Source organism: Rutilus rutilus, assembly GCF_951802725.1.
Source record: "Rutilus rutilus genome assembly, chromosome: 2".
In the NCBI taxonomy this organism is placed as follows: Eukaryota; Metazoa; Chordata; class Actinopteri; order Cypriniformes; family Leuciscidae; genus Rutilus; species Rutilus rutilus.
The window spans coordinates 39,201,368-39,778,083 of record NC_140210.1 but is presented as its reverse complement, the minus strand read 5'-3'; the positions used below and the strand labels follow the sequence as shown (position 1 = coordinate 39,778,083).

Below are 576,716 nucleotides of genomic sequence, written 5' to 3'. Positions count from 1 at the left end.
GGATCATAGACTTTAAAAAAATATGGACGTAGTGTCCGTGACATCACCCGTAGGTTTCTGAAGAGCATTTTTGAAGCCCAAAGTGGACGGAGCCGGCCGTCGCCATCTTGGTAGCGTGTCACTCCCAGATAACCGAAAATGGTAAAAGGGGCGGGATTAGCTGAGGTGACGTGACGGCTAACAGACAGCAGACAAACGGCTAGTATTGAAAGCAGTGGATATCCACCTGTCACTCAAGTGGTCACGCCATTAATTATGCAGAAGTTTAAGGCTTAATATAAATGAAACGGATGAGTTATAAAAAAATTCACCGCCCTCACATTTTTTTCATGAACGGCAAAATTAGCTATATAGACCAAAACCACTTTTTGCACCAGGCTGTAAACACATTTTTTTTTATGCTGTAAAGTTGGGCATATTAACATGGGGCGTCTATGGGATTGACTCTCTTTTGCAGCCTGTCTCTAGCGGCCAATCGATGAATTGCAGTTTAAGTCGCTTCTGTGAGGAAGGTTGCCGCTTGGTAAGGATTACATTTTTGGACAGGAATATTGTTTCAGGATCAACAAAATATGTCGGTTGTCGTCCACTATGACACACTATACGAGATAATATTATCAATTCTTGTACCTCGACTCCCATTGTCATTTACAAATCACCACAGCACTTGCATTTTTTATCACAATACAGTAAAAACAGTAATATTATTAACTATTATTACAATCTAAAATAACTTATTTTAATATATTTAAAAATGTAATTTATTCCTGTGATGGCAAAACTAAATATTTGTGTGGAAGTCGTTTTATATATATATATATATATATATATATATATATAGTTTCGAGACCCCAGATGAATTCTTTACGAAATATATGATTAAACTATATTAAATTACTTGATTAGGCATTTTGTAACTTTTGCCAGCTTGCAAATTTAACACGTTTAAGTGCATTTTCAAATATCCATTATATAAATGAATTTGTTTTGTTGTACTATATAGATTTTTTACATGCCATCTTTCTAAAAAGCTTTTATGAGTTTGTAAAATTTGTTTAACTTTCTTGGGTGTAGAATGAAATATAACACCAAAAACGAAGTCACAGATAGATATAGTTTAGTTACTTTAAGAAAATGATTTTCTTGTGACAAGCATTGGGAGCAAAATATATATATATCTGGGAGCATTTTGATATTTACTGTATATGTACGAAAGCCAACCATAAAAAATAAGTGAATAAATGACAGTCAGGCCTATCATAAATGTCAAATTTTCTTTGGATATAGATTTCCATTCCAAAATTCAAACAAGTGGTCAGAAAGACCATAAAAAATGTAAGGGCATTTATTTTGCAGCACAAATTGTCACTTAGGAATGAATGAATTTATATCATGTTGTATCAAATTCAGCTAAAACCACAACCTCATCTCCTAATGAGCACCAATGGCACAGTTCCATTCCATAGCAGGCCTCATCCAAACGAGTGGAATTGATTAATAGAGAAACTCATTAATGAATGCGAGGATGAAACACTAATCTGCATACAGCGTCAGTAAGGCAAACGGGCTCACTGGAGGTACACCTGCTTGCAATTTCCAGCTCAGCGGCAGAAGCTGCAAGCATTCCCTGTGGGACCTTTGATTTCTGGATGGAGAGACAAACTTTATTTGGTGAATTATACAGGGCTGCGGGGGGAAGGCCTGTCCCCTAAGCAGATGGCTCTGTTTGCCGTAATCGGAGCACTAAACAGTGGATAATACAAACTTTAATGAGTTTAATGTCAACTTCTCCCTCGTCTTCTTCTGGCTTCTTCTTCTTGCTGCAAGGATGTTTTAGGCAATAAACATTGTTGTGGTCAGAAGCCCTGATTTCATTGTAAACCGAGACGAGATTACACTACAATATTCAATTAGGCTATATGAAAAACTCAACTCCATTGGAAACGTGGTTGCAGGTTCGTCACATACTAGAAAAACTTGAATGCAGGAGCTTATGAAGCAAATTTGTTCCCCGTGAGGAAAAGGACTCTCATGTGATTTTTTTTTAGTCTCAAGTGAGGTAAGGCTTACGTTTTGTATATATGAAATTTAACAGCTAGTTACTAGGCAACCACAGCGTATCTCATGTGTCCCAAAATGACACAAAATGAAGTTATATAGACCCTATATGCATGCAAATTCTGGTTAGTTGTCACCATATGGATTAAATGTTATAAAATATAGGAATTTTTTTTTATTAAACTGGATTCCTTATTAAAGGGGACCTATTATGCCCCTTTTTGTTTTTGGGGTCTACTAGAACATGTTTGAATGTTCAATAAACACATTATTTTCCACATATTTGACATTGTTGCAGCACCTCTCATCCCAGTCTGTCAGTAACGCTCTGGGGTGCGTTTCCCGAAAGCATCATTAACCAATTATGGTTGAAAGTTCCGTCGTTATCAGCATAGTTCAACGATTCTGTGTTTCCCGAAACCATAGTTCCAACGAACATTTACAAACAGCATCGCAAAATTGTGTGGTTGGAACGACAGGTTTCAACCTGTTGCTAGAAGCATATTTTCTTGTTTGCATAACATCTGGACTTAATGTATCCTTATCTTGAACAAAATAAGCAAATTGGCATCCAGTACAATTTATATCTTTTATTTCAAATATATACAAATGTCATTGACATCATTCACTGTTTTTGAAGAGTGTGCATGTGCGAATGTGCTCTATTACGTAAGAATTATTATGATTCAATCTGGAAATAAAGCAAAATAACAGATAAAAAGGAGATTTAGTCCTCAGAGGTCTCTATGAAGCCTCCCTTTGATTGGTTGGTTGGACCAGTGTGTTGTGATTGGTCAACCATTTCCAGCATGTGTTGGAAATGTCACACTCCTTATAACAGCGAGTTTCAACACACTATTATCACAACTTAACCAGGCTTCGCCCCTTTTTTTCTTATGCCTTGAGGAATATTGTGACACGTTCGTTCCCGGAAGAAAACTCAAATCGAGATGTTTCAGGGAGTTCAGAAACAGTGCGCACTGATATAGAGAATAACTCCCTTTGGAGTGACTTTGTGCTTTGTAACTTTGCAGACCTTTTTCATTCTCAAACAGCAACATCACAGACTCAAGAAAGTTGAAAATGTTACAATTTTATGAATCGGAGTATGTTTGTACATGTGTGCTGATGAGAGATATGGGATGAGCTATATTTTGCATACAAGTATGTGTGCAATGTAACGTTCACTGAGCACAGATGTTCCACTAATGATGATACTTCTTTACAAGGAAAGGAATTTTTCAACTTATGCAAATGTACCACTGTATCCCTAACGCAGAGAGAAAGTGGATTGTACCATGTGTAAGCACGAGGTATATGTTCCATTTTTAAACATAAGCAACATGTTTAGCTACCTTACAAGGAAGATGTAAGTCCCAGAGTGGTGTATATAAGCTAAATCCTTACTGGTTCAACTCCAGAGAAGCAGAGGCATGATGGGGTGAGAGGAAGGAGAAACATAGAGGCATGATGGGGTGTGAGGAAGGAGAAACATAGAGGCATGATGGGGTGTGAGGAAGGAGAAACATAGAGGCATGATGGGGTGTGAGGAAGGAGAAACATAGAGGCATGATGGGGTGAGAGGAAGGAGAAACATAGAGGCATGATGGGGTGAGAGGAAAGAGAAACATAGAGGCATGATGGGGTGTGAGGAAGAAGAAATATAGAGGCATGATGGGGTGTGAGGAAGGAGAAACATAGAGGCATGATGGGGTGTGAGGAAGGAGAAACATAGAGGCATGATAGGGTGAGAAGAAGGAGAAACATAGAGGCATGATGGGGTGAGAGGAAAGAGAAACATAGAGGCATGATGGAGTGAGGGAATAGAGAAATGGGGAACAGAGAAATCTGGAATAAAGACCACCTCTCCTTATTCTTATATGCCTGTTTCTCTCTGTCTGACACATGTATACAAATAAGAAATAAGAAATCTCTTGGCAAAGTAACTGGTAGCTTCCGTGATTCAACCATAACGGGGGAAAGCATGATTTTCAAATCTACAGTGATCAAGATAAATGGCTTTGGGTGTAAAGACTTAGTCTCAAGCAAAACAAAACTATCATAGCTATGCAGAGGCATTTTTTATTTCCAAATCCTCGGCTTACGGCAGCAAACAGCATAATTAACCTGCTGCTTTTACCACGTACTAATTTCACCACTTGCTCTATTCCCCGAAGTTAATTAAGATACTGGCGCGTGAAACAGACAGAAAGATACAAAAGATAGAAAAATGAAAACACTGTGGGCTTTCAGTTTGACTTTCGAGAGCTTGAAATAGGATTGGTTAGCAAGCCCACCATAATGATCATATTGACAAGTAGCTCCCAGATCATTTTAAATCATCATTTACTCATGTTGTTCCTAACGCAAAGTTATATAATATCTTCTGAAGACTCAATATCTTCACAATAAAGTAAGGAAGTCACACAGATTTTGGATTTTACAAATAGTGAGTAAATAATAACTGATTTTCATTTATTGGAATTCAGATCATAGACGACCAGACTTTCCCAAATATTTTAAGCCACTTTTGTACATTAAGATGCCTCTGTATTTGTGTGATATGCATAGGCCTATTTATTTCTGTTAATTACACATTTTTGTTCTCTAGGTCACGCCTTATTATTGTCCTTTCATATTTTATTCTTCTTCCCTTTGTAATAACGTCATGCAGAGTGAAAAGGCTTTGATGTTGGGGAATAAGAAAAAGAAACAAGAAACTGAATATGCAGAATCATTCAGGAATACTAGGATCAATCAGTGACAGAGCCTCTGTGAGACGTACAATAGTTTATGTTGATATTTGTGATTTCACCAAGTGCAACATGTTCTTGGATCAACATCTTTGCTGATCCTGGAACAACATTCCAATCAACCAATCAGATTTGAGGGACAAGTTTAGACTTACAACCAGGGTTAGGTGCTTCTACATCCGTGTTATTCACCTCTCATTTCCCTCTGATTTTAGGGAGAAGTTATGGGTAGGGTTAGGTTTAGGGGTAGGGATAGGGTTAAGGCTCAATCCCAATTCACCCCTTGCCCCTACCCCTTGGCCCTACCCCTCCATTTTGCGCGTTCCCGTGAAGAGGTAGGGTTGTCTCGATTCTCTTTTGGTTGGAGGGGTAGGGGGAAGGGGAAGGGCCAGATAGCCCTTGAAACGAAGATTTTTCGGGACCACACTTCAAACGAAGGGGTATGAGAAATGTACCCACATACACCGGTTGCAAAAAAATCGCTAAAGTTCGTTAACAATATGACGCGTGTAAAAAGCAAAAGTTTGAAGCGAAGTGGACGCGCGAATGAGGCGAATTCGCGTCAACCGCGCCGCGCTAAACGCCTCATTTGCGCCGCAAGACCTCCAGACGCGCGTAAACGCGTCTTAACATTGAAATCACTCGCGCCAGACGCTCTATTCGCGTTTGGTGTGAACGCAGCATTAGGCGTCGAAGATATCATCATCTCTGTTGTTTTCTGCGAACTTCAGAAGAAAAATGCAAAAAATAGCTGTAACTCACGCAAGACTACAGCTGACGACGGCATCTTGGAAGTTTGTGATAAACATTGGCGCATCTCCTGTGACGTAGGCGCTAGCAACGACGTATAATGACGTGCAACGGTGTAGTAGTGGTGTCCCATTTCTTAGGGGAATATTTTCACCCCTACGCCTTGCCACTCTGTTTCAAGGGGCAAGGGTAAGGGGTAGGCGAAGGGTTAGGGGTAGGCGAAGGGGTATAAAATAGAATTGGGATTGGGCCTAAGTCTAAATTTTCGGACAGGAATGTTGTTCCTGGATCAACAAAATACGTTGACCCAGGAATGCATCTAACTCTTCAAAATCAGGACGTGCGAGAGCTGCAGTCATTTCTACCCAATATGTTACCCTTAAGGACTCCAAGTATAATAGCCTCAATGTCATGGGCAAGTTTGAGCTGTGTAAGTCAGTCTTTGCTCAGAACAGTAAGACATGTAGGAGATTTGCATTAAGCTGCTTGTCTAAGATGAGAAATATGAAATTATTCAGCAAGAGGCTTTAGTTGGATGAATTACAGCGTCTGTGTACATTGTCCTGAAGTTAGATTCGGCATAAAGATCAGATTCCTGTGAATATTGTAAGTGTTAATATTTTTTTTGTTTGATTGGAACGTCAGGTGTTGTTTTTTATTTGTTCTTTTGGCGTAAGCTCTGCAACCAATTTGAATCAAATTAGGCCTGCGTTTTCAGAAAACCAAATGCATAAAAATCCAGTTGTCATTATCATTGAAATACTATGGGGAAATACTATTAGGACTTCTCAAAAACTATATTTCTACAAGACAGTGATGCTCTCTTCATTCACGCAGTGTATTCACAAATCAAATAATTGAACTGAATTCTATGTCTTGAATAACAAAACCTTTTACATGCTTTACATTTCATAGAAATTAAAGCTACGACATTTCAAGTGAAAATTGTTGCGTTTTGTCACTTCCCTTCTTGTTAGCAAGTGTTTACATTGTCATAGTTCAGACAAACATGGATTTGATGAATATTCACTTTTATCAGTTTTATTTGGCTGATTTCGTACTTGATCATGTTAGAGGATGCTGTTTGTTACTAATGTGTAAGAAATAATGTTCTTTTCAGAAAATAAACCACTTAAAGGGTCCTGTATCATCTGTTTCCAAGGCCAAAATAAATTAGTACATACAGTAAATGTGGACAAAAAGTTATGTGAAAAATTATGTGAAAGCATGTAATATGAGAGACATCTAGCACAGAGTAGGAGATTTCTGATGGAAGATATTTAACAGAATTCACCAAAAAGAATTAAGTAATCAGTATATATCAGTTATTATAGTTAACTAAAACTAAAACCATTTAAAAAAAACCACTTAAAATAAAATAAAATAATATAAAAGGTAACTGAAATAAAATATATATGAAAAAAAAAATTTCAGCAACATTTCTCATTTTAAATAAAACTATATATTTATATAGTACTACATGTACATAAACAAATACAAAAATGCAACATGTGTGTATATATATATATATATATATATATATATATATAGCATATAGTTTATTTTGAATTATGTAGAATGTATAGGATAATATGAAGTAGTTTAATTTTGATTAATTTTGATTTTAGTTTTAGAATGCCGGTATGTGTTTATATATGTTTAGATATAAGGTATTTATGGACAGTGAGAAAAAACCCAAGACTTTCCAATTAATCTTAATTTAAGTTAAGTTAAGCTAAGTTAATTTTGGGCCATTTGTACACCCCCTTTGAAATATATACTCAAAATACAATATCAGTACAAGTCAACATTTTCTAGTTCTAAACATATTAAAAACACTAACACTAGAAACAAACTCTACATCATTCCTTCTTGCCGTTCAGAATCAGAAGAAGTGAAATTAAACCATCCATATCAAACTTCAGTGAGTGTTGCAGTGTGGAGAGAGTGAAATGAGGAGTGTGTGAGTTGAGGATGGAGGAGCTTGTTTTGAATTACAGATACAAAGAAAGCTGCGGGCTCCAAAAGGCCTGCGATGCGGGGATGTTGGCAGTGATGCATGATCATTCAGAGCTGTCTATGATTGATTCTGTGCATGGGATTGACTAAATTGCTACAATTTGTTTAGATCCTCGGTGGAGGATATCTCAGCATTAATAAAACATTATCAATCATTAGTATGGAGACTGGAGAGATTGTGCGAGACTTAGTGCAAATTAGTCTCTGTCTCAGATGTCTGACATACACTCCCGCTCAGAAACCAGACTTCATCTTGGAAGGTTGTATGCGTATTTTTTTTAGATACTTCAAACGAAATGCAGTGGCATAGCATTTACCATCAAGAGCATAAATGAACTACAAAAGAACATTTTCTTAAACAGTGTTTTTGTCTCGTTTCCTACTAATCAGCACAAATGAAACCCTTTTGTTAAACCATATAATTTTCTTAATCAGGGATTTTGTGTTATTTTCCAGTAAAAAAATATCTAAACATCATTCTATAATACTTAGAATTAAAAACACTGACAAATTGGTTTTTGAATTGATCCTTATACATTTTGTGAGTTTTATGCCTCAATCAATCAATAAATCAATAAATCAACAAGTCAACAAATCAATCAATCAATCAATCAATCAATCAATCAGTGCAGGTTAAGTCAAATAAATCAAGATATATTCTCTAGAATATACAATAATATTATAATAATAGAAGGTAATAATAATATAATAATATTTGTCAAATAAATGCATCTTGTTTTAAGAATGTTTGTATATTTTAGCTGAAAAACAAGCTAAAAATACTGATTAAGAAAATTATTGGATTCAATTAAATGAAACTTGAATTGTTTTAATTATGATTTTTTTTTTTTTTTTACTGTAATACATAAAAAAATGACCAAAGTACTAAGAATTGAATTACTATAAAACTTAAGTAAAAGACAATTTACAGTAATGTGATTGGGGGAAAATAGTTACAATGCAAATATTTTGTTATATACAGTTTGGCTTCCTATGTAAATGTATCTTGTTTTAGGGATGTTTGCACAATTTGCTGGAAAACATAACACTTTTTTTTGTTCTTAGTTCTCATCATAAACATTTCCATCGCCAGAAATGATCTTGCCGTTCAAGTTTACATCATGTCATACACAGTGAGTGCAAATGTAACTTGCTACTGTCTTCCTTTGTGGTCACGAGGCAAATACTTCTGCAAAAGCAAGGTTGGTTGTTAAGAATTGACAATAAACAAACAAAATCCAGGTTAACATTAACGACGCGTGTCTGGAGCACGAGTTTTCATGCATTCCGCGAGACTGATGCCTTTGTCATCTCCAGATCTGACAGCCGAAAGAGAGTGAAGCATAAAAGCATATAAATAACCAAAGGTATACCGACTGAATTAGAATGGCATGCGAGGATGAAGAGAGAAAGACTTGAAAAGACAGAGAAATAACTCTCAGCCTCCCTCCTATCTTTAAATCTCTCATGTTAGATATAGAGAAATGCATCCTGGAAGAAAGTGAAGACAGCAAATAATTAGTCTCTACAGAGAAGCAGAAGACAGTTTGTTTTTTTTCCACAGAAAGGGAGCAACAGGGGTGAAACAGTGTTGTTGAGCACCTGGATTGTCTGTCTATTTGCAGAGATGAAAGGATCGGTAATCAAGTAAAGGCAGCTGACAATATGAAGGACAGGAAGTCCTAAAATTGGCTATTTAACTGTTACTGTGAATTAGAAACAGCAGAATCAGAATAGGTTCGGTTTAACTTCTACTATGCTATATTTTCATTCATACTAAAAAAACAGACTGGTAGGTCCAGAACCAGGTTATAGGTCACACAATAATAAAATAAAAAAAATAAAAAAATTATATATATATATATATTTTTTTTTTTTTGGTGTGAGCTATAACCTGTGTATATATATATATCATCATAATAAAATTTATGACTCTCTAAATGTTAAACTGAAGAAAAAAGGGCATGATGAGGACAGGAACGACACTAAACAATTCACATTCAGTGACAGACAACAAATATCTGTGTTAACTGGTGCTCAAATTGCACAAAAAAAAAAGTGTTATGATGTTAGAATGAAAAGTGTATTTATGCATGCATTCTCAGTCCAGTGTCAGAATAAGAGTCCTTTTACAAAGTCTCTAGTATTATTAAATAATATATTATTGAAATTTGAAATGATTCATGCATAATGGTAGTATCTACGACCAGACAAGCGGTTTGGTAGTATTAAGGTTTTTATTTTATTATTATTATTTTATTTTTATTATTTACCTTATGCTGATTTAAATAAAAATATTTTTATTTTTATTTTATTGTAATACAGTAAAAGTATATGTGAATAACAGAAATGACAAAGAAAACTCAAAACTAAAACATCCCCAAAAATTATGCTAATGACAATTTGAGAGGGAATTGTGCTTAATTTACATAATGAAAATATCACAATCCAAAGAAAATCTAAATAATGAAATCTTTTTTTTTTTTTTTTACATGTTCTTAACAGCTTCCTGAGATCCGCCCACCTACCAGACACTTTTCTGTATAAATAAATAAATGAAACAGAAGCCTGGAATAATGAATGTTTATTGATTTTGTCGGATAATTTACTACAAATGAAAAACCACTAGAGTAGCAGTATGTTAATGCTACTATGAATAAGTAAACAGCGAAGCTAAATCAAATAACTTCTGTGGCTATAAAAAAGCACACGGCGGAGACTCAGTGGCACAGTTTAGCAGTGCAAGCCCGTCCCGTATGCACGACGTCTCCGTCTCTCAGGCGAGAGCCTGTAGCACATGTACGAGGTGGCAGAAAATGACTTTGATCTTGATGCTGATAGCGAAGCGTGCTTTTTTCAACCCCCTTTGGCCTCGAACCATCCTTCCATGCATATGTAGCTGACACAGACTGTCCCAGACTGGTACTTCCACATCAGTCTCTGAATCTCTTCCCTTGTCTTGTCTCACAAGCTGATGCAAGCCACCTAGAGCAAAGGCTGAGGAACGCGTTCCCTCGCCTCAATGCATTTTCCGTTTATTTTGGAATTGCGTCGTTAGGAATTCAGGAATGTGAAAGACAAAGATTGAGGCCTGATGGGACATGTCTCCTCTTTGAGAGAACACATCAAAATTGGAAGGGTCTGCCATTAGAGACCTTATGTAAAAATGACATGTGACATAACATGCTCACCCTCACAAGGTCGTTCAAAGATATTAATGCTTGTGTGACATTTATTTGAAGAGATTTATGCAGTTTTTGCAATTTCTTCGCTTTTTGCTCGCGGGTTTCTCTATAGACCTCCCCCTCCAGCTTCGGAATGGATATTTGACAACACTGACGTCAAAACTCGTTGGCGACTCTCCCCCCTCCCATCTTCTCCCTCACTGTAAAAAAATTTCTAACCCTCCCAAATCAAAAATTTCAAGTGACCGATAACATCTAAATTTTTCAATTGGCCCAAGTGAAATTCTGTAAATTTAATTTTATAATTTACAGAATTTCACTTGGGCCAATTGAAAAATTTAGATGTTATCGGTCACTTGAAATTTTTGATTTGGGAGGGTTAGAATTTTTTTACAGTGCTCTGTTCATGTGCATTTGTTTTCAAAGAATCCGCCGAACGCATGGAGACATGTCCACTGAGGTATGTATGATACACAGAAGGCTAGCATATAAATGTTTAGATAGTGTATGTGTGCAGTGCCGTAAAGCAGTTTGTTACATCGCGAGACCTGATATCACGCGATACCGGCCCGCCGGCCCAAAGTTGTTAAAGCCCATGTTGCAGGTTAGAGTACCCAGTAAGCCAATGTATAGAAAAATAATGTAGGAACTAGATTTAAATATAAACATATACTTATAAAACGCTATTTAGGCTTCTGGAGTCGTTTTTGTGATAAATTTTTACTTCCGCATTTGAAAATCGCTTAAACCGCCGAACCTGAAGTGACGTAACATGAGGTAGAGCGGTCAAAGTAAATCAACTAGCGAATAGGAAAGCAATGGATGACAGCTCGGAAAGGGAATTGTAGCCTAAATGTTTACTCGTATGATATATATATAATTCATTTATAATTGATATATATGATGATATCATATAATTATGAGCCTGATATGAAGCCAAGTGAGCAGGACAGGCCAGGGTTAGACAGAACAACGGTGAGTTGTGGTGTGAGGAGAACAGGGCGAGAGAACTATAGTGTTAGCTTATAGATGTATTCACGTTAGCCGACGATATGTATAACACTATGCTCAGATCACAATACTGTACAGATTATTATCATCATGTATCAGGCAATAGCAAAGCTAGTACTTAGCCCCTTACCTGCATGTGTTGTGTGTGTGTCAGCCATTAGGAGACAGTTTCCAGAGGAAGAGGGACATTATAAAGGCTTTGAATTGACCCATTTGGTGACGATGAATAAAAAAAATGATCACAATCACAACTGTCTTACTGTATAAAAACTTTATATGTAGAAACAGCCAACACAAACATTAAAGTCGGTTTGTACAGATTGAAAATTAATTATAGAACATAATATATTATATTTATAATAATAATAATAATAATAATAATAAGTGTCGGCTGCAGACTAATAACAAACACATAAATGCATTACATTACAAGTTTATGTAGGATATGTTAATGAATTAAATTAAGACAAGGCACATTTTGTAAAACAGATGTACAATAAGTGATCTCTGACGGATCCGTGAGCGTCATGTTTCCCGCTGGCGGCCGAACCACATGCTGACGGCGGACCGTCACCGGGCGACCCGATGAAGGAGCTGGGACAGTGTGCACATATCGCCGGGATTATAATCATTCGGTCTATAGTGAACGCTACACACTACCGCGTTTTTCAAAGCAGAAGCAGAAGTGAAGTCCCGTCTCTTCCCGGCACAAAACGCACACTGGCACGGAAGATTGCACCGTCCTTTTTCTTATTCGGAAACCTGTGGACTCAATGTCCTGACAGGCCATAATTCACAATCATTTACCACGACGATGATTAATTGAAATACAATAAGCACAGAAAACACACTGAATCATGACCGCTCCAACTGAATACCAACCTACTCCGCACTGAGCGCGAACGCAGAGCCAATGACTACCTCATGTGACGTCAAATGACGCGATGGTGAAAAAAAGCGCTTTTTCAACACGGTCAAGGAAACGGTCACGTTTTCTATTAAATTTGTGCCCTTATGTCTTGAAAAACAATTTTTAATCCTGCATTTACTTTTCATATGGTATTTTCATACAAGGTTATATTAATAAAAAAAAAATAAAAAAAACCTGCAACATGGGCTTTAAGGTGAGACACTACAGGTGAATAGGGTAAAAATTTTAACTAGCAGATATCACCATGAAACTTTCCCAGTTGATTACCTACATTAAGATGAGAAAAAAACGTATTACAAGTTTTCTGTAATTTAATGTTTAAATATGCAAATCAGGCAATATCTAATCAAATATGCACAAATTTGCATATATTTAAAAAAAACGATATCTGAGTATTGGATAAAGCCAGGTTAAAAATAATTTTTTCATTGTGTTCACATATTAGATGGGGAAAAAAATTACAGAGGGATTTATGGATATCTACTTTTGTTATCCTGTAAATCAGAAAATACTGTCAATAGCCTTAAAAAAAAGATTTTCGCCATGATTTTTGGAATAAAATGTTATATAAATCAGGCTAGGAATAATATATTTACAAATCCCTCTGTAAATGTCTTCATAATATAACTAGGTACAAGTCTGGAAAGTTTGGTGTATATAGGTGCTACTGAAGTGGAGATTTCGGACTTGGAGTATGAGAGAAAAGTCATTTTGAGAAAACGGGCTTTAAATATTTTTCATCAGCCAATGAGATTGCGCATTCAGCCCTTTTACTTTCACGATTGGTTGCTGATAAAAAGGAAATGACCATATTTGGATCCGACAGGATTGTACACAAGAGAGAGAGCTTCCTAACGGTGCATGTGATGACAGGCTGACGGCAGAGATCGCGGAGCAGCACGTTGATTAAGAACGGGAACTTTTGTTGAATTTATGAGAAATCTACAGACGCAAACAGACAAAGTGTAATAAAATAAAGACCTAAATGTGTATTTCGGACTTTTTTTCAACACAAGTCTGAAAGAAGACATGTTATTGAATACAAATATCCAAAAATCTCAAAATTGACCAGTAAAAAAAAACGATGTTTTTGCATGCCGTCTCGCCTTAAGGGTGGTTTTTCCGCTCACAGGCGCTGGGGGGTGTGAGAAGACCACCATTCAACCCGAAAAAGTCATATAACCATTCCAATGACTCTGAAGCTGTTCAGTTAAGGTAAATTAAGCTAAAAAAATTGCATAGTTCCCCTTTAAACGTGTTTTGAGATAACAACAGGCTTTTAGCAGGGTTGGTGAACTCAACCCTGTCAAAGTGTGCCTGCTGGGTTATCGAAAACAAACACGTTTTAAAAAAGCCCAAAAGCCCATTAAAATAAAAGTCGAAGTGAAAGTTGTTTGTTTACTTGCGTTTGAGGAGTTGGTGCTGTGTTTTTCCTGTTTTATTGAAAGATTGTGTTGTTTTTAAGATCCCGCAAACAGTCTTTGGTGAGGCTTTTATTCAGAAGAGAATGAAAAGATTTGATTTGACACAGAGAGGGAGTGATAATCTTCTGTTGTATTTTCATTGTAATAGGAGGCTGAACTTGAAATTCCAGACACACCATAAACAAACACCTTTTATTTGCATAAATGAGCACAGTTTAAAAATATAGTTCACACAAAATGGGTATTTTTTCACCATTTAATCACACTCATTCTAATTTAAAACTGTGTTTTTACTGTAAAAACAGTTTGTCATGTTAAACAGACAATGCTGGTTTGAGAAAGCCTTGTTTGAAGGCTTTGAAAAAGCAGTTTGAAAGTTTATTGGCCTTACAGATAGATAGATGGATGGATGGATGGTTTAACTAGATAAACAATGTTTGTCAAGAGAATGGATTGAGACTTTCTATGTATGTATGTATGGATGGATGGATGGATAGTTTAACTAGAAAAACAATGTTTGTCAAGAGAATGGATTGAGACTTTCTATGGATGGATGGATGGATGGATGGATAGATAGATAGATACAGACCCTTTCCAAAAAATTAGAATATCATGGAAAAGTTTATTTATTTCCATAATTCCATTCAAAACGTTAAACTTCCATAGATTATAGATTCAGGGCCCACCACTTAAACGATTTCAAGTATTTAGTTGTTTATTTGTACATAATTTGGGCTTCCAGCTCATAAAACCCACGAAAACAGGATTTAAAAAAATTAGAATATTACATGAAATCACACAGTAATTACACAGTGATACCATGGTCATTGAACCAGGTTTTGGTTCTTTTGGCAGTGTGGGCAGGTGCAAATCCTGCTGGAAAATGAAGTCAGCATGAAGTGCTCTGAAAATGTCCTGGTAGACGTCTGCGTTGACTCTGGATTTAATAAAGCACAGTGGACCAAAGTCCTCTTTTCTGATGAGAGCAAAGATTGCATCTCATTTGGAAACCAAGGTCCCAGAGTCTGGAGGAAGAATGGAGAGGCACACAATCCAAGATGCTTGAAGTCCAGTGTGAAGTTTCCACAGTCTGTGTTGGTTTGGGGAGCCATGTCATCGGCTGGTGTTGGTCCACTGTGCTGTCCACTCAACGCAGCCGTCTACCAGGACATTTTCAGAGCACTTCATGCTTCCTTCAGCAGACAAGCTTTATGGAGATGCTGACTTCATTTTCCAGCAGGATTTGCACCTGCCCACACTGCCAAAAGAACCAAAACCTGGTTCAATGACCGTGGTATTACTGTGTAATTACTGTGTGATTTCATGTAATATTCAAATTGTTTGAAATCCTGTTTTCGTGGGTTTTATGAGCTGGAAGCCCAAATTATGTACAAATAAACAACTAAATACTTGAAATCGTTTAAGATGTGGGCCCTGAATCTATAATCTATGGAAGTTTAACGTTTTGAATGGAATTATGGAAATAAATAAACTTTTTCATGATATTCTAATTTTTTTAGATAGATAGATAGATAGATTTTCACATACCAAACATTTCAAATCTCTACTAGTGTAACAGGTTGTTAGTCGTTGTCAAATCCACTGTGAGTTTTTTATATATATGCTATTATCAAGGCAGAAAGAAGAGCTTTTATTCAGTTATTCTTTCCCACAATTCCTTCTGGTGTGAGGAATGGGCTATATTCAGGCATTATGCTCAGGTAGAGTTGTGCAACTCCACAGGTAGACAACCTTTGGTCCGTCTCACAGATGTCCTCTCATTTCCTTTCGAACCACCTGGAAACAGCTGGTGGTTTGAACGCACTCCTGACAGAAGTATCAAACTGATCTGAGATCAGTTCATAAACTTGTTCGTATGTTCAGTTCAGGGATTGCACACTAGAAGCCGTTCTTAGATCAGTTGCAAGTTTGCCGAACAAAGCTCAGAACTGGACAAGCTCATGTGGAGACCAGACTGCCCACATTTCATCCCACCACGCAGGCTCTATTCCTGGGGTCTGGTTTGACAGCTCCCCTTAAGTGATTCAACTACCTGGTTCTTCAGCGCAGGTGTCAAGGTGGGAATGAGAGAGAACAGAGAGAAAGAATAGAGAGGCATAGAGGAATTGTTCTCTTTTGTTGCCTCAGACATATGGCCGAGTGGTCGGTATTTCCCTTGGGATGCCAGCCCAAACAGAGCTTTGAGGAAGTAAAGAGCTCCAGTAATTCTTCCACAGCTCCTGAGCAACCATCTCAGCTCCCTCTGTGAACCTTTGATATGGAACATTAATCTAGCGTTTGGCTGCACTGTAATCATTCAAGCTTTTGTCCTAAGTATCAGTTTTCTTTTGTATATTTGTTTGGCATCTGTGCAGGATCACGTTTGTCATTGATGTGGCCAGAAATGGGATCAACAGCTTGGCAGAAATTCAGTCTAATTCAAGTCACCATGAATTAAAAATGGACAACTCTTTTTTTTTTTTTTCGCAATTTAGCATTATGTATTATGAATAATTTATACATGCACATACCTTTTTCAAATGAAAGTGCTCTCATAATCTTTAATAAAACAACTCCTCCCTCTTGCAATGACATCTCTTCTCTTCTCTGATGATGTGTTTACTGGCGTGAGGGCGGGACAACCTGTCACTCACATGACATCACACCAATAGCAAACTACAACCATCCAATCAATTCCTAATGCACAGAAGCAAGTCACACCATTCCTTTTTCCTTGTTCAAAAAGTTTCACTCAGATATACGTCACAACATGGAAGAAAAGACATTTTAAAAGACATTAAAATTTTCTTTGAACCTCTGATGTATTTGTTTGATTAATCCTTTTGCATCATTTTCATTTTAAATGCATGGATAACATGCACATCTAACATATATTTATTGATTTAAATTGAAGTTCACTTAAAAAGGAAAATTCTGTCATCATTTACTCACCCTCAAGTTGTTTCAAACCTGTATGAGTTTCTTTCTTCTGCTGAACACAAAAGAAGATACTTAGAAGAATGTCGGTAATCAAACAGTTGATGGACCCCATTGACTTACATAGTATCCCCCCCACCCACCCACTATGGAAGTCAATGGGGTCCATCAACTGTCTGGTTTATTTAAAACAAAGGGGAAAAAAAAAGAAAAAATGCTTGATTTGTGGAAAACTTATGTGAGAGATTAAATGAAGTGGCATATTTGTCACAATCATATTTTTAACAAGAAAACAGCTTGAGGAAACGATGGACCACTTATGTGTGACAAACAACATTAACTGGAACACATTGTAATGTACACTAATTAGGGTAATTACTCTAACATATATAACTTAATTAGAAAAACTGAAAAAAACATCTTTTCTTTTTCTTTGTTACCGGGATAGGTTGGAGGTGACATCCCAACATGTCAATATGACCTTAAAGTATTTGATAAATAGTCAAATTGATGAAATAGTGAACCCTAGTAATGAGCAGAAATGTCAAATGTTTCGTAAAGCTCTGAAACATTTATGAATACCGCTTTTTAAAAATGTTTCTAAATTTTGTAACGTCGCAAAATGTAAACAATATTATCGCCCAGCTCTACTATATTTCAATCTATGTGTTTATACCAGTTTCACTGCATAACTATAATCTCCTGCTTTCTGCATTCACACCCTTTTTGTCCTTTACCTGTTCAGTTATTTCTCAAGGAAAGAGAAGATTATTTTTCAGAAAGGACATAGTCTTGAATCCGGTGTTAGATACATTAACTGTGATAGACATAAATGAGAAAATAAGGCTGGCAGACACACCCCAGGAACATCCATTAGGAGCGATAATCTCCATAAAAGGCTCTTTCTTCCCGCTAGATGATATACTCGGAGCAAAGTGTGCACTTTGAGTGTGGAGTGTGACATTGGCATCTAAAGAGGCGTCCCCGGGCCCCCTGAGGGGACATCTCCCAATTTGCATAAGTAACATCTTGATTTGCACAAAATCGGGCTTCTGTTGTGTTCAATTAACCCACCAGTTCAGGTTGTAATTAAAAAGCTCACGTCTCCTACTGAGCATTAAAATAGGGAGCCAGAAGAAACATTTATCAGAAGGGGGTAAAAAAAGAGGGAGATTTAAAATATAAACTGCCGTCTCATCATGTTTTCATCAGTTCTGACCTTGGCAATCATGGCTCCTGGGTTCAGGATATCTTTGGAGAGGTGCCACCATATCCATAAGTTGAAAGTTAATAGGGGGAGCATCAGCTGTTCTGTTCCTCTGATGTCGCCCTTGCCAGCTGCTGTACGCGAGTCAGAAAGCTTCTGTCTTACAGCACACAATCTTTACAAGACCACTTGCTTTAAAGGGATTATTTTATGAGAGGAATTATGCAACAATTATGCTAACTAGAGGGCTCTTTTATTTTGATGTTTTTGCTTACGGGTTTGAAACTAGCTAATGGTCAAAGTGTCAGCTTTTTGGTGATTACTAGGCTGCATTCGAGTTCATGTTTTGTCTTTCACTTTTCAGAAGCAGAAAGCGCACAGAAAGCGCTAGCCCATTTAGATTATATTGCTAGAATGCTAATTATTATTTTTTTTTTTTTTCAGAGATTACTCGACATGAAAATTAGGCCAGTTTGCTTAGCCTGACTACGTCAGACTTCGTACTTCCGCTCAATTTCAGTTCGCTTCTGTACTCAGTCTGAGATAGCGACCTATCTCCCAGTTTTCCTCCGGCCTCAAAACAGCCGGCCAATCAACGAACAGAGGGCGGGCTGAGAGCCGTGACGTAGACGCTGATTGTACCGTGGATGCGTAGATTTACTTCACATAATCTGGTTTTGATTTTGCATCATACATGTGTTTACAGTGGAAGTTCGATGTGATTGGCTTACGGGTAACCAATGATTTTAAACTTCAGACTTTTTTCTGGGCATGAGCGATGCTCAATTCACAAATGATTCACTCTTTTGAGTCGATTCTGTTCAAAGACTTTATCAAACAAGTTTAAATCGGTTCGCGAATCAGTTTGAATGTTCTGTTCGGTTTCCTGCACGCACTGAATCGTCTGAAGCGCTTTCAATTCACACTCGACTCAGAGTTGTAACAGGAAGATTTAAGACCATCAAGAGCGTTAGATGATTAGAGCGTTAGATCTTTATTAGTTGAACATCTTCGTAAGCTGTCTGTGAATGAATGATTCCACAGGACGATACATTCGATTTCATTACATTCAGGTAATACATTTTACTACCAAACAGATTATTACGCCACGATAGCACTACTACAAAGTATGACATTACTCGTTTTTTGGACATATACATTAATTTATACATTAAATAAGTTACCATTGTCCACAGTTTATGAAATGAACACGCGGTAATGTGTTTGCAGTAATGTGAATGCAAAACTCTGCAGAGTCACTTTATTTCGACATTGTCTAATAATCTAAATTTAGTTATATAAGTTACTATTATACAAACCAAAGGACAGGCAATGATTTTCGGGCTACAGATGACAGAAATAATGCTGGTCTCTTCTGTTTTTGTTGCAAAGATAGCCTAATTATGATAATAATAGTAATTTAAATTAAATTAAATTAAAAATATCGAAATAAAATGTTATATATATATCGTCGCTGCCCGATGAAACTCATGTATGTCCAAAACGGTTACTTTTCAGGAAGTGAAAAAAACACCGTAATTTCAAAAGCAGTTGAACGTAGCATTGTCATACTTGGTACGGCATCTTTAAATGTAACCATATTCTTGCCAGTGTAATGATATAATCCACATTTGACCAAAATCGAGTTTAAATGGACATACGTGCATATTTTACAGTAACGGTGGTCGATACGTGTTCTTCCGATCATTAATTAGAATGGCCAAGTCGCGTTTCATATTGACAGATGAATAGGCTACGCTCAGTTTATTAAATAGCATACGTCTCAGTTTGTTAAATGTCTCTTGCAAACTATGAAGGGACAATGAATCAATACACTCATTGCTGACCCCAGGGCCGGTGCGTCCATATAGGCGAACTAGGCAATTGCCTAGAGCGGCACTTTTGTAATGGCAGCAAAATGTGTGCCAACCGGGAATGAACAATTCACAAAATAGGCTAGGCTATATGATCATATAATCATACATAATCAGAGAGCCTTTTTCTTTTCGTTTTGAATTATTTCGTTTAAAGACTTTTCAAGCTTTGTGTATTTGATGTCTTTCTCATGTCTGTGTGAGACATACACTGAGTTTCGTTAAGTTAGGATGAGATGCGCTCCAGTTAACGTGCAATGCAAGTGACCGTGCGGGCGCCTCCATGATTATATTGTCTGTTATATATTTGCTTCTTATTTATTAAATCCACTCCAGGTAATTGGTTGATGAAAAATTGATTAAAATTAAGATACAATTTATACAAAACGAAATTCACTTTAAAGAAAGGCTTTCTACAAAACAAAACTTAATGAAGTGGTCAAAATCATGTCTGACCCGTCTCAAATTGTGCATCCTATTACTGTCCACTTTTCATACTTTCAACAGTATAGTAGACCGGTGTATACTTTTACACTTCCCTTTTAGCCAACCTTGGTTCCTTGCACAATACTACGTAAAGACCTCAAAAGTATTTTACCATAGTGAACTAGGGCTGTCGCTAATGATTATTTTGGTAATAGATTAATCGTAGATTATTCATCGTTTACTTTTTTTTTGCAATAGCGAACAATAGCCTTTAAAGCAAGTAATCAAATGGTTTTATTGAACAACTGTTAAAATACATAATGTAATATACATAATATAAAACTGCAGCGATACGTATAGCAAGTTACATAATAAAACATTTGCAGATTCAGGGTTGCTTTTAGCGATCAAATGAATGTAAAGATCTAAATATGTATATTATAAAACTAGCAACCATCATCATCCCTCATTTTTTCGGTAATGTTTAATTCATCAACATTAATATGTATATTCGAAAGTAAGTACATAATTAGATGGCTGCTCTTTTAATACAGATGAATAAAATGCGGAGTGCACGAGACGAGCGCTGTCCCAAAGAGCGGCGTTTTCCTTGCCCTGCATTTTAAACAAAGCACTTAAAGGACAAACTGTCTAAATTCCTTGATCTAGCAAGAAACATTTGCAATGTCTAGATGCATTTGGTAATTGTCGTGCAAAAGTCTAAGTTTCACTGATGTAATGTTTTATTCATCACAGAACTGTGTGGCTTAGAATATATTTAGCAATTCAGCTCCTCAGAGAGAGAGAGAGAGAGAGAGAGAGAGAGAGAGAGAGAGAGAGAGAGAGAGAGAGAGAGAAGCTCTTATTAAAAGCACCATGGGAAGGCTGCTACCTGAAGCTCTGGCCTTTTGCTCTGCTCATAACCAGCTTCTCTTTCCTTAGACCAAGACTGACATTAGAGAGTCAACAAAAAGGCCAACTCTGGCATAACCTCCTCAATAACTGCCAGACTCATTTACATATGCGTTTTATAACAAGCCTAGTCAGCCTTGTTTGTGGCTTGTGCTTTTTGTTGCTGGCACAGAGGCGAACACCTCCAATTTCACCACTTATGCATGTATACAACACAACACAACGCATTAAATCTTTATTAAGTGCCACAGCCCTGTTGTGACGCTGCTTTTTATGCACCCCCCTTGTAAATTGGAAGTCAGTTTTAGTTAGATCATAAAATCACAACATTTCACTGACTTATAATACAGCCCAAAACAGTGTTTTTGTTCATTTGAGAATAGCCTATCTGTTATATTTCGGTTTTATTTTAGTTGTTTGCAGATGTTAAAATAAAGTCATTACAAAGCAATCAAATCATTTTTTTACTTTATTTTTATATATATATATTTTTTTGTTATTCCATTCCATTCCATTCATTGCAGTTAATGCAAAATGAAAAGTGTGTATAACAGTATGTTGAAACCTTTGGGTCGCAGAATGCAAAGAAAGTAAAATAAATGGCCCATAAATATTTAACTACTCACATTATACAAATATATAAACCACACAATGTCATTATTTTCAGTAGGATGATATTTGCATTGAGTGTGAACAGCTTCGGGTTCAGCAACTGCTTAAACATACATTACTTTTTCTTTTTGTTTGTTTAATAATAAATGAAGAATGCCGCCCGCTCCCTTGGGTACATATCAAATCACTGCGTCTCTAGGGAAGGATTTGAGAACTGTGCATGCTCTTGTGATGCCATCAGGCAATCAACATTGTCATGATGTCATTTTCCAGCTCTAGAATGATTAGTCACATCATGGCATTTACAGCTCATTTTATTGGTAGATCATCCAAAGGTTGCTTCATTTAATTTGTGTTTATATACACATGCACGCTTATACACACTAGTGTCAATAGAAGATTTCAAATTGCATGCCAACCAAGCAGCTGCCATTGAAATGAATGCTAACAGATGTCTCTCTCTTGTTTGTTTTTTCTTCTTCTTTTTCACAAAACAGATTTATAGTTTGTGTAGTGCTCATCAGACTTCACCTCCCCGTCTGCCTGTCTTCCTAAGTTTCACAGTCTCTCTCTTCATTTCTCTGTTTGTCTCCACCTTTCCCTCCATTCTATTTGTGCTGATTTCAGCGTAAAGTATCAGCATTAAAGTGCTCTGTCTCCATTGGTAAGCCTCTGGCAAGCTTCCTGGGCCTATTCTCCCTGACATAGACCCCTTTAAAAGGCTCCTTTTATAGTGAGGCTGGGGAGATGCAGACAGGACTGTGTGTGTGTGTGTGTGTGTGTGTGTGTGTGTGTGTGTTTGTACAAGAAAGAGAGAAAGAAATGCAGAGACAAAGAATTAGACACAGATAGATGAATATGTGAGATGGCGTTCCCTGAATAGCACGTCAAATGAAATGTAATCAAATCAAGGTGTGAATATTTTTAGTGATGTGACATTAGATGAGTTTTGTGTGGATGACAACCTTGGTGGGTACAGTGCAACTGTTTCACAATTCCAGCTGTTACTAACAACTGATATTTGATTAGTAGCTCTTTACCATGTTTATCAAGAGTCTTAGTCCAAATTTCCCCTTCCACTCCAAACACAAAGTAGCATTCCTAATGTATATTATTCATTAAAAATGGACCATGAATCAATGCTTCCATGAAGAACCTTTACCATTCATTGCACAAAAGGTTCCTTATAGTGGAAAAAGTTTCTTTGAATTATTGAAATGTTCTTCCAACTATGAAATGGTTCGTTTAAGAAATGTTAATTAAAAGGTTATTTGGGGAACCAAAAATGGTTTTATGGCATTGCTACAAAAAATAAAAGGCTATTTTTAAGTGTGAAAAAAACTGTTCATAGACATTTAGGGCCCTATTTTAAGGATCTAAGCGCATGGTCTAAAGCGCACAGAGCAAGTCCACTTTTGCTTTTAACGACGGGAAAAATGGTCGGTGCACCCGGCGCATGGTCTAAAAGGATTGTCCCTATTCTCTTAATGAGTAATGGGTGTGTTTTGGGCGTAACGTGAAATAAACCAATCAGAGTCTCATCTCCCATTCCCTTTAAAAGCCAGTTGCACTCGCGCCGTGGCGGATTTGCTATTTACATGACGGAATTTGCAAACGGAAAAACTGAACGCATCTCCAGAGAGGAAACGGATCTTGTTGTGCTCGAGGTTAAAGCGTGCAAGCAGAACATCTACGGGACAAGCCGGATTCCACCATATCTTGATGTACACAATAATAATCTTTTACATTGTAATCCTTTTATTTTTAATATTTGGCATGTTTGTGTGCTGCTGCGCATCCCTGTGTGTGTAATAAGCAGAGTCTGTACGTGTGTGGACCTGCTATTAGGCGCACATTACTAACACGCTCTTTAAATAAAAATAAATAAATACTGTGCCATTGACTTTAGACCAGGTTTTTGTTGGTCAATGGCGCAGTCTAAATAGCCTCAAAATAGCAACGCGCCAACAATGCGCCTGAACACATCTCGTTTTCAGACAAGCAGCCCATGGGCGCAAATTGCTATTTAAAGAACGTGTTGCAGTGCGTAAAAATGATAAATGCGTCAGACTGAAACTAGCAAAAAACACTTGCACATTGCGCCGGGTGTATGATAGGGCCCATAGAATCAGATATGATTAAATATCTTGAAGAAAACCTTCAAACAAAGCATCTTGTCCAGAAAAATCAACGTAGTCATGACATTTCAAGGTAGATGTAGTTTTGCACTCTTTTGCTGCTACTTATTGCGAACCATTTTGATTGGCTGTGTTATGTGATTGGTTGTATCATGTCATGCCCTGTTCTCACCGTCATTGTGGATAGAAAAATTGCTGGAATTGTCTTGTTAGAACATGGTGTTCTATATTTGTACTACTTGTATTAGGTCTACTTTTCTTTTTCTTTTTTGTAAAAAACTTTTTTGTACTTTTCTACTTTTGTAAACTTTTGACTTCCAAAGCAAAAAAAAAAAAAAAAAAAAAAAATAATTCTGTTTACCTCTTGATTCTTTTTTATTTTTTAGCATTTTAATTTAGAGTTAGGTTATTTTAATATATCAATAACAGTTTATTAATACTATTTTAAGTCATGCTGCAGCCCCCTAGTGTGCTCTGGTCCCTTGAGAACCAGTGGTCTATTTTCAGACTGATTTGCGATTGTGATTGTGATTTTTAACTGCATTAATCATCATGTAGAGGCTCCTAAGATGGTTGCATTGAACGTTGACTCTTGCGCAGCTGACAGAAATCAAGACGTGCGCTGAATGTCATGACAAGGGTAAAGTGGCTCTGATGCAGAGAACTAGCCTTGCTAGCACTAATACACTGTTGTAAATAAAGATCATTGGAGTACGTTTTACAAGAAAATACCTAGTCTTACAATTTCATGTTTAATTCAATATTTTTCAATTGATTTTTTACATATTTGTTTAAGTAGATCCTACACCAAATGTTTTTCAGTGTATGTCCTTCTGGAAATGTAGTTGCAAATTGATAGAGTGCAGTTGTGCTGTATTGATTCTAGTAACACATTCAAATAAGGTTGTGATCTGACTCAGTGTTACTTCGACAGTACATTACAATTACACATTCTAGAATCTTATTATAAAGCAGTGGTGTTCTTTTTAGACAGCTGTTATGAGGTCGCTTGGAATTAACATTCAACACCAACCGGCATTGTAAAAAAGTAAAAGTGTGCACATGTGGCGGTCTCGATAATTACCCATTAGGCTTTGGGCTATTTTATTTGATTTAGTGTTATTAGCGGCTATGTGAGAAGCTTTAGCGTTAGAGCAAGTCATTGTGTTTTCACTGAGCATGACTTTAGGTAAAGATCCTGATTTAGATTTTAAATTAAGCCATCATAACCAGGTTTACCATCTGTCTGTGTCATTCACACTTACTTGCATTACAGGTTATACTGCATTTGGATGAAAATTACTACAAATACTAAACATTTATTCAAGGACATACTGTCCCTGCCAGCAATGACACGTGGGGCCCAGATGGGTTAACTACGGGTTCCATGGGTACTGTGTGGGCATGGGCTTTGGCTGGGTGAAATCAGCGGGTCCCATGTAGGTTTTGTAGTACGAGTCCCACATAGGAAGCCCATATGAGCTGATTACATGGGCCCTATAAGGGACAGGCATGGGCCAAGTGGGCATGGGTTTGAACTGGGAACACATATATGGGTCTTGCATGACATATTTATGGGCCAAGTGGGCATGGGTTTGATCTGGGAACTCATATATGGGTCTTGAATGGCATATTTATGGGCCAAGTGGGCATGGGTTTGAACTGGGAATGCACATATGGGTCCTGCATAGAATTTTTATGGGCCAAGTGGGCATGGGTTTGAACTGGGAACACATATATGGGTCTTGCATGACATATTTATGGGCCAAGTGGGCATGGGTTTGATCTGGGAACACATATATGGGTCCTGCATGGTTTATTTATGGGCCGAGTGGGCATGGGTTTGATCTGGGAACACATATATGGGTCCTGCATAGAATTTTTATGGGCCAAGTGGCCATGGGTTTGAACTGGGAACACATATATGGGTCCTGCATGGTACATTTATGGGCAAAGTGGCCATGGGTTTGAACTGGGAACACATATATGGGTCCTGCATGGTACATTTATGGGCAAAGTGGGCATGGGTTTGAACTGGGATAATATATATAAAAATATATTTTTGATTTATTTACCAGTATGTTGTGACATTTAAATTCTTTTTTAAAGATTATGTTTGTTGTTCGATGTAATAATTTTGTATTAATGTATTTTTTGGAGAGATGTTTTTTTTCAGAGATTTTTTTTAAATTAAAATATATTTTTGATTTGTTTACTGGTATGTTGTTGTGACGACCACAAAAGTGTTGTATTTGTGTTTTAAGAATATTCACAATTATTGTCTTTTATTTGAAACGAGTGATTGTATGTTTTTTTAAAAAAAACAAGTATCCCAATTGTTTTATTTTTAATGTGAATTTTCCTGACTTAAAGGGGTGGTTCAGGATTTTCAACATCGGACCTCATTTTCAAGTGAGCCTGTTTGTCATTCATCAGCTGAGACCGTTTTCAAAAAAATTCATCCAGTCCTTACTTTTGGATAGTTCGCTGGTGCTAGGCTAGCGCGAGTCAACGGTAGATGCGTTAGCCTGCCATTAAAAACAGTTTTACCCACTCCACAGTACATCAAAAGCAAATCAATTATAACGCCAGACTACCGATATAAATGTCTGTTGAGAGAATAATGTTAGAAATCAAACTACCCTTTCATCGCATTGCAATAGTTATACTTTGTTCCCTGTGTTTATTAGCACAGTCTACAGCAGCGGCGGAGTGATATTAAGTTACCTAGGCAACCGAGACTCCTACTAGCTAGCTAGACGTCCCGACTGTAGTGCGCTTCTTTTCTGTGTTTACTTTTCGGCGCAGTACTAACCGGAGCAAAGTAAAATTCCGCCACTGCTGAGAAACTAGTTCCTGTAAATGTAATGCGATCATTGAGATGCAAGTGTAGTTTGAATTCTAACATTATTCTCTCAACAGACATTTACATCGATAGTCTGGCGTTATATAATTTATTTGCTTTTGGTGTACTGTGGAGTGGGTAAAACTGTTTTTAATGGCAGGCTAACGCATCTACTGTTGACTCGCGCTAGCCTAGCACCAGCGAACTATCCAAAAGTAAGGACTGGATGAATTTTTTTGAAAACTGTCTCCACTGATGAATGACAAACAGGCTCACTTGAAAATGAGGTCCGATGTTGAAAATCCTGAACCACCCCTTTAAAGTTAATTGTGTAGTGTTTGCTCCAGGCCAGTAGGGGCAGTGTAGAGTGACGAGTTACTGTAGCTGCGTGAGTTGCGCGGGTTTTTCATTACTGCAGAGAGCTCGAAACTGATAACACTGTCTCCTCGTTTCTCTCCTGTTTTACAGCTGGGTAATTGTATAAAAACACCTCAGAAGTAGCATTTATCTATGCTGAAATGTATGTGAGATATGAGTGAACTGTTTTTAGTGAAATGTGTTTCGTTAGGGTCTGTTTTTGATTTAGTTTGAAATGAGTTGAAACGAGAGGGCAAAGTCCTACAGAGTAACGGTCGAGAGACATTACTAGAGAGCAAGTCAGCTCAACACACACTTTCCCCGTGTATATATATGTACATGAAGATATTTTTTCGAGCTTGTAATGTTAACAGATATGTTTAGCTCACTGTATGTCAGTTTCCCACCATCTGTTGGAAATGTTTTTTTGCTCAATGAGTTTATACAAAAATGTTTACAGTTTAAAACGAGGTTAAAAGTTACACTTTAAGCACTTTATGAGTTCTGAGCATGATTTTGCAGCACTGTATTAACATGATACTGATAAAATACTGTGAATGGAAGATTCTAAGTATCTAAAAAAAAGCTGGTGAATATTACCATTGTCTTTACATTTCATTTTGATAAATAGTATAAAATACAAGCATGAAGAGTAAGTGAACATGCATTTGGTGGAAAGAGGTTTATTTTAATATGGATTTTGCATTGACATGGACACTGAAAATTCATTGTAATGTTAAAAAGACACTGAACATATAATATGTGAAACATACAATGATACTTAACAATAGAGATGTGATTGCTGAAGAAAATTCAGAAAATAAATTGCTGCAGAGAGCTCAAAACTGATAACACTGTCTCCTCGTTTCTCTCCTGTTTTACAGGAATTAATCTGTTATCCACGGTGCCGTTGCTACGGTACCTGTTACATTGTGACATTTAAATTGTTTTTTAAAGATCATTTTTGTTGTTCAATTTAACAATATATTTCTTGCAGTTCAAAGCGTCAAGTGTCTTGTATTTATCTTGGACTTTTATTCATTCCTCATTTTTAGTTTTTCTTAGATTGTTTCCTTAAACCATTTGGCATGGTTGGGCTTAGATAGGCCTTGCATGAATTGCCCAGTTAGGACCCACATAAGATCCTTACAGAGCCCACTTTAAGCCCATAGGGGCATTCACGGTTGAATCCTGGTGCAAGCCCACTTTAAACCCCTTTAGGCAGGTGGGGCCCAAATGGGTCTGACATGAATTACCCAGTTAAGACCCACATAAGACCATTACAGGTCCCACTTAAAACCCATCTGGGCATCCATGGCTGGCCCCCGTGTGGATCCCGGGTGCAAGCCCATTTTAAACGCCCTTTAAGCAGGTGGGGCCCAAATGGGTCTGTCATGATTTGCCCGGTTAAGATCCCACATAACACCTTATAGATCCCTTTTAAAGCCCATCTGAGCATCCACGGCTGGATCCTGGGTGCAAACCCACTTTAAACCCCTTTGGGTAGGTGGGGCCCCAATGGGTCTGGCATGAATTGCCCAGTTAGGACCCACATAAGACTCTTACAGAGCCCATTTAAAGCCCATCTGGGTAGCCATGGTTGGATCCCGGGTGCAAGCCCACTTTAGACCCATTTGGGCAGGTGGGGCCCAAATGGGTCTGACATGAATTGCCCAATTAAGACCCATGCAGTACCCTTACAGGTCCCACTTTTAGTATGTCTGGGCTTCCACGGCTTGCCCCAATGTGGATCCCGGGTGCAAGCCCATAATGGGGCCCAGATTTGCCGCCCATGAAGCCCTCATCTGGGCCCCACATGTCATTGCTGGCTGGGCGTATTATCCTTAATATTTACCAGTATGTGTATGCAACAAATTCCCATCCATGCTAAACAGTTTTCCCTTTAAGCCTGTCATAGGCCGCAGGTGTTGTGCTGATGTGTTTGAAATACACTTAAGGCCCCCCTCTTGAAATCTTCTTCGTTGTTATGGTTTCAGGGGCTTGACTTAATTTTTCACTGACAGTGCATTCGTTTTTAGGACCTGCATAAACCTCTGCGGCTTCTCCTGAGATGTACATGTGCACTAGGCCATCTGTTTATACATAAATACTTTTATCGCGTCACATTAAACACTATTTATTCAACCTTGACCATCTCAACTCGTTCCTGTGGCCATGGGCATTATGCTACTGATGTACTCTTCCTTTGACTTCTTTTCTTCTTCTTGTTAATGTTCTGTAGAAAGAATGCAAAAACTTCTCAAAAGCGCGTCTTTGCTGTTCGGAGAAGTTTTCTAGCTTTCTTCTCAGGGTCATATTTCAGGGTTTGGAATATTGATGTTTTGCAACGCAATGTCTTCCAGAGTTTTCAATTGTACCCGTCAGTTTAGGAATTCAAAGACTAGCCATTAAAAACCAGATGTGAACGTAAATGAGATGACGATTCAAGCTGAACGACAATTATGAGTGGAGCGTCACAGCTGGTGATTTGGATGAGGATCTTCATTCTTAAGACAAAGAAGTGTCAAAGAATCATGAACATGGTGGATTTGTGCAGGGTTGTGCACATTATCTGGGTGAGTAAAAGGTGATGTAAGGTATGTTTGCTTTATTATAGAATAGAATGCATATAAAGTCCCCGCTAACTGACAGACATCGCTGAAATAGAGAGATCACTGCTGTCGCTGTGACAGCCCTAGACTCTAAAAATAGTCAAAAAGTGTCAGCCCTTGTTTAGCTAATCAGTAAACAACAGAATCAGAAACACTCTTTGCCTGTGAATCATTTTGAACATTTGGGTTTTGCTGAGATCCAAAGATGTCTATAATACATGGAGTGAGTTAGCAGTTAGCATTCCCAAACAGTGTTGGGGAAAGTTACTTTCAAAAGTAATGCATTACTTCATAAAAAGGTAACTGACTGTGTTACTTAGTTACTTTTTATGGAAAGTAATGTTACGTTAATTTTGTGTTACTTTTTAGTTTGTTTGTTTTTGATAACAAAAAAATTACCTTTTTGGCAAATGTAAAGGCCCTTTCACAGCCAACAAACCTCAGACTATAGGATTCACGCCTGTACAGTAGAGGGCGCTGCTCAAGCCTTTTTTAGCTGTGCTGCCATTCTGGATTGCAGAAGAACAGGAAAATAAATCAAAATAAACACAAATGTAATATTTATCTAAAGTCTTTTTTTTTGGTGCTTATTAGTATGGTAGAATTTGATCATCGGAGGTAAGCAGCAAAGACATTGGTTAATAAAGTGAGATTAAATACATAAAGTATATTTGTGTAATTTAACATATTTAATTATTGCAAGGTTTGCATTTCACTGTTTTATTCATTTTGAGGAACACTGAATCTGTTTTTGTGCTAGCCCTTGCCCTTTTGAAGCGAGAAAAGCATCTTCTCGACATGTTGACAACACTAATGCTGGGTACACACCAAAAGATTTTTGACATCTTATAAGATTTTCAAAATGTGACAGACCACAAACATGAGGACAAAAAAATCCTAGATTTAAGCGTTTTGCTCCTATAGTGTGTGGTGTGCCATGATGTGACAAAGACAGCACACCACACACAAACAGATTTTCAACCAGGGTCTCGACTATGAACACAGGAAATCTCGCAAAATATCGTGAGACTTCAGAATAAGCATGACGGACAACATGCAGGAAGAAATTGCGATAGTGTTTGGAATGATTTTCACAGAAAATTCACGTGAAAAAACCATTGTACCTACCATTGTATATAACCTTTTATACAGAAATATATTCATAAAGCCGATAAACAAACATAAAAAGACATATACATAAACAGTGACAAACTTAAAAGTTAAACAAAAATTTGAAAATGTTTACAGATTGAAACGCACTTTGCAGCTTTCTTATTTTTCAAACCCAATTTTGTTTAGGTATTGTAAAATTTCTGCACTTAAAATGAAAAACAAAGGCTTGTTTCCTCGAAATTTATACTTATGAATACTAAATCTTAAGCTTCCTGCAAGTGTGTGTGTGTGTGTGTGTGTGTGAGAGAGAATGACCGTCTTCCATCATCTCGCTTTCTGATTGGATATTGTTTTGTTTCACGTGATAATCTCCAGAGCGAGCGCGCGTTTGTCCTCGGGGTTCCCCCCACACATCAGGATTTCTGATCGTAAATATTAAACATGTTTAATATTTGCGATTCGTGATCGGAGCGGCTCCGACGTTCTTCCGAGCAGGTTCGGACACTCTTAACACACCTCACACCAAGGGAAAATCTGATAAAATAATCTGTTAAACCATCAAGATAATCGGGACATAGCTAGGATTGTCGGAAGGGGGGAAATCGGCCCAAAATCAGCCCGATTATCTTTTGGTGTGTACCCAGCATAACCAAACTCTTCCTGGCCTCTGCCCCAACTACAGTGTTTGACGACGGGGCGAAGTAGTTGTTCGCCGGGAGCCAATGAAGACCATTAGGTGTTATGCAAATGTGTTACATTGTTTCATAGTTATGTAACAAGAAGTGAGACTGGAATTCAGAATCGATTCTTTCTTTTAGGATGCAGTAACTCTATTTGTCATCCACAGATCTTTGAAGATCTTTTACATTCACAAACAGCTATATTACACACTACTTTAGGTAATAACCGAAAAAACAGTCCCTCCAGAAAAACGCGATTATGCGATCGCATGATTCAATGCATAATCAGCCAAAGTCCGCATATTTATGCGGGGGCCGCATTTTTTCAAATACGCCGCACTTTCGCCGCATAAATTGCAGATTTCCACGTGCAAAATATGCGGGCTTGCATGATTTCATAATCCCCGCATTTTCGTTGCAAAAAGTCACATATATCTTAGCAGAAAGTTGAAAATTGTTGCGTTTACTTCACACAAGCACAGCAATTTCCCATGTTGCCATGGGAACGTTATGAAGTGACGTAATTACGCGACATCATTGAAAGGCTGCAAACCCCGTGATGCCGATGAAACCATGATGAAGCCCACAAATCATTCTCATTTTCCAACAAACATAAGCGCAAAAGACAGCGCAAAGCAGTTTCCCAATGCGTTACATGACAGTGGGGGCAAATTATTTTAACAGAAAATGTCTGTTTTGTATAGCTACCTCTGTAAAACAGGAAGCAAACAGGATTTTTTTTTTATTCATTTTTACAGAATTTGTAGCATATTCATTTTGTAAAGCTACAGAACTTGTTCGACTCATCAATGTTTTGTAAGTTTGAGCCATGTGTTTATTAAGGTCTGAAATAAAACAAGATGACAACTTAAATATTCCCAGCACTTTATGTGATGTAGTATGCTTGCTTATCATAGGAAGTAATAAGAAATGACTCTTTACATTAAAGTATTTTTTTTTTACATTTTTCTCTTTTTCATCAAACCGCAGTTTTTGCAAGTTCCCGCAATTTTTGCAAGTTCCTGCAATTTTTGCAAGTTCCCGCAATTTCATCGCATAAAATTGCATAAATATCCCGCATATTCCATCGCATTTTTTAAGAAAACGCGCCGCATAATCAAGGATTTTTGCCCGCAACAATCACAAAAAAAACGCCGCGTTTTTCTGGAGGGACTGAAAAAACATAATAGGGGTACTTACTGTGTTGCCTTTGGTTTAAATAAGGTGTTGGGAATGTTAGGAAATACTGTCTCTGTAGGCAGCTAACTAGGTTTTGCTACACTCCAAGAATCGCACTCTTTGTACTCTGTCAAATGCTTGTTGGACCAGGGCTGTGGAAGTAAAACGGATGAGAGTTGGACAGATGAGATATGAATGGTTGACATCTGCACAGTAATATATAGCAGGGAATTGAAAATTGCATCTAAATGGAATACTAAGCCTGCTAGGAGCAAGATCTGCTGAATTCTGACCTTGTGTTTTACCGTGGTCATTGAGAAATAATGAGATACCTGCTATGCGCCGGTCACATCTGATTCTTAGCGAAATGGCACCTAATACAGCTCCATAAGAGGAATTTCACAGAGCGGAGAAATTTGCCGTCGTGGCACAGAAGCGAATGGAATGAAAAAGGGCAAAAGAGAAGGGAGGCGTTTTGGGTGCGTAGTCTGCCTATACATCTTTATCATAGATTGTGTGTTTTAAATAGGTTCACAGGATAGTCAAGCCTGTTTTCTAATATTCAGAGCACAATCTTATGGTCAGACTATTCATTATCTCAATCCTGGTGAAAAATGGCAGGGTCACTAATAGGGCAGTGCAATATAATCACAGTGCTGGGTCAGGTTGTTCGAGAACAGTGATTTTGAATTGCTTACTTATATAACAGCAGCTATCATATCTGCCAGGCTGCATTTGAATGGATGCTCGCTCTGATTTAGTGAGCCCCGATGCTCAAGGATACATTATCTATATTGATTACATCAATGTAGATGGCAGTCACTCAAAAGAAGCATTATCTTGATAAAAACGTGTGAGGAAAAACCCTCTTAAAGTCCAGAGCTCTGGCACACGCCCAGAATCGTCCAGTCGCACAGACCGACACAAAATGAGAACATAAATGGGACTTTAAGTGCATGTCAACAAATTATGCCACAAAACTCTGCTTTCTGAATGCTGCGATGGCAATGCTTCAGTTTATATAGCATTGCAACGCACAAATTCATGGCCGGGTCAAACCGCAAATAATTTGGCCGAGCGGGTCTTTTAATGCAAATATATTCACAACATTAAGTAAAGGTACGGCATTCAAAATGACTGTTCGTGATAGAATTCATTCTATTTATGTCTTTTTACATGTCTGTGCCTTAGACGAGCATTAATTGGTCCCTGTTTTACGTTTTTTCCTGCATAATGAAAAATCTGCTCATTATTTCTGTCCTCTGGAGATTAATTTATGGAATAATGTGCTGAAATTTTATATGAGGTCACAGGGTTAAAATTGGGAAATACATGCTGAAATGACCCAGGTCTTGATTTCTCCACTTACGATCAGTATACAGGGAAATATAGCAACACTGATTTCAGATCAGCACAGAAATTCAGTACAAAGAAGTTCATACAAAGAATCTTGCTTAGACTATATATATATATATACACGGTATAGAGTATACGGTATAGAGTATATATGAAGAGTTCAGATGCAAAAGCCTCTTACGTAAGTTATAAGACACTAAGTAAGTAATACATATAAAATAAATCTTACCAACCTCAAACTTTTATATATATTTATAATATTTAATATATGAAGAGTTCAGATGCAAAAGCCTCTAAGTGCCATCTGAAAATTTCTTCTAGAATGATCATTTTTATCAAGCTCGTATATTCAAGTTCAGTAATTTCACTTAAATGGCGATGAAAATTACCTATTAATTGTCATTTAAGTGAAATTACAAAACTTAAATATACGAGCTTGATAAAAATGACCGTTCTAGAAGAAATTTTCAGATGGCACTTAGAGGCTTTTGCATCTGAACTCTTCATATATTAAATATTATAAATATATATAAAAGTTTGAGGTTGGTAAGATTTATTTTATATGTATAACTTAGTGTCTTATAACTTATGTAACTTAGTGTCTTCTGCAATGCTAAACCTTTCAGCAAAAGTTATTTCTTTGAAAAGTTTTGCTTGCTTTTTTATTTTATTTGTTTAAACATGTTGTATAATGCAAAGACATCCATACATTTTTCAGTTGTGGCATAAGCAGCGAACAACTTTTTCTGACTTTTATATAAATATATGTTTCAGCCGAGGTAACCATTCTAAAAACTTACTTCTGTAACATCTCACGGACTTTTTGCGGATCTCTTCCAAGCTTCAATTTCCCCTGAAATGACCCTCACATCCGCACTCTCTTTCATAATCACACTCCCTCCAGCATCCACTTGATGAGAGCGCAGAATTGCTGATTCCCACCATCGCGCACTAGCGTGGCCCTGCATGACACCACTAGATGACCAGGCATCAACGTTCAGCCAGAACACTCTGGATTGTCCTGTTATTTTCATGTCGCATACAGTCTGGCATGACAGTAAATGGAAGGGAAGGGATCTTTAAAGCAATGAAGGGGGTCTTCTCTGATGGACCCTGACGGATAAATTCTTCCCTCGGATTCTGACTCTATTTCTGAACATCAATACTAAACGCAGCATCGCCTGCCACCTGACTCCGATGGGAATGAGTGGAGAAGGAAAGCAGATGAAGAGGCACTTGCACAGCCTCACAAGATGGTGCAGCTGTGTTGTACATGTGCTGAACAAGACAGCCGCAGCGGCAGAACTTGTATGATGTCTCCAGGCTCATGGATACTGCAGAGAGACTGAGAAGAGAAGAGAAAAGGAAGGATCTAATAGCTTAGGATAAGAGCTCATCTGTGTTAAAATGTATCTTCATTTTGAAGGGATAGATCACCCAAAAATGAAACTCTTGTCATCACTTGCCCTTGTTGTTCCAGACCTGTGAGTTTCTTTTTTTCTGTTGAACACAAACAAAGTTATTTAAAAGGTGCATTAAGCAACTTTTCATGTTAAAAATACCCGTTTTTCTAACCCATACATGCTTAAACAATTGCCTGATGGGCTGAATGAGCCCTTCTATGATCACTGCGATTGCCTCTATAATCCTGTACAGTAAAATAAATAAGAGGGATTCGGGTCGGAATCGACTGGGCGTGACGTCATGCGCGTTCACGCTCACCTGGCTATGTCTGGCAGGTTTGTGTATTCGCCGCCATTATCCGCATCAGCGAAGACAACTCAAGCGACTTTTGCAAAAGTAGAAGATGGATTCAAAGAGACCGGCTTCTAGTTCATCCCAAACCCCAACGCAAACTCCACATAACCGCGTGCACAACTCTGGTTGCAGTTTCGCGTGTCGCCAGAAGGGGGCATAGTTCTGCAAAAACTCAGAGACTTGCGCAATGCACCTTTAAAGCTACACTGTGTGAAATTTTCCCCCATCTAGCGGTGAAATTGTATATGACTACCCAGTGAATATTAGTTTCTGTTCCTTTCAATTTTGAGGGCGTTTTAACTCCTACGGTGGCCGTATTATTCCAAGATTAACATGGCTTCCAGTTCGACTTCGTCCAATTGCGCCTCTAAAACTATCACCTGTGATCCGTCGCAGCACAGATTTATGTTACAAGGTAAACAATACTTTTTCACCATTGACGTGAGGAAAAGTAACGCAAGTTATACTAGAGGTCGTTCTGGCGTTATGCACAACCATGCTATGGTTAGACAAGCAACTATAAAACTTCGAATTTACACAAATAGGCTGAATTACCTGTTGAGAAGAAAGCAGGCAACTTCGGCGTCCGTTTTAAAACCGCTCTTTCCATCTGGGAAAAGTTACTCCAGTATTGACTTTGGTCTTGCTGATTTGCCTGTCGCGTTGACGTTTTAATTCTCTCTTTCGCTTCCTTGGCGACTCTGCTACATGTCCTCGAAAATAGGCGTGATCCTCCATCAGCAATCTTTCAAATCTGCCGGCAGTCGCGAGTAATCTCCCCCTCGCGTTCGTCTCTGTGTCACTGAGTGTAAAGCGCGAAAGGCGAAGCTTGAATTTACAGGTATGTCCCTCTTTGGCTAATGTAGTTTAATGATGGAGGGGCAACATGGCGACCGGCCATTCGAACCCCTCACCCGTATGTACTTTCAATGGCAGATTATAAACTTACGAGAATACTTTATTACTTGAAAGAAGTAAATATACATTAATGAGCACATATATTTTTGAAAGAACTAAGTGTTTTTTGCTAAGAATCAACAAAAAAAATTACACAGTGTAGCTTTAAAGAATGTTGATAACCAGACAGTTGACGATAGCCATTGACTTTCATACAAATATTTATTTTTCCTATATGGAAGTCAATGGCTACTGTCAACTGTTTGATTATAGTGAAAGACTCGGGATGTTTTGGCCGAAAAAATCAAAAGGATGTGACGGTTACACATGCTCCCGAGAGTCTCTCTTCCGTTCCATGACACATGAAACAAATGCTTATACAATGTTCAGGATAATGTCGAAACAGCCATTATTAACTGTACTTTCAATGTGTCATGCAAAGAAAATGGATCAATTCAAACTATAGTCTCACATAACTGGACCTGTCTAGTCTATAGTCTCAAATATACCTTTTAATCAAACTATCATATCATTTTAATGACCTCATCTGTCGACATGATGCAGGTGAATTGCAAAGCTGGTGCAAACATATCCACATATCAATGCTCAGATGCTTTCTTAATGGCTGCTTTCTTTCCGCTGTCATTTTTGTTGTTTATTTTGTTCTTGAGAGAGAAGTGCGCAGCACATATTTACATATTCATCTAAACAGCACTAACAGCAGTGTGGACGGCGTCTCTGTGTTCGCTAACAGTATAAGAAGAACGAAAAAGAACTTTGTATATCAGGGCATTGAATCATGTTCAATCTCTTGTTCGTTACGTGAGCACGAGTGCGAGAACTAGCAATAAGTTGCTGGCTGCAGTTCACTTAATGGCCACCGGTGTTGCTAATAACAAGGGTTTCTGACATCTAGCTCCTTTAAACTTAAAGGGATGGTTCGGAGTAATTTCGACCTTTGCATCATGACCTCAAGCCAAACACCCCCCAGAAGCCTTTTTTCCCTTGGTCGAACATTATTAAAGTTAGAGCTTATTTAGAGATATCAGCCGAATGGCTTAGTGCAGGCGCTAATGGATCCAAGGTTGTATCTCGTAAATTACCCCACTAATAATGCCCAGAATGGTACCAAACTTCTACAGTAGTACAAATAGGTTCTGTGCTCATAAAACGAGGCATTGGAAAGTTTGTAAGTACATCAGGAGTTTATTTAAATAACACTTGCCTGATGACTAATGCTACTGCTAACCCGGATGTCGAGGTCATTTCAGTGATTTGGGAAAAGCACGTAAAAGTCCTGACAGAAAGCGATGCATAAGGATGTAGTGTAACGACGCCCAGTTCCAGGAATGCACTAATATTTTGTTGGTAGTACCAGTTTGCAACAATTATTAGTTAACACTAAGTTGTCAACACTTCGGAAAAAAAAAAGAATTAAAAAAAAAGTTGGATATACTGGCTTTCTGCCAGGACTTTTACGTGCTGTAAAAGTTTGGTACCATTCTGGGCATTATTAGTGGGGTAATTTACGAGATACATCCTATAGGTTCCATTAGCACCTGCACTAAGCCATTCGGCTGATATCTCTAAATAAGCTCTAACTTTAATAATGTTCGACCAAGGGAAAAAAGGCTTCTTGGGGGTGTTTGGCTCGAGGTCATGGTGCAAAGGACCCTAGGTTGATTTTACTCCGAACCATCCCTTTAAAATAAAGAATGCATCTGTGGTACAGACTCCTTACTGTTTGACTGCCCTATAGTGAAATATATACCAAAATGTAAATAAAATAAATGTATTTCATACTAAGTATACTACAAGTCCATTAACATTTTTACTGACACATTGCTTGAGACTTACTGATATAATAAATATATTTAAACTTTATTTGGAGTACTTATTTATTGCACAATGCACATTTCTTAATATTAAGCCTTGAAAGGAAAGGATAGTGTGATCTCTGTGTAATATCAGTTTTTAAATGCAAGATTTTAAGTGCACTTAAAGTACACTTGTAATAGTTCCATTTTAGCACAATCAAATATACTCAAGTATATCTTTAGTTGGACCTCAGCAACTTAAGTGCATTAAGAACAAAATTAGTTGTTCCAATTTAGCAGACTTTATATAATTTTAGTATACTAAAAGTACAATTGCAGGGTATTTATATTAAGTACAAAATATGTAAATGCATTTGTAGTATACTTACATAAAAGCATAAAATAAATGTATTTAAAATATATTTTAGTATTAATTTTTCACTAGGGTGGTGCTATTATCTCCAACATCATCGGGAATAAAAGCAATAAATTCAATAACTAAATAAATGCATATATAATATTTTGGTAAAATAATCATTCAGGTATCGGTCTAATGACTGCTTGAGGTATAAGTGTTACAGTACAATGAACACTTCAGACGTTCTGCTCCTTCGTGTGTTTCCTTCTCCATGAAGTCTCTGGCAGGTTTTAATCAGGTCCAGCCTCGCTCACAATTTATTTTTCTCCAAGCCAAGTCAATATATTAGCATATGATTAATTACTCTCTTTAAATACGCAGACAGTGAACTTGATGAGGTTTGCTAATTCCAAATGCTGATAAGACCAAACAGAAGAGATGAATTGCATCGTGGGTAAAGCTGTCAAGCATTTGCTTTTTTCCAGTGATAAACACATCTTCAGGATATCCAAATATCATTATGAAACACTGCTTTAATCCAGCTGGAACTGTGTGTGTTATTTTCTTGACAGCTTTCTTTTTGTTCGCATTACTTGGACAGGAAAACATTCAAAGATTTGTTTGTTTGTTTAGTAAAAATGAACATATCAATAAAAACTCAAGACAAATATTTAAAAAAAATGAATCGTACACTGTTTTGGTATCCCTAGTTACACATGTTGTGTTTTTAGGATGAACAAAATTTGTTAAATGTTATAATATAATAATGAAAATAATACAACCTTGCAACTTTAGGAGCTAAACTGGCAAGTTAATGCTAAGTGATACATTACTTTACCCTGGACTGCCACGGGTGCCTATGGAAGCTTGTTTCCGCCTCAGAATAAAAAAATAAAAAAGCTAATTGCGACTTTTTATCTCACAATTCTGACCTTTTTTTCTCACAATTGCGAGTTTAGATCTCACAGTTCTGACTTTTGGGAGTTCTGCGAGTTATAAAGTCAGAATTGCGTGATATAAAGTCGCAATTGTGTTATGAAGTCAGAATTGTGAGATATAAACTCGTAATTGCGAGAAATAAACGCTTATGTTTATTGTTTAACGTTTATATCGCAATTCTGACTTTATAACACAATTGGGAGATATAAAGTCAGTATTGCATGATATAAAGTCGCAACTGCGTGTTATAAAGTGACAATTGCGAGATATAAATTTGCAATTGCGAGTTTATATCTCGCAATTCTGACTTTATAACACGCAATTGCGACTTTATATCATGCAATACTGACTTTATATTTCGCAATTCTGAGAAATAAAGTCAGAATTGCGAGATGTAAACTCGTAAATAAAAAGTTGCAATTATCTTTTCAAATGTTTTATTCTGTGGCAGAAACAAGCTTCCATATGTGCCTCCTCATTAAAAATAAAACAAAACAAAAGCTGTTCATCCTTATTTTCAACCTTATTTTCTCTTTCCACAGTAGTCATATATTTGTAGCAGAGTGTATTGCAAAGCAGCAGCTTTTGTGTGAGGAAGTTTGCTGTGCCCCTTTTCTCGTCAGTAACTTTGAAGCCATAAAATAGTTCTGCCTATCTGTCAACACTTCCTCCGTTTCTACATATCTCCCCTTCTCACTCTCCTTCCTCTGTCTATCTCTCCGCATCAGTGCTCCATTCCCCACCCCTGCGCTCCGCTACACAGCATCCCACTCTTAATCCTCTTTCCGAAGCCATCCAGCCTTGCAGTCTCGCTCCTTCAGTTCTTAAGTGACAATATTCCGTAAACATGAATGTACATAACACAGAGGCTTACGATTCACCTCAGGTTGTACGAATCTGCTGGTTACTGTAACATGAGTAGCGTTTGGGGCTCGAGTGATGAATAACTCCTCTTCCTCCTGCATGGTGAGGCTCTGTTAATTTATGCATTAAGTTGGACAGGATCCAGTTCAGAAATTTTCCAGTGGCTCTTAGACATCAGGATAGGCTCAAATCATTTTCCTGAGAGTAATTGGAGGGTGCGAGGAAGGCCATTAATGCGGCGAGGCTAGAGAAACAGAGAGCCAGTGATCAATCAAGCGCATACAAGCTGTGGGGTCCATACGCAACAGCGCTCATTTTCATCGAAAGCTTTTTAATAGATGTTTGTGCTACAGATGAAACGGTTAATGGTTTGACGATAAACCACAATTAAATTGTCCTAACCAAACGCGATGCAATAAGATTCCAGCGCCAAGCAGTTTGTCTCGTGATAACGAGACCTGACAAAACCAATCAGAATCACAGCCAATCAGAAGAGTGTGTGGGCGGAGCTCACTATCACAGCCAATCAGAAGAGTCTGTGGGCGGAGCTCACTCTGCAAGTGCACTGCACTCGCAATGAAATGTATAAGTGCATAATCAAATTCATAAATATTACATCATTTTAACTTTATTAAATTACATACTGAGTGACTGAAACAAGCTTTATCATAGAATCAGTGGCGGAACTAGAGTTTTATACATGGGGTGGCCAGGGGGTGGCCACTGCTACTTGCGGGGGTACACAGTACACACACACACACACACACACACACACGCACACACACACACAGAGTGGAAAAGCTTATGGAAGGAATTGGGTCACTCTGTTTGTGTCTATAAGTGTTGAACATCCAAAATATTTGCAGAAAACAAAGCTGAAGCACCAAGGAGATAAGATACCGTAGCATGTGTCTGTTATGAACTGCTGCATTTATTTACAATTTATTTTTTATTTTTTTATTAGATATAGCAGGCATCAAGCAGACATGTACTTGAAAAATGTAAACAATTTTATTGCCCATCAATATAAAATCTTATCCTAGGAAGATTTAATACAACATAATTCTTTCATTATAATAATTTATAATTATTCTTTCTAATTATAATTATTTAATTTATAATTATTTCTTTGTGTTCATTTTTTGGTGAACTATCCTTTTAATCTGGCAAAATCTTCTCAACTTAAATTCCTGAATTTGGTATGTGATTGACCGCCTGTGTCTGGTAGATGCTCTGAGCTGTTGCTGGTCCTGAAGTCTGACCACACTGACTCTGACTAGCCAGTGGTGATGCAAGGGCTGGGGTCTGTTTGCATCTGATCTGCCTGTTAGTCCAGTCATTTTAAGCCAAAATGGGGGTCAACCTTGAACAAATTGCAACAGAAGCAAACTCAACTGATTTTGTATCCTCAATATGTTCTAAGTAAGGAAAAACAAGTCCCGAAGAATCCCATTAGGGGAAAGTTTCGAAAAAGACCCAAATATAGCCTATTCATTCTCTCGCATGAATAGGGTAAAAATTGTAACCTTTAGATATCACCATGAAAATTACTGAATTGATTACGTACATCAAGGCAAACAAAAAATGTATTACAAGTTTTTTTTTAATTGTTTGTTAACATGGACAAATGGTGCATAATCTAATTATGTATGTGCTAATTTGCATAAATACCACAACAGATCTAAACATTGGGTATAGCCAGGTGAAAATGTCTTGTTGAATCTTGTTGACATATAACTGTAAAATACTTAATGCTAATGTCTGAATGGAACCCATTTAGGCTACCCATGAGCATTAATACATAGAGGCAGGAAGAAGTACTTTAGAAACCAGCCTTTATTCATTTTTAAGAGATGGGGTTTGGGGCTGGGTCTGTGGGACTGTTTCTGGGGGACGAGTCTGAGGGAAGAACAGGAGACAATGGTAAGGAGAATGCAGAAGACAAGAGGTAGGTAAAATAAAAAGTGAATCCCCAGAAACAGTTTTCAAAACTTTCCCCTAATGGGATTCTTCTGGACTTTTTTTCCTTACTCAGGACATAATGAGGATACAAAATTATTTGAGTTTGCTTCTGTTGCAATTTGTTAAACCTTTTTTCATAAAATGACTGGACTATGTTTGTGCTTATTAAAAAGAACTCTTATAGCCTATCTCTCCCTTTCTTTTCATGTTTGATTGACCCTGTTAAAAAATATGCCAAATTTAAAATATGACTCCAATCATATTCATATTCTAATCATCATCCAATTACCAACATTTTTATCTTAACTCTTTCCAGTATAAAAAAAAATTTGTGTTTTTGGTAATTTTCACAATTTCATGGCACCCCAGAATATTTTGTTGTATGAATATCTGAACATACCAAAAGAAAGAACAGACCCTGTGCTTTTAAACAAACAAAAAAAAATCTGTTTTATTCTAGCTTCGTGCGTCTTTTTTTATCAACACTTGAATGTTGTTTCATAAAAAGCAACATGAGCAAAAAGCTGAGAAAATCGCATTTTTATCAAAGACTACATCTAGATCAGATTTAATGATGATCAAAACACAGTAGATCGAGTTCATCAACACCCTACACCCATAAAGCTTCACAGTCCTATAGTGATCGCATTGTGATATCGCTTGTTTCTGCTCTTCTTTGCCTGCGTTTTGATCTCCTATCCTCACATTAGCTAGAACATTTGTATACTGTAACGTACACACGGCAAGGTAGCCTACTGTATATGAGTGTATTAGGCCGAATGTATTCGGAGCAAACCCCCCTGATGCTAAACCTTAAAAACTTACTTCAAATATGAGGTTTTCTTATTCGGCGAAGTTCGGTATCTTGCAACTATCTCTTGTCCTCTGCTCGTCCGTTTGAAAACTGCGCGCGCGCCGCGCTGCCGGCGAACTTTTTTTTTTTTTTTTTTTTTTTTTTAAATCAGCATCAGCAACTGCCAGTAGCAAATAAAATTTTAACCCCGGACCCCCCTCTGGCTCCGCCACTGCATAGAATGCTGTGGCGTTTAAACTGTGAAAAATAATTCACAGTTTAAACGTTCTTTTCGTTTATTTTTAAGATCTGAGGTGAATGATCTGTTGTCACTTTCAGTATGGCTATAAAGGTCACGCAAAATGATATTCAAACTCATGGTAAATTCTTTTAACATTAAATAAAGCACATAATCAGTACCTGAGATTATCATTTTCATTTCCAGTCGCAACATCGCAGACATAGAAACTGAAAATAGAATCGTTGCGTATCGCCGTCGCAGCTGGTTAGCACAAAAACTCTGATTAACATGGAAAATCAGAGATGAGGGTTATTGTTTTATAAAACTTTTTTGTCAAAACTTTTAGTACATGTTAGTTGACAACATGTAATGTTGTAAGTCACCAAACCAACATTTTTTGTTCATTTAAAATTCGGCCATCAAAACTTGGTGAAATTATGTCAGTGTGTGTATTAGTACAACAGTGATAATATTGAAAACCGTGATAATTTTGGTCACTATAATTGTGATATTTGTGCACCTTCATTCGCAGGTGAACGTGATTTCACCAAGTGCAACATGTTCCTGAATCAACATCTTTGCTGATCCTGGAACAACATTCCAATCAACCAATCAGATTTGAGGGACAAGTTTACAGTTTATGTCAAGTTTAAGCTTACAACAAGTGTCAGGTGCTTCTACATCAGTGTTATTCACCTATCATTTCCCGTTTTTGGTACGTTTTTGGGTAGGGTTAGGTTTAGGGATAGGGTTAAGACTAAATATTCAAACAGGAGTGTTGTTCCAGGATCAACAAAACATGTTGATCCAACATGTCTTATATTTACTTCCATCATGTTGTTCCAAACCCAACTTTAGTTTTCATGTGGAGCACAATAAGCTGTTAATCTCCAAAAATGGACCAAAAACATCATAAACGTATCATAATTTGACTCATCTGTTGAATGAGTTAAAATGCCCTCTCCAAATACAGCAAAACGCCATTGGTCATACCACTTTCATGATAAATTTATGATGAGTTTTCACTGTCTAGGTTTTTTAAGAATCTTTGGAACGGCACAAGGGTGGTGAATAATGGCAGTAGTTTATTTTATTTTGGGTGTATTATCTCTTTAAATCACTAGCTTGTGCAATGCTGGGATTAGTTACTTTAAACTGGATTTCCTCATGTACTTTTGAAACGAGTGTATGAAATCAATTTCCAGCAAAGGGATCAACGTAGGAAACCAAGTTATTCTCCTCTATCGATTCAGCATTCATCCTTGACAAGTTATAAATCTATCAGCATCCATGGAGATTTCTACATATTTCTAGTTAAGGTTATTTAAGGTTAATTCATCAATATCCAGCATAGAAGATTTATATGCAGTACGGCAGGGCCAAATATCGATCGGGTTACAACACGTCCCATATTATCTGCTGGGCAATGCTGTCTTGATCGATTCTAAGGACTGAGATCAGTAAGCCTGCGCTAACATTCCCAAACATCCTCCTTTCAGTCTGGAGAAGGGAAAATATTTTATTCCAACATGGCACTGATCACGGACGGCTGTGATGTTATCGTGGACAGACAGAGGAGCCTCTTCTGTCAATGTTTGAGCTTGACAAAGTGTCTAGCAGACGAGACTCGCTTCTGATTTATAATTCCTTGTCACTAAGGTTTTGTTGAAAATAATGCAGACCTAATATTAAACAGGATCCTGCTTTTTTAATTTCCCAAAAAAAAAATTATTCAAACATATATCTTATGAGCATTGGAGTATTAGTAAACTCTAGTGTTTTTAGAAGAAGTTGACATGTACTTGCAAAGTTACTTATAGTCATTTGAATCAAAGTAAACTGTTTGCAGATATTAAGCCGACAGTCAACTAATACTCCAATGACTGCTAGTTGACATGTTGTAAAGTTACTTATAGTTGTAATAAATTGTAGTCTGCCTCGACCCAGATTCCACTCCAAACTATATTTTAGAATGAGCTCATCCCCAAAATGGCTTAATTATCATAGAGATGAAAGAAAGTCAAGTTATATTGTTTCTTCACCATTTGGGTTGATCACATCCTGAACAAATGGTAGTCAATTGTAGAATGGGAATGGGTGTGGGACACAGAGAACCTTCTCAGACAATGGGGTGTCACAACTTCATTAACATACAGACCACAGCTGTTGCAACAAGAGCAACTTCATTTACATTAAGAAGAGGATAAAAGGTTTAAGATTCGGATGTTCTGGGTTCATTATGACGCCGGTGAACCCAAGGTGTTTTGTGTACCTTGCCACTGCTATGCTGTAATAAACTTCATTTTTGAGATCTTCAACATCCACATCATTTTTTCTTACATAGTGGAATGTCTAAAGATTGATCAAAAAAAAAAAGAAAAAAAAGAAAGAAAAAGACTGAAATATATTTGTGGTTGTTATTGATTGCAAACTCTAAGCGCAGTTTGAGACAGGGTTATTATTGTCAAATAAAACTAAAACCATAAAAAAAAAAAATTACTTGAAATAATATGTGTAAGTTAAGGCAGCATTTCTAGTTTTCGTTTAGTTTAATTTGAAGTACTAAAATAACTAAAACAAATTAAACCAAGACTAGAAAATAAAACTATATAGGGCCTACACACATATAAAAAATAAAATAAATTACAAAAATAAAACTCTATTCTACAAAATCTGTAATAGTCTATCAATGACACTTAAATGACACTGATTTAAATCCTTGTCAATATTTCATTTAATACACTTAAGAAGTCTCTGTTTGCTAGAGATATAATAATCTTTTTTTTTTTTTTTTTTTTTGCTGGTATTATTTCATTATTTGATTTTGTAACGGGTGTATTTGTTCTTATTCACATCTTTTATTTTGAATGTTTTTTTTCCCCCTATATATAGCTTGATTGTTTTGTGGTGCTTCTTGTTGTTTATGTAACCTGCTTCTTTTTGGAGAATTTTTGTACTTTGGTTCTTGTAAGGCTTGTTTAACTTTTAAGTCCCCCACTAATTAAAAGGGGTCATATAATGCCATTTTTGTACAAGATAATATGATTCTTTAGGGTCTAAATTAAAAGTCTGTAATACACTTTAATTAAAAATTCTCATTAGTGTTGTAAGAAAACCTGGTCAAAAACAACTCTGTTTTCAGCACACCGTTTAAGTGCATGTGTCTTTAAATGATAATGAGCTTTGCTCACCCCACCACTCTATTCTGTGCGTACACCGTTTGAAATAATAACAATTACCATAACGCGTTGTTCATTATAAACGTGGGATTATGAATTATTTTGAGAACGTCGTACATAGAAAACATGCCGTAATGTACCCTGAGTGTAAAAATAGCCGCATTCATCATGAAGCGTGCTAGCGATTTGCAAAGATTAATATAAATATTAATATAAAGGTTAATAAAACGTTACACTCACTTCTTCTTCTGGATTTGCAGCAGGAACACGAATAGTTGGTACCGATCCTTTTTTCAGGAGCAGCTTCTTAGCAAAACCAGCTCTATACTGACCCTCGTTTGTAAAGCAGTCTGGAGTGTGAAATGATTCTCGCAAACATGAAAGCATTGACGTTGATCGTGGGGAATATTCCCTTCGAAAACAAACTCAGCCACTGCGTCTTCAGCGGTTTGGATTTAGGAACATCAAAATGACTGCTGTGTTCCTTATTACACCCAAGAACAGAACACCACAATCGCTGAGACGCCATTCTGCTCATAGACAGTGCTCCAGCGTATCAACAATGACGCGCGGACTATGATGACAGACAGCTCGCTCACGAGAGGGGGCGGGTCTGTGTTGAAACGCTGCTGTCAATCAACAATCGTGGGAGGGGCATCCGACCGTGTGACGTCACTAGGTCGAACGGCTTGATTTGAGAGGGGGGAAAACATATAAGGAGATTAATAAAAAAAAAACACTGGATGGATTTTTATCATTTTATGATGGTTGTGTACAGGCACTGCCAACACACATTTCAGTACAACTTGTAAAATTGCATGTACCATTATATGACCCCTTTAAACAACAACACTTGGGTTCTCAACTTCAACTTAAGTGGATATGTTAGATATTTCACGTTGTTTTGCATGTGATGCAAAATAAAATGAAATACTACTTTCAAGATTAGTATTTCCTCCATAATACTGATCAATAAAACAGAGAAGGCATCAAGTTAACTGTCCAGTTTAATCAGTCAAAAGATATTAATATTGACTGCTCACATGCTGCACTACAGCTACTGTACTGTTGTCAGCATATAATTCAGTCACCATAAGCAAACATCAATTTCATCCCATCAGTAAGTGTAACATAACCAATAATCCTTCCATTTCACAGCACTGGCATCTTTCATAATAACATAAGCTTATTTCGTTTTTGTCGCCGTGCTTGTATTGGTCCATGCATGTCTATCAATATGTCCATCTCTGTATAAGAAGAAAATGGCTGCGTAAAGTCCCAAGGGCTCAGTTTCAACATTTCATTATGAGAAAGTTGAGATGGGGTTGAGACCTGCGCTGATTGCAGTTCTCCCGTAAATGTAACGTCTTCGCCTGGCCTTCAGACACCCGTCCTCAAGGAGAACGCACTCGCCAGCCATATATTACCAGCAGTCGTACTGTACACATACATACTGATGTCTATCACTCACTTTTTACACCAGACTGCATTTGTAAATTATGGGGTGGAAATTGTAATTTACTGTATAAATGAGGAACACAGAAGGTCAGCGCCATAACTGTGTGTGTCTCAAGAGCCCAGGTGGGCCATGAGGAGCAAAGCCATCGAGACCTAGATCATAATCATTCCTAATCAGACAGAAGTGGTGAGAGCAGGTTTACAGAGCACAAGGGGTGTTTTGAAAAAAAGCACATGGAATATGTGGTTGTGCTCATGGAAACCTCAGGAACTGATGCAACTCGATAAAAGCAGAGCAAATATCTTCCTGAAAGGAAACTAAAAATATAGCGCAGTTGATTGTCAGGATTTAAGCCCATTAGTATGATTCAGGTCTAGGATTTTGAGCTATTTTGTGTTAACTTAGTCCAAATTGAGGGATATACAATATCAATTACCCGTAGTAGATCTATACAGGTGGAGGGCTTTAGATGAACTCTGAAAGCGTGCCGCAAACTGCTATAGTGAATGGTAACCAGCCATTTAAATGTTGAGGGGCAAGCTCATTGGCTGCAGATCCAACATGAACCAATCAGTTTGCGCCAGGTAGTTAACGCTGAAAATATCCTTAGCTTGCGTTAAGGACACATCAGCCTGCGCCATCTAGAGTTTCATGACGGAACAAGGCATTTTTTACATTAATACTCATTAAAGGTGCTCTAAGTGATGTCATGCGTTTTTTTAGGCCCAAACTTTTTTTGTCACATCCAACAAACATCTCCTCACTATCCGCTAGCTGCCTGTCCCCTGAATACACTGTAAAAAAAAATGCGGTCTCTGTAGACAGCCCAGGCTCCACAAACGGCAACAAAAACAAACTGGCCCAGCCTGGACCACGAAACATAACAAACAGTGTTCCAGCCAATAACCGACAAGAATGATTTGGGGGGTTAGTGCGCGTGCACATGAAGGGGGGTGTGGGGAGTGGAGGAGAGAGAAGCATGAAGAGGGAAGTTAGCTAGAGGAGAGATGTCCTAACAACGACTAACGTTAAAATTGTATATTCTTGAGAATTTTGATATGGCCGACACATGACCAAAGAGACGACGTTCCTACGAACAAATAACAAAGAATAGGGAAAAGGAGAAGGAACGCGAAGTCCCGAATTTACAATGGAAAAGCGTTCAAATGGTGGCGAGAACTCCGCCGGCAGAAGGGCTTCCAATCCGACATTCAGGTGGCTCTGTTTTTGCTGGACAGGTGGGTAAATCCAGTTGGTTCATGACTGTTTCAGGAAGCACGGAAGGGAGGGGGAGGGGACGGGATGAGGAGGAGGGAGGGTCGAGCTAGCCTCTGTTTTGTTTGACAATACATCGAACGTCAACAAGAAGTGAAGTCACCCAACATTGCTTAGAGTACCTTTAATTTGTCAATGTATGAACAAAATGCTGCAAAATTCGTATATATTCTTACAACTTAAAGCAGAACTCGGCAACTCTAGCGAACTCTAGTCACTTCTTCGCTGATTTTCCCTTTTGTTGTCACGTGTTTTCCCCACGAGCTCCCCCTACAGCTGTGGGGGGGCGTATATTTCACAACACGGTCGTAAAAAACTCACTTGCGGCGGCCTCCTCCCCCTCTCTACCGCTGCTCATGTGCGTTTGTTTTGATCGGAGCAAGCCAACTGTATCGTGTGGAGCTATGTCTACCGAGTTGGGTAATCTGGTAATGCATCATACATGCGTGTGTGTTTATGTCGAATTGCCGTAAAGCAATTCGTGTTTCGCGCTCGTTCTCGTTTTCGTTCTCGCTTCTCACGAGACTTCCAATTTCTATCTTGCCGGGACGGTAGTCCCCAAGTTGCAAGGTTGGTTTTCCGCCTGGGAACGCTGGGGGGAGCGGGGAAAGTCACCAATATCACCAGAACAGGTTGTTTAACCATCCAAATGATTTCTAGACAGTTTTATTAAGTTAAAAAAGTTACCAAGTACTCCTTTAATTTAAAACTTTACCATTCTTATTCTGTGTATATACATTTTTTTGTTTGGCATTTATTTACTATTCCAGATCCTCACCTCTTAGCAAGGGTGTGAAAAGTGTAAGTCCTTGAAATACTTCCACCAGTGTTATTCAGACTTCTGTGAAATTTGTGTTTCATAATTTATTCTCAACTCATCAGTTGGAATTTATAATCATTACAACTGTTGGACTTATAAATGAGCTGGAGAAATTATAAGTGATTCTGACGTTGATTTTTTTTTTCTTTATCATTCCAGACATTCCGACCAAATTTTGTGTTTCGTAACAGTTGCATCTATAAAGCCAAGCGCACACCACAACACTGAAACTCATCAGTCCTCCAAGTTTTAAGTCAAAACTGCTCTCCAACCACTGCTCTAGCTTTTTTTTTTTTTTTTTTTTCTGTTTTCCTCACAACTGTTTGTTGCCAAAGTCAGAGAATGAATTTCGGAATCACAACCACAGTCGGAGAGCCAAAAAGGGTGCAAGCCGAGGGTCCGAGAGAGAGAGGATGCATTATAATGTGTGATTTATTATAAAGTTTGCCCCAACATGACTCAAAACAAGAAACTGTGAGTCTTCAAATGTGTTGCAAGCTTGTGCAGTTGATCTTGTTTATTCGGCTTGTTAGTAACAACATTCGCAGTCGTGCAGCCTAAAAATGGTGCACTTTATTTAAGTAGGGCAACATCAGACGTTTAGGTTCGGTGGCATATCGTGTGGAAGTACCTTTACGTAAGTGCCATCGTGTCTGGCATCATCGGTCGAGAGAGAGAGAGGCCATGCATTCCGTTTCAATAATTGTGTCAAGTGTTATCTCGCTCTTATGGCAACTTGCTAAACAATGATTTATCACTTGAATAAGCACAGTGTTCACTCACATCATTCATTTTGGCCCCCGGCCTGTCAAATACAAGGATGTTCACATGCGCTTCACACATGCTGAGATGTACACACACAAACACGTATAAAGACATTTCTGTCTGCTTTTTGTTCTTATTCTCTTTTGTGCAAACTCACGCACAGTGAGAAACAATACATTTGTTTTGTTTTTTGCATTTCCATAATGATTATCATCATCTTAGATCCCTGCTGTGAAAATATGCTGCTTATCAAGCTACCTATATTAAAACAATCAACCCACGGGAGCTGTATTAAACTCTACTGATTTAAATATATTTTTTGATTATACGTGATCATATTTTAATCAAGAAATCACATTTGAATATAAATACATACAGTGTAGTGGGGTCCTAAAGTCTGAGATCCACTGGAAATGTCTTTGTTTGTTTGTAAACCTGGAAGTAAATCAAAAGTTTTGATGTAATGATTAGATTTCTTGAACACTGCGAAAAGTTATGTCTTGTTTTCCAGTACAAATATTTAAACGTTTGAAAGTCAAGATACATTTACTCGAGAAGCAAAATCATTTAAAATATCAAGCCTTGGATGATGAAAAATTAATGAATATTATGTGGGTTTATGTATCTATCAGTGAGGTATGAAAAATAATCTTGTTTTCCTTTTGAATTATTATATCCTTATTTTTCTTACCCCACTGGCAGATTTTTTTCTTATTATTTTAAGCTTAAACTTATTTGATTTCTTTTTAAAAAACAAGACTTAATATCCTATAAGTAAATTTAAGAATTTTAAAGGGCCTCTATTATGGAGTTTTGAAAATGACCTTTCATATAGTGTGTAACATAGCTCTAATTGAATGAAAACATCCTGCAAAGTTTTAAATCTGAAAGTTCACCGTATATAAAGTTATTATCTTTCAAAAGTAAGAGTCGACTCTGAGTCAATGAAATGAATTGTTTTTCAAACGATTAGCCGTTTCGTTGTGACGTCAAGACGAAACATTAGCATATATCCCGCCCACTTATTGCGCGCGCAGACACCAGGGAAAACTTGAACCTCAAACCTGCAGCTGATTCCTGTGGATACCGGATAGCATCATGTTGAGGAGAAGCTGTGCTCTACAATGTGAAGGTAAAGCCAGTTTTTCTTCACTGTCCAAGGACGAGCATGTGAAGAGTCAGTGGTTAAAGTTAATCTTTACCACAATATCACAGCAGTATAATCCTTGCTTTTGTTGTGTTCCCTTTATTTCACTGACCACTGCTTCTCAAATCTCAGAGTTCAATGCAGGATTCGCAAACTGCTTGCTCTTGAAAGATGGTGTTCAAAATACTTAGTTTTGAGTTTTATATTGTGTAGGTCTCTATGGAGCGAATTATGTGCCATAATTAAACAAACAAATCCAGCATTTTGCGAAAAAACTCGATCTACTTCGCAAAGGGAAACTCGACTCGCAAACAAACAGAAAGCAATGCGCAAGTACAAAGGTCAGTTTGAGTGAAAATGCAGTGGAGTAACAAATATGTATTGTGTTTTACAAATATAAATAAATGAGCCTAGATAATACTTCACAAATAAATACAAACCATCCTAAAAATTGCATGTAACCTTTCAACAAATACCAGATCTAGTGCATACAAATGCATATCTGTCTGTTATGATTGTGTGACACATGGCTTTTTATGAGATCTCTCGGCTCGATTTTCTCACAAATGCAGTTGTAAAGACCACCCATTGGCCCAACGACGGAATCCAACGGTGGGCGAAGGGATAATGCGTGTATGTCTTTTCAGCGCTCCAGTGAAGTTCACTTAATTTATTGGAATTTAGTTTCAATATTATTACTTTAGCTCTGCGCTTAATCTGACTCCAATTTCAAATGATAATCAAATTTAGATCGTGTTTCTGATTAGAAAATATTCATAAATATTGATTATGAGTTAATTTAGATCTTTGATTATTCTGAGTATCCCATACTTTCAATTATTCATTCATTAAGGGAGTCACACGCCCCTGGTTTACGTGGATTTCACGGACACAGCCTCGTCAGTCTGATCTTGGTGTAAGTCGGTTGCCTCCTGCTCACTCATACAAAAAAAGTGTAGTTTATTTAGCCACTTCCATACAACTTGCCAAGTCAGTGATAGACAGAAATCAAAAGGTCTTCAGATGATGTGCCTGCTGCTCCATTCATATGCGCCTTTAGTTTGACCTATCCTGGACACAGAGCTGCGGTAGCACCAGCCTCCTCATAATCTACTAAAATAATGATTTCAGAAAACTTCAGAATAAATCAAGATGTAACATTTAAAATGTACCATGCCAATTACACAAGTAAATGATTAAAAGCCAATTCAGAAATAATAAATACATGACATCAGTTACTCAAAGATGACTCTAAAAGTAAGCAATGCATTTCTGACAGAGACACAGATTGGTGTGTGTGAGTGTTTTCCTTCAGGAAAACACTGAAACAGCACTGTATTGGGGATGGTCCTGGTTAAAGGGTCCCAAAGACTGCTCTGTCACCTACCCTTAAATACCCAGACCAGAACAAAAGGGTTATACAAATATTTGGGTCAATTCATGTACCCCAAGGGGTAACACCTGGTTTCGGGAGATATCTTGAAGAGACATCACCCAGAGAGAAGAACAGGATTCTCCTAAGTTCTCAATCTTTCTCATTAAACCAATGACTGCAATGAAATTAAGACCATTTTACTGAGACACTTAAAATGATACCAAACATGAAAAGGAAAAACAATAGATTAACAAGATACATCATATGTGATATATAGACATTCTTAGTGAACTTTTGGTGTCTTGACTCTCGAGAAAAGGAAGGGAGGAGGGAGAGGGGGATGCAGAGATAAGGTAGGAGGAAAGTTTGGACAGGACAATGTCCTGTGATCTTTCTTTGCGATCTTGTGTCCAGGGTGCGTTTTATTGCTTTATTGCAGGGTGAGTTTTGTCTAAGCAGGAAAATCAGTCCTTACACAGTTGAGCAACTTCCTCTTCTAAAACAGTAGATGGCGCTAAACTAGAGGCTAATTTAGCGCTAGTCTCCCGGGAGAAGCACTGATTTGAAACTTGTCTTTGCCTACAGCTGAGGAAAATGACCGGTGAACGGGTGTGTTTCTGTCTTATTTGATCTATAATTAACCTTTTGAGATTTTCTTTTGCAAAATGCTTATTACATATCTGCATATCATATCATATCAACTGCATTTGTGAGAAAATCGAGCCGAGAGATCTCATAAAAAGCCATGTGTCACACAATCATAACAGACAAATATGCATATATGCACTAGATTTGGTATTTGTTCAAAGGTTACATGCAATTTGTAGGATGGTTTGTATTTATTTGTGAAGTATTATCTTGGCTCATTTATTTATATTTGTAAAACACAATACATATTTGTTACTCCACTGCATTTTCACTCAAACTGACCTTTGTACTTGCACATTGCTTTCTGTTTGTTTGCGAGTCGAGTTTTCCTTTGCGAAGTAGATCGAGTTTGTTTGCAAAATGCTGGATTTGTTTGTTTAATTATGGCACATAATTCGCTCCATAGGTCTCCTGCTAACTGTCTAACTCATGTTATCACTGTCTTACTGAATACTTCTGCTAATCAGTTGTGGGCCACTATTACCTTAAAGGACAAGTTCGGTATTTTACACTTAAAGCCCTGTTTACAGATCGTTTCTGATGAAATAGAACGGTTAAGATTAAAATTGACACATGCTGCTGTCCCGAGAATTTTAGGTTTATTTCGCTTTCCCCAAAACCTCCAGAATGGGTGTATAGGTGCACTGGAACAATCCTTCCTAAAACGCATAAAACTTTCGTTTACAAAGACGTGAAACTCACCGAGTGGTCAGGGGTGTTCACTGATATGCTCATACAAAAATCGCTGCAAAATATGCTTTCCAACAGGTTTTATCGTAGTTTTTGTCCAACTCCATTGACTTGTATTGAAAGAGCTGTGTGAGGTACGGTATTACTCCGCCGCTTCTTCTTCTGCTTCTTCTGTGTATTCAATGAAATGCCAGTGGTTTGCTTGCAATTGGCAAAGGTGCATTATCGCCACCAACTGGGCTGGAGTGTCTATTATTCAAGCTCTCAACGGAAGAATCTACGGGTGTGAGACGTTTGGAAAAATAGATCCACAGTTTTACAACGAATGGTAAAACACCTGTTGGAAAGCATATTTTGCAGCGATTTTTGTATGAGCATATCAGTGAACACCCCTGACCACTCGGTGAGTTTCATCTCTTTGTAAACGAAAGTTTAATGCGTTTTAGGAAGGATATGTTCGAGTGCACCTATACACCCATTCTGTAGGTGGGGGGGGGGAGCGAAATAAACCTAAAATTCTCGGGACAGCAGCATGTGTCCATATTTTACAAAAATACTCGTAAATAAATTAGTACAAGTAAAATAATCGGTTTGTTGATGGACATGCACTTGTTAATGTTTATGGTGAGGAATTACAGTTGCAACTGTATCACTGAGAAACGTCGTGCTCGAGTCGTCCTTGCAATGGAGGTTCGGGTTGAATGAATTCTTCCAGTGTTTCATCATCGGACTCACGCTCGCATTGATATGGTAAAATCGACGTCATTGTTCGTCACTGTGTTTAGTTTACGGTGTAGGAAGCCTCAGGAGACGCAAAGCTGACGTTGTTATGACAAAATGGTCGTTTTTGTTTTCGACGCGCGTTTTATACGCCGTAAACCAATCACAACAGACTGAGCTGTCTGGCCAATCAGAGCAGAAGTAGCTCGCGGAAAGGAGGGATTTAGAGAGATTGATTCATCTGACGAGTCGTTCAAGAATCATTGAAAATGTGGTGATGTGCAAATGTATATTATGAGAAAATGAAACCGTTTTTTGACCTTTGATGCATGTAAACCTGTTGTAGGAGACTCCAAAACAACATTAGGAAACTTTAAAATAGCATAATAGGGGCACTTTAAATGTGACTCAACACTCATGTGGGTTGCCAGATTGAGGACACACAACAAGAACGAGCGCGATTGACAATAGAAGGCTTACAATACTTGTATGTTGATTTATTCACATTTTAATATCCCTCTGGTCATAGAGCTTTTTAGATGGATTCTGAGGCTTTTTAGGTCTAATAGAATCTGCAATTGTTTGCTGGCTTCCATTGCTTCATTTCAAAGTAGAATAACTGGCTGTAGCATTTCTTATCATGTTTACTAAGTCTCTGTACAAAATATTATTTTTATTATTTAGTACAGTCAAAAAATGAATGAATGAATGAATGACAAACAGCACTTAAGATATTGTACTGGAAACCAAGAAGAAAAAAAACCACTGACTAAGAAAATCTTTTTTGGGGGGGCAGTAAATATGCTCTTTTTTAACCTTCTTGAACTATATAACTGCCTTGCTTATAGTGGTTTTATTGTGTTCAGATTTCACTAAAAGATTATAATTTGTGATATTTTTAAACTAGAATAAAAAATAAAAAAACAGTGCTAGAGAAATAGGGAGGATGATAAGTGGAAACACCAGTGGTTTTCTGGACTTTCTCAAGAAGCATCTGTCTGTCTCAAGTGTCTCTCTCTCTTGTCAATCCGTGTAAAGAGTGTCAGCATGTTCCATCATGTCTTCCGTAAGGAGAGGCAGTGCTTTGCGCTCAAAATTGCTCATCAAGGCCCTTGTTTAAAACTATTCTCATGTCTGAGTGGGATATTGATTTATGCATAGTGTCCTGCATCAGAACGCAGGGTGAAGTGCAAAGGGAAAATCAGTATTCCGCGAAGACTCAAGAGAAGCTGACTGCACTTTTGGGAATGAACATTTTATGCTCATGGTTAGGATTTATCTTCCGGAACTGGTCCCAGATTTCTACATAATGTTTCCCATAATGTCACTAAAATTGTGCCATTTTTTACTTAATGATAGAGCTGAAAGCAACATGGGTGTTTGTTAAAAGGGTATTATGGGAACAAAGTTATTGGGCTCTTCTGGAAGACGAAATGGAAGTGTAACAAGGTTATAATGCTCTTGGGAAACAAGTCGCAAAGTTAAAGTAACACTGATGTACTATTCATTTTTAGCTTCTATCAGGAAATTAGGAGCTGTTTAGAGTTTAATAAAAGAAAAAAGACTTCCTTTTCTGGGAGATATGACATTTTAGTCAAACAATTGAAAAGGGGGGAAAAAAGCAGTTGAAAACAAACATAAAACACTATCGGAAGAAAAAGAAACCTTGATAAGGGTAAAAATAGAAATACATAATTAGAAACAACCTTTTGCTTTTCGGTCCAGTAAAAGTATCTCAACAGAAGTAAACGAAAAAGATTATTTTCAGAATTTATGAAAATGTTTTTTTCAGATTTTATGTTTTTGAAAGAAGTCTCTTCTGCTTACCAAGGCTGCATTTATTTGATCAAAAAAATTCAGTAAAAACTGTTAATTAATTTCTTTTAAAATAACAGGTTTATATTTAAATATATTTTAAAATATAATTTATACCTGTGATGCAAAGCTGAATTTTCAGCATCATTACTCCAGTCTTCAGTGTCACATGATCCTTCAGAAATCATTCTAATATGATGATTTGATGCTCATGAAACATTTCTAATTATTATCAATGTTGAAAACAGTGCTGCTTAATATTTTTTGTGGAAACTGTGATGCATATGACGAATAAAAAGTTCAAAATAACAGCATTTATTTGAAATTGAAAACTTGTGTAACATTATGAATGTCACTTTCGATCAATTTAATGCATCCTTGCTGAATAAAAGTATTTCTTAAAAAAAAAAAAAAAAAAGCATTGATCCAAAAATCTTAAACGGTAGTGTATATCTATGTTTATTTTTCTCTTCTTGTAAGCAAGTACACTGAAAAAAAAAAAGATTTGTTAAATTTTAGCTTTTTTTTAATCATAAGTGGTTGCATTCAATTGATTTTATCTACATTTAAACAAATGCATTAAGTTGAACTTAATCAATTTTAGTTCAACTTAATACATTTGTTTAAATGTAGGTAAAATCAATTGAATGCAACCACTTACGATATTTTTTTTTTATTAAATTCAAAGATTTTTTTTCAGTGTAGATAATTTTTTTTTTTTTTTAAATTAAAAATAAAATTCATAGGATGCTTAGATAGTTTTACTGAAAAAATAAAACTGATAAATACATTTAAAAAAAAAGTAAATAAAAAAAAAAAATCACAATTGTAAGTAAAAAAAAAAAAAATGATTGAAGTACGGAAATACTATTTCAGTCTTTCCACTTCAAAATTTTATTTTTATTTCAATGCTTTATTTCTTTGTGAAATTTACTAGCAATTTCTGAGTGAAAATTGTTTCGACACCATTTTTGTGTAAGAGTTAAACTCGTATATTTTGTTTAGCAGGCCCTTTCTGAGATACTGACATCTCTCTTCGGCATCTCAAAGTGCCAGCCCTGGAAAAGGCATTCAGACTTTGCTGGACGTAATTAATCTGTTACGATGGCGCTCTTCATAATTCATCACAACTTGTGAGTCACACTGCCATACACAAAGGCATTAGCTAATGATTTGGCCAGCCCTGTATTTTCATCTTGGGTTGCGGTTTTGGGCCGAGGGCCGGGTTTCAAAGCGGGCATGTTGATGTTAGCTCAGGTCATGATGTCTTTCAGGTTTAAAATGAGAGCTGCAATTAGCACAGCTCTTTGATTGTGTTTATTTGCACAACAATATTCAGATTAATGAAGATTTGATTATGCGTGCGTTGTGTAATTGTGCTAATTGGATTAAGCCAAGATTCTGGTTTCTAAATACTGTGGTTGATCATTATTTTCTCATCTATTTTATATATCTACCAGGGTTTTATATATATAAAAAAAAAAAAAAAAAAAAAAAAATATATATATATAATAATAATAATAATAATAATAATAATAATAATAATAATATATATATATATATATATATAATATATATATATATATATATATATATATATATATATATATATATATATATATATATATATATATATATATATATATATATATATCTTTTTTTTTTCTTTTTTTTTTTGAGAGCAATCAAGGTTTTATATCTCCCAGGGTTGATTTATTTATTCTCATGCACCACCACTAATTACTTTGTAGTTTTCTGTCAAAAAAAATGACAAGGGTTTGCATATGCTGTCATCTGTTAACTAAATGCTAATAAAGACAAACTCACTGTCTGACAATATGACAACTGTCTGCTTAACTCTTAAAAACACTCTTTGTCACTTTGAAAAAGAGAACATGGAGAAAAAAGTGAATATATTTAAAACTGGGAAAGCAACAAGCGTGTTCCGGGAGCTTAATTAAGCATGAAAGATGTTTTTTATCTGCTAATGAGGTTTTATGTTGAGGAAGTTGATGTCTGTTTCCTTTTTAAATGTACAAAGCTCACAGCTTGTGTCTTTGAATTATCTTTAGACTGTAAGTTTAAGATGCTGTCATCCTAAAGTGAGAGAGCACACTTCACAAGTTATGTGGGAAGATTAAATCTTTTCCCTCCCTAAACAGTTTTTTGACATGGAACACAGAAAAAGAAATTGCATTTTGGTAATAATTACTTATATAGCAAAAATAGAAAGCACAATTTTTTCAGGATTCTTTGATAGAAAGTGGCTCATTACAGTATAAATAATACATACAAAATCAATCAACCATAGGGAAAAATAATAATAATGATAAAAAAAAAAAAAAAGTTGATCAATAACTAATCAAGGACTCCACCTTGTTTCTTTGAAAGAAGTGGCAGTGGAATCCATCATGCGTTTCTGTCATGAACAATTTATTGCAAATCTTACCCACAATGCAGTTGCCTTTGAGCATCTTTAGCCAATGGCTCTTTCCACCACAATGTTTTCCCAAGTGCTGCTTGGGATTGATTCTACCTGCTGCCATCAGACAATGCAAAATCTCCCTCTCCTTTTCCCCATCCCATTTCTCCAGGTGATTCCCTAGCCTGGGTAACAACATTACACACAAACAGCTCTTTCTCACTTATTCGCTGAGTCGAAACACATGCTGCATTCATACAGTATATGTATGTTATACCCTATGTGTGTTGTACCTTGGCATTAGTAAAATACCTCAATCTGTATAGACGGCTTGTCTTGCAGTCTGTCGGTTGCTGAGTTCAGTATTCTCTGTGTGTTCACTCGGTGACCTCCAGAGCCACAGGAGATTGTGAGTGCAGTTTATTTGAGCCTCTGTATGTGTGAGATTTGTTGTGGAACTTTAGTCCTTGTTTTTTTTAAGCCAAGGACAAGCGCCAGAAAGTGAGAGTAAGAGGTCCAAGCTGGCAGCTACTGTATGAGCAGTGCAAATAATGACTAATTCAGCATCAATGTTACTCTTCCCTTGTCTCATTACAAAGCCGTAAAACTTACTTCTGCGGATCACAAAAGAAGACATTGAACCCCATTGACTTACATTGTATGGACAACAAGAAACTGAGATATTTTTCTCAAAATATTTTCATTTGTGTTTCACAGAGGGGAAAAAATTCGTACAAGTTTGGAATGATGTGATGAGTAAATGATGACAGATTTATCATTTTTAGGTGAACTACTAGCCTGGATGCCAGCCGAACTTAGCCCTGCCCACAACATTTTTAGGTCGGGAAGTTCGGTCTGGACTTGATCCGTTGTGGAGCTATTATGCCCGAACAAAAGCTGTTCGGACCAATCAAATTGTCAGGGCGGGCTTTATACGATGATGGACAGATGATCAACAGTAACGTAATCATCCACGTCACCAACAAGCGCTTGGGTTGAATTCGTTTACAACAAAGATGACTGCCGCTGGAGAATTGAGATTTCACACTTACAAATAAGTCAGATAGAATAAATGTATATTTGGCGTGCTGTCCGAGGAGAGGCTCCGGGCTCGGTATTCGGCCCGAACCCAAAGTACTCCCCCCGTATTCCTGGCTGTGGAAGAACAAGCCGAGAGTGAGTGGAGGGATGCTGAAAACTGTCAAGGAATGTTAGGTGAGTTGACAGAGTGAATAAATATATGCTTCCTCTCCTGCTGATAGGGTAGACCTGGTAATTGTTTGATGACAAGCTGATTGGATTGATTATTTGATCGTGCTCCTCCCGAACTTTATGAAACATCATGTGTAGATTCCGCCATCTTCTGTTATAGAAGATATCGACAACGCATTAATTTGAAAAGAGGAACAGAGAACCGCGATCAAGGCATTTGTCGATCGGAAAGATGAATGAAGAACATACGTCACTTACTCGGTTGCTCTGATTGGTTGTAGGTCTATCCAATTGAGTGCAGAGGTGTTTTCTTTCCTGGTTCGGTTGAAACACGCCCCATAATCACAGCCCAATGGAGCAGTATCAGACTCACATTCTGACTAGAATCGGAGTATGACGACGTCAGGCTAGTAAACTACCCTTTAAGACAAAAAAAGGCAGTGACTATATTATGAGTTGCAGGCTCGCTATCATAAATCTATCATTGCTTTAGTGCTGATGAAATGTTGCTAGAGTTTTGCCAACAATTTTAATGGATAGTAGCTAAAGCCTGCTCAAAGCCCCTAAATATCGCTAGATTACGTAATTCGCCAGTTATCTGCACCATCTGTTTTCTCTCATAATCTATATGCTCAAATAATGAATTTTAATATAACATAGCTGAATGTCCAATAAAGCTGTAATTTTACATTTTCTGTCAGACATGACAGAGTATGATATAGTGACTGACGACATGTTAACCAGGAGTCCAAAAAGTCACTAGATTTGTCAGTTAGGCACTTTTTTGAAGAAATGTCGCTAAAGGGGTCTGAAAATTCGCTAAATTGGCAACACTCATTTGCAGGAAATAATTATTTTTTTTTTGCATTTGGCAGACACTTTTATCCAAAGGGATTTACATTGCATTTCAAGGTACACATTAACATTCTTATCAGTTCTTGCTTTCCCTGGGAATTGAACCCATGAGCTTGGCATTGCAAGCACCAACGCTCTACTGTTTGAGCTACAGGAAAGCTAATTGAGGTGAGGATTTAAATGCAGCAGTATTTTATTCAAATAAACAAAACAAGATGGAGACAGAGAAAAACAGCTAAACAAAACTAAGACAATAACCGACAATCAACAGAAGAAACTCAGGAAAACTAACTGAACTAGAAACAGGTGTGGAACATAATCAGTAACTATGGTAACAAACAAGGGTATGTACTAAAAACGGAAACGTTTTTCCTTTGTGTTTTCCACGTACATAAACTGTCAAAGCGATGCCAGTTCACATGGATTTTCGAAAACGACTAATAACGCTGTTTTATGCTGCCAGGCCAGTAGATGGCGATGTCGCTTTATAAAGAAACACCTACGCATAACATATAATACACATGCACACGACGTCACTGTTTTCATGACGTCACGTTTACACAGAGACGATAATGGTATCGTTTTCAAAAACTTGCCCTTTGAAGCCCATTGTCAAAAGTTTGCCATTATTGTGTAAATGAATGGCTAAAACGCATTTAGCTGAATACGGTGACGTGTAAACGGCCCCTAAAACACAGGTGATGCTTTGGTACCAGTTTGCACACTTATGCACTATTTTAAGCAATGTTTATAGTGTAATAGTGTGAGTATGTGTTCACAATGAAAATTCCAACAAGTGCACTTTAAATACCCAAATGATGCAATTTACAAACTGAATTTACAAAGTGTAGAATGTTGGACATTCACTCAACTGTCACAGCTTTAAAGGGGAGGGCTATCAGAGTCCACTGCTGGATGACAAAATATCCTTTTAAACCTCATACGCTATATGGTTCAGTTCATGGTGCATACTAGAATAAGTGCATATTGTATAGTACACAATGGAACAAAAAGAAAATTCATAATAAGAGTCTTATAACCGAACTAACTGAACCATACGTGACTGAACAGTTTTCTCAAACGCAAACACAGAGTATCCTCAAGGTCCTGGATCAGTGTAATACAGTTGTATTGACACATAATCTGTGACCATCTGGCCTCAGACTTCTGGGCCTACAGCTAAGTTTCGCTTCATGTCCTTTATGAAGTTTCATCTTGGATTTGAACAGTCCTTCTCCTGGACCTTTTCCCTTCAGCATTCTTGTTATGCAATTTTATATGAGACATGTCACCACAAATCAAACTTTGATGCCCTCTTCCTTCTATAAGTCGACTAGACTCATAAAGCTGAAATAAAATATAAATATTGGATGAAAAACGAGCTTAAATGTTGATAAATGAATTATAAATGTTGCTTTTGCTACAAACTGTCACGGGATGCACACACAAAAAGGTAAGGTCCAAGTGCAGTTTAATGGGGTAATCCGTACTCACAATCCAGCCAGGCAAAAGGTCAAAATCCATGCAAGACATAAGATAAACAAGAAACAACCAGGAGTGGAACAGAAAAGTGCAAAAAGACATTAAACAAGGAATCCACAACAATCACAGAAACAGACAGGGTATAAATAGACAGGAACAAACAATGTGAGTGGAAACAGCTGTGTGCAATGATCAGTGATGAGTTCAGACAAAGGATTATGGGAAATGCAGTTCATGAGTGAATGACACCGTGGGGGAAGAGGACCTCTAGTGGTTACCCAGGGAAACACAAACCAGACACTGTGACACAAACTAAAACAAGTTTAAGTTGAAGTACTAAAATTAATAAAACTAAAACTGAAATAAAAATAAATTAATATACATAATAAAAAATATTAAAGATTCTCTAAAATGTATTAACCCTTTCGCACGTAATCACACCGGTGTGATTAGAACGGTCAGTGCATCACGTGATCAGCTGCTAAATTCAAATGTGCTTTTGCGCGTTGGCTGGCGCTGAGTCAGAGACAGGCGCGCTCAGAGCTGTCATATATCACAACTTTTCAGTGTTTTCAACCACATAATGTTTATTTTAGGTTTCAGGCATATAGACCTTATGTAGCCCCGCCCCTTTTCAGCGCTGCGCTCGTTGTCTTTTGACTTCCGGTCTGTATTTTCACAGCGATCTTGCGTATTTATGAATGAACGGCTCGTTTTAAAATCTTCCCGGTCTACTGACATTTGTTAAGACATCTGCTTTAAAACATTACAATTCTCATGATAACTTTCGTTAACTTTACATTAAGTAAATTCACTTCAAAAGCTAATTACTCCTGGACAGCAATGCCATAGAAATATACAGAGCGACTGCAAAAACGGAAGTTCAAAGACAATATTCTAAAAATGGCGGCGCCCTCGTTTCTCTGGCGCATAAGGTCTATACATTCACATAAGTACTAAAAAAACAAACATTTTGAGTTGGTAAAATACACACTGATGTCTATGGAAGAGGCAATAATAATCCTTTCCATTATAATTAAACACGTTTTATTCATATCAGATTCACATTGTGTAAGTAACTTTAAAGTTTACTCTATTCTTCTTCTAGTTCACCAGCCACTTACTTTTATGTATTTCGAGAGAAGTGGATGAATTCACGTGTTGTAAATCCAACAGATCCGATTCTCTGAACTGCGTCTGCAGCACAAACTAAGATGGCGGCTCCCGTCGCGCATACAGCTCAACTAAAGGCCTATTTATACTTCTGCGTCGAACTGCCGCCGCAGCTACGTCGTAGGCTGTGTGTAGCGCGCGTACCCTACGGCGTACCCTGACGTGCACCTCTCCAAAAATGTAACAATGCGTCAATTCTACGCGGACACAAGCGCTGTGATTGGTCTGCCAGAACCCCTCCCTCGGGGTTTCACATGCTCCCTAGGTGCGCGTCAACGCGGACAACGACACAGAAGTATAAATTAAAACCAACACGTTGCCTACGGCGTATAGGCTCCGGCGTAGGTCCGACGCAGAAGTATAATGAGGCCTTAACGCGATCGTTATAAAGGTGCTTAAACAACAAAACACTTCCACCTGCATATATTTGACAATAGGAATATCAGATATTTCATGCCATAGCTAACAAATTTGTGAGTATTTTGAATAAAAAAGGAAAAATTACATAAAAGCAGATCATCATTCATCCAGCACTGTTGTTGCTGCGGTGTGTCATGTGACAAGCAATGACGCGTCACCATGGAAACCATAAAGTGACACGTTCTAAATAACGGTCGCCTTGAAAAACTCACGCTGGGCGGTCAGCCTGAATATTTTAAACTTGCGTGTGAAAGGGTCAATAGCTACTAATTACATCTTCAACCGTGTAATTAGATGACAGTAGTTACTGTCTCCAAAAATATTGCATTACTTATTACTAATTATTTTCTAAATCCCATATCAACCTAGACTTGAAACTGTGAAACTGTGTAAAGGACATGAAACTGTCCTTTACAGACATCTTGGCAACATACAGTACATGTGGTATCTTTATATAGCATGGAATCCATACGTTTATGAAGTGTGAATCTAATGGACTGGCACTGAGTGAAATTGATAGGTTTAATTGGCAAGCTTTGTAATACGACATATGCACACTGCGGTAGGAGTTCATCTGGCAGTGGCAAGGCCACCTACTACACTCCCCATATGTATGAGACAGAAGGGCTCGCCATCCTTCGGCTAATGTTTACCGCACTGCTGTAAAAGACGCCGTCCAGGGATGAGTAATTGACCTTACACACCGACACAACCTAAAGTCAGTCAATACGCCACTGAAAATGATGCGTTGTGCATTTGAAATCTGCAAAACAACAGCAATGTCAGCCATTTTGAAGTTTCTTCAAAAAACAGACTTTTTCAAACTCAGCCCGTTGGATAAGTCTGATGACGTGTTTACTGGCGCGAGGGCGGGACAACCTGTCACTCACATGAAATCCACAACCATTCAATCAATTCCCCAAGGACAAAATCAAGTCCCGCCCTACTTTTTTTTTCTTTCTTGTTCAAGAAGCCTTTCACTGTTATACATTATAACAAGGAAGAAAAGACTATCGCAGCTTCTGTTCCATGCCCACTTTAAAGGTTGCTCTCAAGCACATCTACCATGTTTGTAGTTTTTTTGTAATTCTGAGCCGAATCGTTCTTCAAAGCACAGTGGGTTGTGGGCAATCGAACTATTGTGTGAACGGATCCACATCCCCAAAATCTACTGAAAATTTTATCCATCCAGGGACTTTTGGCATAGCGTTTTCAACAAGCTTTAGGAAAAAAAACAGCAAACACAAACTATCCAAGAGCAGCAGCCCTTCCGGCTCACTCAGTGTCTGTCTGAATTCGCTAACTTGTTTTCATACACTCTTTCAAGTGGACTATATTAGTGGAGTAATGTATGGAATACATACGTGGGCCAATTTTCGAACACAGCCTATGGCACATGAGACAGGAAGTGAAACAAATGTCCAAAGACAAACTCTTTCGGGATCGGGAAAGGTCCATGAGCCAGAACTCGGAACTTGGGTCTCCCAAAGCAGAACTGCATTACATAAACTTGTCAGAATTAAGGAAAGAGTCCACAAATCCATACACAATAGCAAGCACGTCTAAGAAGTTGTAACCTACGTCTATTCATTTTTTGTGTGTTTTTATTGGTCAAGTCTACTGAAACACATGGTGTGCTTGATCTACAGCCTGCAGACATGGACTGCTGAGAGTCAATTCAAAGGATTTTTTACCAGCAAGTCAATTCACACAGGACTACTTTCACCTGTGGGTATTCTTTTAGGGCATTTTATAGTAGGTAAAAAGACAGTGTAATTCTTCTCTGTAAAAAAGTTTAAGAATAATCACTGACATGGCCATTTTGGACAGGATTAAAATCACAGAGGATGTAAAATTAATCCCGTCTGAATAGGCCCGTAGATTGTTTTTACAGTATAGTTAATAGGCTTTCTTCCCTCCAAACATTACTCAGTTGTAGCCAAGGGCTGTGACTGTTATAAATTGGGTGTATAGAGACAGTACACAGTTTTGTGCAGGAAAATAAACTAGAACAAATCTGACTTGGACAATTTAGTACTGGCAATGCTAAGCTATGGCCGCATGTCACTATTTGTTAAGACAATGTGAAATTGTTGCCGAATTGCTTTTGGTGTCCGAGACTGGGATAACTTGGTCTGACAACACCTGTGTGCAACATATTATTTTTTCAGTGGGAATGATCTTCTCCTCTCTAATACAAGAGCATGGCCCAATACCATCCATCCAAAACACTACCCACAAGCCATTTGGAGAGTTCAGCCTGTGAAACTATGTATAACTGGTTTTTGTTTCACTGCTGTACAAAACAAACATGCTCGATATCAAATGCAGTGGATGTATTTGACCATTACGGAGCATTTTTTGCATGAACTATCCTTTTAAAAGTTCAACATGACTTCTCTAACAGGAATCCAATAGCGTTCAATGCTTCATTTACTGTTTATTTATGTACCGTATTGATAAAAAACAAAAACAAAGGTAAATGCATGATTTGTGCCCTTTCAACTAGTTTACACCTTTCAAAGCCATACTTGAGTGTTATTTCAACTAATTATGTTCCTGTGTTGTTTTGTCTGTAAATATGTTTATGCATATAATTCAGCGTACATAACTAGAACTTAAAGGGATAGTTCACCCAAAAATGAAAATGCTGTCATCATTTACTCACCCTCATGTTGTTCCAAACCTGTAAGTTTTCCTTTCTTCTGCTGAACACAAAAGAAGATATTTTAAAGAAGGTTGGTAATTAAACAGTTGCTGGTCCCCATTGACTTCCATAGTATTTTTTTTTCCTACTATGGAAGTCAATGGGGTCCATCAGTCGTACGGATACCGACTTTCTTCAAAATATCTTCTTTTGTGTTCAGCAGAAGAAAGAAAGTCATACAGGTTTGGAACAACATGAGGGTGAGTAAATGATGACAGCATTTTCATTTTTGGGTGAACTGTCCCTTTAAGAAAATACTTAATAAGGTGCTCAGAACAGCACTGTAGTGAAGTGTCTAATAAATCTAATCAGAATGCACAGAGAATCAAGCCAGAGCCTTTGTAAATGAGGGAAGCTTAATCAGAATAAGCTCAACATGTAAACAGCTTATACTCATTACTCGCACAAACATGCATCAGCAGTATTAAAGTCATTTTTTTCAGCTTTAATGGCTGTGTTGTGTTATATTAGGAATGCAAAATTAACAAGCAGAATTGCCTTGCTTATTTTACTGAATTACAAGTTATACATTTGTTAAAATATATATTGTTGTTTAACATTAGAAAATATTCGAATGAAAATAAATATGAAATATGCAAAGTCTGCTTTTAAAAGGCACTATATCGTACAATGTTTGTGAGGTTAAAGCTTTTTTTTTTTTCTTTTTTTTTTTTTATTACAGATCGCTTAAAAAAATAAAAAAATAATCACACCCCTTTCTGTGACAGACACTAATTAGAGCCAGGGGAGTGGCCCACACTTTTTAGCCAATCAGAAATGCCCTCTATCTGTCAGTCATTTTATGCATTCAGATTGCATGGCATCTTTGAAGGGTGGGATTTTGGCGGTACATCATGTGATCAGGTTTGCCAAGTCAATTGGGTTCCTTTTAAACTGTTGGGCTGAAAAGGTTGATTCCCAACCCGATGATTTACCAGATGATGAGTTTTGTGAGGAAGGGCATTGGTAGGAAGCTCCTTTATTTATGAAAACAGACTGTGTTTATGATTAGCATATAGTGAATGTAAATTATGTATTATGTACTTTTTGATTGGCCTATAGGCTAGTTTTGTTACTCAGACCTGGCAATCCTGCATGTGATTGAAGTTAGCACTAGTGGCATGAGGACTTTACAACCCTGCAGGGCAGTGAGATCAGTCCACTACTTTTTAATCTGATAATTAATGATGTATTTGATGAGGCGAAATCAGATATAGGAATGGAAGAGAGACTGTAAGCTTAAGTTCAGCAATATAGAAAACAGAATTTAGAGCGGTGCGATGCTTGTGTCTGAGTTATGGGATGTGAGCAGAAAACAGAGGAGCTGAAGCTTAATACCAGGGGCCTCATTTATAAATGCCGCTCTCTACGCAATAATTGGTATTTATAAAAAGCAAACTTGACAGGAAAATGTGCGGTCCTTCACGCAAAATCTGACCCAGGCGTACGCACAAAAACGGGTGAAATGAGAAATGGCGACACCGTCGGCAGATGGAAGAAACACGTGAAAGTGTGTGAAATTGTGTGAAACTGTAGACCGTTGTTTAGAAAGAAATGGCAACACTGCCTCTCATAAATAATATGAAGACTTCACAAAGCAAGTCTTACAATTAACAGCCTAACACCCGTTTGATCGATCTGCAGTGTAAAACAAACCAAATCAAACGAAGATTACAACAGAAATGCAAATTAACACATATTTGCAAAAAGAAAAGTGAAAGATGTTCTGCAATAATATTGGCATGTTATGCAATTCATCCTCATAACACATCTGTAGCTTGTCAGATGCAATCAAATGGATGGTAATAAAATGCCATGATGCCATCACAATGCGTAATGACGCACAATGGCTGATCCTGCGCTCTTAGAAGATGTGGCAAATGGAAGGATTCGAAGCGAACGCATCTTCAGACAGCAAGAAGATTTTGATGTCCGACCATTTCTTTTTCATTTCGGCCACGGTCCGAGGTTGTGAGGCTGCATGCAGCATTAAAGGCGTCTGCAACCTTTTGCCACTTAAGTGCCTTTTTGGCATTAGTAATACCCACACTGTGCCCTCCAAACAACATTTTACTCCTCTTTTCCACCTCGCCAACGATCATTTCTACTTCACATTGAGTGAAGTTACGTGTCTTGGTTTTCCTCTCTGTGTTTGCCATGATTTCGCAATCGATGAATATTAACTTGTGGGCGTTTCACGGACTATTTATGGGCAACTATGGGTGTGACATGAAGCCGCAAAAGCTGCGCTACATTTAGAATTGATTGTGATTTATTATGGGAAAACTGCGTAGGATGTGCGTGCGCACGGTTTTATAAATCTGAATATTTCTGTGCGTACGCACGTCCTATGTTTCATCCGTACGCCACTTCTGACGCAAATCCTACGCAAAGTTTTATAAATGAGGCCACTGATCTCTAATAATTTGAGGACCTAAACAAATGCCAATATAGTCAGGCTATACATTATATTTAAAGTACTGTAGGTGGCGGTAATGATTTAAGGAATGAACAACCATCAACAAGAAGAAGATTTTACAGCACTTTTTTTTTTTTTTTTTTTTTTTTTTAATAAACAGTGCCACTGATTTTCAATTGGACTAATCTTCCACTGTATCACTGGATATGTATATTTTTTTTCTTCTTAAACTCTCCATTTTAAATTGCCATATTGTTTGAGATCATTGTCCCAGTAGGATGATCCAGCAGACTGAAGCAGGCCCTCTTGCAGTGTTTTCCTGTATATTGCACTATCCTTTTAACAACATGCACACTGTTGATGAGAAAATCACACAGCATGATGCTATCGCTAGTGTAATTCACTGAAGGAATAGTTCTTTTGTACCACTCATACAGTAAAAATGTTTGTTTTTTTCCCTTTTTTTTTTTTTCCTAAAAAGCTATCTCTACCACAAAACCTTTTCATATATTGAAACTGGGTCACTATTTAAGTGTGTTCTCAAAAGAGTCTATGGACCTTTTGGATACTTAAGTCACATACTTAAGTACTTTTTTCTAGTTCAACCAACTACATCCAAATGAATTTTTAGTGGATGTATGAAGTCATGTTGCCTTCAAGTGGAGTTGAAAATGAATATATGAATGTTCCAAACCTGTACGATTTTCTTTCTACTGTTGAACCCAAAAGAAGATATTTTAAAGGATATTGGTAACCAGACAGTTGACGGGAGCCATTGACTTTCATGGTATGTTTTTCCTACTATGGAAGTCAATGGCTACAACTGTTTGATTGCCAACATTCTTTAAAATATCTTATTTTGTTTTCAACAGAAGAAACTCATACAGATTTGGAACAACATGAGGGTGAGTAAATGATGACAAAAATCTTTCATATCTTTCATCTTTCAAATCAAAAATACTTTTTGCAGCCGCTGTATGCTCTTTAGAAAATCTTTTCTGCCTGTCTTCATATTATACAGAGCTGTTCCCGTGGTTGAGCAGTGCACTGGTGCTTTGCTCTGTTACTGAACTGTATGTAAATGTCAAGGCAGCTTTTCAAATAGGCTTCTATAAGAGATAGCGTTAAGTGTTGTCTGATGGACTATTTTACCTGTTTTACATGGAGACTTGCAGCTAAAGCTAAAGAAGAATTTCATTATTCCATTTATTTCCCAGAGTACCCTTCTGTTTGAATGGTTCTTCGCCCTTTGCTCTTTTTCTCTTTTTGTTACTGTACATGTAGAAGGCCGTTATGGCTGATTTCATTGTTTTCTTCCTGAAAAGATTTGGGTGTCTATCCTTGTAAACTAATGACATAATTTATAGCACAGATGCTTCCATTTTAACATGATATCTTGAATCAGAATGTGCTCTACCCTATGATTGAAGTAGCCTGGGTTTCCCCATGCTGCCTTGCGCGCAGCGCGATTTTATTCATGCTGCTAGGCAGCCTGGACACCATGGACCTGGGCTGCGTTCATCCCCGACAAAACGTTGCACAACGTTTTTTAAACAGAAACGGTGATGTGTTGAACACACTGTTCTGATGACGCAAGAGTTGCAACTATGGCAGCTGAGAAGGCCATTCTTTGTGTTCTTTGTGAAGAATTTTCTGAGCCTGATGAATATATATGTATAAATATGTGTTTAATACTACAAAATATGCCCGATGTTACAGTTACTGTACTTGCCGCCCAGAACAAAAGAGAACATCCCAATCGAGTGAAGGGATTGCTGAAACTGAAATGGAAGTACACATCTTACCTAATTCAGACTAAAACACATCTATTTAGCCTCACATACTGACTTTATTTGTAGTTCATACTGTTTTAATACCCTGTATTTTCTTTCTCATTTTTAGGAAAAGCACTTAATTACCATTGTTTATTTCTATACCAAATGTCATACACTTGCAATGAAGCTAAAAATATAAACAACTACATCATTATGTTGATATCCTATATTTTTACAATAAAACTTACGACAAACATGTCTTCTAATATCCTCAGTTGTTGCGTATACCGAGCTGCATCGAACACATTTGTAAATTACTTTCCTTGAACCCATTGTGCGAGTTCACTTTAATACCGCGTGCTTTATATACATGTTGCTGCTGATTGGACTGCAGTTCTGACACACCCACCAAACAAGAGAAAACGTATCTCAAACCCCGTTGCACACCGGTGCACGCCGTTTCCAGGAAACATGACGTTCAACCCGGAAACCGTAGCAAAACGTTGCGCACCGTTTTGAACTTGAACGTGCCCCAGATTTTCCCCTCAAAAAGGGAACCAATCACAGAACGGGGAGGGAGCAGCAAGACGATGGCGACGTCTATGCGACACACCGAAGCAGTGTTTATATCTATGGATCCAACATGGCATCAGACGCGAAGTTACCTTTCGATGCAGCCTTAGATAAGTAGTTTAGAACGCAAGTTTATTTCGTCTTCTTCCTCGTCGAATTTCTGTCGCTCTACATACGTCATCTGGTATAACTGAAACGATTGGCTATGAGCCATTTGATAGACATTCGTAGCGCCCAATAAATGGCTCTGGGCATTCGTAAACCACGCCTCAAATACGAGAAAATGAACATGTGGTTCCCAGACCACGTCTCAATGAGAAGAGGTCTGACGTTAGCCAGGCTATGATTGAAGGGCTTTTCAAAGAGTTAATATGTATTTTTTTCCCACACTTATTATTGAAACCAAGTTTTGAGAGAATCGATGAACTCTTCCCCCATAATGATCAGCGTTCCTTGAAAAGGCTTTGAGGTTTATACAGGTATGAATTCACTCTTGGAGCATAAATAGATTGTAAGTTTATGAGTCTACTTTATTTTCCGCTCCAGGCATGAATTTCCTCGCTCTCTTTCCCGTCTCTAATTTTCCTGGAGGAATTTGACTGACCTAGTTAGCACAGTCTTGTGCACCTTAAAAATCTTATAAAGGATATTTACAGCGCTGTATTTAGATTCAGCATGATATGATTAAGTAATGAGGAGATGAATTATTAGGGTGTCAAGGAGGAAGCCTGATGCATCATTTAATGGTGTTTTATGCTGAGACGAAGAGCTGCAAGATGTGAGGATTTGTGAATTTTGAGGTTGTTATGGGTTGATTTATTGAGCACTTTATATAATGGGTGATTCAATAATGATTCTGATTCTGATTTGATGAGGGCTTTTCTGCTAAGAGTCGATTTTGTCACAATCCCCGTGCTGTGTCTTGTGTTCTGTAAAAACTTTTATGTTGAAATGTATTCTCAGTTCCCATTGTTTCTGTGTTCACTTCCTGTGTTTGGTTCCTGTTTTGCCTTGTACCTTGTTTGTCACCATAGTTACCCTCATTAGTTCCCATGACAACAAATCACCAACACCTGTCCCTCATCAGCCCCTTGTTCAGTGGCGTAGCGTCAGGGCATGCAGGGTATGCACGTGCAAATGGGCCCGGGCCAATAGGGGGCCCGCCCATGAGGAGCTTTTAATTGAAACGAGTAAATTCATTTTAAATTCGTGGCCACAATAAATATATTTCATTATTTTTTGTATGCTTGTCATCTGTAGTAATTTCTTGTTTCTCCCTAATGTCTACTTTCTCCGACATTTAAGGTGTGCATTTTTTTTTTTTTGCACCCCGCAGCTGACGTAGAAGAACTACGCTGTCATTTTTTATATGACGCACACTACATCGCCGCGCCAAATTAAAAAAAGAAAACACAGAGTGAGAGGTTACTATCGGCTAGCTAATTGAACATTAAAGGATGGACAAACATAAGTGGGGCATTAAAGAGAAAAAGGAGGGTGGAGAAGTTATAGTCGCGACACAAAAAGTACCCAAAATAGACCGTTTTTTTGTGCAAACCTAGTGTAAATGACAACGATGTCGAAGGTCCCTGTTACTGTTGACATCGTGGATGAATTTGCCGAAAGAAAGGCCCGGTGAATGCAACTAAAATGAGTGAGTAGTTTTATGTTTTTACATTTTGGGCCGCCCCAAGATCAGTAGGCCTAGTTTATTATTGACATTGGCAGTGCCTTGGTTGTTTTAGATTTGTTTTTGTTCCGTTCTGGTTGTGAAAAATTGTTGGGTAGAGTGTGTTTTTTATGGTATTGTTTAGTATGGTATTTTCTTGATACACTACAGTGAACGTCTATATATGAACGTCTAGCCTATATCTATATCTTCGATGTACTTGTGGGCGGGGGGGCCCGTAAAATTTATTTTGCATATGGGCCCGGGACTGACTTGCTACGCCACTGCCCTTGTTAACCTGTCTACTTAAACCTCTGTGCTTCATTTGTTGTTTGTTGGTCGTTGCTCCTGTTTGTGTGTTCCTGTTGTCGATCCCCTGCCTTCTGTGCGGATTATTCTCTTGTTCTTGGACTGGATTATCTGTGTTTATGTTTCTCAAATAAACCGGTGGCATCTGGGTCTCTGCCTCGTCCCTGCTCTTATGCATGAAAAATAGAATCCAAAATTATTTTTTTATTTTATTTGATTTAACTGGCAAGTAACGTCCAACACAGATATATGGGAGTGTATGAAATGTTTTTGAGGAGTTGACATGCTTATGGCATCCTGTCCTCTAAAACAACTTTAAAAAGCATTTTGCTATTTTTTTTTAATCATGCACGCAGCTTTTATGATCTACAGTCATATTTTATTAATTTGTCACACCGTAGGACTTTTACAATTAAGGCAGAAAAATAATTGAAATGGTGACCAGTTACAGGATCTAAGATAGATATTTAAAAAAAAATTATTTGAACATCATTAATCATTCATTTTGATTTGATTAATTAAGTGTATATAAATATATAAATCATGACAACTCTTGGAATAGTTTTAGCATGTTATTGAATACAGGGTTATTGCAGGTTTCAGTAAGTCTATCTATCTATCTAACATGGATTATCTGATAATGACATTTTATTTCATGATTATAGTGACAAAAATTATCACGGTTATCACAGAATCCTGTTCAAAAAGTACCGATACTACACAATTAAATCAATTCACCAAGTTTTATGTCGAAAATAACAAATAAAATGTGCATCAATATGCACTTTTTGTTTACATAAACATTAAAATAATACCATTAAAAATGATGGCAAGATTTTAAAAGAGTGTCTTGCAATATGTTATCTACTATCATGTACAAGTTCAAATAAAGTTTTGACAAAAAAGGTTTTATAAAAAGAATGAGTCAAAAAAGATAAATTACTGACATTTACAATGCACATTAGCATATCTTTTATTAAAAATGGTAAAATTCGGTCCGATTTTCCTGTGGCGTCTGTCGTTGCTATGCAACCATGCACACCGCCCTCCACAACGACAAAGTTTTAGTGGCTAATGGATTTCCACCACCGAAAAACGCTTGCTGTAGCTCTGCTACAAGATTTATTTATGAAGAGAAAAACACCCGTAGTGTTTGGGTGCACCCCCATCCTTCATTTTGACTGAGCTTTCAATGTTTTTATGGAAAGGGTGAAGCTGATTGGTTGGTTCTTGTCACATGACCTGCGGTGCGTTTGCGGCATTCTAAAAAGTTAAGATTTTTTTATCTCGCTGCGCCTGGAAAAAATGAGCGCGTTGCTTCAATTATGAGACCTACATTTGAACGAATATGAGCGTGCAAAAGACGCGATATGTAAACGGCCCCTTGGCGAGCTTCCTCCAATCAAGCCACGAGCGACGTGTTGGAGACCCCTGCTCTAGAGCTCCGCTTTGTAGGCTACGACTTGATACTTTTTTGCTACTTTGTAATAACTTTCTGCGGCCAGCTTTTCTGGAAATGAACGAGGGTAAGACCTGACTAAATGAAATTTAAGACCTCGGATGAAAATCTGGCCGTTTTTAAGACGTTTTAAGGCCTTAAAGGAGCTGTATGTAAGAAATGTATTTCAATTAATCATAAAATGGCCCTGATATGTCACTAGACATTAAGAAATCATGTTCATTTCAAATACTTATATCACTGACAACAGTAGTCCGGCCAGGATATTGTCATTTAAAAAGTGAAGTTGCAGCCCTCAACTGATGTTGATGTTGTCATGTTGTGTTTTGGCCTGAAGCCCCACCCTCCACCTATCTACCAATCACGAAGTCAGTAGTGTTTCGGCATCCGGGTTGCCAGCTCAGCTCTAGTTACCACAGCTGCAGCTACAAACGTTCGTGCTGGATCCTGCAGCCCAGTGTTCGAATTATACCTTGAGCTTCGAGGGGTACCGCTATTTCGACTGGTGACGTCACTTTTTTGCCCATTTTATAGGCTTACACAGAAGAACCACTAATCTATATCAGAGTTTTTCCTGGCTCAAAATGAGGCGGAGGTGGTAAAATCGTAACTCTAGGGGGGTTCGGGGGCATGCCCCCCCGGGAGAAAATTTTGTACATTTTAAAGTTAAATTCATTAATCTGGTGCACTTTGAGTCACTCGAATCTGTTTTTAAAAATAAATAATAATCCACCCGCCAACCGCCTATATTCTTTGATTTAGATATCTGCATCTGATCATCCCATTACAATTATTCAATTAAGCATGATAATATGGTAACATATCACACTGAAGTAGGCTGATTTAAAATGAACATTTATTTAAAATAAAAGTTCTTCTTTTGGCAAAATTACATTTCCTTTATAACCTAAACAGAGGCTTTACTCCCTTTAAACTTAAATTGTCAATGTTTCATTTTTGAAAACACTTATCGGAATAATTTTTTGTACCTTTATAAAGGGCATTTTCCCCCTAATTTTATTTAATGCATGCTCTAAATTTCATTTCAAATTCTTACATTTTATCAATACATTCAATTAAAATAATAAGACACTAGGCTGTTACTAATCAAATTAAATAATTTACATTGAAAAATTATTACTGTATTAAATGAGATTATGAGATTGTTTTGAATATTTTTTGAATATACAAATAAGGAATGTTGAAAAGAATCATACTTTATTAAACTAAACCGCCAGTAGGAGGCGGCAGGCGACCATCTTAATGAGCGAGTCATTGAGTCATTAATTTAAACGATTCGTTCAAACGGCTGATTTATTCAGAATGAGGCAGTTTAATAATGGGTAATTGAATCTTTGACTCGAGCGATTAGTTCAAAATGCTGAATCATTCAGTAATGAATCATGGATGCGTGTTGCTGTGAGATGCGCTATGGTTCTGTTGTTTGGAACTATTTTCGCTGCTGAAACAGAACAAAAACTGTCATTGCGTCTAAAAATGTAAGTAGCCTAACTTAGTTTTAATTATTTGTTTATTGAACTGTTATGAAATCAATATCTCGGTTTCAATCGTGATAGCATTCAGGAAAACAGCATTCTGGTCGTGTGTAGACTATAATGTTATTGTTTCTTAACTATAATTAATATGTTATAAATAACTGCGCGATCCTCAACAGCGCAACTTTGTTACCGTCTGTACATTAGATAAGTTACCATGATGGGAGTCCCGTGTCTTTATTACACTCAACACATTATAATGATTTATCTGTCATCCACCCTCGATTGAATGGAATGTTGTTATTACTTGGCCCGCTCAACCCGCGGATTATGATCTGTGCAGCACTATCGACAAACTATCGAGTAGCCTACGTATGTAACGCAGCTAACGTTAGTGATATAAAAAAAACATGGTAAAGAACAGAGGCTGAACGTACCAGAAAAATAATACAGCCCGATGGGGGGTAGGGTTTGAAATCGTATTTAAATACATACTATTTTGGATAGGCTAACATTATATATTTTTTATTTTTTTAAATCAGTACCACCCAACTATTATTTTACTCCCTTTTGGGAGGTACCAAGTCTCATCTAGGGGGGTCGGACCCCCCCAATACCCCCCGTAATTCGAACCTTGCTGCAGCCAATCTGGCAACCTCGAGACAGGGGGGAGGGGGAGGGGATACACCGCTCTACAGTAATTTAAAAGTGATTGCAGTACCAGTTTTGGCCACAATCTTACATACGGCTCCTTTAAATTAAAATTTCAGAATTCTAGACTTTTTAAGACCCTGCGGAAACCCTGTGAATATGGCAGTGTTAATGTATTTGGTCTTGGCGGACTAGATTTGCTATGCTGCTGCTGTTGATCATTATTGCTGTTGCAGAGCAAGTATGGACTTGCCACAGCTAACAGAGACATAGACATGCTGCTGTGAGCATGTAAGATATGCTGCTTCTTCATAAATAGACATACATACTGTAAATCCCCCAGCAGATCTCGGCAGGTGGAGCTGGGGGAGGTGGAGGGGTTCAGAGGAACTCTGATAGCGAACTGCAGGACTAGCTTACAGCAAACAATGAACCAGACTATTTAAATGTTGAGCAAGCAATCTCATTGACTCTCATCAGAAGAGGCCAATTAGCTTGTGCCATGCGGTCTTGATGTGATTGCTTGCAGATTGCCTGAACTAGATATACATTTAACTTTTTACATTTTCTTGTGTTCTTGTACAGGTGATCCTCATGCTGACCAAACTGTACGACTTCAATCTGGGAAGTGTCACGGAAAGCTCTTTATGGAGGTAAGAATGTGAATGATTATTCAATCTGTGTACATGCTACTGGGGAAATGTATTACAGTCATGTTGCGTAATATACCTTTGTGACTGTTTGTTTATTTAAGAAAGTAGATAAAATGCCTGTCCCTGTGGTAGTTCCTCAAACATCAGAAAGAAACAGATAAATACAGTGCGGTTTAAAGGTTCTCATAGTTTCCCTGCAATTGCATTTGTTTAAATAGTGTGACAGTACAAACACGTCCATTAGTGTGACTTTTAAATCAACTCTGTATTAATAGACTGTTGAAGCTACATTAGCTGATTAATGGCGTCTCTATCGTTGATTGTCTTTACCCTTTTAAGATATGCAGCACACAGCTCATTGATGTTTGTGGACGTGTGCATTAGAATAACATGACTGGATCTGACGTTGAGGATCTTAAAGGAACACACCGACTTTTTGGGACTTTAGCTTATTCACCGTATCCCCCAGAGTTAGATAAGTCCATACATACCCTTTTCATCTCCGTGCGTGCTGTAACTCTGTCTGAAGCACCCACCGCTAGCCTAGCTTAGCACAAAGACTGGAGGTAAACGGCTACAGCTAGCATACTGCTACCAATAAGTGACAAAATAACGCCAACATTTTCCTATTTACATGTTGTGATTTGTATAGTCACAGCTTGTACAAATAACAAGGTCACATCAGACAGCCATCTTCTAACCGTATACATACTGAATGTTAGCTGGAACCGTTTACCTCCAGTCTTTGTGCTAAGCTAGGCTAGCGGTGGGTGCGTCAGACAGAGTTACGGCACGCACGGAGATGAAAAGGGTATGTATGGACTTATCTAACTCTGGGGGATACGGTGAATAAGCCAAAGTTCCAAAAAGTCGGCGTGTTCCTTTAAAGGGATAGACACCCTTCATGTTGTTTCATTCATTTCAGTTTTTTTTTTTTTTTTGGGCTATTTCTTTAACTTCCACTAATCTAAAGCTCTACAATCATAAAACAAATGGTGAAACTGGCCTCTGATCACTAGATCTGGCAGCTTCTACCAGCAGCAGATTGGAGTGGAGATGCTCAGCAGACTGTGTGGCCCTTTAGCTTGGAAAGATGGAGCTTCCATCGGAAATGCAGTGGCCAAACGTCCTGTGTTATAGCAGGACAGGAAAAGATCCAGCTGAGCTCATAAACCAAGGTCTCTCAGAAGGAAATCTGATATGTTCAGCAATCTCTTACTTCTCAGGCAATGCTTTGCTGTTGACCCAGCATTTCAGTAATGAAGTTAGTGACCCTGCATAAAAATATGCTGGTAACCAGAGGGTGATTAATCAAATGGCAGTATGCAGTGTAGTTACCAACCCAATCATTTTAGATGAATGGGAAATGATAATTGGATTTCTAAATGATGTCTATCCTTTGTGGGAGTCTGTGTGTGAGTGTTCTGCGGTGATGTCTGTCCTCTGTGTGTGCAGTTAATCATGCAGTAGGTATAATGAAAAAAATGTGTTTGTTTTTTTTTACACCCTTATGTCAACACAACAAGTACTGTAAATTTGGACTAAATATATACACTAACTGTTCAAAAGTTTGGGGTCGGTACTTTTTTTAAAGAATGTATTAAATTGATCAAAAGCGTTAGTAAAAACCGTTTAAATTGTTAAAAATATATATATATTTTTTTTTAAATAAATGCTGTTCTTTTGAACTTTCTGTTTATCAAAGAAAAATGTATCATGGTTTCCACAAAACTACTGAGCTGCACAATGGTTTTCAACATTGCTAATAAGAAAAGTTTCTCGCTGAACACTCAGCTTTGATTTTACAGGAATAAATAACATTTTAAAATATATATTTTAAAAAAGCAGTTAGTTTAAGCTGTAGTCATTTTTTTTGCCAATATTACTGATTCTACTGTATTTTTAATCAAATAAATAAAGCCTTGGTGAACAGAAGAGACTTCTTTTAAAAACAATAGCAATTCTTACTGACCCTAAAGGTTTGAGCAGTGTAAATTATTGATATATTGATAAATCACTGCATTGTATATGCAATAAGGGAAAATGGGTTGAGTTGTCACAGTTTTTATTTAATTTGTCCTTTTCTGTACAGCACAAACTTTAAAGTCTTGCCTACGAAAAATGTATTTAAATGTCTACAATGCGATCCTAAACTCGATAATGAAAACGGTGCATGATTTCATGTGATTTTGAATTGCTCAACCTTTAAATATCCTGATGAATTTGATGGGCATTCTGCCTCATACGAGTTATTATATAAGTGTACAGTATCCGTGTGTAAGTATACTGTACAGTGCAGTATAAGTGTAAGAGTGTCTCATGGGAGTTATCAGGTCTAATAGATGGTAATATAATAACCAAGGCCATATAGCAGGCCAGGTGCATCCTATGGTGTTCCCTCAAGATATTTGCATATTTCAAGACAATTATTTCCAACTCACCTGGGTAGATAAATTCAGGAGTGCTTTAATGAATGTAGTCAAATGCCTTTCGTGGCAGATAATTAAGCTTTCATGGGAAGGTATAAAGTACAGAGACACTTCCTATACAGTAGTTACTGTAAGCATTTTTTGGAGTAGCAGTATGTACTGTATAGTGTAAGTGTATGTAGAAAAACACTGTAAGCATATGGTCAGCAAAGTTAGGGCAGGTGAACATTTGCATGGTATTTATTCCGTAAAGTATTAAGAGACGGTACAATGATTCGTGTTTAGCTGTAGAGAAAAGTTATTTGGCGTAGGTCCTTGTGAAACATAGTTCATTGCTTATACGGAATACTCCAGGTGTCAAGCAGTGATTGGCCAGACCTATTAATATGAATAAGTTATGTGGCATTAGAGTTTTCCTGGTAGAACTTACACTAAAGCTCTCGTTGCTATTTGTAGAACCAGGAGAGTCTTTGTGTAACCATTGAATATTATTATAAAAGTACCAGCCTCTAATACCCTTAAACATTTACAAAGCCAAAATGGACAAAATTTTTAGACTGAGCTTCTGCAAGTTCTTAATTTGTGATATTGTTGGCTTCAAAAAGAGCTGTATTGTGATGGCTGCTCTCATTGAGGTGCTGGTTATTAAATGTATTTTGTGACTGAAAGAAGGTTTGATTTATGCCCATACACACAATTTATTCAGCCTTGCGTACTCGCTTCAGTAGTTTTCAGTCTCTGCCAGTGTGTGGAAAAAGGAAATAACAGGATTATTAACTTTTCATTTTTTCATTGAAAATGTATTTCATTTGTTCAGAAAAATTACGTTGTAAATGGGTTTTGTCAGAAAACCTAAAAAAGTGCTTTGTGTGGTAACGTCTGGTTTTATTGAAGTCAGGAAGTCAAAATGCTGCTTAATATGAATTAATTGATCAGTTTACACACACATGCATCCATCTATCTATCTATCTATCTATCTATCTATCTATCTATCTATCTATCTATCTATCTATCTATCTATCTATCTATCTATCTATCTATCTATCTATCTATCTATCTATCTATCTATCTATCTATCTATCATTTCGAACCATCCCTTATAGGTTACGGTGATGCATATACAGGGAAAGTGAATGGGGCCAATATTTAGAGGAATTTAAAGATATATCATTTTTATACAATCTTTTATTTTTTATAAAGCCACCTATTTTAGCTGTAAAGCTGTTTAAATCATTTATTTGAGTTGTTTTATGGTTTTAGGCATTATGTAAAAGACTCTTCGGTGACATGCGGAGAGTGGAAGGTTTCAGGTAGTGAGATCCTGTAGTGAATTCATAATCATAATGTTTATTACAATGAATATTCTGAGAATCGGTAACACTTTACAATAGGGGTACATAAATAATCATGCATTACTATAATACCTGAATTAATAGTTACTTCAGTGCCGGTCCTCCCTATAAGCAAAGTATGCAAGTTGCGTAGGGCCCCCAAACCACCAGGGGGCCCCCTTGCTCTCAAGAATGATTTAGGGCTGCGGTTTAGTTTCGTTTTCTTTTCCATTTTGCCTTCCAACGATTATGAAAACATGATGTCACTTTCCGTTCCTTTCCTTTAAAGTGGTGCACTGTCACCCATACGTAACATCCAAATCAGTAAAATCATGTAACGTCACGTGTACAAGCTGCGAAAGAGACGCTGTTGGTGGCTCTCTGTTTTTGTCTGCGCGGTCCGAGATGGAGAGAAACATGGACAAGTACAGGCTACCTTGGGCTTCGAGTGTGCGCTTAGACAAAACATGCAAAGATATGTCAAAATGTCTGTCTTGGGGACTTTTTAACTTAAACGCATTCAGTTATATCTTCAGTAAACATAAACAGCTGGGAAAGTAATGGAATGCTTGTCAGTATATTAGGTCAGTGCATTTGGTCTTAAAGTGACAGCAGCCTAATAAACCCACTGCTCTGCTATTATTAGTAGTATAGGCTAAATTGCTCATTTCATGCATATCTTTTTTTCTTTTGTATTTGTCCTATTGTTTTTTTTTTTTTTTTTTAATTGTATTATTGAACGTTTCAACTCACTGTTGTTGGTTGCCAGTGAAATTTTCATTCATTTCATCATTTGGGGTTTTTTATGAACGTACTGACTTGACTAAGACTGGAGTCATATGCATTCATGCATGAGTAACAGCAACCTTAACTTACTCAAAGTAGGTCATGGCTTTTAAATATATTGGTATTTTTCACACGCAATAGATTAGATTCTCAAAGGTACAGCTTGTGAAATAATGTGGTCATGTACAACTACAGTAAATTGCAAATGTTTAGTGAAAGAAACCTTGACTATATAAGTGAACTAGACAGTAGAACATGACGCAGGATATTTAAAGCGCCATGTTTTTAATGTATTAATTAAGATCTCAGAGCAATGCGAGTGAAACTCTAAATGGTCCAAGGTCAAACTTCGGTGGTGAAAAAAAAAGAAAAGCTGTTCCACAGCTTCAGGCTTGAATTTTGGAACGGAAGCAGCAAAAACAAAGTACAAGCTTGTTATAAAAACATGAAGTTCCAAGTGTTTTGAAAGATGTAAGAATGGCACTGGAGTTCTCTCGTCTTATCAAACTGCAAGTCAAATGAGGTTTGTGAAACTTTAACATCCAAACATGATTTTTATTTTTCTGGTGTACGCTTGATTGCACGCTTTTAAGTGGTAGCGGATATTTTGATTCTCTGATGTTATGTGTCTTTGCGTAATTTCTGTGTGAGTTGGCAAGACTTTTCTCTTCTAGAATAGATTTGAAGTGGCAGTTCTACCTCAGAATAAAAAAAAAATACATGTTTAAAAAATGTCAAGTCTCAACCGAACACAAGTTTCACATTAGCACACAGATGAACGTATGAATATTTGATAAAACTCACCACATCTTCACCACAGCCTATTTTCAAATGCTTCCAATATTCAACATTTCATATTACAGGAAATGTAAACAATGTTGGATAGCTTTCCTTCTTTCTCTTTCTGTATGTCATTGTATGTATGTGTGTGTATATATACCTCTAGGCTAAAACAATTGAATGGAAAATGAGGCGGCCGAATGTCTCTGGCTTTCTGAAGGTCGACACACATTATTCTGGCACAAAAAAAAGCCTCAGTTTACTAACTTGTGATTGACAGTCTTGAATCACTTAGAATAGCATAATCGTGGCAACTGCTTTTGATTGATTTTAAAGAATCTTCAGAATATTCACAAAAACTACTATGGAATTTGTCATTTTAGTTGAACCGCTTTGCTATTTATCGTCCTTAAGTTGTCTCATGGTCAGTGCCTGAGCTCAATTCCTGGTAAGGACACATGGTTGGTATGTTGTGGTGTGGCTAAAGCTTAGTACAACCAAGTGTGAGGCTGACTTCTCTTAAGCCCTTGAGCAAGACACTTAACCCAAGGTTACTCACTCAATTTTTTTTATATATATATAATTATTGACCTAGAGAGTCATAAGAATTGTGCCGCAAGGGTTTTATCAAGGTTGAGCCAAAAACCTAGGACTAGTTTGCAAAAAAATGTTTTTTTAAATAATCTCCAATATTTAATGAACAAATTGATTGACAGCGGCGGTCCTAGATGTAAAGTTGCTCCGAATTAGGAGTTCTACCATGTAGTATGAATTGCATGGTGTACTATCATTTACGCAAGTGAAAAAAACGGAAGGCGCCCCCCGGTGGCCGATTTCTTTTGAATTTCTCACAGGCCTCTAAGGCCGTGAGCCAAACAGGCCCAGCGAGTTTCGTTCTGATCTGCCTCCGTTGACCTTGTCAGAATGCTGCTCAAGCTTTATTGGCGAATGTCCTCAAAGGCAGTCTTGGCACCTTGGACGAAGACACTGCATGGCAATTTTCAAGTCAATCAGACTTAGTGTTGCGTAGTTATAGCCATTTTTATGTTTTATCCATGTTATAGCACCACCAAGTGACTAGCCACTGCGTGCTTTTTCACACGACCAAAGATTGAGCACTTAGATATGTGTGCCGAGTCTGGTGAAAATATCCAACCCACGAATTTTACAGGCAGATTCGGAGCGGATCTTCTGTCGGATAACATTTCCAAAATGTTAAATACCGTTTGACTAGTAACCAAAAGTCCAAATCATATTCTCTGCTGCACCAATTTAACTGATATAAATTCTAGTGTAGAACATTGCATAGAAACTGTGTCTATTCCTCGTTTAGTGAGATCAAATAATAAATCTACTGCAGGATCTAGGAAAAATCTAATTGTTATTAAAACAGAAAATACTGCTATTAGTAAACAAAAACAATTTCTAAAGCTAGGTCTTCTAAACATTAGATCACTCACACCTAAGGCAGTTATTGTAAATGAATAGTCACAGATAATAGCTTCGATATACTTTGCCTTACTGAAACCTGGCTTAAACCAAATGATTATTTCAGTCTAAATGAGTCTACTCCATCAGGATACTCCTATAAGCATGAGCCCCGTCTGATTGGTCGTGGCGGCGGTGTTGCAACAATCTATAGAGATATTCTCAATGTTACTCAGAAAACGGGTTATAAGTTTATTTCGTTTGAAGTACTTGTACTAAATGTTACGCTCTTAGATGTTAGAAAAACATCCCTATTATCTCTAGCCTTGGCTACCGTATATAGACCGCCTGGGCCTTACGCTGATTCCCTAAAAGAGTTTTCAGATTTTCTCTCAGACCTATTAGTCAATGTCGATAAAGCATTAATTGTTGGAGATTTTAACCCTCTGGGGACTAAGCCCTTTTTGGTCCGTTTTCTCTATTTTTACATTTGGGCTTATAAACCATATGTAATGGAGATGGAACACCATGTGTTTGGTATCTATGGATTCAGAAGACCCTAAGCTAACATAAGAATGCATGTAATGTGTTTATAAAGCAAGTATGAGTAAAAAAATTACAATATACTAGAGAATTTCAAATACGAAAAGTTTATTTTTGTCATTTATTACTGAAAATCACACCTCACAACAATAGTGAACAGTTTTTGAACAAAATATATATTTTTCAAACCCTTTGCTTGACATAAATTTGTAATTGTTCAATCAAAAGTGTAAAGAACAATGAAATAATGAACTTTATATACAAACAGTCCCAGGCGTTTTGTCAGCATCGGATTTCTCCTCGTCACTATCCAGTAATTGTTCCAGAGCTTGTTCTGAGGTAAATCTTTTACTGCTTGCCATCATAAAAGTGCTAAAACAATAAAATAATAATGCTATAATTGCTAATATGCTATATATATATATATATATATATATATATATATTATAATCGTTCTGTCTCTCTCTCATATAAATCTATGTGTGTAGATCTCCGCTCCGTTCGCTCTCTGTCTCCTTCTCCACTCGACGCTGTTTGCGTCATATCACTTACTATAGTACCACCCCTTGCAAGGCTAAAGAGTCCTCTGATTAGCTAGAATACGTCATGGTAACCTTCCTCTGATTGGGTAAGAAAAATATTCCTTCCAGCGGCAATTTTTCCATTGGTCTTTGCGCGTGGAATATTCCTAACAGCATCGATTTCATTGGCCTTATACGCAGTGGTATTGCGCAACATGGAAGTGTGTATACCATATACCACTGTTTTCAGCGGAGTCTGAGGAAGACGGCAAAAAAGACCGCATCTCTCTATCATTAATAGTTTTTAAGATAATTACACATTTGTAAAAGTACGCCATTTTGGGCGGTACCGCCCAATCCGTCCCCAGAGGGTTAACATACACGTAGATAATCCAAATGATGCGTTAGGGGCTGCGTTTACGGATTTATTAAACTCCTTTGGGGTCAAGCAAAACGTTACAGGACCAACTCATCGTTTTAATCATACACTCGATTTAATTATATCACATCGAACCGATCCAACCGATATAGATATCATTCCACAAAGTGATGATGTCACTGACCATAACATGGTAACTTGCATATTACGTACTCCTGTAATATATCATGCTGCGCCGCGTTATCGATCAGGCAGAACAATCCTTCCATCCACCATAGATAATTTTTCAAATTGCTTATCTGATCTGTCTCAGCTGCTCAGTGAACCCAAACAAACAGATGAACTAGAGGAATTAACTAGCACTATGAGCACCATTCTCTCTGGAACATTGGATACTGTTGCACCTATTAGATTAAAAAAGGTCAGAGAAAAAAGTAAAGCACCATGGTACAACACTACGCATGTTCTAAAGAGAGAAACCCGTACTTTGGAGCGTAAATGGAAACAAACTAATTTAGAGGTCTTTAGAATCGCATGGAAAGACAGTATGTCACGTTATAAAAAGGCCCTAAAAGCGGCCAGGGCTGAGCACCTCCGCAAACTAATAGAAAACAACCAAAACAATCCTAGGTTTGTTCCTAACACAATCCTAACACCGTGGCTAGACTAACAAATAAACAGACGTCACCTGAACAAAATATCCTGCTACAGTTTAGTAGTAATGATTTCATGAACTTCTTCACTGAGAAAATAGAAAACATCAGAACCACAATTGTAAACGTTCAATCCTCAATCGCGCCTTATAATTCAGCCTCAATTATCACCCCGCAAGAACAATTACAGTGCTTTACAACTATAGAACAAAAAGAGTTAAATAAACTTATCACTTCATCTAAAACAACAACATGTTTATTAGATCCTATACCCACTAAACTACTGAAAGAAGTGTTACCTATAGTGGAAGAGCCTCTCCTCAATATTATTAACTCATCTTTATCTTTAGGTCATGTTCCTAGAACATTTAAACTGGCAGTTATAAAACCTCTCATTAAGAAACCACAATTAGACCCACATAATCTAGAAAATTATAGACCCATTTCAAATCTTCCTTTTATGTCTAAAATACTAGAAAAAGCTGTGTCCGCTCAACTGGGCTCTTTCTTGCAAGAAAATGACATCTATGAAAAGTTTCAGTCTGGATTCAGACCGCATCATAGCACTGAAACTGCGCTCGTTAAAATCACAAATGATTTACTTTTAGCTTCTGACCAAGGCTGTATCTCAATACTAGTTTTACTTGATCTTAGTGCTGCGTTCGATACTATAGATCACACAATACTCTTAGATCGACTACAAAATTATACTGGTGTTCAAGGACAAGCATTAAGCTGGTTCAGATCATACTTATCTGACCGCTACCATTTTGTCTATTTAAATGAAGAAAAATCGATCATAACTCCAGTAAACTATGGAGTGCCGCAGGGATCTGTGTTAGGCCCTCTGTTATTCTCAATATATATGCTGCCACTTGGAAATATTATAAGGAAACATGGAATTAGTTTCCATTGTTATGCTGATGACACTCAAATCTATATTTCATCACGGCCAGATGAAAACGCTAAATTATCCAAATTGACAGAGTGTGTTAAAGATATAAAAGATTGGATGACGCGCAATTTTCTTTTATTAAATCCAGACAAGACAGAGGTACTAATCATCGGTTCAACAAACCGCCCACAAAACCTCTCACTCTACAACTTTAATATAGTAGGATGTCCTGTTACTTTATCCTCTACAGTAAAATACCTGGGTGTTATACTAGACTGCAACCTGTCTTTTGAAAATAATATTTCATATGTTACAAGAACAGCCTTTTTCCACCTTAGAAACATTGCTAAGTTACGTAACATGCTATCAGTTTCTGATGCAGAAAAATTAGTTCATGCATTCATGACCTCGAGACTAGATTACTGTAATGCTTTATTAGCCGGTTGTCCTGCATCCTCAATAAACAAGCTACAGTTAGTCCAAAATGCCGCCGCTAGAGTTCTTACTAGATCAAGAAAATATGATCATATAACACCAATTTTATCATCACTACATTGGTTACCTATAAAGTTCCGTATTAATTACAAGGTATTGCTACTGACTTATAAAGCCCTAAACGGCTTAGCTCCAGTCTATTTTACGGATCTTCTATCGCCCTATAATCCATCGCGCTCTTTAAGATCACTAAATTCAAGGCTTTTGGTCATACCTAGGATATCCAGATCCACCAAAGGAGGGAGAGCATTTTCACATTTGGCTCCAAAACTCTGGAATAGTCTTCCTGATACTGTTCGTTGCTCAGACTCACTCTCCCAGTTTAAAACTAGATTAAAGACGCATCTCTTCAGCCAGGCATTCATATAATACTTTTAATCTTACAGTTAAATCTGACCTCTAGTTCATAAACGCCAGAGGAGAACTGGCCCCCGACTGAGCCTGGGTTCTCCCAAGGTTTTTTTCTTCTCCATTAGGTCACCTGATGGAGTTTTTCGGTTCCTTGCCACTGTTGCCTTTGGCTTGCTCAGTTGGGGATATTTGGGGATATTTAATTTAATCAATCAATCAACAATACTATTGATCAGCATTACCAAACGTGGACGTTTTCCACTAGAAACAAACATTGATGTATTATTTTAATTTAATACTGTGAAGCTGCTTTGATACAATCTGTATTGTGAAAAGCGCTATATAAATAAACTTGACTTGACTTGACGAATTTTACGAGGTGGCTAATTGAGTGGGGTCGTATGAATTTGTAAAATTTTTGCTAAATCATACATATTTTACGAGTTGCCCAATTCATATGATTTCGTACGAATGACCTACCTCTGACCCCGTCCCTAAACCTAACCGTTACTGGGGTTTAGACAAACCGAGTGAGGGCGTACGAATTCATACGAAACAGTCAGATTTTACTCACTCGTACGAATTGGTCATGAGATAGCGTTGAAATATCGCATTCCGTTCACAAGTTATAGCCATTTTAGTAAAGGTGGCTCCTCCCACTTCAAACTTTTTGGCCCTTAGGCCGTGTGTCCACCAAAGCGTTTTTAGCCAGCTGAAAACACTAGGCGCTCTGCTGAAAACGCCTAGCTGTGAGCGCTTGAGAGCATTTTGCCAGTGTTGCGTTTTTTTCAGTTGAGACACTTTGCTTGTTATGATACGGAATATCCGCGAAAGTGTTACTACTAGTATCTAATTTCACACATATTTTGTTTCTGTGTTGATTCTATATTAAAATGTCAATACAATGTAATGTATTTTCTCCGGCTCTTGTTTTAAATGATTTTGTTCCGTTATTATGCTTGTTGTCATTTGTTGACGTTGTGCAAGCAGAATGTGGCGGACGCGGTTGGTCGGTGTGGTATTAGTCCCGCCCCATCTCCACTGTGATTGGACGGTTGGGTAAAAAGTGACAGTGATGAGCGCTGCGTTTTACCAAAAAGTTGAACATTCTTCAACTCTCGGCGACCTGTAAAAAACGCCGAACACTCAGCGCCTCGTTACACTCATGGCGTTTTAAAAACGCGGCGCTCCCATTGAAAACATTTGAAAAAACACGCCAGCCACGTGAAAACCGCTTTGGTGGATGCACGGCCTTAGAGACAGTGATTCGAAATTTCAACTTTTTTTTATAATTATTGACAGTCAAACTCCAGAGAATCTTGCAGCACTGCTTTGGTTCCGATTGGGTCAAAATCCTTGGACTAGTTAAAAAATCCAAAACGCCCGAAAATTTCGCCAGGCGACAAATCCGTTTTTTGTCCATCTTGAACCAAGGATTCCAACGATATAAGACACTTTAGCCTACGCCTAACAGTTTGGGAGTTATGAGTTATTGAACCCCTAATAAATACTCTAACAAATATATTTTATGTATGTGTTTATATAAAAGTATGAATATGTATGTTTGCTAGAACCAAAAAAACAAATAGCAATGACATGAGATCATGTTGCAATGTTTAAAGACTTCATGAGCTAATGTAATCCCAAGGACATCCTGATAAAGTTTCGTGAACCCATTTAACAATGCTTTCTTGCTTACATAGCAACGTTTGTAAAATTGTCACTTTTCATGTGGAGATGGTCGTGCGTTGCATTGAAGTGATGCACTGAAGCTTGTAAAAGGGCCTTAAGTGTGCTGTAAGTCGCTTGGATAAAATAACTAAATGATTGTTTCTGTTCTGTTTACAACGCTGAGAACTTTAATTTCATCCCAGTGGACCTTCCCTAGTCTAGAAAATGACATGTATTTAGTTAAGAACCAAGAAGTGCTGCATATAGTGCCAGAGCAGCAAAGCTGTTTCCTCTGAAATGACTGTGTTTGTTTATGTAGATGTCAGGGAAATGTCTGTTGTTCCCCTAACAGTCAACAGAGGGCATCCTCTCTGGAATTCTGTGTTTATCAAAAGCTCGTTACCATAGTTACCACACACCTGTGTTGCATTTGGAGCTCATTAGTCAACCATTAAATGCTCCCTTTGTTTCAACGGTCATTTGTGAAGTCTTATTTGTTGATTAATACGGTCCTGAGCAGCTGTCTTTGTGTTTTATGCTCCTGTTATTGAACATTGTCGTTTTGACCTCGTCTGCATCTTTGATTTTATTCTCATTACATTGCAACAATGAATGGGCTATTATTGATCTGGTGACAAAAATTTAAAGTAACAAATATCAACATTACTGTTGGCCTGTAGTTTGTTGCTGCAAGTTGGTATTGTATTGGCTAGAAACTGCTGACTTTCTAGTATACAGAGCACATTTCAAATTGAAAGCTGAAAATGGAACGTCAGTTAGCAAAGTCTCATTAACGTTAAAACTTCACATTGAGTGATGACAGATTCTCAGGATAACGCTCTGTGTATCTTTCCTCAGTTTTGACTGATGGTCTATTTTCTTTAACTTCCCCCTCATACTGTAAGTTTAATTAAAAGCTGACATTTTGTGTGAATGCCAATGAGCATTGGGATGATGGGGTGGCAGGGTGTCTACTGATAGAAATTAAACAAAATCAAAATATTTGCTCATTTAAAAAGTACACAATTCTCTATCGACACGATTTGATCAAATATATTATGAGTTTATGAAAATGTATGAACTAATGTGAAATACGGTGAATGTGATTTCACCAAGTGCAACATGTTCTGGATCAACATCTTTGTTGATACTGGAACAACATTCCAATCAACCAATCAGATTTGAGGGACACGTTTAGAGTTTATGTCAAGTTTAGGCTTACAACCAGGGTTAGGTGCTTCTACAACAGTGTTATGGGTAGGGTTAGGTTTAGGTGTAGGGATGGGATGGTTAGGACTATGTTTTTAGTCAGGAATGTTGTTCAAGGATCAACAAAAGATGTTGATCCATGAACATGTCTTACTTTGGCAAAATCACGGTGACCTAAAAGTACCTTACTTAAATCCTCTTCATCCAATACAGTCTCATAGCAATTCGTAACTTTAAAAAAATTTGACAAATTGGTATGAATTCATTTATAGGTTTTTGTATGATCTTTTTACGTCTCCATAACAGTTATATTCAGAGTTGGGGGTACATGTAACTGAGTTACATAATTTAATTTTAAAATAAATGTAACTGTAAACAGTTACTGAGAAAAAAAAAAACTTTTAATTAAATTACAGTTACTTATGAAAATGTTAACAATTACAAAGGGGGTTACATCTGAATATTTTCTGTAGAGAGTTAGGATATGTTGAATAATATTAATTTGATGTTTTGCCTGTTTTTGATGTGCACGATGCCTCCTGTCATTTAAAGGCTGTTTAGTACAGCAATCTGTCTAAGAGTTGCCACCTTGGCGAGTGATAAAAATGCATACCAGTGCTGGAAATTAGAAGAGTAATCAAATGTAATCAGTTACATTACTTTATTAAAGTAATTGAAACAGTTACACTACTTGTTACATTTTAAATAGGCTAACTTGTAACTTGTAATCTGTAACCTATTACATTTCCAAAGTAACCCTTTCAACACTGGTTATAGTTAGGGATGGGGTTATAGGTGGACCTTCATGCTTACTATTTAAAAAAAAAAAAAAAAAACATACTTTTTTGTACGATTCACATCATATAAATTAATTTGAAATCGGCATCTCCTAAAATACTTCGTTTTTCGTGTGAGATTGGGTTGCGTTATCTATGTCTTTAAAGGTTCGGTCACATTTACTGTTGCTCGATGAATTTTCATGCTCATTGCTCAAAGTCATTCCAATCAGCGAAAATGTTCTCCACACAGATTTCAGCCACGTTCAACTTGGTCATGTAAATTAGCTGCGCTAACCAACAGAACACTGACTGTTTCAAAAGTGACTTTATACACGAGCTACACTGTAAAAAATTTGCTGTAGTTATGCAGCTGTTTGCCAGTAACTTACTGTAGATTTAAATTTATGCTATTTACTGGCAACAGTTTGTTCAAAGTTAAATGAACATTAAACATTAACAAGTCTTTGTCTTTACAGAATAAAACTATAAAATAACAATCTAATGCAAAGCATTCTGGGAACCAGAAATCTTCATCAACCTTTTTCTGTTTTTCCTTCAGATTTTGGTTCCCAGAATGCTTTGCATGAGGCTGTTATTTTAGTTTTATTCTGTAAAGATAAAGACTTGTTAATGTTTAATGTTCATTTAATTTTGAACAAATTGTTGCCAGTAAATAACATCAATTTAAATCTACAGTAAGTTACTGGCAAGTAGCTGCCAGTAATACTGTAATTTCTACAGATTTTTCCAACAGTGTATGCTTCATTATACATCTCTAAGCTATTAACAATGAACAATGGACATTTATTGCATGCGGAAATTTCACTAATGTGACTGGATGTTAAGGGACTGTAAAGCGTCATGACATCTTCAGTGATTGTGACAAATTGTTGCAACATTTCTTAAACCTGTAATTACCTTCCTTAAAACAAATTAGGCACTAAACAAGTTAACAAGTGTTTTGCTTTCATGAATAAGCTCCAGTTCCATACTCACTTCAGCCTTGTTTAAAGTGCACACTAAGTTTTTAATTACAACAGCTGATTCCCCAGGTTCTCATCAAGGCCTCTGATTACATTTCAGGTCAACAGATTACGGAACCACTTATGAGAAACTCAATGAAAAGGTGGGCGTGAAGACCATCCTCAGCTATCTGTACGTCAGCCCCAACAACAAGCGCAAGGTAAGATTTATGGCGTTTGTTTCCTCTGTCTGGTACACCTACACATTGTTAGTCTTCATGATGTCTCTTTTACGAAGATGTCAAAACAGGTTTCAAGGTGATTATGTTTATGTGCGTGCGTAGCTCAACCCCCCTGCTCATTTATGACCGCTAACCGCGTTGGAAGGATTCCACAGGTCTTCTTCTTGGCTCAGTGCGCTGTTGGCTAATTTATCCTCTAGTAGTATTTACTAACCTCTCCAGATTTTTATGAGATCAATACATTTTAAAGATTCACTGGCTACAGCACGCAGTTTTCACTTGGAAGATATAGTTAGCATTCAAAGCAAAACACATTCATATCATTAATATTGATAAGGCTGCATTTTTTTTTTTTTTTTTTTTTTTTTTTACTTTGAGGTCTAATGAATTATGAACCGGATGAAAAGAGATTCATAAATTGCTAGTGTTTTAATCAAAGGCATGACAAAAAGGCTTGTATTTATGGCTTGAGGCTTGGGAATTTGCTTTGACAGTACAAGCTATCTTTCTCCATCGTCCTTTTTAAACCTCCTTTTTTTTACTCGTTTACTTTTTTCTTTATCAAGAAGAGTCATTTATTACTTAATTGTGGCTATCAGTCAGTTAATTATGGCCATTAATGAAGATGGAACACACTTTCAGTAGTTAGTGTTGGGGAAGCTGCTAGAAGACTGCAGTGTGCTAAGCTACAGTACATGCTAGACATGAAGTTCTATAAACTTTTTAAATTACAGTAAAATTTCAGTATCTATAATTGTATCTTGTCATATATATTATTACATTGACCGGACATGTTCGGTTCGCTTAGATTTTACATTAACTCGTGGGAAAGTGATAGTATGTTGTGGCCATTTTGTTGAAGTTGCGGCCTATGTTTTTTTCTTATGGCCATGACTTCTTATGTTGAGGGAATGGCATCCTTTTCTCGTGGCCATGAGTTTAATCCATAAACAAACCTGCGTAACATATAACGGGAATGGACATGTTCGGTTTACTTAAAGGTATAGCGGAGGATTTTCCCGAATTTTAGAAAAGAACCGCCCTCTCCACTTTTTGAAAAAATGCACATGCGCAACACTCTACCTGCTCCCGAGAGGGAACGCCTATTAAACGCGTGCACGAGAGAGCATGCACGAGCCTAGTTCTCCTCGTGCACGCTCTGTTTACGAGTTGCTGTTGGCATGGCTCATACAAGCCTACTTTCCTTTACCTGTCGAGTAGAAACTTCGCGACTGAGGCATCAGTGGGAAGTCCAACCTGTGCTTTTAGCGCACGCCAGTGTGTGAAATATTCTCCCAAAAACTCAAAAACATTCATGCAAGACAAAATGTAAAATGCCCTTCCGTGTTTTATTTACTTATTATACTGATCGATTGAGTGAGGACTCAAGACATGATCTGCAATGGAGAAGTAGCTTGTTGCATTTGTGTAATAAATACTATGTGAACACATTGGAATTATCAAAAATGAACACACAAGGTTTTAGAACATTTCAGCGTGATACCTTTTACCATTTGGTCATAATTACTTTAGACAAATGGAGATGTTTACCGTGTCTGCGCGGTGCGTGACTTGTGCCAGGGCTAGCATCGCTAATCATAGCTTACATTAACTTTTACTAGCAGTGATTTTAAATGGATGCATGCCAAACTTTACCTGTCGAGTAGAAACTTCGCGACTGAGGCATCAGTGGGAAGCCCAACCTGTGCTTTTAGCGCACGCCAGCGTGTGAAATATTCTCCCAAAAACACTCTGGTCTTGTTTCTTTCTTCAGAGGCCTTTCTCTTCTTGTCATACAGTTCGTAGACACTTTTTCTCTTGCGACCCTCGGACATTTTGAAAAAACCCGGTGAGAACGGGCGAGCTTCGATGAATGGCTGAAACCGTAGCTCACCACACACATATACACATGAAAGTGCGCATGCGCAAAAAGCGAAACCTACCTAGGGACGAGCACGTACGACGGCCTTACGTAAACATATCACCAGAATGATTGACAACTAGGAGGACCAATAGTCTTGATGATCCACCCGGAAAAAGAAAATCCTCCACAATACCTTTAATGGTTATTATTAATAAATTAACATTTTCAGGTATCCCATGTCTGATACGCAAACAATTTTGTAAGAAAAATATCCATAATTAGAACTTTATGATCTATAATCACTGGCTTCCGGCACCGGCCGTACGGGCGTTCACGAGAGAGTTGAGTTCCTGCGGAAGGGTGACCTCTGACCGCTACGCTTCAGAAGGGATTTATAAACCCACTGCCGTCGTATGGATTACTTTTATGATGGATGGATGAGCTTTTTTGAGCTTCAAAAACTCTATTATCATTTATATAACTTTAATAATATTATATATTATTATATAACTCACTATTCAATGCCAGTACAAAGCTGGAAAGAGCCATTTTTGATTAAACGATTCCGTTAATTACTCGCTAACACTTCTGTTCAGTCTTGTTCATATCAGTGTGTTGTTAAGATGCAGGAGCTGTGGCTTCGTGGCACTCAATCATAATGTAATAATCTGGGATGTTTTTCTAACAGATCAATTTTGTTTTGCCTACAGTTGTGGGTGCCTATTTAGGGATTCATATTTCCCAGCAGTTCTGAACCAGCAGATTTAATTACACTGTGTCTAGACGGCATCTCTACCACCAACACACGCACAAATGTCATCAACATCTGCTCAACACTGTGCTGTATTGTTCATCCACTTTGAATGCCAACGGTTAATCTTTTTCTTCAGCAAAATAGCAAACTTGTACACCAGAGGAGGAGAGAAGAACCCATTGGAAATGTCCTTTCCTTCTCTAAGTGCTTAATTTTCTAACCAGTAATGAAGGCGGAACCCAAGTTCACATTAAATAGCTACTCTCAATTCCAATGACATTATAAAACCAGGCCTGGGTCGTAATTAAAGGCTCTACTGTAAACATAATAAAAGCTTTGGGTCTAATAGAATAGTCAACATCCATTTGTCGGCTTTTACATTAACATGTAATGTGGGACGGCTTTTTATATCAAACCAGGAATGATTATCCTTGAATGTGAATGGTGAATGGCTGGTCAGTGCAGTACATCACAAAGGGCCTTAATGAGTAGTGTGGAGTGGATAGTAGAGCTTTAATAATCCGTTAATGTTAGTTGATTGTGTTCTTGAGGATGCAATGGAACATATTCAACACAGAGAACAAAGCAAGGACATTTAGAAATATAGTATTTGCATAGTATATTATGTAGAGTTTTTTTTTTTCACTTTCTATTGACAGAATAGTCAAAGGTTTTGCTCAGTGTGTTGGGAGCTTGTACCAACTAGATTATGGGGTTACACTTTATTTCGTTGGTCCACTTTAGACACTCCACTAACTATTTGCTCCAACTTTGTTTTCTTAGTACATACTTCCATTAGGTTCAGTTTTAAGGAAGCGTGGAGTGTCTTTTTATTTGTATTATGCAGATGACACCCAAATCTATCTGACTTTGAAACATAATAACAAGAAAGATTTAGAAACCTTGCTTGCAAGTTTAGCCAATTGAAGATCTTGGATATCTTTAAACTTTAATGAGAGCAAGATTGTTGTTGGGGCCCTCTGTGTATAAAAAAACAACAACATCAATGTTGGAAACTTAAATACCTACAGTACCTCAATCTGACTGGAACATTTGGGAGTTATTTTTGATTCCTGTAGTAATATTAGTAAATTATTCATGATTTCATTCAACTAACCCTAAACCAAACCCTATTCCTAATCCTAACCCTACAGTAAGTACATGTAGTTAATTTATATTACTCAATACTTAAATATATAATTACAATGTACCAAGGATACCTTAAAATGATACCTTGTTTTAAGCATAAAGTCACTTAATTTTGATAAATTTGTCAAAAAACAAGACTTTATATCTTATGTCATTTTGCTTCTCAATTAAATGCATCCTGATTTACGAATGTTTATATATTTTACTGAATAAATTGAAAATCAGTTTTTGCCATGTTGACGTGTCAATAGTCAATCAAACTTAAGTAGACATACTTTATTGGCCTGAAAGGATGTACAGTTACTACATGTCTAAGCTGTCTATAATAAGGACATAGATCATTAAAATAGCTTTTTCCACATACATTTAATCCAGTCTGTAAAGCAATTTCTCTTCTTGAGTTATCAGAGTTAGATAAAGTCACATCAATAAAGAGTCATTTCTTTTGGTAATGAGTGATTTGAGTCTAACTCTAAGTCACGAGTCTTGATCTACATCTGTTCCAAACGTAATATTAAATGATTAAATGAGATGACTTGAGCAAAACTAAACCAGTCCATTGAAGAGCCTGAATATAATTGGAGGATTAACAATCAGTTGTGGATCTTGTGGTGCCGGTGCCAACATGTCATGTGGGTAATTTCTCCAAGGCAATGGAAATCAAGCAGACATTTAAGTGAGAAAAATGAGCAATGCCAAAAATGCTTTGTAGCGAATATGAAATTTACTCAAAATGAAATTGCTATTATATGCTGTCCTGAAATAGCCGTACTCTTCGGGAGAATGATTTTATTTTATTATACATTTCACAAAGAAAATGTCTCATTCTCATTTGAGTGGCTTTTAGGAAGGTATTACAGGGTGTGACAAATTTAATTAAGACATCAACAAATACCGAAATATACCAAATTCTGTTCCGGTGGCAAACGTGTTACTGCTAAATTATGTTTTGCAAGCTCCTATACCTCAAAGATTATATGAAGTCAGAGTGTAATGAGATGGAGAAAATGAATTCACCCTGTAGAATTGACTGTCATATTGGGCTAAAATAGGGTTAGGATAATTAAACTAGAGAGGTAGAAGCCAAACCACCGTGCGGTAGTTTTGAGCATGTGTGTGCCACAGGGAAAAGGTAAATGCACAGCAGAAAGTGCAGCCACAGCAGATTGTAGACGGGAGAGGAAAATCAAACGGCGGCAGTGCCAAAACCCTGGAAGAGAAGCGGTCAGCGTGGTGGGAGACCGGCGGGGAGAGAGAACAAGAGACACACAAAGACTAATACTGAATTCAACTTGTGATTGCTGTATTTAAGATACCGTATCACATTTTGTGGTTTGAAGGGTGACGATTCAAAGGAATTGGATCATGTCCATTGGATATTTTACAAATAAACTAGTGCTGTCAATCGATTATAAAGATTAATCACTTGTTTTTTTCTGTGATTAAAAACACTGAAGTCTTTAATATATTTCGTAAGGTAATCATTTCACAGTTAATCTCCAAATTAATGTAGGGACAACATAAAAACAGTATATTTTAAATTCTTGTTGATGTCTCCATGACATTTAGTTTTTTTAAACATTAATTATAGCCATTCGACATTACAGTATAATTGAAAGCTTTCAATTTTTTAAACATTAATTAGGCTTAAAAAAAATAACAACTTTTAATTTAAGTGAACTTATAACAATCCTCACATAAACCCATAATAAATGTCATATTTACCTGTGCCCTTTCTGTCTAACAGGCAGGAAATATACAGAAATTGAATAAAGTCAGACAGTCTGCACTGCATAAATTACAAATTAAATATAGATTAATCCTTATTAAAGCTAAAAAAAAAGTTCTTTAGTCAAGAGCAGTGAGTAATTTTCTCTGTTCACTTTGTTCTTTGATTAACATTAATGACAGACAGCATTAGTGGCTGCTGTCACTTTAAGGCTTGCCTTAATTTAAGGCTTGTGCATGAGAAAACCTTAACATTTTCTCACACGTTCATTTCAGACTTTATTTAACTCATTTAAGACTGCTCTTATGAGGATACTGGACAAAATGGAAATTTTGACATAATTGTGTGTGTTATTGTTCATTCAAGCATGAAAGAAAACAAAAAAATCACTGGCAACCAATTGGGAGACTTTAAAATTGGAGTAATATGTTCACGTTTACAGACCCCAATTAATTTTGCAAATAGCAACTTCAACCTGTGAGCAACTGAACAGATATAGCACAATATTGCACACTGTTATGATACTTTTATGGTGCTTTTGTTTCCTTTCTGAAACTTTAAAGCTCTACTCACCATTCATTGTGCGGTACATTGCTCAAAACTGTGCTCTGCAGATGAAAAACAAATAGGTTTAGGCATGTAGCCTAAAATTATCAATTAAAAAGAGTGATCAATTAAATGCATTAAAGTCTCTTAATTAATCTTTTCTTCGAAGAGATGCCATTTCAACATGATTGTATTGGGTTTTGCTTTTCTTCTGCGATTTAAAAAAAGGTATGACCTCACGAGAATAGCAAAACCTACCTACACACACACAGACAAAGCCCCACTGTTAAATAATGAAAGGTAAAAATGTGTTGACAGTCTGTTCTACTCTAGTGCCTCAGCCTGTAATTGTTATCACGAGGGACCTTTCATTCAGATGAGAGTGCGCGAACTGTCTCTTCAAAAAGTGAATTTTCAGCTTTTTTCATTTAATAACTCTCTATTGGCCTGCACAAAAACCTATTTTGCACTGTCATATGAGTCGCACTTGAAGTTTAACAGCATACATGTGTGGTTGTGTGCAGTTGTGTGTATGTTTGTCTCTGTTTAAAACGGAGTTCTGTTATCTGCGCTTTATGAGTGTGAAATTACAATAACTAGCAGGTGCTGTAAACAGAGTTGCCCCTCACAAAAAAAGCAAGACAAAAAAAGCACATTTTAGAAAGTAAAACATCCACATTAAACACCCACTTGTCAGTAGTAGCCTACACCACACAAACAGACTGCTGGAAATGAAGGGCTGATAGTGACCTCATGATAAACTGCGATAGCTGATGGCTAAGGCGGTTAGCGTCACTAAACCAAGGTTGAGATTCAGATAACTTGTGTAGGATTCTCTAGGCTTTTAGCATTTGCTGTTGTTGATGCTAGGGGTGAAATGAGAGTGCTAATTATACCGTAGTGTGTTGTCTTCTAATGTAGCAAGAGTGTCTGTTAGCATTGCAACAACTTTAGCATCATAAACCGGATGAATACTGCAAAGTCGTGAAGAAACTAAAGTAACAGCGGTTCTGAAAAATTCAGATAGATGCTAATGTATTGTTAATTCATGACTCACTTTGTAAGAACTGAAGCTGTTGCAGTTTTGGTCTGCCACTAAAATGAAAACACATTAGATAGGTGGGCTTTTCAGTTGGTGTCTGGTGGTGTGGGCAGCTCTGATGGCATGAGATCTGCAGGGGAAACACACACTGATTGGGCGGAAGCAAATGTCCTAACTGAGAAATAAATAAATACGAACATCTGTTAGCCCTCAGGCATCATTTCAAAACGCATGCAATGAGTAGAGAGAGAACAGAGAGGTGATAAAAACAGGGTTGAGAGAGAGAGAGAAAGATGTACAGTCGTTTGCACACTCTGGCAGTTTGATGAAATGAACAACTTTGAGAAAAGGTTTCTTTTATTTAAGAACTCATTTATAATTTATTTTATTATTAATGAGGATGATCACCATGCGTCCTTAGTAATGAGCATACGAATCTTAGGACAGCTTTATTTTAACTTAGTTCAAAGTATTATTTGGCACATGTCCCACACAGTGCTGGCAATACAATTTGTTTGATAAATGCTTTCATGCATGTGCTGTTATGCAGTAAAACATTTTGGTTGGATGTTTCCCGGTATTTTAGACCAAATATTGGCGTATTATATTATATTATATTATATTATATTATATTATATTATATTATATTATATTATATTATATTATATTATATTATATTATATTATATTATATTATATTATATTATATTATTCTCCATGATTAAAAGAAACATTGTATTTTTTGACTGTTAATACATTAATTGATTTTTTTTTTTAAGGAAACTATTTTTATTTATAACATCAATTTCATTGATGATTCTACTTAACTTATTTTGTTAACTAATGGTAACAACTGGAACCTTATTGTAAAGTGTTCCCACTGTCCCTTTAAATCATGCTAAAATGTCAATATTTTTGCACCATGTATTCAGATTGCTTTAACATGGTCACCTGATTCATAGAATATCAAAATGGTAAGAGTGGCCACTCAACACCATGTTTTCAGCCGAAATGTGCTAAATAACCTCCTCTCTTCTGCTTTCCCTTCCTCCTGCCTCAAATCGTCGCTTGTTAGCTCGGGTCTTCGTCAGACTCTCAATCACACACGAGACCTTTGCTTCGTTTGCTCTGGCCCGCGCCTGACATTTCTCATTCTCATATGAAGACTTCACATTTTCCCTCGTTGGTGGAAGTCACTGCCTCCCTGACCTTTCTCTTTCCCAAGCTTTAATTAGGCTCATCTTGCCTGACCAGCTCCCCAATTCCACCCCGGCTCGGCTTTATCCCCCCTCGCCCCGCTGACAAGCTTGTATGGTCGTGTATGTGTCTTTGGAAAGATAATTGCCAGATAACAGGGGTTGATCTTTTTGGGGGGAAGAATTGTACTCATGTTTTCATGTAGAGGGAGAGCATGAAAGGATATGCACACGCAAAGAGAATAAAAGATGAAAAACGTACATGAAAGTATATTATAGGCAAAAGTCTTGTGTCAAAGCTAAAGAGCTCCACTATGAAAGATAAATGCTTTCTCTCTGCCTTGGCATTCATTTCTTCATTCTAAAATTTCGTAATATCACTTGTTATTTGATAATTCACAGTTTTGTATTTGTATACATGTACTGTATGTACTGTAAATTTAAAGGGGACCTATTATTCAAAATTGTGGTGTTTGAACATAGGGTTCAACCACCCTATAATGGTAAAAATCCACCCACTCCTCTTTTTTAATCCCCATAAATCATAAACAGTGTTTTAGAATAAGACATTTTCAATTTCTATACAATGTGACGTTACATTGCACAGGCCCCGCCCACTACTGCAGACGATCTCTGCCCTATTAACATAGACCCCGCCCTGAGTGAGCTGTACACAGTCCACTCTGTTTATCTCCTCGCCATAGCATTTAAAGGGATAGTTCACCTAAAAATGATAATTACCCAATGGTTTACTCGCCCTCAAGCCTTAGGTGTATATGACTTTCTTCTTTCAGATGAATATAATCAGTTTTATGTAAAAGGATGAGATTTTGAAGCCCGAAAAAGTGCATCCATCCATGATAAAAGTAAATCCATACGTCACTGGGGGGTTACTAAAGACCTTCTGAAGCGAAGCGATGCGTTTGTGCAAGAAAAATATACATATTTAAAACTTTACGAAAGAGTAAACCTTGACCTGACGCATTTATGAACACGGAAGCGCAGAGGATAGAGCAAAGCAAAACACCGGTCACAAATTAGAAGTCTAAAATGACAATTTTTAAAGAGAAATCTCAGAGGAGCTTGAGTTTGTTGCCCAGCCCTGTTTGTTTGAACCGCGAGAGGCGTCAAAGCTTAAGCTACACCTACATCCTACGTCATGCATCGTCAAATGTTACTCTTCTGGCCTAAGTCGACTTGCGTAGGCTCCGATTTTATTCTTCTGAAAGAAGAAAGTCATATAAGGCTTGAGGGTGAGTAAATCATGGGTAATTAAAATTGTTGGGTGAACTATTCCTTTAACACCAGCATTCAAGTAAGAAATTAATTCGTATTAAAGCTTCTAAAGTTATTCAATCAAGAGCAGTGAGTGATTTTCTGTTTTTCTTTTGTTGATTGATTCATATTAACAACATATATAGCAGTAGGTACTGTATATTGCGCTGCTGTCACTTTAATACACAGATCTAATATACACGTGATTTATTTACTTGCTGTTTACATTCACACACATAACCGACTGTTTATGTGAACTTTGTGTGTTTTTGACATAACTTTTTGTGTATTTGACAGATTAAGCGCAATAATATGTGAAAGAAAACTTAGTGTAATACTCACGGGACGCGCCGTCTGAAATCCAGCTTTCTGTGCACGTGCTTCGGATGTGTGCACTCAGGAAACCATATGTATAAGAAGTTTAGACTGATAGATATGCATGCAGATAATAATATTTCATGATGAAGAAGAACTGCAATGTCATGTGAGCGTGACCGCTATAGAGATGATAATCAAAACCAAACAGATGTTTTAGCTTTTGGCAGAGTATCAGAGGCACGCCCTCTTCTTGAAAGTGTTGTGGGGAGCAGCAGCTCATTTGCATTTAAAGATGCATGCACGAAAACAGCATATTTTTCCTTATACTCAAAAATAGGCATTTACAACATGGTATAATAAATAATCTGTGGGGTATTTTGAGCTGAAACTTCTGGGGACACCTGAGACTTATATTACATCTTGTAAAAAGGGGCATAATAGGTCCCCTTTAAAGTTGGAGTGTTTCGATAATTTTAAATGTATTCCATGCGAGCGCTGGAATGCTTGAGTCATAATCAGTTTTGCCTGTCGCCTGGCAACCCCATGAGTGCCCTTAAAGACAGCCCTACAACTGAGCCAGCAGCACAATCTTTCCTTTAGAGCAAGAGATTGTCTCTCCTAAGATAAAGATTTCAACATTTAGCTGATTTTCTTCGTGTTTTTAATCTCCCTGACCTTCAGCAACAGCAGTAAACTGCACATACAGCGTCTCAGCCACTAGATGGTGGTTATTCTTCAGTGTGGTGAACAGAGGTTTATGTGGCAAGTATATGCTTGTGAAGAGGGAGGGTGTGTGACACTGAGTTACTGCTTTTCTGAGTAACTGTGTATTTTCATTTATATCAAATGTGCTATGTCTATATAGAGCAGTATTTAATAAATGCATGTAACATGTGGTATTGACAATACTTATTACATGATCACTTCATCCATGTTTTTTGTTATTTTTTATGTTTTGATCTTGAAATGTTTCATCAAAATGTCAGAACTGGTGAAAACAACAGACTTCTCCCTAATGACATATGCAGGACTTCTCCAATCGTTAAGTGTGCTTAAACTCCGCCCACATCTCAAAATCCAATCAACAACCGATGGATAGAACCAAGTCCCTGCGCTACATCTTTTTATCTTTTTCGATTAAACGTTTCACCCAGATGTACCACAATACAGAAAAAATCTGTCGCTATACTTCCGTTTCATCGCAACTTTAAATGAACATCAAGTTGAGAATTTCAAACTAGAGAGATAATATGTATAAACTGACTCGTTATGGAACATATGGCCTCTCATTAGTGATTCTAAACCATTTAGATTTGTTCTCATAACTTTAGACTTTAGATACTTTTACTGAATCATTCAAGAAAATTTTAATTTATTTTATTTTACTTTATTTTATCTTTTTTTAATCTTTTTTTATTTTATCATTATCATCATTTAGAAGACATTTTATAAGAATTTGTTTTGCTTTGTCCAAACAATTTTATGTATATGTATGTGTGTATATATATATATATATATATATATATATATATATATATATATATTAGTGGATTCCACAGAAGAAAGAAAGTCATGCAAGTTTGCGATGACGTGAGGGTGAATTCACTTTTGGGTGAATTATCCCTTTAAGGACAAGAGAAGGAAAATTTATTGAGAATCTTTTAATGTTGTTCAGAGCTGAAACACATAGCTACTATCTTTCTCCCACAAACACACACACTCCTCTCCAATGACCGGCCCGTATAACCCAGCACCTCATTCTCCCAAGACAACCTTAAATAACAGCGCCTTGGATGTTTTGTGAACACCTTGAGCACTCACCTGGGACCCGACACAGCATTTCACCCTAATTGGTCAGTTCTCCTGTGAGCAAACAATAGCCTTGGTTAATAAGGCAATATGGACGAGTTCACCACCTGCATCCCTAATAAGAGCAGAACAAAACAACAACAATACAGCTCTGAGTTCAGGGAGCACATTCAGTCCTCATCTCTGGCATCAGCAAGGAAGTAAAAGTGACTTACCGCTCAGTCGTTTCTGGGCTGGATAAGGAATAAAAATGCAGCCCACCTGTGCAAACCTAGGTGTGTGTGTGTGTCGTGAAAACATAAGCGTAAGCTCTGAAAGGCCAACCAGCTTGGTTTACAGTTTTTTAATGAGGTTTAGTCATCAGTGAGAGTTACCACCATCAAACAAACCAAATGTGGGACGATTACTAAGTTTGGGTGGACATGTTACCAACACTAAAACATAACTTGAAACCGTTATATAATGTCTATAAACACTGGCTACCTCAGTTGCTGTGATTTTATCAACCTGGCCATCCTCCTTGGATATAGAGCTGGTAAGTCCCGCCCATCCGTAAAACCCCAAGTGGACCTCTAGGTTGAAAAATCATCAATGCAAGTGAATGTGAGAAAATAATTATTTTCTGGTCCCGTTTGAATTGTACCATGAATGTGAACATATGTTGTCTGTGAATTTTTTATATAATTTTTCATGTTACGAGTTTGACAGTATATTGTATGATTCTTTGGCTAGCAGTTGTGGAAAAGACATAACGAGAAAGACTACATGTCGCCTATGTGACGTCACCCCATAACACATTTTCCCTCCACTTGTCAAATCACGGTGCTAATGCTGCGATAATCTATGGAGACAGATCGAGATGCCTGTGTGTTTTGTACCCAAATGTCACCATTCAAACCAAATGGGCTGTTCTTTCTTCAAACGCGTCGAAAGCAGCGAAGAGTTGTAGTCCACAAAGTGCTCTCAGACAAAGTCTAACCATATCAAACTTCTACCCGCTAAATTGTAGCATTCTTCACACGCAAAATTATATAAAAAATTCACAGACAACATATGTTCACATTCATGGCAAAATTCAAACGGGGCCAGAAAATAATTATTTTCTCACATTCACTTGCATTGACGATTTTTCAACCTAGAGGTCCAGTGGGGTTAGCGGAAGGGGCGGGACTTACCAGCTCTATAATAAGGTACGATTCCATTGACTGGACGTTTCTTTCTGTTGTTCCTCTTTCTTGTGTGATTCACATGTGCTGTTCCTCCATGTGAAATAGAAAAGCTGCTTTTACACAGACTGCAAAACCCTCTTTCGGTATCCCCTTCTATGGCCTCACCCAAGTATATGTCCTAGCCCAATCTTTACTAAAAGAACATTTTGGGCCCTATCTTGCACCCAGCGCAATTGACTTTGTACACATGTATCATTCCTATTTTGCACCCGCACACAGCGGACTTTTCCCTCCACAGACGCACGTCGGTAAATTAGGAAATTAAATTGCACTCCCGGGGGCGGTTCAGCGCAAAGAGGAGGCGTGTTCCGGCGCAAACGTTCACTGGTGCTATTTTGCAGGTTTAGAAAACAATTCCGCCACATGTTAGCATGCGTTGGCATGTTATTCATATGCTATTTTAAGGGCGCATGCTTGGCCATAATCAATGTAGCGTGTGCACAACGCGCGTGCACTTTGCTTATCTCATCTACACACAGATGCAGCAGTTCTCATTTTTAGAAAACCATACATTATCACAAGGAAAAATAATAACACACGAGGGAAATCATTGTTGTGTCCATTAAGATGTGAAAAAATAGGCATAAATCTAGCTCACACATTTACCCAAATTACGCCTGGCAAATCCGCCGTTATAATAGCAATCCGCCATGGAACAAGCGCGCCTGCTCTTAAAGGGAATGTGAGATGTCGCTCTGATTGGTTTATTTCACGTTACGCCCAAACCACACCTATGAATAATGAAGCTACTTCAGACCAACCCATTTTAGATTTGCGTCGGGCGCAAGAGTCATTTATCCCGCCGGTATAATAGCAACAGCGCCCAAGACCCGCCCACAAAGTTACTTGCGTTTCGCGCTTGATACTTCCGTTTCAGATCGTTAAAATAGGGCCCTTTATCTTTTTTGTTGCCATTATGTTGCCTTGTAACATTTTAATTTACCGAATCATCCATTTGTTTTCTGACAGGGAACACGTGGAACGAATCACCGCTTCACATTTTGATTGACAGCCGTCACAACCTAGTGACTGCGTGCGTTTACCTCTTTCTTTTCAACCATTGGATAGGATTTAAAAAAACAGTTGTTGTATTTGTTCTTCTGACGAAGCGCTGTTAAATATAGGTGAAAAACTATATATATTATACAAAAAGAACAAATAAAATGCTTTCTTAAAAAGGCAAAAGAACGCATGCACGTTTTCTTAATATGATAATTAAAAACCAACAGACTAATGAAAATGCGGGACATTTTCTCAATATGCGACGTGCGGGACAAAGGGTGAAAATGCTGTGTGGTACAACACAAAGCGGTGTGTGTTTTGTGTATGTGTGTTCATTCTCTTAAATAAGGACTGTAAAGCCTGACTGTGCAAGCTTGTGTACACATTTTTAATGAGACACATCTGATTGTCCTCATGGTCAATGATGTTATAATAGCATTCACTATCTATGGTGCTGTGTTGCCTTATGGCAACATGATTTTTTTTCTTTGACTTTCTTGACTTTCTAAATAAAATAAAGACTAAGACTTTCCTTTTTAAATGTTTGCTATTAAATATATTTCTGGATAATTAAAAATGTTTGTTTATTCTTTAAATAAACGCAAGAATTAAGAATCCGTTCTCTCGTTTTAGTAAATTGTGGGCACGATTTACCAATTCATTCACTCGTTTTACTTAAATTATGGCCACACGATTTATTAATTTGTTCCCTTTTTTAGTAAATTGTGGCCATGTTGAACTAATTCCTTCTCCCCATTCCTTCATTTTGATTTAGCCTATTTAATAGTTGTCTGTTTAGAATCGTGGGAGAATCGAGATCTCTGTATAGAGATATGTATCAATTTATCCAGAATCCAGCTTTAGTAGGGTGGTTGGTAAGTAATTGAAACTATCTTTGCTCAAAAACCTTGACCAAAGTACTGCAAAACTAAATTCCCTGCTGTTTTTTTTTTAGTTACTGGTTTATGTGCAGTGGTGCAAAGTAAGTGACACTTGTTTGAATCTGAATTTTCTAGCTTAGAAGACCATTTATCCAAGTCAGGTTAGCGGTAAAAAAAAAAAGGCATTGATGACCGACCTCGTTATGGTCAGGATTTACAGGAGTTAGACAATCCAATTAGTTTAAGATGGAGCCGAAACATGTTTCTAATTTCATTAATATTCTATCAGAGCCAAAGTATCACTGCACAGCGGGACTCAAAGATTCTCCAGCACACTCTCCAGGCGTCTCTCCAGCCACCTCATCTGCTGCTTCATTAACCTTTGTCTTCCCAGAAACCTCTGCTCTTATGCTTCAAGTCACTGATAGGGACTTAACATAGAGAATCAGAGGAAAGATACGGAGGTGGATTTTGCAAGGCTGCATGAGTAAGGAGACGGAGAAAAGAAGATAAAATTAATTGCCCTTGGTAATGTGCGACTCGCATTATAAAAGCGAAGTCGACAAGGCCAGTGCAGACCATCTTTAATTTGATCTCAAACCAAAATGACTTGTTCTTGAATTATCTGCATTTCACTTTTATAGTGCCGATCAAAGGTATGCGAAATAGCAAAATCGGTATTTCATTTTTTAGCTACATTTCTTTGGAGCACCCGCAGATTCGCACTCTTAGATTCTTTCTTTTCTTTGCTAGCTGTGCCTTCCTTCTGTTTCTGCACAACTGAAGGTCAAAAGAGAACGCGAGAGACACATGCACCTTCACCTGCATATTGTATTTTCATATGTCTATGTCAGGTGTAGAAATGCAGATGGAGAGGCTTTTATCCATAAGAGAGCATATGACAGCTTGTATGACTGATATGTCCACTTTCTGTTCAGCACGGCGGATTTTAGCACGATCTGAATACAATCTGAGCATGCTTGACTTAAAGGGACAGTTCACACTAAAATGAAAATGTCAAAAAAAATTAGACCCTGGTATTAAAACCCCGTCAGATGTGTTCGTAGTTTTTGAGTGAATGGTCCATGATTTAATGGCTACATATATCCCCCGCTGTGTTGGCATTGCACATTATGGTTTATTTTTTTATTTTTTTTTACTTTGGATGACTATAGTATCTTATAAAGCTGCATGTAACCTGCACTCTAAAAACACTTGGTTAACACTTGTTTTTAACCCAAGGGCTGGGTAAATATAGGACCGAACACACGTTGGGTTAATTTCACCCAGCAAATTGGGTTATTTATTTAACCCAACATTTTTACTGTAATACTAGCTTATTTGTTTACTTCACACATAAATTAATGATTACGGATTAACTTCAAAAAAAAAAAAAAATACTCCACACAACCACTGGTTTGCATGATAATTTATTTATTTTTTATCTTTTTTTACAGTATGGCATATTTCATACACTCTAAAAAATGCTGGGTTAAAACAACCCAATTTGGGTTATTTGGCAACCCAGCGCTGGGTAAATATTGGACAAAACAGCCCGATCTCACGGGAAAACGTACAAATTCTACGAGGTGGCTTATTCGTACGAATTCATACGACCTGACTCGTACGAATTAGTAAGATTTTTGCAAAATCGTAGATATTTTACGAATTGGCCAATTCGTATGAATTCATACGAATGACCTACCCCTGACCCCGCCCTTAAACCTACCCATCACGTGGGTTTAGACAAATCGTACAAATTCGTACGAGTGAGGTCGTACGAATTAGTACGAATTAGCCAACTTTTTATCATTCGTACGAATTTGTACGAATTGGTCGTGAGATAGCGTTGGACAAAACACATGCTGGGTTATTTTGACCCAGCAGGTTGGGTTTTTATACATTAACCCATCTGCTGGGTTGTTTTTAATCAGTGCTGGGTCAAACAGCCCCCATGCTACAGGTTATTCATTTTAGATAATAATAAAAAAAACGAATAAAAACAAAACAAAAATATTAATAACAATAATAACACTACTGTTTATTGATTCAATAGGCTCTATGCACGAACGCTGCTGACGTATTTCCGGTAGGATCTCAGCCAGCGTCTTTACTTCCACATAGCGCGTTCTATAGGACAATTCACTTCAATAAAAATCATTTTCTCAGAAACGGAGACAACGATTTTAGAAACTGATTCGCTAGTCGGATTTCGCGCGATATGAGAGAATACTCACCCTCAAAGTTGTTGATGTAGCTCGTAATTTATAATTTAAAGAACTTCTCTTTTTTACTCATATGTGTGACAGTTTAACTGCCTCACAATATTGTTAACTTCATTCACGTTAACCGCTGGAAGTTTTTGTAAACAGCGAGTGTAATTTGCCATTATCTCCACCTAATGCAAAAACTGCTTCTGACGCAGCACCGGATGTAACTGGGCGGGCTGAGACAAAACGCGGAAGCGATCGTGCATAGAGCCTATTAAAGTGTTTATTCCAGGAAATTAATATAATCATAAATACATTCATCATGTTAAAAAAACAAAAACAGTTAGACATCTGCAACATAAACGGAGGCCCACAAAAATCATTTGTGCTAAAATGTTGGTATGTTAAAAGATTATAAAATGGTAAGATTCTAAAAATTCAAAACTCTACACTTATACACTGTAAAATAGCCAATAGCTAAAGATTCTCTTCACAAAGAATACAATAAAAAAACACGTAAGTACATACATTGCAATTCATTTTAAATAAGCACTCATTTAGTCCTGTGTAGCAAAATAAAAACATGAAACTCTATACTGCCCTACAAAGCAAAAAGGCAGTAACTGCATTTTTGGTCAAAAATGAGTTATTATCATTTTCATGACATTCAAGGCATCCTTTGTTATGTGACAAAACATCTTATCTCAAATGTGTGTCGTTTTGGAGAAAAATGGTAATAGTTTTTGGAGAATCTGTAGTTACTGCCTTTTTCCTTGGTATGGTGCCACGTTTTTGGTAAGTAATACAAAGCAAATGTACAAAGCAAGAATACAGTAACTGCAAAATAGGGGTAAAATATCAAATTAAATATGAGGATTGATATGTACAAAGAGTAAGCTAATATAAAGTAACAAAACAGCCACATGTCCAATAATCTACCTACAACTACTTAGGCTGGATGACAGAATAACTTTAAAGTCATTTTTCTCAGTTCTGCACTCTGCGTAGTTACTGCCTTTTTGCTTTGTAGGGCAGTATACCTATAAACTGTAAAATAGCCTAGCTAAAAATTATCTTCACAAAAAGATTAAAAAAAAATAATAAAAAAACTCAACTGTTCCAGAGTTTCCCCATTCAGTTCAACATAACTTCTTGTTGAATTTCTGACTTCTTTGACTAATGTTACTTAACGTTAGGATAGTTTTAATAAAACAGGGTTGCTCACCTTTACGCTCGCTCCTGCTTGAACCTCTCGTCCTCCTGTTGACGAAGTGATTTGAACAGTGTGGACAAAAGCGCGCGACTCGCGAGGAGGTAAGCGCTGGGTCAAAATTTCTAAAACAAACCCAAATGCTGCCTGGGTCATTGTCAGCTGATTACGGAGAAAATAACCCAGCAACATAGTCAAAATGCTCAACCCAGCATTTGGGTTTAAAAAATAACACAGCATTTTTTAGAGTGGTTTACATACATTTAATATCGTTTATCGTCTTATGGGTCTTTTTTTTATTATTATTGAGATGTATACATATGAATAGGTGAATAAAAAAGCTTTCCATTGATGTATGATTTGTTAGGATAGGACAATATTTGGCTGAGATACAGTTATTTGAAGGTGCAAAAATTTGCTATATATATAAAACCGCTATATTACACACTACATGGAAGATAATATTCAAAAAGCATAATAGGGGCACTTTAAGTATTTTGTCCAAAAATGCCTGAAGAGCACCACAAAGTATCATAAAAAATGGTGTAATTATATTACAAGTCTTATAAACCCAGCATTTAGCATTATAGGCCTAAAGGCACCCTTATTTTTAATGGAGTTTTTCAGGATTGGCCTTTTTGGTGCTTAAAATGGCTGGCCGCTCATTAACTTTTGACTTAAGTGATTGTAGTGTTCATTTAAGCTCGCTTTGCAAGAGTACACATTTTTATTAATCATCCAAACTTTCAGAACCCAGCCAGACGAGACTTAGCATGAAGGCCTACTGCCATAAAATTCACCTCCAATATGGGCTAGCGTATCATAAAAATGCATAACGGCAATCAAATGTTTGCTTCTTTAAAAGAGAGCAAAGCATCCACCAATGAAGCAACCCACTGATTGGTTGGCATCTGGGTCATGTTTGGTGATGATTGATGAGCGCGTGTTCTGGGTTTCCGTCGCTATGGTTAGCATTAGCATGTCCCGTTTGACGAATGGTCTGGTGAGCTCTGCTGCACTGCTCTACTTAATAATGCTATTGCCCCGGAGAGATGGGTCAAGAACGCAATTGAAATGGAAACCGATTCTGAGGTGGACACTAATGTTTTATGTGCCAAGGAAGAAACAAGACGGTTCTTGACCAAGTTGCACTGACCCGTATTACATGAGCAAGAGGGCTATTGATCTGTTAATATAATCGAAGCTTGTGTCCATAAAATTGCTATGAGAAGAGTCCATATCCGGCCTGTTTAAGGCTTTACAAACTAATGGAAAAGAAAAAAAAAAGACCCTAAAGCAATTCTCCTGTGGAGCTCAGACACACACTTACACACACTCCTTAGACCCTGAAACCTCCAGCTCTCTGTCAGTGATAAGGTTTTGAAATGGTTCAGCCTTGCCAATTTAATTATATTTGAGGCTGATTATATTTATTTTCAAAACTGGCACAAACTTAAGACTGGTGGCACTCTTAAATAGAAAAGAAAAAAAAGCTCTTGGGAAATTATAGATTTAACAGTGTGACTGCGCTTTAGGGTGAGTTAAAGTGTGTGCACGCTGGTGCCGTAATGAATTACTCATTGGAGTGTGTTACAAGATTGACAGCGTTAAAGAGATTTATGCTTGTGATCCACTGCGATTATGATGAGATCAAACCAAGCAAATCAGGGATTGGAAATGAAGATATCACATTTAACATGAGGCGGTGCTGCCACAACTTTAAAAGTGTTCATTAAGACTTGCAAATTAGGAACACGGTTTGTGAGTTCACCAAATTAATGAGCTTCCTGTCTTGTATAGGAAATACAAATTGAGATGCAGTGTTGATAATGTTTTATTTTATTATTAGAATGTTCCACGTTCAATACGTACATGTAAAATCGAAATCTATCAACAGGATTCACTTTCAAATGTATTTGTTTTATATCTTATATAGGCTATCAAACGGTAACATACTGTATATAAAACAATTTGAGGCTGCATTTATTAATAAAGTAATATTGTAATGAAAGGCTGTGCTGGATCGTGAATAAGTCACGGCTGAAGGACGTAGTTAGCTTATTGCTTTTATAAAAGCTTATTGCTTTTATAAAACGGTTACCACACAATGGAAATATTAAAGCAAAAAAATATGTATCAATACTTTCATGAAGTAAAATCACTAAAAGCCTTCCTTCCACTGGAAAAAAATAGTCCCTGACTGTGAACAGCAACAGAAGTTAAATACATTATTTCGCCATTAGATGGTGACAAATATTGCCTTTATGAGTGAGTCAGTCAGTAGAAAAGACTTTTATTTTAAAAAGATTGAAACTTGTGAACACGGAGAAGCAAGACGCAACTGACAAATGAGTAACTTCAGTGTTACGGCACGTGAAAACCCCTTAACTGTTAAAAGGACAAGATATCACAGCGGACATTCAAACAGATATTTTATTACGAATATGGGACTGACCTGAGGGAAAATGCTACTGTAAATAAAGGTACACTCACTTACTCGATCTCTAACAATACTCCACTCTATAAGCATCAATGAACAATATCATTGAGAACATGTGTTTACGTTGCTAAGAGTGGTTGCTAGGGGTGTTGTGTTGTGTAGTGATACCAGAGCCCGTCTACGGAGATCCTGGCCACTCCCTATTAAGTCCTATTGTACCGAATTTTGGTTGTAGTTCCACCAGAGTTCCACTGGGGGCGATCGCCATGAGTGCAAAATGAATGGGAGTCTATGGAGCTAGACGGCTAAATTTGTCTCTTTAACCCGATTGTCGTTGAGAAATCTCAGATTTGATTGTAGGGTTATAGGTCGAAAGTTGAATGAACAAGTACTTATGTCCTTTCGATTTCTTACAGGTTGAGTTGTTGTTGCCCATAACACGCTAGCATTCTGCTAATGAACGCTGATTGGCAGAGGTGTCAAGTAACGAAGTACAAATACTTCGTTACCTTACTTAAGTAGAAATTTGGGGTATCTATACTTTACTGGAGTAATTATTTTTCAGACGACTTTTTACTTCTACTCCTTACATTTTCACGCAATTATCTGTACTTTCTACTCCTTACATTTTAAAAATAGCCTCGTTACTCCTATTTAATTTCGGCTTGTTTTCATTCCGGCTTGTCGTCGTAAAAAAATTACACAAACGGTTTAGATCTGAGTCCCGCCTCCTGAATACACATCGCTAAACTGATTGGCGGTGTGGTGTCTGTCAAACTTGTGAGAGGCTGTAGTCACATTTGGTTGTGCGAAGCGCCAAAACTCCTCCGAAGGAAACCTACATGCGGTAAGAAATCGGGGCAAATCGCGTCAATTATTGATTCACACACACACACACAGAGAGAGAGAGAGAGAGAGAGAGAGAATTAATTGCATTTTTTTCCTTACATTACTTTTACTTTTATACTTTAAGTAGTTTTGAAACAAGTACTTTTATACTTTTACTTGAGTAAAAAGCTTGAGTTGATACTTCAACTTCTACCGAAGTCTTTTTAAACCCTAGTATCTATACTTCTACCTGAGTAATGAATGTGAATACTTTTGACACCTCTGCTGATTGGTCAGTGAAGGACTGATTACGACCAGAGATACCGCTTGATGGCATCGTGTGTGTGTGTGTGTGTGTGTGTGTGTGTGTGTGTGTGTGTGTGTGTGTGTGTGTGTGTGTGTGTGTGTGTGTGTGTGTGTGTGTGTGTGTGTGTGTGTGTGTGTGTGTGTGTGTGTGTGTGTATTTTCGGCGTGGTCTTTTAAAACAATTAAACAAAAACTCTTCTAGCACGTGTATTTACCTGTGTCAGCTGTGTTGTCGATGCCTCGAGAGAAAACAAAGTGCAGAGCGCGAAAGCACCAAAGTGACCGAAGGATTGCCGTAAATCAGTATCTCTGGTCGTACGATGTGTATGACGTCATTGACATTTTAAAAGACTTTTTAAAGCAAATAAGTGACTCTAAAAAATCTAACACCCTGCAATGTGTAATTTCTTTGCATCTCCTTTCGAATACAATTTTCAAATTACTAGACAAAAAATTATATCCTGAGAAAAGTGGATTTTGATGGGTATAGCTCCATAGACCTCCATTCATTCTGCACTCGTCCTGTGAGCGCCCTCATATGGAACCAGAGTGGAACTGCAACCAGTTCAGAAGCCGGAAGTGTACTGAGAGTGGAAGTTCTCCCCTTATTAGACATTCTCTGGTGATACATAGAACTGTTGGGTGAAGCGTCACAGCTGTATTTTTTTCGTGAATAAAACACAGCTATTGACCGATCAGAATCAAGAACTGGAAATTACTGTTTTATAAATACTGTATATTGTAGATGTAATATATTGCATAACTTGCATAATTTTTTTAGTTAAACAGAATATGTTTTAATGAGGCATACATTTATGCACTGGTCTTGTTATTGCCATCTCTCACCATTCAACAACGTCTGTTTGAAGAAAACATCACAGGAGGAGCTCATCACGTCCACTAGCTGAGGCATTTGGTCTCTGAGGGACAGTGAAGGAACTATGTAGAGACTAAGAATCTCTTGTCTGTGTTTCAGATCATGTTGCTGACAGATCCAGAGGTGGAGAGCAGTTTGCTCATCAGCTCAGATGAAGGCGCCACCTATCAAAAATACCGTCTCAACTTCTACATCCTCAACCTGTTGTTTCATCCTGAGCAGGAGGACTGGATCCTTGCTTATGGCCACGACCAGAAGGTGCACAATCATTTTAGCTAAATAAATCCTGGAAAAAAATATGGCAAACATCTAATTATGGGGGATAGCATTCAGAAAGGCACTCTTTATGTGGTTCTCTAATTATCAAGCCGTTTTATTGCCAAATATATAACCTAATTCATGAAAGATAACGGAAAAAAACACATTTGTAGTATTTGCACACTTGATAAACATTCAAGGCACAAACTGCAAAGCAAGACATTATAATAATGAAACGCATGCGTGAAAATGGATGCCAATCTATATTTGGGAATGAAATATGTCCTCTAAGGGCAATTATCAATGTGAGAGGAAATACGTCTTAAAGAGACAATTTCACTGAGTTTAAAGTTGGCAATTAAGACAATTTATGGATCCCCAGTCGCAAGGAATTACCATTAATTATTTGCTTTCGAGCTCATGGTGTAGGGCTAATAAATTATGAAAAAAATGTACTCTTCTGAAAAGATTGTTTAATCATCATATTTAATCATATCATAAAATAGTTTAACTATTCAAGAGTTGTTTTTTTTTTTTTTTTCTGATGCAACTGAATCATTTTAACTCCCCTAATTTTGGATTATATTCATTTCTTAATTGATTTCATTTTTTTTTTCTACCCCTTGATGTGGATCTAAATTATATAAATGATTAGGATTATGAACACACAATTTAAAAAAAGGTTTTCTTCACCAAATGTATATTCAAATAGAACAATGGGGGAATAAATCAGACAAATGACCTTTCACTGTGACATGCAATATAATCAAATAACGTTGATGATAGTTTAAAGTCTCGAGCGATGGTGTTAGAAAGCATTGACTTTAATTTTGACAAATCAACATTGACTTCACCCTTGAAAGATGGCCACTGCGAATGAATTACAATTAAATGAACACAATCAAAAAGAATTATCAGCCAATTGAAGGCTAACAGTTGACTGTTTGCACAATGCACATGACTAGCCATGGTTAAGCTGCGAAAGCAAACAGCACAAAAAGAAAACAATCACTAATTAAACCCTATCAAAATCTATGCCACAAATAAATGCTTTATTAATTAGTGTTTGCAGAGTTATACCACAGTGTCATTGGCAAAGTTCCTGAGGTTTATTTTATTATAACAGTAAACATGAGAGAGGAAACAAGCTGAAATGAAAAGCTCAGTAGCCTTTATTGGTGAACATATTCGCTTATAAAAAACGCTTATACCAGACTAAAACATATTCAATATAGGCCTACAATATTAGGCTGGGAGACCGGTTTGAACCAGCTAAGACCAGTTAAGGCTAATTTAAGCTGTTGTTTTCTCTTCGTTTCTTCGTTTAGTTTGATCCCGTTTGTCTATGTCTAAATTTGATCAAGCTCCATCCACCCACAGTCAGGTTGTTATATTGGATACAAGATTGTGATATCACAGTTCCCAACTAATGCAAAAACAAGTGCTGCTTTTGCTCAACACTTTAATGGCACATATCATTCCAAAGTGCTGTAAGTACCAGTGTGCCATTTGTATTTGCCATTTATATAAAATGATTTTTCCCTTAAAGCACATTGCACATAAATAGGATGTTTCTTACTGAGAAATATATATGTGAGTCATTTTTATGCCTCATTTAGTGAATTTCAGATCTTCGTGTTTGATCTCTTGCTCATTGCCAGTTTTTAAAATTAAAAATGATTTAAAAAAAAAAAGATTTGATTTTATTGGAAAATCATTCATAATTGCACTTGCTCAGTTTGAAAACCTAGTTAGCTGCCTACGTAGGCAGTATTTTAAGACATCTGTGGCGCGTTCCTGTTGCGAATTCTGTTCCAAAAAGTAGACAACTTAATTATGCTGCCTTCCAAGATATCTTGTTTTGGATCAATTTTAAGGCAGCATCACATCCTACTAGGAGAAGACAGTTCCATAATGAATAGCCCCACATCATCACATAGCCTTCACCATACCTAGAGATTGGCATGGAGTACTTTCCATAAGATCATCTCTCAATGCAAATCAAACTAGCTTTTAGGCTAACTGAAATAAAACTATGCCAATCTCTAGGTATGGTGAAGGCTATGTGATGATGTGGGGCTATTTTAATTCCAAAGGCCAAGGGAACTTTATCAGGATGCATAGTATCCTAAAAAAAAAAAAATACAAAGAAATACTTAAAAATAAAAATCTGCCTGCCTCTATGGGAATTTAACATAGGGGTGTACTCACTTATGCACCATGTATTTTAAGGAAGAACATTTATTTATTTACGATACATTATTCATTCACAAAGAAAATTGGTGTCCTTAAAGGTTGGATTTTTCCAAATTTTTTAAATTAAGGCATTAAGTTCAGTTTCCAAAAGATGATTTTTTATTCCTCTTTTTAGTCAACTTTAGTATGGGTGTCTAAACTTATGCATAGCACTGTATTCAATCAAAAATGCTGTAAAAAATATTATCGTTGTGAAATGTTATTATAATTTAAAAGAAAAATTCCCTATTGTAATATATTTTAAAATGTTTATTCCTATATATATATATATATATATATATAGGCTATATATATATATATATATATATATATAAATTTTTTTTTTTTTTTTTTTTGAAACATGACACTTTTTTCTAAGATTATTTGATGAATATTAAGTTCAAAATAACAAATAACTGCACTGATATGACATATTTTAAAATTAATATTTTAACTATTTAAATATCTTAACTATCACTTTTGAGCATTTTAATGCATCTCTGCTGAATAAAAGGAGTAATTTCTTAAAAAAAAAAAAAAAATACTGACCCCAAAATTTTAAAAAGTAGTGTACACTGATAGTATCTCATTCAAGAAAAAAAGGATTGATACAAATATTTTCAACCAATATTTGTGTGTATTATGTATTTATATGCATATTGGATTATCATGCCATTAGTTTAGCAACACGCTAATATCAAAATCGGTAGAAATCAGCATGGAAATCACACTTCCATTTTGTGTAGTGCGTGGAGTTGCTGCTAGGTTTCATAATAGTGATAATGTGGACTTAGAAGACAGCTTCCTATGTAGGCATACGGTTGTTGAACAGAGCTAATGATAAGAATAAAGATTAAACTAAACTTACCTTCAGAAGTGTCAGAAATGTTCATACTAATAACTTTGCTAACACATTATTTGGTCCTCAGCTCTACAGCTCTGTTGAGTTTGGCCGTCGATGGCAGCTTGTTCACGAGCGGGTGACGCCCAATCAATTCTACTGGTAAGCTCTCTGTGTGACTCCTTCTTCTGCATGTGGAACATCAATCATTTGAACTCCTGCATTCTGTGGCTGATAAGAATAAACCAAAGAGCACGGATTGTTGTTCAACCCTGATGTGTTCTTCCCCACTGTGTTCCATCTCGAGGTTCACGTCCAAACTTTCGAAGTTCTGAACGTTGTCATTAGACCTTGTTACTGACTCGGATTCTGCATTTGCAATGTTGCAAATGATTTAGTCATTAAGAAAGCTTATTCAACTTGATCAGGATGGCTAATAGATGTCTAGACTGTGGTGATTAAAGAGACCGGTTGAGAAATAAATTCTAAATGTGATTCGATTTTGTGTTTATCTCAAGTGGACAAGCTGGAATTAACTGAAAAGGGGGCCTGGATCATGGATTTTCTTTCAGACAAGTTTATTTTATATTATAAATATAATCTCCACTAAATCTTGAGTACAGGGACAAAAAAAGTGTCTAGAAGTGAAAAATAAATAGATAAATAAATAAATAAATAAATAAATTAATAAATTAATTAAATAATGTACAAAGGAATCAGATTCCAAAATAAAGTCATATAAAATATTTTCACAGCACCTGGCATCTGCATTGATGAGTGAATAAATGAACTAATTTTCATGTTTTGAATTAATCTGGTAGAGATTTGAATCTTGCAGAAATTGACAAAATAACTATTTTCATATCACATGTATTAAATGCCGTTGCCATTTTTTCAACTTTTGCTAACTAATGATAAAGTGAGACCGAAAAGACATGTGTATATATATATATATATATATACAGTGCTATGCATAAGTGAATACACCCATGCTAAAGTTGACTAAAAAGAGGAATAAAAAATCATATTTTGGAAATTGAACTTAATGCCTTAATTAAAAAAATTAGGAAAAATCCAACCTTTAAGGACACCAATTTTCTTTGTGAATGAATAATGTATCGTAAATAAATAAATGTTCTTCCTTAAAATACATGGAAAAAAAAACATGGTGCATAAGTGAGTACACCCCTATGTTAAATTCCCATAGAGGCAGGCAGATTTTTATTTTTAAGTATTTTTTTTTATTTCTTTTTTAGGATACTATGCATCCTGATAAAGTTCCCTTGGCCTTTGGAATTAAAATAGCCCCACATCATCACATAGCATTCACCATACCTAGAGATTGGCATGGGGTACTTTCCATAAGATCATCTCTCAATGCAAATCAAACTAGCTATTAGGCTAACTGAAATAAAACCATGCCAGTCTCTAGGTCAAATCTCGCTATGTGATGATGTGGGGCTATTTTAATTCCAAAGGCCAAGGGAACTTTATCAGGATGCATAGTATCCTAAAAAAAAAAAAAAAAAAAAAACTTAAAAATAAAAATCTGCCTGCCTCTATGGGAATTTAACATAGGGGTGTACTCACTTATGCACCATGCATTTTAAGGAAGAACATTTATTTATTTACGATACATTATTCATTCACAAAGAAAATTGGTGTCCTTAAAGGTTGGATTTTTCCTAATTTTTTAAATTAAGGCATTAAGTTCAATTTCCAAAATATGATTTAGTCAACTTTAGCATGGGTGTATTCACTTATGCATTGCACTGTATATATACATTTTGTGTGTGTGTGTGTGTGTGTGTGTGTGTGTGTGTGTGCATTTTGGGAACAAATCTGTACCCAAAAACCTCCCTTTAGGGATGTCCTCATTTGTAAATATGGTATAAAAATAAAGTAATTAAAGTTTTTTTTTTTTTTTTTATGTAAAAATGCAGAAAGTTTTGTGTGATTGTTAGGTTTGGGGGTAGGGTTAGTGTAAGGGGAGAGAATATACAGTTTGTACAGTATAAAAAACATTACGTCTGTGGAATGTCCACATTTAGATAGCCAAGAAAACGTGTGTGTGTGTGTGCGTGTGCATAAAAATGTGTCAAATGGGTAAATTCAATAAAATAAAATAAACATAAATAAATGCTACAATTTTAATAAGAAACAAAGAAGATTCTGTCCCCCTCCCACACACACACACACACACACACACACACACACACACAAACACAACTAAAGCAGGTAAAGTGAGTAAGAGGACTCAGTGACTAATAGTGCGTTCAATGTACACATCACAAATACAATTTATACTCTCGACTGACCGGTCAGTTTTTGATTGATCATGTCTGTTTTTCACCTGCCATGTCCCATCCAAATTCAGATCTAGTCATTAAGCAGCAGAGTTTTGTTTTTTGAGGACATTTTTGTTTCGAATTTTTGCATAAGCACAGTCAAAGTGGGACAGAGCGAAGACATCAGAGAGTCAGCCTGCAGTACCGTTATTTTTAGTCTGGTAATGATCTACCCTCACAAGTTCCCCTCAATGAACTTTCACATATAGAGTCTTATTATCTGAAGTGAGATGAGACACACAACCCTTACAAATGGGTAGCTATTGACTATGTGAAATTAGATCGTCCCTTTTGATGAGAACCCACCACGGTCACAGCCAGAATATGAGATGATTGAAGGAATGGAGCTTTGAATGGATGAAATGGACTTTTGTATTTGTCAGCGCTTCAAAAGGAACTTAGATCCGGTGCGGCTTAATGCCCGCATAGATTTAGAGTCTTGGTGGAATTGAACAGGTCAGGAACTCCTTTACTTTCACCTTCACTATTGATCTCAAATCGAAGCCTATAGCAGTTTCTTGTAGCAGGTATTTAAAAATGAGCCATTCTTTTGAGGTAGCAAGGTTGTAAGGTAATGAAATATAACTGAAGGTACCTGAACAATCTTGGATGAGAATCACGTAAGACAAAATGCTGATATACAATTGTAAATAAGCACTATAATAAGCCTGATTTAAATATAATGGGAGCGTGTTTGCATTGAAAAGAACGGCAATGTATTTAAACCAGCATGATGCAATGTCAACTCTGCGCCTTTTTAGAGGACGGCATTTAGGTTCTGGAAGTAAACATCCCATTCATTTTCTCCGTAGGGGGACTGATAACTCCTAAACCTTTAAAGACAGACCTACTGTGAGCTGAGGTTGTTAAATAATGGTATTTGCTTTTGTTGAAGCCATCAGGCCACATTATTTCAACTTATTTTTTTAAATAACCACGCTCAACAGTGGAATTCCTGCTGAAAACTACATTAACCATGATTCTGCAGAGAAATCTCCACCGATTATAGAATCGCGACAAATAAATTGCATCAAAAGAACAGTTTAGCACCGACCCACTCCTATGAAGCACTGCGAATGACATAGTCATTTTCACTTTGGTCTCAAAATACTTCATATTTGTATGCGTAATATGGATCATTTATTTTATTCAGTTGTCTTTCGCAGTGCTACATGGGATCATAGTTCTTTCCCTCATGAAAGTGAAGTACACAGTCTTGTACATTTTGCCTTTATCGTCCCATTTTCCAAATATATTTTGCTGTTGTGATTCACCTCATAGGTGGTTGTTTGGTTCATTGCTTGTAGCTCTTTTACAAAGACATTTTAAAAATCCCTATGGGAAAAATGAATGGAAACAAAAACCAATACATTCGGAACCAAGGTCGCTGAAAAATGGGCGGGCACTGGAGGAATATTCTGTTCTGATTGGTCAATCGCGCCATCCAGCAATCTGAAATTTACATGCTTACCGTCATCATTTCACCGCGGACTCATTTTCAAGTGACGGCGACTTGAAACTCGCATTCAGAAGAGTTCAGTTCGATTGTTTGTACATTGCAGTGGACTATTTTTGTGTGGAAACTGTAACATAATATTTCCATCCATCCATCCATCCATCCATCCATCCATCCATCCATCCATCCATCCATCCATCCATCCATCCATCCATCCATCCATCCATCCATCCATCCATCCATCCATCCATCCATCCATCCATCCATCCATCCATCCATCCATCCATCCATCCATCCATCCATCCATCCATCCGCACAATAAATGGGATCTGTACAGTCCGCTCATTATTTATCATTTTTGCAAATAAACCCAAATAAAAAATTTTTTGTGAATTTGCTGCTCTGTCTTTAAAATATTAAGGGTGATCCCAGTACATGCTGTATGGATGCTATATTTGTGAAAGTGTCAATACTTCCATTAAGTGTCACGATAAAGTCTTGAGCTAGTCTGCTTCTACCTTTGTAGCTTTCTCACTGGAGCAGCTCTCTCTGATTTTTCAGTCTCGAATAAATATTTCATGCAACAATGATTTTTTTTCAACACTAAAAAGAGCAAGAGAGAGAAATGTGCGCTGCCTGTGGGTGTTCTTGGGAAGCAAATGAGAAGGGCTTACTTTTAATGATGTCGGGATATGCTTCTCGGTTCTGTCAGAGAACACAGAAAGATAAGGATGGAAATGGGAGCTTAACAGGACAGGGTGTTCTGATGGTACTTTCCCACCTTAACCCGTATTGCTCCTATGGGAGGAGAACACAGATCTTTTAGCTGACACACAAAAAAAATCCAATGCCCTTATTTTGACCCATCTGTTGTTATATGGAAACACATAGGATTTTTCAAAGCCCATTTAAAAAAAACTCTGTTTTTTATTTCCTTTGGGCTCTCTAGGTCTAAACTGGGCCTTGATAAAGAGCCAGGCCTGATTCACCTTGAGACCAGCATCTCAGAAACCCGTAAGTCTGATGTGCTTTGACTATATTTCAAGAAGCTATAATTCAAACACGGCCCAAGGCAACACTTAGAGGGTTCAAAATAGGCTACACGTCAAAATGCAAAATGGACAGTTCTACACCAGCAAATCTATCTGTCAGTATCTGTCATTCGTAATAAACATGCTGCACAAATTGAGTTTGTCTTTTGTCTGCTGAACCTATATTCCTGTCGATAGACGGACAGAACGAGAAGTTACGCTTGTCAGTTCTACTGGATATGGTCCCTTAAAATACAGTCTGTCAAGTTGTGTGAAGTTTTTTTTAGATAGTTTGAGATTAACTCTTTTCCCGCCAGCAACAAAAAAAGTTGCCAGCCACCGCTGCATTTTTAACCATTTTCACAAAGTTTTCATGGCACCACGAATCTTTTGTTTTATGAATATCTGAACATGCAATATATCAAAAGAAGGAACCGTCTCTGCTTTTAAACAAAATACAAATTTTATCAACACGTGAATGTGGGTAAGTTTCATAAGAAAATATTTTCACTCAGAAATTGCTTGTAAATCTCACAAGTGCTTGGAAACAAATGAAAAGTTGACCTAAATGTGTGGGGTTTTTTTTAGACTGAAGAATTTTGAAGACTAATTTGTAAAAAATAATAAATATATAACTAAACAAGTGTCACATTTGGGCCTTGCACAATTACCCCCAGGCTTCTTTACCCCTATAGCTTTCAGTTCATAGTAACATCCTCTTATAGTGTCCTATCATCTGGTTTATGGCAAGAAAAAAAACAAAACAATATTCCTTCATCTCTTTCTGCCATTTGTCCTGTTGCAGAGGCTCTGTATGTCACATGTAAACTTCAGAACTGCACAGATGCCAACAAGGGCAAACCTTTTCCTGGATACATTGACCCCAACTCCCTGGTGGTCCAAGATGAGTATGTGTTTGTCCAGGTGAGTAATGTATAGAGGGGACTAGTACCTTTGACTAGTACTAGATAATGGAATGAAGCTTAATGCATGCCGTGTGTGTGGCGTAATGTACGGAAGCTTGTTTCCTCCACAGAATAAAAAATAAAATTGGTAATTGTGACATTTTATCTCACAATTCTGACTTTTTTTCCGTAATTGCAAGTTTATATCTCACAATTCTGAGAAAATGTCAGAATTGCTAGTTACATATACTGTAAAATATTATATTATTAATACCTTATGACAACATGTTTTTACATTGCTTTAACTCATCAAAATAAGTAAACCTTTTTTTTTTATGTTACACAAGATTCAACTAATTTTTTTTTATCAGTCAGTTTAATGAATTTTGAGTTGTAATGACTTTTTGAGTTTGAAGTTGAGTTGAGTTTGACTTTTTGAGTTGAAATTACTTAAACATCCAAGTTAATTGTACTTAAAAATTTAAGGCAGGAATTATTTAATTTTTTTACAGTGTACTCGCAATTGAAAGAAGTAAAGACTGTATTGTGAGATATGAACTTGCAATTGCGAGATATATACTCAGAATCGCGAATTTTGAGATATAAATGAATTAAAGCCCCACTATGTAGGATTTCCGTTTTGGTCAAACAACGACCCCTAGAGTCGCTGTGGACTACTTGTATTTAACGTTACTGTCGTAAATACCACTCACGCAGAGCAGTCTCTTCACTCACGGCCTGATCCCCTCCCCCCTGTATACCGGTCCCCGTTCAGTCGGATAGAAGCTGTAACGAGTGAAAATAAGGTGTGTCCCCTTTAAGCTGCGCGCGCCCTGTTTAACTTTCGGCAGTCTGTATTGTATGTGCGCCTCGAACAAGCGTGTAAGCGGGTTGTTTCTGTTTGACGCTCATTCTTGTCCTATTTTTGTCTATCAAGTAACGTTAATGCTGTGGACGGTAGAACATGTGACAGACAGTTACACGAGTTCGATTGGGGAATAAACACAACGCGTTACAAATCGTCGGACATCGAACAAGCACAGCTAGCCTCCGAAGATGTCTACTAATCCATCAACAAGAACGCCAGGTGCTTGTCCGAGTGATATACAATATAGGCTACCTCACTTCCCCCGACACGTCCTCACATGCTGTTGGACTTGTAAGTATATTGCTTATATAATATAAGCAATATACTTACAAGTCCAACAGCATGTGAGGACGTGTTGGGGGAAGTGAGGTAGCCTATGCCGTAAAGCAGTCGAATTTTGTAGTTCTTTTTGTGCGCGGGTGTTACTACCCGAACCCCGAAGTTTAAAAGTACGATTAAAAACTATACAAACCCCGTCAGGCTATGGCAGACGTGTCATTCAACCTATTTTAAGTCGATGTACCATCACAAGGGTTTTGGAAATATATTATGAAGGTTGAAAAGTTACTTAGTGTTACTTTAATTGTAACTTTTTTTCTAGCAATTGCGAGTTATGAAGTCCGAATTGTGCGATATGAACTCGCAAGTGAGAGATAAAAAGTCAGAATTGTGAGATAAAAAGATGCAATTACCTTGTTTATTTTTTATTTCGTGGCAGAACAAGTTCCATATTAATGCACTTGGGTATGGCTGTAGCAATACATATTTTCTTACAATATTGCATTGATATTTATATATCAATATTTTTGCATTTCCTACAGTTCTCTTTTATTTTAGATAGCTACCTTCATTAAATGACCTTCAGTTATATGTTTGCACTTTTCCAAATGATTTCATAAGATTTCAAAAAATGTTATTTTCTTTGGGTGTTTGATTGACGGTCCTTCACTGCTATCTGGACAAATGCAATGTTGATGCATAACATTTTAGCTACCTTTGAATATTTTGGGCCCTGTATTAAGCACTTAATCTCAATAGCACTTAATCATAATACCAGGTGTAAACATGGTTTATGGTGAAGCAAAGATAGAAACTAATCCTCCAAAATTCAGTGTTATGCATTTGGCACTGTTTCAACTGATCTAATCATGTAATTAGATCTAATCATCTTATCACAACTGTGGCAAACATATCGCCGATAGCCAGCCCTAATACGTGACCAATATCCGGTGGCACTCGAAATGTTACTTCTTTCTAACATGTCCTTGTCCTGTCTGTTTGTGATCCCTCCATTACCCTAGGTGTCAACCGGTGGCCGGCCAATCTACTATGTGTCATTCAGGCGAGATGTGTTTACACCTATGAAGCTTCCCAAATACACCCTTCCAAAGGTAGGGTAACTCATTCACACTTGCTCAACACGAAGTCGGAATCTGCCACACCGTGACAGAGTAAACAAACATTGCTATTTCAGACCCAGATCATCATGTCCCTCGATGTTAGCCTTTGAAGCTTCAAACCTTTACAAAATTAGATTTTTTTTCCTTTTTTTTTTCTGGCATCTGGCAGGCTTTTACTTCTGAGCGAGTGAATTCAGGGACGCAGATGCTACCGCGGTCCCTCGCCTCTCAGGATGTTGTGTTATTATTCAAAGCTTAAAATCTGCTGCGCTCACATGACAATTAAACATGTTTTATTCAATCAAGCTCTCGGCGCTCCTTAAAGCACACACCCAGCAACCCTTGCGCGGTCTGGGGTAGATGAAATGCCAGCATGTGGTTTTGTTGCATTTGCCCAACTGACAAGCTCAATTTAAGGCTAATAAGAATATTTGCCGTACGCCGGAGCTTTGAGCAAAACAAGCCAGGTGAGTGTTGGGTCTGATACTGATTATTAATCGGATTCAGCTCAGTGGGGTGAAACCACCAATGCACTCCAGCTGTCCCCTGCCATCCCGGCAATAACATTCATATTCAATCTAACTTGATTAGAGGCAAAAATCACATTAAAGGTTAAAGTCGTCCTCCTTTGATGAATGTAAATAAGAAAGGTAAAGGTGTTTTGATGTTTTGAACATTAAAAGGAACTTTGAAGGCTTGCTTTTACTTTCTGAAGAAGAAAAAGACAGAGCGGATTTGTTAAATCATCTGAGTTGCTTAGTCATGGACTTCATTGGGAAACATAGTGAATAAAATGTAACTGAAGTTTATTGACTTCAATAGTAATAAACATAGAGATATCAGCTAGATAGAAAAGATAAATTACTACACAACAGCAGTTACATTACCATATATGTATATGCATATATAACATTTAGCTCAGTTGGACAACGGACAATAGAATTATAAACTGAAAGCGTTTGCTCTGCTCCATACACCACAAACTGTTGGGGTCAGATTTCACGTATCACGTGAAGCTGGTCAATAACCGCAGAGATATTGTTAGAAAGACTAAAACCTTGACTTCCTAATTATGTGTACTTTTTATATATAATTGTTTTATTTTGGTCTGGTTAATTTGGTCTGTTTGTTTTATACAATTCAATAATTTTATTTGTTGATAAAAAAAATTATTTCACTTATCACGTGACGAGAGTAAAGAGAGTTGACTGACAAGACGATGGCGGAGGATTTGGTGTGCAACAGATCCTGATCGTCAATGATAACAACAAGGTGTCCACACCTGCACAGTGTGCACACCAAATCACAAATGTATGGAACGCCAACCAGGTCATATTTCGCCATTAACCAAATGCTTGGTGTCCAGAAAATGTCGGGTTTTACGGCGTTTTAGACGAAAAGACGCCGCAAAATATGATGTTCTGTAGTACAAGCGTGAATTACACCGTTTTCACCAGAACCTGCAGTAATATCTGCATTTTAGATATGTTTGGCTATCCATACCGCACGTGAGAAATCCAAACACACGGAAATCCACAAATGCACGCGTGATCGCAAATTCGTAAAAGTGAACACAAATTCAATACCCAGCATATTGATAGCGCAATACAGGTGTTGTCGCAAGTTTGTATACCGTTGTGAAAAATTCCTCACTGTGACATCCATAGTTCAGAGTTAAAAAGTATGTCTCAGAAACATGTTAATGTTGTGATTAGTAATTAATTGGTAATACTTTATAATTTGTCATAGTTGAATGAGGTAATTAATGAGGCTAATCTCATTCAGTAATTATTGATTACCTAATAAGGATCTTAGTCATATATTTGCTATTGCTTACTGATTAGTTAAAGGGATAGTTCACTTTGAAATTAATTTTTGATATGTTTTAGCTTACCTCAAGGGCATCCAAGATGTAGGTGTCTTTGTTTCCGCAGTAGTTTCAATTTTGATATTTTTAGGTCAAACCGTTCTTGTCTGTCAGTCATATAATGCAGGTCTATGGTCACTGGCTCAAAACACAAGCACAGAGTCCAAATTAAAACAATTCCCCACGTCCAAATGAAACAATTCCCCATCATAAGTACACATTGATGGCCTAAGACACGAAACGAGCGGTTTGTGTGAGAAAACGAACAGTATTTATATCGTTGTTATCTCTTGAAAACAGCACACGTCCAAATGATCTGACGGCGCGGGCGGGTATAGATATATACATAGATGTCGCCTTGGCTACGGTTTTGTTCCAATGAACTGCAGTAGCCAAGGCGACATCTAGTGTATACATCTATACCCGCCCGCGCCGTCAGATCATTTGGACGTGTGCTGTGTTCAAGAGATAACAACGATATAAATACTGTTCGTTTTCTCACACAAACCGCTCGTTTCGTGTCTTAGGCCATCAATGTGTACTTATGATGGGGAATTGTTTCATTTGGACGATGGGGAATTGTTTTAATTTGGACTCTGTTCTTGTGTTTTGAGCCAGTGACCATCGACATGCATTATATGACTGACAGACAAGAACGGTTTGACCTAAAAATATCAAAATTGAAACTACTGCGGAAACAAAGACACCTACATCTTGGATGCCCTTGAGGTAAGCTAAAACATATCAAAAATTAATTTCAAAGTGAACTATCCCTTTAAGCTTGTTTTCATATTGGTTAATAGTAGTAGCTGAAGTGTCGATGTAGTCATTTGTATTGCATTACTTCCTGACCATTATTCTAAAGTGTTAACCAAATTATTATACAAAACCGAAGTCATGCTGCTACACTGGGCCGAATGTGATCCACTAGTGCATCATTTATAACCTATTATAAAACGTTCCATGTCCGATTTATTGACTTTTTTTATTGACATGTATTTAAATATTGGAGTTAAAGCAGAGGCCAAACATTCTTCCGTCCAATAAATCACTGAGATCTGTCTTATGAAACCTCTTTTCCTTTTTTCCCAGGATCTGCATGTGATCAGTACAGATGAGAACCGGGTCGTGGCGGCGGTTCAAGAGTGGAACCAGAATGACACTTACAACCTGTATGTGTCAGAGTCCGGAGGCATTTACTACACACTGGCTTTGGAGAACGTCATGAGCAGTATGGGTCCAGAGGGAAATGTCATGATAGATCTGTATGAGGTACCTCTCTAAAACAGAACGGTGTCATTTAGCTGGTTTCCACACTGCACAGATGTATGCTGATTCAATAACACCGCTTCATGTTAAAATGTCCCTGGATATTAAAAGCACGAGCAAATTGGATACACTAATTAATGCTAATTGATTGTAGTGCTAATTGATTTAATAACAGCGCATTTTTTTTCAGGCATTGATTACATAATTATCAGTGGATTATCTAAACAAGGAGCAGTTAGGAACCTTGAAATAAAGCAGAATGCTGTCTATATGGATCTTAATGTATAGGTGAAATCCATTGACGTGCTAATTTCATAACATATTTTGTACCATAGTAAAGTGCCATATTACACTGTCATTGAAGTTAATCAAAGAACAAATGAAACAGAGAAAATTACTCACTGCTCTTGACTAAATAACTTTTGTTGCTTTAATAAGGATTAATCTATATTTAATTTATAATTTATGCAGTGCAGACTGTTTGATAACTATTTAATTTCTGTATATTTCCTACCTGTTAGACAGAAAGGGCACAGGTAAATATGACATTTATTATGGGTTTATGTGAGGATTGTTTGAACTTGAATTTTTTGAAGCCTAATAAATGTTTAAAACTGGGGGAAAAATCATTTTCATGGAGACATCAGTCGCTGTATTAGTATCAGAGATCAAATTTAATTTATACTGTCTTTATGCTATTTCTACATTAATTTGGAGGTTAACTGTGAAATTATTACATTATAAATTATATTAAAAACATAAGTGTTTTTAATTGCGATTAATCACAGAAAATATTTTATTAATCTAGTTAATTTTTTTAATCGATTCACAGCACTAATATATATGTGTGTATATGCATATGTTCCAGTTTATATATAAATATATATCTCAAATACTAGAAAACATATTTGAAATCTTAATTTGCTGTTTCTAACACATATAAGCATCCAATTTTACTCAGATTTCAAACCACATTTGGGTTTGTATTTATCTGTTTGTAATTATTTAATATGTTTTTGTTCTGTTCAGACTACAAACAACTAAACGGATTAAGCAAAAAAAAAAATTGCAGCCTGTCTGAACAAAACCTGTTTCCAATTCTAAATCTACACTTGCTTGACTTTGCAAATACTTGTATGCCACATGATATCTTGCAGTTTGAGAGCATGTAGGGCTTCGGAGTGTTCTTAAGTTCACAAGTTTTTATAGGACTGCATGTGGGTCTGATAGGAGTGAAGCCAGTGATTAGGATTTGGGTGTAGACCGCTCATCTCTTTGAAGAATACGCCATCAGGTCTCTATTCATGCGCCTCTAGATGGAACGGCGCATTGCAACAGAGGCCAGCAGGTGTCAAGCTATCTCCTGATCAAATAATTAAACTGTTGATGATAGCAACCCCCATAAAATCACATTTGGCCTTCGGATAGGCTGAAGAGTCCGGTGACTTGATTGAGGTCGCCACCTCCATGTAACATATGCTAAAATCTCAGCCGTCGGCGAGATTGGAATATTCATCAATTATTGAATAGCGAGTGTCCTCCGAGTCCCATCCCGGGCTGCCTCTTCTCCTCTCTAGTGCTTCCTGGCCCTGAAGAGATGTCACTTCTGTTCAGGATGGACATGGATTACCTTCTCATTCCCTTACATACTCTCATTCCACTCCGATATATATATTTTACTAGGAACGGCGCTTTTGAGAAATTCTCTTGGCTTGGTTTAGTTCAGGGACACTAAGTAATAACAGCGGCTTGTTTACATATAGGTGGAAATATTGAAATGGTGTAACTTTACAGATGTGATTATTAGTGGTGCATCTCTTCCTCGTTATCTTGCTTGTTCCCATCCCTAGGTGGCAGGGATAAAAGGCATGTTCCTGGCCAATAAGAAGATAAATAATGAGGTGAAGACTCATATAACCTATAATAAAGGCCGAGACTGGAGGCTCCTGCAGGCTCCCTCGGCTGATCTCAGAGGGAACCCAATCCATTGCATACTGGTGAGTGGAAGTGTGGGGAAAACAGAAAGCAAGAGATTTGTCCAAATTTGACATTCATAGATGAGCTTTATGAGGTCATTGCTCTTTCCAACACCCAACTTATCAGATTTTATCTTTTGAAATATTAAACAAGGCTGGGTGTTTCTTCAACTGCAGGCACTTTGGGTTGATTCTTATTAAAACTAACAAATTTATATATTTATAATCATTGTTTTATGAATATCACATTAAGTCTGTCTTTATTTTTTTTATTTTTTTTTATCACATCACCTTCATTATTTATTTATGTTTTGCTTCTTTTCAAATGCTGCTTGTTTTATTGCCTCTTTGTTCCAGAGCCAGACTTTCAATCTTAAAATATGAAAATCAATCATACAATTTGAATCATTCGAACTATGATAATAGGAACAAAGAGTTTAAAAATAATAACCCATTTCAATATGTACTGTGTGAAAATGGTTTATTAGACGAATTCAGATCCTAAATTATGTCTATCATTTCACATAACATCCAACAATTTTGGCCCTAATAATTTATTTTATCTTTTTATGATTATTGTATTATTATATTTTTTTTTTCATGAAGGAGCATACTTGAATATGAGATGTGGGGGAAAGCAGACAGATTAAGATAAATAGCCTATCATTTGTGAACAGAATATTTTATTGTGTCATCTCCAATCAAGCTTCAATTTTGTCAAATTATGTAAAAGGTGTGAAAATGTTGTTTAATTTTATAGATAAAATGTTAGCTATGAAATTAGCCTTTGAAAGAGCAAGGAGAAAAAAAATTAAGATTTAAATTTTGTACAAAAAATTCTGGCATCGTCTTTTCCATCACCGAATGCTATAAAGCACAGTGTTATTTTTTTACTACAAAAAATGCTCATGAGACAATACACAATATTGGGTTCATGAGAATGAGACGATATTTTAATACTATTTTTAAGAAATCTTCAATGACGAAATGACCGGAAAAGAAAGAATTTTAAACTGAAAGTCACAAAATGCAAAACAGTGCAGGTGCGTTTTGAAATGTTTTAACTAATATAGGGCTGTCTCTCATGATTATTTTGGTAATCGAGTAATTGGTCGATTATTTTGATGATTAATTGAGTAATTAGATCATATTTTTTTTAGGTAATAAAAATAGACAAATAGCTAAAAAAAAAAAAAAAAAAAAAAAGAACAATAGCCCATACAATTACTTCAAATATATATAATAACAATGAGGCAATAATAATTGGTTCAAAAAAGTATAAAAAGCAAGTAATCATATGGTTGAATTGAATAACACTTAAAATTCATATGTAATATACATAATATAAACATAATCAACTTTAAGTTTTATAAAAAAAAAAAAAATTGCTTGCAGAGGGTGCCAAATGGCCTGGTGACTGTTGTTGTTACACTTGACAGCATGATCAAATCCTTGTTTAATATTGGCCAAACAACATGTAATTCAAATGTCCACTTAATATTTAATATTTGTCCACTTCTTTACGATAGAAATGCTACAGCCACTGTCATTTATTGAACAAGAACATGTGGGCATCAAAACAAGCAAACTCATATCGAGGGTTTCATTTTTTACTTTTATTTTGAAATCGGGATGAAAATTCACATATTTATATTGATGTATTCTCCTCTGTTGGTGTAGGTTAATAAATGATTTACATAAAACATCTGGTGATATTTTCTAAAGGTCTATACAGAGCCAAAAGTGTTGTTGAAGAAACACTCAGCTAGATATGGTCATAATTGATCATATTTTGCACAATATCTTCATCACATTAAAAAACAAAGACGTTAACAATATGCAAACAGAATGTGTATTCCTGTGGACATGGGCATTTGGAATAGGTCTACGTAATCAGTGCTGCTTGTCATTGCAAATGACAAGACATATATTTCATTCCGTGGAGATGTTATCCATCCCCTGTGAATGGCATCCACAACCCCACAAAAATGCAAACAAAAATAATTACCCTTTGATAAACTCAACTAATTAATGGTCCCGCTTGTGCCCATGCCTTCACCATCCATTACAGAGCTATTTGTTAGAAAATGTCAAAGTTTTAATAAACCCCTAAACAACCCTTGCAACATGTGCTTACCATTGGCATTTCCAGACTTATAATGAGAATTGTGTCACTAAAGGTTATTCCAATCAAAATTAATGTTTGGAGAGAAAAAAAATCACAAGCTTTTGCTGGTATGGGATTTTTTTTTTAATGGGATTTTATTCGAGCCCAAGCACAATGACAGTTTAGTGGAGGCTGGGGTTTTATCGATTTAGAGACCCTGTTTGATCTGGATTATTTTTTTGCTTCTAGCCGTACTGTTCCCTGCATCTTCACCTGCATGTATCAGCAAACCCGTACACATCTGGAAATATAGCCAGCAGAGAGTCGGCTCCTGGAATCATAGTGGCATCAGGTGAGTTTGGGTGAAAGGACTGATCCTGTAGTTTAGTGAGAAATTTTCCTTGAAAACGAAATATGTTTCACTAAAATCATTATCGTTACTACGGCAAAAACATTATAGATGGGATAACGCAGAGTGATCTCATTTCATACATAAAGTGTACACGTACACTACCGTTTAAAAGTTTGGGGTCACACGATTTTTTTTATGTTTTTGAAAGAAGTCTCTTATGCTCACCAAGGCTACATTTATTTGATTGCAATTATTAAGTCAGAATTGCTGGATAAAAATGTGCAATTATGAGACTTTCTGACTTTCGGAAAATTCTGACTTTATTTCTCAAAATTGCGACATTTCTCAGAATGGCAAGTTTATATCTCACAATTCGAACTTTATAACTCACAATTGTGAGTTTATATCTCACAATTCTGAGAAAGTCAAAATTGCGACTTTATGGGCCCTATACACCCGGTGCAGTGCAGCATCATTGCTAGTTTCAGCCCGACGCAGTTATCATTTTCACGTCCTGTTTAAAGATCAGATGCATTTGTGCTCATTTGTGCGCCCATGGCTGCTGGTCTGAAAACGAGATGTGTTCAGGTGCATTGTTGGCGCGTTGCTACTTTGAGGCAACTGAAATAGACTGCGCCATTGACCAACAAAACCCAGGTCTAAAGTCAATGGCACAATTTTTATTTGTATTTTTATTTAAAGAGCGCGTTAGTAATGTGCGCCTGTAGGCGGGTCCACAACGCATGTACACTCTGCTCACAGGGACGCACAGCAGCACACAAACATGCCAAATATTCAAAATAAAAGGATTACAATGTAAAATATTATTATTGTGTACATCAAGATATGGTGGAATCCGGCTTGTCCTGTTGATGTTCTGCTTGTACGCTTTTACCTCGAGCACGAGCAGATCCGTTTCCTTGCTAGAGAAGCATTCAGTCTTTCCGCATGCAAATTCCACCATGTAAATAGCGAATCCGCCACGGCGCGAGTGCAACTGGCTTTTAAAGGGAATGGGAGATGAGACTCTGATTGGTTTATTTTGCGTAATGCGCATAACACACCCATTACTCATTAACAGAATAGGGACAACATTTTTAGACCATGCGCCGGGTGAGCCGACCATTTTTCCCGTTGTTAAACTAGCAAAAGTGCACTTGCGCCATGCACCACTTATACCCCTTTTCCACCAACAAGAACCGGGTGCTGGTTCAGAGCTAGAGCTATTGCCAGTTCGGAGTTGGTTCGACTGACGAGCTTACTAAGAACCCGTTTGCGTTTCCACCGGCCAGAGAGCCACAACAGAGCTATATCTTACGTCACTGCATACGTATCATGTTGCCCAGCAACGCTAGTGCGGCAGCGCCAAACACAAACACACCAGACTTGTTCGAGATGCATCGGCTTCTCGCAGAACGATCAGCACATGAAATCAAAGCACTGCGAAAGCGATCAAAAAGCACAAGGAGTCGTATGATCTCCAAACACTCCCGAATCTCTGATCGGTCCACGCTGCTCCGATGCATCTCGAACAAGGCATCAACAATAATAGACGTTGCGTTACTATGGATGCTCATGGGTTTGCGAAAATAAATCGGCATCCAAACACGGCGAATCCAACGCGTTCGTGCAGCTCGCCGTAACTTACATAGACGGATATTATAATCGAGCTGCTATTAGCTCGACTAGCTGCTATTTAAAAATGGCGGTCACAAGTTTCTCTTCAGTCTTGTTGGCCACGGTAACCCCGCCCCCAGCCTCTGACGCAAGCGGTTCTTTCTTGGCTCCGTTCTAGACCCTGCAATGATTTGGTGCTACTTAAGAACCAGTTTTACTGGTTCGGAGCTGGTGCTTTGGCGGTGGAAAAACAAAGAACCGATTTGAAACTAGGCTCTGGCTCCGAACCAGCACCAGCTCTGCCTTGGTGGAAAAGGGGTATAAGATGGTTAAAATAGGGCCCATAATCTCAAAATTCTGACTTTATTTCTCAAAATTCTGACATTTCTCAGAGTTGCAACTTTATATCTCACAATTTGGACTTTATAACTCATAATTGCGAGTTTATATCTCACAATTCTGAGAAAGTAAAAATTGCGACTTTATATCTCAAAATTCTGACTTTATATCCCAGAATTGCAACTTTATACAATTCGGACTTTATAACTCACAATTGCAAAGTCAAAATTGCGACTTTACATTATATCTCAAAATCCTGACTATTTCTCAAAATTATGACTACATATATGACATTTTGGACTTTTTAACTCACAATTACGAGTTTATATATCAGAATTCAGACTTTATAACTCGCAATTGTGAGTTTATATCTCACAATTCTGAGAAAAGAAGACTCTGAGATTGGCGAGAGATATAAAAATGCACAATTTCCTTTTTTATCTTTTATTCTGTGGCTGAAACAAGCTTCCATACTTCAGTATATGTAAAACTTTTGTCAAATTTAATACTCAAGTCAGAGTCCCATAGCAGACTTCTCCCTATATCTGAGTATGTATACTTTCAATATATCTTTATACATAATTTCTCTTATGTTGTTTCATTTCTTTATTTTTTGTTTTCGATGAAATTGGTGGCTTATACCACTGTTCTAGTCTATGTAGTGATAATAACTGTAGTAAGTATGTGAAACTTTAGTTATCATGGAAAATGTTTGCATGTTAATTTAAAAATGTGCCTGAAATGTATCATTCCATTTTTGGATCCTCCTTTAATCTTTAACCCTCTGGGCATTTTCTCAAAACTAAATAATTTGACACACATGCTGCTCACATTATTTTAGCAGAGTTAGTGCTGAATACAGTGTAATCAGACTTTTGCCATGAAAATATTATAAGTAACAGAAATAAGCACACATGTCAGAGCATGTCAAAACACCTCCAGGGCCCAGAAAACACCTCAGACCCCAGAGGGTTAAAGAAGCGTTTAAAAGTTGAAAAGACACATTTAAAAACAAAAAAGAAAGAAAAGATTATTAAAACTGAATTCTCAAGGAGTATTTGTCTTTTGGTTTTGGTTACAGACAGGTAGAAAAAAAAATCAGGTCCTTGAAAACAAAATACTTTTTAAAGTGTGTAGTTCTCGTATTCTTTCTTAAATCCCTGACATCAGTGTGGTTTTTGTGCTGGAACTCCAAAGCGAAGCATATTAAAATTCCTTTCATCTTGAGCGCTTATGACACTGTTATTGTTGAATATGTTCATTTTGAGCTTGTGGAGCACAGGCATCTGTATATGGACTATAAACAAGATTAGTGTCGTGCTAGCATAAACAAATGGAAATGCTAAGTGCTACTCTTGAGATTAGCAGCAGAGAGTCTTTAGAGTGTTCTTATTATTCTCTCTCCATCATCTTCTGTTTTCACAACCAACTAACTCTTCCCCCACTTCAAACTTCAAATGTTTATTTTATAAGATTGAAGGCGCTTGTCACTTTTTCATTTTACTCCAGGCTTGTGTCTTCCGCGATGTTCGTCGACTATATTGCCTCCGGATGAACGCAGATAAAATATAAATGTCTTGGCACTGTAACTATCTGGATAAGTAATCCTAGGAGGAGGCTGACTATTAGATAATAGGCTCTAAATTGACATTTAGTTGATTGATTTGATCGTAAAAGAGTTGTGGGGATGGCACAGACTTTCCTGAGTTTTTAGCTTATTAGATATAGAGGTTTTCCAGAACTCCTAGTTAATTCTCAAAGCATCAGACGGCCAGACTCTCTGATTTTATTACACATGATGTATTTTCTCCTCTGTCTATCGTCTATCTATCTATCTATCTATCTATCTATCTATCTATCTATCTATCTATCTATCTATCTATCTATCTATCTATCTATCTATCTATCTATCTATCTATCTATCTATCTATCTATCTATCTATCTATCTATCTATCTATCTGTCTATCGTCTATCTATCTATCTATCTATCTATCTATCTATCTATCTATCTATCTATCTATCTATCTATCTATCTATCTATCTATCTATCTGTCTATCTGTTATCGTCTGTCTGTCTGTCTATCTATCTATCTGTCTATCTGTCTGTCTGTCTATCTATCTATCTGTCTGTCTGTCTATCTGTCTATCTATCTATTTGTCTGTCTGTCTGTCTGTCTGTCTGTCTATCTATCTATCTATCTATCTATCTATCTATCTATCTGTCTATCTGTTATCGTCTGTCTATCTGTCTGTCTGTCTGTCTGTCTGTCTGTCTATCTATCTATCTGTTATCGTCTGTCTGTCTGTCTATCTATCTATCTATCTATCTATCTATCTATCTATCTATCTATCTATCTATCTGTTATTGTCTGTCTGTCTGTCTATCTGTCTGTCTATCTGTCTATATGTCTATCTATCTATCTATCTATCTATCTATCTATCTATCTATCGTCTATCTATCTATCTATCTATCGTCTATCTATCTATCTATCTATCGTCTATCTATCTATCTATCTATCTATCTATCTATCTATCTATCTATCTATCTATCTATCTATCTATCTATCTATCTATCTATCTATCTATCTGTTATCGTCTGTCTGTCTGTCTATCTATCTATCTATCTGTTATCGTCTGTCTGTCTGTCTGTCTGTCTGTCTGTCTGTCTGTCTATCTATCTATCTATCTATCTATCTATCTATCTATCTGTTATCGTCTGTCTGTCTATCTGTCTATCTATCTATCTATCTATCTATCTATCTATCTATCTATCTATCTATCTATCTATCTATCTATCTATCTATCTATCTATCTATCTATCTATCTATCTATCTATCTATCTATCTATCTGTTATCGTCTGTCTGTCTGTCTGTCTGTTATCGTCTGTCTGTCTGTCTGTCTGTCTGTCTGTCTGTCTGTCTGTCTGTCTGTCTGTCTGTCTGTCATACATTTTCAAACCTTAAAACCAATACTGTCAATATCAGTAACAAATTTGGAAAGGTAGTCATTGTGGGTTAGCGATCAAGAGAAAGTTTTGACAAAATCCTTAAGGCACTTGCAAGCTTTTGGAATGAAGTATATATGACTTTAGTTTTGCAAAAGAGGCACAATCTTCATATTCGTAGCTTTTAGTTATCAACTCTCTATCTGCTTCGGTAAGCATGACCGTAATTGTTCTGCTCTTCTTTCCATAGGTTCAATCGGCGCGGAGTTAACAAGCAGCAACGTTAGCATGTTCATCACATCCGACGCTGGAAACACGTGGCGGCAGGTGACACTGACCGTGGGCCGTTTAATTTCAGCACTGATGCATATCTTTGAGCGGATAAAAATCTGTGTGCCACGTTTCAGAGCCGATAATCAAATGACACCTTCAGAGAAAACTAAATTCAATGACATATATGATGCCCGTGGGTGCATGTTTGATGATGCGATTTAAATTTATGGGGCCAGCTGTCTAATTAAAAATGGAGAGCTCAAATAATTAAGAGAAAATTGATGTGGCAAAAATGTTAAAGCATGCTGGGTAGGGCATGGGTTTGATGTCATATATCATGTCAGTAAGAATTACAATCACTGGGATTTGAGAAATAGCATCATTTCAAGGACAGCAGACCTGTGGTTGCCAGCTTTCATATAATCAAAATGAAAGCCCTCCCAAGAAGAGTGAAGGAGATGAAATATTGTCACAGCTCAGCCAATCTGACATTATGAATGAAAATAACACAGGAACATATTTAACAATGCCCTGAGACACATTTCTGTGAGCAGAAGTTTTTTGTTTGTTTATTTAAATTTAGCGGTTCGCTAAACCAGCCAACTCAAAATGATTTCATAAATATGCAGTCCTTATTTATTATAGATTTATGTTGATCAGGGCAATAGGGGTCAGCTGCGTTTCTCGGTTATAATTTCTCCAGTGTGGCTTGTAGCTTGGTTGATCTAACTTTTCCATTGAGTTCACTGCCAAAGGAATACAAAGTAAACCCCACACAGTATCCCGCTAACATAAACACTAGCCTCGTAATTAGCCTGTGAAGTACTTAAGCCAATCAGATGGTGTTTTTCTCCACTTAAACGGACTAGCGCTTGCTAAATGCTTGAAGCCCCAAGGCCTAAACTCAACGGGAATTCATATCAGCAAGAATTCACAGCACATACAGGGAAGTTATCGCTGCTCTGGGGCAAACAAATGGAAAATACTAATGAGGGCTTCAATTTCGGTTCAACTCTGCAGTAGGTCAGCCTAGCATCTGGCAGGATTTTATGCTCTGTAAGGCAATTACTTGTTTTGCACATGTTTGCAACCACTAGCAATTCTGTAATGGTGACTGGAGGGGATCATTTGTTTTAGGCATTTTTTGGAGCTCTGTATTTTTTTTAAAGTATATTTTTAGTCTAAGTATATTATAAAGTGTATGTAAGAAGATTATCACAACGGAATCAAAAAGAATGGAACTAGCTTTTGCATTAGATTACAAGAGGGTGAAGTTTTAGATGATCACCAGTTCATGTCATTTTATAGAATAGGACAGAATGCTTTAAATGAGGAAAAACAAACTAATATCATAAAACATAATTGAATAATCAGATTGCTAATACTCGCTAATCAATCAATCAAATCAATGAATGGAACATGTTATTAAGGGCTCAAAAAAAAAAAACTATACATTTATTATAATAGTTGAGACAACATTCCTAAGAAAAAAGGTGCGTGTGTGTTTGTGTGTTTTATAATTGTTTAATGTTTTAATTAGAGAAAGAAAAAAACCATGAAGAAACACCTAAAATAATATTATTTATTATTTATGAATGAATTGCCTATTTTTCATTTTAGAAGTTTGCATGCTGGTGATATGATAAATATGGCAACATCTTTTCAATCCAAAGTATTACCATTATTTAAAACGTACCCCTGTGCGAAAACTAAATAACAATTTTACATTGTATACATTTTTATAATTTATGCAATCCTTCAGTATGAAATGGTAATATCAAAATTAACGGAAGAGCATACAATTTCTAAATGTATTTACTTACTTACTATGTATTTTATTTATTTATTTATTTGTTTTGGACATCTAGGGCACAAACACACATACATGCATTTTTTTTTTATTTTTTTTTTTTTTATGTTTAACAGTTGAACTATGTCTGTTTCAGATATTTGACGAAGAGTACAGTGTTCTGTATCTGGACCAAGGCGGAGCTTTAGTAGCTATTAGACACACACCCCTTCCCATCAGGCACCTCTGGTAATCCCATGCCAGTATCATTATTAATATGTCATGCATATGTGCATAAAAGATGAGTCAATGCAATCACACCAAGCTGAATCACATAATCAAAGGAAGTGTGAACATTCTCATTAAACCCAGCAGACTGTGTAATACTTGTGTCTAGTAATCTAGATTAAATGTCGGAAAGGTGCAGTAAAGTTCTGTTTGAATTATTTGCCAGCTGTGTTGCAGTCTTTTCTAAACTGTATCGTAGTTTCAGGTGTGTGCTGCTGGTTTCTATGCAGGTTGAGCTTTGATGAGGGGAGAGTGTGGAACAAATACAGTTTCACTTCATCTCCCCTGTTCGTGGACGGGGTCTTGGGCGAACCAGGCGAGGAGACGCTCATTATGACGTACGTATTGTGAATATTCAGGACTAATACATTTTGATTGTTCTGGAATGTGAAAATAGTGCTTGATGAAATATGTGATACAAACATGTGATAAACAAATGTATAATTATTTTGTATATATAAATACACACACATGCATGTATATATTTAAGAAAAATGTGTTATTTATATATAAAATATTTATATTTATATATAATATAAAATATGTATAAATATATATATATATATATATATATATATATATATATACAGTGTATATATATATATATATATATATATATATATATATACAGTTTATACATGCAAATATTTCTTACATATATAAATGCATATGTGTGTATTTATATATACAAAATAATTATACACGGTCGGTAACACACACATATTATGTAAACACAAACTTTTATTTTGGATGCGATTAATCGTTGTCCAGCACTAAATATAATATAATATAATATAATATAATATAATATAATATAATATAATATAATATAATATAATATAATATAATATAATATAATATAATATAATATAATATAATATAATATAATATAATATAATATAATATAATTTAATGTAATTTAATGTAATATATTATGTAAACACAAACTTTTATTTTGGATGCGATTAATCGTTGTCCAGCACTAAATATGTAATATAATATAATATAATATAATATAATATAATATAATATAATATAATATAATATAATATAATATAATATAATATAATATAATATAATATAATATAATATAATATAATATAATATAATATAATGTAATATAATATTGTTAACAATAGCGAGTTTTATTGTTTACATCTCACAATTGTAACTTTACACTTTTTACTTTAGACTTTAAATCCCACAATTTCTACTTTCTTTTCTCATATTTGTGACATATATGTCACAGTGTGACTTTATTTCCTATTTTAAACTTTCTCAAAAGTACCTGTTTTACTTCCACAAGAATAAATTGTTTAAAATGTGTAAATATGAAATGCTTTGCAATGATAAATCAGGTGATATTTTTATAGACCTTCCAGTATCAAATCACCTATTTTAAAAGAGAAATCTTTAAAACCATCGTGCCAGTTCTGATTTCACGTCATAATCCTCGGAATCCAGCTCAACCTAAAATTATTTTGAGTATTATTTCATGAAGTTTTTCCGTTGTAGGATATTCCTAGATACTTTCTGCTGTCTTTCTGACAGGCCCTAAAAGTGTCACACACTGTTCTTGAGTGTCAAGCTCTCTCGATGTGAGTTTCAGACTTTTTGTTGACAGTCTGACGCAGGTTTCCACTGATGTGGTTTGACTCGGATAACATTGCTAAGCATTTCCTTTCCCTGTCTGCTCTACATGGTTCTAATCATTAGAGTTTGGATATGCCAGACATACAGTGGCTGAAGTTCTGCCTTTGTTTGCAGGATCTTTGGTCATGTCAGTCACCGCTCAGAATGGCAGCTGGTAAAGATAGACTTCAGGTCTATCTTTAACAGAAGATGCATAGAGTCTGACTATGTCCCGTGGGATTTACATGACCAGGTGAGAAATCATTTTATCATCTGAATACTTGGTTACATTCTTGTTTCACACATAGTTCTATATATCAGGTTTACTCTCTTTCTTAGACTGGTGGTTTTTTAAGCATAAACCTTTTGTCAGATTTATAATTTAAAGCAATATGACCATATTAATGGAAATAATAAAAAAAATCTTTCATGTGGAGTTCATGTGATCTTTTAAAAGTTTGCAAGCTGGAAGGTGTGTCTCATGCAACAGCAACAACAACAACAACAAAAACGTTAGATTTGATTAAAGGTACAAAAAAAAATTCTCCAAGTTCCTTTGGTCTCCTAAACGAATCTTCCCATCTTAATGTCCTTAATGTCCTCAACTCACTTTCTATTATGCATCTCAAGCCTTACATTTAAGGGAGCCGAGTAAAGTTTTGATCAGATACCTTTCTGCTTTGTCATGTCTTTCCACCGTGATCAACCCTCCGTTGAGTCCTAAAGATTTAGATCGAACTAAAGAGCGTGTCGCAATGGCTTCTTGTTGTTTGGAACATCTTATGAGATTCCTTTCTAACTGGTCCTGACATGCTTTCCCAGGGTTCGCTCAAAACAAACTCCTGGTTAAACATTAAAGCACACTAGTGTGATAAACAGTGCAATTTTCTTTCCATATTTTGTTGAATATTGACAAAATTGTCCAGAAATTATGCTTTTTTCACTCAAAAACTCAAAGTCTCTTCCAAAAAAGAAGTGCAAAACCTAATTGAAAGAAAACAAGTTGACTAAAAGATTGAATCCAATATTTGCTGATCATATAACATAAATCAAGCGTAGCGTTAGTTCTGGCAGGTCACGTTAGTCAAGCTCGCATCAGCTGACTCTCAGCTGATCCACATCTACCTATAGGAATACGACGCCTATCACTGTATACATATATAATCAGCAGCTATATCGCGTTTCTCAGGAGCGAATTACCCTCCTCCATCCCCAGCTCCTCCTCTCTTCCAGTCAGGATTTGGTATTCTGATTCCCATTTGAATCAGACTAAATGATCGAATTACGTTGTACATTGAAATATTGACATTAATGATATCTGCAATACTTTCTCATTGGTTCTGTTCTGTTTGCCCCAAGGGGGGTTATTGTGCTCTCCCTGCTCTTATCCATGCTAGGCTGCATGGATACGCAGGGAGTTCTTGCCCAGAACAGAACTATTAAAAAATTAAAACAGTTATTCAAAATGCTTTACATAGAAAGGAATTAAAATATCACACTATGGCAATTCAAAGTGCTTTGCATAGAAAATAAGCACAAAATAAAAGCAAGGGAAATTAAAACGGAAGGAATGAATGAGAGTAAAATTAAATTAAAGTAGTACAAAGATGATACATAGAATAAGCTTCTCATCTGGCAAAACACCGGTGTATCTTATTTTGCATCTTTCAATTTCCCCAATTAAGTGGTTTATGTTTCTCTCTTACCCAATTCTCAGTGCCATTTGAGATCAGTTTAGAATCAAAAGGAAGAGTACAGTGCAGTCAGTTGGACGTACACTCTGAGATTTTCCCATGATGGTCAGTCTTTTCTGTGGTTTTTCCCTCGGCGCGCCTATATAATTCTAGACGTCTCTAACTCTAGAGAGATCAATTTTCACCTCAATTGAAAAAGGTGAGCACTCACAACTTGCTCACAAATTTGATCATCCAGACCCTCAGAGTTTCTCCCAATACCGTGGATTAACTAAACCCACCAGACTAGTATCCCCGTACTAGTCACCACAGTTTTCCTTTGACCATCATGAGTAAATCCCCCCCAGGTACCTTTTAACAATTTAGACAGTTATAAAAATAATTAAAATAGATAAACTGGCAAAACACTGGTGTATCATTTTGTACAGCTGCTTGTTATACTGTGAGATTATCCCATGTGGATTTTATTGTGTCTGTGGTGATCTTTTAAAAAAATCTATTTGACGTCTCCAATAGACCCGATTTTTCCCTAAAATCGGACAGGAGGAGCTCTAGGACTGACTCCTTGGGTTCACTGGCCCATCAGTCCGCGCCCCCAAAAAAAATTTGTTCGGAAGCTCTAGGGATGAAGTCGATCCAGTCCGCACTCCACAGAACCTCGAGTTTAATTGACACATCAAACTCACTACTCCACCACAGACCCAGGTCATGAGCATGGTTTCATCTCTCAGTTTCTCCAATTAAGTAATTTATGTTTGTCTCGTATCCAAATATGGAAATCGGAAGGTTGTTTCTGCCAGAGAATAAAAAAGTTAAAAAAAAAAAATCTTTTTTTTTCTCTATCCCACAATTCGGACTTTAATACTTGCAAATGTGAGTTTTTGTCTCACAATTCTGAGAGAAAAAAAGAGTCAGAATTGCAAGAATTAGTCAAAATTGCACAAAAAAAATTCTCACAATTGCTTGTTTATATCCCACAATTCTAAAGGGGGGAAAAAAAATCACAATTGCGAGAAATAAAGATAGAATTGCAACAAAAAAACCCTCACAATTCTCACAAAAAATCTCTGTTTATATCTCACAATTCTGACTTCACAACTCGCAGATGCAAGTTAATATCCAACAATTAACTTTTTTTTTCAGAATTGCGAGTTTATATCTCACAATTAAGACTTTATAACTCTCAATTGTGTTTATATCACAGTTTTGATTTAAAAAAATGCCACAATTGCGAGAAATAATGTCAGAATTGCGAAGATTTTCTCTCAATTGCAGGTTTATATCCCACATTTCTGACTTATTTTTCTCAGAATTGTGAGTGTGTGACCCACAATTCAGAGTTTATTAATCACAATTGCAAGTTTATATCCTGCAATTTTTTTCACGTCTTTTATTCTCAGAATTGTATGGAGCCCCTAAAGGGACTTTTTGCAAAAATAAAAATATACAGACTTTCATGTGCTCACGAGGTGGAAGTCTGTATATTTTTATTTTCGAGAGCACACGATAGTTTCTCGTGAGCACTAGATATGTTTCTCGTGAGCACGTGAAAGTCTGTATATTTATTTTTTTGCAAAGGACCCTTTAGGGGCTCCGTAGAATTGCGACTATATGTCTCTCATTTCTGAGGAAAAAAGGACAAATCTTAATTGTGAGATAAAGTCACAATTATCTTTTTATATATTTATTTTTTAGATTATGTTGTGGCAGAAAGCTTTCATACAAATCCGATGCCTGAAATAAAACTGTACTATTTGGATAGCAGAAATGTGAGTGATATAATACCCTGAAACCTTTCACAAAATGAACTCTGCAGAGTTTGGATGTGAGATATGAAATATGGAACAACGTAGTACAATGAGTGGAAACATTTTTTTTCTCTCTTCCTATTTTCTCTCGTCTTCTTTCCAGTTTCTCTTTTTTTTTCTAAATTCAGGGTGATACACACATGCTTCATTGTTATGAATTATTCATGTGAGAACGCTGTATGCCAATTTTATTGTAGAAAATGTGTGTGTGTATGTGTAGGCATGTACTATATGTATATGTTGTTGAAATCCTCCTTGCAGGGTGAACGCTGCCTCATGGGAGTCAAAAGAGTCTACCGAAAGCTGAAGGCCATAGCAAGGTGTGTTATGGGTAAAACCTACTCTGTCACGATGATTTCCGAGCCGTGTGACTGCACTGAGTCGGACTTTGAATGGTAAGCAAACAAATGTTTTTTCTTCTGTGTTATAAAACGAATTCGTACGAATTAGGAAAAGGTGGCTAATTCGTACGACCTCACTCGTACGAATTCGTACGATTTGTCTAAACCCCAGTGATGCTTAGGTTTAGGGGCGGGGTCAGGGGTAGGTAATTCGTACGAATTCATACGAATTGGGCAACTCGTAAAATATGTGCGATTTAGCAAAAATCGTACAAATTCGTACGAGTGAGGTCGTATGAATTCGTACGAATTAGCCACCTCGTAAAATACGTACGAATGTCTAAAACATATTGAGCTGCTTTGCTGTAGCAGATACTTGCTCAGTAAGATAATAATAATAAAAATGATATTTTAATTCAACAAGGACACATTCAACTGATCAAATATGACAGTAAAGACATTTACAATGTTACAAAAGATTTATATTTCAAATAAATTATCTTTTTCTAGTTTTATTAATCAAATAACCGTGAAAACCCTGTTTTCACAAACATTTTCAACAATGATAATAATAAGAAATGTTTCTTGAGCAGTTAATCAGCATATTAGAATGATTTCTTTTTTTTGTGATCAATATTTTTATCATACCATAAACATATCAAAGCTCACTGAACTATATACAGACAGATGCCATGAAAACTGTCCATATATAAACAGAAAAAAAAAAAAATATATATAATAAGATTACAGAGAGAGGGAGATGTAAGATGTCAAAATCTCAGCATATTAGAATGATTTCTGAAGAATATGATACTTCACTGAAGACGTGACACTGAAGACTGGTGTAATAATGCTGAATATTCAGCTTTGCATCACAGGAATAAATTATGTTTTAAAATAGATTCAAATAAAAAAGTTATTTTAAACTGTAATAATTGTTCACAATATTATTCGTTTTTTTCTTCTTCAAATAAATGCAGCCTTTGTAAGCTAAGGAAGAGACTTTCAAAAACCTTTAAAAAAAAAAATATTACTGACTCAAAACTTTTGAACAGTAGTGCATGTCAACAGTCAGAATTTTAGGAGAAGGATCTGAGACAAAGTTAATACTTAAAGTTCCCCTGTAGTCAATAATTGTATCTCTAAAAAATATCATCTTTGATCACCAAAATGACATATTTAAAAGTTTTTTTCCTTGAAAAAAATGTCTTCATGCCTTAAAATAGCTTGAATGTAACTCTACACCCTTGCCTCATTTAGTATACGTGGTTTTATGAATATGCAAATTAGCCCCGCCTCCACGCACTCACACCAGCTCAGAGATCCACTCGTTGACGATCACACGTTGACCTGATTGGTTACAAGTTAGTTTGTGACGTCAGAAACACCAGCGATTTCAAACCGCGTTTTTGAGACTGTCTTTGGTTCACTGCAGTTTTAAGGAGAAAATACTTATGACTTATGACTTATGAATTTGCACATGGTTTGTCTTAAAAGCATATTAAAAACACAACATAGACATATAAACAACATTAAAAGCTTGATTTTCACCACAGGGGGGACTTTAAATGAATCATTGCTGAAATCTCCATTAAGTCTGCGGAGCAATGAAAGAGAAATGTTGACCAATTTTAATTTTGCATTGTAGCCAGTATTTTGTCAAGACTCAAGCAAAACAGAATAAAGGAATAGTTGTGGCTAGTCCTCATCAGATTAGCATTGCAGAAGAGAAGATTTTTGCTACAGTATGTGGAAACCGGTCAAGCTGCGTAAAAACAGCGATAGATGGAAATTGACGTGTTTCTTCTTGAAAATACATAGTCCCTCAGTGGTACTGTCCCATCTGTCACCACCACCCTTTCTTCTGTAGGATTTCACGCCTCACGCTTTGTGGCTTAAACCCTCCATTTGTATTCCTGACACTCCTCCTCGTCATGTAAATGTGGCCTCTACCCTCATTTCCCCCTGAATTATCAAAGTTATTAATGTCGCCGTTCTGGAAAGTTCCAAATTTGCAGGCCCCTCGAGGCCGCGCGGAACAAGTGTGAAGTTGTTAATCAGGGAGTGAAACGCTGTGCGTTTACCAACACAAGCTGGCTGCATCTGTGGAACTTGCGGTAATTAGTGTAATTTGTTTTCTTGATTGGGGTGTTGAGTTGCATTGTTGGACAAACAACTTTGGCTTTTGTTGTCTGACGGTTAGGTCTAAAAATGTTGAAAATGTAGGTGTTAATTATTTTTGGATGCAAGCACTTTTTCTTCTGCTGTCAAAAATTGTTATGCCGTTGAATTCAAACATATGTTCATTTAATCTCTAGATTATTAGTTATTAAATGTTGACATGAATAACAGATGCTAGTGCTTGAACTGGCAAAAAAAAAAAAAAAAAAAAGAAATTATGAAATAAATGTTTTTCTCCAAAACACATTGGGAACAATTATTTTCCCACTTTTATTAAATACTTTTTGTAACCTCCTTTTTCCAAGATAACAGCTCTGAGTCTTCTCCTAATGCCTGATGAGTTTGGAGAACACCTGACAAGAGATCAGAGACCATTCCTCCATACAGAATCTCTCCAGATCCTTCAGATTCCCAAATTCATGTAGACGCTTCTTCTCTTCAGTTCCGCCCACTCATTTTCTATAGGGTTCAGGTCAGGGACTGGGATGGCCATTGCAGATGCTTGGTTTTGTGCTCAGTGACCCATTTTTGTTTTGATTTTGGATCACTGTCCTGTTGGAAGATCCAGCCATGGCCCATTATCAGATTTCTATCACAGGCTGTCAGGTTTAGATTTGAATGAAGAATGCTGTGGGCCTAATTTTCTGCCAGAGGCCCTGGACATCTTGTTCAGATACATGGCATCATGGATTCGATCAAATACCAACAGATAAAAAATCAAAACCTGACAGCCTCTGCTAGAAATCTTATAATGGGCCATGGTTGGATCTTTCAACAGGACAGTGATCCAAAAACAAACAAAATCAAAATCAAAACAAAAATGGGTCACTGAGCACAAAACCAAGCATCTGCAATGGCAAGCGCCAACATGGATCTGGGAATCTGAAGGATCTGGAGAGATTCTGTAAGAAGGAATGATCTCTGATCTCTTGTCAGGTGTTATCTAAACTCATCTTTGATCATATTTACCAAGGGGGCAAATAATTCTGACCATCACTATAGTGCTGGTCAGAATTGTGCTGGTCAGAATTATTTCCCCCCTTGGTAAATATATTATAATTAAAATATTCATTATTTATTCCATTTCAATCATTATAATGTAGGTACTCATATAACATGTAGCCTACTAATACAGCTAATTTAACTAATTCCACATAATGGTGAAAAGTATTAAGTCGAATTAATCATAGCTGGGTGATTATAGCATTCTTACCTCTTGTATTAAATTCAATATTATTTCTCATTATAATTTTTATAATGATTTTTTTTTTTTTATTAGTCTGTGAGTTATGAAAGACAAATGTTATGATGGCCTTCTCCAGTAATGATGAATGAGAGACCAGTGGGATTTTATCTTAGCGGTTTGAGATCTGGGTTTAGTGACTGAAAGGTTGTAGGTTCAAGCACTGCAATGAAATATTATAATTGAGTCCTGGTGATGAAAGCACTTGAACCTTAGTTCCTTCATGGGATCTTACAGTGCTAATTCTCCTAGTTGTTTTTAAAATTGTTAAAATTACCTATTAGTAATTAGAAGTCAATGATCCTAGAAACAATAAATGGAGGACTGGTCCCAGTGTTCTAACCAAGTGTTTTTTTTTTTGTTTTTTGTTACAGTGATTATGGTTTCGAGAGAAAGACTGATGGGAAATGTACTCCAGCATTCTGGTTCCCCCCGTCCTCCATGTCTCGGACCTGTATCACAGAACACACATTCCTCAACAGCACTGGGTGAGATCTTGGGAGACGCATGCATCTTACCATTTAAAGTGATTTACACATGCTGAACATGTTCCTGGATCAATAATGACTGGTTGATGGTAATGTTGTTCCAGGAATATGTCTAATTCATTTTTATGTGAATTAATTTGTGCTGCTTTTCTGATCAGACCTCACTTGTATTGTATCTAGGAGCAGAAAATGATCAATTAGGGGTTATATATATTTACATAATTGGATATGTTCGGCATTAAACGGATGTTGTAGTAATCTTTTCTTCACTATTGTTATGTATATCTGAGTAAAACAACTTCTTGAACAAGAACAAATGTAGGGCGGGACATGATTCTATTCCTCAGGAACTGATTGGATGGTTTTGGTTTGCTATTGGTCGATCTTATGCGGGTGACAGGTTGATCCCGCCCTCTCGCCAGTAAACACGTCATCAGAGAAGAAAAGATTACAAGGGCACTTGAATTTAAAATAAAATAATGAGGCGCACAAATAAATTATTTATTATAAACACTGCAATATTCCATAAAAAAAAAAAAGTCAGTTTAGATTTTTATAGTGAATTTAATTAATTAAAAAACTTTATTTTTCAATAAATATTTTTGATGTAATATATTAAAGCTGTATTACTAGCTTTTTTAACAACTCATGAATTGTTTATTATTGATGAAGAGCATCTCTGTACATTTACAGTAGATATCTTGTATGTTTGTACCCAGTAGTGAGAATTAACATGACACAATTTATATATATATATATATATACAGATTTTAGATCGCTTAGAAAGCTTGTGTGTGTGAGAGATTTTTAATAAAAAAATTCAGCATCTGTATTCTCAAATGATTTTGGTGTGACTCATTAGACATTTTGTGTGTTTTCACTGTCACAGATAAGCACACTAATTTAATCGTTTTGAGAATAGGTTTTAATGGAAATGCGTTTTATGCGTATGTGTGTGTGCAGGTACAGAAAGGTGGTGTCTAACAACTGCACCGGTGGGGTGATGGAGCAGTACACGCCTCGTAGGCAGCTGTGCCCTAGCCAGGCTCCCCGCGGCCTCCACTTAGTGACCAGCGAAGGGAAGCTAACAGCTACTCTGGCCAGCAACGTCACCTTACTTGTGTTCCTGGAGGAGGTACAGACAGATTCAGTGTTCCCTGCACTGCTTTTCACTGACAAAATCATATATTTCTTTTGCTGAAATATTTCAAATAGCATCTAACTCCTATTAGCGCACAGAAAACACAGGTACTGTTATTTCCTCTGCCTTGAAATACTGTTTTCTATTTTAAAATATTTTGGGATGCAAAGTTGAATTTTCAGTATCATTACTCTAGTCTTCAGTGTAACATGATCCTTCAGAAATCGTTCTAATATGCTGATGTGCTGCTCAAGAAATATTTTGAAACATGTTTAAAACTGTCACTGTCCTGTTTAGGGTACATTTACACGACAACGATGTACTTTTTTTGCATTTTTTGCATACAGATGACAACGTTGTCAAAACAACCCATTCACGCGGATCCGCGAAAATGATTAAAAAAGCTGTATAATTCATTCCTGGCCAGTAGGTGGCGATGTCACTTTGTAAAGAAAAAATATGCGCATATAGACTGAACACGTAATATGCATGCGCATGACGTGGCCGTTTCACAAAAAAAAAATTATTCTAGTTTCATGTATTTTTTATCAACACTTAAATATGGGTAAATTAAAAAAATAAACATTTTGATCAAAAAGCTGAGAAAATCATGTTTTTGTCAAAGACTACATCTGGATCGAATTTAGAACGATGATCAAAACACAAATGGAGAAGATCGAGTCCATCAACAACCCCAAATCTTTCACAGTCCTAGACCTCATCCTGGATCGACATTTCATTCAGTAACATTTGGCAGTTTTGATTTATATGCTTTTGAATATTGGTGATTGCGTTATTTTACATATGCATGTGATTACATATGCTATCGCTTGTTTCTGCTGCTTCTTCACCTGTGTTTTGATCGGGAGATTCAGTAATCTTTCAGAAGATGTGTAATAACGCCCCCTACTGTATAACAGTAAAAACACGGAAAGCTGGAAAATTCTGTCAATGGCGGGGAAGCGTTTTCTCACAAATGATGGAAATTTCCGGCAATGGCGGGGAAATATTTAAATGCCCCCTTTTTTCAATCTTACTGACCCCAAACTTTTGAACGGTAGTGTGTTTACTCCAATTAAACAATTTAAACTGACTTGTGAAGTTATATTGAATCTACTGATAACCCCCAAAGAACAGAGATAACCCTCATCCTCACCATAAAGTAGGCATGTTTTATGTATGAGATTTGAGAACTTCTTTGAGAGCATTTTGCCTGCACAAGAGCAATGTTTTCCCATGGTAGATCTCCGCTCTGGGCAGCGAAGACACCCTCCAAAGCAGATGAACGTCTCGGTTACGTATGTATCCCTCGTTCCCTGAAGGAGGGGACGGAGACGTAGTCGACGTGACGACTGATTGGGATCACGCTTAGGGAGCCTGTCATCTTCGAGTATTGAAAAAACGAGCCAATTCACACATTGGTGTGCGAGCTTTGCATCCACGCTCTGCGGGTATACATACAGAAGTGGATGCAAGCACCACTTGTTTTCCGCTGAGCCGCCGAGCGGAGCCTGGAGTCAGTGGTTGTCCAGCAATAGTGGCGACGGGACTACGTCTCCGTTCCCTCCTTCAGCGAACGAGGGTTACATACGTAACCGAGACGTTCCCTTACAGTTGCTCACGTTCGACGTAGTCGACGTGTCGACTGATTGGGATCCCTATTAAAACGGCACTAGTGTTGCCACCTTCCAGTGCCTAGACAAAAGCCTCCTGATCCCCCCGCATTATTGAGGTGGAGAAAGGACATGGGCTTAGGCCAGGGAAGTCACTGCTGTTCTGCAAGACCCACTCAGTCAGACTTGTTAACACTGGGAAAGCGTGCCCTTTCGTTAGAAAGGAATACGCTGCGGAAGCCACATCCTGCCCGTAGGGAGGTATACATGTGGAGGATACACATATGGACTAGGCGTTACCGGGCAGTACAACATATGGGATGTCACTGAGGTGGCTCCAGCCTATAACAGGGGGTAGACACACCAGTCAGTGACGGCAGAGGGGGCTCTGCCAAGGGAAAGACACGGGCTCCGCAGGAGCGGACAGGACAGAGAAAAGCCAGGGCTGGGTCTGCCTCCTCCGGGGCAGCACTTGCAGGTTCACCACCTGGTCCCTTTTAAGGGGAGAGGTAGGAACCTTGGGCACATATCCAGGCCACGGTCTCAAGATAACGTGAGAGTTAACTAGCTCAAATTCCAGGCACGATTCGTCGACCAAAAATGCGTGCAAGTCCCCTACCCTCTTGATAGAGGCCAAGCAAGCAGGAGAACTGTTTTTAAAGACAGGACTTTTTCCATCCACTGCATCGTGATGTGTGCAAATACTTTCTTCGCCCTCAACCGGCCGTCAGACAAACAAACACAAAAAGGAATGCTGTTAAAACAGCAGTTGAGAGCTCAGAAGGCTCTCGACCACCGCTGCACTGGCGTTGTAGAACCACTAGCTCCAGGAGAGACTTCCAGAAGAAGCACCGACACAATCGCTCATTGAATGAATCAACACTCTTCAGAGACACCGTCATGAAGACCGATCGGCTCCAAAGCGAAAGACAAGTGGTGTGTGCATCCACTTCCGTATTTATACCAGCGCTGCGAGGCGGAGCGTGGATGCAAAGCTCGCACGCCATTGTGTGCATTGGCTCGTTTTATCAATACCCGAAGATGACAGGTTCCCTAAGTGTGATCCCAATCAGTCGACGACTGAAAGGGAACTGACAGCTGAATGAATCGTACTCAGAGCTTTGGCAATGTCATAGTCAGGAACAGGTTTTGGTTCCTGCCTTAAAAAATAAAATAAAAAAACTCAGAAAGACCTCTAATTAAAGAACATTTTTGAGATTCGCCAGCAAAACCAGCCCGGCTGTTTTTGTTTTTTTGTTTTTTGTTTTTCCAGACTCAATGATGTTTCATGTTATTACTTTTTTCCTCAGGGTGATGGATCGAAAACCAGCATCACGGTGGATTTCGGTGATGGAAACGCCTTCACCTACTCCAACGTGAGCTCTATTGAAGATGGCATTAAACACATCTACAAGAATGTGGGAATCTACCGAGTGTCAGCCACGGCGGAGAACAGTCTGGGCTCTGAAACTGTGCTCCTCTTCCTACACATTACATGTAAGCCAAGACGTGGGAGGGCGAGTAACAATATGCATAGTACAGACAGCCATATCGTATTCCACTTTTATATCCTTAATGTATTTTAAAGACCTACTGGGTCTGAGCACTCTGAACTCATTTATGTTTTATTGACCAGAAAGATCTCATTTGGCCTTGGTCATATTGCATTCCACATTAAGCGATCTAGATTTCAAGCTCATAGTCTCTAACTGGACCAACAGATTAAAATCATCCCTCTTAGTTATTGCCGTGAGACACTTTAGTGTACGATGAAGGTCTTGAGGATGCAAAGTATCATACAGGTCTGATGAACTTTACTTAGTGTAACTTTATAATTAACAGCTGTAAAACTGTAGAATGAAGACTTCATTCTTTTCAGTATGACAGATTTACTTTTACACAATGTACCAATTTTATACTGCAGAGAAAACCATTTACAATATATTAGTATAGACTACAATGAGCACTTCTGTGGAAGATTTGGCGGTGTTTGTGAGGTTTGTGGCATGTATTCTTAAAAAGATATTCAAGAGTTTCAATCAAAGACGTTTTGGGGTTTTATTGCAACTATTTGGAATATTTGATTCTAAGTCTCGTGATTCTCTATGACATAAAACATACACTGTGCATCCCAAATTGCATACTGTCTGAGTAGGTACTACATTTGAGTAAAAAACAGTAAAAGTTCTATATAGTATGAATATTGGTTGTATGAATGAAATTCGGACGTACTACATTCACCATGTTGCTATTGTCACGTGACCTACCAGCGTCAGTTGTGTTACTTCACTGCCATTCATAAATCCTCTCCTGTAGCCTCATGGGATAGAAAAGTGTCCATCGAACGCGCACTTCAGAATCTCGGTGGATTTTCGGGATTTTTGGGAATGTATTCGGTCATATTTCTCTGCTGGTTTTTCGCATATATAGTAGGGAAGTATTCGATTCTGGATGCAGTGACAGTGTGCCTAGTTTAGTCTGATTCCCTAACAATTAACTCTAATGAGTCGATTCTGTTTAGTGAATCAAATACATACAACACAACCTCGATAGTCCGATTCACGAATTAATCTCTTATAAGTCAGTTTTTTTTTTTTCTCAATAAATTAAAACCATACAGCACAGACCTTGTGGTCTGATTTCCAAACAAATGACTCTTATATATGATTGTTTTTAAGTGAATCAAACACATACAGCTTACAATTTACTGTTGTGTTGTAATTAAAGCTCCTTCATATGACAATGCTTAGTAGGGGAGAGCAGGGGCGAAAGTACAATTTTTCAGAAAAACATAATTTGAAAAGATGATGTTTTAGACAGAGATATATTTTTGCTGTGGTCAGTCACTCACAAGTGTGGTCCATCAATACCAGGTGGTATTTTGTAAAAATGTAGAAGGACTTCAGTATAATTTCACTTTGAACTTAAGACTGCTCATGTTACTTTCGACCCCGTCAGTTGAGACGAAAGTAACACACAGGTGGGTCAAAAGTAACACAACAATATACAAGCTAGATTTTTTTTTTGATTTTTCTTTCCCCCCGGTTCTCCCCTACACATTATGAGTAGTATTTTATTAAAATAAATGAATTAATGGTTACAGTTTATTTCGATAGTCTTCTAACTACAAGTAATTTTTCAACTACATGTCAGTAAACTCTCATTGATGTGTAACTACATGTCAACTTATTCTCATTGGAATATTAGTAGACTGGTAGGGTTAGGGTTTGTAGAATAAGTTAACATACTAAGTAGAATGTCTGTTTAGGGAAAATCGTAATAAAGTGTTTCCAGATATTAAGCAGACAATCTACTAATACTCTAATGACTGCTGCTTGACATGTAGTTGAAAAGTTACTTGTAGTTATTATTAGAATGTCTAAAGTGGACTATCCAAATAAAGTGTTACCGAATTAATTATTTGTTACATTTTAGCTAGTTTAATATGGTTTGTTTAACAAATAGTGCATATAAAATGCTTAAGTGAGTGTGCAGCTATATTTTGCCTCTATAATATATAGTTAAGACCATTATTGAACTGCATTGATTCCTCTAAAAGGTTTGAAAAGTCATCAAAAAGCTTCATTTTGGATGTACTTGCCCCTTAATGTTTTGAAGAAGAAGAAAAAGTGTGGTTGGTCATTTCACATGTTGGTCAAATGGCCTCTTCCTGTCGACGTGGGTGGTTCTTGGCCAGAATATGAATTAACTTCATGCCAATAACTGAACAGACTACTCTATCCTGTTATGTAACAAAGTCTTGTACTAATGTTGGAAGATGTTATTTTAGCACATTCTAAGAACAGATGGCCTGAGTTCTTGTATCTTTTGTGTGTGTGTGGTTTCAGCCTGTGTTTGTGCTATAAGAAGCTCATCACATATCAGCAATTATCTGAGCATTTTCATTGAAATTTCCAGCCTTTTTCTCATGTCCACCTACTCAGTGAACTTGCCACCCCCCGCTACATTCAGGCAGACAGATGCCTCCACACTGACATATTGATCAGGGAAACGAAACGCTTCCAATCTGTCAATCCTGTCGTGCCAAGCAATGCAAATAGGGCCCTTGGTGCATGAGCTGAAATTCACACACAGATGGCTCTGTGTCCCTAAGAGAAGTATTTGTGAATGAATGAATATATGGAGGAATCATTAAGAGGATGTTTAGTTTGTGTTGTAACTTTGTATTCTTTTGCCTTTTTTTATTCATCTCATTCAATGTAACTCAGTGTTTTTGAAACAAGAACCGCATTCCACCATAACTTGGCCACATATAATTATATGAGAATATATACACTAGCCTACCGTTCAAAAGTTTGGGGTTGGAAAGTGTTTTTTTGGGGGGGTTTTCTTAATGTTTTTGAAAGAAGTCTCTTATGCTCACCAAGACTGCATTTACTTGATCATACATATAGTAAAACAGTAATATTGTGAAATAATATTTTAATTTAACGTTTCCCTGCCAGCATTATTTTTTTTATTTTTTTTAAAGCAGTCACCGCCAGCGTATTTGATAATTTTCTCAAAAATGTCATGGCCCCCAGAATATTTTGTTGTATGAATATCTGAATTTGCAATATATATATATATATATATATATATATATATATATATATATATATAGCCTATATAAAAACAGACCCTCTGTTTCTACTTTCTTATCAACACTTGAATGTGGGTAAGTTTCATAAAGAAAGCAATATTTTGAGCAAAAATATGAGAAAATTCCATTTCTGTCAAAGACTACTACATCCATATCATTCAGAACGATGACCAAAACATAGATGGAGTAGATCGAGTCCATCAACAGCCACTAAGGTTGCACAGTCCTAGACCTCGTCCTGGGTCGACATTTCGTTCAGTAATGTAAGGAAGTTATATGATATCTCTTGTTTCTGCATCTCGTTTTGATCAGGAGATTCGGTACTCTTCCAGAAGATGCGTCATAGCGCCCCCTACCATAGTAAAAACACGGAAAGCCGGAAATTTCCATCGATGGCGGGGAAGCATTTTCTCACAAATGGCGGGAAAATGGTTAAAAGATTTTTTTATTATATATTTTAAAATAAAACATTTTTGGAGACCATCAAAATAAAGTATTAGCAAATATTAAGCAGAGAGTCTACTAATAGTCTAATGACTGCTAGTTGACAGTCGAAGTGGTAGTCTATTGTGTTACCGAGTCTTGTCACTAAAACAAAACAAACGGATTCTCTCATCTGTCTTTAACACAGCAGGTTTGAATATGATGAAGTGTACAAGATTTGAGAACTAGCGAACACCGTTTCACTGGCTTAACCGACCTCACTTTTATTTTTATTTCTCTCTTGGAGCAGGTCAGCTGGAATCCGTTCATCTGTCCGCCCCTTTTGTCGCTGTGAAAAATAAAGAAGTCAATCTGACGGTGGTTCTCTGGCCAAGCCAAGTGGGAACAGTCACCTATATCTGGTGGTTTGGAAATAATTCAGAGGTAAATTCTCCATGTGTCACTCACTGGACACCTGTGCATGACTCAGTCTGTATGCGTTTTTATCTCACCGGCTGCCATGTAAATAAAGTTGGCATCTTCAATGCGATACGCTGACAGTGCATCCTCTTGAGAGTCTCTTTCACGCTGTATTCACAGCCCGTGATCACGCTGGAGGGGAGTGTGGCGTTCACGTTCTCTCGAGAGGGAATCAGTGTTGTCACTGTGCAGGTTTCCGCCGGGAATAACATCCTGCAAGACAGGAAAACCGTCGCTGTCCATGGTGAGTTCAACTAAAAAGAGCAGTGTTTTTTTTTTTTTTTTTTTTTTTTGCTAACTGAAAATAAAATATATATATTATATGTATATAACAGCACCTCCACAATAAAATCTAAATTATTTCAGAAATTCAACATCACCAAGGTCTCTTCATTTTCAACCATGCCCATCATGTAGAGAACACTAAACACATTTTGCAATTAATTCTTGATGCATAAAAAAAAAAAAAAAAATTCAGCCCCACGTCACATTTTTTCTCATTGGATATCCTCAGAAATGCATCATGGAAAAGTGAAGTCGAAATGAAATGCATTCACAACCAATTTCAAGCACTATGTCATACAGTAAATTCACGTGTTGAAAACAAATGCTGCAACACAAGCCTCTCCAAAATGATTTGTGATTAAAAAAAAAAAAAAAAAAAAAAAATTTAATTATAAGAATATAATACTTTTTGTTATATTCCAATAACAGAATACTTCAGATCTCATCTTCTTGCCTTTTCATCCAATCTGGATGATCACAACCCTGATGTGTCCGAATGGAGACTTGATGTGAGTCGGGTCATTAAAACATCTATGGTGCAGGTGAGTTCAAACCATTTACCACATAAAAAATCTGCCATTAAAGAGTTCAATCTATAATACTTAGTTGTGTATTTAATATAATACAGCATAAGCAAACAGCCCTGAAATTACTTATACTGAAATTAACAACTCCATAAACTCAACGTTGTCCATGTCTGTTTGCTTTGAAGTCATCAGTATATTTTAACAGATATTCATATGTATCTGTTCTAATTATTTATTTTCCTCGGAGGAAAGCCTATTTATTAATATTAATGCTCAGGTAAACATTTGGATAGAAAAGAAAACGATCTTTCTCTTTTCTCTTGAACTGTGTCTCACCTAATGTCTTTCAGTAATTTTTGCATGCAGTTCGCATGAGTGTATGCAAGAATATTCATAATCTGAAACGTAGTGGCATCTTCTAATGAAGGTGTTTTTTAAGATGTTTTGGCCATCAAATGTGAGCATAAGGTCTTCACACAGAGTTCTGTTTCATAGACATTGCATTAGTCATGACATTACCACCAAAAAACCAGCGATGAATAGTAACAAAGTAGTTTTACTGTACTTACAGTGCTATGCATAAGTTTAGACAGCCATGCTAAAGTTGACTAAAAAGAGGAATAAAAAATCATCTTTTGGAAATTGAACTTAATGCCTTAATTAAAAAAATCCAACCTTTAAGGACACCAATTTTCTTTGTGAATGAATAATGTATCGTAAATAAATAAATGTTCTTCCTTAAAATACATGGTGCATAAGTGTGTACACCCCTATGTTAAATTCCCATAGAGGCAGGCAGATTTTTATTTTTAAGTATTTTTTTTTTTTTTTTTTTTAGGATACTATGCATCCTGATAAAGTTCCCTTGGCCTTTGGAATTAAAATAGCCCCACATCATCACATAGCCTTCACCATACCTAGAGATTGGCATGGGGTACTTTCCATAAGATCATCTCTCAATGCAAATCAAACTAGCTTTTAGGCTAACTGAAATAAAACTATGCCAATCTCTAGGTATGGTGAAGGCTATGTGATGATGTGGGGCTATTTTAATTCCAAAGGCCAAGGGAACTTTATCAGGACGCATAGTATCCTGGATCCATGAAGTAACTGGCCTTTAAAAATAAAAATCTGCCTGCCTCTATGGGAATTTAACATAGGGGTGTCCAAACTTATGCACCCTGTATTTTAAGGAAGAACATTTATTTATTTACGATACATTATTCATTCACAAAGAAAATTGGTGTCCTTAAAGGTTGGATTTTTCCTAATTTTTTAAATTAAGGCATTAAGATCAGTTTCCAAAAGATGATTTTTTATTCCTCTTTTTAGTCAACTTTAGTATGGGTGTCTAAACTTATGCATAGCACTGTAAGTACATTTTCAAGTATCAGAGTGTTTTTATATTGGGAAACTTTGAGTTTTACTTCACTACATTACAAAGCATAATATCATACTTTTTACCACTACATTCCATAAAAACATATCGTTCCTCGTTATGTCAAAATGTAGAAATCGCCATCCCCTCTGAGACGCAAAAGCGATGTCTGATTCGTGAACGGGAGTTGATTCTTTCATGTGAATCAGTTGAATTGGTTCATAAATAACTTTAAACAATTCATTTGCAAATTGGATCCAATTGCAACAGTTTTTGAGTCAACAACTTACTGATTCAATGATCTGGTCTAAATGAGCTGACTAGAATAAATATATGGTTCATCATCAGTATTTTTACTTTTATACATAAGTACATTAAATAGCAAGTACTTTTGCACTTTTACTCAAGTAAAACTGAAATTGAGTACTTTTACTGCAGTAATATTTATCTGTATGTTTGCTCAAGTGCTTGCCCTGTGTACTTTGTTCACAACCTATAGAGAATCTCAATTTAAAGTGCTATTTGAGTCTCAAAATATAAATTCCAGTTATAAAAAGTGCAAAACTATAAGTGTAGTCAGGATCTTTGCTGGGTTTTCATGCTCCACACTTTGGTTGTGAAACATCAGCTTCTAGATCACCGTGACAGGAAAAACACAAATATTCAAACATATGGCATGACAGACCAAATAATCATCAGTGTTCTCCCTCACTTACCCCGTGGCATTTTCAAGAGGCCGTTATAAGTGAACATTGGGACTTTCTTTATGAATGTTTATGGAATGTGACACTTGAGAATAACGGTTCTCATGTGAGCCATATGCGTGTTCTGCTCCAATTGTTTATTGGTAATGTGTGTAATGAGTTTTGCACTGGGCATATGGACAGGAACACGGTGGAAGTTGTGACCTTGCAATATGAACCAGGGAAGATTTTATATATTTATATTCTGTTTGAAACAGAAACTGACGTTTCTGGACTGGGACCCCAAACATTAAAACTGTAAAGTCAATCGCACAAGAACATAAGAGTTAAAGGCCTTGTCTTTTTTTACCTCAGTTGATTCTTGTGTTTCTCTAATCCTCTGTTTCTTGGTGTTCAGGCGACAGGAGTGAATCCTGAACAGCTGTTGGTCACTGTGTTGCCTGGACTTCCCACAGCGGCCGAGTTCTTCCTGTTACCTGACAAACAGCTGACAGAGGGCAAGCCAGACAAAACAGCTTCTCATTTAGACCAGGTACTGGACTTGAGCCTTATCCGACACTATGCATGATCTTCACACTTTGATGCCCATCTCTATCATGAAACACTCAGCTAACGAATGTTTTGCTTTGCATGTGTCTCTTGATCAGAAGAAAGAACATATTATCATCATTTTATTCAAATACATTTTTAAGGATAATGGATAAAATGGGAATCTTGACAAGAGTTTCTTATGGTCTCCAGCAGATGTCAATGTTGGCATGTTTAACACTTGATTAAACCCTGTTTTTACTGGTTCACACTTACACCAGATTTTTCTTATTCAGCTTTCTTCTGAAATTAAATAATTGGCATGTAAATTGGTATATAAATACACTTTAATTTGCTACTTCAGAAAGTATCTGTTAAAGTCCACCTGTAGTCAATAATTTTATCCCTTAAAACTCATCTTTGATCACCAAACTTACAGATTTAAACTTTTTTTTTTTTCATTGAAAAAAAAAAAAGTTCATGCCTTAAAATAGCTTGAATGTAACTCTACACCCTTGCCTCATTTAGTATACGTGGTTCTATGAATATGCAAATTACCCCCGCCTCCACTCACTCGCACCAGCTCAGAGATCCAATCGTTGACGTGATTGGTTACGAGGTAATCTGTGACAAATTTGCACGTGGTTTGTCTTAAAGCACATTAAAAACAGCACATAGACATATAAACAACATTAAAAGCTGGATTTTCACCACAGGGGGACTTTAAAAATGAAAAAGTGGTTTCCTGATGTGGATGTCAAAGCTCTGAGATTTTCTCATTTATTATCTTTCTCACCTGCAGATGTGGGTTTATTCTTTAGGTCATGGGTAATTCTGTCCATACCGCATTTGGGCAAAACTGAGAACAGCCATTACTGAATATGAGATGGCTCATATCCTCCAAAATCACGATGCAGAGTCATCTGTATTTTTGAGGCAGTGATTTCTCACCATACATACGGTAGAGAAGGTCATTAGTAATCCATCCACTAGATCATTCCGTTCTTATGGGCCAAAGATATTATATCACATATGAAAGAGGGGTATCTGCATTTTGTGGGTGTCTGTGCAGGGGTGCATTTATTTATTTATTTATTTTCTCATCCAAACTGAATATACAAAGGACCTTTCATAGCAGATCCTCATAAATCTCACTTCAAGGGTGCCATGTTCAAAGTAAAATGTGTAGATAGCCTTATTAAAAAAGTATAATAGACTTACTGACCCTGGTACAATTCATAAAGAATGTAATTATTCATGGAATGGTCTAATTTTAAAAGGGTGAGGAATAGGGATGAGGGAGACAGAAGGTGAGAGCGACAAAGAAATAAAGGAGCGCAGAAATAAGTCAGGAGTCATTTAGTAAATGAGACAGATTTAATAAAGCTTTGGAAGAAAGAGTGAAAAAAGGGACTCGTGGAAAAGGAAGTGGTTTTGTGTGAGGTTTATCTATCTATCTATCTATCTATCTATCTATCTATCTATCTATCTATCTATCTATCTATCTATCTATCTATCCATCCATTCATCCATCTATCCATCCAATCTATCAATCCATCTGTAGGGAATGATCTTAAATTCCTGTCAACTCCTTTACGATAATTATATTAACACTTAAACAGGTTTTTTCTTTAAAAAAGACCCTGATCTGCCATAATCAAGCACAAAAACAAACAAGAAGGGGCTTCGTTTTGGGAGGGAAATTGTGATCAGCTTTCAAGATTTATGCATACATAAAAGAGCCTGACAGTCAAGGGCTCTGTGTGTGTTTGAGGGAGAGAAGAGTGAGATGTTAGGCCTAAATGAGATCCCACCCATGTCATATATCAATATTTGTGAGTGAAGGTGAGTTGATTTATGCTGAAATGTCTTTCCCAGTGTGATACCGGCTCATGCAATACAAACATCACGCTTGTATGTCTCAACATACAATGCTATACATCAGGACTCACTCGGCTCACAAACGGGGAAATCAAATACAGGGCACGAATATCTTATTTCAGGGTTGCGTGATTGTTTATGTAATTTAATAACAGATTTGGATGTATAGTACGGCAGCTGTTTTCTTATCTAACGTGGTGTGAATATGATTATGTGATGATGTGATTTTCCTTTCAGCTCTCAGAACTGGTGCTCAGTGCTCTGAATCAGAATCTGGTTCAGTTCACACTCAGACCAGGGGTCCAGGTCACGGTATACGCTGCTCATTTATCAGCAGGTAAAGAATTGGAATCAAAGAGTGTTGTTTTCTATATATGAACGAGACAAGACTGACTTGCAACTTAAAGGAATAGTTCACCCAAAGATGAAATTCATCACTGATAATGAACAAGTCTAATATAACATTGGTGGTTGTGAGAAATGAGTTTTGTGTCTGTTTTATTAAAAGGAGGGTGGGAAACATGCCAGACTGTGCACTGACAACAGCTTGTCTGCCTTATTTTCCCCTGTGTCTAGCGCCTCTAGTGGACACAAGCGAGAATCACAGCGGCTCAGCTATGCTCATGCTCCTCTCTGTGGTGGTGGTGGGTTTAGCAGTGTTCCTCATCTATAAATTCAAAAGGTATTGTTATCCATATTTAAAACCTCATCTTTAAATCATAATGTATATGTTTGCTGTATAAATATGGTTAGTTTCTTTATTTTTTTGTTAAATGTCTAGTGGAAAATAATCAAAATAAATGTGAAAATAACAAAGTTTGTGAAAGCTAGAAAGGCAAGTTATTTATAAAGTAGTAACAAAAAGTAGCTAACAAATGCTATTTGTAGAATTTTTTAAAGATAAAAGTATATTTTTAAATGCAGAATTATCTGATGATATATTTTATTAATTTATAACAGCATTATTTACCTGAATATAATGTTTGTTCAGATATATATATATATATATATATATATATATATATATATATATATATATATATATATTCTAAGGTAACTTTTTAGTGTCCTTGTTAGACACGTTACATGTAGTTACTGTAGTAATAACTATACATGTTGCATAATTACATGCAACTAATCCTAGACCAATCCTAACCTTATAATAAGTACATGTACACTGTAAAAAAATAAATAAAAAATAAATAAATGCTGCCTTAAATTAAGTACAATCAACTTGGATGTTTAAGTCAGTTCAACTTAAATTACATCAAACTGACGTAAAAAAAAAAAAAAAGTTTAATTTTGTATAACTTATCAAAATAAGAAGCAATTTTTGACTTTTTTCATGAGTTAAAGCAATGTAAAAACACATGTTGTCAACTTATTGATCATCATTTTTTACAGTGTATTATTTATTATTGTATTAATTATTATTAATCAGTACTTGAATGTATAATTACGCTATAACACGGAAACCTTAAAAATAAAGTGTAACCTATTCTAATTATAATAATAAATTATTATAATAATACATATTTTTTATTCTTTTGTTCAATGCTACAAAAACAAAAAAAAGCCAAGCCGTTGTCTGCACAGGGAATACGAGGCAAATCGTTCTCATTCTCTCAGATCAGCCAGTTTAGGTGTTGTAGCTCAGTTTAGCAAATTACTGAGCGGATATGTGGAGTGGTGATTCACCCTTTCCCTGTTGCAGAACCTTCTTTCTTTTGTCCTAGCGCTCATAAGAAATGAGAAATGTCAGTCAATGCACAGACATTATCAATATTTAGCCCTTTGAGTTTTTCAAGTTGACCTTTATGAAATGTTAAATGATTGCACCGTTTCCATCGCCGGACTGAGAGAGAAAAGGGCACGAGAGGTCAATAAGACAAGATCTGGAAACAGGAGAGGGAGATAACAGAAGTGCCAAGAATTTTCCGATGCTTTAATATTTTTTTGTACGCAACAAGCTCTCATTCGGCGGCACTACAGCCACCGGTGACTTCCTGAAAGAACACTTCTTGTTAATCAGTTCACCCGAAACTAACGCTAAAAAACTGCTCTAACAAATACAGAAAGCTCTGAATAGATGTAAATGGGTTTAGAGCTACATGAGCGCGAGTAAATGGTGTCAGAATTTCCGTTTCGTTGTGTGAACCGGTCCTTTAATGAGGGTGTTAGATCACATCTTAATGAGCTGTCCGTTTGGGTTGCGTTTTCTTCCTGCTAAATCCCTCTCCGGTTGTATTTTGCAAAACAAATTTGCTTTTGAATCCTCTTAGGCAATGCCCTGTTAAAGCTCTACTCTGGTTTTTGCTTGCGTGACATTCTTCCCTCCGTAACGATGCAGACCAAGTCGGATAAAATCACCTCTCTGAAAGGGCGCTCTTGATTTAACAGCTCAGTTCTAGCCCCTAAGTGAGACTTTTCACACAAAGGTCTTTTTTTTTTCTTTCTTATTCCTGTCTCATTACAAATGTTTCCCTGAGGCAGAGCCCAGATTGCGTTTTGTAAATGCAGGATACCGCGTTCACAAACTATAAACACATGCTTCCTGTGATAAACGAACAGAGTGATGTGAACTGCAAAGCTGATAATGTCAGGGCCGTCGGAAGGCTTGGGAAAAGTGCAGAAGGGCACATTATGAACCTTTTCAGCTTGCCTCGTGAATATTAATTAGGTAATGTTCGCCCAGTGAAAGATAAGCGTCTGCTGGCCACAGTAGATCACCTGCTGCGCTTTAATTCGCATATTTAAGTTTGTACTGTTTGTGTGAAGAAAAAGTACATACTTTTGAGTGTGTAGCAGAATAGCAGGCAAGCTTTGGCTCATAGGCCTAGTACTTCGTCATAATTGCGTCACCGTTTAAACTGCCCCGTCAATCATCTTGTCGCAGTTAAAATCCTCCACGTTCAATTTAATTTAATGTCCTACCGTATCAGAGAGAAATGTAGTAGCACGTTGATCTGCCAGTTGTGGGTGTTTCATGTCTAAAACTCTCCTTATGCGTTCGCATAATGATGCATTTAAAGGTTAATGACCAAACGTATCTTTATAAAAGTTCACAATGTTGTTGCAGATGAAATATAATGTGGATAACATTGAATAAATACATTTTCGTCAGGTTAGATGCTGATTATTAATCACTCAAAGCCCTTTATCTAAACCTAGTTAACCGTCGGTCTTGTACATCCTTGTTTATTTTTTACACATTTTATCGTTTGAAGTTCTAATCGAATCCTCATCCACGGTGCAATGGGTTGTGGGCAATATTAGCTGTTAGGGTGTGCATGGATCTGCACTTCGGATTCTAACCGGAAAAAAGTAGACCATCCGGGTATCTACTCATTTCAACATACTATTTAGGACACACTAATTCTGATTGCGAATACTATTTAGGACGGGTAGTATGCGAATTATGACGCAGCAACCGTTTACAGCAACATTGTTTGTTTTTTACTCAGTCAAACTACTGTACATCTTAAAATTACTAGGCAGTTGGCTACATGTTTTATTATAAATATCACTTTATAGTTATATATAGTAGTGTTATATATGTGTGTGTGTATAAAAACACTAATGTTTTAGAAAAAAAATATTTTATGCTCACCAAGGCTGCATTTATTTGATCGAAAATCAGTAATATTGTAGAATATTATTAAAATTTAAAATAGCTGGTTTCTATTTTAATATATTTTAAAATGTAATTTATTCATGTGATGCAAAGCTGAATTTTCAGCATCATTACTTTATTTCAGCATTATTATTAAGTCATCAGTGTCACATGATCCTCCAGAATTCATTCTAATATGCTGATTTGCTGCTCAACAATCATTTCTTATTATTATCAATGTTGAATTTGATTAATACAGCATTTATTTGAAATAGAAATCTTTTACAATATTATAAATGTGTTTACTCTCTTTTGGTATTTAATTTAGTGATTAAAAGTATTCTTTTTTTTTAAATCATACTGACCCGAAACTTTTTGAACAGTAGTGTATATATTTAAATTATTAAGATGGATGAAACTTTTAACATAATTGTTAATTTCTAACTTAAAGATGAATAAATCATTTATAAAAGTTGAAGACACAGTCCCCTTCAGTAATTTATGGTCGCTTACCGCTTGATAATATTATTATTATTTTTTCTCACCCTGTTTGAAACAGGCTGATTCCCCCAAGCATATCTTGTAGCATCAAGGTTTGTTTGCCCGTGTCTCATTGTAAATCTTTCCTCAAGGAAGATCCCAGGCCTCCACATCTATGCAGCGATGCAGGACGAAAAAGAGCAAGAAATGATCCAGAGTCCAGTTTCTCCCACTGACAGCACACCCAGCTGCAGTTCTCAGAGAGAGCTGCTCACATCACTGGAACCTCTGGACACAGAGCCCAACACCCAGACCATCGGTGAGCACCTGCTGGGCGCACCGTATCACATCCTCTGATGCTTTTCCATTTATCACATGCCACTCAGATTCTCTCTTATACTGAACTCATTGCTTTGATTCTTGAGAACAGCAGATACACTAAGGGCCCTATCATATAGCCGGCGCAATGCGGCACCAGGCGCGACGCAAGTGTTTTTTACTAGTTTCAGCCCGACGCAGTTATCATTTTCACGTCCTGCGCCACGTTGTTTAATAGCAAATGCATTTGCGCCAATCTATGCGCCCATGGGCGTGCTGGTCTGAAAACGAGCTGTGTTCAGGCGCGTTGTTGGCGCGTTGCTATTTTGAGGCAACTGAAATAGACTGCGCTATTGACCAACAAATCCCTGGTCTAAAGTCAATGGAGCAGTATTTATTTGTGTTATTTAAAGAGCCAGTTAGTAATGTGCGCCTATAGGCGGGTGCACAACGCACGTACACGCGCGTACACACACCAGCACACAAACTAGCCAAATATTAAAAATAAAAGGATTACATGATTGCAAAAGATTAATATTGTGTACATAAAGATATGGTGGAATCCTGCTTGTCCCGTTGATATTCTGCTTGCGCGCTTTAACCTCGCGCACGAGCAGATCCGTTTCCTCGCTAGAGAGGCGTTCAGTTTTTCCGCTTGCAAATTCCGTCATGTAAATAGCGAATCCGCCACGGCGTGAACGCAACTGGCTTTTAAAGGTAATGGGAGATGAGACTCTGATTGGTTTATTGCACGTTACGCCCATAACACACCCATTACTCATTAACAGAATAGGGACAACCCTTTTAGACCATGCGCCGGGTGCACCGACCATTTTTCCCGTCGTTAAACTAGCAAAAGTAGATTCGGACTAAGTGCACTTCGCTTTAGACCATGCGCTTAGATCGTTAAAATAGCGCCCTTTACCTGTCACTCGGCTCAGTCGGCGCGTGTTAGGCAACTTCTTGTAAATGCTTCAGCAGATTGTTGGAAAAGGTTGATTGTTGATTGCAGGCAAAAACTTATGGTCCCTTGGTGATGCCTATAATAAATCAACAAAACAGCAAATGTCATGATGCATTTCAGCTTTCTAGGCTGCTATGTGAATGTTGCCAGTCAATTCACGCTGTTGTTCTTTTCCCAGAATGCATCAAACCTCACCCACGCGTCAAATTCTCATCAGACCTTCCTACGTACATCGACGTTTGAACTCTAGACTCCGCCTACGTCAAGGACTTTGGTCATGCGGACACAAAGGTTTCAAGCTTTATTCAGTACTTGTGCATGTTGGACATTAACTTTACTGTGCTCTGTGAATACTAGAACAAACTTTGTACAGCTTTTTTATATGTCTGTGTATTCAATAAATGATTTTTGATGCTGTTCATTTATAAAGACGCCAGTGTGTATAAAGTTGGAGGGAAAGGCCAGCATGAGGGGTGGAAAACGAAAATTATTCTTGGTTAACTGTCCGTTTATTTTTTATTGTTAACAGTGGCAGTACAGTATTCATGAGAGTAAAACATGGATGTGTGACATTTTGGAAGTGTTTTAATAATAAACTGTACATTTATTAATGATTATTGTAAAATGAAACATTTCCTGGGTTTCATTTTGTAAAGCTATATTTAGCACATCTGTACTTTACATGTAACACAAAAATGTCGGTTTTATCATTTGACTCAGTTTAATGCGATTATTCATGAAGCAGATTTAATGTTGAAGCTTTTTTTGCTTTTCTGCAATATCAAAGTATTTTTCTCATAGTAAAATAAATTATGTATTTCTAGGTAGAAATAACTGTTGGTTTACAGACACATATCAATCAGTGTCAAGATATGTTGTGTAAACTGATATAAGACATTGAGATACATCATGGCAATTTCATACATAAACAATTTTGTATGAAATAATTTGTGCACTCACAGGGGGTTACATGATTTATGGTTTGATTTTGCTTCTCTCTTTTTTTTCTTTTTTTTTTTTGCATTTAAATTCAGTCATGTCATACCAAAAGCTGACGGATATGAATGTATGAATGTGTAAGTATGTGTTTAAATATTTAAGCCTTTTATTTTCTTTTACTATGCCCTCTTTATTTTTTAACAATGTAAATCACAGGGAAGCGACGAGCAGTTACTTGAACTAATAAATTGACTAGTACTATTCAGAAATCATTTTATTTGACCTTGTATAGTTTGAGAATTTAACACAGTCAATCCATATTGGTATATGACTCATTTGGCTAGTTAAAAGAAATTTTTTATAAAATAATTATACCAAAATACAGTTTGCATGGACCTGGGGCAAAGATAAAATTACATACAATTATATGATTATTTGCATTTTATTATTTATTTGTATTATTATTGATATTTACATGTAGCATTACAACTCATTGAGAGCCACTACATGTCCTCCTGTTTATAATAATGGTGCTGTTACACACATGGCAGAGATCATGGTCCTCACGTTATCATCCATCCGCTACTATCTTTTTCTCCACTATAGCGTTTTTATCTATGGGATGCATCCCATTTCTTCTCTTCTTTCAATTTTTGAATATCAAGGTTATATATCAGCTATTGCCAGTTTTTCTATTCTCATACATCAATGAATAAAAATGGAGGTCATCTTTATTACACAAATGTCAGAATATCGAAGACAGCATGTTTAAAAGGGAATTTTTGTCGGATGATTTTATTTCAATTGTCCTCGTCCGTCACCTTTTGTACACTACCTATAAATATCATGTCACAGCAGTAGAGGATATTCATACCTAGACAATTCACTACGGACTTGATACAATCACAGTACAGATTATATTTTCATAATATCATGAGCGCTGCAGTCTGACGCTGTCTTTGGCATATGATACGATGGGCGACAAAATCAAGTTATGAGTCGAGATTGTCAATCAAATGAGAGCAGGGCATTGTGGGTAAGGGGGAGGGGCTATACAATGAGCAATAGCAATATAACTAAATAGTTTCTGCTAAAAGGCCCAAAAAAAAAAAAATCAATATCTGAATATCCAGACTTAAAAACAGACCTGATGGCTGAAGAGAAATACATTTGAATTAATTATTAAACTTGAGTTGTATATTTAGATTGAAGACAGAGATTATATTAACTGTTGTTAAACCACTGGCTACAAAACAAGACACTTTATGAGCTCTGAATGGACAAACTGTGGCAGCCAGGATATCAAAATCCAGCGCTGCCACTTTACTCTTAAGAGTAAGGAAGATTATTTTTGTAGAAGACGAGTTTTATTACTGTAAAGATTTTATATATCTATATATATAAATATATAAAAAAAAGTAGGTGTCATGTTTTGTGTGTTTTTTTTCTCTCTCTTTTTTTTTTTTTTTTTGTATATATATATATATACAGTATCTCTTTCTTTGACCTCAACTCTGTGCAGTGTGGAATTGTTTCTGTTTGGTGCAATCATATTTATTAAATGAAATCAGTCCCTGTAATTGTGTTTTGATTTTCTTACAGTATTTGTAAAAACATTATGTAATTTGCTGAAGTAACCTTTAAATCATAGATAATAAAGTATCAATCAGTCAAATGGTCTGTTTTTGTTTGAATAATAGGCTTGCCTAATAGGATATATGCAGGAATAATAGGATAATGCTTTTTTGAATGTGTACGCAACCTTTTATCAATCATAATATAATAATAATAATAATAAAAAAAAAAATTTCTTGAAGCTATATAACAATGTACGCTCCCATACAAAAGTATGGGGTCTGTAAGAATTTGCATTGATTTTAAAAGAAGTCTAATGCTCACCAAGGCTGCATTTATTTGGTCAAAATACAGTAATATTGTGAAATATTCTATGTGAATATATTTTAAAATGAAATTTATTCCTGTGATGACAAAGCTGAATTTTCAGCATCATTACTCCAGTCTTCAGTGTCACATGATCATTCAGAAATCATTCGAATATAATTTGATGCTCAATAAACATTTCTTATCATTATCAGTAATGGAAACAGCTGCTTAATATTTTAGTGTAAACATTGATATTTTTTTTCAGGATTCTCTGATGAAAAGAAAATTCAAAAGAACAGCATTTATTTGAAATAGACATTTTGTTACAACAATATAAAAGTCTTTTATATACAGTAGCCTACATGTAGTGTTCTGGTTAAACGTGATCTCACAACATGCTGGTTATAAGATGAGTTCTGTCCCCTTCTAGAGAAAAAAGAGTGTGAGAAAAGAGGAGAAATGAGCAGCCATTAGCGAAGAATGGTTTTGCGACAGCGCAGCTAGAGAGACAGAGTGAGGGAGTTAACTGGAAGGCACATGAGACTGCAGATTAAGGAGCAATCAATGTTACCAGGGCTCTACTGACATCTCAAGGTAACTTTCAACGGCGCCCAGGGAACTGTAAGTATGAGTGTGTTTGTGCGTGTTCCTGTTATGCAATTGCAGTCAAGGGCATGGCTAATTCGAGCCTAATGATTCATTTCGAATTTCTTCATAAAAATGATGCCCTCATGACAAAGCATTAGGCGACCAGCGTACCTCTTGTGTACGAATGAAAGTTTATCAGAGGCCTGTCTCCTCCAGGATAATAACCAGCTCAATCCGCTCCCTGTGGGTTCGTACTGTAGTTACTCCAAGGACATTAGACTCAATCTTCCTCTGGTGATACGTGTGCCTCACAGCCGGTCGACTCACCACGTTTAATTACCTTTGGAAAGAAAGACCAGCGGGAGAGAGAGAAAACACACACACACACCAAAGGGGTAACTGCATTAGTAATTCATTTCATAGGCCTACTCCTGTTAAAATCCAAACAATGTTGTACATATGAAAGGAGCTCTTTTCACTGATAGGCAATGTAGGGTAACAGTAAAAAGTGTCAGTCATCTGATGAATGCAAAATCAGGTGTTTTATGTCAAATTACATTTGGTTTCATAGGACAGAGTGAATGTGCTTCTCTATAAAACATAATTCTATCAAGGATTTCCCAATAACATTGCAAGTCATGCTTTTAATATCACCGGTAAGTCCAAAGGTGCTGAAGGTGAATAATATATGCAGGAGGTTTCTCTCACCAACATAAAAAATACTGCCAAACATGATATATTTTTTCTTTCAGGATTCATTGATGAATCAACAGCATTTATTTCAAACAGAAATATTGCCAGAGCCGGACAGTAACGGAGTACATTTACTTGAGTACAGTACTTAAGTACAATTTTGAGGGACCTGTACTTTACTCGAGTATCATTTTTGGGGAGTACTCATGACTTTACTCAAGTACATTTGAGAGGCAAATATTGTACTCTTTACTCCGCTACATTTCTTTCCATAACTGTGAGTACCCGTTACCACCTTCAGCTTTCCGCCAAAGTCAACTCCATGGTCAGATTAAGATAAGAGACGAAACCATGGACGAAACAATGGATGAAGACGCAGCAGGTCCATCCCGGGAATGTGCCAACCCGTGGCCCCACCTCGCCAGACTATTTCAAGTTAATGATAGTTTTCGCTTCAAGTGTTTGCTGTGTTTACCAATGTAAGCACTGTGGCAGTAGTAATGCAATATTTAGAAAATTTACTCTTGTACTCTTGATACTCAAGTACTTTTAAAAACAAGTACTTCAGTACTTTTACTTAAGTAGACATCTGACTGTAGTACTTTTACTTGTACTTGAGTAAAATTTAGCAAGGGGTATCTGTACTTTTACTCAAGTAATGAAGCTGTGTACTCTGTCCGCCTCTGAATATTGCATATAAATGTCTTTACTTTTGATCAATTTAATGCATCCTGTCCTGAATAAAACTAGTAAAACTAGCCTTGGTGAGTTTTAGAAACTTTCAAAAACCTGAAAAAAAATATGAATTATTCCAAAAATGTGGAATTTATATGTGTGAGTTAAGTCAAGAGAGAGAGAAAGAGAGATACCCAAGCACCAATACTTACCCAGCCGTTCACTTCATTAACTTCCCATCTCTCCCTGGGGACAGATTGCATTCTCTAGAGGTTAACGCAGGCCAGCAAAGAGAAAGTCACTCTCTTCTCCAGACTGATTTGCATGGTCTGTTGATAATTGGCATTCAGGAAAGCTGTATTTGATTAGGAGGTCCAGCGGTACGCTTCACTTCTGGAAACTCTATCACACACTGTCCTTGTTCTTAATGCCCGCTGGAAAAGCGGCGATGATCATTTGACAGTGATTTCATGAGCATATTCCCTTCATCAATGATTAATCTTTGTTACTTATGCAGCAGAACAGAGCGAGAAGTTTATTTTAATGAGAATGAAAGAGCTGAAATACATGCAGAGGCCTTAAAGGAGGCAGAAGGAAATGAAAACGGACTGCAAACGCACCCTTGTGGGACACCCTCCTTTTTCCGAAGCAAAATGTATTATTTCTAATGAATGGACACTGAACCCTATGTTTGGCCTGATTGATTACCATGCTCAGTAGAACCGCAAAATAAGCAAACTCCAAATTATGCATACTTAGGTAAACGGCTGATTACTCATTAATCTGCTTGTGCAGTTTTTAATAAAACCCAGAGCTGGAGAACTGAATCGTTTCTATGCGACCTGTAAAATGTTCTCATGTATTGATCAAACTGGTTCTTTGTATTTGCACAATGAAACACACACCGTGGCAAGAAAGGGTCATTAAAACCACGCTCCACTGGAGTGTAATCAGCATACACTTCGCTGACATCATGATTGCAGTAATTAACTTCATCCTTTAAATATGTTGCGTATTTTATCAGTAGCCTACTAGAAGAAACCAGTAGAATGAACATTAAATCATGTTCAAAACCCATTTTACTTCAGTAATGTCACATGCTTCTACAGTAAGTTAAACAGAGTATTCAATGAAAAAAAAAAATGGACGGGGTTTGATGTTATCCACTGGGAAATGATCGGTTTGTGAAAACTCAGCATTCCATATCAGAATAGATGTGCAGAGAAAGCTGGACGTTATCTCTATATGACGTGGTTGGATGGGCAGTGTTCAAAAATAACTAAGGGAGTTTAGCGACATCAGCTGAAAGAAAAAAAACACATTTTTTTTTTTTTTTTAATAAATCATGCATGGTAAGACCAGAAATGTATTTTAAGAAAGCAACACAAAAAAAAAGTACATGTTGACTTTAAACTTTTCTGTTGTTGTACATAAACTTTTTAATTAGTCTATCTAAACAAATGGTTAGTTTCAAGAGACACTTTACAGCACGTATATACTAAACACATCAGAACAACATCAAAATAAAATATGTAATTTAGACTTGCTTTCCAATGGATACCCCAGGCTTTACATTTATATTTATTAGAAAGGAATCATTTTAATGAATAACACTGACTTTACCTACATTACAGTATAAGCACAGCACTCTCAATGAAATAAAAGCTAATAAACCCTTTGACACTGTCATCCTCATTAGACTGTTTATTTTGCTAAGTTACATTTTTGAGGTATAAAACATCAGCTAGAAAAAAGTATATAAATTACTTTATGCCTTACAGTGACTTAGCTCTAATCAAAGCCATTAATCACAGCTGTGTGCATGTAACCACTCGCACCAGATTATGTTATTCATTTTGCACAGTGGGGACATTGGAGAATGATTTATTTGATAATTGCATCATGAAATCATAATTCGTACTTATCTAAAATATCAGGGGATGGATTATACGGAGTAGTTGCATAATGCATTCCGCTTGAAATAGCTGTGATTGCATCATGTCCCGAAATATGATCTATGATAGTTTGCTGAAACTTACCATACTGTAACTTTCTCCCCTATGCATCAGTTGCAGTACCACATGTTTTCCACAGGGGGAGATGTGGGACCACCTGCACATCTTCATCTTTCACAGAAATGACTGTTCAACAGGAGAAAGAAAAAAAGTGGTAAGTGGTAGGCATTGGTTTTGTCAGTCTCCCCCAGCATGTCTTAAAGATATGTCTCCCTTTGTTTAAATAACAATTACTGTCAAATCAAACATCGGTTTCTTCGCTTAACCTGCTGAAATTACATGAGGACAGAAATATCTAAAAGGCCAAGTGACAAGAGACAGTATATGCAGGCGAACCACAAACAACTCTAAAGGTGACACTGTAATCATAACGTATAGGTGAAGTGACAAAAAAATGTGGGAGTACTTCTTCTTCCGCAGTTTGAGAAGTTTTACACCTCTAACTCTTCATTCTGGCACAGCATGAGAAAAAAAAAAAGCGCTGTCCTAGCCTTTAATTGGCAGAATGGTGCCATGTCTGACATCAGCCATAAAAGTGAAGTTAACTGAGCAATTTTTTTCAATGTTAAAATACTTCCTGCTGTTCCAGCTTAACATGCACAGACAACTGTAAGTAGTTCAGAAGTTGATTTTCCCCAAAATAATCTTTTTGTGGTGCTATCAAAACATTTCTCTGTTTGTTTCCAACCAGGCGTCACAGCAACATTTTTGGGGTAGAGGTATATGTTTGTCCAACAGAAGGTTAGGGAAAGTGTTAAAACTTTTATTTAACAATGACGCGTAACATTGATCAAATGTGACAGTAAAGAAAAAAAAAAAAAAAAAAGGAATTCTAAAAAGAAATTGGAACAGTTTGAAATAACACTACTGTTCAATACACTTTTGAACGGTAGTGTAATAATACTAAAAAATAATTACGTACAAAAGAATAATGATATGCACAATGTACATTTTTTACATAATTATCTTTGTCTTTTATTGCACTAGTTAATTGCACAATAAAACAAGAAATATTGCATTAGCACTGTAAGATCTAACCTTAAAAGGAAAGATGGCGAGTTAGAAATGTGTAGTGATACCGTGCCATGGATTTGTATTCTGCAAATTGAGTTCAGCACAAATTTTTGGTGTGTGTTTCCTCCATTATCTAATTTGCATGATTTCTTTAGTAAATTGGGTGCTAAAATAGACAGCTTGTTCCAAAACAAGCCTTTGTTCCTGGTACATTCTCCCCTACGATTTACAACAACAGTTCATATAGCTGCATGCTATGTGTGGAAGGATGGTGAGAAGAAAGTGTTTGTAGGGAAAAAAATACTCTCAAATCTCATCTGGGCTTCGCCTTAAGGCATATGAGAGACTGAGGAACGATTCTATGATTCTAAAAATGAACTTTCTTGGCCTGAGTGGTAAGCACTATGTTTAGTGCAAACCGAATGGAGCACATCACCCTGAGAATATCATCCTCCTAACAGTGAAGTATGCTGGAGGAAGCATCACTCTTTTAGGGGAAAACTCATAAAGGTAGAAGGAAAAATGGATGGAGCTAACTCCAGAAATATCTCATAGGATAAAGTGCTGCAATCAGCAAGAACGCTGGCACTTTAAAGACACTTCATCTTCCCACAGCACCTGGAACATACAGTAAAAGCCACAATAGAGTGACTTCAAAGCAAAAAAAGGTTAATCATCTCGAGTGGCCCTGCCAGAATTCAGACATCGGTCTTATTGAGCATCGCTGGAACGATTTAAAGATTGCGGTTCACGATCGATCCCCATCCGACCTGATGTAGCCTGAGGAATTCTGAAGAAGAATGGGAAGAGTGAAATATTTCACTGCCGAGAAGTGTAACACTCATACTGTTGTGGGGAAATGTCATCTCTTTCTTGCAAATGACGCTCAAGAGGTGTTCCAGAAGTCAAAATAAGACTTTATTGAACAAAGTAACAACGCCGAGATGCCACAGGACATCTGAATTTGCCTCTGGCCAGGGTGCCAATCTTATGTAGTTCTCTTATCTGTTATTTCACAATTACCAAGTGACTTCATTCTCTGGTAAGATTCACCCCTCCTGTTTCCCACCCTCCTGCCTTTCTCTCTAATTGTGGAAACCAGCCAATTGTTGGTCAACCCTTTCTCAGAGGCAAGATGTAACATTTTCCAAGGACAATCAACTCTTTCCCAGAGGCAAGAAGCCTTCAAGTGAAATAATGGTCTTATTCTTTCACAGCCACCTGTTGTGTACTGAACATCCCCGACTAAGCAAAAACTGGAGACACAAGACTTTCTCAGACGCATCTAACCTTTGTAATAATTATTTATCACAGTCACGTATAGGCAACAAGACCTTCAAAACACTTTTGACTTTTATAGTATTCAATCTAGTTCTACAATCAATACAGACATGCCCTATGAACCTCATACAGTAGCTGGAATATATTCTGCACTCATATACACTCTTAAAACTGGCATCTTTAGTTCCATGAAAAACCTTTAACGTCCAGAGTCCTGAGTTTTAATAATTTTTCACCTAGATCTTGTGTTGATGATGGGAGAGGCAAACGACAGCGTAAAGTCTTCTCCAGCACATCCCAAAGATCCTCAACGGGGGTTAAGATCGGGACTCTGTGGTGGCCAATCTCTGTGAAAACGATGCCTCATGCTCCTTGAGCCATTCTTACACAGTTAAGCCCGATGAATCCTGGCATTGTTATCTTCAAATATGCCCGTGCCATCAGGGAAGAAAAGACCCTCTGATGGGAAACCCTTTGTAAATTCAGGTAGGTAGCTGACCTCATTTTAGAGCCACTCAATGTTGCTGAACCTAGGCCTGACCAAGTGAAGCAAAGCCAGATCATAACACTGCCTCAACAAGCTTGTACAGTAGGGACTATGCATGATGGGTGCATCCCTTCTTATCCTGATGCGCCCATCACTCTGGAACCGGGTAAATCTGGACTCATCAGACCACATTTCCATTGCTCCAGAGTCCAATCTTAATGCTTCCTAGCAAACTGAAGCTTTTTTTAAATGATTAGCCTCACTAACAAGTGGCTTTCTTAAGGCCACACAGCTGTTCATTCCCAATCTCTTGAGTTCTCTTTGCATAGTGCATCCAAAAATGCTCTTACTTTCACTGTTAAACATAGCTGTGAGTTCTAGTACTGTCGATTTTCTATGATTTGACTTCACCAAACGTTTAAGTGATAATGGTTCATCACTATCCTTCCAGGTTTTAATAATGCGCCGGATAGTTCTTAGTCCAATGTTAGTACTTCCAGCAATCTCCTAATTTCAGCAATTCAGCAGGCCAATAATCTGACACTTCTGAAACACAGTGACATTTTTTCCACGACCATGGGATGTGTCTTCCGACATGATTGTTTAGGAAATGAGAAGGTACCCACTGCGTCTGTAAAGTTATGTTGCCAGCTGCAACATTAACCACTGCAGGATTTAGTGGATTTAAACAGTATATTCAGGAAAAAGAAATGTTGGTGGGGCTTAATTATATCTATTGAGATGTAATTGGGATCATTACAAGTGGGTGTTACATACTAGAAAAGACTTACAGTATGTCAACTGAAAAGAAAAGTTCTTTCAGAAGCAAAGTTATTACATTTAGTTATTGCATCACATACTACAAATATAATTTCTCTGAATAGTATAAGACAAGGACCATGTTTTATCAAAGTATAAAGGGTCGGTGGAAAAAACAGTGGCCAAATGTTGTCTAAATTAATGTATCTAACAGTCAATTCCTGCTGGAGTTCTAATGCAAGGCATGGTGTTTATTCCAGATGTGTTTCCAGTCTGCTGTACACTGACTCGTGCAGTAGATGGCACTGCATATATGCTGTTGTGTGAACAGAATGCTTGGACTAACAAAGACAATGCTTTAACTAGATAGAACAACTCTTATTTTCTGTATTTTACCTGTAAGAAACTCTTCTTCTTTGGGGGGGGAAAAAAGCACAAAAGAATTAGCTGTCTATTTATTGCTAAACATAAACAAAATTATATTCATAAAGTATTCTTGTCTCATTTAATAAACCATGCATGAACTCTGAAAAGAAAACTGAACCCTTCAGATTTAGGATCATTAATGTGATATTTCACCCAGTAAATCATAATTATGTCATCATTTACCCACCCTCATGTCATTACAAAGACTTTCTTTCTTCTGCGGAACACAAAAGAAGATATAACTAATGTTGGTATCAAAACAGTTTTGGTGAGCAGTGACGAAATAAAACAACAACTCTGAGACATTTCTCAAAATATCTTATGTTTCGCAGGTTTGGAATGCTATGAGGATCAGTAAAGGATGACAGAATGTAAATTTTGGGGTAAAATCCTGAGTGCCACTTCTTCCATTTGGTTGGCTATTCCAGATCCTAAGCACCACCAAGCAATCAGTCCTGCCTGGCAAGATCTCCAGGTATGTCGGCCAAGGCTTATATCAGCTCACCTCTACAAAGTCCTGAAAGCTGGATGAAAAAAACTGAAACTAGCCAAAGGTTAGGATGCTCTGTTTTGATGATTTTAGAGGGGTTTACAGCTAGTCAGGCTTGGAGACCAGCTGGCAGATTTGTTAAAAAACAATTTGGCGGGATGGTTCAACCACCTGTCTGGCAACTACAGCATACTTGTTTCATGGATGCTCATAAGTGAAGGGAGTGTCTAACTCCAGAGAATACTAGGGTCCAGGACCACCAGGGGCTCCACAGAAATGCTCAGAGAAAATGATATATATATATATATATATATATATATATATATATATATATATATATATATATATATATGTATAAATATTTTTGTTTAATTACGCTTTCTACAGACTGGTCAGAAAACATTAATCACAAATTATTGTGTCATATTTCTTATGTTCTTCAAAGCTGTATTCATTTGATAGAAAATAACAGTAAAAACTGTAATATTGTGAATTAATATTACAATTTACAATAACTCGACCCTGCCCGGTTTGCCACAATTTGAAATAGACCTTTCAAACAATGTAAAACATCTTTACTGACATTTTTGATTAAGATAGAGTGTAAAAGATAATATTTTAGTGAACATATTTTAGTGAAGGGATAATTTGCAACATGATCATCAACAAACATATTTGGGGATCAATACCATCAAAAAAGCAGCTGTAAGGAACTGAAAATCCACCCTCTGTTTCTGATTGGCTAGTTCAGTTCAAAAGAAAACAAGCATGGACCATTCACCTGATTCTTTTTTCCAAAGGCTGTCAAAAAGACAGGTGTGATTTCTCAAGACGCCTATTTGCGTGATATCTGTCATGTGGTTAGTTATCCAGATATTCCGGACTAAATATGCCTTATGCGATGTTGATTCCGATAGGCTCCTCAGCATCTTTCAGGAGTCAAGACTCTCTCACACACACACACACGCACAGACCAGCAATGAACGCAGAAGCAGAGGCATCAACAGAACTCATTTAGAGAGCTATACCGCCTGAAGCACCTGCCCATTTCCTCACAAACCAACACACCAATGTTCACAACAAACAATTAATGATAAAAGCAAGCGCTCATTAAGAGTGATGTTCTCATTAAAACCAGTGATTAAGTGTTTGTTATTTATGCCATAACTGTAATTCAGCACCCACCGTGAATCCCAACTCAACGCTGCACTTCCAGTTACTTTTTTTTTTCTTTTTTTTTTTTTAAGACGATAGATGTTAGTTCAGGGGAGCGGGGTTGTATAATAGCTTGTAATGTTTTAAATGTTGTTAGCTATTACCCCTGAGCTCTGGCAGATGGAAGGCATGCAAAGACACATCGTCTCAGGGGTGGGACTCGCAAAGCTATTTACACATTTCCATTGCCAAACGGAGAGAGTAATTATCTGTCTCAAAGAGAAATCAATCCAATAGCGCGGAAGGCCTCCAAAGGCGCAGCAGCAATATGAAAGCTACAACCGATGATGATGATGATGAAAAAATTAGCTGTATGCGGACAAGCCTTTTTTTTTTTTTTTTCATTGACTGTTCTTAGGTCTGAAGCCTAGCAGAGAGTCTGTCTTTGAGCAGTGTTAGCACACCGCTTTAAACCTCCGTGAACAACAACAGTGCACTGCACACACCAGATGGGACTCGCTTGCTTCAGCTCATATTATTTTGTTTAGCCAAACGCTCGATGGTGTTTTTAGCCCCCAATGGCTCCTTCCAGGCAGCTAACCCCAACCTCAACCTTAAACCTACCCATCCCCTCGCTGCCTGGAAGGCGTCGTTGGGGGCTAAAAACACCAAACACCTAGCCAAACACACTGTTTATATCACTGCAAACAGAAAACAAAATCAGGCAACACTTGTTGACTAGAAAATTTGTTGAACTTGAACTATGTAACAAATTTGCATAATGCCAGCCTATGGTCTTCATTGGCTGCCGGCGAACAACTTCTACTTTGCCCCGCCCTCAAACAAAGTAGTTGTAGCAGAGGCCTGGAAGAGTTCGGTTGATATTGTCGTCATGTCGCGAAGAAGCTGCTTTCAGCGCTACGAATCCACTTTGCATGTACTTCAAAAGCATGAGGACTTGATACGGTAAAACCGACGCCATCGTTACTGATCTTATCACTGTGTATGAAGCGCTGAGGAAGCCTCTGGGGCTGAAATTCAGATATGGTAAATGGCAGTTTAATTTCCATAAGCAGCAGACCAATTACAACCGACTGGGCCATCTGACCAATCAGAGCAAAGTAGCCTCTCAGAAAGGAGGGGTTTAGAGAGACCGGATTTTAGAATGAACCAGTTACCTGCACTCATTTGTTTTGTACAATTATCCTATGTGAAAAGTGCTTTCTCTCTCTCTCTCTCTCTCTCTCTCTCTAGGTGTAGGAAAGTATGTTGTTTAATAGTGCAGAAAGTGGATGAAAATGGTAATACAACAAATTACAACAGTATACAATAGCGCAAGAAACTTGACTCAGTTGACTTAATTGATTAAAAAATAAAATGCAGCAAAAGTGTAGAAAATGTCATATTTAGAGTGGATAACAAGGACAAAACTTGCTAAAAAGTACAATGTATATATATATATTTTTTTAACAATTATGAAACCGCGACAGAGTTGGAACTATGACTAACATACTGTGCTGTTCAGATTGCTCATTTAGCCTGTGTCACACCTTTGTAAGATATCTAGTAGACCAGCAGGTGCCATCAGGTCCTGTGAGGGGTTTAATGAGAATGTAGACCGCCAGACTCACTTTATGAGATGTTCAGATCAAGATGCTGAAAGACTGCATTGAGAGAGGGAGTTGGGACAGGAGGCATCGGGGGTAAGTGTCCTGAGAACAATCTGTCCTCCTCTTCAGACACCTGCTGAATTTATCATCTTTTGTTCAAGTGGGTTACAGAATGTCTTCCATAGAGTTGGTCTATTTGGCTAAGTAAGGACTAAAGTAGAATGTAATAAGACTGACATAAAACTTGTAAATAACATGAAAATCATGTTAATAATTAAAAAAAAAATCCCATTCTGGGAATGAACACATTAAATACTCAAGATAATCTAATAAATATAAAATTATAAAATATTATTTACATTTTTATAATCATTAACCGGTGTCAAATTAACCAATATATTTATAAAAATTCTAAGGTAAGATTATTATTTTTGATTAGCATGTACTTACAGTATGTACATTTCTTCCTAATTTTCAATAATGCAATGGAGTCCGTTTTGTCAATGTTCTAGTTTGACAGAAATAATATGTAAAAAATAGAAATAACACAAGATGCAGTCGTCATATACCACAGTACAAGAATATACATCATGGTACTGAATGATTATATTCGCATACTGTAGTTTTACTATAGTACATATCTATAAATCTATCCGATTTTTGATACGGTTTTGTTAGTGCAATAATCAACACTTACAGTTTTTCCTCAATTGCTAAAACCCTAAAACCCATTGGCTGAACAAAATTGCCTGAACTCATTTAGATAATTGTGCAGTCTGTTGTCACTACCTTAAACCATTTCACATGGTAAAACACAATTTGCAGATCTCACTTAGACTTTTCAGCAAAACTCTAAACACATTCTCATTCTCAAAACACATTCTGCACTCTAATGCACATGTCATCCATACTGGTAAACACAAGTGGCAACAATAAAATACAAATATAGAATACATGTCATTGATTGAACACAACCACTCAAAATTGATTTAACCTGTTTCAAAAGATGTGACACAACCAATATAAGCCAGTTCAGAGAGCAAACAGGTTGCTGAAGGTGGGAAGGAGAAAGTCTGAAAATGGATAGAAGAAACAATGTGAGAGGACGAGGACGAGTGCGTATGCGAGGTGGGCGATGACAAAGGGGAGGAGGAGGAGGAGGAGGAGGGACAATATTGCTTGTGATGTCGAAGAAGTGCTCTGGCCTGGCCTGACCCAGCCCAAAGACAAGAAGAAGCACATTGATCACATGTTTACTCCTTTGATTTTTGTCCCTTTTAGTATTGTATGCTGTAGTACAGTGCATTGTAGGCTGTATACTGTACAATGAACCAATTGTATGGCCCTGAACATTGTTAACAGTACCATTTGTTTGCAGTACTGACTGCTCAGTAGATTTTGACTGGTTGCAGGTTCATATCAACAAAGAACAAGAATTACAGTATCACAGAGACAAAGGACAAGTTTGTGAGATGCAGGGTACTGTAAAAATAGGGGTACAAGGAGGAGGAAGAACAAAAAAAAATTGCAAAGAGCAAAGCAGAGTAGTAATTTCTGATCAATTTTGAGCTACTATGATAGAACATGTTTTCGTTCATCAAAAGACAATGTTTCATTTTGCAAGAGGAGCCAGAGGTTCTGTAAATAGTGCTTGAAGATGAGGTTTTGTGTTTAATGTTTTCAGAAAATGGAGCAAGGTTTCAGAAATTGTGAAATATATATATATAATATATATATATTTAATATATATAATATATATATATTAAATATATTTAATATATTTATTATATATATAATAAATATATTTATTTATATATATATATATATATATATATATATATACATACACGTTTCAGTTTCAGTTATTTCGATACATCAACCAAAAATAAGAAGTGTTGAAATTTTTTCAATATATATTTTTTTAAATAAATATAAATACTTTGTTAGTTTTCTTATTTTATTGTAGTTAACTTTGTTTTATTTTAAAGGGATACTTCACTGATTAGCATTAAGCTTTGTATCAGTAGAAACCCGGTAGTATTTTCGAATGACCGTGCTTCCCTCCCTCATGTCCCCCTGAGACGAGAGATTTCTGTATTGCGTGTCTGGAAAAAAACCTCAGATGACGCAAAAATTGTCATTTTGCGTCGTCGGAGGCTTTTTTGGCCAGAGGCGAGAGACTACAATCAGTAGTAGGAGCTCGTTCCACATGTTTTCAACCCGCCCATAGGGGGATCTCACGATAAAACGGTGTCTTTTCAGTTTCGAGTCACTAGTAGCCTAGTTGTATAATTTCTTCCGATACTGCCCTCTGTAACCGGTAGGCGTGGCTTGGGAGTGGCCTCGTAGGGCAGCGAAGCAAGTGCATTCTGGGAGTTGTTGTCTTTCATCCACATGAGCCAAAAATACATTTTCTGGCTTTTCTCAGTCTAGAAGGCACCAACTTCTAAAATAATTTCACATTTCTACTACATAAATGACCCAATTTAAATACACATTCATCTTTCCAGCGGTGAAATATCCCTTTAAGTAACCAAAATGTTAGATTTTTTACTTTTCATTGTTTTAGTTTTAGTTAACAATAAAACCCTGCATCTGACACTGTCATATCAGGCCATCTAACACAATCTCATGGCAATTTTATGATTTGGTGAATTGGTGGCAAATTGGTGGCAAATTGGTGGCTAATTCGTATGAATTCGAACATTTTTGTATGATCTGCTTACTTAAGGGCTGCTTAATAACAGCACCAGAAAGAGGATAAAAATGGTCAAGAAACTTGACTTAAAGGCACAATATGTAACTTTTTTGCTTTAAAAATAGCAAAAATCACTATATCTATGTTATATATATTTTTTAGTTGTGTACTTACATTATCCCGACTGTTTCCAACAACTTTCAAACCAGGAGAAATTTGTAATTTAAATCGAAGACACGTCCCGTTTCTTTATTTCCGTTTTGTTGCCGTCAATGGCGTCATATCCGCGTTCTCCCTGGTTTCCGCTCGTACTGCCATAGCAACCAGAGCCCTCTGATAGTAACCAAGGCGACAGACGTGGACAACTGTGTAGTTCGCAATGTCTATTTGCACGCTGTTGTTGTTTCGTTCAAACATTATGGACCATGGCAAGCAGTCTTTGGATAAAAAAAGGAGAACTAAAACGAGAATCAATATCAGCGCGGTGTTTTCGAGATGCCTAGAGCTCCCATAGACAGTAACGTTATATAAACGAGAGCTCCACGTCCGAGACTTCGACCGCTCCTACATGTACTTTATTAAACAGTTGAGCACATTTACATAAAACTAATCAATGTTATATAGTTCAACAATGATAAAATGTTAGAATATGATCTGTATGTTCACTGTAAAATATTTCCAGACTTTCACAATATTTAACTGTGTTTTTTTACAGTAAAATACTGTTTTAATTGATTTACTGTAAACAATTGTAATTTCACAGTAATGTGGATTCGCTCACTGACTTTTTACTATCTGCTGTGATATGACAGCAAATTACTGTAAAAAAAATAGGCTGTTCAGCTGAGAACGAAGACCCCACCCAGATAGCAAGCACAGTTGGGCCAACGGCTTTTTCTGTTCTGTATGGGCCAGCCTGAGCCTCGGCTGAAATCAGTTGTAATGGTGTCAGGTCCATACTCGGTGTAGCTGTGTGTACCTTCGACCCGAGTTCGTTTTGTCACAAGCGGGCCACGAAAAAACTGAAAAAAAAGATTTTGGCGGTTAAATCCTGAGGATGATCCAACAGACGCGTCGCAGACCATTTCGTTTCCGAGAGGAATCATTCAGCTGAAAAAAACGGGTAAGTAATTTAATTCATTTATTGTTCTATTGTTTGATGTTTTAATTGAGATGGTTTGCGATGGTAATTAGGCCTTCGTAACATCAGAATACCCATTCGGTCGTGGAGATACGGAGTGTTGATGAAAAGGCCTAACGTTACGGTTTCATTTTAGGATGATTGTGTATTTGTTTTATTAGAAAAACTGCTGAGCTGGATCCAGTGCACTGTAATGTTGGCTAATGAAATTATATTTAGTAGTTATATTCCATTTTGTTTGCTAAAATTTAGTCAGTTATTTCGTCTTTTTCAACGAGTGATTATCGAATCATATAGGAGTCGGACTATGCTTTCGGTGCATAGATTTGATTCACTAACATTTCAAAAGAGTCATTTACTTGTGAATCGAACTACTACACTGACCACCACGCTGCTGCATAACACCCGCGGAGACAACTCATTATATGTACAATCTGAAATTAAAAAAGACTTATTTTGTTGTAGCTAACACTTCTGTGGGGAGCTCCGAAACGGGAAAGCGTTATAGATAAGTGCAGCTTATTAATTCTTTGTCTTTTGCTCGACTTTTGTTATTGAATGTTACGTTAACGTCAACGTAATTTGCTTTAGAGCAGGTGCACTTTAGAGTGAAAGAAAAAATGAAAGAGTATATATCACTGTATATTGCGATTAAAATGGTTTAACATTTTACTGCAGTGGGGATATATGATGATTATGAGCGAACATACTAACTTAATTGATGTTTATCTGATCGCACTGTTTGGAATCTGACACCAACAGTTTTTGCAGTCTTGGTTACACTTTATAATAAGGTTTTATTTGTTAATATTAGTTTTCAACATTAGTTAACAGAGTAACCATGCGTAATACTTCAAAATGTATTAATCTTAGTTCATTTTCATTTTGACATTTAAAATAAAACAGTATTTGTTAACATTAGCACTGTGAACTACAAGAACAAACATTGAACAGTTGTATTTGTATTAACTAATGTTAACAAATACTGTAACAAATGTATTGGTAATATTAGTTAACACATTAATGTTAACAAATGAGACCTTATTGTAAACTGTTACCGATATTTTGCATACTGCTGCGTGAACTCTGACAACAACATTTATCAAACCTATGCACATAAAAAACGAATGCTTAAGATTTAATAATGACTTCACAATATGTATTCCTTTATTTAAAAGATGCAGTTCAGAGAAACCCTGACAGCTAATGCTGCTGAAATGGAGGTCGAGGGATCATGGACTGGTGGATCCAGCCGTCTAACTGGCAGTAGATCGAGGAGCAGACACAAGGTAAGTCTTCCTAGTGTTGATCAGGAGGCAGACACACTCTGGCAGTTTAAATCTATATTAAAAACACACCTCTCTAACCTAGCATAAACATAATACATTTATATCATTAAAATCCCTATAATCCTATATAATTCAAAAAGGATTGTTAGGCCGCATAAATTAGCTCAACCAGAACCGGAAACACTTCTCATAACAATGAACAATATGCATTTTTGCTAATGTTAGTCTCTCTGTCTCATTCTTATCCCGAGGTTACTGTTGTCAGCCGGATCTAGTCCGTATCCAGATCAGATGCTGGACCTGCACCCTAAGATGAACACAGTGAGCCCTGAATGTCAGAAGAGACCATGACAACTAGACGAGACCTAGAAACAAACGCCTGTCAAGACCTTGTTGACACAACAGTCATCGGCACAGTCATCGGATCAGATCCACGAGAACCAGACCAGTCCTCCACACAGACCCAACGGCCAGCTTCAACTCCTCTCCCACCAATTGCCAGCGTGATCTTATGAAGGTAAAAGAGTAGCAAAACTCGAGATTAGATGTGAATTTGAGAACTTGTACAATTAATATTTGTACTTGTACACTAAAATTTACACTCACATCTCCAATGTGAAAACTTGTTGAATGTTGAGATCAGCACTTGCAGAAAATAGTCACAAACATGCATTCTGAATTTTAAGCTGCAGATAGTTACAAATGTAAAAGTCATTCACAGAAATACAATGACAGACACAAACGTCTCGGTTACGGATGTAACCCTCGTTCCCTGAGTGGGAACGGAGACGTTACGTCGGATGACGACGATTGGGGGTTTCGCTTAGAAGCCTATCACCTTCGAGTATATAAAACGAGCCAATGGCAATGAAATGCCATGGGTCTGCGGAATTTGCATAGCGTAACTCCGCCCGCCGCAGGGGGTATATAAGGAAGTACGCTGCACAATGCAGACATGCCTTCGCTGAGGAGCCGAGACTGGCCCCAGGCGTTTTTCAGCGGTACAGCGGAAGTGGCAGGAAGACGTAACGTCTCCGTTCCCACTCAGGGAACGAGGGTTACATCCGTAACCGAGACGTTCCCTTTCGTGGTCACTCCGAGTTACGTCGGATGACGACGATTGGGGTTCCAGTCTAATCACGCCACCTCGGCTGTCTTCCAGTGCCCTGCGTAAGTCTGAGCTCCCTGTTGTGAGACTAGCACGAACGAAGGAGTCCTACTTAACACAGGGATACCAAGGTACACTGGGAAGCATATCTCCAGAGAGAAATATGCAATCATGCCCAGCCATTGATGGGGGGGACTTAGAATACACATATGACCCAGAGGGATGCATATGGAGAATCACTGGGGTGTCCAGCCGCAGGTGGAATTTTAAACCCCAGGGGTGGCAAGGTGGCTTGCCAAGGGAAAGACACACGCTCACAAGGAGACTTACAGTGGAATACACATGTGGGGGTCGCCCAGAGGGGGGACCATGCACATGGAGGCACCTAGTCAAGCGCAAAAGCTGCGTTATGGCAGATTGGCATAACTCAGGCGTTGACGTCACCAGTGCTGGAGGAAACTCAGAGCTTATCAGACTCACCTGAGAAGAAAATCGCACGTATCCCGTCCGTGGAGAGGAATGGCGAGCAAGCGAAGACACCTGAGCAGAATCTAGCACCGGCTGGTTGAAGCGAGTACATGAGAAGAAACTGGCTCTACGCGGAGATTATAGAATCTCGCGAATGTGTTGGGTGTCGCCCAGCCTGCAGCTCTACAAATGTCTGTTAGCGAGGCGCCATGCGCTAGAGCCCAAGAGGAAGCGACACTACGTGTGGAGTGGGCTTTCACACCAAGGGGGCACGGACGACCTTGCTGCTGGTATGCCAAAGCAATGGTATCCACTATCCAGTGAGATAACCTTTGCTTTGAGAGAGCCTTTCCCTTCAGCTTCCCACCATGACAGACAAAGAGCTGGTCTGAGGTCCTGAAACACCGCGTTCTGTCTACGTAAGCACGGAGGGCGCGTACTGGACAGAGCAGTGCCAAGGCTGGGTCTGCCTCCTCCAAGGGCAGCGCTTGCAGGTTCACTACCTGGTCTCGAAAGGGTGTGGTAGGAACCTTGGGCACATATCCAAGCCGGGGTCTCAGGATCACGTGAGAGTCAGCCGGCCCGAATTCCAGGCACGCTTCGTCAACCGAAAATGCCTGCAGGTCCCCTACCCTCTTGATGGAGGCCAATGCAACCAGGAGCGCTGTCTTCATTGACAGGAACTTAAGCTCCACTGATTGCAAAGGCTCAAAGGGAGCACTCTGCAGGGCAGTTAGAACCACTGAGAGGTCCCAAGAGGGAACGAGGGGAGGACGAGGAGGATTTAGTCTCCTCGCTCCCCTCAGGAACCTGACGATCAGGTCGTGCTTTCCCAGAGACTTACCTTCAACTGCTTCGTGATGTGCGGCAATGGCGGCAACATACACTTTCAGGGTGGAGGGAGACAGCCTTCGCTCCAACCCTTCTTGCAGGAAGGAAAGCACGACACTGATCGGGCATTTCGTGGGTTCTTGATGTTTAGAAGAACACCAGTTGACGAAGAGGTTCCACTTCAACGCATAGGCATGTCTCGTGGACGATGCTCTAGCGGAAGTGATGGTAGCCACCACCGCAGGTGGTAGGGTACTCAAACCTGCCTCGTCCCGTCCAGGAGCCACACGTGGAGGTTCCAAAGATCGGGACGAGGGTGCCATAAGGTGCCCCGTCCCTGAGAAAGGAGGTCCTTCCTCAGAGGAATTGGCCAGGGAGGTGCTGTCGCGAGGAGTACTAGTTCGGAGAACCAGGTCCGGTTGGGCCAATACGGGGCAACCAAAATGACCTGCTCCTCGTCCTCCCTGATCTTGCGCAAGGTCTGCGCAAGAAGGCTCACTGGGGGAAACGCATACTTGCGTAGGCCCCGCGGCCAGCTGTGCGCCAGTGCATCCGTGCCGAGCGTGCCCTCGGTCAGGGAATAAAACAGGTCGCAATGGGACGAGTCGTGGGAGGCAAACAGGTCTACCTGTGCGTCGCCGAACTGATCCCAAATCAGCTGAACCGTCCGGGGATGGAGTCGCCATTCTCCAGCGAGAGGCCGAACTCGAGACAGCTCGTCGGCCGCCTGGTTCAGGTGTCCCGGGATATAAATGGCTCGAAGCGACCTCAGATGCTTCTGACTCCATATGAGGAGGTGGCGAGCGAGTTGCGACATACGGCGGGAGCGTAGACCACCTTGATGGTTGATGTACGCTACTGTTGCGGTATTGTCTGATCGGACTAGTACGTGCTGACCCCTGAGCAGCGCATGGAAGCGGTGCAGGGCGAGACGTACAGCCAGCAACTCGAGGCAATTGACATGCCAAAGGCGCTGGGGTCCTGTCCAGGAGCCCGCGGCAGCATGACCATTGCACATGGCGCCCCAGCCCGTGTTGGAGGCATCTGTTGATACAACAACATGCCGGGAAACTCGTTCTAAGGGCACTCCGGCCCGTAGAAAACTGAGGTTCGCCCACGGGGTGAAGGTCTGACGGCAGGCTGGAGTCACTGGGACTTGGAGCGTGCCGTGTTGCCATGCCCACCTCGGGACTCGATCGCGAAGCCAAAGCTGAAGCGGTCTCATATGAAGCAATCCCAGCGGCGTTACTGCGGCTGCGGATGCCATATGCCCCAGGAGCCTCTGAAAATGTTTCAGTGGAACCGCACTCTTGCCCTCGAACTGACGAAGACAAGTCAGCAGTGACTGCGCGCGCTCGCTCGTAAGCTGCGCGCACATGGCGACCGAGTCGATCTCCATACCGAGAAAAGAGATCCTCTGCACGGGGCAGAGTTTGCTCTTCTCCCAGTTGACCCGAAGGCCCAGACGGACTAGGTGCCGGAGCACTAGGTCCCTGTGTTCGCAAACCTGGTCTCGAGAGTGAGCTAGGATCAGCCAGTCGTCGAGATAGTTCAGGATGCGAACCCCGTGTTCCCGGAGGGGAACAAGGGCTGCCTCGACGACCTTCGTAAAGACGCGAGGGGACAGGGCTAGCCCGAAAGGGAGAACCGCGTACTGGTATGCCTGCCCCTCGAAAGCAAACCGTAGAAACGGTCTGTGTCGAGGTAAAATGGAGACATGGAAGTAGGCGTCCTTCAGGTCGATCGCTGCAAACCAATCCTGCGGCCGCACACACTGGAGGATGTGTTTGGCCGTGAGCATCTTGAATGGCAGCCTGTGAAGGGAGCGGTTCAAGACGCGCAGGTCGAGGATTGGCCGTAACCCACCGGACTTCTTGGGTACAATGAAGTAAGGGCTGTAGAAGCCGGACTTCATTTCGGCTGGAGGGACAATCTCGATCGCACCCTTCGCCAGCAGGGTGGCGACCTCCGCTCTCATGACAGGGGCATTGCCACCGACCATAGTGAAGCGGACTCCCCTGAAGCGGGGAGGAGATCTCGCGAACTGAATCGCGTAGCCGAGCCTGATGGTTCTCGCGACCCAGCGGGACAGTCTGGGAAGCTCTAGCCAGGCCTCCAGAAAGTGCACCAGCGGGATCATACGAACCACAGACGTACCGTCGGTGGGGCAGCGAGGCGGAATGACCGGCACCGGCGAGGGTGGCATAGCGGCCCTGTGCGGGGGCACGGTCATTAACCGCGTCCTGCCAGAGGAGGCCAGGGGAGGGCGCGCGTCCCACGGGGGCGTGCTCTGGCAGGGGTCTGGCGACAGAGGGGGATGAGAGGAGCGTGGCCCGTGGGCGGCGCGTGCTGTCATCCCACACCTCTGGGACAGAGGAGGGCGGCAGTGGCGGGACCCGAGGGTGGCGCGCACTGCGGCCCTCGGACTCTGTCGGCTCAGGATTGGGGAATTCAATTCTGTCTTCAACCACATCAAAGTACTGCTCGTCGTTGGACGAGCAGCGGGGAGTGGAGAACAAAAGATTCTCCCCCGGCCCTCCACCGGGGGAAGGAGTGGCCCTGCTACCAGCTCCTGGGACAGAATTGAAGCCAACCCTGAGCAGCCCGTCTCAGGAGCGCCGCTCGGCCTGGCGTTTAGCGGGCGGCGGGGCTGGAGAGGGCTGTGGCGCCTGCCTGCGGCTCCCTCCACAACGCGGCCCGGGTGAAGGTTGCTGCTGGGGCCGTGCGGGAGGGGCGGCGAGCAGGCTGAGGATTCTGTGCCGACGGCTGAGCAGCAGAGCGTCGGGGCAGAATGTGCTTGATAGCCTCAGTCTGCTTCTGGGCGGTCGAGAACTGTTGGGCAAAATCCTCGACCGCACCGCCGAAAAGGCCGGCCTGGGATATGGGAGCATCCAGCAGACGAGTCCGCTCGGGCTCACACATATCAGCCAGGTTCAGCCAGAGATGTCTCTCCTGGACCACAGCTGTGGACATCACCAAACCCAGGGAGCGCGCGGTCACCTTCGTCGCTCGGAGAGCGAGGTCGGTGGCGGCGCGCAGCTCATCAACGAGCCCTGGGTCTGTCCTGCCCTCGTGCATGTCACGAAGCATCCGGGCCTGGTAGACCTGCAGAATGGCCATGGCATGCAAAGAGGCAGCTGCCTGTCCCGCCGCACTGTAAGACTTCGCCACGAGAGTGGACGAGAATCCACAGGCTTTGGACGGGTGCTTAGGATCACCACGTGATGAAGCGCCTGCCGGACACAGCTGCATCGCGACAGAACGTTCAACCGTGGGAATCCCAGTGTACCCACAAGCATCAGCTCTATCGAGGGGAGGAAAGGCGGAGAAAGCCGACGAACGATCGCGGGAAGACATGGGAGCCTTCCAGGACCGCGTGACTTCCTCATGCACTTCCGGGAAGAATGGTATTGGGGTTGGGCGGCGATGAATGTCAGCGGCCGCTCCCAAAAACCAATCATCCAGCCGCGAGCGCACTGGATCGGGCGGCAGGGACCACTCGAGCCCAATGGCCGCGGCTGCCCGGGAAAGCATGGCAGTCAGCTCGGGATCAGACTCGGGCAATGCTGGCACGCCCGAGGGCGGCAACACAGCCGAATCCTCACTTCCCGAGGACTCATGCCCACCCTGTGATGCAGTGATCGACATTGCATCCTCCTGTGGAACGCCAAACGAAACGCGCGGGGCCTCCGTAGAGGGACCGGCGGTTTCGGTTTGCACGCTCGCGGGTACCAATGCTGAAGAGGGGTGTGTGGACCGTGGACGTATCGGCGGTTTGTCCCACACAGATACCCTCAGGTCACCCTGGCCACCAGCCGAAGTACAGCCTCTCGGGGAGACCGTAGATCGGGGTGTGGATGAGGGGACTCTCGCTCTGATGAGCTCATTGAGTCTCGACCGCAGCATGGAGATGGTCATGTTCCCGCAATGAGAACATGAATCATCCACAAACGCTGCTTCAGCGTGATCAACGCCCAAACACGCTAAGCAGAGATTGTGCCCATCAGGAGAAAATACATCGCGACCACAACCAGAAGTGCACGGGCGAGACATCTTTAAAAAGACGTGCCACATGCAATGCTCTTTTTGTGAGAGGAAAACTCCGCGGATGTTGAAGCGAACAGGGAGAAATCACACTAACTGTCAGATCACTGACAAGATCAGCAGGGAAGTGTGCACTCGCTGAAATCGCCGTCACACCAACACCGGAGAGCTCGCTCGTCTCGAAGGTAAGAGAAGACTAACTCAGAATCTTTGGCTTGCAGGAGTGGAGAAGTTCTCGGCTCCGAAGCGAAAGCATGTCTGCATTGTGCAGCGTACTTCCTTATATACCCCCTGCGGCGGGCGGAGTTACGCTATGCAAATTCCGCAGACCCATGGCATTTCATTGCCATTGGCTCGTTTTATATACTCGAAGGTGATAGGCTTCTAAGCGAAACCCCCAATCGTCGTCATCCGACGTAACTCGGAGTGACCACGAAAGGGAACTTGTATTCTTTCATTCACATTCGCAGCACAACTTCAATTAAGCACTTCTCAAATCTGCCATTGCAATATCAAATCTTCACACATTGACTTTTGCAACTTTTTTTGCGATATATTAGATGCGTAACTAACTTTTGCATTTTCAAACTCAGTGGCAGTAAGAGAGATAGGCGCGGCAATTTGAAATGGCAGATTTGAGAAGCTGGAAGTGCCTAATTGAGTGTATACTGGGAATGTAAATGAAAGAGTACAAGTTTGTGTCTGTCATTTTATTTCTGTGAATGACATTTTAACATTTGTGACTATTTATCTGCAGCTTAAAATTCAGCTGGTCCAAAATGCATATTTAGGCTGCATCAAAATAATCCACACGATTCTAGTCGACAAATAAAAGTCTTCTGATCTGAAACGATTGATCATTTTTATAAACAAAACGATAATTATGTAGTTTTTAACTGCAAACGCTCACCTTTTCCATCGCTCTGTGATGTGCACTTGGTCACGTGTCTTGTAATCGCATTACGTTACGCTTTTGCAAGCGTGCATTGCATTTCTTTAATTAAACTATCACTTTTTGAAGTTTAATAATCCTATTTCACTCTATATCATGACTCTTGTTTTTCTGTCCATAACATTAAGACTATTTTTAAAACGCCTTATGTTAAAGGGTGCTCATTCCTGTTCCTGGATATCTGTCCCAGCAACAGGACCAGCACCTCTTACCTAAGGTATTTTGCATGTGCTGTTGTGATCAGCAAATGTGGAAAAACTTAATGGATTATTGAAAAATAATCACTGTAAAATATATTGTGAAGTTAGACTGCTTTTTCAAATTTATAAAAATAAATAGGGAATCTATCAGACTCTGAAATGTAACTTTTTTACTTGTCGTCTTAGGTGCTTCCTGGGCATCAACCTTGATACAGGATCTAAATCCAAAAAGAAGCAGGGTGGCATCGATCAGCAAGTTTGTTCTCTATTGCGAAAACTTGTGGATTTTGAATGGATGGCAAAGCAGATTTTGTGCTTTTTTTCCATTTGCTCCAGTCATTGTTGCCTCTCTTCATTTTCACCTGCCATATTGCCACTGAATATTTTGGACTGCCCTTATGGTTGAGACCTTCTACCTGGCTATTGTTTTGGATTTTCCCTGTGTTTATTGGACTGATAATCTCGTTGCCTACTCCTGCCTGCTCTCACACTTAATCTGCCTCATCCTTCTGGGGTCGCTGCCAGTATAAATGAATAAACAGTTTTGTTTTTTGGGTCCTTACCCATTACCTGACCTGTGCACATTCATAAGGTAAAACACACATTCACAAGCCAACATGCATTCAACATACATACACATTCACCTTTACCAGTTCTTGTGTCATTGCATTTGGAAGAATTAGAATTAGAATCTGTGTTCTGAGAATAGTGTCAGTCAAGTTAGAGTTTGGGATGCAGTCCTAACAGCTTAATGCAACATGTTTGTTATGATATTATTGTATCAATTGTAAAAAATAAAACAATTGAGGAAAGCATTGTTTAATCTTGTTTTTTTTATTACTACTTTTCTGTGATCACATTGCATTGCTGTATTTAATTGTAACTTTACAGTTAATTACTGGCTACTAATTGCATTACTTTTACAGCCGAAACACAATAAATCACTGTGAAATTACAGTAATAATGTGATATAATTAACTGTGAAATCACTGTACACAAGTGTAATTTTACTATAATTTACATTAAATTTCTTACTGTAAATTACTGTGAAAGTAATGCAATTAGTAGCCAGTAATTTACTGTAAAATCACAGCAGAATTTTTTACAGTGTTATTCTAATGTTGATCTAGCTTACTGCTAGTCTCATACAGACAAACTAACACATACATTTCAACACATTCAAATTCAGTTTAGTGTGATAGTGTAATGTTAGACTAAGTGAAAGAGCGCTGCGTTACCTCACAAGTTTAATTTGTCTAATAAACTGACCTGTGAGTTGTAATTCTGCACTCGCGTTTAGTTCGGTAGAATGAAATGTCCATATTCCTTTTATATCCGTGGGACTCGCGTCGCGTGTGGAGCTGATAGCTGTCTCTTAGCAATCCCGACCTGCTTCATATCACAGTCATGATAAAAACATCGATGTATTTACTCATCCATAAACATTATTAGATCGGTCGGCTTGACGTTGACGACAAGATCCATAATTCTTAGCAAATGTTGCGTCATCAAACTACGCCTTTGTTATTGTAAAGAGGCTAGCGACCCCTAGCGGCGAAAAATTCCATACTGTACGTTTAAGAGTACTTTAAAAATTAAATGCAAAGGTTTAGAAAGGCGTCCTATTTAGAGTGGATAACAAGGACAAACTTGCTAAAGAGTACAATGTATATTTTTTCAACAACAGAACTATGATTACCATACTGTACTGGTCAGATGGCTCATTTAGCATGTGACAAAGTCATGGCTGTTACAAACATAAAACAAACACAACAGATCTACTGTATGGCTATTCACATGAGCATGTTTAAACTAAAGTAGCTAGTTATAATTTAATTCATTTTAAAAGCTACTCCACATAGGAAGAACAGACATGCTAGTTGCTGACCTGATGCAGACACATAGCTGAAACGGAATGATATTGTCTTGGTCTGGACTCTTCTGGAGCGAGGTTTAGGCCCTACGTGATGTAACGTGAAAATAAGCGGGTCAGTTTGAAATCTGCCCCAATGGCTCTGAATGAGAGCGCGCTGCAGTTCCATTTGTCACCACAGATTTACATTGATAAATTGTGGGGCGCTGTAGAGCTGCGGAGGTTAGTATCATGATACATGCCTGCCAAATCCATGCGCTAAATATCAATGTTGAATGTTCACACTTTAGATTGTTCTCAGTTTTAAGTAACCATTAACTACGAACTTTTAACTCGAAAAACTCCTACTGCGTATAGTTAGTAAGGTAGTTGTTAAGTTTATGTATTGGGTTGGATTAAGGGATGTAGCCTATATAGTCATGGAGAATAAGGCACTAATATGTGCTTTATAGGCATCAATAAGCCCACAATATCCTACAAATATGTATGCTAATAAGCAGCTAGTTATTAGAGAGAATTGGACCCTAAACTAAAGTGTTACCATTTTAATTTATCCTGCTCACTTTACGACTTAAAATAGTCGAGAAAATCCGAAAAATAATTGTTGCAAATGCTGAATCCATTTACAATTTATTACTAATCAGTGTATATAGAGGTCTATGTTTGGATGGATATTTTATGGTTCACATCATAAAAATTCATACGAAATCACCACCTCAATAGTTGCATTTTCCCGTGAGATTGAGTTTGGGAAATCAAAATGAAATCTACAACCTTCTTTTTGCATCAAAATCCTAGGATAATTTTCCTCTCCTAAACTGTAACATCACCGCTCCGCAGGCCCCGGCGGCCCCTAAATCATCCCACACCTCAATAAAACGTTTCATCATGTTGAAGCACATCAGCGACACACCCCTGTTATCCAGGCTAGTGAGAGAGCCTGCAGTGACTGCCATCTCTGCATATTAATTTACGTTAGGTCTGTTTTTGCTTGGCAGGTGCGGGTCTCTACGAAACAAGCGGGCCGATGCATCACCTTCCTAGTCTCCGAGGAGAGAAAGATCTATATTAGGGTGTCAGTGCTAACAGCTAATCATTAGCAGAGCCTTTCCTGGCCTGTAATTAAAGTGCCGGGCTTCATTTGGCCGAAGGTTAAAGGCATAGCTGTAGGGTTTAAAGAGCCACATGTAAAAAGCCCAATAGATGGACAGACTCTTGACGTTTTTTTGGGGGGGGGGGGGGGGGGGGATGGTAAATCCATTGTTGCTAGCATATTTGTCACTTTTACAAATCTTGAATTATATTCTCAGAGTCTATGCAGAAATAGTCAAAACATTAAGCAACAGCGCTGATTTATGGCATCTCAAAATCCTGCAATGTCTCGACAAGCCATGATGAATGAACGCTAACGCTCACGATTAATCTGTATAATGCTAACTAACAGGTTTGACTCGGGGAGCTAAAGAGCAGCGCTCTCTCTCTCTTTTCGTGATTTTACAGCAATATCACACAAAATATGAAAGTGTTTGTCAGATCGGAGAGAAGTAACAGAGCTGGAGCGAGCTAGCTTTGAGTCGTAGCCTCATACAGGAGGTGATGAATGGGCTAAAGCGGGAGCGATCCATCACAAGCAGGAGTATTAATTAATGTTGGAGGAGGAATGCCAGAAAGACCTGTTTCACATCAGCAAAAAGAAAGAGAGAGAGAGAGTTTCCAGCACTAGCACAAATTTTAGCCGCCCCAGCAACAAAGGCTAAGTAAGCTAAGTGTAGTGTTTGTGTTGACAGAAGCATACATGTTTAATGTATTTCCAGACAGGGGCAGGACATCAGCTGCAAATGTCAGATTGTGACTTTAAATACTTTAATGTTAGCATTTACCAACTTATTTATCTTTTTGATATACTGGTTATAAACTGTTATTTTTTTTTTGTTATAAATCTAGATTTTAGCTATTGATTACTGAGATATGTACATTACACATTATATAATTGATTCACATTCTGTGGTCAGATAGTATATTATTGTATTATATATTTAAATTGCGTTTTCCTACATTCAAAAAATTATTAAATATTTTATGAAAGAAGTATCTTATACACACTTATATTCACCAAAAGCTGCATTTAAACATACAGTAAAAACTGCAATATTTGTGAAATATTATACACATTTTAAATCATTGTTTTTTGTTTTGATTATATTTTTAAATGTAATTTATTCCTGATACAAAGCTGAATTTTCAGCATCATTACTCCAGTCTTCAGTGTCACATGATCCTTTAGAACTCATTCAAATATGCTGATTTTCTCAAGAAACATTTCTTATTATTATCAATGTTGAAAACAGTTGTGCTGCATTAAAACATTTACTAGCATTTGTATTCTTGATTAATATAAAGAATAGTATTTATTTGAAACACAGATATTTTATAACAATATAAAAGTTCTCCTCTGGCAGTTTTGATCACTTTAATGGTCCTACAGACCCCAAACTTTTGAAAGTTACTGCAACTAAACTAATGTCCATCAATTGTTGTTTCAAGGACAGAATTCACACCAAAAAATAAAGAAAAGAAGTAGTTTTGAACTATAGTCTCCCCTAAACACATTCTCAGCATTTTTCTGTCAGGCATCAGAAGAAAAAAAAGAGAAGATCTTATAAGTGACCAAGATCAAGACATTTTCCCAGAGCTTTCTGAACCATGTTCAAAAAAAAAAAAAAAAAATCTTCTTCTCTCTCAAGAGCTTGTTCTTCACATCACCACCAGAGCTGTTATATGCACAATAGAGGTCCATTCTTCTGAATATGAACAGTGAAAATATGTATAACTTTAAAGGGTTAGTTCACCCAAAAATGAAAATTCTGTCAGTAATTACTCACCCTCATGTTGTTCCAACCCCGTAAGACTTTCGTTCATCTTCGGAACACAAATTAAGATATTTTTGATGAAATCTGAGTGCTGTCTCACTCCTCCACAGGCTTATGGACACTATAACTTGCTGGCCCAGAAAATGTATTAAAGACATTGTTAATATAGTCCAAGTGACTCCAGTGGCTCAATCTTAAGTTTATAAAGCGACGAGAATACTTTTTGTGCGCAAAAACAAACAAAAATAACGACTTTATTCCACTTTTCATTTCCTTCTCTCTAGGCCTCGAGTCTTTTCACGCACGTATCACACACATGACCAGCGTTGCCCAATAGTGAGCCTACGTGGTGACGTGCAACACTGACGCGCTGCGCTATTACACTACGTGAAAAGACTCGAGGCCCAGAGAGAAGGAAATGAAAAGTGGAATAAAGTCGTAATTTTTGTTTGTTTTTGCGCACAAAAAGTATTCTCGTCGCTTTATAAACTTAAGATTGAGCCACTGGAGTCACTTGGACTATATTAACAATGTCTTTAATACATTTTCTGGGCCAGCAAGTTATAGTGTCCATAAGCCTGTGGAGGAGTGAGACAGCACTCAGATTTCATCAAAAATATCTTAATTTGTGTTCCGAAGATGAACGAAGGTCTTACGGGGTTGGAACAACATGAGGGTGAGTAATTACTGACAGAATTTTCATTTTTGGGTGAACTAACCCTTTAAGTCCAAAACCTCTATTGAGCAAGAGTAATCGACTAAAGATGCATTTCTTGCGAAAGGAACTGCTGGCCCGTTTATTAACAGTGCTTAACAAGCTGGCTGGCCAGATGCCTATGAAGAATAAAGCTTGTCATTTATTTGCAGTGTAATTAGTTACATCCACAAACAAACCCCCAAGACAAAACTGCTTGTTCACCTCTCTGGCAATCCACCACTTTGTTAAATACGGATTTTGCAGCACATCTCTTGTGTTTTGTAAAGTCATAAGAAGCAATGCTAAGGAAGTCTCGGGAAGCTGAGCCCGTGAACCCTGGCGTCTCTGTAGTATTTCAACCGTTCCTCATTACGACCACTATAACCAGGCTGATGGATGCAGAAAACATCCATCACTCCACCATGCAGCTCTGCAAGCAGGTCAAACATTACAGGACTGAAATTATCACTGCCCATCATTTTCCCCCAGGCATTAAATGTGGCATTTATCACAAGGCTGGTCCCCAATCTACTGTTTTACAAAAATCCTCGTCGGATAGCACTGGTGTGAAAAACGAAAAAAAATGTATCTCTTTCGAACAATTTAATATAGGCACAACTTGATGTGGCAGAACAGAAGTAAAGGCTGTGTCTCATAATTAATTAAACAGAGTTTTATGTTCAAAGCCATGCATTCTAATGCCCTTGTGAGTTCTTATTTCAGCTTTTTTTAATGAACTACTTGTTGAGGTTTCCTTGACATAAATTTCCAGTTAAACTTTGTCCCCAGTCACATGGTGTTCAGGTCATGTCCACATTTATGCAGCATATGGTTATGCAAGGCAGTAATGAGTACGTTGCATTTGAGCACAGAAATCCTCAATAATACATTTACAACATTTGTAATTATCCTTGATATTTGATATTATCCTTGTTATAATGGTGACGAATCCAGATTATTCAAATTGTATTCTAATTCTAATTAATACTCATAATTAGCATAATACTCGTCCAAATCATCTCCATATAAGGGCTTTCCACACTTGTTCCAGTAAACGTTTCACGCTGTCGCTTGAACACTCTCCAAACAAGCAGAAACACAATAAACACACTTTTATGTATAGACCTAGACATTGTGTAATCAACAGCATATTCATGCAGAATGTATCATTAATTTAGCAGTAGCACACTGAGAGTGCTGTTATTCCGTGATTCGGCCGAAGGTGAACAAAAGCACATGATATTCAGACCAAAAGTATTATATTAGCCTGACGTCATCATACTTCATGAAACAGTAGCCTATTTTGAACGAATCGGCTCAATTAATGATTTAATTAATTTGCTAGCTTACGTAACCTGCTGCAAGACTTACAAACTTACCAATGAATTCTGATTTATGCATGAAATGTTCGCACGTAAATGCGTGTATATACACATGGTTGTGATGTCTGATGAATCAGACTTAATGATAGCTGCCGATGTATGATAGCCTATATTTTATACAATTGCCATCATGGAAATAGATAGACTCTGTGCCAGTGTAAAGTGAAATGACATTGTACCAGAGCTTTCAGCTGATTATTTCCCAGTCTGCTCTTATAATAGGACTCATCCGTGCTATATAGCTTCTTGCCTCAGTTTATGTTTTATGCCTTATTTTTGCGTTAGAATAATAAATAAAGCCAGCTCCAGAGGTGTGCTGAAATATTTCATGATTCTCACCAATGGCATTATGCTTGAGTATCTTCTCAGCAGTCCTGGCTCGCTGTATTTGAATTTATGTAGGGCTGTAAAAGTGAAATTGATTTCCGATCAGGCAGAGGAGCTGGACTGGGTCTCATCCAGTCCCATTAGCTGTGCATCAGAGGAGACACGTGTAATTGCTGCCGATCACATATTAGAGTCAACCCTCAGTGACTGCTGACTGTGCGGAGACAGAAGCAGTGGTAACAAAGACGCCAACACTCATTTAAAAGCTAATTCTGATGTTGTGTGGTGTGTTGCGAATGTAATGTATAGCTCTGAGAATTGAAGGTCTCGCAAAATTGGTAAAAAGTAACAAGGTTCCATTTGTAGGGTATATTAGCCCCAAATACTTAGACACTTTTAAACACACTAAGGACCCTATCATACACCCGGTGCAATGCAGCGCCAGGCGCGACACAAGTGTTTTTTTGGTAGTTTCAGCCTGACGCAGTTATCATTTTCACTTCCTGCCCCGTGTTGTTTAAATAGCAAATGCATTTGCGCCCATTTATGTGCCCATGGGCTGCTGGTCTGAAAACGAGATGTGTTCAGGTGCATTGTTGGCACGTTGCTATTTTGAGGCAACTGAAATAGACTGCGCCATTGACGCAATATTTTTTTGATATTTAAAGAGCGCATTAGTAATATGAGTCTTTAGGGCGGGTCCACACTCTGCATATTACACACACAGGGACGCGCAGCAGCACACAAACATTTTTAAATATGAAAAATGTAACAATTTAAATGTAAAAGATTATTATTGTGTACATAAAGATATGGTGGAATCCGGCTTGTCCCGTTGATGGTCTGCTTTCGTGTTTTAACCTCGCGCACGAGCAGATCCGTTTCCTCGCTAGAGAAGCGTTCAGTCTTTCCGTTTGCAAATTCCACAATGTAAATGGCGAATCCGCCACGGAATGAGCGCAACTGGCTTTTAAAGGGACTGAGAGATGAGACTCTGATTGGTTTATTGAACGTTACACCCAAAACAAACCTCATTAAGAGGGACAACCCTTTTAGACCATTTTTAAACCAAACCCACCAACCATTTTCACGTCATTAAATTAGCAAAAGTGGATTTGGACACGCCCTAAGTGCACTTGCGCTTTAGACCATGCGCTTAAATCGTTAAAATAGGGCCCTTAATGTGGAATGTTCCACCACCACCACAAAAAAAAAAAAAAACGTTTATTGAAATAATGAAATGCGATGATAACTTGACTTAACTAGAATTTGATTTGACTTGAACATGAACATAAACCTGAACATAAACATGAATGTGAAACAAAACCTAAACAGAAATGACTCTAAGGCACTGAATATGAAGAGTTCAGATGCAAAAGCCTCTAAGTCACCTATTCTTAACCATAGGGCCGCGGCCCACGCTTGGGCCGCGAGCGCCACCTGGAGGGCCGCAAATTTTTTTACGTTTTTCACCCGTGGGCCGCGAGGGCTGCGGGACCAAACAAGTTATCAATTGAAGACACCAGAATGACCACTGTTATCCATGAGACAGTTACAGTACACCATCCCACCACTAGTGGCAGTAAGTTAATGTCTCAGTTAGGGGCCGATCACACCTAACGCGTTTTTCAGGTTCGAAAACGCGAGGTGTACAGCACTTACCATTACACAGAACGAGCAGTGCGCTGCGTTTTTTATGTTGCTAGGCGACCACTGTAACAGCTGTCCTGTCAGTCAAGTAAACGTCAAATCAGCCTTTTATTAACTTTATTTACTTTCTGTTAACATTGTGGTAGTTACGGTTCGTGAAGTCGTTAAGCTCCTGGTAACCCGCGAGAGCACCACAAGTTTATCCTCCACCATCGCACTCTCCGGGCATTCAAGCAACTGTAGCTTTCATTACTAAAACGGAAGGCCCGCCTCTCCATTCATGCGATTGGACAGTGGAAAAAAACGCGATGACGTCAGACGCTTTTTCCGCTCGGAGTTGCTTTTTTTTCCAACTGCAAAAACACGAGGCGCATAAACAGCGCGCAGAACGCTCGCTGCCATAGGAAACCAATTGAAAATAGGCGCCTCTCACTGCAAAAAACGCGTCAGGTGTGATCGGGGCCTAAGCATTCACGATAGCGGAGGAGTTGGTTTTACCTGCCGCTGCGGATATATGCGGAGGGGAACATAAATAGGGAGTTGTAGCTTGTTCAATTTGTACTGCTGTGATTGTTATTGTTCATTTATAACAGATATGAAGAGCAACTTCAGGTTCTGCCATGAAAAAATTTAAACTGCTGAAACAATTATCAAATTATTTTGCAGATTATAAAGCTTTTTTTTTTTTTTCATTTGCACTTTATTTCAATTTTCATTTACAACTTATTTATTTAATTTGAAAAATATTATTTTGAATTTATTTATTTTAGCAACACATTTTATTGTTTTTATTTTATTTATATACATTTTCAAATTTTTTTGTAAGTAAAATTTGTCAAATCTAACAGATTTTTGTGTTAATATGCCTGACTTGAGCCTTTAAATTTGTTCTTGATGCAGATTGATTTGTTCCATGAATAATTGTATGTGGAGGTTTACATACACATGAATAATAAACTGTTAAACTGCAAGTGGATTTCATTTAGTTATTGAATACAAATCAAACCAAGGGTGAGATCAATAAACCAATACAGTGCTAATATCTGAATGGGCCCTGGGCCACTTTGTACTGTAAAATTTGGGCCCCGACATCAAAAAGGTTAAGAACCCCTGCTCTAAGTGCCATCTGAAATTTTCTTCTAGAATGATCATTTTTATCAAGCTTGTATATTTAAGTTTAGTAATTTCACTTAAATGACGAATAATAGGTAATTTTCATTGCCAATTAAGTGAAATTACTTAACTTAAATACGAGCTTGATAAAAATGATCATTCTAGAAGAAAATTTCAGATGGCACTTAGAGGCTTTTGCATCTGAACTCTTATACTTGTCTTGTGATTGCATGAAATATTAATCCTATGAGATCAGATTCATACCCGAGTCTTCCAACTGTTTGGCTAGGACTCCGACTAATCATAATGTTGTTGTTAACAGATGAAATCCAAAAACACCCAAGCATAATCTCCAAAACACCCATGCGCCACCCCCATTAAAAACAGATTCACTTCAATGATTATTCCCGATTTGCTACTTACAATCCAAAGATTTATATCCCCAATTTTTTTCCTGACATTCTACAAATAGATTGTTCCGGGTGGGACCCAACAGGCGTTCTGTGGGACATTTATAACACACAGTGTAATTCATCTCTGTTGAAGCACTCGCTCAAGCCTCAAAAAAGCATTATTTTAGCTGTCATCTGCCTCCTTTCTGATCAATACCAGAAAAAAGAGAAAGCATAAAAAGTTAGATTTGATGGAGAAAAGTCTCTCTGTGGGTGGGAAATGTGGTGAAAGTGATCAATTTCTCTGATCTATGATTAGATTTTATGGTTTTCTGCAGATTTTTGAATCACTCAGTTTGACTTTGAGTAGTGAAAACTGGTCTAGGGTCAGTTTATGAGGACAATCTTGAGCTCAACCAGGGCTGATTACCCCTGATGACTTATTGTTTTGTCAGCAGCTGTGTACTGGGTTTTAATATCTCATTTGAAGCAGATCAAATATACATTGTCGTTAAAAACACAGCCAGAATGAAACATAGGAGAATCAATAAATGATTTTTTCCTGAGAAGCTCCAGGAGGAGTATCAGTCAACAGTTTTAGTAAGAAGAATAATAATAATATTAAGTTTAAGGACAATATCAGTAAGTTGGCTCTCTCAAGCCAACTTAATAAATAAAAAGTGTTTTACATCCACTGTAACCAGCTACAGTTGTGTGAAATTACTGTTCTGGTAACTAAACTGACAAATATTTTGTTTGTGGATTTTGGATTTTGGGGATTTTGAAAACATAACAAAATTTGTCATTAAAAAATTTAAATGTTTGGTTTCACACATCACTAGAACTTGATATTAAAAAAGGTTGGAAACTACAACTTTTTGTCATTTTAAAGGCAAAATTAACAATAATTATTTTTGACTTTCTATACATCAGCAAATCATCATATTAGAATGATTTCTAAAGGATCATGTGACACTGAAGACTGGAGTAATGATGCTAAAAATGCAGCTTTGACATCACAGGAATAAATTATATTTGAAAATATATTCAAATATAAAACAGTTATTTTAAATCATAATATTATTAAGTTGGCTTGAGAGAGACTTAATATTAAACTTAATATTCTTCTTCTTCTTCTTCTTACTAAAACTGTTGACTTATACTCCTCCTGGAGCTTTAACTTCAGACTGTTCTGAAGTTAGTTGCTATATCTTTTCTAACTGATCAGACTTACGATTTTCCTAAAAATGACCACTAAAACTCGGAAAAACTCCCATTGACTTTCATTGCGGAATGTTCAGATTTTCAAACTCCCCAACTCAAAAATTCAAATCTAAACTCCTTGAAGCCATTGACTCAATCAAACTGCCATTCTATATACTATATGAGCCATTGAGACTCATTTATACTCATTTCAAACTATACTTTAAACTTTAAACTAATCTAAACTTCAAACTAATTTAAACTTCAAACTACTAATGAAACTACTAATTAAACTCATTAATTCATACACTTATGAACTCTTAAACTCATACATTAATACACTTATACATCATGAATGCATACACTTATGAATTCTTAACTCATAAATTAATAAACTCTAAACTCTGAACTCAGACTCATGTAAACTTATAAACTCATAAACTCGTACACTCCAGTTAATTATCAAAGCATCAGACGGCCAGACTCTTTGATTCTATCTATCTATCTATCTATCTATCTATCTATCTATCTATCTATCTATCTATCTATCTATCTATCTATCTATCTATCTATCTATCTATCTATCTATCTATCTATCTATCTATCTATCTATCTATCTATCAGATTGAGGAGATCAAACCCAGTTGAGGAGGAGATTGAGGTTGTGGGGGTAATGGACGTGGAAAACACCTGCCATATCTTGAGCAATGATGATCACATTTTTAAAATTCCATCTCAGCTGTATTCGGGTACCATAGATGCTTTAATAAAGGAGCTGCCTATGAAGATTATATTGGTACACAAAAATTGCAGAGTAATTAGCTTTAAATAAAAATAAAAATCTAAACAGCTTTACAAATGTAAATCGTTTAAAAAAGTTATTTGTTTTTATGGTAGTAAGTTGTAATGTAAGTTATGTATGTTAGTAATTAGTAAGTAGGCTGTGTTCATTATTGTTAAGATGTTTTTGTTCAGTATGTTCATTATTGTTTTTTTGTTTGTTTGTTTTTGAGTATATGTTGTTTTATATATATAAAAAAAAGGAACACTCCACTTCACAAAGTCATTTTCCAACTCTCCCAGAGTTAAACAGTTGAGTTTTACCGTTTTCGAATCCATTCAGCCGATTTCCGGGTCTGGCGGTAGCACTTTTAGCATAGCTTAGCATAGATCATTGAATCTGATTAGACCGTTAGCATCTCTCTCAAAAAAATGACCAAAGAGCTTCGATATTTTTCCTAAAACTTGACTCTTCTGTAGTTACATCGTGTGTACTAAGATATAGGTTTTCTAGGCCGATATGGCTAGGAACTATACTCTCATTCTTGCGTAATAATCAAAGAACTTTGCTGCCGTAACATGGGTGCAGCAGGCGTAATGATATGACGCAGTGCCTGAAAATAGTCCCAAGTAACTTCCAACGTGACTGGCACTAAGTTTGTATAGCTGCAGCCGGCAAATTAGGTAGCTGATTTACCTATAGTACCTTTACCAAAGTAAATGTCTTCTGAATCGTCTCTCACAAATGTCTCCATGGTTACAAGGCACGCTCCCTGTGCAAGCAGGTTGTCACATTGTTTTTTTGACGGAAGTTAGCCTATTTTCAGTTTAAACTTCAAACTACTTTACACTTCAAACTACTTTAAACTTCTTCAAACTTTCTGGTCCAAACTTTCTCAAGCCAACTTAAAGTTTGTCTTGACGAACTTTTTAATCTAGTTTCATAGTGTTACTGTTCTACTGTATTTTTTTTTTTAGCAAATAAATGCAGCCTTGTTGAGCATAAGAGACTTTCAAAAACGTAAAAAATCATACTGACCCAAAACTTTTGAACGGTAGTGTGTAATGTATTTTAATAATTAGAATTTTGAGATAAATTAAATATATTTTAGCAGTCAGAATATATTGTTGGTACCTTTTTTAAATGGGGAAAAAAATGGGAGGCTGTAGTCCCGCCTTACAGATAAAACAGCCAATCATGTGTTTGTTTACTCTAGATGATCTATTAGCTTGAACTGCATACAATTTTTTTGTTAGGCGTGATTTAAGCTTAAAGGAAAATTCTTTCATCGCTTACTCATGTTGTTCCAAACGTCTATGGCTTTCTCTCCGTGTTCCACAGAGTTATATGCAAATTTATCTTCCAGGAACTGTTGAAGGAACAGTTCCACATACCTATGTCTGATTAACAATAAACTTTTATTTGACTGGATATCATCATAATAGCCATTGCAGATCAGTTTTTTATTTATTTTTTATTCTCTCTCCACTCGGGCAGCAGACTTCTCCATGTGCTTGTGTTGACTAGTTTGATCAAAAGTCCATCAATAGTTCCTCTGTCCTTGTGGCACTGGCTGCCTCATTTATAATCTCATAACAGATGCTCTGAGGGATTTACAGGAGCAGGAGCTTCATGCATCAGTACTTCCTCCCCGCATTCAAAATGAAGAGGGAGTCATGGTCAGCCGGACACAACACTAGACATGTAAAACATCAGCTTGCAGAGGAAACTGCAAAAATCTGTGCAATTTTGTAGGAGGGATGAAATTCCAGCAGGCTTTGTGTAAAAAAATAAGTCTTAAGGATGTTGGCAAATCAGAGCTATAAAGAAATATGTGACATTAAAGCCTGATGGAACTCAAAGTAAAACCAAACGTTGGGTTTTATGAGGTGCATATTTCGGGATAGGTGCTGAATAGACTGGAGAAATAATGTTTGGGTTTTTGCATACAGTATGTTGATTTTACTACATATAGATAACAAGATCAAGATCATAATTTTGTTTAAAACCCAAAGATTTTTTTTTTTGTGTGGCTTTGTGTGGACAAAATGTCAGCACAAAGATGGCAATATCCGAAATCCTTGTCCCTGTGGGGTCATTTTTTGGTCCCCATATGGAAGACAGCGTATAAATGATACTAAGTGATGTTTTTTGAAAACATAAAAATAAGAGAGTTTTCTGTGATAGGTAGGTTTAGGGTTAGGGGATAGAAGATACAGTTTGTACAGAGTAAAACATGGAAATTTGGGATTTTCATGGATTTTGTGTGTGCGTGTGTTTTCACTACTCCTAATTATGTGCACTAACTTGGATGGGTCAAATTCAGAGTATGGGTTACAATACTTGGCCTTCAAATGTCACTTTCGCGAAGGGCTATACCTGAAGCTGTTATGGGCCAGTTTCGGATCACTCCTTCGCTGGGGAAACAAAAGTACACAAAATCCAGGGTTCCCACTCTTTTTGACCAATGAATTTCCATGACTTAAAATGAATTATCATGCCCAAACATTTAATCTTTCATTCTGAAAATGCTTCTGAAATCACTTATTTATTTGACAAAAACAGAGATCAATGGATTATCAAAATTAGTTCTGAAACCGAGTCAAATTGTGTCCGAGATTTCAGTGAATCCCATTTAAACTAAACATTTGTTGTGAGAATCAGATTTATCAACAGCTAAATCAAGCATTTCTATTTCATTCAACATTGTTGTGGATCAGCAAGAGGCTTTTACATCCACTTACTTATTTGTTCAATGAACAAATGATCGTTTAATCTCTATAACTGAAATAATTGTTCATTTAGTCTCATGCTGAACAAACTGAAAATGTAGAAGTAACTGCTTCAGTGATTTGCTGTAATACAAGAACAAATTATGATATATAATTTTTAATAGCCTAATTATGATGTGAAAACTTTAGAAATGAACTAACAGACACACTTCACTGAAATAATCGGGTAAATGGCAATTAGCCTGAAAACATAAATGCTAAAATGGTCTCTAATCTGTCTAATTGTGTGAAGTGGAATATAAATGAAAACTTCTTGTTTATTGATCTGTTGTATAAAAGCAATATGAGAGTGTGGGTGTTGCTGTCAGTGCTGAAATCAGTCATGTGATCATCACGGCCCAATCACAGCCACCGTACTGATATTCATGTATTGAATATGGAATATTGGATATGGATTCAATATTGGAAACATTATGAAAGCAGGAAGATCCAGACCTACAGGAGTAACGTTTACTGACTTGAATGCTAAGATCCTCAGAGAGGGAAAACACCAGAAGAATGGAAAGAGTGTGTGAGTGAAGGTGGTTGTGAATGTGTAGATGTGTGTTAGTTACAGGGAATCAGAGAATGACACTGATCCTCTGTCATAGTCCACATACACTCTCACACAATCATGATCCTGTTCAACAGGAAAACCAGAACCTTAAAGGGATAGTTCACCCAAAAATGAAAATTCTGTCATCATTTACTCACCCTCAAGTTGTTCCAAACCTGTATGAGTTTCTTTGTTCTGCTGAACACAAAGGAAGATATTTGGAAGAATGTTTGTAATCAACAGATCTCGGTCCCCATTGACTTCCATAGTAGGAAAAAAATATACTATGGTAGTCAATGGGGACCGAGATCTGTTTGGTTACAAACATTCTTCCAAATATCTTCCTTTGTGTTCAGCAGAACAAAGAAACTCATACAGGTTTGGAACAACTTGAGGGTGAGTAAACAATGATAGAATTTTCATTTTTGGGTGAACTATCCCTTTAAGACCGTCCGTACGTCACTTTCCAGACATCAGTGTTAAAGAAATCCTCTCCCTTCCTCTGGTTTGATGCTGTAGTTCCTCCAAGACTCCACCATGAACTCTCTTTAACCTCCACATCCCAGCAGTGTGTTCTTGAGTTAAAACCTTCTGAACCCAGAACACAGACATGCTCGTCAAATCTCTCTGGACAATCAACAGCTGCTTTTATTCGAATGTTCACATAACGATCAAGAGTGAACCCAACACAGACTATTATGAATTATGACACTCGTCCTGTTGATCAAACACATCAGATATTTCCCTCTGATCACTGTCAGTGCTGTCATTAGTTTCACACTCACTTTTATCACCAGTGTTTGACGGCATCAACTACAAACATTAAATCCGCTTTTACTTTATAAATACATCTGTCCGTCTGTCTGTCTATCTATCAGTTTGTGTCATGAAGACTTTCTGCAGTCAGACTCACTGTTTTGGACAATGTCCTGCATCTTCTTCCAGACTCTGAACGGCAGGTTGCCCAAGTAACATGGCACATGAATCAAAGCTCCAGAAGCCATCTGTGGATCCGGCTGTGAGCTCTGGACTCTGGAAGAACATTCAGGAGTCAGAACTGCTGTGGCTTTGGATCAGAACCAGAGAGACCAGAGACAGGAGCATCACTCACATTTCCATTGAGTCTGGAAACTCCTGCAGAACAAACACATCAAGAACTCAATCAATGAACCATTGATCTGAAATCAGACCTCCAGAAAGCAGACGTCACTGGCTTTCGTCATCTTCTCCATGTCTTTGATTGTGTGTGAAAGAGCTGAGATGTGTCTGTTCATCTCCTTCATCATCTGCTTCTTCTGCTCCTCTTCCTCCTTCAGTGCAGTGACTGTAGCTTCTTCTTCATCTCTGAGAAACTGATGAAGCTTCTCAAACTGCTGTTTAATATGACACAGTGTGCTCAGCTTGAGACTGAAATCAAATCACATTCACTTTAAATCATCTCAATCAACACTTCACATCCAAGATAAACTCGGATACCCGACATGTAACGGATCCAGAAGCAGATTGCTGCTTGTCATTTACAGAAATAATAAAATGGAACCCATTATAATAAACTTAACTGTATGATACTGCTGTAATGAAAATGACTCTCGATTCCTTTTCCTCACCCAACTGTTTTCTCCTTTCATTTTTTCATAGTGTTGATTTTTCTCTTGTAAGGAGTTCAGTGCTGTATTGAGTTCCTTCTAGAATTAAATAAAAACACATAAAATACTAGATTACAGTGAAGAGAAGACAATGCAGTGATATGATCATATAAGGCAGTGAAAAAGTATTTGCCCCCATCCTGATTTCTTCTGTTCTGTGTACACCTCATTCTAAACTGATTCAGAAATTAAAACCAACCATAAAACAAAGGGAAGCTGAGCAAACACAAAGTACAGTTTGTAAACGAAAATGTCATTTATTGAAGCAAAAAAAAAAAAAGATCCGATATACCAACCGGGCCTGTGTGAAAATGGATTTGCCCCCGTAGTTACTAATTCCTCAAATCTATGAAACTGCATTTATAATGTGGTTCAGCAGGACCAAACACAACCAGTCCTGATTACTACATCCCTGTTCAATCAAATCAACAATCAAAAGGGACTTTTTCAACAACATGAAGTTGGTTAAAAGGTCTTAAACAGTAACACTATGCCAAAGGTGAAAGAAACTCAAAATAATGAGGATGAATATGAATGAAATTCATCCGTCTGTGAGGGATTACAAATCTATTTCAAAGGCTCTTGGACTCCAAGAATCACAGCGAGAGCCCATATCTCCAAATGAAAAAAACAACAAAAAAACACTCTGAACAGTAGCAAACCTTTCCAGAAGTGGCTCATCCAAGAAGTAACTAAAGAGCCAAGAACAAAATTGAAGAAACCGCATTTTTCTGCTTCCTACCAGAAAATCCTAAAGGAGAATATCCGATCTTCAGTTTGTAAGTTGAAGCTCAAGCAGCAAAATAATGATTCAAAGCATAGGAGTAAATTCACATCTGAACGGCTCAAAAAAGCACAATTAAAGTGTTGGAGTGGTCTCGTCTAAGTCCTGACTTGAACCCAATTGAGATGATGTGGCAGGACTTTAAACAGGCAGTTCATGCTTGAAAACCCTCCAGTGTGGCTGAAGTAAAGCAATTCTGCAAAGAAAAGTTAGTCAAAATCCACCACACCACTGTGAAAGACTGATCTCCGGTTATTGCTGTTAAAGGGCGTGATTAGTTTTTCACATGGGTGATAGGTGTTAAAAACTGTTTACTGAGGTTGCCTTTGTTTTATGTAGTATTTTGTTTTAATATCTAAAACTATTTAGTATTAGACACAAAAATCTGAAGAAATCAGGCAAATACTTTTTCACAGCACACTGTAAAAAAATTCTAACCTCTCCAAGTCAAAATTTTCTAGTGACTGGTCACATCTAAATTTTTAAATTGGCCCAAGTGCAATTCTTGTTGCACTAGTCTGTTAACATTGGCTCAATGAGAAATAATACGTCAGACTAATTGAAAAATTTAGATGTGACCAGTCACTAGAAAATTTTGACTTGGGGATGTTTTTTTTGTTTTTTTACAGTGCACAGTACATGTAAATGTCACATTAAGTTGAGTAAAATGGCAGAAATATTGAGTGCATGAATGTGATTATATCTGTGTTTATGACTAATTATTGTTCTTTACATGTGAAACAAGAGACATTTGTCTTACCTTACATGATGAAACCACTTCACTGATGGGCCTGAATTTATGATTGTCATGTTGTTGTGAAGTAATGTACACGACACACACAGGCTGTTTGTCCTCCAGACAGAAGAGTTTGAGTTTCTCACTGTGTAAACTGCAGATCTCTCAAACCCTGATGAACGCCTCTCATTTCTCTCCTTCAGGAACGACTCACACAAGTTCTTAATCACGAGATTAAATTAAGTCTCCTCTCTTGAGGATCTTCTCCTGCAGACAGGACACTCCTGAATTTTCTTTATTCTTTACAGAAACAAATATTATCATCTTCAGCTGCTGAAGCCATTTCCACGGTTTGGGCTCCAGCAATCTAAACTTTACTTTCACTTTCTGAACGACGGTTTCAAAAATGAAAACCCACAAGAAACACAAAGATACTGTCTGTTCGGAAACAAATGTCTAAAAAAGTGTTTTTCTTCATCACTGATCGATGATTCTTCAATGCTTTTGTCGAGACACGAGAGTCAGTTTGACAGAAGGGAGAAATGAGAGTCTCTTCCTGGTAAGTGTTGAAAGAGGTGGTCTTGCTGATCACCTTCAGGTGTGTTCAAAAATGTCAGTCGACACCATCAGGTTTTCTTTAGTTTTCTTTTAAAACAAAAGGCATTTAAAATGAAACCGCATTGAAGCTCTCTCAATTATAATGCTAGCGAAACATTCGATCAAAGAACACATGAAAGAACACAAATTGATCATAAAAACACTCGAGGCAATTTATTCTTGTTTTATTTATTGCTCTTCTCAGCAAAATCCCTACTGTTAAATTATCACTGCTATTGTGAAGTCCACACTTATATGAGTTCCACATTTTCAACAAAAACAGAAAACTTTTTATGCAGGTTTGCCCCTCATTCCCACGACAACGGTGTTTTGGGGCCTGGAAACGCAAACTTTTGAAACGTTTTTTTGAAAATGATACCGTTATCGTCTCCATGTAAACAATAAAAACATGAAATTGTGCAAATAGTGACCTGCATATGCGTATTACATACAATCTTATGAGCTAGACAATCAAGAGCGCAGCCATCTTTAGAATTTGGTCTTTGAACTTCCGTTTTTACGATAGCTCTGTATATTTCTATTGCATCGTTGCACCAGCATGTTCAGCGCCCAAGTCCCACCCCTGAAAATTCCTGAACTTTGAAAAGGTACTACCTCGCAAGCAGGGACTTTCTGAGGGGGGGATTTTTACTTCATTTACACCCTGGTTCCTGCATCGAGAAACACAAAATACCACCCCAAAGGTCCTAGTTCCTGACGGAAGTTCCTGCGGTGGAAACACGGCTTTTGCCAACTACTGGCCTGGCAGCACGATACAGTGATTTTTTTTTTGTCAACATTGTCGATTGTCCGTGTTTGTCGTTTATGGCAGGGGTGCCCAAACCTGCTTCTGGATGGCCGTCCTGCAGAGTTCAGCTCCAACTCTAATTAAACACACCTGAACCAGCTAATCAAGTCCAACTCACTACACAGCAAAAAAACCCAGGCTGTGTTCCAGACCGCATACTCACTGAGCAGGTGCTTAATTTCAATAAGTACTTACTTAACGAGTGCTAAAAGAGTAGGTATTCTATAGCCTGAATGTGATCCAGACATCATCCGCCATGTTAAAGTTATCATGTGACCTGTGGCGTAATAAGAAGCGCAACAACTTAAATGATATGAGCGACAGTTGCACTAACACCTGATTGCATCAGTAACTCGACAACCTAACCTAGTACGTTTTTTCTTTTTAATTATTTTTTATAACATCAATTTATTCAGATGTTACCACCACATGAAGCACTTTTCTCTGTGCACACACATAATAAAGGTACAGTGTGAGACAAACACTCGACAGCAGGTGCAGACAGTTCAGCTGAGACTTCCAGCAGTCTTCCAGGACTTTGTCCACACTGATCGCAAAGAACTTGTGTGTCTGAGACAGAGAAGCGGACAGAGCCTGCATTCTCATTAGCTGAGCATGCTGGGATGCCTGTTTATGTCACAACAGTGGCCGTGATGTTTCCCTGAGGATTATTCACAACACCTACGGAAACAGGAGAACCTAAAAGATAGAGGATGGAAAGCCAAGAAGTGCAGATGATCTTTTGTGCTGTCATGTCTTTCAGTGCCACTGGGAAATGCAACATATTGCTTCCAGAAACACATTTTGTGGAAGTTTGCAATCATGCTATCCCGTTGTACATACTTAATGTATGTTCTTGCATTAGTTTGGTGCTAACAGATTTCAATCCTAAAATCTCAGTGCTATGTCTTCATTTAGCTAGTTATAATTTTAACAGTGTAGCTTTAACTGATTGATACTTTTTTTTTTTATCAATCAGATTTAGATTTTATACTTTTTTATATAGGTGAATGAGACTGATGTAGAAGCACCTAACCCTGGTTGTAAGTCTAAACTTGACAATAACTGTAAACTTGTTCCTCAAATCTGATTGGTTGTTTGGATTGTTGTTCCATGATCAACAGTTGTTGTTCAATGTTGATCCAGAAACATGTTGTACTTGGTGAAATCGGGCTCTGCACTCTCACCACAACTGTGCATTTTTATAAATAAAAAGGAGGAAGAAAATACATGTAAAATATTTATATAGAAGATAAATAATTCTAGAATAAATACATCAATAAATGTTAAGTACATGTACAACATCCATAAGTAGTACAAAAGGAAGAGTTTGGTGTCCAAATGAACACATTTGAATATAGAATGATAGAATGATTTCTGAGGGATCGTGTTACAATAAAGACTGGATATATACTGTATATTCAAATAGACAACAATCATTTTAAATTGTAATAATATTTCACAATATTACAGGTTTACTGTATGTTTGATCAAATAAATGCCTTGGTGAGCATAAAATTCTTCTTTCAAAAACAAAAAAACTGAATCCATAGTCTAAAACATCATCATGCCTGGTAACACACATATTGAAAAGTCAAATGACATGGAAAAGGATATGGAAATAAATAAGTAAACAAAGTTTACCGCACCTACTTTTCAGCATTAATAATCAACCAGCTTGTAGGCTAGGATGGTGAAAGCATCCACACACACACCCTGCCAACACCTCTCCCAGCTGGAGTACAGGTCTCTGTGGAACAGTCATATCAGAGTGTCTACAGAGTACACATCTGTGTGAAGACATATGGGCGAGACCTGTGAGAGCGCGCACACACACACCAAACCACGGGCACCTGCGCTCCCTCTACACCATAATTACATTTACTACTCTATTTATGGGCACTGCAGCACACACACCGGGTGATCTGAGACATCACTTCCGGCTCCTCGCTTTATAGAGACAGATGCAGATGCGCTCAGCTGGATGGGACATGATTGCGGCCTCAGAGGACTGACTAGTATCAACACTCCCGTTGAGCGTTCAGAGATATCTGTTCAAATATCCTCTCAAACCTTAATGTATGATTCTGTAGTTAAGCCATGTAATTCCTTCCTTCAGTCCCTGTGTATTTGTTTAGCGCAAACTGTGGTACAAGATAGGATGAAAATGTATCATAAAAACATTCCTCTGCAAGTTGTAGACCGATCACAAGCTGCGCACTTCGAGATATTTACATGTATATTTTTGGCAGATCAAAGCAGTTTTGTACATTCAAGGTAATCGAGGCTTGGCGCCCAACCACAGGAAGTACAGGTATTATTCAGTTTGGCCCAAAAGAGCGACCTCAAAATTGGTCCTAAAATTTGACTGTCGAGAGGCGTCTGAAAAGTGTTGAAATAATAGCACTGTTCACTGTTTAACCACTCCGCTTTTCTGAGACTTTCAGCAAGTCTGTATATTAGCGTTATGGAATTACATAGTTACACCAGTAGGTGGCGACAAGTGATGTGCTGTTTCCAAAATCGTCACAATTTCACGTTTTTGTTGTTTACATGGAGTTCTATATAGTATGTGTGAAGCATAAATCAAATTCGGACGTATACATCCGCCATGTTGTCACCCAGAAAGCAACATAGAGTCGGCCCAGGTCCGAGCCACATCTGGTACATGTGGATTCAACACGCAGCAGATGTGGGCCGGATCTGGGCCGACACTATGTTGCTGTCTGGGCGCTGTTATGTGACTTACCAGCACAGCTCCGTCACTTCACTGCCATTCACAACTCCTCTCCCGTGGCCTCATTGGATAGTAAAGAATCTATTGTATGCACACTGTTTTATGAATTATTAATTTAGACATATTACTTGTCTCACATGCTGTTTTTCGACTACTATAAAGACGTAGGCATGTCCGGATACAAGGATTGTCTTTATGAGTAAAACATGGGCTTTCTTTATATGACTCATTGAAACATTTACTCAACCGCTTTGTTCAAAAACGATTGATTCAGTAACAAAACAGCACATATTGATATTTGAGAACTTTTGCTTGAGTGATATTTTTGTGTGAACTTTGCTTGTGTGATGAAGTTAGGCCTATACATTTATGTAATAAAGACAATATATGTTTTAAGATCTAATTCCAAAATAAATATTCCACAAAGTTTTTATTTTTTATTTTTTTATGTTGCTCGGGTGGTTTCTTAATATAAATTTCTTAAATAAAATTTCTTAAATAAACAACATATTTGAGCTTCAAACAACTACACTCTGGACCAGGGGTCGGCAACCTTTTTGTCATAAAGTGCCATTTTTAAGTTTCCGAGTTCATCACTGTGCCACAACACACATTTAGCCTATATATATATATATATATATATATACTGTATATATATATATATACACACACACACACACACACACACACACATTTTACATTTTCATAATAGCTAACACAGAAATAGTACAAAAAAATTAAATATTCTCTTGAAATTTGTTTTAGATTTAGATAGACAAATTACAGTATTTATAACTCCTAACTAGAGATGCACCGATTACAATTTTCTAGGCCGATTCCGATTTCCGATTTTTCATTGAGTTTGACCTGCGATACCAATTTTAGCCGATTCCTATTTCATTTTACACTTTACAGCACACACAAATATTTATTTTCTATATATATATATATATATATATTTTTTTTTTTATAAAATACCATATCCTTTTACCCAAACTGAATAATAAAAACAAGTTTAAATGGGTACATTTTTTATAAATATTTTTGAGTCTTCATTTTCTTTTCTGACATAACCTAATCCAGTTCATGTTAAAACACACTAGACATGCACATTCTGTGCATTTTGGGCACTTTTGTTTGAAATCATATTTATTTTGTCCATCAAAAGTGTGCTTTCTCTTTTATTGAGCGTGAGCAGCGCAGACAAAATAGACTCGGCGGCGAAACCCGCGCTTCACTGCTGCTCACGCGCTGCTCCTGCTCCCGCGTGAATGCACTCATTGATTAACATGCACGCCAAAAAAAATATGCGACGCGTGAAACGGCCGTAATTCACGAGGTTTCCTACATGTGCGTTCCGTGTTTTTTTACTATGAGGAATTATTACATCAAAATGTAGATCTGTGTGCAGGTAGACTACTTTATCTGAATGAAATACATACACTTCTCTCGCATTTGCGCGCGTGCCAGCGATTAACCCTCCACGTGCCAGTGTTGGCACGCGTGCCTTAGGTTGCCTACCCCTGCTCTGGACTGAGAAACTCTTAAAACTACATTTCGTGACACAATAACAGTCGTATTTTTAAATTTCGCGGTCTTTCTCTTCTGCTATTGACGCAGCTCGGACTCATCTCTTCAACCGGACTCGATTGTTCACCACACCGGCCCAGCTATCGGTTGGCGGTGCCGCGGTAGTCTACCTGAGAAAACGTTTTGGAAAAGACGGGCTATGGACCCAACCAACTCTATAGGAGGGGAGGGGAGAACTCCCTCACATGGTACAACCCACGCAGAGGCTGCGCGCTGCGGTGTCAGAATGTGGAACGTGTGTAGCCTCACGGCGCTGATCCACTTGTCCGTGCGACACTTCTGTCGCGCCGCGCTCCACTATATTCCTATGGGTGACGTCAAGCGACTTTGTCGCGCCCGCAAAGCATTCCGGGAAGGCGGCGCTTCATTTGAAAAAATGCTGCGCGTCAAAAAGCTGGCCGATGCCCATCTTTATGCAAATGAATTCCGTCAGACGCGACGCGTCTATCAAATAGAAGTAGAGCATATGGAGACGGAGGGAAGTCTCTCGCAGGTCCTCTGTTCTGATACGCTACATTTCCCGCTGGGTCAAAACCACGCCCATAGCGGTAAACCCCCGTCAACGTACCAATGTGGGGAGGCGTCGCGACACCACGCGACAGTCGTGTCGGACAAGTGGATCAGCGGCGTAACCCCTCATTTACACTGCACACGTGTGCGGTGCATTACGTCTGCGACAAGGTTTTATTCTGTCCTCCACGCGGTGCCAACTCACACCAGGAGCATTTCAGAAGCGGAGCGACTGGATGCGCGAGACCACGTGATTTGCCTGTCCGACGTGGTTTTTCTTGATTTTGGGGGTTTCTACCTTACAGTCTATGCTTTCTACCAAGGATATATTGGTGTGCAATACAATTGGGAGTCTGCACATGGTGTTTATTTTGAAATTGACAGTGTTTTTTTTACTTTTATTTTGTATTTCCGGTGCGACTTAGACGCGCGTCCGTCAAAAATTTACTAGGCGCCTATATTTAGCGAAGCGGCGCGGAGAGCCGTTTCTGGGAAGCTTCTGAAACGCGCCGCGTCGCGGCCTGTGTAAACACAAGCATTGACTAGAATGGGCGCGATCAGCTCCGGTAGCCGTGTCGCAGCCGTAATGCGCCGCAGATGTGAGCAGTGTAAATGAGGGGTAAGGCCCCGATCACACCTAACGCGTTTTTTGCAGTGAGAGGCGCCTGTTTTCAATTGGTTTCCTATGGCAGCGAGCGTTCTGCGCGCTGTTTATGCGCCTGCTGCGCCTCGCGTTTTACCGCCCGCTGCGCCTCGCGTTTTTGAAGTTGAAAAAAAAGCAACTCCAAGCGGAAAAAGCGCCCGACGTCATCGCGTTTTTTTTCACTGTCCAATTGAATGAAGTGAGAGGCGGGCCTTCCGTTTTAGTGATAAAAGCTACAGTTGCTTGAACGCCAGGAGAGTGCGATGATGGAGGATAAACTTGTGGTGCTCTCGCAGGTTACCAGGAGCTTAACGACTTCACGACCGTAACTACCACAATGTTAACAGAAAGTAAATATATTTAATAAAAGGCTGATTTGACGTTTACTTGACTGACAGGATAGTTGTTTCAGTGGTTGCCTAGCAACATAAAAAACGCAGCGCACTGCTCGTTCTGTGTGATGGTAAGGCCGTGTGTCCACCAAAGCGTTATTAGCCAGCTGAAAACGCTAGGCGCTCTGCTAAAAATGCTCAGCTGTGGGCGCTTGAGAGCGTTTTGGCAGCGCAGCGTTTTTTCAGTTGAGACGGTTGAGACCGAGACACTTTGCTTGTTATGATACGGAATATCCGCGAAAGTCTTACTAGTATCTCATTTCACACATATTTTGTTTCTGTGTTGATTCTATATTAAAATGTCAATACAATGTAATGTATTTTCTCTGGCTCTTGATTTTGTTCCGTTATTATGATTGTTGTTGCCATCTGTTGACGTTGTACAAGCAGAATCATGTGGCGGACGCGGTTGGTCGGTGTGGTATTAGTCCCGCCCCTCCTCCACTGTGATTGGACGGTTGGGTAAAAAGTGACAGTGATGAGCGCTGCGTTTTACCAAAAGTTGAACATTCTTCAACTCTCGGCGACCAGTAAAAAACGCCGAACGCTCAGCGCTTCAGCGTAAAAAAGACGCTCAGCGCCTCGTTACGCTCATGGCGTTTTAAAAACGCGGCGCTCCTATTGAAAACAATTGAAAAAACACGCCTGCCGCGAGTAAAAACGCTTTGGTGGACACACGGCCTAAAAGCTGTGCACCTCGCGTTTTCGAACCTGAAAAACGCGTTAGGTGTGATCGGGGCCTAATGTGACATGTGAAAAAAATATAAAAATCCTCGACCGGCCCAAAAGTGAAGCGGCCCACCGGGAATTCTCCCGATTACCCAACCCGGGCCTGTATATCACTCACACAGCTTCTGCACACACAGACATATCAACTAGCTAAACAAATTGTTGTGACTATAGGTGGTACTAGAAGTTCACATATGAACGAACATACCTGTTTGAGAACCAGTGATTTCAGTTGTATCTCTCCAAGGGGGCTTATGGTAAAAATGTTCAAAATGACAGAAGTTAAGCTACTTACATTACACTTATTACAGGAGACGGCCCCCTTTGGGCAAACCTAGAATAAAGCTCTTTGCTCAAGGGCACAATGGTGATGTGAGATTTAAGGAGCTCTTCAGTTCATGGATCACCAGAGTCTTTCAGAGGTTGCCAGCTCAGATCTTTAACCAGCTCTAAACTAAGCTTGATTTTCTTTTGAGACAGTCATCACTAACCTTCACTCTTTCCTGTTTACTCAGAATTACTGCCTTCACTTTACAAAGCCCCACAGTGGCCATTCAGTGTCCACTTGTCTGCACTCTCTAATGTATGTCTCACAGCTGCCAAACTACATTAGAGAAATGAGACTTGTAGTCCTTTCATTAGACCAGAGGTGGAGAGGAAGAAAAATGTTTAACACTGCTAGACAATGTTTATTGTATAAACTTATTTAAAAAAAAAAAAAAAAAAAACATAATTTAGGTAAGCAATAAAGTACTCGAGGCTGAGCTGTATCGTGAATAAAACACAGCTATTGACCAATCAGAATCAAGGACTGGAACTAACCGTTTTATAATATGATTTATAAGCTATTTTCCTCATGGAGACCAAATGTCCAAACAAGATCAAAAATGACTGGTGTTACTATCTTTTTGGGGACATCTGGCCCTCACAACGTACATTATACCAGGACCCCCCACCCCACACACACACGGTTAGGAAACATTAAAGCAGAAGCTTAATGATCATATGGCCTGCATAAGTTATATCTCTTCAACCATGCAGCTGACTTAAAATACAAATTAATTTTCATTTAAAGGCTTATATTGTAATCAAACTGAAATATTACCGCCTTCAAGGAATTTCCACAGAGTTCTGAATCTAAGAAGAACACCTCTTCTATTTTTTTAATAGTAATTATGTCCAATATTAAGATTAAGCGATTGGATTTACAATTCATAGTGTATTTAGTTCTCACGAAATGATGTAATTTGCAAGCATGAAAGTATTTTGTTACCAACAGTCTCCAAAATTGCCAATGCTGTGGCTTGTCAAGTCGTGATTCACCACTCTTGGCTGCAGGAGTCGGGTTTGCACTTAGTGAGGACACATTAAAGTGGGCAGGAAAAATACAGCATTTTGGGGGTGTTGTTATTTACACCCAAATGAATTAGCAGGTGTGAATCAGGGCAGCTGGCCTTGTGGGCCAAAATAGAAATACAACAGGTTGTGCGACAAACAGTGTTCAATATTAAAGCTGCAGGGGGTGAAAAGTCTGATTTTATTTACAACAATCCAAGAACACCTTTTGGATATTTCGTATAGTCCTGATGATGCACTAGAAATATCTAGTGCCTTTGCTATTAGATATCAACTTAATTTGTGCCATTTATTTTGTGAATATTGACTTTGGGAACTATTGCATCTCATTATGTAATCCTTCTTTTTACAAGCATAATTTTCAGTTTGCACACTACAAGTAGTTCCTAGAAAGACTATGCATTGTGACAGATCTTCAGCACACGGCTTGCTTTCGGCTTGAATGCAACCCAAAATCCTAATTGCTCTTAGTATTTCAGATAGCTTTTTGTTAATAATGTGCACTGACACCATTGTGGTCTATGACAAAGGGAGAAAAGGCAAAAGAGAAAAAGATGATGAAATATTCACTTCTTTGAGTCCCACTGTTAAAAATGTAACGTGTTCCCTTGTGTTTGAGACATTGGTTCTGACAGCTCAGATCTGCTGATGGCACATCCTACAACCTCTTCCTGTGTGGCTTTGTGAGGTTAATACCACACTAACACTGAGCACAGATATGCCATTCCTTTCCACAAAGTAGTGGAAATGCAGGTAAACAAAGTATTTCTTGTTTTACTTTTTTTTATGCTTTTTTTAGTTGGTTTTATTTTAAAATTCATTAATTATTGTCTTTTCATCAACTCAAGAACCTTCTGCAGTTCTTTCACAAACCAGTTTGGGAAATCCTTGCATAATGTAATGTTTAAAGAGGTTCTAATATGCCCTTTTATGAAGTCTTGATTTTGTTTTTGGGGTGTACTAGAATATGTTTTCATGCTTGATTGTTAAAAAAAAAAAATCATTATTTGTAACATATTTATAACATATTTTCCATTATTTCAGCATCTCTCTCCCCAGTCTGGCTCGAACACGCTGATTTCGGTGAAGCCCCTCCTGAATACGAGATGTGCTGTGATTGGTTAGCTGGCACAGTGTGTTGTGATTGGCAGCGCTTAGTGCGTTCGGGAAATGTCTCACCACTCCAGAACTGCGAGTTCTTCTCTGGTGTGTAAATATTAATGATGGCGTCAATTTCAAACCAATTTCAACTTCGATCCCGATTCAGACCCTGACAATGTTAACGGACAAGGGCAGAACGGATTTCATGCACAGACTTTGCAAGCACGGATTTTACAGGACGTTTCAGAGTGGTATGTTTTTTTGTAATTTTCTTATACATTATAGATATGATGATCCATTCATCCATCTTCTTCCGTTTATCCGGGTCCGGCTCGCGGGGGCAGCAGTCTAAGCAGAGACGCCCAGACACTTCCTCCAGCTCTTCCAGAGGAATACCGAGGCGTTCCCTTGGTATTCGAAAAGCATAATAGGACCCCTTTAATAGACGTTATGATGTTGATAAAGAATGATATACTGTATTATCATTTATATCAATATGGTACACAATAACCCCATTCAAATCTATGTAATAAACAAGTTAGGTCAAAAGTAATCTAAAAAATAAATAAAAAGTAGTCCGAACACTACTTAATTTGTGTAATCTAGTACTAAAAGTAATCTAATTACTATTTTCCTCATGCAGTTTGTAATCAGTAATTGACTACAATTTGTAAGTAATCTATTAAACTCTGCATGTTTGTAATGTTGTCACAATGTTTGTAGTCCTCTAGGCTGATAGTTTTACTGGAAGCTTTCAGCTTATCTAAAAGTAAGATAACATTATTTTTTAACTCAAATCAATGTGTAGTATTTATTTATTTGATAAGTGGCTACTCTGCTTTGCTCTGCAGTCCTAATTACCCTATCAGAGTTTATTTGGCCCTTACTTATGTGTCCTGGAATCATGTTCCGCAGGCACTTGAGGGTTTACACAATTATAGGAACATATTTCTCACACAACTGTACAATGTATATCCAACTCACCTCAAAATCAGAGCTAGCGAATAAAGACACAGCGAGACTTGTTAATAATGATTTGTTTTTTTTTTCCTTCCACTTTTTATAGTGGCTTTTAATTTTTGAAATTCAAACCAGTTCTGTTTATCTGCATTTTGTTCTGAACCAGCAGGACAGATTGTTGACCACAAACGCAAGAGCCTACAGGGGATATTGACATTTACAGGGCACTGTTCAGCTGTGCCCGAATATCGAATGGAATCAAACACTCAGCCATCCTGCAGAAGGGAATAATATGACGAGTGTTTTCTCCTGTGGAGCTGACACTTTCCAACAAAGGGGACTTTTTATGGTCTCTTTCTGGTCAATCGGTCAGGACACGCGCCTCCATCTGCGAAGCTCTTTTAATTAATTTTCCTGTCCGTTCAGTCATTTTACATGAGCTGCAAGAGGGAAATCAAACTTAATTGACCTTTGCATTGATATTTGAATTTGGCCAGATTGTCCAGTATCCTTTTAAGCTGTCATTCCCTGTTGTTTTATGTCAGCTTCTGTCCATAAATAACATCCACCGTCCAAAGAAACTGGGATGAAGTCTGTGGTTTTCCCACAAAAACACGTGCAAAATGCTGGATGGACAGCCGATGAGAGATCCCTACTGAGAAGTCCAGTGTTCACGAGATAAATGTCATTGCATTGCATCTCTACACTAGAACCCCACTAACAATTTATTTTACAGTCCTGATCCCCATGTGCATGTACTTATTATATTAATTGTAATAACTAGGTATTGACCCCAAAACCTAACTTTCACCCATGTAGTTACCTTGTTTAACCCAGGTAAGGGAAGTACGCTATAAGTTCACATAAGTGCACATACTGTACAATAAAGTGCAACCAGAGAAGTCGATAACCAGATCTGCTCTTCTGGATTGCTATCAAAGTGACCACATCATACAATTTAGTAGCATTTTGTTCTTCCAGAAATTTTTATTTAGATGTCAATTTCCACCCTGCCTCTAACTCTAAATTAATAGAGCGTTGTTGCTTTAAGTCAATCATCTGAGCCATAAATGTCATGCGACTAATTTACTGGTGCTCCATCCATCCATCCATCCATCCATCCATCCATCCATCCATCCATCCATCTTAAATAAAAAAAATCTTTAAAAAAAAGCTTGTCAAGTCAACATTTAAACTTTGTCTTGACACATTTAGTTTTCCTAGTTAAAATTACATTTGCATTACTTTAAGTTGATACATTGATACATTCAATTTCGAATTGTAATTCTGCATCCTGCTTGCTAACAAATTCAAATGATCCCTTTATATATAATATAATATATAATCTATAAGCAGTTCAAGTATAAAAGTATTAAAAACTATACTTTGTGTTGTACTATCTTTCAAACTATACTTCATCTTGGCATTAAATTACAGAGAAGTGTTTCTAATTCAACAGCTGCGGGAGTGACGCAAATTTGACATCTCTCTCTATTTTTTTCTTTTTTGGAAAGTCATTGAAACACCTTTTTCCTGGTAACACTATTTTGATATTGTGTTCAAACATTCAAAATCGTCCCTTTTGAACATTCTGTTGGCAATAAGTAACTTTGCAACTACATGTCAACTTATTCTTACCCAGCACTTTCAGAAAAAAAGGTACAAAAGCTGTCACTGGGACAGTACACTGTTAGAAAAATCTGTAGAAATTACAGTATTACTGGCAGCTACTTGCCAGTAACTTACTGTATATTTAAATTGATGTTATTTACTGGCAACAATTTGTTCAAAATTAAATGAACATTAAACAGTAACAAGTCTTTATCTTTACAGAATAAAACTAAAATAACAGCCTCATTGAAAGCATTCTGGGAACCAAAATCTGAAGGAAAAAAACAGAAAAATGTTGATGAAGATTTCTGGTTCCCAGAATGCTTTGCATTAGATTGTTATTTTATAATTTTATTCTGTAAAGACAAAGACTTGTTAATGTTTAATGTTCATTTAACTTTGAACAAACTGTTGCCAGTAAATAACATAAATTTAAATCTACAGTAAGTTACTGGCAAACAGCTGCATAACTACAGCACATTTTTTACAGTGTACCTTTGAGGGACTAAAATGCACTTTTTAGGTACAAAGGTGTACCTTTTGAAAAGGTACCACCACAGCGACAGCTTTTGTACCTTTTTTTCTGAGAGTGTACCAGTCTACTTATACTCTAACACTCTAATGAGAGTTAGTAGACATGTAGGTGAAACGTTACTTATAGTCAACAGAATGTGTTCAAGGGACCATCAAAATAAAATGAAACCCTTTTGTTTTTGTAGTTTCTGATAACTGATAACTTCCACTTCTAAAAACCCTAGAAATGTGAAAAGGGTCCATTCAAATGTAAAAAATATCAATTCTGATTCGTCATGACCTTTATTTGATTCAACTTGTGTTCAGTAGCTTGTAAATGTTTGATGTTTGGCACACATGATGTGCAGTGATCAGTTAATTGCTAGTCCAAACTGCAACATCTTGACCAGAGAAGAACATTCCAGATGCTTATTTCATGAACCTTGTCTTTCATCCATATTCACTCAAATTATTCCAAAACACTGTGCATCTGTGGTGTGCTGGCTTGTTTGTTATTTATGCAAATGTGCTCCTCACCAGACAAAACACCTTTTGATGTACGAGGACATACAGAGAAGCACGGGTTTAGGATTACCTTTAATTCTGAAGGTAAGTCCTAAAAAAAAAATCTGTCAGGGGACTTCACGCAATCATCTCGTTTCTTTAATCTGATCCATCATGAGAAAGATGCAAATGCGATTCAAGTTCAGTGACTTTCTCGCACCGCTGAATGTCAAATCTTAGATTAAAGAGACTTGGCTCATTTGGTTGTGTAACACAAGGGAGCTTGAGCAATCAGAGAAAACCAAATGTGTTTTTCCCTTTCATTTTCTGTTGAATGAATTCAGCAGGTGCAACACTAGAAAGATGTGTAAAAAAAACACATTAATTTCAGAAAAGAACAAAACACGTACATGGACATTCAATGTCAGTTGCTGAGGATTTATTGGGGTAAACTTTAAATAATCATTTCTAATGAAGAGGACTATACAATTTGCAAAGTTCTATGCATATATCATGCCCGTAACGATTAATCATGAGTAAAGAAATTAGCAGATCGTGCCTCTTATACAGTTGAGCACATTTGGAGGAAGAAGATATTCAAGAAGCCAAGACAGTTAGCCCGTGGCAAAATATTCCATTACAGCTGGATGAATCCGGACATTAATGCATTATTGAAGTGGTATTCGGAGGCTGTTTTTAATTTCAGATGGAGGATTCACCTTCGCATCCTCAGCTAATGGCGCATCAAGTATTAAAATTCGCAGCTACGCTTAGATCAAAGAGCCGTCAAAATGACAGACTTGAGCCCCAGTGCCGAGACTTGTTGAGGTAAACACCTCTGCAAAGTGAGGTGAAAATTCTGTGAGAGAAGTATGACCCAGACTAAGCCTTTTAAGTAATGCGCCCTTATAAGAACCGCTTAAAGATTTAGATGGAAATTAATCATTTTCAAATAAATCTCAGGTAATTCCTTACAAAGCCTTTTTACCTTACCTTAAAAGAATAGTTCACCTAAAAAAGAAACGTCTGTCATTTACTCACCTTCATGTATTTCCAAACCCGTATGACGGATTCAACGGATTTGGATTCATGATAATGAAAGTAGAAAGTAGAGCTCAAAAAGGACAGAAGTCTTCTGAAGCAATCGGATAACTTTGAATGCAGAACATATTGAATTTTAAGTTATTCCATTCACTTAAAACGGTTCGGGGGACTCCGTGTTTTCTGAAATTACATAAACCCGAATGGCACTTTCCTTACGCAGGTTAAGTGATTAAATGAAACCTGGAAATCCTGGATTTCTTTTTTTAATGCGTTTAATTTAAAGCGCGTTCTTACCATAGACTGTAAAAAAATATGGATGTAGTGTTCATGACTTCACCCGTAGGTTTCTGAAGGACATTATTGAAGCCCAAAGTGGACAAAGCCGGCCGTCGCCATATTGGCAGTGTGTCACCGCGCGTCACTCCCAGATACGAAAATGGTCAAAGAGGCGGGATTAGCTGAGGTGACGTGACGCTAACAGACAGCAGACAAACGGCTAGTAGTGACAGCAGCGGAAATCCACCTGTCACTCAAGTGGTCACGCCATTAATTATGCAGAACTATAAGGCTTAATATAATTTAAACGGATGAGTTACAAAAAAATTCCCTCACAGTTGTCATGAAGGGCAAAATTAGCCATATAGATCAAAACCACTTTTTGCACCAGGCTGTAAACAAACACATTTTTTTCTGCTGTAAAGGTGGGCATTTTAACTATGGGATTGATCAATGCTATCCCACGACCAATTCGTACGAATTCGTATGAGTGATTAAAAGGTGGCTAATTCTCTTTTGCTGCCTGTCTCTAGCAGCCAGTCGATGAATTGCAGTTTAAGGCTGAATCCCAATTCTCTGTCTTACCCCTTCCCCTTAGTTTTGCACGGCCACGTGAGAGTAAGGGCTATCCAAATTCTCATTTTGATCTAGGGGTAGGGCTAAGGGGAAGGGGTAGATACCCCTTAAAACCAAGAATTTTCGCGAGCTTACTTGAAACCAAGGGGTACCCAGAATACACTGCGCAACCGGCAACAATGGCGGACAAACCATCAAGAGAGTCCCATAAATGTAAGTATTTTTGGCTTAAATGATTGATTGAAAAATTATGACAGTCTTGTTTTGTGCTCTACACAGTCATGTACATATATATTTGCAACCATGTTGTTAATTGAAATGTTTTTAAACGTTTTTAAAAATCGCTAGTCTGCTACGCTAGGCTATGCTAACGATACATTGCTGGTTTGCACAATCAGTCCCGCATTTCTCAGACTAGCCTTGAATGGACTCCATGTCTACAGTTTTAACTAAGCTATAATCAGTGAATTTTCTTTTCCCCGGACATGTCTGGCCAGGATTTCGAGATCGCCCAAAATGTCCGGGATTCAGCTTTTGCTTTCTACAGTCGCCATTCATTATGTGTACATTATTTGACACTGACACGTATGTGCCAGCTTTGCAGGTCATGCATTCAGCTTCAAACGGATCCCGACTGATACGAAAACACAGGAATTTAAGCAATGCTAAAACGCACATAAACCAATCACTTGTTTAGCGTTCATGTAAGTTAAACACTACATTCAGATTCACCGATTTGAATGAATTCAGTCCGATTGAAACTACACCTTGTGCATGTAAACATAATGAATAGCGACGGCAGAAAGCAAAAGCCGAATCCTGGACATTTTGGGTGATCCCGAAATCCAGGCGACATGTCCAGGAAAAAGAGGACGTTGCATGGTAACCCTGGAGACATCGATACGTGCTTTAACGTTACATATACTGTCCTGTATCACACAGGGACACAGGAAGAAACCCGGCAGCTGATCCACTTTCGGGATGAAAACGAGCTGAAGTTTCTAAGATCAAAATATGATCCGATTTTTTTGCCTGTTATGTTTACTTTATTGGCCAGTAAAGACAGATTTTTGTTAACAAAAAGTGTTTCTGAACATCAGTGACATTCAAAACAGTGATAACTGAAACAGATATACAAAACACCATGCGTGTGTATAAAAAATATTAGTAACGGTGTATGATGATGTAACCAAGTGGTGTCTCATTTCATAGGGGTATGTTTTCACCCCTAGCACTTACCACTCGGTTTCAAGGGACAAGGGCTAGGGGTAAGACGAAGGGGTAGGGGTAGGGGAAGGGGTAAGACAGAGAATTGGGATTCAGCCCAAGTCACTTCCGTGTTTGATTCAAGAGGGAGAGAGAGCTGAAAGTTGGTTCTCACTGATGAAGAGTCCACATGTGCACGGGAAAACGCAGCTCAAAAGCACGCCGCCAACAGTGCATTTAAATAGCGCTTCCGTGTCTTTTTAAAAGACAAAATGACAGTAAAATGACAGTAGTTTTCCATAGAAATATTGAAATAAAGATGTAACAACCATGAGTCATGCAGCTGTAGATTTTGTGCGACGGGAGATTACAGTTATTTGCTCGTCAAAACATTACTGGTTTTCTATCACACATAGATCGTATGGCGATCTAGATCGCAAGTTTCTTGGGATCTAGATCAAGTTTCTTTTCAACCAGCTTCATTTTGCTTTAATGCCTACAGTGTCGTTATTGATACAAAGTTATGATTTATATCACAAAGAGAGTGTCAGTACAGCAAATAAAACCTGATGAATATGACACAACTCCACTGAATGAGAAAGGGCTCATTAGTACAGAATGGCAATAAATAAATAAGCTAAAAAGAACGAAAGAGTTGTTAAACATCAGCAAGTAATTTTCTACATTAGTAAGAGATTCTCAATAACATAGATAGCAACAAGTGCTCGGCCCTCCAGACTAACCATAACTTTTACACTGAAGGCTGTGATAATATGCATAATGCAACACAATCACAGCCAATCAGAACATGTTCTTGTTTGACATAGTTGTGGAGCTGAATTTTGGACCAATAAGATCAGTGCAGTTTTAGGGTACGTTTACGCGACAACGATGATCCCCATGCACACGGATCTGAGAAAACGATTAAAGACCCTATATTCTGCTTCCAGACCATTAGATGGCGATGAAACACTATAGACTGAACACGTAAAACGGATGTGCATGACGTCATCTTCTTCAGAGATTCGCATGTTGTTTACCGTTTTCAAAAACTTGCACTTTGAAACGCGTTTTCAAAAGTTTTCGTTTTCAGGCACCCAAAACGCCGTTGTCGTGTAAACGAACGGCCAAATGCATAAAAAGTTTTATGTTTTTAGTTGATAACGGTGTCATGTAAACAGCCCCTAAGTTGGCTACAAATCACATACCTACATCATTAACCCATATTTGATATTGTGGAAATGAATTCAAAATGAATTGATAGATCTGCAAATTTTAAAGAAAACTTTGCCAATTCAAGGGAACAACGACGATTTAACTGGGGAAAGAGTAGCGGTAACACTTTATTTTACAGAGCCATTGTTACACACTGTTAGCCTGGATGCCAGCCGAACTTAGCCCCGCCCACAAAACTTTTAGGTCGGGAAGTTCGGTCTGGACTTGATCCGTTGAGGAGCTATTATGCCCGAACAAAAGCTGTTCGGACCAATCAAATTGTCAGGGCGGGCTTTATGCGATGATGGACAGATGATCAACAGTAACGTAATCATCCACGTCACCAAAGAGCACTTGGGCTGAATTTGTTTACAACAAAGATGACTGCCGCTGGAGAATTGAGATTTCACGAGTTCACACTTACAAATAAGTCAGATAGAATAAATGCGTATTTGGCGTGCTGTCCGAGGAGAGGCTCCAGGCTCGGTATTCGGCCCGAACCCAAAGTACTCCCCCCGTATTCCTGGCTGTGGAAGAACAAGCCAAGAGTGAGTGGAGGGATGCTGAAAACTGTCAAGGAATGTTAGGTGAGTTGACAGTGAATAAATATATGCTTCCTCTCATGCTGATAGGGTAGACATGGTAATTGTTTGATGACAAGCTGATTGGATTGATTATTTGATCGTGCTCCTCCCGAACTTTATGAAACATCATGTGTAGATTCCGCCATTGCGTCTGTTATAGAAGATATCGACAGCGCATTAATTTTAAAAGAGGAACAGAGAACCGCGATCAAGGCATTTGTCGATCGGAAACATGAATTAAAAATATACGTCACTCACTCTGTTGCTCTGATTGGTTGTAGGTCTATCCAATTGAGTGCAGAGGCATTTTCTTTCCTAGTTCGATTGAAACACGCCCCATAATCACAGCCCAATGGAGCAGTATCAGACTCACATTCTGACTAGAATCTGAGTATGACGACGTCAGGCTAACACACTGTAGTAAAAACTATAAATTATGCATGCAATTGATCCTAACCCTATAGTAAGTATATAGTTAATTATTATTACTCAGTACTTAAATGTATAATTACACTGTAATACTGACAACCTTAAAATAAAGTGTACCCAAATTAGCTTTATGTCTTATAGATCTTCGGCTTTGGGCCTTGTAAAAACACACAGATTTAAGAAAGTGGAGGACTAAAGATATGAGCAACAATGAGTAAAAAAAAAAAATCTGTGTCGATATTAGAGCGAGACAACAACTGTGAATTGAAAAGATAATGCGGCGTGCTGAGATGAACATGCGGGTGTTAATGAGAGACTGTGCGACAGGATAGTAAAGTACCAGTTTTCCCCCGTTCCCTCGGCTCAAGGCCTGTGCTACTGTAATTGCATGCTGACTTCAGCACACTGTAGAGGCTCTGAGAAGTCGAGATTAAGGGTAAAACACTGTTTCATGTCGCACTGCTTTGGACTTCACAGACATCATGAATTAAATGAGTCTCTGTGGCCCATTTTAAGTTTCTTTATGGAGGAGGAAGCGTGTCAAGCGTAACTAGCAGACTATGCTCACGTTTACAAATGCAAAGCTGTTTTCAGCAGCTCTAGAGCTGTTAAAAACACCATGGTAAGTTTCATGAAGACGTAGCCTAAAGTAAGACAAAAATACAATTAGGCCTAGATATCTAGATCTATTTAATAAGCACACACACAAAACGGTAAAAAGTTTGGGATTGTACATTTTTTTTTATGTTTTTAAAAGAAGCATCTTATGCTCATCAAGACTGCATTGATTTGGCTAAAACAATATTATTACAATTTATACACTATGGAAGCTTGTTTCTGCAACCGACAAAAAAAAAAAAAAGAAAGATTTAGAAGAAGTTTATATCTCACAAATCTAAAAGAAGTCAGAGTTGTACGGTATAAACGCAATTGCGAGAAAAAAAATCTAAATTGCAATTCTGATTATTTCTCATAATTGTGAGTTTATATCTCGTAATTCTGAGAAAAAAATCAGAATTGCGAGATAAAAAGTCAGAATCGCGAGAATTGCATTTATCGCAATTATCTTAAAAAAAAATAAAAAAAATATTACGTGGTGGAAACAAGCTTACATAATATACTGTATATATAAAAATGTAATTTATTCCTGTGATGTCAAAGCTGAATTTTCAGCATCATTACTCCAGTCTTCAGTGTCACATGATCCTTCAGAAATCATTTTAATAATGATGATTTGCAGCTCAAGAAACATTTACTATTATTATCAATGTCGAAAACAGTTGTGCCGCTATAATATTCTTGTGGAAACCGTGACACTTTTTTTTTCAGGATTCTTTGGTCACTTTTGATCAAATAAATGCAATCTTGCTGAATAGAAGTATTCATTTCTTAAAAACAAAAATATCTAAATACAATCTTACTGACATTAATCTTTTGAACAATAGTGCATATGTTTCAAACTCATATTTTTGAATTCGCTTCCGTGAAACGTGCGTCAGGCTCTTCTAGAAGTTCTACATTCGAAACATGGTCACATTGGATTGAAATCAGAACCTACCGTAGAACATGTTGAGGTTGTGGTTAGTCTGGCTGATATATCAGTAAACTTTGAGTCTGAGATGATCAAAATACACAGAATATAATATAAGATCTGTTCCAAAAACCTAGTTAGCTGTCTAGGTAGGTATCATTTTAAGGCATAATAGTGCTCCCAAGGCAAAGACTAAAAGGTTTCATTCTAAAACATCCTTTTTTTTGGGACAAATTCTGATCAGTGCATTTTACATATAAACAATTCAATGCTTAATCTAATTCAAAATCATATTTTACCCAATATTTGTTTGTGCTCTTTATTTTAAGCATATGATCAGTATCAGAGTATCACACTTTTAGCTTAGCAACATGCTAACAGCAAACGCCATTGAAATCAATTTTGACTCAAGTCTCTTCACGTGAGGAGCACTATTTGATGAGGCACACAACTGTCTAGTTCCAAAACAGAGGTTTTGTTTAAATTGGGACGCTGCCTTAGAAGACAGCAAGGCAGCTGACTAAGTTTTCAAAACAGAGCATTAACGTACGGTGCATGCATTAATTAAAATGATTATAAAACAACAAAAAGGGCAAATTTCCTCACTAATTCAGCACTAGTTAAAGAGAAACACTGAGGCATCTAACCATTTACATAATAACATTTTTCATTTTTAAGAATAAATTGATTGTTCTGTTTCACGCAGGAAAAAACAAACAAAAGAGAAAATATTCTGAAAAGAATTTTGCACTTATAATGCATGGATTATACATGAAGCACAATGTTTTGGTTTGTTAAATGTCACTAATTGAACAGAACAGGTATTCATTTCTTGGGAAGTCATTTTGGCCTTATATTCTGATATATTGCTATACAATTACATTCACAATGGAATCTAAGAAACCACCTGCTTATTTATGAATTATATTCATCTTGTGTGAAACAGGCAATCAACTCCAATACAGAATGTCTAACCATAAACTGAAACATTGCTCTCTCTATAGGTTCAACTTTAAATCTGAGGTCAAAATCCAGAATGGCAACACTGAAGCATATGCAATACATCTTTACTATTTTTCTTGTACAATGCATGAATAATAATAATAATAATAATTAAAAAAAACTATTTACAACACCGGTTTATCTACAGCACATCAATGAATCACTGTTTCGATTCGTAAAACACCCTCTGAAATGTATAGCAGACTGCGTCCAGTGAAGTCCAGTCTTCATTTCTATTATATTTACAGTATAATGATATGAAATGAAAATACACTTGCTGTATATACAGAGAAATTAAAACTTGAGACTTATTGTACAGTTCAATGGTTTTTCAATCCCTGGGAGATGAGACACCTTAAAAATGTATGCAAAAGAACAAAAGAAAGAAATTAAATAATAATAAAAAAAGCACTTCATCAATCACGGCAGTTTGTTAAACTGTTTTAAATTAATTTAAAATTCTAAATGGCCAGCTATTATGATGAATAAACATTATTCAAAAGGCATTCTTATTTGTAAGGCATTCACTTATGAAGCAAAATGACCACCCTTTTATCTACAAAAAATAAAGTCCAAAGTACAAGCTGAATGTAAAATAATTTCATGGAATGCACACGGACGGTGCATTATATATATGAGGAGCTTACAGGAACTTACATTTAGCTGAAGGTATGTTAGATTTAAAGTTCAGTTTTATAATATTTTCAAGAAAGATATCAAGCTCTATTGTGTCTATGTTTGTATATCAAGAGATTTATACCACAAAACATTCTCAACGTTTGATATTTCATGGACTTTTAACTAAGAAAAAATAAAAAGCTTAGCCATAGAGATGTGATTTTTAATAGTATTCTCGCTTTATGGAAGTACAAAAAGCTTGCCTTCAAATTGACATTTTATCACAGTGCTTTTGGGAAGGTATCTCACTTCTTGACTGAAAAAATCACATTTTAGTCCATATCTCTCCGCCTTCTAAGGCGAGATAAATGTGTAATTAAAAGTTGAAATGTTTCAACAACTAACAATTTAGAAAATTGCAAAGCAGGATTGCTTACATGAAGGCAAAGCTGTGACAGGCCTTTTTACACCTGGTATTTAAGATGCATTTTGGTCGATTGAATCACAAGTCACAAGACACATACCCGTTTACTGTCTTTTGTCCACTTTCAATGTGTTAGGGGGTCTATGGGTGGGTAAATGTATGGGTTTTTGTTCTAGATCTTTCGATCAAATGGACAAAATAAGCTTGCGCAATTTACTCGCTTTAAGAAAACAGATAAACATAAGGAGAGCAGCAACTTTCGACCACGCCGAACGCTGTGAGTGTGTGTTAGAAATCATGAATGGTGAGAGAACATTGTGCTTGGTGTGTTTTTCGTCTTCAAACCAAACTCGGGTCTCCAGCTGTCAAACTTTAAATCGCGTCTGGCTAGCGCGCTTCCCATGCATTAGGTCAGTAGACGGAGAGCAGGAGGCCTTTTGTGGCTGTTTGAACGCATTCGGCCACATGAGCGTTTATACTACGAAAGCAATTCGGTCGAATGTGTTTTTGACTACCACTGGAAGTGGTCGAAAGTGGACAAGCTCAAAACGTTTTAGACCCCGTTTACACCTGTATCTAGCGTCGTCCACTTGTGATCCGATCAACCAAAACGCATCTTAAAGGAGAACTCCGGTCAATTTTAACATTGAGCTCATTTTTTGGTACATTTGGAGTGCTGTCAGTACAGAGGCTAAAATCAGTACAGAGGCTAAAAGCAGGTTTAAAACTTGCCCCATTGAAGTCAACAGGGTGCACATTTTAAAAAGAGGATAACACGTTGTAGGCAACACCGATTTTTGTCGCTGTTCTCTGTACTGACAGCACTCCAAATGTACAAAAAAATGAGCTCAATGTTAAAATTGACCGGAGTTCTCCTTTAATACCAGGTGTAAACAGGGCCATAGAGAGGGATTTAAACACTGTTGGCTTTCTTTCTTTTTTTGCGTCAGCTGCAATTTTGCTCCCTCAGTTCAAGCTATAACAAATATAAAAATGAGATGACCTACTGAAGAGATTAAAAACCTAAAAATTAAGTTAATATAGCCACTAAAAGCACCCTTCACAATGTGTGAAAATCAGTTTGAACAGTTAAACAAACTTGGCATAAGTTGTGACCCAACAAAATCACAGTTTTTGAAACTAAAAGCCACTTTTTCCCCAATTTATATTAATCTGAAAAACTGACTAGCGTAGTTCAATGATGCACAAAGGAAATGTACTGAGAGGGGTTTAGTGGCTTTTCCCACAACGTCTGCGATTTTGTTCTGTAATATTCAGAACGGACCGTTTGGAATTTCAAAAGTTGGTCAATTCCTAAGCATGGTTTCGGTGACTTGTACTGTAGTTAAGTCTATTCTTCTTTTCCACACAGATCGTAACAAACAAGACATCCATGCAAATCTGAGCTCCTTAGAAAACTATTAACAATGACAGTGTTTTGAAATTACAAAAAAAGCAAAGGAGGAAAACTGTCAACCTTTAAAATTGTGATACCTCTGTACACATTTTTACAATACACCTCCATCTTTTTTTCCTGATGTTTTCAGACACTCGTGCAGTTCGGGATCTCCCTTGTGCTTTCACAGGTGTTGATCACTCCACCTACGTGTCAAAGACAGAAATTACACATTAGCCTTCACAATTCAACAAATCAAAATTCACAATTTTCTCAACAAATGTCCTTAAAGCTGCAGTCCGTAATTTTTCCTCTTTGTCGCCATCTCTGTTCGAAATCTGCAATTGCAGTTATTCGGGGATTTGTCGACTTTACGTGGGTTGTGCCTCGGCACGGCACAGCGCGGATGAATATCCACCTCTGAAACAACTTTTCACAATTCAATCAAGTCTCAATCTGTTTTCAAGTTGAGTATATGATTTTGCTACATGCATAGCGAATGCAATTTCACGTTATCTCTAAATGCTTGATTATACACCCAACTATATATTACTCATCAATAAATGAACAGACTGAAAGTTTTCTAGTATTAGACTCATTAAAAATTTATCCTGGTGAAGGGAAGCAAATGAATGTAAAGCAGGCTGGAAACTGAACCATTAAGTAAGAAATCAAGCAAAAAATACAAATGTTTCACCCCCCCCGCTATTAAACACCCACAGAAACAGTGGTGGGATTTATTTTCTGCATGGCACCAAATGTTGCATGTTTATTCATCACAGTTGTTGTTATCACACTGACCCCAATTTGACCCCTTTTATAGTTTAATCAGTGCTCTTTTATAATCACTGCTTAACAGCACCAATTAAATATTAATTTGCAGTTATTAAGCAATTACATGATCACAGAAGCATCCACTCGGGAAATAAGGACACTTGGGCCCAATGTAGATAGTTCTCATTAGCATGCATTACGTGTCAGATTATAAACTCTTCTGATTCCAAAGGGTTTTTTAGTTCTGATAGTTTTCGCTGTGTAATTCTGAAAGCTTACTGATTCATATTTTTAGTGGAAAAAGGAGCGTCACGGAAAATCTCGCCACCGCAACAGTAGTTTTAAAATAGTACACAGGTCTGTGACTCGGATGTTCTTGAGGCTGAAAATTACTAAACCTGAAAGAAAAGGTTCTTCTTTTTTTCTTATTCTTAAGAACTATTAAGCCTAAGAGTGCTAGAAAAAGAAAAGTATTCATGTTTCCTGAAAAAGTCATGGCAACACATATTTTTTACATTACTTTAACAACTTTAACTTGAAATTCAAGCAATTTCAAGTTAATTATACAAGATTCAACTAAATGTTTTTAAGCTAATTTATTTACTCTTAAAAAATTAAGGCAGCAACTGACCTTTGCCTTTAAAAAGTTAAATAGTCAACAGGTGAATGGGATCGTTAATCAAACACAATGGGAAACTAAGGCTGTGTCCAAAATCATCCCTATACTCTAAATAGGCCACTGTTTGAAGGGACACCCATTTGTAGTGGTGTCCGAAAGCATAGTGGACATTATTGAGTGAACTCATTCAATCCCACAATGCACCGCAATAACGAGTCTACAATTGATGTACTCTCAATGGCTAGAGAATACCCAATTTTCCAAACTGCTGGTCCAATGTGGGTACACCGTAATATCATACAGGTATAAATTCCTTTTTGATTGATTATAAAAAATTGTAATCAAGGTTTATACATGCTAGTTCCATGGCAGAGTATGAAGGTAAAAGAGTAGCAAAACTCAAGAGCATGTAGATGTGAATTTGAGAACTTGAACAATAAATATTCGTACTTGTACGTGAACATTTACACTCACAGCTCCAATGTGAAAACCTGTAAAATAAAACTCTGATGTTGAATGTTGAAATTTGTACTCGCAGACACTAGTCACAAACTTGTATTCTGAATTTGAAGCTGCAGACAAGTAGTCACAAATGTATAAAATGCCATTCACAGAAACACAGCGACAGACACAAACTTGTAATATATATTTGCATTTATCTTACATTCACATTCGCAGTACAACCTCAATTATGCACTTGCAACTTCTCAAATCTGTCACTGCAATTTCAAATTTCACGCCTTGATTTTTGCTACTCTTTTCGCGATATATTAGGTGCAAAACTAACTTGTGCACTTGAAACTCAGTGGCGGCGAGAGAGAAAGGAGGGCGAGAGCGAGGGTGTTCAAAGGAGCCGTTTTATTGGTTGGCGCCTAGCCTTCTATTGTACTCGATGATGTCACGAAACCCGCATTCTGTACATATTCTGTGCTCAATTGCTTTTCTGTACGCTTTATTTGTATGGTGTTTCCTGAGTTTGGTCTTTTAATACCAATTAAACGCATTGTGTTCATATTCTGTGCTCATCTGCTTTTCTGTAGTATGCATTATTAGTATGGTGTTTACTGAGTTTGATATTATCATTTATTTCTTTTAATATCAGTCTAATGCAGGGGTTCTCAACCTTTTGCAAGCTGGGCCCCCCCCAAAGCTCCAATAACACCAGTAAAAGTCGCTAGATTTGTCGCTAGTCGCTTTTGAAAAAAAAAAGTCGGCAGGAGGATGATTTGTTTGTGTTATAATAGTCCATCCACTTGCATTTCAACATGGGGGGAATTTTTTTTTTCTCCTCCCATCCTGTAGTAGCCTACTCGGCGGGCCCCACTGGTTGAGAACCACTGGTCTAATGCATTAAGCCATGTTAGCATTTCACAGCGTCCCCGAGGATGCGGGTTTCGTGACATTATCGCGTACAATAGTCCCATTTCATTGGCTAGGCGTCAACCAATAAAACGGCTCCTTTGAACACCCCCCGCTCCCGCCCCCTTTCTCTCTCGCCGCCACTGAGTTTCAAGTGCACAAGTTAGTTTTGCACCTAAAATATCGCGAAAAGAGTAGCAAAAGTCAATGCTTGAATTTTGAAATTGCAGTGACAGATTTGAGAAGTTGCAAGTGCATAATTGAGGTTGTACTGCGAATGTGAATGTAAGATTAAATGCAAATATATATTACAAGTTTGTGTCTGTCGCTGTATTTCTGTGAATGGCATTTTACACATTTGTGACTACTTGTCTGCAGCTTCAAATTCAGAATACAGGTTTGTGACTATTATCTGCGAGTGCAAATTTTCACATTCAACTTCAGAAATGTGCAGTTTTCACATTGGAGCTGTGAGTGTAAATGTTCACGTACAAGTACGAATATTTATTGTAAAAGTTCTCAAATTCACATCTACGTGCTCTCGAGTTTTGCTACTCTTTTACCTTTATAGTAGAGTTCAAGATAAATCTTTTCATTACTACTGGAGATGCCAGTTTGCTAAGTTTCAGATGATTATTAAACGGCAAGCACACACTATGCAAAAGCCCTTCCGTCGCACTCAGTGTCCGAATTCACTCACTCGTTTTCATTCACTCCTTCAAGTGGACTATATTAGTGGAGTAATATAGGGAATAGTGAATGAGGGTATAGGGGACGATTTTGAACACAGCATAGATCAAACTTAGAATGACAGAAACAAACACACTAAACAAAACATAATCCTGACAACATGGTCCAGCCGTGTTGACTTCGCCAATTCCTGTGGAATTTATTATTTTTTTTGTGACTAACCGACTTTGGTCGACTAAGCCTTTTCTCGTCGACTATTAGGGGCAACCCTAATTCAAGTATTTTTTTTCTACTACACATAGTTGGCAATTTTTATTTTTATGTATACTTTTTATTATGCTTAAAACAAGAATAAGAAAAAAGCTATTTGACAATGCAGTAAGAAATTTTTTTTTTTTAATAATTGATTGATTTTCTAAGCATTTCACTCACGTTTGGCACGGGCCTCCAGCTCTTTCTCCATCAACTCACTCAGGGTGATTTTGGGTGTGGCGTCACTCTGGCCCACCGTATTGATCATCTCCTGCTCTTTCTCATGGTTTACCTCCGCGTAGATGTTAATCCAGGGGATTTTTCTGCACAAGTTTTTGTAAAAAAAAAAACAACAAAAAACATTGTGTTTAAAAGGTGTAGTGTAATTTCTGTGCACCACTAGCGCCACAAAATGAAGTTGCAATCTGTTCTGTTTGAGAAGATATTCAGAAATCAAAATCATCTCAAATCAAATTGCCAAACCAGACAAATGTGAACAAATATGTTTGATTTTGCGCCCATTTCAGTAGGAAATTGGCATAACACGCATGACAACACAAGGTAAGGGCTGTGCACATGCAAACTTGTTAATCTGCAATATAACGAGTTGTTAAATACTATGTGAGTGCAAGTGCAATCCTTCATTGTATTCCTGAAATAATGATTGCTGAGTATATTTAATAACTTCTGGAGGAGAAGTTGCACAGGCAATCAGAGGTAGAGAGAAGCAAAATACATCGTCTTGATAACGCTGTGACAACCCGGAAAAATTGACAGCAATGTATTAGTAATTCCCCCAAATTTCATGGTGTACTTTTCCAACACACAAACCAGACTGTAATGTGTTTGCCATTTTCTGAGCTCACTTTTCATTTTTATGAATTAGAAATGCCCCCCCCCCCCCCCCCCCATCCCATCCCATCCCATCCCATCCCATCCCATTTTTTCCTCTTCAAATTACTATTAATTTTGTAAGCTAATTGCTTTGTTTTTCCAAGTGTAACATTTCCATAAATATGCTTCCTTTTTAAATTACTTGGGGGGTGAAAAAATATATCCATTATTAATGATTGTTTCAACATTTCCCTGAGTCTTTTCCATTTGAATTATTTTGAGACCAAATAAATTATTCAAAGCATTACAAAACAGTTTTCCAGTAGAGGAACCACGGCTGCATATTAAACAATCCATTGATATTTTCCTGCACTTTCACATTACTTTTTTTTTTCTTCAAATGTTTCTATCATATGCAAACTAATAACTAGATCTCACAACTATCATGAGTAAAAATAGCACTGCCCTGATGCAAAGGAAAGTCGCTCCTGATACCGTCCCATCAAATCTTATAGATAAACAGAAACGAGAACTATGGTGTGCGTGAAAAGAAATGAAGTTCAATTGCTGGAGTCCTGGTAAAAGGAATGTGTCATAATAAAAACTGTTTGCATGGATATACCTCTTAAATTTGTAGATGAGAAATACAGCTAAACCCAAAAACACCACCGACAGAAGCATCAGCATAGCAGAACTGCTGTGTCTTGGGATGGAGTCAACCAGAGGAGCTGTGACAAAGACAAAAACAAGAGTTAATGCAATCCGTCTCTTTTTTATAAGAAAAAAACAAACTCATATATCTTTCAGATCTACAATTCAATTGTTGGGTCACTAATATATATATATATATATATATATATATATTTTTTTTTTTTTTTTAAGAAGTTATTATTTTTATTAAGCTAAGCTTTTATTAAGCTTTGATCAATTAAATTGATCTTTTGACACTGAAGACTGGAGTAATGTACATTAAAATAGAAACCAGTTCTTTCAAATTGTAATAATATTTCACAATATTACTGTTTTTACTGTATTTTTGATCAAATAAATACAGCCTTGGTGAGCTACTAAGAGAAATCTTACTGACCCCAAGAATTTTAACGGTAGTGCATATTTTCGAATCTTTTATAACTCTTTTAATATAACTTATTATATATAATTTACTCTATTACTGTGTCTATATATATAATATCACTTTAAATCTAAAGAATGTCATTTTTGTGTAAATATTAAAATGCTTTCTCCTATTCCAGCTTAATATTCAGAGAATAATTTGCTTTCAAAACATTGCTGTGTTTTAGCATCCCAACCCATCAGCATTGTCTCGACCAATAGTGTGAGTTTGGGACTGGACTATCTGATGGTTTGACCAGTGGCGGATGGGAATTGTTCGAGAAATGAACTCGAAAACAAAACCTCCTGGTGATGCAAGTGGCATAGATACTACACACTTCAGCTTTTAAAAGACCTTTAATACAATTTCAACAGCACAATATTTGCAAGAGGTCTGAACAATATCCGTTTCAGAACAAAATGTACCAGTCTAAAAATGGCAATTCATGCAGATCTAAGACCTTTTATTTCAAGTGAAGTAAAGAACTGAACTTGAATCGCATCTCCTGTGACAATTTCCACAAAACTTCTTCCCCTCTCCCAGAGGGACTTCTGCCAATTGTTGGCATCCCTTCAAAATTGTTCATTGGTGCTTTACACCCACTGACTGTATATTTCTCCCATGACTATGCTGTTGAAAGATAGCTCCATGAATCCTCTGACCTTTCAGAAAGAATCTTGAATGCTTTCCAGAACTTTGGCTATGAAAACGGGAAAAGAAATGGGCAAAGGAGGCGGCCAATGTTTTGCTGTAAAAATGGTTAATAGCACAGACCATGAGTCACAGTAAGAGAGCGTTTACTCTCTACTACTCAATGCTATTATCGCTACAAGAAATTAGTAACCATTATCACATGGCTGGCACAGAATAGTAAAGGTATGGCACATGGCGGAGTACAAGATGGATGATGATGAATATAGGCTAAATTAGAACGAATTCATCTTTTTATTTGGGATTCTGGTTCCAATTCCAAATTATTTATTCATTTGGCCCATGTTTTATCCAAAAATGATTACAGTATTTTTATGTGTGTTTCCTGAGAATCAAACACATGACTGTTTCTACCACTATAATGAAGGTAATATATTTCTGTCATAATTTCAAGTTCTCTCATTCATTCTAAGACGTGCAGAACATGCAGACTTCATATTTAAACAGCAGTTTCATAATCACAGATGGCCTCCATATTGCAATTTGAATTTGATTAATTGTACAAGCCTATTTTTTGATTTATGAATCCAATTTGGTGGCATTCTTATACAGTATATCCGTTTTAATGACTGAGATCCACAATTCCATCCATGATTTCTACATATCAAAAATCACAGGGCCCTACATATTCTTCTAGTTTAGCTATAGGAAGCGATTTCAGTTCATTAGTGAATAAACAACACTATATTGAATAATTTTTGCCTGGATTATCATGCTATGAACAATGAGTCACTAATTAAACTGATTTAATGACAATCATACTGACTTGCAGTTCAGTGAGTAAGTGAGTTAATGATTCAATGAGCTGAACTGAATATCAAGATTGAGATTCTTCATGAGTGATTTTGAATCAAATTGCACAAAAGAAAATTTAGTGTTGTTTAGTGTTTAGTCCAATCATAAAAAAAAAAAAAAAAAAAAAAATCGTATTCAAAAGCTAGCCCAATAAAACAAAAGACCAGAAAACCTACTTCTATTCAGGGGAGACTTTTTTTTCTATGTTGAATGTGAGAAAATCTTGAAAGCCATGATTGCTGGAAAGCAATTATCCAATTATCTTCCATAAGGCTTTCAGCATCACTAGTGGAGTATAAAAGCCCAATCTTTCAACAATTTATAGTGCTGACAAGCTTCTGGTCTCAAAAAAGCAATCAACGAAATTACTCTAGGGAACAGTATATGGCACCCAACAGAAGCTAGAGTGGGAGATCAACTGAAATACCACTAAGGTAATCAAATAAAAGCAGTCGCACACTTCAGTCATCAACTAAATCATGCCGGAACAGCTACAAACAATATGTTTTCAACAGTCTGTTACCTAAAGTTAATTGCGTGATGTAAACGATGACCCGGGAGCCAGGTTTCAGCTCGAACTCCAGCGAGATCTGATTCAGTGCATTGACCAGGATTTCTGATATCTAGGAAAAGAAAACAGCATTCAGAACAGTTATATACAGACTTCAGAAATGCGAGTGCCGCATGCCAGGTTGCTTGCCATTTTGCATGTTTGCAGTTGCTAAGGTGTCCTACATGTTCGGTAGTAGATAATAGCCCATATATGCATCTATAAACAGGATTCTGAACTCTTGTGTGTATCAAATACAGATCCTACTTAGACATTACAGTGGAGATGATGCACAATGTAATGTCTAATATCAGATTTTGATAAACTGCAGTGAGACACTCATCCACAAGCAAGCAACTTCAGACTATGCTGCGCTATATCCAGTTTCTGTCATGTCATGTAATATTCACTGTGTGTACTGTATGTAAAAATTAGCATTGCCTGGTCTTTATTTGAGAATATCTATATCCCAGTGTACACAGACTTACCAGATTATTGAGTGCACTGCACTGTTGGTTGGTTTACTTGCTTTTTGTTCATGATTTTAAAAATTCATTGCATTTTAAAATGCACTGAAAATGCATAATAGTATTACAAAATAAGGAAGTTGCTATCTTAAGTATAAATCTGTTTATTTCTAAGATTTTTTTTGTTAAAATTGATCAAATTCTCAATTTATTATTAAATAATTATTTAAATTAGTAAATTATTTAAGAAAATATTATGTAAAACAAATATAATGTTACAGCAGAAATTGTTATGCTTGTGCTATTTACTATTGTAAATGTATTCATTTATGTATTAAATGATCTGATACTATAGTTATAATGCTTTAAAAAATCACTACTAATAAACATTTGACCCTCAACAGTGTATTCAATTTAGAAGTCCCTACTGTAAATGTCCTTGTCATGTAAGCCTAATTAGACACTAGTATTTCTGCTGTTATCACAGAGAAAATTTTGCATTTAAGGTGAAAGAAAATAGGTAAAAATGTCATACAATCCCCTTAGGGAATATTTTTGACGCATCGTCTCCTTTATGCGGTGACACTTACTTTCATTGTAGCCCCGGGTAGAAGCTGCTCTTTTATTCTGATAAAGGTCCATCATTCTCAAGCGCATTTCAACCTTCAACCATTAATGTGAAACCGTAAAATTTGCATCAGATCACATCTAACCTGCTCCAGATCCTCCTCTGTCCGTTTCCTGCCATCCGATTGGTTCCGAGGAGGAAGCAGGAAGAGTTCCGCAGCAGTCGGAATGCCAGGGAACACGGCCACCAGCAGCTGTTCTTCTGGAACGTCGGCGACCTGGACAAAACAACACTAATTGCATAAGCCTCAGTGATTTATATGTTACCGTCTCCTGCGTTTACGAGGGTTACATTAATTTTAAACAAGGCTGATGGCTTCCAGTAAATCAGATTTGATGTATACAGAATGAATCCCGGCCAAGAAATTATTAGACGCAAGCCATTATACACACATTGAATTCCTAAAAACTTCAATCAATATCTTTGTCAAAGAGCCACTACAAAAACTCAAAGGTCTAGACGTTATGGGCCGCCGCAAAGCCAATAAAGGGAAGCCCACCATGGACTCTCCTAGAGATACTCACTAAAGGCCATTTCCCTCATAAAGAGGAAATTATCCCACCTCAGGTAAATAATCTTTGTTTTATCTGCCACTACCACCGAGGTCTCAACCGGTTATAAAACAATAGCTCAAGAATAGACAGCCTGAGTATAATTTACAATGAGCAATGTGTCCAGAGCTGAAGCAGTCTTACGAATCAATACTCCGAGTCTAAGTTTGGACTCACCGCTGCAATATTGGAGAAAAAAAAAAGCCCTGGGGCTCATTGAAGGATTCAGTCTATGTGCAACTGCTACTGATATTCCTAATGATTAATGCACATCTCCAAACTCCAACCTTTATTTCTTTCTCAACACGCTAGATTCAACCATTCAACCTTCCGTTGGCGAATTAAGGCCTAGAAAGGTAATTAGACAGCAAAGGAGAGACATAACATTGCAGGGCTCTTAATTACACCCTATAATAGCTTAAGAGTCATTGTTGTAATTAAATCTCTTAATGTCAAAACATTCTCTTCCCAGACCGAAGAACTGTGGAATAACATTAAAAGGCACAGACGCAATAATCCATTAAAGTAGAGGACAAAGTTGTTATTAAAGAGGTTGTTTAGACATCTGTTGTGTTTTCCGCCATTGTAGTCCATCTTTCCCCATTTAAGTCAATTTTTGCTCTAATATTGACTCTCCACCAGAATGCAAATAAAGCTTTACAGGCAAATTTAAACAATTCAACACTTCTGTTTATTTACAACTTGTTCCAGTATTTTTCATTTAGATGTATAGTGCTATTAAAAGAAATGCATTATTGTCATCTTTACAACAGTGGAGACCATCCATTGTGTAAATGCTTCCTTAGACGTAAAACCATCAATGTGAAAGTCCTTTTTTAGAGCACAGGATTCACAGATAAACAATTTACTGAGAATTATTATAAATGAACAAATAAGCACAGCATGAGCTGTTTTTCTTTTTGCTGAAGAATGTGCAGACGTGCACTCTGGACATGTTAACTGTACGTTCACACCGCCGCCGACTTGAGCTTCCAAAGTTACTGGAAGTCGTTCATTTTCAATGGAAGCTGGCTTCTCTCAGCCGCAGAGAGCGTTAAAGGAGAACTCCGGTCAATTTTAACATTGAGCTCATTTTTTTGTACATTTGGAGTGCTGTCAGTACAGAGAACAACGACAAAAATCGGTGTTGCCTACACCGTGTTATCCTCGTTTTAAAATGTGCACCCTGTTGACTTCAATGGGGCAAGTTTTAAACCTGCTTTTAGCCTCTTAACATCCTTGATGTGTCATTACAAGTGCACAGGTCATGTGAGTGATTCCTTCGGAGTGAACGCGGGTGAATCTGACTGCAGTAGATGTGAAAGATATGAATAAAAATGATGTTTATTCAGCCAGCGCACATACCTGTATTTACATCCTGTTTTCGGTCAAAGTCCACAGTAATCGATTGTCGAGTTCACGCGCATAGGTTTAGTACCTACGATCAGGCGCGTGAACTCGACAATCGACTACTGTGGACTTCGACCGAAAACAGGATGTAAATACAGGTATGTGCGCTGGCTGAATAAACATCATTTTTTATATATTTCTTTCACTTCTACTGCAGTCAGATTCACCCGCGTTCACTCAGAAGGAATCACTCACATGACCTGTGCACTTGTAATGACACATCAAGGATGTTAAGAGGCTAAAAGCAGGTTTAAAACTTGCCCCATTGAAGTCAACAGGGTGCAAATTTTTAAAAGAGGATAACACGGTGTAGGCAACACCGATTTTTGTCGTTGTTCTCTGTTCTGACAGCACTCCAAATGTACAAAAAAATGACCGGAGTTCTCCTTTAAATCCATCGGCGTCGCGTTTTGGCCGTTTTAAGCGTCAATCAGAAAGTTGAAAGTATCTCAACTTTATGGTAATGAGCTATGACGCGGTTCAGCGGCAAGCAGCGGCAAAACGCCAGCGACCAATCAGAATATAGACGTCCTTCGCGCTGGCTGATTCCGGAGAAACATGCGATGTAAACTTTCGTTCCTACCAAAACATTAGTTCCGAGAAAATGGAGGAGAAACTGATAATCGTTGTTGCTGGGTTTCCTATCATTTATGATATGACGTTATTTTTTCATACAGAAAAAATACAAAAGACCAGTTACAAAAGAGAGAGAGCCCCGGCCGCGCGCACAAACTCACCTTCACCGTCTTCAAACAACACGTCTTGCTCTCTCTCTCCCTCGCGCATATAAAACCAAATGTGACCAAAGCGGTTATAAAAATGCTGTCATTATAAAAGGTTCCTAGTGTCAATGTATTGCTTGTTTTTTTTTTCTGTTTACATTTCATGGTGTGACACAGGCTTCAGATCGGCCAAAGCGGCAACAAGCTTCCCCGTACTTTTTGTCAAGCGTCCTTGACAGGGCGGCCAGAGCTTCTTTGCAATGGAGGGATTATTGGGTCAGATTGAAAACTAAAAGTCTAAAACTAAAAGTCTTAAACAAAAACTAAAAGTCTTAAACAAAAACTAAAAGTCTAAGTAGAAGCCTAAAAGTCTAAGTCGAAAATGAATTTGGTATTTAGGATAGGGCATTTTGTATTTAGGATTGGGCATTTGGTCATTTAGCCATTTAGGATTTAGGATTGGGCATTTAGGGATTTAGGATTGGGAATTTGGTATTTAGGATTGGGCATTTAATCATTTAGCCATTTAGGATTTAGGATTGGGAATTTGGGGATTTAGGATTGGGCATTTGAGGATTGAGGATTGAGGAGTGTATGCAAATAAGGAGGCGTAGCCCAAATACTGGAGGCTGGGTTTGAAATGGCTGGTGCGCAGAGGCACCTTATGGACAGCAGAGGGAGCTCCCAGTGCTAAGGAGCACACTGTAATGAAACCAAACAGAGCGAGTGAGCAGGGCTGGAGCTAGGACTGTACTTTCATAATTCATAGTTCATAGTTCATAATAGGTAAATGTGGTGCAAATGGAAATGCAGTTCCTCCACATTCGGAAAATGTCTTCCTGTTACTGGGGAAACTACATTTACACCACATATATATTTACCAAATATTATATATACATATAAATACACTACAGTTCAAAGGTTTGGGGGTAGACTTTTTTAAATGCTTTTGAAAGTCTCTTTATTTGATCAAAAATACAGTAAAAACAGTAATATTGTGAAATATTATTACAATTTAAAGAAGCCGTTAGAAAGTTGAATATATTTAAAAATGTAATTTATCCCTGTGATGGCAAAGCTGAATTTTCAGCATCATTACTCCAGTCTTCAGTCTGTCGAAAACAGTTGAGCTGTTTATTATTTTTGTGGAAGCATTTTTTATTTTATTTTGATTCAGGATCATTTAATAAATAGTAAAGTTAAAAAAATCACATTTGATCAATTTATTGCAGAATAAAAGTATTAATGTCTTTAAAATAAATCTTACTGAACCCAGTCTGTTTCTATGTTTTATGGGGACTTTCCATAGACATAAATATTTTCATATGACACAAACTGTATATTCTACACTGAAAAAAGTTTTGGATTTACATGATTCAATCATGTAAATCGGTCCCACATGAATCAACAAACATAGTTAAACAAACATAATTTGTTCACGTAATTTCAACATGACGTAATTTTTAAGAGGCCCAATTAAGAAGTATCAAAGTGATTGTATAGGTTCCCTGACAGAATTCATTTACTTTTGTCACATGACTGAATAATAAGATTGAACTAGCTATCTAAGAAAATATTAGTTAGCAATAACACATATAACCATGCTACGTGCTAAGCATTACTCCTGAGCAAAGCAGAAATAACATGAACTGTACCAGTCCGCAGCCTAAGCAAATGCTCCACTCTTCTCCACAATGGAGATTAAAACAGTTCTAATAATTCCAACATAATTGAACATTAAACACTGTTAAACACAATTAAGTCTCTGCCTTTTCTCGTCTAGCTCAAAAACACATAAAATAACACTTAATTGCAACATTTTGACTCTCCTCATTAAGAGCCAATCAAAGCATGCTGGGAATTACAGTTTCAGCAAAAATTAGTTTCAAGTGCTTGACTGGTTCACATTCACTCTAAATAATTGAATATAGTCCATTGCACATATTAGAGAATTACATTAATTGGAAGCACAACGAAATCAAGTTTAGAAGAGAAACACAATTTTGTTGCGTAGATAGCAAATAATATGATGGAGTAAATTGGACAAAATGTTTTCAGTGTATCCCCTGTTAACGTTTGTAATACGTTTGTGATTTTAGGAGCGCGATACTGGGGTATGTTATGTGTTGCGTGCTTGCTCTCTTCTTTCTCTCTTCTTTCTCTCTCTCCCTTTGGCAGGCTGCTAATTGGGATCCAGCTGAGTGAACGTTGCAGGGATCCCAAACATAATGGACTCATTGCATTGAGCTTCGTGACACACTTCCGTTTTGAAATACAACTACGGTAATTTATTTACGGTTCTGTATATTTTCAACGTGCTGTAGTCACCTAGTTGACTAAACGCCACCCAAAATGAGTGTCCGCAAGATGATTTAAAAATGTGGACATTTACAGAGACAGGAGAAGTAATCTATCTATCCATACAGTATATTTCTTTCTTTCTTTCTTTCTTTCTTTCTTTCTTTCTTTCTTTCTTTCTTTCTTTCTTTCTTTCTTTCTTTCTTTCTTTCTATCTATCTATCTATCTATCTATCTATCCAGTATCTATCTATCCAGTATCTATCTATCTATCTATCTATCTATCTATCTATCTATCTATCTATCTATCTATCTATCTATCTATCTATCTATCTATCTATCTATCTATCTATCTATCTATCTATCTATCTATCTATCCAGTATCCATCCATCCATCCATCCATCCATCTATCTATACATCCATCCAGTATCTATCTATCTATCTATCTATCTATCTATCTATCTATCTATCTATCTATCTATCTATCTATCTATCTATCTATCTAGTATCTATCTATCTATCTATCTAGTATCTATCTATCTATCTATCTATCTATCTATCTATCTAGTATCTATCTATCTATCTATCTATCTATCTATCTATCTATCTATCTATCTATCTATCTATCTATCTATCTATCTATCTATCTATCTATCTATCTATCTATCTATCTATCTATCTATCTATCTATCTATCCAGTATCTTTCCATCCATCCATCCATCCATCCATCCATCCATCCATCCATCCATCCATCCATCATCCATCCATCCATCCATCTATCCATCCATCCGTCCATCCGTCCATCCATCCAGCATCTATCTATCTATCTTTACACAATTTTACACAAATTGAATTTTATTACATTTTTACACTTTCTTTTTCTCACAAAAGGACTCACTTTTCAATGCAATTGCAATGAATGAGGTCTGAGGCTATTAAGCTTTCGTCACCTCTGGATGCAAAATATTGTGAAGTAAAAACGTGTTTTCATGATTGATCATTGATGTCACAAGTGCTCAGGGATCCCTAGTGCAATGAGAGTCACACTTGCATAATGTCCTATTGTCTCCATTACATCAATGAATGTGGAGAAAAGCCTAAAATAATAAAGACAACTTATCATTGGCACTTCTTTCAGTATCAAAGTGTTTGTGATGCAAGTCCTGTGCTTACTGAGGCACTGGCTCTGCCTTTAACCCCTCTATTCTCATCTCCTCAGGCTGTTAGAGCGCTATCGCCCCGGTGCACCAGAACAGACAGCCGCTCCACTCACCTCGCATGCCCACTGCCTCAAACAGCCATCTTAAATGGACCTTGACTTTGATTATGTCTGAGCCTCGCTCTCCCTCTCTTTTTAATACACTGAGCTATTTATCATCGGCAGTATGGATAAAGTATATCTGCTACCTCTAGGGCACTACAGGGTGTGTTTTATATGCGAGAGGATAAATGAAAGGAACGAGGAAAAGTGAGTCTCTTTACCATGAGAGCTCAATATTAAGCCATCAGGCTTTGAACTTGATGCTGAAACAAAGGGGGGGGGGGGAAGTTGGAAGAGGACGGTTTTACTTCTGGAGAATTCTGGGTAAAGCCATTTGAGGCCAGGAACCCAGACTGGCAGATAATGAGAGAGAAAGAGCGCATGTTGAAGACGGAGGTGCGTGTTACGAGCATATGTGAGATCAGTAACCTCTTTGTGCTGAGCTACTCTGACCTTGTTCTCTGGCAGATTCCAAGGCTCTGTTCTGTATGAGGGAGTTTAGATTTAATTGAGATATTTAGGGATTGTTTTTGTGCATGTCTGAAATAGAGAGACAATATGAAAGGCTTGATAAGAACAGTTTTTTTTTTAAACTGTAACAATATTTCGACAGTCTTTTTGATCAAATACATCAAATAATTATTTCAAAAGCATTAAAAAAAAAAAAAAAAATCTCACTGCCACAAAACTTTTTGTGTAACATTACAACAACAAAAAACGACTGCAAAATTATTGGGCATAACCCCTCATCCCCCCACCCCAACATTCTTCTTATCAAGAACAGTATAAACATCCCAAACATATATAGCATACACATATTAAAAGGGCTGGGATTCACTGCTACTTGGAAGGACACTGATATTGAGCTGAGACGGTCCCAGGGTTGGACTGACAGCTCAGGTACATGTGTCTGTGCACTGAGACGGTGTAGTGTTAATGCATCGACCAGCAGTGAGTTCAATCTCTCTGTCAGCACTGAGAGTCACAAGAGCTCAGAACAGTGCCGTTGTCCACACACACACACACACACACACACACACACACACACACACACACACACACACACACACACACACACACACACACCACAGAGGGACTGTCAGAACAGCAAGCCTTTACACCACCCAAACAGCAAGCCTTTACACCACCCGCTGAGTGCCGTTTGCTGGCTAGTTCACAAGAGCATTTATGCAAATCGGTTTACGCCGCCTACAAAATATGTGCTGAACACAATTTGCTTGACCTTGTGGGTCAGTTCTGGTGCTAGGTGAGGACTAGATATACTTTACTACTGCTTCACTCCACCACTGCGATCTAAACATCTGAATTGGCTCTTCAAAATGTTCTTGTCTACTGGTCTATTTTGGATATATGCCCTGTTATAACTGCTGCCATGATTAGTAATAGGAAAACTGCACACAAACCTCTCCTTAAAATGAAGTTTAGTTCACAGCCTGCTTTCCGCGGGCAGTAATATTGTAACGTTAATTGCACCACGAAAATAGGTGCTGAGTTTTGATATCTATAATAAGCCTAATTTACATATAAAGGACTTGTGTTTGTGCTGAAATGGAAGACAATGGCTTAATTAAAATACAGTGCAGTGCTATTTTAGTGCATTTAGCACCTGGTAAAGTAAGCTGTGGGTGGTTAGCAAGTAAGATGCAAAATTTGGGATGAAATACAGCTAACGTGGTGCAGTTTAGTGAATACGCCCCACTGTGTGATGAGGAACTCGTTTCCTCAGAGTTAGAGAGAGATATTTTTCTTATCTAAATATATGCAACCAAACATATATATATTTTTTTGTTTTAAGCATAAATCAAGGAAACCATGGTCAAAATCAATTTGCCAGTAAGGTAAGAAAAATAAATGTAATTAAGTTGGTCTTGTTGCTAGGCTGATTGTTTTCCCTTTTATCTAAATAACATAATATAATGAATTTAATAAAAGATTGTTTCAAATGCAATCAGAGACATTAAAAACACTGCAAAACATAATTTTCTTAATCAGTTTTTTGAGAAAATATCTAAATTTATGCCACCAATACTTTTTTTAAGCATAAATTCAAAGAAAATATTTCAAAAACCAATTTGCCAATGAGGTAGGAAAAATACATTTAATTAAATTTCATCTTGTTGCTAAGCCGATTGCTTTCTTTGATGTAATAGAATGTTTAATCTAAAAAACTTAATAAAAAAAATAATTTAATAAATTAGGATTTAAAATGTAAATAGAAAGACGTTTCCGCCATAGTTGAGTAAAAAATATATTTCTGTAAGTCATAATAATAAGAAACTTCCTCATAATTATGACTTAGTATCTCATTATATTGAGAAAGTTTCTCGTAATAATGAGAAACTTTCTCATAATTATGACTTAACATCTCATAATTATGACTTAACATCTCATAATAATGAGAAACTTTCTTGTAATAATGAGAAACTTTCTCATAATTATGACTAAACATCTCATAATTATGACTTAACATCTCATAATAATGAGAAACTTTCTTGTAATAATGAGAAACTTTCTCGTAATAATGACTTAACATCTCATAATAATGAGAAACTTTCTTGTAATAATGAGAAACTTTCTCGTAATAATGACTTAACATCTCATAATAATGAAAAACTTTCTTGTAATGAGAAACTCATAGTTTCTCATTATTTTGAGATGTTAAGTCATTATTATAAGAAAGTTTCTCATTATTATGACTTAAATAATCTTTTTTTTTTACTCAACCGTGGCGGAAACGGGCTTCCATAGAAATGTAATTGTTCTAAATTAGTATTTCTTTTCTTGTTTTCCAGTGAAAATAACCAACCAAATTTGTAAATAAAATAAAATGGATAAAAATTTGTCTTGTTGCTAGGCAGATTGATTTCTCTGTAATGGATGTAACAGAGGCTTTAATCACAATAATATAATAAAATATTGAATATATATTATATATATATATATATATATATATATATAATATAATACACATAATAAGTACATGGATGTGAATTATTGATTTGAGTTAAATTATTTTCATTCTTTATTATATAATATATTTAATTTATTATTTCTTTATATATATATATATATATATATATATAAGTATATATAAGTGTGTATATTAAATAATAAAGAATTAAATAATGTAACTCAAATCAATATTTCACATGTACTTATTACCGTCTAGATTTATTTTGTGATTCTGACCATCTGACATTGCATTATCCTTTCTAAGGATGTTTACTTATTTGCCCAAAAGCACAAATGTATTTGTTTTTCAGTGAAAGAGAACACTTAAGAGCAAAGGATCAGACAAAGACAACAAGAAATATTTGACCAGGATCTCTGGGAGCTACAGAGACGAGCCAAGAAAAGACAGCGAGAGACAAGACGGAGAGAATAAATTCCCACTCACCTGAAGAACAGCCTTCTTAATGACCCGGCCCACATCCTGTCTCCACTCTGGGATGTCGGGGTTGGCCTCGTCCAGATTAGGAGAGAAAGATAAAAGAAGCGATTTGAAGAATTCTGTCACAGAGGGAGAGAGAAGCAGAGGCAGACAGACCCTTAATTCTTTCTCTCATAAGATGCCCAACACCTTCTATCTGCTGTGATTTGTTCCAGATGATTTAGTCGAGCTGTAGCAGAGTTATCATTACTGACAGGTATGGAAAGGTTAGCGCTGATCACAAAAATGATTACAGTCTATTTGGCAGTTGCCAGAAGGGAGGTTTATGAAAAGCCTGCAGTGTCAAGAGACAATTTCCTGTAATTCTGAACACTCAGAAAGCAATGATAATACATTTAATCTAGGGTTGTCAATCAGGGTTGTTAATCGCGTCTATATATATATATATGTACATATATATTTTTATCTCATCTAACATAAAAGTTAGTGTTTATATAATATATTATACACTACACACACACACACATATATTTACTTTTCCAAAAAAAAAAATATATATGCAAATACATACATACATACACACACACACACAAATTTACTGTATATAAACAAACTTTTATGTTAGATGCAATTAATTTATTTGACAGCACTAAAAAAGATCATATATATAATTATTGTTACCATAGAAAATTTTTTTTAAATCAAGATCCCCTGTGGTGAAAATCAAGTTTGTATGTGTCTAAATATGCCATTTTGGTGATCAAAGATGAGTTTTAAGGATAAAATTATTAACTACAGGGGGACTTTAAACAATGATTAAACATACATAGGCCTATATATGTATATCATTAAAAAGAAATGATTTATGAACACAACTGTGGGACAATTTTAAATTCTGAAAAATGTATAAATCCCTTTCACAAAATACATATTGAAATGTTTGTTTATTTCACACATTTTTTAGGATCATTAAAAATACAATAATTTAGTTTTTCTTTTTTAATAATGCATTTTTATAGTTTAAGACTGAGGGCCCTATCTTGCACCCAGCTCAATTGACTTTGTACACCGACGCATGTATCATTCCTATTTTGCACCCGCGCACAGCGGACTTTTCCCTCCACAGACGCACGTCGGTTAACTAAAAAAATACACTTGCGCTCCCCGGGGCGGTTCAGCGCAAAGAGGAGGCGTGTTCCGGCGCAAACGTTCCCTCATGCTATTTTACAGGTTTAGAAAACAATTGCGCCACTGACCGAAAAAAAAACAGTTTAAAGTCAGTGGCGCGTTGCACATGTTATTCATATGCTATTTTAAGGGCGCATGCTTGGCCTTAATCAATGTAGTGTGCACAACGCGCATACACTTTGATTCTCTCATCTACACACAGACGCAGCAGTTATCATTTTTGCAAATCATACATTATTACGATAGATAGATAGATAGATAGATAGATAGATAGATAGATAGATAGATAGATAGATAGATAGATAGATAGATAGATAGATAGATAGATAGATAGATAGATCCGCCATGGAACAAGCGCGCCTGCTCTTAAAGGAAATGTGAGATGTCGCTCTGATTGGTTTATTTCACGTTACGCCCAAACCACACCTATGAATAATGAAGCTACAAAGTCTGGGTTTGGGATTGGAGTAAAACAAAAAACATAAACGCAAAAAGGCATTTGAAAAGTAGCAATTAAATGATGAAAGGCATAGTGAAAAGTTGTCCCTACACCTGTCTGAATGTGAACACCTACCTTGTATGGCAATGGTTCTGGTGTCCTGCAGTATCGAGTCCCCTGAAGAGACCTGAACAGTCACGGTGATCATGCCCTCTCTGCTGAACGTGTGGGAAATACTGCTGTCCAACGTAATTATTGGCTAGCGACACAAATGTAGTGGATACAAAACAAAAACAATCAATACTCAATACAACGGTAGACAAGAAATCAATTTTTTTTATATATGTACGCTCTATGACTTCCTTAAAAAGCAAACCCTTTTAAAACAAATAGTGCCAACAGCTTAATTGATGTTTCAGGGCGAACGAGCGTAAACTAAAGAATGCATCTAAATACCACAAAAAAAAAAAAAAAACGACAGGAACAAGAACCACATTATTAACGGTTCATTGCTCCTGTTCTGTTTATCTTCCAACGTAAAATGTCTCGGAGGCCCTTCGCCCAACAAAGCGAGGCAGAAAATCTGTAATTAGGAGCTGGTTGTACCTCAGTGTTGTTCCCCAGCCACCAGAAATAGGTGAGCGTTCTGAAATGAGAAGGCCAGACCACTGCCGTCAGGTTCACCTCCTTATTCTTAATGACCACATATGGAGCCAACAGCTGAATATGTTCCACAGGGCCTGAAACACGCACACACACACACACACTCACTCAATACAAGAACAGCGAACATATTTTGGAAAATCAACTCGCCGGTGGCTTGAATAACTAGTCGACTATTTGGTCTTGTGTAATTAGGCCGCTTTCGGCTTCACCTGACCCAAATTGGACGCTGTTCAAACAGAGCTAGACGGAGTGCAAAGAAACAAGAACAGAACGCAGGGGTCTCGAGACCTGTTTTTAAAAGTTTTGGTATCAAGTATTTTTAACTTGGCACAGCATTTTAGAAACGCAACACTCGCAGTGGGACGCTCAAAAAAAAACAGCGCCAAGGAGTTAGTCAGCATGCTGATGTCTGTATCGGGGGCGTTTTAAGCAGGATGAATTTAAACTTTTCCAAGAGAGTTTTATTGGGATAACTGTCTAACACCTAAAGCACAGAACGCTAACTGAAGCAAAAGGCTATATGGACAAGTAATCGACCTTTTCGACCCATTCCTTGTTAGTTCGCAGTCATGAAGAAACAGCCAAATGATCATAAAACATGAAACAAAAATCCTTACTTTGATTTCCGCCATCCTTTACTCAAATATATCTGTATTGTTTACCCTTCCCCCATGTGCATATTTTTGCTTGTTTAAATAGCTCAAATAGCTCTTTTTTTGCTATTAAATATTCTGTTCACATCAGGAAATAAAAGTTGGACCTAATGCTCTCATCTGATCACAAGTGGCCACCTCCTGTTTGTTTGTGAAAGGTGCAGATAAAGCTGTAATTAAGCACCGCAGTCGACTACACCTGCAGAGTTGGAGGACACATGCAGATTTTGGCAGAGCAACTGTATGAAAGACAACCTACCGAGTGTATTGTACACATTTTTTGTTTAAAGGGATTGTTCACCCACAAATGTAATTTCTGTTATCATTTACTCGCCCTCAAGTTGTTCCAAACCTGTATGAGATTCTTTCTTCTGTTGAACACAAAAGAAGATATTTTGAAGAATATTGGTAACCAGACAGTTGTATTTTTTTCCTACTTTGGAAGTCAATGGGGTCCATCAACTGTTTGGTTAACCGTATTCTTCAAAATATCTTCTTTTGTGTTCAGCAGAAGAAAGAAATTCATACAGGATTGGAACAAATTGAGGGGGTGAGTAAACGATGACAACATTTTCCTTTTTGGGTGAACTGTCCCTTTAAGAGATGTTTATTCAAAGTTTGCATACCAGTCTTCTGCCACTTTATTGCCTGTGGCGCTAACAATTGTTTCTGTATAAATGTGCTTTATTATTTAACAGAATAGACAAGACAGTCTTTAAGTATTTTTTGCTAGCTAAAAAGGGTAGAACATTAGTTAATAAATGGGTCAATTAGACTGATAAAGCTTTTTATTCAAATATAATGTATCAGAGATTGTCTAAATCAATCTCTAAGTCTAAATCTATTTAAAAATATATAAACATCCTTAAAACATGAAGCAATAATGGGGATGGATGGATGGATGGATGGATGGATGGATGGATGGATGGATGGATGGATGGATGGATGGATGGATGGATGGATGGATGTTTCAGAGAACATATCCTAAATTAGTTTCTTACCCTGAATTAGTTTGTTTTCAGAATTAGTTTTTGTCTTTTCGGGTTTTAAGCATACCCTTGTGAGAAAGAAGTGTGCTTAAAACGGTCTTACATATAATACAATATTATATTAATGAAATAAAATGCCACTTAAGTGTACTCAAAGAGAGTACATTTGAATGAATATGTTTCTTAACACACATACATTTTAAAAAGTGTTTTTTTGATTATCAAATTAAATTGTTATTTGATATTGAATTTAAAGCTAACAATTTAAATTGCAACTTCATCATTAAAAATGTGTAATTACAAATATATATTTATATACATGACATACAAGTGGAAATTAAATTGAGTCTATTTTAGTTTACCATAGATCATATTTCAAAGAAAATAGAATTAATTATAAAATTACACATGAAGATAAAAAACACTTAACAATTCAGCTAAATGCATTAAATATAAATTTAATCTATAATACATTTTCATTTAATTGCAATTAACATACAATTGTGTGTCAGAAAACTACATTCAGTTCACACTAAAGTATATTCTTTTTTAATACATTGTTTAAAAGTACTTTTTTTAAAGTATGTTAAAGTGTACCGTTTTGTTTTGTTTTGTTTTTTTTACAAGGGTGAATCTAGCAAAATTTAATGAAATTTAGTGACTTTGCCAATGAGGTAGGAAAAATAAACCCGAATTAAAAATCTGTTCTCTGACTTTTTATTCATGAAATGACATTTAGAAAGGCAAAAATTCTATAATTATATTATATAATGTTCCCTCATAAAATGTTAACTTTTGGTACCTCGGAAAAATGGAGAAGGTAATACAATGCGATTGAAATGACATCCCATCATCCTGCAGAATAAAAATAAACCCTGAAGTAGGCACTCGTTTGTGTGTATGTGTGAAACCTACACGTCACATGCAGGTAGAGGGATGAGGTGTCGAACCCGAGGCTGTTCTCCGCCAGCGCCGTTACTCTGAAGATCCCAGCACTGCGGTACACGTGCCTGATGCCCTCCTGCGTCCAGCTCAGGTTAGAGTAGGACACCGCCGTCCCGTCCCCAAAGTCCAGCTGAATGTTCGTCCTCATGGAGTCGCCCTAAAACAACACACGGAGCCAAGTCGAATTATTACAACAACTCTTTAGCACACTTTCCTTAATGACGGTGTCTGGCAGCTGCGACCAAAAACAGCTGCGGGTAACGTCACCATTCTGCTTACACAGACACTGTCCCATCTGTTTTCAGACACAAAGCATTGTTTTCAGCACCTGAGTTCATTCCTGCTATAACTCTGCCTCACATATGAAATGAAGTGTATGAAATCGGAGACAGGAGCCGCTTATTTACAGAGAAAACAGTCATTGTATCAAATGAATTACCTCTCAGCATGCATTTCAACTTCCTGTGGGAAGCAGTCAAATTACTTTTGATATGTAATATATATTTGATACTTTATATTGTGTTTGTTTTGCATACAGTGAAATCTCAGATATCCTAACGGGTCAAATGCAATCCACCGCAATCATAATTACTGTTTATGAGACAGGATATTGCACACGGAATATAAGCGTAAATGTGGCTCGTACGGCTGTGAGTGAGTCCGCTGTCAAGTGGGAAAACATGAATCCTCAATCAAACCGATTTCTTACTATTTATTCCAATCCAAAAAGGCATAACACTCTGCCATATGTACACTTTTAACTAAATAATACAATAAGATTTATACAAAATTAGCATATCATACTTCATTCTGCTACAAAGCGGAGACTGTTTAACGTTATGGTAAAATAAAACCCATTTCTTGGCTTAATGGTGACAGTTTTCCTGCATCTAGCTTATCAGATTACTGAAAGTCAAAAGTGACAAGTGTTTTTCATTTTTCTAACACCAATGTTACATAAAGAGTAAAAAAGACAAAATGTCTGACTCTGTCTGAACATGTTTGAGTCAGATATTACAGGGATAGTTCAATTCGGTCATCATTTACATTTATGGGTAATCAAACAATTGATGGGCCCCATTGACTTCCATTGTATTATTTTCATGTCAATGGGGTTTGATGACCCATATTCTTCACAATATCTTCTTCTGTGCTCAGCAGAAGAAAGAAAATCATACAAGTTTGGATCAACTTGAGTAAGTAAATGATGACAGATGTTTAATTTTTGGGTAAACTATCCCTTTAAGGTAAGCAGAACTTTTTAGCTTTAACTAGTTCAGTCATGACAACTCTTGGATAGTTTGTAAAACATTTATAGAATATAGGTTTAGTCTTGGCTATGGTTGCTGCTATGAGACCCCCCGTAGCAGATCTAGGCAGGTGGCTCTGGGGAGGTGGAGGGGTAGAATGAGAATTTGCATAGCGCGCATTCGTTTGGATGTGTTGCGGTTATATTGGGAAATCGTGATACGTGGAATCGATTGGCTGGGAACATAACATTGAACAAACCAATCAGAACACGAATAGAGTTTCATGGCTGAACTATTCATTCATATTAAAAGATTAATTAAATTAATATGAACAGATGTAAAATGTCATTATATATTTGTAAGTCTATTTTCAAGCATGTGATCAGCTAAGTACAAAAAAGAAGGCACTTTTTTTTTTTTGTCCCCATTCATTATCACTATCACTAATAATATTCGAAAATGCAGTAATTTTTTCTCACCCCTCAGATTTACGCAACTCAGGTCGGAAAAAATGGAAATCCTTTTTAACTATGTAAAATTCATATCCCTGACTGAATAAAAGGCCAGATATCGGATCTTATAAGCCTTGCATTTCTTCTGACACTTGAAAGGCCTCTGGTGCAACTCCTGAAACATCTGCACCAAAATCAACCGTTAGCACTAGTTATGCAGATTAAACTGCTAGAGGAGCAGGAAGTTGAGATGAGCCCATGCTTTGAACCATTCCAGATTATGGGTGTCCCGTGCCATGAGAGAAGGAACGCTTAAACGCATGCATGTGTGTGCAATATTCCCAAATCCGTGCTTACGCTTCCCCAAATCCCTCTCCTTTCTCTCTTTCCGCCGTTAGTACATTGTACGCTAATGCTATTGGGATATTAATTTGTAACACTGCATTAGCAGCACATGACGGAAAGAGGGTGTTTATGCCCTGCATAATGACAAATCCAAAGCTGGCTGCTTTATTCCTGTCTGTTTTGCTTTTAGGCACTGCTGACTGTGAGAAGTGGCCCGCCTCTGTGCGTTTCTGCGGAAGCATGTGCACCGGGTCGCTTTTAAGATATTCCACGCCACTTTGTGCAGAAAATCAAAACTACACTGTGGGAGGAGAAAGGAAAACATGACTGAGAGGAGAAAGAGTTTGTGTAAGTAATGATGGTAAGGACACAGTTTGTGCTGAGATCATGTCCAGACAGTCAATTTTAAGGGAAATGCACCCAGCAGCTATTTCCAACTGATTCACAGCACCAATGAATGAATGAATGAATGATTTCCTTAAAGGGATGGTTCGGAGTAATTTCAGCCGGTCCTTTGCACCATGACCTCGAGCCAAACACCCCCCAGAAGCTTTTTTTCCCTTGGTCGAACATTATTAAAGTTAGAGCTTATTTAGAGATATCAGCCGAATGGCTTATGGATGACGCTAATGGATCCAAGGTTGTACCTCATAAATTACCCCACTAATAATGCCCAGAATGGTACCAAACTTCTACAGTAGTACAAATAGGTTCTGTACTCAAAAAACGAGGCATTGGAAAGTTTGTAAGTACATCAGGAGTTTATTTAAATAACACTTGCCTGATGGCTTATGCTACCCGGACGTCAAGGTCACTGAAAAGGCCGTAAAAGTCCTTTGCAAAACTCACAAGTGTAAGGGACAAGCTAGTGAATTTAACACTCCATAGAAATGTATTTTTTTCCGGAGTGTTGACAACTTAGTGTTAACTAATAATAGTTGCAAACTGGTACTACCAACAAAATATTAGTGCATTCCTGGAACTGGGCGTCGTTACACTACATCCTTATGCATCGCTTTCTGCCAGGACTTTTACGTGCTTTTCCCAAACCACTGAAGTGACGTCGACGTCCGGGTTAGCGGTAACAATAGCCATAACTAAGTGTTATTTAAATAAACTCCTGATGTACTTACAAACTTTCCCATTCCAAATCGTTTTATGAGTACAGAACCTATTTGTACTACTGTAGAAGTTTGGTACCATTCTGGGCATTATTAGTGGGGTATTTTACGAGATACAACCTTGGATCCATTAGCGCCTGCACTAAGCCATTCGGCTGATATCTCGAAATAAGCTCTAACTTTAATAACGTTCGACCAAGGGAAAAAAGGCTTCTGGGGGGTGTTTGGCTCGAGGTCATGGTGCAAAGGACCCTAGGTTGAAATTACTCCGAACCATCCCTTTAATTTACATTTTTATCGGGTTGTCAAGTACAACAATATCAACATATGACAAATATTTATTAAGCAAAATAATGTGATATGGTAAAACTTAAAAAAGTTAGGGGTTAGTCTGGAAGAAATTAGTACATTTATTCAGCATGGATGCATTAAACTGATCAAAAGTGACAGTAAAGCCGTGTATAACATTAGAAAAAGAAAAAAAATATTTCAAATATGCTGCTATTTTTAACTTTCTATTCAGTAAAGAATCACGGTTTCCTAAAAAAAAAAATATTAAGCAGCACAACTGTTTTCAACATTGATAATAATAATAATAATACCAAAAAATAAATCAAATTGAGCAGCAAATCATCATATTAGAATGATTTCTGAAGGATCATGTGGCAGTGAAGACTCACAAGAATAAATGACATTTTATATATATTAAGAATGAAACCGGTTATTTTAAATTATAACAATATTTCACAATACCACTGTATTACTTTTTTCCTGTATTTTCTGTATTATTTTACAAACTTTGTTCATTTTTTTATATTCTGTGAAGCAAAGGTTTTATGAAAAAAAAAAAAAAAAACTGTTGCACCTTAAAGGCATTAAATATTAAGGTCCATTTGATTTGCCTAAGAAACAGCCCCAGCTCTGACCCTCATGAATATAGATAGGTGGAATTCTTAGCTCATCTCACTATCTCTCTCTCTCTCTCACTCTCTCTCTCTTTTACTAGCTCTCTTAATGAAAGGAATAAGCCCTCATTTTCTCATCTCATCATACTGTAATGTGACAACTCTTCTGTGGTGAGACGCCTGGGGAGAAACACTTTACCTGGAATGAGCGTGAGTGTGTGTGTGTGTGTGTGTGTGTGTGTGTGTTTGTTTGAGAGAGAAAGACACCAAGAGAGAGTATGTGTGACCATGTGTGTGCACTGCACATCAATGAAAAGCTATTCCCCAGTAGGGTTGTAATATGAATCCGGCTTGCACTATCCCATCTGTAGGAGTGAAGGCTTTTCATCTGCCAGAGCTCCAGCACAGCTCGGAGCGGGGGACACAGAATTAGGGAAAGATTCTAGAATGTCAAAATGACCCATGTGTGTGCGTAAACGCTCACATATAGAGCTTGGTGATAGTCTCACTTAGCCACACTGGTCAGGAAGTCTCGGAAGACCGTCAAGTACAGTGACCACTCATAGTTAATTTTGTGATTGTGTCATTTGGTGGAGGGTTAATATAAAATATCTAAGACCATAATAACAAACGGCACAGTAAAATCATAATTGGCTGCAAAACCCACAGTAAAAACCAACTGTTTTTAAAAATAATTTTTTGCTTTAGGTGGTTTTCTATCTGATCTTAACTTTAAAATGACTTTTGTATGCTAATGTAGGCTTTATGGGTTGTGCGATTTTACGCTATGAGTAATCTTATTTCACAATAATGATATACATCACAATAGTAATTTTTGCTTTGAATGAAGTTCAAAATCTTTGATACCACTGAAATTTCATGATTCTCATCAAGCAATTTCAACATCACAAAAAAAAAACACAAAAAAAAAAAAACCTGATAAAATCTCTAGCTTACTAAAGTATATTTCATTGTTAGTTCATGTACTAATTCAACTAATGTAGTTATCTAATGTCTACAAATGGAACATTATAATAAAATCCAATAAATACCGTGTCTAAATCAGTGCTTCTCAAATAGTGGATTGTGACATAAAAATGGGTTGCATTTCTGTTCTGATATAGGGTTGTCAGCATGTTAAATACAAATGAAAAAAATGCATCTAAAAATATAATCATGCATTAGTAGGACAGCAAAATAAACACGCTTATCAACTTTTAAAATGCTTCCCATTTCTTTTTAGCGTTAATGCCAAAGTCTGTGTCTTGAATTTTGCCATAAATGTATCGGTGACCTGACTGATACTAATATTTGTATATTTAATCATTTAAAAGTACTATTTTGCACACTGCTGGGCCTTTAATATGCAAAGTATATGAGAATTTAACACTGTTATGTTGTAAAATTTGTGAAACATTGTAATTTTAAGGACCTTTTTAAGAACAAAAATAATAATACAAATTATATCATGTCACCACTTGAAATCTCAATCCTGAAGTAAAGCCATTTGAGAACAACTCAACTGTTGATCACCTTTTCATATGGAGTTAGCACATCAATTTAATAATTACTACTGCATAATTTAGGTCTTGACTCAATACCAGGCCCATAATTATAGCTTCTGGCCATGCTGCACTTTATATTATCAGATCAATGAATCTGATATTTTCCATTAGCGTCAGGTTGGAGTTTCTCAGATTCAGATCTCACCTCCTCCAGTCGCAGAAGGAAGGTCACATTGCTGCCCAAGTTGGCTGTGAGTTTGTCGTCACGGGTTGTCAGGACTAAACCTCGTGGAGGGCGGCTCGGACACTGCTGTTTCCTGGCCGAGTACATCTCCTTCACTCCTTTTGTGCAGTTATTCGCTACCACTTTACGATACCTGGAACACACACAAAAACTAGCTTTAAAATGTGTCTTTCTTTTGAAATAAAAGATTTGACGGTTTGATATTATCTGACTCCAATGCATTCGTGTATTGTAAAGGGATACTCCAATTTTTTTGGAAATAGGCTCATTTTACAACTCCCCCAGAGTTAAACAGTTGAGTTTTACCGTTTTCGAATCCATTCAGCCGATCTCCGGGTCTGGCGGTACCACTTTTAGCATAGCTTAGCATAGATCATTGAATCGGTCAAGACCGTTAGCATCTCTCTCAAAAAAATGACCAAAGAGTTTCAATATTTTTCCTATTTAAAACTTGACTCTTCTGTAGTTACATCGTGTACTAAGACCGACGGAAAATGTAAAGTTGCGATTTTCTAGGCTGATATGGCTAGGAACTATACTCTCATTCCTGCGTAATAATCAAGAAACTTTGCTGCCGTACCATGAGTGCAGCAGGCGTAATGATATGACGCAGCGCCTGAAAATAGGACTAATAGGTTAGACAAACTTGGTCCCGGTCACGCTGGAAGTTACGGAGCTGGGGACTATTTTCGGGCGCTGCGTCATATCATTACGCCTGCTGCACTCATGGTACGGCAGCAACGTTTCTTGATTATTACGCAGGAATGAGAGTATAGTTCCTAGCCATATCAGCCTAGAAAATCACAACTTTTCATTTTCCGTCGGTCTCAGTACACGATGTAACTACAGAAGAGTCAAGTTTTAAATAGGAAAAATATCGAAACTCTTTGGTCATTTTTTTGAGAGAGATGCTAATGGTCTTGTCCGATTCAATGATCTATGCTAAGCTATGCTAAAAGTGGTACCGCCAGACCCGGAGATCGGCTGAATGGATTCGAAAATGGAAAAACTCAACTGTTTAACTCTGGGGGAGTTGTAAAATGAGCCTATTTCCAAAAAAAGTGGAGTATACCTTTAAAGTGTGACTTTAGTGTCTGAATACTTATAGGTCACTGTATTTATCCATTTGGATACAACACTCTTTGTGCAAGGATGTTTTTTCAGGATGAATCGGTTTTGGCCACAATTTATGTGCCGGCTCTGGAAATGATAATCGTGTTATTTCTCTTTCTCTTCCCTTGTCTGTAATCTTGCGCTCTTTGCTCTGAATGGACATGCTTTCTTACTGATGTTGGTTTTCAAATTAGGTTTAAATGAAGTCTTTCCATTACACAGTGTTATCTGTCCAGCTAGGTCTCTTTGTATGGATTGTCTGTCTAGAAAGTTGTCGTAAAGACGGACGCCACAATCTCCAGGAAGTTTAAAACCTGCTCACATCAATATGGCTTGTGCCTGCTCATCAGCACAATAAGTTTAAATCATGGTACACTTAATTAAAAATAACCACTTTCCTAAAACAAGATTAGTGCAAGTCTGATTGAATTGTTTCACAAAATGCTCTCTACTTTATCCCAATGAACACAGGAAAAATAAATGATTATTAGGATGTGGGATCTAAGTTAATAATTCTTTTCTTATGTATTATAAAATATATGAAATAAATAAAAAATATAAAAATAAGAATATATATTTAATTTTCCTATAATATTTATTCAAATTCCCTTTTTATTTTATACATATTTTGTATTTTTATTATTATTAATACAAATAAATATTATTAAAGGCTTTAAAAATATAAAATATATAAAATATTGTATATATACTATTATAAAAATCAGACTTTTATAAAATGCTAAAATTAATAATTTTTTTATTTCTGTTACTTAAAATAAATGTTAACTCAAATTATATTATATATAAAAAAATATATAATTTTTTTTTTTTTGGTGAACAGAAAAAGGCTATTAAGTAGGGACAGGGTTTATGATGTTAGTCTAGTCATTATAATTAGCTTTATGTGAAAATTACAGAAGTATGGCTATTTAAGCCATTTTAATAGCTGAGCAACTGTGTTTGGGGGTCCGATTTAGCCATCAGCGACCAAATGTCCCACCAAGGAAAGTAAAATTCCAGCATGACAGAATAAGATCCGTATGTGTGTGTAAATGCTTCTTACCCTGTGCTGTTGAGGTAGTTTTGCCCCTGGCTGCAGCTTTGAGACACCATGGAAGGGTTGAACCAAAATGCTGGCAGACAGTTTCCATCTCCTCTCCTCTCAAAGCCATAATCACTACAAAAGACGAAACAATTCTCATCTACTGAAGAAGAAAACTTATTTCTGTGCTCCATTTATTTTCAGTGTTATTTGATATATCAGTCCATTCTTAAAAACATAAATTCAATCCACGTTGACTAGTTTCGCACAAGGTCAACACAAGTTCAAATCTGGTTTGCGACATTTCCTCATGCCGTACCCTCCTCTTCTCCGTCATTTTTTATCCTGTAAAACATTCTCCTAACTACTTATACATCCTTTCATTCGTGCACAGCAGCACATCTTGTATTCAAGCGTGTCCCTTTTTATGCCCTTGAGACAATTGCAGCCATTGAGATGTATTAATTCTGGAATGATAAATGTCTTTTCGGCTCTGAGAGCTGCAGGCTTCAACGTATGTCCTAAATGTCTTTCAATTCTCTCTCCTCCCAGAAGCCTTGGAACCTGCTGAAGTGAATGTCTGTTCATATATCACCGGTGACTTTGATTTATCAATTAATTACTGATCCACAACAAAACCCAGCAGACCACATGGTCCCTCTTGGCATCAGGCATTTGGGTTTTTAATTATGAGCAGTTCCAATCCAGCACTCAGATAAGATTCAAGCTTTAAAAGATTTGTGTGCTAGCGCTCAGATTATTCCTTTAAAAAAAAGAAGTGTTCACACCATTTAGCTGTGTTTCATATCTTATGCTCAAAAGAACATAACATTTCAAAAGATGCAACATGTCTTTGTCTACACACAATGAAATGGGCCGTCTGTCTTGTTTAGAAAGAGTATGAATGAGAAATTCTTTAATTAGTGACACTTTTGATGACTTGATCTTGAAAACTGAAACATCCTTAATGTTAAAACATTAATGGAATAAAACGTTGATCAACTTTGAAGTGGATTTTGGTATAATGTGTGATGGTGTGGATATTTGATATTCAGTGTTAGTAATGATGTATGAGGGTCATGATATTTCATACTTGTGAATACAAGTTATCATTCAATTCCTTTGATATAAGTAAGAAGAAATGGATAGTTTCTGAATTACAATTTGCAAGACAAAGTTTAGTAATGACACCTAAAGCTACTCTTACTGTAGATCGTGATGTGAAAATGACTAAATGAAAATCGAAAAAATTATAGACACTTCTGAACTTTAATATAACTTCCAGCAGAGATGTGCTTCTCTGTTACCCTGGTAATCCAGAGTTCTCGCGAGAGCACAAGTTGAATTTGCTCAGCGAGTTACTCTGGTGTCGAGTAATGATGCTCATTAAATATGCCCCTCGATCTGAGCTGCACCAATCACATCGGGTTATCTGATATAGGCGGGCCAGAGGCGAGCTAAACAGATGACGACAGCGCTCTGACGTCGAAGTCATTAGTAAACATTGCAAGATGGCTATGGATGAATACAAGTTGTTTGAAACGGCTTTGGCCGCTACAATGAACGAGTTAGACTTGGCTTTTTATCTAAAACAGGAACAGAAGACGCCGCTCGAATCGTTCCTTTGCAAGAAGGACGTTTTTGCTGTTTTGCCGACCGGATACGGTAAGAGTATAATCTACCAGTTAGTTCCGCTGGTAGCTAAGCGTATGGGGCTTATTGTTGTGATTGGTCGTAGTGTTATCCAATTGCGTGCAGTGAGATTTTCAAATGCATGCATGGTGCCGCCCCTCGAGCTGGCCGATTTTCATTAGTCGACGCCAGACCATTAATCTTTTAGATTTAGGTCTGGATTTCCAGGCTACTTCTCTGTCACTCCGCATGTAAAAAGTCGTCTATTAGACGTTGAATGGACATAAATCTTCAACGTCTAATTACGACTTTTCAACGTTGAAAACAGATCGATCTTCAAAGTCTTGATGGAATATGTAAAACTCTTTAAATTTACTTGAGATAATAATGAACATGGTTTGGTAGCTTGTTTTTCTCCGTTATTTTAGCATCTATAACAGACTTATCCTGTCTTAGATGATCAGTTAAAAACACGTAGTCAAACAGTCCGGCCGAAACTACTTAGTTGAAATCATGTCGTAAACCAGTCCAAGGCGGACCGACATATTTTCAACTATATTTCAACGTTGAAAGACGGTAATTGTTTACTGGGTCTCATTTACATCATAATCAAATAGGAACTCAATAGTGCTGTAAATGATTAATATGTAATGTGTAATGGCAGTATTGGACAAGGACGGCACAATAATCCTTTGTTATAAAAGACAAATTGTACACATAAACAGCTAAAACTTAATAATTTGATAGAATGCACATTATGTAGATACATGTTTTTACATTGTTCTTATATAAAAAAAAAACTGTAATTAATATCCTAATATCATTCTGCGTCCACATTTGCTTACAATTCATCCTAAATAGTATTCAAAATTAGAATTAGTGTGTCCCAAATCATAGTACGATGGCCGAGAGAGCTCAATGCGCTGCAACTGAAGAACAACACATGGGTGCTCCAAATACTTACAACACAACCAAATACAGAAACGTGCTGCAAATGGAACAGAACACAATGGAAATGTTTCCAGATGACCCCAATAAGTGACATGCTTACTGCTCGTGAGCATCCCTATGCCCTACTCCCTTCGAAGGGCAGAGCCTGCAGCAGTCACGTGGTTCAAGTAAGAGCACTGCAAGTTGTTTATGTTCATTATTATTGTAATGCTACGTGCTTTGAGAAATGATTTAACGCCGTCTCTCGTGACGCTGCTTGTGTGCGTTCATGAGTTTTGAAGTGTGGCTTCGGAGAGAGTGCTCTGAACAGAAAGGTGGGATATTATACTTTCAAATCTAGCTTGCTAGCCTTTACGAAATGGCCTAACTTGTGTTTAACTATCTACACATATTGCAATTATCTATTACAGGTCAAGAAATGAAGAATTCTTAATTACATGTGCTAACAACAAATGCATTACAAAAGTTATTTCCTTCTGCCCAATCCTCAGTGATTCTGTCAGCATCCCATATCTTATATCTGCAGCTAGAAGATGTGTTTTTAATTATTACGCCACAACCTAAACCAATTAAACGTATTAGTTGAGCTCTCTGTTGCAGAGTTAATAGAAAGAGACAATATATTATATTCCACAGAATAATTACTCTGCATATCATGTCACCAGTTCCTTTTTGGCCCTTCAAAACAAATTAAAAGTTATCTGTGGTTTCACAGCAAATTCAGCAAAACTTTCTTTTCAAGCATTTTCCTATCACAAACATGCAGGAAGAAATATGTAAAGGTGGGTCAAATTCTTCTGGTCAATGAATATATTAAAACAAAATATCACAGCGGCTAATGGACTTAAATTAGACTGCTAAACTTTGACTTCGTTCAGAAACAAAGTACCACAGCTTGGCTGTATTTAATTTAAGATAAAAAAGCAGAAATGGGTAAAATTTGGTAATTAATGAACATGCTAATTAAATCTGTTTAGTAGTTTGTCATATCTGTATCATCCAAACTATTGCAAGTACAAATCGCATACAAATCCATTATAAAAAAAATAATAAAATAAAATAAAATAAAAAAACGCAAATGCAATAACACTGTGCATTATGGTTCTTTGATTTATCTACACTGAAAAAAAAGTGTATAATCATTCACTTGTGTTCCAGGAAAACTAATCCTAACTTCATTCAAACTTTAATCAATAAAGGAGTTGACGTTTCTTCCCCGCGATTTCAACCGAGGCGTAATCTGTCCACGTATTCGTGATCACCTCAGTCCCCTTTAAAACTCATATGAAAACAGCAGCAGGCTTCGGCTCCTCCCCATCTTTAAGTCTGCGCTATTCAGTGTGTTTAATCTGTAGCAGAGCAGTGCCAACGTCAGCAGCAGAGGGCAATGTGTGTGCATTTATTGATAGGTTATCATGTGTGATGGATTTTTTAATTAATCATAACTAACATTGGTTTTTCTTGCAGGAACAACATTCATATGCTTTTAAATGTATGTTCCCCTTTGACGAAAACGTTTACTTTGCTTGTGTGAGTGTAAAAATAACAAATATGGGAAATGAAACTAGACAGATGTCTAAACTTGAAACCTTGTGGTTACCTAGTAACAAGAGGACTTGTCTATGAAGAACCAATCAAATTGTAGGGAAATTATGTAATGTTTCATGACATTTTTGCCATACTCCCTATTCTATAAAAACGGTTGTATTTCTGTTTGCTGGTGGGATTCTCAATGGAATTTGTCTGAGATCCCCCGGCCGTGATTAAAGCATTTAAAGGACATTTGCTGAAGTCTGTTTGTCGATTATTGCTGCGCAGCAAGGAAGTTAGTAAGGGGAACAAGTAAGGAACTCGAGGCCAGGTGTCAACTGTAGACGCAAGAGTACTCTAGCTTTCACATCTGTAGTTCGGTTCATTTGGTCCGGACCAAGGGCGAAAAATTATACATTGTAGCATTTTTCAGGCGTTTTGGTTCCTTTTCACACCACACTGATCGCTCTGGTCCGAATCAGTTTATGAGTTGATAAATGAACCAAAATGCAGTCAAGTGACAACATCCACATCACTCGTTGGCCAGATGCGTCTTGAACGCATTTCCATAACTGCACTTCGATTGGTCAGAATTACCATGCAGGAAAATTCCAACAGAACTCCCGGAAGTAAACAAAGAGGGTGGAAAATCCAGCAGACAACACGCCACTGTTTACTATGGAGAGACGACTGTGTGGGCTGATTGTATCCCTGGTCATATTTTATTATATAGTTTGTCTACACCATATAGTTTGACAAACAATAATATTTTGATAATGAAGCGAGGATGCGGCTAGAAAATAATGTGTTAATGCACTGCACGCGGCGAAGGCGCATCGCAAGTCACTTCAGGAGGAGGCGTGCATTAATGTTGCTAAACAGTGACATGCTCATCGTCCAAAAAAATGACCAACGATCCATCAGGTAATGTTGTGCCCTTTCTCTCTTTAAAATTGTTTTTGACAGTTGGGACCTAAATATGGTCATCAGGCCAAATTTCTATCAGGCTCCGCACCTCCTCACAACTCCAAGTTTGTCCGCGAGCTGCCATGCTTAAAGTGCAAACTGTCAACAAACATTTCTCCTCATCCCATAATGCACAGCGCAGCTGACTACGGCAACTGGAGACCACCTCTTCGAGGAGGTCTCGGTACGCTTGTTTGGTCCGCACCTGAATGCGTTTGCCGCATTCACACCTGCCCAAACGAACCGCACCAATGGGGAAAACGAACTCTAGTGCGATTCAACCGAACTTTACCAGGCGTGAAAAAGCCTCGGAATCTAAATTGAAAACAACGTTTACAAGCAAACACATTTACAAAAAATAATGCCCATAACAGGTTCGAATATTAAAGGATGCCTAATATTTGTTCGAATATAATTTTTTTTTTTTTTTTTTTCGAATAACGAAGTTCGGAGTCAAAGCCCTATTGTGTTCCGAAGATGAACGAAAGTCTTACAGGGTTGGAACAACATGAGGATGAGTAATTACTGACTTTAATGAATATGAATGAATACTAGCTGGTTAGTTAAAATAATTTGATATGAAATCATCATTCAGGGATTGACTTAATAGGTAGTGTAGAACCTACTGTAATGTTCCTACCTACCCTGGTATACAAAATATATATTACATATATTTTGTTTTAATCATTCCCTCTTTGGGACCTGAGCTCCCCTAATATCAGAATCTTAAAATCGCCCCTGCAACAACTTCACCCGGAATGTGATTTCAACCAAGGAGATCCCACAGCAGCAATCTGCACCCCGGACACTCTATAGCTAAGGTCCTGCTTGTAAGACAACATCTTGAAATGTATTGTTTAAATCACTTAGTTAAGGCTAATAATCCTTAATGGCTAGTGCTCATTTCAACATGCAGGTTTGAGTCCAGCTTGCAAAATGGCCTTGTTTAGTAATTCCTAAGCTCCTTTCCTTTCTCGATTGCCCTCTGTCAAAAATAAATGCAGCAAAGATAAAATGTTTCTATAATCATTTCCCTTGACAGAAAAGGGAATCAATGTTTCCTTCCAAATTATGCGCTGCAGAGCTTTTATATAAATGACATGGAATGCAGAATTATATATTTATCACAGTTATCAAGAGAAGATAACTGTGACGGCAGAGGTAATGGTGTAAACATATACAGAGTCTGGCAGGAATATGTAAGTGCAAACTTCAAAGGATAAAATCAAGTCAATGTAGAAACAAGTTAAGATGTCATCCCAGATGTCGATTTTCAGCTGATTTCAGTTGTAAGCTGCATTAACATTCACAAGCTGACTTTAGGAATTTTTCTTATTTCGTGAAGAAGGTCCTCGCAAAGAAATCATCATTTTAGGGGGTCCATCCGTTTCATATTTTGAACAAAGAATTGTTTAATGAAAAATGATATCAAAGTACTGGGCAAATTAAAGAGGCATCTTGGGGACTACTTGCATTTAGAGAAGATGAATCAACACATCTCTGAAAGCATGTTTAGATCCCTCCACTGGGTTTCCAAGGGTTTTAACTGCTAAACCAAGACTGAACAGGACAGGAGAATGTACTAAAGAGAAAGTAAGGATACACGGTGCGTTGTTGGAAGAAGATGGAACACTTGGTCTGCAAATGTGATAAATGATATAGATCCCAAAGTATTTATATATACTTTAAAAGGAGCTCCAGACAGACAACAAAAGACTATGATGATAAAGAACCTCAATCTTCTCATCCTCTTTTAGCCCTGTGGACTTCAAAAGCTTGTCTGTGTCATGCATCTTGATCCCATCTACACTGACCCTACAGAAGGGGTTAACCAGCCCACTGCTGTAGAAGCACTATGTCTATTCTGAGATCTTTGAAAACAGCTCCTGGATCCCAGTGAACAAAACATGAAGGTTTTATAAATACCTGCGAGCCCACTTAAAGAGCAGACTAGGATATAAAACTCTGTTTTAAAGAGTTTCAGGTCTTACTCTGTTTAAACAGTTTTTGCTTTTAGTTAACTCTAGTATATTATGAGTAGTTTTATTATGATGTTAGCATATATTTGTGACCTGGATTCATACTAAGGCCAATGGGAGGTTGATATGGGAGCTTCAGGCATACACTACCATTCAAAAGTTTGGGGTCGGAAAGATTATTATTTTTTAAATGCGTTTCTGATGCTCATAAAGGCTGCATTTATTTAATAAAAATACAGTATAAACTGTAATATTGCGAAATATTATTATACATTTATATTTTAATATTTCAAAATACTATAATACTCCTGATGGCAAAGCTGAATTTTCAACATCGTTACTCCAGTCTTCGGTGTCACATGTTCCATCAGAAATCATTCTAATATGCTGATTTGCTGCTCAAGTAACATTTCTTATTATTATCAGTGTTTGCAACTTTGATCATATTAAGACTAGTGAGTTCGTGAGAATGTGACCAGCAATGTGAATGAATGAGTATAAGCATACCTATAATAATAATCAAATGTCTAAATTAAGATAACATCTAAAACTGTGATCAGCATATAATTACAATCAGTCTACATTTGAGACCTTCTTTTAATTGGTGTCAGATCAAATTAATAACAGAGCAAATCTAAAGTAAATGAAAGCTTTTAAGACAGTTTCTTCAGAAGCAGAGGAAAAGATATACATGTACGCAGGGAATCATTGCTCATTCTACTAGATTCAGCAGTAACGCTTCAGTTGAGGGTCCAATTCTCACTATTAACTAGTTGCTTTTTAGCATGCATGTTACTAGCGTATTGGATGTTTATAAGTACTTATAAAGCACATATTAATGCCTTATTCTGCATGACCACCTACATTCTTCAATCCTACCCAATACCTAAACTTAACAACTACCTTACTAGCTATTAATAAGCAGTGATTAGGAGTTTATTGAGGCAAAAGTCATAGTTTATGTTAGGTAATAGTGAGAACTGGACTCTAAACTAAAGCCTGACAGATTCAGCTGTTGGATCTAATAAGCTTAAAGGGTTAGTTCACCCAAAAATGAAAATTCTGTCAGTAATTACTCACCCTCATGTTGTTCCAACCATGTAAGTCTTTCGTTCATCTTCGGAACACAAATTAAGATATTTTTGATGAAATCTGACAGAATTTTGACTCCTCCATAGGCTTCCAGTGTGACCGAAACTCACCGGCCCAGAATAGTTATTAAAACATCGTTAAAATAGTCCAAGTAACTACAGTGGCACTACATTAAGTTTATCATGCGACGAGAATACTTTTTGTGCGCAAAAACAAACAAAAATAACGACTTTATTCCACTTTTCATTTCCTTCTCTCTGGGCCTCGTAGTGTTTTTGCGCTGCGCGTCTGTGTTGCACGTCATCACGCAACACACACATGACCGGCGTCGGCCAATAGTGAGCCTACGTGGTGACGTGTAACACAGACGCGCTGCGCAAAAACACTACGCAAACCAACTAGACATCCAGAGAGAAGGAAATGAATAGTGGAATAAAGTCGTTATTTTTGTTTGTTTTTGCGCACAAAAAGTATTCTCGTCGCTTGATATACTTAAGATTGAGCCACTGGAGTCACTTGGACTATATTAACGATCTCTTTAATAACTTTTCTGGGCCAGCAAGTTTCGGTCACACTGGAAGCCTATGGAGGAGTGAAACATGGCTCAGATTTCATCAAAAATATCTTAATTTGTGTTCCGAAGATGAACGAAGGTCTTACGCGGTTGGAACAACATGAGGGTGAGTAATTACTGACAGAATTTAAATTTTTGGGTGAACTAACCCTTTAAGCTGGTTAAGTTGGTGAAGTGTGCTGTTCACTCACCACTCAAAGTCATGTGCTCTGCAGATGCAGGGTTCTGCAGAAAGGATCCTGGAGTTGTCCCATCCCACCATGCAGTAGTTTCCAGGACGACGCTTCATGTAGATCTGCTTTTGACCCATTATGCATGGCTCACCCTAAGAAAATATTAAAGTCAGCTACAATTTTTTGCCCCCTCCCCTCCCTTCCCTTAAAAATAAATAAATAGAAGAAAATCACCTGGTTATGCAGGTGCCAGGTTTGGTAGTCTCCCTCTGTGCACCTTCTGGTAAATATGGACTTGTAGTCAATTTTAATAAGCTGCCATTCAGACCGGTGGCTGAAGTGTCCAAAAAACCTGCCAATTGACAAAGAAAGGCTTAACTCTCAAACTACTCACTCATTTTCAAGTGAACCAGGAGACCTTCATTAGTTGGTTCAGGCGTGTAATGTATGCATTGGAATTAAACTTTGCAAAAAGGTACATCTCCAGAGGCCGGGCAATCCTGGGTTACTTCATTAGCTATGTCTAAAATTGCTCCCTGTATCCTATAAAGTGCACGATATAGGGTCAATAGTTTTATCTGAATACAGAGTGAACAATTTAATGGCCCATATCGTTCACTCTTGTAGAAATGCACTCTGATATATAATATACTGTCCTGACTAACTTGGATAATGCAATAACTAAATAAATATGCAATTGTTCATATTTGTTTATTCTTATTGACAGTTATTTAATTCTCTTATTTTTAATCATGACATATTTTAAGCATGGCAAACAAACAGAACAAAGATTTATGAAACAGACAATGTTAATATAGATAGACACAAAGTAAAGTTGAGCGAATTTGTAATGAGACAGCCAGAAACAGTATATTCATAAACACCAGAAGAAATACATATACCAGACCTTAGCCTAACGACATAAAACATGGGCTCTATAACCACTGTAACTGGCCAAGGTCCGCCCACTAAAACTGTTTTGTTTTTTAGTCTGTAGTCGTGACTGAGGCTGAGACTAGGAAGCACCAATAGCTCTATAGATCTTTATGCAGGATTCCAGTGTTAGCTATAGATTATATTTAACAATAAACCTGATCATTTCCATTCTATCTTATCCAATACTGCAAGGATAGTTTAATGTGTGTTTAAAGTAATAATTAAAAAGTACAAAATGACCCTGTTAAACTAGATACAGTACCATCACTGAGACATAATGAGAAATGCTGTTGGTTCACTGAGACTAACAGCATTAGCTTAGGAGTCTGATTAATTAACCTTTTCTCATGAGTGTATCTCTTGAACGAGCAGAGCTCAGAGGAATCTATTCGAAAATTAGGACATAATGAGGATGCACAGGCTGTGTGAGATGGCGATCAAAAACAAACCTCTATATACTTACGTCATGATGTGATTTTCTGCACCTGCCTCCACCAAAACACCATCCACGAACAGCGGCATGGCTGAGAAACTGTGACGAGTCCACTGACGACCTTCATCGAAGCTGATCCTGCAGCAGACATCAAGATGTTCAAATGTCAGTGGATGACAAAACTTCAAATAGAAGAACGAATGTCATGAGGGTTTCGAATAGTGTTAAGTTTGTCATATATGTTTTAATTTAGCATTACTGTGTCAAATGTCCAATTTACTCTATTTAGTCAAACTATCCTGTTTCTGTTTAAACGTTTTTTTTTTGTTTTGTTTTTTAAATTGTTTTGTTTTAAACGTTTTTTAAAAGTCTGGGAATTAGGGATGTGCCCAAAGCCAAATAATTTATTTGGAAATGCACAGATAATGGCTTTAAACCAAATAAAAAAACGGCTATATAACAGATGAGCCAGGGGATAGGACTAGCGTGATTGCATATTGCGTTGCATATTTATAATAGTATCAATATAACAATATTTCATTCAGTAGCCTGCGCGCTGCACGTATATTATGGGCACGATGAAAGGAGAAAAGCTAAATGAGCCCGAGTCCGACCAAAGCCCAATCTGTAAAAAATGTAAAATACTTCTCCCAACAAGTGACAAAATAACGCCAACATTTTCCTATTTACATGTTGTGATTTGTATAGTCACAGCGTGTACAAATAACAAGGTCACATGAGACACAGACATCTTCTGTATACATACTGGGAACTATATTCTCAGAAGGCGAAGCACTGCTACTTGGGCGGAGTGATTTGCTCGCAGCGCCTGAGAAGCCCTGTGGTGAGGAGCAGAGTTCGCTCAGAGTTGGAGTAAATCACTCCGCAGAAGTAGCAGTGCTTCGCCTTCTGAGAATATAGTTCCCAGTATGTATACGGTTAGAAGACGTCTGTGTCTCATGTGACCATGTTATTCGTACACGCTGTGACTATACAAATCACAACATGTAAATAGGAAAATGTTGCCGTTATTTTGTCACTTATTGGGAGCAGTATGCTAGCTGGAGCCGTTTACCTCCAGTCTTTGTGCTAAGCTAGGCTAGCGGTGGGTGCGTCAGACAGAGTTACAGCACGCACGGAGATGAAAAAGGTATGTATGGACTTATCTAACTCTGGGGGATAAGGTGAATAAGTCCCAAAAAGTCAGCGTGTTCCTTTAACCGTTGCACTCGCATCTTTTGCAGCCTCTCTCTTTCTCGCATGACGGCTTTCTAAAAATGCGGCTCTCAAAAGTAGGTCAACTTTTAAAAAACGTGTCTCTGGATCTTGCACTTTTCTTTTTTCATCTGGTGTTACAATTTTTTTTTTTTTTAACAGAACACATTTTTGCTATTAAAAAAGGGAGACACAGGTCAGTGGAACGAAAAAAGCGCAAAGTATAGAGACGTGTTTTAAAAAAAGTTGAACTCCTAACTTGAGCTCTGTGTTTTTAGAATGCTGTGTCATGTGCAAAACATTGCAAGAGACGCAAGCTTAACAGTTAAAGATGGCCGTCTGGCATACGTTTACATTGAAAAATAATGTAAAAAAAACCCAGAAACAACAAGTTTTTGACATCATAGGTAGGAGGGAGTACAAGCAAAGTAAGAGCTGGAGAACTTTCTTCCTGAAAGTTTGATCATGATACTTTCTGACAGCTTATCAACATCATTTCACAGGTGCAAACAGTATAGTATCATGTGTGACAAGGTCGCAACGAAAGGACTGAAGCGTGATGGCAAAGTTGCCTCCAAGTTGTCTCCGGTCTGCTAAAAGCAACAGTCTGAGGCAGTGTTGACATGTATCCATTAAGAGAACATGCAGTCAGGGCTGTTATTTGAAGTCATACTTGCAGGAAATGACACGACTGCCCTCCACAGTTGTGACTCCACTTACTGTCTTGCTTGAGTTGTTTAAGAGAACTAGAAAATGAAGCTGCCACACTTCAGTGGGCCTAAAACTAAAGCCAAACGCTTCGAGTGATAAGAGAGAAAAGATTTAAGACTCTGGAGGATTAAACATCACTGAAGCAAAACCAGGGAGGGCCAATTTGAAGGAGGAACCAATGTGTGAACTCAGGGGGGATAAGTGGGAGGCTTTAATATGGAACACTTCCCATGGTTCGTCACATAAAAACTGATTCCAATCTGCTATTTGGCAGCCTTTGTGTCCTGCTGTTTCATTTTTGTTCTTGTAGGGAGCATGTTCGACCCACACCAAGGTTTTTTTTTTTTTTTTTTCAACGATCTCAATAACACAGAACTGACACAGAGTGCCGACCGAAGCAAGTGAAGCAGGAATTTCACCAAACCAGCATGAATAAACCTGGCAGAATCAAACTTATTTTCACCTACCAAAGATGTCTAGTGGGCACAGTGGGCTGCTTCACGGCAACCAAAGCTCCACCTTTGTCCAAAAACCACACGTTGTGCTCTTCTTCAAAAATCTGCATCATGGGAAGAACAACATGGAGTTATTTTCATGTTATTGAACAAATCGGAACAAAAGGGGCTTTCGCACCGGGTAGATCTAAGAACTAGCCACCAGGGTGGTTCCCAGAGAACTAATGGTTTCCTTAGGAATATTTTCCTGGTTGCATTCGCACTGTCAGTAGGAACTCTGAAGTGATATAAGCCGTGCTTGTTGTTGTGACTTTTATTTTGACGGCGCAGCTGACCTTTATTTTGACAGCGATGAGAATACCAGCCTGAGCCACACAGTGCTCGCATTCTCCGTGTTCATTAGTTTCTGATCTGTCTAACAGTCCAGTCTAATACGTTATTAGATAGAACTCTTATACATAGCAAGTAGACAGTATATGAAAAGGCACTGCCGTTTGCCATGTGGTTGATGTCCAGTGTTGCTGAGCAGAAATACATAATCATGTTTCACTTGGTCCCCTCAAAGTTGCGTTGGATTTTCTCCCTTAGCATAAAGGTTGAGAGGTCCATCTATCACTGTTTTCCATGTTCGTAGTTTGTGGAGTAAATATATAGGCTATAATCTATGTAATTACACAGCTTTTTTTTTTAAATGGCGGGTGCTGGTGTTTCGTGTGCGTTCGGCCAATCAGCATACACTTACGTCACTGGTAGTTCCTATAGTGCTGGTTTAGACCCTACTTTGAAGTAGGAGCTAAATTGGTTCCTCCGAAAGGAGTTCGTAGAACTAAAATCATTCCTAGTTCCTGCGGTGCGAACACGCCGAAATCCGGGTACTTCTGCCAATGGTTCTAGGAACTATGAAAAGGCTCCTCTGGTGCGAAAGCCCCTAAAGGTAGTTTGTATATTGAACAAATTTGAGTACTTTTATTGCAGACAAATGACAAATTTACACTGCAAAGGTGGCACAGAAGTGCTTCTGAAGTGGCAATTAGGTGTCTTTACACAGACTGCTTAATGCTGATCATAAATGCATTTATACAACAATGTTGACTGCATATTGTTATACTAGTGGCTGAGGTGGATCAGGGCAGGAATAATTTAGTCTGGCTTTCATGCTGCATTGCGTCTTTACACACAATTTTGAGCAGGCACAGAGCAGCCTTAACTCAACTGTGTAAATATGCCTTTTAGTTTTTTTTTATGCTAGCCTTTGCACTCTGGTTTAACCTTTTCGGTTTTGCAATTATTGGCTCTTTCATGAAAAATGTGTTTTTGCTGATTTTTATGTCCCTTTGGTTAAAAAAAAAAAAATAATAATCTGTAAAAAAACGTACACTACCAGTCAAAAGTTGAAACTATGAAATAACAGAATGGGAATTATATAGTGTGTGTGTGTGTGTGTGTGTGTGTGTGTGTGTGTGTGTGTGTGTGTATATATATATATACATATACATACACTCACCTAAAGGATTATTAGGAACACCATACTAATACTGTGTTTGACCCCCTTTCACCTTCAGAACTGCCTTAATTCTACGTGGCATTGATTCAACAAGGTGCTGAAAGCATTCTTTAGAAATGTTGGCCCATATTGATAGGATAGCATCTTGCAGTTGATGGAGATTTGTGGGATGCACATCCAGGGCACGAAGCTCCCGTTCCACCACATCCCAAAGATGCTCTATTGGGTTGAGATCTGGTGACTGTGGGGGCCATTTTAGTACAGTGAACTCATTGTCATGTTCAAGAAACCAATTTGAAATGATTCGAGCTTTGTGACATAGTGCATTATCCTGCTGGAAGTAGCCATCAGAGGATGGGTACATGGTGGTCATAAAGGGATGGACATGGTCAGAAACAATCCTCAGATAGGCCGTGGCATTTAAATGATGCCCAATTGGCACTAAGGGGCCTAAAGTGTGCCAAGAAAACATCCCCCACACCATTACACCACCACCACCAGCCTGCACAGTGGTAACAAGGCATGATGGATCCATGTTCTCATTCTGTTTACGCCAAATTCTGACTCTACCATCTGAATGTCTCAACAGAAATCGAGACTCATCAGACCAGGCAACATTTTTCCAGTCTTCAACTGTCCAATTTTGGTGAGCTCGTGCAAATTGTAGCCTCTTTTTCCTATTTGTAGTGGAGATGAGTGGTACCCGGTGGGGTCTTCTGCTGTTGTAGCCCATCCGCCTCAAGGTTGTGTGTGTTGTGGCTTCACAAATGCTTTGCTGCATACCTCGGTTGTAACGAGTGGTTATTTCAGTCAAAGTTGCTCTTCTATCAGCTTGAATCAGTCGGCCCATTCTCCTCTGACCTCTAGCATCAACAAGGCATTTTCGCCCACAGGACTGCCGCATACTGGATGTTTTTCCCTTTTCACACCATTCTTTGTAAACCCTAGAAATGGTTGTGCATGAAAATCCCAGTAACTGAGCAGATTGTGAAATACTCAGATCGGCCCGTCTGGCACCAACAACCATGCCACGCTCAAAATTGCTTAAATCACCTTTCTTTCCCATTCTGACATTCAGTTGGGAGTTCAGGAGATTGTCTTGACCAGGACCACACCCCTAAATGCATTGAAGCAACTGCCATGTGATTGGTTGATTAGATAATTGCATTAATGAGAAATTGAACAGGTGTTCCTAATAATCCTTTAGGTGAGTGTATATTAGGGGTGTAAATCGGACAGTTCATCACGATACGATATGATATTTGCTGATACCTCAAAAAATTCTGCGGCACAATTACGATTCAATTGATTCAGGGCTATATCGATGGATTTATCGATATTTAGATATTACGTGCCAAGTTTACACCACCAGTTACATTTTTATTAACTCACAAATGCAACCAAAATATATAACATGAACGTTTAATTAAACTCCCAATTTGGGCATTTACAACAGAAGAGTTCATTTGCAAAAATAGATAACTCCGTTCTTGTTCATTTTCATAATTTTTTTTTTTTTTTTGCATTCCAAGTAACATCAATCAAACTGCTATACCCCTAATATTATATATATATATATCAGGGCTTAATGTTTTTGTAAAGAGAGTTTACAGTTATAAAGTTAAATATTTACATTAAGAGTTGGTGTATGTTAATTGGGCTTTATCTGATTACTGAAATGTTAATGTCAGTATTGTTTTATTTGCTGAAATACGGTTTCATTTTCTGTGACTACGGTATACAGTATCAGATAAATGTGTAATGTGAGTTTATTGAAAGAGCGTTTCACTTTTTGACATGAAGAAGTCACACTGCCAGCTATTTCAACGCTGTGAAACAAAAACGAATTTATTGTTGTCTTTGTTGAATTTGCAGATTGTACAGTGTGTGACAGAAATAAAAATGATATGTGCCACCAGAAAAACAGCCTCTTCTGAGTGTGCAAGAGGACATAACTGTTCTCAGACCTGATTCTTTGTCTGGATTCATAAGCAGTCCACACTACATTTAGAGGACTCCAATGTATTTACTGTATACTGTGTCTATTTCTTGAATCCTCAACAAATCTTGAGACTGACAGAAATCCACATAGGGTTTGAATGTGATGACAGAGATCTCAATGCAGCCTATCATGCACAAAATAATCTGTTTCTCTTTGCATTTGGTCAATACATTGGTCAGCACATTATTAAAAAAATGTCTGATTTCATGTTCATTGCTACTTACTCCAAAAAGTAAAAACTGTAACTGAAAATAAAACAGGATTACTTTGAATACCATTGGCATCATTGTAAAGTTTTGATGAAGTCTTTCATATGTTTTTCCGGTTCTAAATGTATATATATATATATATATATGAAAGGAGAATGTATGTGTGTGTGAGAGCAGAAATGTATGTATGTGAAAGGAGAATGTATGTGTGTGTGCGTATAGAAATGCATGTATGTGAAAGGAGAGTGTGTGTGTGTGTGCGTATAGAAATGTATGTAGGTGAAAGGAGAATGTACAGTATGTGTGTGAGAGTAGAAGAATGAATTTTGGCTTGTACGACCCCTCATAGTGTAATTATCAAGATTCATATGTGTATACATGTATGTATGTATATACATATGAATCTTGATCATTTAACATTGTTCAATTAAATTAGTACAGATATTTTTAGTACAGAGGTGTGAAGCAGCCATACCTGTCTCCAGTTATTGCCTGCGTCTGATGAAATGAACATAGCCACATTATTGTAAGACAGTTCGGAGCCAATATTTCCTAGGAAATAAACCATAAAAAAAAACATTTGTTTTAAATAATGAAACAATGTAAAAACCAGCATGCCACATTCAAAATCCATAAACCAACAAATAGGCCTATGTATTTATATTTGAATAAGCAGCCTTTGTAATTGAGGTCAGGCAGTATGGTTCAATATTTGCTCAATTCATGCTCATACAAGCTCAATATATACACAACATGCATAAACACACATAAAACAAACACACTCAGCTCTGACTGCAATGTTCCCTCACATCCTGACAAAAACAATGATATGCACTATCATTCAAATATTTTTTTTACAGTTTTTGAGTCTCTATTTCTCACCCAGGCTGCATTTATTTGATCAAAAATACAGTAAAAACAGAAACATTGTGAACTATTCTAATATATTTTAAAATGCAATTCATTCTGTGCAATGCAAAGCTGAATTTTCAGCATCATTACTCCAGTCTTCAGTGTCACATGATCCTTCAGAAATCATTCTAATATGATGATTTGCTACTCAAGAAACATTTATTATTACTAGTGTTGAAAACAGTTTTGCAGCTTAATATTTCTGTAGAAACCATGATACTTTATTTTCAGGATTTTTTGATGAATAGAAAGTTCAAAAGAACAGCATTTATTTGAAATCAAAATCTTTGTAACATTATAAATGTATTTACGGTCTCTCTTGATCAGTATAATGCATCCTTGCAGAATAAAATTTCAGTATTTCAATATGAACTCAAACACTTCTAATCATCCAAGAGCAAATGGTCTGAGCTACTGTATATTATCCACACTCATTTTATATCTGTAAACTCTTACTGCATGAAAACAATTGTCTAATTTTTGTGAATTTTAGGAGAAACATCTGAGTCAGTGTTCTGAAGCTCTAAAAGAGAAAGTTCTGAGCAACAAAATTTCCCTCTGGGAACGTCTCTGAATTACAGTAGAGCAAACGAAAAAGATAAGGAAAGCGTGCTGCATATTCACAGATGAACTGATACTCTTGTGTAGTTTTGGTGGGTCGATGTTGTTTTACGCCTACACACACAAACATGATGACTAGCGTATAACCGCCTGCAGTCGCCTCTGCTGTGTGCTGTTGCCCTGTCTTCTAAGACTGTCAGAATGAACTGAGAGGAAGTGACTGTACGTCCTTGAGTTGCCTGTGAGAAATTAGTTTATTTCCTTCGAGTGAAAACTTTAACACATGGAGATGTGAAATGAGAGAGATGTTTATGTTTAGAGAAATCCTGTATATTTAATAAATGATTGCACCTGAGGTGATTTCATAACAAATACTTAACACCTGGCCACCCATTAAAGTACAAGACAAATGAGAAATGAGTTATGACACTATCAATGTTGAAAACTGTTGATGGATATTTCTGTGGAAAACAGGAAAATTGTAGTGGTTTTACATACCACTACAAAATTTTGGTGCATGGCCTGGAACATGCATCAAAGCCATTGCATAAGCCAAAAAAAAAAACGTGCATGCAAATATGAAGACATTCATATAAGAGAATAATGTGCATTACTGTACATTGATAACTGCATTAGTTTGTTCTACTCGCAGGGAAGTGTTACCATGGAAATCCAGAGTTCTCGAGAGAGCACAAGCACGAGTTTACTCTGGCGTTGAGTAATGATGCTCATTAAATATTCCCTTGTATCCGAGCTGCACCAATCACATCAGGTTATCTGATATAGGCGGGCCAGAGGCGAGCTAAACAAATGACGACAGCGCTGTGACGTCCAAGTCATTAGTAAACATTGCAAGATGGCTATGGATGAACACCAGTTGTTTGAAACGGCTTTGGCCGCTACAATGAACGAGTTAGACTTAGCTTTTTATCTAAAAGAGGAACAGAAGACGCCGCTCGAATCGTTCCTTTGCAAGAAGGACGTTTTTGCTGTTTTGCCGACCGAATACGGTAAGAGTGTAATCTACCAGTTAGCTCCGCTGGTAGCTAAGCGTATGGGGCTTGTTGTGATTGGTCGTAGTGTTATCCAATTGCGTGCAGTGAGATTTTCAAATGCATGCTTGGGCACCAACCCCCTCGAGCTGGACGATTTTCATTAGTCGATGCCAGACCATTAATCTTTCAGATTTAGATCTGGATTTTCAGGCTAGGGAAGTGTAACAAAACCTGCACACGTGAGATTTAAATTTGGCTAGTCACTTCTGCTAGTTAGCAAATTAAGCATTAAAAGACATTCAAGCTGCTCACTATCAGATTGGATATTCAAATTCTCGTTCTAAACCTGTATGACCTTCTTCTGCAGAACACAAAAGAAGATATTTTGGTGAATGACTGACTATATGGACATTTCTCAAAATATCTTATTTTATGCTCCACGGAGTAGACATGAATTGAATTTTTGAAGTTCATTTTTGTAATTTAGGGTGAACTGCTCATTGCAAAGCTGAGAGGAATCAAATGTCAAATCACTTTTTCAAATGATGCCAAAAACCACTTTCAACACCAACTAACAGGACACGAACAGCAAAAGCTCTGGTGTGAAAGCATTCTTACTGACCAGCCTGAAGTATCGAGCAACATTTTAGTTTCTCACAAACACGCCGACACACACAACAGCAACCGAACATGACAGTCCCACACATGTCGTTCGGGTTTTCCATTTACCTGTAGCCACGATGACTCCCGGCGCCGAGCTCTTGGTGGAGATGGAGCCTGAGAGGTACGGGTTCTCTGACATCTGCAGTTGTAGGTGCAGCGAGCAAAACGGCTGAGCAGAGAGAAAGAGACACATCCTCCATTAGCCACAACAAAGCTATTATGTAGCTGTCAATCAAAGCAAGCCAACGTGAGCCCGCAGGCATGAGAACGTCTAAGACAATAAGCGCACAAGCAGTGCTGTGTTGGCCATAGTGTAGGTGACTTTATGCTTAATATTAAACAATTCATGATATAGAAACAACACCCATAATTCACTGTCATGACCCAGGAGTACCACGGATAATGCTGTGTGATCTATTGTGTACTGGGTACTGTTAATCTTGTGGTCGGATATCTGCATGTAAACAAAATAACAGCTCAGGTAAATCAAGGCAATAAATCTATGAAGCAAACCTAGCCAATCATGTTAAAGGACGATAGAGGACAACGCTGCAAAGAGATACTACGCTTAGCAAGGCAACACGTGTAGAATAATGCTGCGTTCCATTCAAATTCGGATGTAGAATATTCCATGTTTGATATTTTCCAAATATCTAAAGTTCAAACCATAAAGGCCAGATTTTTGGTAGACGATACAAAACAAAATGGCAATGCTTTATTAGTAGGTGTTTGGCAGTTAAACACAGTCACCTGGAAACCAATTTGCAGAGGATAAACAATGTGATTTGATGTTTTATAGGTGTAATTATCAACACAGATGATCACCCCTGTCTCTGCACACGTTTGCTAACATTTTACCGTATCATTTCGGAGCTTTGACTCATTGATGCGTTTTGTTTGCTTGACATGTTTTTTAATTAACTTTGAGCTTCTCCCTGGGTGCAGAAACACAGCACAATGATGTCCCGAGTTGTGAATTTTTGTATAAGTTTCCAAGTTTACACTTTTCCAATAAGGAAGTTGATTTCCCGAAATTGAAAGCGCTATACACTGTGGCATGCCGTGACTCGTCAAAACTAAATCGTGGCCATTATAATAATCTGCACTACACGGAAAGCAGTCAATATACATATAATAATGTAAATAAATAATATATCAGTCCACTTTATTTTGGCTGCTATTAAATAACTGCTCTGGTTGTATAATTTTAGTTGTAGTTAAACTATCATACACTATTATTTGGAGTTAGCACTTTTATTTATTTTTAAGCCAGGATGCATTAAATTGATCAAAAGTGAAAGTAAAGACTTGTACATTGTTACAAAAAAATCTATTAGTTTCTATTCATTAAATAATTCAGAAAATTTTTCAACATTGATAATCATAAGAAATGCACCAAATTAGCATATTAGAATGGTTTCTGAAGGATCATGTGACACTGAAGACGAGTGATGATGCTGAAAATTCAGCTTTGACATCACAGGAATAAATTACATTTTAAAACATATTAGAAAACAGCTATTTTGAATCTACTGTTACTGTTTTACTGTATCTTTAGTCAAATAAATGGTGAGCATAAGAGACTTCCTTCAAATTATTTTTTTTATTTTTTTATTACCACCAAATTTTTTGAATGGTATGTATTTTACTATTCGAAAATAGCCCATGCAAAGTCAATTTCATAGCATTTCCAAATAAAGTAGCATTTTGATTTAATTTTAATATTGCTGAAGTAGCCTCAAGCTTACAGCTGATTGGTCCGTGTTAGTAAATATTCAGAAACAGCAAGTAGAAACTAGACAGCCTCAAGCCGTGACTGTGTATTTGAAATAAAGGGCATGTGTGATGTTGTATTACTGAGTGCAATTGTGGGAACATGCTATTTATCCAACAGTGAAAAGGTAACATCAAGTGGGGTGGGGGATATTGCATTGTTGAAAGTGCTATCCTTACCATACGGGCTAATTGCCTTTTACAGTCATTACCGGCAAAAGACAAGGATTTGACATTAAAGCAGAGAAGTAACTCTCTTAGGACCTCCAACATAGCACAACAAGAATTATATTTGTTCTCCACATGCAAGAAATTGCTTGTTATTATTACGTGGACGGCAAAGGCAACAGGATTTCATGTCAATAATCGTAAGGGTTATAGGAGGCTATGAGAGTGTCAAACAATATAACTATTACAGTCAACTCCGATTCAAGCCTCTTCAATCTGCAGGGGCTCTGCGTGTATTTCGGCCCTCAATTTTTTTCTTCTGCATCTAAATATGATGCTACTAAATATTCATGGATCCCTATGTGTATCCAAGACCCTAAAACTAGTTTTCATTTAATAATAATAATACTAATAATACTACTACTAATAAAATATATTACTTGATTTACCTACAGTACACAAGGAAAATCTAATATCCTTTTATGCAATATTATGCATTACAGAGTATGTAGCTATCTATCTATCTATCTATCTATCTATCTATCTATCTATCTATCTATCTATCTATCTATCTACAAAACAACAAGCTTGGTAACTTTTACCAAGTTAAAGGAATAGTTCACTCACTATAAAAAAATTGTAATACAATAAAAAAATAAAGAAAAATTTGTATTGATTCATTGTTGATTTATTGTTTCATTTTACTTTTTTTTTTTATAACACAATGTATAAAATGTATTTTAGCAATGATTACCATGAGATAAATAAATAATTCACTGACAAATGAAATGAAATGAAGTGAAATAATAAATGAAATGAATTTTTGTCCAACCCACATCTTTATTTCTCTCTCTCACTTCCTTACCAGCACACAATGAATGGGATTTCCAGCCAGGTCAGTAGCAGGCGCCTGCAAAAGCCTCCAGTCGCGGCCCTTGTTGTAAGTAATGTACGTCTTCACCTGGTTCTCCACCTTCCTATTAGCAATGAGCATGCCTTCAATCCCTGCTACCTGGGAACAAGGGGGAAGAAATACAATACAAATATGAACATCTATATCCATGGTTACAGCTCTTTCGACTGTCATCTAAAAAAGCCTCTTAATTACGCAGTATCTAACGCCCACTCTCTGATAGCTTTTTTTCTGATAAATTTTTTTCAAATTCTTTGATGATAGAATATTGGAAACATTTTTTTTTTTTTTTTTTTTGTAACAATAGAAGTCCTTACTGTTACTTCTAACCAATGTAATATGGCTGAATAAAAGTATTACTTTCTTTAAAAATAAATAAAAATAAATAATATATCTTACTGACCCCAAACTTTTGAACGGTAGTCTATATTTTAGTGTTGCCAAGGAAATCATAGTGCATACTTTGCCAAAAGAATGACATGCCGCTGATGCCAACACCAAAAAAGTTTGTGCAAATGGTGCCAGAATCAAAATATCCATTATTAACCATTACTGTTATAGAACTATATAAAAAGTAAAATAACCCCACTTCTCGCCGATCAATAAGCATATAAATATGACAAACTTCCAGCCACAAACCGTGTCTAGGCTCCAACTGGATTTTCAGTGAAAAAGGCCAGTTTTCAATAAGCAGTAATGAAGGCTGCTGCAATCTATTAGAGATATGGATGGACTGCTGATTCAGTATTGGCAGGGTAAGCGTGCATTGAGCCAGCCTTGGCACAGCAATGGGGAGGCGCATCATAACCAATGCATTAATGAAACCATCCTTGCTTGCACTCACTAATGGAGACTATTTTTAGCTGCTTGGACAAGGGGAGTGAATGTTTCAGTCCTCAACTTTTTTGTGCTTTGTAAAGGCTGCTAATTTTAAAGCAATATAATATAGTATATGCAGAGAGCAACCATAGTCTGATGGTAATGTCTTACTGTCATGAAGGAAGAATGGTTTCCTTGAACTCCTATTCCTATTATTATAGGAAAACTACAGACAATGTTCTTGGCCACAGACAGCTGGATCGATCTTGAAATACTGATACTTTCGATACTTAAGTTTTCTAGTGAGGATTTACCCTCACAAAATGATACTGATTGTGGCAGACTAGTGATTTTATTATTTAGTATAAAAAAAAATCATGCAAATCATACGGTTTAAATTAAATTACAATTAATGAAATATGAACATAAAAAAAATATGTATATATACATACATATTCCAATATTTAGGTTATTGTTTGCAAGTATGTATTTACATTTGTAAGTATATTTGTATAGACCTTGACAGGAATGAAAACGAGGCTGTGAGGGATAGACTTACTGTGTTTTCAATCGCATCCGCTTTAAAGGGGTCATATAATGCCATTTTTGTACAAGCTAATTTGATTCTTTAGGGTCTAAATTAAAAGTTTGTAAAATACTTTAATTAAAAATTCTCATTAATATTGTAAGAAAACACTCATTTTACCTGGTCAAAAACAGCTCTGTTTTCAGCACGCCGTTTAAGTGCATGTGTCTTTAAATGATAATGAGCTTTGCTCACCCCGCCCCTCTGTTCTGTGGGCGTTTTGCCACAACAACACACGTGGAGTGTTGCCTTGACAACAGTTGAGGGTAACGTTATATTTTGAAGAATGGCAGCGGGAGTCTTTGAGGACACTGTGCAACCGTATCAATTTGAACCGGAGTTGGAAAACAGGACGTTTCTGAATGGTTGGTTAACGTAATGTCACTCTGATCTATCTTTGTATGTACTGGCAGGGTAGAGTAGTGAGATACAAACGCTATGTGTTTACTGATGTATACATTAGTTCATTGACAGATTGATGGTACAGCTAATGGTCATGAAAAACTTTTTTTCGGTAAATGTAGGCTTGTCCGTGATGCGTAACGTTATCTATGCAGTGTTAGGTACAACTGTCAGGGCTGAAGCACTAACATTTTACTGATCTGTTTAAAAAATAACCAGTCTGTGAGACTACGACAGTCATTAGGCACATAAACAACACATACTCAGACAGGAGCTAATACCTTTTTCAATGTTCTCATTTATAAAGCAGTCTGGTGAAATGATTCGCGCAAACATGAAAGCATTGATGTTGACCGTGGGGAATATTCCCTTCGAAAACAAAACTCAGCCACTGCGTCTTCAGCGGTTCAGATTTAGGAACATCAAAATGACTGCTGTGTTCGTTATTACACCCAAGAACAGAACACCACAATCACTTAGACGCCATTCTACTCATAGACAGTGCTCCAGCGTATCAACAATGACGCGCGGACTGTGATGACAGCTCGCTCACGAGCGAGGGCGGGTCTGTGTTAAAACGCTGCTGTCAATCAACAATCGTGGGAGGGGCATCGATTTTGTGACGTCACAAAATCGAACGGCTTGATTTGAGAGATGGGGAAAACATAAGGAGATAATAAAAAAAAAAAACACTGGATGGATTTTTGTCATTTTATGATGGTTGTGTACAGGCACTGCCAACACACATTTCAGTACAATCAACTTGTAAAAGTGCATGTACTTTTAAAAAGCTGTATAAAGCTCCTATAGATCACTTATAATTTTCCACAGCTCATTGTTGTTGTTATTTTTTTAACTGAAATTACTTGGAAATATATTTTTTCAGTGTTTTAGCAGAGCAATCCAAAAACCCATTAAATAACAGTACAACCCACTGAAGAGATGTCTATCCCTCACAGCCTCGCTCTCGTTAAAAATCTAAGATGGCGCTGCTGTGAATAAGGTCTATTCACTTTAGTACTTGAAAAGAAAATATCTAACAGCCTATTACTACAACATAGAGAACTTAGCCTTATTAAAAGAAGCAAAGCAAAGCAAAGCCAAGCCATTGACCTGAAAAGGGTATAATGCAGACTACAACTGAGAGGTATTTAAAGAACATAGGAGCAGACATAACAGGAGAAACTGATTGAAAGGCACTTCATTTCATTCAGTTCCACTTGCCATATGTTCTTCTCTTTTATGAGCTGATATTTATTCCTCTCATAGAAGTAAAAGGCCTCCAGTAAGTCCTTTAGGCTGTTGCTTGACAATATAATAATGACCCCAAGCTCTGTTGTCTTCACAAGATTTTAAAAGATTCCTAATTATTAAATTTTTTAAATATTTTTTCTTATAAATTAGAAGGTACTAGAAGTACCTATCCTACACAACTATTTGAAGGTTCTGATATGCATTAACGTTGATGCTAAATAAACAATTAAGACAATATGAATTTTTATGTGAGAATTGTACTGACAGTATTCCTTAACCGTGCTCGAGACACCAGCTATCATGCTCCAAAACACAGCTAGACTTAAGCTAGATTTCCTAGACGGAGAAAGTTACAGTCTGTTTTCATGGTACAATGAACTCTTATCTCAAAAGATCAAGGGAAACTTCATTCCTTATTATAGGACCCCTTTAAAACGGGCTTGTACACGAAACGCGAGCAGTTTCCATTGAATCAGCAGCCTCTCCCCGCTAGCACCCCCTCGATAACATTTAACTACAACTCAATTTATCTCTCTGTCTTCATTGCTATCGTTCATTTATGCTTGTTAATTCCCCAGAGGCTTAAGATAATGTGGGCTATGCTTGAGTGCCAGGGCGAGAAGTGGCGTCTGACATGAATTCTAATGCAGCCTGAGGAGTAATGAGCATCTAGCATGAAGCCGTTGACTTGAAGGCTAATGTTAGCATGTTAACAAGTTAGTGATGAAGTTATGCCTCGTAAAGGTCGATCATGCTGTTGCCTCCGAGGCCACGGCTGGTCCTGACATTTTCCAGGGCCAAGGTGAAGTACACCCCACGCGTGTCAGATATGTACAGGTTGTAGGTGTCGTTCTGGTTCCACTCCTGGACGGCGGTGAAAACCTGACCTTGATCTGTGCTCACAATATGCATGTCCTAGAAAAAGAAAGAAGGAGAAAAGACAGCTGAAGGGTGAGAAAAAAGAAAGCAGAAGTCATTAGTAAGGACCCCTGCTAGTTCTTGCTGGGCATGATCTACGGGATTACATGTTTGCGAAGAGCTCAGTTGAACATGTGTTTTAATGTGTACCCAGCTGACCAAAGCTAGCCAACTGAAACGATGTTGTACTTCAGTCCTATAACTGGAGAAATGTGCAGAAATGTGCTTGGCATCGGTGACTAAAAACCTTTCCTTTTGTGTAATCATTAATCCAAGCCAATAGGTGTAAGTATAAAAGCCAAAACCACTGTTGTATCAAGCGAGGTATCTGCAGGGGATTTGTAATCTAATCTCCATATTGTGTCTTTTTTTCTTCATAAATCATTTCTTTTGGTCACCCGTTATATCAGTCACTAGGTTTAGCAAATATTTAACCAATGAAAAGTATAAAAAATATCTTGTGACTAAAACGTGTTTAAAACTCCATTGACTCCGCAAATTGCCGGTTGGTAAAGCCTTAAAACATGGGGGTGGGAGGAGTTAAGATGGATGGGCCAAAAAAAATATTTTGCCTGTTGTATTTTTGCTTATGTGGCAATTTGAGGTAAATCCAGCCCTGTAAATGATTAAACAAAACTAAATAAAACTGCAAATATTAGATTTTTTAATCAATCTAATACATTTGAAATGTTATGTAGCCTCTTACCTTTGGAAGGGAGTATTTGGGGATTTTGATGCGTACAAAATGTTCTCTTTGATAGGATACATAGTAGCTCGCTCTGCCAGTAGTCGTCACCTGAATGGGAAAAAAAATAATCATATCTCATATCTCAGATATCAAATAACTGGCTTAAACACTGGAAGATCCACTGACAGTAAATATTGATTTGTCTTTGTACTCTGAAGAAAAGTTAAGAAGGGATCAGTATGACCAACATCTTACATCACACAGTATGAGTAATTTTATATAACGCTGATGCTGTGTATTAAAATATACACTCTAATATTGCGTTTGTCAAAAGTAACCTACCTGGCATCTCAGAGATGGGTAAGTTTCGGACAGAACATGTTGGGTTAAACGTCTAAACGGTAGTGTATAGGTATAAATAATCGGAAAACGTCTATTCCGGCAATGGAAGTTGAGCTAATGAATCAAATTGATTACTTTTTTCAGATTTTAAATTACTAATTCATTGAGTCCTTAATAAACTAATAAAACAATCATAAACAACATTTGGAGAAAAACCGATAGACATTCTGCTATACTGCAGTATACAACAAAAGTTACATTTTGTAATGCGTCTATCATGATATAGCAGAACATCTATCAGCATGTCTAGCAGTAGTATATAGACCTTATGTAGCCCCGCCCCCTTTTCAGCACTGCGCTCCTTGAGTTCGGTCTTCCGGTTTGTGTTTCCACAGAATGAACCGCTCATTTTAAAATCTTCCAGGTATCCTGACATTTGACATCCACTTCAAACATCACAATGCCCATGATAACTTTCATTAACTCTACAATAAGTAAATCCACTTCACCAGCTATTTACTCTTTGACAGCGATGCCATAGAAATATACAGCGCTACCGCAAAAATGGCGCATAAGGTCTATACTGTAATAGCATCCGGCCCTAGCACAGTCATTTAATGAGATCCTGAGCTATTAACCTTCTGTCTTCTCCAGCACATCAAACAAAGCTGTAAATTCAGAAGGCTAATTCAGTAACGGAGTGTGGAGTGTCTAGAACGGCTCGTTTAAAAGAATCTCCCCCTATGATTTGGAGGATACTGCATGGTCTGGATTTGTCGATGCCCTTTGCAGTTCAGGAGTGGAGTGGAGAGTGGTAAATATCTTGTAGGACAATCAATACCCTCATTATTCTCTGTCAAGAGAAATCTTTAATTCTCGCAAGCAACGCGGCTGCTCCCATCCCACTCCGAGGGGGATTGTTGGCGCTAATGATAGCGTGTGAAGCGAATACACACTGGTTGTTAGCATACACAGCAAGAACTGTCAGAAGCTCGTCAAATCTACAGCTACACAAGGGGGAATGGAGAATGAAATAAATAACCGTTTCACAGCACAAAAGATACTTCATTCTGCCAGAGTAGCGAGCATGTTTAATTCATCCCACCTCTTTTCATAATTTCAATTAGAGGGCATATACACACCCAACAGGATTCCGATTTGAACATGGGAATAAAATGGGTCCATGATTATATGACAGAAACAATTAAGCTTCTTTGCGGGTAACATGCTTTCAATAAAGGAGGAGAGAGAGGCAGAGGAGGAGAGCGGCGGTCTGGGGAAAGTTCTAAACAAACAGCATGTCCGACGTGTCTCCGAAAAGCGGCTCTGCGTGCAACAGAAGGAAGGAGCAGGCAGGATCGATGGTTTCCAGAGGCAGTTGAACTTCGAAAGAAATTGGGATGATCGATTTTTCTGTTTCACATTCTTTGGACTGTGATGCGACGTGACAAAACATTGGGGTTGAGCGTGTTATCTGCTCTGCTGTTCTTCCGAGGGGGATGGGAGTAAATGTTTTGAAACTTCCCATCAATGTGTGGAACTTTTCGGTTGGCTAGGAAATATTGCAATTTATAATTTCCAGTCTGAAGTTGTGGCCAATTTTGGCTATTGACTATAGATACAATTCTTTGTATTTTCCCACACTGCTACATTTCACAAAAAAAAATTACAGAAAGTTACAATGAATTACACGTGAAATTTTAGGGCATTTTCAGACCTGTAGATCATTGGATTTGTTCCGAAACAGGGACTAAGGGTACGTTTGCATGACAACGACGTACAGAAAATGGAAACGTTTTTTTTCTTTGCACAGGTGACAACATTGTCAAAACAATCCCTGTTCACACGGATCTGTGAAAACAAATAAAAACGCTGTATTATGCAGCCAGGCCAGTAGTTGGCGATGTCCCTTTGTAAAGAAACACTACGCGCCTATTGAACACGTAATACGCATGTAAATGACATCACCCTTTTCACAGATTCATGTTTTTGTAGTTTACACGGAGAAGATTTTCAAAAACTTGTACTTTGAAACTCGTTTGCGTTTTCAGGCCCCAAAAACACCGTTGTCGTCTAAATGAACGGCCAAAACGCATAAAAAGTTTTCAGTTTTAGTTGAAAACCCCTTAATTTGTTACAATGTTGCATTTTTGTCTTGGTCCGTTTCACTTTCACGAGACAATGTTTCAAAGCATACCAAAATGGGTTTATTCAAGCCACATTTGAGTAAAACTGTCCTCTTATTGGTCAGAGTTTCCTCTGCGTCATCCTTCAATATGGCAATATGGATTGACAAGTTTTGTCCGCGAGCTTATTGTGGCTTTTTCTGTAGCTGTCAAGACACTCGCAAACACCGGCTCTAACTGATCAATTATATATATTTTTATTATATTTAAATATATATAAAATGTAGAATGCAGTAAGAGCGGGAATCAAGGATTTGTTGCGACAGAATTATTGCACCGCACGACAAAAGCAATTATTCAACATTTTAGGATGAAGAGGCGCTGTTTAGTTTTCAACTGCGATAACTAATGTGCTCACTCACAGAATCAGACACTGCTGTTATCAATTATGATACCGCTTGGTTCGTTGACTCGTTGGATTGGATTGTTTTCTCACCTCAATCAAACGGCCCCAGAGTTCGTTTTCAATCAGGACGAGACCACCTAATTCGGGTGATCTCGGAGCAATTGTTTTGGTGCGGATCCAATCGGGATTCCCATGTTCATATATGCCCAAACTAACCAAACTAAGAGAGAAAGCGCACCAGGTTCTGAAACAAATGCAGGTGTGAAAACACCCTTGAAGTATAGAAGGACTAGAATAGCATTTTCTTGTAAAATATACACTAATATACTTTAAAAAATTCATTTTCAGTGTAGATGCCCTAAAATAGTTCCTCATTTGCACTGTTTCGAAGACAATTGTTTTGCATGCAGACAGAAATTAATATATTCCAAAACTGTCCTGGATTGGAATTGGAAATTTAGGCCATTAACATTTAACTTTTTCCCTTGAGCATACAAATATTATTCTGATCCACCGGGAAGTTGAAAATGACACAAACAAGCATGAACATAGATAAATATGCATACGAACTTCGTCTGAATGGTAAGGAAGCTTCACAAAGTTTTTGGTTTGCAATGTCATGAGGGTGAGGAAATGATGACAGAATGTTCATTTTTCGGGTGAACTATTTCTTTAAGGTACATTCACACTGACAGTGATCTGCAGCCCAAAGCAAAGCAGAAGTCATTCATTTTCAATGAGATTTGGTGATTTGAGGCGATGTGAGTGGCAGGAACCATTGTCGATGTGACAAAGGTGAGCAGAGTTCAACTTCATGCAAATGAGTAGCGATGCCATGGGAGTGAAGACAGAGGACCGTACGTGATCCGCCGCGTAATAGCTAGATATTTTAATTAAGTATGTACCAAATTTTGGATGCCACTTTGGATTCTGAAAGGGAAACACTATATTTCGTTCTGTGTTCCACAATCAAGTTATTGGTTCAGTTAGTTTCTCTGTGAAGTCGCAAAGATTGAGATTTTGCAAGACTGTGAGTTACAAGATCACCGTTTCTACAAGTGCCTTATAAATGAGGAGCAACGGGAATGACAGAGCATTCCTCAGTGAGAATGAACTAATAAATTCCAAAACGTCCTTTGCTCGAGAAAGTCCTTATCTCAAAGCCTAAGTTAAAGTAAGGTGATCTCTGGTCCTTACCTGAACAAAAACGTATTCATCCTGAACCACGAGTGAGTTGGTCTCAATATATCCAGAAAATGGATGTGTCTTGCTGGATTCAGAGCAGGCTTGAGCTCTGCATGTCACATACTGACAATCTGTAGTAAGGAGAGACAGAAAAAGGATTCTAGATGTTAATTAGATTCTGATTCTGGGGACCATTGAGTTTAATAACCTCTGACTGCTTCTTAGAATCTCAAAGGTCATCTTAGCTTCAGAGAACATCAAGTGGAAGTCGTTATTTGCTCACCCTCCGAATTTTGGTTTTTGGAAGCTTGGTTACTGTGAAATATTATTGTAGAGAAACATTCCTCAATTCTCCCTTTTGTGCTCCACAGAAAAAAAGAAAGAAAAAGCACCATGAGGGTGAGTAAACAATGACAGATTTTTCATTTTTGGGTGAACTATTCCTTTAACCAATGAGAGAAAGCGAGAGAGAGAAAGAGTCCGGGTCCTGCATTAATCTGCTATCAGATGGTGTATTTATCATGACGGTAATCCTGTCTAGCTGCCTGCAGGACTGGCTTTATCCTCAGCTTCGGAATTGATCCCCAAGCTCACGGGCTCTCGTCTCATCTCTTTTCCTCCTCTAACATCAGGTTTGAAGGAGGAGTGGACCGCAGATCAGTAAATGGGATGTGAGAGGAAGGTAAAAGTGAGAAGATGCAGGAGAAAGAGAATTCGAAATAACCTTATAGTACATAGTGTGAAGGAGCATTTCTTTGAATGGACGAGCATACTGAAGGAATATGTCCCTTTACTGAGTGAGCCAGCGTTTTGAGTCTGAATGAGACTCACAGTGACACTGAACGAAACAAAAAAATATAGCTGGTGAAAGGTCTGGGACATGTTTCAGAGTTAATAGAATGAGTGTGTCACGCTCTGGGTTGACCTGATAATCCAAAAATGAGGCTTGACGCAGATGAACGATGTTAACACATTAAATAACACTAGGAAACATAGAGAGAAACTTACCAACACGAAACCTTAAAACAAGATAATGAACAAAAGGTGGATGCTGAACATTGGTGGTGGTTGAGGAGATTTCCCCATTCTATGTAAAGCGATTTGAGTACCCAGAAAAGCGCTATATAAATGTAATGAATTATAATTATTATTATTATTGTATTGTTGTTAAAAGATGACTGAGGGTTTAAATACACAAGATAACAAGGGACTAAATGAAGGAAAGGTGATGGTAATTAGTACTCATGGTAACAAACAAGGGTTGCTAAGGAGATTAACAAGACAGCAATGGAAACACAGGAAACAGGAACTAAACCACAGGAACTGAAAACCTGACACAACAAGACAAAAGGAATTTGAAATTAAATGAAAACAGATTATTCTTTTTTTCAAATGAATCTGTTGAGTGAATGATAAAAAAAAAAAAAAAAAAAAAAAGGGAAACATTTGATGTTTTGAATGACGTGTTTTCACTTTAAAGTAACACTAAGTAACTTTTCAACCTTCATAATATATTTCCAAAACGCTTGTGATGGTACATCGACTTAAAATAGGTTGAATGACGCGTCTGCCATAGCCTGATGGGGTTTGTATAGTTTTTAATCGTACTTTTAAACTTCGGGGTTCGGGTAGTAACACCCGTGCACAAAAAAAACTACAAAATTCGACTGCTTTACGGCATAGGCTACCTCACTTCCCCCAACACGTCCTCGCATGCTGTTGGACTTGTAAGTATATTGCTTATACTGTATATCACTCGGACAAGCTTTTTACTCGTTGGTGTGAGCTAAAAAGCACCTGGCGTTCTTGTTGATGGATTAGTAGAAATCTTCGGAGGCTAGCTGTGCTTGTTCGATGTCCGACGATTTGTAACGCGTTGTGTTTATTCCCCAATCGAACTCGTGTAACTGTCTGTCACACGTTTTACCGTCCACAGCATTACTTGATAGACAAAAATAGGACAAGAATGAGCATCAAACAGAAACAATCCGCTTACGGTGTGTTCGAGGCACACATACAATACAGACTGTGCCGAGTCAGTTAAACAGGGCGCGCGCAGCTCTTAAAGGGGACACACCTTATTGCCACTCGTTACAGCTTCTATCCGACTGAACAGGGACCGGTATACAGGGGCATCAGGCTCAGGATCAGTGAGTGAAGAGACTGCTGCGTGAGTGGTATTTACGACAGTAACGTTAAATACAAGTAGTCCACAGCGACTCTAGGGGTCGTTGTTTGACCAAAACGGAAATCCTACATAATGGGGCTTTAATAATATAATATAATATAATCACTTTTTTCGTTTTTATCCCTTTGATGAATGAATTTGTAATATTTTAGAGAGTATTATACAATAACTCACTTATAAATCAAAATTCTCAGCACTAGATTGCAGGACAGAATTGAATAATAGACTAGACTAGACTAGACTAGAATAGAATAGAATAGAATAGAATAGAATAGAATAGAATAGAATAGAATAGAATAGAATAGAATAGAATAGAATAGAATAGAATAGAATAGGACAATGGCTAAATCCATGACCATTCAAAATAAATCTAAAGATTTGAGTCACTGGGATGATTTAAAATTCTCAGCACTAGATTGTAGGACAGAATTTAATAATATACTAGAATAGAATAGAATAGAATAGAATAGAATAGAATAGAATAGAATAGAATAGAATAGAATAGAATAGAATAGAATAGAATAGAATAGAATAGAATAGAATAGAATAGAATAGACAATGGCTAAAGCCATGACCATTCAAAAAATCTAAAGATTTGAGTCACTGGGATGAATCAAAATTCTCAGCACTAGATTGCAAGACAGAATTGAATAATATACTAGAATAGAATAGAATAGAATAGAATAGAATAGAATAGAATAGAATAGAATAGAATAGAATAGAATAGAATAGAATAGAATAGAATAGAATAGGACAATGGCTAAATCCATGACCATTCAAAAAAATCTAAAGATTTGAGTCACTGGGATGAATCAAAAATTCTCAGCACTAGATTGTAGGACAGAATTTAATAATATACTGTAATAGAATAGAATAGAATAGAATAGAATAGAATAGAATAGAATAGACAATGGCTAAAGCCACGACCATTAAAAAAATCTAAAGATTTGAGTCACTGGGATGAATCAAAATTATCAGCACTAGATTGCAGGACAGAATTGAAGAATAGAATAGAATAGAATAGAATATAGAATAGAATAGAATAGAATAGAATAGAATAGAATAGAATAGAATAGAATAGAATAGAATAGAATAGAATAGAATAGAATAGAATAGAATAGAATAGAATAGACAATGGCTAAAGCCACGACCATTAAAAAAATCTAAAGATTTGAGTCACTGGGATGAATCAAAATTATCAGCACTAGATTGCAGGACAGAATTGAAGAATAGAATAGAATAGAATAGAATATAGAATAGAATAGAATAGAATAGAATAGAATAGAATAGAATAGAATAGAATAGAATAGAATAGAATAGAATAGAATAGAATAGAATAGAATAGAATAGAATAGAATAGAATAGGACAATGGCTAAATCCATGACCATTAAAAAAAATCTAAAGATTTGAGTCACTGGGATGATTTAAAATTATCAACACTAGATTGCAGGACAGAATTGAAGAATACAGACAAAGAAAGACAGAAGCAACTCACGGCCATCGGGAGTGTGGGCCTCCATGTGCACTAGATCTAACTCCTTGTCCAGACCGGATACTGACCTGCATTAGACACACAACAAAGCGAGGAGAAAGACGTTTTATCACAGAGACGAAAAAAAAATAAAAATCCATAACTGATGTCTTACTGAAGGTCCATTTCAGCCAGCAAAGTGACATAAGAGTTGTGAGGTGCAATTTCTCCAAATGCCACATGATGGGAAAAGTAATCAAGGTACATGTTGCAGCAGTAACTAGAAGTGTGTGTAAAACCATGTATTTGTAGGTGTATATTTGTGCATGGTTGTGACAGTGAAAGAGTATAATGGGAATTAGAATGATGACACCTGCTGGAAATATGAGAGTTTGTTGCAAATCCATACTAGTGCACTAGCCTAACTAGACAGTGTCTTTTATAGCTCAAGTAGTCTGTACTAGAGACGACTCTTTTCCTGTGACTCATGCACACATTGAAGACAATTTTTTTCTAAAGCTCTGCTTTCTCACCAGCATTTTAAAACTTCCTTTAGTGGTTCGCACTGATTTACTTATATTTTAGCTACATACTGTATTGTGTGATTTGTTTCAGATTTTCCCTTGCAGCCCATTTATTATTCTTTTTTAAAGTACTGTCCATTTCTTTTTGTGTAAAACTATGTTTGTTTTCATATTTAAAGTCTAGATACAGTCTGGAGTACAATCTTCCTTTCTCTTTTGTTCTCCTCAGCCATCTTTATGCCTCTATTTTCTTTCCATCTTGCCTGTCATGCTTATTCTCTCCTCTTCTTTGCCCCGATATTGAACAGAGAGGAGTTGTGCAATAAAGGTTATAGAGCTCAAACATCTGTGCAGATTTCATCTCACAGAGACATGCACAACAGCCTGTGCTTTTTCTAAGCATAAGAGCGGGCAAAAAAAAGGACACAATTTTCTGCCATATCTATCTTCTCAATTGCTCAAACTCTTTCCACATTTCATCAATGCGCCAACCAGCACACTATAAACTCCCCTTGTTCGCCCATAAAAGTGTAAGTTAGTGACATCGTGTGAGAAATGGAGATGAGGTGTGATTGTTACAGTATCACTTACCAGTAGAAGCGGTTCGGAGTCACTCGCTCATGAACTAGCTGCCACTTTCGGCCAAAGTCAAACGAGCTATACAGCTGCAAAAAGAGGAGAAAAGAGAGAGAGAGAGAGAGAGAGAGAGAGAGAGGAAAAAATAGGCAGCCATTAAAATCTACAATCATTCGCTCTGTTAAGTTAAAGCCATGTAACCATTTGAAGGCAGTTTCTTTTCATCTCATTTAAGAACCTTTTCTGCAGAATAACTGATTCGTCATTGTGATTTGTATTTCATTACATAGTTGAATCATTGTGTGTGGTGCTTTTTAAAGGATTGAGCAAAAAGCACAGTTCTTAAATCAGTTGTCATGGGTTAAGGAGAGCACCATTATGGGTGAGCTTTTCTAGGTAATTGAACACACAATCGTATGGAAATATATGCCATTTTAATGGTGTGGAAGATGGAAATTGTATTTACTGCACATAAACACTGTTAAGTGGGTCATATCATAAGGATCACATTTTTCTTGATCTTTTGATATGTAAAAAAAAGTTGTGTTTTAGTTTGAAAATACATTGTAACATTCATAACTCAAAACTTTTTCCATCCATCCATCTATCCATCCATCCCTCTATTTATTGAGAGAGAATACAATGTGTAATATTTGTAAATATATATTATACCTTCGAAACTTTGTGGTTGGTAAGTTATAGATTTTTTTGTATATTTTTGTTTTTGTTTTTTTGCTGTCACATAAATAAAGTTATATTTTAAAATATTGTAAAATGTATCAGTGTTATTTTAGTTTTTTCATATGTTTAAAAAGTATTGCTATTTAGGCTCAAATTATTTTTATTTCAGTTTTAGCTAGTTTCAGTTTTTATTTATGTCCAGTTAATAATTTTAGTGCTTCAATTTAAAATGATTTCAGTTTATTGCCAAGGCATGGTTTCAACTAATAGCTTTCAACTAATATTTATATTTTATTTCAGCTTTATTTCAATTAACATAAATGTTTTTAATAGTTTTAGATTGAATAAACGATAATAACCCTGTTTTAAAGTGCAATAATATTTTACAATATCAGGTTAACCTAATATTATATATATATATATATATATATATATATATATATATATATATATATATGAAGAGTTCAGATGCAAAAGCCTCTAAGTGCCATCTGAAAATTTCTTCTAGAATGGTCATTTTTATCAAGCTCGTATATTTAAGTTCAGTAATTTCACTTTAGTGGCAATGAAAATTACCTATTAATTGTCATTTAAGTGCAATTACTGAACTTAAATATACAAGCTTGATAAAAATGACCATTCTAGAAGAAATTTTCAGATGGCACTTAGAGGCTTTTGCATCTGAACTCTTCATATATATATATATATATATATATATATATATATATATATATATATAGTATATACACACACAATATATACAAAAGTGCTAAGCATTAGCACTTTTGTATTTTTAACAGCATTTTAGCCAGTCTCCTACTGGACTGTATCTAAATTATCCGTTTTAGTATCGCTAGTCAGAGTCAACGACGATACATTTCCCCGTTGTGTTCAGGAAATATATCAGACAAATGATATTTAACAAAATACTTTCCTTCTGAATCTGTTACTCGTTATTATGGCTCAAATATTGGGACGTGACAGACACTTGGCCATACAACAGACAGGAACAAGAGAAGAGAACTGGCAGAAGTTAAAAGCACAGATCATTTGAGCCTCAGCACTTTACCTGGAGCTAGCAGCGCGTGAAACAGAACACACATTATAATGTGTCTAAATGGAATTATTTGGACTTGAAGCTGCGAGGTGAATCTCAAGGGAATCTTAATGGAAGAGATGAGTTCACTCAGGTCCGGAGGGAATTCATTTGGAAGTTTCTGCTCCACAATGTGCTCTAGTCTGTACATTCGTCTCAGTCCACGGAAAAGAACATACTATACCTTCAATCTCTCTTTCTAGAGCCGTTAGGACAGCATTTCTCAAACATTTCTCAAAACGGGGGGGGGGGGGGGGGGGGTTCTTCAGAAAGAAACTTTCTGAATTTTGAACAAAAATTGCACTGCAAGCAATATGAATGCAACAGAAGCAGCATTTTCTGCAGTCTGGGTTTCCTATTCATTTTCCTCCACAGACATTTCAAACAAAGTGTTTAAGCGTTGAACCAAAAATGCGAGATGAGGTCCGTGAACAGCTATGAACTTATGATATGGTTCAAAAAGTTGGGGTAGGGATTGTTTTTCTAATATAAAAAAAAAAAAAAAAAAATGCAAGTGCCAAGTGTGTTGTGGAGTAGTCATCCTTCCTTCATTTCTACAGAAACATTGATGCAATTGTTCAAATAATCAAACAAACAGAGACACAAGTCAAAAAATGCCTGAAGATTGCATTGTACGTCTTGACAAGTCACTGAACATTACATTAACACAGAACAAAGAGAGTTTGCACCACAAGCTGTTTACTCACAGGAGCTGGAAGCATCACACAAACACTCAATAACAGGATTGATGCTTTTGATGAGATCTGAAAAGACTGTTTCTGAGAAGACTCACCCATATCATTGAAGCCCCATCAAATCCAGAAATACACAATGTACAGTTAAAACTAGGGATGTCAGTTTACATAAATTCCCACAATCGATCGTTGTCTAAATTAATGATCAATTAATCGTTAACCTAAACCAATTAAATCTGAGGCTACTAAGTTGGAGAACAGACTCAGATCTTATGACCCATATAGAGTCATGTTTTCCCATACATTGCCAGAAATATAAGTTAGACATGTTGAACATACTGTCAAAGAAGTGCAGAAAGACCCCTTACTGACTCGAAACATCCCACCAGCTGGCTTCATGACATATGAGTGCCAGCATGACCCCTACAAGTTGCTAAACACATGGCCTAATTTCCACTGCTCTAATTGTGTTTCTGCATGCCCAGCCGCACAATTAATGGCAAAGCCTGGCGCGTTCCTATTACACTGATTGATGCCACTGTTGATCGGCCCCCTGCCGGGAATAGAGCGTTGTTATTCTAGTCCTACAGTGAGAAGGCACCAACCCAGTCAAGCTCTGGCCTATTTCAACCACAATTTTTTATGATTATTGATGGCTAATGGAGACAGAGTATAAAAAATGGAAAGGATATAGGAACTAATGTTCCTTAAGATAGAGAAAAAATTGATTAATGTAACTTTTGTATAAATATTTTTAGCTGTCTCTGCCTATGGTAACACTAGAGGGATAGATTTTATGTATAAAATCTATTTTTATGTATAAAATAGATTTTATGTGAACCTCGAAAGACAATTATACATCACACTTGAAAGCATATGAATGTTATTGTATATTGTAAGTACAGAAGTTCATCACATTAATGCAAAGGATTGACAACGACACAAAGTGTCCAAACACCATCCAATTTTCTTAAATGAGTTAGTTCACACAAAAATGAAAATTGTGTCATTAATTACTCACCCTCATGTCGTTCCAAACCCGGAAGACTTTCGTTCATCTTCAGAACACAGATGAAGATCTTTTTTTAATGAAATCTGAGAGCTTTCTGTTCCTCCATTGACAGTCTACGCAACTACCACTTTCAAGCCCCAGAAAGGTAGTAAAGACATCATTGAAGTAATCCATGTGACTCCAGTGGTTTAACCTCAATTTCATGAAGAAGTGCTTTGTTTGCGTAAAAAAAACCCCATAATTGACCACTTTTTTTACGAAACGTTAATCTCCAACGTGTGTTCATGAGAGCACCACGATGCATGAGAGTTGCGTTGACGCAAGAGCAGACGTTGTTGCATGAAAGCACATTGGAGATTAATATTTTGCATTTAAAGCAGTAAATTATTTTTAATTTATTTAAAAAAATAAACCACTGGACTCACATTGAATACTTTAATGATATCTTTCTGGGGCTTGAAAGTGGTAGTTGCATAGGCGGTCAATGGAGGGACAGAAAGCTCTCAGATTTCATCAAAAAGATCTTCATTTGTGTTCCGAAGATGAACGAAAGTCTTACTGGTTTGGAATGACATGAGGGTAATTAATTAAGAATAACAATTTTGGGGTGAACTAACCTTTTAATTTTAAACTACACATGTAATGTACAGTCAGCCGGACATTATTGCTAAACAAATAAATTGGACATGGAAAATTGATTTAAGTTGAAGTTGCGATAGTCTTTTCTATAACTTCTGCAATTCTATAAAAAACAAGAATTGTCCATTTGACACTTCTTAAATAAGGGGACTTTTGTTATACCATTTAACATGTATTTGTACTTTTTATGAACTTAAATTTGATCAAACTGAATGTAAGACTTTTTCAGGACCCACAGGGTCCCTGCAAACAAGAGTTTCAGTGCCTCGTCACATTTTTAGACCTTTCAAAACAAGTCAGTGCTTAATCAGATCTCAAATTGTCCCGGGCCTTTCACATTTAACGCAATCTGTCCAAATACAGGAGACAGGGTGGATTGGGGCGACTTGTATATATCCCTTGTCGGTGTAAGAGCCTATGGACCACTGGGTCCCTCATAAGCGTGGACGTTGACATATTGTGCCGCTGGCTGAGCTCAACCTGTAGTCATTCATCAGCCGGATGACATGCTCAATTTTAAAAGCTCGGAGCTGTCACAAAGTCGGCTTCATAGCTTCCCACTTACATCAATAAATCACTAGCTGCAGCAAGGACCCACTGCTGACAGTCAGTGACTGCCAACAGGGAGACTCTGGGGCCTTCTAATAGGAGGTGAGGGGAACAGGGAGAGGAGAGCTGATTTTAATAATGTACTTATAATGAAAAAGAAAATCTATAGCACATATTTGCATAACGCCCTGAACACTTGGATCATTTCCATTAAATTGTGATGGAGAGAGCAGGGAATATCAGGCATGGTTTGGAGGAGGAGGGTGAGGATGAACCATGCCAGGACAAAGACAGGAAATAAGAAACGGCATTTAATAGCATGGAATCTAGAAAGCAATTCATCTGGGAATGTTTTAGAGACACTTGAAACAAATGGCCGTAGTTTGTAAAAGAAATTACTGACAAAACATAACCGCAACCGCTGAGGTTAGGTTTTGCTTCTATTAGGTCAACTTACAGAAGAAACAAATAGTTAGCGGAGTTTACACTTAGCATCACCCAATCAGAACACGTAGATTTGGATTTTTCTCCCTGCAATATTCAAATTAGGGCTACATGATTTGCCACGATCATGAACATGTGGATACATACAGCATTCCATTTAGATCTATTACCGCTGTGTCAAAGGTTTCTATTACCAACGTGCACTGAACATAAGCCAATCACAGTTGAGCACATGAACCCAATGGCCAATCAGAGAGATGTTTAAATGAGTCACTGGGCAAAAGGATTCTGCTCAAAATGCAGAGGCTGCATCCACAATTGCATACAGGTACTACATTTGGTTTCAAACTTAGGCTACTTTGTGGCCGTCGAAAAAAAGTATGGTCTATATAGTATGAATGTGTGTAGTATGAATGAAATTCGGATGTATAGTACTATATGCCGAGGCCTCATGGGATAGTAAAGTGTCTATTGAACGCACACTTCAGAATCTCGCCAGAAGTAGCAGGTCATCGGATACTTTTAGCCTAATGTTTTATAAATACTATGAATTTGGACATGCTACTGTACAGTTCTCTAGAATTGATGACTAGATACGAATATGAGTGGGTATTTATGTGACAACTAATTTGGGCATATGACATTTGCTAGATTTGAATTATAACTATAAACACAAGAGGAGAGACGAGATCTCGTGCCACGAGATCTAGTGATGGGGACGAGACCGCCTATTCTGAGTCCGAGTCAAGGCCAAGTCTTTGAAGGGTCGAGACCGAGTCGAGACCGAGTCCGTTGGTTTTCAAATACAGTCGAGTCCGAGTCAAGACCGAGTCTTTGAGGAAGCAAGTCCGAGTCGAGACCGAGTCTTTAGGAGTCGAGACCAAGACCATAAAACATGTCAGTTTTCATATTCATGTTGTAATATCACCCCAGTTAATAATCAACAGTTAGGCCTACAGATTAAGCTAGATTGGGAATTGTTTAGAGGAGCAGTCTTAACGTCTTAATATGGACAAATTTTCTAGTGGTATGTATTCTAGTGGACTAGTGATGGGGACGAGACCGCCTATGCCAAGTCCGTGTCAAGACCGAGTCTTTGAAGGAACAAGTCCGAGACGAGTCCGAGAAAGCAAAAATCGGTCCGAGACCGGACTCGAGTACTACATCACTAACGAGATCTAGCGATATTAAAACGTGACGATATTTGAAAAGTTGTCTCGGAGCATGACGGAGTTGAGTTTGTGGCAAAACCTTGCTGTTTGTTTGGTTTCCCAATAACGTTCATTTGGGAATGCATATACGTCTGATTTCGCGCTGTTTTCATTTACATGTGTGGCTCAGCAGCTCGATTTACAAACTCCATCTCTGCATATGCTATGAGTTTGGGTTGCTTATAACATTCTCTGGGAACGCAATGTGCACCATTTCACCAGATTTATAATGCAAATCATTTATTAACTTACGCCAACAGAGGAAAATACAATATGTTTCCAAATTTGTGAATTGTTGTTCATCCCGATTTCAAAATAAAAGTTTAAACCCTCGCTCTGAGTTCGCATGTTTTGATGTCCACATGTTCTTGTTCAAGAAATAACAGTGGGTGTAGCATTTCTGTTGTAAAGTGGACAAATATTAAAGATTAAGTGGACATTTAAAATAAATGTTGTTTGGCCAATATTAAACAAGGATTTGATCTGTAAAGTGTAACAACATCAACCACCAGGCTTTTGGCACCCTCTGCAGGCATTTGTTGTAATGCTGTACATATGTTGATTATGTTTATGTATATTACTTTATGTATTTTAACAGCGTTGTTCATAACTTGCTTTTGAACCAATACTTATAGCCTCATTGTTATTATATGTATTTAAGTCATTTTAAAGCCTGTTGTTCACTTCTATAACCACACAAAATATCTGATTACTCGATTAATCGTCAAAATAATCGACTGATTATCAAAATAATCATTAGCGACAGCACTAGATTAGTTAAAACATTTCAAAATGCACCTGCATTGTTTTGCATTTTTTGACTTTCAGTCGAATAAAATACTATTTTTTTTCCAGTCACATATCGCATCATTGAATATTTCTTAACAATTGTGTTAAAATATCATCCCGTCTCGTGAACCCAATGTCGTGTATCATCTTGTGAGATAGTTGTATCATCACACGCCTAAAAGTTGAAGTCCAGGTAAAAATTGTATACAGTACCTCTAGTTAGAACCATTCAAGTTATTCATTTTGTGTGTGCTGACAGCCTCTGTGAAGTAATAAAGAAAGAAAAAAAAGAGGAGGCAAACAATGTATGACTGGTAAGATGTGTTAATGGATACTAACACGTTCGTAGTATAAGAATAAATAAATGTTATGATGCCATCAATGAATTTCAGCGTTGACAGCTTGGTCTCCAGAAGTTAGGCGTTCAGAATCTTAGAGATCTCTACAGTGTTTAAATGATCTGTCAAGCACAAAATGTTTAAGCTAGAAAGGCAGATGGTAGGATTTGCCCAATTTATGACTCAAATTAGCGGCAGGAGGACACATTTAGCTTGCTCATGTGCGATTTTCAAGGGACTCAAACAATAGCTAGCTTGGCAAAATTCAAAGATGCTGGTCATTTAGAGTTTATATTTGTGTGTGTGTAGCCTACAGATGTTTGTAAACCCATAGATTCTCTCTCTCATTGAGCATTTCAGCAGTATCGGACTGATTCTATGGCCAGGGACGGGGGAAGATGTTTTAGGTTGGGGGTGCTGTTTTTTTTTTGTTTTTTTTTGGTGGGGGTGTCACCACTTTTGAATAAGAAACAATATCAAGTCTATAAACCTCGTCAAAACTCTGTGAATCACAACAAGCATATCAGTGAGAACACTCATTTAAACAGCATACACACACCCGGACTTGACTGCACATCACATTTTTGACATTATAGATAGGCTAATGCTTTCAATCGTAATGAAACGGACCGGTCTACGGGACATAAATTAAGCCTTTAAATAAAAGGGTTATTGGGCTGTTTACACTGTCATATACAATAAAAGAGCCTGCACAGCGACAGGACATAGAAATGAACACAAAACCTGCTTGCATGGTTTGGATTGTGGGGGAAACCGGAGCACCCGGAAGAAAAACCCACGTGGACACAGGGAGAACATGCAAACTCCACACAGAAAGGACTCCTGGCTCAGCCGGGACTGGAACCGGGGACCTTCTTACTGTTAGGCGACAGTGCTACCCATGCTACTTTGAATTTGAGAGTTTACTGAATTTAGTTCTTACAATAAAGTATTGCCTTTGACTACATTTATTTGTCCATTTTTTGTTTTGTAATATTCCTTATTTATTGTAATCCAATTTAAATACATCCTTTTTCTCTTCTAACTTTTCTTCTAATTCCTAACTTTCTCCTAATTTATGCGTTTTTCTTCTCCTTGGCTATCTGTTTGTCCAACCAATAGAAAATGGATGTAGGTGTCTCTAGAGGCCCTGAAGTTACAAATTTCACCTTTAAACTTGTATTTAACCCAAACAGTTCCATTCCCTTTTTAATTAATCTCTTTCAAAACGATTCGAAGAGTGTTCACATGCATATAAACACCTCTTAAATACTTTCAGAGAATATTCAGCTTCTCCAGTGAAGTGTTGACCTGCCCTGCAGAGAAGGAGAATGAGTAGGTTATACAATTATGGAAACGAGCAACCAAGCGTTATTGTCTGACCATTTTCATAATTCACTTTTATACCAGCTAATTGCGTTAGCTATAAATTCCCAATGCACTTATATACAGCACTCTAAATCATCTGGCGTCCTGTAGAGAGAGCCTGCGATGGCAATAGCTGAACTAATCCTTCCTTTCTTCATTTCCCTGTCGAACTTAAAACACGCTCAGTGATCACAATCCCAAGACATTATAGGCAGAAGAAGGTAGCATATATGCAAATCATGCATCAGTATTTGTTTGGGTTGGGGTTTATCTTTGACACCCAGGCCCCCAACATTACACCTCTCTAAACTGTCACTCTCAATTTTGCCAAAACCATTAGCATTTTTTAGAAGTGTTTTGACTGGTGCATTTTTCAAGGGTGTTTGTAGACGAAGAAACGTCTACAACCCTGTTGACTTTGAAAATAAACTTTATTTAACTTGTCCATTTACAATAGCTGACAGGTGATATATGTTTTGTTGAAAGTCTGTTTACGAACCAACAAATGTCATTTCCATTTTGATCTTAAATTATGTATTGCATTTAAGAGCATTCTGTGGAATTTTTTTTTTTTTTTAATAAAATAAAAAACTCCTTAAAGGGGAACTATGCAGTTTTTTTTTTAGCTTAATTTACCTTAACTGAACAGCTTCAGAGTCATTGGAATGGTTATATTACTTTTTTCGGGTTGAATGGTGGCCGTCTCGCTTCCCCCTAGCGCCTGTGAGCGGAAAAACCACCCTTGCAACTTTGGGCTGGCGTGATATCAGGTCTCGCGATGTAACGAATTGCTTTACGGCACTGCACACATACATTTATATGCTAGCCTTCTGTATATCATATACATACCACATACCGTGCGTTTGCCGGCTTCTTTGAAAACAAATGCACATGACCAGAAGGAGAAGATGGGAGGGGGAGAGTCGCCAACGAGTTTTTACGACAGTGTTGTCAAATATCTATTCCGAAGCTGTAGGGGGAGCTCTATAGAGAAACCCGCGAGCAAAAAGTGAGAAAACGGCAAAGAAATTGCCAAAACTGCATAGCGCCGCTTTAGGCCCTGTTTACACGAAAACGCTTGCGGGTGAAAACGTTAAAATATTTTATCAGATGTGCCTTTCGTTTAGACGGCGACGGCGTTTTTGGGGCTAAAAAACGCAAAAAAGTGAAACCACCCTCCAGAATGGAAATCTTAAAAACGCTCCACCGTCGCGTTCCCGTCTAAAGTGTAAAAATGCAAAAGTCAGCTAGACAGTGAAGGTTGTACGCAGGCGCGCAGACTTGGTGTTGTTGTGTGGCAGTGCATCACATTGCCACCTAGCCGCCTGGAGTGCATACTACATCGAATTTCACACACTTTTGCGTCACCATATGCACGCAGATTTCCCCCCCATAATGCTCGCCTAAACGCAGAATAAAAATTGATAACGTAACGCCACTTTTGCGTTTTCTCTTCAGATCGTTTCCGTGTAAACATAGCCTTAAATGTCTCGCTAATGCTAAAATCATCTCCTTTTTTATCTGAAGCATGTGTAAACAAAACAAAAAAACACCTTTATTAGTAACAATAGTTGGCTGTCATGCCTCAACTGAGGAACTACAAATAAAATATATATTAAAATTGTGTATTTCATGTTCTGTTTAGATTATCATAGTTTTCGAAATGTATAATTGCAAGAATTTAGGTCTGGGACAATAAGAACGATACAAGAAGAAGGTCCCATATGGTTAACACTTTTGAAGAAGAGAAAAAAAAAATACACCAACAGAGATTTTAGTTTGCTTTAACCATCATATCAAACCTGGTTCAGATGGTGTCAGGTAAGATCAGAGAGCATCTGTGCATTCCTGTGGGGCAACAGTTGATGAGGTGGTATTATCTGCCCAATGAGCCAGTCACCCCATGAAAATTAATGAATTGATCGGGTTATTAAAGGCACTTTATCAAAGGCACAGTCCTCCAAAATCCTGTCTGGCACAGCGTCGTGCCCTCCAAAGCAAATGAGGTAACCGCCGGAAAACACTGGTGTAGAATATAAAAGAAATAGCCATTTTTACTTCTGCTGAAAATGTTTTCCTCATTAACAGATGTTCATTAGTGCATTACCTACACAAAAGTGCACTCCTGCATGTATGTATTCATGCACTGTGGAAATATTTGAATAATTTATCACAATAGTATGTATAGCTCAAATGCATCAATTAAGTATTTTACTATAAACATTCATTCATTCATTCATTACTTTAATGTTATTTAAATTATAATATGTAACTCTTTTTTAAAGTCTACAGGTTGCAATTCCATTTGTTGCCAATAGGGGTGCGAAAAAATGGGGTAATACGATTTTAAAATTGGGAATTGGGTCCAAAAGCCATTTGTAACAGTGTTCCTGAATATTGTTCTGTTATTGTTTACACTACTGTTCAAAAGTTTGGGGTCAGTAAGATTATTTTGGTAGCACTTTATTTCACAGTCCTGTTTCACATGAACTTACTACTTTAGTAATTTAGTGACATGTGAAGGCCAAGTATAGCAACCCATACACGGAATTTGTCCTCTTTATTTTACCCATCCAAGTTAGTGTACACATTATTGTAGTAATGATACTAACTGGGTAATAATAACTAGGTACTAACCCTGAACCTATACCCCTAAACCTTAAAGGGATAGTTCACTTTGAAAATAAATTTTGGTATGTTTTAGCTTACCTCAAGGGCATCCAAGATGTAGGTGTCTTTTTTTCCGCAGAAGTTTCAATTTTGATATTTTTAGGTCAAACCGTTCTTGTCTGTCAGTCATTTCATGCAGGTATATGGTCACTGTCTCAAAGAGCATGCACAAAGTCCAAATTAAAACAATTCCCCATCGTCCAAATTAAACAATTCCCCATCGTAAGTACACATTGATGGCCTAAGACACGAAACGAGCGGCCAGGGCGCGGGCGGGTATAGATATATACATAGATGTCGCCTTGGCTACGGTTTCGTTCCAATGAACTGCAGTAGCCAAGGCGACTTCTATTTATATATCTATACCCGCCCGCGCCCTCAGATCATTTGGACGTGTGCTGTGTTCAAGAGATAACAACGATATAAATACTGTTCGTTTTCTCACACAAACCGCTCGTTTCGTGTCTTAGGCCATCAATGTGTACTTACGATGGGGAATTGTTTAATTTGGACGATGGGGAATTGTTTTAATTTGGACTTTGTGCATGCTCTTTGAGACAGTGACCATAGACCTGCATGAAATGACTGACAGACAAGAATGGTTTGACCTAAAAATATCAAAATTGAAACTTCTGCGGAAAAAAAGACACCTACATCTTGGATGCCCTTGAGGTAAGCTAAAACATACCAAAATTTTATTTCAAAGTGAACTATCCCTTTAACCCATGTACAGTAGTTATCTTACGCAACTAAAGGCACGTTGTTAAGCACGGCACGCACCGGCCTGTCTGCGAAACCTTCAGCCATGAATATATTCAAAATACTGGATGGCCTCAAGTTCCTTATTGCTTATTACTTCATAAAATGCCATTAAAATGGAAATTATTTTATTTTAAAAAAAAATCATATATTTATAGTCCCTGACATGTACACCATTATTCAAAAGTTTGGGGTCAACAAGACTTTTTATATATTTTTAAAGGAGCCGTATGTAAGATTGTGGCCAAAACTGGTACTGCAATCACTTTCAAATTACTGTAGAGCGGTGTATCCCCTCCCCCTCCCCCCTGACTCGAGGTTGCCAGATAGGCTGCAGGATCCAGCACGAACGTTTGTAGCTCCAGCTGTGGTAACTAGAGCAGAGCTGGCAACCCGGATGCCGAAACACTACTGACTTCGTGATTGGTAGATAGGTGGAGGGTGGCGCTTCAGGCCAAAACACAACATGACAACATCAACATCAACAAGGCTGCAACTTCACTTTTTAAATGACAATATCCTGGCCGGACTACTGTTGTCAGTGATATAAGTATTTGAAATGAACATGATTTCTTAATGTCTAGTGACATATCAGGGCCATTTTATATTTTATGATTAATTGAAATACATTTCTTACATACAGCTCCTTTAAAGAAACCTTTTATACTCACCAAGGCAGCATTTATTTAATCAAAATATAGGCTAGCCTAGTAAAAACAATAAATAAATAAAAAACAGCATTATTATGAAATATTAGATATATAAAAAAAAAAAGTATTTAATATATTTTCAAATGTAATTTATTCCTGTGATAGTAAAGCTGAATTTTCAGCATCATTACTCCAGTCTTCAGTGTCACATGATCCTTCAGAAATCATTCTAATTAGATGATCTGATGCTCAAGAAATATTTCTTATCGTTTCTTTCTAAAGAAAGAAAGAAAGAAAGAAAGAAAATAATCTTATTAACCCAAAGCTTTTGAACAGTATGTGTAAACAGTAAAAGAAAGTTATTAGGAAAACTAGTTTTAAAGAGCAAACTTAAAGGGATAGTTCACGCAAATTTTTTCATTTTGTCATCATTTACTTACCCTCAAGTTGTTACAAATCTGTATGAGTTTCTTTCTTCTGTTGAACACAAAATAAGATTTACATTCGACACCCATTCACTTCCATAGTATTTTTTTCCCTACTATAATAGTCAATGGCTCCCATTCCCAGAATTTTCATTTTTGGGTGAACTATCCCTTTAATATTTATCTGTTTTGCTGTGCCATGCTGCTTATATTTATCCAACAGTAAAAATGCCCCTTCCCACACCCAGAACAAGGTGTCTGTGGATGAGAGTCCGAAACAATCGGACTGGTCGGACGTTGTCCTGCTCTACTTCACAGACGATGAGTGGAAGGAGAATTTTAGAATGACACGACAGTCAATGACACTGACAGTTTATGAAAGTCGGTGACAATGACAGTTTATGACACTTTATTCAACAAAAACAACAACAGCTCGTTCCACGCGTCATAAGTCATTACGCCATTTATCAATGGGTATCAATCCGATCAAGTGTTTACATGTCCTCTCGATCAGATTAGAAAAGGTTTAAACCATCCCTTACAATCCAAATCCAATTCTTTCCGATTGATGTGGTTACATGTGACTTTTCATTCCAACTGTGCTATTGGTCCGATTACAATCAGAATATTAGGCTCCATGTAATCGCAGTTACTGTTATAAATTTCATTTTGGACCAATTCTTAAATCTTAGGGTCAGTGAAAACGCAAGATGCAGGTCAGCAAAATAAAAAAAGCCAAAGGTCTAGAGACGTTTTTTTTTTTACTTTTTAAGTTGAACTTCTTTTAACTTGAGCGCTGCGAGACGCCATTGTTAAAGACGCCCATCTAGTGCGCATTTACATCGAAAAACAATGGAAAAACAGCGTAGTTGCAGGGCTCGACAATAAGGACTGCCCGATGGCTCGGTTGACTGAACTATCACTTGCCCGATTGGGCCAGAGCTGTAGGGGTGTGCGATATATATATTGTGTTTGCATTGTTATTTGGTGAAAGCCAGAGGTGTAATTTCATACGCGATCAACAGTCTGTCATCTGCTCAATGCTTATCACTGCAACTTTTCATGTGATGGGAATAGATCATTATGATCAATACTTTTCACGATTCCTTAATCTCGATAGCTGTTATAGTAAAAACGTAGTAAGAGTTTTAGAAAGAGTTCCACATGTAATACTAGCTATTTCATATGCAAACATGTCAGCCAATCACAACAGTGGGCGTTTACACTGGAGTCTCACAGCAGACACGCCCCTTAAAACAGAGCGTTCAAATCAGAGGCTAAAATCAGGCTTGGAAAAATGCCTTTTATTTATAAATTATGACAATTTAACATTATATAACATTATAAGGGCACCCCAGGAAACATTATAAAATAATAAAATAATCCAGTCTATGACCCCTTTAAAGAAGCACAATCAGGCAGATCAGGTGCAAACAGACCCCAGCCCTTGCATCACCACTGGACCCCAGAGCAGCTCCCTACCTGAGGCTAGTCAGAGTCAGTGTGGTCAGACTTCACGACCGCCAACAGCTCAGAGCATCTACCAGACACAGGCGGTCAATCACATACCGAATTCAGGAATTTAAGTTGAGATGATTTTGTCAATTTAAAAGGATAGTTCACCCAAAAATGAACACAAAAAGAAGATATGTTAAAGCATGTTGGTAACCAAATAGTTTTGGGTTCCCGTTGACTTCCATTGTATTTTTTCTTTCTATACTATGGATGTTGATGGGAACCAAAACTGTGTGGTTGCCAACATGCTTTAAAATATCTTCTTTTGTGTTCCGCAGAAGAAGGTCATACAGGTTTGGACCTTTAAAATGTTGGTTCATGTGTGTTCTTGTTGTTGATGGCTATGACATTTATATTGTGATTAATATTATACACAAATGGTTCTTGTGTTATAAATAGATGCATCAAGAGAGGACACAGATACCTCTGATTACTGTGTGTGTGTGTGTGTGTGTGTGTGTGTGCGTGTGTGCGTTTACCCCCGAAAGTATACGCACTACGCATACACTACGTAATGTAGTCTAGTAGATTAGACTAGCGCATGCACATTTAGAGCCCACACTTTCACTGCATGATTTAGTCTATTAAAATGCATTTAGAATGTCCCCAGATTCAAGATAAAGGGGCAAAAATGTATGGCCAAAAAATAAATTGTTCCTATTTTATTACTTACTGTTTAAATGAGTTAATCTAGTAGCTTTTGGTGTCATAACCTTATTTATTATGGTTACATTTATCAAAAATAATGAAAACAATACTAGGCTTATTTTATAGGCCCATTATTTTTTTGTTGTGGGGCCAGTGAAAATTTTGGCAGGGCAAGTAAAAATTTGACCCACTGGCCTGGGCCAGTAGAAAAAATCCTTAGCGTTGAGCCCTGAGTTGAATGTAAAAAAAGTGTTCTGTGTGAACAGCCACAGATTCTCCAATTTTTTAACCCCTACTGGCAACAAATGTAACTGCAACCTGTTGCTAAACAATGATAAACAGTACACCTTAATAAAGAATTCTACATAATAAAATAAAATAATCCTACACATTAAAATAAAATTAACATAAAAAAAAGTATTAAACAGTTCAGTGATATACAGTACCTAATTACCAATGTGAATGGACATCACACACACAATTACACTCACTGAAGTTGAAGGCTTCTGCCTCTGCTATTTTTCCCACTGTAATCCTCTAAAAGGGCTATACGCCAGATCTTCCTTGCGAAGTCATTCTGCATTACTAATCAAAGCAATGATGAATAAAAGGTGGCGTTCTAGGCTTAAATTACATGACCCCATGCGCGCTACTACTTCAGTTAGACACGGTGCGTATTACAGCCGGTAATCTCTCACAGCCTCTCCAGAAGCGAGGAGTCATCCGCCGAGGCACAGTTCACGCTATTACTATTAACACCTCGTGCTGCTAATTTCAAAACACAAAGTATTTTAGCTGCAACAACACGAACAGCACTAAAAAAAGATGCTGTGTCTTGTGTTTATCCTTGTAATGTTTACCCTTCCCACGTTATTCTATTTCCAGCGATGTCCCTGAAGCATCGAAGCTAGCTTTTGCAAAGCTAGCAGTTACAAAATAATTAACGGGATACATTTGCATCGTTAGAATGCAACAACTTGGAAAACTGTTCAAGGTTCGACGGTAGCAAACATGCTTCTGAAGGCAAGCCAAGACAACTAACGCAATCTCCAGCATTTGAATGAGGGCAAAGTCATGAGGGAGATGGTACAAAAACAAGACTTTTTTGTTCTGTTTTGTTTTGTTGCCTCACATGTTGCTAAACCTGACAAACGCATAATTAATTACTTTCCAGGTAGAGCTTCAGGAAAAAGCAATCACAGTCCGTAAATGTGATGCTTGAACAGCAAAGCAGTATGTAAATCACTGCTGTATCTGTCGCATACTAACAAGTAGCATCCATCTGCTTAAACTAATCCTCACCTACAGCTGATAATAACTTACCACACATCAATTTGTACAACCAAACATTCCACTTCGCACCCACTCTCTCTGAAAGCTAATACCAGTAATCCTATGGGCATCTGTCAGGTCAAGCTTATCCAGGTGTAGCAGCATCTGTTCAATGTGATCTCACAATAATGTCTGGAATAAACTTTATGTCCAGCAAATCCACATAAACTGAACTGCGGAACGCACTCAGAATTTTCTTTTAGTTCAGCCAGTGTTCAAATGACATGACTGGACGGGATGTCACATTTTTTTTAAATCAATAATTGCATCATAATAATATACAATTATTATTATTATAAAAAAATTCACCTCAGGTGAAGCAAAAAGGATATAAAAGTATTTGTAAAATCCAGAAAGGCAGTTTTAATACTTATTAAAGTCCCCCTGTAGTCAATAAGTTATCCCTTAAAACTCATTTTTGATCACCAAATTTGTTTTTCATGCCTTAAAATATCTTGAATGTAACTCTACACCCTCGCCTCATTTAGTATATGCAGTTCTGTGAATATGCAAATTAGCCCCGCCTCCACTCACTCACACCAGCTCAGAGATCCACTCGTTGACGATCACACGTTGACGTGATTGGTTACAAGGTTTGTGACGTCAGAAACACCAGAGATTTCAAACTGAGTTTTTGAGACTGTCTTTGGTTCAATGCAATTTTAAGGAGAAAACACTCAGCAATGGTGAATTTGCACATGGTTTGTCTTAAGCAATTAAAAACACCACATAGACATATAAACAACATCAAAACTTGATTTTCACCACAGGAGGACTTTAATATTTTTACTCATTTTTGATGGGGTTTACAGTTGTTACAACCTTTTTTGCCAACACTTTGAAAATTAAAGGCATGCAAATACATATTATTTATCATATAATATAGGTCATGTTAAAAAAATGGGGCATTTTGGGGCACTAAAGTTACTGTATTCATGCAGTGTGGCAATGGTATCAATAGTATAACTTGCAGCCAACAGCTGTTGTCAGCAGCACCAAAAACATCTGTAGTAAAAGGTGATGAAACTTAAAAGATTACACTCCAGTTGCATAACCAACACTTTTCCCCACAGCTCCTACTAACTTCTGAGGAAACAAAATGAACTTGCTCATTTTTCCCATAGCTCTTTCCTACGAGCAAATAGGTTTCAGTTTGAAACACTTACATGCGGTGCATTCTGAATTAATGGAGCTGATGGCGAGTTACGGTCATTAGTGGAAATAGCAGGGAGTGAAAATGAAGAAGAGAAGATGGACGAAATCACACACAGTTGGCTGGCAGCACTGCGCTTCGTAACTATAAATCTTTGGATCCTCCTTCGCCTCTCTGACCGCGGCACGTCGGCCTTCTAATTTCATGGCCCAATTAGTAAATGACTGTACGGTGTCCTGGATGAATTCTATTCCAGTGCCACGCTAAATGTACAGGTTTTTTTTGCAGGCTGCTTTCATACTTGGTCTGATCTCGAGTTCCCCCTCCCTTCGCCTCCACAGGTCTCTTGTCACACTGTAACATTGGTTCTGAACAGCTCTACTTTTGCATCCATGAGGACTAATGGTAGCTATTTACCGCTGTAGCTAGGTAACGACTCAGGAGGAGAAGGTGTCATATTTAATGTTGTCATTGTGTCTGTCTGTTGCAGATGCACTGCAAGGGATGCTAAGAAAATGAGCTGCTCACGAGCGGCAATATCTGTGCAAACAAGCTGCAACAAGAATTGCATCATACTATGATATAGGGCTGTCACGATTCCTCGATTAAAGTCGAGTGCTCGATTAAAAAAATAAATCCCCGATTGCACTTTACCCGTGTCAAGTAACCGGCAAAATACCGGAAGTGGCGTGTTCCACGAACGAGAATCCATGAACCGCATTATAACACCGTTTTCTAAGGCTACACAATATATTAAAACCATTTGCAATCATAATATAGTATAGTGCTTGTGATGACGGGTGCTAAGATGACGTCATCACTGCCGAAGTCTTTACAATCTGTTTATGGACTTATGTATCTTTATTTGTTATTTATGGTTTTGTGTTTCTTTTGACTATGGTGCAGTCCCTTAGGTTCATTATTACATAACATTAATTTACAATAAGTTTAAGACATGCTGTTTGGGTTGGTTGCAGATAGGTGCACATATCAGCGGTCATCACAACATGTTATGTCTATTATAGTTTTCCTTTGTTTGTTCTCATTAACCACACAGAGACAAGTTGTAGTTATGCATTTTTGTTATTTATTATTTCAAATCTGTAATTATTTTCTCTTTGCAAACAGTCACCCCACATGCTGTCTACTCACCATTTCCTGTTCCTGTGACTCCTCAAAGGAGGGGGCGGGACTACGGCATGTCTTTTTATTGTGTTGGGTTAAACCATTTCCGTTAATAGGGAAGGGAAATTAACCCCTGTTAATGTAGGCATAGATAAATGTTTTTCGGTGTTGAGATTGTTTAATTTGCTGAATGAGTTTATTTTAATTATTTTTGTGGAAGTTAAATTGTTAACTGGTCATATGTTTAAGCTACAAAGATTTTTGGTATTGATACCCCTGCAGTTGGTACGGTCTTGAATGTAATGAGCATGTCCTAGGCCATATAAGTCAGTCCAAACTGAACCTTGGGAGGTAAAAGTGTGGTCATACTTCTGAAAGTATTCCTGAAGGTTTTGCTGCCTAAAGCAATTTGTTTATCTTTGTTTGTGAATACAGCAAAGTTTGCACTGCTTCAAGTGTATATATTTTTTTTCTTTAAATTCAGTATTTTTTTTTCTTTGTATTTGGCACATCACTGTGAATATGCCCACCTCTATTTATCCACTGGCACTGAATAAAAGATCTTCTTTGGATGCAATCTGAGTCCTTAGCCTATCTACCACCTTCCCTTGATCTCTACGGTACACACTATGACAGTGCTATTGTGAAATCACAAAGGCTGCGATTCAGTTAAATATATATGCACTGTTTTTTTGGTGTGTTTTTTTTTTTCACAGAGAAGCACTACACTTTAATTATTTACAGTACCAGTCAAAAGTTTGGAAACATTACTATTTTTAATGTTTTTGAAAGAAGTCTCTTATGCTCATCAAGCCTGCAGTTAAAAAAAAACCAGTAATATTATGAAATATTATTACAATTTAAAATAATGGTTCTCTTTTTTAATATACTTTAAAATGTAATTTATTTTTGTGATGCAAAGCTGAATTTTCATCAGCAAGTACTCCAGTCTTTGGTGTCTTATGATCCTTCAGAAATCATTCTAATATGCTGATTTATGATCAATGTTGGAAACAGTTGTGCTGCTTAATATTTTTTTTATAACCTGAGATACTTTTTTCAGGATTATTTGATGAATAAAAAGTTAAAAAGAACTGTATTTATTTAGAATAGAAATCTTTTGTAACAATATACACTACCGTTCAAAAGTTTGGGAACAATAACTTTTCTTTTTTTTTAAGAAATTAGTACTTTAATTCAACAAGGATGCGTTAAATTGATAAAAGGTGATGGTAACGATTTATATTGTTAGAAATGTTTTTATTTTGAATAAATGCTGTTTTTATGAATAAATGCTGTTAACGTTTTACTCATCAATGAATCCTGAAAAAAGTATTCCAAAAAAATATATTAAACAGCACAACTGTTTCCATCATTCCATGCAAATTACCTCAAAATTACCTTAAAAGTACCTCAGCTCCGTTCACAGTAAATGTGCTCCACACAAACTCAGTTTCTGCATGTGCTGCTTGTTTAGGTTTCCAATAACGTGCATTTGGGAACGCAAAAAGTCGGATGCGGTCTGTATTTCATAGTTGCACTGTTATCATTTATATGCGTGGAGCGCGTCGTGTTTCTCAAACTCCATCTCTTCATGCTTTGAGTTTGGGTTGCTTATAACGTTCATCTGGGAACGCAGTGTGTGCCATTACACAAGATTTGTAACAGAACTCATCTGTAAATCCGACGAAATAATCGGTAGAATACTTGATTACCGCAATAATTGTTAGCTGCAGCCCTACTATGACATTCAAATTTGACGGTCTATGTAAGTCATTCTGAATTGCATTCACACAATTGTGAACTGTCCACATCAGGAACCATACACCAGTGCCCGCTTGCATAAAGCACCTTAAGTTTTTCCCTTAAGTATGATACTTAGGGGGCGTTATTGCTAAGATGGTCCAAAGGGTTCTCCCTATCCCTAAAAATTATTCTTGGCACATAATGATCTTCAGCTGGTTCCATAAATTCAGCAATGTCGTCTTATTTTTGTCCGCATTACTCTTAAGGTTACGATTTCCAAACCTTAAGTTATACTTAGGGAAATGACCGTTAAGGGGTTTTATGCAACACTTAACGCTTTTTAAGGGATTACTTAAGTGAAAAAAAAAAAGCGTTTAAGGGAAATTCTAAGTGTTTATGACGTTTCACTTAAAGAAACCCTTAAGTAACTCTTAAGGTTTTTTTTTTTTTCTGCAACACCCTTAGGTTTAAGTGAAACATAAGGGCGAACTTAAGGGGAAATTACACTTAAGGTGCTTTATGCAACCGGGCACAGGACTCTTCCTCAATGTTTCCTCTTTCCTTATTTAATCTGTTCCACACAGTAAAAGGCTTGTAACATTCGCTCAGAGTAGATCTTAATTACAAATATAGATCTGCAGCTTATATTGGAGCTAGTGTTGGAGTTTGTTATGTTGGTGAAAGATGAAGCTTCAGTCAGTCACTTTTCCCAAAGCGAAACACTTTCAAGGAACAGTAAGGCATGACGAAATTCCATGCTTTTTGACTCCTCCATTGGCCGCTGCATCCACAAGCTTCTCAAAAGACTGCAGACATCAGCATACGTCTCCTCAACACTTCTTTTGACATCCTGGTGTCTTTGTGAATCCACATTTTTTTAGATTTGTCCTCAACAGGACTTTCCATCACTGCTTGTCACTCTGTGCTTCATGGACTTCCATATAGCTACTGTAATCTCTTCAGCTAGCTGACTTTCCGCAAGAATGGTTTCTTAGCTGCAACCAGCTCTTCCAGTTCACTTCTTAAAAGACTTCTCATGGTTGAAGTGTGCACCTTGCTGCTGGATGGCTCCCAGATGCCGAGCAAGCACTTAATGGATTCTCACTGTCCTGTAAGGAAGTGACCTTTAAGTACCGCAATACCTTTAAACATCATTTGCCTGGGTGGTCTAAGCTAGACATTTATGCATGTCACTGTTTCTAGCGAAGAATAATCTTTCCCTTTTATCTACTGTATTTTCTGTTAACAATGACAAATAAAAACTTGAAATAAAATAAACAAACTTAAATAAAAAAGGTTGACACTGGCTCTAGTGCTAAAGTGGTACAATAAGAGTTATTGAGGCGAATCTCAAACAAACATCGATGCAACGTTACTGTAATACTGTAAATGAAGACCATTGCATCTAGAATTTGTGAGTTTGTAATTCTCATTACAATCAAATATATATACACATATATATATATATATTTATATATATATTTTTTTTTTTTGACAGGCTTGGTGAGTAGCATCCATTGACTGAACACTTGTGTCACGTCCATCTTTTGGTAGTACAATAACTAAAGCAGAAGTACAAAAAATGTAATACATGGAAAATACTTGCATACACGCTCTAAACGTGTGCGCATTGAGGGATATTTGTCTTACACTTGAGGGTGCAGAGTGGCGACACCAGGCTGCTCCTGTTTGCGTAAGTAAATGTCAGCCTTGTCAACAGCCCCTATGTGGTCTTTGATGACAAACTGTGATGACAGGTTCAAAAATGTAGGCAAAGACGTAGGAATAATACAGGGAGTGTGAGAGAGGAGAGGTGACGGAGGTTGAACAGGAAGCATGTGAGCAACACAGCATCAAATAACTGCCACAGTGGGTTACTGAGACCTACAGCTTCAGAAAAGTGAAGATTCTGACATGTTGAAAGATAGAAAACTTCATAAGAAAGTACGAAATGTATGGTCTTCGGTGACACTTTTGTATCCTTGGTGCGTTCGTGCTTCAGGTATACATTACGTTATGGGGAAGACATTTTTTGGTCCACATGAGGAAAACAGCTTATAAATCATTCCTGATGATGTTTTTTGAAAATGTAAAAATGCAGAAAGTTTTCTATGATGGGCATAGGTTTAGGTTAAGTGATAGAATATACAGTTTGTACAGTATAAAATCATTATGTCTATGGAATGTCCCCATAAAACATTAAAAGCCAACGTGTGTGTGTGTGTGTGTGTGTGTGTGCGTTTGGTTTATATTACATTGTGGGAACCAAATGTCCCCACAAGGATAGTAAAACCTGAGATCACCTCCATTGTGGGGACCAGCCAGCGGTCCCCACGAGGGAAATGGGTTAATAAACATACTAAATTATATATTTTTGAAAATGTAAAAATGCAGAAAGTTTTCTGTGATGGGTAGGTTTAGGGATAGGGTTAGTGTAAGGGAGATAGAGTATACAGTTTGTACAGTATAAAAACCATTAAGTCTATGGAGAGTCCCCACAAAGATAGTGAACCAGACGTGTGTGTGTGTGTGTGTGTTTGTAAATACATTTTTTTATTATTATTGATATAAACATACATTTTTTTTTTCATAAATCAACCCCCAGACTATCAAAGTGCCCATAGTTAAAGAAACACCCATTAATTAAAGCTTTATGAAATTCATCTTACACAATTTGTGAAAAATTATGGCAGACAAATATTGCACTCAACATGTAAACAAAAATGGGGTGAATTCAAACACACACACACACACACACACACACACACACACACACACACACATATATATATATATATATATATAAAAAAGAAATATTAGGAAAATATAATGCATTTCTTGCTTACATGATATTTTTCTCTCTTCTGAAGCCAATCAATTAGTAATTCAAATTTATGTTTTTTTTTTTTTTTTTTTTTTTTTTCTCCTTTTCCCCACTTTTTAAATTTTGTTTTAATGATTGGGTCACGTGAAGTACTGCAGTTTTACACCAAGTTTATCCTTGGTTATGAAAGGGATCATATTGCATTCACGTGGAGTACACAGAAATCAGAGTCAAACTTTGTTTATAATGAGTTTGGGAATATTAACTGAAGTATTTTCAAAGCTGCTTTAAAAATTCTGTAAATTATTAAAAAGCAAAAGAAGAGAATCAATTAGAACCTGAAGGCATTTCTTACTGATTTCCTCGCTATTGCATTATAAACTGTCACGTCCAGTCTAGATTTTACCTCTACATCTACCATTACTTTCATTTGATTTTCTTAGTATGCCTCTCAGCAGGGTTCCTTCTCTTGTTCTCTATATTTATAACACGCACACCTTTCTAGCAGTTATTATCCAAGATGACAAAGGCTAAATGACAGCTCCCACCTTTAAGAGAACTGGTCAGGTAAAAAAATAAATAATGATTACGAAAGGTCAGCGCACATGCAGATGAAAAAGCAACGTGCCTGTAGGAGATCTGAATTCTGAGCATCTAAGTTGAATATGAAACCAGACACAAAATAAATAGCAGACTTGCCATGCAAAATAACAACACACTCCAAATAGACGTTATACCCAAAGAGCCCCATAGATTTCAAATGTTTTTCTCAATGTTTATCAATGTTTCTGCTACATCGTCTAACACCTTTCAATTTTGATGCATTTTTACCCACAATGCACCATCTTCTAAGCTCACAACACAAGCACTCTATTTCTCAGTCCAACCTAAGTGTTATTCCATCTGTCTCCTGGCAATTTTTTTTTTTTCATAAAGCAATGGCACTTCATAGGAACCCAACTATAATTCTAGCTGCGCATCTTTTATTTCGGGGTGCAATCGAGTTGCAGGTGTGCATTCTTTAGAGATTCAACAGGCGTACGGCTTTTTCATCTGCATCATCCACAGCAACCACAGAAGGAAAAAAAGCTGGAAAACTTCACAGATGCAACAACTTCTCAAGTTTATTTATATCTGTTGCTTATTAGTTAACACAAGCACAGCTTTTGCCTCTGTGACTAATGTTGTGTGCCACAGTGTCTGCTGTTGTCTTGAACATCACTTTGCAGTTTATCCTAATTAAAGGGATATTCTGGGTTCGATACAATGTAAATGACAGCATTTGAGGAATGTTGATTAAACCATAAAAAAGGAATCAACTCTGATTTTAAGCAAAAAACAGGGATGCAGTGGTACTTACAATGGAAGTGAATGAGGCCAATTTTTGACATATTTAAAAGCAGAAATGAGAAGCTTGTAATTTTATAAAAACACTAACATTAATTATTCTGTTAAAACCTGGTATTATTAACGCTGTGAAGCTGTTTAATTCATTAATATAGTTTAATTAATTTATAGGCTACGGTTGTTTTAGGGTTTTAGTCATTACAACAAAATAGAAAAGGTTAGTAAGCAATGTGTACAAAAGTTGCACACCAAACTGTTCTAAACACAGTTTAAAGTTTAAAATAAATACATTAAAATAGTTCAACTTATAGGGTCAATCATATATATTATAATTTAAATAAAATAAGCATAGAAACACATACGTACAGTACTGTACATACATTATATATATATATATATATATATATATATATATATATATATATATATATATATGTGTGTATGTATGTATGTATATATACTGTATATATATATATAAACATACATACATCTGTATATATATATATATATATATATATATATACAGTGTAAAAAAATTCTAACCTCCCTAACTCAAACTTTTCTAGTGACTGATAACATCTAAATTTTTCAATTGGCCCAAGTGAAATTCTGTAAATTATAAAATTAAATGTACAGAATTTCACTTGGGCCACTTGAAAAATTTTGATGTTATCAGTCACTAGAAAATTTTGAGTTAGGGAGGTTAGAAATTTTTTACAGTGTATATATATGTATGTGTATGTATGGACTGTAAAAATAATGAATTAAAAAGCTTTACAGCTCAAATAACACGTACTTCTTTTATTTCAAGGTGTATTTGAGTATTATTTGAGCTGTAAAGCTTTTTAATTCATTATTTTTACAGTCCTTTTGGGGTTTTATGCATTACATTGTCATGTCAACAAAGCAGAAAAGAACTAAAATCAAATTTTGTCTGTTTTGTCTGGCTGTACTATTAAAACAGTGAGTATGTTTTTAACTTTTGCGGATTGGCCAGTTTATGAAGAATATAAAAATGTAATAATAATAATAATAATATCAAATATTTCTAAACTTCCTGAAATGATTGATACCTATGCATGGGTTTATTGACTGGATTCACAATTTTCTGTGATTGTGTGCACTTCCAATTCATTGCTGCAATATAGTAAATAATTTGCACTATACAAACCAGTGTGTTTATGATTACGAAAATAAATGAAAATAATATGATCGTTTTCAATATCAAGCAGCATAACGGACAGTTTTTGTAAAGCTAAAATAACTACAAGCGGATGAGACTGTGACAAAATTGTACAATGTCCGTGTCTGCGGTCACATCAAGAATAAGGTGAATGGGTGTAGACATTTAGCGCAGACGCGTGCAGCCGGTATCACATTTGCTTATGTCAGACACATGCACACAAGTAAACGCATTGAAACATGCTCTCAGATGGCTCTCAGTGGATGTGATGCCATCTCAGGGCCTGTAATTAATGTGTGATATGTGGTTATGCTAGTGTCAATCATTTGTAATCTGTACAGCCATTAAGGGGCGAACTTGTCAGAGCGATTGATCTGCCGCGCCTCTCAGACGCTGTTTTATTCTCCCGCAGTGAAAAGGCCGTGGCATTTGATTGACAGTGTGTCTCTGCCTGCCTAACAACTCACTAGCTAATGTTCACACTAAAAGCAAAAGTCATCTTTCTCTGATAATCATGGACTGGTTCTGCCAGAGATGTTATGGGTCTGTCGCAGTTTAAAATGGGAAAATGTAATAGTTTTATATAGCCTATAGGCTGGATGTGGAGAACCTTGACGGACGAGGATGCTGCGTTGTTTACTGACTTACACAACATCAGGACTCGACAGGTGTTGCTCAAAATTTGGCAAGCTAATACCACTGATGCTGATGATATTGTCAATCAAATGAAGCATTCCTTTTAAAATAAATCAACTGAAAAGGTGAAAATGCTTTAAAACCAGCATTTTTCAGCTGATGGTTTGTGACCCAGTGATTTACCAATCTAATCTGAGTGGTTAAAAAAGTATTGTTAAATAATACAATACACAATTAATACAGCTTACAAAATAACTGTGATATACATTGATTAAAATAAATTAATTTGAGTAGTATTATTATTTATGCATGTGTCACGTGTCTAGTGTGTTTTGATTCATTTTTGTATTTCAGTTCTAGTGTTTTAGGGTACGTTTACATGACAACGATATGCTTAAAACGGAGACGTTTTTCCTTTGAGGTTTCCGCGTAACGACGACACGATTGTCAAAACGATCCCCATTCACACGGATCCGAGAAAACAAATAAAAATGCTGTACTCTGCTTCCAGACCATTAGATGGCGATGAAACACTATGGACTGAACACATAATACGCATGTGCATGACATCATCCTTTTTCAGAGATTCGCGTTTTTGTTGTTTACACAGAGACTGTTTTCAAAAACTTGCACTTTGAAACACGTTTTCAAAACTTTGCGTTTTCAGGCACCCAAAACCACGTTGTCGTGTAAACGAACGGCCGAAACGCATTAAAACTTTTACGTTTTTAGTTGAAAACGGTGTCGTGTAAACAGCCCCTTACTGTCAGGCCCTGTTTACACGAGAACGCTCGCGGGTGAAAACGTAAAAATATTTTATCAGATGTGCCTTTCGTTTAGACGGCGACGGCGTTTTTGGGGCTTAAAAACGCAAAAAAGTGAAACCACCCTCCAGAGTGGAAATCTTAAAAACGCTCCGCCATCGCGTTTCCGTCTAAACGGTAAAAATGCAAAAGTCTGCTAGACAGTGAAGGCACCGATCAGTGCTTCACATTGCCACCTAGCCGCCTGGAGTGCATACTCAGAGCCGTCGCATAGACTGTGCGAACTGTGCAACCGCACAGGGCCTCGCGCCACTAGGGGGCCTCGCAATCCTGCTGTTTTTTTTTTTTTTGTTTTTTTTTTTTACATATTTTTTTGTTGTTGTCCCCACCACTTTTTAAAACATCTCGCGGCACGAATATAACAATTCTACAAATAAAACATCTCCAGTTAACTGGCAGAGCATTCATTTCGTTCGTTTTTTAAATAAGAGATGATCTAGCGCTGAAATGTTTTTTTTAAATCAAGTGATCAAAGTGCTCGTTGCCGCTGTGATCAGTGGGCGGATACAGTGTTTTCTCGTGTGGCTCGCGCACACACCGCACTAACTTCACTCGGACGCGCGCTTCAATCCGTTGCGAATACTGTCTTCGTTCTGGTGAAATCACCAAACATAATGCACACAAATGTGTCCCTGCTTGATATACAATCACTGATGAACATAATCGGTTTTGATGAGGGAAAAAACTATACGAAAAAAAATACTATCCGAGGGCGGACTAGAACCGAAAATCTCTGACACGATAGGCGAAAGTTCTTCCACTGGACCATTATGATACACGTTTTAACAAAGGCGGATCTAGGTATATATTCACATGAAAATTCTCGAGCTGACTTGATGTAAAGCCGCTCGTTGCACATTTGATTTTTTTCCCTCTGAAATAAATAGCAAAAAGTCATAGCTGACTCTGAGACTATGTGCATGATTATGCTGTATTATTTTACTTGATAAAAACGTATTGCAGCGAGGTTATGCGTGCAATAGAACTAGAACAGCTACGTCCGTGTGTCATGCGCAATTGAGCATCCACATCAAAGAGCAGGGCCTCGCATTTCAAGTTCGCACAGGGCCTCGCACCCCACCTGCGACGGCACTGTGCATACTACACTGAATTTCACACACTTTTGCGTCACCATATGCACGCAGATTTCCCCCCCATAACGCTCGTCTAAATGCAGAATAAAAAGTGATCACTTTTGCGTTTTCTCTTCAGATTGTTTCCGTGTAAACGTAGCCTCAGTCTGTGAATGAGTTCAGTTCTCTTCCGTTCTCTCCCTGCTATGGTTTCTAATTGATTGTTAGTTCTGTTCAGGTGTGTCTTGTTAATTAGCTCCTCAGCTTTTTGTCTATTTAAGCCCTGTGTTTTGTCCTGTTTGGTTGTCTTTCGTTGTTGCACATTAGTTTGGTTGTTCTGTTCTTGCAAAGAGTCTGTTCATTAGTGTTTTGTTTCTTCTATATTCTTGAAAATAAAAGCTAAGCTGCTGCAACTAGATCCTCACCTCATCTCTAATATTACTCACATTAGCCGTTAAATGCATGAATGTTTCTCCAATCATAATTACATACCCGGGTCTTTAGTGACCCGTATCGAACATGGATGAATCTCTAACTGCTTCAATAGTATAAAACCCTCCTCATATGTTAATAACAATTACAAAAGAATAAAATAAAGCTTTTTTTTTTTTTTTTTACAGTCTTATGTCTCCTCTCCACCAATAAGCTGGTGTGTGGTGGGCGTTCTGGCGTTCATCCAGGTGGATGCTGCACATTGGTTGAGGTGGTTGAGGAGATTCCCCCTTCCATTTTTAAAAGCACTTTAAGTACCTAGAAAAGCGCTATATAAATGTAACGCATTATTATCATTATTATTCTGAAAAAATTATGCAAAAAATATTGAAGAAATATTCTCTTGACTAACTTACCTCTGATTAACAAGTGTCTTTATTTGTAAGTAAATACAGAAAAACTTCTATAAAATATAATACTAATAATAATAATAATTCATTACATTTATATAGCGCTTTTCTCAGCACTCAAAGTGCTTTACATAGAGGGGGGAATCTACTCAACCACCACCAATGTGCAGCATCCACCTGGATGATGCGACGGCAGCCATACTGCGCCAGAACGCCCACCACACACCAGCTTATTTGTGGAGAGGAAACAGAATGATGAAGCCAATTAGTGTGTGTGTGTGTGTGTGTATATATATATATATATATATATATATATATATATATATAGGGATGATTAGGAGGCCATGATGGACAGGGGCCACTGGGATTTTTTTTTACCACAAAGAGTCAGGACCTCGATTTAACGTCTCATCCGAAGGACGGTGCTCTTTGACAGTATAGTGTCCCCGTCACTTTACTGGGGCGTTAGGACCCACACAGACCACAGGGTGAGCACCCCCTGCTGGCCTCGCTAACACCTCTTCCAGCAGCAACCTGGTTTTCCCAGAAGGTCTCCCATCCAGGTACTGACCGGCTCAACCCTGCTTAGCTTCAGTGGGTAACCAGTCTTGGGCTACAGGGTGATATGGCTGCTGGCTATAAACAAGTGCTGTATAAACAATGGATATTCATGGCACTCCATTAGAAAAAGCACAAAAGCTTCACGTGACCCATGAAAAGAAGAAACAAACACAGAAAAAGAAAAAAAAAGAAAAAAACATCTAAAAACCTCACTGATGCAAGTCTGGTGAAGGTCTGCCTGATGTAACATCTTAAATTACCATATCAGTTGCACTACCCAGTCTGAAGGCCGAGGAAGTTATGCTAATCGACTCTAAGATGAGTGCATTCATTTTTAAATGTTCAACCCATGGGGAGATCTCCAAAGAGAAGCTGTTGTACGTATAATAGTCAATGCATTGAAATAAATGTTATTCTTCTGTCGCTTTGAAGCACATCGTAGGGAAGGTTCTTTTGTTTACCAATGAATAGTTGAGACTCTCTCATGTCATGGCATATTGAGTCCTTGTCAGATATTTTCACACCATTCGCTGTTGGCCAGTCAATTAGGGGGCTGGGTAAAGCCCCAGAGAACCGTACAAACCAGAGCCCCATTTCGTTTAACAGCGTTCTGTTGTTTTCCACTATTGTGCATGGCTTGGCTCTTTAAAGATCTGTCTGAGCTCCTATAGACTTCACCCAGCACTGTCAGTCTGACAGCATAGAAAGCGATGTTGTAAGTTGCCCTTCGATGCAGATCTAGGACTTGGAATGCAGTGGAGACCGTAAAGCTGACCTTAGAACGAAAGCTGAAAGGACCAAAATAGTATAACAGGAGAATGTAGACAAACGGTGAAAACTTGCTGCCCTAGATAAAAACCTGACCTGAACAGACAGGAAATATGGGACACGATGTTTAGATAAGCATTTTAAGAAAAGGTAAATCATAATTATGTTATTTATATATACAGCGGGTAAAATAAGTATTGAACACGTCACCACTTTTCTCAGTAAATATATTTCTAAAGGTGCTATTGACATGCAATTTTCACCAGATGTTGGTAACAACCTATGCAATCCACACATGCAAAGAAATCACACCATAGATGTAGATAAATTAAGTTATGTGTAATAATGTTAAATGACATAGGGAAAAAGTACTGAACGCGGGAAGAAAGGGAGGTGCAAAAAGGCATGGAAAGGTAAGACAATCAGTAATTAGAAAGCAATCCTGCCCCTTGTCAGTGCAAATTAATATCAGCTGGTTCAGTCCCAACTGATGGCCTATAAAAAGGTGTCTCATTACCAAGGTGTCACACAAGAAACATCTCAAAACTCCTGAATGTTCCAGTGAGCACTGTTGGGGCCATAATCTGGAAGTGGAAAGAACATAATTTCACCTTTCACAGCCACGACCAGGTGTTCCTCGCAAAATTTTCTGACAGAGGAGTGAAAAGAGTTATCAGATTAGTTGCCCAAGAGCCAAGGACCACTTGTGGACAGCTTCAGAAAGACCTTGAATTAGCAGGTACAACCGTTTCAACAAAGTAATGCACTCAACCGCCATGGCCTGTGTGCACTCTCACCACGCAAGACTCCATTGTTGAAGAAAAAAACATGTTGAAGGTGGTTTAAAGTTTGCTGCACAACATTTGGACAAGCCTGTGAAATACTGGGAAAATATAGTCTGGTCAGATGAGACCAAAATTGAACTCTTTGGATGCCATAATACACACCATGTCTGGAGGAGAAATGGCACTGCACATCACCCCAAAAACACCATACCAACAGTGAAGTTTGGAGGTGGTAACATCATGGTGTGGGGCGGTACTGGCAAACTTCATATAATTGAAGGAAGGATGAATGGAAAAATGTACAGAGACATTATTGATTAAAAATCTGCTGCCATCTATGATGAAGATGAAGCGAGGGTGGACATTTCAGCAAGACAATGATCCCAAACGCACAGCCAAGGAAACTCTCAATTGGTTTCAGCTGGTTCCCAACCAATCACCTGACTTGAATCCAATTGAAAATCTATGGAAACAACTAAAGATCAGGGTTAATAGAAGAGGCCCACGGAACCTTCAAGATTTGGAGACTGTTTATATACATATACATATACATATACATATACATATACATATACATATACATATACATATACATATACATAAATATAATAAAACTTATTTAAAAAAAAAATCTTAAATGGTTAGTTCACCCAAAAATGAAAATTCTGTCAGTAATTACTCACCCTCATGTTGTTCCAACCCCGTAAGACTTTCGTTCATCTTCGGAATACAAATTAAGATATTTTTGATTACATCTGAGAGCTCGATCACTCCTCCATAGGCTTCTAAGACACTATGGGCCCTATCTTGCACCCAGCGCAATTGACTTTGTACACCGACGCATGTATCATTCCTATTTTGCACCCGTGCAAAGCGGACTTTTCCCTCCACAGACGCACGTCGGTTAACTAAGAAATACACTTGCGCTCCCCAGGGCGGTTCAGCGCAAAGAGGAGGCGTGTTCCGGCGCAAACGTTCCCTCATGCTATTTTACAGGTTTAGAAAACAATTGCGCCACTGACCGAAAAAAAAAACTGTTTAAAGTCATGTTGCGCATGTTATTCATATGCTATTTTAAGGGCGCATGCTTGGCCTTAATCAATGTAGCGTGTGCACAACGCGCATACACTTTGATTCTCTCATCTACACACAGACGCAGCAGTTATCATTTTTGCAAATCATACATTATTACGATAGATAGATACATCTAGCTTACACATTTACCCAAATTATCATACGCCTGTTTAACCTAAGTTAATTTGGGTGTGTTTCTCCATCCAGAACGTCGGTCTCCTCGGCTGTGAACCGCTCCTGGCGTGCGCCTGGCAAATCCGCCGTTATAATAGGAATCCGCTTTAGAACAAGCGCGCCTGCTCTTAAAGGGAATGTGAGATGTCGCTCTGATTGGTTTATTTCACGTTACGCCCAAACCACACCTATGAATAATGAAGCTACTTCAGACCAACCCCTTTTAGATTTGCACCGGGCGCAAGAGTCATTTATCCCGCCGGGAAAATAGCAACAGCGCCCAAGACCCGCCCACAAAGTTACTTGCGCTTTGCGCTTGACACTTGTGATTCAGATCGTTAAAATAGGCCCTTTAACTTGCTGGCCCAGAAAATGTATTAAAGACATCGTTAATATAGTCCAAGTCAATCTTAAGTTTATAAAGCGACGAGAATACTTTTTGTGCGCAAAAACAAACAAAAATAATGAGTTTATTCCACTTTTCATTTCCTTCTCTCTGGGCCTCGAGTCTTTTCACGTAGTGTTTAAGCGTAGCGCGTCTGTGTTGCACATCACCACGTATCACACACATGACCAGCGTCGCCCAATAGTGAGCCTACGTGGTGATGTGCAACACAGACGCGCTACGCTTAAACACTATGTGAAAAGATATATATATTCTTAAATGGGTCCTATAATGCTCTTTTCACTACACTGAAAAAAAAACAAGTAAAATTTTGGCACGTTTTTGCACAAATATTTAATTAAATTTCACATATGGAATTAAGTAAACTACTTAACTAAGTTAAGTGAAAGTAACAAAGGAAATAAGTCATTTTAACTTGGTGGAGTAATATCTATTTAGTTAAACATTTCACTCAACCAATATAATATTGAATTAAACCACACTTTTGAAGTATATGCTTTACTTATACTAAAGACATTAAAACATCTAAGGAATAATACAATAGTAATTCTAGATATAAAGATTTACAAGTAGTGTGAACGCAGATACCTCAATACTTGGTAGACAATACACAAAGACGGTAACATTTGATGGATCGTTTTTGTGTTTGAATGTGTCATTTTGAGTAGAAAATAAACGTCAAATGTCACAAAATGACAAGTTACTAATCCTAACAACAAAAGCAATGATGAAACAGTGTAAATACAGCTGGAAAACATCGACCTCATTCATTATTCAAGGCCCAGTGCATGATGGGAACACCAGTATCAGAAAAGTTGAGTATTTTAATAACGTTGATATTTATGCTTTCATTTCTACACGCTTGAATTGAGTACTAATATAGAATTTACTTTTTTTTAATTCTTGCCTGAACTAACTAAATTACGTTGTTTTTTTCTATAGTATTTACTTCACCACAAAATCATTTTTATCAGATGTAGAATAAGTCTCTGATGTCCCCAGAGTGTGTATGTGAAGTTTTAGCTTTATATCATGTTAAAATTGTCACTTTTTTAAAAGTGAGCAAAAACGCACTGTTTTTGTGTGTCCCTTTAAATGCAAATGAGTTGCTACTCCCGGCACAGAGGGCGGAGCTTCAAGAGCTCAGTGTGTTACTTCATTACTTCACACAGACACTCACTGAAAATGTCAGAAACTGTTCAGCCTTTTATGTTCAAACCGGAGTCGGACAAAGATAGAGAGACTCAAGAAGAAGTGACATGTAGAATGCAACAGGACATTTCTGAATACTTAGTTGATGAATTTATGCAGCTGATGTGGAGTTATAGCTATCTTCCAGTCATTGATTAGCATATTCTGTCATGATAATATATAAATCCTTTTCCCGGGGGCGGGGTTTATGTAAATTTTAGGCTTAGTGATGTCACTACTGCAACAAGATGCTCCTACCAGCTGTTTGTTGTAGTCCTTAAAAAACAATTTCTGTAAAAGAAAATATTTCCCTTTGCTTTGAACTTTGAGCATTGTAACTTTGCAGATGTGGTTTATGCTTAACAGCAACATTACACACTAACTAAAGTTAAAAAAGTGAAATCATTATCAACCACCCCTTTAAGGCAACATGAAGCAAGATTTATTTATTTATTTTCTAATCATTTATTTTTGCGGTCTAGAGAGGTAAGAAATCCATATTGGTTTGGAACAGCTTCATTTTTTAGTGAACTATCCCTTTAAGACTTCCATAAATTCATATAGACCCTCAACACTTAAATGATACTCAATACTGGTGATAATCAACAAAACAAACAATAATAAATGAAATAAAATAAATAAAATAAAATAAATCCAGCAGAAACTTAAACAATAATAAATACATGCAATGCATTCTGGGAACTTATAAAACCTTATCCTCAATATAAAAACCTTTACTCCCAAGCTAGTTTGGGCAACATTTTAAGGCAATATTATTCATCTGATTTGTGTTTATGTAGAATCACAGTAATTCACATTTCTTTGTATCTGTCACTCAATAAAATACTGATCTCTGCCTCGTTTCTAAGCAAGAACCTCACTGAGCATGTACCCGGCAGTCAATTGCCTTCAAATGGACTCAAAGTGCAAAGGTTTCTTTTGGCGACATTGCAATTCTTGTTAGTCTAAAACTGATGGGTTAAATGGGATAAACTTGCTGGTTGAATTGCAGTTTTAAGTCAAAATATATTTTAATGGTATTGTGTGGAACTAAAAAATGTCCATGTGCACAATAACATTGTTTCATTATTATTAATTGGTTTATAACTATTCATATTTTGTAATTAATTATATATTATTTTAATGAATTACAAATTCTAATTATTTAATTCTATATTTTTAAATAAAAAGAATCTGTTTAAAATAACAAGTTTTTGGTCAAACCATCATTTTTTAATTTATGTTTGGCCTGAAATAAACCTTTAAAAAACAAAAACAAAAAAAAAGCTTGAGGATGCGATCACATGCACCAGGCTCTGTCTCTTCTAATTCTCTCTGTATCTTTCTGGAGAGCATGTCATGATACCTTATGCATGCAATTTCTCCCTTATTCTCTCAATCTGTTATCCCCCATCAACCCTCTCTCTCTCTCTCTCTCTCTCTCTCTCTCTGTCTGTCTCTCTGGGGAGGTATTTCAGCTTTGTGAATGATGCGGGAGGTCAGGGAGCACCTGAGGAGTTATCCACAGGCATTTACAAGCCGTCCCATGAGGCAGCCAGCCCAGGGGAGAGGTCAGAGAGCTGGGGAACTACAGTGCTGACAGTGTGACTGGGGTTTGAATATGGCCAATGTGTTTTTATATTCCCACAAAGACTGATGGGAAGTAGTGAGGGAGCAAAAAGGTTACACATACACAAATATATTGCTAGAACATGCTCACACAAATAGCACATAGGGTATATATTTGGAATGACATACTATATTTTCACATTGTAAATGATTATTTATAGTTGAAATATTACCTAAACTCATTCAACAAGGTATGTGTTTTATTTATAATTTACAATCGGTTGGTTCTGTGGCCAGTTGCATAAACTGCTTAGACTAGTCTTTAAAATTAGTCATCTAATTTGTTATGCCCCTTGCATAACTGTTGCCGTTTACACGACACCATTTTCAAGTGAAATGTAAACCTTAATGCGTTTTGGTCGCTCACGATTACACAATAACAGCGTTTTGGGGGCCTGAAAACGCAAACCTTTGAAATCGGGTTTCAAAGTGCAAGTTTTTGAAAATGATTCCTTTATCGTCTCGGTGTAAACGTGAATTTGTAAAAACAGTGACGTCATGCTCATGTGTATTACGTGTTCAGTCAATAGGCGCAAAATGTTTCTTTACAAAATGACATCGCCAACTACTGGCCTGGCAGCAGAATACAGCGTTTTCAGTCATTTTTGCGGATTCGTTCGATCGTTTTGACGATGGTGACGTTTGTACATTAGCTTTGAATTGTATTTGTTTACACATTTCAGTGAGTCTGGTGGGGATTTTTCAGCAACTCTTTCCGCAGGTTACATTATTATGCCAGTAGGAGGCAATATAACGAGTGAGTCGTTAAATCTTCATTCAAATGATTCTTTCAAACATTCAGGCAATGAATTATTAGCTCAATCGATTCGCCTAAAAACGCTGATTCACTCAGAAATGAATCACCTATGGAATGACTCAAGTGACTCTTTATCATTGAGCCAATGAATTATTCACTTCAATTGATTTGTTCAAAAACACTCATTCAGAAATGAATTACAGCTAGTCTCTGTTTAGAACTATGCTTTTTTATCGTTGGCAGAGTAAAAAGTAGACAAATTAACTGGCAAATATTGTTTCTAAAATGTAAGTTTCTCAAAATTAGCATTTTTTTATTAAACTGTTGAATGCAAGCAATATCACATTTAAATCATACCTTTTTTTACTTCCGAATATCACTACTTTGGCATGATGCTGCTTTATCGGGAACAACAGCTCTCAATCGTGATGCTGTTTGAAAAATAATATTAATTCTATAATAATTGATTTTTTGATAATACTTAGACCCCACACCGTAAGAAAATAAAAAGCTTTAGAAAAACGGATAAGGTACATTAATTTTCAGATAGGAAATTATCTGTTATGTTTACAGATATTTTACCCTAACCCCCCAAAAAAACCTTGCTATTGCTGTTTCCATCATATAAATATGGCCTAATATTTCTTCTGTTTATCTCTTTATCATGCTTGGATTGGGTGTTTTTAGTCTTTTTTAGCTTAAATTTCTTTAGTGCATTGTTTATTCTTTATTATCTCTTTCGAAGGAAACATTATAAAGGGAATTCTGTAAAAATGTCAAGTTCTGTATAATAAAAACCCCCATGGATTCAAAAATCTGACAATGAAATATGCTCAGTCTTTCAGACAGGTGTTTGTTTTTAGTGATAAACCAGAGTGTTTCTCTGATGTGTCAGATTGTCAGAAGTATGTGACAATGATATACACTCAGCTGAACAGATTAATGTGTTTTTTTTTTGTAGTTTTTTTTTTTTTTGATGGAACAAAGCAACACACTCTCATAAGAAACCAACACTCTAGTGGCTCTTATTTTGGAACATAACAACGTCACTCTAGGGAACTCTTTTTGGAGAATTCCATGCGTTGATCCAATCCAAAGCTTTTGAAAATGGTTTTACTTGTTCTTACTGTTTATATATATATATATATATATATATATATATATATATATATATATATGTGTGTGTGTGTGTGTGTGTGTGTGTGTGTGTGTGTGTGTGTGTGTGTGTGTGTGTGTGACCTTGGATCACAAAACCAGTCACAAGTCGAACGGGTATATTTGTGGCAATAGCCAACAATACATTGTATGGGTCAAAATGATCGATTTTTCTTTTATGCAAAAATAGGATATTAAGTAAAGATCATGTTCCATGAAGATATTTTGTACTTTTCCTACCGTAAATATATAAAGCATTTATTTTTGTGAGTGAATGCAGCACAATCGCGAACATAAATGGACAACTTTAAAGGCGATTTTCTCAATGTTTCGATTTTTTTTGCACCCTCAGATTCCAGATTTTCAAATATCATCGGCCAAATATTGTCATATCATAACTAACCATACATTAATGAAAAGCTTATTTATTCAGCCTTCAGATGATGTATAAATCTCAATGTAAAAAAATTGACCCATGTGACAGGGTCACATACTGTACAATGAAATCAGATGCCGATTTTTACTGTCAAACTCCAAAAATGAGAAAAGTATCATAAAAGTGGCCCATGGCAGAGGGGATATTTACCTGCTAAATGGTGTTTTTTTGTTTGTTTTTTCACTTTTGAATTAAATGATTTGACATGTATCTCTGACATAGGTGTGGGTTAATGATACGTTCTATACCGGTCAAAGTTTTTTTTTTTTTTTAAGTATCTTCTATTAAATGCAGTAAAAACAGTAATATTGGGAAATATAAATAGAATTGTTTTCTATTGAAACATTTTAAAATGTAATTTATTCCTGTGATGTAAAGCAGAATTTTCAACACCATTACTGCAGTCTTCAGTGTCACATGATCCTTCAGAAATCATTGTGATAGGGGTGAGCGATATGACAAAACATATTATAAAAAAAAAAAAATCATGTTGGTTTTTAAGATGTTACAAGTCACAGAGCAGTACAGCCAAACTAATTTATCTATTTAAAAAATTTAGCTTTGTAAGGCAACAAAATGAAGAAGTAAAAATGTAAATCAGAAAAATGATTGACAGACCATTTAGGCCAAAGTAGAGGTAGGCAATATGCCAAATCTTATTTTATCTTTGGAGTCATATAGAATACAGAGTAGAATTGCACATTGTGCCTCAAATCATGTCAGTACATCGCTTCGGTACTGTGGGTTCATAAAACAACCAATAATCACAACATAAAAGAATTTGATATAAATAGTATGACAAAAACAAAACAATTCTATGAATATTGCAATGGTGCAAAGTCCCTGAAGCTGAAATGAATTCTCTGTCATCTCATTCAACAGGAATGATAAAGCTGGCAATACACAGTACTTTGAGAATGACATGTCTGTTATCAAGAGCAAAATGCTGGAATGATAGAATGTGGGCATAATTTGTTTGTCATTTATTTAGACAACTCCTGCACCAACAAGAAACAACAGCTGAATTCTTTAGCAGCGACATTGATGATATATTTTTCTTCAATTTAAAATGAAGATTACAGAGGAGAAGCCAATGCTGTGCCTGAAGGAGAATGAAAGTTTTGTCATCTCTCAACTATCTACCATGCATAATTTTAATCTCAACTCTTTGCTTGCAGTGCTGGGCTCTTCCAGAAACACCCAAAGCTGGAAGATTTGCACACCAAACCTATGTTTCAGGAAAGGGGGTCTGTAATCCCTGGCGAAAGCTGTCTGACGGGCTGATGGCACCAAAAGTATGTACACAGTCCTTGAGCACAGTGTCAAAGACATCAGGAAAAGTCACACTTTTAAGAGCCCTCCAGAAGCAAATCCGTCATTGGTAAAATATCTACTTCAATGCACTGGATTATTTGCCATTTATTTGCCATTTCTAGCATATTTTTGAATGGAGAAAATGCTTGCTAACCTGTAAAACCTTGAATCCATGGTTTCAGCCAATTGACAGCGGACAAAACATTCTTATCAGTCCAAGTCCAAGATAGATTTCTTTATAGAATTAATTTGGACATGTTTGAAATTCATTAAACCTTTTGCTTGCAGCATATCAAGGCCAGAGACCTCCCGGAAGGTTTTTTAATACCTTTAAACCTTGTGTGTAAATGTAAACAAAGTTACACGTAGGAAGGTCCATTATAGTGGACAAAAATGTATGTGTCAAAAAACTGTCATAGTAATTTGAAGTTTGGGAGCACAGGCTTAAGTTTGGTATACCCATAGCAGATTATTGTTAAAGTAAAACAAAAGTTTTAAAAGTGAAACCAAAAAAAGAGTTATAGAGGTTTATGTTTCTGAAAATGATTTATGAACATTATTTTCATATATCATTATAAAATATATCATTACATATATATTTTAGGGAACATGTTGAACTCTAAAACAGCTAGAAAATCAAAGCCATAAATATAAAAAGTTGTGTTCCATATTTGAGGTTGATTTCTATGGAAGCTTGTTTCCACTACAAAATAAAACATTTTAAAAGATAATTGCGACTTTTTATCTCACAATTGCGAGTTTACAGTTTACAATTCTGAGAAATAAAGTCAGAATTGCGAGATATAAAGTCAGAATTGCGTGAAATAAAGTCGCAATTGCGTGTTATAAAGTCAGAATTGCGAGATATAAAGTCAGAATTGCGTGTTATAAAGTCAGAATTGCGAGATATAAAGTCGCAATTGCGTGTTATAGTCAGAATTGCGAGATATAAAGTCCGAATTGCGTGAAATAAAGTCAGAATTGCGAGATATAAAGTCAGAATTGCATGTTATAAAGTCAGAATTGCGAGATATAAAGTCAGAATTGCGTGTTATAAAGTCAGAATTGCGTGAAATAAAGTCAGAATTGCGAGATATAAAGTCAGAATTGCGTGTTATAAAGTCAGAATTGCGAGATATAAAGTCAGAATTGCGTGAAATAAAGTCAGAATTGCGAGATATAAAGTCAGAATTGCGAGAAAAAGTCAGAATTGCGAGATATAAAGTCAGAATTGCGAGATATAAAGTCGCAATTGCGTGTTATAGTCAGAATTGCGAGATATAAAGTCAGAATTGCGTGTTATAAAGTCAGAATTGCGAGATATAAAGTCAGAATTGAGTGTTATAAAGTCAGAATTGCGAGATATAAAGTCAGAATTGCGTGAAATAAAGTCAGAATTGCGTGAAATAAAGTCAGAATTGCGAGATATAAAGTCAGAATTGCGTGTTATAAAGTCAGAATTGCGAGATATAAAGTCAGAATTGCGTGAAATAAAGTCAGAATTGCGAGATATAAAGTCAGAATTGCGAGATATAAAGTCAGAATTGCGAGATATAAAGTCAGAATTGCGTGAAATAAAGTCAGAATTGCGTGTTATAAAGTCAGAATTGCGAGATATAAAGTCAGAATTGCGAGATATAAAGTCAGAATTGCGTGTTATAAAGTCAGAATTGCGAGATATAAAGTCAGAATTGCGTGAAATAAAGTCAGAATTGCGAGATATAAAGTCAGAATTGCGAGATATAAAGTCAGAATTGCGAGATATAAAGTCAGAATTGCGAGATATAAAGTCGCAATTGCGTGTTATAGTCAGAATTGCGAGATATAAAGTCAGAATTGAGTGTTATAAAGTCAGAATTGCGAGATATAAAGTCAGAATTGCGTGTTATAAAGTCAGAATTGCGTGAAATAAAGTCAGAATTGCGAGATATAAAGTCAGAATTGCGTGTTATAAAGTCAGAATTGCGAGATATAAAGTCAGAATTGCGAGATATAAAGTCAGAATTGCGTGAAATAAAGTCAGAATTGCGAGATATAAAGTCAGAATTGCGTGTTATAAAGTCAGAATTGCGAGATATAAAGTCAGAATTGCGTGTTATAAAGTCAGAATTGCGAGATATAAAGTCAGAATTGCGTGAAATAAAGTCAGAATTGCGAGATATAAAGTCAGAATTGCGAGATATAAAGTCAGAATTGCGAGATATAAAGTCAGAATTGCATGAAATAAAGTCAGAATTGCGTGTTATAAAGTCAGAATTGCGTGTTATAAAGTCAGAATTGCGAGATATAAAGTCAGAATTGCATGAAATAAAGTCAGAATTGCGAGATATAAAGTCAGAATTGCGTGTTATAAAGTCAGAATTCAGACTTTTTTTCTCGCAATTGCGACTTTATATCACGCAATTCTGACATCTTTTCTCAGAATTGTGAGATATAAAGTCCAATTCTAAGGATATTTTTCAAGAAAATTCTTTTTTTTTTACCTCAGAATAGTTTATATCTCACAATTCTGACTTTATAATACGCAATTGCGACTTTATATCGTGCAATTCTGACTTTATATCTCCCAATTGCGACTTTATTTCTCAGAATTGCGACTTTATATCTCGCAATTGCGACTTTATTTCCCAGAATTGCGACTTTATAACACGCAATTCTGACTTTATATCTCGCAAATGCGACTTTATTTCTCAGAATTGCGACTTTTTTTCTCCCAATTCTGACTTCATATCTCGCAATTGTGAGAAAAAAAAGTCACAATTCTGACTTGATATATCGCAATTGTGGGGAAAAAAAGTCAGAATTGTGAGATAAAAAGTCGCAATTATTATTATTTATTTATTATTCATTGGCGGAAACAAGCTTCCATAGATTTCTCAAAAAATGAGCTTACAGAAAGATTTTGTTTGGGCGCAGTACCACATTTTCCCCATTAGATGCCTGTAAAACTCCACTGGTGGAAACAGTGGTTGGATTTGTGATTTGCAGTTGAGTTTTTCTCTCTCAAATATTACAAGCACACACAATTTTTTTTTTTTATACACACAGTTATCGTTGCATAATTTATCCAAATGACTTTATAATATGCAGAAGCAGAAAACAGGAATAAAGCGATTATTATATTTATAGGCCAAACCTGAGAAAATTGCACCATCTGGTTAAAAAAATTGCATTTTATTTATTTTTTATTTTGAAGCCTTGCCAACAGAATGAAAGCCTATTAACAAAGACTGCATACCTTGTATAGTTAAATGGCCCTGAGATTAAAAATTGCAATGGCTTCAATGGGGACATTATTGTAGGGAATGTCATAATATAGAAAAATTCCAATAAAAATACACACATGTGCCAACATTTATGCAGCTGGCATTAACACTGCAGGCAAACTGATCAAAACTGAAGCAGACAAAAATGTCCATAAGGTCCACAAAGGTTAATTTCTTAAAGGAATAATTCACCCAACAATAAAATTGATCCCATAATTTCCTCACCCTCAAGCCATTCTATGTGTATATGACTTTTTTCTTTCAGCAGAACAAAATCAGAGTTGTATTAAATAACATCATGGGTCTTCCCAGCTTTGTAATGGCATTGAATAGTGCCCGAGTTTTTGAAGCCCAAACAAGTAATTCATCCATCATAAAAGTAATTCATTCAACGCCAGTGGATTAATAAATGGCATCTGAAAGCGAAGCGATGGATTTTTATATGGATATTTAAAACTTTAAAAACTATAATCACTGGTTTCCGGCAATGGCCGTATACACGTTCACGAAAGAGTCGAGTTCAAGCGGAAGGGTGACCTCTGACCCGACTTATGATCTGTTTCACTAATATTGCCACGAGATGCAAACAATATGCATGTTACTATGATTTTAAAATCACTTACAAATTCTTCTGTGGGGATTTCCTGTTTTAGAAACATTTCCATGAAAATGCAATGCTATAAACCCAAAAACGACTGTAAATATGATGATGTAACAGCAACATCAAATAATTGTTTTAACAATATAATGATAGGATTTTTTTATCAAATTATAAGCTTCAAGTTTTTATTTTAAAATCCTCAAAAATTGGCCCCATTTACTTCCTTTGTAAATGCCTTACTGTAACCCATTTTTGATTCGTTTTAAAGGTGAACTAAGTAACTTTTTTACCTTAACTGAACAGCTTCGGAGTCATTGGAATGGTTATAATACTTATTTCGGGTTGAATGGTGGTCGTTTTGCACCCCCCTGGTGCCTGTGAGCGGAAAATACGCACTTGCAACTTTGGGGCGGCGGGCCGCCACGTCAGGAAGTATCGCGTGATATCAGGTCTCGCGATGTAAACAATTGCTTTACGGCCAAAAGAAATCTGCTAAAATGCTGTCATTATTGCGCTCCCTCACGCTGTCCGAACCTGAATGAAGAAGACGTTTTAAAGAATGTCCCATCTGCTTTGATGTCGTTGATCTACTAGCCTCTCGTGTCTGAGAATAGCCAACGAGTTTTTACAACAGTGTTGTCAAATATCTATTCCGAAGCTGTGGGGGGGAGCTCTAGAGAGAAACCTGCGAGCAAAAAGCGAGAATACAGCGAAGAAATCCCGAAGCTACTGAGTGCTGCTTTAAGTAATCAACATTATGCAATAAATACTATTGATTGTGCATATATGCAATAATATAAAATATATGTTTTATATTGAACCCAGAATATTCCATTAATAGAAACAAGCCAACTGCATCAAATAAAGTGAGGCTTGTTTGGTGTATCTTTAAGTTTATGGCCATGGTTGTTTCTGTAGCAATCTTTTTCCTCACGGTTGCATAAAATGTCCTTTTAGTGTCAGCTATTAGCATCATTAAAGACATCGAATGGCTTTTGTGGACTTTTGCTGGTCAATGAAACCTCAGTTAACCAGGCTTAGATAGTGAGCAGGGATCAATTGCTATTTCTTCTGCCAGATTCCCAGAGGCTCCTTTATTGTAAAAGGGCCTGAGCTAGAGTTCTTTATAAGAAAGGCAGAAAGCTGGGCCTAAACCACCATCTGTTTTTAATGAATCATCAAGAAGTGGACCTGACCAGCCTGACACCTCTCTATAAGACAATGTTTCAGGTGTTGACCTAATCCAAAGTTCTGCTCTGTTCCTGATGAGACTAGACACAGTGTCAGCCACCCTTGTCCATTCAGAAAATGAGACACTTTAGTGCCATGTGTGTGTCATTTTTGGAGCGAGTAAGCATGACTGTCTACAAGCACATTGCAGTATGGCTGAGATATTCCATGTTTTGTCACTACAATTTTAGAGACAGAAGTGAAAAGGATTCTGCATTGACATAATCAGTCTTTTTGCATCCATGCTTACAATTCACACTTGGAACATGTAAACTACTGTTGAAAAGTTTGGGGTCAGTAAGATTTTTTTAATGGTTTTGAAAGTTTCTCACCAAGGATGTTTTTTTTTTTTTTTTATCAAAAATACAGTAAAACATAATATTGTGAAATATTAAAATAACAGTTTTATATTTGAATATATATATATATATATATATATATATATATATATAAATCTAGACGCACCCTAGCGGCAGCAAAATGTATTTTGCTTCCAGGGTAGTCTAGCAACTCTCCATAGACCTTCTAGCTGCAAAAACCTAAATTGGGTCAGGCCAATCACGTCGTGTATAGAGTAGGCGGGGCGGGCTTAACATAATGACGACAGAGTTGCGACGGTTTACTGCTATTAGAAAACAAAGAATGACGGCTGCTGGAGAACAGTCTTTCGAATCGGCTTTGGCCGCGACTCTGGAGGACTTGAAGTTACGTTTTTCTTTGAGAAAAGAGCAAAGAACGGCACTTAAGTCATTCTTAAAAAAGGAAGATGTGTTCGTAGTTTTGCCGGCCAGATTCAAAAGTTGAATCTATCAAGTAACGTTAGCTCTGCTATTGGGAAAACGCTCTGGTTGGTTGAAGCGCTGTCCTATTGCGTGCAGATGGAATTTGAAAGACAGCCGTTTATCCCGCCCCTCGGATTGAGCCGTGTCTATGGTGAGTTGCCAGACCTAACATCTTGATGTAGGTCTGGCTTGCCAGGCTAATATATATAAATATATATATATATATATATATATATATATATATATATATATATATATATAGTGTGTTTTCAACATCATTACTCCAGTCTTCAGTGTCACATGATCCATCAGAAATCATTCTAATATGCTGATTTGCTACTCAAGAAACAATTCTTAATATTATCAATGTTGAAAACAGTTGTGCTCCTTAATATTTTTTCGCAAACCATGATACTTTTTTTTTTTTAGGATTCTTCGATTCTTCTAAAGAACAGCATTTATTTGGAATATACATCTGATGTAACATTATAAATGTCACTTTTGATTAATGTGTCCTTGCTGAATAAATATATTTCTTGAAATACAAATATTACTGACACCAAACTTTTGAACAAATGAGTCCTTCTACGGCAGTGCTGCGAAAACACCCTTTTGGAACCTTTATTTTTTGGAGTAACAAGAACTGATGAGTCATTTTCAATAAGACCAGGTATGTGCATTAAGAAAGTCAATATGGTCAACTGTGGTTTTTAATCACTGGAGGCTCATTATTTTGCTCAGAATCAGCAATGCTTACCTTCTGGTCATGGCTGTAGGCTAAGGCCCAGTCCTCTTGTGTGTGATGGAAAAGCAGACTTAAGACAAAGAAGCTCAAGCGGTACTTCTGATAACTGGCACCCTCATCTGAGCTGATGAGAACACTGCTTTCAAACTCCGGGTCGGTCAGCACCATTATCTAAGAAAAAAAAAACAGAAAAAAAAACAGAAAAGCACAAAGGTTAACCCTGTAAAGCTCAACGTATGAAATAATAGTCTGAAACCCCTTGGCCAAAAAGTAAGATGCAATGTAAATCAATAAGATCTTTATAACAGTATAGTGGACAACTGATTAAATGCAAATGAATATCAGTTGTCATTCTGTATCTCCCAATTATATGTCTGTCAGAGTGAACCAACAAGGGACAACTAAAACAAAGGAGAATGATGTGTGTAAATCCCCACGGTATGACTATTTTGCTCCATTTAAATTGAATTTTTAGGTGAACTATTCCTCCATTAAGGTTTTAAACCCCCAACTAAAGCTCAGACTAGGTCAAGGTTGACCATTACTTCCAGTCTAAATGGAATAATAGTGACACACTGAGCAAACTGGTTCCACTTTAGAACTGACCTTGACTTAGTTTCCAAGCTCTTCCTAAACTGTTTCTGGCTGTAAGGCAACTCTGTGGATGGGCAAACCATTTAATTAAACCTCTTCTGGTACTGAATATGCTGCATTACGGAAAGTGTTTCTTTTTTATGCCCGTGCTTGACTGGGCAGCTGCATCTGATCTCCATGATAATTAAAGGGTAAGTACACCTGTCTGCACATTAAATGGGTTCGCACCTAAATGCCAGGCGCCGTGTTCACTGTCATACGAGGATAGCCTCAGTGCTAAAAACAGTTGCAGACATTTTCATTACGGAAAAAATGGCACATATGCTGTATATTCAAAGTTTTCTAAGTTTAAGTGGAAACTAACAGGTTCTAAAGCATTTTGTTGTACATTAAGCGTGCACACTTATAGTTGACATCTAGACGTGTTAATATTTAGCAAGCAAACTGTGAAACATAAGCTCGAGACCTCCCTACCTCTATCATCTCACTCTTTCTCTCGCCTCCATCCACCCTAAATCTAAACGGCTGTTTTCTTCCCTCAACTGGATTTGAATTGGAAAAACAGTGGTGCATTCGTCACTGACAAAAATCCCACCTCTCTCTCCACAAGCTTTAACTACGAATCCTCCAGGGCGGTGATTTAGATAAATTGTTTTTCATTAAGCAGCAATAAACAGCCAGCCGAAACACAGCCAGGATTTTGTTGGCCTGGGTCCCCGATTTTTACTGTTCATTATCATTATAAGAAGATGGAAAAGGGCCCCTTGTGTCTTCTGGTGTCTTTGGGCTTGTCAGATGCAATTCAGAGATTTTAGGGTCTAATCATTTTTCGTAATATTGCATTGAGTAGCAGCATTCGAAGGGAAAAGACTTGCGCGTTATGTCTAGTTAACTTAGTGCTCAGGAAGAACATCCACTAGGGGGCCTTACCGAATTTACAGGGGCCTCAAGATGACTAAAAGGTTAAAAGGGTTAAAAATAAGACAAACCAAGCATGACAAAACAATTAAAAATCAATACATTTCTCATTTTATTAAAGGTACAATATGTAACTTTTTTGCTTTAAAAATGGCAAAAATCACTATTTCTATGTTATATATTTTTTTTAGTTGTGTACTTACATTATCCCGACTGTTTCCAACAACTTTCAAACCAGGAGAAATTTGTAATTTAATTTGAAGACACGTACCGTTTCGTTATTTACGTTTTGTCGCCGTCAATGGCGTCATATCCGCGTTCTCCCTGGTTTCTGCTTGTACTGCCATAGCAAGCAGAGCCCTTTGATAGTAACCAAAGCGACAGACGTGGACAACTGTGTAGTTCGCAATGTCTATTTGCACGCTGTTGTTGTTTCGTACAAACATTATGGACCATGGCAAGCAGACTTTGGATAAAAAAGGAGAACTAAAACGAGAATCAATATCAGCGCGGTGTTTTCAAGATGCCTAGAGCTCCACGTCCGAGACTTCGACCGCTCCTACATGTACTTTATTAAACAGGTGAGCACATTTACATAAAACTAATCAATGTTATATAGTTCAACAATGATAAAATGTTAGAATATGATCTGTATGTTATTCTAATGTTGATCTAGCTTACTGCTAGTCTCATACAGACAAACTAACATAGAATAACATAAATTTCAACACATTCAAATGCAGTTTAGTGTGATAGTGTAATGTTAGACCAAGTGAAACAGTGCTGCGTTACCTCTCAAGTTTAATTTGTCTAATAAACTGACCTGTAAGTAAGTTAGTAATTCTGCACTTGCGTGTAGTTCGGTAGAATGAAATGTCCATATTCCTTTTATATCCGCGGGACTCGCGTCGTGTGTGGAGCTGATAGCTGTCTCTTAGCAATCCCGAACTGCTTCATATCATGTATTTACTCATCCATAAACATTATTAGATCGGTCGGCTTGACGTTGACGACAAGATCCATAATTCTTAGCAAATGTTGCGTCATCAAACTACGCCTTTGTTATTGTAAGAGGTTAGCGACCCCTAGCGGCGAAAACAATTACATAGTGTACGTTTAACCCCCTCAATTTTTTTCCCAACAAGATTCCCACAGTCTTGGAAAACATGGATATATAAGGGAATATTAAAAGTGATTTCTAGACCTGAAAATCTAATGTAAATTAATAAACTCTTAAAATAACATAAAATGTTTCTTGTATCATTTAATTTTAGTACAATACAAAAAAAATAAAATAATCGCCATCCTTCTAAATTATTAACAACTGGAAGAGATGAATAGTGTTATGGACAATAAGGGACCTTGTAGACAAAAATGTTGAGAAACCGCTGCTATAAAGAACATTTTGTGCACTGGAAAGGTTCCATGGATGTTTAATGTTCTTCATGGAACCATATGCCTTTATTTCAAGAATGCATATAGTCAGATGTACTGGACTATTTTACTTGACAGTGTTCTCATAGAGCTAAGCATAACATGCTTGCGCTAGCAATTCCCATTTTACCCTGGAGATTAAATTAATGGGTGGAGATCTTCACCCTTTACTTATGTAATATATGGATATTGGATATGCTGTAAGGAAAGTTCAAAATGTGCAAAAATGTGCAACTTTTTATGCGAGAGTATTCTATAGATTATATGCACATATGGATCACAGTCAGATAATGTACTGTAGAGCATTAATCATTCACAATTTATGTTCATGCTAAAAGATTGACTTGCATCTACATCGGCATCACTGATATTATGTAGTCTGGGTGCATCAGAATGACATTACATCACAAAACGGATCCAATTTACACCTCTATTTAGCACTGTCCATTTAAATATCAGGTGTAGACGGGGTCTGTGAGTCACAACTGGGCTGTACAGCGGGAAACCGCAAATCTGAGGTCAAACAGATACTGATGGAGCATTAGCAGATAATTAAGTTTTCAAGTCACTAGAACATGACAACTGTGAACAAATGTTTCTGAGCTGAACAAAGGAGTGAGGAGAGTTGCAAAGTACAATCAATAGTGTTGAGGGCTCTCTGTTATCTGCCGACACCCAGGCGGCTACCGTCCTGCAAACTAATCTACATGCGGCGCACAGTTAATGGCCCACACTAAGCCTCTCGCCGCTGAACGAGATTGGGGTCAGCGCCGGTAAGGCAGTGTAAACAGCAGGAAAAGGACACAGAGTCTCAAAATAATCATGTCACGGCCGATCAACTGTGTTTTATAACAAATAGAGTTGTGGAAATATAAACGGGCTCATTTGTCGGCGATCTTCGCATCAGCATGTAATCTCATCTCCATCGGGTGCTAAAAGAGCCGCACACAAAGCACTTTGGATTCTTGGCAAGTTCCCATTTAAGAGCTGAGGCAGAGCTGCAGAAATGTCATGCCCATCTCTCAAATGGAAAAGTGTTCTGTTAAAGGTTATAGGCCTAAACTTAGCCCTATTTGAAAAGAGCCATGGGATCTGCCAGAGTCAATCCTTTTCTCTAGATTGGGACTGTGTTTGCCCACATAGTCAGGGAAATAAGCAGACGCATTAATCCAGTTTGTGCACTAAACAACAACAATACCTTCAGATGATGAATATTGTGCACTTTGCGTGTCCACTGAGCAGATACAGTTCACAAAAGTAGAAATAAACTAAAATCTAGTGCTTTTCCAAGGAGACCATCCATCTGTTCTGATGGGAAATTGTACTAATGGGAGCAATAAATAGTCTGAGGGCAGATAGGGACGAAAGTTTAAGATATGCTTGAAGGACTAGTATAATGCTGTGGTTTATTTTGGGATGTTTATGGGCTGTCTTTACATTTTCTTTCATTTGAAATTTCAAAATATCATACCATTTTCAACTAAGAAAGAGAAGGGGAAGGAGAGGAGAAGGAGAAGGAGAAGGAGAAGGAGAAGGAGAAGGAGAAGGAGAAGGAGAAGGAGGGTTTATTGAGCCCCAAATCAGAATGAGTACTGACTGATCATGTGACTCTGAAGATTGGGATGTTTATGGGCTGTCTTTACATTTTCTTTCATTAGAAAATTCAAAATGTCATACCATTTTCAACTAAGAAGAAGAAGAAGAAGAAGGAGGAGGAGGAGGAGGAGAAGGAGAAGGAGAAGGAGAAGGAGAAGGAGAAGGAGAAGGAGAAGGAGAAGGAGAAGGAGAAGAAGGGTTTATTGAGCCCCAAATCAGAATGAGTACTGACTGATCATGTGACTCTGAAGATTGGGATGTTTATGGGCTGTTTTTACATTTTCTTTCATTAGAAAATTCAAAATATCATACCATTTTCAACTAAGAAGAATAAGAAGAAGAAGAAGAAGAAGAAGAAGAAGAAGAAGAAGAAGAAGGAGGAGGAGGAGAAGGAGAAGGAGAAGGAGAAGGAGAAGGAGAAGGAGAAGGAGAAGGAGAAGGAGAAGGGTTTATTGAGCCCCAAATCAGAATGAGTACTTACTGATCATGTGACTCTGAAGATTGGGATGTTTATGGGCTGTCTTTACATTTTCTTTCATTAGAAAATTCAAAATATCATACCATTTTCAACTAAGAATAAGAAGAAGAAGAAGAAGAAGAAGAAGAAGGAGGAGGAGAAGGAGAATAAGGGTTTATTGAGCCCCAAATCAGAATGAATACTGACTGATCATGTGACTCTGAAGACTGGGGTAATGGCTGCTATATATATATATATTAATATATATATGAAGAGTTCAGATGCAGAAGCCTCTAAGTGCCATCTGAAATTTTCTTCTAGAATGATCATTTTTATCAAGCTCGTTTATTTAAGGCGAGACACGGCAGGCAAAAACATCGATTTTTCATGCAGTGGTCAGTTTTGAGATTTTGGCCGAGTTTACTCCTTCAATATGTATTCTTTCAAGCTGCTATAAAGAAAACGCTGAAAATATACATTACGATGTTTATTTTATTACATTTTGTTTACTTGCGGCAGTAAGTTTCTCCCGAATTTACCAGGAAGTTAGTATTCCAACGCGACATGCCGAGCTCCGTCTGTTCACTGAAGTCTGTCATGTCCGGGATCGTTGTAAAGCTCTGAGTCTCCTGCACAACGCTATGTAAACCAAATATGGGCATTTCCTTTCTATCAGTAACCAATCGTGAATGTCCAAAGGGGGATTTAAAGTTAACGACGAAATCTCATTTAGAACTATTAAATCTTTAACTGCCGTTTTCTCAAAATTATTTTTTTGCGTTTTTTTGTCATTCTCCAGTACAAACATCTCAGCCTATGTAGCACCTATGTACACCAAACTTTCCAGTTATACACTTAGCAGTATTCTGAAGATCTGTTTAGAGGGATTTGTTAATAAATCATTCCTGGCCTGATTTATGTGACATTTTAATTTTTAAAAAATGGTGAAAATCGATATTTTAAGGCTATGGACAGTATATTTTGATTTCCTAGTTAATGAAAGCATATATCCTGAAATCCCTCTGAACATCTTTTTTCATCTTGTGTGTAATCAAAATGAAAAAATAATTTTGCTTCTGGCTTGATCATATTTTCAGATATATCTACTGAAAAAACATGCAAAATTGCACATATTTAATGAGATAATACCTAATTTGCATAATTAAACATACAAATTTCAAAAACTTGTAAAACATTTTTTTTATGAACTTGTGTAAGTAATGAACTGAGGAAGTTTCATGGTGATATCTATTATTTTAAAATTTTACCCTATTCACCTGTAGTGTCTCGCCTTAAGTTCAGTAACTCCTTCATCTTAGTTGAAAATGGTATGCATTTTTTCAAATTTCAAATGAAAGAAAATGTAAAGACAGCCCATAAATATCCCAAAATAAACCACAGCATCATACTAGTCCTTAAAGCATATCTTAAACTTCCGTCCGTATCTGCCCTCAGACTGTTTATTGGTCTCATTGCAGGGAACTTCACAACTTGCTAGTACCAGGTTGGAACCCCTTTTTGCATTTCAGAACTGCTTTAATTCTTCATGGCAGATTCAACAAGGTGCTGGAAACATTCCTCTGAGATATTGGTCCATATTGACTGTTGCTGCAGATTTGTCGGCTGCACATCCATGATGCGAATCTCCCGTTCCACCACATCCCAAATTGGATTAAGATCCATTTATAGTATAGTGAACTCATTGTCATGTTTGAGATGATTTGAGCTTTGTGGCGGCATGTTATCCTGCTGGATAGCCATGAGGAGATGATCCACTGTGATCATAAAGGAATGGACATGGGCAGCATCAACACTCAGGTAGACTGTGGCGTTTAAACAATGCTCAATTGGTACTAAGGGGCCCAAAGTGTTCCAAGAAAATATCCTCACACCATTACACATGGTACAAGGCAGGATGGATCCATGCTTTCATGTTGTTTACGCCAAATTCTAACCCGACCATCTGAATGTCACAGCAGAAATCAAGACTCATCAGACCAGGCAACATTCATTGTCCAAATTTGGTGATCTGACGATAGTGGCACTGGTGTGTTTTTTTGCTGCTGTTGCCCGTCTGCTTCAAGGTTCAACGTGTTCAGAGACGCTCTTCTGCAGAACTCGGTTGTAACGAGAGGTTATTTGACTCCCTGCTGGCCTGCACTCACAGTGCACTTAATGTTCTGGACCGTGTTTTTGAAGAAAACAGGAAGAAAAGTGTTTTCCCTAATAGACTGTCTTATAGATTTATCACTTACGCAGCGCAGAGATTTTCACTTAATTGTACTGCACGCATCAGAAGATTATTAAGAGGGCATCTCTGACGTTGATGGAGAAAGTTGCAGCTTTACTCGCAAACCACAATTCATGTTCATCAATAAGGTTAGAACCTGATCCGTTATAAACCTAAATACACTCAAATTAAATCAGCTCAAACCAGTCTGGTCATTCTCCTCTGATCCCTGGCATCAACAAGGCATTTTCACCCAGGTTGTGCGTGAAAATCCCAGTAGATCAGCAGTTTCTGAAATACTTAAACCAGCCCGTCCGACACATATGCCACGTTCAAAGTCACATAAATCACCTTTCTCCCCCAGTCTGATGCTCAGTTTGAACTTCAGCAGATCGTCTTGACTATCACATGCCTAAATGCATTGAGTTGCTGCCATGTGATTGGCTGATTAGATATTTGCATTAACAAGCAGTTGAACAGGTGTACTTAATAAAGTGGCCGGTGAATGAATTTCACATATCACTGTTTTTAAAGTATTGTTCACCAAATAAATTCAGCCTTTTCAGGCATAAGAAACGTCCTTCGAAAATATTTTTAAAAAATCCACCCACTCCTTTTTTATATCCCCATTAAATCAAAGCAGTCTCATTAAACATGCTGTTTTGATTCTCTGAGCAGTGTGACATCATACTGCTCTGGCCCCGCCCACAGCCCCTGACTGACAGTCCTGCATTACCATAGTTTCCGCCCTCAGCGAGTTTTACACTATCCGCCATTTTCTCGAGCAACTGTAGCGACAACAGGGTCTCGTAATCAATCCCAGTGTTCTGTTGTTGGATGTAAGAGGGAACATAAGAGTCTTCATTTTCTCCCATCATCTGAGCCACTGAGGACCCAGAGGATTTGTTTTATTTTGAAGGGAATGCACCCCAAAATTCGTTTATGTGTGCGCAAATTATTTCACTCCAGACTGCTTTGTGAACGAGGGTCAGTACAAAGCAGGCTTTGCTAAAAAGTTGTTACTCAAGGATGGATCAGTACCAACTATTCGTGATCCAGCTTATAGTCTCCGCAGAGATACTTGTCACGGCTGTAATGAATGGGAGAGCGCGCACTTTATTACAGTTCATAAGAGTGGTTTTACGGATATAAAGTTTACCAGTTTATGAAGCACCCCCCGAAAAGTCATAAAGTCTGTGTATATTTGTTTACTATTGGTTATAACGAGTGTTTCTGTGTAATTCGCAGTGTATGTTGATGACAATGAAAGGGAGAGAGAGAGTTTATGGATAAGACCTTAATGCGCACTTATTGTACTGATTTTCTGGAGTGAAAACAGATGCTTCATCTTTTGTGTGATGTACAATAAACTTCATAAAGCTGATTAGTAAAGTTTTGGCCATCATTCGGACAGGGGTCCGCTAAAACAGGCTTAGTGGATAAAAGCAAGATGACAAATAAGTTATAACCGTAATTAAACTAAACCATACCTGTTCTATCTCCATACAGCATATATTCTCTGGCTCTGTGAGCATTATTGTCTGACTCCGCGTCGAAATGAACACCGCTACCGAGAGTTTCTGACATTTTATTGCGTGAGATTGTCTTGTTTTGTTGCTGGTATGTCAGAGAATGAGCTCTTGAAGCTCCGCCCTCTTCTTGAAAGGGCGCCGGGAGCAGCAGCTTATTTGAATTTAAAGGGACACACACAAAAATTACATGTTTTTGCTCACCCTCAAAAAGTGGCAATTTTAACATGCCATTAAAAATTATCTGTGGTGTGTTTTGAGCTAAAACTTCACATACACACTCTGGGGACATCTGAGACTTATTTTACATCTTGTAAAAAGTAGAATAATTGGTGTCCTTTAAAAAATCCAACTGAACTGAAAACATGTTAGCGTAATATTGGTGCACAATATTAATATAACATAATTAATATAATAATATAAGTGCACATGCCAAAAATTTCTGAATATAAAATAAAATAATTGTATCAATAACTATTATAATATAATATAATATAATATAATATAATATAATATAATATAATATAATATAATATAATATAATATAATATAATATAATGCATGCTGTTCAGGTGTGATTTTGGCTCATTATTCCAAGAATTGCTGCAGGTTATTCCGGTTGGTATATGATCTTTTTATAGGCTTTTGGAAGGCAGAAAATAAAGAAATATTTCAACATAACTAGCTTTATCTGAAGTAGGGGAACATGGAGTCTCTCAAAGAGAAGAAAAGGCGTCTTACCTTTCTCTTGTTGGTGGGGCAGACATAGAGGTAACTCAAAACGGTCTTGACTCCCACTTTATCATTCAGTCTCTCATAAGTGCTGCCATAATCAGTTGATCTGCAAATAGAAGCAACATTCTCAATATGGCATTCAGAAGGCATTTAGTTTCTTGTGTGTGATGGGGGGAGTGGTGGTGGTGGTGGGTCCTATTATTCCCTATGTTATGGGGACCAAAATGTCCCCACACGTATAGTAATACCAGTAAATGTTGACCTTGTGGGGACATTTTGTTTTTTTGGTCCCCATGAGGAAACAAGCTTATAAATGCTACAGAATGATCTTTTTTTGAAAATCTAAAATAGCGATTTTGTGTGTGGGGTAGGTTTAGGGGTTGGGTTGGTGAAGGGGGATCGAATATACAGTCATATCCATGCTCCATTCATAGCCTGGCCGAAATGAGTACATTCCCCAGCAAAATGAATCAAGATAGGAATTTGTGGACCTCAGCTGAACTCAAATGATTGAACAGATTTCTGCAAATTATATTCATGAGGGTCTTTCACAGATTTTTTTGTTCTTTTTCCTAGCTATTTATATTTCCCTGATCCTCAGCGATGAGCGGAATAGCTCGCTAAGACAAACACAATCTGCTGAGCATATGCTGAGCAATTCTGCCTTGTTCTACAAATAGCAAAACTAACATCATCCTGCAACCCCTGGGCATAACAGTGACAACTGATCCAGAGCATACGCTGATTTGTTTGGAAAGGCTAATGATATTTACAGTCTTGCAATACAGACGTGAGCACGGACAGTAGGAACAAGTCCCTAACAGAGATAAGAGACTACTGAATGATACCAGCATTTCTAACCGATGTATTAAATGAAAGTATTTTATTTAGCATAATATATTGATGTGCAATGGCACGTCAGAGGGGCTGAGAGGTGTTTATACTCTATGTGTTTATCATTGCAACCAAAACAACAGGTGCTATTGCTGAGAAAATACATTCTGAACTAGTGAAAAGCACTTTACAGGTCACATGAGGAGCAGAGGAAAAAAAAAAAAAAAAAACACCCGACAACCACAATATATTATAAAGCTGTTGATTTTAACATTTCAAATCATTTTATCAAATCACATTGCATTTAAAGGTGTACAGTAAATGTTTTTAGATAAATATATATATATATATATATATATATATATATATATATACTAGTTTTATAGCCTATACTATAAAGTACATAATATATAACGTATATATACAACTTGATATACTAAGACTGAAAATTATCTCTAGATGTTAAAATTAAAACCTATGCCTGTGAATACAGAAACATCATTACAAAAATACACTTCTAGGTTTTGTTTAGTTTTTTTTTTTAGTTCTTGTCAACTCTACAAAATCCACTGCATGTACCCGGTTCCTGTGTTTTTTATTTGTCAAAAGCTTAATAGAGTTTCGTGTTTTACTTTGATTTCCTTTTCCTGAACTCGCTCTCCCCTCTCCTCCAACCCCTCATTTTATCTCAGCAACTCTGTCTTGCCATTCCTGCCATCTCTATTTTTGCCTCCACCTCTCTTTTTCTCCTGAGTGTTGCCTATTTCAGCTGAGTAAAATATGCTTGTGTCCCGTCTCTCCCACCGATTTCTCTCTCTTATTCAACGTCTGTGTGGGAATATATAACGCTCTTATTTGTATATCTCAAATGTATATTTGCTATTTAAGCCTTAAAGGAATAGTTCATCCAAAAATAGCAAATTCTGTCATAATTTACTCACCCTCATGTCACTCTAAACACCTTATGATTTTCTTTCTTCCGAGGAACTCACAAGGTGAGTTTTTGAAGAACATCCTGGCCTGATTCTTTCAAAATATCTGACAACTCTCATTCAAATGTTGTATATTCCACACAAAAGCTACACTCTTAAAAAATAAAGGTTATTTATTGGCATTGATCATGATGGTTCCATGAAGAACCTTTAGCATCCGTGGAAACGTTCCATTGTACAAAAGGTTCTTTATAGTGGAAAAATGTTCTTTAGATTCTTAAAATCTTCAAACTAAGAGAAAAAAAAGTGGTTAAGAACTGTTTACTGAAAGGTTCTTTGGGGAACCAGAATGGTTCTTCAGTAGCATCTCAACAAAAAAAAAAAAAAAAACCTTTTGGAACCTTTCCTTTTAAGTGTGTGTAGTTTGGTTCGCTTGGTTTGTTTGGTCCCGACCAAAAAAAAAAAATAAAAAGATTTAGTCCTGGTCCATTTAGCGTTCACTTTGGCATTTTAACATCGAACCTAAAGATACCGAACCTAAAGGCATAGGGATATGTTCACAACCTGATTGGTCGCCTTTTATTACGTTCAAGACGGAACTTACCGAACATCCAAATCAATGCTGTGTTAAAAAAAAAAATCTAAAAAAAAATCAATGCTGTGTTCTGGGCTAAATGCGCTCGCTGTATGTGTGTAGCTACATATGATGGTATTTCGACCAGATGAGAACTCGTGAAGAGCTTATAAAATGTGTAAAGGAGTTAAAACAGCGGCAGGAATTTCTCCGTTACACACACAAACGAAGATCTGCTGTGAGACTCGGTTCTGACGCCTGTACCGAACTCTGATAGCCTAGAAATCTAGACGCACCCTAGCGGCAGCAAAATTATTTTGCAGCCAGGGTGGGTCTAGCAACTCTCAATAGACCTTTTTGCTGCAAAAACCTAAATTGGGTCAGGCCAATCACATCGTGTATAGAGTAGGCGAGGGCGGGCTTAACATATGACGACAGAGTTGCGACGGTTCCTGCCACTTGAAAACAAAGAATGGCTGCTGCGGATGGAGAACAGTGGTCTTTCGAATCGGCTTTGGCCGCAACTCTGGAGGACTTGGAGTTAAGTTTTTCTTTGAGAAAAGAACAAAGAACGGCACTTAAGTCATTCTTAAAAAAGGAAGATGTGTTCGTAGTTTTGTCGGCCAGATTTAAAAGTTGAATCTATCAACTAACGTTAGCTCCGCTGTTGGGAAAACGCTCTGGTTGGTTGAAGCGCTGTCCTATTGCGTGCAGAGGGAATTTGAAAGTCAGCCGTTTATCCCGCCCATCAGATTGACCGTGTCTATGGTGAGTTGCCAGACTAAACATCTTGATGTACGTCTGGCTTGCCAGGCTAGAACTCTGATGAGCAACATCACGACTATGACGAGAAAAAAAAACAGGTATGCTGGAGCATTCTGTCCTTTTTTAGAGTCTCATCTTATGACATCATGTCCCGTTTTTGGTTAGTTTACATGTCTTTGGTCCCTGTTGCGTTCATATATCATTCGAACCGCACCGGAGTTCACACTTATTCAAATGAACCGCACTAACAGAGCAATCGCACCAGGGTTCGTTTTAATTGAACCAAACATCTCAAGTGTGAACACACACAAAGAGTTTGTGTGTGAGGAACAGCTTGAAATTCATGACCAAACGTCACAAATTCACTGAAGTGAAGTAGCAATCTGATTCATGAGTTGGATCTTTTCATGTAATCAGTCTGAATGATTCATTCATGAATCGGACTGATCAGGTTCTCAAGTTCAACTCATTCCCTCATGAATCAGTTGCAGCTCAGTTTAACTGGAGGTGAAGATCAGTGCACAATTGACATTTCAGCATGTTCTTCACACAACGCTATCTTATAAGTAATTGTAATATTTATGCTTCTGCATCCTTTTTGAAGATTTCTTCTTCATTCTTTCCCAGAAAATGTGACTCAGTGAAATGTGGCTCTAACATGTCATGTACCATGCTTTTGTTTAAACTACTTGTGAACAAGTTAAAGCTGAAAAACATCACACATGACAGCTCACAAAAAAAAAACATTCACATCTCTGTGGGGACCAACACAAAGTAAATAATTCATGCTCTCCCAATGACTATTTTACTATGTAAAATATAGCCGAAGCAAAAGCAAGAGAATAGGCCCAGCTTCTCAAGTCTGAATAATTTAGTAGGAGAAACGAGCTGTTAGCCAACACAATCCTCCCCGAATCTCTAATACTTCTCCATCACGTTAGCTTGCTGTTCACAGCAATAGTGCAGAGACGATAGTGTTTTGAACACCATCACTGACCCCATACCAAAGTGACAGTCTCAGAAACACATCCCCACTCACCGCTTCCAAACAGAGGCAATCTAATTTGAGGCACCATGGAGGATTCACATTTTCCATCGCTCAATTCTTTTTTTTCCTCTTCCTAGGAACGGGTCCCACCACCAATAGGGCAGTAATGGATTTCAGTGAAATTACAATGCAATCTTCCCTTTACTGTTTTATTTTGGAGTGACAGCAAAATAAAGGCACAAGGATTATTCACAGCAGGACCGTCACTCCTTCCAGATATAAATGTAAAAGGAAAGTGAAGTGAGAAATAAATAGAGGAAAAAGAAAAATGAATGAATGAATGAATGAAATTTTTCTGCCGTTTTTAGGATGTAAAAACTGTATTTTCATGGCACTCCACCGGAAAAAAGAAGCACAATAGCATGTAATAGCAAAACAACAAGCAAATAAATACATTTACAGTAATAAATTGGATGTCATCTTTAATATGATATCTATTTAATACACTGTGTTATCCAATAATAGACATTACCTCAATAGTTATTTAATATAGAAACCAGCAAAACATAAATATAACTAGAAAATATATACCAGAAAAAAATATTTCTATATATTGCAAAATTATCCATATTGTTTCAGAATAAGAAGTGTTCTGCTTGAGACTGCTTTCATATATTTTAGTAAAAGATGAGTTCCTTAACCCTCATGTGGTGTTCAAAACCCTATAACACCTGTGGTGTTCCCGGTCAAAAATGACAGGCCCATTAAAAAAACTTATAAATCACTCATTATACCATATTTTCACCCAATCTTGGATTCAATCTTTTTGTCAACTTGTTCTCTTTCAATTAGGACTGGTTTTATATTTCTGTTTGCATCTGATTAATCATGGGCCTCATTTATCTGAGAGTAGGCATCTCATTTTTTGAGTAAAAAACAAATAATTTATGAGTAAATTTGGAAATATGAAAAAAAAAAATGAAAAAAATGGCTACTGTTGATCACACTAGTCTACTCTAATATTTCACCAGGAATTTTGTTTTGAAACTTTTGTTTTGTAAAAAATATGGCACATAGTCACACTTGTGGTCTGTTTGAAAATTGAATACAAAACCAGTCCTAATTGAAAGGAAACAAGTTGATAAAAAGATTGAATCCAATTTTGGGGGATAATATAGCATAACGAGGGATTTATAAGCTATTTTGTGTAGGCCTGTCATTTTTGACCGGGAACACCATAAGTGTAACAAGGTGAAAAAAACAACACAAAAAAAGTAAAAAAAAAAAAAAAAAAAAATTGGACAACTTGTTATTGTCTCTGTGAACAAAGTCACTAAGTTTCAGTTCAATGCGATAACATTAACTAGTATTTTCAGGAAAAAGAAAATCTTCTCCAGTCAAAAATGACATGAACACCACATGAGGGTTAAATGGATTCATTTCAAAAATAAAAAAAAGGAATAAAAAGGGAAGAGGAAAATAAAGTACAGTATCGCTATAGTTAAGGTAGCACAGCAGGAAATGAGCTCATAATATATTGTCTTGTCATAAGACTCTTATTTAAGAAGATTGAGGTGGTTCATATTTTTATAGTATCATGACATTCTGAAAGAATAATGTTAATAATGTTCATGTTGGCGGTTTCATTCTTTTTATGATGTTGAATTATGAAGGTGTGAGCCGCTGCTAAAAGTGGTGTGAGGGTTTCCTGCATTTGTATGACTTTCTTCTATGTTTATAATGTTTTCCTTGCACACAGCTAAGAAAGATGTGGTTTGTCATGTTATTCAATTATTCAATTCCCGCCAGAAGAGCTCTGTCGAGGCGGCTGGTATAATTATGTTTATACACCTGCTAGCGAGTTTGGAGAATTGCGACGGGGACTTTAGAAAACCATTAAGAATAACGAACATCAAAAAAACAGTATGTTAGGAGAAAAACACAAGTCAGACACATAAAAGACCAATAAAAGCAAATGCCTGAAGCAGTGGCGACATTATAACACGGCCTAAAAACACAGCATGGACCTTTTCCAGCCTTCCAGGAGAGAAATGAATGCCGTGAAAAAAAAAATCACTGCATCAAAATCCCAGTGTGAATTTAAGGTCGGGATATAAAAAGAGACTTTGTTCTGCGGTGGCACGTGTGTGAACGTTTCACACTGAAAGCTACGGGGACGGGCACACTTTGGTGAAACATAGGCAATAGCTTTAAGGCACATTTTGCGTCTCACATGGCATCACTGTACCTTGTCTTCTATTTTCACGTTGAAGATTGGAACGCACATCTGGGAAATATGGCATTTCAACAGGAAAAACACACACAAGAAAACTGTTTGCGTTCAAGGTGGAGACGCCCAATGCCAAGACGTGATTCCCGACAGTTGACCATGTGCCATCTTTGTTTCTGTGAAAATTGGCTTAGTCCTCTGAATCTGGAACTGCACGGCGAAAATTAAACTCAACGCAAACTTTCAGTGAATGTACTGTAGGAAACATGGTAGACAAAGACATGGATGTGAAAACGAGAGGTTTGGTGGCCAGGTATCACGTTAGGGATTGTCCGTGAGGAGAAGCCAGATGGTGAGGCAGTAAAGTAGAACAATGTGGAGGCATGTGCACCAGGCTCCAGGGATGGCAAAAGAACAATGAACACAGCAGAGAACTTCAAAAACAAGCCACCACGTTACCAAGAGAGGCTGAACCTCAAACATTCACTATAAATACACAGAATAACCGAGGAAGTAACATAACTGTTGTTTCAATCACTCCTATTCTAATATGTGCAGTATAACTCTGATGCATATGATGTATAAAAATGATTTTGTTTGATATTTTTTCTTTCATGTGCAGAAACCTTGGCCCTAGAAGTGTGAAATCCGAGGTGCCCGACGTACCTCTGATGTGTAAATTGGCCAGAATGAATATGGAAATTATGTAACGTCATTTATTTCCGGCGCCTGAAAAAGGCAAAAGGGAGAAGAAATGATTCTCCTCTTACTGTATAAATAACTAATTGCTGGTGAGCTTTCAAACTAGTTGGCTTTCAGTATCACTTCAGTGCGTCATCAAGCCTGATCGTGGTTAACAAAATAAAGGCTATTAACTTTAAGCTAAAGTCCAAATTATGGAAGGGTTTCAAAAGAAGTTGTTGGCGATTGTACGACAGAGCCATGTGTAAATTTGCAGTAATACAGAAGCATGACTAATGTTTATAACAGTTTGGAGATGGTGCTGTGTGATTTGCTCCATTTGTTTTAAGATTATATTCACATGTTAGCATACATTTCAACACAAATGCACCATTATAATTTATTGTTACACTGTCTAAAAAGGGAAGCAACGTGACAAAATATAGACTGATTATGATTAACAAAGCTGTTATATATCTAAGCTATTAATATATTAACTGACACCCACGACGGGCACTTGTAGTGTAAAGCGCTTTGTTGATTATAATGATGAAACATGTATACTTATACATGTATAATGTTGCAAATTATGTTTTGAAATAAATGCTGTTCTAATGAAATTTATAAAAAAAAAATAACAGTAAAATAATTGTCTACTACTAATAATAAAATTATAATAATACGTTAAATTTAACAAGGACGATATAACACTGAAGACAAGAGTTATATCTGCTCAAAATGGAGCTTTGCCATTACAGAAAACAATTCAAAAATACAATAAACAAAAGTTATTTTAAATTGTAATATTTCAAGATATAATCGTTTTAGACTGTAAATTAACTTTTGAATTGCAGTCTATGGAACTCTCAGTATCTTACTGTTGCCAAGTCTACAGTCCAATTAGTGAAATAGTGAAAGATCTGGTAGTGTCAACATTTCCAGTGTAGACACAATGTAGGACGTACGAGTTTGATCAATATTAATTTGCACATCAAGCCTCTCTGGAAAAATCCCACACAGAGCAGCACTTCTCATCAAGACAAACTCCCAAAGATCTAGTTCAGACCTCTGTGATTCCACCTAAAAATATAGAACTTGTTCCTGATCTGTTCCTCAATACACAGACACACATAGCTCTACTTTTCTGATGCCAGCTGGCCACTGTCCAGCAGATAGTGTCCGTGTTTGCTCTGATAACACCGGGCAAAAACACAAAGGTGTAGGGAGCAGAGAAAAAAATGAAAGGAAGGGAAAGATACCCACTGGATCAATCGCTTGGCCTTATATTCCACAGGGAGACTTGAAAAGGATTGTGAAAAAATCGTACTTGAACTTGTGCTAGTTAGATGAGACTGTAGAGACCTGAATCCCTCTCGCTTTGGCAGCCCTGGGGCTAAAGTGAGCCTGGAGGATGGCAATACACATTCAGTATTGTTTGGCTGTGTGGGAACAAAGGTGGAAAGGGAGGTGAACACGGGCAGGAACGACGCATCACAGCCGGCTTTAAGATTCTGTTGTGATATATTACGCCGAGGAAGTTTGTGTGTGAGGTGAAGGTTAATCTGACTCCAGGCTGCCGACGTTGACATGAATCAAGCGTTTGCACTGACAGACTAACTGTGTGGTGGTTTTGGGGGGAAGAGACAAGACAGGAAGACAGGGAGGAAAGAAAATAATAAATGAATTATTTCACAAGCAGCATAGCTCATCCTGGGTCGACATTTCATTCAGTAACCATGGGCAGTTTTGATTTACAAGCTGCTTAATGTTGATGATCGCGTTATTTTAAATATGCTTATGCTATCGCATGTTTCTGCCTCTTCACCTGTTTTTTTTTTTTTTTTTTTTTCAGGAGATTCACTACTCTCTCAGAAGATGTGTAATAGCGCCCCCTACCACATAACAGTAAAAACCCGGAAAGACAGAAATGTCCGTCAATGGCGGGGAAAGAGTTAAAGGGATATTTCACCGCCGGAAAGATGAATGTGTATTTAAATTGGGTCATTTATGTAGTAAAAATGTGACATTATTTTTGAAGTTGGTGCCTTCTAGACTGAGAAAAGCCAGAAAATGTATTTTTGGCTCATGTGGATGAAAGACAACAACTCCCAGAATGCACTTGCTTCGCTGCCCTACGAGGCCACTCCCAAGCCACGCCTACCGGTTACAGAGGGCAGTATCGGAAGAAATGATACAACTAGGCTACTAGTTGACTCGAAACTGAAAAGACACCGTTTTATCGTGAGATCGCGGGTTGAAAACATGCGGAACTAGCTCCTACTACTGGCTGTAGTCTCTAGCCTCTGGCCAAAAAAGCGAGATGGTCCTCACTGCAGAACATGAAATCCAGGGGGAGGAGTCTGATCCAGATCCAACTCCTCCCACCTTACATATACCTAAACCTACCCATCTCCACCCCTTAATCCCTAAACCCACCCCTAAACCTACCCATCTCCACCCCTTAATCCCTAAACCCACCCCTAAACCTACCAATCTCCACCCCTTATATCTGGATCCAACTCCGCCTCCTGGATCTCGTGTACTGCATTGAGGTGCTACTGAAAAAAGCCTCCATCTGAGTTTTTTTTCCAGACACACAGTACAGAACTCTCTCGTCTCAGGGGGACATGAGGGAGGGAAGCACGGTCATTCGAAAATACTACCGGGTTTCTACTGATACAAAGCTTAATGCTAATCGGTGAAGTATCCCTTTAATAAAGTTGCCGTTTTCAGGTTTCATCATAAATGTTTGTCCAATAAATCGCAAATAAGCTTTGTGCTTTGTTACTTTTGATATGAAACAGTCTCAGCGTTCAAATTCTGTCCATTTTATTACAAAATTCAAACAACAAATACCGGTTTGGCGCTCTTTATTGTGGCGCGAGCGAGAGATCACTACAGCACCTCAGTTCAAGCCAAGCGGAGCGCGAGTGTAAGCGATCATTCCTTCCTTTTTACTATGTTACAGAACAAAATAAACATGAATGAAAATCAGAAAATATATTGAAAGAGACAGGCCAACTTACCGAAATCCGTATCATTTCTCAGACTCATGTAATCGTTCAATCAGTGTTTCAACCGCAGAAAGACATCAATAAAACAGCTTGCAATCTGCTTTGTCACAAAAACCCATTCGTTGACCATTATCTTGATAGTCAGCAAGAGAGCTCGCCACCAAGTGGACAAGGGTGAGAATTGCAGTTACAAGATACAATAGATCACCCTCAACTAACTAACTAACTAACTAACTAACTAACTAACTAACTGTTTTTATGAGTGAGTTATTGAATCACTTCGTTCAAAAACACAGATTAATTTAGGGACAGAAACAATGACTGTGTTTCTGAGTGGTTTATGAGAATCATTCATTCAACCAATTTGTAAAAAAAATTGGTGATTAATTCAGTAACTAAACACAATTGCCTGGAGGCATTTAGCTGTCTGTCTAGTTCTCAGTGAGATTTTTAAACATTTATGACATTTTAAAATAACTTTTTTTATATATTTAAAATAAAATATAATTTATACTGTGATGCAATACTCACATCATTACTCCAGTCTTCAGTGTCACATGATCCTTCAGAAATCATTCTAACATGATGATTTGCTGCTCAAAAAACATTCCTTATGATCAATGTTGAAAACAGATGTGCTGCTTAATATGTTTGTGGAAACAGCATTTATTTATTTATTTTTTTAAGTATAAAAATATTAATTTCAGCACCATGAACAATACCTCAAAATTGCACAGCTTGTACAGGCAAGGTGTGTTTTTCAAATCAACTTGCCGGATGATAAGTAAGAATAAGCCTTTAGACTTATATTAAAAAGAAGGACCTGAGCCATAGGCACCAATATTTCATAATTTGAATATTGAATTATACCTGTAACAAACTACATAGAAACCATCCAGAACAACCTAGCAACCACCTAGCGACTCACTAGAAACGGCAAGGAACATCTAGTAGAGTATACCCTAGTTTGTTCAAAAATCAGGTGTGCTGTTTTCTGAGGATGCCACCAGGGCAGATCAATATTAAAGGAGGATAACAGTGATATAGGAAACAAAACAGGAAGTTTTGCTGAAACTGCGTGACACTTGTTGTGTTATAAAGACTAAAGCCTCCTGAATACTCTTGACCTCCAGTTATTGTCTCACTGGTGATTTGTGCATGTTGCTTGGAAAACTTTGTTTTACTTCGGAATACTTGCAGTGGAGTAACACACTTTTGTTCATTTTTAAATCCCTTTGTTGTATCACTACAGTTCCATCGGAGAGCTCAACCAGACTTGACTTCACACTCAGATGCATGACTGAAAGTTTTATGATGACTATGACAATCCATTCTGCTAAGCCGAGACGAGGACGGCGGAGACGTGACGGATGTGTTTGCTATCAGGGTGTCCAAGGAAATGGCAGCAAATAAAAATTTCATAATCTGGATTTCCACAGCAAGCTTATCTCAGTAAGAAGAGAGCTTGTGTGCATGCTGTAATTGTGTTTAATGCTGGAATGTACATTCACACCAATACTTTTACCTGTCAACACACAAGTCCCTGTTAGATTTTGCTGTATTTGGCTGAGCAGTGGTTTGGGTGGCTCGCCAATGTATTAGATTTCTCCAATACATAAAATAGGTAAGCTTGACCAGAGTTCTTGTGGGGAGAAGAATTTATTGAAGGTTTGTAGTGTAGCAGACCTTCAGCAGCGATGTTTGCATGTCGCCCTTCAACAATCTGAACCTGTGAGACAGAACTTGCATGAAGACAAATGGGCTACAAACAATAGAAAACTGTTAGGGCCTCCCACAGGAAATCGATCTACCCTGCAATCTACTCTGAGCAGTGCTGTGTCTTTGTCATTCACACCAATCAGTTTCTATGGGCCATACACCTGTATGGACCATTTGCTGAGTATTTTCTCCTTAAAACTGCAGTGAACCAAAGACAGACTCAAAAACACGGTTTGAAATCGCTGGTGTTTCTGACGTCACAAACCTTGTAACCAATCAGGTCAACGTGTGATCGTCAACGAGTGGATCTCTGAGCTGGTGTGAGTGAGTGGAGGCGGGGATCATTTGCATATCCATAGAACCGTGTATACTAAATGAGGCAAGGGTGTAGAGTTACATTCAAGCTATTTTAAGACATGAAGAATTGTTTAAAGGGGTGGTTGATTATGATTTCACTTTTCTAACTTTAGTTAGTGTGTAATGTTGCTGTTTGAGCATAAACAACATCTGCAAAGTTACAATACTCAAAGTTCAAAGCAAAGGGAGGTATTTGCTTTTAAAGAAAAGGACTACAACAAACCCCGCCCCCGGGAACACGCAGTCCATGTTGAGAAGAGGAAAAGTTGTTGTATGTGAGTCAGCTCAAACTTTAGCATCCATCTTTTCACATGCAATAGAAAGTCACTCTGTGTGCATCTCACAACAGTTCCTATATGAGCGATTTATAGATTTATCATGACAGAATATCTTAATTGAAGATAGTTAACTCCACATCAGCAACATAAATTCATCAACTAACCATTCAGAGACGTCCTGTTGCATTCTACATGTTGTCACTTCTTCTTGAGTCTCTCCATCTTTGTCTGACTCCGTTTTAACATTAAAGGCAGAACAGTTTCTGTCATTTTAGTGTGTCTGCCTGATGTAACAGCAGCTGCTAACACACACAAGCTCTTGAAACCCCGCCCTCTGCAGCAGCTCATTTGCATTTAAAGGGCCAGACACAAAACGGTGCGTTTTTGCAAACCCTCAAAAAGTGACAACTTTAACTTGCTATATAAAAATATCTGTGGGATATTTTGCGTTAAAACTTCACACACACACTCTGGGGACATCATAGATATATTTTACATCTTGTGAAAAGGGCATTTTACCACCCCTTTAAATATGTTTAAATTGCCATTTCGGTGATCAAAGATAAGTTTTAAGGGATACAATTATTGCCTACAATAATGTTTAAGAATGTAAAAAGACACAATTAGTTAACTGTAAATTACCTTACCAAATCATTGCGCTTATTGTTAACTAAAACTAAGACTATAAGAAAAGAGTTACCGTTCATCAAATTAAATCTGAAATAAAATAAAATTGAAATATTAGATGCCTTAACTGAAATAAAATTAGTTTAAATTGAATTACTAAAATGATTCAAAAGAATTTAATTTAAAACTAGGAATATAAAAACTGAAGCGAATAAACATAAGCATATAACAAAATTACTTTAAGTCAAAATATAAACTAATTCAAAACATGAATAAGTACTATTAATAATTTCGGAAGCCCTGAACCGCAACACAAATTATAAAAAATTTTTTTTTATTATTATAATTTTGTTTTTTTTCGAGAATAAAATTATGAGAATGCAGTCTTCCTTAGAAGTTCTTTTTTTGTCCCTTTTTTTTTTTTTTGTAAAGAAATGCACTTGTGAAGTCGAACTGCCTCGGACATGGATCTAAACATAATAGTAGCTTTTTACTTTTATCTGGGCTTTCAACAAATTGTTTGTTATTGTTAATAGGTGGTTTGCAGTCACGTGATTGTGATGACGCGCGAAATTCAGATGGAGGGCAGGAAGTGAAGAGCGGAATGGACGAGATGGCGGAAAGTCCGTACTGGACTACTTTTGATGCTATTACAAGAGAAATATACAACAAAAAAATCAAAACATATGTTGGACGTGATCCTTACGTTATGAAGAGGAGCGATTTTTCAACTGAATTGAAAGATTTTGCCTGTAACGTTACAAGTTTGTCTTCAGTTACAGGGGTAACTTACAAACTCAAAGAAAAGAAGAAACAATTACTTTGACTTTACAAAGTTCAGAAACTGGTACGTTACACAAACATAGCCACATAAGTTAATTCACCTTTGACAAAGTGATCACTGCACACACACGCATTTTCCGACGTAGGTTTGCAAGCCATTTTTTTCCGGCGTTTTTCGGTCAATTTCTTGCCTTTTTCCCCCTTATGAACAACAACTTTTGGTACTCGATAAAAACTCCTCGTGGTTTCATCGATTTGAGCAACCATAAATGACGCAAAACATAGGCATTTTGAGTTTGTTATAGTGGTTCTAAATGTAGCAAATCACTTCCTGCCCTCCATCTGCATTTCGCGCCATGGCAACGCAGTGAGGTGACGTCATATGCAAACAAGCTATTGCATTATTTTAGTATTGTGTTAATATAGCTAATTGTTCATGGAAATGTCAATATTAAACATATGTAACTTCCTCACTGAATCTGCAGAAATACTTTCTATGTGCAAAGCCTCACAGGAAGAAATACACACAAGGTGAAGTTACTCCACGAATTGAGTCTAATTCAGTCTATTACAATTGGTTGCGCTGTAACCCTGCAGTTATTTTGGCAATCCATGACAGCGGATCGGAGAGAAAAGTAACAGGCGGTCGTTTAGTCTTTCACCCAAAAACAGTCGGTATAGGTGTGACACCCTCATCCAAAAGCGAGTTGGCTAGTGGGACGCCGCCTTAAGCAATTTCCTCGTGAAACCGCAACAAAGACAAACGTATCTCCTCACACACAAAGACTCTTTCAATCTGGCACAAGTGTACACCTTTCAATTTCCTCTCAGACACACAGCAGAGACAATCACACACACGCTCACACAATTCAGGCCTGAGGCAGACTGTCAGCGGCAGTGTCTCTGCTCTAATAACAGAGCTCATTGAAGCATAATTGAAAATGACTTTGGAGAATTGCCACATTAAGGGAGCATGGTGGATATCTGCAGGTGTTAAGGAGAATTGTGTTCGAGAAAAATAGACTGAGAGAGAGAGAGAGAAAGAAAGAGATGAAAGCCGTGCAGGGGTTTCCCGACAGACACAGAGAAGAAGCTAAATGCGGAAAAGGAGGGTGATAGGGAGGAACGGAAGGGGATAGAGAGTGGATAAATAATAGAACTAATAGCATTTACATTTATAGATGGCCCGCAGTCGGAGAGGACGTTCCCTTCTCTACAGGTTCTGAAGGTGACCTCAAGAAATGAGACATCTTTCAGGGGAGAGATAGAGAGAGGTGAGATGGGGAGAAGAGGAAAACAATGATGCACGGATTGCAAAAACGACAGTTCTCCTGCAGATGTGCATTTGCGAGGTGTTTCGGAGAGACCGAGAAAGGATGGCTAGCATGAATGTTGAAGCGAAGCTCTTCACGCCGACAACACAAAGGTCAGAGAGCTCCAAAAACAAAACACTAAAACACGGAACAAAGTAATACATATAAATGCAAAAAAATGGAGGAGACTAGAAGCAAGAAAACAAAAGTCGTCCGGGAAAAAATTAAATTAACACTATTTACACTCAGCAATGGCCTGCAAACTCCCCAGGCAATTACAAAGAAATGGCGTGTAACACTGAATTTTAAAAAAGAAAAACTGAAATGTAAGCTTAGCGTTAAGTTCTGCCAGGAAGACTCAATCAGCGCGTTATGAATTAACTCACTTCTAACCAATCATGTGTTAACACTCTCAGTATAAAAGAATGGTACTTACATCCGTCTGAGTTCGCAGATACTGACGGCGCCAATTACCTCCATCCTCCCCAACCACCTCCAAGATGGTCCTTCCCTCCATCCTCCCCACCACCACCAGGATGGTCCCTTCCTTTACCTCCAGGGGGTCGGCTGCGCCCCTGCCTTCATCTTCAGGCGGGATTTGCAGATTCCGTTACCCTCGCATTGCTTGCTAAGGACGGGGCCTACGCCAAAGACTATGCTTGCTGAGCTATTAATAAATTTACTCTTGTTATATCATTTTATCTCCCGAGTCTTTCTGGTAGAAATAGTATTTACTTGTAAAACCTACTGCAATTTTTACCATGGGTCGTGACCCTTAACTTTGTGTCTGTAAAAGATCAATTAAGTATAATTTGTACATAATAAAATGCACGCTAAGGGCAAAAGGTCACGTGAGGTACATTCTGTCTTTTTTTTTAACCAAATCCAAATTCAACACCGCTCTCTGTTCAGTTTAAAGGTCTGGAGCAGTTTCTTGACTTACAGGTCAAAACGCCAGACTTGTTGGTTTCTCGCAGCCAGAGCTTTGACTTATGGGATAAGGAGATATGGTCAGGTACACATTGCAATTTATTCCTACTAAGAACCGACTTAAACAAGAAAGGACAGACCTGACCAACATGTAATACGATGTAACACAGTTTGTATTTTTATATGCAATTTAGGTTATCCGAAATGGATAAAAAACATGCACACTGACAATAATAGAATGTTGGGTAACACTTTAGAATAATGGTTGATCATTAAAATTGACATATCATAAAAATCTGAGTGTTTCCGTGTTTAAGTGCTATAATCGGGTCCCCAGTGCATCTACAAACCCAGTAACTTTTGTTTTGGTACGCCTTTCTCTTGAAGCATGTAAAAAAAAAAAAAAAAACAGATCAGATCAGATTCCGCTCCCCTTCTCAGATAGGAAAGGGATCTTATTATAATATCACCATCTCTTGATCTGAATGTTTCCACCCACGGAGCGTTTTTTCGCTCACACTCAGAAAGGGGCAACTTTGGCAATATAATAAATTATCTGGGGGGTATTTTGAGCTGAAAATTCACAGACACATTCTGGGGACACCATAGATTTATATTACATCTTGTGAAAAGGGGCACAATGTGCCACCTTTAATAGAAAACTTTGCAGGAAGTAATGCAGGACAAATGAGTAGTACTACAGTACATTAACATTTTAGTTACTGCTATTATAATATAGAAACAAGATTAAACCTTCAACGCATACCTCGGGTCTTTAGTGACCCGGGACGTCGTTCACTACCATCCTCCTCATTCATTTTTTAAAGTTAGACATCAACCTTCTTAGCATTACTCAATCAATTCATTATAAACAATATGTGACCCTGGATCACAAAACCAGTCATGAGTCGCACGGGTATATTTGTGGCAATAGCCAACAATACATTGTACGGGTCAAAATTATCGATTTTTCTTTTATGCCAAAAATCATTAGGATATTAAGTAAAGATCATGGTCCATGAAGATATTTTGAAAATTTCCTACTGTAAATATATAAAACATTTATTTTTGTGAGTGAATGCAACACAATCATGAACATAAACGAACAACTTTAAAGGAGATTTTCTCAATGTTTAGATTTTTTTGCTCCCTCAGATTCCAGATTTTCAATAGAAAGATTATTTATTCAGCTGTCAGATAATGTGTAAATCTCAATTTCAATAATTTGACCCATGTGACTGGTTTTGGGGTCTAGGGTCACATATAACCAGAAAAAAAATGTATAAAATTATAAAAGAAATTGTATAAGGTCGCCAACAACCCGAGGTGTGTAACAGTGTTAGTATTTATTTTATTTTATTTTTTTGCACAACAATAATTGAATCTTTGATGACTGAATGAGTGCAATTCACCTTTATTTCACAGGGTGGCAATGTCTGATACACAATGATGAAGTGATGTTTCACTCATAGTTACCGCAGGCAGAAAACAAAAGAATAGGAAGAATCATCAGCAAAACTTGAAATGGCTCAGCGATTTACTGCAAAGCAATACTGAATGCAATCAAATATAAGTGTCACTGTCACTTGATGGTGGATCAGGTGAAGAAGCTGTCTGTGATCAAAATATTGATTTTGAAGATGTTGAAAATGACAGTTTTGAGAATGTTTGAGATCGTGAATATAAGCCAGATGCTGTATGTACTGGGAAATGAGCTCTGACGAGGACAGTGATGATGGTATAAAATTTTTGCACTCAAGCACCAAAAGGTTACAAAATATGGGTTACCGAATTAGGTGTTAGGTTACCTAATATCAGGAGAGTTATAATTTATCACGACAGTTAGAGATCCATCCGTGTTAGATGTAGATCCGGGTCAATAAAGACCCAAATATGTAATAATGATTGGCGAGACATTCATGCATTTAAGTGTTAACTAATCAGTAGCAAATTTGACTGAAATTCTTCATTAGGCAATCAATTGTCTTTTTTACTCCGAACATGGTCATAAAATGCATCACTAATAATTTAAGTGTGACATAGTCACTCTTCAAGAATTACTAATGAATTACTAAGAATTACTTCAAGAACTACTAGTGATCTGGACCATTATTTTAAAGTGAAATAATGGTCCAGATCACTAGTAGTTCTTGAAGAGTGACTAGGTAACTCTTAATGATGCATTTTATTTATTTTATTACTTACTGATTAGACAATCTTGTTTCTATAATAGTTAATAGTAGTAGCTGAAGTGTAGTATGTAGAATGTAGTACTACTCATTTGACCTGCATTAATTCCTGCATAGTTAGTATTAATGATGAACCATTATTCTAGTTTTACCAAACATTTAGTTAAAATAATTGTGCATTTCTGCTCATTACTTTAAAGACTAAACAAAGCAGAATATACTGTTTTGCTTGTGAATATAAAGTTTACTTACTACTAAGTGCTCAAACCAATCTTTTATCACAGATTTATTGCCACTATCCTGACAAACTTTGGCAAATCCAGTGATTTGATTTGTCCCTCAACCAGGTACCTGGTCACATGACTTTCCTGATGGACTGACCAGAGAACCAATGTACTACAGAAGTTGCATTATACCATCCAAACAGATTACAGTTTTCCAGGTCTATTTAATATGCATCTTATGGCCTGGGATGGGACTGTAGGCAGACTGCCTGAGGCTGAGACTTGAGGAGAAACAAAATCAATACAGTATAGCCAAGCTATTCTATTGCCATGATTTTGAATCAATACACTTAAGTATCAATCAGTATCAGTGTTATTATTCTGCATTGATTTGATTTTTAGGTAGGCCAGCTTATAAAAATCAATTGTCTCTTATTTAATAGTTCAATATCGTTTTAAAGTGAAATTGATGACATAGGTTCACCTAATTTGTTTGTTCAGTAATAGAGATTAAAAAAAAAGGTGCAATGTGCAAAACAATGTATTGTTTGCAAGCAATTAATCACAAAATTATAAACTTCATAAATGCATAAAAGTTATATCTATCTATCTATCTATCTATCTATCTATCTATCTATCTATCTATCTATCTATCTATCTATCTATCTATCTATCTATCTATCTATCTACAGGTATATGTCTGTATGTCTATCTATCTATCTATCTATCTATCTATCTATCTATCTATCTATCTATCTATCTATCTATCTATCTATCTATCTATCTATCTATCTATCTATCTACAGGTATATGTCTGTATGTCTATCTATCTATCTATCTATCTATCTATCTATCTATCTATCTATCTATCTATCTATCTATCTATCTATCTATCTATCTATCTATCTATCTATCTATCTATCTATCTGTCTGTCTACAGGTATATGTCTGTCTTTCTATCTATTTGTCTGTCTATATGTCTGTCTGTCTGTCTGTCTGTCTGTCTATCTATATGTCTGTATGTCTGTATGTCTATCTATCTATCTATCTATCTATCTATCTATCTATCTATCTGTCTGTCTACATGTATATGTCTGTATGTCTATCTATCTATCTATCTATCTATCTATCTATCTATCTATCTATCTATCTATCTATCTATCTATCTATCTGTCTGTCTACAGGTATATGTCTGTCTTTCTATCTATTTGTCTGTCTATATGTCTGTCTGTCTGTCTGTCTGTCTGTCTGTCTGTCTATCTATATGTCTGTCTGTCTGTCTATCTATATGTCTGTATGTCTATCTATCTATCTATCTATCTATCTGTCTGTCTACATGTATATGTCTGTATGTCTATCTATCTATCTATCTATCTATCTATCTATCTATCTATCTATCTATCTATCTATCTATCTATCTATCTATCTATCTATCTATCTGTCTGTCTACAGGTATATGTCTGTCTTTCTATCTATTTGTCTGTCTGTCTATCTATCTATCTATCTATCTATCTATCTATCTATCTATCTATCTATCTATCTATTGTTCTATCTATTGTTCTATCTATAAAACAGAACTACAACTAAACTCCTTAGGATGGTGACATCTTTCTCAACCGCACATCTTGTCAAGCATGCAGAAAATCCTCTCTAGACCATTCTTTTCTCGCAGTGATCTTCAAGAAAGCTTTTATGTTCAGAAATTAATCTTTAAAATAAAAGAAGTACAAAAGTTTGACATTTCCACAAGGCACTATTACTCTTGCATGAGAACTGAGACATTCTCAGGTCGCAGCCAGAAGGACAAACATCGGTTGCGCACACACGCAGATGCTAGCTGGGGAACTAAATGGGGATCAGACCGTGGTCAACTCAGGATCATTCCCGGCATGTCAACATCCAAAAACATGGAGCTGTGAAGAGAGAGAGACAATGAGCTCCCTGTGTAATCCATTTCTGGTTTCAAGGCATCTGTTTTCTGGGTAACTGTTAAGCACAGCTTACATACAGTATGAGTGGATCTGAATGTGGAGAAGGAGAGGGATTTGTCCATCACGGATGCACAGACATGGACGTATCCTCTCAGGACAGGAAGACTGATATAAGGTGACATCTCCATGTCATGAGAATTCAGGTCTGCGAGAGTGTAAATGCATGTTTCTGACTTTATATCTAGAAAAGGGAGCATAAGGATGGAAAGTAACAAGAGGAGACTTTCATACAGGGCCAACATGTGAGTTTGAGATGACCGGATGATTGTACACAAAATGTATAGAAATTATACAGTATGTAGAAGACGAGGGAAGATGCCCCTTTTAGGAACTGTGAGCATTCACTGTTAAATATTAAGAGATGCGTTTAGCTTTACATGATGCTCATCCAATGCATTATTAAAAGAAATAAATTAAACAGCTGCTATAGCACGAAATCTTGTCCAACCATGCTGTAAAATCGCTATAATGCATTTTGAGAATTTAGTTAAATAATTGAATAAAGACTGATCAAACAGCATCCCAGTCAAATACATACATCTGATTTACACTATATAATTCAATGAATCATATATAGGCCTTTATTTTTAATTCATGACAGCAGTTAACTTTGAATTCAGATCAAATCATTCCACCTATTTGGCCTTTAGGTTGTGATAAATAATGAACACGTTTGAAATGTGCAACTAATTTGTGGAATTATTAAATTACGTGAATTACAATATTTTTTGCATTACCCTAGTGAAAAATAAATATTCTAAAATGTATTTGAAATACATTTATTTTATGCTAAGTATACTACAAATACATTTACATATCTATGTACGTATATAAATACCCTGCAATTGTACTTTCAGTATACTAATTAATATTCTTAAAGTCTGCTAAATTGGAACAACTAATTTTGTACTTAATGTACTTAAGTTATCCATAAATAATGGTGAGGTCCAACTAAAGATATACTTAAGTATATTTGATTGTGCTAAAGTGGAAATATTGCAAGTATACTATAGGAACACTTGAAATATCTTGCATTTTAAGATTGATATTATACAGTGATCATACTATCCTTACTAATAATGATATTAAAACACATTTTAGGCTTAATATTAAGAAATTTGCATTGTACAATAAAAAAGTACTCCAAATAAAGTTTAATTATAATATTTATATCAGTAAGTCTCAAGCGATATGTCAGTAAATATGTTAATAGATTTGTAGTACAGTATACTTAATATGAAATAAAAAAAAAATTAAATACATTTTGTTTTAGTTTTTTTTTTTTTTTTCACTAGGGAAAATATTACAAATAAAAGCAACAACTGTTCTACACTGCTAATTGAATGTCTGAATGTGCAAATTTAACTTTTCATGTGCCAAAATTTTTACTGTACACATAATGAATAACAAATGAATAACTGCGTCCACAAATTTTTAAATGCCAAGATAAAATAAAAACATATTGTTGTTTATATTACCCAATGAAAAAAAAAAAATACATTATTTAACCTCAAAATTGCCCAGATGGAATACATCTTGTGAATGAAAAATGAATATTAATTAGAGCATAACCACCAATAATTGTGTTAAGATGTGATTTAGTTTTTACTTTATTAATTTGATCAAATAAATGTCTTGGTGAGCATAAGAGAATTCTTTCAAAAAACATTCAAATGAATCTTATCGACCACAAACTTTTTAATTGTAGTTTACATATGAAATTACTACTACTTAGAGAAAAGGTTATCTAAATGTTCTACATGCTTGCTTTTTTATAATTCTCTGTCCTTGAACAACTTAAGTGAGCAGTTATGGTTCCTTCCAAATCCTCTCCAGCCTTTCCCCCCACATCCTGTGATCCTATTATACCCCAACACATACATGCAGTGTTCACAGGAACGATTTAACAACAAGAACAGATGCAACATGCCAAGCCCTGCTAATGAAAAATGAGTGTTCATTACTGTAGATGAGGATCTCTGCTAGCGGACGATTGCTATAGTGAGACAGAAAGAGAAAACTTTTTTTTTTCTTTTTTTTTTTTGTGACACCTGAATCATTCAGCAAATGTGCAATTGTTTCTTTTTGGCTCCTCAAAAGTTTCTTTTTGGCTCCTGCTCATGCTCACCCAAGTAAAAATAAATAAATAAATAAATAAATACTTAAGCACAATTTATTCAAATGCACTTTAGTATAACTAAATGTATTTGTGGCACACTATAAATTGGTATACTTTAAGTCTGTTATTTTGGAACAACTAACTCCAAAAGCAGTGCTGAAGTTCAACTAAATATCTATTAAATATACTTGTTTGTGCAAAAGTAGAACTATTTAAGTATACTTAAGTACACTTTAAATATACTCTTGTATTTAAGTTTTGAAAGGCAGTATTCACAAATTGAGATCATACTTTTAGTGATTTTAAAACACATTGCAATTGCATTCCAAGTAAACTTGAAAGTGCAGATTGGCATCATTATTGTGTGCTCCAAATACAGTAAAGTACTGTAATCTTTATAAATAGACTTTAAGTATATCAATCTAGAATACCGAAAGTATAGCAGGGTATTTATATTAAGTGTATTTCAAATGTATTTCATTTTAGTTTAGTTTTTTTAGTTTTTTTTGGGAGGTATAGAAGAGTAGACTCTGATATTATGATTTTCATTTTCTCTCTCCTTCCGCTCTCTCAGCATTTCTTTCGTGTTTTAGGAGGTGTTTTTGATAGTATGTTCACACAGACTCTCACATCCTCATTAAAATTGCCAGTGTGTTTCAAAGGAGTCTGGTTGGTGTTCGAAAAGGCAAAGCTCTGTAAAAGAACCACCTTCCAATTGCAACCGAAAGTTTTCATTTTCATCCCTTCATTCTTATTTCAGTGTTTTCCCTCCGGTTATCTGCTTCTTTTTCCCCCTCCAATTATAAGCTTTAGATCCAATCAGCCTGAACTTATAACTGTGGAGAGAAATATTGCTCCGAACTTTTTTGGAAAGTTTCCTTTTCATTGTCAAGATTTGCAATCCATCCCACTATCATTATCACTTAAGTTTGTTTTGGTTGTGCAATTTGTTTTAAAATGTTCCATTACCTTTATGCATTAGGTGTTAATTATTTTACTTATTGATAGTTTAAGAGTAATTGAAGTAAAATTGGTTTTGTTAATGAGTTTAAGTGCAGGCACTATTAAAGGAGTAAAGGGTTTACATTAAGTGGAAGTTCATTCTAGGACTCGGCATCCGAACAAACTTCAAAATAATCGTGCAACATTTTGGACATGAATGATAACCCAAATCATAAAACTTGTTGTGGAGTGATATACTATTACTAAGGCCCCGTCCACACTACTGCGTTTTAGTTTAGAAACGGAGAATTAAAACGAACACGATCTCCGTCCACACCAGCGTTTTAACTGCGTATTAGAATTGATCTCCGTCCACATTAAAACGACTGAAAACGCGGATCACGTGACCATTCACCAACACTGGGCATGCGCGTGCCGGTGTAAACACAACTTCATTGATAAAATGATCCCACCATGCGCTGGTTCTTCCCGGGTTAACCCAAAACCGACGCTCCATGTACGGTCGATACCGTCGCTGCACACGGGAATTGTCACAGATCGCTCGAATAATAGCTTGCCTCCGGCACATGTAGGCAGTTATAGCATTGTAAAATGCAGAATTTACTTGCACAACAGCTGCTAGCAAAGATATACGCCATGACTGATGACACCCAATCATAGAGCCGAGCGTGAGCCTCTACTACGTCATCGTTTCTAAAGTCCTCCGTTTTGACCCGTCCAGACTAAAACGCCCTCCGTAGATTCAAAACGAAAAACGGGTCGGCAGCGTTTCTAAACTTCTCCGTTTTGGGTCTCCGTTTTTGCAGTTTTAGTGTGGACGGGAGGTGCAAACGTAGCAAAAGGTCTCCGTTTTTAAACGAAAACACAGTCGTGTGGACGGGGCCTAAGTGATCAAACTTATGAGGTGTCAAAGCAAAACACAAAACAAAACAAAACAAAACACAAAACAAACAGGAGAAAAAAAACACACTAAACACAAAACACAAAACACAGAACAAAACACACACAAAAAACAGAACAAAACAAACAGAACAGACACAAAACAAAACAAAGCACACAAAAAAACAGAACAAAACACACACACAAAAAAACAAAAACAGAAACGAACAGACCAGATACAAAACAGAACACAAAAACAAAGCAAAAAAAAAAAAACCCAGACAAGACTGATTGGGGCTCTTTTGATTTGGGCTAGTAAGTAACCATCTAATAACCTCCAATAAACCACCCTTATAATAGCATAACAACATAGTAAATAACTATGAATAAATAACTATACTAAGAATACCTTACAAAACCCATGGCAACTCCATAGCAACCACCCACAAGCATGTGACGTCCAAAAACAAGGATGAGCATGCACCGTTTGCAGTTTTGAAAATGTATTAATAGCAATCCAACATGATTTAGTGGTTTGTTCTAATTCCAGAGTATTTCACAGCGCAGTGATAGATTCTTAATATTTGCAGTCAACTGAAAACAAGACACAGTCAACTGAGTGCCATGACAACAGAAAAGTGGCATTAAATGAACGCAGAAACACAAAACAAAGTCTAATCATGATGCTGCTTTTTTTTCAGCCTTGCAAGCACTTGCATTTCCTTTGAATGTAGATAAAGTGATATATACAATAATGTCAGCAAAGTTGATACTAAATTAAAAGAAGCATAATTAGTTTTGTATTCATGAATTTCATGCAACAGCACATGCAGCTCAAGGGTTTCAAACCACGGCAACTGTATATTGATTCATTTGTTTCTGGTGTGAATTTGTCTGAACAACATGCTCTGTAGAGTTTTTTATTTTTTTATTTTTTATGACAGACTTGCATTAACAGCACAAAAAAGGAAACAAACAACAGCGATGAAACCAGATTTTTCATCAACAGAACACTCTCAATTCAACAGATAAGCTCTGGAGGCAAGCAAAATATGACATGTGTCATTATAATAAATAACTGGGGCCGTGACAAAAGGAAAATCAGACCTTTAAACCTTCCATCTTTATGTTGGCGGATATTACCTGTCAAGTATGACTCAATTCCTCTATTTAGACTATTTTCTTTAGAATGAAAGACCCCTGGGGCCACTAACGCAGGACAGGGAACGGTCTGACTCCCATTTCTGACACATCTGGTGTGTTGATGGGATTTTAATTTGATTACAGCAAACATAACAAGTGCCTCTGAGGCTGCTTCTGAAACTAGAAACTGCTCGCAAATCCAGTCTAGTGAGCACATGCTGATGGCGGTGATGATATTCTCAATTTATTATTATGACAGACACTAAATTAGAGTTGGCTCCAGGATATAAGGGGAAGTCCCACCAGAGTGTAATTAAAAAAGGTAAGAATATCAATGAAAAAAACAGAGTGTGGTAAATGACCTTCTGAATAATAATCGTTAGTGATTTATGATCGCCGGAAAGCACGGGGAGGGGGCGAAGCAGGAGCGCAGAATTTTCATAAATCTTATATATAGTAAAAGTAGAATCATAAAACTGAAGAGGTTCATGAGCAATGTTGAAGTACAGCAGAGTAATATAGAAGGAAGGAAGGAAGGAAGGAAGGAAGGAAGGAAGGAAGGAAGGAAGGAAGGAAGGAAGGAAGGAAGGAAGGAAGGAAGGAAGGAAGGAAGGAAGGAAGGAAGGAAGGAAGGAAGGAAGGAAGGAAGGAAGGAAGGGAGGAGGAGGATGGAAGGAAGGGGAGGAGGATGGAAGGAAGGAAGGAAGGAAGGAAGGAAGGAAGGAAGGAAGGAAGGAAGGAAGGAAGGAAGGAAGGAAGGAAGGAAGGAAGGAAGGAAGGAAGGGGATGGAAGGAAGGGGAGGAGGATGGAAGGAAGGAAGGAAGGAAGGAAGGAAGGAAGGAAGGAAGGAAGGAAGGAAGAGGATGGAAGAGGAAGGAAGAGGATGGAAGGAAGGAAGGAAGAGGAGGATGGAAGGAAGGAAGGAAGGAAGGAAGGAAGGAAGGAAGGAAGGAAGGAAGGAAGGAAGGAAGGAAGGAAGGAAGGAAGGAAGGAAGGAAGGAAGGAAGGAAGGAAGGAAGGAAGGAAGGAAGGAAGGGGATGGAAGGAAGGAAGAGGATGGAAGGAAGGAAGAGGATGGAAGGAAGGAAGGAAGGAAGAGGAGGATGGATGGATGGAAGGAAGGAAGGAAGGAAGGAAGGAAGGAAGGAAGGAAGGAAGGAAGGAAGGAAGGAAGGAAGGAAGGAAGGAAGGAAGGAAGGAAGGAAGGAAGGAAGGAAGGAAGGAAGGAAGGAAGGAAGGAAGGAAGGAAGGAAGGAAGGAAGGAAGGAAGGAAGGAAGGAAGGAAGGAAGGACGGACGGACGGACGGACGGACGGACGGACGGACGGACGGACGGACAGGCAGATACATGTAGATAGATAGATAAATAGACAGATACTGTAGATGCCAAAACTGATGTCTGGCCTAAGAAAATTGAAGGATGATCTTCATCCTTTATTCCAATATTTTTAAATTTGTGTAAGCATATTGCTAAATAAATAAGTAACCAAGTAAGTATAAACCATACTATAATGTAATGTAATGTAACGTAACGTAACGTAACGTAACGTAATATAATAATAATTCCACAACTGCAGTGTCTAAGAAAACATTACTACTTGTAGGCAGTTTAGTATACTTAAGTATTTACTTTTATTTTCATTTACTTTAGATGTACTATACAAATAAATTCTAAATTGTTGGAAAAGTCATGTCTGACCAGAGTACGTTGTTTGAAAGTCGAACTAATGTCAATTCCATAAAGCCACTAAGATTGTTAAAAAAATAAAAAATAAACGCTAGATTTAACCCTAATAAGAGATGGCACAAAGAGAATCCATGGGGAAAAGGAAGATTGCTAAAGTTCTTGTTTTTCCTCTGGCTGAGAGGTAAGTTCTGACTTCTTTAAAAGGTCAGGGACATCAGGTAAGTCCTGCTCTGAAAGGTCTGACTGGTGTTGTACTCGCTGACCTGTGAAATATCAACTCTATATAGGACCTGCCGCTGCCAAAATGATGCAATTTGAAAGTCTGTCAGCGGTCACCCTTGCATGACCCCTCTCGGGCAGCGACGTCAGATGGAAGGAAGGAATGGGGGAAGATGGTCCAGAAACATGTCCATTTGATGCGGAAACTATACGACGTTATATGCGTGTATATTTGTGATCACAGCTATTTCAGTTCTGAACACTTTTCATCTCCTCCTATGAATAAACTTCTACCCTAACAAAGCGCAAGTATGTCTCAGACCTTAAGAGCTCTATTTGTTGCTGATGAATTATAAATAAGATATTAGGTGTTTCCTCTTCCTCTGAGAACGCAGGATGCTTGCATAAGAAAGAGGTACAGCGCTTTGAGCAAAACAAGTGTCAGTTCTTTTCCTGGCGTCGATATTTCCTTCACATCCACATACAGAGGGGTTCACTCACTTTGAATATTATCTGGGAAAAAATGACTGATCCAGCTCCATTGTTTAAGGTCACGCTGTTCATTAAAACTGACACGCCGTTTCTCAGAGCGATGCTCGTGGCCTGACCTTTCTCAAAAAGTCAACAGCTGTCTAGTTTTCTTCTAGCGGAACTAAACTTCACCAATTGCTCCTTCAAAATCCACCTCCATCTTAATTGAACTTTGATCTCAATTAACAATGAAGGTGTGTGGGCCCTGAAGTGTATTATATCATGAAACGCCACTGGTGGTGACCAAAGCTAAACGCAGGCACAGGAAGAAAATGGCAATCGGCGCCAGGGTTGTGCTTAGATTTGCTGCTAGCCTGTGTAAATGGGCACAGAACTCCCCGGAGGCCTGATTTGTGGAAAACTGAGTATTAGCGAGCCATCATTTTGTCAATACATACTTTCATTGCTGTGGTAGCAGTCACTGTGATGTATTATCTGCACTGAGCCGCAGGGTTTAGCCGGCTAGTGTGAGAATTCAGTCTTCCTCGTGACAGCTGGGTTTGTGTTTGCATTTGGGTTAGTGCTGATTGGTAATACGATGGTGTTTTTTTTTTTTTTAATTTTTCTTTCTCTTCATCTCCATCTTATAGGTTCAGTCCATTTTTCTATTTCAAATGACGTGCATATCATGAACACAATTCTGAATTGAAGAATGAAGAGGCATTTACTTTGACACAGGCAATGCATTCTGGGCAATGAAGTTTTCTTTACCCTCCTACGAAAAGTTTTATATTAAATATGATGAAATGTGTAAACTAAATACAAATCCTATAAACCTTTAAACTTGAGGGCTTTCTTTGTTCAAAACTTTTAAACAAGACAACATTATACAACATTAGAAAACTAAAAACAATTAAATACATATACATACATACAGTATATACATATATATATATATATATATATATATATATACACACACACACACACACACACATATATATATATATATATGGACACTCACCTAAAGGATTATTAGGAACACCATACTAATACTGTGTTTGACCCCCTTTTGCCTTCAGAACTGCCTTAATTCTACGTGGCATTGATTCAACAAGGTGCTGAAAGCATTCTTTAGAAATGTTGGCCCATATTGATAGGATAGCATCTTGCAGTTGATGGAGATTTGTGGGATGCACATCCAGGGCACGAAGCTCCCGTTCCACCACATCCCAAAGATGCGACTGTGGGGGCCATTTTAGTACAGTGAACTCATTGTCATGTTCAAGAAACCAATTTGAAATGATTCGAGCTTTGTGACATGGTGCATTATCCTGCTGGAAGTAGCCATCAGAGGATGGGTACATGGTGGTCATAAAGGGATGGACATGGTCAGAATCAATGCTCAGGTAGGCCGTGGCATTTAAACGATGCCCGATTGGCACTAAGGGGCCAAAAGTGTGCCAAGAAAACATCCCCCACACCATTACACCACCACCACCAGCCTGCACAGTGGTAACAAGGCATGATGGATCCATGTTCTCATTCTGTTTACGCCAAATTCTGACTCTACCATCTGAATGTCTCAATAGAAATCGAGACTCATCAGACCAGGCAACATTTTTCCAGTCTTCAACTGTCCAATTTTGGTGAGCTCGTGCAAATTGTAGCCTCTTTTTCCTATTTGTAGTGGAGATGAGTGGTACCCGGTGGGGTCTTCTGCTGTTGTAGCCCATCCGCCTCAAGGTTGTGCGTGTTGTGGATTCACAAATGCTTTGCTGCATACCTCGGTTGTAACGAGTGTTTATTTCAGTCAAAGTTGCTCTTCTATCAGCTTGAATCAGTCGGCCCATTCTCCTCTGACCTCTAGCATCAACAAGGCATTTTCGCCCACAGGACTGCCGCATACTGGATGTTTTTCCCTTTTCACACCATTCTTTGTAAACCCTAGAAATGGTTGTGCGTGAAAATCCCAGTAACTGAGCAGATTGTGAAATACTCAGACCGGCCCGTCTGGCACCAACAACCATGCCACGCTCAAAATTGCTTAAATCACCTTTCTTTCCCATTCTGACATTCAGTTTGGAGTTCAGGAGATTGTCTTGACCAGGACCACACCCCTAAATGCATTGAAGCAACTGCCATGTGATTGGTTGATTAGATAATTGCATTAATGAGAAATTGAACAGGTGTTCCTAATAATCCTTTAGGTGAGTGTATATATATATATATATATTCATATCTTTGCGTCCTTGTATTTAAAATTGTAATTCAACACATAAATAATTTGGTGTACATACAATTTTCACAATTAATTATAATGAAATGGCAAGTAATACATTGAAACTTGGATGCTTATACAGCAGATTTTTTTTTTATTTTATTTTTTTATTGATGCTACCTGACTACAGAAAGCTGAGAAATAAGGCTGTCTTCCCTTTTGCCAAATAGGAAAACTTGTACACCCATAATGCACTAGGCATGTTGGCATCCAAGGCCACTCCCACCAGTCTGCTATGGATACGCTTGACCAGGGTCAAATAGCACCTTCTTAGCAAACTTTTAGTCATACGTGTGTTGACTTGTTTGTTCCCGTGTGCAAGTATTCAAAGACTAAACATTTAGTGGGAGTGAGTTACTATCCGAAGGATCCAGCGCGTGGCTAAAGGCTGCAAAGAATCGCAAATAAGTAGAGAACACCGCGACGGAAATTCTGAAAAACCTCTGTGTTTGTAGTCAACATTTCAAACCGGATGACTACGAACACAGTGTTTTAGAATTACACAAGACACATCACTCATATTGTTTTGAATGGGGAAAAGTGCAACGCTCAATATGGCGGTATAAGTCCCGCCTTATAAATAACAGCCAATCACTGATTGGTAAAGTCATCGCATCACTGCAGCTGCTGTTTGAAGCTCCGGTTCCTATAGAAACAGTCAGACGTGTGCTTCCACTGCGCATGCGCATTAGCTTGATCCAGCCTGAAAATTTTCGTTTTCTGTCATGATTTGTGCATGCCCGTGAGGCGTTTCAAAGATGTCCGCTGGCATTTTGTCAGTCAAAAATAGTCGATCTCCGAATGCAACGTAACAGGAAGGAGAGTAAAGATGGAAAGCTCCTAAAGCTTAGTTCCATATAAATTCACGGATAATTCGTTGTTTTGTCTGTAGTGAAAATCAATATTGACCTTGTATTTGAAAAAGGATCCTCATATAAGAAACAATACTAAAATTCAGAGTCAGTTCATTCGCATTCGGAGATCGACTATTTTTGACTGTCAAAATGCCGGCGGACACAGCTAAAGTGAGTTGCTCAAAATCTTTCTTTTTAGTAAACTCTGTGTACACAAACAATGTTCTCAATGCTCGAGTTCATGTGTAGAGCCCCTTGTGATACTTCGAGCAAAGTTTCATGTTGTGTCGAGCCTTCTTAGTGTTTTAAAAATAGCGATTTTTGATGCTATCATAGAAGTGCCCCAGCACTCCCATTCAAAAGGCAATTTGACCGAAAACTAAAATACGGTCAAACTTAAAAGTGGCGTCTCCATTCTAATTATGCTTTTAAACGAAAGTTTGCCTCGGGTAGATTAACAAAAATACCCTAGGTTGCATTTTGGCGAGAGTTACCCTTTAATCTGTTGTATTGTATATGCTTACACAATGATTTATATCGCACAAAGAATGAAACATCCTTGAATAAGAAAACCCATCCATATATTCTCAGAAAAGCCATTAACCTTGAAACCCTGCTGAAAAGAGCACTGCACTTGTCATCTCAAATCAGACGTCATCACAAATCGTCAGACTTAAGCACCTCAATACGGAGCTTCTCTCTGTCCAAATTGAAGTGTTCAGCTCACCGTGTGAAAGATAAGGCTGCTCCTATTACTCTCAATTGAACAAAGCATCAAAAAACACCAGTAAACGAGAATCTAACAGAGCCAATAAGGATTACGAAGGGATGATAAAGTGAATTGAATTTACATTGTAGAGGACTTTTGTAGTCTTTTTTTTCTTTTCTTTTTTTCAGCAAGAAATAGGCTTAGCTGAGCTACTTTCCAACTGAGGATATGAATGATTCAAACTAGTAATAAAATAAAATAAAATAATACAAAATTAAATATCATGGGCTAATAACAAGTGCTCAAGATGGAATGGTTCCTGAAGTTATTACTGTCGCCCCTCACACACAACTCTGCTCCCATACTCTAATGTAATGGAGAACGGGAGATGAGATAAGATGGGAGGAGAGAGATGGGAGACAGAGGAACAAATGGTATCTTTTAGCTCACCTCCATAGAGTGCTTTCTGTTACACTGCCAAGGTGAAAGTCATACAGCTTGGTGAGAATCAGAATCACCTGTGAAAAGAAAATCAAAAATATGATAAATATATATGCACTGATTTCCTGACATATATTCATCACTCTTATTTCGGTCCATCACATTTATATTTACCGCTGTTTTTTTTTTCCCCTAAATTGTTATAACAGGAGACATATTGCCAGAGGCTAATAGCAGGACATGTACAGTAGCGAACAATTCAAGTTAACAATAATAGTGCTAGAGCTCTCAAGAGACAAAACTGAACTTTCATGATTCTCAGTACCATAAAAAAAAAAACTCACTACTTGTTTGAATAATAATAGGAACATTAATTACATTCAAGCAATGGCATGAAACCTTCAGTTATTTCAATTTACAGTCAGTAATAAAGAAGAAAGTAATTTCTCAAGACTTTGACCTTTCTAATGTTGTAGTTTGTCTTGATTAAAAAAATACTTATAACTTTACTTATGTAGTAGTACACACACACACACACACTACTTTTAGTGGGTTCGCACGCGTATGCGGACCTAATGATGTACATATTTGTCCTGTCTGTTTACATTCCTTTATATTCACACTAGACAAACTAACTATGTTTACATCAAAGCAGTGCCAAGTGTGACCTTTTTCACTATCAACTTAGCTGTTTAGAAGCCAGTGGCGTCTAAGCACAGGTGGATGCTCATTTTCCAAACGCCCTTCAATTGTTTCTTTTCCTGACCGTCGCGTTGTTGTGTTTACTTCTCTTTTGTGTCAACAGGCGAGCCTCAATCAGGCTTCAAGGCTTTAATCTGGGCGGGATTGAGCTTGATAGTTCTCAACCCTGACCTTGGGCTCTATGATCTGTGAGAGCTTGTAGCCTCAGGGTCAGTGAGAAGACAGCGGGAGCTGAACTACCCATCCAGAACGCCAAACACTCATGCATGCACCCGTATCACACATTCACAACACTGGCCCCATGAAACGCCTCGACATACTTCGCTGCGCACACCACTGAAAATGATAAAGGCTTAAAAATGTGTTTTCTCTGTGGTTTCCTTCATTTTATGGTGGCACAGTATAGTGGGGTAAGATGTGTCACCCACTTAATCTAGCAAATACACGATCATATGCTGCCTGGGCCAGGCCTAAAACTAACAGGGTATAGTTAACTAAAACTATGACTACTTATGTTACTTGAAATAAAATAAATGTTAACAGAAATAAATAAATAATAATAAAAAAAAAAATTAAAACGTCTCTTCTCTTCTCATTTGCACATATTAAAAAGATAATAAAATCACAAAAACACACTAAATTACGGAAGAGGATTAGGGGCAAGCAATAATAAAAAAAATAAAACCATCTCGAGATTAAAGTCATTATAATTCGAGATTAAACTCGTTAAATTTCGAGAAAAAAAGTCGAAATACAATCTTGAGAATAAAGTCATTAAATATCGAGATTAAAGTCATTATAATTCGAGATTAAACTCTAAATTTCAAGAAAAAAAGTCGAAATACAATCTTGAGAATAAACTCATTAAATATCGAGAATAAAGTCGTTGTGTTTCGAGAAAAAAAATCTTTAAATTTCGAGAAAAAAACTCGAAATACAATCTTGAGAATAAACTCATTAAATTTCGAGAATAAAGTCGTTGTGTTTCGAGAAAAAAAGTCGAAATTAAATGTAGAGAATAACGCATTCGATCAGTGTTATATTAATAAAAACCATAATAGTATCTCAATGATACAAAAATAACACAGAAAACCACACAACACACATCCTTTTTACTTAGTTTTATATTTTAATTTATTTTATTTTCTATGCTTATTAAATGTATACAAATAAAATACATTTTATTTGCATTTTGTTCTTATATTTTATTTTAATTAATGTATTTTTATACTGATTAAATATATAAAATAAAATAAATACAAGCAAATCATGTTTTATTTTCATTTGGTATTGTTTTCTCCTAAAATCATTTGGCAGCAGACATTCTCTATAGAGAAACAACTTGAAGTAAAAAGTGGCACAGCTTACCCCACTCTTCACTATACATAACCCTTTTGAATTTGAACAAATAAGCTGACAGCGTGGAAGATATGTTTACAGCTGTTACTTTAACTTATACAAAGCCAAACACAAAGTGAAAAACTATAAACAAATCTCTAAAATGAATTTAGCATGTTCACGCACCTTAACACAGTCAAATGGTGGACTGACTTCCACCATAACTTAATTGCATTTGAAACCAAAAGAACATACATGAACAGCATGACATTAGGCAACAGACAGTTATATAATTAATAAATGGCTCAGTGCTTATACATTTGTCTAACATACGCAGAAGACAGCAACTGACAAAGGGCAGCCATGATTATAAGTCACAGTTGCAACACATGGTCCCTCACATTGACATTTTACATAATTACAGCCATTTTCTTATGTCAGACGCTGCTGTGTTTCCTGTTCAGGTCTAGGTAAGTTTGAGATTATGGGTTTCATTTGCATATTCATATTCATATTAATTTCCCTGTGATAGCTTTGCTTAGTGTAAAACAGGCCTCTTCCCTGAAGCAGGGCGACAAACAAGCTGTCACTTTGACTCATGTTGGTAGTAGCGACTTCTCCGTGTCTGTTTCAGCAGATAAAAGTCATGAAACGTGAAAAACATGTTGGCGAGGGGAAAAAAACTGTTCAAACCCTTCTTCCTCAAAGAAAGAGTCTACTGTACGACCAAGTGGCTAAAGCAAACAAAAAGGCCAGCCCATATGCATGCCTAACCGAGCGATGCTGATATTTAAAAAAAAAAATGTGTTTAGACTCATGGAGAACAGATGGTTCAAACCAAAAAAGATCAGTCTAACCAAGTCAATCTTACAGGAAAATGTAAATATTTTACGACGTGGTGATTCCGTATAAACTCACATGATGTGATTCGTACAAACAATTGATTTATAGAAAAAAGTAAGCATGTCTTCCCCTAACCCCACCTCAAACCTACACTCTCAGAAAAAAAGGTACAAAAGCTGTCACTGGGACAGTAGCCTTCAAAATGGTTCTAATATGTACCATTTAGGTACTAATATGTACACGTTTGGTACCAGTACACATTTGGTACCAATATACCTTTGAGGGACTTAAATGCACTCTTTAGGTACAAATGTGTACCTTTTGAAAAGGTACCGCCACAGTGACAGCTTTTGTACCTTTTTTTCTGAGAGTGTCACTGGGGTGGAAGTAGATCATACGAAAATGTATACGTATGAGATTGTACGAATTAATACGAATAAGCAGTGCTTGACATTAACTTTTTTGTTCACCAGCCACTGTGTTTTCCAAATGCCACTCAGCATTTTCACTGGCCACAATTTCGACATCGATATCATGGGGGGAAAACTGCCACATAGATATTTTTATATTATATCATAATTTGGCAGCAGATATATTAGGCTGCTGTCACTTTAAGTCCTCACGCACGGATCCATTATACTGTTACACGTGCGTTTTCTCTCTCAGCCGTTTACATTCAATTAAAACATAACTAACTGTGTTTATGTAACTACTCGCCGAGACCGGCATTTTGAAATTACTTTGTGGGTATTTGACTGTTTAAATGCAATAAGCAGTGAAAAAGAACTCAATTTAGCACTGAGAGTGCTTTACGGCTTTACGCACATTGGGTGTGAGCACAAAATATGTGGGAATGAGTACAATTATGAGCAAAAAGTACAATCCAACACTGAAATTCAAGCCCTGCTGTAACATCAACAATATTCATCGAGTGAATGAAACGAGTGAGTGAGGGGAGGCGGGTTTGTGTGTCAATTCACTGTCAGAGAGATGAGAGCCAGCAGAGGTGTCAAAAGTATTCACATTCATTACTCAGGTAGAAGTATAGATACTAGGGTTTAAAAAGACTTCTGTAGAAGTTGAAGTATCAACTCAAGCTTTTTACTCAAGTAAAAGTATAAAAGTACTTGTTTCAAAACTACTTAAAGTATAAAAGTAAAAGTAATGTAAGGAAAAAAAATGCAATTAACTCTTGACAAACTCAATCTCTCTCTCTCTCTCTCTCTCTCTCTCTCTCTCTCTCTCTCTCTCTCTCTCTCTCTCTCTCTCTCTCTCTCTCTCTCTCTCTCTCTCTCTCTCTCTCTCTCTCTCTCTCTCTCTCTCTCTCTCTGTGTGTGTGTGTGTGACTCAATATTTCACGCGATTTGCCCCTATTTCTCCCTGGCTTACCGCATCTAGGTTTCCTTCGGAGGAGTTTTGGCGCTTCGCACAACCAAATGTGACTACAGCCTCTCACAAGTTAGAAAGACACCACAACGCCAATCAGTTTAGCGATGTGTATTTAGGAGGCGGGACTCAGGTCTAAACCGTTTGTGTAATTGGCCAAATATATATTTTTTAACGACGACAAGCCGGAATGAAAACAAGCCGCAATTAAATAGGAGTAACGAGGCTATTTTTAAAATGTAAGGAGTAGAAAGTACAGATAATTGCGTGAAAATGTAAGGAGTAGAAGTAAAAAGTAGTCTGAAAAATAATTACTCCAGTAAAGTATAGATACCCCAAATTTCTACTTAAGTAAGGTAACGAAGTATTTGTACTTCGTTACTTGACACCTCTGAGAGCAAGAAAGCGTAGCTAGTATTCTGTGGCAGTGTATTGGAAGTGTTTCAGACGATTCACTATCAAAATATAATTTTGACAACACTATATTGCACTTAGTTTATAATTCCAGATGCCTTTTTAAAAGACTACAATTGGAAAATGTATATATTATATTTAAAATTCAACTAGCCAAAGTGGCTAGTAGGAGTGAATGCGTTACACGATACTGCTGAAATCCACCCGTATTTGGAGATTGGGTTGGTCCAGAACAGAGAGGAGCAAGCCATTTAAATAAGAAGAGAAACAAATAATGGGAAGTCTTGTCCGAGCTAGAAGAATCACAACCTCTGAACTCTTTACTCCCCATTAATTCTCATATTCTGTTCAGAGACCCAGGGCCATTTTAATAGAGATTAAAATTATACAATTTAAAGAGAAAAAAATCCTCGGAAAATATAGACCTGATCTAGAAATAGAGAGAGAAGCACTTTTTACAAGTACTTTACTTACTATATTATATTTATCTTTCCCACACAAATAAAAAAAAAATATTGCAGATACAGAGAAACTCACTGATGTAATTGGAGTGGATGAAAGCCACACATCTAGAAGCAAAAAATAGCATAGCAATATTAGGAAAGAAAGAAAGAAAGAAAGAAAGAAAGAAAGAAAGAAAGAAAGAAAGAAAGAAAGAAAGAAAGAAAGAAAGAAAGAAAGAAAGAAAGACTTATTCAGGTGTGTGTGTGTGTGTGTGTATGTGTGTGTGTGTGTGTGTGTGTGTGTGTGTGTGTGTGTGTGTGTGTGTGTGTGTGTGTGTGTGTGTGTGTGTGTGTGTGTGTGTGTGTGTGTGTGTGTGTGTGTGTGTGTGTGTGACACAGAGAGATTTCTTGTTGCCCCTTAGGGTTTCTATTGTTTATTGTATGAAAGCCTCAGCTGCAGTGGAATTTTACACAAACACAGTGTGGAGGCTCCAACTTCTTGATGCCATTCTGCATTGTTCTTTCCTGCAGATCAGCAGAACTCTTGCTGACAAATAAAGCATGGATCCACCTCTGATTACTGGTGCTCGGCATAATACACAATAAACCACTGCAAAACAAGCAGAAATGAAGCTCCAAACGTAGCTTTGGGAGGACCCGAATCACTCAGTCCTGTCAATCATCATTTCAGGCGTCCCAGTGGCAATTCTGCCAGTCTCCCTTTTTCTCCATTCTGTCAACTGATGGAGTTTGGGTTCCTTGCCACTCTAACCTCATGGCTTGCTTAGTTGGGGACACTTAATATTCAGCAATATTATTATATTATATTATATTATATTATATTATATTATATTATATTATATTATATTATATTATATTATATTATATTATATTATATTATATTATATTATATCATTGTTTTCTGCAGTTTTCCGCAAAACTGATTTAAAGGGGAAATTAACTAATTTAATAATTGAAAAAAAAAACTGAATCAACACTGAACTTCAGCTAGACTTCAGCTGAACAATGACACTATTTGTCTTTTAGAGCTGCTGTACAGCCAAAATGAACTGTTTGCATAATTGAATTGTTGTCCTGTTATCACTGTAAAGCTGATTTGAAACTGTATTGTATAAATCGCTATATAAATAAAGGTAAGATGACTTGACAACTTAATGGATATGTTTTTTCATTTTTTTTTTTTTTAATTAACTTGATTAAATTAAGGAAAAATGTACATGCAATTACTTTAGGTCAGTACAACAAAAATACAACAAGTTAATTTAAATAAATAATGTTTTGTTGAACCAACTTAATTTTTAAATAAAGTTATTAAAGGTCATGTTTCTGTTCACCACAAGATTCAAAAACATCACAGAAACTCTTCTAAACATCACTGAGCATTGAGCATAGAATCATTAGGCTAACATCTACTTAACAAGTTTAAGTGGACTGAATAAAATAAAATAATTTCCGATAAAACGTTCAAAAATTGTGTTGCATCAGCTCATTTTAACAAAGTAATTTGAACAAGCAGTAAAATTATATATTTTTAATGTTTAATTATTGTGTAGTTATCGTCATCCATTATTACATTCATTCATCCATCCATATCCATATCCTTTATACATTTTTATTCTCTGTAGCAGGGAGTGCTGGAGCTGAATATATAGAATATTTAATAATTGCAGTACACTTTTTTTTTCTTTTTTTTTTTTTTACCAAATCTTACAGCCCAAGTCAGAAGTCTCAGCAGAAAAGGAAATATTTGCAAGCTATGTTCAGCCACTGATAAATCAGTTTTGAGGATTTCATTAGATTTACGTTTGTGCAAAAACCATAATACATTTAGCTTTCAGACTGTTGGTTTCAATCATTGAGGCTCAGAGTCCCATTCATGAGCTCACCCACTAGTTAATTCGTTTATTTAGTCACATGATTACTGTGTGTACTAGTAAAAAGATGATGGAAGTAGACACTACTCATTCACTGATGCTGCTCTCCGCAAAACCCCCAATTGACCTGCAATTAATCAAAGAAATGTCAATTATCCATGACTTGGATTATCATCATTGGACTTTAATTAAAGCAACTGCGACAAACAGAAATATTATTAGCATAACTAAATGTTCCATGCTCACAAAGACCAATTTAAAGTGTCAAACTCAATTTCGAAGTGACGCGGTTTGCCCCACTACTAATGAAGGGACTAATGGCTTCTTTAGAAAAACGCCTCTGTCTCTCCTAAACTCTCTCTCCATCCGTTTTGAAGCATCTTGAATCCTTTTATCGCCTGTTAGCTGGAGGCTACTGCAGGGTCAACTACATGCTGACCCGTGTGGCCATAATTTAACTATTGCATTTTAAGCAGGAGAGTGTGAGGCCTGTTTATGAATCTGTTGATTTTTAATCAGCCACTGAAGTCAAAAAGCTCAGCCAAGATTTTTAGGAATCAACTGTTCAACTCGTCAACACAAGATGTTTGTAAAAAATGCACCTGCAGTTAATGATGGCTGACAGACAAATGTTTGAAAATGTCATCGCTGCCTTTTGGCTGACACTTTTACAATGTTCAGCGAGACATAACGGACGCTGAACAGATTGTGTGTTCCTCTGCGGCAGAAGGCAGATTTAATGTTTCAGCGCCACATCATGTCAAAACTGCATTGCAGGTGGGGACTGAAATACTCCCTATGGATTAGAGCAAAGCATTAGCCTTGATGCGTCAACATGTTTAGATGGTGCAACAGGAGTAGAGGACCTATCTATCTATCTATCTATCTATCTATCTATCTATCTATCTATCTATCTATCTATCTATCTATCTATCTATCTATCTATCTATCTATCTATCTATCTATCTGTCTGTCTATAGAAAGTCTCAATCCATTCTATTGACAAACATTGCTTTTCTAGTTAAACTATCTATCCATCTATCATCTATCTGTCTGTCTATACATAGAAAGTCTAGTTTATCTATCTATCTATCTATCCATCCATCCATCCATCCATCCATCCATCCATCTGTATAGAAAGTCTCAATTAATTCTCTTGACAAACATTGTTTTTTCTAGTTAAACCATCTATCCATCCATCCATCCATCCATCCATCCATCCATCCATCCATCCATCCATCTATCTGTCTGTCTGTCTATCTGTCTGTCTATACATAGAAAGTCTCAATCCATTCTCTTGACAAACATTGCTTTTCTAGTTAAACCATCCATCCATCCATCCATCCATCCATCCATCCATCCATCTATCTGTCTGTCTGTCTGTCTGTCTATCTGTCTGTCTATACATAGAAAGTCTCAATCCATTCTCTTGACAAACATTGCTTTTCTAGTTAAACCATCCATCCATCCACCCACCCACCCACCCACCCATCCATCCATCCATCCATCCATCCATCCATCCATCCATCCATCCATCCATCCATCCATCCATCCATCCATCCATCCATCTATCTATACATAGAAAGTCTCAATCCATTCTCTTGACAAACATTGCTTTTCTAGTTAAACTATCTATCCATCCATCCACCCATCCATCCATATCCTCTTGACAAACTTTGTTATTCTAGTGAAATTATCAATTCATCCGTCCGTCTATCTTCTTGACAAACTTTGTTTTTCTAGTTAAAATTAGTCTAAATTTCTGAATTTCAATTTAGTTCAACTTCATTATATTCAAATCAAAACTGCAATTTTTCATCCTGTTTGCTGTTCAAATTCAAATTGGATTCTCAATTGAATTCTCAATGTCACAGCCCCTGCTTGTTACATACCTGCAAAATGTACATGGCCCAGCACTTTTTGGTTGATTTATAATGAAAAGATACAATTGCCTGAATCACATTGGTGAAACAATTCCAGTAGGGGTTCAATCTTCAGCTGGCAGGAGCCGCCACTGGCATGTCACGTGACCAGTGGCTGGCTGGCAGCTGTGAGCAATCCCAGTGAAGTATGCCACTGCTAGTCTGGTACATCCTCCACAAACTAGCACTGCAAGATGGGAAATTGCAACGCGAAAATTGCATTCAGCTTTAATATTTTTTAGGCGTGTTTGTGTCGTTATCTGATTTGCATAATTCCTTAACAGGCACTGAAGCAACAAAGACATTGCATGGAAATAAATGAAACTATATGTGGGAGCAATTCATTCTTAGTGGATTCCTCCCTTAGTGTTCGCAAATATCCAGAAAGAGAGATAGGTCAGCCTCCTCCGGGTATTGGCATTATAACGTATAGAACAAACATGTCAACATGTAGATGTAGTACCAGAGTAATGCCATATAACTCAATTAAATGGCGAGAGAAAACAATCCATACAGTGACGTGACATGCACTGATGCTAGATTGCTATTCATAACATAGTGTAGTTATGTCAGTATGGCTGTTAACAAAATGAGAAGGATTTCTCATTAAAATGGACATGGAACACCATGAGCTGTCTCTCTCTCACACACACATAATCTGTCTCTCTCTCAATGTATTTTATGGCATTTACTGCCTCGTAACTCAGTGAGGAATCCAACTCCTGCCAGCTTGTGTCATTTCACACAACCTTAAAATGAAACATAGACATCTATTTTAAATGAGTCAAATCTAAATATGTCATTATCATTATAATGATTTTCCTTTTTTCTTCTCACTTTTTTTCTTAGAAGAGAAAATGAAAGCGGATGTCTCACGAAACACACACACACAAACACAAACACAAAACACATACTTAACTTTATGAATTCATGAGTAAATGCATGGTATATTATAGACTTATAGGGTCCTATTTTAACGATATAAGCACATGGTCTAAAAGGGTTGTCTCTATTCTCTTAAATAGTAATGGATGTGTTTTGGGTGTAACGTGCAATAAACATTCCCTTTAAAAGCCAGTTGCGCTCGCACCATGGCGGATCCACTATTTACATGGCGGGATTTGCAAGCGGAAAAACGAAACGCTTCTCTATAGCGAGGAAATGTATCTGCTCGTACGAAAGGTTAAAGTGCACGTGCAGACCATCTACGGGACGAAGTGTGCGCGCGTTATGGACCCGCACTTTACTAACGCGCTCTTTAAATAACAAAAAAAAAATACTGCTTTACTTTATACTTGCTATACTGCTTACTTTATTAATACTTTAGACCAGGTTTTTGTTGGTAAATGGCGCAGTCTGTTTCAGTTGCCTCAAAATAGCAACGCCAACAATACACCTGAACACACACCCTTTTCAGACCAGCAGCCCATGGGCGCACAAATGGGCTCAAATGCATTTGCTACTTAAACAACGTGGTGCATGACATGAAAATGATAACTGCGTAGGGATGAAAATAGCACAAAAAAAAAAAAAAAAACCACTTGCGCTGTGCCTGGCACCACATTGCGCAGGGTATAGGGCCCATAAACTGTACTAAAGATAAATGCCCATGTGGTGACTACACCAACTGAACACACAATCTTATTCTATTGATGGCTATTCAAAATTAGAGAAGTATTCTGATAATATAACTTTATAAAAGCAACATATTCTGTATATATCGCTATCGTAGGGTTCAGAGGCAGCCAGACCCAATATCAATAACATGTATAATACCAAGGCCATCATAATATTGTCTTCCAGAAGCCACATGCACCACTACATAAGCATTACCTCCACACAGTTAATTAACACGTTAACTGTCCATTAGCCGCTAATCAGAGCAACAGGCCATGCTAAAACAGAAATGTGAGTTTGCTGCCCTGTGACAGTTTGACTGGAGGGCTACTATCACAGTCTAATTAAGTTACTGCAGTTCACTGCCATAAGCAGTCACAGGGTATTCTGGGGGAAAGTGTTGGAGTGGGTGCTGTTCTCATTGCTCAGATCTTTTTGTCATTAAATTTAAGAGAAAACGCACAGACATTCCAAGATCACCACAAAAACATTTCACAACAGAGAGGAACTACACGTAGCTTGGGGTATTCATAATTAAAATCAGTGTAAGTGTGATGAATGCCCATTAGAACGAAACAGGGAGAGCTTATCTGTGAAAATTTTAATTAAGCAAATCTTTCAAATATGGACTTCAGCCCATCTGTTAAGCACATATCTAGACGTAACTTTAGTCTTTTAATAAGTGGAAATCCGATTCTACTTGGTGATGAGAGAAATGCCAAAACTGATCTAAAGGAAGTTGTTGAAAGTTTACTTCTACCTGCATGCAGCGTTATGAAAGCTGCCTTGAAACTGTCACTGCAGAAAAAAGTTCCACCTACACTGTCAAAAAAATGATATGATCAATAAGTTATGACAAAATATGTTTTACATTGCTTTAACTCATCAAAATAAGTTAAGGACTTTTCAACTCTTTTATAAGTTATACACGATTCAACTCATTTTTTAAAAGTCAGTTTAATGTAATTTAAGTTGAAATTACTTAAACATCCAAGTGTAATGGTTGCTCTGTCGATGAAGGCACGAAGACGAAGATGAAAGGTTTCCAAGATAATTTAATAATATTTCACAAGGTAATACAGACAGCTAGGGCAGACACAACCAAACACATACGAGACCAGACAATGAACATCAGACATTCAGAAACTAAAGTAGTGCAGATAACGAGGTGCTAATCAAACAGAGTTAACTGTGAGTTAATGAGTTAAACTAACTCAAAATGATGAGTGACCATGGAGATGGGATACATGTGATGAAACAAACTAAAAGTCCAAACTAATAGAACTGTGACACAAAGTTTATTGTATCTTTTTTTTTTTTTTTTTTTTACAATGTACTTTAACTTAAAAAATTAAGTTCAGTTACTATGCGAGTACACAAAAAAATCATGGACATGATCTGAAAAGGTTAAATGGTCCTGAAAAAAAATTGTCACACTTGTGCCTAGGGATGGGAATTGATAAGATTTTATCAATATCAGCGCCACTGACGATTCTGCTTATCGATCCGATTCTTTAACGATTCTCTTATCGATTCCTGATAGCACTATATGTGGAAAAAGCTGAGGAACAAAGTTTTTGTTTTAAAGCTTACACTTGAGTAAACAAACTGTACTTTTTATGTAATTTATATAATAAATGGAACCTTATTGTAAAGTGTTACCGATACACCGATTCAGACGTCTCTTGAGTTCAGTGTTGGAAAGATCAATTGTTTTAACCATTCATTAAAATTAATCGTTCAAAGGAGTCATTAGTTCGCAAATTGGACGTGTCATACGCGTTGTGTGATTATCCCAGCAGTTAGGACATGGCCATCCCACAAGGTTTGTGTCAACACAGAAAACATTACATCACTGGATAGGTTTTTTCGTTTATTTAAAGTGTGATTTTATGTCAGCTGAATGTGCGGAACGCTTTTCAGAGAAGATAAGGCAACGTATTTTAGCACAATTCACACCCAGCGGTAATTCAGGAAAAAAAACATCTCCGAATGCTCCACATGAAACTTTGGTCTTCCGACCTTTTACCATTGTGTCGATTTATTTTGATTAATATGTGCGAGGGAGAGAGAGCAAGACAGCGCTTAATCTGAAGACGGTGAAGTCTTGTTTCGCCTGGCTCCGAAGACAGAGAGTGCGCGCGCGCGACCGGGGCTCTCTCTCTGCTCGTTCTTTCAGTTAAACATGCGCCCTGTCACAAGCGCAGCAGTTCATCTACATCACTCACCGATCAAATAAGACTTTGGCGTGACAAAATTCGCTTTGGCGGCCGCTAAAAAAATTTCAATGCAGGAAAAACCCTGTTATTGCAAACGGCATAATTTTGTCTCGTTTAGTAAAATAAAGCCAAGCTTTAGATCGTCTCTCCCTCTCCATGATTCCCTCCTTTGCTCAAATCGCTTTGACATCATGACGCACAGATGCGAAGGACGCCGTGCTATGGTGCCCGATAAAGGACAAAATTAAGGGACAGTTGTGAGTTCACGATCTGTATGGCTGGGACTCTGAGCAGGAGCATCAATAAGAGGACTCGTTAACGTCGAGGGCATACAATATCGATGGTTCATAAAACTTAGAACCGGTTCTCGAGTGGAACCGGTTTTCAATTCCCATTCCTACTTGTGCTCCTCCTGAACAAAAATTAGCGCATTGGAAATGAATGGGAGATTAATTTTATCTAGTGAAAACTTTTGGTACTGCGGCCAAACAAAATCTTACTGAAACCTCATTTTTTGAGATATCAAACTCAAATTTGGAACACAGCTTATTTATATGTATGACTTTGATTTTCTTGCAGTTATAGAGTAAAACGTTTATATATCTTTTTAAAACTTTTTTCACTTCATCAATAATTTGCCACGTGTTGTCTTTGAAAAGAAATGAAATTTAAGTCTGTGCTCTAGTCTAAAGCATTCAAGATTTATGACAGTTTAAGTTGGAAATTAAATTTTCAGGTCTATGCTCAAAACGTGAATAAGCAGAATATAACTACTGCGTAAATATAATGTAGTACCATAAAATCCCCCAAAAATACAAAATACAAAATAAAAAACATTATCAAACTAAAATATAGTAGGCCTACATTCCTTTCATTGAATTATTTTTTTGACCGCCACGCGAATAGCACCAGAAGACGTAAGGTGACGTAGTTGCATTGTACTTAAATAAGTACTGAGTAATATTAATTAACTAAATGTACTTAGGGTTTGGTTTAGGATTAGTTACTTGTAATAATGCATAATTTACTGTTATTACTATAGTAAGTAAGTACATGTTGAATGGGACAGATCATTATCTAGTCTCATGTGTACTCCATTTAGCCAAGGTTGCAAATCCGACTCCGTGTTACAAATACGTTAGAACAATCACTTCTCCCACTAAAGATTGCTTTATTAATAATATAATAAATTAACAAGAAATAAAGCTTCTTCTTCTGAAGTTTCCAAAGAGCATAGCAGTAATGAATGTATGAACTTCTTTACTTACAAGATTGATAATATTAGAGAGAAAATTAAAACTATGCAACCATCTACTACAGTATCGCATCAGGCAGTGCATTGTAGTCTCCCTGAGGAAAAATTCCATTCATTCGTTGCAATAGGAGAGGAAGAATTGTCTAAACTCATTAAATCATCTAAATCAACAACATGTACAGTATGTTAGACCCTATACTAACTAAGCTACTGAAAGAAATGCTTCCAGAGGTCATAGATCCTCTTCTTAATATCATTAATCCATCTTTGTCACTAGGATATGTACCGAAAACTTTTAAGCTGGCTATTATTAAACCTCTTATTTAAAAAACGCAACTTGATCCTAGAGAATTAGTCAATTACAGGCTGATCTCAAATCTACCCTTTTTGTCAAAGATACTAGAAAAAGCAGTATCCTCACAACTATGTTCCTTTTTAGAAAGAAATGGTATCTGCAAGGATTTCCAGTCAGGATTTAGACCGTACCATAGTACTGAGACTGCTCTCATTAGAGTTACAAATGATTTGCTCTTATCATCCAATCGTGGTTGTATCTCTCTATTAGTGTTACTTGATCTTAGTGCTGCATTTGATACCATCGACCACAACATTCTTTTGAATAGACTCGAAAATTATGTATGTCCACAAATTATGTTAGTGGAATTGCATTAACATGGTTTAAATCATCCTTATCTGACCGTTATCAGTTTGTAGCAGTAAATGAAGAAATGTCTTATCGATCACAAGTTCAGTATGGCGTACCACAAGGCTCAGTACTAGGACCGTTGCTGTTCACTCTGTACATGCTACCCTTGGGATTAGTTTTCACTGTTATGCCGATAATACTCAGCTCTATATCTCTTCGCGCCCCGACGAAACTTGCCAATTCAAGAAATGAACGGAATGCATAGCTGATATAAAAATTTGGATGACTAGTCATTTCCGATTACTTAATAAAAAATAAAAAATAAAGAGTTTCTAATGATTGGACCAAAAACCTCCGCACATACTAATCTAGAATACTGTCTAACAATTGATGGCTGCTCTGTCAAGTCTTCGTCATCCGTTAGGAATCTGGGTGTGCTCTTTGATACCAATCTTTCATTTGAAAGCCACATTTTTATCATCTGTAAAACTGTATTCTTCCATCTTAAAAATATATCTAAATTACGACATATGCTTTCAATGAAAAATGCAGAACAGTTAGTTCATGCGTTCATGACCTCAAGGCTAGATTATTGTAATGCTCTACTGGGTGGTTGCCCTGCACGCTTAATAAACAAACTACAGCTGGTCCAAAATGCAGCAGCTAGAGTTCTTTCTAGAACCAGGAAGTATGACCATATTAGCCCGGTTCTGTCAACACTGCATTGGCTCCCTATTAAACATTGTAGAAATTTGTAAATATTGCTGACAAAGTACTAAATGGTTTAGCTCCCCAGTACTTGAGCGAGCTCTTAACGCATTATAGACCTTCACGTCTATTGCGATCTCAAAACTCTGGCCAGTTGATAATATCTAGAATATCACAATCGACTGCTGGCGGTAGATCCTTTTCCTATTTAGCACCTAAACTTTGGAACAGTCTTCCTAACATTGTCCGGGAAGCAGACACACTCTGTCATTTTAAATCTAGACTAAAAACACATCTCTTTTACCTGGCATACACATAGAAAATTAAACATTCCTATTATTCAAATGATTATTAGGCTGCATAAATTAGGTCAGCCAAAACCGGGAACACTTCCTATAACACCCGATGTACTCGTTACATCATAAGAAGAATGGCATCTACGCTAATGTTAGTCTTTCTGCTTATTCCGAGGTTATTCCCTCTGCCGGAAGCTAGTTATTTTAGTCGATAAAGTTTTAAATATGGATATTTTTCTTACAAGAACGCAGCGCTTCACTTCAGAAGGCATTTATTAATCCCCCAGAGCCATGTTGAGCACTTTTATGATGGATAGATGCACTTTTATGGACTTCAAAACATAAACGGCCATTCACTGCCATTATAAAGCTTGGAAGAGCCAGGACATTTTTTAATATAACTCCGATTGTACTCGTCTGAAAGAAGAATGTCGTATATACCTAGGATGGCTTGAGGGTGAGTAAATCATGGTTGTCCCTTTAAGTTAGTAATAGTTACTCCTCAACACTGATCACACGGGTGGATATACAGCATGTGGCAAAAAAGCACTTTATTGAATAATAAAAATGTTCACTTTAATTTTAATCAAATGCTTTTTGCTTTGAAGTCTATTCCCCATCAGAGCCTAAGGGATGGTAATTATAAAGTACATCTAATGTCAGGTTTTCATCTTTACAAACATCTTTACCCTAAAGTGGTTCCGATGCTTATGCACGTCTTTACTTTTCATCCAACAAAGTAATTAAACACTTCAATCATACTAATGGCTGCCATTGATTCCCATTATCTGTCATGTATATCACCAACACAGATTTATACGTAATATGCATCGCTGACTACACTTCTTTCCCACTTCAGTTCTTTAAGGAGCACGTTACCATGGCAACAAGGCCCCCCACAAAAATCAGTTTTTGCTCTTTAAGACTGGCTGACAACCACCAGGCATCCATTTTGTGCATAGGAACACGTTATTTAAATTTATTTTTTCATGCATTTGGATGCAAGTACAAACAGAAAGCAAAAAAGTAAACAGAAAATGTTAAGGTCAAATGACCTCGGTAAACCTGCAAAGTGTTTGCATCCTAAACTGTCACCTTAGATATGATCAGCTCCTCTGAGGGGTTATTTGCTCAAATATTCTGTTAGAAAATCACTGACATGACTGCTTTGAGTCTTTCCTTGGAGAAAAATAAAGAGATAGAGGACAGAAAAAGCAGACACTTGCTTTAGTGCAGATCTATTGTATTCATGAACCTACGAGCTTGTTGACAACCCCTGCAAAAAGGGAAAAATAAACTTCAAAATGATGCACAGACTAGTGTTTCCTCTCCCTCGTACACCCACTTCCCTTTTCCCAGGGTGCATCTGCTTCTCCCTGGCCGCCTCTCCAACAAGTCAAGTGAATCAAACACTATTTGACTGCCTGGAGTACCAGCATCCATCCATCCATCCATCCATCCATCCATCCATCCATCCATCCATCCATCCATCCATCCATCCATCCATCCATCCATCCATCCATCCATCCATCCATCCATCCATCCATCCATCCATCCATCCATCATCCATCCATCCATCCATCCATCCATCCATCCATCCATCCATCCATCCATCCATCCATCCATCCATCCATCCATCCATCCATCCATCCATCCATCCATCCATCCATCCATCCATCCATCCATCCATCCATCCATCCATCCATCCATCCATCCATCCATCCATCCATCCATCCATCCATCCATCCATCCATCCATCCATCCATCCATCCATCCATCCATCCATCCATCCATCCATCCATCCATCCATCCATCCATCCATCCATCCATCCATCCATCCATCCATCCATCCATCCATCCATCCATCCATCCATCCATCCATCCATCCATCTATCTATCTATCTATATATCTATCTATCTGTCTCTGATATGTCTAAGGTTTTACATTTTACTTTTGAACAATCCAATGATTTTATTAATTCTTTACCATTTTTACGTCATTTTCCTCATCAGGAGGGTCACAATGTTTGTGTCCCCGCAGACAGTGCGTGTACAACAGCGCGTGTGTGAATTGTCTTAAGCGCTTGAAAATATAGTCCACTAAATAGTGCACACATGGCAAACACGTCTTTCCACGCTCACAGCCACAGGAGTGGAACCCAGAAAATGAAGTATACCCTTAACCCTAACAGAAAGTAGTATTTTATCTAATTATAGGTAAATAGTGACCTGAATTTGGGTCTGTCCAGATCCCTTTTCACTTATATGTAAAAGAGCTTCCAGTACATTTGGAACGTCATCAGGTTGAGTAAACGATGACAGAATAAAAATTTAGCTGGGAACTAAAGCTTTAATTACAGAAATATTATTAGATGATATCAATCAAATTATGATGTGTGTATATTGCACATAATGCACACAATACACACATCTTTGATTAAATATTAATTTGCTCACTGATGAAAAAAAAAAAAAAAAAAAAAAAAACAGTTGTGAATTGTGGAATAACCAGTGGCTTATTGAGATCACACTATAAATTAGTTTAACAGTTCCATGACCTTATCAGTTGAACCACAGCCATGATTAAACACTCATCAAGAAACGCAAACACTCATCTCTCAAGCAGAAACCTCACGTTCCTTCACTCAAATCCCTTTACCCTTCAGATGGAATCAAGGCAATTAGCTTGGCTAGGTCCTTGCTTTTTTATTCTTATCTTTCAAGCAATTATCTACATTTCCCCAAAGAAGCAAGGCATCACTTTAGGTTCTCCATGTGTCACACATGCAAACATGAACCATTCACACACACTCAGACAGCATGTCTTCTTGATTAACGCCTTGCTACATCCTTTAGTCTTAATTATGTGTCTCTTTTTTCACACTGAGCTCCTGTCAGCTAATGGGAAACATTTTACCTCAAAGGAAGCGAAGGGGGTAAAAAACACATAGACGTTTGAGAAATTGAGACAAGTAACTAACAGCGTAACCTTACGTCCAGGCATCAATCAGATGAAATTAGAAAGGGAATATGTTGTCTGTTTTACAGCTGTGAGATATGACTTCTGCCCAGTAGGTGTTACCACGGAGACTGTTTGCTGTCATCCATCAAGAAGTGAATCCTTGAGGATTATGGGATATTACCTGATGTGCGATGCACGGCAACTTAGTAAAGCACCGACTGTCAAGGACAGCGTGATGTGAGAGCTAAATGATGATGTTCTTCCAGGGTATGTGACTAATGGTTGCATTACTCAATGCAAAAACTTTGGACAATTAGCACTAGTTAAAAAAATAAAATAAAAAGCAATCCTCATTAGCATGTATGGAGTCAAATTTGTGGTTGTCCTTCCATGAAAACTATAGGAAGAGTTATAATAGTTAACTAAAACTTAAACCATGGATGGATGGATGGATGGATGGATAAATGAATGACTTGAAACTTAAAATTAACAGAAATAACCTACAATATAAAACTGTAAAAAATAAAATAAAATAAAAAAATATAAAAATAAAATATTTAGTTGCCAAGGCAAAATGTCTTATAATCATTTAGATTAACCTGATATAGTAAAATAACAAACTAAGTCAAATATAAACAAAAACTGTATAGACATATTTAAAAAGAACAACAAATAATAACAATGGCAAATTAAAATGAAAATATACAAAAAAAATGTTTAAAATATTAATAAACTATTATAATGTTAATTTAATGAAATTAAAATATTGATGCAAATAGGATTTTATATATATATATATATATATATATATATATATATACACATACATAGTTATAGTTATTCATATTTGCATCATTATTTTAATTTCATTAAAATACACACTTTTTTTTTTTTTTTTTTTTTTTTACCATATAAAAAGCCTTAAAGGGCTTTTGTAACGATTCATTTTTGTTTATTAAGTCCACAATATTATAATTCTATGAAAAATGGTGGAGTAAAATCCTCAAGTGGAGTATAACGAATTAACCTCTACTAAAAACCCACAAAAAGTGGGAAAAGAGAGAGTGAAATTACCCATGTGGAAGGAACAAATGTAAAACACAATGACTCAACTCTTCACATGAGGTTAGACTTCCTAAACAAATCTTCTCTCCTCAGAGCAAATGTAGGAAAAACAGGTTCAGCGTGCTTTGTCTGCCGTGATTCAGCCTGACATGCACAGAGAGCCCTTGCAAGGCCCGTACCTGTGAGTCACTGCTTCAGCTCCAGTGCACTGAACTTTACCCCTCGGACTCGACCGCAGAAGCACACAACATTACACGAGAAGCAAAGTCAACGAATAACCCAATAGGTACTCTGAGTTGATGACCCAGAAACTATTTAAATAACTTAGGCAACTTGAAAGAATATGCTTCTCATTACACACACACGTATATAAAGAAATAGATTCAGTATATATACAGTATATATAGAAAGAAAAAGAGAAAAAAAATCTGTGTGAAAACCAAGGTGCATAAAAGAGCTTAAAGGGCTCTAATCCATTTAGAATACAATGTTCCTTTGGGTTATTTTGTTAAAACCAATTAGCACTGGAAAGGTCAAAGGCTTAGATGGGAGAAAAAAAAAAAACATCAAAGTAGATTGGTCCTTAGTTTAAATTTGACCAACAGAGCTGATGCTTTGCAATTCAATTGCACATGTTAATAAGAGCACTTGAATTTAAGAGGAAGGAGGAAATGAGTGCAGAGAGAGGGAGAGAGAGAGAGAGAGAGGCAAGAGGAAGAGAGAGAGAGAGTTCAGTGGGGACGCACTATGGCGCTGGCCTTTTTCTGTAGCTCTCAAGTGCGCACATTATCAGGTGGGTGTTTACCACAAGAACACTTCTGTGCTTGTGTGGGAGCCCAAAACAATAATAGCCATCATCCAGGAGACCAACCTCTCTGCATATTTTACTGAACATTCAACATGGTCCACCTGACAGATTTATAAATGACCATAATCATCTATCAAAGGATGCTTTTTGTCCAAAGAGACTTACAATGCTGTAACTGAAAGGTCAGTCCACATGTCACATGGGGTTAAGTGCTTTGCACAAGGGCACAGCGGTAATGTGCCAATGGAAGACATTAACACTCAAGTCAGTGTTTCTTTATCCTTTTATGTCACTAATATCTCAACAGGGTTGAAAGCAGGCTCCAAATTTAATGTCTAGCTAATATAAAAGCAATGCAGGCGCTCACTGGTGCTAGTAAATCACTGAAATCAAGAATTACACTGCTAGTGAAAAATTTGGACACAGCTGGAAACGTTTTTGTGTTTGAAACAGGTCTTAAAAGCCTTTTGATATAAAGGTTTTTTGATCTAAAAGGGCTAGAAAAACACTAGAAGAACTAGAAAAGCAGCCAACAATGAACATGCAGCCGGTATACTGTACATGGAAACTCCTTCAGTGCTGATTTAAAATCAAATTAAATTTAAAATAAAATAAAATAAAATAAAATAAAATAAAATAAAATAAAATAAAATAAAATAAAATAAAATAAAATAAAATAAAATAAAATAAAATAAAATAAAATAAAATAAAATTAAATTAAATTAAATTAAATTAAATTAAATTAAATTAAATTAAATTAAATTAAAATAAAATAAAATAAAATAAAATAAAATAAAATAAAATAAAATAAAATAAAATTAAATTAAATTAAATTAAATTAAGTAAAAAAAATACATTTAAAATTCAATTTTAAAAATGTAAATTAAAAGCCAGAAGGTTGCTTTGTCAAGTGAGGCAAATGATAATTTTGGCCAAGTCAATAATTAATAATAATAAAAGAATAAAAAATGAATAGTCAAGTAGTTAACCCTCTACTGCACGCATTATGATAGACCTATAGAAAAAATTATTTGACTCTTTTTCTTTTCTTACAATGGCTTAACTTGAAGTGATGTAAAAAAACAAGTTTGTTCAGTGTAGCTAAACTATTGCAATGGCATTCCACTAATTGCACAGTGTTGCCGCTTGCAACACAGGCCTTTTATCGATTTACCAAAAACTAATTTCATAAAAACCTTTTTGAGTGGTGAATATGTCATCATAACTTACCTGAGGTGATGTTTCAGATCTATGTTTCAGATTTTTTTGTGCATGTGATATAGGCTGGTCCTTGTTTGTTACTGACGTTTTAGTTTGCTTTCAGCAACTAGCCTGGGAAAACCATAGACAGTAAAAGAAATGGACACAGCGACCCCATTGGATTCAACGGAGACAAGTGAAGTCAATTAGAAGCTCTTACTTCCTGGGGGTCGAGCGTACTGCGCAGACTCAAACTGAGCTTGACGACGTAGATGTGACGTGAGCAACCCGTCTGTCTTCTAGTAGCTGTGCCAAGAGAAATCTGAATCATTCCCTTCCGAAACTTGCAGAGACGGAGAGTGTGAGTAGGAGGTGTCCATGAGCTAGGAGCAGGAGAAACTTTTGCTAGGTATTCTGATTAATTATTTTGTCATTTTGCCTCCACGTCCCCCCGATTGCCCGCGAGCTTCTCCTCCTGTCCATATGGTAATTTCCTGCTGTGCGACAGAGAGTCGCGTGGTTATGACGCAATCGTTAGCCTATTTTTACAAAAACTGCTTCTATGGGGCCATAACGTAAGATACAAGGTAATGGAGCCTTTTATACATTTTTGTGTTTCTTTAGAAATAAATAATGGACAAATGGAGTCTTTAAACGCCTCAGATGTAAAGTTATTCGCTGTCAAAGTGACGCCAAAATGAATGGGAGTCAATGGGATGCTAATAGCAGGTGGGGGTCCGCTAGCCAATGGCGGCGCCCGGGGGAAGCTTCAAAATAACATGAAACGCTGCCCCCCTGGGGAAAACCCACACAAACTTTTCGCTCTGATTGGTTTTAGGTCTATCCAATTGCGCCCAGAGGCATTTGAGCGACGTCCGTTGGTGACGCCCCTTTGGAAATGAGTTATTAATGAAGCTTTGCCAGACCATAACTCAGTTACTACTGAGAATGGTCTGGTTTTGACCAGGCTAGCAACTACCAACAAGAGACTGCAGTCTGTCAAAAATCGCGCCACAGAAAAAAAAACGCATGTCATGTGACTTAACCAAAGCACATCATTGGCTAAACTAAGGTCTTCTCATTCCAACAAAAAACACGAGAATGTTTTCTTAAAGAGACAGTGACAAGGAAATGAACACAAAGAGTATGTTGCCATATGCTGAGGGTTAAGTTAAAAATGTATTAAAGAAATACAATTGCATAATTAAAGTGCAACAGAAACCAGGAACAAACACAGAAGAAGAACACACACACACAAAAACTGTGTGAAAATGCCTATTTGTACCACACTGGCCATGACAAAATACAGCATCTGATCTTGAGCTCTCTGACTCTTCACAGTAATCTATTTCTAAAGTTTTGGAGGGAAATGGAAAAGAAAGTAGCCTAAATTACAGCAATTTATTACAACCATTAAAGCTTATTAGCCAGAACTTAAGCCTCATCAAGTTTCTCCTGGATACTCTATGCACTCTGAAGATAGCAAATGCAAACAAACATGCATACATTCCCCGATCGGTACCATGTGTAGCACATTTATTTTGTCTGTCAATATCCTGAGCATAGTCAATGCATCTCATGAATTCCCAATGTCTTTAAGCCACATAGATGCCGAATTTTCCACAGAACAGCAACAAGCTCTGAGAAAGGCCTTCAACTGTTTTGTACGGTCTCTCTCTTTTTTTATTCTACTCCTGTATTCTCTTTTTCTTTTTTTAATCATAAGCTCTTTGATGTGATACATTATATCATCATTTTCCTTTTTAGCAAAGAAGATGAATACCAAAGTAGTGGCCTCACATTTATGCCGTAAAGTCATTTTCATTGACAAAGAGCACTTGAGGAAACTTTATAGCTCTAAAGTTCCAACTGAGAAGAAAATAAATTACATTTGAGATCTTTTTAATAACTAAGTTGTTTCTCCTAGACAGCAATAAGAATAAATGGAGATATCTCCTGCTTTAAAAGGGATATCAGTGATGCCTCAAACTAAATCAAATTCAGATTTCAATTGGAGCTTAAATGTTTCCTCACCAAAATCTTCCAAATTATCTGAGCTATGCTATCAGCATTTATTTTTCAACTAAGAACTGAACTCCAAGTCGTCTGAACAATGAAATATCAACTAAAGAATTAGGTGTATATAAACTAACGGGGGCTCTCATTATTACGGGAGCAAAGCGATCTCAATACCTCACTTTTCAACTTGGTTCAGTATTGTGAAGAAACCTTCCAAGACACCGACACATACTGTACACGCTTAAGGGCGGTTCACACAGAATACATTTTTGCTGTTTTGCGGGTCAGTGGAATTGAAAAAAAGAAAAGAAAAAGCACTATATAGAAACATTCAAAAAATAGCTAAAGCACTAAAGACAACCCCTCTTGTGTTAGATCTTTTTTGAGCACTCATTCTGCACTTCCTCTTCTGTTCTAATTCTAGTTCTGTGTACATTAGTGTTAATAAAGCCATCAGGGATTGTGAAGGAGGATGGGAGTTATGTCTATGTGTATATATATACGCAGTGCATTTGTATCATGGACTTCCAAAGGCTTGTTATCTGAAGAGAAGTACACAGCAACATGTGTATTCTATCTCTATCATCCCTTTGTCTGCCATCTTAGCAAACGTTTTATGCATTTTGGCCATTTATTTACATGACAATGGCATTTTTCAACATTTCAACTGTTATCATCTACATGTAAACTGCAAAAACATGAATTTGTGAAAACGGTGACGTCATGCTCATGTGTATTAGGCGTGTAGTTTTTCTTTACAAAGTTACATTAGACACGTTTCCATTTCAGATTTGAGCAAAACTTTTGCGATATTTTCTAAATGTCGAATAAAAAACTATTGCGACATGGCGGCGTTTCCATTAACAGATGTTATGCGACTAAAACGTCATTTTTTTCCTCTCGCGATAAGTCATTCCAAAAATCATGGCAACGGATATTGATAGGTTTATGTCCCTATATCCCTATATCCCAGCCACTGCACTAGCCATTATTTTTAATCGAAGGAGACGTAGGTATATTATCCAAGCATTACTGGCAAGGAAAGCCCCTTATACTTGGCAGTGGCCACGTATGGGGTGTTTATGGGTGTTTCTCCCTCATATCTGCTTTAAGGTCTTGATAAAGTGTGGCATTTCTTTGTTGTTAAGAATCCAGTATTCCCGTAATACTTTACTTTACTTTAATACAAACAAACATGCACACATACCCCGATCTGTACCATGTGTAGCACATTTATTTTGTCTGTCAATATCCTGAGCATAGTCAATGCATATCATGAATTTCCAATGCCTTTAAGCCACATAGATGCCAAATTTTCCACAGAACAGCAACAAGCTCTGAGAAAGGCCTTCAACTGTTTTGACGTAGGTTTATTATCCAAGCATTACTGGCAAGGAAAGCCCCTTATTACTTGGCAGCGGCCACGTATGAGGTGTATTATGGATGTTTCTCCCTCATATCTGCTTCAAGGTCTTGATAAATTGTGGCATTTCTTTGTTGTTATAAGAATCCAGTATTCCCGTAATACTTTTGTCTTTTATGAGTTTAATGAAGAACTCAGTCTCGTTTTCTGTCCAAACATACCACACCATCTACTTCAGGTGACCTGTAAATGCGCAAAAACTGTTTCCATTGCAGTCTTGCGAAATATACATTTTTCGAATTGCCTGAAAAACCACCTCATGTGATCGTAAAAACTTTTTTCGCAATATATGGGAGTTTTTACGTGTTTCCATTGGGCGTATTTAAAATTTAAAATTAAAAATTTCAATTTAAGCAATTTGAAGGGTAATGGAAACGCAACAATTGCTGACCTGGAAGCATAATACAACGCCATGTGAAAGGGGTTAGTTTTGACAACGTTGTTGTCTGGATGCGAAAAACTCAAGGGAAAAACTTTTCAGATTTTATACACTGTTGTCACAGCGGACTTTTCCCTCCACAGACGCACGTCGGTAAACTAGCAAATGCATTGCGGTTCAGCGCAAAGAGGAGGCGTGTTCCTGCGCAAACGTTCCCTGGTGCTATTTTGCAGGTTTAGAAAGCAATTCCGCCACTGACCAGGAAAAACCTAGTCTAAAGTCAGTGGCGCGTTGCGCATGTTATTCATAAGCTATTTTAAGGGCGCATGCTTGGCCATAATCAATGTAGCGTGTGCACAACGCGCATGCACTTTGCTTATCTCATCTACACACAGACGCAGCAGTTCTCATTTTTGAAAACCATACATTATTACAAGGAAAAATATTAACACACGAGGGAAATCATTGTTGTGTCCATGAAGATGTGAAAAAATAGGCATAAATCTAGCTTACACATTTACCCAAATTATTATACACCTGTTTAACCGAAGCTAATTTGGGTGGGTTTCTCCCATCCCCAATGTCACTTCTCTGTCTTTTAGGGCCCGGGCGAGAACGTCGGTCTCCTCGGCTGTGAAGCGCTCCTGGCGTGCGCCTGGCAAATCCGCCGTTATAATAATCCGCCATGGAACAAGCGCCTGCTCTTAAAGGGAATGTGAGATGTCGCTCTGATTGGTTTATTTCATGTTACGCCCAAACCACACCTATGAATAATGAAGCTACTTCAGACCAAGCTATTTTAGATTTGCATCGGGTGCAAGAGTCATTTATCCCGCCGGTATAATAGCAACAGCGCCCAAGACCCGCCCACAAAGTTACTTGCGTTTCGCGCTTGATACTTCCGTTTCAGATCGTTAAAATAGGGCCCTTAGTGTAGGTGTATGTTTTTTTTTTGTTTTTTTTCAGGTCAGAGTTTGTTGGTTCGAGTTTTCCATGTTTGCTGTTGCCATTTGAAAGATCTCACAAACCACAAGAACACTCAGAGCATGAACAAATCAAGTTTATGTCATAAACCATGATGAATGAATCCTCAGAAGTGGGTTGGTGCTCTGGTGTTCAGCACCAGGTTTAATGGGAGGAAATAAGAGTACAAGAGAAGATTTCCATATCTATGGCATAATTGGAAAACTTTCACACATATTTGAGACAGTTTCTGCATTTGGAGCACATCCCTGAATGATGTGTCGAACCCCTATTGTTTTATTGTAGAGGAAATGTCTGCAAACTGCTGCTTGGTTGAACGGTGAATAAAGGATGGATTTTAAATGGCTTTTTTCTTCTTTTAGACCAGTCTCTGTCTCTTGTGCTCTCTGACTTCCTGTTTAAGCAGCCGGAGGCTAAGAGCATATAGCACATACTAAGATGGAATATAAATTACTTCCTGTTATTTTTTTCCCCTTGCTGCGTCCAGACAGGTCATGAAAACCATGCCCTGATCTGTCATTTCACTACGGGTCTCATTTGTATTCATAGGTATTCATATGTAAATCATTCACAGACAATGAAATGTGCAATAACAACTATTGACAGTGATTGAAATTTAGAGATATACAAATAGTTATCGATGCTAGAGACACTATTCAAAAGTGGGACTCTCATTCATGAATAAATCATGGAGACAAAATTCAGATAGGAATATTAAAAGCAGTGAAAGTAATTTGCACTCCTAATATGGATTAATTTAAATAGCATCAAATCTTAACCTCATTAAATTAATTATAATTGAAAATATCAGTCACAATGTGTGTATCACTCATTTACCGATGTGTTGCGGTATTAAACATTTAATTAATATTCAGTGTGTACCTCAAAGAATTAATAAACATTTGTGAGTCAAGAAAGAAAAGAAAGACATTCCAGCATCTATCCAAAAAGATGAAAATGCTTGCATGCTAGAAATACAAAGTTCTGTCATAAAACTCTAGATGGTGCAGGCTGACAGGTCCTTAAAGGGAAAGTTTGCCCAAAAAATAAAAATGTTGTCATCACCTACTCACCCTCAAGTTTTTCCAAAGCTGTATGAGTTTCTTTCTTCTGCTGAACACAAAAGAGGATATTTTGAAGAATGCCGAAAACTAGAGTAGAAGTTACTCCCCCATAAGTTTTTTCCCCCATACTATGGAAGTCATCGGGGTCCATCAACAGTTTGATTAACCATATTCTTCAAAGTATCTTATTTTGAGTTCAGCAGAAGAAAGAAATTCATACAGGTTTGGAACAATTTGAGGGTGAGTAAATAATGACATACTTTTTGATTTGAACTACCCTATCAATCTGCTTGCAATCACATCATTCTCTATAGGGCACAGCTGATTGGTTCCTGCTGTATCAGCAGCCAATGAGCTTGCTGCTCAACTTTCAAATACTTGGCCAGTGTTTGCTGTAGCAGTTTGCAGTGCACTTCAGAAACCCTCCACCTTCCCCAGCTCCACCTGTATAGATCTGCTAATTGTAATTTATTTTTACAGCAGCAGCATGCATACTTGCTCACAACAGTGTGTCATGTATGTATTGGCAGTAGCAAGTCCCGTAATTGCTCTGCAGCAGCAGCAATACCCTTACGAAAAAGAAGTATACTTCAAGTTCATTTTATGAAGTATACTTAAGTAATGTTCAAGTATATTTTTAAGTATACATTATGTACTAGTAGTAAACTTGTAAGTGTACTATTTTAATACCGCTTGGGACTAAATTGGTCCACTTTTAGTATATAAAAGTATATGTTTAAGTGTACTATAAGTGTAACAGTAGTAAACTTTAAGTGCACAACTAGTTCATAATTATGTTTCTCATTTGTACTCCAAGTGAACTTATGGGTATACTAGTAGTTTACTATTTTAATACTTATAGCAACTTTGAAGTATACTCTCAGTAAACTACTAGTTTAATAGTTTTATACTACAAGTTTTCTTTAAAGCTACACTGTGTAGGATTTTCTCCTATCTAGCGGTGAAATTGTTTATGACTAACAACTGAATATTACTTTTCTAGCCCCTGCCATTCCGAGGGCGTTTTAACTCCTACGGTGGCCGTATTATTTCAAATCTGCCGGCAGTCATGAGTAATCTCCCCCTCGCATTCGTCACGGTGCCACTGAGTGTCAAAACGCGAAAGGCGAAGCTTGAATTTCCAGGTATGTTCCTCTTTGGCTAATGTATTTTCAAGCCATAGTTTTCAAGCCATAGTAGAAAAAAAAAAGAATACTATGGAAGTCAATGGGACCAGTTAACTGTTTGGTTACTGACATTTTTCAAAATATCTTCCTTTGTGTTCAGCAGAAGAAAGAAATTCATACAGGTTTGAAACAACTTGAGGGTGAGTATATGATGAAAGGATTTTCATTTTAAAGTGAACTATCCCTTTAAGTATATCTCGATCAAAAGATTGAGTACAAGTATAGGCCAAATATACTTGGACTTTTCTCTCAGTATAAGTCAAGTACACTTAAGTGTAATTAAGTATATTTCTGAGAAGTACATAAAGTATATTTTTGAGAAATATATAAAATATAGACTGAAAGTATGCTTTCTTCTTTTTAGTTGAAAAGAAGTATACTAATAGAACACTTGAATAAACGTATTTTTCGTAAGGGAATTATTATCTGTTCAAGATCAGGTTGTTTCAGTTCCATGCTTATTGTATTTACTCTATAAGCTATTCCACCCGAAAGCTTGTTACTATATAAACTTGAACATGTTAGTTTATAAGACAGTGTGTAATATTATGTTTTAAAAAAAAAGTATTTAATAAGCTACTCAATCAAAATAGTAAACACAAGTACAAGCCAAGAATACTTAGAATACTTCATTATACTTTTAAGTATATCTCGATCAACAAGTATAGGCCAAATATACTTAGACTTTTCTCTCAGTATAAGTCAAGTATACTTAAGTGGAATTTGAAGTATATTTCTGAGAAGTACATTAAGTATATTTCTGAGAAGTACATAAAAAGTAGACTGAAAGTCATTTAGTTTAAAAGAGGTATACTAATAGCACACTTGAATAAACTTATTTTTTTGTAAGGGTAACCAACAACAACAGCAGCATCACCAGCAGTGTAGTAGATCTATTCCGCCAATACCAAACACATTAATATTGGCATATCTATTAACATGCCAAACACTATGAGATTTAGCATCACATTTTTGGTATAAAAACCTACACATACAAATGAAATCATGTTGATAATTTTTTATGTAAATGATAATCACCTCAGATTTCTCTGTGGAAGGACAAATATGTGATAAAACTTGGCAAAACTGTCAGTGCCATTTAATTGAATTCAAAATTTAAAAGTTAAATATGTTGCGTGATCCATCATCATTTTTGCATGGTTTGATTTTTGTCTTCGTCTTTCAGTTGTTTATGAAAGAAATTAAATAAAAATAAATGAATAAAAATTTGGGACATAAATTAAATCAATCAATTAAATTTACCTAGCGAAGCATGGAATAAACAAATAGTGGGATGGACGTATTGCAGACATGGAGATGGAGACAGGGACCATACATGGTTCCATGAGCAGATTATGTGCGCCGTGGCCATGCATCTCAATTAATATGCCAAATGTAAAATTGGTTTACTTGCACTTGACTGGGTTTTCCAATTTATTTGTGTACAGCATTACAGAGAAATGTTTAACAAATGTTTCTGGGATCTAATGAGTGTTTTGAACATACCCTTAACACATTTGCCCTCTTATATGTACCCATTTAAAGATTATCCTTGTTTAAAGACCATGTCTGAAAGGAACAAAATAGAAGCGGAAGAAGATATGATAAGAATTCTTCTTTTATAAGCAATATCACAAAAGCAAAAATCCTGTGGCTGCAGGTAACGAAAAATCACAAACAAAGCTTAAAAAAATATGAAAGCAATGAAGCAATGAATATTACATGTATTCAGAATAGCCCCGCACTACAGAATACTTGAAAAATTCCTTTTCATTTCATTCATTCTTTTGTTGTTGTTTGTTTTATGAAACTTCAGATATTTACACAACAAAATAATCTGGGGGCCATGAATGTTTAGTGAAAGTGATCAAAAATGCTGGCGCTGGATGGCAACAAAAAAAAAAAAAAAAAAAAACGCTGGCAGGGAAAGAGTTAAAGGTATATTTCAAGAATAAAAATTAATACCTAAATAGGAGCATAGTAAAGTGCAAAATTATTATATAAACTATAAGTATGATGCTATGTTCAGTTAAATAAAACTTACAAGTATACTTTCAGTATAAAACTACTAAACTATTAGTATACTTCAAACTGTACTTTCATAAACTAAAATATGTGCTGCAAGTATTTAACTATTAAACTATCAGTATACCTACACTTAAAGTATTACTTAAAAGTATACTTTTATACACTAAAGTGGACCAATTTAGTCGTATAGTACTGAAATATACACTTACAAGTATACTACTAATAGTACATTGATATCAGTATACTTACAACTTAAAAATATACTTGAACTTTCCTTAAGTATACTTATTAAAATTAATTTGAAGGATAGCCAGTTTAATTTTTGTAAGGGATTAGAAATGATTAGAAATGTGTTTATGTGTTATTCTTAGCACTATACTATGTTATATAGCTCATTTTGTCCTCCATGACAACTGTGAGGGGGGTGAATTTTTTTATAACTCATCCATTTAAATTATATTAAGCCTTAAAGTTATGCATAATTAATGGTGTGACCACTTAGCTTTGGAACAGTGCAATTTTTGTTCAGATGAAAAACAAGGATTCTCACAACAACATTTGTGTTATGTCTAAATAAATATTGTATCTGTGGAAGACAAAAGAATATATCTTCAAAAACAATTCAGTCCATTCAATGAAAGTAAGTGGGGTCCAAAACAACATTGGACCTAATTCACTTCAATTGTATGGAAAAAAAAATACATGACACAATTTTCATTTTCATTCTATTCAAGTCCTCTTAAACATCGACAAACACGTATACACATGCTCTTGCAGACTCTACTGTCAATTTTTCATTTCTTTATCTTTTCCCTGCTGCTTCTCTCAGGGTGGGTCTGCATCTATCTGTCATTTCCTCAGTCTCTCCCTGCCTCCGTTTCCCCTGAGGCCGTCTCCAGATCAATGTTAGTGAATGACTAGCCTCCAGCACTTCCGCTGAGTCAGAAAGGTGGGAAAATATGGCGAACAGCGAGGGAGAAACCACCCCCCCTTCCAAAGAAGTTGTCCAACCGTCTATCTCTCCGTACCTGCAGCCTCTGTCAGAACCCCTCCCAGGATACAGCCTGAATAAACACAAACCGGGACAAGCGTCTGAGGTAATTTGTGTCATTGTGAGATGTTCCAGTCTGTTCGGAGTAAATCTGCACACGCGCACAGGCTAAAGTCAGCCGATTCGTCTTCATTCATAACAATCTGTCATAACTTGGCCATGTTGAGATTTTCAGGGGAAAGAGTCTTTACCCCGTCTCCCTTCCCACTGCTTTGGGCTAAATGAAAACCAAACAGAGCATAGCGGCGTGTGTGTGTGTGGGCTAGCAACTACATCCACTGTAGTACGTCTCTCCATGCTTTGGAATTTCCATATGTCTCTGTGGTTACTCCTGCCATCCATCACAATTGTTCTCTAGGCAAGACAGCTGTCCTCGCCTCGGGAATATTCACAGCCCACCAGCCCATCAAATTACATCTAATTCCCTTTCAGTCAAGCCTGAGACTCCAAAGAGAAGTTCAAAACGGCCTCTGACCGTCGCCGCGAGGGAATTCGGGGGCAGAGTTGTTGTTGTCGGTGGCGGCAGTAAAATGTGACTCCAGTCGCGCTGCACCCTTTTGGGGAAGGTGAAAAAGTGTGGGAGTTAGAGGGAGTCAGTGACATTTAAGAATATTAGACCGGAATCAAATTTTCTTTGTGACAGAAGAGAGAAGGTCAACAATAGTGTGAGACATCATTAGCGCTTTGTTTTGGGAGGCACGGAAAAGGCATCAAGCAAACATCTATCTTCTTTCTCTGGTGTCTGTTTTATCGTTCACTTTTTTTCTTTTTTCTTGGTCTGTTCCAAAATGTAGTGAGCTGCCTTGCTGTCTACTGTCTACATATGCAGATGCCTTCTAAGTTAGCATTCTAACTGAAACTGATTTGGAACACTCTAGTCATGTTGCTAACAATGTGATTCTCTAACGTGCTTAAAAATACATAACATACACAAATATTGTGTAAAATAGTTTACATTACATACTTTTTTATCATTATTTTTTCAATATTTAATAAATCATAAGCATACTCACAATATTTTTTTTTCTGTTATAAAAAGTGTATACGTATGTGCATTCACGCCATGTTGGAATTACTGCATGAGATTCTGACTTGTAAAAAGTATTTCGACTTTTTAAGTATTTAGTTGTTTATTTGTACATAATTTGGGCTTCCAGCTCATAAAACCCACGAAAACAGGATTTAAATTTTTTTGAATATTACATGAAATCACACAGTAATTACACAGTGATACCATGGTCATTGAACCAGGTTTTGGTTCTTTTGGCAGTGTGGGCAGGTGCAAATCCTGCTGGAAAATGAAGGAAGCATGAAGTGCTCTGAAAATGTCCTGGTAGACGGCTGGTGTTGGTCCACTGTGCTGTCCACTCAACGCAGCCGTCTACCAGGACATTTTCAGAGCACTTCATGCTTCCTTCATTTTCCAGATGACATGGCTCCCCAAACCAACACAGACTGTGGAAACTTCACACTGGACTTCAAGCATCTTGGATTGTGTGCCTCTCCATTCTTCCTCCAGACTCTGGGACCTTGGTTTCCAAATGAGATGAAAAATTTGCTCTCATCAGAAAAGAGGACTTTGGTCCACTGTGCTTTATTAAATCAACGCAGCCGTCAACGCAGCCGTCTACCAGGACATTTTCAGAGCACTTCATGCTGACTTCATTTTCCAGCAGGATTTGCACCTGCCCACACTGCCAAAAGAACCAAAACCTGGTTCAATGACCATGGTATCACTGTGTAATTACTGTGTGATTTCATGTAATATTCGAATTTTTTGGAATCCTGTTTTCGTGGGTTTTATGATCTGGAAGCCCAAATTATGTAAAAATAAACAACTAAATACTTGAAATCGTTTAAGTTGTGGGCCCTGAATCTATAATCTATGGAAGTTTAACGTTTTGAATGGAATTATGGAAATAAAAAAACTTTTCCATGATATTCAAATTTTTTGGAAAGGGTCTGTATATGCATATTTTGCAATAAACTTAAACTTATATTTCTCCATTTTTAATTTGATTATGCTGTTCGCAGTGCTTCATGGGGGATTGTAGTTTTCGTACCTTTTGTCTTTTTGTCCAATTTTTGTACAACTTTTTTGCTTCAAATCAAAGGTTTGTAGTGTTGTGATTCACCTCGTAGCTGATTGGCTTGGTTCATGGCTCATATCTCTCTCACAAAGATTACTTTAAAGTCCCTATGGGAATAGTTAAAAATAGTTCCGAAACCAACGCCGCTGAAAAGTTGCCATAGAAGCGCATAATTCCGAGTCCGAGGACGTGAACGGCTCCGAATAGAACATCACGAATTCTCATCGCATAATTACGTAATTATGACATGGCGTAATTCCAATAATTAACTACTGTTAAAGGGGCATTTCACCCATTTGAACATTGTTTTTTATTTAAAGTGGGTAATATATGTAGTCGAAATGTAAAAGAAATTTTGAATTTGGTGCCTTTGTGACCGAGAAAAGACAAAAAATAACTTCAGGGCGCATTTGTATGAAAGACAACAACTCCCACAATGCACCACATTGCACAGCTCCGCAAGCCACTCCCACTAATCCAGAAAGCGCATATCTGCCTATAAGAGAAATCACTCTTCCGTCTACAAGTCTAGCTACCACCAGAGCTTGAAATTCATTTCACATTCACACAAAATGTCTAGTTAGCTGGCGAACTCATTAGTGCATTACTCCTCGTTTGTATTTCTTTCGAAAAGGTGAATTATTGCATGGTACCTGGATGTTCAGTCAGAATATATGCGGTGCGAAACTAGGATAGTTCACAACACAAACGTCCGTGTCCTCGTCTGATTCAGAGATTTCGTCCAGGAGAAATTGTCATCGTTGAAAATCTTTGCCACAGACGGACTCTATCTCTGTGTTCGTAGCGGTTCATAGTTGCATAGTGAGATCACCGGCGCCACCAGTCCGCCCTAACTCGAGCCAGTCCGGGCTCCTCGTCCGCGGCAGGCAGGTCTTCTGCCTCGGCTGCTCTTCGCTATAATGCGGCTTGTAAAGGTAGCCACAAACACCTGATTCAAGCATCAGACTTCCGAAATCCTCTTCCTCTAGTCTATATCATATTGAGCACTCTCCTCCGCTATTGTCATAACTTTACATCTGTATCCACAGCGCCTGTTAGATGGAGTATATTGCTTTCAGTTTCAGAGAGTAAAGTCCCACCCACTGATCTGTAATAGGTCTGTAGCGTGAGCGGGTCCCGCCCCCTGGGAAAGATGAGGAACGAGTGTCTGTAGTCTCAACAGAAATCCCCCCCTCTTACACTTCCTCCTACAATGACGCAAAATGACGATTTTTGCGTCATTGTAGGAGGAAGTGTAAGAGGTAAATAACGGATTTCTCCCATCTCAGGGGAAAATGAGAGAGTGTTGCACGACCATTCAATAGTATGACTGGGTTTCTAACAATGCAAAGCTTAATGCAAATGGGTGGAGTGTCCCTTTAATGTCTTAGTGCAAGATCTGCAAAAAACATAGAGACATAACACTTTAACGTGTAGTAGCTAGCGCAGAGATGAATAAGTATGCCTAATTGTCATTAATAAGGCTTTTGCATTTATTAATAAGACATTTATACCCTCATTGGTAGTTGCTGCAAAAAAAAAGAAACGTTACACTCATTTGCATAAACCTGAATGCTACCAAACTTTGTCGCATTGCCAAACAGTTATGAGTGCACTGCCACTTATGTATCTCCAATATTCACTGAAAATAGGTTTGCTTTGTCGTTGCAATTCTTCACTTGTATGAAATGCCCTTTAAAACGCTGCCTACACAGACAGCTCCTGTCTGCATTTCTCCATCTCTCTCTTCACCTCTGCTCAGTTAACTGTCCCTTTGTAGCGACTGGCGACTCAGTTTGTACACGGCCGGTCTCCTGCATAATTAAACACAGCCAGTCTTTTGGGACGGTTTGTTTATGAGGGAGGCTCATTCCATCCCAGCTGTTGTGGTGCGGTACTAAACCTCCCCTCTGCAGATCCATCCGCAGACCTCCTGTTCTGTCCTCAGTCGATCCCCGTAACTTACATCCACGTTTGGTGGGTGAAACATTGTTTATGGGGCTAATGTGCAGAGGGCAGCAGTAAAGTATTAGAAAAAGGAACTAGCGGACAGTGCTTTTCGCAAACGAGCTTACGCAGCAGTTTTGTGATGCTAATTTTTGATAAAAGATGCAGACTACATCTGGCACACTTGCGCCTGGGGCACCTTTTAAGGATGTCTGTTTTTAGCACTTTGTGTGTCCTGGGCTGCCGTTACGGAATTGTGAGCCACATCATCAGAAGACAGCGAAACCGAGCACAAACGCTAAGTGAGGAAGGGTGTGGGAGCTGCATCATATCAGTTTTCTGCCCACTTCACATTCTACGCTAGGGCTTTTGTTCCATGGGGGCCCACTTTGTTGGCTCACTTAAGGAAACTAGAGTGTAATTTATTTGATGTCGCATGGCATGTTGCCAGACGCTCTTGATATTCTCGTCTTTTTTACTCTACATCACCCTTCTCCGCTTCAACTGATAGCAAGCAAGTATAATAGAAACTGCATCACTACTGAGTGTAAGTGACACCTCCTGTAAATCAAGCTCAAATAATAAAATAAAATAAAATAAAATAAAATAAAATAAAATAAAATAAAATAAAATAAAATAAAATAATTAGTAGTGATGTTTGATGTTATCAGAGACGAAGACAAAAATGATAAAGATACTACTAATGCACTAATTATATATATATATATTTGAAGACGGTTTTAAAAAATCCAATCATAGTCAATCATTTTGGGGGATTAATCCAATTAAGCTGCTTAAGTCAGAGTAAAACTGCCTAAAATTAATAAATATTACATGACAAAATATTTACTAAATTTAACAGATATTTTTGTCAAAACACACATACAAAACATATTTTCAATTTAAGACTCAATTTCAATCAAGATTTAAGCATTGATGACTAGGGTTGACTATTATGTCCACTAGGTGGAAACATTTATATTTGGAATTTTCGCTTTTAAGAACTAGACTATGAAGAGAACAGAAAATGGCAATAAAAAACAATAGACAATCAAGGTGGAAACAAAAACAAGGGATGCACAGTCAGAATTTATTTGCATTTGTACTATAAAATTAAATAAAATTAAATAGTAAAATTAGATTATGTTTATAAATTATACAATTATAAATTATAAAAATTCTAAATAATAAATTATTATTTTATTTTATTTTAAAATTAAAATAAATTATGATTTATTAAAAAAAAAAAAAAAAAAAAAAACAAGATGCGAAATCCTCTATAGGTCATCAAACAGAAATGTGTCTAATGCACCCATAGTGGCCAAAGAAGTGCACATTAAAAGGCCAGAACACCTGACCATGTAACAGCAGGCAGAAAAGTAAGGCATACCACAGACTTGGATCCCGGACACAGCCTAGATCAAGCTATCTGTCTGCAGAGTAAGTATAAATGTGGACTCTGTGGTGTGTATAGCTCTGTGCATTCCCTGTAGCTTATACGTGCCAATCAAACCCAACTCTTCATTACTGTAAGGTTTGTGTCCTGTTGTGACTGTTTCCAAACCTTAGCGGTCAAATGATGTCCCATGGCAATTGGATATCTCTTTCTTATCAGCTATCAGTCTATAAAGTGCCTGCAGCCTCATTATCAGCTCATAGTTTGGTAACCGTTCTCATTCCAACCCTCCATCATGCATTCGCTGTGTTTGTAAAGGTGAGAATCAGACTTTGGCCTCAGACCAAGGCACACAACAAATCATAATAAATAAAACAGTCATGAGAGCATAGCTTAGTTATAATGATGACTAAAGGTCAGGATTTCTTTACCAGGTCAGGATTTGAGGAAAGAGGAGAGAACATGGCCATCTTATGCCAGAAATCTAGAAACGTTATTCTTTAAATTATTCTTAATATAACTAGAGACGCACCGACACAAAATTTAAGTCTGCAAGCTGTGACATCGATATGAATAAAACAGATACTAAAACTTTATTGTCATAAATTAACTATGGCTAACAATCAGATCCAGCTATACATCTTTGATCCACAATGTTTGTGTTTGGAGTGGTTTTACAATAAACAAATTGATATGGTGGTCAGCTAAACAAATGTATTTAAACACGCGCAATACTTCATCGCATTATCCCTGGATAACTTTTGATTCACTATACATCCGTGTTGTTTACATTATATGCACTTAATCCACTGTTCCCTTAATGCTGGGTTCTTTCCAACTCTTAAATAAATCAGAATGCATGAAATAGCATTAGGCATCCCCTTTAAGGAAAATTAAACCTCTCCCAACTAATGCTGTAAGCTATACAAGGAACTCTCTCATTTGGGCCATTACTATAATATTGAAGGTTAAAAATAATAACAGAGCTAATATATATATATATAATTAACAGTAAATAAGCCCCTCTATACTGTTTTTTAAAGCTAACTAATGAAGTAAATGCAACTACGTGACAGTTCACAATGTTTTACAGAAGTCTTTTCACTGTTGAAACATTGAGTGATTACATGACGAGATTAATTTCAGTAAGTTGTACGGTATCTTTCAACATAACTTTTAATGTTCATGCATGTTATTTCATGCTTTAACTTGTATTAAATGGAAAAGACTATCGCTTTGTGCTGCCGCTTGAACTGAGGCACAACAGCGTTCTGTCACGTCACATTTAAGAGCGTCAAAATGTCATTTATTGTTTGAATTTTCTGATAAAATGGACAGAATTTGAAAGCTGAGACTTTGTTGCTTATCAGAAGTAACAATGCACAAAGATCTTTGCGATTATTGGATGGGAGGGACGCTACAAATAATATTTGGTGTAGGGGAAAAACACGGACCTGGCAACCCTGGCTTAAACTACAGGTGATTCACAAGGTTAAATAGGCCTGCTTTAACATCGCCATTTTTTTAACTGTTAATGCGTTATTGTCACATTAACTTTGACAGCCCTAAATTCAACACAGGAGACTTTTTCTTCACACACAGTAGCCTATGAGTTGAAGTCTTGCACGTTTTTCTGCCCCTTTTGATTGACAGGATACAATCGACCCTGACGATCGGCTATATTTAAACAATCGGCAGTTTAGTAGTGTCAGTTTAGTCAGAATGTTCAGTCAAAAATGTCAATATGTGATTTAGAATCATCAGGCATATTTTCACTTTTGAGCCAAGTGGAACTTAAATGAACAAATCGGAAAAAAATGAACAAATCGAAAGCAAAACAAACATCAAAGCAAAACAAAACAAACATCAAAGCAAAACAAACATCAAAGCAAAACAAAAAGCAGACAAAACAAGCAAACAAAATAAATTAAAATGTCTCAGTTGGGTCAGGATTTAAATTAACACGTATATTCACTACTTTAAAGTAGTGAACAACTAAGTTTTTTTTTTTTCTAAAAGAAGAAAAATAAATAACAAAATAAAAAATAATAGTAAATGTTCAAAATATGTTAACATTGCTATTTATTAGACAAAAACTGAAAGTATGTACAATTGATAATTTCTTTAAAAAAAGAGAAATATGTAGCTCTGACTAGCTCAAGAGAACATGGAGATCCTCACACAAATGTTTTTTTCTTCAAAAGATCAAGTTTCTCTATTGACATTTTATTTCCAGATACCTTCTAATATCACATATAAAACAAGAACTAAAATGTCAACAGCAAGATGCAACTGATAGATAATATGAGAAGTTTGGTACAAGTGGAGCTTTCAATGTCGTTTACTATGGTGATCTTTCATTAACTGAAAGCTTGAAAGATATTGGAATATATGGCATCTATGGCTTTATGTAATGATCCTCATTAATAACACCATCTCATCAGCACTCCAGCAGATCCCCTTAATGTTTTATTAATGCCGTAATCTGCTAGAGGGTGGAATGTTTTAGAGCTATTCCAAACACACACAAACCAAATTGGATATCTACAAACTAACATGCAATTATGTAATCAGTGTTACATCAATTCAATCTTATGTCTTCATGTCTCCAGTTCAATAGAAATGATCGCTATTTATTTATTGACATGGAAAAGTGGCTTTAAAATATAATTTGCGTTGAAGTGTGAAATTTTGCTAACTTGCGTTATTGATTTTGTTCTTTCACTTAAACAAAAAACGGATTAAAAATGCTTATTATATTGACTTATACAAGTGATACTACATCTATTTTCTGTTTATTTCGTACTAAAACCAGTTCTCATCTTCATAAACCCCAAAGACTCTGCAATGACATTTCCGCTCATGGAAACCAAAGCCCACTGGTCATTGGCACAATTTTTAGCTCATTGGCTTATTGCCAGCAGATCATTGCAGGGATGTTCGGAAACTCTCCCTCCACGCACGCGCTATTCATTTGGAGTTCAGTTTACTGAGATGGGCGAGGAAAACAGAACCAAGGCCAGGACCTTGGACTCTGACCTTTCGACCAGCCAAGGAATTCAGCCTGCAGGTAGAAGAACTCTGGTGGGTCTCTCTGGGTGTAAGAAAGATAATTCAAAGGTACCTCAGCTGAAACCTTGACCTTGGTGTTCGCAAAACCCTGTTCTCTGATAAGGCTCTGTATTTCATGAAAAAATAAAATATATTCCTCCACGTTTACCTTGTTTGTTGGCGCCTTGTTTATTTGCTCTCTCGCTTTATGTAACCTCAGCCAATCCATCATCCACGGTTGGCTTTTCTGGCTTTCTTCTCACCTGTGTTAGGTGCACCATATGGCACATACAAGTAAATGAGTACAAATCTGCATTTGTCTTCATGTTCTTAGCTGGCAATGCAGTGAAAGCAGCATTCTGCTCCAACAAATTGAGATGGCTGTTTTGCTCTCCCTCCCAAAAACAATTTATTTAGCAGATCCAGTGATCACCTGAGGTACTTTTTCAAAATGCCTGTTTTTATATCGGCTTACAGTGTCTTTATTTGTGAAAATTGCTAAGGATGTCTTTGTAGCATGGATACAAAGAAATCCGTGAAGAAGGGGCGTAATAAATTCACACGGCTATAAATGCTGCAAAGTTAGTTGGAAACGTGAAATAACCAAATGGTTTCGTCTGCCAAGAGACTCTCCACTGAGCGACAGCTCATCCGTCAGCATATGTTAATGCTTAAAGTGGAAGTTGATGGTCATTTCAGTCATTCTCATTGATATCTTCTATCAGCTAAATCTGAGAATGAAAAACACTATGAAATGGTATTCACAACACACTAAACATCCACATCATGATGTATTTCCAAGTGAAAGAGGGGAAATACTGTAGGCCAGGACTTGATTTCATCAACTGGGATTTTATTGGATTTGAGAAGTACGCTATGATGTTAAAGGGTAATATTATATTATGAGTTGAGTTCACGTCCAAATAATCCTTAATGCCGGATATGGGCGGCACTAAGATTGGGCTTCTGGGGATTAAGTGGTTCATGTAAAACTATTTTCTTAAGACACAAGCCAGCCAGCATTACATTTTTGGGAAAATTAGAGGTTTTCTTTTTCCCTTCACATTCAAGGCTGCATTTTAACAGCCTTCTAACTTCTAAACACACTTTTAAACAACCAGCGAGCCAAATACATAAAACTGTCATTAGCGAACAATGGAGTACAGAAATCCTTTTTTGTTTGTTTGTTTATTTTTTCCCTTACTACAGCGTTCTAAAATGCATGCGGTTATAAAAAAAACGCTGGCATGAGTGAGGCTGAGAATAAGGTCAATTTGGCCTTTTCTAAATTGAATTCCAGTATTAATTAATGATTTGCTTACCAAAAATGATCCCACAAAGATGTAAGACTGCAGCATTTATTATCAAGTGCATCATAAAGCATATTTAATCAAATGATGCCCTTTAATATTCACAGAGGTCTGACCCTACAACTGTTTCTGACCGCAGCCATGATTACATAAACAGAAGAAAAAAAATGATTATAATAATAACATGCACTGAAAAATCATGCACAATAAGGAGATGGATGGATGGATGGATGGATGTTTTAAAAAAAAAGCTATCTTCTATTCTTTCAAAATTAACCTCAGGGTTACTGAACTTCTTAGAAAATCAGAATTTCTCTGTTCTATGACCTCAAGTGCAATGTAACTGAATAACAATTACATCAAAAGAAGGTATCACTGATAAATTGTTTATCAGTCACACTGTAAATGTCAGCGGGTTCAGGCCATTTAATTATGAATAGATACACAAAGAACATATTTGTTTGCACTGCCGTGATATTTCGGAAGGCCTGTGTTCCGTATCTGCACCGTAACCTAGAAAGATTACTGGGAGCATGTAGGACAAAATTTAAAATGCCACTTAATTCAAAGTCCCATCTGGGGGATACGGCACGCATGCAGACAAGCATCGTTTCACCTCTATTGAAACACACCAAAGTCGGCTGCGGCGCTCTCCGTACACTAGTCCCGGGAGCTAAATGGGATTAGTTATGCTGCAATTAATCCATAATTGTTTTTTTGTCTTCTTCAAACAGAGATCTTTTGTGTTGCAAACAGGCTTTTGTTTCTTCCAGAAAATGTAATTGCATATCTCTGATCACCTAATTTATGAACGGTGTTGACTTTGGCATTGACGATGTCCTTACTTGTACAAACTAAAGGATGGAACTAATCGTAGAACCTGATAAAATTCACAGCTAGAATATATTTCTCCCACATCTTTTATTCCTTGCTTGTTTTGTTTTACCTTTATTCAGCCAGATAAGATTATGTAAATCAGTGTGGTTTCTGAATGCCCCTTGAATTTAGATACTTTTGGCCAATAATTCAGTGCACAAAAAATGTATAGATTTATGGCAGAATATGCTAATCAATGACTAGAAGATAGTTAACTCCACATCAGCTACATAAATTCATCAACTATCCTGTTGCATTCTGCATGTCACTTCTTCTTGAGTCTCTCCTTCTTTGTCGGACTTCTGTGTGAGGTAATCACTGCTAACAATCACAAGCTTGTGAGGCTCCGCCCTCAGTGCCGGGAGCAGCAGCTCATTTGCATTTAAAGGGACACACACAAAAACTGCCCGTTTTTGCTCACCCTCAAAAAGGGATGATTTTAACATGTTATAAAAAATATCTGTGGGTAATTTTGAGCTAAAACTTCACAAACACACTCTGGGGACATCAGAGACATATTTTACATCTTGTAAAAAAGGGCATTATAGAACCTCTTTAAACTGTATTTCATGTAGTCATTTAGTAATTTTGTTAATGGTTTTAAAGGATAAAAAGCCATTAAGCAGCATGTCCATGTCATCATCTGCCTAATTTGGTTCGATTCTATCAAGTGATGGATGAAATACAAAAATATCTAGGACGTTTGCATGGACATAAGTCTGTTGACATCACCAACAAAAGTTGTTGATGTCAAGTGTTTACTCCTCCCTTTAAAAGTCGATAAGCCAATTAAAATGTATATCCGAACACAATAATATAGGCAGTTACATTTTATAATTTGCATTTGGCCTTGTTTTTCTCTGCTGTCTGCAACCCTGTTAAAAAAGACCTATGACCCATTTTTGCATTGTGACCCACCAGTTGAGAACCACTGATATAAAGCATTAGTGTGAGAGGAATTTAGTTTACCGCACTTAAAGTCAAATGAAGGACAAATAAACAAAATGCAGCTCATTAAAACAAGGATGTTTCATTAAGACAGGGATATGGCCACATGCCTTTGCCATCTAACGGAAAACAACATGAAGAAAAATCACTGTATCAGAAAGCTTATACTATCTTGTTAGAGGGCATATAAACCTTCCTTCCAGACGTCTGGACTCAAAACAAGACACTCTGAAAGAGCACAAACAACTGAATGTAAACCATTGCAGACATACTGAACACAAAGGTTGAATCTTTCCTTTGGCTAAGCTGGTCCTTTTTTTATCATACTTCAGGCATTCATTTACTAGTTTTTGGCAACCATAAACAATGACATCTATGTACTATCTGTACTGCTTTTATTTGTATGTGTGTGTGTGTGTGTGTGTGTGTGCATCATGTCTCTAGTGTTTGGTTTTTCCAAGATGCAGGATGTTCTTGGCCATGATTCCTTGTCCAATTTGTCTTCTGGTTTCCACTGCAGTCTGTTAGCCTTTCCATTCATCTCAATGGCAGTTGCTCAGGTGGCATATACAGAAGCAGCACTGCATTTAATATTAACATTTGTTTTCAGAGAAGGTATCTTTAACAAGTATGCATTTTGGCATTGTGCAATGGCATATTTTGTCACTTTTGTAAGTATAAACAAGTTCAAATATGTACAAAAATCTGAAAAAGAAAACAAAATGTACAAAATATAATCTAAGTGTTGCTTAAGTACCGTAAATGTCTCTTGATTCTGTACTGTAAAAATTTTTTTGTAATTTTACAGAAAAATACTGTAAAAATACTACAGTAGAAACCTGTTAATTGGTTAACTGTAAGTTACCTTTTTGAACAGTAAAACCTATGAATTACCATATAATTTACAGTGAATATATTTATTTATGTATGTATTTATACACACACATACAGTACATATTTGTCAGTTAATGCATCAAAGTTTTGTGCATGTGAGAGTGTGTATATGTGCGAATATGTGTGAATTAGAATTATTGCAATACATCTTTCCAAGCATGGCCCAAGAGGAAGTTATGAAAAGATGTTGGATTATTTTGATTGCATATCTTCTGGCAAAGCACATCCTGCAGAGACGACATCTGACCACATGCTGTAATAGAGTGTCTAATATTCTCATACTTATTACTAATACCTTTAAGGTGAATATCATTTTTTTTCCCATAATAGACTGAAAAGACTTGTAGCCATAATTAATGTTAAAAATACAGATTCAGAAAATGTATACACTGTCTCTCTAGAGTGCATTTCCTCAACTCCCATCATCCCTTCACAACCCACCTCTATTCCACCCCCAACCCTACATTTATTCTCCCATTGATGAATTTAACTGTGCCTCACGGAGCAGGTTTTCCATCCTCATTAACCTCTCAGTGCTGGCATACCTCAGGGCTATGTTCTCGGCCCTATATCTTTCAGTCAATACACCCACTCAACGGTACATCTCCGCATTTCTCTCTCCTCCACCTACCCAAATGACCTTTACTTACCACAGGCTAACCACAGATGGTCCAAACTACAGGCTGTCAATTAGACATACTTCTTCCACTGAGTCTCAGTATGCTGAATTAACGGTCTCACATTCTGAACCCGATGGTGGAGTGTCCAACATATTTTTCATCTCCTCAGCCCACATTGTCTTGATTTGTGTGTATTCTAGTGTATAGTGTAATTTACTTGAACTCAAAATGAACTAAATCTGAAAACGAATGATGCTAGACGTTCTCTCAGGAATAGCTTTTCTCAGCAATTTTTATGATGAATTTCAACTTGTCAAAAAGTATTAAAATACTTGTGTTTGTAATTATGGCTTTTTTCAAAAAATAAAATGCCACTGTTTGATTTAATGCAATAACATTAAGTTTGATTTAAGTGTGCGCATACCTTTTGGGGTTAATGTAGTTCATAGGTAGGCAGTTAAAAAATAGTCAATCTTTTTTTCTTTTTTTTTTCAGCTGATTGATCTCTAAACCCCAAAAAAGCATTAAACATGCAATGTTAATGTGCTTTGATTTGTTTTGTAGCATAAAGCAACAAGCTTTATATGCATTTAAATGTAAGCTACATTTATGCTTTCTTAACAAGATCAACAGAATTAGAGGCTATTGCTTGTCTAGCCGTGCATTCAAGATAATGCCAAACGTCTGTCCTATAGTCTTTGAGTCAATCTCCCTGGGAGAAAATCTGTAAAACTGTTCATCTGCAAACTGCAATGCTTTGGATTTAGAGCTCCAAGCTGGCTTTTTGTAACCAGCTTCCTCCAATCCATGCCAGGAGGAAAAGCATTGGAAACTGCTGCCCAGAGCAGATGGAAGTGACACATGCATTCTACAAAGGTAAAGTCACTGAATTTGGGGACAGACGGTGGGAGAATGTCATTCAACCTCAGGTCTCCAAAATAAAGAATTAAGTGATTAGTGAATACATTGTTTTTATAAAAAAATTTTGGTGAACATCCAAAATTCTTTCCACATGGTAACAGACTGACAAATCATGTGAATATTGTGTGATTTCTAGTGGTGTATCCCAATTTTTTTGCCTGGGATGGCCTATGAGGGGTGCCCGACCTGATACATCCACATCTGGCAGTCAATGTTATTAACCAAAATTCCAGCTGTATGTTAGTGGATATCAGCAGCAGAAGCAGGGAATCAAAAAGTTATTTATAAGCAGATTGGACGTCTGGGAGCTGCGCACATTGACTGCTGCCGTCGCTTTCCAACACTAATGACTACCGCAACGACCACTCAGTAAAAACAACAATTTTCAATGCCTGATCGCCACTCAATTTAACTCAATAATGAAATGAAAACCTATTCAACCTCAGTTCTGTCATCATTTGCTCACCCTCATGTTGTTCTAAACCTGTATGACTTTTTTCCGTGGAACACCAAACAAATTAAGGTTCATTTTGCCAAGGATTCTTTTTTCCGTACTATGAAAGTCAGTGGGGTTTCGCTAATGCTTTGGACCCCATTGACTTTTATTGTACTAATAAATGCAGCCATTTAACTCAATTCTCGACACTGCTTCCTGCTCTGATTTAAAAGCAGATTATATATGGTTTTATTAAAGGTCTAAAACAAAATTTTTAATTTTGAGTTGGCAAATCAAATTGTAGGCACCCATCTAAATACCCCCCCTTTCCTCTACACATTATTATTATTATTATATACAATTGGCATTTACTGTAAGGTATAAAGTATGAACACTTAAGGTTGTGCGGGTACCATGTTCTCAGGCTAAGACTCAGATGAAGCAGAAATTACAGAGGCATCCATTTGTATCCCATTTTAATGAAGTGACTAAACACCGCCTCGGGCTTGGATCTGAAGAGAACAGTAATGAATCCATTACATGAAAGAAAAAAAAAACTTTACACGGAGCAATGAGACCCAGTGCCTTTTCATGCCTAAATGCACTTCAGGTCCTGCTTGCACAAAGTAGATAAGGAGTCCATAAATAGTGTTTTCTATGGCAATACGTTCTTGCTACATGATGCATAATTGTTATATTCCAAATGGTTCATGCAAGGGTTTGTTAAAATTAAATTTAACACCAGCAGAAATGTTTATAGAAAAAAATAAAAAAAATAACTTGGGGCTTTTGCAAACTTTGTAAGTGTGGTGCATGCAACAATAATACAGTAATATAATTCATCACTGTTTTCATCAAAATATAATCTGAAACAATCAACTGCAACCCAGGGTAATTTCTGATAAGATTTTGGTATCTTACATCCATAGACGCTAATCAAATGTTTTCCTTCCCATTCATCAAAGATGCTGAGGGTCAAATTTTCCCTGCCTTATTATACCCAGAGGAAAAGTGTATCGCTCAGAATTGTCATTTAGTATAGACTGCATTTTATTTAAGTATCTTACTATTTAACAATTTACTATTTAACTTTGTCTGATGTTTGCTCTCATAGGCCTTAGGCAAAAAAAAAAAAAAAAACCTACAAAACATTGAACAAAATTTCTACTATTAGCGATAAATTCTAATACTGAGAATATTTTAGATAGGGAATTCTGGACACTTAAAAAAAAGAGCAAATGTTACAGGAACATTTGTGTTATCCTAGGCTCATTAGAAAGCGCTCAGGGAGTTTTCCACTGAAACGAAACACAGATGGCTTTAGAAATTGATGTGCTTACAAACAAATGGGCCATGAACATTGTGGTCTCAAAGAACGGTATATATCCCTAATGCTGAGAAAAAAACATTTCACATCAACCCATGCAAAAAATTCCAGATATGATCATTTCAAGGGTTTAAAAGCGTTCATAAGTTTTCAGTCTGGCGTAGATTGGTTTATGCAGATTAGTGCTGGTACACTGTAAAAAAATTCTAACCTCTCCAAGTCAAAATTTTTTAGTGACTGGTCACATCTAAATTTTTTACTTGGCCCAAGTGCAATTCTTGTTGCAATAGTCTGTTAACATTGGCTCAATGAGAAATAATACGTCAGACTAATTGAAAAATTTAGATGTGACCAGTCACTAGAAAATTTTGACTTGGGGATGTTTTTTTTTTTTTACAGTGTATGTTTCCATCCACCTATTTGCATGTGCATTTTGGGATAAAAAAAAAAAAAAAACGCTGGTTGGAAACGGCAAAATGTGCATAAATCCTAAAAATACGCATAAACAACTTCTGCTCTCAATTGAGGTACTTTTTTATCCGATAAGAAGACATGACCCTGCGTCTCAATGTCCATACTATCCATCCTAAACAGTATGTGAGATTAGAATAAGTGTGTCCCAAAGCATATGTTAAAAAGAGGATGCCTGTTACGACCTGTGTTTATGTAGCCTATTGTTTTTCTATTTCTCTGTGTTCCTTTTCTCTCCTTTGTTTTGTCTGATTTCTAATAGGTTGTCCAATGATGGGGTGTAAGAAAGCCATTGGTTGTCCAGTCGGGGCGTGATCTTTATATGGACGCAGCTGGAACTCGTCTGGGAGCTCGTTGTTGGTTCGGTCGTACTCGGGTTGAGAGCTCCGGAATCCCTCCTCCGGCCGATGATCAAATTTGAGTGTATTAGTGACGTTAATTAGTTCAAGTGAACGTGCAACCTTTTGTAACACCTGAAACCGTTTCCCCCTATGTCTAAACAACATGTCCTAAAAATGTGGAGCTTAGGGGTGTCCTGCCTTGTTTATTTTGAAATTGGTTTGAGCTCTGTTTTTGGCAGGGAGTTAGGTAAGTTTAATGTATTTTCTTTTGTTATTGGATTAGGTTATCAATTCTCTTTTATATTTCTTTTGTTTGTTATTTGGCCTTTGGGACGACACCCTGAAGAGATGCTCTTTGTTTCACTTGTTATTCCTTAATAAATGTATTACTTTTTTGCTTAGATTTGTGTATGTGTTTGATTATCAACCGGAGTGATTCATTGCTGGGATTCCATTACCACAACCCGACTTTATTTATTACGCCTCTTTAGAGTTTCCTATATTCCCCTAGAGTCGGGGCGTAATAATGCCAGAAGTCCCTGGATGGTCTACTATTTTCGAAGTGTGGATCCGTGCACACTCTAAAGGCTAATATTGCCCACAACCCACTGCGCTTTGGAGGAGGAACTACAAACATGAGTAAAAAGTGTTAAAAAAAAACTATGTCCAAAAGCTTTAGTTTTTCCTACACACTCAAAAGTATCAAATTTTTCTTCACAAAACCAGTACATACTTTTAGGGCGTAGTATAAGTAGGAGAATTGAGACGCAGGAATGCACTACAATGAAAACACATTTACCGAATAAATCCGAAATGCGGAAAAAAAATGCGTTTTTGTCCCAACAGTGGATGTGATTGGATAACTGGACTAACCAGCGGACCGATTTCATCGCACACTATCTCAAATGTTGGTTTGATCATTCTGAAATGCCTGAGCCAAAGTCTGTCATCAAAATTATTTGGTTTAATTCTCTCTCAGTAACGTCTCACATGCTTGCATTCCCAAACACTCTACTTTAGCATCCGAATGCAAAATAACATGACAGCGTTTATTGTGTTTTGTCTGATCGCTCTGAGACTAAAGTCATTTATAATGGAGGAAAAACGAGCCACAGTGGTTTCCCCGGTTGCAGCAACTTCCATTATTATTAGGCTAATATGGATATTTTGCGCTAATTTGAATACATGGGATCATGCTTCATTCGCAAATGTTTTTACGATATTCCAATTTTGCACATAAGTTAAATTTGCAACTTTGGATGGATAGCTATTTATAAAACCCATATGCGATCTTTAAGATTTGATTTTTATTGAAACGTTGAAAAAGAGGAACAAATCTGGATTAATAAAGGCATCTGATATTAAAATGTTCCTATGCATCCATCAACTAAAGAGCATGCACAAACTTATTGCCACTCATAAACCAATAATTCAATAAATTCAACATTACAATATGATAATGTAAAGATAAATAGGCAATCACAATATGTATTAATATAATTATATGCATAAATGAGCAAATGAGCTTTGAAGTAATTACATCATGAAATTACTTACTGAAAACAATAATAAAAAGGGCTTGACATTAACACCCGCCAACCCGCCAAATGCTGGTGGATTTTGCTCGTGGCGGGTAACATAGTCACTCCAACTAGCCATTTTGGCGGGTTGAATAATTGTAGTCTTTTCAAAAGGCATCTGAAATAAGTGTGACACTAGGACACTACAACTCCCATGAGTATTAGGGCTGTCAACATCAACGAATATTCTAAATTCCAATATATATTCGAATAGTTTTAAAAACAGAATTTCAAAGGTGAAAATGAATATTCGAATGTGGAAAAACGCCCGCGGTAGCAGAGGCGCGGCTGTCTGCTTTGCGAGTGGGCGCGCTGCATGAGGGGTCAGGGACAGGTAACAGGAAGGTTAAACAGAAACAGTACTAAAGTGTAGGCTACTCTGTACTGACTGAATAGATATTGCATGAATAAGGTAGGTTAGATACAGCAGTTTCATGCACTGCTGGCTTCCACTGGTTTGATTATTTACCGTTTCATGTCAAGGAAAAGTTCCATGTTTACCACAGCACAGCTCGCTCGGAGCGTTCAATGTCGGTTCTATATACTGTGTAAAACTTCAATTAATGTTAATAATATTTGTTTCAATCACTGAATGAAGCCTGCTATATAAGAGTCGCGACCTTAAATTGCTTGCACAAAACTCTTGATCAGCACTCAACATGTTGTTAATTTAAACCGTTATGCGCAGAGAGCGTGACGCCTCATTCGCGGCAAGACCTCCAGACGCGCGTAAACGCGTCTTTACGTTGACTTAACATTGAAATCACTTGCGCCAGACGCTCTATTCGCGTTTGGTGTGAACGCAGCATGACGGTGCGTGTCCACTGGCGCGGAGCAAGCGGAGCGGAGCGAGCGTTTTCAATTAATTCCTACGGAAGTCAAGCTTCACGCTCGCGCAGTGCATTTTGGGATTGCCAGCGGACCGGAGAAAGCGTTCAGAGCGACCGAGAGCGTCAAAAAGGTTGGGCAGTTCTTGACTTTATGCAAATATCAAGCGAAAAACGCGGTCGGCAGCCAATTGCTGTGAGGTTCGGGATGTGACGTCTCTCTTTAGAGTTTAAAAATATGAAAATTGTGCCGGAGTTTATGCTAGATTTAGTGCTTAAATCATTTTGTTTACAAATTAGACGTTGTGCAGTTGTTATATATGTTAAAGATTTTATTTTGGATGTGTTTATTGTGATTATATTGACTGGTTTTATAAAAGTTTATACAATTGAAAGGATATCTTTGCTTGGTGCATTTGGAAACAAAGCTTGTCTATTTCTAAATGTAATCGCGTGCATCGCTGATGATTATACTGTCCGTGTGTTGAAAAAAACTTAGATTAAACACACTCGCAACAGACACACCCCAAAGCGGAGACGTTACAGCGTTGCCAGCGGCACTGAGCGGAGTTTTGCCGCTGTAGTGGACACGCACCGTGAGGGTGAGGGCGAGAGAGAGAAAGAGTGCCTGCTGCGAGTGCGAGTGAGGTCTGCGGTCTTGACCATTAGTTGATTTACTTGTTTATGTGTAGTATACGTTAATGTCAATATGTTTAAACTACCTATACAAGTAGTTATGTCTCTTTGTATTAATTTGTCCTGTTATTGACGTAATGCGCGTCATTGACAAAATGCGCAACCAGATGCTCGAATAGTTCGAATATAGGCTATGTGGTTTTTTTTTTTTAGAGGGAATATTCGAACGTCATTTTTGAGCAATTTTGACAGCCCTAATGAGTATTAGGCCTACATGCACACAGTGTTGCCTTGCGCTTGCGCGCTAGTGACCGACAACACAGAAACGAAGAGACAGCTAGCTGCCCTGCTGGAGTTACGTCGTATGCCGGTGGAGCTATGTGGCGACATATAATACATAATACATGGTTTTATTTTAGAGCTAATGATAATTACCTGTATTGTTATATTTATGTAGTCTTGATTTGGGTGTGTACAGTGGTTTTACATTTAAAAGGGTTGTAAATCTAGTTCAAGTAAATTTTAGCACGCCATAGTCAACTTTTATCAAGTAATTTCACAACAAAAATGTGGCTAGTAAAAATGCCGTGTGGCTAGTAACTTTGGAAAACCACTAGCCACTAGACATAAAAGTTAATGTCAAGCCCTGGTTAATTATATATCACACACATTGTATACAAACCTTCCACACTTTTTTTTCTTTCCATTTTGTTCATGAACATTTTGGAAACTGATGCGCGTTTACATTTTGGATCATTATACGCATGTCTTCATAAATAAGGTCCCTGGTCTCTCAGCAAAATAAACAAAAATCTTTTCAAAGTCACTTTTTTAATTACTTCCACAATTTTGGATCCTTCAAAACTGTGAAACTAATGAGATTTCAGAGACTGAGCTAGTGCTGAAAAACACCATGTCAATTGATACAACTCTTATCTTAACTCACACTCACAACCATTCATTTTCACTGGATTCCTAATTAAAGTTATGAAGATGAGGAGAAAATGGAATTGAGAATATGACTTTGCATGTGTAATGTAAACCAAATCAGGCTTGATATACACTAGCAACACTGAAAATGAACAACCCATTTTTATTACTAATCCAATTACTAGTACTATCTAATATTAATGGCAAATATACATGCATACATAAACGTATTAATGATAGCCTTCACTATCATTGCGTCAATGCACCTTGTTCTAACTTTCAGTGAATACATATTTGATAAGGTAGACGTTTTGAATAAACTCAATTAGCATGAGCTGCTAGCCACTAATGATCACAGGGACATGCAGCGGATTCACTGTGGCGCTCGGCTCGATTGGCGCATTATTGCAAGCGGAAAGGGAACATAAAGTTCACTCACCGCTAATCAACTGTCTTGATGCATTGGGTTGAAGTGGCATGATAATTAGCATAATTTGTCACAGTGCTGACTAGATTGCTCTAGGACTAGGTTGTACGCCATGTGGAACGGCACTACTTGTTCATTCTGAGTTCAAATCTCCATGTTTTTATTTGTCTTTATTGTGCTTTCACAATTATGGTTGTGGGCAGTTGAAGAGAAAGAGGTGCTGAATGGGTTTTTTAAAGCAAAAATGAATCCCAGGTGATTTGAAAAGGGCATATGCTGTCAAGTGATCCTTAGCAAGCTGAAAAATAAATATTTTTGTACTGACACTATATATAAAAAAAAAAAAAATCTTTCAAATGATTTGAAACATATGAAAGCTTGTTTCTGCCACAGAATAAAAAAAATAAAAAAGGTTATTACGACTTTTTATCTCACAATTCTGACTTTTTTTTCTCACAACTGGGAGTTTACATCTCGCAATTCTGATATAAAGTCATAATTGCGTGTTATAAAGTCAGAATTGCATGGTATAAAGGCGCAATTGCATGTTATAAAGTCAAAATTGTGTGATATAAAGTCGTAATTGCGTGTTATATAGTCAGAATTGTGAGATAGGCCTATAAACTCGCAATTGCGAGAAACAAACTCGCAATTCTGACTTTTTTTCTCAGAATTGCATGTTTAGCCTATATCTCGCAATTCTCACTTTATAACAATTGGGAGATATAAAGTCAGAATTGCATGGTATAAAGTCACAATTGCGTGTTATAAAGTCAGAATTGGAAGATATAAACTTGCAATTGCGTGTTATAAAGTCTGAATTGCGAGGTATAAACTCGCAATTAGATAAAAAGTCGCAATTATCTTTTAAAATGTTTTATTCTGAAAAAAGCTTCCATAGTAGCCTAGGCCTAACCATAAACCTGCAAATCTTGCAAACTCAAATGTACACAAGGTTTTCTCAAGCATTTGTAATATAAATTCATTGTTCTTTTAGTGTGTTAGTCTCGGAAGACTGACTCCAACTCCCAAAAGTTGTGTTGCAGTTTTCTATTTTCACATGTGCTTTCTAGTTGTGTTTGCAATATGCATCAGATGGTCAGTAAGCGTAGCCTACTGTACTCCACGCCGTGCCATCTGAGGCAGAGACTGAAGCTGGGTGAACACTGTGCTTTTTTGACAGAAGCGTTGCTTGTCAGATTGTATAAAGTTCTTGGCTAAAATTCATGACAGATTGGAACATAAACTGTGATTTAAGCCAGACTGCACTATACACATCTTATATATAAAAAAAGAATATTTTTTATAATATTTATTTTAAATTGTTTTTCTTTCACTTATGTAAATGGAAAAAATATCACACATATACTACCGGTCAAACGTTTGTAATTAAAAAAAAACAAGACAGATGTGTCATCTTTATTATCATGCTATTTTCTGGTGTGGAAACTGTGATTTTGGAAACATTTTTTCCGGATTTTAAATTTTTTTTATAAATAGAAAGTTGAAAAGAACAGCCTTTATTTGAAATAGAAATCTTTTGTAACATTTTAAATGCCTTTACTATGACTTGTGATCTATTTAATGCGTCCTTGCTGAATGAAAGTATTAATTTATTTTCTTTTTTTCTTTTTATTATACCCTAAACTATTGAATTGTAGTTTTTGCACTAAAATATTAAGTTTCCACAAAAACTATTGTGAATTGATAATAGTAATATTAAAAATAAACAGCTCTTTTAAATAGTAAAAATCTTATATATAGCAATTTTCATTATAATTTTTTTATCGACAATAAATTGCTGCAGTGGTATTTCTACCTAAGCAATTAAACTCTTTTGGCAATTAACCAAGCAATTAAATCTGTAGTGTACTCTGTCAGTCTATTCCTCTCTCTCTCTCTCTCTCTCTCTCTCTCTCTCTCTCTCTCTCTCTCTCTCTCTCTCTCTCTCTCTCTCTCTCAAGAAACAGTCCTGAACGAATAGAGTCTTGTCCTTCAATCTGTCAGTCATGCAAACACACACTCCCATATACAGATACACAAATAACTCTACCCCTACGAGAATACCTTTTAAAAAAAATCTAAAATACAAGCTTTGAGGTCAAAGTCTGAATAATTCAAGAGGAGAGACAAAAAAAAAAAAAAAAAAAAAAAAAAACAAGACAAGACAAAAAAAACATGATCGAACATTGTATTATGCATTTTATATATACTGTATATATAGAGAGAGAGAGAGAGAAAAGTGCTACTATGGCTTTAAATTTGCCCAGGCTCTAAACATAGAGTAATCTGCTTGGTTGAGACATACTTTACAAGGTTAATCAGAAGGAAAAAAAATGGGTTCCACCTGATCTTACCCACCAGCGTTGAAGCTTCCTGTGCAGTGAGGTGATCAGTTTTACATTTTTTGTAGGTTCACTCCAAGGGCAAGTGTCAGTAAAATGAAGCATGACACATGGTATCATGTTTTGGGGTAATGATCCATGTAATAGCTGAGAGGGATAAAAGAGTCTGTTCTAAAACCAAGGTTTAGGATGGCTTTATACACCCTGAGGTGTCTACACATATAAAAGTACTTAATGCACACAGATATGCAATATCTGACACAACAAAATGATCTCTTAGAAATGATAGTCACAAACTATTTTTGACACGTTTTCTGCAGCAGAATTGAGACTGATACTCTGGTCTGACGGCGAAGAGCTTTAAAACGTTAACACAACATGTAGTGAACTCATCCGTTTTCATAATAATAAATTAATTAATGATTTCGGCTTTCTAAGCATCTTCCTCTAGAGAAGATGAGGCCTAAACAATTGGCTATAACTACCAACCCACTCACAAACAGGTTGATCTGAATGGCCTTTGAAACCAAAAGCTATACAAGAGACAGAGTTAGAGACAGTAAAACCCCAAAGATGATTCATAGATATTTATGTGATCAATAAACACAATTTGCAATTTTACAAAAGGTAAGAAGGTACGGTAGGTAGGAAGGTACGGTAGGAAGGTGCAACAGTTACAGTGGGTAGGAAGGTATGGTAGATAGGTACGGTACGGTAGGTTGGAAGGTACGGTAACTAGGTGCAGTAGGTATGAAGGTACGGTAGGAAGGTAAGGTAAGTAGGTGCAGTAGGTAGGAAGGTACGTTACGGTAGGAAGGTACGGTAACTAGGTGCAGTAGGTAGGAAGGTACGTTACGGTAGGAAGGTACGGTAACTAGGTGCAGTAGGTATGAAGGTACGGTAGGAAGGTAAGGTAAGTAGGTGCAGTAGGTAGGAAGGTACGTTACGGTAGGAAGGTACGGTAACTAGGTGCAGTAGGTAGGAAGGTACGGTAGGAAGGTAAGGTAAGTAGGTGCAGTAGGTAGGAAGGTACGTTACGGTAGGAAGGTACGGTAAGTAGGTGCAGTAGGTAGGAAGGTACGGTAGGAAGGTACGATAAGTAGGTGCAGTAGGTAGGAAGGTACGTTACGGTAGGAAGGTACGGTAAGTAGGTGCAGTAGGTAGGAAGGTACGGTAGGAAGGTACGATAAGTAGGTGCAGTAGGTAGGAAGGTACGGTTGAATGGATGGATGGATGGATGGATGGATGGATGGATGGATGGATGGATGGATGGATGACAAGGCATTAAAAAAATTGTAAACTAGTTTTTAAACACTCCTAATATGTGACTGTATTCAAACTAATTGACCTTGTTACCAGTTATTTGAATAAACTGTTAAATATATGCCAAACCGTCAAATATATTACAAAAATATATTTAAATAAATTCCAAATCGTTTAAGTTTGTAATCAATATCTTTAAATGCCTTTGAAAGAAATACTCTTATGCTTGCCAAGGCTACATTTATTTGATCAAAAATATAGTAAAATAGTAATATTGTGAAATATTATTACAATTTAAAATAACTGTTTTATATTTGAATATATTTTAAAATGTAATTTATTCCTGTGATGTCAATGCTGAATTTCCAGCATCATTACTCCAGTCTTCCATGTCACATGATCCTTTAGTAATCATGATTGATTTTACTGTATTTTTTATCAAATAATTGCAGTCTTGGTGATGGGAAATCAATAACTAGCAAACTTATGGAGCCAAATTAGCCCCTTTAAATTAACATAGGTCAAATCTTCAATTTACAATTTAAATAGTTTATTATTATTTAATGTGATTTAATATTAGATTTATAATAATAATTAATAGTAATGCACAAATCCGGGTTTTAAAATGTATACAGACCCAAACTTTAGTAACAGCTGAAAATCAAACCAAAATTTTTTTAAGGTTAAGCATACTAACTCTTTTTAACCCTACTTATTTAAATTGCAGTGCATATCTTTTTTTTTTTTTTAAAGTCAATCCGATCACAAATTGAAAATCCATTCTATAAAGTACTTCTGACTGATTATGGCCTATCAGTTGCCCTCAATCACAGAGTTCAAAATGACCTACGGGACTAAAGCTGCTGAAAAGAGATAAAACAAAAGCCCAAATCCCTCTCTATCCCCTGAAAGCTCCAGCTGTTGAGCTGTCCCCACTATGTGGGGTAGACCTTATCCGAACTGCCAATTAACCACCAGCGCTCGGAAATTTGTGCACACAGAGCCCTGAAACTCTCAACACTTTTGACAGAGTGCATCAGAAGCCTTGTGTGAGAATTGGTGGAACACAAAAACAGCTCCTCCACTTGTCTCTCACTTTTCGTCTATATTTGATAGGTGATGTTGGATCATGACTTCCCATCAGTTTCTCTTGACTGCAGTCAGCCTGCAAAGGGGTCTTTGAAAGTTTTCTGTGACAATGTATAGGTGCCAGATTTTAAGGGCTTGGGTACAAGCTCGATCTTAACTGACGTTTTGGAAGAGGGAAAAAGTCTGCTAATAGCGAATGCATATGGTTAGCTTAAAGCAATCCAGAAATAATTGATCTAAGAGAGGAAAGTTTGAAAATAACCACTTAAGTTGTCTAAATATTCCAGTACAATCATTTCAGCACTTCTTTTAGTTGCAAGAAAACTGTAATTGGAACACATGAACATTGCGGTTCCCACTGGAGAATTTCCTTAGAGCAAAGTCACATTTAACAACAGCCTTTTATCAACATTGTGCTTCAGAATCAGCAGACACAACTGATAATAGGTTTTCTTTTCAAGGGACAATGTCTCATGGAAGCTCTAGCTCTGTAACATGTTGAATGAAACCAGAAGCGTAATTTAGATTCAGAATCAGACAAGACCTACTTTGGCGTAGTCAAATCCTCAGTTTGTTATTTAATGAGGGGTCTTGTCAGAGACGATCTAACAAAGCTCCAGCTCTGTTAAATATTTAGGTTTAGCCTATTTAAATGGCACCACTGATGCTGCTCCTCTAGCATTTGGACTTTAGAAAGACGAGGCTCTGAAAGTTTGACATTAGCAGTCGACTATGATCTGACATAGTTAGATGAAAAGGTCCAAAGATGATGAAAAGAAATTCAGGAGATTGTTGTGTGGATGCTTTCAACCTGTATTCAGCACGTCCTGCAGCTCTGATTCACATTTTTATAAGAGAGAGAAGAGAAAAGGAGTTAAGGGGAATATTATCTTATGAGTTTCCCTCCCTCTTTCATTATTACTGTATTTTGTCCCCATGAAAAAAAGTCACAAGGAACTAATTGTTGGAAATAAGGGTGCATAAGCAGAAGCGGACAGAGAATATGCCCTCAAAACACATAATCAAAGCTTTTGCACAAATTGTGGAGACACTGATGTTCAGCTGCAGGCAGATATCATATACTTTGCTCAGGACTGGTGAAGAAATTAAAGGCTGAGGGAAAACTGAGAAACCAAAATGTCCCTGTACAAGGGGGAAGGTCACTTAATAAAAAAAAAGGGCTAAAAAGTGCAAAAGAATTAGAGGACACAAAGTTCAGAAAGGCTCAGAGCAATGTGACATTTTCCTTGTAATCTAGCCATTGATTTTCATCAGACTTGTGCAGTGCCTGGATTTCTGAGGTTTATCATACTATAAATGGCAAATTTACTTGTGAGACCAGGTTGGTTCTGACTGTGTCCAGGTGCCCTTTCAGTCGGGCACGTTCGACGTAGTCTACGTGTTGACTGATTGGGATCATGCTAGGGAGCCTGTCATCTTCGGGTATTGTAAAATACCCGCAGAAATACATTTTTGAATGCATTCGTCCTGGAGATTGGTTCGCAGCGATCGACCTGAAGGACGCGTACTTTCATGTGTCCATCCTGCCGCGACTCAGGCCATTCCTGCGTTTCGCGTTCGAGGGTCGAGAGTATCAGTACAAGGTCCTACCCTTCGGGCTGTCCATCGCCCCGCGTCTTTACGAAGATCGCAGAGACGGCCATTGCTCCCATGAGAGAGTGTGGTGTTCGTGTCCTCAACTACCTTGACGATTGAAACAGTCTCAGTCTCGGGAACAGTTGTGCGAACACAGGGACTTGTTGCTCCAACAGTCCCTATGGACTGTTCTCAGCCAGCCAGTTGGATCTTCGGGGCAACTGGGAAAGGAGCAAACTCAACCCCGGGCAGAGGATCTCTTTTCTTGGTATCTAGCTGGACTCGGTCAAACAGACGGCACACCTCACAGCGAATCGTGCCAGGAATTTGGGCTTGCTAACTCTCACGTTATCCTGAGACCCTGACCTGGAAATGTGCCCAAGGTTCCTACTACTCCCTTTCGGAACCTGCAAGCGCTGCCCCTGGAGGAGGCAGACCCAGCCCTGGCTTTTCTCTGTCCCGTCCGTTCTCTGCGGATATATGTGGACAGAACGCAAAGCCTCGGAACCTCAGATCAGCTCTTCATCTGTTACGGAGGTCAGCAGAAGGGAAAGGCTGTCTCTAAGCAGAGGTTGGCCCACTGGATAGTGGACGCCATCATCTTGGTGTATGAATCCCAAGATGCACCTTGCCCTCCGGGACTACGAGCTCACTCCACAAGAAGTGTAGCCGCTTCCTGGGTGTTGGCACAGGGTGCCTCGCTGACAGATGTATGTAGAGCTGCGGGCTGGGCGACACCTAACATGCTAAATTCTATAGCCTACATGTCGAGCCAATTGCTTCCCGTGTGCTCTCTTCGCACAGTTAACACAGTAAGTGCACTCGATATGTCGGCTTGCTGCGCCAATCCCCTCCTTGAACCGGATACTTGCGCCATTCTTGCTCCAGTTGAATTCTTATTAGAAACCTGTGAGTTCCTCCTCAACCCCTTCAGCATTGGACGTGGTGGAGCGTCCGATGCTAGGCCTACCATTTGTAAGCTAGTGGAACTTGTGCTAGGCTGGGTCCATATGTTGTATCCCTACGGCAGTGGTTCTCAATTCCAGTCCTCGGGACCCCTTGCTCTGCACATTTTGTATGTCTCTCTTATCTGACACACTCAGTTCATATCATGGAGTCTCTACTAATGAGCTGATGATCTGGTTCAGGTGTGTTAAATAAGGGAGACATACAAAATGTGCAGAGCAGCGGGTCCCGAGGACTGGAATTGAGAACCACTGCCCTACGGGGATCCATATGTGTGTTTCCACGGTACGGCTCCCTAAAATTCGAGCCCGTGTCTTTCCCTCGGCAGGGTTTGCCCTGCCATTTCCTGATGGTTCGGTCTCCCCCCTGTTATGGCTGGAGCCACCTCAGTAACATTCCATATGTTGTACTGCCCGATAATTCGCTCAGTCCATATGTGTATTCTCGTTTTTACAATACCCGAAGATGACAGGCTCCCTAGCGTGATCCCAATCAGTCAACGCGTCGACTATGTCTCAGTTCCCTCCTTCAGGGAACGAGGGTTACATACGTAACCGAGTCGTGTCCTGTATATGTAAATCAAGATCATCCTTAAGAGTTAACAGTGGAGATATGGCTGTTTCTCAAACCAGGACATTGTCCACTGGCACAGAAGAAATCAGCTCATTGCTAACCAACATTGCTAAAGATCTGCAGAATCATTGCTAAATCATTGATAAAGATTATTGCCCAATTTTATTTTATTTTAAATCCTATTTTTAATGAGTATCTGTGTCTAATTTTCATGTTAAAAATTCTAAAAAGCCTTGAAGAAAGATATTGTATATTTACTTGAGAAGCAACTTTACATAAGATATTAAAACTTTTTTTTTTTAATATGAGTGTATTTTGTCTTACTGCACTCTCAGAATGCTTTTTTCCACTTGCTTTAAGTGTTAAAGTGAGAGAAAAAATGTCAGTGCAGTAAGAAAAAAAATTTGTTCAAGATACAATTAATACAATACCATTTTTTTTTTACTTGCATTCAAGTGTTGATAAAAACACTTTCTTTTCTGTTCTTTCTTTTCATATATTGTATGTTCAGATATTCGTACAAAATATTCTGGGGGCCATGAAAATTTTGTGAAAATGATCAAAAATGCTGGCAATTTTTTTTTTTTTTTTTTTTTACGCTGGCGATGAAAAAGTTAATAAAAAAATATATATTAATAAAAATAAACAACAATAGACTGTGCTGTGAAATTGATCACAGTTAAACATTTTAGTTAAACGTACAGTGCTAAAAATAAATAAACTAAAACTAGAAAACTCTTCACTATATCAAAAACTACACCAAACTGAAAAGACAAATTGAAAATAAAATAGAAATAACAGCTAAATTACAAATTCAAACCTATCATGAACCTGAGTCCATTTTTACACTTTATTTACCGGAAATAGATGATCAAGAGAGGCTTAAAAGGCCTTACAGACAGGCGAACTGTGGTGGAGTGCAGGAAGGTGGAGGCTCTGTTTGAGGAACATTAATAAATCATCTGATGGATTGCAGTTTGCCATGCCCAAGCAACTGTAAATTGCGACTGTCATGCAAGATAATATTGCTGTGCACAGACTGTACTGGAAGACCTCCTGGACACGCCTTGGGAGGAAGACAAGGCTGCCAAAGTAGATGAAGAACGAGATGATGTTTACTATAGGAAGAATTATGAAGCACACATTCGCTCCAAACTCTGAAAAAAAAAAAAAAAAATGTCACTGCCTACACACTGTGTGTTTGGAACAAATAAAGACTTTTCTCAACCCAATGTGTTTATTCATTCATATTGAAATTGAGGTGGCTCTTTATTTTACAGTCCTGTTCCCCATGTCCATTCTATGTACTTGTTATACTTTTTTACAAGGTAACCCTGAACCTACCCCTAAACCTAACCTTAAACCATGTAACGTTAGTTACCTTATATTACTTTCGTACACGTACGCAAGAAATAAGGTAGGAGAGGCTGTGCTGTATAGCTTCGCGACGTGCCTAGTAACAACGCCCTTCAGCCTTGACTTATTCACGATACAGCACTAGCCTATCGTACCTTATTGCTTTTATAAAACGCGATACAATACAAATCGTTAGCCTCATAGCATAATTGCCTAAGTCATTTTTTTTTTTATATTACTTAGGCAATTATGCTATGAGGCTAATGAAATATTAAAGCCGTAAGCCGTATTAAATCGTAAGTTTTATTACGAATATGGGACTGACCTGAAGGAAAATGCTACTGTAAATAAAGGTACACTCACTTACTCGATCTCTCACAATACTCTACTCTATAGGCTTCAATGAACAATATCAATGAGCACATATGTTTACGTTGCTAAGAGTGGTTGCTAGGGGTGTTGTGTAGTGATACATAGAACCGTTGGGAGAATCGTCATAGCCGTGTTTTATCGTGAATAAAACACAGCTATGGGCCAATCAGAATCAAGGACTGGAACTAGCCGTTTTATAATGTAAAATAAAGTTCAACCAAATAAAGTGCTATCGAAATTGATGTAGGAATCCCAGGATAGTTGCAAATGTATTTTTTATGAAGTAGACTTGGGGAAAATCTATTTATGTTGCATTTCACAGTCTAAGGAGTGCTCTGGGGGTCTTCTAGGAGGCATCAGCATGTAGCACAACTGCTGATCTCTGGTTTAGCATTTCATTACATCTTTTGGATACACTTTTACAATTCAATCTTCCTAACCTACAGGGTTTCCAATAGCCTATATAAAGTGGTGCCCAAATCTATATGTAGAACATCAATACAAACTCACAACCACGTGAAGTCTGTCTTTATACTTTTACGAAAACAAACACAAATTATGTTCTGAGGTTTTTCTCAAAAATTGCTGTTCACACCATGGAATCAGAATCCTGCAGCCACCGCTGGTCACGTATTACATTCAGTACACTGTAAAAAAATATCGTAATTTTAACGGTAAAAGACTGTAAAAATGCTACAGTGAAAAACTGTTAATTGGTTAACAGAAAGTTTCCGTACTATATACGGTAAATAACTGTGATAGATCTAACGGTACATTTAATGTAATTTTACTGTAACATACCGTTAAATTTACAGTTTTTGAAAGTGAAAAAACAACTCATTGTATCATTTACAGTGAAAAACCGTAAATTGACATTCCCACAATTCCCTGTGACACTTCACATTTGATGTATTTTTGTTGAAATAACTATGTTTGTTTCTTCATAGTTTTCTTCGTTTTTTCTAATCAGTTATGTACATTAGGGGTTTATGTTACATTTAATGTTGTTAAATTAATGTTTATTGCATTTTTAAAATTTCATGTGTTACCATGATGGTGTTTAATGTTTGTGTGAATGACACTGTGCAGCTTCTATATATATTAGTTTTAACTCTCTTGTGGAAGAACTGCTTATGTTGAGCTTTGATTGATCATGTGACTCTCATCACTGCTGTGATTGGTGGTTATCAGTGTAAAAAACAGATATTAATACTTCAATAGGACGGTATATTAACATTATATCATATTACCGAAATCCAATGTTAAATATACAGTTTTTTTCCGTAAAAACAACGGGAAGAAAGACAATTTTTTTACAGTATTTTTCCGTTTTTTAACAGGAATTTTCTGGCGCCCCAGCTGCCAGAAAATTACCGTTTTTTTACGGGTTTTTTTTTTACAGTGTACTTCATCACACAAGCCCACGCCAGTCTGGCCTCTACGATCAATTACTTCTCAGTGGTAGAAGCAACAGGAACACCTGTGAGTTCAGATAGAACCAGTCAAAATCAGAATACCATCAAGTTTTTCTAGCCTTCTTTAAAAATTCACTCAAGACCTCTTACAGATACATATAGTGAACTGCAGCATTTTAAAGCATCATTGGCACGCTCCCAATGTGAAGGTTGTTCCAAAAAGGTAAGAAATTTAATTATTAAAAGTTATGATTTTTTCATATCCTTCACAGAGAAGACAACTGTAGAATGAACGGTAACAAGCTCAGAGCATTAATACATCCAAGATGCATACAAGGTCAAATAAATGTTGATTGAATTGAAATTATTATTAGTAAATTAGTGAAAGCACCAATAGTCGCGTCGCGCCTGTGTTAGGACACAGAGTTGGGTTTCGGGGTGGGGGAAACCTGCATGTTTCCATACAAATAACCTACAAAATCAAATATTTTCTCATGACATTGGGTTTGCTGTGTTGAGTGCAACTTTTCTATGTGAGGAGAGCTTCTTTAGCAAGAAAGCATTTCCTAAACACATTCATATAAACATAAAATGCTCAGTCAACTCACTAGTATATCGTAAATAAGTTAGACATTTACTGTATATTTTGACTGGTTCTATGCTATATTTCAGCTCAGAGATAATTATACAAGGTCATTAAAATGGGAATGGTTTGCCTTGTTATAAAATTAAGTTATTAAATGATTTTATGATGATGTTTTGGCCTGGTTCAGTCACCAGCAGACACATCTTTATGGAATTACCCCTCACGCATATGCTTCTAGCTTTATTATAACCGAGGTGATTCCGGTACACCTGCAACTCATGGGCCTTTAACAGCCACTGACATTAATAAAATGGCACATTTGTATTTTGTATATAAACATGACACATTAGGGGGGCTAAAATGCACAATACCATCCAGGGTGGAGAGTAAACAGCATAGATGAGAAACGCAGCATGTGGGTGGATGCTTTGAAAAAGAAAAAAATAGTGGTTTTCTTTCACCATAATGTCTGCTGTGCTGCATCCCTTCAGCAACAGCTTCAAACACGTTCAGTTTGACTTGCGTTCACTTTGTAACCCTCCCTCGTTCCCTTATGTGGGCTGTGAGAATAATTTAGCCAATACATTAGTGCCACAGCTAGCTAGCCCTGCGCATAAGGTCCTGTTGAAGCCGTGGGCAATATTGGCCAATATTGATGCAGCCCAGCAGACTTCGGAGAGCCAGAGTTAATGACCAATAACCTGCAGGTGGTCTTATACCACTTTCTCCTATTCAATTTTTTCCCCTCGTTTTCAAGGTATATTGAATTTCCTTAAAAGGACCGATTTAATTTACTGGACAAAATAACTGTCCTCTTTAAATCGCATCCTGAAGAGTGGATTATTCCAAAAATCACATCATATGTGAAATGAGGAGTGATTTGAGCAGTGTTGGGTGTAACTTATTACTAATTAATTTTCCCTTGAAAAAGTAAAGTAAGGTATTCCTCTTTATTTTTCTGTCATTGAATTACAGTTATGATGTAATTGCATTAATTACAGTATAGACTAGAACAATTCCATATAAAACGATAGTGGATTTAACATCAAAATTTAACATTTACTGTTAAAATGTATGCATGTAATATATAATATATATACAGTATATATAAAATAAATAAATACTAATAATTTTATATATATATATATATATTATTTATTTATTTATTTTTATTAAAAGAGCAGTTTCATTTCTACTGGTCGAGACTGATATGGGATTTAGAAAGTAATTAGTAACTTTTTAGAGAGAGTAATTAGTATAGCAATCCATAATTACACAGTTGAAGATGTAAATAGTAGCTAGTTGTTTAGAGTAACTAACCCAACACAACATTTGAGTAGTGAAAATTCACATAAAACATGGACAAAATGCATGAAAAAAATTTATAAAAAAACACTGTTGAGATTGACTTTGTGGTCCTCCAATGTTTTTCCATTATTCAGAATAGAAAAAACACAATGTGAAAAAAATATATATATATAAAACATATTAAAGTAAACAACTACACTATTTGATGCCTATGCTATGAACTATAAAGAACATTTTCCCTTTTATTTACCATAGAGATAAAAAATAGTTTTGCCATTGGCTTCACCCTAACATTCATTGCATTTAACAGTTATCTGAGACCCAAGACACAAGTAATGCAATACTTATCACATAGAAAGTTAAAGCACAATTTTACTTTTTTATATATATAATTGAGGAAGATTATTAGAAAAAGTCACAAAAGGATTCTTCATCGAAAGCACATCTGGGCCTCTCAAATCTCAAAAAGAACATGAGAGTTAAGAACAGTAAATGTTTAAGGATTTTAAAGTAATATCTTTAAATATCAGAGTTCGTGGATGAGAACCATTTGCTGCTACGTGAGCTGAAAGTTACGTATGCCGAAATTGAAAATGCTTGATGCTGCCTGTGTATTGATCCTCAGTACAGCTTCCCACAGTTGGCCTGAAGATGAGCCTGAAATGAAAGACTTTAGACACTCGGTCAGATCCAGTGCCAAGTGTTCCCAGCCCTGTCCTGTTTCAAGCCAGGAATACTAATTGGTCTCTTTTGCCGCTAATAGAAAGAGGGAATGTCTGAGGCGCTGAGATCACTGATTAGTTTGACTCAGGGCTTCATGCTTTGTCTGATGTTGTTCCTACCTACACAATTTGCACTTTTGTGGAGTTCACAAAACGAACAATGAATACTTAACAATGTTACTGACACAGAATGTTCTCTATATTCAACTCTGGAAGATTATTTTCAGTGTTCAATAAAGCCTGCATAAACTTCATGAAATCTGATGGCTAAATAGTTCATATCCTTGTGATATGGTGAATTATTACCCTTTTTGCATTCTGTAACTCACTCTTTATACCTTAAAGCTACACTGTGTAGGATTTTCTCCTATCTAGCAGTGAAATCGTTTATGACTACCAACTGAATATTACTTTCTAGCCCCTCCCATTCCGAGGGCGTTTTAACTCCTACGGTGGCCGTATTATTTCAAATCTGCCGGCAGTCGCGAGTAATCTCCCCCTCGCATTCGTCACGGTGCCACTGAGTGTCAAAACGCGAAAGGCGAAGCTTGAATTTCCAGGTATGTCCCTCTTTGGCTAATGTATTTTCAAGATGGAGGCGCAACATGGCTGCCGCCATTCGAGCGACTCGCTCTTATGTATTCTAAATGGCAGATTCTACGCTTACAAGAATACTTGATTAGTTGGTAGAAGTAATTACACATTAATGAGCACATATCATTTTGAAAGAATAGTGTTTTTTGCTAAGAATCAACTTAAAAAATTACACAGTGTAGCTTTAAAGGGATTGTTCACCCAAAAATGAAAATTAGCCCATGATTTACTCACCCTCAAGTCATCCTTGATGTCTAAAGTTGCGCTTAGACTTAAGTGGAATCCGTATGTTCGTTTGGCCGGAAGTTGGTTATTTTACTTTATCAAGGTTTAAATATGGATATTTTTCTTATATAAATGCATCGCTTCGCTTCAGAAGGCCTTTATTAACCAACAGAGCAGTGTGGAGCACTTTTATGATGGATGGATGCACTTTTATGGACTTCAAAACAGAAACAGCAATTCACTGCCATTATAAAGCTTGGAAGAGCCAGGACATTTTTCAATATAACTCCGATTGTATTCGTCTGAAAGAAGAATATCATATACACCTAGGATGACTTGAGGGTGAGTAAATCATGGGCTAATTAAAAATTTTAGGTGAACTATCCCTTTAACACCTAAGAGGAATATTAGCTATAATGCTTGCTCTTATATTACATATTCAAACTTGAACGTGTATTATATGAACATGTTTTGCTGGCTGATGCCTGGCCGTCGCAAAGTAATATTTGATTGGTTGTGGAAAAAAATAATATCATCAAATACAAAACACAATTTCCAGAACCTGCAGTGTCTAACCCTACTGGTGAATCTTGAGCTAAATGAATCACAGCACAGCGAGAAGAGAGGATGATTGTGCCGCGGAGGCGAGCTTCATCTCTGTGGGGTCTCTGGTGCAATTAATGATGTGCTGATATATTTATTTAGGTCTCATTAGAATGCAACCCCTGAGGGGGCACATCCTGTCTCTGAAACCCTCCCAACGGAGAGTTCATTTTGTTTGGGCAGCATAACAAAGGATAAATAAAGCATAACTAACACACTCTCGAAGTGCCAGGCTCGCTTTGTTCAAAATGTTCAGTAAATATGAGTTAGTTATAACACATGTATAAAAAAAAAAGATGAAATGTTATTTCCCCAAACCCACATGCATTTCAATTTAACAAGCTAATGTTCAAGCTGATTCAATATGGGGTGTTCAATTCTCTGAAGTCAACCAATCTGAACTCAGATTAAAACAGAAATTACTCTTCAGTGTAGTTTTTGATTCAGATTTAATGACTCCAGATTAAATGAAACCACGTTTCTTCAATCAAACTCAGTAAAAAGAAACGACTGTATATTTTATGAGTATTATTTGTCAGGTATCAAAATGAACGTCATTTCAACTTTTTTTAAGAATGGAATGTTCACCATTCGAGATGTAATAGACAGTGATACCATTAACATACTTTTCTTCAGCAACGATGTACTGTATTAAATGGTTTGAAAGTAAAAGCAAAGACATTTATAATGTTAAAAATATACATATGTATTGTAAAAAAAAAAAAAAAAAAATGGTGATGGTGATGGTGTGGTCATTGGGTCATACATTTTTCAATTTATTGGATTAAAGAGTAGAATATAGGCAATTTATATCATGGTATTGTATGACTGAGCACATCTCTACTCTCTCTCTCTCACACACACAATCCCTGAGTGCCAAGCTACCTAAAATGATGCCTTCGGAGGGCACTGAAATGTTTAATCATTATAAACAGTATCTATATTTTATGTATATATATGAAAATAACTCCAAAATCTTTTTGGAAACTGACGTTTTGCATCATTCATTACTGTACTAAATTAGAAATGTTCACAACCACTGCAGTAAAATAAAACATCAATGCTACAACTAGTGGCACCAAAGTGAGCTGTTATTTAAATCAATGTAAATCAATCTTATCAACATGAGATTTTATATAGTTAATGCTCTTTGTTATATACTGTACATGAATTGACCAAGGTGAACATATTCAGACAGGTTTTGAACCCTGTTTTGTTTTTATGCAGTTACAAAAACGGTACTGCCACTCGTCAACGGCAGCTGTCACAGTTTCAAGAACAGTCCTCCAGTAAGCAAAACCATCCCATTTAAGAATGCCCTGTCCGACCTTCGAAGACACGGCCTTTGAAGCCCAAGCTCTTTGAAGAATGCAGCTTTTGAATTGGGACACAGTGTTGTATTTTCTTCTCCTGCGTCCTATTTTTCTGTGATCCAAAATGGAAGCACAACTGAAAGGTTTGTTTGAGCAGCGCCCTCTACTGTACAGGCGTGAATTTGCATTTCCTTTAGCCTGAGGTTTATTGATTTAACTTTTGGTGTGAAAGGACCTTTTGTTATAAAAAAAAAAAAGCAAGCCCAGCCCAGGTGAGAAAAAGCAACGCAAAAGTAACCTAACCCATTACTTTCCCTAAAAAGTAACTAAGTAACACAATTAGTTACTTTTTTTTAGGAAGTAACGCAATATTGTAATTAAAAGTAACTTTCCCCAACACTGCAGGTAACACTTTGAATTAAACTAAAAAAGAAAGACTAAAATAGTGTTTTATGGTCAAACATACTCCAATAATTTTTGTTTTATTCTACATTTTAGAATTTGTAATGCACATTTTCTTGCAGTTGAATCATACAATATGTCAACATTTTATTAAAAATAAATGTAATTCAACAGAATTTGATTGAAGGGATTCAGCAACTCAATAACGTTTTGTTTGTTTCCATAGAGGCATCACAGAGTCATTACAGTTGTCCCCAGCATAATAAGTCCTCCATTAACAAGAACTTGAATAATGAAAGCATGAATAATTTCTCCCAAAATTGTCATAATGAGATTAAAACTTGCTGTTATGAGATAATGTCTCCAGGGAAGATTCTTAAAAAGAAATGTGCTGTGAATTACATTTACAGTGTTGTGTTTTACAGGTTCTTGTGACCTCCATTGTAACCACGCCTAGGAGACTAAAGAGCGTTTTCAAGCGATAGATAGACAGACACTAATCAATGGTCTTTAAAATGGAGAAATGCACACAAGCATAAACACTTGAATAGCAACATCAGCTTCTTTACTCGCTGTTGTGATATGTTTGCGCTCTCTTTGAAAACCACAGGACCTTTAGCTAGAAATGTGGAGAGACTTCACAGTTTCATCTTCCTCATCTCTCCAGGGACACCCTGGCCTTTTTATCACCCACAATGACCCCCGAGAGCCAACAGATAAGCATGTCATCAAAGCCCCGCTAACACGGCCCAGCCGCGAGGATCTCGGTACATCTATCCGCTTGATCACGTTCAGAGAGCTAATGCCTGCCTATCAGCAGCAGAGCAAAGAAACCTTCCATGTTAAAGAGCTAAGCACTTCAGATAAGAGAATACAACCTACAGAGTCAAAGCATAGATTCCAATTCAAAGCAATCACAATGTTAACAATTTCTGTTCTGCTTGTTGGCACTTGACCAAACAAACAAACTGCAAAACAAAGAGGTTGTCTCCTATTACAGTATTATTTCACTATTTTGTTAATAATCGGTCCCAACCAGTACCAGTAACCTGTCCACTGTGATTTGCCATTTCTTTGTTTTGTTTTTGTGTGAAATTTACTAGCAATTTCTGAGTGAAAATTGTTTCAAAGTAAATCTTATTATTTTCCCTTGCATAATTTCCATGCATAATGTCCAATATATATGTATAGAAAAGAAGAGATGTCGCTGCAAGAGGGAGGGGATTTATTTTAATTAAAGATTACACAGACAAATCATTTATAATAAATACTGCAATATTCCATAATAAATAAGAATTGTCCATTTTGATTTCATATATATATATATATAAGGACTGGGGGGAAAGGAGAGGTTTTCAAATGCATTTATCATTTTAACAATATAATTTATATATATATATATATATATATATATATATATATATATACAGTATATATATATATATATATATATATATATATATATATATATACATATACATATATGATATTTAGATGCACAGGCACTTATCAGTAATTTACAGTGCAGATTAGCCCGTACGAGAATAATTTTAAAAAATATATTTTATCATATCCTAAAAAAGCCTTATGCACATTAAAAAGCACCTTGTATAGGTTTTATTTCACCGCATACAAACCTTGAGGGCATAAACAGTTGTCCAATAAAAAAGACATGCAAGCCAAGCAAACTCTGGAGGAGAGAAAGCTTCAATCAGCTGTTGAGGAGAATCTTTTAGCTTTGTATTGCTGAAGTCACCATAAAATCTAAATTGACCATTCTTATTTTTTTACGGAATTTTGCAGCATTTCCTATAAATTATTTATCTGTGCACATCATTATTTTGTTAAATTCATGTGCCCTCGTAATCTTTAATTAAAATAAATCCCCCCTGCCTCTTGCAGTGACATCTCTTCTTTTCTGCATCCAAAATCGCATACTTCCCTACTATATACTATAGGCGAAAAACACAGTATGTCACAACAGAAGTAAGTCCTGGTAGCTTTCTCTCTCATGTGTCATCAAACTATTCTACATTTCCCAAAATCCCCACTCTCGCCCTGTGCTCTGTTATCTCTCACAAGGGAAAACTTTCCTTCTGTTGACCCATTTCAAGGAACATTTTCACATTCTTCCTCACTCTGATTGGATCAGTGCCTGAGGAGGATTTGGAAGTGACCGGTCAGTCTCTAAGAGGGTGCATATGGCATGACTGACTTTTAATGCAGCGTTATAATTGATGTGTGCATATCTCTCTAAAGGACTGGATCGGGTTTGGCGGGGCGGGGGGCGGGGGACGGGGCGGGGGGAGAGAGAGAGAGAATTGAGAATCATCGCCACAGAGCTGGACTATGATTGCCCGACAGAATCTCATGCATTCTCATTAAATGAGTTATTTTAATTCTCATTTTAGTCTTAATGAAAACACGTCTAAGGGCTCAAGCGGTTCAGCGGACCATCTTTGCTCACTTAAATGAAGCAAAAGAGGGAATCATGCTTCTAATCATAAAGTCCTGATTGAGACATAAAATATTAAAAATATTTTTGATAAGGTGCGCAAGAGTGGCATGTGTTCCAGGTGGGGTTATAAACTGAGTGAAAAAAAAAAAAAATCCTTACAAGGATGATAGAATTTATTATCATGTTCTTATCTGAAGGATGAGACATCTGCGTATCTGAGAACTAGAATCTGTCAAGTGTAGCCAAGAGCTTTAGTAGGGTTTCGTCCGGCCCGTGATGGAGGATAAGAAGACGAGATGTTCCTTCTCAAAGTCACAGACAGAATGGAAATAACCTGATGTTCAGAACAGGAGATTTTAAATCAGCATCCAATCTAGATTGGCCCCATTTACTTAATAGACATTTCTTGTCTTTTTGTGAATAATTGGTGCATGTTATAAAAAAAATAAACAATAAAGGACATATTATTTAGCTGATATAACCAAGCCTTCAACACTAACCACCTATTGAGACCACTTTTCACTATACAAGTACAGTCAGTTACTGCTGGAAAAAATCAAGTCTGCCCTACTTTTTTTCTAATTTAATATTATATTTATCTCTGAAACAGAGAGAAGCAAAATGGATTGTGAACATAATTTCACGTTGATAAGAGAAAACAATCTTGTGGTCTCCATAGTTTATCTAATACTCTCAAAGGCAAAAACTGCTTCAGGTTTATAAAGCTGTTTTGAAATGTACACACACACACACACACGAAAGGATTTCCAAATAAGATTAATAATCTTCATTAACAAAAACCCAGTTTTGTCATCACAACTCTGAGTGTTTGGCGGGTTAATTAATATGACAATATTAATATGTTTGGTCTTGGTGGAATAGATCTGATACACTGCTGCTGCTGCAGAGCATTTACGGGACTTGCTACTGCCAATACACACACAACACACTGCTGTAAGCAAGTAAGACATGCTGCTGCTGTACAATATACATATATGAATAACCTGTAGCAAATCTATACATGTGGAGCTGGGGAAGGTGGAGGGTTTCTGAAGTGCACTGCAAAATGCGACAGCAAAACGCTGACCAAGTATTTTGAAAGTTGAGCAGCAAGCTCATTGGCTACTGATACAGCAGGAACCAATCAGCTGTGCACTATAGAGAACTATGTGATAGCAAGCAGATTGTTTTAAAGGGATAGTTCACCCAAAAATGAAAATTCTGTCATCATTTACTCATCCTCAAGTTGTTCCAAACCTGTATGAGTTTCTTTGTTCTGCTGAACACAAAGGAAGATATTTGGAAGAATGTTTGTAATCAACAGATCTCGGTCCCCATTGACTTCCATAGTAGGAAAAAATATATACTATGGTAGTCAATGGGGACCGAGATCTGTTTGGTTACAAACATTCTTCCAAATATCTTCCTTTGTGTTCAGCAGAACAAAGAAACTCATACAGGTTTGGAACAACTTGAGGGAGAGTAAACAATGATAGAATTTTCATTTTTGGGTGAACTATCCCTTTAAGGACGTATTAGCCTGCGCCATCTAGAGTTTCATGATTTCCCATCTTACACTCTATATATCACAAATCCTCAGAAATAACGCTCTACTCTCCAATAGGTGAGTCTTATGAAACATGTTAAGAACACATGGGTAACATCTCTCTCATGTCATATTTCAAGCACAAAAGAGAAAAAAGATTTTATTTTACATGAAGAAAGTCTATTCTATGACATTCATGACAGTTCTCAAAGCACTAAACAATATTATTTAAATTGTATCATGTTTTGTTGTGCTAACATGAACTGATACATATTTTTATTTCTTTATTCCATTAAGGTTATGCGAAATATGTGAATCATCCTTTACAATTTTGGGGAATTTACTCTTAAAACGTCAGTATGCATTATGATAATGGGAATTTGGGGGGGAAATTGTTCTTAATGGGCTTCATTTTCTCGACTTTCTTACGTTAACATTTAGAATTTGGGGTGAAATGTGACCTGGCCATGTTTTTGTGAGATTCAACGGAATAGCCTGAACAACCCGAAAAGAGGAGTGAAGACTATCTTTCCTGACATGCTCCATAGGTCAAGGGTGAAGTATTCCAACTAAAGCAGAAAAAAAGGAAATTGTAAAATCTTCCATGCCTTGTATGTGTAATTACAGATAGATCAGATAGTGCACGGGAACACTGCACAGATTTGCTGGATAAAAATATTGAGTTTCCACCTGAGTTGCATCTAGAGGCAAAAAGGAGCTTATTATTCAAGATGTTGGAACGGAAGCCTGAGAGACAGAAGGAGAGAGCGGTAAGTTCATGTGAGTGGTCACTTCTGTAATTGCGTGCATGTTGAACACACTGTGACTGTATCTTGTAAGCGCTTACATGTAAACGCAGACTCACACACAAACACAAACACAGAGCATGCAGATCGGAGCATTTACAGTTGGGTGCATCAGCTCTCCCATGCCGCCTGTGTGCATTGATGCTGGAAATGATAGCTCCATTGCTCCTGTGTATTTGCAAAGTCTCCATATGTTCGTCAGGATCTTTCCTGCACAGCCGTTAACTTCCCTTCGGATTCAGATCGCATTATCAGCCGGCAGATCTGTCCAGTTGGGCTGACGTTACAGAAGATTTTAGGAGATATATGCTTGCCCTTGAGATGCTACAACCAAATGTTGCTTACACCACAAGGTGCATATAGAATAAAAACTTCTTTTCTTTTTTGCTACCCACTAGGCTATGTCATCAGCAATAACTGAATATTGTAGATAAAAATCATGAAACATGTCAAGGTAATTTTTAACCTTGAAAACTTAACTAAAATTGTGTGTGTGTGTGTGTGTGTGTGTGTGTGTGTGTGTGTGTGTGTGTGTGTGTGTGTGTGTGTATGTTATGAGAACCTTATTCAAAGTAAAAATGTTATCAGCATGTATTCTAATTAAACCCATGGCCTTGGCAATACGAGCGCTCTGCTCTACAGTAACAATATAAAACACTAATATAATTTCAATATTTATTTTCTTTTGAATGGGGCTGTAAGCAGGATGTGTTCTTGATATGAGCTTCACTCCTGCGCTAACCACTAGGTCGCGGCTCAACAGAGAAGCCAAACTGTTGATTTGGTGACATGCAGCTCATATAACTAGATACTTCAAGATATGTGAATACACGATTACGTTTTTTTTTTTCATGTGAATGATATTTTAACGTAACAACAAGTGTGGCCATTTATAACTTGAATAAGGCTTCCGTTGTCATCCTCTTCCAGTTATTTTGACCTGTACAAAACAGGTATTATCATATTATTTCATATATATATATTATTTGCATGGAAGCTTGTTTCAGCCACTGAATAAAAATGAAAAAGGTAATTGCAACTTATCACTTTTTTTCTCAGGATTGTGAGATATAAACTCGCAACTACGAGTAACACTCGAGTTTATATCTCACAATCCAAAAAAAAAAAAAAAAAGTCGGAATTGTGAGATAAAAAGTCGCAATTATATCTTGAATGGTTTTATTCCGTGGTGAAACAAGCTTCCATATATTTGTATATATTTTTTTATGGATACATTTTTTTAAGAGATTTGATAAGATTACTTTTCCAAAAACTGTAATAGCATTTTACTGTAGAAACACATCACATTTCAGAATTACAATAATTATGAGTTCGGACGGTCCCCCCTGGACCGGACTCGCACTGAGCCCCACCCCATGCTTGGGACGACCCTAAATGACCCATTACATCTATTACAGTTTTTTACCGTAATCAGTAAAGGAACTTGCAGTTAAATTTTTACAGTTACAAGTTACGATCATTTTATAGTAGATCCCTGTTAAAAAGACCAGCATTGCTGGAAACCAACATATGCTGTATTTTGGATGCTTGGATGCTATAAAACAAGCAATAACAATGGAAATGCACCCTGGTTTTAAGATAGTTTCCTCTCAAAAGAGATACCAGTCAGTTTTATCGCTGAAGCACTTTCTGAGGGTCAGGAATTGGTTAGCCTGCCTTTCTCTAGCCCTTAAGTCTGTCATATCCTTCGCCGTGGGAGGGAGGGATGGAGGGAGGGGGATCAAACAGCCCAGTGGCCTTTGAGCCCATGTTGACAACTCAGGACTCTTTGAGTACCAGGAAAGCTCATGAATATTGCATTTGTTGCATCAGAGCCGACAGTGACACAGAAGAACTGACATTTCTGAAACAAACGTCTCGCTGTGTTTTGTCTAGGTTGGATTTTTTGTTGAGCCACTCGTGTCGACATGAATTAGAGCCGCTGTGGAAAAACCTGGTGACGTCGAACTGAATTTGGGCGTCAAATCCTAATGAAGCATATGACAAACAATGAAAAACCAATTGAAGAGAGCGAAAGAACCACAAGCCACGAGCGGCACCGCTAAAGAGCGGAAATTGCCATCCGCTCCCAGAATGCCTTGCTGCGGTTATTGTTTTGTTGCCGTTTCTGTTGTATGTGGTGCTAGACGTGAACGCTTTGAACTCGACTAAATCTGTAGTAGTTGTCTGCATTCTGAGTCTCGCCACATGCTGCTTCTTTCTTTCTCCATTTCCTATAAACCTTGTGATTATGGGGAGCTCAGCTAAATGTCTTTCTTCTTGTGAAAGCACAGCACAGAACTCAAACTTTCACTTCACCAGCGCACTGACTTTTTACTCGCACTGAAAACTGGTCTCAGGAGCATGTGAGAGACAAGCAGCCCGAGCGACTCCATCAAAAAAAAAAAAAAAAGGAGCCATTTTAACAGCTCAGTAGGTGTAGAAAATGGGACGCCTGCAAAAAAAGGACCATCACAACTCTTAATGAGATATGAGCACACACACTGCCGCAGAATGCGTCCGGCTGTTCAGCTTCAAGCGACACACTCCCTCTAGTGAGCATGTGAGCTCATGCCTCGGGATGTGTCTGCGTGAGCGGAGAGTGTGCTTGTGAGACCATGAGCCACGGGAAGCGTTCTGAATAGGTCGAGAAATAATTCTCCCTTTCCATTTGTAGTTTTAACAAACACATTGCGAGGAACTATTTGTAGCATCTCACTCTTACCGTCTTGCCTTTTGTGAATGTGGGAAAAGTTATGGCAATAATATGAGAATAAAATAATATACTGCATGACATTAAGTAAAAGAGACAACATCAGTGAAATACAGAAGAATGCTGGCCTCCAACCATGAATATATATATATATATGTATATTATAATTATATAATATATAATAATGTATTGTCATCTTAATGGAAACGTTACTATGTTTTAAATGTTTTTGAAAGAAGTCTCTTATGCTCATCAAGCCTGCATTTATTTGATCAAAAATACAGAAAAAAACAGGAATATCGTGAATATTACAATTTCAAATAATGGATTTATTTTTTAATATATTTTAAAATGTATTTTTTTTTCTGTGACGCAAAGTTGAATTTTCAGCATCATTACTCCAGTCTGATGATCAGATGATCCTTCAGAAATCATTCTAATATGCTGATTTATTATTTATTGGTGGAAACAGTTGGCCTGCTTAATTTTTTTTTTATATATATTACCTGTGATACTTTTTATAGGATTCTTCTATGATTTTTTTTTTTTTTTAGAACTGAATTTATTATAAATACAAATATTGTGTAACAGTATACACTACCATTCAACAGTTTGGGGCTTTTCTTTCTTTTTTTGAAAGAAATGAACACTTTTTATTCGGCAAGGATGTGTTAAATTGATAAAAAGTAAAGATTTATATTGTTATTTTGAATAAATGCTGTTCATTTTAACTTATTATTCAGCATAACTGTTTCCAACACTGATAATAACGGAGTATCAAATCAGCATATTAGAATGATTTCTGAAGGATCATGTGACACTGAAGTAATGATGCTGAAAATTCAGCTTTGCATCAGAGAAATAAATTATATTTCAAAGTATATTAATATAGAAAACCGTCATTTTAAATTGTAATGATATTTCACAATATTACAGTATTTTTGATCAAATAAATGCAGGCTTGATGAGCATAAGAGATTTCTTTTAAAAAAAAAATATTAAAAATAGTAATGTTTCCTAACTTTAAAATGTTTGAATCTTTTTGAAAGAATTCTCTTATGCTCATCAAAGCTGCATTTATATAATCAAATATATTGTTATAGAAACAGGAAATACCATTACATTTTTAAATAAAGGTGTGTGAAAGACTGCAAGTATGACAGACTGGAAGTGAAGAAATGCCGATGTGTATTTGTGTATCTGTGTTATGTGCACGCCAATGAGCCACAAGAGCTCAAGAGGTCATCTTTTGGCTCACTGGCATGTACATAACACAGAAGCACACACAAATGTCCATACAGAACAGAACAGCTCTGACCTCTTGGGCTCTTGTGTCGGTCACGCTCACATAATATGAACCCTCCATTGGTGGAGATACAGAGAAGCTCACGCTCACCCCCTGCTCAGACGTGTAACACACAGATTTATTTTCACACTCACAGGTCTAAGGTCTAAGCCATTTCTCAGATAATACTTTACCAAAGCCTATGAAAGCCCTGGTTCAGTTGGCACCCAGACAAGATAAGACATGACTTTGACCAACATGCAATGTTAGATTTATGAAAAAGAGCAGTATCTCCTTTTTGTTGAGAACAAGTTAAAAAAAATTACGAAAGGTGCAACCTGATTGGTCTGACAAAGCAAACAGCTGTTTATACATCATTACTAATATGACTGCAGAGATGTGCGAAACGTTTCTCAAACTTTAGCTCAGAACTCCATCTTATGCTTTCTAAATGAATTCACATACACTGTGAACAGCAAAAAAATGGCCAATTGTTCTGTAATATGCTCAAATTAAAATGAATGAGAAGGGAGGGTGAAAAATTACACATTTAATGGTTTCCAATGAAATCAAAGGCAGTATCCTCAGCACTGAATAATAAGTGGTAATATGAACTTTAAACTGGAAAAGTGGAAAATTATGCGCTTTAAAAGATTTATAAAGCTGGCTATTTGCATATTTGCACAGTTCCATTGTATGCTAATTAGATGGGCCATCTAGGTATTCATATTCAAATATATTAAATCTCAGCCGGAAGAGGTCAGGTCCTGCTATACCCTGTAAATATTAATTGACCTCTAACCTTGATAATACACACTATATGAATATGTATTTAAAGTAAGGTTTTCCCAAAAACGGGGATTCAAAGGATTGGACGCATATCAAATGTATTTAAATGCTTTTTATGAACTTTTAATGGCATTCCGAGAGGGTTGAACTCAAGTGACTAAGCGCAGAGAACTGAGACTAACAGTGTAATGGTAAAGAGACAAAAGTGTGCAAGCCAGGGAATATTGCAGCATACTACAGCCGGATATATATCTAGCAAAGCTCTCACTGTTAACCAACCAGTGTGATTTCTCACACGTTGGACCGCAATGTGTTTTTGGACGAAGCTCAGTAAATAAGGATCAGACACTTTTAATTCACTCTTTCACAGTCTTCCCTTTGGCAAACATGCTCGGGATCGTCATAGCAACAACCATGGTGAACAATTATAGCGCTATTCAGCGACTGTGTTGAATGGGCACAACAATAAAGCACACATACGCATGTATACAAACATGCTCGTGCTGTGCTATCCTTGGCCATTTGAGTGCCTAGGCAAAGAATTTATTTCTTCTCCCTTGTTCTTGCTGTCTCAACCTTCCATTTTTCTTTTGGCAGCTCTTTCATTCATCTCTATATTCTTCTTCCATGCTCTCTCACTGTATCACTCTCTTTCTGTCTCTCTTCTTTGAATTTAGAGGCAGGGTTGAGATGAGATTGGAAACTTCCAGGTGCACATGAACAGTTAGACATGTAATAAGGGCTGAAAGCAATTTCCTCCCTGCTTTATCAAACTCTGAGAGATGGGCAATAACCACATATAGTAAGCCCTGACTGTCTTGTTTATTATTTATATCAGGTCGATTAGGATCTGAGAGTAACACACAACACACACAGTGTTGGTGAGGCGCCAATGTTGTCAGCGAGAAACATTTACTTGATTTACTTTCGAATTCGAAATTGTTTAGATGGAGACCAGGGGTGCGTTTCCCGTACAACTATATAGCTCGCTGCTTAACTACCATATACGATGCATCGATGGAGAAATCAACTAGCTAGTCACGACTGTTTCCCGAAACCGTATGTCGCAAAGTATCGTTCAACCACGTTGGTTTATGACGTCTCGCACATGGTGGACTAATAACTTATTTTAATTAATCTGTTTGAGATCGAATTGTTTCCCGAAAGCATCGTTAGCCAACTATGGTCGCAAGTTCCGTCGTTATCAGCATAGTTCAACGATTTGGTGTTTCCCGAAACCATCGTTCCAACGAACGTTCGCAAACAGCATCGCAAACTTGTGTGGTTGGAACGACAGCTCTCGAGCTGTGGTTAGAAGCATAGTTTCTAGTTTACATGAGATGTAGACTGAATAAATCCTTATCTTTAGCAAAATAAGCAAGCTGACATTCAGTACAACCCGTGTTATTTATTTAGAATACATACAAATGTAATTTACATCTTTTAGTTTGTCAAGAGATTTAAAGCACCGTTTTTGAAGACTGCACATGTGCGAACGTGCTCTACTATGTAAGAACGAGCCAAATATTGAGTCTGGAAATAAAGCAAAATAACTGAGAAAAATTTGAAATGGTCTTCAGATGCCATGTCTGTAGCTTATATGGCAAAATCTAGAGTTAATTCGATCTCAAACAGATTCATTAAAATAAGTTATTAGTCCACCACGTGCGAGACGTCATAAACCAACGTGGTTGAACGATACTTTGCGACATACGGTTTCGGGAAACAGTCGTGACTAGCTAGTTGATTTCTCCAACGATGCATCGTACTATGGTAGTTAAGCAGCGAGCTATATAGTTGTACGGGAAACGCACCCCTGGGTTAGGTGCTTCTACATCAGTGTTATTCACCTCTCATTTCCCTCTGATTTTAGAGAGAAGTTATGGGTAGGGTTAGGTTTAGGGGTAGGGATGGGGTTCTTAGACAGAAATGTTTTTCTAGGAGCATGTCTTGGCAAAATCATGGCGACTGAAACAGGATATCAAGGACAGCAAGAAGAAAATGTGAGGTGGCACTTTATCCACTGGGAATTGATTAGATTATGGAAAATTGTCTTGTTGGAGGGAAGGGGTTAAAAAAAATCTCTTCAGAATAAAGTATACCAATCAATTGTTCACAATAAGTCTAGAGATGTAATTTACTGTCAAACAGTGCATCCTTCAAAATGCAGACTTAAATGCATGAAAAATAAATATTTCTCTTCCTGGAAAAGACAAAAATATTGATGGCATAGTTTTTGCAGAATTTTTGCCCAATTGAATGCTTTCTAGAATGAGAATGTACTCTCCAGCTTAATTATAAAGCTCACCTGCCACTTATCTAATGCTAATCAGATCAACGACCTCAGATTTATGATTGTTTACATTGTCACCAAGCTCTAAACTACAAAATGTGGACAATTAGGCATTAAAGTCACCATGAAATCAAAAAAGACAATTCGTTATGGAATTGGAGTTTTTTATGGAATTTTGCAGTATTTATCTGTGCACATCATTGTTTTTTTTAATCAAATGCCCTTTCTATATTTATTTAAAATAACGTTCCCTCCCTCTTGTAGAGACATCTCTTCTCTGATGACATGTTAACTGGCGCAAGGGTGGGGCAACCTGTCACTCACATGACCAACCAAACCAACACCATCCAATCAATTCCCCATAAACAAAACCAAGTCTTGTTCAGACTTTTTCATGTTCAAGAAGCCATTTCACTCAGATATATGTCACAATAGGGAAGAAAAGACTCACAACTTCCGTTTCATGTCGACTTAAAGTTATTACATACCTTAACTTCAAAGGTTTCTGTAAAGCTTTAAAACAATGTATATTGTGAAAAGAGCCTTGGCTGTACAAAAAAAAACAAAAAAACACTGCAATGTTTCAAGGCTGTGATGTAAACTAAAGGCTGCTAAAAGCCCAAACTTAATATTTCAAAAGGAAATACATCAATACAGGAGAGACAGTTTATTTGGCATATTAATTTCAGTGTCACTGCTACAGTAAACGTCTATCATGAGGGTTTATTGTTGCACAGCAATGACCTAGAGCTGTTTTAGACTGGGAATTCTTCATAAAAGTGTTAGATAAAGTTGTGCGAGTACTGTAAGACCTACTAGTCTTATTATTTAGTAAGGCTAAACCAGAGACCTAAGCCAGAGTGGGCTGCACCATAAACACAAGCATATAGACAAGTTAATTGGGTGTACATTATAGGTCAAAGACAGAATAAAATTAATTAAGTGAAATCGATTCTTGGTTGCAAAATCTACAAGAGGCCAGTGTTGCCATAGTGATACCAGCACTCAGCAATCTTTTGACACAGTTCTAGAATTTTTTACCAAATGCATTTTACAAACTACAGAAAGACCACACTACAGTTCTTCTTTTAGACCCTGACACGACTCAAAACACATATAAGTGCCTGAACCGCACAAGATTCTGCTCTGCTGAACTCTTAAAATCCAGCCTGTTCTCTCTGGCATCTGCAGACACCTAAGCCCACATCTACAGAGACTTTTAAAGAACAAGAGCCTTTTAAAAATGCATCTGCATTTTCTAGTCGGCTCGTCTTGAGTTTCCATTAGGCCTTCCAAATAGGTTACAAAGGCATTAAATGTTAAAAAGCAGTTCAACACCAAGGAATATTGACAGATAAACACTTTCAATGCTTCACACTTTATCTCAAAGTGTTGTTTTAGCAAGAACAAATGGGACAATATATGAAATGAGTGGCTTTTACACTTTGATAAACTTTTCTTTAAACTTAAGCTAAATATACAGTATGTGAGGACAAAATTAGATATAGGAAATAGCTCAATAGGGAAAATATGATGGTCACAAGGTTGAAACATATTCTTGTTTGTTAACAACTTATTATTCTAATTTAAGTAATACATACTTTTACATTTTTGTTTTAAATTACAATAATATTTCACAATATTACAAATTTTAATTGAACTGTAATTTTGATTAAATAAATATTGGCTTAATAAGCATTAATAAGCATACATCTTTGACTGCAACGCACTGTAAAAGTTGGCACTGGCTATGCATGTGGGCGGCAAAAATGGCACTTGTTTGTAGAATGACCCAATTGTTGCACTATAAAGTACCTTAGTTTGAGTATAATTTATTTAAAGGCAGAATTCGATATTCCCTGACCAAGCATCTCCTTTTTTCTCAGTCTATGTAAACAAAGAAAACATAGGCCAGGCCAAGCAAACTATCACATCAGCAAATGATACACATTATCCTTCTGAATAAGGAAAACTGTACACTGTACAACTTGTTTTGAGTGCAGCGTTTTGGGCCAGAAAAGCATAAGAATTGCCAGAAAGCAAACAGTGAAGATGTCAGAAAGAGTAATAATGTTAATGCAGCATATTTTGATTTTAGCCAGCAGTGATGATAAGCTAGGAGATTAGTTTTAATTAGACAGTGTGTGGATAGACTGCTGGTTCTAGGGAGGAATCTGTCAGCATTAGTCTGCATCACAAGCTGCTGCAAATGAAAATGAAACACACTCATAAGGACTCTCTCTACCAAACACACACGAGTGTACAGAGTTTCTCGAGCTGACCATGAGTTCACAGGACTACAGTCATGTCTTATTCATCCATCTTTTCCCCTGATTAAAGTGTGAGGGAGAGACACTTTCAGGGCACATGTTTACTCTCCCCGAGAGAGGACACAACCACGGTCCAGATGAACTCTCTGGATGCAAACACGGTGTGATGGATTTTTAATAGATAAGATAGTAAACTATCTTTTAAACTAACCATGATTCTAACAATTCTAACATATAAACCTTACTTCCCCTTTTAGGTCTAACATTCTAACACAATGTACTTAGACATTTTGTTCTTTGGCTAAATGTATGTTTCCCCTCTGGCGAAAACTCGTGACTTTGGTTGTGTGAGTATAAAAATAACAAATATGGAAAATGAAACTATACAGATGTCTAGTTTTCAAACCTTGTGATTATGAAGTAATCATTAGAACAGAGTTTGGTTCTACCTAGTAACAGAAGGGTTTGTCTATGAAGAACCAATCAAATTGTAGGGAAATTATGTAATGTATCATGTCATTTTCGCCATGCCCCTATTCTATAAAAACTGTTGTATTCCTGCTTTCTGGTGGGATTCTCTCTGAAATTTGTCTGAGATGCTCCGGCCGTGATTAATTCTTCTTCTTGGGAGAGATTCTCTGAGAACTCTCCTGGCCTACATTTTCCTCTCCTCCTTCATTTGTTAAAGTCTGTCTGTTTATTATTGGTGTGCAGCAAGTTAGTTAGGGAAGCAAGTAGGGGAACAAGTTAGAGTATAGAATTAGACCACTCAGCCAACGTCGATGTGTAGACGCACTTGAGTATGAATATTACAGGAAACTAACGTCGACTGTAGACGTTCGGGGACGTCGATTGTAGACGAGACCCAGGTACGTAGTTAGGTTTAGGGAAAAATCTACCACAACGGTCAACAAATTATGAATTCACAGTCATCTGTAGCTGATCACTTCTTATTGTAATCCCGTTTACTAGAATACATTTAGGCCACTTTCATATGGTTCTAAATGGGATATGTTTCTGAGCTACATCTTTACACTTTATCCAAATCTGATCTTGATCTGGGATTTTTTCATCTTTGTTACAGGCTAAAACTAACAGATCTAGGCAGGTGGAACTGGGGGAGGTGGAGGGGTTCAGAGGAGCTCTGATAGAGCACTGCAGGAATAGCTTACAGCAAAAATAAAAATAAATAAACTAGGGGTGACCCCGAATAGTCGAAGATTCGATGCTTCGATAGGAGGAGCCTGATTCGACTACCGATCTCATGGTCGAATCTTCGCAGAGGTGTTATGAAAGGAGGATCATGCCCCTTTGGCTATATGAGGGCGCTCAATTTCACATAGAACTAGCTTTTATGTCAATACGTTAATATTCAGCCTATTATGATAATGCTGTATATAAAAATGTGCAAAGAAAGAAGCTTTTAATAAATATTTTTTAACGTGCGTGAATAAATCCAAACACCCCGTGACAGATTTAAGTTTCACTTTCGATCCGTGACCGACAGAGGAGCGTCTTCGCGGCAAGGATTTAAATCTTTAAAATCTAAAGTGTGAATGTACACCATCGGAAAGGATATTCTCCAAGGCTGGATTTAGCATCAGGAAAACCATGATCGCATTTCTGCCGGCCAACGTTAACACGTTTCACGCATAGACTGGGTTTCACGTTAGAATGTATTTTATCCGCGCGCACAATTTGAAAAGACTCCAACGGACACAGACAGAGTGAAATACTGGATTTGTTCTCTCGATCAGGTAGGGTACAAGTGATTTCAAAACTTTTCAGCCGGTTCTAATTAGATTTTTGGATGCTGTGAACATTTTTAGCTAAAAAGACTACCTCCAGTTTAGCATTTATTGTTGTTTCTGCAGTTAAAAAGACAAAGTTGAAAATTCTGGCTACTATCGTTATTTTAATAATTATTTTATTTTATTTATTAATCTGTCAGGGTTATCTAATCTAACTATTTGTGGCTTGTGTTTTGAATATATGTTCCCCTGCACTTTAGGCATTTTGCACACATTTGCTCCTCATCTTGTGACTTGATTCTAATTTATTTCGTTTTGTATTTTTTTATTTATTAGAAAGGTATAGGCCTATTCTGTTCTAATTTAATTTGAGTAAATTAATTGTTTATTTTTTCGGTGCATCGATGTTGTGCTGTTGGCTGGCCTGCTCGCACAGGTAATTTAGCCGATTTAATTTGATTTGCATGTGAAATGCAAATCCTGTCTGCAGTGTGGCTTTTCTGGAGTTATGTTATTTCTTAGTTTTATTGATCCAAAATGTTTTTATACATTTTCTTCTATATCTTTGTGTGATTTTCTGTACATCGCGGCTTTGAAACGTTAAAGCCCCGCCCCCATACACATGATTCGACTATTAGTCGACTATAGGCAAGACATGACGATTCTGATTCGACTATGAAAATCCATAGTCGGGGACAGCCCTAAAATAAACCAGACTAATTAAATGTTGAGCAAGCAATCGCATTGGCCAGTCAGCTTGTGCCTGATGTGGTAATGATGTGATTGCTTGCAAAATGCATAAATATCAGCCTGCGCACTCTAGATTTTCCTGACTGGACTAGATATAATATAATATTATCTAATACTTTACAATTATTTATAATTATTTGACATTAATTTGTAATAATCTATGCATATTTTTTACAAATTTATTTACATAATTCTTCATGTGACCCTGGACCACAAAACCTGTCACATGGGTCACTTTTTTGAAATTGAGATTCATACATCAACTGATAATTGAATAAATAAGCTTTCCATTGATGTACGGTTTGTTAGGATAGGACAATATTTGGCCGAGATACAATTATTTGAACATCTGGAATCTGAGGGTGCAAACAAATCTAAATATTGAGAAAATCGCCATTAAAGTTGTCCAATTACTTTCGCGACTGTGCTGCATTCACTCACAAAAATTAATGTTTTAAATATTTACGGTATACTAAATATCTTCAAGGAACATGATCTTTACTTAATATTCTAATGATTTTTGGCATAAAAGAAAAATCGATAATTTTGACCCATACAATGTATTGTTGGCTATTGCCACAAATATACCCTTGCGACTTATGACTGGTTTTGTGATCCAGGGTCACATATATATCTTTTTTTTTTTCCTGGAAGTTCAGAACACCATTGTGGATCATTCCAGCCTAATCTAATCCCTTATGGTTAGATCAAAATGTACTTGAGCTCCCTGAATCCTAACACATCTTCCAGAGCACTATTTCCTTCAACATGTATCTGACAGCACCACATTTTAAAGTGATTTCAGCAAGATATGCATTTGATATCATAGCAGAGTTTTTTAATCTACCTCGGAACATAGAATTGTCGCACAGCCAGTCTGTGAAAGAGAGAGAGAGAGAGAGAGAGAGACTGTTGAGCAGCCCGGTGGGGAAAAAAGCGTTTAACGCAACAGAGATGAAACCAAATCACATCTGACACTCTGTTATATCAGTGTAATTAACATAGGGGGACAGATAGATGCAGAGACACCCTTGTTGCTTGCTCTGGTTCAGCGGCCAAGCGTGTGATTATGCCGGAGTGTTCTCGTCTCTAGTGGTTTCAAGCCCTACTACTATGTCTCCCCAACAATGGAGATAATGGCTACATTTAGGCAGCTTGCGATTGTCACCCTGTAGATGATGCTTTTTGTAATGAATGAGGATTTGTCGGATGTGTTGATGTTGCATGCTCTCTGCACACAAAGCTTGGAGTGCTGAATATTAGGGAGATAAATGGCATATAAATGGAGAGGTTGAATAAAAGGAAATGAAAGATTTTTTTGCAGTTCTGAATACAAAAGACAGTGACACTGGGTGTTTTGACGTATAATAATTGTTGATTTCTCCAAAAATTAACAGCTTTTACAATTTTTAAAGGTGAACTGTAGCATTTCTGTGCCACTTGCATCAGCTAATTGAATTTGATCAAATATAAAAAAATATAAATAAATATATATATATATATATATATATATAAATACATACATTTGAGAGATTGGGAAATCAATGCACAAATGGTTTAATTATATTGGTCTCTTCAAACACATCAGCAAAAAAAAAAAAAAAAAAAACACTCCACTTTTACATTTTCCCACTTTTTTTTATTGTATATCCTAAAACAAATGAGTCTACTTTTACTTGGGGGTAGCTAAGCGTGATTTTGTTCACGAATCATGGAAAGTCTAGCCAAAACCTAGTCTCCAAAGACAATCCTGAAGATAAATCCCCTGACTGTACCACCGGCTCTCACCAGGAGGACCTCAGCTTCAGAACAAAAGAGCCGGGAAACTAATGTGTTGTCACGGTTTTGTTTTTGGGTTTGTTCTGTCATGTTTCCTTGTCTGTCATGTGATCCCTTGTAAGTCATGTGATCCTGCCATGTGTTCCCTTGTCTGTGTCATGTTGTCATTGGTTTATTGTTTCATTGTTCACAGGTGTCCCTTGCCTAGTCATTAGTCTTGTGTGTGGGGGGCATATACTACTTTAGAATAGCTAAATTATTTATGACATTCCATAGCCTTGAATGTTGAGCTAGTAATACCAGTAATTAGCATCCAGACTAAACAAACTAACCTCTCTACAATGCTTTAGTGGCACTAAATCATGTTCAGGAGTGCACAAGGTTGTTGAAGATCAACCATTTATGAGTTATTGGTGACTAAATAAGTTTGGCTGGCTAAGAGGGCTTAAAATATTAAAACCATTTTGAAAAAAGTAAGGGCCTGTATCTAAAATATTATAATTATTAATAATATATTATTCAATTGAATATACACTACTGTTCAAAGGTTGGGGTTGGAAAGATTTTATGATTTTGAAAGAAGTCACTTATGCTCACCTAGGCTGCATAATTTTTTTTTAAATATTATTACAGTTAAAAATAACTGTTTTCTGTTTTAATATAATTTAAAATGTAATTTGTTCTTGTGAGAGCAAAACTGAGTTGAATCCAGTCTTCAATGTCACATGATGCTTCAATCTAATATGCTTGATTTGATACTCAAGTTATTATCAATGTTGAAAACAGATAATATGCTTATATTTTTGTGGAAACCGTGAAACTTTTTCAGGGTTTTTGATGAATAGAAAGTTCAAAAGAACAGCGTTTCTTTGAAATGGAAATATGTTGTAACATTATGTCTTTACTGTCACTTTTTATCCATTTAATGTATTATACATTTGAAGCCAAATGAACAACAATTGAATACTATATTCATCCTGTCAAAAACAATTCAAGCAATATTAACTTTAACTTAAAAACAGCAAAACGCAAGCCATTAGTTGAGCAAATGGCAGGCCTTGCTCAAAGAGACAGCACTTCTGTCATTTCAACTTTAAAGAAGGTGGCGTTTTTGATATCAAAGTTGATAAAGAGCAAGTTTACAAAGAGCATTGGATACACCAACTGGCACTGAAACAACTGAAAGAGCCATCAAAGTCAAGCAGCGTGTACAATATCCTCATTCAAGCCCAACAAGTGTCTTCAACAAACGCCACCCTGCTTTCCAACAAACTAAGACAGAAACCTGACAGATGTGTGAATGTAAATATCCCATTTATGAGCCAGCATCATTCAACACAAAAGGGCAAATACCTCCAGGCAGGACTTCTGGAGTACATGTTGAGTTATATAAAGAGTGTATACTAGGAGAACAGATGGTTTGACAGAGGAGTGAAGGAGGTCTTAGATGTGAAACGCTGCAATGCTGTTTTCCCAATTCACAAAGAAATCGAGATTCACACCGTGAGAGAAGCAATTCCCTAAGGTAACATATCAGAGAACCCCCACTGTCCTTCAAACCAATGAAGCCATTCGTATGTAAAAACACAACCAGGTGGTCCTAAATAAATTATAACTAGATATAGTGATAAACGCAAAACATAGCTCAGCACTATAATTGGGGGATTGTTGTTGGGAACGTCCATAACAAACCAATGCCAAGTTCTTGCCGTTGACGTCCATGCTTAGTGAATCGCATGACGGCGTAAATATAACAGTAGGGAAGCAGTATTTGACAAAGCTCATTTACCACCTATATTTTATACTTAGGCTTTCAGTGAGGTGTTTCAAAGAAATCCTTGGTGCATATGACAACAGGGTCTATAAGAATGACCCAATCTCAGTAAAGCAGGACTATATCAGAATCCATTCGTGCGTGCCAGGCTTACAAGTTGGATCTTATGCAAATCAGATGCTTTATTTTCCTTTTGAATGCATGACATCAAAAGCATGATGGGAAACGTGAATCATAAAATAAATAAATTACATTTAGCCTAAGAAACAAAACACCAGTGATAAGCTCCAGTGGAGTGGATCCATCTAGTCAGTACTTCTTCTGAAGGTGAAATATCTCTTAAAACGGTTGTTTTCAAAAATTAGCTTCTGAATTCTCTCAGCCGACTTCATCTTGGGATGCTTTTTAAACAGTGTTAAGAAATTCACATGTATACTGGGGACTTGTTAGCTGTGAAAATGGTCAATTTCATCCATTTATAAAAAAAAATTATAATAATAATAAAATTAAAATGAAATTAAGTCAAACAAAATAAAAATATTACATAATAGATACGGAATGATCATAATAACATTTCTGATTTGTAAAGAAATGTAAATGTAGGCCCTATAGGGACATTTATTTTTTGTCTACAAAAGTAATTTTAAGTATTTATTTAGGCGTACACCATATAGATCAAAAGGTTATGGTAATAAGAAGCAAATTCAGTCATGTGCATCCAAATTTTTGACTGTAAGTGCCTCCTGAAGAACATATTACGGGATATCTTACATAAGAGCAGTGACTGGGACCAGAAACTTGCAAATATTGCACAAAAGCTTTTGAATAAACAACATTATGCAAACGAGATTTGCTTAACATGGGGAAATCAAATCACACATTCTGCCCTTGCACACTTCATTCATCTCTCATAAAACCTCCAGCCAATGAAGACAAAGCTCTCCAGCAGGCATGCAAGCAGGGAAAACACGCTTGAGTAGGCAGTCCCTGAACAGGACAAAATCTTTCAAAATGGCTGCTTCAGTCCTGAAGATAATTATAGGAGATTTACAGCTGCGGGGATGAGGGACGGGACCTGGCGGGCGGTAACCTCTGCTTAAAATCGCTGTAAATGTTTCACTGACAACTACTAACGAGTTAATACAGCTGGATGTAATGTGCCTAGACAAGGCCTGAATACGCTGGACTATCTGTTTTCATTTATTGTACTTTTTTTTGTGCAGACGGACACAAAGAAAGACAATAATGGATGAGGCGGTTCATTTGATAAGGGTGAGCATTTTATTGTTTAACTGAGTCTGATTCATATAACAGCTGGAGAAATTATTTTACAAATATGGCCGGGCTTAAACGAGAAAGCATAGAGAACCTGTGGTAGAGCGATTCTCTCAATCCACTGCCTGTTGCTTCAAATGACAAAATCACAAAATCACAGGTCTTGGATTAGTTTCCTAAAGCCAAATACAAACCTTAACTATATGAGCTAAAGGCCAAAGCTGATTCTTGATCAGTGACTTCAGACTTCATTTAGATCTTGTACCGAAAACCCATATTCTACATTTAAAATAAAAGTTTATGATAAGAAGTTCCAATAATGCTTCTTATTTAATTTAAGAAAACCTTCCCCTTCTCTATAAAATTCCCTTTGCTGTATGTCTAACACCTTGACATAATTGACGTTAATTGCAACCTTCAACCCAAAATTACTGTCATGAAATAAAAAATCAACCTGATATGTACAATGCTTATGTCTTGCATTTTAACTACTAGAGTGAGAGACTTGAGACACATAGATTAATATAATATAAAAGTACAGACATGCACAGCCATACATATTAAGATTTGTATCCACTTTCATGGCTTAAACATAAAAATCTGCTCGCTCTCTCTCTCTCTCACATCTCTTCGTTTCAATATCATCAAACACCACCTGTCTGTTTCAAAATCCAAACAACCAGGCAATACTCTGCAGACATGCTTAAGCACAAGTCCCCAGTTCTGTTTAACTTTAAGCATTTGAAGCATTTATTGTGCCTGTGCCTGTGCCCATGTGCCTTAGTCTACAAAATCGACTAGATGGATCTCTGAATTATTGATATGTGAAGTATTATAAAGTCCCCTATTTTGCCAATCCAAAAACACAGACAGTGCTGCAGGAGGCTCTAGCCAACAACCTGCTCTCCAAGCAAATCGTTTCATCAGAAAAATATACAGACAGTAAAAGATCTTGCATTTGCAGACTTTACCCCAGCAGATTTAACTGAATGCCATTTAGAAATACGTACATTTACAAACATAAATGATCATTGCCAGTGAATATCAATTTAGTAACACAATGAAATGCATTCCAGCTCATCGCGAGAGGTCCTTTTGTGCTTGATCTCTCTCATGCTTCACAAACAGGTGGTTAACACTCCGAACAGGTGTTTTCTGTAAACATTTAGATCATCTCTGCTGAAAAGACTAAGCTGGTTTGCTGGCCAAAATCCCTGTAATAACAGCCTAATAAGCTAGTTTAGATTAGATGAATATGTTCTTTTCACAAGGAATGTTTGAGGGGTGAGCGTTTCAGGAAAGGTTGGGGAAATGCTCATTATAAATGATATAAATCATATGGCAGAACTGAATGGCCCTATGGAGTCAAAACAACATGCGCATGTTTTCCCAGCGAAGTTGTCAAGAACTCTTGGCAGCAGATCAAGACAGCATGGACCAGATAAGTGAATAGCATATAGTATTGCACAGAAGTGCTGGATGTTGCGGACTTACACTGCTGTTTTTTCCAGACCAGTACACGACTGCGTGGTTGTGCGCGGAGTCTCCAGCCAGAGCAAAAGTGCTGCTGGTCAGTTTGGGTTCGTCTGGTCTGGAATCCGATCCTCGGGGATCATGCTCATCATCCCTGTTCCAGCGAACTTCGGCGCGTTTACTCTGTCCGTCCACCCGCACACCGGAGGTTTTTCTCTGCTCCTCCGAGCGGGTATCAACGCTCCGCGCGCTCTCCAGAAACTCAGGCACGCTTCTTTTGACTCTCTCTGATGCGTCCTCGGATTCCAATTCGGATACACTTTCCACATATTCATCCGAAAACAATTCTTCATCTAAAGCGGACTCGGTGAAGTTCCTCAAAGGCGCACGGGAGTTTATCACCTCAGCGTTTCTTTCCAGTTTCGGCGCAATCCCTGGAAAACCATCCGCCTCTCGTCCAGTGGGTACTCCAATATTCGGGTAAAGAACTGTGATCAGCTTGGGTTTCTTTTGATCCTGTCTCGGATATTTCCCAGAATCGGGCGGGTCACGCAGATGCTCATCCCCTGCGTAATTCACTTGCATTGGCGACATACATGGCGCGCAACTTATATCTGCCTTTACGTTTGGAAAAACATACACTGAGGAAAGAATAAGCCAGGTAGAAAGAGTAAAGTGAGCGCCAGGGAATACACCCAGACCGGCCTCCATCGTTAAAAGAGATTTTGGGGAAAGCTTCTCCCCTCCCTCCGACTCTCAGACGCGCAGGGAAGCAACTCCAACGAAGTGTCGGGCTTTAAAGAAGTGCTCCTCAGCTACACTGCTCACGTTCAGGGATGTGATGATGGAGTAAGGCTGCACATAGGGGAGGTACTGAATCCAATCCAAGCCGCTGCTGCGTCTAGGGAGAGAAAGAGAGAGAGAGAGAGAGAGAGAGAGAGAGAGAGAGAGAGAGAGAGAGAGAGAGAGAGAGAGAGAGAGAGAGAGAGAGAGAGAGAGAGAGAGGAGTGGAGAGGGGGGGTATTACGTGCGTATTACGGTTGAAAGTCTTTTATTTTTATAAAGCAAATCACATTAAAATTAATACTCAAGCATTTTACTGCTTATGCACAAATAATTAGCCTATGCTTGGGCTGGATTAGTTACTGGTTTACTATAACTACTTCAGCATTTCTAAATAGCCTATATGCAAACGGTATAACTTATCTGTTTTATATAAACCATACAATACAACAATAATAATAATAATTATTATTATTATTTATTAGGCCTATTATAATTATAGCCTATGGAAATTGTTACAAATAAATAAATAAACATTTTTCTTGCATTGACATTTGACGGTGATTTATTATGTCACGCGAAAAAAAAAAAAAAAAAATGCATATAATAAAATCAGCCCAAACGACTCGTGCGAGTCTTATGAAGTCAGCAATTGTGTCATCGTGTAAATTGTAAATTGCACGAAGTAGGCCTATACACTTGTAAAAGAATAAATAAAAAAAAGGAAAAGGAAGTATAGGCTAGGCCTACTTGTTTGAATTGGTTACTTTCAAAGAATCGGTTGATTTAACCGACCGGAGAGCAGTTCCTGTGAACTGATTCGCTTCTCAAATTCAACTCACTTAATTTAATAATTCGGTCACAGCGGTCACAGCTCACTGACTGGAGTGGAGGATTATTAAGCAATTATTTGCTTTTGAATGACTTCTGAAGACTTAAGACTTGACACCTACTCACTCATGTGGACCACCTGCCTACTTATGGTGAGTTATGCATCCTTTTTGAGGCTTATATTCTGCAATTCTGCATGACCGACAGGACTGACTTCAACATTCTTCCGCAGAACACAAAAGAAGTCATACGGGTTTGAAACGACATGAGGGTGAGTAAAAAATGACGACAGAATTTAAATATTGGTCTTAACTTTTCCTTTAAGACTTCCTGTTTGCAAAGCTCACAGCTGACTGCTTTAATCGCTCAAACCACATAATCGTTACACATACCCAACATCAATATCTGAAGATGTGTTGTTTCTTGTGTGGCTCACTAAGAAGAGGCGGCAGATCTTAGGTTTGGCACGTGCACGCGCGCAGCAGTGACATTATTCTCCTGTCATGGCTAGACAAGGCGCTCTATGTTGACAGGGACAAAACTGCAGGAGCTCAGCGTGGAGAAGCAAAGTCCTCACACATCAGCGCACATGGACTGCAACAGTAGGAGAGCTTTCTTCTGCAGAGACGGGCAGTTTAGATGATCCCATACTGTTTAATGTTGTCTGTGTGGGTTGGGGTCATCTTTGGTAACACTTTAGAGTAGCTACTGTACTGAATTCTAATGAACATATGAGTAACGCACTATTAACATTCTACTGCTATTAACTAACAAGAAACTATGATTAACGAATTTGTAAGTAATAACGGTACTCAGTTGAATGTGGTAAGTTAGTTCACTTTTAGCTAATCAGTAACTAGCCTACTGTTTTTCACTGAAGACTACTATAAAGAACTACTACAGGTTCATAATGAATGAATAATGCATAATGTGTACTATAAGGTAATGGTAACCCATTAGTAATGAATCAAGTGTTACTGTCTACATCCTTCTAGGAACTACTAATAATTTGGATCACTACCTAATATTGAAAGTCATTGTAAGCTTTTGAGGTTATTGTAAGGTTTTTAGATAGTAATGACGCAAGTGTTACTACAGCTTTCTAAAGGAACTACTAATTATTTGGATCAGTACTCTAAAGTGAAGATCATGGAAACACAATAGTAATGATTAAAGTGTTACCAAATCCATCGGAAGGAATTACTGGTCAAAATCTTACAAAAATCTCAAAAGCTTACAATGACTTCAATATTAGGTAGTTATCATGTTTTTCACTTTAGAATACTGATTCAAATAATTAGTAGTTCCTTTAGAAGGATGTACAGTACACTTGAGTCATTAGTGGGTTACCATTTTATTATAAATTATGCATTATTCATGTTAATTATGAACCTGTATAGTAGTTCTCTGGGAGGTATGAAAAAAACAGTAGTTACTGATTAGATAATAGTGAACTACCACATTCAACTGAGCACTATTACTTACTAATTTGTTAATCAGAGTTTCTTGTTAGTTAATAGTCGTTACTAGAATGTTAATAATGCGTTACTCATTTGTTCCTATGTAGTTATTCATTTATGAAGGAACAGTATTCTAAAATGTTACCTCATCTTTTGATATATATTGATATATATATTGATATATATTGTTACAAGATAGTGAAACCAGAAAACACCTACACTGTGGAGATGTACTAAATGCTAAAAAATACAAAATAAAATTGTAGAGGTAAAAGCATGTTGGTTTGCAATTACAAATCTGGCCCCAGAAGTTTGCTAAATTTGACACAATCCCTCTTTAGGGACATTGATTCGTAAAAAGAGATTTGTGACCCTGGACCACAAAACCAGTCACATGGGTCACTTTTTTGAAATTGAGATTCATACATCAACTGAAAACTGAATAAATAAGCTTTCTATTGATGTATGGTTTGTTAGGATAGGACAATATTTGGCCGAGATACAACTATTTGAGACATCTGGAATCTGAGGGTGCAACTTTAAAGTTGTCCAATTATGTTCGCGATTGTGCTGCATTCGCTCACAAAAATTAATGTTTTATATATTTACGGTAGGAAATTTACAAAATATCTTTAAGGAACATGATCTTTACTTAATATCCTAATGATTTTCGGCATAAAAGAAAAATCGATAATTTTGACCCATACAATGTATTGTTGGCTATTGCCACAAATATACCTGTGCGACTTATGACTGGTTTTGTGATCCAGGGTCACATTTCTTTTTGTTATTTTAAAATTGCAAAAAGTTTAAAAACAATAGAGGACCTCATTTAGACATCATGCTAAGTGTGTGTGTGTGTGTGTGTGTGTGTGTGTGTGTGTGTGTGTGTGTGTGTGTGTGTGTGTGTGTGTGTGTGTGTGTGCACTTGTGTGAATAAATTTCTCTGCTCTTTTGCAGCCCAAGGGAACAGAGAAAATAGTATCGATAACAGCTTAGCATATGATACACATTCACTCAAATTAGAAGGAAGATGGATTTCTGCCCTCTCCCGCTGTCTCGGCACTAACCCCCACTGGTTACATTATGCTGTAGATTACAGCTGGGCTGAGGTGACAAGAGTATCTGCAGGCAGGTGTCGGAAAAGGCTATTAATACTGATCTGAAATGATATTTAAGTAGATAAGATTTTAATCTGGGGCAATTAAGATGGTGCTAAATAATCATTTGAGAGGAAATTCTGAAAATGAGCGCATAAATTAATCCTTATTTGCATAATGATTTGAATTGGAAAAGTAGGAAAACAGACATGCACATTAAAAAAAATTGTCATGTTAAAATGATGACAATTGGCATAAACCGCACAGATGCATATTTGCAAGTAACAAATGTGCATTCATCACTTGCGAGGAAGAAATGGCACATTACATTTATTGAGAGTCAATAAAGACATGCAGCGCGGAGTCGATTACTTACAAATTTGTAATCAGTTACTCATTCCAAATTACATGACAAAAATTGCAGTTAGTAACGTTATCCATCACACATTTAAGGTAATATAATCCAACTGCTTTCTGATTACTTTTTTGATGACTTTTGACATAAATCATTTATCACATTCATTTGAATAGGATAAACTTGTACCATACTGATATTAAAAAAATTACAAACGGAAAAAAAATATAGTCCATTCTTCGTGTTCTCGATGACACTGCAGGGGTTCGTGAGTTTAATGAAAAAGCGAATAAGTAATTAAATCATAAAATTGTAAAATTAAAATAAATAATAATGTCATGTGACAATTTTCTGACATCATCATAATTATAGTAGTAGTAGTAGTAGTAGTAGTAGTAGTAGTAGTAGTAGTAGTAGTATTGACTTAAAGGATTAGTTCACCCCAAAATGAAAATTTCCTAATAATTTACTCACCCCAATGCCATCCAAGATATCCATGTCTTTCTTTCCTCAGTGGGAGAGAAATTATGTTTTTTGAGGAAAACATTTCTGGATTTTTCTTCTAACAATGGACTTCATTGGTTACCATCATTTTTAAGTCCAAATCAATGCAGCTTCAAAAGTCTTTGAAGTGTTTAAACGGGCTGTACGCGATCACAGCTGAAGAAGAGGTTGTTATCTAGCGAAACGATAGGTCATTTAAAAAAAAATGAATCATTTATAGACTTTTTACCTTCAATAGTTCGGATTGAGCTGATCAACAAACGGACAGGGAACTACATCATCACGTTGAAAGGTCACGTCGGCGCCGGCAGAAGTACCGCCCCACTGTTTACAATGCGACCGTACGTAGGAGGATAGTTCAAATAGTATTGTTTGCTATTATATTATAGTAATAGTATTCAGTGAATATGAATATGAATAGTTTGAATAACATTCTGATGAATATGAATAGTAGTTCAAATAGCACTCCCGGCGCCGGCGTGACCGTTCAACGTGATGACGTAGTTCCCTGTCCGTTTGTTGATCAGCTCAATCCGAACTATTGAAGGTAAAAAGTCTATAAATAATTTTTTTTTTTTTTTTAATGACCTATCGTTTCGCTAGATAACAACCTCTTCTTCAGCTGTGATCGCGTACAGCCCGTTTAAACTCTTCAAAGACTTTTGAAACTGCATTGATTTGGACTTAAAAACGATGGTAACCAATGAAGTCCATTGTTAGAAGAAAAATCCAGAAATGTTTTGCGTCGGGCGCAAGAATCATTTATCCCGCCGGTATAATAGCAACAGCACCCAAGACCCGCCCACAAAGTTACTTGTGTTTCGCACTTGATACTTGCGTTTCAGATCGTTAAAATAGGGCCCTAAATCTTTCATTGTAGCGGCCAAAGCCGTTTCAAACAACTGGTAACATCAATAGCCATCTTGCAATGTTTACTAATGACTTCGACGTCGCAACGCTGTCGTCATCTCGCCTCTGGCCCGCCTATATCAGATAACCCGATGTGATTGGTGCAGCTCAGATCGAGGGGCATATTTAATGAGCATCATTATTCGACACCAGAGTAACTCGCTGAGCAAATTCAACTTGTGCTCTCGCGAGAACTCTGGATTACCAGGGTAGGGAATCCCTGCATTGCACGTAAATATGAAATGAGTGAATTTGTACATTTTGATGTGTTTGAAAAACGAAAGCCTTCCAAAGACAGTAATACATTGTTAAATGACTCACTGAGTGAGAATTCAAATTAATGAAAAAGTAATTAATGTGATCTGATTAGATATGCAATGTTTAGAAAACACTTGTTAAAAGTGAAACGATTTTTGTAAATCCAGTATTCAAATGCCGTGGGTCTCAGTTTTCAGCGATCGGCTCGTGACTAGTGGCTGGTCAGTGGAACGATTCCACAAACCTGGAAGACTTTCTGAACGCATACAATTTATAAGATAAAAAACCCTTATTAGTGAGAATCAATGAATTATGGCAAATTTACAGGCACTGTAAGAATAACGTAATCGACAAAAAAGTAACCGTAGTCTGATTGTGAGTATTTAAAAAATGTAATATAATCTAATTACAAGTACTTCATTTTTGGAATCTGATTACGTAATCCAGATTACATGTAATCAGTTATAACTCAGCACTGGCTAACTGCTTGGTTTTCCTCTCAGATCCAAGATCTGTCAACCCCACACTCCTGACCTTTGCACATGATCGACTGTAGACTTCCCAATATAAAAGACTTACAGCCCAAGCTATTGATGGCTTGAACATGTGTTTGATATCTCTAGTAAAATAGCAGTTTACGTTCTTCACACAAGAAATCGCTGTTTTTCAACACAACTGTTCTCATCAAGCTGCAAAGGTCCCGTTTTTAAAATAGACTGTGCACAGTCTGATCAATATCTTCCCCCGTTATGTTGAATTATTCCCTAGAAATAAAGCCTTTCTTGTCTCCAAACGACCATCCAGGCCTCTTCAGAACATTCAAGCCGTGTTCGCTCCAAGCTCAGGTAGCTGTTGAAATGTGTATGCTTTAAAGATTAATTTAAGTGTAGTAACAAGACACATTAAGTCAGGATTCTCATTGTTTGCATAATTGTAATGCATTAGCAGTGGCAGCTTCGACAGGTGAGATTTAACTGTATGTGTTAAGAGCTGCAAAAGCTCTGTAGAGTCACTGGCAACGATTCACTGCATTTAGGATTTATATCATCGGGTTAAGAGAATTTTATCAGTATTTCTCTTGAATCAGACTCATAAATAAAAAAAAGTCAAAGTCTGAGCTCATCTTTGTTTCTGCTGGCTAATAATGCTGATGATGTAAATGGATATAAATCTTCCATTGATTACATGGAGCTGAGTGTTTGACAGTCTGTGCAGAATTTTAATGATCAAGATGCCTTATAGAAAGAAAAAAACACCTTTGGAAAGAGTCATGCCCCCCTTTGGTCCTTCTCAACTTAGATACCCAAACATTTTCATGAATCTTCAGAACTTCATTAAGCAGTGAAGCAAGAAGCTCATTCTTCCACCTTCTGTGCCCTTGATGAATTTTATGCAAAACTTTTCACATTTAAAGTCCCAAATCGTGCATGGATTTAATGCCACTTCTCATTGTGCCATGTCGGCTGGGTCTAAGCTTTGGATTCTCGCACATTTAAGTGATTTGGTTGAACTTTTGATATACATTTATATTATATTACATTTTTGTTTGTAATGGACACCAGACTGATACATGCAAAGCGCACAACAAAACAACTTCTACAAATGATGTGCTTACGCGTTTTTTAATTAAACTGTAAAATGTCTTGCACCTACTGTATACAAGACAAAGCAAGTTTTTAATGTTGTTTATGTGTCTATGGTGTTTTTAATGTGCTTTAAGACAAACCATGTGCAAATGCATGTCAACACCATTGTTGAGTCCCATACAGAAAAAAAATATATGTGGCATATATTCCAAATACATTGAAATATATTTGCATTGTTGTTCACTTACATTTATCATTTTGAAATATATTCTGAAATATACCAAAAATATATGATGTTAAGTGTGAAATATATTTACATTTATAACATGTATTGTAAAATATATGACAAAATATATGGTCATAAAATGTTTAGCTTGCTAAAGAAGGGTCAAAAATGTATTTTTATCATAGTAATTCCTCTACCTTTTCCCCTATACACAACAGTAGGCTACCATATTTCACTACTGTATTATGACACACAGCTATAATAAATACTGTACTTGTACATTTAAATGACTGCAATGTAAAATGACAGATAGTTGCTTTCCTAGGACTATTAGGCCATATTAGGTGGCACGTACCTAACACTAAGTGCAATTATTCGATTTATTGTTGTTTTATTGACATAGGAAAAATGTGGGCGGGGGAAGTGCCCACATCCACGGCTGAAGTGGTCTATCTAAAAAATAAATTGAAAATGTGTTGTTTGTTTGTGAAAATGTTAACTTTTTAAATTTCGAAATATATTTCAAATGAAACAATTTGCAAAAGTTAAAACATATATGAACATATATGTAAACATATCTGAAAATATATTTATTGGGCCAATTTCAAATATTTGCATATATTCCAAAAATATATTTTGAAAATATATTTCAAATATATTTCTTTTGTGTATGGGGTATTTTCTCCTTAAAACTGCAGTGAATCAAAGACAGTCTCAAAAACGCGGTTTGAAATCGCTGGTGTTTCTGACGTCACAAACTACATTGTAACCAATCGACGTCAACGTGCCGGCGGGCTTTAGCATATCATTAACTGAGTATGACCGCTCTGAAGCAGTAAAGTTTCGAGAGATGCCAATTTATCCCGGTATATTTTTCTGTTGATATGAAAAATTGGGTAGATTTAGCAATATAGCAGGTGTATGATGTATATTACGATGTTATGATGAACTACATGCTTTTCTCCACTGACGTTCTGGGTTGTTCAAAGCGTTTCTGATGATTGTTAGAAGACAACTGCCTGACTCTGAGATGCGAATAGGAACATGGTTTGTTGTTTGATAGGCAAACAAAAGGCTAATCATAGTAATTACCGTTATGTGTCTGACGTTGTAAAGAACAATACCATTGTGCAGTGTTTACCTCAGTAAGTTGATCGAGTGAATCTCTGAGCTGGCGGGAGTGAAGGCGGGGCTAATTAGCATATTCATAGTCGCATATATTTTAATTAAGGCATGAAGAAAACATTTTCACTGGAAAACATTTTTTAAATGTCATTTTGGTGATCAAAGGTGAGTTTTAAGGGATACAATTATTGACTACAAGGGGACTAAGCTGCTACTAAATTCTCAATGGAATCCCTTATGCTTATTTCACCAATGATTTTTTCCAACTTTAGTTATGTGGTTTATGACTTGAATATTTTCAATAAGATAAGGCAGCGATGTTCTGCTGAACAGATAAAATATGCATGCCATTAGGTTATTCACATTTGAATAAATTGAAATCTTGCCCTTAAAACTGCCCTTTTAGAACTAGTATGAGAATAGTTTCACTTTTTTTTTTTTTTTAAGTCAGTGGTTCTCAATTGGTCAGTCACGAGTCATGAACGAAAAGTGCATCACAGCTCTGGACGGCAGAGCAAAACATAAACACTTTTCATATCTTTTGTTGTCAAAGGCCATTTGTCCAATCACACTATAGGGTTCTCTGGCACACATTCATCCACTTGGTGCCAGCAGAATGTGGTCCTGATTTTGCCGAGTTAGATGCGTTCCTGCTGGGTCAATATATTTTGCTGATACTGGAGCAGCATTCCTGTCTGAAAATTTAGTCCTAACCATATTCCTACCCCTAAACCTAACCCTACCCATAACTTCTCCCTAAAATCAGAGGGAAATGAGAGGTGAATAACACTGATGTAGAAGAACCTAAACCTGATTGTAAGCTAAAACTTGACATAAACTGTAAACTTGTCCCTCAGATCTGATTGGTGAAATGGAATGCTGTTCCAGTATCAACAAAGTTGTTGATCCAGGAACATGTTGCACTTGGAGAAATCAGGTTATGTTCACATGTCATGCCAATAAAAAAAAAAAAAGAAACTTCTTTGGCCAAAGAAACTTTTGAAAAAAATTAAATAAAGCTAAAACACCACATTGTGTAATATAGGTTTTGGCTTATTGCAACAGACTTTTCTATGATCATCAACTAACTGGTTTCTTAAAATGATCTTCAAAATGAAATATTTCGACTCTCTCTGCAACAGTTTTCAAAAGAAGCACCGTTTTATTTCATTGTGAAGAGCACGGCTCTAAATCAATGTATATCGAAGCTCGTTTTGCCTGGGGGACACAGCTGGTGGGCTCCCCAGGGTTGTACTTCACCAGGGCCATTTTTGAAAGCACTGGTATGTCAAAATGTATCTCCATCCATTCAATGTAGCCTGAGGGAACAAAGCCTGATCAGAGCTCTGATCAGAACGCAGCTGGAGAAAAAGAATAACAAATTGGAGATACTTCTTTCAAAAACCCATCCTGAATAAGGATGAAAAAAAATTAAAATTACAGAAAGTAGTAAAAAAAAAAAAAAAAAAAAAAAAGCTTGACTGTGAAACAGACTTGTGGAGCAGTTCTAGAGAGAGAATTAAATCAGCAAACATAGCTTTGACATTTTGATGGTATGGATGCATTTGCCACTTTGGCAGAAAACTCACAGTCGGCTGAAACTGGTTAACAAACTTACTGACAAACTCTGATGACGATCATTTGGGGATATTACATATCATACAGTTAAGACATTACGCTTTTGCCATTTACTTTCATAATAAGGCCTTATCTTGAGTAATATGTAAAAAAATAAACATACTCAAGGCAAAGTTATATACGTCGTAATATTATATTTATTTTCTCATGCTCACCAAGGCTGCATTTATTTGATAAAATACAGTAAATTATTATTAAAATATTATTGCAATTGTAAACAACTGTTTTATATTTAAAATATAAGTTATTCCTGTGATCAAAGCTGAATTTTCAGCATCATTACTCCAGTCTTCAGTGTCACATGATCCTTCAGAAATCATTCTAATATGCTGCTCAAGAAACAATTTTAATGTTGAAAATAAGTGTGCTTATTATAAACTGTGATGCAAATTAATTTTTTTCAGCGTTCTTTGGTGAATAGAAAAATCAAAAGAACGGCATTTATTTAAAATTGAAATCAATATATAATTAATGCATGCTGAATAAGTAGTATAATTTTTTTTCAAGTATACACACATGCTAATAGATGCAGTGTGTGCATGCACAAATTATAAAACTATGAGAGAGTCTCGTGTGAAGTGACGTATTACTGTAAAATTACAGTAATAATTTTTTAATAAAGAGAAAATATATTAAAAGAGACATAAATTGTTAAAAGTTTATCCTTCAATCCAAGCCATTTTTGAAACCTTCCTCACTTGTATAGAGCTGTCAATTGAGCCGTCAATACAAATCTACAGCTGCCCATTTGCTTGTTAATGGAATCGACAGCTCAATCAAGGCATCATTGGGCACTGCCAAGCCAACCTTGACAGGGAACGTCTCTCATTTTCAGTTAAGTAGGCTTTAAATGGGGGAAAGAGTCTAAATGTTCAAATGTGCTTTACAAAAGCCAAGACAGAAGTCACTTTGCTTTAATCTTCGACCAGACGTCCTTCTAACACAATTCTAATTTTAACGATTGTAAGGTAAACCGCGTAACCGCCCTTAAATCAGCACTATAGGGTAACTCCTAACTACAGCATACCCAAGCTTTCTTGCTCTGTTTGGAAAGTTATTTGATTATTCGTGGATTTGGAGGATGTTTTCTACCCTCTGGCGAGGTTGTGTGGGTTGTTTTGAGTCCCTGTCTTAATTTCCCTGTGCGTTTGAAAGAAGAGTTTCATTCTTGACGTATCCGACTCTACTGTGAGTTTCTTCAGTTGCTTATGAAATGCAGTTTTACTCACATTCGCTCTCGGAGGAAAACCAGAATATAAAACTCAAACGTTTTTAGACCGTTAGGGTGTCTGTAGGGCATTTCACTATAAGCATATACTCCTTAAGGACAAAATATTATCTGACTCAATAATTATTGATTTCATTGACAGGCAGGATGTTGTCATACATATTAAGAAACTTTTAATCTCTGAACACCCAAAAGGAGGTCATGATTTTCGGGTTCTCAGAATCAGTAGCTCATGAATGAAATAATCAAGCGTAGCGTCAGTTCTGGCAGGTCACGTTAGTCAAGCTCGCATCAGCTGACTCTCAGCTGATCCACATCTACCTATAGGAATACGACACCTATCACCGTATACATATATAAGCTCCTTCAGTATACATTCAGTATTCACCTTATTTTCGAACGCGGAAGTAAATATGGGTCCAGTTTCCGGTTTTTGTGCGGCACTTCCGTTTCCTCGCTTCTCTGGGCTAACTAACGATATCGATTGCGAAGGATTATGCAGAGTTGACAGAAAAAATGTTACACATGCCGTAGCAGATGAATACAACAAAGAACTAAAGCCCCGCCTCACCCAGGTCGGGTTCTGGACCTGGTTGAAAACACTCATGCATCTAGCTGGTAGATTGCCAAAACTTCGCCGGCGCCTTCAGCACCGCCCTAAACACGGTCGAGCCAACGCTGGACTAAGTTAATATATCTATGGAGGTAGGCTATTTTGTCATGTCAAATGTATTAATAATGTCATCAGAATGCAACCAAAGCACATGATAGCAATAAGTAGATCATAGATGGCTATAAATAATTATAAATCATACAAAATAAATGCCATGATGATCATGCCATGATGACTAGATTTTATACAGGGGTTACTATAATGATTTTGTTTCTCCTTGGAGTTTTTATTCAGACTTCGTAGCCCAGCCACTTTTCTGGTATCGGGTGGTCTTCTGTAGGTCTTGTGTTCACGAAATGAAAAGAACAAACATACGGTCGTTTCTTCAAATGGGCTGCGTGGCGTGTCCGTTATTTCGGCTCCCATGTTAACCGGTTATTTAGAGCTTGCACACTGCCTGCGTGACACGCGCGTCTCAGGGAAAATGCGTGCATGCTAGAAATAGAATCGATGCCTATTTTTCACGCGACACGCAAGCGTTTCGGAAGCGTTTCCAGGTAAAATAGAATAGGAAAATATGTTTGTATGTCATTTTGATATGAATACATATAATGACATTTTGATGTTTGAATTTAGGTTTTGACATAAATGCAGATATAGCCTAAATGTAAAAATATATATATATATTATCGATTTTCAAATATTGCACCTGTCAATACAGAACGAAATATTCTGTAGCCTATTTTGCCGTCAATACTGCCGACGTTGTCTTTGCTGCTATATATTTATGTTTAACATTAAGTGCCTCTCTCCCCATATGTCGAATATATCACCAATGAGGCTTATCATGTCACCTAGCAGCAGCAGCGCCGCGTCAGACACGTTTCTGGTGTGCAAAGACATAGAAAACACCACGCAACAGAAACGCCACGCAGCCAGTGTGTCGCCGGTCGTATAGGGCGCCTGATTATTAAAATGTCAATAATTCGATGATTAAAACACTCCTGCTCCAAGTAAATCTTTCTTCTGTGCCAGTTATTATGACAACCTCTAACTGCACAAACAATCCCGGTCTTCCTCGAAGCCATAACGATGAGTTTGTTGTTACGAACAACGCTCGCCAGTGACCGGAAGTGCCTTACCGGAAGTCTCGCACAAAATACCGTCAACTGGCTGCGTCCGTATTTCCGTTAAAAATAAGGTGAATACACTCCTTCAGTTATAAGCTGCATGCTAGTTCTCAATAAAATCTCATAAAAATCTGTCAAAATGACATTATGATTACACAGCAACATGATAAGGGAAAAAGCCAATGATTACCAGGTTGTTTACTGGATTTGGCTAGATCCTTTGCAGTGTGACTCAGCATTGCTGTGTTGCTAACAGGCTCATTTGCTAGTAGCAAGCTGGGGAAAACACATTCCGAAAAGGATATCCCCCAACTTCCCCCTTGGGCCCTCTCCATGTAATGCGGAACTTATTTGATAAGCCTTTCTGAATCTGGATGAGCCATTCTGCGGTAGCATTTAGCTTCATGCGAAGCATTCGCTTAATACACAGAAACTGCTGAAATAGACCTGCAGAGGTGGAAAATAGCCCCCATTACACTTATGATGTGGAGCCAACACAATTCACAGATCCCAAGATGCACCTTGACAAAGTCACTGATAACATTCTTGAAGTCTGTATTCAGAGAAAGGTTTGGTTTGAGGTTTTGAAAGGTTGAGAAGTGGTTCACACTCTAACCTAAATACAGTGGGTACGGAAAGTATTCAGACCCCCTTAAATTTTTCACTCTTTGTTATTGCAGCCATTTGCTAAAATCATTTAATTTCTTTTTTTTTTTTCTCATTATTGTACACACAGCACCCCACATTGACAGAAAAACACAGAATTGTTGACATTTTTGCACATTTATTAAAAAAGAAAAACTGAAATATCACATGGTCCTAAGTATTCAGACCCTTTGCTCAGGATTTAGTAGAAGCACCCTTTTGATCTAATACAGCCATGAGTCTTTTTGGGAAAGATGCAACAAGTTTTTCACACCTGGATTTGGGTATCCTCTGCCATTCCTCCTTGCAGATCCTCTCCAGTTCTGTCAGGTTGGATGGTAAACGTTGGTGGACAGCCATTTTCAGGTCTCTCCAGAGATGCTCAATTGGGTTTAAGTCAGGGCTCTGGCTGGGCCATTCAAGAACAGTCACGGAGTTGTTGTGAAGCCACTCCTTCGTTATTTTAGCTGTGTGCTTAGGGTCATTGTCTTGTTGGAAGGTGAACCTTCGGCCCAGTCTGAGGTCCAGAGCACTCTGGAGAAGGTTTTCGTCCAGGATTTCCCAGTACTTGGCCGCATTCATCTTTCCCTCGATTGCAACCAGTCGTCCTGTCCCTGCAGCTCTTAGGAACCTTAAGTGCAGCAGAATTTTTTTGTAACCTTGGCCAGATCTGTGCCTTGCCACAATTCTGTCTCTGAGCTCTTCAGGCAGTTCCTTTGACCTCATGATTCTCATTTGCTCTGACATGCACTGTGAGCTGTAAGGTCTTATATAGACAGGTGTGTGGCTTTCCTAATCAAGTCCAATCAGTATAATCAAACACAGCTGGACTCAAATGAAGGTGTAGAACCATCTCAAGGATGATCAGAAGAAATGGACAGCACCTGAGTTAAATATATGAGTGTCACAGCAAAGGGTCTGAATACTTAGGACCATGTGATATTTCAGTTTTTCTTTTTTAATAAATGTGCAAAAATGTCAACAATTCTGTGTTTTTCTGTCAATATAGGGTGCTGTGTGTACAATGAGAAAAAAAAAAAACTTAAATGATTTTAGCAAATGGCTGCAATATAACAAAGAGTGAAAAATGTAAGGGGGTCTGAATACTTTCCGTACCCACTGTATATACTAGTAAATGATGCCCGTACATCCAGATGACATCCAGAAATAATTCATACCTATTCTGTCAAAAGTCATACATATTCTGTCAATCTGTGAACGTATCCCTATGCCTATAGCGAACTAAGATATGTTCAGTATCTTTAGGTTAGGTGTTAAAATGCCAATGTGAACGCAAAGCGGACCAGGACTAAATGTTTTTTTTTGGTCCAGATTGCATGAACCAAGCGAACCGAACTACTAGTGTGAACACACCCTTAAACACGTTTTGTATTCATGGTCTCTGTGAAAATATTGTACAGCATTTCATTTTTGTCTCATATTATTGAAAAATGACATTGTTTTACTGTCATCGTTAACATAACTTTATAGCACCGCAAATCAAAATGATTAGCCTGAAACTAGAGCATCCCAGTCTATATTTTATCACAAGGGGTAAGGGTAAATGTAATAATGTAACATTTAACAGTCTTCCGACAATATCCCCTACCTACAACGATGTAAATCTCTGCACCATTTATGTCATTTATGTATAGTGTATAAGGAATATTCATAATGAAAAGCATCCACAGAAACCTTACTCAAACTGGTTGATGACAACTGACTGGTAAGAGTAAGAATAACACTGTAAAAGGCATTCATGTCTGTGAGCACCTGACCATCCTTGCCTCTAATTGCAAAAATAGTAGAACTTGATTCATCATACTTCAATCGCAGAGCCAGGAGAATGTCTCTATCCACATAATAATGCCGCACCCAGTACTGTGCAAAATAAATGCAACTCTAGACGCCGAGAGGGAATGCTATTTGTCTTTCAATGCAATAAGCAAGGTAGCTATTTCCTCTGAGACATCAACAATGCACCTGCTATATTCAAGCAACTTTATTTTGCTCTCAAGATCAGAGTCTCTTATTCTTTGTGATATTGAGAGATGGAACAAAATACAATACAGTTCACCCTAATAAAGCACTCATGCTTCTGGGCATTATGATCTCCCGTTTTAAGTATTTAGTGTCTTCTTGGAGAACAAAGGAGTGTTAAACTTGCACCCTAACAGTCTGGTGAAAGTCATTAAGACATGTAGAAAATGCCCTATGTAGAAAAAAAAAAAAGAGAATTAATTGAAAAGGATGTAACATGGACATGATCTCTGCTCGAACACTAGGTGATATTAGGACAGGTAATATGTAATCAATCCTGGATTGAGATTTATGATGAGCAGGATAAAAGCTGTACCACCTGAGACTGAGGCTTTAGCACAAGCATAAGTCACATATGTTCAAGTCATTAATAAGACGTCAGCAATTCAAGTGAGTCCTTAGAATCTGTCTTACTGAATTTGTCCATTGCTACATGAAACTCTGGAAATTCAAATCAAGGGTGTAAAGTTCTGGATTATTAAATCACGTATATAATCTGTGGAATATTGCATATTATACACTATCTATATAAAATAGCATACTATAGGTAATCATTAGTTATTCTATTCAGATCTTTCAACAGAAATAAAACAGCTACCATATAAGGAAATACTACTGTCTCGTTTCCAAAATGCCATTTATTCTTTCATACTTGTTCTCTCTGCCCTCTTCATATGCCTCATGTGGAGAAAAAAAAAGACTACAGTAAAGCATGACTGATTTATCATATATTATTGCATTTTTGTGTTAATAGCGTCACACCATATGACTCGGGATGCTTCAGAGGCACTTAGCGCATGGACGTTTGTTTCCATCAGTGTTTAAATTACAGTGGCTGTTACTTTTTCATTCCTGCGATTTTAACTTAGAGAACCCCATTTGGCAGAGTGAATATCAAGCTACTGCTTTTACTGTCTTATAAAAACAAGTACCAAACTGTCATCAGAACACATGATGTGCACCAGCGTTCACAAGCACTTAAAGGCAACTTCTTTATCGCTCTGAAAGAAATATTCATCATCGCTGCCTTTCATTCTTCATTTGTCTTAGTTTTACTTACAAGCACAAACAAAAGAGAGGAGAGGGAGTGTTATTTTGCTATTTTGAATTATTTATGCCACGTTTTCTTTTGTCTCTGAGAGAGTGGCAATGACAGAGTGCTTTTTTTGCTTAAGAAGGAACAGATGCTTCTTAAAAACATGCCCTCTTCACCATCCAAACACATAGTAAAAATCGACTGAAGCTAAAGGAATGCACAAACAACCTTTATCAGACACCCACCATCTTTATCTGCAATGTCCCTAACAGATGCTTTGGGAAATAAAACCCAAACTAAAACCAATCCAAATGTGCAAAGACAGTGCTGCCTAAAACCAGACACCTCTGGAAGCTAAACCTGTGTGATACTGTGTATACACTACGCCACTAGCTGTTGATCCAACGGAGAAGAGTCTTGTAATATTTATGAGGTTTGTGACTAATGGCCCATTCACTTCAAGAGCGATAATTATAACGTTAACTATATTAGCATCAACACCGGCGGACGATAACACTGTTTATCGTAAGCGCATGCTTATACGTAGAAGAGTCTTGTAATGTTTATGATGTTTGTGACTAATGGCCCATTCACATCAAGAGCAATAATTATAACGTTAACTATATTAACCCTCTGGGGTCTAAGGTGTTTTTGGGGTCCTTGAGATGTTTTGACATGCCCTGACATTTGTGCTTTATTAACACATTAATGGCAAAGGTGTCATTACACTCTATTTAGCACAAACAGGGCTGCCATAATATGTGAGCAACATGTACATGTTTGTATTTTTGAGAGAATAATGTTTATGCATGGTTATTGAAAAAAACGATGTTGTCGCCTAGAGTTTTTGCTTCAAAATGATCTGAAAATCATCCTGCCTAAATCATTCACATAAAACAATACATTGATTTAAATTTTGTAAGACACTTTTGATTTGGAAAGGCAATATGCGTGGGGGCGTGAATGATCATGAATAATGCTGTGATTCACACCTGAGAAGACAATGAACCGCATTATGAGTCTTTCATTCAGGTGTGTCACTGAGAGGGTATATGTGATGCGATCTGGGAAAACCCGTCGGATGTCGCGCTGGGCCGTTTTCAGTAAATTCCAAAATAGTTTGAATGTCAGTTTTTTTGTCAAATTTTTTTTTCCATTAAATTATTATTCTATAACATCTTTTCTCTTATCTCTGAAAATATCTTGGCAAAATTCCCTTGTTTAGTGCAGAAAAACAGCGATTTATAGTGTCAAGCTGAAAATACTCTCTTTCTCTAATGCATTCTATGCGACCATTAACGCCCGGCAGAGGTGAAAAAAAAAAAACAATCGCCGTATATCCCATACACCTGTCCTACTCGTAACACTACAAAGATAGTTTACCTTTAAAATAAACCACATACATGTACAGTGAATGTGTATAGTGCGCATTTCGCGCCAATCCTGTTTAAACTATAACGTCACGCAGTTTCATAACAATCGCGAGATGGACGCGTCTCAACGGTGACAGTTATTTAAACCTGTTTTTCTCAAAATTCCGTTCCAGAAAATCATAGAGATCGGCCGACTTCAGATAAACATAACTTCCAACAAGCTATGATAAAAATAAAAACAGATTTGGAAAGGGCTTGATACCAGCATCCATATGATATCAAAACCTGTAATAGGTAAAATTTCACCATGTGGTGGGTTTTCCCAGATCACATCACATATATATAAATTCTCTACAGAATTGGTTCAAAGTTAGAGTTGGAAACGTCTTGAATTTATTTATTTTTTTTGTCTTTTTCCACAAATTGTGGATGCATGCAAATTGTATTATATCCAAGGTAAACATTTCTAGTAATTGTGCAGTTAATTCTCATACTGTATTTTCAGAAAGTTTTGGAATATGTATCCTCTCCCCAAATTTGTCACTAATAAAACACAATAAAAATAATTTAAAGAGAAGGCTTATATTGGCATATTAAGATTTTGTTTACATCTACCTTGTAAATATGTTTTGCTATTTTATTAAAAAGGTTACAATTACAACAACAATTACAATTTTAACAACATTTCAAGTGTAATCTTTCTTTGTAAAAAGTATACATTTTATCATACGTATTTTAAAGTTAAGGATTCATTAGTTTGAATATAGCCTACATTGGAACAAACACTATAATAACATCTTAGTTGATGACTTTATGTTTGACAAAACATACAATATATAACATATGAGCAGAAATTGGCGAACAAAAGCTTATTTGATGTGGCAGTAGTCTATTTTACAGTAAAAACGTATAATCTATCCAAAACTAGTCAACGAAATGTCTTTCATATTTCGTCTGTAACAAATTGTTTTTATGATATATCAGGGCATATAAATGTTAATTTACAGTTTAATACGTTTCTTATACAAATTCATTTTATTTCAACATATTTCAGTCGATTTTTACTCATCTCAGTATAGCAATATAGTTTGGAAATAGCTGTTGATTCATTCACACACAGAGAAGCGATTCATATTTAAACAGTCTTTTTGCAAGCTGTAGTATTTGTGCCGTTCATTCATTCACACATGGATTGCCTCAGATCATTTGCATTTGAATAGCGCGCGCTCTCCGTGGGCGTGTTCACATTAGCAGATAATGAGCTATAATGAGCTGAACTGAGAACGACTGACATCTCTCTTTTCATACAGATTACATAAACAGAGAAATTTTGTTTTTTATATAAATGACTTCATTTAAAAGAAGAGAATTCAAGCTTTATAAAGACATATCTCTGTGTGACTGAGTATGCGCTGAGTTAGTTCATTTTCGGACGAATTTTCGCAGAAATGTAAGCTTAGCGTTAAGTTCTGCCAGGAAGACTCAATCAGCGCGTCATGTATTAACTCACTTCTAACCAATCACGTGTTAACACTCTCAGTATAAAAGAATGGTACTTACATTCGTCTGAGTTTGCAGATACTGATGGCGCCAATTACCTCCATCCTCCCCAACAACCTCCAAGATGGTCCTTTCCCTCCATCCTCCCCACCACCACCAGGATGGTCCCTTCCTTTACCTCCAGGGGGTCGGCTGCGCCCCTGCCTTCATCTTCAGGCGGGATTTGCAGATTCCGTTACCCTCGCATTGCTTGCTAAGGACGGGGCCTACGCCAAAGACTATGCTTGCTGAGCTATTAATAAATTTACACTTGTTATATCATTTTATCTCCCGAGTCTTTCTGGTAGAACTCGCATCATGTTTATTTTTATTTTTTTGGCGAAAAGCACAACACTTCGTTTTTATTGTGAGTTAAAATATTGTGATACTTTATAGTATACACATAAAAAATAGACACTTAACAGGATCAAATGATGTACAACACTTATATGTAAGATCAAAAACAGAGTTTTTTGAGTCTCTTTTGCACTGATAAGAAAAAAAGCAAGCTGTTATCGCCAGCGTGACCGCTGACCCCAGGGGGTTAACTTCAACACCATTAGACAATAACACTGTTGTCATGGGTGGTTGCAGGAAGGCAGACGGAGACAAGGATATAATTCCAGAACAAAGGTTTATTGGTAATTAAACACAGGACAGCAGAACAGGTAATACACACTAAATATAACTGAGATCGGACGAAGACTGACAGAACAGACAGAACTTAAATACAACACAGATTACAGTGATTAATAGAACACAGGTGATACAGATGACGATGATGACTAAACAGGTGATACAACTGAACTGATAATGACAGTAACCATGGAGACAGAGGAGTGGCGGGAAAAGAACAAAGGAAAGCAGGAGCAAAAGCAATGCTGAGGATCCCGAGGGACATGGCGATGCCGACGGCTCTGGCGACCGAGGCGCAGACGGGGATCCAGAAGGCCGCGATGAAGCCGGAGCGACAGAGGACCAAGGTGGAGCTGGAGGGAGTGAGGAGCCCAACGGAGCCAGAGGGATGAAGGGATGAGGCGAAACCAGAGGAGTGTAGTCCCGAGGCGAGGGCAGGCCGACGAACGACCAAGGCGAAGCTGGAATGACTCAGGCGACGAGGCGGTGGCCATCTTTACCGAGGGCATACACTGACACGTGACAGCTGTTTAATTGCAAGTGCATGCTTATGCTGCTTTAAATGCTCAAGCCAAAAATGCTTTAAAGTCAAAGTGGAGAGGATTCTGATTGGCTTTCAATGTTTTTTATCGTTCATCAGCTGAAAAAACCCCCACACATTTTGAAAGTGATTTCATCAATATCGTTCCTCTGTGTTGATATCATTATAGCTGTGATGTGGACTTTGCTATTCTCATAGAATTAGAAGCTCATAGCAGCTTATTAAAGATTTACCTACCAGTCCACACGATAACTATAAAGTTAACTATAATGATAACTATATAAGTGCCCACACCAGCAGACGTTAATGTTCCGCTTAATATAAGCATGTGCTGCAGTTTTGTCATCTGCCAATTTAAATGCTTTTTTACCATTTTTTAAAGGCAGATTAGTTCTGATTGGCTGTCAATGTTTTTGTCGTACATTGATATCATTCTTCTGTGTTGTCTTCTCTATTAGCTGTGGTGTGGACTTCCCTATTCTCATACTGCCCTACAAAGGCAAAAGACCTTAACTGGCTAGAGTGTGGAACTGAGAAAAATTACTTTAAAGATTTTTAGTTGTCCTGCCAAATTAATTATAGGTAGGACACTAGAAATCTGGCAAATAGATGTTTTAGTAATGAAAATTATATACATAAAAAAATCTTGAGCTCAAACTTGACTTTTGACCACTATTTTAAAGTTACTGTACTCTGCCTTTGTATTGTCAGCAAAAAGTGAGAAGTCATGCCAGGGCAAAAGGCAGTAACTTCCACATTATCAATATTTGGTTGCTGATCACCATTACCAAAATCATTATAGTAACACCTGTATAAAATCTAGTGATCATGACATTTATTTTGTATGATTTACAATTATTTATAGCCATCTACTTATTGCTATCCTGTGCTTTGGTTGCATTCTGATGGCATTATTAATACGTTTGACATGACAAAATACCTCCATAGATATATTAGTCCAGCGTTGGCTCGACCGTGTTTAGGGCGGGGCTGAAGGCGCCGGCGAAGTTTTGGCAGCTAGATGCATGAGTGTTTCAACCAGGTCCGGTACCCGAACTGGGTGAGGCGGGGCTTTAGTTCTTTGTTGTATTCATCTGCTACGGCATGTGTAACATTTTTCTGTCAACTCTGCATAATCCTTCGCGATCGATATTGCACGTTTGTCGATGGATCGGTTTCAGACCATACTAAATGTTCTGACTAGGACAAAGCTCTGAGGACATCAGAAGTTAGAGGGACTGATGGCAGCTGTACAAAGTACACAGGCTACACCGTAATTAAAATTTTAATGGACAGTAAAACAAAGGCAGATAACCGTACAATCTGGTAGGTAGCATTATTTGATAGAACACCGGCACAGTAACTTCAAATTGGCGTGCGGCTAAACAAAGGCAGAGTACCGTAACTCAATTTGAGCGTTCCAAAACAAAGCTAAAGAGCGGTAACTGGTGTTATGGTGTTTTGCCTTGGTTTCTCATGGGCTTTTGGAAGTTACTATTAAGACAACTCATTATTTTCTCGAAAAAAACAACGGAATTGATTCAAGATACTCATCCACATGATAAAGGAGGACTTGAATGTGCCAAAAATGTAAATAACTCATTTTCGACCAAAAACAAAGTTACGGTCTTTTGCCTTTGCACGGCAGCATAGTTCACACTAATGGTGCATTCCATTTACCTTGGAAGTGGGAAAGTCCTAGTTCCCAGTAGGAACTTTTAACTGGAACGCCCCCTCAAGTCAGAGTTGCGACTGGAAAACTCAGAATCCTCCAGAATCCAATATGGCTGCTCAGCACATAAATCACAGTGAAACTGTTGTGATGCATTGCTTACTAGCACTTCTGTTTGTCATGATACTTGTGGACATGATACTTCTGCATTATCTGCGCAAAGTACCACTTTTGCATGTGTTTGTATTCCAAAAGGGCAAGCACATCAAAGGTTTGCCTGGAGTCGTCCATCTTGGTTTTCTGACCTGTGTACTGGAACGCGGTCAGCTCTTGTGCGACTTATTCCATGCTACGACATCCCTCATCTGATTAACGCAGTATGAGAATGATAACTTTAGCCTAAAAATAACTATAACGGTAAAGCCGCTTTGAGGCAAGCTTCCAAGGTTAGCAAAAAAAGCGTAACACAATGGTACACAGGCAAACAAAACAGAGGCCATTTTTTGAACGGATGTCAATGGAGGAGAGGCTTGACTGCTCTGAATGAACTGCTTTTGTGAGGAAATAGCTTATCACTTAATGAATTGACAGCCTATTGGCTAGTCTTCAATATGTTTGCCTTTAAACATTTGTTTTTTATTTATTTTGTCATGAGATTGTATGTTTATGACGAAAAAATTGCTGTTTTATAAGAGAAGTCACAGACAATTTTGCACAACAGGGATTCAGTTTGTGGCACTACTCAACTACCTTAATCATGCGTTTATTAGCTTCCTGTTTCACGTGTAGAAACATTGCTCTGGGTTTCTTAACGGAACAGATAGTGGAAGTGTAATGGAAGTTCGTCATTGGAAGAGACAGGGTGGGTTATGAACGCGTAATATGAGTGGCATATGTGCAGCGAGTCATAACAGCGATCACAGAAGTGAAATAACACAGGCAGACATCGCTGGAAGCTGCTAATGCTCATCAGATCACGTAAATCAGTGGGAAATTAATATAAATTATGATTCTGTAAATGTGAAGTAAATGTATAAATATCAATACTGCAGATATGAGCACTTTTGGACAAAGCCAATGAACGCTGTTCAGTGAAGCTATGTGAACACAAATAAACCGGAGCAGACGTGACTGAATATGAATGCGTGTTGTTATTCTATTCAAAATATCAAAAAACATTTGCACTCCTGACATAAATGAAGAAATCAATGTCACTGCAACAGAGTTTTATCAAATTACGAAACTGGAGTCTTAAATCTTTGTAATGATACTCAAGAGTGTGATGGGACCATGCAGTGAATGTTGAACAACAATAAGTAATTTCAGCTTAAATTATATTAAACTGGCTTTATAAAAATTAGTTAAATCTTAGTTGAACTTAACTTAACTTACTTTGATGAGTTAAAGCAATGTAAAAGCATATGTTGTCATGACTTATTGATCAGCAAAAAAGTTATTGAACTTCGACAGAATTACAATGACATCAAGGCTGTAATGTGATTAGTTATAATAATAAGACTTTAAAGTGGTGTGGAATTTGATTGGCTGTCAATGTATTTTTATCATTCATCAGATAAAAAAAAAAAAAAAAAAATCATTCTGAAAGTGAAAAAATGATTATTAAAGCTTTGTTGTCGTTCCAGTTATCGTCCCTGGTGTGAACGGGCCTTAAAAATCTTCATGCATGACAAAAAAGCCATCATTACATTAAGGTAGAAAGCTTCAAACCGTGGTGTTACTAGCATGGCGTCCTGGGGTGGGCATTTTGAAATGAGAATAGAAACAGAGTTGAGCATTAATGAAATTCACTGATATTCCAGCATAAATATTAATGTCACTGTATATGCAGCACTGCTTTAAATCTGAACTGTTTTCATTGACCTCTGCCTCATGCCTTAAATTATACTTTCATTTCCTGCTTATTTCAAGCTGGAAACTAATCAATGAGAACGGGTTTAGTAAAAATGTCCACATGTCTCAGAAACCATATTCCCTCTGGCGCTATTCAAATCTAGTGCTCTGGAATAAGTGGAGTGCACAGTGCATTTGCAATCATTCAATCCCACCTTTGACACCATATATTTAATTCCAGTTTAAACATGCTAACGATTAATTTGCTTAACCCTACAATATTAGTTTACACTAAGTGACCAAGCTGACATAACCGAGCAGTTGTTTGAGAAGTCTTAATGTGTGGTTACTTACAGCACTTACCACATCCTCAAGGTTTGCTTGATTTGATTCATAACTTGCACATGAACGAGCAAACACTGACACTTAAGATAATAAACTGAGGAAATGTTATTTCTTTCCTTATCTGTGATAGGGAATTCACTACTGTGGTATCTGGCTTTCTTTAAGCAATTCTCTGACGCCTTAGTCTTTGCAAGTTCTAAGCTATTGTCAGTGTGATAGATCCATTCGTGTTGTTTGCGGCACGTCTGAACCCAGGCTACTTTAAATTCATCACCGTTTTGACCAGCGGGAGAAATACACTCAAATCATGTCTCAAGAATGCTCTTTCAGCCACTCTAGGCATGTTTGCTAGGGAAAGGAATATCAAAAAGAGCCTTAAACCTGTCTGCGGAGTAAGCTTACAATACTGAGGAAATTGTTTTTTTTCCAGATCTGCGTTTGTCATGAACTTCTACCTTTATAGAAACAGCATGACAGATCATTCACCGAAAATACTAAAAGCTAGACAGATTGAAAGAAAAAAAAAGGTACGAGTTTAAGACTCATGCTTAAATTTTGATACCATAAACCCCAAAGTTTGCTGACTTTAGTTTTCCAGTTTAAATTTCCAAACATTCTTAAGTCAAGATATATTTACAGCAAGTCAAGATAAAATGACTTACGATATTTATAAATGTAATAAATTCAAAATGACGTGAGTTTATACTTAAAACTAGAAAAATATCTGCCAATGAGATAAAAAATGTATTAACAACTAACAACTTTTTATTGTTAGTTTATTTGTCAAATATTTGTTCTTGTTTCAAACAAAGCAATTTACTTTGCTAAATTCAGAAACACTTTTTTTTTTTGCTTTGATAAGAATGTTTAGATATTTGTAAATAGAAAACAAGACAAAAATTGAGTTAAAAAATCACGATTTTAAATTATTATTAATATTATTAAATGTTGAAATGAACCAACTTTGATTATTAAATGTAGTATTGATTATTGCTAGTTCATGTTAACTGCAATTATCTAATGTTAACCAACAAAATCGTTAACACTTAATAAGTATATAGTAATAAAGTACTTACAAATAATTTGCAAACTATTCATAGTTTATATATTGTAGTCTCTCTTTTGTTCATATATGAATATGCTATATACAAATAGTGAGTTTTTCATTCTTTGTCACTGTAATTAACAGTATGATTAATTTTTAATTAGCTCATTTATAAAGAGTTTGGCCACGTTTGTTATGCTTTGTTAACAACTTATTAACCAAAAAATTGATGTAGAGTATTTTAAACCAGTAGTAAAGTAGTTGTTAATGGTTATCTAGAGTAAATAGTTCTCCCTTTAGATTAGGTCATGGAAAATCTGAAAATGTCATTAATTAAGTGATTTAAACGAACCTTTATTGGACATGTATATGTACAAAATTGACTATCAATATGTCATACTGTATGTAAATGTGGTACAAAAACAAAACAAAAACAATACTCATGAGATCACTTTAAAATAGATCAGTTAGGGTTAGGATACACAGCATAAAAAACATTACCTAACTCGTTACATATTATCTAATTAAATAATAATTTCAAAATTACAGTGAAAATGAATAAAATAATTCATGCTATTAATATATTAACAATGTAGAGACTACAATATATCAACTGTGAATTAACTATGAACTAATAGTTTGCAAATTATTTGTAAGTACTTAATATAAAGTGTTCCCATGAAATATTTGACCAAATAATGAAGTGCTTCAACTTACTTGAAATGTCACACATTAGAATTATAACTCAAATATCTCCATTCTTCTTTGACTTCAAAATGAATTTAATAATTAATAATTCAGAATGACCAAGTACAGAATTGTGGCTATGGAGAATACCCATAAGCCCTTGAATAATTTATGTATTCTCGTTCAAAGCATAGTCATTTATGGGGACATTTGATTGATGTTCTTAATGTTTGAGCTATTTTGAGTAAAACCAACTACCAAAAACAAATATGAAATAGATAATTTTTCTGCAACTTAAATCATTAAGCTAGAGCATATTATAGGTAAACAGGATAACAGATGTACGTGTATATGGAGAAAGACATGCAATTCCTAACCCACTTAGCTGAGAGTATATTTACTTTTTAAAATAATTACAGTAGTTTTATGACTGCCAGTTAAATTTGCCCCTTTATACACTAAATACCGATGACTGTTTCAGCACCTGGTAAACTACACGTCTGAATCTTCAATCGCAAACAGATTAAAAACAGAAGCTGAAAAACATAATCAGGGAATAATAAACAGCAGGACAATAATAAATGGAGGTTAATGGCTAAATTTGTTAGCTAATGAGACTTTTCACAATCACTTGCATGAAATGTGCATGTAAGGCGGCATGAGCTGTTCTTCGACAGATATTTCACTCCAGAACTGTCTCCTTAAAAGAGATTCATTTTGACCAGCAGGCACAAAATTACGCTGGAACTGTCCAAGGTGCTGGCCTTTATATGCAGTCCTCACCTCATCTGTCTCAAGACACCCAATTTAAAGAGAATCATTTGGAGGGATAAAATAGGATCATGGAGCACTTTTGTTAACGTGAGTCTCTGCAGGCAGAAATTCTTAAATTCTACCCCCAAAAAAATGAGGCAGCAAGATCAATTAGCATGTGGGAGTATAAATCAAATTAATGTAAGAAATAGGATGACCTGAGTACAAAGTAAATACTATGAGAAAATGATATCAAAATGCACAAACAGCATTTTAAGAAACACACACGGACACGTACATTCATACATTTAAGAATTATGTAAATAGCATATTCACTCCTTGCACGATGCATCGTTTCTTATCAAGACTTTTCACCAATCCACCATTTGGGAAAAAAATAGCCACTTAGATAAAATATATATATATATATATATATATATATATATATATATATATATATATATATATATATATATCTACTTAGTGCGCTTAATGTAAGACACTACATTTGGAAGAAAAGTGCAGATCCAAGACAAGATACTTAGACAAAATGCTGATGAAGGCATTAAAGGACTTTGCATTGGATATAGCTGAAAGCACAGTGAAATGCATCATTAACAAGTACAGAAAGTGAGGAATAACTATATATCTCACTGTAATTAAAAAATGGATGTCAATGGCAGCCTATTACACCTCATCTGAAGAGCATCCTTGGACATTTAGAATGATTATATAGTTTAAATATAACCCAAACTGAACTTTGGGCTCCATTGTAATCTTGGTGGCAATAGCATCAGGTTTGAGCATATTTCTTTGTAACAGGGTTAAAATTCTGTCGATTTTTACTACGAAATTCAAACAATAAATGTCGTTTTGGAATTATATTTCAAAACGTTGTTTTTTTGGAGATTTATTTCCACCTATGAATGAGGCCTGAAACCGATCTGAGAATAACGGAATACATTATGCTTTTATCCGATCGGTCATATCCAATCTGTGACACATGGGAAGAAAAAAAAATCTGAATTGGGTCACTTGAACTATGTAATGTAAATGCGGTATAGTATTCTCACATATAACCATGCCTATATGCTGTAATTAGGGCTGGGCAATATGGGCAAAAAATAAATATCACGATACATTTTTTTTATATCAGTCGATATCGATAATTATCACGATAAAAGTCAAATCTTTATTTCTTTTAAGTTTAAAGGCAGATTTTTGCTCTTAAGTGAAAGTTGTAGAAACCAGAGCGTTAATTGTGGTTTTAAAACTACTCTTTATTGTTAGAACATATCAGGACAAACACTTACCAAACTGGTGAACATTTCACAAATCTGAGGTAGAACATTCAAACATTTGTCATTTTTCCTTAACAAAATAAATATCTTTATTGGACAATTAATTTCTTAGTTTCTGCATGTGCTAATTTTTATTTGGTAAAATGTAATATTCTGACTGTTTGAGTTTTATTAAACTTAACCATTGGTCATCTAGTATCATGCATTTAGATCATGATAACCTCACTATCATGGCAAAATGTAACTTTATGGTTTCTATGGTATTTGTATGAAAAACAGTAGCCTAAATACTGTAATTATATTCCATCAGTCCTTTAATACATCGTCTACATTAATAATATAATACAATTCAATATGTATATCCCACATTTCATGGTGCAGTTAATATTATAGGCTAACGTTACAGTAAATCCATGGTAAATGATGGGAATTTGTAGACGGAAAAGCCTTCTGACAGTATCGTTGCGCACAGTGTTTCTCCTGTTTGTCAGCGCTGTTTCATCTGCCTTTAAACTGGTTTAAATCACTGAGACATTGGCCCGGTTTCACAGACAGGGCTTAGACTAAGCCAGGATTAGACCATAGATCAATTAGGACATTTAAGTAATTTTTATAAACATGCTTAGAAAAAAACATTACCGATGTGCATCTTAAAACTAAAAAGGCACTGATATATTTTTAAGATCAGTCAGTGCAAGTTTATTTCAGTGGAAACAGCTCAGACTTACATTTTAGTCTAGGACTAGTCTTAAGCCCTGTCTGTGAAACCAGGGGATGGTGTTCTTCGCTGAATTCAAGCGCTTCTCACTGGATCTCGTGACCGAGAGCGATCAGAGTAAACGCATCGGCTCTAGTGAGCTCGCGCTGCGCTGTGGTTTGGACTTTGAGCCGAGCGGATAAATGGTCCGTGTGGCGCGCGGTTCAAATGAGTTTCGTTCCGCTTTTGGCGCATAAACATTATCGAACATTTATCGAACTCTTGATATCGTTTTATCGAGAAAAATTATATCGCGATAATTATCGTTATCGTTTTATCGCCCAGCCCTAGCTGTAATACATACTTAAGTAAAAAGAGTCAAAGAGGAATGTTTTCCCGGAACTAGATACAAAAAACAGTAAAATCATTCACATAGTTGTCTGTTGTAGAAACTAAGTCAATGTTTATAGTGGCCTCTATAAAACAGAAACATTGGAGCAGAGGCATCAAACTTAGTTCCTGGAGGGCCAAAGCCCTGCTGAGTTTAGCTTCAACTTTAATTAAATGAACCTGATCCAGCTAATCAAGTCCTTCAGGCTTATTTGAAATCTGCAGTATTGGAGCAGTAGAACTAAACTCTGGGAGCTGAGTTTGACACCTCTGCCTTAGGGGGCGTTTACACCACACCGTTTTCAACAAAAAACATTCATTTACACTACAGTGGCATATTGGGAGACTGAAAACACATCATTTTGAAAACGGGTTTCAAAGTGCAAGTTTTTGAAAACGATATTGTTATCGTCTCCGTGTAAACTACAAAAACGGTGACGTCATGCGCATGCGTATTACATATTGGCTGTGTCCGAAAACTTAGGCAGCTGACTTGTTGCCTCGCTGCCCTATCAGGCAATGACTTTGCAGGCACGAAGGTACCTCACAAAACTGATTTCAGAAAGACCTCTGAGGCAGCGTAACCGTAAAATAATCTACAGTAAAATAGAGCTTTGGTTAAAACTAAGCGAATATTTAATTACTACTATAGACATCTCACTAGAGATGACATCAAAAGTGGAAAATAGCTGGTCAAAAATGTATATTTACATACGAACTGACCACCAACTGCAACTTTCAGATGCCATCTTTCTTTTTTTAGCTTAAAGGAGCTGTATGTAAGAAATGTATTTCAATGAATCATAAAATGGCCCTGATATGTCACTAGACATTAAGAAATCATGTTAATTTCAAATACTTATATCACTGACAACAGTAGTCCGACCAGGATATTGTCATTTAAAAGTGAAGTTGCAGCCCTCAACTGATGTTGATGTTGTCATGTTGTGTTTTGGCCTGAAGCGTCACCCTCCACCTATCTACCAATCACGAAGTCAGTAGTGTTTCGGCATCCGGGTTGCCAGCTCAGCTCTAGTTACCACAGCTGCAGCTACAAACGTTCGTGCTGGATCCTGCAGCCTATCTGGCAACCTCGAGTCAGGGGGGAGGGAGGGGATACACCGCTCTACAGTAATTTGAAAGTGATTGCAGTACCAGTTTTGGCCACAATCTTACATACGGCTCCTTTAACTGTCTATAGGCGAACATCGTTGTCGTGTAAACGTACCCTTAAAGTCTTAAAAACCAGAGTTAAAGCTATTATCAAAAAGTATAATGTCTGCACTAAAAAAATTAAGAAAAAAGATTGTTTCCTAAACAGAGTTATTGATCAGGCAAGCAGATAGTCATGCCTCAAAGTCTCACCATTGGCTGTGCCAATGCTTCTATGTTTGCCTGGTTGGAGAGCTCTCTAGCAACAACCTATTATTGGCGTGCTTATAGTCATCTCTGTATATTAAGCTGTACTTTAAATGGGTTAAACATTGAAAATAATGACACACTTCTACTTTAAAGGACCCCAAAAGACTTATTAACTCCCCAGCATTGGGCTGTCTCTTGCTCTCTCACAGGTCTGGGCCGAGTAGCCAATCTCCCATCCAGTCAAGGAATTCATTACAGGTCAAAACAACCTAGCGCTCTTTGAAGCAGTGCCCATTACTCTTTGCTAGACATTTTAGGAGGTCTTACTTGCATGAAAGAACACAACCGCTCTTGGGAATCTCTGCAGATCTAGGTCCAGCAGAGTGGGCTTTGCCCCTTTGAACCGCTACCGAGTCAGCTTCCCTTACCCAATTTTTCATGTTATCCACATAAATAGAAACAGTCAAACTGAACCGGGGTCCGGTGATAAATTCTCAAAGACCCACTTGTCTAAATCCAGTTGTTGGCATTTGGTCAGACGTAGGCGTTAAAAAGGGACTTTACAAATATCTTTGTTTGATTCGAGAGCCAAATATGCAAATGGTTTGGGAGTCTAAAAACAGGCCATTCAAAATCAGTCTCTTCACAATTTAGATTAATATTGAATATAGAAGAGCACATATTTCGCACTCGTTACGTCTCTCAAGCTAAACAGCTTTTGACTGCTGTTTATATTCTGACTCAGCTTGTTCCAATTGTTCATGACAGGCTCTCACAAAACAATGAAAACGCAACGCTAAAGTTAGCCAAGCAAACAAGCCATCCAATGAGTCCTAATTTCTAGTCTAATACGGGTAAGAGATTATCAAGGTCGCACAAGCTAAGCTAAAAGCTTCCCGCTCTCCCACACGTTAGCGTTTAACCATAGTGAGTCATAGGTGCCCAATCTCACAGTACTCCAAAGCACAGCCCGTTTGTGTTTGTGTGCAGCCAGCCATTCTTGTTTTTTGATAACCCTTTCAAGCGGATAGCGTCGTATTAATAGTCTCCCAGCAGTGTGGCAGCTCCGGCGTTTATATATTTATATCTGCGCACAAAAGCAAGCCGCCGTCTGTCCCTATTGATTTATAGCATTATGAGCAAAAATTGCTTTGTTTGAACCTTTTCTGACCTCTTGGCCACTCTGTGATGCATCTTTAAACGCTCGCTTCCTCTGTTCACGACCTGTCGCTTATACGTTCCGCTGTCAAATCACAGTTGTTCAGCTTATCTCAACCCCTCCCCGGTAAGAGGGGCCCGTTTGGAAATAAACCGAGACTTTTGCGGCTACAATAACACAAAAGCGCACACGACTGCAATGCTAATGCAGCGATAAGCTGCATCAGATTTACAGAGGAGAGACAGATGCTGAATTTGGATGCTCTTGCATATCAATGGAGATGCTGCAAGTGGAGCGTTTAAAATATGCCATTAATGGCATTCCTCCAATTAGGTATCAAGCCCAGAATCAATGGCACTGGATTGAAATAATTACAAAAAGTATGCAAATACCAACGCTATGGATCGAGGATCCTGCGGGAATTGGTTATCCTTGCCGGTCGGAATGGGAAACAGTCTGTGTTCATTATGATTAACCTTTTAGGGTCATTCCACGTTAAAAGCGCAGTCAGTTACGGCCTGTCTGATGTAAGGTAACAGGGCAGATGTACAACAACCTCCATTATCATTGAAAAGGCTGTTCTATATTTAACCAGTAACAGCATAGCCATGAGGGCCTTATTGCTTTCATTTGAGTGAGTGAGTGAGTGAGTGAGTGAGTGAGTGAGTCAGTGAGTGAGTGAGTAGAGTGAGTGAGTGAGTGAGTGAGTGAGTGAGTGAGTGAGTGAGTGGAGTAAGTGAGGGAGTGAGTGGAGTGACTGAGTGAGTGAGTCAGTGAGTGAGTGAGTGAGTGAGTGAGTGAGTGAGTGAGTGAGTCAGTGAGTGAGTGAGTGAGTGAGTGAGTGAGTGAGTGAGTGAGTGAGTGAGTGAGTGAGTGAGTGAGTGAGTCAGTGAGTGAGTGAGTCAGTGAGTCAGTGAGTGAGTGAGTGAGTGGAGTGAGTGAATGGAGTGAGTGAGTGGAGTGAGTGAGTGAGTGAGTGAGTGAGTGAGTGGAGTGAGTGACTGGAATGAGTGAGTGAGTGAGTCAGTGAGTGAGTGAGTGAGTGGAGTGAGTGAGTGAGTGAGTGAGTGAGTCAGTGAGTGAGTGAGTGAGTGAGTGAGTCAGTGAGTGAGTGAGTGAGTGAGTGAGTGAGTGAGTGAGTGAGTGAGTCAGTGAGTGAGTGAGTGAGTGGAGTGAGTGAGTGAGTGGAGTGAGTGATTGAGTGAGTGAGTGAGTGAGTGAGTGAGTGAGTGGAGTGAGTGAGTGGAGTGAGTGACTGGAGTGAGTGAGTCAGTGAGTGAGTGAGTGAGTGATTGAGTGAGTGAGTGAGTGAGTGAGTGAGTGAGTGAGTGAGTGAGTGAGTGAGTGAGTGGAGTGAGTGAGTGGAGTGAGTGAGTGAGTGAGTGAGTGAGTGAGTGAGTGAGTGAGTGAGTGAGTCAGTGAGTGAGTGAGTGAGTGGAGTGGAGTGAGTGAGTGAGTGAGTGAGTGAGTGAGTGAGTGAGTGAGTGAGTGAGTGAGTGAGTGAGTGACTGGAGTGAGTGAGTGAGTCAGTGAGTCAGTGAGTGAGTGAGTGAGTGAGTGAGTGAGTGGAGTGAGTGACTGGAGTGAGTGAGTGAGTGAGTGAGTGAGTCAGTGAGTGAGTGAGTGAGTGAGTGAGTGAGTGAGTGAGTGAGTGAGTGAGTGAGTGGAGTGAGTGACTGGAGTGAGTGAGTGAGTGAGTGAGTGAGTGAGTGAGTGAGTGAGTGAGTGAGTGAGTGAGTGACTGGAGTGAGTGACTGGAGTGAGTGAGTGAGTGAGTGAGTGAGTGAGTGAGTGAGTCAGTGAGTGAGTGAGTTAGTGAGTGAGTGAGTGAGTGAGTGAGTGAGTGAGTGAGTGAGTGGACTGAGTGACTGGAGTGAGTGAGTGAGTCAGTGAGTGAGTGAGTGTAAACTATGTGCAGTGATATAAAGAGTCCAAAAGTCTGAGACCATTAACAATATATTTATATTGAAGTTATACTATAATATATCATATAACATAATGAGTGAAAGGTTTAATCCAAATCAAGAGTTTAGTATGTACTCCTTTTTTTTTACTGACAGCTGCATTCAAACTGCACAAAATTCACAAGTGCAAAACTTCCATAAGTTCAAAAAAGCAAGAACATCTGACCTTTTGTAGAAAGTATTTCACATGATCAGATGTCACGGATGACCTCAAAATATTGCAATATTTTACATCTTAACTTTTCCTTGTATTAAATTTAGTCACTCATATTTGATTGAAGTGAAATTAAAAACAAACTAATTTTCAGTGCGGTTTCAAACTGCACACTATAGATGAAGATGTTGTTTCACATCATAGCTGATACTTTGTGTATTTTATCACATCTAAAATGTAATATTGAACAATGAGCATCAATGAAATAAACTATAATCATATTAATTTAATTAACCACAATTCAAATATGTAAATCATTACCATTGATTTAGGGGTAAACTGTTAAGAATTATGTTTTTCCCACTGACAATGGTTTAGCGCTCAATTCATTTAAGCAATTATGCAAATCAGGTAATGAAGCAAGTATTCGCATAAAATCTATGCTCCAGGCAATCCCGATCCTCTGGAGTGTTAGGTTAATCTACTATGACTGGATTTTGGATATATAACATTTCATGATCTATAGAAATTGTGCATGCCTCTAAAATAAAATTCCCTTCGCCACCTGCTGTTTTCCACAGATGGTAATAGTGTTAATTGCACCGGGCAGAATAACTCTTTTACAAAGGAGTTTGTGAATAAGGCTCAAACTAGAAGCCCAATTTACATAGAAAGGAGGTGCGTTAGTGCAGAAGAGAATGACAGCAAATGGGTGGATAGTCAAGACGCAGGCTCATGCCAAAATTTCCAGTTAAACTGCACCAAAACCCGGTATCCAAATGTTTATTATACATATCGCATTTGTAATGCCAGGTGGAACGTAAAAGAACCGTCATCATCTCCACAAATACGAGTGAATGTCTTTTCAGGCGAAGCACTCGACCAGAGGAGGGGAATAATTTGACTCTGAATGTGGATGTGATTCAGCAGTGAGTCAGTAACATGCAAACACAAACCATGGCTAATCCCCAGCTAGACCTATTTTAAGTGGTATCGGCGAGAGACACAAGTCTCCTCCTTGTTTAATGATGTGGTTTTGAGCAGAAGAGGCATTTGGAGCCATGCAACATACCAAAGAACCAACATCTGATCAACGTTAATCTCGCCAACGAAATTACTTGCAAAAATGTTCGTTGATGAAGGATTTCTTGATTGTTGACCAGGCAAAAACTATAGGCACTAGTTAAAAACATACTGAGTAACAGTGAACTAATAATGTTTTAGAACAAGAGAAATATAGAAAGAATCAACCTAAAGTACAATGTTCTATATTGGCATCATCAATGGTTCCATGAAGAACCTTTAACTTTCCAATGTAAAAAAAGTTCTTTATTGTAGAAAAAGGTTTTTCAGATTATTAAAATGTTCATTACAATAAGAATAGAAAAAAAAATGGTTCTTTAACTTAAATGTGTATTAAGTAAATCACATCTTGTAAGTAAAAACCTATTTTCATTTACTAAAACTGTCATTTCAGAGAGAGTACCATCAACAAAATAAATAACGACATGAGAAAGTATTGTTCATCAAAACACAAACTGTAACTGTCTTGACTGTATGAAAAATGACTATAAAAAATTGAAACAGCATCTGTCGCTATGATGATCATTTTTCTCATGTCTGTGAAATCAAATACTCTGCAATATAGATGATTTCATTTGTTATTTTTGTGCATTATGACTCTGAGAATGCTGTGTGCTGACATTTGACGCAGTACACGTTGTAATTTCCTCTCTTTCCTGGCAGCGTTTATTAAGGGCCCAGTAATTGAAGCTCAGGAGGCTAACTTACAGAAGCTTAGAGAAGGTGTTTTTAACTGCACTTACACAATCTTTTAATGCCTCTAAAATCACCTGGTGACTTCCTGTTAGCAGGTCAGAAACACTCACTAACCACTGCAGCATAAACAACACAAACGCGCACCAAGCGTACGCTTCAAGAACCGCAGATGTATCTAGATATAGACAACACATTTGTATTTGACAGATACTATAAATCTGCAGAACTGAACTCATTTATCTAAACATGCCAAAGAGGAAATGAACTGATACCGATCAGCAAGCGTCAAGTGTATTGTTTCACTTACTAAGCCAAGTAATTACCAAATGCCATGATGTTGAATCAGCTTTTTTTTTTTTTCAAACATCATAGCATGATAATTTATTTTTTATTTAAGAAATGAATATTGAATTAGAAAAAGAAATAGTATATAGTGGGAAACACTTTACAATAAGGTCTCATTTGTTAATATTAGTTTTTGTATTAACTAACATGAACTTACTATTTTACAGTATTTATTAACCTGTGATGTCACTTTATAAAAATGTTGGTAATACTTTACAATAAGGTTCATTAGTTAGCATTAGTTAATGTATTAACTAACATGAACTGACCTTGAGCAATACATTTGTTACTGTATTTGTTCATCTTTGTTAACGTTAGTTAATACAAATACAGTGTATGTTCATGTTAGTTCACAGTGCATTAACTAATGTTAACAAGATTTTAATAATGTATTAGTAAATGTTGATATTAACATTAACAAAGATTAATAAATGCTGTATAAGTGCAGTTCATTATTAGTTCATGCTAATTAATGTAGTTAACTAATGTTAACTAATGAACCTTAGTGTAAAGTGTTACCAAAATTTTTGTTCACAGTGCGTAAACCAAAGTTAACAGATAAAACAACTGATCTTAAAGGTGCATTGCGCAAGTCTCTGAGTTTTTGCAGAACTATGCCCCCTTCTGGCGACACGCGAAACTGCAACCAGAGTTGTGCACGCGGTTACGTGGAGTTTGCGTTGGGGTTTGGGATGAACTAGAAGCCGGTCTCTTTGAATCCATCTTCTACTTTTGCAAAAGTCACTTGAGTTGTCTTCGCTGATGCGGATAATGGCGGCGAATACACAAACCTGCCAGACATAGCCAGGTGAGCGTGAACGCGCATGACGTCACGCCCAGTCGATTCCGTCCCGAATCCCTCTTATTTATTTTACTGTACAGGATTATAGAGGCAATCGCAGTGATCATAGAAGGGCTCATTCAGCCCATCAGGCAATTGTTTAAGCATGTATGGGTTAGAAAAATGGGTATTTTTAACATGAAAAGTTGCTTAATGCACCTTTAAAGCTACACTGTATAATTTTTTTAAGTTGATTCTTAGCAAAAAACACTTAGTTCTTTCAAAATGATATGTGCTCATTAATGTGTAATTACTTCTACCAAATAATCAAGTATTCTCGTAAGCGTAGAATCTGCCATTTAGAATACATACGAGCGAGTCGCTCGAATGGCGGCAGCCATGTTGCGCCTCCATCTTGAAAATACATTAGCCAAAGAGGGACATACCTGGAAATTCAAGCTTCGCCTTTCGCCTTTTGACACTCAGTGGCACCGTGACGAATGCGAGGGGGAGATTACTCGCGACTGCCGGCAGATTTGAAATAATACGGCCACCGTAAGAGTTAAAACGCCCTCGGCTAGAAAGTAATATTCAGTTGTTAGTCATAAACAATTTCACCGCTAGATGGGAGAAAATCCTACACAGTGTAGCTTTAAGAATTGTATGAGTAAATGTTGAGATTAACATTAGCTAAGATTAATCAATGATGTAGAAGTAGTGTTCATTGTTAGTTCATGTTAACCAACTAATGCTAATATTAAGCCTTATTGTAAAGTGTTACCATAATGCTTATAAAGCCAAGTAGTCAGATAGGAGGAGTTAAAAAGAAAAAAAAAGGAATTAGTGACTATTAGCCGAAAAAGGAAAGTCAATTCAGAGGCGGACACTGATAAATGATTTTCTTAAATCAAGCACATTAAGTCCAAGAAAAGGCATTAAGAAAGAAAGTGTGCCAATTTTGAGCACCATATTGACTTTATGCATTCATTATCTCCATGCAGATTGCGAGTTCTTGGTTTCAACTTGATTTGCATTTGCTTTTACAGAAGAATACTTTTGTTCGAGGCAGCGAAAGAACAGGTGTTGGAAGTTTTGGCAAGCTTACAGAAAGTTTGAGATGATGGTTCTGCTTAAATGAAATGCTGCATCTGAGCCTCAAACGCAGCTGTTGTCATAACAGTCATAACAGCATTTTGTATACTGTCAGAGCTCATGTAACAGCAGCTTCTGTGCAGAACACCAGATCAATCACAGTTCAGTACGTAAAATAAATAATAAAAAAAAATGCTAGAAAGACGACCAACCACAAGATGCGATTAGTATGAAAATTCTACACTCACTGAGGAAGCAAGGATGACTAGTAACATCACATTCAACCTGTCATTTGTTATGTGACAGCTATGCTATACTAACATATAGTATGTTGACAAAGAGGAGATGAACGTTGAGACCATATACGTTCAGGTCCATCCCAGAACCTTCAGTGTCGTCTTCACATAAAAAAACAAAACAGCGAGTCAATAGCTTCTGAGAAAGCCGTTTAAAAGCTAATTGAAACAATTTTCTCTTGCTGCAGGGGAGGCCAAATTACATCTTCTTTGAACTGCAAGATTGGGAAAAGGAAATTCTCTGAGTGAACATAGAGCAATTGCTCAGAGACTGCGAGAGAAAAGGCAATCGTGAGAGAGACAGTTGTAAAGCAAATGGCCATTTCTCTGTCATTACTGTGCTTTACATTACACTTTCATCATATATGACGCCGTGCCCACCGCTGCCTTCTGGTTATCTCAAGAACAATAGCAACATAAAATAAATATTGAACTGCAAAGAGAAGTCATACAGTGACTCTATATGTAGAAATAGCTATGTAAAGTGATATTAGTGAAATTCAATTGGGGCACAAGGCATCACGTAGACAAGGTACGCATCCCATTAACAACGCTGAAGGCTACTCAAAAGTTAATGGGGATACGACGGGACAGAGACATTTGCATTTAAATTGGAACAACTTCCAAAATCCCATCGACCCACAGGAGTCGAGTGGTAGAGAGGATGGAGTGATTGTAGAGACAGCATCAATGTGAATCCACTCTGAGGTAGGATAGAAAGACATTCATCCATAAATCCTCTCTAGAGAGCAACGGATATAAGCACATTGGTGCACCATTCGTGTCCACGTCTTAAATTACAAATTGTTTTACCATCATGGCCCCGCTGTCGTCACAGACACCTATACCATTTTTGTACAATGCTTTAGGTAATTAGCCTGACGTCGTCATACTCAGATTCTAGTCAGAATTTGAGTCTGATACTGCTCCATTGGGCTGTGATTAAAGGGGTGGTATAATGCCCTTTTCACATGACATAAAATAAGTCTTTGATGTCCCCAGAGTGTGTGTGTGAAGTTTTAGCTCAAAATACCCAACTGATATTTTGATATAGCATGTTAAAATAGTCACTTTTTGAGGGTGAGCAAAAACGCACCGTTTTGGTGTCTGTTCCTTTAAATGTAAATGAGCTGCTGCTCCCGGCACAGAGGGCGGAGCTTCAACTGCTTGTGTCCTTTTACCTCACACAGAAATGCACTGAAAACATGCACTTTTAGCCTTTTATGTTCAAACCGGAGTCAAACAATGATGGAGAGACTCAAGAAGAAGTGACAACATGTAGACAACATTTCTGAATGGTTAGTTGGTGAACTTATGTAGCTTATGTGTAGTTATCTTCTAGTCATTGATTAGCATATTCTGCCTTGATAATCTATAAATCGCGTTCCCGGGGGCAGGGTTTATGTAAATTGTAGGGTTAGTGATGTCACTAACCCGGGAGGAATGTCGTGTAGTCCCTACCAGCTGTTTGTTGTAGTCCTTAAAAAACTATTTCTTTAAAAGCAAATACCTCCCTTTGCTTTGAACTTTGAGCATTGTAACTTTGCAGATGTTGTTTATGCTCAAACAGCAACATTACACACTAACTAAAGTTAGAACTAAAGGTAGAAAGTGAAATCATATTCAACCACCCCTTTAAAGGGCGTGTTTCAACCAAACCAGGAAAGAAAATGCCTCTGCACTCAATTGGATAGACCTACAACCAATCAGAGCAACAGAGTGAGTGACGTATGTTCTTCATTCATCTTTCCGATCGAATGCCTTGATCGCGGTTCTCTGTTCCACTTTTAAAATTAATGCGCTGTCGATATCTTCTATAACAGACACGATGGCGGAATCTACACATGATGTTTCATAAAGTTCGGGAGGAGCACGATCAAATACTCAATCCAATCAGCTTGTCATCAAACAATTACCATGTCTACCCTATCAGCATGAGAGGAAGCATATATTTATTCACTGTCAACTCACCTAACATTCCGTGACAGTTTTCAGAATCCCTCCACTCACTCTCGGCTTGTTCTTCCACAGCCAGGAGTACTTTGGGTTCGGGCCGAATACCGAGCCCAGAGCCTCTCCTCGGACAGCACGCCAAATACGCATTTATTCTATCTGACTTATTTGTAAGTGTGAACTCGTGAAATCTCAATTCTCCAGCGGCAGTCATCTTTGTTGTAAACAAATTCAACGCAAGTTCTCTTTGGTGACGTGGATGATTACGTTACTGTTTTTTATTTTTATTTTTTATATACCTTTATTTTTACAGGCAAGTCATTAAGAACAAGTTCTTATTTACAATGGCGGCCTGACAATGTTGATCATCTGTCCATCATCGTATAAAGCCCGCCCTGACAATTTGATTGGTCCGAACAGCTCTGGTTCGAGCATAGTTGCTCCAGAACGGATCAAGTCCAAACCGAACTTCCCGACCTCAAATGTTGTGGGCGGGGCTAAGTTCGGCTGACATCCAGGCTAGTAGGTAATGCTTTGAAAGTTCAAATTATGAGCTAACATGTATCACAATATAAAAATAAACAATATACAAAATATTATTTGAAATAATTGACTGGAACAGTATTAATTGTCATTAAAAATATGTTTTGCTATAATAATAATAATAATTACTATTATTTGACTTCAAAATATATATAGCCTATAAAAAGTATAATACATAATTTATTAAATATTTGGTCTGGATATATTTATATAGGTTTGGAACACCTTGAGGGTGAGTAAATTATGACAGAATTTTCATTTTTGGGTGAACTAATCGTTTTATTTTGATGCTCCCCAACAGACATTCTTCTGATTATAATCAACTTTGCAGCTACATGTCAACTTATTCTACGAACCCGAACCCCTAACAGTCTATTAATCCTCTAATGAGGGTTAGGAAGTGAAAGTCCTGCCTCTTGCCACATATTGACCTTTTCAGGCCAGGCTTGGTGTTTTCCTCCTTGGAAAAGATTCCACTACTAACAAATATGTGTGGATGCAGTCCAAGGCCTCGAAGCACAAGCACCAGTGGCCCCCAGAAATCCATCCCTTATTCTTATTTCACCCTAGACGATTTCTTTTCTTTCTTCAGCCTTCCTCATTTTTTAATCTGAAGTCTTGCCACTTTTTTTTTCCTCCCTCAAGTTGCTGTCATATCCAATTGACTGGAAGGCACAATCATCCAGCCCCGCAGATGGTGTGCTCTTATCTCTATCACTCCTGCAGTTTTGCAGGGACACTCGTCACCAATGAGACATTCACTTGCTTTGACCCAACTTTATCTTGCCCCCACTGGACCCTTCTCACCAGAGCCGGTTTGTGTGCTACTCTCTTGAAGGCAAATAGTGGCTTCCTGCTAAGAAATGTACAGAAATACCTCAGGAGCCCGTCTGTATTAAAGGACAGGCTGAGAGGACCAAATTATTTGATGTGTGAGATGGCCATTAGCATATGGTAATGAAGTGAGCTATTGCACTTATGAAAGATTATTGCCATGTGGAGGGAAAACGCATTGCCGTGCACCGCTCTGGGACGTTAATCAGATTTAGATTAAAATAATATTTCACCCTTATGTATTTCCAAGCATTTGTTACTTTCGTGTAGGACGAAAATCATCAGCATCACTTACTTTCTATAGCATGTGGACAGACAGTCCAGTTTTTTTTATTTTTAGAAGGGAGCACCATTCCAAGGGACGGATGGAGACAAACCAAGAGCAGAGTGAGCCATAAAAATAGCCAAATATAGGAAAAACAGCCAAATAACTTCTCCATTGCTCTTTGCTAATGCTTTTCTGTAACTGCCTCGATCTCCATCTGTCTGTTTATGGGCTGGACAGCTTTCCCTCACTCTTTCAGTCTGGTCAAACCTGCCCTGATAAACCCTTACAGACACAAGCCACGCTCAGCAAACACTGCAGACTGACAGCAAGGTTACTGAATTACAGCAAACTTTAGGGTTTGTGAAAACATCTCCACAGTAATAAAGGTTATTTGGCTTGCATAAGCTTTCAGACTAGCATGTTAGCAAGCTGTACTAATACTAATATTAAAATAATTAAATAAATAAATATAAATATCCTTTAAATGGTACCAAAACAGCAGACTTTATTTTTTATTTTGACACAACTATAGCTGCCTGTATAAATGTGAGAAGCCTATATATATATATATATATATATATATATAAAGATGAAATAGTAATAAATATAACACATAATATAACATAATATAATACATAATGCCAATATAATATAATATTTTGACCCATCATGGAAAATACTCAGATAAAAAATAAAAAAGGTAAGTAATATAATATAATATAATATAATATAATATAATATAATATAATATAATATAATATAATATAATATAATATAATATAAACATAATATAAATAATATGTAATATAATAGTCTGAACTATTTAGGAAAATGCAAACTTTAAAATAGTAATATAAAATAATAGATGTAAATAAGGCATAATGCAAACATAACTTAACATATTTAATAGTTTGAACTATTTGGGGAAAAGTGAACTATAAAACTATAATAATAATATAAAATAACATGTCTAATATAAAATAATATAAGCCATAATATAAAACTATATGATAATAATGCCTATATAATATAATATTTTGATCTATTTTGGAAAATAGTTAATTGTATCAACAAAAATGATAAAATGGTAACTATATATATATATATATATATATATATATATATATATATATATATATATATATATATATATATATATATATATATCACCAGCATAATATACAATATAATATAATAATTTTCACTCAGTAGACAACAACTGTGCTCTCACAGGAAGCAATCACTCAGAACACCTCAGAGCAACTGTACATCAACGCCTTGGCAACCACCCAAAACACCCTAGAATAAAAAATTTGTTTTGCACAGTCATGCATTCATAATCATGTAAGAGACTCAGAACTATAGAACTATAGCTCTATAATTAATTCCAATTCTAACATTTTTGCTCTTAATTAGAACAGGTCACAGTCTAATGCCCCTCACATGTACAAGCTGTATAATGATCTATTACCAGGGACGCAGGCTTATCTGATTGCTATTGACACATACAGTATTGTATGTATTCAAATGCAGCAGATCTCTGGGGTCTAGTTCCAATATCACAAACATTTGACGTCAACATTTTTGGTGTTGAAAAAAAAAAAAAACACAGTTTGGTCCAGGGTGTCACAGCCTCAAAAATAGATCTGGTAGGGAAAAATCATTACACGAGTAGATGAACGGTCGAATCTTCTGGGGCCGTCTTGCCCTCCCCCTGAGTCCCTGCTGAAATTTGTTTATTTGTATTCTAATGGCCAGCCTGTCACATGCCATCAGGGCTATTTCACTGGTTCCCATTTGTGTCTACTTGATGCCACTTGGCATTAGAGGAGGTGCAGAAAACTCCCACGTGCTGGTGTTACGACCCTTCTGCTCACTAACACACACACGACACGAGACCCGCTGATAGCTGACAGATGTGTGTACTGCTCTGCTGCCCTTGTGGAGTTGTAATGAGGCACAATCTTCTTTCTCAAAATGGTTGTGATAGGATTTCAGGAAGGAATATATTCCTAAACTACTGGAAAAGCCAGATGTCTCAGTATTGTTGCAACACTTTTCACAATAGTGATAATAACATACAAACCAAAAGGCCATTGACATATCATTCAGTAAAAAATAGTTCAGGTGCTAAATTCTGATTGGATGCACCACATTCTAAACCTTTGTTAAATAAATGATATAATGAAACTAGGGCTGCAATCATTTTTTTTCCAGTTTAAAATATTTAAGAAATTAACTCAGCATCCATTTTTTCTGTCATCCTTTGGCTAACGTTACATTATGTGATCAAGCTCTTCTTCATGCAAATGCTTTTAAACTATTCAAGCGTGACAAGACACAAGAGAACGCGCTGCCTGTGAACGTCCTGACTCACACGCACGACACACAGAAAGACACGCGCACAGTATCGCGTGCACAAACAGCGCGCCAGAATCGAGTTCTATATCACTTGAAGGATCACTAACACACACACAATTATGTCAAAATGTCAGTTTTGTCGAGTATCCGTATAAGAGCAGTCTTAAATGAGTTAAATAAAGTCTTAAATGAACGTAACGAGTTCTGTGAGAGATCCGTGTCATGTGACAGCAGCGGCAAGTCTTAAAGTGACAGGAGCCACTAATGCTGTCTGTCAGTAAAGTTAATCAAAGAACAAATGAAACAGAAAATTACTCACTGCTCTTGACTAAAGAACTTTTGTAGCTTTAATAAGGATAAGTCTATATTTAGTTTATAATGTATGCAGTGTAGACTGTTTGATAACTTTATTCAATTTCTGTATATTTCCTTCCTGTTAGGCAGGAAAGGCACAATGAAACATGAATTTCTATGACTGGAAAACAGATCTGGCTAATGAACTAGATAACTACATCAGGAATGCTCAAGTACCCTTCATCGACATCAGCACTACACTCTGAGGGAGGAAAATGTATATTATGTGCCATTTAATAGGCACTAATATACAGGCACAAAAGTGCACCCTTTGAAAAGGCATCACCCCAGTTTCTGTACCTTTTTTTTTTTGAGAGTGTAGATGTGTGTGCCTTTTAATACATTCCACAATATACTGGGTATCATTTAGCAGGATTATTATTACAAAGGGTGAAAAATGACTTGGATAATAAAACACTTGAGCTTGTTTGTCTAATCTCATGCTTTGACAATTCTGGGTGCAATCATGGGAAGCTAACCTTGAGAAAGCAGATTTAGTAATAATTGAAATCCAGATGGAAGGTAAAAAGTCATTTAAAGCTCAAGTATGAAATATAATCCACAGGTCATACAAGTCCCATCCAAACAAATTAACACGCTCTGCTTATTTTGTTGTCGTTCTTTAAAAATAAAGAGGAAATTCATGTTATTTGTTACTTCAACCTCAAGTTTAAGTCGTAATTAAGTTGCTTGATGGGTTCTGTATTGGCATTGATGGTTCCGTGAAGAACCTTTAACATCCGTGGAACAGCTCAATTGCACAAAAGGTTGTTTATAGTGGAAAAAGGTTCTTCAGATTATTAAAATGTTCTTCACACTAAGGAAAACTGGTTCTTTTAAGAACTTTTCACAAAGTTCTTTGGGGAACCCAGAATGGTTCTTCTATGGCATCACTGTGAAAACCCCTAGTACATTTTGAAGAGTGTAATAGCAAAATTTGGAATAGCATAAGCCTAAAATATTAGTTTTCTGCTAGATATAGGAACTCCATACTGTACATTCCAAAGTCTTACTGCATTTTGCTGCATATGTTATTTGCACCTGACACACTTTACCCCTCAACTATCATTTTTGGAAAGTGTATAGTTTTACCTATAATGTGCTTTTACAAGAATAAAAGTGTTAGTATCATGTGGATCTCTTATTCACAGATGGTGTAATATCCAAATCTAGTCACAACAAAAACTATGCACAGTTTGCCAGCTTAAGGGAGCGACACAGCTTACTCGCAACACACTTTACCACATCTCTCCATTCCCTACGGTCTACTTTTACAATATTTTAATCCATTCGGCAGATGATTTTCCTATAAAACCAGTGCAGAAAATGCAAAACAAGGATTCCATTCCTGCTTATTTAAATTAAAGTTAGTTCTTAACACATTCTTCATGTTAAGAATTAACAGTAATATTCACAGAAGCACATTCTCCTATCAAAGAGTATACACTACGGAATAAGCAGCGTTATGCATTTGCTGTGTGTGTGTGTGTGTGTGTGTGTGTGTCTGGCCTCAAGTCAATCTGTGCATTGATTGCGGTTCTTGATGAGATGAGGTCTTTCGGGAGGTCTTTTAACTGCAGTCTTCTCTATCATTGGTGCATGTTTGCATCCATGTGCTTGTTTACCGCACCCATTCAACTCTGTAACCACTCATCCTTTCTCTTTCTCCTTCATTCTCAAGTTCCTCTTTTTCATTATCATTCCAGCCGCTCCACAGCAGGATTAATTGGTCTGATCAAACTTTCTCCTAATAATGCAAACAAAATCATTACCCCTAATGAAGTGAATACTCTTTAAAAAGGCTGGAGAACGCTTTCCTCCTGCTCCATTTTTGAAAAATAGAGTGCTCTTGATGAATCAGGGTGATACAAATGCTTCGTTTTTCCCTTGTACCGTCTGATGACAACACAACTGGACTGAAGCTCCTAATCTGACGTCTTGGGAGACACAGAACCTACTGTGCTGAAATGCGAATGAGTCAACCAGAGCCCTGCATGTCCCATAAATGCACACCCACCTCCATTTGTGCAATACACTGTCTGTGAGCACAGCTTGTTAACTTCACTCCACAGAGCACCCTGTAGAGATAGCGTGAGAGGGGGAAAAAAAGAACATACAGCACCAGTTGCATTTAACGACGCTCTCAGCAGACAGAGGCAGAGCCAGCATGGGACAGTTCCATTTCACTGGCAGCTCGTTGTCATTAGAATGCCTCTCTTCCACCATCATCCACAGGCTGCTTTGTGTTCCTCCTTTGATTCGGCTTTGTGAGCTGGTTCTATGAGTAGAGCAGTACAAAGACTTCTAAAAGCTGCTGGAATAGTTACGAGTTATCTAGTAAAGATTTCTTTAAAGGAGTCAAGTCTACAGTACGTACATCACATGTGTAAAAAAAAAAAAAAAAAAGCATACTCAATACAAATTGTAGTCGGTTACCGATTCCAAAATACATTACAAAATTTGTAGTTAGTAATGTAATCCGTTACATTACTTTTAGATTACTTTTAACCTAACTCGTTTTTCACATTTGAATAGGATAATTTTGTACCATATTGATACAAAAATAGAAAGAGAAAGAAAATATATCCCATTCTTCTACATCCCAGCTGGCATTTTAACGTAGTGTCAGCGTTGAATCAACGTCAGGTGTCAGTGTTGGATAACCGTTGGATTTTGTTTAGATTTTGCAAATCTAATCAACGTTGAAATAGCAACGTCATTCCAACGTCAATCTAATCAACGTTGAAATAGCAACGTCATTCCAACGTCAATCTAATCAACGTTGAAATAGCAACGTCATTCCAACGTCACGTTTCTCAACATAGGTGAATTCGCCAACGTTGAATCAATATTGATTTTGGCTTAGTTTTTGCAAATCCAATCAACGTTGAAATAGCAACGTCATTCCAACGTCAATCTAATCAACATTGAAATAGCAACGTCATTCCAACGTCACGTTTCTCAACATAGGTGAATTCGCCAACGTTGAATCAATATTGATTTTAGTTTAGATTTTGCAAATCTAATCAACGTTCAAATAGCAACGTCATTACAACGTCACGTTTCTCAACATAGGTGAATTTGCCAACGTTGAATCAATATTGATTTTAGTTTAGATTTTGCAAATCTAATCAACGCTGAAATAGCAACGTCATTCCAACGTCACGTTTCTCAACATAGGTGAATTTGCCAACGTTGAATCAATATTGATTTTAGTTTAGATTTTGCAAATCTAATCAACGTTGAAATAGCAACGTCATTACAACGTCACGTTTCTCAACATAGGTGAATTTGCCAACGTTGAATCAATATTGATTTTAGTTTAGATTTTGCAAATCTAATCAACGCTGAAATAGCAACGTCATTACAACGTCACGTTTCTCAACATGGGTGAATTCGACAACATTGAATCAATATTGATTTTGGTTTAGTTTTTGCAAATCCAATCAACGTTGAAATTTCAACGTCACTGTAAAGTCCTGCTTTTCAACATAGTTTTTGTTAAAACTGTTTTCACTAAAGTATTGATGTGTTCAACAATAACACTAAACACCTTGAAATGGATACATAAACACTAAGTTTGCGGACACGCACAGTCAGCTAGGAAGAAGCCAATTGGTCGAAGCAAGACCAGGAAGAAGATTAATAAAGACATTTCACTGACGTAAGAAACATGCTTTATTGCATGGCTGCAAGTGTGCCAACATTTCACACAACATCATTTTACACATGTGTTGAACTTTAACCTTTAGAAAAACGGACCAAACATTGGGCAACATTGAACACGGCTGGTTAAATCTTCCCTTCTTGTTACTTCTTTCTGCCACCGCCACCTATCCTCTCTGGTGCATATTTCAAGTATTTGGCTATGTATTCGTCTACTTTTGTTGTAGTTGTATCAAATGAGCTCAAGACACCGTCTGATGAGAGGGGGAAAAACAGATCAGTATTAGCAAACGTTAACCTCTCAAATTAAAATATTTTGCAAATATCAACTTTTGTGGAATTGCCAATGTTTCAAGTATATAAATTAGTATTGATCAATGTGCAAGGTCATTGATAATCATGTGCTTGGGCAAGCAACAAAAGGCAGTTGGTAGTAACCAGTGCTGCCGGTAGAGAAGTTAGTCTAGAGCCCAGAATGGAGTACTATATATAATATTAGAGCATGCTCTGTAGAGTCCTCCAACTAAAATGATTTCTTCATTTCTTATGAATTATTATTCTGCTTACTATATTCAATTATTTAAAACACTGTTACAAAACTACTATGTTAAAGCAAAATTACCACAGATTATCTTGTAGAGACAGGTCTTCATGAAGGCAACCTTCCCACTTCTTCCTCTGAGGCTCATTATGGCCATCATTTTTTTTGTCATAGTTCTGCCATGGTTAAACAGATTTATATTAGAATATTATATTGCAATCAAGTTCATTATGAAAATGTAGCAGAGAGTGAGTAAGTGGGTGTGTGGGGGGAGTGCATGACAGTATATGACAGGGAACATCACTGTAAACTAATGCAAAAAAGGAACATAAAGTTACTTACGCAGCCATTGACTTCTTCACATGGTCTGCAGCATCAACGCCTCCCAACGTCTTCAGATGTTTACTCTGAAAAGAACAAGAAACAAGAAATTAAAATTATAACCAGAAAAAGTGGTCAGTAGAGTCCAGACCTCCACAAAGCAGGCACATGATGAGGACGAGGAGTTTGTAGTGGTCACCAAAGTGAACAAGCCAATTGTCATAATGAAACTTTGCCAGCACTTTACAAGATTAATTATTTAAAACTTACCAGTTCTGCTCCCTCATTCTTGTCCTCCAAGCGATTCTCTAAAGCTTCAAGCTCTTCTTCAGTCTTTGCCGGCTTCACTTCATAACTTGTTCCAGCAGATGAGGTGGCAACATGAATTGTATCCTTGATTTCGACAAGGAGCTGAAGAACTCTCTTCTGGAATTCTAGCCAAAAAAAGAAGCGATTGATTATTATTTTTATAATGTATTGAGTATGCTCTACACCACAAGATCCAAGTTTTTTCATTTGCCCAATAAAAATGCACTGCAAAAACTCAATTTTACCAAGAATATTTATGATATTTCTAGTCAAATGTCTATTTTCTATTCAAAATAATCTCATACATTAAAAAGTAACTTGTATTTAGACAATTTTCACTTGTTTCATGCAAATTTTCACAAAATAAATAGAAAAATTTGCCAGTGGAGCAATTTTTAATTTTGTTCTAGTTGATCAAACGCAGCACATTGACACACTTTCCATCCACAAACTTTAAAAATAAGGTTGAGATTTCACATTCAATTCTCATTCAATTTTGCATTTTGTCATCTCCATTTTTTGTGATACATCTGGGAGTGTAAAATATAAAAACTAAATATTTTTAAGCCTAAATTTTTTATAAAGAAAATCATTTAATTTTAAAATAAGTCATAAAAACATTCAATCAAATGAGGGCTGTGCTCATCATTTTTTAAATAATATCTTCCACATCAACTTGTATTTAAATTTTACAAAAATGTAAATGATTTTTGTTTTAAGGGTTAAATTACTTTCAGATTCAAATATATGGTTGGGTTAGGTATGGGGACAACACCCATTGAAGGAGAATTTCAAGTCGTGTTCTTCCAAATCTCTGGAAAAGAGAAGGAAGAAGAATGTGAAATCTCAACCTTATTTTTTAAAGTTTGTGGATGGAAAGTGTGTCAATGTGCCGCGTTCGACCATCAGAGACATCCCTAACACTAGCACACACACTCCCTCACACACAACGGCGGTTCGCGGTTAAACTAGTCTGCGCATGCGTGCGCGCGCACACACACACACACAGAGAGAACGGCGGTTGGCGGTTAGCTAGCACACAACGGCGGTTCGCGGTAAAACTAGTCTCTGCCCATACACACAATATTAATTAACACAATACGTATTAATATATGTGACAGAGTCAGGCACACACAACATTTATTTAGGGATTTTCTAGTTGTAAAATGTGACTTCAAAAACTTTTCTTACCGTTTGAGATGTTACCACCAAATTCATTCCGAACCGGTCCAGGTCAGAATCTTCCTGATGATGACGACACAGACCCACTTCGCGCATGCGCAATCGGGTGTTGTCTGGAACCGTCAGAGCCAATAGAATCACAGTTGTGTGATGGACAACCGCCGTCCTCCAATCAAGCTCTTGTGTTGAACGATATTCCAAAATGATCAATCAGACTGGAGTTGCTCTCAAAGTATGCCAGGAGATGTAGAAAGCGTCTCAAATCTCTATTGGCTGATGTGTATTTATTTTTATTTTTTATTCCTTATGAAAACATGAATTGTATCTAAATGATGTATTACAAGATCAATTTCTTTTTTCGGCAAATTGTAACAAATGTGTTATGCAATATAAAAAAAAAAATTTAAAATTAAAAAAGATGTAACGTTAGAAAGCGCTTTAATCACGACTCAACAAACGTTTAATTCAGAGTTGATCTTTCAACGTTGTATCATTATTCATGTATCAACACTTTTTCAACAGTTAATTGATCAGCATTGTTTGGATGTTGGAACGTTATTTTTCTACTGATATATTTCAACAAAATGTTTAAAAGTCATGGTTGTAAAAAAATAATGTTGATTTGACGTACAACTAAAAAAAATATTTTTATTTCTATGTTGAATCCGTAGTGAGTTAACAACACCACTTCAACCATTTAGTGTTCAACGTTGTTTTGACGTTGAATTAATGTTACTTAACAAACGTTTAATTCAGAGTTGATCTTTCAACGTTGTATCATTATTCATGCATCAACACTTTTTCAACAGTTAATTGATCAGCATTGTTTGGATGTTGGAACAACGTTATTTTTCTACTGATATATTTCAACAAAATGTTTAAAAGTCATGGTTGTAAAAAAAATGTTGATTTGACGTACAACTCAAATTTTATTTATATTTCTATGTTGAATCCACAGTGAGTTAACAACACCATTTCAACCATTTGGTGTTCAACATTGTTTTGACGTTGAATTAATGTTTTTCCATAAACTGACATTATTTCAACCACATTTAAACGTTTAAGGTCAGTCGAATGCCAGCTGGGATGAAGTGCATTAAATATTTACTTCAATAATTACGTCAAGGTTTCCCAGACTGGGGTTCGTCATGGAATTTGTGAGTTTAATGAAAAACTAATCATAAAAATAAATAAGTAAATAAATAATTTTAAAATAAAGATTAGAATTCCGGCAGTGTAGACGCATGTGATAATTTTCTTAACTGTTATCATTGATGAATTGTAAATAACGTTTGCTAACATTTTTATTCAAAATATCGATTTCTCGATTTAAAAATAATAAAATCGTGGCAAAACATTAAATTCGAATTATTCGGAAAAATTGATAGGTATGAAAGAGGTTCACAAAGAGTCTTTTCAACCACACAGTATCATTTTTCTGTTACAAATATTACAATTATTACAGAAGTGCTAAGATAAAAGTTTATTGTTCAGATATAAACAGTGACGTCTACTGCAGCAATCAAATTTTTTATTTGTCATTTAACGATTCATTCAAAAAATCTGATTCATCCAGTAATGAAACAAGTATGAGCAGGGCCGGCCCTGACCAATTTGCTGCCCTAGGCAAGATTTTACCTGGCGCCCCATGCATCAACACTCATAATAAATCATCATATTAGAATGATTTCTAAAGGATCATGTGATAGACCGGATGTCACATGTGACACTGAAGAATGGAGTAATGATGCTGAAAATTCAGCTTTGCATCACAGAAATAAATGATAATTTAAAGTATAATAAATTGAAAACAAATTATTTTAAGTTGTAATAATATATCACAATATATATATAAAAAAAAAAACTTCTTTCAAAAACATTAAAAATAGTAATGTTTCCAAACTTTTGGCCTGTACTGTATCCCCCAAAAAACTGCACAACTGTAGAGTAAAACATTAATAAAAAAAGTGATAATAAAAAATGCGTCTTAAAACTGACATGATTGTACAAAATCACAGTCTGGGGACTCAGAACTCAGAACAGCTGCTAACATTAAGTTTAAGGTAAAAATAACTGCCATGAAATTATAGTATCTTACTCCTATGCAATAAATTGTTCATTCACTACATCTCTTTACCTCTGTCTTTATCCTCTTCTCTTCTTTTTGGCACTGTATCTATCGCAGACTATGATCATTTATAATGTGTCATGTAAATTCGGCCTTCCGTCACAATCAGGAAACTTTCACCGTGTCTAGAACTGGCGCGAGCTGCCAGGCCCGTTTCTACGAGCTGTGTGTTTAGCAGTGCTGTCTACATTGGATGCGGCGTCGGGCACGCTACACAACAAATTACCAACAACTGATCGCGCGCGCGCTCTGTTTCTGACGCACTTCAAGCACTCGATGGGCGGGGGAAGATTGAAGAGCCGGATTTTTTTTTTTTTTTTTGCTTTATTTGGTAGTATTTCGAATTAATGGTTTTAAAATAGTAGCCTATTATAAAAAATAAAATGTAAAAAATAAATAAAAAATTCACTCGTTCACTCATTCTGGCGCCCCTATGGATGAGTGGCGCCCTTAGCATTTGCCTATACCGCCTATGCCGCGGGCCGGCCCTGGTATGAGTCAATGAATCATTCATTCAACCGTAAATTGCATTACAGTAAATTACATTATTTTGGTTTAGTTGTCTGTTCAGAATTGTGGGAAAATCGTGATCTCCATTTGATTCTAAATTTATCCAGAATTGTGCAGCTCTAATGCCTACAATACCAAAACACATAGCAGGAGCCATAGCCTTCTTGTACATGGGTCCAAATGTTCAGAGAAGCGTTCCTGTCAGCGCTAAGCACTCGACACACCCTCTAAAGCCTAGACTAAAGACTCAATCAAGCATGCAATGATCCATCATACAGTGCTGTATCCGGCCTTCATTCACCTCTTCAGTCCTCTACAGTACATCCTTCCAGAAGATGTCTGAATAGCCATCTTCTGCACTGTAAATCTCGCTTTTGAACTTTTTGTAATAACTTGTTGTCAGTGCTTACTGACTACCTTTCTATCTTCGTATATAGTCCTCTTTGGGATTTAGTAATTTGATTTGGATGAGGCAAGGACAAGATTTTACTGGAACATATTGGAGCCATAGATTGAAAGATCAAAGCAATGGTGGGTTAAATGAATTCAAAACAATGGCTGGCCCCTGAGATATTATAATGGAAAATGAACAAAAGATAGAGACAACCACAAAAATAATTCAACTCCCTGGAGAGAAGAGAATCATTATTCACAGAGATACAAACAAACTAAAAATGGTGTTAAAGAGATAAAACATCCATTAAAACGTGTCCTGTCCACCTCTAATCTGTCAATATTATTGTGTCAAATGCTTTATTATATTTCTAAAACTATACTGTAAACTGTTATAGATTAGAACGTTTTTGTTGTAAAGGAAGGAGAGAGAAAGACGGCGTGAAAGAACAATATTATTCTCAGGAGTGCCATTTTTACATATTAACACACAACAGTTAATATGACAAATAATGCATACTCCGAGAGCGCTCCACAAGATGTGTGTGATTGACCATCTGGATGCTCAATATTGATCGTGTGAATTAATGTTTTAAACAGCTTATTGTACAGGCAAGTTAATCGCCTCTCTAAACTGCTGCTGTATTTACGCACGCACACACATATAAGGAGTGAAGACATTTATTGTCAACTCTGTTCTGTGATTTATCAATAAAATAGCTTAGAAACTGAAAAGTTCTAGCATATATTTCTTAGTAACTAAAACCTACAGCTTCACTATTAGTAGAGAGATGCTGCCAGGTAGAATTAATTTGCACTAAGGCATTCGTGCTATAAATGTAATCTTTACTGTGCTACTTTATCTGTATCTGATTTAGAACGAGCAGAAATCTTTGAAAAATAGAACGAACCAAAAAAAAAAAAAAAAAAAGCTGTTATGTAGGAGCGCTGTGCACAAATCAACCCGAGTTCGAGTGTCAGCTCAAGGTTCAGGCTTATTTGTTCATCAATGACGTCATCAGCGACTTTAATCACATAAATGCCGACTTAAAGGAGCCGTATGTAAGATTGTGGCCAAAACTGGTACTGCAATCACTTTCAAATTACTGTAGAGCGGTGTATCCCCTCCCCCTCCCCCCTGACTCGAGGTTGCCAGTTAGGCTGCAGGATCCAGCAGGAACGTAGGCTGCTACAAGGAGCTTCCAATGGCAAGTGACGAGTCCTACACAGTACGTTTTTTTTTTTTCTGTTAATTATGTTTATGCTTCATGAGAGATGTTTTGCGAAGTAATTATGTATCGCAACATAGCCGTCTCCATCTTTCAAAGGCATCTCCTATACAAATCCTTGTTTTATTTCGGACTTTGTCATGACGTATTTCGGATTCATAACGAGGTCTTTTAGGTTTCGTAACGTTAGACATTTTTTATCCGACACGTTTGTAGCTGCAGCTGTGGTAACTAGAGCAGAGCTGGCAACCCGGATGCTGAAACACTACTGACTTCGTGATTGGTAGATAGGTGGAGGGTGGCGCTTCAGGCCAAAACACAACATGACAACATCAACATCAGTTGAGGGCTGCAACTTCACTTTTTAAATGACAATATCCTGGCCGGACTACTGCTGTCAGTGATATAAGTATTTGAAATGAACATGATTTCTTAATGTCTAGTGACATATCAGGGCCATTTTATGATTCATTGAAATAAATTTCTTACATACGGTTCCTTTAAAGTCATTCAACCCCTAATATGTATCAAACATTGTAAATATTATGTAATATTTATTTTTATTATTTATAGTCACAATGTGCGACATTTTCATTATCATATATTAATGCTATAAATATTACAACAATTTAATACTATAAATAATAACAGTTAACAATGTGTATATTTTTCATAATATGATTCATATATATATATTGTTTGAATTATTTTATACACAATATGACAACTAAATCAAGTCACTGACTTAAGGCGCTTTTCCACTACACAGTACCAGCTCGCCTCGGCTCGGCTCGGCTCGGCTCGACTCGGCTGTTTGGTTTTCCACTGTGTAAAAGTTGTACCTGTACCTGCTTCCAGGTACTTTTTTTCGTACCACCTCGTTCTAAGCGAGCTGAGGCGATACTAAAATGTGACGTGAAAACACGGCAGACTGCTGATTGGTCAGAGAGAAACGTCACTATTCACTGCGTCATCATTGCACGCGCCAGACGGAGTATCCTGAATAAAAAACAGGAAAAACAAAAACAAAAACATCCCAAAACAGCATACACTCGATTTCCTCCATTGTCCTGTGTGTGTGGGTAGCGGGTGTGTCTCGCACGTTGCGCGTAAAAGATTAAGTCACGGCAGTTTCCTGCGGCGTCGAGCCGGCGCTTTTCCATTACCAGTACCAGCTCGACTCGACTCGACTCGACTCGCCTCGACTCAGCTCGGCTCGGCTCGCTTTTCGCTCCGTTTTCCATTGCAGATAGTACCTCCACAATAGTACCTGGACGTCATAGCGACGCCGCAGGAAACCGCCGTGACTTAATCTTTTACGCGAGACGCGCGAGACACACCCACTACCCACACACACACAGGGCAAAGGAGGAAATCGAGTGTATGCTGTTTTTGGATGTTTTTTTTTTTTTTGCTATTTTTTATTCAGGATACTGCGTCTGGCGCGTGCAATGATGACGCAGTGAATAGTGACGATTCTCTCTGACCAATCAGCAGTCTGCCGTGTTTTCACGTAAAATTTTAGTATCGCCTCAGCCCGCTTAGAACCTCGCCGGAGGTGGTACGAAATAAAGTACCTGGAAGCAGGTACAGGTACAACTTTTACACAGTGGAAAACCAAACAGAGCCGAGTCGAGTCGAGCCGAGCCGAGCCGAGGCGAGCTGGTACTGTGTAGTGGAAAAGCGCCATGACGACCCGGTACTATTGTGGAGGTACTATTTGCAATGGAAAACGGAGCGAAAAGCGAGCTGAGCCGAGCCGAGTCGAGTTGAGCTGGTACTGGTAATGGAAAAGCGCCATATGTCCTGTCTTGACACAAGTATTTAGGACACAAACTCAGACTTAAATGTCACAAATAGCTTTTACCACAGAGCCCTAAGGGACACGGTGATGGAAACAAATATGAGGTGGGAGGAAACATTGCCAATGCTTTTGCATTCCACCGAAAAATCTTTGTGTTCTCTCTCAAAACTTTTGCAAGCAAACACAACGGTTTTGCGAGAGAATGCAAAACCAGACATATACACCATGTCCCTTTAGGGGTTCTGTACTTTCATTGCTTGAGAGACTGTCCAAAGTAATTCTGTATTTAGATATTTCTGCATATCATTATAACCACTAAAACAACTCTAGAAAGGCTAGAAAGTCAGCAAAGGCCGATTCTTCAGCAAGCCCGGCCTTGATCAAGCCACTTAACCTCAGGCTACTCCGGGGGGACCGTCCTTGTCTTAACATGACATTGCTCTATGGCGACGCTGCATGGAAGAGCATGAAGTGAGTTCCACTGGCCCCAGTTGTGTGCTGATAAATAATGAGTCTCAGTTTTATTTCCCTGGGCTTCAAAGCGGCTTTACGGTTCCTTTCTCTCCTGGCTATCCTACACATCACAAGACCCAAAACAGATCTAGGCAAAACAGTCATAATGAAGCACAAAGAGATGAATGCTGCAATCATCAGCCACTGATAAATGACGGCCATATAGCCTACTTTAGATGGCAGCCACTGCGCTTTAACAAAATATAACATTTGATATAGACTTGGCAATAACAGTAACTGTTTTATGGCACATCTAGTCTCTTTAAAAGGTTTCAACACTTCAAAAGCGATTCCAGCTTCAACGGAGTAGAAATTTCCAATCTTTCCTTGGTAAAAGTGCTAATACATCAAAATATTAAAATACATTTGAAGACAGCTATTTAGACTCATGCTTTTTAAGCCAATTCGATCCAAAAACAACAGGGAAGGAAATCGTAGAATGCCCAATTCTCTCACTCATCAATCTGCTTGCGTTACATCAGTCATTAATAATCCCCCTATAATAAAAGCATGATTAGTTTGGTCTGATCTTTCAGTCGTACAATGCATATTAAAACCTGAAACTCTCATATTGCACTTGACATTTCATACTGTTCAAATGACTCATCAGTCAGTAATCTGCCAAACAGAACTGAGCAACCTGTCAACAATGGCTCTTTTTTCAAAATCTAGTGAGCTATCTATGTAGGCAGACTTTTAAGGCATCAAAGGCTCGGTTCAAAAGGTAGGCAGCATATTCCAACACAAAGACGGTTCAAAAGGTAGGCAGCATGATTGTGTTGCCTTCTGTAACAAAAGCTCAGGCAGAGAAAATGTTAAAGAACCCAAGTGCAAGTGTTCGAAACCAACAGTACAAAGCAAAGAGTCACACATATCAAACTACAAACAAGCAACCAGAATAACCCAAAGAATACACAATGATTCACCAAATCAATACAAGCACATACTTGAACACACAAGTACAATACACAAAGAGCATATATATATATATATATATATATATATATATATATATATATATATATATATGCTCTTTGTGTATTGTTGTACGTGCGTGTTCAAGTATGTGCTTGTATTGATTTGGTGAATCATTGTGTACATGCACAACATGCACTTGGGTTATTGGGTTCTTTAACATGTTCTTTAACATTTTCCCCAGTTGTGTATACAGCTAATATTACATGGACACAGTCATCCATTAGTATTCCCATTTATCTCAAAGGCATATCTTCAACTAACGGATGCCATCTCTGAAGCACATGGCCTTCATGCTGCCATCTTTATTTGGATTCCTGGCAGAAAGCGATGCATAAGGATGTAGTGTAATGACGAATTATTATTTTTTCCGAAGAATTGACAACTTAGTGTTAACTAATAATTGTTGCAAACTGGTACTACCAACAAAATATTAGTGCATTCCTGGAACTGGGCGTCGTTACACTACATCCTTATGCATCGCTTTCTGCCAGGACTTTTACGTGCTTTTCCCAAACCACTGAAGTGACCTCGACGTGCGGGTTAGCATTAGCATGAGCCGTCAGGCAAGTGTTATTTAAATAAACTCCTGATGTACTTACAAACTTTCCAATGCCTCGTTTTATGAGTACAGAACCTATTTGTACTACTGTAGAAGTTTGGTACCATTCTGGGCATTATTAGTGGGGTAATTTACGAGATACAACCTTGGATCCATTAGCGCCTGCACTAAGCCATCCGGCTGATATCTCTAAATAAGCTGTAACTTTAATAATGTTCGACCAAGGGAAAAAAGGCTTCTGGGGGGGTGTTTGGCTCGAGGTCATGGTGTAAAGGACCCTAGGTTGATTTTACTCCAAATCATCCCTTTAACTAGCATCAACTTAATGCTTTCAAGAATCCTTAATAATATGGGTATGAGTAAAATGTCTACTTTGATATAATGCAATGTTGAAATGTATATTCTTGCAAAACAACTTATGTTTTCAGAACAGACCTCTACTTTTGAATGGCCAACACAAAAACATGATTTTGACAGCATAATGCTACTGTGATTCAGGGGCGCCACTAAAGGTTAGGTTAGGACGAATCTAAGGGCCCACACACTTTTGGGGCCCCCAGAGATGGATATTTTTAATGGAATGGGTGCAGTAGGGGGCCCAACCTCATAGTCTTTCATAGGTCTAAAAATTTCTAGCGGCGCCCCCTGCCTGCAGGTGCTAAATGCGAATATTAAACTTCCAAAGTGATGGTAGATATTAGGGCTGGGACGATACACCTGTCTCCCGATTCGATACTATCACGATACTTGGGTGCCGATACGATATGTATTGCGATTTATTTCATTTCAAATTTTATTTAAATAAAAAAAAATTAACACTAGACCATCAGGAAAAGTTAAATCATACACTTATACAGACTGTGCATTATGTATAAGATGAGTCATATTTACAAAAACAAATCATCACATTTTTCTGACTTTTATTTCAGAAGCATCATACAATACTACATTCTCTTGAATAAATGATTCAATAACAAATACATTTTTTAACAGTCACTTGTCGCCACCTAGTGGCGAAACAATGTAATCGATAAATGCGTTATTTTAAGCTCCAAGTTTCTATCAAAAGCTGATTTTGATCGCTATCGTAGACATCAGTATTTATATTTGAACTTTAAACTTTTATCCAAGTACTTCTATACATAAATAGTGATACTATGAGGTTGAAAAGACTGTTTGTGAAGCTGTTTCATGACAACTCTCTCCGGGCCAGCGGCAGCGCCAACACAGCTATGAATGTTGCGATATGATTTTGTCAAAGTTTAATAGACAGACGAATTGAAAGATCGCCTGGGTGTTTGAATCGAGATCACAGTCTTTTAAAGATGAATCGTGCAGCTCTATTTTCTTATCTCTCCCTCAGCGTATGAGTAGTGCGAGGGCTGTTCAGTGCTTTCAGTCTCACGTCTCTTCCACGCATCCACTTGGGATAATACGTCACTTTAACACTCATAGATAATGACACATTTCATCCTCTGTTGGAACGAAAGTGGCTAACTTCTGTCAACCTCATCTATAAGCAAGTGTAACGGAGGCCAGCTAGTAGTTGCTGTGCGTGTAAAACCTCACTCCTCTGATCTCAAAAGGCACTCTAGCGACAGACGCTAGAGGCTGCAGTCTTTAGCCTCCTTGTTAGAGCGCCTGACTCTCATGCCGGAGACCCGGGTTCGAGACCCGCACGGAGCGGGGTGTGAAGGACCCGGTGAGAGGGGTTACATTGGTGCCGTGACCCGGATGGGAGTGAGGTTTAGGGGGGTGAGTGTAACGGAGGCCAGCTAGTAGTTGCTGTGCGTGTAAAACCTCACTCCTCTGATCTCAAAAGGCACTCTAGCGACAGACGCTAGAGGCTGCAGCCTTTAGCCTCCTTGCTAGAGCGCCTGACTCTCATGCCGGAGACCCGGGTTCGAGACCCGCACGGAGCGGGGTGTGAAGGACCCGGTGAGAGGGGTTACACAAGGACAAAAATAAAGCAATTGAATTGAATTAATATCAATTCTGGAATAAAAACATCGATTTTAGACTCGTAAAAAAATCGTGATAGCTAGGTGAATAGATTTTTTCTCCCAGCCCTAGTAGATATACACATGCTAATGAGAGCAAACAAGGAACAGGTGTAAACAAAGAGGACTAGGCCAGGAACAAGGTCACGGAACAAGACGCTTTCAAAATAAGAGCATGCAGCAGAGAACAGAAGACATCAGGAGATCTAGCGACCCCTACTGGCTGCTAAAGAAAGGCCTATGAAGACATTGAAAACAAGCTTAAAAATAAATAAAACCCACCAGTGGTGGATAAAGCGAGGGGTCATGACGAAGACTACATAAATACTGAAATATATAACTAAAAATAATTCAGTCCTCATTAAAATGGACTGTTTATCCAATATTTGTGTTTTTATTCTTATTAGGGTGTCTTGTCAATAGCATAGCAACATGCTAATGCTAAACTTGATCGAAAACAGTTCACTATTACTACATTAAAATGGACTCTGCATTATAGTATTTTGATGTAAGCTTACTTGCTTATTTATGCTTTTTAGAAAATCTTGTCATCAGCTTAGCAACATGCAAACCTTTATTTAAATCAATAATTAATAGTTCAGTCTTGTTTTAAAAAATACTGTTTACTCAATATTTGTGTGTGCGGAGTATTTTAATGCTTATTAGTGTAAGCGTATTTGCTTATAGGAACATCTTGTCATTAGCTTAGCAACATGCTAAATACAAACCTCTATTGAAATCAATAAAAACTGTTGTCATATTAAAAAAATGTACTGTTTACCTAAAACTTGTGTGTGCTGTTTTGTGCATATTAGAGTATTTTGCTGTAAACATATTGGTTTATTTATGCTTATTAGAATATCTTGTCATTAGCTCAGCAACATGCATTTATCTGCTTATTTATGCATTAAAAATGTAGCTACTGTATACTAGATCTACGGAGACCCTAAAGGGACATGGTGATGAAAAAGAGATGATTTAGGAGGGAAAAAAAATATTTCAAAGTCTTTGCATTCGCTCGCAAATAACTTGCAAATAACTAATAGGTTTTGTGGGTGAAAGCAAAGTTTCTCAGGGGAAATGCAAAACATTTGCGAGAGAATGCAAAAACATTGACATATGATTTTTCTTCCCATCTCATATTTATCACTATGTCCCTTTAGGAGCTCCGTAGTATACCCAATATTTGTGTGTGCTATGTATTTTTCTACCTATTAGAGAACATCCTATCATTTGCTTAGCAACATGCTAATGACACACTAATGAAACCAATAAAAATAGTTCTTAATTTTAGTTCTAAAATGATAAATTCTTATTTAGAATATGAATAGAATATGTGTGCTTGGTGTATTTTTATGCTTATTAGAACACATCATTAGCTCACCAACATGCAAATCTGTGCACATTATGTGAGGAAGTGAAAAATACTATTTATATGATGCAAAGAGCTGAGCGCTCCAAATCAGTTACTGAGGTTTCGTTTCAGACAGAATGCTGCTCATGTAGGAAGTTGACAGTGAGCTCACTGCACTAGGCTTTGGAATAGAGCCAATGTGGTTTTATGTCAGAAATGGCTTAGAAGCAATTACAGTGTATTGGCTCATAGAACCACCAGAATAAAATGCATTGCACATACGCACAAATCCACAAAAAAATCCCACAATCCAAAAAAACTAAAACAAAAACGTAACAGAGTGTTGAGGATGGTGACAAGTGCACAGTGTCATATATTACACAGCAGTCAACAGCAGACTAGAAAACAAGAGTGCACTACATCTGAGAGCGACAGAGGACTAGAGAAGCAAATAGAGATTGCGTTTGTGTGTGGATTTGTGCGAGTGTTTAGTGCAGAAAGAAACAGAAGATTTTCAGTGAAAATAACAGACTTTATTTTATTCCAGAAGGCAAACTGACTTTAGTGCATTGCTGACTGACAGACCTGAATAAATACAAGAATATACGGTCTATCAGGAGGCGATGATGAGTGAAGAGGGTCCTCGGAGGATTCGGGTGGGCATCAGGACTGCTGTTCCAGGGCTTGAAGTGTCATCCTGTTGTGCTGCTTAAAACTGAAGCCCCCTCCAGTGAATCTGGGGCCGTCCGGACGCTGAGGCTGAATCACAGGCTGTCCTGCCGCCGAGAGATTTCGCTCCTTCTCCCTGCAGAGATGACAGAGAGCAAGACGCACGGTTAGGGGTCGTACACAGGAAGTGTTCTTGAGTTCTGTCAGGAATTTGTCCATTCACACATGCATCAGATTTTGTAGCTACTTTGCGTGTTCGTTTTTATCAGCACCTAGCTCAGTTAGGGTCACATTTTAACACTGCTATCTTGAAAAATGTATTTTGAAAAATGATATACATTTAGATAAATGAGAAAATAAATACATCATTTTGATTGTGTGCGTCAAGCCCCAAAATGAGTTTCTGTGAATTGCTTTGGATAAAACTATCTATTTAACAGCTGGCTAGTTTTATTTTTCATACTTTTAAATCTGAACATAATATTTAATCTTTTTTATTCATTTTAAATTTTCTTCTGCTCACCAAGGCTGCTTTTATTTGATCAAATATACACTCACCTAAAGGATTATTAGGAACACCTGTTCAATTTCTCATTAATGCAATTATCTAATCAACCAATCACATGGCAGTTGCTTCAATGCATTTAGGGGTGTGGTCCTGGTCAAGACAATCTCCTGAACTCCAAACTGAATGTCAGAATGGGAAAGAAAGGTGATTTAAGCAATTTTGAGCGTGGCATGGTTGTTGGTGCCAGACGGGCTGGTCTGAGTATTTCACAATCTGCTCAGTTACTGGGATTTTCACACACAACCATTTCTAGGGTTTACAAAGAATGGTGTGAAAAGGGAAAAACATCCAGTATGCGGCAGTCCTGTGGGCGAAAATGCCTTGTTGATGCTAGAGGTCAGAGGAGAATGGGCCGACTGATTCAAGCTGATAGCAGAGCAACTTTGACTGAAATAACCACTCGTTACAACCGAGGTATGCAGCAAAGCATTTGTGAAGCCACAACACGCACAACCTTGAGGCGGATGGGCTACAACAGCAGAAGACCCCACCGGGTACCACTCATCTCCACTACAAATAGGAAAAAGAGGCTACAATTTGCACGAGCTCACCAAAATTGGACAGTTGAAGACTGGAAAAATGTTGCCTGGTCTGATGAGTCTCGATTTCTGTTGAGACATTCAGATGGTAGAGTCAGAATTTGGCGTAAACAGAATGAGAACATGGATCCATCATGCCTTGTTACCACTGTGCAGGCTGGTGGTGGTGGTGTAATGGTGTGGGGGATGTTTTCTTGGCACACTTTAGGCCCCTTAGTGGCAATTGGGCATCGTTTAAATGCCACGGCCTACCTGAGCATTGTTTCTGACCATGTCCATCCCTTTATGACCACCATGTACCCATCCTCTGATGGCTACTTCCAGCAGGATAATGCACCATGTCACAAAGCTCGAATCATTTCAAATTGGTTTCTTGAACATGACAATGAGTTCACTGTACTAAAATGGCCCCCACAGTCACCAGATCTCAACCCAATAGAGCATCTTTGGGATGTGGTGGAACGGGAGCTTCGTGCCCTGGATGTGCATCCCACAAATCTCCATCAACTGCAAGATGCTATCCTATCAATATGGGCCAACATTTCTAAAGAATGCTTTCAGCACCTTGTTGAATCAATGCCACGTAGAATTAAGGCAGTTCTGAAGGCGAAAGGGGGTCAAACACAGTATTAGTATGGTGTTCCTAATAATCCTTTAGGTGAGTGTACAGTATGCAGTAATATTGTAAAATATCATTACAATTTAAAATAAATGTTTATTTTAAAATGTAATTTATTCCTGATCAAATCTGAATTTTCAGCATCATTACTCCAGTCTTCAGTGTCACATGATCCTTCAGAAATCATTCTTATCCTGATTTGCTGCTCAAGAAACATTTCTTATTATTATCAGTGTTGAAAACAGTTTTTGATGCTTAATATTTTTGTGGATTCTTTGATGAACAGACAATTCAAAAGAAGATTATCTATTTGAAATTTAAATCTTTCATTATCAACATTATAAAAGGCTTTACTGTGATGTTTAATCAATTTAATGCATTCTTGCTCAATAAAAGTAATAATTCCTAAAGTATATATAAAAGTCAAAATAAAATAAATTAGAAAATTTAATTAAATAATAAATAAAAACAGAAAAACATACAGTACATAAAGTTGCCTTAAAAGGACTGCTTAATGTGAAAATATATGCAAAAAAAAAAAAAACTTTAAGTTTAAAAAGGCATCAAATTAAAAATAGTTCAACACTTAGCCTATACAGTGCTGTTTGCATATCAATCATGAATGAACCAAACAAAAGAAGTCAGCCGTGGAACAAGTCTCTTGAGTGTAACAGGCGTTTACAGAAGCTCCTGTAACATTAATGTCTTAATTATGGATAACTAGTGACAAGTTGTTAAAACATGTCTTGAGACCTTGAGACGTTCCACTCCGTCTAACTGCAGTTAAACGCAAGAAAGCATCCTGAGTGTACGACCCCTTAAAGTGCAGAAAGATGCACGGCTGGTTTTTGTATTATAAAAATGCGCAGATAAACATCCACTGAGAGGTGAAGTAGCACACATCTAAACAAATCACAAATATATCAAGCGACGCACGCAAACTCGCATTTAGGTACACTTTCTCTGTCCTTTTCTCGCTTACGCTCCTGTCTAACACCTACACACAAAATCTTCCATTTCCCAGAAGAAAACATCTGGTACTATCCAGCTCGCTTTCAACTGTGCTCCAGTGATCAAGGATCTCTCGTTCAAAACACTATTATTCCAGAACCTCTCAAACACACACACACACACACACACACACACACACCGCTCACTTACATTGTTTGTCCAATACCAAATGCCATCAATTATATTCACTGACTGTGTAATGCAATTTCACAGAGGGGCCGATGAAATAATTTGGCGACAAGCCTTAAACACGAGCAAACACACAGCTCGTCCAACATTTGGAAAACAAAAATGTTGCGAGTAAGATGAAATACGTTGATTCTTGGATGTGGCTCTCGACATCTGTGAACGAGCTTTGACTGAAACTCTCTGTGTTTGACAAGTAGTGTCATTGTCATCTGGAACAAACGGCTTCTGACAATCCGAGGATCGACATGACGATTAACAACCCAGATCCTCGACCAGTAGAAGGGAAGGGATTTGCTCTGCGAAGTCATTATGAATTAGGAAATGACAGGTTTTATTCCTTTTACCTGGGATGAATTGCCATATATAAAACTATCCCTTTAAATGGTGTCTAATAGCAGTTCGTCGCTGGTTTTTATCCTGCTGAAACCCTGCTTTTATCGATGGCCTTCATCTTTTACATCACAAGCAGACTTGTTGACAGACGCTTGCGCTCACAGGTCTTCCTCGGTGTCAGAGCTGCACACTGACTCAACAGTATTTCCAGCTCTGAATGCGGCGCACTTGAACTAGTTGCTGATATCAGAGAGTCACAGCTGTGCAGCAGGTTAACCGTACATGTCCACTGGTGCGGAGTCGAGCGTGCCTTTCCAATGCATTCTCTATTGGGGCTGACTCACGCAGGGGATTATGGGATAGACAGCGGGGAATGGGGGTGAGGATGTTAAAAAGTCGAGAAATGCTAGATGGTGGGTGTCAGCCAATTGCTGTGAGAGGAAGGCTGTGGATTCTGTCATAAGCATTTCAAAAATCTGTCTGGGGCTACATTAATCCGGATAGATAGAGTTTTCGTTTCAAAACGCTCTCCTTCCACACTAGCATTTTCAAGAGTTTTCCAAAAGTTTCTCATCCACACGCTAAATTCACCTTACAGTGTATGCGTAAACCCCAAGCGGCAACCTTCCGGTCTCTATCTTAAAGGAGAACTCCGGTCAATTTTAACATTGAGCTCATTTTTTTGTACATTTGGAGTGCTGTCAGTACAGAGAACAACGACAAAAATCGGGGTTGCCTACACCGTGTTATCCTCGTTTTAAAATTTGCACCCTGTTGACTTCAATGATTCCTTCTGAGTGAACGCGGGTGAATCTGACTGCAGTAGATGTGAAAGATATGAATAAAAATGATGTTTATTCAGCCAGCGCAAATACCTGTAATTACATCCTGTTTTCGGTCGAAGTCCACAGTAGCCGATTGTCGAGTTCACGCGCGTGATCCATAGTTACTAAACATATGCGCGTGAACTCGACAATCGGCTACTTTGGACTTCGACCGAAAACAGGATGTAAACACAGGTATGAGCGCTGGCTGAATAAACATAATTTTTTATATATTTCTTTCACATCTACTGCAGTCAGATTAACCCGCGTTCACCCCGAAGGAAACAGCACTTTTAAGTTTGACCGTATTTTCGTTTTCGGTCAAATTGCCTTGTGAATGGGAGTGAATGGGGCACTTCTATGATAGCATCAAAAATCGCTATTTTTAAAACACTAAGAAGGCTCGACACAACATGAAACTTTGCTCAAAGTACCACCAGGGGCTCTACACATGAACTCAAGCATTGACAACATTGTTTGTGTACGCCGGGATTTTGTCAGTCAAAAATAGTAGATCTCCGAATGCGAATGAACGGACTCTGAATTTTAGTATTGTTTCTTATACGAGGATCCTTTTTCAAATACAAGGTCAAAATTGATTTTCACTAACGACAAAACAACAAATTATCCGTGAATTTATATGGAACTAAGCTTTAGGAGCTTTCCATCTTTACTCCCCTCCCTGTTACGTTGCATTCGGAGATCGACTATTTTTGACTGTCAAAATGCCGGCGGACAGCTGCAGTGAGTTGTTCAAAATCTTTCTTTTTAGTAAACTCTGTGTACACAAACAATGTTCTCAATGCTTGAGTTCATGTGTAGAGCCCCTGGTGATACTTCGAGCAAAGTTTCATGTTGTGTCGAGCCTTCTTCGTGTTTTAAAAATAGCGATTTTTGATGCTATCATAGTAGTGCCCCAGCACTCCCATTCAAAAGGCAATTTGACCGAAACCGAAAATACGGTCAAACTTAAAAGTGGCGTCTCCATTCTAATTATGCTTTTAAATGAAAGTTTGCGTCGGGTAGATTAACAAAAAGACCCTAGGTTGCATTTTGGCAAGAGTTACCCTTTAACCAACATGGAAGTGACTTAAAGTGCAATTCATCGACTGGCCGCTAGAGACAGGTTCCCAAAAGAGAGTCAATCCCATAGACGCCCCATGTTAATATGCCCAACTTTACAGCAGAAAAAAAATGTGTTTACAGCCTGGTGCAAAAAGTGGTTTTGATCTATATAGCTAATTTTGCCCTTCATGACAACTGTGAGGGGAATTTTTTTTAGAACTCATCCGTTTAAATTATATGAAGCCTTAAAGTTCTGCATAATTAATGGCGTGACCACTTGAGTGACAGGTGGATATCCACTGCTATCACTACTAGCCGTTTGTCTGCTGTCTGTTATCCGTCACGTCACCTCAGCTAATCCCGCCTCTTTGACCATTTTCGGTTATCTGGGAGTGACGCTCTGCCAAGGTGGCGACGGCCGGCTCTGTCCACTTAACACAAAAATGCTCTTCAGAAACCTACGGGTGACGTCACGGACACTACATCCATATTTTTTTACAGTCTATGGTAAACCCTCATAAAAGTTCACTGAGATGATACATTCAGAACAAGACATACTCAAGTTATCACGCAATTCTTTTGGCAGGATCATTTTATTCAGCAAAATATTTCACCATTCACTGATTCGTCCAGGTCGCACTTACTCACCATCATATGTTTGGTCTAAAACGAGAGGTGCACGAGAGGTGCGCCATGAGAGCTGTCCTGCTCTCATGTTTTGCAGCAGGACAGCAAATGCGAGTGAATTTTTTGTCATCTTTGCAGGACTGTGATATGAGGAGTGTGCAAAGTAACATATTTTAGCAACTGTGTGAAAGTGAATAGCACATAAGCACAATACCGGTATAAACATGAATATCTATGGATTCAATATGCATCACATGACTAAACTTACATCGCTTTCAAAAAACTCTGTTTTTACAGTCCACACTACAACGTGAAAACTGCCTTGTATCCATGTATCCACTTTGGAGAGCGTTTTCAAAAAGCTTCGTTTTTGTTGCTAAAAATCAGTGTGGACCAAAACGGAGAGAAAAATATGCGTTTTCAAACGAAAGCGAATTAGTGTGGACAAGGCCCTGGGGTTTCTAAAGAGTTGAACGCTTAAATCGTATCGTAACATAATATTACACTACCTTTCAAAAGTTTGGGCTCGGTACGCTTTTTTAGTAACACAAGTTTCTGTTTGTTAACATTAAAAAATACTTCTAAAGCATGTATTAATCATGGTTAATATTAATCTCAGCAAAGATTTTGTGTTGATGTTGAATGTTTTTGAAAGGGAAATTTGTGGATGAAGAACATTTTCAACAGTCAGTTTTCAGTGTCACTTGATCATTCAGAAATCATTCCAATATGCTGATTTGCTGCTCAAGAAACATTTCAGATTATTATCAGTTGAAAACAGTTGTGCTGCATAATATTTGTGTGTAAACTGTCACTTTTTTCAGGATTCTTTGATAAACACAAAGTTCCAGAGAACAGCATGGACAGCACAGAGAACGGTACTGTATTAGATTTCAAATGCAGTTTCACTGTGGCTATAGGTTAAAAAAAAATAAAATAAATAATAATAATAATAATATATATACAGTACCAGTCAAAAGTTTGGAAACATTACTATTTTTACTGTTTTTGAAAGAAGTCTCTTATGCTCATCAAGCCTGTAAAAAAACAAAAACAAAACAAAACCAGTAATATTATGAAATATTATTACAATTTAAAATAATGGTTCTCTTTTTTAATATACTTTAAAATGTAATTTATTTTTGTGATGCAAAGCTGAATTTTCATCAGCAAGTACTCCAGTCTTTGGTGTCTTATGATCCTTCAGAAATCATTCTAATATGCTGATTTATGATCAATGTTGGAAACAGTTGTGCTGCTTAATATTTTTTTTATAACCTGAGATACTTTTTTCAGGATTATTTGATGAATAAAAAGTTTAAAAGAACTGTATTTATTTAGAATAGAAATCTTTTGTAACAATATACACTACCGTTCAAAAGTTTGGGAACAATAACTTTTTTTTTTAAAGAAATTAGTACTTTAATTCAACAAGGATGCGTTAAATTGATAAAAGGTGATGGTAACGATTTATATTGTTAGAAATGTTTTTATTTTGAATAAATGCTGTTTTTATGAATAAATGCTGTTAACGTTTTACTCATCAATGAATCCTGAAAAAAGTATTCCAAAAAAATATATTAAACAGCACAACTGTTTCCATCATTGATAATAACTGAGTATCAAATCATCATATTAGAATGATTTCTGAAGGATCATAAGACACCAAAGACTGGAGTACTTGCTGATGAAAATTCAGCTTTGCATCACAAAAATAAATTACATTTTAAAGTATATTAAAAAAGAGAACCATTATTTTAAATTGTAATAATATTTCATAATGTTACTGGTTTTTTTTTTTTTTTTTTTTTTTAACTGCAGGCTTGATGAGCATAAGAGACTTCTTTCAAAAACATTAAAAATAGTAATGTTTCCAAACTTTTGACTGGTACTGTATATATATATATATATATATATATATATATATATATATATATATATATATATATATATATATATATATATATATATATATATATATATATATATATTATTATTATTATTATTTACCAAGATCAAAATTTTGAAATTAAATCAAGATTTGGGTGGGAACCTTAAAATCAAGGGGTGATTAGTGATCCTTATTGCCAAAAAAGCATAATGATTATTTGTGTTTTCTAATAGTACATACAAAGATAAGCTAATACATTTTTTAAATCTTTAAGATATTCAATGAATAAGCACATACAGTATAAACCCATGAAAAAAAAAAAAAAAAATCTCATTTTTAAGTGTACAACAAGTGTGGTAAATTGGTCTACAGCATACAAAAAATTGAAAAGGACTGTCAATATTTTTGTCTGTTTTGAATAAAACACTGCTTTGAATCATTACGGCCCAATTTAACACCTGTTTATTTGTTTCTCTGGGGAAAAACAAGGTGTACCGCAGTGTTCCCGCTCTCCCATGGTCTTTAATTATACGATGGCCCTCCATCACGTTAATCTCATCTATTGTTTATTAAACGTATGATTCATTAATTGCCGGAAATAAATCAATCAGCATGTTTAGCAGAGCTGCAATAATAGCCAATGAAAGTTTAAAAATCAGTGAGTTAGGAATCAGGACATGAACATATTATATGGAATTATGCAGAAAGCAGTTACATTACGTGCAGAGTTTATTCAATACGTCCCCATGCCGGCAGGAATAATAAAGTGGAAGATATGATTATTTGCCTGTCTTTCAAATCAGTCAGCTCACTCCATCTGGCTGATTATACGTCCCCTCTACCACAGTAATTCAATTATGATCTATAGTTCCACGTAGGCAGGCGGAAAGAGAGAAACAGAGAATAAAGTAAAGAGAAGGAGGGAGGGAAGAATGGCCGCTCTAGAGATTATAAATCAATAACAGATGGTGATTTGTGTGTGTGGTTGGAATGTGAAGGTTTTAAATCTTAAGGAGTACAGCAGTGAATATTCCCCTCACACTTTTTACATTTCTTTTCATCAGCAGAATGATATCTTCCACCAAACACTTTTCTTTCTCCATACAGCTCAACCTGTGCATGTCCTTTCACTCAAAATATTCTGTTAAATATTTAAAGACTATGAAAAGATGGGAGCTCTTATATTGTTGGCGTATATTATTATCTTTTCACACCTAGATAGATAATGGATTCATTAAACAAAATTTCTAAAATAGCTCTCAAAAATGTTCTGCTGCAGAAAAAAAAAAACATGAAATATATCTAGGAATGTGCATTCTGGTAATTTTGAGTCGTCTACAGATAAATCAACAGAGCTTGTGTAGTTGGGATGGATTGGGTTCCATTTGTGCAATGTATTTAACATGTATTCCAAAAATAATAATTTTCAATAAAATGACCTAATAATTAATTTAAAAACCGCACCCCATCCCACCAACCATTTTTTTGGTAGCATCCCTTTTTTTACGAAAGCATGTCAAGTTAGAAATAGTTGAGAACTCTACTATAAGTGTCATGATTCCCTATGTCGCTGATTTTAAGGACTCTTATTTTGATGTTCTTTTGTCTTGTTTTGCCTGTGTTCAGTTCCTGTTTCTTGTGTTTCCATTGCTGTCTTGTTAGTTGCCATAGTTATTCATGCTTCATTGATTAGTGTTTCACCTGTTACTCTTCATCTTATGTATTTAAACCCTCAGTCGTGTTCAGTTCTTGGTCTTGTGTGTAAGTTTTATGCTGGTGTTTTATGTATGTTTCCTAGTGTTAACATTTTACTTATACATTATTCAAATCAAAAGTTGTATCTGTTAATAATGAATGTAATATTTAACAGACCTGAGCTAACATGAACTAAAAATTAACTGTTGTATTTTTTATTAAAGTCTCCTGTGGTGTAAATCAAGCTTTTAATGTTGTTTATGTGTCTATGTGGTGTTTTAATGTGCTTTAAGACAAACCATGTGCAAATTCATAAGTCAAAACCATTGCTGAGTATTTTCTCCTTAAAACTGCATTGAACCAAAGACAGTCTCAAAAACTCGGTTTGAAATCGCTGGTGTTTCTGACGTCACAAACTACCTTGTAACCAATCACGTCAATGTGTGATCGTCACCGAGTGGATCTCTGAGCTGGGGCACGTTCAAGTTCAAAACGGTGCGCAACGTTTTGCTACGGTTTCCGGGTTGAACGTCATGTTTCCTGGAAACGGCGTGCACCGGGGTTTGGGATACGTTTTCTCTTGTTTGGTGGGTGTGTCAGAACTGCAGTCCAATCAGCAGAAACATGTATATAAAGCACGCGGTATTAAAGTGAACTCGCACAATGGGTTCAAGGAAAGTAATTTACAAATGTGTTCGATGCAGCTCGGTATACGCAACAACTGAGGATATTAGAAGACATGTTTGTTGTAGTTTTATTGTAAAAATATAGGATATCAACATGATGTAGTTGTTTATATTTTTAGCTTCATTGCAAGTGTATGACATTTGGTATAGAAATAAACAATGGTAATTAAGTGCTTTTCCTAAAAATGAGAAAGAAAATACAGGGTATTAAAACAGTATGAACTACAAATAAAGTCAGTATGTGAGGCTAAATAGATGTGTTTTAGTCTGAATTAGGTAAGATGTGTGCTTCCATTTCAGTTTCCACAAATCCCTTCACTCGATTGGGATGTTCTCTTTTGTTCTGGGCGGCAAGTGCAGTAACTGTAACATCGGGCATATTTTGTAGTATTAAACACATATTTATACCGACTTCATCAGGCTCCGAAAATTCTTCACAAAGAACACAAAGAATGGCCTTCTCAGCTGCCATAGTTGCAACTCTTGCGTCATCAGAACAGTTTGTTCAACGCATCACCGTTTCTGTTTAAAAAACGTTGTGCAACGTTTTGTCGGGGCTGAACGCAGCCCTGGTGTGAGTGGAGGTGGAGCTAATTTGCATATTCATAGAACAGCGTATACTAAATGAGGCAAGGGTGTAGACTTACATTCAAGCTTTTTTTTTCCAAGGAAAAAACTTAAATATGTAATTTTGGTGATCAAAGATGAGTTTTAAGGGATAAAATGATTGACTAGGGGGACTTTCACTAACGTAAATATTTTAAATATATTGTAAAAAATGCATTGGTCACTGTTTTTGTTAGTTATTTCATTAACTACAATTAACTAATAAGACCTTTAGTGTTACCAAATAGTTTAAACAATAGCAATCAGTCTCAAGGTACCACCACACAATTCCATTCGGTGCTGCTAGTAGCAAAGGAATTATAGCATATTTAATCACAATCCTGTGTGCTTTTCTAATAACATCGTTGACCTTGCTGGTTCCGTTACCATCACGAAATTCTACAAACCTCCTTGCAAAACTCATAACAAAGAAGCAACCACTCCTGTATCAAGGACGTGTCTGATCCAGCTGTATGAGGTCAGAACAAGACCTCTCATACCGGAGAGCAATTACACGGCTCTCCACGTAGCAGAGGGCTTCAATCCAGCAGACATCGCAACGTGCGCCTACTTCAGGAGAGACGTTTTCATATATACTATGGTTTTTCCACTTCCAGAGGTCTACAGCCTTCACAGTTTAATGTAGTATTGAGAGTGTTCATGGTTTGCGTGAGCAATCTAACCTTGCTCATGTTTCAGGATTGAATCATTTTCTGGCATTTTAATCAAGTTTGCAACAATCCAACTTATTATTTTTCCTTCTCAACTAATTTCATGTCTTTGTGTGTGTCAATGTAAGCAAATCTCCCTTTGCAAATAAAAAATTTGAAACTGATCCCACTTTAAATGAACTTCACAGAGACGTCAAACAGATCTCTAAAGTCCAGGCAAACAGCCAAACAAATGATTCCTCTTTGAACATCATTGGGAACGTTTCCATCTACTATCAACTGAATACTAATGTAATCAATGTCAATGTCAGATAGACATTGAAAGCTGCAGTCTGTGGAAGGCAATTTCTCCACAGTGCTCAACAGAGGATCATTTGCATTATGTTTTGGCACAAAAACACAGACTTAACTGGAGGTTGTTCTAGACAGACAAAAAAACATCTCACCATCTTTCACTTAATCTCACTCAGCTTCTTTTTTTTTTTTACATCTCTCCCATGAGACCATGATCTTTATTGTAATGGCCTAAAAGTGGCTACAGTCACATCCATGACTCAGCGAATCGCTAGAGCAAGGTTTAAGTAAACTACTCCTTAACCACAAGACTTGGCTAAATACCAAGGTTCCTTCCCTAATTAAAGTGCAAGATGCTGCTTTTCAATCTAGAGACAGTATAGAGACTGTATGGTTAGATACAGTATGACTCATATTAATGTCATAAGAGGACAGATTCCCCCAGCTGAGACTGGTTCCTCTCAAGGTTTTTCCATCCATTACCTAAACGGATGACATTCGCCACAGTCACTGGAGACTTTAAGACATGGTTTGCTGCTTTCAAACTACATATATTGTGAAAATGTGCTATACAAATACACATAAATTGACCTGACCTTAATGCTAGTCGAAAAATAAAGACCCAATCCTGCCATCCCAAATGAATATAAAACTTTCAGGAAATAGGACTTAAAGGAAAACTTCAGAATAAGAAATCAGGACTTATTTAGATACTTCCAGTTAAGGGATTACTACAACAAAAAAAGGAAAGTTAGAGTAAATGATATCCATCCCCTTTCTAAAATGACGATGGATGCCTATGAGCATACACTACCCAGAATAATTTATTTTTTGTATGAAGTGTTGATGTGTAGCGGCCCCTCGTCTACATTATATATAAAATTGAAATGGTATAAAGAACTAAAGATTGAAATACCAGAAACGGATTGGTATGACTTGTGGTCAATACACCAAACTACTACCAGTTCACAAATATGGAGGGAGTTTTGCTGGAAGTGCCTTATCCGCTTCTTTATAACACCTAAGATCAGAAACAAACAAGTCTCCGGACAACAAGCTTGCTGGAGGCAGTGTGGACAGTTAGAAGCGGATCACACACATATTTTTTGGAGCTGTGAGAAAATTCAGTCTTTTTGGGACACATGATGTGCAGGTAGTTATGTCGGAAGTGTTTGGATTTAAAATACCTAGAACCTCTATGAAATTAACTCTGTTTGCATCATTGAATAATTTTCCTGTTATCACTGTAAAGCTGCATTGAAACAATCTGTATGGTATAACGCGCTATATAAGTAAAGATGACTTGACTTGACTTTTCTTTCTGATAGTGATGTATATCCCAGTATAACAGCTTCTTAAATGAGGTTCATTGTTCATGGGGCATTATCGTTTCGATTAAAGATTACGAGAGCACACGCATTATATTGATGCACGGATAAATTATTTAAATAATATACACGGCAACATAAAAAGAAGCAAGAAGTGTAATTTTTTCATGGTAACTAAGTTGTGTGTTTTAAAGCAACAACATGGAACTTTTCCTCTGCGGTCGCCCTACAGGTTGGAAGCGGAATTGTCCATTACCGCTGTCGTAAAATGATTTACGGTTACTGTCAACGCATTCTCATCCACAAATCATCACTTTCAAAAATTCTTCAATATCCGACGCACAAAGCACCCTTAGCGTCAATATGAGACGCTTCGGTTATGGGTAGGTTTAGGTCTGTGGTAGGGTTATGCGTCTCATATGGACGCTAAAGGGTGCTTTGTGCGTCGGATATTGAAGAAATTTTGAAAGTGTCAGTATATGACGACTTGGGATGAGAACGGGCTGTTACTGTATATGAAGCATGCAGGTTTTTTTTCATATGGGCAATGATAATATTATTAATCTTCCTCCTTTCATAATTTATACATGTTTAGTAGACTAAACATTTTAACTCAAACATTTGCGATTTGCATGTCGATTGCAATGCTCAAATCTGAACGAGAATGATAGCGATAGCATCCTAACCATCTAAAACTAGCATGTTAGTGTTTACTAGCTACCAGATTGATAATTCGCTCATCTACTAACGTTAGCTGATTCATGAAGATAAATGGAGGACCAGATAGTTTCCGTAACGTAGCCAGGCAGACAACAGATTAGAAAAACTAAAGATAGTATGCAAGCAATTTACTTACTAGTTCAACAGCATGACGGCCAAGTCAGCATCGGTCTGACGATAAGCTCACGCCAGCGAGCAAACGCTCGACCAATATTGATCCTCATCCTGCCTTTCAGTTTATCAATCTCCCTTTTCCTCTTCCGACTCTACTCCGACAAAACCTTGGACTTCTTACGTTTCGCTGCTGCTTCAGCCATGACGAAAACACACGCACGAAAACAAACGCGCTGGTTGGCCTGTCACGGCCGAATTTGAGGAAGTGATTGGCGAAGTGACGTATGCCGTAAAGCAGTCGAATTTTGTAGTTCTTTTTGAGCTCTGGTTACTACCCGCACCCCGAAGTTACATAGTGCCAGTAAAAGCGATACAGACCCCGTCAGGCTCTGGCAGACGTGTCATTCAACCTATTGTAAGTCGAAGTACCATCACAAGGGTCTTGGAAATATATTATGAAGGTTGAAAAACTACATGTTGTTACTTTAATTTTAGTTTTATTTCTGCTTTTTGACACAATAATCGTACCAAGCATAACTCTAATACATCTCACTAAATGATGTTTTATTAGCAAAGTTCGGGAGGAGCACGTTCAGATAATTAACACAAGTGGAGAGCACTCAGCAATCAATGGTAAGAGGTATATATACACTCAGCAGTCTCACCTCAATCCATTGACAGTTTAGCAGCATCCCCCCACCACCCCTTCTCCACGCTTCTAGTCCTAAACACTTACATACGGGGGGAGTACTCTGGGTTCGGGCCGAGCTCCGAGCTCGGAGCCCTCCCCCCGGACAGCACGCCAAATACGCATTAAACTTTACCCCCTCAAATTGTATGCAAGTGTGAACTTGTGAACGCATGAATGATGGTTAAACAAAGAAGTTAAGTATATCATCGCTGCAAGGCAGAAACCTTTTTAGGAATTTGAAAGCATTGTCGAAGTTGATATTGTGGCTTTATATGTGGTCAGACACTTGCATTTATCATTATATTATTAACATTTTACCAAAATCAAGCTCAAATGGAGTGACAAGGTTTTTGACCAGCGAATATCTGAGAATTTTGGGCATTACGTTTCCATCAACTTGAAGATAATAGTTTACTGTAGCTATGTGGGCGCTCAGTTTTTTCTGTCATTTGGCAAATATATCTGTCACGTAACCCTTGGTTCACACCGGATGCGGAAGCGGCGTGGAACGGAAAATCACGCGCGGTCCGGCGCCTGCCTGTTCACACTAGACGCGTATTCTCCGCGGCGGTCGACAAGCGCTTCTGCTCAGTTGTTGTTTATTCAGAGCTATTTTTTTACATCATGGGTAAGTAAATAACCTCATAAAATGAATACACCATGTTTCTGTAACCAAGAAGTTTGTACACTTCTTGTATTAATACTTTTTGTTAATACTCGCGGTATTTTAATTTGAAAATTGCTTATATTTTGACAATTGACCGGATGTCTCGTGTTTCTTGGTGTGACTTCCTGCCAGAATGGACGCGGATCACTCGCGGCTCGCGTAAAAAATAGACCAGAAGCCGAAACTGGCGCTTCACGGCGCGGGCCGGCCGCGACGCGCCGCGGCGCACCGCGTCTGGTGTGAACGACACCATAGGTTAACATGGGCGCCGAAAGGAAGCGGCCTCCGTTCCGCGTCGCTTCGGCGTCCTGTGTGAACCAGGGGTTACTGTCAGTGTTGTGTTTCCATTTTTCTGATTAGCTCATCTGTTTCCCTGGTTACCCTCTTTAGTTCATTTGTATCACCTGTGTCTTGTTAATTACCTTCATTTATATCACCTGTTTTCAGTTCATCTGTGTGTATTTAGTTTCCTCTGTTCAGTCTGTCCTGGTTGGCTGTTAGTTGTATGTAGAGTGTGTGTTCTGCCTGTTTATACCTTTTTGGATTATATTTTGGAATTAAACTCTTGCATTGAAGCGCTCTGCCTTCCTCACCTTCTTCCGCCTGCACACACCTGTGACAATATCATGGAGTTATGAGGTTTAGTCACAAGCTTTTTTTAATACTTTTCATTGGTTGCATATTTGCACAACCCACAGATAGACGTAAAGGGTGACCAATAGTAATGATATATAGAGATACGAGGTTTCGCCCGCCGCGATATTATACAATCCACATACTAAAAATGCTAAACTGATCAGATTTACGCATGAACAGTCCTGTGTCGATGTTGTCAGGTGGCATAATTTGCAAACCCACAATGTGCATGTCATACGGACTATCGCTTTTTATAGAGATTTTTATAAGCATGAAATCAAATTTTTATGGCTGCTGACAGCTGAATTAATGACAGAAACAGTGCACTTGCATAGTAGGAACTAAGAAAACTGTGGCAGCTGTAAGTTTAACAAGGAAGAAATTCTCATTCAAAACCTCCCGACTTTGCTCTCAACCAAACCTCCACAAGATATTTCCAGTCAGTAAGCGCTCACTCACCTATGAGCTAAGAAGTTATTCCTGAAGGTTTGTATTTGCGTATTTGCTTATATGCACGCTGAGTGTTTCTGCACCTTGTCACGCTTGATCAGCTCTCATTACTGCCTCGTTTGCATCACATCTCATAAACATGGCTACCGATGCTGCCCGTCTCATTCGCTACCCAGAATGCAATAATCCACATGTCCTCATTTGCATGCAATTTATTGTGAACTTGTCAGCACCTTGCTTGCCTCCTGTCTATTCTCTCATTTCAAATGAAGCCATCAAGACACCGTCGCTCATCGCACGTCATCTGAAACAGAGAATTTACAAACCAAGCCAGCTGTGATTACATTTCTCTCGGTTCCGTACAGCAAGCAAGGGGCGAAAAGTCTGAAAATGAATGATTTGATGACAGGCAGCATTAAAGATCCAGTCTGAAAGTTAAAATGATTTGTTTGCTTTGCAGTGGTTAGCGAAATATTGATGGCTTGTAATAAAATGCCGTCTAGGGACACAGAGCCGTTAATTGACACCGCCAGTTTACTTCTTCAGGTCAATTTTAGCTCTGCTGAGCTCTAATTTAAAATAAATCTTTTGGTTTCATTATCTCACTGTCCCAAAATACAAAACAAAACAAAAACATCATAGAACATTTAGAACATCAAGCAGTGCCATTCAAATATTCTTAATTGCTATCGATTTCTTGTGTTTTGTAGTTCTGACATTTATTGTAAACAGCCTTCATTTCTATGGAAGAGAGAGAAAAAAGTATGGACTATTTCAGTGTGTGGTCTCTTAGGTTTTAATCAATCAATAAATTGGGGGTGTGGAAGAAATGTTATCTTTAAGATGTGTGTGACCATCACATGACAGTAAAAGAGCACACACAAACCTTATTCTAATATGGAATTGTATTGGAATGGTGACAGGAGGGCCTCCACTCAAGGATAAGAATGTTCCACGTATGGTTGAAAATACCATCATTGGCCTAGAAAGATAATATTCTGGGAGTCAAGACTATAAAGGAGAAAGGATGCCCTCCCTTCACCGTCACACTCTGCAGCCACACTGTGTGACTGTATGACTGCTGACCTTTTCTTGCAAGAAAATAAACCTCATCAAAGACAACTGGAAATGTGTGTCTCTTATTCAGTGATATAATTTTGTTTGCCACCACAGGGGAAAAAAGCTTGGAGCTTATTACGTGCTTTCCCTAGGAAAGAGGAAGGAAGCAAACAGTGTGTATTTGCTTTGCTCTCAAACGTGTTCTTTATGGTTCTATAAATGTAGTAAAAAAAAATTACATTCGATTGACTATTAATCCCATGTGAGGTATACCACAGTTCAATATGAAATGAAGGCTTAGTAGCTCACTCCCCTTATGATTAGTTATTGCAATATTTAATTTGCACTTAAATGTCCAATGAGGAAAGGAAATTTGTTAGCCTGACGTCGTCATACTAAGATTCTAGTCAGAATGTGAGTCTGATACTGTTCCATTGAGTTTTGATTATGGGGCGTGTTTCAACCGAACCCGGAAGGAAAATGCCTCTGCACTCAATTGGATGTCAACGACTCTGCCTACAACCAATCAGAGCAACGGAGTAAGTGACGTATGTTTTTCATTCATGTTTCCGATCTACAAATGCCTTGATCGCGGTTCTCTGTTCCTCTTTTAAAATGAATCCGCTGTCGATATCTTCTATAACAGACGCGATGGCGGAATCTACACATAATGTTTTATAAACAAAGTTCGAGAGTAGCACGTTCAAATAATCAATCCAATCAACTTGTCATCAAACAATGACCGTCTATGTTCTATGTTCCAGGTATGAGAGGAAGCATGATATTTATTCACTCAGTCACCTCACCTAACATTCCTTGACAGTTTTCAGCATCCCTCCACTCACTCTCGGCTTGTTCTTCCACAGCCAGGAATACGGGGGGAGTACTTTGGGTTCGGGCCGAATACCGAGCCCGGAGCCTCTCCTCGGACAGCACGCCAAATATGCATTTATTCTATCTGACTTATTTGTAAGTGTGAACTCGTGAAATCTCAATTCTCCAGCGGCAGTCATCTTTGTTGTAAACGAATTCAACCCAAGCGCTCTTTGGTGACGTGGATGATTACGTTACTGTTGATCATCTGTCCATCATCGTATAAAGCCCGCCCTGACAATTTGATTGGTCCGAACAATTTTTGTTCGGGCATAATAGCTCCTCAACGGAGCGAGTCCAGACCGAACTTCCCGACCTAAAAATTTTGTGGGCGGGGCTAAGTTCGGCTGGCATCCAGGCTAGAAATTTGTAGGGGGCCACTAATGGAAATAATGGCACTTAACAGCATTATTCTAGTCTTCCCCTATATAGTTGTTTTTGGTGGTGTTGTTTTTATTGAGATGTTTTCTTGTAGTCTTTCTGGATGTTTGTCATTTAAAAAGTTTACTCTTTGTGCTTATTGTAATGCTTTTTTTTTTTTTTTTAAGCATTTTAGGCTCCATTTCTCGAATTTGTATGCTAAAGTATACAATTTCATTATTATTATTATTATATTGTAGTTATTTTGTATTATTATTAACTGACAGTGCAATATAATGTACAGTAACACTTTACAATAAGGCTCATTAGTTAACAACCTTAGATAACATGAACTAAGAATGAACAATACTTCTTCAGCATTTATTAATATTAATTAATATAAATTTTAACATTTACTAATACGTTATTAAAATCAAAGGTTGTATATGTTAACATAAGTTAATGCACTGTGAACTCACATGAACAAACAATGAACAGTTATATTTGTATTGACTAACATTAACAAAGATTAATAAATACTGTGACAAATGTATTGCTCATGGTTAGTTCATGTTAGTTAATACATTAACTAATGAACCTTATTGTAAAGAGTTACCCAATGTAATTACACTTTCTGTTCTGAGCATGTGATGCATTGGTCAAGTCAAGTCACCTTTATTTTTGATAGCGCTTTATACAATAGAAAGTGTTTCAAGCAGCTTCGTAGTAAAAAACAGGAAAGTAGTAGAATTAATGATGCAAACATAAAATATATATATCCGCTGTAAAGCAGCTGTAGCAAGATAATAGTGTCATTATTCGGCTCAATTCAGTTCAATAACTGTGTAAAGTTCATTCATTATGAAACAAGTTCAATTCAGCTCTAAGCAGCTCAACTGAAGACAATAGTGTCGCTATTCAGCTTCAGCCAGTTCAATACTGATTCAATTCAGTTCAATAACAGTGTCGATGTTGCAAACTTCAGTTAAAAAACACACACAAAAAAAACATTGATTCAGCTATAAGGGAGAAGACAATAATGTCATTATTTAGCTCAATTCAGTTCAAGTATTGTTCTCATCCGATAGCGTTAGTGCAGTCAAATCAGTAATATTGCTGAAAATTAAGTGCTCCCAACTAAGCAAGACAAAGGTGACAGGCAAGGAACCAAAATTCCATCAGTTGACAGAAATGGAGAAAAAATACCTTAGGAGAAATCAGGGGAGCAGCTCTCCTCTGGACTAGATGACCTACATTGGTCCACTGTGAGGGCTTCAATTTGATAAAGTCATCGATGCAATGAAAAAAAATGCCTGTACATCAGATACTGAAACCCTTCTTCAAAATACAGACAAATGGGAAGATACTAGCTGTTTTTCAGAGACACCTCCAGGGTGTTATTAGAGTAGGTTTGTATATCATTCATGTCTGTGGGTGGCTAGCTTAGTCCTGACATGGCACAAGCTCGCCAAGCCTTCATGTTCCCCAAGATGTATAAAAAGCAGTACTATTGTGTGGTTAAAGCAGTTAATCCAAATGTCCTGAGCGAGCCAAAATGGCTTCCGGAGTTTTGGAGCAGATGGAGCCAGTTACCACACCTCAGTGGAGCTGAAGCACACAAGCAGAGAGAACAGAAAGGGTTGGTCGAGATTAAGTTTTAAATGGTCTGTGAGCACATCTGAAAAGCGAAGGGGAGAAAATGAAAAAAAAAAGGGAGACAAAAGAAATTTAATGGAAAACAATAGCATGAAGCGTAAAAGCCTTTAAGTGAAAGATGGAGAATAAAACCCAACAGGACAAGAAAGAATACAGAGCAGTAAACACACTTGAACCTCTCAAAACAAAAATACAGAAGCTTTAGCTTCTGCTCTGTGCTGACAGATTATTTGATAGAGGGGAAAAGGCTGGGGCAACTTTTTTTTTTTTTTTTATCTAAAATTAATTAGGGGAATTTCATTTGCTCTTGAAATCAACCATGCAGTCATTAACATTAGGAGCAAAATTACACAGCGCCACGCTTTTGATCAGCAAGAGACTGCTATTAGGAACAAAGGGAGTGTGATTCATTTACTTCATAATGCCATTGTTGATTCTTTGAAATGTCATTCACAACATATGCGCTGGAGGTTAGATTTTTTTTTTCACCAAACCCTCAAAAACCAAAACATATCAATGTGTAAATGCATAATTCAGAGGATTTTTTACTCTAAAGAACGTTTTGTGCAATGGAAATATTTAATGGATGCTAAAGGTTCTACATGGAACCACTGATACCAATAAAGAACCTTTATTTTTAAGAGTGATACACAGTCAGTTCTGAAGTCTTGAAATTAGGATTAAAAACTACAATTTAAATGTAAATAAAAAATAAAGTTTTAAGATTCTGTACAATTTAAAACAAAGTAATGTTATGATGTCAAAAGAAAAAGATATATTGAAGATACTGCTCTATTTCTAGGCCACTAGTCAAATATAATTTATACATGTCAGCGGGAGTGCTGGTGCTGTTAAAGCAAAACCAGATACTAAGAAATACTAAGAAAATCATGTTATTTTTTCAGTCCAACTCTGCACTTTATTTTTATGCTGATAATATTATTTGCAATGGGGAAAATGTGTGAAATGGACACCGTGATGATGTGTTTTAACAGTCATCAGCATCATAAATCCTGCAACGTTTTTTTATATTTTCATTGTTAAAATGTTTTATCTACATTTATAACACTATACATTGTATTATATTACCTTTGCATCAAATTACAAAAAAATCTAGTAAACGCTGATGTTCTAATGGGGTGTTTCTAATACAGCGGCTGTGGGAGTGATCGCTCAATCGCTCTCTATTATTTTACTCTTTTCGAAAGTTGTCAAAAACACTATTGAGTGTTTCTTTTGCTATTTGAGCAATTGGGAACACACACACAAAAAAAAAAAACATATTTAATGTAGTCTCTCATTCACCACTATAGAAGTTTACCCAACCAACCCTCTACAGACACATTGAAGCTCAAGTCGCCATTGGCTAGTAAATGTTTTTTATTTTACTCGCCAGACTAAGACAAGTAAACAGTAGGCCTGGGACAATAAATCGATGCATCGTGAATCGAGAATTGATTCTGTTTTGATTCGGAGATTTTCCAAACGCATCGCGATTCTCTCTCGAATCGATTCTGAGCTTAGTTTTTAACGGCAGATGGCACCCGCGTGCTTTAGAAACAGCCATACTCTGCTTGCTTCCAATGCGTTACACACGCCACTAGAACCTTCTATAAAATAACCGTTTCGAATAAAGTTCGAAAAGTTTGAAGCGAATTACAAGGGTGTTTGCAGTGGGCTGTTTACATTAATATTGCATCATAAAAGCATTCTGAAGTGCAAGTAGATTCTCAGACTCTTCAGGCTCAGGCTCTTCAGCACTCTTCTTCGTGAGCATTTCAACTCATGAAAGACATCTCAAACATGTGCAAATGAAAAACTTTCATGACGATACAGCACTGGCCCGATCGGGAATCAATCATACTATGGCCCTGTTCCAAATGGCACCCTAAGCACTCGCGGTCTTCTTACGAGTCTGCACTTTCGTGACGTCGGAAGGACTGTCCCGGATCAGTGCGGGCTTGGCAAAAGTGCGCATCGAAGGGCGCATATCGACCGAAAAGGGGGGGCGCTCGTGAGCATTTACATTTACATTTAGTCATTTAGCAGATGCTTTTGTCCAAAGCGACTTACAAATTAGGACTAAATTAAGCGAGTCATCGTGAAGAGGCAAAAACAACGCAAGAAGTGCTCAAAATACGAAGTTCAGGCATTATTCAGAGTAGCATAAGCCCGATAAGTGAGAATTTACTTTTTTTTTTTTATGAGGTTAAGTGCTCACGGAAGAGATGAGTTTTCAGCTCTCTTTTGAATGTTGTCAGGGATTTTGCATTCCGGATGCGGGTGGGGAGATCATTCCAACAGCATGTAACTGTGAATGAGAATGTTCTGGAAAGTGATTTTTTGGCTCTCTGTGCCAAACGAGACGTCGCTCGTTGACCGATCGAAGGCTTCTGGTAGGGATGTAGACTTGTAGGAGTGAGTGAAAGTAGGAGGGAGCTGAGCCTGTGATAGATCTGTAAGCAAGCGTCAATGCCTTGAACTTGATGCGAGCAGAGAGAGGTAGCCAGTGCATTGAGATGAACAAAGGAGTGACGTGGGCCCTCTTGGGCTCGTTGAAGACAAGACGAGCTGCAGCATTCTGAATCATTTGTAGAGGTTTAGTTGCACATGATGGAAGTCCAGCCAGAAGAGCATTGCAGTAGTCAAGCCTAGTAATGACCAGGGCCTGGACGAGAAGTTGTGTTGCGTGCTCAGTTAGGAAAGGCCTGATCTTCCTGATGTTGTGCAGTGCAAACCTGCATGATCGAGCTGTCTTTGAAATGTGATCTGATTCTGTGAAGGTCAGCTGGTCATCAACTGTTACTCCAAGATTTCTGACCGACCTTGATGGGGTGATTGATGATGAGTCTAGCTGGATAGTGAAGTCGTGTTGTAGAGACGGATTGGCAGGGAGGACGAGAAGCTCAGTCTTTGCCAGGTTGAGCTGCAGGTGATGTTCCTTCATCCATGTCGAGATGTCCGCCAGACAGCTTGAGATCCGTGCAGCTACTGTGGGATCATCTGGTTGAAATGAGAACCCTTCTGAAACCTAAAATGACAAATGGGACACCCTACGATCTCATGGACTTAATGGGCATGACACGCGCACGTGGCAGCCATTGTAAGTCCACAACGCCGAAAGTGCATATGCAGTGTGCCATCTCAATCACAGGCGAGTAAAATTGTACTAGCTATTGACTAATTAAAGACATTTTGTAGTCGCCAAGCATGAAATCTGGTCGCATTTGCGAGTGATTTAGAGGGAGTGAGTGAGAGGGTTGACGACTTCCGCTTCTGAGAAACCCGGAAATGTGAAAAGTCAATTAGATCAAATTATCTTTGCTAACAGTCAG

At 37.4% G+C, this 576,716-nt stretch overlaps 3 protein-coding genes and 2 long non-coding RNA genes across 7 annotated transcripts in view; 2 read left to right on the top strand and 3 right to left on the bottom strand.

Moving 5' to 3' along the window:
* The window catches only part of sorcs1 (sortilin-related VPS10 domain containing receptor 1), a 210,874-nt gene extending 37,885 nt beyond the window's left edge, over positions 1-172,989 (top strand). Inside the window, exons 2-27 of one of the 3 annotated variants that reach the window (XR_014626496.1) lie at positions 79,109-79,176; positions 94,510-94,609; positions 117,394-117,552; positions 120,717-120,790; positions 125,382-125,446; positions 126,269-126,387; positions 128,538-128,627; positions 131,596-131,775; positions 133,623-133,769; positions 136,105-136,207; positions 141,360-141,436; positions 143,329-143,420; positions 143,690-143,797; positions 145,227-145,344; positions 148,855-148,988; positions 152,733-152,846; positions 153,810-153,981; positions 156,911-157,097; positions 160,937-161,070; positions 161,227-161,350; positions 161,821-161,933; positions 164,398-164,532; positions 166,647-166,746; positions 166,986-167,091; positions 170,659-170,821; positions 171,963-172,989. Coding sequence is in view for 2 of the 3 variants with exons in the window: in XM_084402210.1 (XP_084258336.1) it covers positions 79,109-79,176; positions 94,510-94,609; positions 117,394-117,552; positions 120,717-120,790; positions 125,382-125,446; positions 126,269-126,387; positions 128,538-128,627; positions 131,596-131,775; positions 133,623-133,769; positions 136,105-136,207; positions 141,360-141,436; positions 143,329-143,420; positions 143,690-143,797; positions 145,227-145,344; positions 148,855-148,988; positions 152,733-152,846; positions 153,810-153,981; positions 156,911-157,097; positions 160,937-161,070; positions 161,227-161,350; positions 161,821-161,933; positions 164,398-164,532; positions 166,647-166,746; positions 166,986-167,091; positions 170,655-170,821; positions 171,963-172,027 (3,051 nt within the window). In the remaining variant the exon portion in view is untranslated. Of the gene's footprint in view, positions 1-79,108; positions 79,177-94,509; positions 94,610-117,393; positions 117,553-120,716; positions 120,791-125,381; positions 125,447-126,268; positions 126,388-128,537; positions 128,628-131,595; positions 131,776-133,622; positions 133,770-136,104; positions 136,208-141,359; positions 141,437-143,328; positions 143,421-143,689; positions 143,798-145,226; positions 145,345-148,854; positions 148,989-152,732; positions 152,847-153,809; positions 153,982-156,910; positions 157,098-160,936; positions 161,071-161,226; positions 161,351-161,820; positions 161,934-164,397; positions 164,533-166,646; positions 166,747-166,985; positions 167,092-170,654; positions 170,822-171,962 lie in introns of all 3 variants that reach the window. The other 2 variants (XM_084402210.1, XM_084402211.1) reach the window with 2 other exon arrangements.
* A 16,350-nt stretch (positions 172,990-189,339) lies between these two features.
* On the top strand, positions 189,340-199,346 carry LOC311280750. The gene is made up of 5 exons (XR_014625723.1): positions 189,340-189,621; positions 190,818-190,928; positions 191,180-191,445; positions 198,488-198,548; positions 198,718-199,346. It is a non-coding gene; the product is annotated as an uncharacterized lncRNA (long non-coding RNA).
* A 41,865-nt stretch (positions 199,347-241,211) lies between these two features.
* sorcs3a (sortilin related VPS10 domain containing receptor 3a) lies at positions 241,212-490,222 on the bottom strand (the record flags this gene model as incomplete). The annotated part of the gene is made up of 27 exons (XM_084402221.1): positions 241,212-241,870; positions 245,539-245,681; positions 246,815-246,920; positions 249,336-249,435; positions 250,543-250,674; positions 260,120-260,232; positions 261,876-261,999; positions 262,347-262,480; positions 264,964-265,150; positions 270,777-270,948; positions 272,992-273,105; positions 281,886-282,019; positions 282,102-282,219; positions 283,267-283,374; positions 285,630-285,721; positions 289,808-289,884; positions 292,530-292,632; positions 295,270-295,416; positions 299,114-299,293; positions 300,003-300,092; positions 304,056-304,174; positions 307,728-307,792; positions 308,819-308,892; positions 355,264-355,422; positions 364,751-364,850; positions 396,949-397,016; positions 489,533-490,222. The coding sequence occupies 27 exons, from the start codon at positions 490,220-490,222 to the stop codon at positions 241,812-241,814; spliced, it is 3,708 nt and encodes a 1,235-aa protein (XP_084258347.1). The 3' UTR covers positions 241,212-241,811.
* A 48,317-nt stretch (positions 490,223-538,539) lies between these two features.
* Positions 538,540-540,011, bottom strand: LOC311286503. The gene is made up of 4 exons (XR_014626574.1): positions 539,852-540,011; positions 539,603-539,667; positions 539,342-539,436; positions 538,540-538,973 (listed from the first exon to the last, which is right to left on the bottom strand). It is a non-coding gene; the product is annotated as an uncharacterized lncRNA (long non-coding RNA).
* Positions 540,012-553,055: 13,044 nt separating this feature from the next.
* cfap58 (cilia and flagella associated protein 58) overlaps positions 553,056-576,716 on the bottom strand; it is a 151,844-nt gene continuing 128,183 nt past the window's right edge. Inside the window, exon 18 of the mRNA XM_084402206.1 lies at positions 553,056-553,345. Coding sequence (XP_084258332.1) covers positions 553,204-553,345 — 142 coding nt within the window. The 3' untranslated portion in view covers positions 553,056-553,203. The remainder of the gene's footprint in view (positions 553,346-576,716) is intronic.